Source organism: Chionomys nivalis, chromosome 4 (genome assembly GCF_950005125.1).
Source record: "Chionomys nivalis chromosome 4, mChiNiv1.1, whole genome shotgun sequence".
In the NCBI taxonomy this organism is placed as follows: Eukaryota; Metazoa; Chordata; class Mammalia; order Rodentia; family Cricetidae; genus Chionomys; species Chionomys nivalis.
Window position 1 is genome coordinate 70,937,062 of NC_080089.1, and position 576,716 is coordinate 71,513,777.

The 576,716-nt window shown below is 41.9% G+C and overlaps 3 protein-coding genes across 6 annotated transcripts; 1 reads left to right on the forward strand and 2 right to left on the reverse strand.

Annotated features, from left to right (window-relative positions):
• Positions 1–12,471: 12,471 nt before the first annotated feature.
• On the reverse strand, positions 12,472–162,390 carry Cgnl1 (cingulin like 1). 3 transcript variants are annotated; one of them, XM_057767377.1, is made up of 19 exons: positions 162,295–162,390; positions 117,246–118,835; positions 115,798–115,892; positions 113,930–114,032; positions 106,549–106,650; positions 105,658–105,806; positions 104,598–104,733; positions 96,626–96,838; positions 45,585–45,791; positions 44,762–44,866; positions 40,933–41,085; positions 39,948–40,118; positions 34,341–34,502; positions 30,344–30,433; positions 18,738–18,821; positions 17,781–17,905; positions 16,761–16,869; positions 16,405–16,568; positions 12,472–15,324 (listed from the first exon to the last, which is right to left on the reverse strand). In XM_057767377.1, exons 2-19 carry the CDS (start codon positions 118,818–118,820, stop codon positions 15,192–15,194), a joined length of 3,876 nt encoding a protein of 1,291 aa, XP_057623360.1. In that variant the 5' UTR covers positions 118,821–118,835; positions 162,295–162,390; the 3' UTR covers positions 12,472–15,191. The 3 variants fall into 3 exon arrangements, with proteins under 3 accessions (XP_057623360.1, XP_057623359.1, XP_057623361.1); XM_057767376.1 differs by having other exon boundaries at positions 113,930–114,035; XM_057767378.1 differs by lacking the exon at positions 39,948–40,118 and having other exon boundaries at positions 113,930–114,035.
• A 52,116-nt stretch (positions 162,391–214,506) lies between these two features.
• On the reverse strand, positions 214,507–485,288 carry Tcf12 (transcription factor 12). 2 transcript variants are annotated; one of them, XM_057766680.1, is made up of 21 exons: positions 484,972–485,288; positions 484,178–484,274; positions 483,130–483,202; positions 389,844–389,917; positions 372,813–372,915; positions 311,102–311,166; positions 292,002–292,137; positions 286,360–286,412; positions 258,518–258,623; positions 256,973–257,112; positions 256,369–256,513; positions 255,985–256,049; positions 248,554–248,632; positions 242,169–242,242; positions 241,190–241,261; positions 240,251–240,457; positions 230,292–230,406; positions 229,584–229,746; positions 227,090–227,322; positions 222,419–222,572; positions 214,507–218,025 (listed from the first exon to the last, which is right to left on the reverse strand). In XM_057766680.1, exons 2-20 carry the CDS (start codon positions 484,250–484,252, stop codon positions 222,430–222,432), a joined length of 2,121 nt encoding a protein of 706 aa, XP_057622663.1. In that variant the 5' UTR covers positions 484,253–484,274; positions 484,972–485,288; the 3' UTR covers positions 214,507–218,025; positions 222,419–222,429. The 2 variants fall into 2 exon arrangements, with proteins under 2 accessions (XP_057622663.1, XP_057622664.1); XM_057766681.1 differs by lacking the exon at positions 241,190–241,261 and having other exon boundaries at positions 484,972–485,287.
• On the forward strand, positions 441,473–461,075 carry LOC130872613 (40S ribosomal protein S25-like). The gene is made up of 2 exons (XM_057766783.1): positions 441,473–441,840; positions 460,927–461,075. The coding sequence occupies exons 1-2, from the start codon at positions 441,558–441,560 to the stop codon at positions 461,073–461,075; spliced, it is 432 nt and encodes a 143-aa protein (XP_057622766.1). The 5' UTR covers positions 441,473–441,557.
• Positions 485,289–576,716: the final 91,428 nt, after the last annotated feature.

The window sequence follows — 576,716 nt, forward strand, 5'->3', positions numbered from 1 at the left end:
TAGACCAGGCTGGGGAGATCCGCCTGCCTCTGCCTCCCGAGTGCTGGGATTAAAGGCGTGCGCCACCACCACCTGTTTTTTTGCTTGCTTTGGAAAGTCATTGCTTCTGTTCGTACCTGGATCATACTTGATTTGGCCACCCCAGTTTCTGAAGTGCAGGTCCATGCCGCCTTTTCCAGCTTAGCAGCTGTTGAGTGTATTTAGCTGTTGATACCTCAACAAAATGAACTAAAACCCTTAGTTAGACGTTCTCAGTGATCTGCTGTAACAGTGTTATGGTACCTGTTTCTGTCTGCCTCGTATTTGGAGCCTGTAAAGTCTGTTCCTGAGGTTGAAGCGAAGTCAATGGGACTCTTAATGTGCTAGAAGCAAGCTCTAGATATACACTCAAAAGCACACACACCCACACCAGGGATGACTGAGGGAGGCTTCCAGCCTCCATATCACTGCCTCTTACTAGTGTTGAAAGCCCTGATAGTTATCCTAGATATACACTCAAAAGCACCCACACCCACACCAGGGATGACCGAGATGCACGAGGCTGCCAGCCTCCATATCACTGGCTCTTACAAGTGATGACAGTCCTGATAGTTATCCTGGATGTGCTTGACCTTTTCACATGACATTGAGGAGGTCACTGGACTTTAGTAAGCACCAAAGAATTCAGAAGCAACGAAGCACAGAGACGTAAGATAAGAGGGTGTTCTGTTGTCCAGATGGGAAATGTTTAGACCACAAACACATTTCTATGTCTCAACTAAAACTATATGTTTAAAATATCATAAGGAATAAAAGATAACAGGTTGTTATGGAGTCTAGGAGACTGATTCCTCTATAGCCCAATTTCAGAAAGTGAATGACATTTAACGAGCTATCCTGTGTAAATCAGGAACTAGCATTCAGGGGTCTACACTATTCTTATACCAAAGGAGGAGGGTGCAGACAGGGTGCAGGTGACAGCAGAGCCATTTTTCTAGTTTCTTAGAAACCAAGAGAATCTTCTCTGGGAAGAGAAGTTAGGGACGTGAGGGGCCAAGAGTCCCAGAGCGAGCTTGGCTGGTTTCACAGAGCTCTTCCCTGACTTCAGGGAACTTTGTACCTGTCTCCGAAGATTTGCAGGATGCATGTCCAATAATGGAAAGGGACAGATGAGACATAAGGTAGCCTAAGTCACCAAGCTAAAACCAAGCTGACCAAAGAGCTGGGTTGGCCATTTTATCAGCCAGTCCCCTCAAACAGGAAGGAATTGAATTAGAGGCTTCACATTTATCTTACCGTCCATGTCTAGAAAACAAGTCTGGCCTAGACAGGCCAAACAGAACATAGTAAGGCAGGCTGGGAGCATGCAGGGGGGCAGGGAGGGGATTTGCAGAGAGGAGAGCAGGCTTGCCTGCCTTACACTCAAAGGCCTCAGGCTCCAAATACAGACTTCCATCCAGAGGTCAGGGGCTAGAGGTCTCAGACAGACCACCCAGCCTTTGTGCCTAGGGAAGTCAGCAGTGTCACTTGGGAAGGACAATGAGCACAGCCCCGTACAGGGACGTTCTACGCTGGTAAGAGCAACAGATCTGTAATTTCACCCCCTGTGTACTAGCTGACGGCCTTAGGCAAACTTCCTCTCTGCCCCTGTTCCCAGGCACCTGAAAGGAAATCTAGGCTTGGCCTAACTGAAGCTCCGTCCCTGCTAAGAGAGTTTAGCTGTTCATAAAGAACCATTCCCAGGCTGGAAATGCAGCTCACTTGGTAGAGCATTTGTCTACCATGCATGAGATGCTGGCTTCTATCTAGTGTCTCATAAAAACAGGATGTCAAGGCACGGATCTATAATCCTAGCACCTGGGAAGTAGAGGTTGGAGGATCAGAAGTTCAAGGTTATCCGTGGCTATCTTGTAAATCCAAGACCAGCCTGGGCTGCATGAGACCCTGGCTGGAAAAAAAAGTTAGTCTCACTACCCACAAATACTACTGTGGCAAAGCTGATCAGACTGTAGGGATTCTTTCTACTTTGTGAGTCACGGGAGAGGGCACCTGTCACTTCCCAAAACTGCATACAATGCTCTCTTCCTAGTCCACAGCACACTACACCGAGGCCAGAATCCTATTCCCATAGGTGGAGTCTCACTCCCACTGGGAAAGGCTGAGGGCAGAGGCATCTCCTCCCAAGATGGGCTGCCACAGGCACTCCACAGTCCTCATGCTTCCTCTGGGCCATCCTCTGGACAGGATTCAGCCATCCTCTGGACAGGACAGTCCCCGCCTACTCAGGCAGCTAGAACTCCCAACGTGACTCCCCCATCTTGGCAGAGACTCTGCAGCCTGCAGCCGAAGGCTTGACTGTGACCTCAGTGGGCACAGAATGAGCTGTGCTGGCTTCAGTTTGCAAGTGGAGTTGTGACTGTCAGGTTGTCACATCATTGGCACCGTCCTGTGACAGCCGCTCTAGTGATACACTGTTAAGTTCTGCAAGAGCCACCCACACTCAGGGACGTGCAGATGTCGCCTAAATGCCACCAGTGAGACAAGCCAGAGAGGCCCTGTCACCTGGATCTCAGGCTGAGAGAAGCCAGGTTAAGGCTTCAGCGGGGAATATTCCAATAAAATGATAACTCTGAAGACTGCAGCTGCCAACCGCTCCAGACCTCTAGTTAGAACAGCTAAAAAAAAACGGGTCAAAGGGTCATTGTGATCTCTGGCGGCCCCTGGTGGCTGTGCTGAGTGGAAGCAGGTTGCCGTGGTCTAAGGGTGCAGGGGTGATTAAAGGCAGGTGGATTAGAAGGGCATGGGAGCCCCTACCACAGGAATGATATGAATGGCCCCTGTCTTCTCGAGTCAGTGATGTTGGTAGATGAGCAGAGTGTACTCCAGAGCCTGACCCAGACCTAGTCCTAAGTATCCACATCATGCCCCGTGCCTTTGGCAAGGTTGTGTGCCTGGTTAGACCGTCTCCCTTGCCGCCCCCCCCCACACACACACCAGGACACACTCCAGGGTGGTTGTAGGTGAGCTGGCCCGGAATGGCAGGGAAGTCAGGTACACACCAGTCCCTGCACAGCACACAGACTTGAGGAAAACTGGGTGCTGAGCAGAGGGCTTAGCGAAGCAAAAGGAAAAAGAGGCATTCAGCATGACATAACCATCACGAATGGCCATGCCTAACTTCTATCTCTACCACTTTTTTTTATTATTATTAAGTTTATTTTATTTTTTTTATTAATTAATTAATTTAATTATTAAAGATTTCTGCCTCTTCCCCGCCACCACCTCCCATTCCCTCCCCCTCCCCCAATCAAGTCTTCCTTCCTCCTCAGCCCAAAGAGCAAGCAGGTTTCTCTGCCCTGTGGGAGGTCCAAGGACCACCCACCTCCATCCAGGTCTATTAAGGTGAGCATCCAAACTACCTGGGCTCCCACAAAGCCATTACATGCAATAGGATCAAGAACCCATTGCCATTGTTCTTCAGTTCTCAGTAGTCCTCATTGTCCATTATGTTCAGCGAGACCGGTTTTGTCCCATGCTTTTTCAGTCCCCGGCCAGCTGGCCTTGGTGAGTTCCCGATAGCTCATCCCCATTGCCTCAGTGTGTGGGTGCACCCCTCGCCGTCCTGAGTTCCTTGCTCGTGCTCACTCTCTTTCTGCTCCTCCTTTGGATCGTGAGACTTCAGTCCAGTGCTCCAATGTTGGTCTCTGTCTCTGTCTTCTTTCATCGCCTGATGAAGGTTAATATTCAGGGGGATGCTTATATGTTTTTCTTTGGGTTCACCTTCTTATTTAGCTTCTCTAGAGTCACGAATTATAGTCTCAATGTCCTTTATTTATGGCTAGAAACCAAATATGAGTGAGTACATCCCATGTTCCTCTTTTTGGGTCTGGCTTACCTCACTCAGGATAGTGTTTTCAATTTCCGTCCATTTGTATGCAAAATTCAAGAAGTCATTGTTTTTTACTGCTGAGTAGTACTCTAATATGTATATATTCCATACTTTCTTCATCCATTCTTCCATTGAAGGACATCTAGGTTGTTTCCAGGTTCTGGCAATTACAAACAATGCTGATATGAACATAGTTGAGCATATACTTTTGTTGTATGTTTGGGCATCTCTTGGGTATATTCCCAATAGTGGTATTGCTGGGTCGAGAGGTAGGTTGAACCCGACTTTCCTGAGAAACCGCCACACTGCTTTCCAAAGTGGTTGCACAAGTTTGCATTCCCACCAGCAATGGATGAGAGTGCCCCTTTCTCCACAACCTCTCCAGCAGAGGCTATCATTGGTGTTTTTGATTTTAGCCATTCTGACCGGTGTAAGATGGTATCTTAATGTTGTCTTGATTTGCATTTCCCTGATTGCTAAGGAAGTTGAGCATGATCTTAAGTGACTTTTGGCCATTTGAACTTCTTCTGTTGAAAAGTCTCTGTTCAGCTCAGTGCCCCATTTTATAATTGGATTGATTAACCTTTTACGGTCTAATTTCTTGAGTTCTTTGTATATTTTGGATATCAGACCTTTGTCAGTTGCGGGGTTGGTGAAGATCTTCTCCCAGTCAGTGGGTTGCCTTTCTGTCTTAGTGACAGTGTCCTTTGCTTTACAGAAGCTTCTCAGTCTCAGGAGGTCCCATTTATTCAATGATGTCCTTGTGCTGCTGGGGTTGTAAGTAGGAAGTGTTCTCCTGTGCCCATGTATTGTAGAGTACTTCCCACTTTCTCTTCTATCAGATTCAGTGTGTTTGGACTGATATTGAGGTCTTTAATCCATTTGGACTTGAGTTTTGTGCATGGTGATATATATGGATCTATTTTCATTCTTCTACAGATTGACTTCCAGTTTTGCCAGCACAATTTGTTGAAGATGCTCTCTTTTTTCCATTGTATACTTTTAGCTCCTTTATCGAAAATCAGGTGTTCATAGGTTTGTGGGCTAAAGTCAGGGTCTTCTATTCTATTCCATTGGTCGACTTCTCTGTTTTTATGCCAGTACCAAGCCGTTTTCAGTACTGTAGCTCTGTAATAGAGTTTGAAGTCAGGGATGGTAATGCCTCCAGACAATCCTTTATTGTATAAGATTGTTTTGGCTATCCTGGGTTTTTTGTTTTTCCATATAAAGTTGATTATTGTCTTCTCCAGATCTGTGAAGAATTTTGATGGGATTTTGATGGGGATTGCGTTGAATCTATAGATTGCTTTTGGTAGAATTGCCATTTTTACTATGTTGATCCTCCCAATCCAAGAGCAAGGGAGGTCCTTCCATTTTCTGGTGTCCTCTTCAATTTCTTTCTTCAAAGACTTAAAGTTCTTGCCAAATAGATCTTTCACTTCCTTGGTCAGAGTTACCCCAAGGTATTTTATGCTATTTGTGGCTATCGTGAAAGGTGATGCTTCTCTGATTTCCCTCTCTGCTTCCTTATCCTTAGTGTATAGGAAGGCAACTGATTTTTTGGAGTTGATTTTGTATCCTGCCACATTACCAAAGGTGTTTATCATCTGTAGGAGTTCTTTGGTAGAGTTTTTGGGGTCGGTTATGTATACTATCATATCATCTGCAAATAATGAAAGCTTAACTTCTTCCTTTCCAATACGGATCCCCTTGATCCCCTTATGTTGTCTTATTGCTATTGCTAGAACTTCAAGCACTATATTGAAGAGGTATGGAGAGAGTGGACATCCTTGTCGTGTTCCTGATTTTAGTGGGATGGCTTTGAGTTTTTCTCCATTTAATTTAATGTTAGCTGTCGGCTTGCTGTAAATAGCTTTTATTATATTTAGGTATGCCCCTTGTATCCCTAATCTCTCCAAGACCTTTATCATAAAGGAGTGTTGAATTTTGTCGAATGTTTTTTCAGCATCTAATGAAATGATCATATGGTTTTTTTCTTTCAGTTTATTTATATGGTTGATTACATTGATAGATTTGCGTATGTTGAACCAGCCCTGCATCTCTGGAATGAAGCCTACTTGATCATAATGGATAACTTTTCTAATGTGTTCTTGGATTCGGTTTGCCAGTATTTTATTGAGAATTTTTGCGTCGATGTTCATGAGTGAGATAGGCCTGTAATTCTCTTTCTTGGTTGGGTCTTTGTGTGGTTTTGGTATCAGGGTAACTGTAGCTTCATAAAAGGAATTTGGCAATGACTCTTCTGTTTCTATATTGTGAAATACATTAAGAAGTATAGGTATTAGCTCTTCTTGGAAGTTCTGGTAGAATTCTGCATTGAAACCATCTGGCCCTGGGCTTTTTTTGGAAGGGAGATTTTTGATAACTGTTTCTAATTCTTCGCGACTAACAGGTCTATTTAGATCGTTCACCTGGTCTTGGTTTAGGTTTGGTATATGGTACTTATCTAAAAAAGTGTCCATTTCTTTTGCATTTTCCAGTTTTGTGGCATACAGGCTTTTGTAGTAAGATCTAATGATTCTCTGAATTTCCTCTGTGTCTGTAGTTATGTCCCCCTTTTCATTTCTGATCTTATTTATTTGCGTGTTCTCTCTCTGTCGTTTAATTAGTTTGGGTAGGGGTTTGTCAATCTTGTTGATTTTCTCCAAGAACCAACTTTTTGTTTCATTGATTCTTTGGACTGTTTTCTGTGTTTCTATTTTGTTGATTTCTGCCCTCAGTTTGATTATTTCCAGTCTTCTACTCCTCCTGGGCGCGTCTGCTTCTTTTTTTTTCTAGAGCTTTCAGGTGTGCTGTTAAGTCCCCAATGTATGCTTTCTCCGTTTTCTTTAAGTGGGCACTTAGTGCTATGAACTTTCCTCTTAGCACTGCTTTCATCGTGTCCCATAGGTTTGAGTATGTTGTCTCTTTGTTTTCATTAAATTCAAGGAAGACTTTAATTTCTTTCTTAATTTCTTCCTTGACCCAGGTGTGGTTCAGTAGTTGACTGTTCAGTTTCCATGAGTTTGTCAGCTTTCTGGGGGTAGCTTTGTTGGTGGCTTCTAACTTTAATCCGTGGTGATCTGATAAGACACAGGTGGACACTGATATTTTTTTGTATCTGTGGAGGTTTCCTTTGTTTCCAAGTATGTGGTCAATTTTCGAGAAGGTTCCATGAGCTGCAGAGAAGAAGGTGTATTCTTTCCTATTTGGGTGGAGTGTTCTATAGATGTCTGTTAAGTCCATTTGATTCATTACCTCCAACAATTCTCTTAATTCTCTATTAGTTTTCTGTCTGATTGACCTGTCCATTGGTGAGAGAGGTGTGTTGAAGTCTCCTACTACTTGTGTGTGATTTGATGTCTGCCTTGAGTTTTAGCAATATTTCTTTTACATAAGTGGGTGCTTTTATATTAGGGGCATAGATATTCAGGATTGAGACTTCATCCTGCTGAATCGTTCCTGTTATGAGTATAAAGTGTCCCTGTCGATCTCTTCTGATTGATTTTAGTTTGAAGTCAGTTTTGTTAGAAATTAGTATGGCCACACCTGCTTTTTTCTTAGGACCATTTGCTTGAAAAACCTTTTCCCAACCCTTTACTCTGAGTAGATGCCTGTCTTTGTGGTTGAGATGAGTTTCTTGCAAACAGCAGACTGTTGGATCCTGTTTTCGTATCCAATCTCTTAGCCTGTGCCTTTTTATTGGTGAATTGAGACCATTAATATTAAGTGATATTAATGACCAGTGGTTGTTAACTCCGGTTATTCTTACTGCTTTTGGTAGAAGAGTTTGTGTGTCTCCCTTCTTTGAGTTGTGCTGTTGAAGGGTCGCTAGATGCCTGGGTTATTGTAGGCAGTGTTGGCAATGTTGGATTCCTTGGGTTGTGATTTTCCTTCTATTACTTTCTGTAGGGCTGGATTTGTGGCAACGTATTGTTTAAATTTGTTCTTATCCTGGAATGTCTTGTTTTCTCCATTGATAGTGAACGATAGCTTGGCTGGGTATAGTAGTTTGGATTTGCATCCATGGTCTCTTAGTTTCTGTAGTACCTCTATCCAGGACCTTCTGGCTTTCATGGTTTCCATAGAGAAGTCAGGTGTAAGTCTGATCGGTTTACCCTTATAAGTTACTTGGCCTTTTTCCTTTGCAGCTCTTAATATTCTTTCTTTAATCTGTATATTTTGTGTTTTGATTATTATATGGCGAGGGGACTTTTTTTTGATCCAGTCTGTTTGGTGTTCTGTATGCTTCTTGAATATTCAAAGGAATATCTTTCTTTATGTTGGGGAAGTTTTCTTCCATAATTTTGTTAAAAATGTTTTCTGGACCTTTGAGCTGTGCCTCTTCTCCTTCTTCTATCCCTATTATTCTTAGGTTTGGTCTTTTTATTGTGTCCCATATTTCCTGAATGTTTTGTGATGAGAATTTGTTGGTTTTGGTGTTTTCTTTGATCAGTCCGTTTATTTTCTCTATGTTGTCTTCAGAATCTGAGATTCTTTCTTCTATCTCTTGTATTCTATTGATTATGCTTGTTTCTGTAGTCTCTGCTCGTTGACCTATATTTGCCATATCCAGCTGGTCCTCAGTTTGTGTTTTCTTCCTTGCTTCCATTTCAGTTTTCAATTCTTGGACTCTTTCCATTACCTGTTTGATCGTTTTTTCTTGGCTTCCCAGGGTATCATTTACGTATTTACTCATTTCTTCAAACTTTTTGTTATACTTCTCATCCATTTCTATGAGGGCGTTTTTTACATGTTGTTTAAGGGACTCTATTGCTTTCAAAAAGTCAGTTTTTTCCTCTTCTCCTGTGATAGGGTGTTCAAGTCCTTGTGTTGTAAGATCATTGGGTTCTGGTGTTTTCATGTTGTTTTTCAGATTGTTGGGTGAATTCTTGCCTTGGCGTCTGCCCATCTCCTCTTACCGATGCTATCTATTGGGTTTGATTTAATTGTAACGGGGCAATCTGTTCTCAGTGCAGGCTTCACTGTTTCTTGCCCGCACTATCCTGTAACCAGTGCCTCCGCCGCCCGGGCCTGCCTGCCGGTGCCTCCGCCGCCCGGAACTGTCTGTGCGCCGGTGTTTCCGCCGCCTAGGCCTGCCTGCCGGTGCCTCCGCCACCTGGGCCTGCCTGCGCGCCGGTGCTTCCGCCGCCTAGGCCTGCCTGCCGGGCCTGCCTGCCGGTGCCTCCGCCACCTGGGCCTGCCTGCACGCCAGTGCCTCTGCCGCCCGGACTTGCCTGCGTGCTGGTGCCTCCGCTGCCCAGGCCTGCCTGCGCGCCGTTGCTTCCGCCGCCTAGGCCTGCCTGCCGGTGCCTCCGCCGGCCGGAACTGTCTGTGCGCCGGTGCTTCCGCCGCCTAGGCCTGCCTGCCGGTGCCTCCGCCACCTGGGCCTGCTTGCGCGCCGGTGCTTCCGCCGCCTAGGCCTGCCTGCCGGGCCTGACTGTCGGTGCCTCCTCCACCCGGGCCTGCCTGCACGCCGGTGCCTCTGCCGCCCGGACTTGCCTGCGAGCTGGTGCCTCCGCCGCCCGGGCCTGCCTGCGCGCCGGTGCTTCCGCCGCCTAGGCCTGCCTGTGCCTCCGCCACCCGGGCCTGCCTGCACACCGGTGCCTCTGCCGCCCGGACTTGCCTGCGTGCTGGTGCCTCCGCTGCCCGGGCCTGCCTGCGCGCCGTTGCTTCCGCCGCCTAGGCCTGCCTGCCGGTGCCTCCGCCGGCCGGAATTGTCTGTGCGCCGGTGCTTCTGCCGCCTAGGCCTGCCTGCCGGTGCCTCCGCCACCTGGGCCTGCTTGCGCGCCGGTGCTTCCGCCGCCTAGGCCTGCCTGCTGGTGCCTCCGCCACCCGGAACTGTCTGTGCGCTGGTGCTTCCGCCGCCTAGGCCTGCCTGCCGGGCCTGACTGTCGGTGCCTCCTCCACCAGGGCCTGTCGGTGCGCCGGTGCTTCCGCCGCCTAGGCCTGCCTGTGCCTCCGCCACCCGGGCCTGCCTGCACGCCGGTGCCTCTGCCGCCCGGACTTGCCTGCGAGCTGGTGCCTCCTCCACCCGGGCCTGCCTGCACGCCGGTGCCTCTGCCGCCCGGACTTGCCTGCGTGCTGGTGCCTCCGCCGCCCGGGCCTGTCTGTGCGCCGGTGCTTCCGCTGCCTAGGCCTGCCTGCCGGTGCCTCCCTCTCTACCACTTTTTAATTACACTGTAAGTAAGCTCCCAGGGGCCCCCACTGATTGTTTAGCACTGACTGCCCCCTGCTGGCAGGTTCTATAGGTGCACGGCTGCTGCTTGCAGCAAAATGCACAGCTTGCCCAAGATCAGGATTCCTGACTTCCCAGAGCCTCTACCCTTCTCCTAAGGGCTGTGTTTACTCAGCAAAGCTCTAGGCATCCTGGCAAGTTGTTGACCACCTGTGATCAACAAGTAGACAAGAGTCTGCCTGTGGGAAACCTGTGCCCTCGCTGCATACAGTAGCTGTCGCGTTGATTGGCTTTCAGAATATCTTCCTTCATCTCTATAAATCCAGGACACATATTTGTTCTTTTTCTCTTTCTCTCTTCCCCTCCGTCTGACCCTCCCTCCTTCCCCCGCCCTTGCCCTCCTTTCCCCTCCCTCCCTCATTGTTCTTGCTGAAGACTTAGGCCAGGTCTTGTGTCAACAAACAGGAAAGTTGGCGGACTTTAGCATGGCCTGTTTAGCTGGTCTGAGAACAGGGGCCAGGTGTGTTGCTTCTTCTGGAAGGCCAGGCATTTCTAGATTGAGAATTCTTAAGCCCCGAAAAAGAACTTGCTATTAAGTTGGGGTTTTGTTTTGTTTTAATTAGAGAAAAAAAATCTAATGAGCTTTCCAAGAGAAACAGGACTTAGCGGCAATATCCACAAGGTCAAGGGTGGAATGTCAAGAATGTGGAGGGCCGGTAGGGCAGGACTCCCCTCACTCTGGGCTCCCTGAACCTGGTCCTCCTTGACAGTTCAGGGACAGGAGCCACAGACTCTCACTCCTCCCAGGGGATGCCGAGAGGAGGCAGATAAAGAGGTCTGTCTGTATCCAGCCTGTAAGTTAGATGCTGGCGGGAAGATTTTCTTTACAAATTATAAAACTATGCCTCAATATCTGCCTTTGCAACAAATCAGATATAACTTATGCAGAGGCTTTAGGAGCTTGTATCATGCAAACATCTCACATTTGGAGTTGCTCCTGCTTTGAGGGGAAGCAGTGCCTGCAGACCAGCGAGGAGGACACATTTATATACATAGGGACATGATGTGGGATGTCCTTCTGTATATGTGTTGCTCTTATTGGTTAATGAATAAAGTTGCTTTGGCTTATGGCAGGGCAGAATATAGCCAGGATGGAAGAGAGATATAGAGAGAGTAGGCAGAGTCAATGAGATGCCATGTAGATACCAAAGGAAAAAGATGCTGGGGCATCAGAACCTTACCAGTAAGCCACAGCCTCGTAGTGATACTCAGATTAATAGAAATGGGCTAATTTAAGACATAAGAGTTAGCCAGGACTATGCCTAAGCTATTAGCCAAGCAGTGTTGTAATTAATATAGTTTCTGTGTGATGATTCGAGTCTGGCCGGCCGGGAAACAAGAGAGCAGTCTCCTTCTGCAGGGGCAGGCACCAGGACCAGCTGTGATGTAATAGGGCTCAATGAAGGGCAGCTACAGAGTGCAAGCAGTATTGGGATGACACTGAGGAATCCAGAGAGCCAAGGCTACCTTTAGAAAATAAAGTACATGCCGGGCGGTGGTGGCGCATGCCTGTAATCCCAGCACTCGGGAGGCAGAGGCAGGAGGATCTCTGAGTTTGAGGCCAGCCTGGTCTAGAAGAGCTAGTTCCAGGACAGGAACCAAAAGCTATGGAGAAACCCTGTCTCGAAAATCCAAAAATAAAGAAAATAAAGTACAATGGACAGGTGGGTCACCCAAGATTGCTACAAACACCCAGAGTTCCACCCACAGACCCTCCAAACCTCAGGGAGCTGGAGCCTAGAGAGAAGTTCCCTGAAGTCAGGGTGGGGGGACAGAGTTGACATGGTGACCCATGGAAGTCCCTTCTAGGGAGAAGTGGCTCTAGCTCCATGTGAAATGGAGGCGGGGGGCGGGGGAGGCAAGAGGGAGCATGCGAACTGATTGCAGGGGAACCAGCCACCTGCAGGGGAGGGAGTCTCTGATTCTCAGTGGTCAAGCTGTAGTAATTTCCCTTTGTGATTCTTCTGGAATGAACCCTTTGGAGAGCTCAGAGCATCACGGTTACCCACGGCCAATGTCTCACCAACATGCACTGCCAACCACCCCACAGCCTTCCGGCTCACAAAGCGGCTCTGGGGTTAGGCCACCACTGCAGTTCCCAGTATTTACATGGGTAGTTTCTTGCTGGCTTGTAACTCACTAATGCAGCTCAGCCGGCTGGCCAGCAAAGCCCCCATATCCACCCATCCCCAGCTCCCCAGGGGTTACTCGTGTGTGCCACTATGCTTGCCTTTTTCCATGTGTGTTCTGGGGATCAAACTCGAACTCAGGTCCTCATATTTGCACAGCAAGTGAGTGAGCCACACAACATCCAAACGCCACAGAAATCAAGTGATGGAAAATAATACAAGAGCCAAGGTTCCTGTCAGGTGACAGTTTATTGAAAGGAAATCTTGCTTTATCCAGGAAGTTACTTGCATAGAGGTAGCTGTGATAAAAGTGTCTCTTCCCCATGACAACACGTAGTAACCAAACCTTACTGAAAAACAAAAGCCCCACTGAGTATACCAATTGTCATGGTGGAATGACACACAGAAGCAGGAAAAAAATTATAAAAGCCATACAGTGATTGTCTCCTCAGCATTGCATTGGCAACATGTGTTCACACAAATATTTTTAAGCTAGCTAAAGAAAATACTCTTGAGCAGGATTAGTTCTTAAAGCAATAAACGGAAAAACACGTATATATAAGAAAACAGAGGAATAGTCACAGGGTCAGGCTGAGAAGGACCTAGGACCCGATTTCTTGTCCCAGGATGCATCTGTCAAGACCACAGAGAAGAGAAGAGCTTGGGACTTGTGACGATCTCTCTAAATCTCAGTTTAGTGTTGTGCCACCACCACAGCCCACTTGCTGCCCACTCCAATACAACACAGGAGACCACGCACCTGACCCTGGCTAGCCTCCCTGTTTTGGGGGTGTCTCTGTGTTTTCAGGGGTGGCTTCCATTCTCTTTCCAGGGGCTGTTTTCCTTCATTTCCCATGGCTACCAGAAAGACCTGACTGTAATGAGGGCTGGCTGATTTTGTCAAGCCCCAAAACAAACACCCCTTCCTCAACGTCTTGACTTTTCTTACCTGAATCTCTGGGGTAAGCAGGCTGTAGCATTTCTAGGCTTATTGCAAGTATGTAATGAAGGCATGAGGAAATTTCAGGAGCCAAAGAATTCCTGTGAGTTCTGGGGGACCAGCCAAGCAGCTGCGGGCTGTCAAGTTCCCAAGAGGACAGAGGACACAAAGGCTGGGTATAACGGGTTCAGCCTGTAAGTCAATCTATCACCCACTCCTTCCTGGATTCCAGGAGGCCAGAGGTTGGTTGTTGTTTGAGACGGGGTCTCCTATGGATTCCTATATCCCAGGCTGGCCTGGAACTGAACGAGTAGCCAAGGACGACCCTGAACTCTTGGTTCTCCTGCCTCTACTTCCTGAGTGTTGGGATTTCAGGCACATGGCACCATATCTTGTTTATAGAGTTGGGGATTAAACACGGGGCTTCATGCAAGCTAGGCAAGCAGTGTTCAAGCTGAGCTACAGACCCAGCCCGCCAGGCAGGCGTTTTACTTCCTGACACTGTGTTTCTTGTGCCACAGTCCGTGCCTAACACACTTTGACGGACAGTGCATATTTGTTAAAGGGAGGAATTACTGAAAAGGGAAACCTTCATGCCCAGCTGTGTCGAGCACCTGTGACCCTCATGAGGTGTAATAGAATTTGGTTCTCCAATAGCAAATGTTCATCCTTCAGTTCCTTCCACTTTAAATCTGTTGGGTGAACTCTGTGACCTGCACTGGGCAGGTCATGGCAACTTGGTCACCAGTAGTCCCCACATGGAGAAGCTTGGAGACCGCGCTTCAGTGTCTGTCACCCCTGTCCTACACACAGCCGACTTACAAGGTTCTTTCATTGTCACAGTTTGAGGTGATATAGGGAGGTAGGCCAGGAGATATGCAGAGAGATCCAGCATCCTCCCAAGGTCACCTTGGCATCACGCGCTTGCTCTAGGATCTCATTCACGTTGCCTCATTCCTGGTAACGCCCTTCAGATGGCGAGCACCCCTAATTCTTTCCTTCTTCCCATCATTCCAAGCTCCAGCTCAACACAACTCCCCCCAACCCCCTCATGCACATCCTCCAGCTTTCAAGAACTTCTCTGGGTTCCTTCTTACACCAGCCCCACACCCACGTCTTCCTGTGTTCCTTTCCCTATGAACTTACTGGATGCCTCCCACCTAAGCCCATAAACCTCATCTCATAGCCCCTCCTACTCCTCCAAATCCAGGCCTGTGTGAGCATCGCTTGCAAGCCTGCCATGGAGGAAAAGGGCCAATGAGACATGCCAACAAGACTCCTGTCCTTTGAGAAGCACAGCACTTGTTAAAGATCTCATCTGCATCCCCACTCTACCTGCTTGAAAGAAACTGGGGAGTGGGAAGTGCTCTGAGCCTGGTTTAAATAAAATAAGCAACCAAGGACACAGACTCCGCCCTAGGCAAAAGTCCCCTCCCCACCATCAATGAGCAGATTTCCCATACAAGCCAAGGCTAACTTTCCCAGGGCTAACTTTCCACTGCCCAAGCCCCTCTGATTTCCAGAGTAGCCTTCACTCTTCCCCGCTGTGCCTCTGCTTTGTAATACTTGAGATCTGGTAGCTTTATATTTTAAAAGATCCGTATGGATGTGTGAACTTTGCAAAGATGTCACACTGCAAAGGCTCTGGAACATTCTAAAGTAGAACAGCAGCAGTCCTTGCGAAGGTCTAAAGGTTTAAAATATGTACAGTCTATACACTTCATTCCTACATGTGGCTATCTCATTACAGCTAGCATTTTGGAACCTTTCTCGGGGCAGCAGAAGGGGTGATAGCAGACAGTGTGCACAGCAGGGCTTTGTCTTAGCTGCGTTTTCTAAGATGTCCCCATTAGGTCATTTTAAACTTCAACAGCTCCCTATCTAAGACCCAAGGTCCCTCAGCTACACAGAGGCCCTGGGAAGGAATGTGAGGTGAGTCTGATGTCATCCACAAGTCCCCTTTTGTGCCTTCTGCTCTGGATGGCTGCAGTGGGATCAACAGGTCTGGAAGCGGGCTCAGATCTGGCTGGTGATAGGGCTGTCTTTGGGAAAGGAATAGCTCAGTGGCGCTTCGTAGAGGCTTCCCCCATCACTGCTGAGGTCGTCGTCGTCCGAGTCATCCAGGACTTTACTGGGCAGCGTCTTGAGTCTGCAGAAGCACAAAGGAGATGGTTCTTGACCCTGGCGAGGGCTTGTCTCTGATTTGGAGATGGGGGAAGAGGGTCGTCGGACTCCTAACCTCCACCCCACTGCATGCATATCCATAAATTTGCCTGTACCAGGTGTTTCTCTTAGCAACAGGGGCGAACTGTCTGTTACTTCTGATCAATGTTGGGGTGGGCCACGGACAGTATAGCTGATTTCTCCTTTTGCCTAACTCCAATATGGCTGGTCAGGGTGCTTCTGATTCACTATGAATCTCACACACTTGATTTCTGAGACAGGGTCTTATGCCACCCATGTTGGCCTCAAGCTAAGTATGCAGCCAACAATGGCCTTAAAGCTTGGATCCTCTTGCCTCTGCCTCTTAAGTGCTAAGATCCCAGGCATGTGTTAGCACACCTAGTTTGTGGGCTGCAAGGGTGGCAACCCAGGGCCTTCTGTACGGAAGACAAGCGCTCTATCAGCTGAGCCACATCCTCATACAATAATGTCTTAATGGTTTATCTTTTGCCCATGAAGTCCTTACTACTACCTTGGGGTCAGTTCTCAGTCCATGGTAGGATTCTCAGTGAGCTGGAGCCATCTGTCACCCTGTGAGAGCTACCTGAATCAGCAGCATAGATCCCCAGCCATAGGCAGCCTCCCCTAAAGGCTGGTGTTCTGGGTGAGCATGAACTTGCACTTACCCCTCACCATGACAACCCCCACACTGGTCCTGGGAACACACCCTTCTAACCTCATCCTTCAGTTTCCCCTTAGAGGGTATAAATGAGAACTTTACTCTCCATCAGATAGGAGATGCCCCTCCATGGTGGTGATACCCTGACCTGTTCTGTGCCTTGGGTTTTGCTGTGAGCACTGGCATGAGGACGCCTTATGTGAGGCCATATTGAACATGTAGGGTGATTTCAAGTAGACACAGCCACTTTCACCTCAAGGATAGGATGACCCCAGAGATCAACAACGGTGAACTGGCTTGAGGCCGTAGGAGTAAGCACATTCTGAAGGCACTCAATCTGTGTGAGGGGAGCTAAGGACTTTGGTGGGCTGCCACCTCTCTCCCCACCTTAAGCCCTTCTTCATAGAGTTGAGCTGCCCCTGCAGTTGCTCGTTCACTCCTATCTGGTCCTCCAGCTCCCGCTGTAGCTTCTTCTTCGCGCTCTCCAGTCTGTCGATCTCCTCTTCAGCCTCCTCCACCTGGCGCTTCATGGCTTTCAAGCGTAAGCTCAGCTGTGTGAGTAAGGAAAGACGGAGGTTGACTGTTGGCGCTGGAAAAGCCAGAGCAGGAGATGCCACGGACCCGGCTACTGTTCCAAGCACCCTGCCTCACAGGAAAAGGGGGAGCATCCTGTGGGGTGAGTGGAGCAGGGGACGTGGTACACTCCTGCCACCTGCCCAGCCTGGGACAGAGACTCCTCTCACCTGGTCTTTCTGGTCAGTCAGTGACAGATGCTCGTCATCCACCTGCATCACCAGCTCCTTCACCTTCCTCTCCAGCCTTCGGTTGTTGAGCTGCAGGTTGGCCCGATCCCTGGAAGCAGAGAAAGCAGAATAGAACGCCACCTCTTATTCTTGGCCCCACAGGAAGCTCAGACTGGAAGGAGGAGATGGGACTCCCCAGACACAGGAGCCTAGTCAGCTCAGGGTCTGAGAAAAACAGCTATATGGGAAGAAAGAGCTGCTGGGATCATGGGAGGAGAAAGGGGGCCCCAAGAAGGGTCCCAAGGTTGGAGGCCAGAACTCAGAAGTGTCCTGAGTCCCTCCACAGCTGAGTTTAACTGTTGAAGCAAAGAACCACAGACCATCAGTAGCTGGTGTCTGTGCCAGTCAGACCTAGAAATCTTACTGAGACTATGTACATATATGCTAGGAACCGTCACAGAAGGTGGTGGGCGGGGGACTGACCAAGTTCACAGTGGTGCTGATCCCTGGGATTGTGATTATCTCAGAAATCATTTTGTTGGGAAGGGGTCCCACATTTTCCCTCTCCACTGAGGAAGGACCCTTTCCTGGTATGTAGTTGGCAACTTCTGTTTGAATGCACCTGCCCTCAGGGCCACAGTGCACACACACACACACACACACACACACACACACACACACACACACACACACCCCGTGGCTCAATCTGGCTCCATTCTGACTCGAACTCAACAGCTTACAATGCATCCTGCTTTGTTTAATAGGATGCAGACAGACAGTAGCCGATTGTGACCCACCCTGAAGTTTCGGTCCAGGCACAGTGCACATCCCAGGCCACCTTATCGCTTACGTTGCTGGAGCTCAACGTTTCCATCTGAGAAATGGAAGTGACTGCAAGGCTGGTCTTGGCTCTACCTTTCAGGGGTGCTGAAAGCATGGGAGGAGACCCCCCTGCAACCTACCAGCCCTAATGAACGGCCAGTACCTGCCTGGCCCCTTCCCTGTCCAGGCTGGGCTCACCTCTCCTCACTCTCTAGTCGGTCCTCCAGCTCTGCGATCCTGGCTTCCATCTGCACCACCAGGCCCTCTTTACTGGACCTGTAGGAACCTTCCAGGTGGACAATCCGGCTCTTTAAGTCTTTGTTCTGAAATCAGACAGGGGCCTGTGAGGGACTCGGCTGGGCATGCTCTTAAACAGGGACCTGAGAGGGATTTGGTTGGTCACGCTCTTAGACAGGGGGCCAGTGAGGGATTCGGTTCTTAGACAGGGGGCCAGTGAGGGACTCGGTTCTTAGACAGGGGCCTGTGAGGGACTTGGCTGGGCAGGCTCTTTGGGCAGAGAAGCATATTGAGCCAAGTCAGGAATTTGGTCAGTGCCTAGGCACCAGGGGAATCCCAGAGATTGTACCAGGAAACAGCTTTGAACTCAGGTCTTAGCAGATCAAAGGAGAGACTATAAGACGTTGCCTTATGAGCCTGGATGTAAGGGCTGGCATGTGTCAAGACCCATGGGCATGAAGAGATGGGCATCCCTTTTCAATTTTCTCAGGGACAGACTGACAGGAACAGTGTGTGAAAGACTGATCTTATCGATCCTTCTCAGCCCCCCCCCTTTTTTTTTAATGGGATGATTATTTTCCATCCCCTTATACTGGACTTGGACCCTTCCATGTTAATGACTTTCTCATTATTGATTATAGTCATTTAAAAATATTATCTTTTGATGCTGAATCCTCCCTACTTGTGGCCAGTTTCCCAGTGAGTCACCTTGTCGGTTAGGAGTCTCACTGAACTGGAGCCTTCTGTCTGCTCATGAGAGAGACCTGGGCCTTCAGCGGGGAACCTCAGCCTCCAGGAACAGCTGATGTCCCTCACCTCAGTGTCCCACATGCTGACCCTGGGGTAGGGAAAGCCTCTACCGCATTCCCATAAGTACTAGGAGCGGGAAGCAGGATCTCATGGAATGGCTGTCCTCACCTGTCTCTCTAGGGAAATCTTGTCACATTCCAAGTCTTGCTTGGCAGCTTTCTCCTGAAGTAGCTCGCTTCTCATCTGTTCCATCTACAACAAGTAGAGCAAAAAGACACAGGGTTAAAATTTGGTTCTTTTCTTTGTACTGGCATGGTTTTTATGAAGGAGGCCTGCGCAGGGTACCCACCGTGCTGCTTGCTCTTGGGTATAAGACCTTTTCCTGAGATACTCTTGATCCTTTGATTGTAATAATAGTTAACTAAAAATAACAATAGTCACTGTAGCCACACCTGCTATTATATACTGAATTGTTCTCTTTCCATATTTATCATGTGGGTTCAAGGAATGGAGACCCACAAGATTTATTTGTCAGCTCTGCCTGATCTGAGGAATGCAGGGACAGTTTGACAATTTGCACCAAAGATTGACAGTTGCTCAAGTCCCAGCTCCATGACGGCTCTCTTCTGTGCCACTCTGCAAGCCCACGTGTGCTGCACAGTCTCGTAGCTACCCTCAGGATCCACTGACGCCCACCACAAACAAACCTATTTCATAGAATATAGCTCCAGATTTCCAAATCTGAAGAGATTGAAGATGTTCAAAGTATCCCAACTAGATTCACGCAAAACAGATATAAAACCAAGGTTATTATAGACAACACGTCACAAATATAAGGCAAAGATGGAATCATAACAGTAGCAAGAAGAAAGTGTCAAGTCACCTAGACTGAGGGTCTACTGATCTTAAAGCACATTTCTCAACAGTAAACCTTACAGGCTAGAGACTATATTCAAAATACTGAAAGGAGTAACAGGTAGACACCTAGTACTATGCCCACAAGTTAGTCTTAATAACTGAAAGAAAGGGCAGGAGAGATGGCTCAGCGGTTAAGAGTACTGCCTGCTCTTCCAGAAGTCAATTCAAATCCCAGCAACCACACAGTGGCTCACAACCATCTGTAATGAGGTCTGGTGTCCTCATCTGGCCTACAAGCATACAGATAGAACACTGTATACATAATAAATAAATCTTTAAAAAATTTTAAAAAATAACTGAAAGAAAAAGTATTTCCCAGATAAGCAGAAACAGAATTCAACTAAACCAGATCAGTCCTACAAGAAATATTCAAGAAGGCCGACACTAGAAAAGATAACAATAATCCTGAAAACCATCTATAAAACCCAGGAGAACAGATACACAAAAGAGAAAGGGGATCTAACATACACAGATGAGAAAAACAAATCACAAAAATAATAAAAGACATAGGAAAGAACAAATACATATAAAATAAGCAGAATGTAGTTGAAAGATGGAAATGTATATTTATCAATAACAGCCTCAAATGTGAATGTGATAAATTCATGAATAAAAAGATTAGCCAAATGGAGAGAGAAAATCCAACTGTATGTTGCCTACAAGAAACTGACTTCACTGGTAGAGACGTAAAGAACTGAGATGAGATTTATGATGTAATTAAGCATGAAGCAACCAAGTGGCCAGCCCTAAAAATGTACACATGCATGCAACATTAAATGGATTCATGTATGCATACACTTAATTATAGAGGAAACACAAAAACGGAAGAACAATGTGGGGCTGGAGAATGATAATAGGAGACTGAGGATGATCAAAGCACATACACGTGGGAAATATCACAACCATTAGCTTGTACATTCAATACATGATATAAAAATGAAGCAGATTTTAAATGAAGTGTTAATGAAGGCCCAGTTCAGCAAGATCTAACCACTGTGAATACATATACACCCAACATGTAGACCCAAATACCATTAGATCCAAAGAGATCTCTCAGACAAAAGCAGTAGATCATCCAAATGAAAAAAACATCTGAGTTGAGCCATGCTACCTAGAGAAGGGACCTGGGGTTGTCTGAATGGAACTGACCCCCAAAAGCTCACAGAGAGTGGTACTATTAGGAGGTGTGGCTTTGTTGAAGTAGATATGGTGTTGTTGGAGTGGAGGCAGGCTTTGAGGGCTTATATGTATGCTCAAGCCACTCCCAGTGTCTCTTGGTTCATTTCTTGTTGCCTTTGAATCAAGATGTAGAACTCTCAGCTCCATCTCCAGCGCCATGTCTGCCTGCATGCTGCCTTCTTCCTGCCATGACATTGGCCTAAACATCTATCTGAACTGTGAGATGCCCCAATTAAATGTTTTCCTTTCTGAGAGTTACTGTGGTCACAGTGTCTCAATAGAGACCCTAAGACAGTTCCCCATGTTGTGGTGACCTCCAACCATAAAATTTGCTACTTCATAACTATCATTTGCTACTGTTATGAATCATATGTAAATATCTGACTTGAGAACCACATGGGAGGTCTCAAGAGAAAGTTTTGACATTAGTTATGTGTCTTCTTAGAGGTTGTGGTGGTTTGAATGAAAATGGCCTCATAGGCTCATAGGGAGTGGCACTATTGGGAGTTCTAGCCTTGTTGGAGGAAGTGTGTCTCTGGAGTTGGGCTTTGGTGTTTCAGATGCCCAAGTCAAGACCCAGTGTCACTCTCTTCCTGCTGCCTGCCCATCCAGATGTGGAACTCTCAACTTCTCTCCAGGACCATGTCTGCCTGAATGCCACCATGCTTCCCACCATGCTGACAATGGACTAAGCCTCTAAACTGTAAGTAAGCCCTAATTAAATGTTTTTCTTTATTGATCTCTATTCACAGCAATAAAACCCTAATCTAAGACAAATTATAATGGAATAAAATTACAAACCAAGAAAGAGAATGGAAAGTATACAAAGAAAGTAAATAACAACACCCCTAAATAATTCATGGTAACCAAAAACATTGAAAAGAAATTTCTTAAAATTTTATAAATGAAAATAAAGCCAAACCAAAATCTGTAGACTAATACAATAGTACTGAACATAAGTTTATAGTAATAAATGCATACATTAAAATAGATCGCCTTTAATCCCAGCACTCGGGAGGCAGAGGCAGGTGGATCTTTGTGAGTTCGAGGTCAGCCTGGTCTACAAGAACTAGCTCCAGGACAGCTAGGACTATTACACAGAGAAACCTTGTCTCGAAACCCCCACCCCCCAAAAATAGATCCTAACCTGGGTAGGGTGGCACAGGCTATCCCAGCGCTGGGAGGTGGAGGCAGGAAAACGGGAAGTTGAAGGCCATTGTTAGCCTGGGCTGCGTAAGATCCTGTCTGAAAAACCAGATAAACAGTGGGGCAGGAGAGGGAGGCTGCTCAGTAGTTAGGACTCTGGGCATCTGTGTCAGGCAGCTCGCAACCCCTCGCAGCTTCAGTTCCAGGGGATCTAATACACCCCCCCCCCCACCTCTGTGGGCACTTGCACACAGATCTTTAAATAAATTGGATCTTAACCTAACGATGCACTTCAAAGGCAGAAAGCAACAACAAAGCCTAAATCAGCAGGAGGAAAATGAGATCAGAAACAAGATTGACGAACCTGGGCCTGGGAGATGACTGGGCAGGTGAAGATGACCGCCATCAATCCTGACAAGGTCCATGTCTGGACCCACATGGGGGAAGGAGATAACTGACTTCCACACACATGCCACAGCACCCACAATAAGTTAAAATAATACAAATGGCCAATTTTTTTTTTAAGTTGACAAACCCACAAGGCTAAAGAAATGGCTCAGCATTTAAGAGCACTGGCTGTTCTTGTAGAGGACTTAGGTTTGGTTCCCAGCACCCACACAGCACCTCACAATCATCTGTTAACTCCAGTGCCAGGGGATCTGACGCCCTCTTCTGAGTTCTATGGGCATTACTCATATACACAGGCAAAATACTCATACACATAAAATAAGTCTTAAGAAAAATAGAAAAGAATTGATAAACCTTAACTAGATTAACTGAGAAAAAGATGATTCAAATATCAGGCATGAAAAAAGAAACATAACACATAAATACAAAAATCATAGCACATCATGAATAATTAATAAAAACATTTAAAAACCTAGAGGGAAGAAAAAAACCTGGAAAAACCTAGAATTCTTAAACACATAAAAACTGAATCAAGAAGAAATAGAAAACCTAAACTGGGTGGGGCTGGAGAGATGGCTCAGCAGTTAAGAGCATGGGCTGTTCATCTAGAGGACCCAGGTTCAATTCCCAGCACCCACATGACAGCTCACAACAGTCTGTAACTCCAGTTCCAGGGTACATGATCCCCTCATATAGATATACATACAGGCAAACACCAATGCACAACAATAAAAACTTTTTAAGAAGATTTAAAAACAAAAAAAAATCTAAACTAGTAATGAAGGATAAGATGGAACAAAACACACGGGAAATAGGTCAAAGCTAGTCATGAAACATTTCCCATCTAAAAACATCCGGGCCTTATGGCTTTGTTACTGTAGTCTATAAAACAAGACCTTCATGAAGGCAGCATTACTCTAGTAACAAAGCCAGGCAAAGATATAACCTCTAAAATATCCCTACTATCTCTATAAAACATGAGGCAAAAATTCCCCTTTGAATATCAGCGGACTGAAGTCAATGGCACAAAGCTCACAGACCATAGCAGGTGAGATACACACAAAGCTCACATACAAGTGAGATACACACAAAGCTCACATACAAGTGAGATACACACAAAGCTCACAGACCATAGCAGGTGAGATACACACAAAGCTCACATACAAGTGAGATACACACAAAGCTCACAGACCATAGCAGGTGAGATAGATATACACAAAGGACGCAAGACATGGCAGCAAGTGCAAAGCACTGAACATGACAGACAGGACACACAGAATGATTAGCCAAAATCAAGGGATGTGGGAGAGGAGCTGGGAAGAATTGAGGAAGGGGAATGAATATTATCAAAATATACTGTATGAATTTTCTCAGAATAAATAAAATTAAAAAGGGAAACTATAAAGTTAGGCTCTGTGGGGGTGAAATACGTTACATACATATATAAAATTCTCAGAATAAATAGTATTGCATTAAAAATGATAAGTTGTTGAAGAGATGCTAGCACTTATTGCCCTTACTAGAAAATGACCCACTTGTACACATGTATTCAAAGATTAAGACACAGAAACAAAACACCCAAGTCCAGTTCCCTTAGGCCGTCCTTGTACACAGCAAGGTAAAAATGTCAACGATGCAAGGGCCAAGCAGAGAACATGGGACACTCCAGTGGCCACTTCCGCCCACTTGGCCCAGAGCCCTCAAGAGTCACATGCTACTGGAAGGCCCTGGGCTCACTCCTGTGACTGCTGGGTAATGAATGCAGACTCACAACCTGCTCTGGGACACAGGGTGCCAGGCGTGCCTCCTCGGGGGAAACCATACTGCTCACACCCTGGGGCACAGACCCACACCTGAGGGACACTGTGTGGGAAGGAGCTCCACAGACAAGCAGCCTGGCCCAGCTTCTCCTTCCCGATGGCTCTCACTCACAGAACGGGGGCTGCAGGTTCCTGTACCTGAGCAAAGCAGCCCACAAGGGTCCTTTCCAGTTGTCTGGAAGAGCAGGTGTTGGTGACTGCCCTATCCTTTTAGGACGCTGTTCAGAAAGCCTTCCCAGGAAGCCAGAGAACCCTGCCCTATCCTGAAGAAAAGGGAAATGAGTCCCCCAAATGAAGAGAGGCAGAAGACCCAGATACTAGACGAGAAGTCAAGTCGTCGTGAGGTTTGAGGCCGACAACAGCAGAACCAATAAAAACACAACAAAGCGGAAGAGAGCCTCTTCCTGCAACCGTGCAGGGAACTAGATGGGTAACTGGCATGGCCCTGCTCCAGTCATGTACCATGTCTGAGCCTGTTAGGCCTTCTGGAAACTCCCAGGCAGGTGCCATCACCTGTTTTTCTGATGGGATAGTCAGGACCGTCTGGATCAGATTTGGATGGAAGCAGCTTGGGGCATTTACTCTTGGGCTTCTGACAAAACTCCCTCAGTTCTTGATGTATGGGAAAACCCTACAGGAAGCAGAGTGTTGGTGGGAAGCTCTGCAGAGTTCCAAAGGAAGTGTCCACAGGGGAGTGAGGGGAGAGAGCGTGGAGGACACAGAGGACCGTCACGTCACAGTGCTGGGTCCCGGCTGTGGGTGCAGGCTCTGCATCTTACAGCAGCAGTCACTGGCCTCAGCCAGGGCACCTCCTAGAAAACAGAGCTCCCATACGGCAGAGCTCTAAGGTGGGGGTGGGTGGAGCGGGGGAGGACAGGGATGGGGACTTCGGGGGAGCAGGGACAGACACAGACATCTCTGAAGGTCTCTGCAAGTTCAAGCCCTCCCTGGAGAGCTCTGTGGAAATGAAAAACAAAAACAAAATGGCAACTCTTCATACCCCACTGCATCCCCTCAAGAGAAGGCTATTAAAATAGAAGTGTAAGATAAATCAGAAGAACAGGAACGAATAAAACGCAGCCATAAAAAGCTCAACAGTGACAGTAGCCAGGCAGGCAATGTTTCTTGAGTCTTGGAAAACACACAGATTCCTCTCCATGCTTCCAAAGCACAGCCTGACTCTAGACTCTAAAATAAATCCACCCTGGGGAGCCTCAAGGAGTTCTGCCTGGCATAAGGAGAGGTGGTAAGAGGAATGGTTTCACCACAAACTCTGAGGCTCAACTCAGCACCCAGATCTTTAGAACTGGGCCCAAGGCCCGAGGTCACGTTCTCACCCTTGTTCGGACCCGGGGAAGTCAGGGTGAGGCTGCAGAAATACTTCGTGTTCGCTTGTGTTTTACCTGCTGTTTACCCTTCAGGTCTGTGAAACGGACCGAACCAAATGTTGCAGTCAAAACCTACAGGAACATAGGCAACAGCCTATAGCAGCTGGACTGAACGAAAGCTAACCATAGAGTATTTGGATAGGAAACCGCAGATTCTATTCTAGCAGCCTGCAGCGTCAGGATACACATGACTCGAGCTGGCTCGATTAGAAGCTGTAGCCTTTTGGGCTACTGAAAAGCTAGAGATATTTATAATTGCTAATAATAGTACCCTCCTGACGTGGGTTTCTCAATGAGCTGTGAAGAGGTTGTCAAGCCTATGCTCTTGGACTGGTATTAAATTATATCCTGAGAATTATCATCAGTCAACTTGCACAGTGGAGTTTTGAGTAGCTGGTACGGTAAGATGCAGTTCCGGGTCTGAAGTCGCTTTAAAAGAGGAAACCCCACTTTGATCTCCTACTTTCTCCTGAACGGAGGCTATTTAGAGTCTCATTTACTGGTTCCTATGTCCCCAGGTACTGAGGAGCAAGTTCTGAAAGTGACTGTCTCATGCCTCCAGGTTTGCTCACTGGGATTTGTCTGGCAGTTTCCAAGGCAACCTTGTGAACCGTTGCAAAGATGGTGATGCTACCCCATCTTTGAAGGTGGTTATTTTTTCCCTGCCTGGCAGCTGTGGCATGGCATGAGTCAACTTACCACTGTGTTGGGTCATCCTGGCTGAGGGTATGTCTTTGACTGCCCAGCCTTGCTATGTGCACTGAGATCCCAACAGTGGTATACATAGCAATGCCCACTGAGCCAGGATACTAGCCTACACAGTACATCTAAAACTCAACAGGCTAGACTTCTTTCTACCTGAGCCCTTTATACAAATGAGAATCAAAAGAGGCAGAGGTCAAAATAGCCCTTGGGGATCTTAAATGCTATTATGATAATTATTGTTGTTGTTGTTATCACTTGAGATAAGGTCTCCAGTAGCCCAGGCTGGCCTCAAACTTGTTACATAACCAAGAAAGACCATGAACTCCTTGCCCTCACCTCTCACCCACACAGGGATGACCAGTGTACACAACTATATCCAGTTATGAGGTGCTGGGAAATGAACTCGAGGCTTTGTGGGTGCTGAGCAAGTACCCTGCCAACTAAGCAACATCCCCAACCCATGTAATGTTACTCTTTAAGAGCTTTAGAATTTGATTCAAGGATGGAGCCAAACTGTGGCCCTACCTCTTACAAGTTATGAGACTTTAGGCAGTGACTATACCTTCCAAGTCCCGAAACAGCCAAGAAAGCATGCAAGGAAATCCTGAAAAATCCTCAGTGTGGCTGGCAGGAGTCATGGAAGGAAATGTTTAGTTTGTTTTTATGGCACTGGGCTGGGGATTGAATCTGGGGCCTCCCGCAGGCTCCTCTTATTCGGAGACAGAATTTCACTAGTAATCCGCCCAGGCTCACCTTGCACTCACTCTGAAGCTCAGGCAGGCCTTGAATTATAATCCTCCTGCCTCAGCTACCTGAGTTAGCTGGGTTTTTAGGTCTCTCCTACTGGGCCTGGCAGAGAAACAGAGTTCTGGAGAAAGGTAAAAAGGCTTTTCTGGGATTTCAAGACACAAGCCAAAGCCTGCTAGCACAGTGAGCTCCTCAGCCGCGCTCCTGGAGCTCACATGAAGGCAGGTAGAAGCCTTTCTGTTTTGTGATGAGAAAGTGGACAGACACTTCTCCCCCGTTATAAACATGGTGTTCTGCCAAAGCGAACCTATTCCGTCTCAGCATCAGCCATGTTTGAAAGCCAGTTCAAGCCTCAAAGGTGTGGATTTATCTTGATTAGGATTCTCTGAGTATCTACTATCCTGAGGATGTACAGAAGAAAACCCCCAGAATCAGAAGGTAAATAATGGGTAAAGTATAAAAACATAGGTAAGTATCAACACACACACACATACACACACAGAGCAAAGCCAGAGGCATAGGATATAGAGTTTTCTCACAGCCGCCTTCTCTGGCCCTGGGAGCAGCCCAGTGAATGATGGTCTTCTTGGCCTTGACTTACCCCCAGCTCTGACACTGACCTTTTGAAACACTGTCTGTGCTTCACTGTCTGCTCAACAACGTCCCATACCTCCCACTGCCTTGAGGAAACAACCATTCAAAAGCCTGGGTCTGTCTCTCCAAATGCGCCTCCTCTGCTTTCCTCATGGAACCTGAACTGTGTACAAGCATTCATGGTTCTGTATCTCACGCTTACCTGCCAATCCGCTCTAGCTCAGATGCCACACCCACTCAGCTGAGCTACTCTCGGCCAGATCATTCCTTCAAAGCTGACTCTGGCCTTTGTGGCCAGTCGCTCACTGGACACTGGAGTGCTTCACTTGGTATTTAGTATCTGTGCCATTTTATTGTCGGTTATCCGCTTGTTAAATGTTCATCTCCAGAACCAGGCGTGCTGGACACTGCCGTGCGTGCGGCTGTGTTTGCTGTATTTTGCAGGCTCCGGTAGTTAAAACGCTGTCTTTGGAAAAAGAAACCTCGAGCCTGCCTCGACAGCTAGCTGCCACACAACTCTGGCCAATGTCCTTTATGGCTCTGAGCCTCAAACCATTCATTCATTTCATAGTCAAGGAGATTTGACCTCTGATGTCCTTGTGAGACCTAAGGTCCTGTACGAGTGTTAGTCTTCCTCTATTATTGCTGGAACCCTTTTATCTAGCCTGTGTCCTTAAGACCTAATCACTGGGACTAGGGAAACATCGGGAATATACTGGAAGGAAGGAAGGAGTTAGAAGAACTTAGAAATAGAGTTTTAAGTGGAGAACAGAAAACTTTAACTTTTTAAAGAGAGCAAAAGTTAAAAAAAAAAATCTTTTTCCATGCTTTCTCTTTTCAGTGCCTAAGAGCAGTTTGCTGGAAATCCAGGGTAAACACTGTTCATGATTCAAGGTGACAGGTACCACTTTCTGTCATTTAGTCGCCAGCCCTTGCTCGGGGTATCAGGACATCAGAACTAACAAGGGAGAGGAGAGAGAGTTCAGCTTTTAAGTGTCTCTTGGCTGTGAGAATGGCAGGCAGCCACCAGCCAGGGCCTGTCTGTCTATACCCAAAGCCCTCTACATGGCCTCTTTTTAAAGACACAAAAACCAGCCTTGCTTCAACCTCTACTTTGAGAAAAATGCTTGTTGGTGAGGCAAGGAACATTCCTTTAAATGTCCCTCTCAAATCAGGAGACATCAAAGGCCAGAAGCGGTCAGAGAACTCAATCTATGGGTATCACTCAGCAGCCATGGTGGCACATACCTGTAACCCCAGCACTGAGGCTGAGGCAGGAGGATAGTTTGAGGCTAGTCTGGGTTTCATAGCAAGACCCTACCACCAACAACCATGGAGGGAAGGAAGGAGAAGCACCCATCTGTCTTAGGCCTGCTGTTCTGCATCAGTCTCTACATCAGTGTGAACCTGATTGTCATCAGTCCCTATATCAGTGTGAACCTGATTGTCATTCTTTCCATCGACAGCAAACATGGGCCTTGCGCTCTCCCTTACAGAAACGGTGGAGGAGGACAAGAGGGCTAACAGTGGTAGGCTGGAGTGGGGAGCTTCAGAACCTTCTTCATAAATAGCTTCATCTTGCTTCTGTTTATATGTGAGAAATGGTCTCATATAGCCCAGGCTGGTCTAGAACTCAATTCATAGCCAAGGATGGATGACCTTGAACTTCTAATCTTCCTGCCCTCGCTCTCTTGGATCACTGCCATGCATCACCAAGCCAGTTTATACGGTGCTGGGGGTTGAGCCCAGGGCTTGGTCCATGATGGGCAGGTACTCTACCGGCTGAACATCTCTCGCCTCGGCCTCATTTTCCTAGACTCAATGATCTGGGAATTTCTCAAAGTTCCACAGGAGGCTGCACCAGAACAGGCCTGGCACCACCTACAGAGTGTCCTTCCCAGCAGCCCCCAGGCTAGTGTCCTCATCTTCTTCTTGCCTGGACCTCAAGTTCTTGACTCAGTGGAAAATTTTCCACGCTGACCACTGAGGCGAGCAGTCACATCCCCATGACCATGTTCAGCGAGAGGCAATGACCAAAGGCATTCTCGGACCAGATAGCTCATGGTCCTGGAGCGGCTGAGCAATGGAGGCACTGTGTTCTGGTTCAGCAAGCCTGTGGTTTGTTTTGGGGTGTGAATCGTGGAGCTGGAAACTGGTTTTAACTGCCCGGATATTGACAAGGTGACACACTTCTCACCATTCCTCCCCCTGTGCTTAAGGTCACAAGGAAGGCTGACAGAACAAAGCCAGGCACTCCTGTCATTAGGCACGCTCAGCAGGTTCTGGAATGCCCCAGGGTAATGCAGATCCTTAGCCAAACTGCAGGAACACCTAACAGAAGCCCTGTGAGTCCAGTAAGAACTTCGGGAAGCCAATGTCAAGGTTGAGGTTAGGGTTAGTCCCTCTCTAAACCTCTACTGCTTGGGCTTCTGAATGCTGCCCCACCATCAGTATGGCTTGGGGACCAGAACTAGCCGCCAGTAGCCTGGCTTAGAAGTGTCTGCACCGGACCACCCCATAGCCCTGAGTACCAGGCTTCCCAAGGACGCCGGCCCACATCATAAGGGTGGGCAGCAAAGAAGCCAGAGAGTACCTCAGCTTCAGCTCTGAGCCAGGGCTGCCAACCCAGCGAGGCCAGCATTTCACCCCAAGCCTCCAGTCTAGTCACCCTGACAATGCTAAGCCCTGAGCCCGCTGCAATCACTGTAGAAAATCTCTGTCGTGTTACTAATTCCTTCCCTCCTTGGCTTGTTATGGTAAAGATTCCCGAATCTCCCATCGCGATCTCTGTGGCAAGAGTGTTTCCTCCTGGCTCTAACCAAATCCCCAGGTTCAGCCTCTCTCATTCATCCCGGCAGCTCCCTCATACCTGCTCCCTGCTCCACGTGATCCTCTCAGACAGCAAATCAGCGCTGGTTCTTTCTTCTTCCAGTTCCATCTCCAGCTGGGACACCTTGTCCTGAGAAAGGGGAACAGGTTTCTTCACTTACACAGGGTTAGGAGCAAGAGGGGGGCCATAGGAGGAAACCCCAAGGACAAATGAGAGCTGATTATGTTAGGACTTGGGAACATAAGACATTTATTTCTTTCCCCCTTTCCTTCCCTCCCTTCCTTCCTAAAGGATTCATTGTGATCTGTATGGCAAGAGTATTTCTCATGTATCCCAGGTTAGCCTTGAACTCCTGACCTTCCTGCAGCTACCTCCCAAGTGCTGGCACTACAAAAGTGTGCCTGTATGCTGGGTGCTAGAGATTGAACCCAGAGCTTCATTTCTGGTAGGCAAGTATTCTACCAGCTGAGCTACACTTCCACCTCCAGCCCTTATACATATACCAAAGCAAGTATTTTGAGTTTTTTTGTTTTTCGAGACAGGGTTTCTCTGTAGCTTTGGAGCCTGTCCTGGAACTAACTCTTGTAGACCAGGCTGGCCTCGAACTCAGAGATCTGCCCTGCCTCTGCCTCCTGAGTGCTGGGATTAAAGGTGTGCACCACCACCACCTGACTCAAAGCAAGTATTTTAAAAACGTGCATTTTGTTGCTTTTGTGATACAATTGGGCATGTAGAAAAATCTATAAAAGGAGGAAAGGTATTACCCTAAGCCCCAGTGTTTTAGTTACGTTGGTATGTATTATATTAGTATCTTAAACAGGTCTCTCTTAAAGTCAACATATAGTCTGAGAAGCCACCCCAGGACATTCCTGCAAATGCTTCACGCTCAAGAGGCTTGCTCCTGTGAGCACGGACACACGATTCCCGCCTGCCTCTTCTCTACAGTCCCCGAGAACTTGGCAATGGACAGTCCCAAATCTACAAGGGATTACACAGGACAGTGGCGGTCTATCCTGGTGAATTCACCATCATAGAGGGCTAACAATCTGTTCCTCTGGTTTCTCTTTGATATCACGGGCAGTTAAGTGAAAAGCATTTCAAAGTAGTTTCATGGATGAAAGAAAGAGGCTCCCCACTCAGTGCTCCGACCCTGGTGGCTGGGAGACCGAGCCTATGCTTCCTGTCTCCAGTAGATTTGTCATAGGTCTGGGTAAGCTTGGAGTCATAGGTGCTTTTTCGTGTATATTTCTAAAAGACTTTTTTTTCATTTTGTATTTTATGTAGATCATGAATGTGTACATGCATGAGGACAGAAGAGGGCGTTAGTTTTCCTTGGACTAGAAATTACAGGTGGGGTTGTGAGCTGTCATGTGGGTCCTCTGAAGAGCTGCCACCCACTCTTAACCACTGTGCCATCTCTCTAACCTCAACTGATGTTTTTTTAAAAAACCATCACTTTGGAGTTTTCCAAGGCAGCACTTGTATCTAAGTGTGACCTATGCCATTGCCAGAATTGATTGACAACTGAGAATGGCTCTGTAAACAACAAAAACGAAATGCTCAGAACTTGTGTGCACGATGAACTGTCAGTGAAGAAACAGCCTTGTTGGGGAGTGACCAGACCCTCCAGAGAGGACCAGCAAGATGGCCGAACAGGTAAAAGCATTTATTATAGTTCAGGGAGGACCAGCAAGATGGCCGAACAGGTAAGAACATTTATTACAAAGCCTGAAACTAGAGTTCAAACTCCACAGAGTCCACATGAAAATGAAGAGGACTGACTCACCAAATCTGTCCTGTCCCCCACACTCATACTGTGGTGTGCGCTGGTGTGCACATACACACAATAATAAATAAGATGTCAAAAACTTATAAAGAAACTCAAAAGCTCCCCTGGGAGCAGAAAGTCCCAGAAACTAACTCAGGACATGGCTGGCCCTGCCTGAAGTTACCTATCCATCCAGATCACTCAGAAATCACAAAATATCCACAGAGCTTCAGCCACCTAGGACTGAAATGTAAAAAGTTCATTGTGGGTGAGCTCTTGAGACCTGAGAACTGGTTAAGTTTCAGTGAAGGAATGGGAAAGTCATGTATCATAGCAACATGGTCCTGGCCTCTTAGAACAACTCTGAGCCTCAGGCACCTTCCATGGTGGCAGGACCTCCAGAAGCCATCACTGAAGAACAAGTGGAGAAATACCCTCATTGTTATTTAGCTGCACTGCTGCTTCAGGACCTGAGGTGACCCAGAGGACATGCCTTGTTAGTCAGAACATTCTGGACTCAAAGGAGATGATCCAACCACCAATCTGATTTCAGCTAAAATCATTTATGTTTAAGAGATCTATGTTTTATTTTTAGTTCTGTGGTTGTGCATGTGAGTGCAGGTGCCAGGAGAGGCCAGCAGAGGGCACCCATTGCATTTCATGGAGTTGGAGTGGCAGGAAGCAGTGAACCACTCAACATCAGTGCTGGGAATTGAACCTGGGCCTTCTGCAAGAGTGGTGTGTGCACTGAACTGCTGAGCCATCTCTCCAGAGCCCCAAAATCACTTCTTCGGTTCTTTTTCTTGCCTCCAGTCTATACTGTCCAGACAACATATGAGGAATAAGCCAGAGCTCAGTATACCAAGGCTTCTTGTTCACTACTTGATACCAGAGGACGTGGACCGCGGAGGTCAGTGCCAGGTGTCTTCCTCAATCACTATCTTATTTTTTGGAGACAGAGGTTCTCTTATTGGCCTGGGGCTCACCAAGTAGGGTAGACTTACTGGCCAACCCCTGGGATCCTCCTATCTCTGTCTGCCTGCCCCTGGGATGTACCCTGACATGATCGGCTTTTGACATGTATGCTAGGAATCTGAACAGAGGTTTTCTGCTTATATGGCATACACTTCACCAACAGAGCCATCTCCCTAGCCCAGCCAGCTGCTTTTAACCAGGGTGTCTAGGCCCTAGAGCCATCCATTTCTAGTTAACTAGGTTGACCTTAGCTTATCTGAAAGTGACTCCCTAAAGAGATCAGAAAGAAAATATTAGAAAAATACAGCAGCCCCATAAACAAAACAGTAAAAGCACCATCAGGCTATTCTAGTCTCTGAGCGAGGCCCATCTAATAAAATCTCCACGGGTTCAAACTTCACCTCCTAGATACAAACTATGAAGCGCCCTGGAGCTCTGAAAAAGCTATTTCTGTTTACTTGCAAAGCTGAATGAGGAATTCATTGATTTTGAGCCTAAGCCAGCTCTCGCTGGCCTTGAGCGCCATGCCTGTCTTTTATCAAAACCCTCACAATGTTAATGTCGCCCCCAAAGTCTGAGGCTTGTTTTTCAGTCTCTCTCATATTCTCTAAATTCTGCTGGTAGTGGAGGCACACATGTGTTTCTGGTTTAGGGTCAATTCTCCTCTTACAAATTATTCCTTTTTAGCAATTCAGCTTCTTCTCATTGTCTCAGAGGACCATGGACACTGAGGTTCTGGGATTTTATTTATATGGTTTTGCCTTTTTTTCCTCAAGGATTATGTATTAGGCTTATGAATACTCACCCCCAGCTGGTGTCTGCTCTGAGAAGTCTCAGAAAGAGCAATGAATTGGACTATAGTTTGCTGATAGCTCTGGCATCGATATATACGCACACAGAAAGATGGGCCAGGAATAAGAATGGTCTGTGTGGTTTGGGGTGGGTGGTTTGGAGTCTAAGGCACAGTGTGGATCCTGACTGGCCAGTCAGCAGTCTTGTAGCCTCCTGTAGGGGCATCATTGCTGAAGGGACACGGCGCTATCAGCTAAGTACCATCTTTGGGGAGCAACTTCTATCTTCTTCAAAGCAATGAGACCAGTAGACTAAATTACACCCTTCACTCCTTCCAGCTCCGACACACAACAAGATGATAAACCACCTCCCCACAACAGAAAAGATCTTAAAACGTCAAGCTAGAAAGAGTGAACAACCCAAGACATCCCACATAGGAAACATTCCCCGGTGGCCCAGACGCGTTCTCCACAGCCCGGCTCCTGCCTTGAACCCACGCACCTCCATCTGCTTGAGGAGCCGACTGCGGTCATCCTTGAGGTGACTCTTGGCCTCCAGTTCGTACTCCAGATCCTTCAGCGACTGCTCCAGAAGCTGCCGTTTCGTGAGTGCTTCGTCCTCAGCTCGCTGGTAGTCCCGCAACTCCTCCTCCTTGAGGCGCAGCTGGAAGGAGAGCGTGTTGGGACATTCCGTGGGTGTGAAAGAGGCAGCAATTGAACCACAGTTCGCTGGTAACTCTGCCCATGACAAATAACACACGTCTGCATACCATGTGGATGCCTGGCTAGAGACCAGGAAACAGAATGCACAGGCCCACCCCAAAGCAAAGAGGAGCAAATTCCACCTCTCTCCAGGCTTCAGTTTTCCATTTTATAAAATAAACAGTAATTATTGTAAACAGTAAATTATTAAGTTATAAAGTCAACTGATTAGATGTTGACTATTTCAATTACACAGAACACAAAAAAGTCAGAGTATGAACAAGCATTGGGATGTTTTAGGTATTAAACGTTTGTATGGATGTATGTGCCATTAGGTTTCATGGATGATGCCTTATTGTATGTAGGTCATGGTCAAAACCACTTACTTGAAAGTCACTGAAGTAGCTAAGTGTTCTTGTATTGGAATTGTCTCAAGACAGGTTTAAAATAAAAACTAAATTAATGATCTCTAAGCAACCAGCAGGCATAAAATCCAAGAACATAATCACACTCATTAGGCAACAGTCATTGCTGTGTAGAAAATGATCGGCGATCACTGCAGTGCTCCTTTCATCCACAAGGTGGCACTCATCTAATAGTTTTGAGGAGTGGACAACAGTTGAGTCTTAAGAGCCAGCACCTCGGTGGCAGTGAAGGATGCCTCAAACTCCCCACTCCGGTGGGCTGACTCAATGAGGCTCAACTCTGACTCTTTGATTGCCAATATCAAACCTTCCTGGCGATTGGGGAATCCACAGTGCTAAGCATAGAACATCACCGAGGTTTATTCCTTCAGCGAGTTCACAGAAAATCCACAAAACATCATGCTAATGTAGGAAGACCTGGGGAGGTTGGACACATTGTATTCTGTTGGAGGCTGACAGAACCCAGCCATTTTCCAGCACAGGCCGACTTGGAAGAAGACAACCACTGGACACAGGTCCTAGGCTGGCTTGGGTGGTGATAGTGAGTGAGACTGAGCGACATCACAGGAACCGTCATCCAGAGAGAATGGAATGGGCGCTCTGGGTGCAGAGGTTTGAAACACGGCCGAGGAGCACTAAACCTCTCCAGGGCTCAACGTCCTCATCACAACATAGGAATAATATTATCTGAGACCCGGATGGTAACCCAAAAATAACGATCAGAAAGAATGCCAATCAAACACACAGCCCAGATTTCCCTCTTGGCATCCTCTGCCACGCCTCTTCTGATACTTAGCATGCCCCTCCCCCTCCTTCCACTAGTAGGGTCTGTCTCCTACAGCAGTATGGCCCTCCAGGGAGTGGGACAGGCAAGAGGAGAGAACTGCTAGCCCAGGCTGAACATACCTCGCCACACACACACACACACACACACACACCAACCAGTTCAAAAGCCCAAAGTGCAAGGCCAGAGAGACAGCTCATGGTTAAGAGAACTGGCTACTCTTCCAGGGATTTGGCTCTCAGAACCCACGTGGCAGCCCACAGCCATCTGTAACTCCAGTTCCAAGAGGATTTGATACCTCTTGATACCCCTGGGCACCAGGCACACATGTGTATACCTATATACATGCAGGCTAAATAATTATAGACATAAATCACAAAAAAGCCAAATATCAAATACTCCAAATCCAAAACTAAAAGACTTTTTGATTGTGGATTTTTTTTGAATTGGAAATGAAAAGAAAAAATGACACAAATATTCCAAAATCTCTGAAATCAGATATACTTCTAGTACCAAGTCTGTCAGATAAGGAATACTCACTCCACTGAGCGTTTAAAAGCAACTTGCCCTGAACTGAAAGTAAGCAAGGCAGCCCTAAATGGGACATCTGCACCCCCTCCCAGGTTTAGGGATGTCACAGAAGAGGAGACAGAAAAAATGGAGGAGCCAGAGGAAGGGGTGGAGTGCTGGGGAACATTGTCACAAGCATGATGTGGTCACTGCACTCAGCAGCTGGGATTAACCTGCACAAGACAGACCCACCAACATTCCATCACAGAGCTGGGGGGGGCTCACACAGCCCCACCTCTCCATGGCTGCTGGGGTGGGGTGGGGAGAGACACTGTGAAGTTGCCCATGTGCCTGTAAACTACTCCTCTCCATGTTCCTAAAAGCAACCCTAAACTGACAGGGACACACAGGTGTGAACGTAGAGGGAGGGCCAGGTGGGAAGAGCAGCAGGAAGATGGAGACAAAGGGTGGAGGTGACTCAGATCAGAAGACATCAGACATATATGTGAAATGTCAGAAGGAGACCCATTGCCGTATATAATAGTATCTGCCAATGGGGATGAAGGGAAGCAAGTAACTTTTGAACCTGTCAGTGCTACCTTTAAGTAGTTAGGCAGGACTTAGAAGATGAAGTAAAGATGGTGAACTTTAGGCCTTACTTCCTAAAGACCACCCTCATCAGAACCTCAGTGTCTCATGTCGCCAGCAGAACGGCAGCCAACACACTGCTCTCAGGCAAAGGCAGCCAGTGGCCAGCTCTGTGCAAACCCATAGCCATACTCAACCAAAGAGTCACTTGGGGAGAGGAGCAGTGAGCAGAGATAAACAAGCCATTCAAGGGTCCAGAGGGATCTTGACTTCCTAATTCACTTCTGCTTTACAGATTCTGACGTCAGTATCAGAGGGCTGGCATCTGCCTCCTTTTCCTTCAGAAGAGATGAGAAATTTCTGTCTGCCGTTCAAATACAAAACTATCTTTAAGGGCCACACCAACAGAAAACTCAAGAAAGCCATCTCTGCTTTCAAACAGCACACCCTTCCTAAAAAGGAAAAGGAAGGGGCTGGAGAGATGGCTGGGCAGTTAAGAGCACTGGCTGCTCTTCCAGAGGTCCAGAATTCCCAGTAACCACATGGTGGCTCACAACCATCTATAATGGGTCTGATGCCTTTTTATGGCATGCAGATAGAGCACTCACACACATAAATATTTTTTAAAACAGAAATATACACATATATGTGCTTTTTAAAAATATTATATGTATGTGGGTGTGGGTGTGTGCACAAGCATGCAGGTGTCTAAGCTGACCAGCAGAGGGCACTGGATCTCTGGGACCTAGACTGATATGATAGGTGGTTGTGAGCCTCCTGACATGGGTGCTGGGAACTAAACTTCAGTCCTTTGCAAGAGTAGCTCTTAACTGCTAAACCATCTCCCCAGTCCCAGTGTGCTCTCTTTCTCTCTCTTTTAAATAAACAGGCCTAGTCTCCATCTGGCCTTACCTAATCTCTGTGGTCTTCTGCTTCTTTATCTGTCTCAAGAATCTTCAAGAATCTTCATGTTTCCTTCTCCCCCAAAGTGTCTAGCCTGACAACCTTTACACAAATAGCCGTGTGGATCCCTGTGCAGGGTTACAGTGACACTGTGGTCTCTTGAAGTTAAAACAGACCAGGTTATTTGCTGTGTTCTGGCAAATATTGATGAACCCCCAGCACCCATCTGCTATAAAAATGAAAATGTTTTTTTTTCATAGCAAAGCGTACTGTGATGTCAGTGTGCCAGTTCCAGCTTTCTTAGAGTCCTGTATCTTGTAACCTGAGCCAGAGGGAACCTGCTATCAGGATCCTTTCCGAAGTGTCTGAAATATGTCATAAATATCCATTGTTCTTTGATGGGTTCAGTACTGACTCAGGGCAAACCTTCCTTTGATCATCAAAGAAATTAAAAGCTTTTTTGTTTTGTTCTGTTTTAAAGAAAACTTGTTTTCCTGTGGAATCTGCAGGCTCCTCACACTGTGTGTGTGCAGGGAGAAGCCTTGCGTGTATCGAATGTCCAGGATCTCAGGGCCTTCACTATATCGCTTCATGCATTATCTCCATCATTAAGCCACTAATGTAGAAAGAGATGCTGAGAAAACTGAGACAGCTTGTTCAGGGCCATTCAGTCGGCACAGGCTAGAATCACAGCCAGGTGTGGTGACTCAAACCTGTAATCCTGGCACACGGAAACATGGGGCAGGAGAACTGCTATGAAAGACAGACAGACACACAGAAACAGGCAAGCCTCCAGCTTACTGTGAAAATAAGAACACCCAACCCCTCCCCATTAATTTTTCTCTTCCCAGGTCAAGAATGCAAGATTTGCATTTCTTGGCTCTATCATTATTATTATCATCATTATTATTATCCAGCCATGGCCATCCTAGAACTTGCTTTGAAGACCAGGTTGGCCCCAAACTTAGAGATCCACCTGCCTCTGCCTCCCAAGTGCTGAGATTAAAGGTGTGCGCCACCACCGCCCAGTTCTAGTCTTATTCTTTTTTTTTTCCAAGATAACCCTGGCTGTCCTGGAACTCACTCTGCAGACCAGGCTGGTCTGGAACTTACAGAGATCCACTTGCCTCTATCTCTCTAATGCTGAGATTAAAGGTGTGCACCACCACTGCCCAGTCTATTATTTTTAGGTATAAGACCAAAAATGTTTTTAGGGCTCACAGGTAGGTGCTTGAGGCCTGGCAATCGGAGTTTGATCCCCTCACCCTGTAAAGATAGGAGAGAACCCATTCCACAAAGGTGTCCCCTGCGCTCCACACATTGACTCTGGCACTCAACCTTCGCATACACATCATACACCACAATGATAAATAATAAATGATAGATGATGAACAAAACAGTATGCTTTAATTATCTCAGCATTCACGGATTCCTAAGACGCGAGACTGAACCAAGTCTAGGCAAGAACTCTACCACTGAGCCACATGCCCAGTTCCTAAGAACACCTTTTAGTCTGTTTTGCTGTGGCTAGCAAGTTCTCATCTACCTGACCACCCCAATAAACGTCAAAAGATGATTAGCAAGACTGGAGAGATGGCGATGGCTCAGTAGTTAAGAGCACTTGCTGCTCAATAATGATGGCCAGAGTTTGATCCTAGTGCCCACACCTAATGTCACAATGCCTTGGCAGCTCCAGCTCCAAAAGTTCCAGCGCCCTCTTTTGGCCTCCATGGGTACTCGTACATACATGTATGCAAACACGCAGACACATACACACGGAAAAAACACATTCACACATAAATAATTAAATCTTTTTAGAAAATGATTGTTAAAAGAATCTAGTCATCCCCTGCCATCTTGTTCTAGGAATAAAAGAAGACCTGGAGGTGGATGACATTTTTGGACACAGATAGAGACAACATTCTTGCTCCATAAAAGGTGGCTCATCTTTTCAGGCAGAAAACTTTGGATGGAAGTTTTGGTCAGAACGTGGCCCAATTAAAGGAGTGTCTGTTTCGCTTCTGAGCCGGAGGGAGTTTTGTGTCTTAGATGCCACCTGCTTGTAATCACTAGCGAGTGGAGAATAAAGCAAGCCCCAAAGCTGCCCTAAGAATATCTCCCTCCCTCCCTGCCCAGCAACAGAAGCCTGCAGCCTCAGTAAGAGATAGAGGAGATTACCCGGCAGGCCAGGCGTTACCTCATCTTGCATTTTCACGGCTGCCGATCTGGCCTTTTCCACCTCCAGGCTTTTCTCCTTCAGTTGAGTCTGCATTTCCGCAAGCTCCCTGCGGTTCTTCTCCTTATACTCACCCAGCTGCCTCTGCAGCTCCAAAGAGGATGTGCGTGAGGCCTCGGCAATGTCTGCCATCTGGAGGAAATGGGGTGGTCTGGACAGGTCCTCCCAAGCTGGAGCCCCTTCAACAAGGAGAGCATCTCCTCTGCTCCCTACCTTTGACGCTTCCTCTAAGGCCACCAAGCGCCAGACCCTGAGCTGCCTGGGTCCGGCTAACCCTGCCATGGTGACAGGACACATAGTCCTGAGGTCACGGCTTTGCTTTCCACCAACCAGTATGACTGAGCCGCATCCCTAACCACTAAAGGCCTTGGCACTGTCCTTTTGGGAAACACTGAAATCATATCTACCTTTCAGAATTTAGACAAAACCCAGGCATAGAATTCTAGTCAGAGCTAAACAAGTCACTAGCAAAATGCCTTGCACCGGTAGGTGTCAGAAAATGGCAGCCTTCTAGGTACACTCCTAGACGAAAGGGAGCTGGCAGCCTCGTGCCTTTCCCTGTGTTTTGGGGCAGAGGTGAGCTGAGGGCTTTAGAAACTACCTTTGGCATTCCTGGATATGTCAGAGAGAGATAAATATGCAGACTCTGCCCAGAGGCCTCAAGCACAGTTCAGTGAACACTGGTTAAGTGTGTCCACACCAGGCCATCTGTTTATTGTTACCAGGCGACCAGGTGCCCAGAGCCCTGAGGCTCTCAGCCTTTATTTTTTCAGACAAGTTTCTTGGCATCTGGAATTTTCAATAAGTCCAAAAATGGCTGCAGGGGTTCCGAAATGCCCAGGTGCATCTGTACTTGGGGGAACTGGGTTTCCAGAGCCTTCCCGGGAGAAAGTGCTTGGAATCTCCTGGGCCGGCTTGACCCTTGCTCTACCTCCTGGCCCCTCACCTCCTTCTGCAGCTTCTCGATGGTCTTGTCCAGGTGCCATCGCTCGCTCTCCATCTCGTTCTTCAGCTTCCTCAGCTGCTCCTTCTGCTCGGTCTCTTCCTGGAGTTTCTCTAACAGCTCCTTCTGCTCCTGGGTGGTCTGGGTCAGCTCTCTCTGGAGACAGTAGGGAAAATACAATGCTGTCACCTGCCTACCTGGCGACCTCTCCCACAGGGTGGCAAGGGGAACTTCACAGTCACACCCTAAAAGCAATGAAACCTGTTACCTCTGTGTAAAGGGGAAAGAATCAAGGGGATCAGGGACCAAAGAAACAAAAAGGGGGGGGGGAGAGAGAGGGAGAGGGAGGGGGGGGGAGGGAGAGAGAGAGAGGAACAGAGCTGAACGTTTGCTCTCAAAACAGGGCAATGATACCATAAGACCAACCTAAACCAACTCACAAGCACTCTACCAGCTGAGCTCAGTCTCCAGCCTAGTACAGGAAGACTTCGAGACGGTTTCTCTGCGTAGTCCTGGAACTCCACTTGTAGACCAGGCTGGCCTCAAACTCACAGACATCCGCCTGCCTCTGCCTCCTGAGTGCTGGGATTAAAGGCGTGTGCCACCACCGTCCAGCATGGAAACTCTTAAGGCCTGTTTAGACTTGTGTCCTTGCAAGAGGCGGCACAGAACAATGGTTGACATTTTGACAGCGCCTCACAGTCTATATCCAGCTGCCACACGAAGTAACTCATGCATCTTGAAGCCACTTGTAAATCATCCCAGGTGCTCCTGGGTTTGCAGAGTGTGCTATAGGCATGCTTGTCAAGCAGGTGGGGTAGGAGTGAAAAATCCCTGAGGTAGTGCCCCCCCCACCTTCCTGAATTTGGATGGGGTGGCTCTTTGGGAAGCAGCAAACATTACCAGACTGCTAAAATTCACCCCTACAGGGAACCAGCGTCAACAAAAGCTGGTGGGGAAAAGAGCAAAGAAAGAAACTGGAAGGCACGTGTGGGGAGTCAGCCCCTACGACTGCAGTGGGCACAGGGCAGAAGGCTCAACCCTGGGGTTTCTGTTTGGAGTTTACTTTGTGGTCTGGGGAGCAGAAGGGGGAGGAGGGGGAGAAGAAGGAAGATGGAAGGAGTTGTCACTACTTAGTGAGGCTGATTCTATCCTGTGGAGAAACTCTAAGGAAAGAGATCTCAAAGATGTGAATTATCCTGAGGTGATGCACACCTTTAATCCCAGCACTCAGGAGGCAGAGGCAGGCCAGTCTCTGTGAGTTCTAGGTCAGCCTGTTCTACAGAGTGAGTTTCAGGACAGCCAGGGCTGCATAAACACTCTTTTTCCTTTCTATGAATTCATGGGAACCAGCAAATACAAGGGTCCAGCAATGGGTCCTTGTAAAAGCCTTCAGCAGCCAGCTCAGATCCACCTCTGGAGCCCCCATGATCTCACTCCTTCCCTTGGATCCCAATCCAGAGTCTCTGGGTCAGCTGACATGCCGATTCCAGCGCCACAGCCTCCCATGGCTCACACGCTACACCTCACTCTACACCAAGGCCCTTCTTCCTTGCCAGGGAAGCACCTCAGCGTCACCCACTCTGGGTCTGGACCCCAGCGGCCCACCCAGCATACGCAGACTTCTCAGACCGTCATTGCAGCTGCTTATTCTGGTATCTTTATCTCGTGTGTGCTAGACACACAAATAGTCAAGTCCACACAAGAATAGATTTTCTATCTGGGATACTTACTACAATTAACACCTGAAAATGCCTATCTCATACCTTGGGGGCCTGTAACCCCTGTGGTGAAGGGGTAGCAACCAGGAGGATCTGGGAGGAGGGGAGGCTCACTGGCCAACAGCTTAAGCTGAAAGGGGAGCTATGGGATCAATGAGAGACGCTGTCAAATGAGACAGAGAGCAATAGAGGAAGACACCCCACTATCAACGCCTGGCTTCCACAGATGCCTGTGGGGTCCTGTATGCATGTGTGCATGCACACACTCAGTGGTCCCAAGCATGCTTCTTTAGGGGTGAATCTGAGACATATTTTTGCAGCAGTGACTTTTAGAAAATCTTTTTCTCAATACCAGCTCCCCCCCGTATGTGTGTGTGTGTGTTTGTGTGCATATGTGTGTTTTCTTTTTGCTGGGCATCAAATCCAGGACTCTGTGCATGATAAGCAAGTTTCCACACCACTGAGCTACATCCCCAGATTCTAGAACATATTTCTTAGGTTAGTAAGGAGGCAGAACATTGTTCTAGGCACCATTTCTAACTTGTGGGACATTTTAAGATGATCCGGAATAACCCTCACATTCAAGCTTATGGATTCCAATCTGTTCCTCCCACTGTGACTCCAGTAGAAAGGTTGAGAATCTGCATTCCGTGCAAGAGGTGTCGCACTCTTGTTTCTTGAGCCTGACGTTGAGGTAGTCAAATAAGTATTAATTTTCTTTTTTCTAATATTTGTTTTATCCTTAAATGAAGGCACCCGAGGTTCATCCTCGGTCCCCTGCCCCTCCTGTCCTAGTGGGTGTTTGTATATTGAGACAGCAGAAGGGGAAAACACTGTGGCTTCCATGGCTACTGGGCTTCAAGGCCTCTGAGAAGCCACCTTCTTCCTGGCCTTTATCCAGGAGTCAAAGGCTCTGCAGCCAGTATTGGATAATGGTCCCAGCTCAAGGCTGCCACCAGCTGTTGTGTCTTCGAACGACCCACCTGGTGATCCCCCAGTCGCCTGCATGTGAAAATTTTGTTCACTATCAGTCAGTGGGTTTGTATCATTAGCCTTAGAGGCACCATCTCTGTAGCAACAAAGTACCTCACTCAGCACTGTCCCCAAGAAGGTGAAAGCTGCAAAGGGGACCCAGGGAAGCTGGCTCCAGGGATGAAGTACTCACTGGACAAGCATGAGAACCTGAGATCAGATCCCAGCACCCAGGCAAACGCCGGGCCTGGTGATGTCCGAGTGTGAACCCTGCTCAATACCACCAGAGATAACTTGAAGAGAACTAGCCTCATACGGTAAGAGCTCTGAACCACGCCTCCAAGTGTGACTCACCCTGTGTGCATCTGACCCTGAAGACTAGTGGGTCCCCATTGCAAAACTTCAACAGTCTGGAGCTTGAGCCAGCCCGTCAGCCCTCACCTTCCCCGAAACTCTCCCCAGGGACATTTAGGCGGCATTTCAAGGGGTGATGGTAGAATGAAGACACACCAGGGTCACACTGAGGCTGTTGTGCAAAAGCCAATTTACAACTTTAGCACTGGCTTTGACTACTGTGGACTTCAAATAGTCTTCTTGACATCCAAATGGGAAAATCTCATATTCTAGGAACCTTCTGGGTTTGAAGAGAGATAGCTATCTGGTCTCAAGGAAATGACTTCTTCCTGCTCCTTTTAATAGCCGCCTTGAAGGACCGCACGTGTGCCCAGAGGAGACGGGAAATTGGCTTCTGCGGAGAGGCGACTCCTTGCCGCCTTGGGGACAGGTTCAGCCTGCTTTCACCCAGTGTATTTTATCTCTGCAAAACTGTCGAGAACTTTCCCACCAAGGACAAGGCCTTCTCAGCCTCGGCACGGTGACATTTGGATCAGAGAGCTCATGGCTGTGGAGCTGGCCTGTTTTCTAGGATGCTCACCAGCAATTGTGGCTCCACTCACCAGCATTTCCCCAGTGTGACAATTAGCCCATCTCCAGATATCACCAGCTGCCCCTACTTCCAAGTCACTAGTCTAGATGAATAGCTCAGGGTGGCCACATAGGTGGAAGGCATTCCCTGGAAGGACAGGCCTAGTGGCCACATCTACCTACAAGAATGAGGAAGGCAAGACTTGGGGGCTTACCTGCACACGCTCCAGCTCCTTCTCCAGCACCCTTCGGGCAGAGGTAGCTTCCTTTTCTTCCTGTCTGGCATGCACAAGGGCTCCCTCTAGCTGCTGGACTTCACTCTATAATGAGACAGATGGGTCAAGAACCACAGGGACACACTCTGAAGATGACCGGGATCGTAGTGTGCCTGTTGTGGGACCGAGATAAACAGCTGGGCTTTTGGGTGTGTGCCTCTCTGCAGTCCCATTTCCAGCCATGTGTGGCCTTCAGGGTTACCTTGGTGATTTCTTTATCTTTATTACAAATACCCAAGTTTTACCCACAGGAGATTCAGAAACTCCAGGCAGGGGATAGACTGGGTCAAGGCATTGCTGTAAAGGTGTGCAGGTGACCTGATGGGCGCCCAGTGTGTCCCTCCCCTTCCACTCCTGTTACTTCCCGCCTCTTTCCTTAACAGCTTCCAAAGCTCTGGTAAAGCAGATAACTGGCTTGCTAAAATCTCCAAAAATATCAGCTATGTGCTAAAGAAAGGATGTGTTTAGTGAGACACACTAATGTGGTGTAAAAATGGCCTCCGCAGGTGTTCAGAGGTCCCCATGGAGCCTCAGAAAGATGTCTAATGTCTGACGCAGGAGTCACTGCAACCCAGGCCCGTGATTCCCACCCTGGTTTTATTATCCCTGCCCCCAGACCTCCTGTTCCCACCATTCCAAAAGATGCTTGCAGGTCACCTGGACATCCCAAATCAATCCTGACAGTTCCACCCCCAACCCTGAAATCACTATAGAGAGAGGGGTACAGGCTGCCACACTCTGGCCAAGACCCAAGGAGCCTCACCTCGCACTTGTGGAGCGTCTCCTTTGCGTGGGCCTCATCGCCTTTCACATCCTCCATCTGCTTCTGCAGCTGGGCCAGTCTGCGCTCCAGCTCCGCAATCGTCCCCTGCAGCTTCTCATTCTCCTCCTTCAGCGCTTTCTCACGCAGATCAGCCCCTGCCTGGTTCTGTTCTGTCAAGTGGCTCCTGCTGGCCAGGACCTCCACATTCTAAGAACAAAGAACAAAGGAATGAGTGTTCACAGGTGCTCCCCAACTCCTGAGGGAAGCTGGAGCCTGAAAAGTACCGCAGCTGGAACCTTCTGGCATTTGTCTGCCATCCCAAAGACAGGAGGACGAGGCAGAATGACTGGAAGTTCCAGGCTGGCCCGGGATACTTGATGAGTTTGAAGCTAGCCCTGTCTCAGAATATATTTTTTAAAAGGTGGAGATTCATGGCAGTAGACAAGTTGAGGTGTTTGAGGGACTCATTTCTTTCTATTCCACCTGCAGACAGGGTTTCTCTGCATAACAGTTCTGGCTGTCCTGGAATCACCTTTGTAGACCAGGCTGGCCTTGAACTCACAGAGATCCTCCTGCCTCTACCTCCTGAGTGCTGAGATTAAAGGCTCCACCACCCAGCTACAAGACTCATTTCAACACCCAGTATTGAGGGGAAAAAATGCTAAATAGCAGGAGAAGAAGACAGGGTGAATGGACAACCTAGAGGCCACTGCTGCCTGTCGTCTGCTCTTAAATGAGACGTGGGCCAGGGTAGAGCTATGTAGTTTGATGCCCAGCAATGAAAAAAGGAAAATTAATGCAAAGATGAATGATCATAAGAGCATAACCACACCCACGCATTGGAAGATTATCTGGGGCAGCCTTCATGGAATGCTTGCCAGCCCTTGCCTGTGCTCGGCCCTTTTTGAGCTCTCTTGCTATTCTCATCCAACCTGAAAGACGGGAAAAATGGGTAGGCTGGGGGCACAACAGCTCTGTTACTAGATTGCTGGCCTAACATGCATGAAGCCCTGGGTTTGATATCTAGCATCACGTCTACTGGGTGTGGTAGTCACACTCTTCAGCACTAGGGTGGTACAAGCAAGAGAAAGAGGAGGACAAGCAAGGTCATCCTCTGCTACATAGTGAATTTGAGGCTAGCCTGGGCTACACAAGACCTTGTCACAAACAATAGCAAATAAGCACTCCTTCACAACATGAACTCAAACTGGGTCATGGACTCAGATTCTAGAACTAAAACCATTAAAGCTCCCAGAAGACACAGGAGTACATACCTGTGATTTTAGTTTAGACAAAGGTTCCTCAGCTACAGTACCAGAGGCACAGATGACAAAAGGACAGATTGACTTCTGTCTGTGTGAGTGTATGCCTGCGTATGGTATGTGTGCCACATGTGTGAAGTACCCATGGCATCCAGAGAGGGCATTATATCCCCCAGGACTGGAGATACAGGTAATTGTGAGCCTGTAACTCACCGTGAGAGTAGTCTGTGAGATGTAAGAAACTTTTATAATACTGGGGATACCACCAGGATGATAAGATGGCCCACAGAACAAAAGAAAATACTTACAAATCAGATCATATGAAAATATGTGAAGAATTCTTCACCTTCATAATAAAAAGATAAACCACCGTTATTTGGAATAGGGTCTCTCACATAGTTCTGGCTATTCTGGAACTCACTCTGTAGAGCAGGCTGGCCTCAAACTCACAGAGATCCACCTGCCTTTACCTCCCAAGAGCTGGAATTAAAGGCATGCTCCTCAATGCCCAGCAAACCACCCATTCTTGATGAGGGCAATGGATAGAAATAGATTTGTTTCCAAAGAAGACACAGGATGGGCATGGGAAGAGCTGGTCAGTACTGTCAGTCACTAGGGAAGGACAAATCAGGGTCACAGTCACACACAATGCTAGGAAGAATAAGGAAAAACAAAAACCCTCGCACAATGTTGAGAAAATTCAAAATTGTGTGCCATGTAGGAAAGTTGTCAGCTCCTCCAAACAATGTTAAACCAAATTTCCTCACAGCTAGCTACTTCACTTTTTTCTATATGCCTAAGAGAAATAAAAACTTACAAATATATATGTGTGTGTGTGTGTGTGTGTGTGTGTATACACATGACCAAGGCACCATTATTCATAAAAGTGGAAACAAGTTATATTCCCATCAACAAATGAATGGCTAAATAAAATGTGGTACAGTCATACAATGTACTATTATCAGGTCATAAAAAGAAAAGAAATACCAATGTATGCTACAACAGAAAACATGATACCAAGTGGAGGCCCCCAGCGAGATCAGGAACTCGGGAATGGTGAGGGTGAATTGAAGATGGGTCTGTGTCTATGTGTTTTTTCATCCCCAGACTCTTGCTCAATACCGGTTCCAGGTGGTGCAGGCGCCACAGGAGGCAGAGCTGAGATTGGGAACTAGGGACTCTCTGAGGGACGCCCTCTGGAAGACTGGCCAGCAGGAAAGTAATAAAGAGGAGGCGGGAGGGTGAATTAAAGGCCTCAAAAAGATGGAATGTGCACAGAGAATCTGGAGTGCAAAGAGACATTTGATTCTGGGGAGTGCTAAGAAAGATGTCTTGATTTCAAAATGTGGGTCTAAGGATTTGTTACTTTGGAAAAGGGGTTCTGCTTTTGTTTCCACAGAAGATGAGGACCTATGGAATCCTTCTAGATTAATGTGGTTTAATGGACCAAGACCTCCCGAAAAGTTGCTGTGATTACCCTCAAAAAATTACTCTGCCCAATAAACATCAGGAAGTAGTTTAGAGAGAACAACGTCCAAATTCCCTAAATGATTGTTTATTGGAGATTGTGGGGCTGAGGGGGACGCTGTTGGTGGTAGTGGTCTCCGGATCTGCACACCCAAGAGTTTGCTACACAAGCGGCAGGCTTTTCTTCACAGTAGCCTCTGAAGGTCCCCAAGCCCACTTGCCACCCTGGCTCCCAGCAGTGGCAGGAGGCGGGTGCTTGTTCTTGTGCAGCCACCGCAGCCATAGGATTTGCTGAAGGAAGAAGCAGAAGCAGGAGGAGTTTGGGGCCAGCATTTATGACTGCTACTAATGAGCTAGTACTGAGCCATCCTGCCGAGAGAGACTTTGGGATCACCATGACTGCAGTGGCCGCTACTGTCACTGCTGCAGCCTCCTTCGTGGCAGCTGGAATTGCCATCAGCCAGACATCTGTTGTGGCTATCTTGTACAGTGACTATGTTCACTAGGGCATTTTCCAACTTACTGCTATCATATTTGTGCCATGTCCCAGGCCAGTCCAGAACCTTGGTCTAATTATATAGAAAAGGGGGAGATGTTGGGGACTGTGGACCCCCAGATCCCAAATATCCTGTGACCCCCTGCCTGCTAGAATAAACAATTTGTTTTCCTATGCTTGCAGCTGCTCTGAGCATGAGACCCTAAGGAGTTTCTGATGGCAGTGGAGTGATTTCTGGTTGGCTTACAGCTGAGAGTTACGGCATGGCCATTAGTCAAGGAGACCCTATATAAGCTGCCCTGGAAGACAATAAAGGGGGCATTCTTGGTGGTGGTGGTGGTGTGTGTGTGTTTGTGTGTGTGTGTGTTTCAATCTCTAGTCCCTTGCCTGACTCACAAACCACACCATAGCATGTAGTGTCTAGAGCAGACGCTGTGCTGCAACCAAGTGAAAGACGCTATACTGATGCTGAGGGAAATGTCTAGAATAATAAATCTAAAGATAAAGAAAAATAGCTTAATGGTTGGTCAGGGCTAGAGGAAGAGCTGGGGAAGGGGTGGGAAGGGTCTGCTAATAGACATGCATTTTCATTTGAGATTAATGAAAACATGTTGAATATAGTAATGGTTACACAATCGTGCAAATATGCTATAAACTACAGAGTTGTACATTATGTGAATTATAGATTATAGCTGTCTTTTCTTTTTCTTTTAGACTTTTCTTTTTCTTTTAGAAGACCTGGAGTCAGAGTAGGGATGATGGACAAAGATTGTCTACCCCTGAGCACAGGTCTACCCGTTTTAAAGATTTATTTCTATTTAATGAGTGTTTGCCTGCATGTATGTCTGTGTATCATATGCATGCAGTGCTTGAAGAGGTCAGGAGAGGGCACTTGATCCCCTGGAGTTACAGGTGGCTGTGAACTGCCATGTGGGTGCTGGGAACCAAACTGGGTCCTCTGCAAGAGCAGCAAATGCTCTGAGCCATCTCTCCAGCCCAGGGTACAAGGTTTGCAGAAGCAGGAGAAGAGGGAGCCCTGAGGTCTACCCGAACCATTCGGTGAAGGAAAGAACACTTACACACATGGCCAGCAGGTTCTCATCCCCCCAGAAGTCTCGGGAAAACGAAGGATGGTGGAAATCAGGCCTGTTTTAACCTTGGTTTTGACTAACACACCCAGGCTTGATAGAGAAGGGCACTTGGGCTGTAAGTTCATAGCTGGCAGGGTCACCCCAGCCTGAGCCTCCACAGTGGCAAAGGTTGTGTTTGGCTCTGGGGGAGCATGTGTATATCCTGACACTTAGCTCTGTTTTGATTATTTGCAAAGTGCTAATTTGCCTTTCTCTGTGTTCACAGTGTGGTAAACCACATTGTGTTTACAAATAGCTTAACATTTAACATGAGCCTTGGCCGGCAAATGGCTCCAAAAAGCTCCTCCGGCCCCTGTTCCCCCACCACCCCTACTTTACTATTTTATAAAAAGACCATAAAACAAACTTTCCTTTTCCTGGAACCATACCTAATTCTTCAGCAGTCCTGGCATCTAAAAACAAACAAACCCCATACCCTTTCGTTCAAGGCAAGTGACGCACGAAGGTTCTTTTACATGAAAGCCAAGCAAAGAAAGTTGGTGTAGGAAGGCTCTCCAAGGCCTCCCTCTCCCAAATGCCCCCACTCCCACATCATCTTTTCCAGGTACTTAGTGATGTCTGGGTCCGGTTCATGTGGCAAAGACGTCAGAGCTGGCAAAGGCCTGTTGACCCAGAAGGTCACGGTACAGACACGGAAGCCATATTTATAGTGCTGGGGCCATTTCCGTGACTCACTGATCTTACTTCCTGGATGTCACGGCAAGGTTAAAGAGACCATACCACCAGAAAGAAGATGCTGTGAGATAAACATCCAAAGACGGATGCTTCTGATTCACAGAGCTGGGTTTGTCACAGCTTTTCAATTTATCACTCTACTGGGCAGCCACACAACAAAAGTCCACTCAACTCGCTGCCACTCCAGCAACTTCAAATCCCTACACTGTATCATGGTCACAAAGCAAATGGGATGTTTTCTACTATTGCTTTCCAAGCCTGGACCATGGCTAAACGTTGCATTAAGATAATTTTCCCATCTATCAGACAACCAAGGTAAACGTTTTGGTAACAGCGTTTGGGCAGAGTCAGAAAACATGGCTGGTAGGGTGAAAAACTGGCTCAAGGGCCTAGAAGGCCGTGCGGTAGTAGCTATTAAAGTTACAGGGCATGTTCCCTTTGCACAGCAACTTTCGCCTCGTACCACAGCCTACACACGTGCAAAATGGTAAAAACAAAAAAAAAGTCTAATGGCCAGGTGTGGTACACTCCTTTAATCCTAATACTAGGAAAACAAGGGAATCTCTGTGAGTCTGAGGCCAGTCCGGTCTACGTAGTGAGTGCAAGGCCAGCCTGGTCTACGTAGTGAGTGCCAGGCCAGCCAGGGCTACGTAGTGAGTGCCAGGCCAGCCTGGTCTACGTAGTGAGTGCCAGGCCAGCCAGTGCTACGTAGTGAGTGCCAGGCCAGCCTGGTCTACGTAGTGAGTGCCAGGCCAGCCTGGTCTACGTAGTGAGTGCCAGGCCAGCCAGGGCTACAAAGTGAGACTATGGAAAACAAAACAAGACAAAATGAGGCGCTGCACCATAAAAGCCTGCAGTCGTGCTAAATGTCATTCAGTGTTGCGTCAGTTCAATGTCGCTACGCAGTGGGGGGGATGAGAGAGTAAGAGTGAAAAGCAAAAAAGGTGCAGAATACGCCATCTAGCCGGTCCGTGAACAAGCTAGGTGGCAATGTGTCTACTAGGCTTCACTATGACCTGGTGGTTTTGATCGACTGTGAGGAAGGGGAGTGGGGCTGTGGGAAAAGTGGAGGCAAGTTTATCCATCGCAAACTCTTATAACATTTTCATCCTGAACCACAGGCATTCAACATGGGCGCGCGTTTATAAAATAAACGTGTGTATTCTTTTCAATAAGTTCAACCCTTTTGACCACAGGCACCTGGAGGACAATCAGGCAAGTTCTCACCTCCTCTGGCCTGCGGAAACCTTTCTCCCCGCCTGTTCACAGGCCCTTCTGCACAGGGAGAGATAGCGGAGCCCAGCTGCAGCTGAACAAACAAAGCAAAGGCCGCTCTCTCACGTTGGTTTACACAGTGAAGCAACTGCTTTTCACCACCAAGAGTTAGGAGCGCGAACAGGTAAGCGGCCCCGCACTTTGCAATGGCATGAGTGGTCCTCCAGCATTTACACCAACACGGAGGTAGAGAAGCCCGTGGTGCGGTGCAGAGAGAAAGCCTGGGGGCTGTGGACAGCAGATCTCCAGGCTCAGGTTTCTCCTTTACAAATCTTGCCTTTCCCGCTGTGACATTTAACTCTCTGCGTGGCACTTAGGGGTGGGAGATGGGAGTGCAAGTCACACGTGTGCATCTGGAAGCCAGAGATCAACCTCGTTGTCATTCCTCAGGCACTATTTTTTCCTTTTGAGACAGGGTTTCATATTATCCTGGAACTCACCGCGTAGGATAGACTAGCCGGCCAGCCAGTCCCAGAGATCTGCCTGTCTCCATCTCCCAGGCACTAGAATTAGAAGTGCCGGACGCCACACCCAGAATTTTCACTTTGGCTCTGTGGATCAAATTCACGTCCAAGTGCGTGCTTGCCAGGCAAATCATCTCCCCAGCCCACCACGTACCTGTTTATATTAATGATCATGGATGTTCGGCATCCAAGGAACATTCAACTCGAACCTCATGGTTTTTGCCAAGCACCCTCTCCCTCACCCATTTATCACAGCAACACCCAGCCCAGCTGCAGAATGGGATTCCCACCTTTGCTTGGGAAAATGCCTGACAGGGTAGAGAGGAGAGGGAGGGGGGGGGAGAGGGAGGAAGGGGGGAGAGGGAGAGAGAGAGAGAGAGAGAGAGAGAGAGAGAGAGAGAGAGAGAGAGAGAGAGAGAGACAGCGCTCACATATTACTGCAAACAGCCAGCAGAGCTTAGTCCCGGCTCCTCCAGTGGATGTTGTTATTATTAGCAGCCTAACGATACCTGTATGTGCTTCCCTAAAGAGTTCACCTGGCTCACATACTGTAGTTTATCAACCTTAGCTTCAAGCCGTAGCTAGCCATGTCCACCAGTCACAAATCAAATCTTCTTACATGTATTTATTTTGATTGTGTGTGTTGGTGTTGTGCATGTACCATGTCAGGAGTACGAAGGTCAGAAGGACAACTTGTAGGAGTCAATGCTCTCAGTTCCAGGGATAGAATTCGGGATCTTAGTCTTGGTGGCAAGGGCCCTAACCCACGGAAACATCTTGCCAGTCCCTCAAACCTACACTTTTAAAAAAAATCATTTTATTTGTATGTATGTGTGTGTGTGTGTGTGTGCGCGTACACACACACACGCACACACGCATGCACTCATGTTAGTGCAGACAGAACCCTTAAAGCAATGGTTCTCAACCTCTGGGTTGCAACCCCTTTGGGGTCACTATCAGATATCCTGAATATCAGATATTCTCCATTACATTTCATAACAGCAAAATCACAGTTATGAAGGAGTAACAAAATAATTTTATGGTGGGGGGGTCGCCACAATGTGAGGAACTGTATTAAAGGGTCACAGTATTAGGAAGGTTGAGAACCACCACCTACCAGCTACACTCAGAAGCACTTGTGAATGTCAGTGCTAGGAACAGAACTCTGGACCTCTGGGAGGTTAAGCAAGCACTCCTAACCCCCAAGCCATTTCTCCAGCTCCCAAACCTACACTTCTTGGAAGAAACAACGGAGATGTTCCCCTCGCATTTCCAGAGCAACTATGTGCAGAGCAGGAACGAGCCTGTAGACTTTAACGGGCAGGTCAGGTTTCCTGGCCAGCTCATCCATTAAAACTGTAGACCCGTTTATCCAGCATGCTGGTCTGGGAAACTGACGGCGACTAAGGAGCAAGCAGTGTATTTTAATGCACAGAACTGCTGAATTTACACACTTTTCAAATCCTTCCCTTTCAACCATGTGCTCTAGTTACTAATTTAAAAGGTGGTAGCAGGGGTGAAGGGTGGAGAGTTGGGGGAGGTGTGCAAATATCACGACACAGAAAGACCAAACCCCAGTCTTTGTCGATGTCCCCATGCGTTGCAAATAACTGCTGGTAAAGGCCACGCTTTCCTGAGTTAATCTGTGCTTGAGAATCTCCCTGGCCCCGGAAACAGAAGGATGTGCTCATTTACGGCAAGCCAAAAACTCCCACACAGCACACCAATGGCTATGTCTTGAGTGTCCTGCTTAGCCTTTCCTTCCAGAGCTCAGGCCTGACGCCTTGGCCAGCCTCATTCCTGATGGCCCAGAGGCCACAGGCAGACAGGGCCGGGGCCTGATCCAGTGCAGAGCTTTTCTGGCTTTACTAATTAACAGGGCTTCTGCCACCGCTAGCTTTTCTTTTCTGTCTCCCTTTTCTGCTGAATGAGCAAACAGCTGAGGTGTGGAAGCCAGGAAGCCGGGGGTAGAATGCTGGCTTGTCAGTTCCACACCACTGGCCATCCCGCACTCCAGTGTGGAGGCTGCAAGAGCTGGGCTGAGAGGCACACAGATGCCCCCTCCCAACCCTCCCGGCCCCCAGTTCACCCGCTGGAAGGTTGCCGTCTCTTCTCCACTCATCTGCATGGTTGCTCTTCTTGGCCCAATATCAGCCTGGAGCAATAATAGATCCCTTTATCACTCTAAGATGTAGGAAGTCACACCCCTTATACTATCTTCAGGGTCCCACCAAAGTGACAGTGAGCTATTTAGGTACATAAAAAGCTTGCTTTACTCCTAAGGCTCTCTCCACCCCTCTTCCTAGCTCTCTCTCTGCAGATTTCACAGTCATTGGTCTCTGGTTTGTGATGGTTTGAGTTCTCATGAGCATAGGAGTCACCTATATAAGTTCATTCTGTCTCAAGGTCTAGAGCAGGGCCTGAGATGCTGTCTCTAACAAGTCCTGGGTGAGACTGGTGACACACCATCTCATTGTCCTCTCCTGCCCTCCGGCTGTGTGTGGGTCCCAGTTTAACTTGAGATCTCCCGGTCAAGTCCTTTATGCTTGTAAAATCTCAGAGTTTCAAGGAAGAGTTGATTCCAAAGCCAAGAACCCCGAGCTCCTCTTAAGTTTCCTTTTGTTAGATGTGGCTTCTAGTCCAGACTGTGCTACCCTTTCCATGATGACTCTGGGTGATTCTTGAGCTTACATCTGCCTTCAGTTTCCTCTGCAACATACGAGGCCCATCTAGCTAGTTTCAGTGTCCCTGCCACTTCTGATAGCCTAAAGAGCCTAGAACGAACTGGAGGAAATCGGGCAGTATCAGACAATCGTGCAGCCGAATTTGGACTTCAAAGGCTTTCATTCCTGCCATGTCATGGTCACATGTTATTTCCACCCTCTGCCAGGTCTCAGAGTTCTTGCCACAACACTCAGAGCAGAAGACAGCAGGCAACTTCATGCCACTAAAGCAGAATAAAGTCACCAGTTCATTTTCCCCCTCCTGTTACTAACTCACCATACCTCAGACTAAACAGACAAAGCTTCCAGGAAAAAAAAATGTATTTCCATTCTGTGCATTTGCTGCTGAAGTGGTCACTTTCCTGCATACAAAACCTCCTAAAAGATACTTCCTGCCCCCTCTTTATCCTGCTTAATTATCCTGGTTTTTTTATTCCTATAGTAACACAGTGAATATGTAGCTTAAAACTGTAAGTGGTCTCCTGGGACTGGCAAGATTGTCCAGTGGGTGGAAGCATCAACAACCTGAGCTCAATCCTAGATCCTATGCAAAAGGGGAAGGAAAGAACCAATTCCTCAAGGTTATCCTCTGACCTCCATGACACACACCATGACACATATACAACCCCACATACATCATAAACACACATACACACACAAGGATAAACGAATATATACACACACATACATGCATACATAACTCATTTCCTTCATAATTTCCTTGTAAAATAAATAAGCCATGATTTACTATAAGAGGTTAAGAAGCCACAAGTTCCATCCTCATAGAGGCCCATAATTCTGACACAGATCCAGACAAAAACCCCAGTACTAAAATCCTAATATTTGGGCTGGAGAGATGGCTTAGCAGTTAGCATTGGTTGTTCCTACAAAGAACTCAGGTTTGGCTCTCAGAACCCACAGGGAGGCTTACAGCTGTCTGTGACTCCAGTTCCAATTGATGCTGTCTTCTGCAGGAACTGCAGGCATGTGTTACACACATATTCGTGCAGGCAAACTCCCACATGCTATATATATATGTATCTCAACTCTTGGTCACAGAGGGTGCTTGACACAGGCTGTCATTTAAACCACATAATAAACGTACTCAGATACTGACAATAAGTAAGCATAACTTATAATAAGTAAGTAAGTACAACTCTTATAAAATCTCTCTCAACCAAATAGGGAAAACGCTGATTTTCCCCAAAGGCTGTGTGCTCAGGAGGTCATGCCTAGACCTATGATTCTGCTCATGTTAAATTTCCAGAGGAGAAACCCCAGAGAGAGGTAGGCTGATGACTGACTGAGGCTGGGGAGTGGAGAGATGGACAGTGAGAGATGCTTCGGCATTAAGCTGGGGGTGCAGCATTGGGTGCTCCCACTGTGAAGTGTGGCCTTGAGTGCTCTCATCGTGAACACATAAAAACCCTGAGCTACCCATTTTCAATTCATATGAAGGGCATCTCAACAAAAACAAGGGAAGGGGGCATGCCATGTTTTGGTGTGGTCTCCGAAGGATCTAACTCAGGTCTCCAGGCCTGCAGACAATGCACTTTATTAGCTGAGCTCTCTCCTCTGCTCCCAGATTTAATTTTTTAACATCTCCTCTTTAAAAAGAAACACTTGCCAAATGTGCTCCGGTTTCTCTGTGTTCTCTCAGTTTCCTGAAGATAGAGAGAGCCTCACGTCTTATTTATGAGACAATATCTTCCTAAGCTAACCTTATGACCAGCATCTGGAACATCTGTTTAGAGACTCCAACATCCCCCACTGTTAGCTTCAAGGAGCTGCCTGTGGAAGAGACTCCGCCCAGACAACGCCACACTCCTGAGCTTGCGTCATAGGGAAAAAGCTAAGGGTAGCAGCAGGAAAATAAAACAGGGGTTAGACTCCTTGTTGAGATTAACTTCGTCACTGACAGCCACAGGGCCTTACAAAAGGTCACAGAGCAGCTTGCTGTCGGCGACCAGGCTGGACAAGTTGAACAGGATTTTTGAAGTGGCTAAGCAAGCACACTGTCCCCATACTGATGTGGACACCCCTCCAAAATAAACTGAAGGTTCAGCCTGGGACCACACAGGTCTCCAAAGCCACACTTTCCACGTCTTCCTTCCTGATAGAACTTGTTACTTCTGCCTTCCTATCCTGTTGCTATCGGATGTCCACAGAGGCTGAGGATCAACTCAAAGCGGTAGGAACCTTGGAACTTTTAAAATTTTAAATGCAGGGTTGGGATTGTAGCTCAGTGCCTGTCTAAAACGCACACGCTCTGGGTTCCATGCCCAGCAGTTCATAAACTCGGGATAGTGGTGTGTGCCTTTAATCCCATCAAACTCGGTGTAGTGGTGCATGCCTTTAATCCCATCACTCAGGAGGCTGGAGGAAGAGCATCAGAAATTGAAGGTCAGCTTGGGCTATGAGAGTACCTCCTCCACCACTAAAACAAACAAAAACACTAAAACTAAAATCTCACACCAAGAGCTCCCAAACAAATGGCCTCACATTTCGTATGAGGGGTTTTTAGCATCCTCAAATTGGGTCAAATGACCATTCAGAAAATTACCAAATTGTCTTTTTACCTCCAAACTACAACTGGGGAAAGGAACTGACTGAAGTCATCTTGGGATCAGGAGGCTAGACCAAGGCTGTTAGCAAACTTGAAGGTTGAGTCCTACAACCCTGGGGTTAACCCACATCACAAGAGTGACATTTACTTATTTCCTCCTTTAGTTTAAAGTGACTGTTCCCCTGAAGAAAAGAGAAAGCAGCCGGTACCAAGCCTAAAGAGGTTCTCTGACCCCCTTGCAAGCCAGCCTGCAGTGGGGCCACAGCCAGCTCCGGCTGAGGAGCCTGGAAAGCCTCCTGGCCCAGGTGAGGCCACATGCTCTCTCTGAGGTTTTTGTCTACATATCAATGCCTCGGAGTCACAGTCTGGTTTCCTTAAGAACACAGGTGGCATTCTTTTCCCCACACAGACCAGGAGAAATCAAAGGTAAGAGTGCCAAATGTCAAACCACTAGCCGCTGTGTAAACAGCCCCAGTGTCCAGGAAGGAATTACTGAGCACACCACATGCTCCAGAGCATGAATCACAGACTTCCTTCAGGCAGGGCCTGGAAGTTGGCAGGTGACTCTCTGGCTTCTGGCCCCGTGGATCAACTGTTCTCACCCAGGCCATAGGTATGATTCTCATCCTGCCCCTTTGTTCCTCCGTGGGGAACAAAATGCCACCTTTCCCCCTCAGAAGAGCTTGGAAAGGCAGGTGGGATGGAGTGACAGCCCATTGAGAACACCCAGGCTCGCTCTCGTGTGGCTCTGCCAGGCCTTTCTAGGGCACTTCCCCAGTCACTCTGCAGAAAGAAGCTGCCTTGAATGTTGATCAAAGAAACCCCACGAACATGCTAACCCCACCACTATTTCCAGTTCTTTCCTGCCTTCCAGCTGCCTGTAAATCCTTATTCCCTGTCCTCTTAAACTAAGGGGTGACCATGGATCAGCTTTGGCCCAGAATATAAAAGAGAGCCTGAGGGACTCAGTAACATGCTTGCTGTCCAAATATGAGGACCAGAGTTTGATTCCCCCAAACCCAGTTAAAATAAAGGGAAGGAAACCAGGGCTGGAAAGACTTAAGGAAGACTTGTGGCTCTCCCAGAGGACATGAGTTCTGTTCCCGGCTTCCATCAGGAGGCTCACAACCATGTGTAATTCTAGCTCCAGGGATCTTCTAGCCTGTGAGAGCACCTTCATTTATATACGAGTTTGTGTGTGCACATGCATGCACACATACACACACAAAAATAAAGTAGATGAAGTAAGGTTTTAAAAACTAATAGTTGATGAGGAAGGATGGGCAAAGGGACACATGGAACATTAAAGGGGGACTGGTGGACAGCGGTTACCCCAGGGCCTAGGGTTACCAGTGTGGTGAGGGAAAGGTGAGTCACTAAAACACACTTTGTTTCCAAATACCAGAATGATATCTACTAACTTGTATACTAACTTAATAAAAAAAACAGTCTTAAAAATCAATTTAAAAATGTTAAAGCTGGATATGATGTGAGTGCTTCTAGCCCTAATCCCAGTTCTGGGAAAGTGGAGTCAGGAGAATCTCCGGGACTCACTGTGGCCTCACTGACTGGCAAAACAGCTGCTGAGCCCCAGGCCAGCGAGTCTCAAATGAAAAAAGAGGATAGAACCCAAGGAATTCAAGTTTAGCTTCTGGCCTCCATACACCTGCATACCCACATACACATACATGCACAATCCACACATACATGCATGAACACATATACAATCACATACAGTATCCCCTGCACACATACATGCATACACACACACAGTCTCATTCATACAATGTACTTCCATACACATCCCACACGCACTTCTCACACATACATATGCCCACACTCTTGAACATATCTGTGATCTCTGCTGTAGTGGCATGGAGTGTTGCACTAATGGGTTCTTGGAGGCTGTACCAAAGTATGGTGCATACTGCTTCTCATTTGTGTGGCTATGTGTGTTGGAGGTAGGTAGGGGTGTGTGTGTGTGTGTACATGTGCATGCGTGTACACGTGTGTGCGTATAGTGCATATAAAGTTGCTCTAATGAGCAAGAGAGCTCCTCCTACACCCACCTTGATACACACTGGGAAAGTGGCAAGAGCAAGAAGTGTTTCTCAGTTGAACTACCTAGACGTGGGGCTAGTTACTACCACAGGGTGCTCTAGCTTATTGAGCCATGCCAAGACCTTCTGCTCCCAGGCTCAGTCTGCCTGTCCCAAGCTGACAGAGAATAAAACTCAAGTCCATTCCGCTTCCTCCCCAGGAGCTGGAGGGACGTGACAAGGAGAGCGCATGGGCATCTAGAGTCATGCTTGGGTTCAAAGCCTGGCATTTAACAGAGTCACATGACTCAGAACTAGTCAGTTCTCTGTCACTGAGACACCACTCTGAAGAGGCAATGACATCACCTGCCAGCAGAGTCCTGAGAGGATGAGGTGCCACGGGCTTTAACTATGAAGTAATGCATAGCTGTGCGGCGCACGCCACGTGAACAGCGGCGGTTACGGCTGCCCCCACTGCTGACAGCAATCTGCTTTTGTCATGCGCAGCTGCGGGAAACCAGGCTTTTTCTCACTCTGTGTAACCAGAAGTAATGTCTGTTCTCAGAGTGGATCCATATGGTCCATGGTAGCATCCGTGGCAACACCCAGAACATGACCAGGCAGAGGAGGCTGCTTAGGAAGCACACACCCTACCTGTTCTGCTTCGAGTCCTTCGAGTCTGTCCTAGCCAGTCCTCGAACACTCCAGGGCCAGTGAAGCATGGAGGGACCAGATTGTGATGACCCTCTGCCTTACGTTCATCTGACAGGGGTCCTCTGTGACATTCCACGCCACATCACTCCACCATGTAGAGCTGAACACCACATAACACATAACCTCAGAAACCCTCATAGCAGCCCAGAAGGTAAGCTGTGGCTGGAGAAGACCTCTTAGATATCATATACAGGAACCTAGCCCATCCCCGAGGCCAGTTGGTGGAATATTCCTTATTCAAATAAGCTTGAACTGACTTCCTATTGAGGACTAAGAGCCTGGCAGCCCCCCTCAGTCAAAGCTTTGATAGCCCGGCGGTGGTGGCGCACGCCTTTAATCACAGCACTCGGGAGGCAGAGGCAGGCGGATCTCTGTGAGTTCGAGGCCAGCCTGGTCTACAAGAGCTAGTTCCAGGACAGGCTCCAAAACCACAGAGAAACCCTGTCTCAAAGAACCAAAAAAAAAAAAAAGCTTTGATAATGGCTGTATGACAGTGGGGCTTTGAGGAGAGTGAAACCAAAGAGGATCATCTGCCCTTCACCACAGAATCCCTGGTCACAGAATCTATGGTCAAAGTGTAAAAGCCATTCAAGCTGAGTCCTGAAGTAGCAACTTAATAAGGGCTATCTCTGCCCTATGGCCTCCCAAGCATGCCTCTGGAGGTGGCCTCAAGGAACACTGGAGGCTCAGTGAGACCCCTTATCCCTGATCGGCCCCTGAGACTTTGTACAACCACAGAATGTGAGAGAAGGGACCTGAAGCGAGGATGTCAGTGCCCACCATGGAATATCTATCTCTACATGCTGAAAACCGGTTCAATAACACACAGAACCATTCTCAAGGACCATAAACTCACACAAGAAAATGAAACATGGACCAGCGAGACGGCTCGGTGTGTTCCGGCATTACTGCCAAGCCTGACAACCAGAGTTCCATTGCTGGGACCAAAATAGTAGAAAAAGAAAACTGACTCCTCCAGCTTCCACATGTGTGCTGTGGGGTGTGAGCAAACACAAATGTGCACACAAAAAAAATCATACATTTTTCAAAAAACTTAAACATGGTTCCCACAGTCTAACAGTCTCAAGGTCATAGTTAGACGATAGAGATCGATGGTATCAACATGGCTGTGGTAGTGAATGTAATTTCTCCCCATGATCTCAAAGGGAGTGGCACTATTGGAGGCACAGCTTTGTTTGAGTGGGTATGGCCTTGTTGGAGGAAGTACGTTACTGTTGGGGCAGGATTTGAGGTTTCCTATACACAGGATACCCTACAGTGTCTCATTCAACTTCCTGTTGCCAACAAGATGTAGGACTCTCAGCTACTTCTCCAGTATCATGTCTGCCTACATGTCACCATGACCCTCCTACCCCCACCACCATGATAATGAACTGACTCTGAAACTCTAAACAAGCCTCCACAATTAAATGCTTTTCTTTATAAGAGTGACTGACCATGGTCATGGTGTCTCTTCACAGCAACAGAAGCCCTAACTAAGACAATGGCAGATAAAGGTTATTCCCTCTCTCTGACCTACCAAAGTTTCTATTTCTGCAGGTAAGTCAAGCCAGATCTAGAGAACCGTGCATTCATCCCAAAGTCAGAGAATGTCAGTTATTTGAGCTGCCTAATTTCTCAAATTCAAGCCCTAATTGGAATTTCTAATATGTGCCTACATCCTACCATATCTCTGACAGATGAACAGCTACCTGGCCTCTGCTTCAAGGTGCTGGACATACAGACAACCTTTGAAAACAAACTTTCCCGTTTCTGTCCCTCTGTGCCATAGAAATGTCCTCGTGCTGAGCCAACCTCTGCACCCTTACTGTGCCACTGGGAACCAGGAAGGATGGTTCAAACATTAGAAGTCACCCTGAGTCCCCTCCGGCCTCTCCACCACACCATCTCTATGCTAAGCTTTCAAGGTGCCTTTCCCTTCACCAGCATGCGGTACTAAGTAATTCTCAAAGTGTAGAGCTCAAGCCTGCTAGCTCTATAAAACTTAGGCGCTGAGGCAGGAGACTCACAAGTTCAAGGTCTGCTTGAGATACTCAGTGACTTCAAGACCAGCCAGGAGCCTTAGGGAGACTCAGCCAAAATAAACAAAAAACAACTCAACAACCATCTATCCCCAAATCAAAACAGTTGAAAGAGCCTGGTTTGTCATCCTGACTGCAACTAACTCTCACGAGACAATCTTTCCATCAATAAAACAGTCCAATCCCTTGGAGGGATAAGTGAGGCCAAAATCAAATTTGGAGCTTGAACTGAAGTCCAAACTAAAAGCTACAACTACCTCTAGACAGACAGATTTCTGTGAAAAATCCTGCAGGAGCCATGGGGACAATCAAGACATCACTACAGCAGCTCACCACTATTCCCCATCCCCTTCGACTCCCAGGCTGTTCTTCTCCCCTCCTTCCTTGACCTCCAAGACCCCTTTGGCTGTCACATACTTTTTATAGAGCTCCTGCAAGTCCCAACACAGTTAAGTCCCTTTACAGTTAAGTTGAATTTGACTCCCAAGGACAAATAAGATGCCGTCTTTGCCCCTGAAATCCCACTACACCTTTTCCCTCCTTAGACGACCTTCATCAACCACGCCACCCTGTGTTGGGGAGTCTGAATGAGGGTTCTAGCTCCCTACATGCCCAGGATGAGCTGCTTAGTGCACTACCCCAGGACAAAGCTCTAAGCCAGGCACAATGCTCAGGCCACTGCCTGTAGCTCCAAATATGCCACAAAGAAAGGTATATTATGAGCTATTATGAGCTATTATTAGTCCCTGTTTTCCCCCTCATGTGTGGGTGTATGTATGTAGTATATACATATTTGTGCACATATGATGTAGGAGGGTCATCTGTCTATGTGTTACTTTCATTGGCTAATAAAGACTCTACCTTGGCTTTTTGATACAGCAGAATTTAGATAGGTGGAGTAGACCAAACAGAATGCTTGGAGAAAGAAGCAGAGTCAGGCAGATGCCATGATTCCCCTTCCCGAGACTGACGGTGGCTAGACTCATGCCGGTAAGTCATGACCTCATGGTGGCATACAGATTGTTAGATATGGGTTAGTCAAGATGTGAGAATTAGCCCCAAGAGGCTAGAACTAATGGGCCAGGAAGTGTTTAAATGAATACAGTTTCCGTGTAATTATTTTGGGTGTAAACTAGTTGGGGAGCCGGGATCATGGTGGGAACGCAGCCCGCTGCTCCTTTTGCAACACACATGTGTGTGCAGGGGTCATGCACCCGTGTGTGTATGAGGAAGCCAGGACAGGTGATCAGATTTCTTCTATTATTCTGTGTCTCATTCCCTTGAGACAGGAGTTCTCACTGAACCTGAGACTCTGTGTTCTGTCTGGGCTGGTCAGCCAGAGCTCCTAGGATCCCCTGTCTCTACCCCCAACACTTGAGTTATGGGTATGCATGGTCATGTTCACCTTGTAGGTTAGTGCTGGGGATTTAAACTCAGGTCTTCATGCTTAGACAGTACATCTTTGCTTTTGGAAAAGGAAATGAAGGCCCTGAGAGGTTAAGTCACTTTACTTGATCAGTTGCGAAACTGACCAGCAAAGACAACCCCAGGCAGCCTGACCAAGAGTCAACAAAACGGAAACTAGACCAGGGCAAGGGCAGGATCTGATGACATCCACGCTTGTCCAGGGCCTGGCACACTGATCACTCATGGTCTAGGTTTAGGGAATTAATTATTGTGACAGAAGTCTATAAGAGTCTCTCTAGATGCATCATCTTCATCCAGCAAACACATTCCCTTACCATGCTTTGTGTGTGTGTGTGTCTGTCTGTCTGTCTGTCTGTGTCTATGTGAAGCATTACTTTTGTTATTTGTTTTGTTTTGTTAGTGATGATCATGGGTACACAGAGGACCACCTCAGCTGTCACTGCTCAGAAGCCACCCACCTTATCTTGGAGGGATCGCTCACGAATCTGGAACTTGCTGATTCTAGTAGGCTGGCTGCTCAGAGAACCCCAAAGATTCTCCTGTCTCTATCTTCCTGGCACTGGAATTTTAAGCAAACGCCACCACACCTGACTTTTTACATGAGTACTGGGATCAAACTCGGGTCCTTATGTTTTCAGGCAAGCACTTCATTGACTGAGCTATCGCTAGCCCTGTGTCTATTATTGTTTGAGACAGGGTTTGTCTTAGCTGGGGTTTCTATTGCTGCAATGAAGCACCATGACCAAAAGGACTTGGGGAGAAGAGGATTCATTTGGCTTCCACTTCCACATTGTAATCCATCCTTGAAGGAAGCCAAGACAGGAATTCAAATAGGGCAGGATCCTAGAGACAGGAACTGATGCAGAGGCCATAGAGGGGTGCTGCTTACTGCTCCCCCTGGCTTGCTCAGCCTGCTTTCTATTGAACCCAGGACCACCAGCCCAGGGATGGCACCACCCACAATGGGCTCGGCCCTCCTCCCATCAAACACTAATTAAGAAAATGTGCTACAGGCTTGTCTACCACTTGATCTTATGGAGACATTTTCTTAACTAAGGTTTCCTCTTCTCTGAAGACTTTAGCTTGTGTCAGGTTGACATAAAACTATACAAAACAGGGTCTTATATAGCCTGCCTTGAACTCCCAATTCTCCGGTCTCTGCCTCCCAAGTGCTGAGATGACAGGCATGTAGGCTCCACTGTGCTTGGTTAAGAAACACTCTTCTTGCTGTGTCATGGGCTAAATCTACTTTTGCTAAGCAGGGCTGAGAACCTAGCCTCAATTTGTAATATTGCCTTGATGAGAAAACTCTTTCAGCTTCTAAACACCCTCTATAAAAATAGACCTCACTCCTGAATGGAGGTGTCAATTAGCAGATCCCTTCATTAGGGGGCTGTTTACCTTCGTATCAGTATCCCACACACACTGCAGAGGCTCTTGTGCCTGACTGTACCGTCACCTCAGAAAGGAGGCCTGAATTTCAGAGGAATGTGTGAATTGAACACCCTGCACTTTTTTTCCCCCTCGCGGGCAAATCAGTAGCTCGCTAGGACGCTTAAGGTCTTAGCTGAGACATGACTGCCCCAGTTAATGGCTCCACAGCTCTCAGAGACAGCAGAGTTTACAACTTACAAAGACTCACTCATTTTCCAGATGAGCCAGCCAAGGTCTAGGGAGGAAATGGCTTGTTCAGAGTGACACAGGGGAAATTTAAGCTACAGTGAGATCTTAAATGCCTTACCTCTAACTTCACTCTTGTATCAGGCGGGGTTGGGGGCATGGGGCTGTCCTGCTCCCTCACCCTCTGGTCAAAGTACCTTCTCTACCACCATTGCCATTGCCTGAGAATCCAGACTCAGTTTATCAGACCAGAGAAACACAACAATTTTTTTTGTCTTTTGTTTAGCTTTTGAAACAAGGTCACATGTAGTCCAGGCTAGTCTTGAACTTGCTATAACTCAGGATGACCCTAAACTTCCAACTCTCCTGCCTCTCTCTGCTCAGTGATGGGATGACGGGTATGGGCCACCACACCTAGTTTATGTTGTGCTAGGAACTGAACCCAGGGCTTACTGCATACAAGGGCAAGCACTCTACCAACTGAGCTACAGTCTCGCGGCAGAGGTTGACCAGCAATGGGAATGGGAGTGAAGAAAAACACATAATGCTCCCTTTTCGACATGAAAGAGGCATGTGTCTGTGTACAGACTCACACCACACACACACAACAATGTCTAGCTTTCCCCTGCCCAGTTCTAACATGCACACCAGCGCTGGTCTTTCAGAACAATACTGGAATTAAATATCTACCATGAGAAGCTTAGCTCTAAGCCAGGGGTCACTCTTAGCAAATATCAAGTAGAATTGAAACAGCAACTAGTTTGGCCTCTAAAGCCTTCCTAAATTGACTCCAGCCCTATTCATTCTAACATTGTCTACTACTCACCCGAACATTTCCCAGTCTTCAGTTCAAACCCTGTATCAAATGCAGCCTATCTATTCAGTGTACCAGGCTCATTTTCAACTGCAGATCTTGGCAGTACTCCCTGTGGAAAGTACCCAGGAATTATATAACAGATTTCCCCAGAAGTGTTTCATTGACCACAGGTACTGTGGAAGATTCTTTGGGGAAAAAAACATTTGCCAGGGCTCAGAGCACTTGTTACTCTTTCAGAGGACCCAGGTTCAGTTCTCCAGCACTCACATGGCAACTTGCAGCTCCCTGTAATTATAGTTCCAGGGACTGTGATGCCCTCTTCTGGCCTCCATGGGCACTGCATGCATGTGGTGCACATACACACATATAGGCAAACATTCATACACATAAATAATTCTTTAAAAATGCTTGCGATCCAGGCAATGGTGGCACAAATCCTTAAATCCAGCACTCAGGAGAGCAGAGGCAGGTGGATCTCTGAGTTTAAGGATAGCCTGATCCACTGCCATGCCTCCCCTGCCATTATGGAAGCTTCTTCTCGCATCATAAAGACAAACTCTTCTACAGGTTGTTTTGGTTATGGCATCTTATTGCAGAGATGGGAGGGCAGAGAAAAATCACTAATAACTATTATACACAATGTGTGCGTGTGTTGTTGTATAAGTGTGGGCACATAAACCACAGTGTGCATATAGAAATCAGAGGACAGCTCTGTAGAGTCATTTCCCTCCTCTTTTACATGGGTTCCAGAGACTGAACTCAAATCATCAGGCTTGCATAGAATTCTTACCTGCTGAACTATCTCACCGGCCTAAGAGATGATTTTTAACCAAAAGCCTTAGCTATTTCACCAGCATCCCCATGCTCTCAGGATAAGGACTTCACTTCCCTCTGTCCACAGGCCCTCAATGACCCACTTACCTGTTCAGCCCGCATCACCTCCACTCTTGCTCATCACTCATGCTATCTTCCGCTTACTCTTCTGTCATTGCCTTTTTAAAGTCTCTGGTACATCACACTTGTTGCTACCACAGGGACTCTGCACACCTGCCTGGAGGATTCTGTCACCTTCCCTACCTCATTAGCTCCTGTTCAGCCCATTGTCATCTCAAGGGGACAACCCCTGATCGTTCAGACTGAGTAAAACCCGACCTCTCTCTTCCATGATGTTGTCACGACCTCTGTGAATGTCCCTCATATATGCCCCCCCCCATACTCAGCCTTTGAGGACAGATACGCTTATCAACGTTGACTCATTAGTCTGGACCCACATAAACACTTAAAAACAACAGACAAGCAAACAAATAAGCAACCGTGAAACTGCTGTGCTGGTCTCTGTAGCTGAGAAACTATGGTGGGAAAACTCCACCACCGTGGAGGTGCGTCCCCCAGGGGTTGGGCAGCAGGCAAGGAGCCTTCTCTCTGTTTAGGGGAGTTGAGTCAGGCAGGCACAGGAGGTGGTGTAGGCTGATAAGAACGGCATTTGTTAAATACAGGAGCTTGAGAAAGCCAGCTCCTTCATTTTCATTCTGCTGTGTACTTAGTTCACCGCTGTCTCTCCTCCCCAATGGCAGGGAACACACTGCGGTGGTGGATATTGTCAACCTGACAGGATCCAGGGCCACATAGGAGATAGATCTCCTGGAATGTCTGGGAGAGAGTTTCCAGATTGGGTTAGCTGAGGTAGGAAAGCCATCCTAACTGCAGGTGGTACCGTGCGCCTTGGGTTGGGGTCATCAGCTGAATGAAATGAGAAAATGTGCTTGGCACCAGTGTCCGGTGTCCCCCTCCCCCCCGCCCCGCTTCCTAACTGGATGCAATGCGACCAGCTGCCTCACACCACCACCACCAAGTCTTCCCTGCCACGATGGACCGCACCCTCAACCTGCGAGCTCAAACACGCCTTTCCTTCCTTAAGTCGCTTTTGCCAGCATGTCCTCGTAGCCACAAGAAAGCTAACTAGTTCGATCCCATGCATGTTCTTTCTGGCATTGTGCTGATGGAACCCTAGAAGTACCCTTGACTGTGAGGCACCTCTCTCTTCACTGAGGCTTCTTCTCACCAGGGGAGGTCACCATCTCCGTGCATACCTACCTGTGCACTGACCCACATCTTCATTGCCTGGTATACATGCTTGACTGGCCGTGACCTTAAGATTAAAGCTGTCACCCACGTGAGAAGCTGGAGATGTAGCTCGTTGGTAAGGCGCCTGCCTAGTGTGCACACAAGGCTCTCAGGAGATGGAGGCATGAGACTCACAAGTTAAAAGCCACCTGTGGCTACAGAGGGCATTCTAGGCCCACCTGGGCTACATGATACGAGTGTCTATGATCCCCCTCCCCGTGTGTGGACCACCCTTGTATCCGTCCGTGCCTGTAGGACCTCCCCATTTCTACAACCTGCAGGCCCTTTTTAAACCCACTCTGATTGGCTGCTGTCCCCAATCTGTTTTCTATTTAAGACACTCAACAAGCCTAGGGTTAAGAGGGTCATGTCTCTTGTGACCTCTTTGTGTGGGCCTTTGTTTGCTGGATCAAAGTCTAAGCTTGTGACTGTGGCTTCATTCTTTTTCCCCGTCTGAAAAAGGAAGACAGATGTATGCCAGACTCTTCTCCTAGAGTGTTTGAACCAAGAGGAACCAGTCAGGCTCCCATCATCCCCGCCTCCCGCTGGCCCTCTCCAGCCCAAATAAGCCTGTTCTTTGTTCCACAAAGCAAACAGCCAGTTCCGCCTGCCAGGGCAGACAAGGTGAATACACACACACACACACACACACACACACACATGCGCGCGCGCGCGCGCGCGCGCACAAGGAGGGAAGCCTATTGCCAAAGGCGTGCTTTCCTGCTGGACTGTCGCCAGTGCCCTTTGCTTCAAGTTACCAGATGCACTAGGCACTCACAGGGCATGGCCAGATGACCCTCAGGCCTGCTCTGGCTCGGAAAATCACTTACAAGCCTCTGTTTCCAATGTCACCCCCACACCAGTGGGATGTGGGCTCAAGGGGTGGCAGAGGGTTTAAGGGAAGGCAGAAGTAACAGGACTTCCTGTTCTGGGGATCGGGTATGTTGTTCTATTCTGTTTGCTGCGTCAGGAGAATGTACGTCCCACTCCCCCAACCCTCTCAGACCTGAGAAGCATGGAAGTTACAGGACAGCCGCTGCATGGGGCCTCATTCTCCCCTCCTCTCTGACCCCTGGGGCACCTACACATGGGTGACTAGAATGTTAGGCACATGCTGTCAGACATCTTTGTGTTTGTATGTATAGCTGTGTGGGAGTAAATGTGTATATGTGCACATACATGAACATGTGTGTACCCGTGTGGAGGCCAGGGCTCAGTGTTGTTTCTCAGACACCATCTACCTTAGTCTCTAAAGACAGGCCCTCTTACTGATCTGGAAGTCACCAAACAGCTAGGCTGACTGGCCAGTGAGCCCCAGGGACCCATCTGTCCCCACCTCCCCGACTCTGGGATTACAGCAATGCTTCACACACCATGCTTTGTGTGTGTGTGTGTGTGTGTGTGTGTGTGTTGGGGGTGTTTCTCAGAATTGTTTGATCTCAGGAAGCATTTTACTGATGATCTCCCCAGCCCTTGCCAACCGTCTTAAATGTACCTTCCTGCTTTTTATCCTCAGGGAACCCTGGTGGAGTGGGCTCTGTTAGATTCTCTGTCAGGAAAGAGGCAATCCTAAGTGAGTTGCTACAAACCAGATAGCCAGGATTCAAGCTGGGTCTACTCTGTCACGAAGTGCTGGCTTCTCACACACTGTGAGTCGCCAGATACAATGCAACACTAAATTCCGGGCCGATTACACAAGACGATTGGCCTTCTTGAAGGCTGTTAACAATTCTTCTCTGTAGCCGACTTGGGCTAAGGGAGAGTGCCCTGCTCCCCCTAAATGTTAGCACAGCTCTCAACCTCTGATACACACAACTGTTGGATACTGTAATCGTTTCCTTGCAGAGAGTCACATTTGGCTTGCAAGACTTGACAAAGAAGAAAAGAGAAAGCTGTCTGCGTTGTGTTTTTATTGAACACGCTTGCTGCTTCTTGAGCCCATCCAGATGCTCTCTAGAATGGCTTTCTTCCTGGGCTCTTCCTCTGTTTATCTTATCACAGCTCCCCAGAGTTCAGGAGGCCACGCTCTCCACTGTCCTCCTCCTTATCAGTTCTGCTTTAACAAGCAATGCTTATCTGCCCTGCTAAGACATTCCTGGACTTCTGGGAGAAAAATGCCTTCACGTTTCTCATCAATTAGTCCCCTAATGTGTGTTCAAACAGCTATGCTTTCATATGAAAATGGACGCTTCCCAATTCCCCCACCTCCACATGACCTCCGAGGTTAAGATGGATCTCAGGCAGTGTCTTAGTTAGGGTTTCTATTGCTGCGATAAAACACCATGACCAAAAGCAAGTTGGGGAGGAGGACAGGGTTTATTTAGAGTTCATACTTCCACACCACAGTCCATCATTAAAGGAAGTTAGGACAGGAACTCACACGGGGCAGGAACCTGGAGGCAGGAGTTGATGCAGAGACCACGGAGGGGTGCCACTTACTGGCTGGCTCATAATGACTTGCTCACCCTGCTTTCTCATCGAACCCAGGACCACCAGTTCAGGGATGCCACCACCTACCATAGGCTCGGCCCTCCCTCATCACTGACTAATTAAAAAAATACCCTACAGCCAAACTTATGAAGCCATTTTCTCAGTTGAGGCTCCCTCTCTTCAGATAACTCTAGTGGTGTCAAGCTGACATAAAACTATCCATCACGGACAGTAATATGTCATTGCAGGCACCGTCATCAATCCTGGGGATGTATGCTGGTCATTACCCAAATCCTAGTGACCTCCCAGGATAAGTAAACTGATTCAGTGCTTTCTTGGGCTTGGGTTTTCATTTGGTGTTGTGATGTTTGAGGGTCTGGATCCAGGGGCCTCCCACATATATCAGCAAGGGCTCTACCCCTGAGGGACAGCCCTAGCCCTTTCTTCTTGGAAGTTCCTGGGGTTTTGAGCCACCTTCCTCACCGGTTCTCGCTCACCATGTAAAACCTGAGAAGAGAAGGTGGCTGTGCTTTTGTATTCCCTGATAGACTGAGTCCTGGGGTGACCACGCTCCCCCTCCATGCTCCCTGGGTCAAACAGGCAAAGGCAACCTGTTTCTGAGAGACATCCCAGGTATAAAACCAGAAGTTCAGGTTTTACAAGAGATTGGACTTGAAAGAAGCAAGCCCGAAAAACTCAACCCAGAAGGGACACCTTTAGCGCAGGAAGGTAAGGCACCCTGGAGGGATGAGGCATAGCAGTGGTTTCTGCATCTCACAGCCCTTATGGAAGCCAGTGATGACACCAACCCCGCCCGGAAGGTCTGGCAAATGACCAGACTGGGACGGCAGGGAGGAGATGAGATCATATAAGTGCCGAGAGCTGATGGGAGTCGTGCATGCAAGTTATTTCACAGAGGGAGCAGGTGACCCTTCCTACAGAAACTACTGGAAACACTCCTGGTTCCAGGACCCAGAGGAACTGGCTGGATCGCGTGTTGTTGATTCTCCACCCTTCAGGGCCTCTGGAAGGAAATGAAATCTATGGAAGGAAGACTTGCCTTCCAGCGACACGGAGAAGTAAGGGCAGCTGCCGCCACACAAGGAATGGGGGTTAAGGCTCTAAAGAAGCAAAGGAAAGCTACGGCACGCGGAGAGGGAGAGGAGCTACCTTCTGGCTTTTGCATTTAGCATTTTATAGGAAGCACATGGGGCTATTCTGAGGGGTGGCAAACACGCCAGGGGCTGAGCTCATGCCTAGACAACTCAAGTTTCCAGGGAACACCCTTGGCCAAGATCTGTGGGGAGGGATGCCAGCTGAAGACTGTGCGCCATCGCACGTGGCTGGAGTTCAGGAATGAAGAGGGGTGCGTGGGCCAGTTGTAATGGGATGGAAAAGGCTCGGCAGCCGCTTGCATCTAGGCGAGGGTGAAGAAATAGAACCACTTGACCAAAAGAGAAGGAACAGAAAGTTCACAGGAGTAGATCCTCCCACAACCCCGACCCCGAATAAAACCTGCTCCTCTTCGTGGCTTTGAGTGACCTGTTCCCATTTTAACGGCTTAATGACACAAGAATGGTATATTCTCAGAGACCCACGGGAAGGGAGTGAGACACTCACTGACAAGCAAGCAAGGGCAGCGGCAGAGGTGGGCTCTCTCACACCCAAGAATGTAAGAGAACCATAGCAGGGCCTAGAGACCTGCAGAAGGGAGAAAGAATTCCACATCTCTGTTCGCTATGAATAAGGCTACTCGGGGGCCCCATTCCGCCTTCCCACTGCCTCCATCGCCCTCACACACTATCCAGTTACGAACACTCATTGGATGACTATCATTTCCAAGCAACGCGTCTCTAGATGGGGCTGTAAATGTGCAATTTTGAAATGGAAAGAGCACAGACATGTGGGAATGATGGGCCCTGGAACTGCCACCCTTGCTTCAGAGAGTTGGCTTTTGAAGGCCCATTCAGTGTTTGCACACAGCTCTAAGCAATGGTGTTCACTCCACAGTCCCAATGACTGCAGGCTGCAATGGTGGCATGTGACCGACCCCTACCCAGATGCATGGCAGAGAAATCTAGGTCTCCATTAGCTTCTTAGCTTGAACAGATGAGAGGTATATAGTAAGTACCGGCTATCTGCTGAACGGCCCTGGGAGTTTACCAAGTACCAACCATAAGCACGGCCGCTGGCACAAAGGCTAAAACTGCAGATCGTGGCACCCCATTAAACCCACTAAGTGGTACCTTGGAGGTGCCTAAACCCTGGCAGCACGCTTGTTTATGCACAAATGCTCCTGCCAGAGAATGAGGCTTACGGGTTCCTTCGAAACTATGTGAGACCACGGTTCTCATACTGTATTTAATCCCTGAAAAAAAAAAAAAAAGGCAGAGAAGGCTCGGTGGGTAAAGGCACTGGCCACCGAGTGATTCCTGAGACCCACACGGGAGAGGAAAACACCAACTCCTACAACTCTGATCTTCTCCACGTGTGTGCTGGATGTGACATGTGCACACACATATACACATATACACACTGAATAAAAGGTTTTCTGTAATAAAGACTATAAAGGGAAGCAGCGGGCGTCTCTTATCTTGTTTGGTTTAACATGTAGGGTTTTTTTAAATCCATGATCCACCCTCTGGGATTACTTGGTGTGCCATTTTATATTTGGACTGTCTCCACCTGCCTTGGGTCACCTGCAGCCTTGATGGGTCTGCTTTTTATACCTTTATGTCAGGAAAAACAAGTTAAGAGGACAGGACCCAGCATCCAGTCACACATCACAGGGAAATTCCTTCCACATCTGTCCGTCGCCCCCATCTTCTTCCCTAGCCACTCTGCCAGAGCGAAGAGAACACAGTTTTTGAACAGTTTTCAATAGACTCTGCTGACTTTTATGGGCCATCTGTTCTTTGGATCTTACTTGAATTATTTATATGTTAAAAGAAGGAATAGTACGATATAGAAGGCTATTCCTTCTAATATCATAATACACATATGAAATCATGAGCTTATTGCTAGACACATTAGACTGAGACCTGGGAGGATGGCTTGGTTGGTAAAGTGCTTGCTGCACAAGCATGAGGGCCTGAGTTTAAATCCCCATCACCCACAAAGAAAGCCAGGAGTGTTGGGATACCTCTGTAATCCCAGGACTGGAGCTGGGGAAGCAGAGACAGGAGGATGGATCCTAGGCAGCCAGCTAGTCTACACAGAGACTTCCATGTTAAGTGAAAGACCTTGTCTCACAAAATAAGGTGGAGGGGCTGGAGACATGGCTCAGCAGTTAAGAGCATTCGCCAGAGGAGTACACAGATTAGGTATCTCACAGCCACCTTTAATTCCAGTTCCAGCAGATCCAACTCTTCCTGGCCTTAGTAAGCACCTACACTTGGTGGGAGCAAACTTACACACACTCATGCTATACTTAAACATCATTTTTTAATAAAGTAAGATGGATGCAGATTAAGTAAGACTCTCTGGGACATGAATTTGCTTTCCTCTGGTGCCATGTGTGCCTCAAGCACATGAAGATGACATGGGATCCCAGCATCTTCCTGCACCCCTCTGTTAATAGGAACCCACACCCTGAGATCAGAAAGAGAACCAGATGTACTTCTAAAACGTACACGTCCAGCAAGGCTTTCCTTCCCTGGACTAAATGGTTTGAGTTTGGCTTCTGTTTGTCTATAAACAAGAGAAGCCATGACCATGATTTCTGTTGTACTGTGGTTGCCAGGAGTGGTACTAATTTCTAGTTACCTTCAGGATCTTTGGATTAATGGCTGTTTTATATTTTGTCCTTGCTAGACTACAAATTGAGCCTATTGCAATTTGCTTTCCAAGATCTTTCATAATTATGAAACATATTTTTATTGCAACACACACGTTTTGTGAGTAGCTTCAGATTCAACCTATTAAAAACATCAATGTACTAAACAGTCATAAAATCCATCCCTCCAAATGGAAACTGACATTCCTTGGTCTCTGCACTGTACTGCCTGATGGGGCTGCAGTGTCATTCGGAAGTACATGTGACACATGAGAGAGCAATCAAGTCAGGGCACCTCATCTTTTCAGTCTCGTTTTTCCGAGGCTATGGGGTAGATCGGATTCTCCAACTTGACCCATGCGGAGAGCGCTCTGCTGGACGCCGGTCTCTAGGTCCACCTTCATCAGGCTAAGGAACCCAAGGCTAGTTATGAACCGTACTCTCTAAACTAGTCCCCATTAAATGAGGATTCCAAAGACCGGGAGCCTCTTATGAGGCTAGAGGTTACCAGAAAGCAGATAATGGAAAGCAGAGAAGGGAAAGCTGGGCCAAATCCCACTCCAGACAGACAATTTAATGGCACTTCCGCTGGCATCATTTCACGGTGGACTTCATGCAGACAGAGCAGGTACCTCCCATTTTTACCACATCAAGGCATTCATTTCATGCCAGCTTGGTGTTTCCATAACAAAGTACTTGAGGACAGATACTTTTTTTTTTCCTTTTAAACACTGCTTGGCCCATTAGCTCTAGCCCTTACTGGCTAATTCTTATATCTCGATCAACCCATCTCTAATAAAGGGCAAATACTTTTTAAAGGAAAGGTTGGCTTAGCTCATAGCTGCCTTTCGGCATCCAAGACTGCCATGTAAGCACTGGCTTCTGATGGGGCCTCTCTGGAGACAGGATCACAGAGAAGGAGTATGCGCAAGAGAGACAGAAGGCCACAGAGCCAGAGAGAAAGCAAGAGACTTGGAGAGGCCAGGATCTTCTTTAGGATCAACTCTTGCCCGTGCCCACTGTGGCTGGCCAAACTCTGACACTCCAGCCCAGCCCCTCTCTGATTCTTGGTGCCCATCCTTAGTGCCCTCTCAAGCTCGGCACACTCAATATGGACAAAACGGTAGTCCCCATCACCCCGTTGCTCGCTCCATGGGTAGCCTCTGCAGCCAGTGTGAAGGATAAAGGTCACACCTATGACGATCACAGGAACTTCAGCTAAAACACTACAGTCGTGAGGAATGAGACAGGAGAGTGAACAGATACACTAGAGAGACAAAACCAACCAGACCTCCAATAAGAACCACTCATGTCTTGCCAAACAGTCCAAGTCCTGGCTTTTTTTTTTTTTTTTTTTTTTTAAAACAAGGTTTCTCTAAGTAGCCCTGGCTGTCCTGCAACCCTACCTGTAGACCATGTTGGTCTCAAACTCACAGATATTGCCTGCCCCTGCCTTCTGAATGCTGGGATTAAAGGCGTCCATCACCACACCAGGCTGTCTCACACAAGCTTGCTCTCCACCTTGGTCATCGGTCGGCTTCTTCTTCCTTTCGGTCTGCAGAGCCCTCCCCAACCTCCTGGGCTGCTGTCATCCTCATGGTCATTCAGAGAAACAGTCACTGGACCCCAAAATTATTTTACCTGTTTCTGATAGATAACCTAACATCAAATAACGTCAAATTATTTGGCTGAGTCTATTAGCCTGAGCTCTGGGATAGCTGAAGGAGCGCAGGCATGACTCAGAGGCAGAAGGTAGATGGCTGATTCCAGGTCACCACCCCAGTTCTCTGAGTCACCCAGGACTCTGGTTCTGACTCCATTGCTTCCAGCCCCCTGACTCAGCTGCTCATGAATTCCTGAATTCTTAACCCTCCTGGCTCTGACCTACTTTGCAAACTTCCTTTGGTAGACCTTCAATTTTCTTTCTTTTTTTCTCTAGAAGGCAAAACCTTGACTATAAGGTATGTTCAATGAAACTGGGACAGCAGAGGCTCACGGGGGGCTAAACTCTTAAATGACCTCTGGACATGCTTCCTGACTGAAGGGCCTGGGGACATTTTACATGTTCATCTAAAAGAGCTTCTATATATTGGGAGGGAGGAAAAATACATGACCAAATATGAACTTTTCTTCACCCTAGGTGCTCACACATTGAGCAGGTTGCTTTTCGTAATTCTCTTCTCATTGCTTTGTTTTGTATTTTTTAATAAATAATATAAGACAGGAAAACTGCCCATATTATGAGTAGGAAAACTATTATCAGCAAATATGACATATTTTCAATCAATTTCTCTTATCATGAAATATAGATGGATTGAGAAGCCACAAAAAAAGGTGCAGCACCACTTCCTATATGGGGAACAGAATCTGTCCAGATAGTAAAGACATCTCTGCCAAATGGAGAAAAAGAAAACCCTTATTTCTATCGCTGAAGTAGACCCAGTTAGTGCTTTCTAAATCCACCCCCCCCCTTTTTTTAAGCAAAATCCACATTGTTTTCAAGAGCTCAGGAAATTTTAATCAACATAAACTCAATGTTGAACAGTAAAACAAATCTCAATAAATGTTATTTAAAAATTGAAATCATATGTTCTATGGCTAAAATATAACCAGACTAGAAACAGAAAAACACACCCAAACATTTAGAAATTATTTCTTCAGTTGCTCGGAGCTAGGAACTGCAGAGGGCAGAGAACATGTGGCACTTGTCTTTCTGGGTCTAGGTTACCTCACTCAATCTGATTTTTTTTCCTAGTTCCATCCATTTATCTGCAAAGTTCATGACTTCGTTTTTCTTTACAGCTGAATAGTATCCCATAGTGTAAAGACACCGTGTTTTCATTCATTTATCTGTTGAAGGGCATGTGGGTTTCACCTTCCTCATTGTGAGTATAGCAGCAATGAGCAGGGCTGAGCAAGTATCTTGCAGTAGGAAGTCAAGTCCTTTGGGCAAATGCCAAGGAGCAGTATAGCTGGGTCACACCGTAGATTTCTTTCCAGCTGTTTTAGAATTCTCCACACTGATTTCCAGAGCAGCTGCACCAGTTTGCATTGACAGAGAACAAATGAGTGCTCCCCCTTTCCCGCATCCTCCTCAGCAGCTGTTGTCAATGTTTCCGCGGCCATTCTGACAGAGGATGATGGGATCGCAAAGCCTTTCCACAGTCGCTCAGGAGGCTGAGCGCTTTCTGAGACACCTCTTAGCCATTGTGATTTGTTCTCTTTAACTAACCCAAGGGTCAAGCGGCAGATGCTTCATGGACAAGAATTTAAATACATCTACCTGAATGAAAATTACAATGTACAATACTAAATGTTATTAGCAAAAAGGAAATGTTTCAATTTAATATTCTAATGAACCTGAAAGGGGAAGGAAAATACAAAACCAAAGCAATCAAAAAAGGAAATAATGAAGAGATGTGCAGAAAAACAATCAGGGAAGATCCATGAAACAAAAAGGGAACCCTTTAAAAATATCAGCAGGAGGGGCTAGAGAGAAGGCCACGCTGTTAGGAGAGCTTGTTGCTCTTGCAGGGAACCTGCGTTTGGTTCCCAGCACCCACATTAGGCAGCTCACAACCACCTGTAATTTCAGTTCCAGAATATCTGATGACCTCTGACCCCTGGGGGTACCTGTACATACACACAGTGCACATACATATGCTCAGGCACACATGCACACACATACACACACATAAAAAATAAGGACCGGAAAAATGGCTCAGCAGTTAAGAACACTTGCTGGTCTTGCAAAGCAAACCTTGGTTCAATTCTCAGCACCTATATAGCAGCTAACAACCATCTGTAATTCCAGTTCTAAGAAACTGGATGCCCTATTCTGACCCCCTTGGGTCCCTACATGCATGTGATACACATATTCTCATTCAAGATCACACAATACACATATACAAAATCAATATTTTTGGAATATTAACAACTAAATAAAAAATATAAGCTCAAATGATGAAAGGAGATAGAAGCCAAAGGAACACCTAACATATGGAGAGGTATTCTGTCTAGTGGACTGGAAGAATCAACATGGTAGTCAAGCCAATTCCTTCTGGACTGGCATAGAGATAAGGGACAATTTCTATCAAGAACTTAGTAACTTTGTTTTTAGCTATTTACTACATTTTTCTACCAGTTATGTGAAAAGATAAAGTACCAAATTTTTGAGGAAAAATCAAAATAGAAGGAATCCACCTACTAGAATGAGGACAACAGTAATCAGGACTATGGTATTTGCAAGAGAGTGAAACAGATCAGAGAACCCAGAAACAGGTCCACACAAATACACTGTCCAACTCATTGGGATAAATCTTCTAAAGCATTCACTATCAAAGAATAAATAGCTTTTCAGGAAATAGTGCCAGAGGAACTAGAAGTCCATAGCAAAATCCACGAACCTTCACCTTTTATAAAACTTAGCTCAAAAAGAGCCATGAACTGTACATGCATGTGTGCCATGTCAGGTGCATGCAGGCAGCTGCAGAAGCCGGGTAGCATCAGACCCCCTGGAGCTGGAGCTGCAGGCAGTGGTGAGCTGGTGTGGGTGCTGAAAATGAACGCTGCAAGAACAGCAAGTGTTCCTAATCACTTCCAGCTGCACCATCTCTCCAGCCCCTGAACCGGGGTGTAAAGTTAAGGAGAAAATCTTTGGGATATAAGTAGGCAAAGAGTTCTAAGGACACCAAAATCACAATCTAGAAAGACATATTAATAAATTATACTTTACATGATTTCACTCTTCAAAGACACTTAAGGGGAAGGAAAGATTAAAAGCACACTATTGGCTGGGGAAAATATTTGTAAGCCAAGGGTGGGATCTGGTCTACTTAATTTCTTTGATGTCTTTCTAATGTTTTTTCCCCTTAAATTCCTACCCCGAGGCTAGAAGACACAGCTACTGAGGCATCAGACCAGTGGTTCTCAACCTATGGGTTGTAACCCCTTTGGCAACTCCCTCTCCAAAAATATTTACATTACAATTCACAACAGTAGCAAAATTACAGTTAGGAAGTAGCCATGAAAATTTTATGGTTGGGGTCATCACACACAAGGAACTGTATTAAAGGGTCGCAGCATTAGGGAAGTTGAGAACCACTTCATTGGACCAAAGCCCTTTTCTCTATAGGCCAATAAATGGTGTGTTTAATAGAGAGATTCTTAAAACAAGAGCCACAAAGATTACCCATCTGAGGTGGCAAAGGTTCGTTTGTCCTCTTCTAGGTCCTTATGCCTGGAGCTTTCCTTTGAAAGCCTTTATCCAATAGCAGCACATTCCAATCTCAGAACAAACTGCCCGTCAAAGCTCTGTAGCATTTCTGAAGAAGTCCCACCTGGTAGGCCATGAGCACAGGCCTTGTTCTCCTTCTTTGCTGCCCTCTCATACCTTCCGAGTGTATCTTTCTGTTCCTGGCTCTCTTAAGTATTTGCTTCCAACCCCAAACTCCTATCTTTTACCTCCCGGTGCTACCAGCTTTTGAACTAGCTACCACACTTGCTATCCCTCTGCGTCTCGTCTCCCTCCGGCCTCCATCTTCCTCATCACTCCCGTCAGAGCCAACTGTGTCCAGCTCTCCCACCCACTCTTTTCCTATGTTCACGTATGTGTGTGCCCTGTGTCTGTATGTGTGTGGGTTCACAAGCACTGAGCCTGACATCCAGAATCTTCCTGGCTAGCTCTACCCCTCGCCCAGTAAGCAGGTGTTTCACTTGAACACAGAACCTACAGATTTGGTACCAGCTAATCTCACTGGCCAGCTTGCTGCTCTGGGGAGCCCCTGTTGCCTTTCAAGGCTGGAGTTGCATGCAGACCTCCACTCCCATCCAGTATTTGGATGGGTTCTAAGAATCTGAACACTGGTCCTCAGGTTGAGGCAAGGGCTTTAACCACTGGGCCAGTTCCCCAGCCCTCCCCACTATTTCTTTTTTTTTTTTTTTTTTTTTTTTTTTTTTTTTTTTTTTATTTTTTATTCTTTTTTAATTAAAATTTCCACCTGCTCCCCGTTTCCCATTTCCCTCCCCTCCTCCCAAATATTGCCCCCTCCCCCCACTCCCCTCCCCCTATCCCCACTCCTCTTCTCCTCCCCCCACACCATTCCCCCTCCCTCTCGATACTGAAGAGCAGTCCAAATTCTCTGCCCTGCGGGAAGACGAAGGTCTTCTATCTACGTCCAGGAAGGTCCTGCTGCTGAGGACTGTATGACTGCAGCCATCTCCCCAACAGCCTCCTCTTCCTCTCTCACATCTCCCCTTTGGTAGCTGCTCTCTTCCACTGCCTTGCCCTGAGGCCTCTCCTCTTGGGTTAACTGCCTTCTCCCTAAGCACATGTGTGTATATGGAGCATGTACACATATGTGTGTATATAGAACATGCACACATGTATGTATATGGAGCATGTACACACGTGTGTATATTGAGCATGTACACACTGGCTAGATGAAAGTCTCAGTTGGTAATCTTGAAAAAGCAACAGGATTGGGAAACACTTTCTTGAGGCCCAAGGAAAGGAAAGGGGCTACAAAGTGTTTCTGAGACAAATAAGTGTGACCCCAACAGGATAACTGAGGTGACTTCCTAATCAGGTAAGGTCAGCATCCCCCTTTAGCAGTCCAAGCCCTACATCACACTATGGGTGGAGACCGCACTGGACCTCAGGCATTGCAGAGAAGGAGGTGACCGATGTCTATAATGAAATGGGCACTTCCAGCTAACACACCTTCTGGAAGCAGCAGCTCCGTGGACATTACACCAGGAAGGGTCATCAGCTGAAACTCCAGGTCAATGTTCAGAACTGCTAGAAGAAACCAAGGGTTCAAAGCACCAGGAGCACACAGCTCAGTTGATAGAGTGCTGCCCCAGGATCCCCAGAGCACACCCAAGTGCCCGAATCAGGCAGGCTACCTGAATTCTAGCTTCAGAGAACAGTCACAGGGCATCCCAGGAGCAAGCCGTCCGGGGAGACTAGCTCTAAAATTGATTGAGATACCCTGTTTCAACAAACAAAGTGAAAGAGGGATCGAGAATGATTGCCGACATGAACTTCAGGCTTCCACACATACCCACATCTACACCCATATACCACACATACCAAACACGTGTGTCCTGGGTTCAAGTCTCAGTCCAGCGCAAACCAGGTATGGTGGTGCATGTACGTAATCACAGCTCACAGAAAGTGGAGGCAGGGAGATCAGAGGTTCAAGGTTATACTCAGCTACAAGGTTAGACTCAGTGAGATGAGGCAAGCGAGGGAGGGAGGGAGAGAGGAAGAGAGGGAGAGGAGGAAATGAAAGGGAAAGAAATATGTATTTAAAAATAAAAGGGTCACTGAAACAAAGGAACCTTGTTGCCTACGTGTTCCAGGCCCAAATGCTATTATCTTGCCTATCATATAGATGTCTTTATCACTGAGCCTCTGTGATCCTGCCTCAGGGAGCAGCTCCACGCAAGCTAGGCTCTGAGTTTGTGTGACATCTCTGGACATTAGACACAATGAGGAAACCACCCTGACTGCCAGATGCAAACAGGACTGGATGGGTATATAAAAACATTCAATGTAATCTCAGGACATAAACAAGAAGTTCTTTCTGGACCAGCGTCATGTTAGTTAAACACCAGGCCAGACTCCCAGATTTTACCAGCCTTTGTCAAGGTCATTACCAGTGGTCACAGTGGGCAGGAGTAAATCATTAACTCTGGATCTCCACTGAGACAGGCTCTGGCCACGGAGATCCCCTACCTGCCTGCTCTGGTTTCTGCCTCACACAGGAAGTGCAACATCCACGGTGATAGGGCTTTCTTCCAGTCTGACTAAGACAGAAGCAGGAAGCAGCCCTGAGTGGGGCCCTTGAGGACACCAGATACCAGTGTGGGAAGAAGGAAGCACAGAGGATGGCAGGGTCTCAACAATGAAGGGGTCTCAGGAACCAAGTACCAAAGGAACACGGAACTCGCTCACCCAAGGTCATGGGCTTAGAGAAATGGAAGACTAGACAAGGTAGAAGTCTTTGCAGACTGGAGAGCAGGTGAAGGATGAAAGCATACGATTCCTTAAGTAGGACACATGCTAGACTCAAGCGCAGGGTCCACCTGCCTCAGAAGACTTTCCTGTGTGGGCTTTACTGAATCAGCCCATCACCAGTTTTCCAGCGCTTTGCTTCTCACTACAAAGAATGGACTCAGTGTCTCCCACCTCAGCTCGCCACCTCTTGGCCTTCCCTACACTGTCATCTCCTGAGCCACGCCTGCTCAAGCAGCTGTCTCCAGGTTCTTGGACATTCTGGGGTGGAAAGACCGAGGTTCAATGTTGTTCTGTGTCCCATCAGCCAGATGTGCTCAGATCCTCTTCAATGCCACCTTTGCTGGTCCTGTCATCTATTTGTTTGACTTCTCTGTACTCGGTTTTGTAGAAAGAGTCTTTGAAGCACACCCAGGCTTTTTCCTCCCACTAAGTATAAACGGACTCAGAGTTTCCCTAAACCTAGACATAGCCAGGATTTCTTCCCTCTAGACCACACACTTGAGAAACATGAACAGAAATTTACCAAATAAAATAAAGGAAAGGAAATGTTCAAAGGCAAAAATCTGTGTGCTTGGCCCTGTTCCCTCCACAGCATCTGTACCCCCAAGGAAAAGGCCCATCCACTGCTCTGGAATTTCCTGAGGAAAGGAACACTCCCCTGCCCCTCCCACTCCCACTCACTGACCGACTGCAAGGCCCAACTTAACTTTATTCACTGCTCTGGAAGCTTCTGCAGTCCCCCTGGGAAACTGAGGCAGGACAGAAGAACAGAAAATTTGGGGAACTTGAGAAGGCATGATAGCCCTGGTTGGAACAAGAATTCCAACACAATGAGCAACCATGGAAGGCCTTTCTCCTTTCCAGATATGAACCTTCAGGCTTTGAAGATGCTCACAAGAAACCCCATTTCTGAGGAAAGAGCAGGCACTAAACCCCTCGTGCGACTCCGGTGGCCCTGGTTTCACCTCATCAGATTATAATTTCATGCAAGCCTTCTCCAGAGACACCTCACTCATCCCAGTCATCAAAGGCGAAGGAAAAGCCCCAGGGATGAGCCTACTACCACTGCTTTGCTAAATGGCTGTGGTACAAGACAAAAATATCACCTTCTAACCTCCAGCCCTGTAACCACAGATGAGCGCAGCGCTCAGACCACATCAGAGAAGTTTCTCAACACAGTGGAGAGAGATTAATACAGCAGCTTCCAGGTGGTCAAAGTGCAGAGACGTGTCTGTGGGATGCTCGGCCACAAACCGGACAATGACGCCACACCCTCCCTAGGCTCAGGGACCCTGTGGAAGAGTGGGTGGAAAGATGGTAAGAGAGGGAGGTTGAAGAGAACCAAAACAAAACAGCATCTTGGGGACACAGCAGGACTCATGAAGTCAGAGCAGCTGCGGCCACCCGCACATGATGAAGCTAGTCAGCATTTTGGCATGTCACGGCAAGGAGCGTGTGAGCCCCCACCCTCAGATGAAGAGCTGTTGAGAGCTGATGGTGGCATTTGGGGGGGGAGAGCCTGCTTTCTGAGGGTGTGGCCCCTGGTAGGTCAACTATGCTCCAGTGGATGACCCACAGCAATGAGTTCATGGACAGCACAAACTGGACTCGGTGCGTTACTTTTGTTGTTGTTGTTAAGATTTATTTATTTATTTATTTATTTATTTATTTATTTATTTATTTATTTATTATGTATACAATGTTCTGCCTGCATGTGTCCCTGCAGGACAGAAGTTGGCACCAGATCTTATTACAGATGGTTGTAAGCCACCATGTGGCTGCTGGGAATTGAACTCAGGACCTATGGAAGAACAATCAGTGCTCTTAACCGCTGAGCCATCTCTCCAGTCCTTGGTGGGTTATTTAGAAGAGAATTAAGAAGGAGGCTAAGAAGTGGGGGCTGAAGATTATCAAAACATATCCATGTATGAAATTCCCAAACTAGTAACAAAATATTATTTTTAAAAGAGGGAAAAAGGTTTCTCTAGACTCACCAATAGAGTGTACGTGTGTGTGTGTGCATGTGTATGTATGCATATGTGTGTATACACACACATGCACACACACACATATATGGCTAATGCAAGACAACTGTGACTCTCCCTTCAGGAGCCCACATTAGCATGAGCCTTACTTTCTGAGCACTCCTTCTCTTAGCTTCAGGCCTGTATTAAGAGCATCTCCAATAGTCTCCAGCTCTGCTTTATCATATTGGCTGAACTGTGTTCAGCATCAAAGCCGAAGCAGAGGACCATGAAAGAACCGGGGTGCCTCTGGCTGCTGCAGGTGACAGTGTGGGCTGACTCTGTCCAGTCACCAATGACGCAACAAACAACTCGACCTCTGGTCTGTCTTTTTGAAACTGAGCGACAGTGGCTCAAACAAGTTCCTTGTCTGGAGGTGACCAGGACGGGCAGAAGGACTTTTCCACCGCGTGTGATGGTAACTTGTTCTTACCTCACATCTCCAGAATCCTAAACACATGACTCACTCTGCACTTCGAAACTCACTAAAGCACATCTAATCACTTCCCGGGACAGCTACTTACCGCGGTAATGATTGCTGCTGAAATCCGCCCACCACTGATAATGCACCTAAGTCAATTCCTATCAGCCAGTCCAAGATGGACAAGCACTCAACATTATCTGCCAGAACTGGGGAGGGGCTTAGTGCATGAGAACACTTGCTAAGCAAGCAAGAGGAACTGAGTTCAAATCTCCAGATCCTATATAAGAAGTCAGGCATGGCTGTCTGCATGCCTGGAGCCCTAGTACTGGGATGGGCCGAGTCAGGAGGATTACTGGGACTTGCTGGCTGCCAGACTCTCTCAAGAGAATAAAGCAGATGTAATAGAGCAGAATACCCAGTGTCCTCTGGGCTTGGCACACACAAGCGCCTCTATACATACACTACACACATTCATATGTAAATGCATACTCATACACACATACACATATATACATACACAGACACAATCTTTTGGAAAAATACATAAATATAAACAAAACCCTAACTGTCAAGGATAAGTTAAAATGTCGTAGTAATTATCTACTGTTTCATAACTGATTTTTATCAAAATCCAGCCCAAACAACGACCGTTTGTCGCCGCCCTGAGTTTCTGAGGTAGCAGAAGTGCATTGGGTGGTGCTGGCCCAGAGTTCCCAGTGAGACAGGAGCCAGCATGTCAGCCAAGCGGAGCCTAGTGACACAGGCCTATCGTCCCAGCTACTCAAGAAGCTCAGGTGAAAGGACGGAAAGTTCAAAGCCAGCTCAGGCTCCAGAGTGGGTTCAATGCCTGGCTGTGCAACTTAGTGCGACCCTGTCTCAAAAAGAAAGGAGGGGGTGCGGAGGATGTGGCTGGGTGGTGGAGCACCTGCCTAGCATATGCAAGGCCCTGGGCTAAGTGTTTGGTATTCTCCCGCCCACCACAGAAGGGGGTGGGAGTGCTGACCAGAGCTAGAAGCCCCGCCTCCAAGATGCCACAGTCACATGACTGCTGACTGGTGACCTCAGTCTCTTACAGTTTGGGTCTTTTCACAGGCTGTTTGAATAGTCTTGAAACACAGAAACTGACTTCACAGAGCGAGAGAGCAAAGAGAAACCAAGGGGAAAAGCCAACATGTTCTCCAAGATCCATTAGGAAGCCACTGTTCTTCCTATAACATTCTACTGGTTACCCAGAATAGCCCTTAATGTGAAAGGGGGCTCCAAAGGGTGAGATCACCAAAGTACTGCCATTGGAGACCAGCCTAATAGTGGGATCCCATGAGGTCATCTGTAGCCTGATTTTCTCTGCTGTTATAGACATTCCTAGGTCCAGGCTGCTTCCCACGTAATGGGTTTAGAGTGTATGACAGGTTCCATTTTCCTCCTAAAATGATCAAAGAATGATGCCAATTCTTCCACCAAAAAGAAACCTAATTAATAATCTTGGCAAGGCTTCAGGAAAACATTGACCAGGCAAGGTTTAGAGGGTCAGAGAGAGCGTAAGGCAAATTAAGCAAGCTTTCTGATAGATAAAGTTTCTCCCTCCCAGATGTTAAGGATTCCACGGCGACACTGTTCGGATGACTGTGACTGTTGTCGGTTGTTTAAACAGCCCTCTCTTGCAGCATTGCCTCGTCCCTGTGGTTTGACCATTTCCACACCTGAAAACATATGTTTGCACGAGTGGTCATGGCTTCTTCCTCACTCACACTCCTGGATTCCAGGCAGTATTTGTGATAGCTCATCCCACACTGGGAGCCTTTAGAATATTGGAAGGATTTAAATACAGATCCCCTGGGGATGTAGTTCAGCAGGTAGAGGGTCAGCCTAGCTATACTAGAAGCTCCAGGTTCAGTCCCCAGCAGCACCTCAAATGGACTGGGGAATTACACAGGCCTGCACTCCCAGCTGCTCCGGAGATGGAAGCTGGAAGATCAGGACTTCCACATAGATCCATTACAACAGATTTAACAGATGCTAAGTAAACAAGAACTCGCCTCCACGGGCCTTCATCGCCTCCACGAGCCTTCACCACCTCCACGAGCCTTCACCACCTCCGTACCAAAGCTGCCCCTTCATACGTGAACCCTACCAACGCTCACGCACTCATCTACATGCTACAAAGTCAGCATGACTATTATCACAAGAGTGAAGCCTCCTAAGCAGAATGGAACCCTCCCTGTTTAGAGAGGAACCAGATAATAATCTACAGCTGGTGAGACTCCTGCAGGCCTCTGTGAGGGGTGGCAGCCATGCCTCAACACCATCACCAGGAAAGACAGAGCAGGCTCCACTGTTCCAAATGTACCCAAATCCACCACGAGTCTCGGCCTCTCTCTGTCTCTCTCTCCTCCCTCCCTTTCCTTCTCTCTCTCTCCTCCTACCCCTTCTCTCCTTTCTCTCTCGTATCTCCCCTTCCTCCTCATTCTCATCTCCTTTCCCTCCCTCTCCCTCCTCAATTCTCTCTCTCTCTCTCTCTCTCTCTCTCTCTCTCTCTCTCTCTCTCTCTCTCTCTCTCTCTCTCTCTCTCTCCATCTCCCATATTTAGTGGTCTTTAATGTTTCCCACTAACTATAAGAAAGGAGTTGGGAAGATGCACCCTAGGACCTGGATGACCTGGCCCCTTCTCCATCTTACCCTAGACTTTCCACTACCCACAGCCCAGCCTCATAGACTTCAATAAATGTCCTAACAGCCCACACTCCCTCCTCAGGCCAGCCTTTGCGCATGCCAGTTTCTTTGGTGGGATCATCCTGGAATTTCTGATTTTCATCCATTTAACTCCTGTTCCGCCCTTTAGATCCCTATCATTTTCCCTCTGGACATTTTCCTTCCTCCCCCCCATCAACTGCAAAGCACTTGCTACAGTGGAATTACATATTTATGTGTATGGTTTTATAATCAATGGCTGTCTCATCATTTTAGTTCCCTTTATCCCTACAACCCAGAACAGTGTCTAGAACAAATTAATGATTATAAGTGAAATATTAATTGAACAGATACATTCCCCATGGTTAGAAACCGATGTGAACTTTTTAACATCAAGCCAGCTGTGTTGGTCAGTCCTCATCTCCTCGCCCCTCCCCACCACAGAGGAGAAGCAGGCAAACACTCACCCGCCCACCCAGAAAGCACAAGGGTAAAATGAGGAACAAACCACATGGTTTTGAGACCAGGCTGCTCTGTTCTTCTTCTGAGGCCAGCTCGGATCTTGACCTCTTTCTCCATCTAATGAAGTCTTCACACTTTCTCTTCACGCTGCATATGAATTTGTTCCGGTTTTCTGGGTCAGCTGAAGGCTGTGTGTCCTGAGAGCCTCCAGGACCCCACTGGGACTGCTGTAAAATGCCAACTGACTCAAACCACATTCATGAGGCTTCAGTACAGTCACTAGAAGTGATCAAATGTCCCACCTGCATCTGGACAGGTCCTCTTGATGAAACACTTCCTCAGCTATTCTTCCTGCACCATGACACCAAGCCAGCATCGCCCCACATACACAGTAGCAGTGGTGAACCCCCAGGGTCTCAACAGCAGACCCAGAGGACAGCCCTTTCTCTGTCACCCTACATAGCCTCAGAAATACTTCTTTCTATGAGAGCCCACCTCATACGATCCTACCTGGGACAGGAAACTAGGTGAGTTTTGAATTTTTGTTGTTTCTCTTTGACACAAGTTCTCATTTAGCCCAATCTGGCCTCAACTCATTACAAAGCCAAGGATGACCTTGAATTCACAATCCCCTGCCTCCACCTCCTATGCACTGGGATTTAGGCATGCACGGGGTTTATGCAGTAGTGGAGGTTAACCCCTGGGTTCTATGCATACTAGGCAAACACTCCACCAACTGAGCTACATCCCCAGGTCCTAAATTAATGTTTTTGTCCATAATGAAACCCAACTTAACATATGACCTGGGCAGCTCAGTCAACATACTGGGGCAACACACAGGGACCCTGTTTACTGAGACATGTCAATGAGCAGACTCTGAAATTTCCTTATGATGGGCATCAACTTCAGTAAGACAGTGGTCACCCACGATCAGAGCCACAGAACAAGGCCTTTGAAACCCATGCAGGTGCCTTATCTATGTACCTTTGTAATCAACACAAGAGACAGAAAACCAGCATAATTATTCAAAATTCAGAGAGAAAGAGAGTGAGAACACTAGAGAATATTTGTCTCAATATGTAGTATTGACTGTCCTGAAACTCACTATGTAGACCAGGCTGGCCTAGAACTCACAGTGCCCCTGCCTCCCACGTCCTGGGACTAAGGGCATGCACCACCACGCTCAGTTTGCCAAAGATGCTTTTGAACATGAGTCTTGCCCTCCTCCTTTGGCTAAGGGCTGCTCCTGTGTCTCTCTAGGCCAGCAGTTCTCAGCCTTTCTAACGCTAAGACCCTTTAGTACAGTTCCTCACGCTAGGGTAACCCCAACCGTAACAGTATTTCATTGCAACTTCACAACTGTAATTTTGCTATTGTTATGAACTGTCATATAAATATCTGGTATGCAGGATAACTGACACGTGACTCCTGTGGAAGGGTCACTCGACTTCCTAAGGGGTCACGACCCAGGTTGAGAACCACTGCTCAAGGTGCTTCTGCATCTGCAAAGAGCCGGTTTTCTCTTCCACGCACCTGTTAAGAAACCCCACAGCAAACCCACTACTCAAGAACTGGCATTCAACATAAACTGATTTTTTTTTTTTGAAGTTAAAAGCAAAGGGAATTAGTTCTCATGGTTCCCGCTGGCTAACCTGGCAGTCTTGGAAAAGGAAGCAAAGAGAATTTTATACTAAACTACAGTCATATCTGAAGGGAGGTAAGTACACTGATCCCAAGATTAGCACGGGATTTCCCACGTGACCCTTGGCTGGCCTGCTGCTTTGAGAGAGCCTGCTCAGAGACTGGTAGGAGAGAGGAAAAGGAAGCATTGAGAAGCAATACGGAAATGGGCACAAGAGTACGCTGAGGCCTGGGGATCTACCCACCTCCTCCCCCTCAGCAATGGGGTCAGAAGCACAAGCCACCATGCTTTTCCGTCCCGGAGATCACCTAGGATCCACAAACGTACAAGGCAAGCACTTTACTGACTGATAGCTCTCTCCAGTCTTCCCATCCCACAGCTTCAGCACACAACTCTTTATTACATAAAATTCAAACATTACACAAGAGAGACTACCCTAAGCATCTCTTACAGACCCACTACCCAGCTTCAGTTCTTCCTAACACATGACTGAGTGTTCACCCACATCCCACTCATTCATCCCCCAGATGAACTAAAGTATAGTCAATAAAAGTAGATAGATAGATAGATAGATAGATAGATAGATAGATGATAGATAGATAGATAGATAGATAGATAGATAGATAGATAGATAGATAGATAGATAGATGGAAGATATTTTAAATACTTTTTTTGAAACTACATCCCAGCCGGGTGGTAGTGGTGCAAGCCTTCAATCCCAGCACTTGGGAGGCAGAGACAGGTGGATCTGAGTTTGAGGGCAGCCTCTACAGAACTAGTTCCAGGACAAGGAGGGCTGTTACACAGTCTGTCTCAAAAAAACCAAAAAATAAAAAGTACATCCCAGACAACCTCCTAGCTTGTCCATGCACTCTTTGATGTATTTCTTTAAAATAAGCAGAATGTACTGATGTATTTTCTGTCAACTTGATACAAGCTAGGATCATCTGGGAAGAAGGGACCTCAACTGAGAAAATGCTTCCATTGATTGTCTGTACACAAGTTTCAGTGACTGCTTGGTGTAGGAGAGCCCAGGCCACTGTGGACGATGCCGTCCCTGGGCAGTGGTCCTGGATCATATGGGAAAGGTAGCTGAGCAGAGCCATGAGAGTGAGCAGTGCCCCTCCAGGGCCTCTGCAGCAGCTCTCTCTCTAGGCCCTACCTTGAGTTCCTGCCCTGCCTTTCCTCACTGGTGGACTGTGATCAGGGCATAAGAGCCCTCCCTCAAAGCACCTGAATCACTTAGATGCCGAGATAGTCAAGATGAGCTACTAACATGGTAATGCTAGCAGACAAGATTTGTTCTCATAAGGAATGATCTTTCTCCATAAACGGAACCCCCAAATAGTTCAATGTCACTTTGGGGTAGTCAGGGGCTGACCTTTCCCTTAGTGGGTCCATCCCTCTAGCCCACAGTTTAACCCGGTGGGGATGTCCAGTGGGAAACAAGGTAGCAGGAAAGATAATCCCAAGAATTAAATCTCCAACAATGCCAGCTCTCTGCATACTGTGAAGACCAAGAGGCAACACAGAAAGTGTCTGTGTGTGTGTGTGTTTGCGTGCACGCACTCAAGCGTGTGACAGTGCACATCTATGTGACATGGAAGCCAGATGTCAAGCTCAGGAACTAACTACTTTGTCTTTTGAGAGAGGGTCTCTCACTGGTCTTCACCTCACCATGTAGGTCGCCTTCCTGGCCTGGAAGCCCCAGGGATCTGTCTATTTCTACCCTACCAGCACTGGGAGTCCAAACACACACTACCATGCCCAGCTTTTTCACATGGGTTCTGAAGAGCAGCTAAGTCTTCATTCTTGCACAGTGAGCATTTTACATTCTGAGCTATCTCTCCAGCCCCAGAGAGTCTCTCTGGAGAGAGCTGGATTTGAGTTGACCCTATGCCTCAAGAAAACTTAAGATACTACTTCCCTTCTGCATTTTCATTGGAGAGGGGAAGGGTTAGAGACAAGAAAGAAAAGACAATACCATCACCAGGGGACACTCTCCATTGTAATCCCACGATGGCAGTGACTCATATCCCCCTGACAATGCCCTGGATCCAACCATTGCACCAAATTGAAATAGAGGCATTTCCTTCTTAAAGATGGAAAAAACTATAAAGGAAACTATGAGGAAATCGGGAGGCAAAGTCCTGAGTCGTCCTTAGAAGACTGAAAGGAAGCCCTTGGTAATCACCTACGCAGACCCCTCTGCATCAGAAGGACCAGGAACCTCCCAAGGGAGGTCCGGCTCACTCTGTTGAGCCAGGAAACCCCCCACATGACCAAGGCATTGGTGAATTTCTGTTGAGCCGCATGGCTGTTTGTGTCTATGGAAAAAGAAAAAAGATTACCAAGGATCTGTTTGGAATATCAGTAAAAGGTTCTTAATGTAATTTGCCAGTTTTCACCGAGTGTTCCAGTAACTTAAGACATTCTGTGCCTGGGCTCAAGCCGGATAGGGTGCCTGGTTCTTGGCAGTATAAAACAGCCTTTTAGAGATTTTTGGCTTGAGGCAGTGGCAAAAGTTAGAAAAAAACAATGGGAGGAGGTTGAGCTCGCTCCTAAGACCATCCAAGGAAATGAAAGCTGTCATGCAATTCACTTCCTTATAGAAATGTCAGCTTTTAGCCACCGGCTGGGATGACAAGGCCTTCCTTTAGGGCAGACAAAAGGCTGAATACTAGCGAACAAATTTGAGAGATGCTCTTTACCAGATTAAAAGGTTCTATTTAATCCCTTCATAACCAAACACTTAATAGAATATTCTTACATATCTCCTCTGTAATAGCATGTTATAAATAACGTAACAGAAAGATATTATCTCTTACTAAGTTTACATTGCTAGGGGCAGGCAAGATGGCTCAGCGGGTAAAGGCACTTGCAGCCAAGCCTGAGGACCTAAGTCTCACCCCAGAGACGGGAGAAGGAGAACTATCTCCCAGAGGTTGTCCTCTGGCTGTCACACTCTTGTCATGGCGACATCAGCCCCTCCTCACACACAAATAGATGACGCACATCTCAATAAGAAAAGATTGTCACATTTGTTCAGCGGACACTTTTAGAAGCAAAATCACCAAGAAATGCAAACATACTCATAATCCTCTTTCGGAGACCACAGAGGCATTCACACGGCGATGGAACCCTCACCCAGGTCTCCTTAACTGCCACTGGGGAAACCCGGGGGAGGCCAGCAGCAAGGACATGACCCAAGGTGGAGGGAGTTCACCCTCTGCCATCTCTGACTCTGAAGACACTACAGCTGTCTTCACCGTCGCTTTCAGGCACCATGCTGAGCTCAGGGACTAGAACCGGGTACTGTTGACCTGCAGATGGATTATGCTTGGGTTATATGCCCTTTGGTATTGGAGGTGGGGATTTTTGTTTTAAGCAACACTTAAAAGTCTGAACATCTTACATCAACATGCAGATATCCAACTCATCCTTGTTTTCTTTTTTTTATTTTCTTTTTTTTGTTTTTGTTTTTTGAGACAGGGTTTCTCTATGTAGCTTTGGAGCCTGTCCTGGAACTAGCTCTTGTAGATCAGGCTGGCCTCGAACTCACAAAGATCTGCCTGCCTCTGCTGGGATTAAAGGCGTGAGCCACCACGGCCTGGCCCCAACTCATCTTTAAAAGTTAAAATGGGAGAACCTACTGTTGCCGGTCCCTAAATGAATACAGCCTCCAGCCGTATTACAAATACCTGTCTTTCTACCCGTGGATGAGCGCGGCTCCCACCGCTCATCAAAGGAGTTTCTTTGTGCAGCAGGCGGAAGCTACCCAGGGGTCCATAACTAGTCAGAAGGCAGAGAATAAGTGACTGCGTCCTAGCTCCAGTCGGGACATCTGTAACAACACCGTGATTCCTAAGGTTCGGGAACATTTTGGAGGTGGGGGACAGAGAGATCATGAAAGACACCACTGTGAGATGGTGCCTTCTCGACGGGATGAGGAAGCTACACCCATGAACTCTCAGCAGTAAGGTTACCTGCACCAGACCGCACCAGTCAATATACCACAGCGGAAGGGGAAAGTTTAACAAGGTCGCGTTCCTGGAGGAAAAGCTACAGACAGTTAATAGCTACTAGGTGGGGAGGATCAGCTTTCTCCAGAAACAGCCTCCTAACAGATTTCCCAATCCCGAGCGGTCAGCCCTAAACACAGGGACATAGGGCAACTCTAACTGAACTCAGTATGTTGTGTGTATGCGAACACATGTAACAATAGTTACAGGAAAGGAGGTCATGGAATCAGGAGATGATGATCGGGGGACACAGGACAAGCTGGAGGGGGGAAGAGGAGTAGAAATTATGTCCATAGTGTATGCTCAGGTATAAAAGTCTCAAAAAGTAAAAATAAGCTAAAAAGCTGGGAGATCTAACAGCATGGACCCGGCCTTCTGTCAGGAGCCACACGCTCTCCAGCTTACCACCACCCCCCATCAGCCTCTCCTGTCACCACCAAGGGACTCAGTTCCACTCACCGATGCTTCCTGTTTGACCTCAGAAGCACTTGAGTCTGCTGCTCCTCATCTCAACCGAAAGAAAAGGTCTAGATAAAAACAGCCCTGTGCATAAGGAGACAGGCGAAAGCAGGGCATGATGGGAAGCCAGGGTTCAGTAGAAACCCAAAGGTGTGACTCACCCCTAGGTGTATATTTCGGGGTGGGAGAACGGGAAGGGGACAAGGTCACAGAGGTAGCAAGGACAGTTCACAGGTGAGACGATCTGGGGAGGGCTGGGGAGGGCTGGGAAGTGGCAGGCAGCTGTTCTGAAGTAACAGGACAGTTTTCCTGAGAAGGGACACATCGCCTACCACGTAAACAATCTGAGCTTAAGTCTGGGACAATGGAGTGCCAGACAAATATTTAAGCAGAGACCAATTGGAAATTATTGCTTTCTGGGGAAAGATACTGGTGGTGATATAGAATATGGTCTGGGGCAAGGAGCTCAGGCTAGCCCACAGCAGGTGTGGAGGCATGCTCCTTTGGATCAGCTCCCTGCGTTCTCTGGCAGAGATGACAAGTCTCGACCAACTTACCATGTCTTTACTTCACAGACTGACATGAGCCCCCCTGGTTATCTTTTCTAAACATTTGTTTTATTTTATGTGTATGAATGTTTTGTCTTTATGTAGGTGCACCAAGTACATGCCTAATGCCTGTGGAGGTCAGAAGGGGTCACTGGACTCCCCGGGAATGGAGTAATGGATGACTGTGAGCCACCATGTGGGTGCTGGGAATCAAACTCAGGTCCTCTACAAGAGCAATAATTGTTCTGTAAACTGCTGAGCCATATCTCCATCCCCTATTTATTTATGAATTACTGTAAAAAAAAGAAATTCAGTGAGCAGAAAAGTCACAATGCAATAAACAGCCTAGGTCTCTGCTGGTGATCCCCAGCTCCACACAACAGAGATATGTCCTTCCACCCGCGTGGTTCCCTTCCCCAGGTGCACTCTGTGCCAGCAGGCCTGGAAGTTTCCATTCCACATGCGGTTCGTCTTCTAGTGGAACAGCTGCGAACACAAGCCCAAAAACTGCTCCCTAAGCACCGTCCAGGAGCCTCCCAGCATACGCCACGTTAAACATGTGCTCTGATGCAAGCTCTAAGGGTGATAAAGAAATGGCGTGCCTGTGTGTCCATGTCCGCATGTCCGTGTGTCTGCCCCTGCTGAGCTAACAGCTAGGATACTGGGCTATTGTCCAGATACAAAGACACACAGAAAAACAGATATTTCCCGTCGACTCAGGGATGACTAAGTCAGTTCTACCTGTCCCCCTCAATTTAAGTCAAATCTAAAGGATGAGGATGGAAGGGCAAACCAACAAGAGGCCTTTGAAGCATCTCAAAGTTATAATAACGCCCCCTTCCAACAGTCAGTTTCCCAGACTTTCCTGCTGTAACAACAAACAAACTTATCTCTCTCTTCTTGTCTTTAGCAATTATCATGACACCATTGAAAATCAGTGAACCGCCTCAGGGCGTAGCGGGGTGGGCAGGAACTGCCACTGTCTCCATTGCAGACTAAACGATGAAAAGTCCCTTCTCCAGCACTCTCACTCTTTGTTTGAGACACTGGAAAATGAACACTCCGAAATTCTCCTTCCCTGAAGATGGCATGGTATCCCAAAGCATTTTCCCTTTGTCAGCCAACGGGCACCCTGCACCCAAACACGTCCAACACAATTTATAATCTATATTTATAAGAGCCAAGAATTCAATTAAGAGGAAAACTTATCTTGGAAGAGTTGGGGCCATTTGACCAATTAGCCCTTTTCCAACTCTGCTGAGAAAAGAAGATGAATTATCTAATGGAAGACTGAACGAAGCCCAAAGGGAGCAGCTGGGATGGGATAAAGGGTTCCAGAAATCTAGGTCTTGTTTGCAATTCTGTGCATGAGAAAAGTCACACAGCACCTTAAGTGTTGAGCCTTGAGGATACCCCCAGGAGGGTCCAGCTCTCTACTCCACAAAGCCTGCAGAAACTGAGTCCACTCAAGGCTTTAAAAATCTCACCTCTTGCAAAAAGCACTTAAATCTTTACTGATGTCCAAGCTTACAGGCTAAAAAGAACAGAAGCTAAAACATCAAGCCATTCCTTGTCAAAAGGCCCGTCACCATCGTCAGAGCCAAGGGGAGTTGTCATGGGAGAGTGGGCACAACCTCTCATCTGGTCACATTTTGACACCCTCTATGGATGGCGAGCTCACCTTGGTTGCCTCCTCCACGCTCTCCCTGAGGGCCTGCAGCTCAGCATCGTACTGTTCCTTCAGCCTGTCCATCTCCTGGTCATGGCTGGAAACCTCCTCCTTCAAAGCACCCTTCAAGGCAGTCAGTTCACGCTCCCGCTTTCTCAAGAGATCTTCCTGCTCCTCTTTGGCAATTAGCAGATCCTGAAGGTCCCTTTTGGCCTGCAGGAGCTCCTAGAGGGGAAATATAATCGCAGAGGTGAGGAACAGACATCTTAACCAGTGGCCTAGCATTTGCCCTTCAAGATTGACCACTCCCTAGTCCTGCCCACTCTCTCCTTCCCATTCCACACACCTTTTGAGACAATTTGTGCTTCTCAGAGGCCCTTATTCCCTTGGGGCTTCCTGGCTTAGTTTCTTTAAGATGTATTGTGACTGGGCTCACTGTCATGGCTTTGGAAGAAAGTCATTTCTTATTTTTTCTTTCGCTTGAAAGGTTCTCACGTAGCCTAGGATGGCCCCAAACTTGCTACAAAGCTAAGGATGTCCCTGACCTTCTGCATCCACCTTTATTTAAGTGCTGGATTACAGCCATGCACCAATGCCAACTGGTTGATGTGTTGCTGGGGCTTGAACCCGAGGCCTCAGACATGCTAGGCAAGCAGTCTACCCAATGAGCACCTCCGGCCTGACATATTTTTTGCAACTCATTTCCCATCTGAGCCATGGCCCAACGTTCCTGCTATTAGACCTTATGTACTACTGCGCTCTGCAGCTGAGCTGACTTACTGCCTCATCTGCTACTCAGCCCTCAGGATTCTGCACATGGTTCAACTCTCTCCGTTCTCCTAGTGCTCAGGACAACCTTGTTCCTCTCTCTCTTGCCTGAGGACAGCATGACATTCACATTTTGCCCTCCTGCACTGTCCCGCTCACAAAGAGTCACAAAACTGGGGCCAAAGGTTCCGTTTCAAACCACATTCCCCAAGCCCAAGGGCATCCTGCTGAAAAGGAGCAGGTCCTGCCACAGGCTCAGCCTTCTTTCGTCCTGGATCCCTCGGTAGCTAGGACTTCCCACACCTTGGATCCTCACTGTGCACCAGGCTTTTCCTCCACCCGAAGCCCTCCACTGAAGTACTGCCAGCTGCCCTGTGTATTCAGGCCCACTTCCTTCCCATTTCCTGGAATCTCGGCTACCAGTAGCTTTTCCCACCAAATGTCTTCAAAGCATGACCTCGGTTCACAGGTTCACACCTCTCAATAGCCATCTGCTATGTGGCTTCTCTGGCTCCCCTACCAAGACAAGAGCATGCGGTGGCCTCTTCCAGTTTCATTTCTGTTGCTGTGATTCAAATATCCTACCCAAAGCAACTTAGAAGAGGGGAAGGAGGAGGAAGAAGAAGAAGAAGAAGAGGAGGAAGAGGAGGAGGAGGAGGAGAGGAGGAAGAGGTGAAGAAGAAGAAGAAGAGGAGGAGGAGGAGGAGGAGGAGGAGGAGGAGGGAGAGGTTGATTGACTTACGATTCCCAGTTAGAGCCCATCAATGAGAGAAAGGCAAGAAGGCAGGAAAATAAAATTAACTAGTCATACCACATCTTCAGTCAACAGCAGAGAGAAATGAATGCCCCTCCCCACGCATGCTGTCTGCTTGTTTGCTTGCTTTCTCAGCTAGCTTTCTTCATTATTAAACAATTCAGGGCTCAGCCCATGAACGGATGCTGCCTAATCCATAGTGGGTCTTCCCACCTCAATTAAAACTCAAGGTAATCCCCCCATAGACACGCCCACAGGACAACCTGACCTAGATGATTTCTCTGTTGAGATCTTTCCCAGGTCATGCTAAGTGTGTCACAGTGACAGCTGAAGTTAGCCACCTCACTCCCTCTCTCCCTGCCCCTGGTCCTTCTCTGGTACCATTTCCCGACTCCTCCCAGAGCCTCCCTCTTACTGGAAATCGCCAGACAGCACAGTCCTCCCCTGGACTCACTTTCTCTACAAGGACCACGTCCTCTTCTCTCCCTTCCAAAAGCTAAGACAGCCTTAAGAATTGAAGTTGGCATTCTTTATTTTCCTTTGGCAAACTCCTTGACTTTTTTTTTTTGAACCAATATTTGTTTTATTTGTTTTTAATTGCCGCTCATCTTTTCCTGACACCAGCACCCCGGTGACCTGACAACCATGAGCATCACCTGTTCCACACAGACCTGAAGTTAAATATGGTTACAGCTTTAGGTGGTCCCACCGTGAGTCTTCCTCTCCATGCCCTTTCCTTGGCTCCGGCAGCAGTACCACTGGTTCCCAAAACACCGAGTGCAGGAGCAGGGCAGCAACTGGGACTTCCCTTGCCCCTGACCTTCACAGGCAGAAAATCAGTTCGGTAACAGCTAGGCCCTTCCGCTCCTCTGTCCAGGTTAGCCCCTTGCTGTAAGCACCCACCTGACTGCACAGCCAGGTTCCCAGAAGGAAGCAGGCTCTGAGGTGCCTCCTCCTTCCCTCCCTGCCCACTCTCTCCACCTATGGAAACACAGTGTGGCCTCCTCTGAGAAGTCTTCCCGAGACCCCTTCTAGAAGAGTCATTCCCATTCTCCCTCTCACCTTCTGCCCTTTCAACTCTGCAATCTACATGCTGTGAGTTCTTCGTGCTTTTTTGTTTGTTTCAGGCAAGGGTTTATGTATCCCAGGCTGGCCTCAAACTCCCAATACAGAGTGGCCTTGTACTCTGATCCTCCTGCCTCAGCCTCCTGGGTGCTGGAATTAAAGGCACGTGCTACCACAGCTGTTTTATACAGTGCGGGGGTAGAAGCACATAAGCAAACACTCTATCAACTGAACCACCACCCCCGCCTGTGCTCTTTCTTATATATTTATATAAGATATCTTTATATGTGTATATGTTTCTTATATCCTTAGTGGGAGAGAGAAAAGCTTCTAGAAAAGATATAGATCTGAGTTTTGACATTTTTTTGACTGGATCAAGCGTACTAGTAGCACCGTCTATTCTGGGAGTGAATGAGTCACCCTGTTTCTTAGGGCGGAGCCTCAAGGGTTCTACCAGCTCTCACTTCTCCCAGCCTCCGAGTACAAACACACCCTCGTCCTGTCTCCTTCGCCCCTAAGGATTCAGAGCAGTAGCTACTGCTGGACACCGAGATCTCTGAGAGCACAGGCTACTTGCCATTCAAGAGGTGTGTCACGGCTGAGGAAAGAGAAACCTTTAGCTCGCTTATTTTAAATTAATGGTGTGTGTGTGTGTGTGTGTGTGTGTGTGTGTGTGTGTGTGTGTCGGGGTACTGTGGCAATGACAATCTGTGGAGTCAGTTCTCTCCTTCCATCTTCACACAAACTCAGGCCAGCAGGCTACCCAGCGAGTGCCTTCACTGACTCACTGAGCCACATCATCGACCCTAAATTATTTTTTAGCATACAAAGTAATGAGTTTAAAAACAACCGACAAGGGAAGTCTTTCCTTTCCTCCAAGATGAGCAGATGAGGCAAACAGGTGGGAGATCCCCACACAGGCCAAACTCTGGCCCTGCCAGAACCAGAACGCCCCCAGCAGGCACCGACAAGCTCCCATGAAGCCTGAACACCCATCCCTGAGACCAAAGAATTCCTGTCCTAAACCACCTGGGTGTCCCTGCCCATCTCTTTCTGAAGAGGAGCAGAACTCACCCATCCTTGTTGCCATTGGCGACCTCTCTAGGACTTGATGGCGCCTGCTGCCAGCAACTTCAGAGCAGCCCTTCCTGCTTTTATTCTCACACAGTTTTCAGTTGTCTTTAGATAGGGCAGTTCCTCTCTCCCACCCTTATCTCCTGCAGGATGTGTCTGTGTTTGTGCTTCTGCCAAGGCGTGTCAAGGATCGAGGATTTTTCAGTCCATTCTACGCTGACAGGGTGTTATCAGTGGCTTGGGCTGTTGCTTAAGTGGGCCATGCTGCATGAATCCAATCAGATTACACCTCGCCACATCACACAGCAGTGTCCAGAAGGGAGACAACAGGCACATAGGGTTTCCAAAGCTTCACATCAATAGGAAGGTTTAATCGTATCAAATGAAGAGGGGAGAAAGTAGGAAAACTTCACACTATAAACAAGCCTACAGCAGAGAGACAAGCACCCCTGGAGACTATCATCAGGGAAAACAAGGAGAAACAGAATCACTGATTTCCAAACCTCATGCAGTCAAGATAGGCCACATGCGACAAAGAACCGGCCAATCCACAGCTAGTATGGGGCCCAGGAGACAGGGGACGACTCAGCAGGTAGGAAAGGTGCCAGTTCCCAGGCCTAAGAACAGAATCTGGTCCTCAGGACCCATGTGGTAGAAGCCGAGAACTGACTCCCACAAGTTGTCGTCTGATGTTCATGCAGCATGACAAGGGCACCCCATATCCACGTCCACAAAATAAACAAATAATGCGATAAAAAATTTTAAGACAAAACAAAACAAAAAAACTCTAGTGCATATGGGGAGCAGGCAAGGGAAGATCTAGAAGATTAATTGTGCTTGGTGCTTTCTGCATGAGAATGAGAATGACACTGTTTCTCAAGATCCAAACAAGTGACTACTCAAAGAGACCGGGATCCATTCATAAATGAGGAAGCCGGAGTTCTGAGATGCTCACATACCCCCAAGATCACACATGGGGATGTGCATGGGGAGCTGGCTCAATGCATAAAGCACTTGCCTTGCTACCACCAGGACCCCAGATCAATTCCCAGAACACAGGTGATGATAAAAAAAAAAAAAAAAAAAAAAAAAAAAAAAAAGTCAGGCTCGGTGACAGGTATTCCTGGGGATCCCTGGCCAGACACCTTGCTAGCCTGCTTGGCAAGTTCTAGGTTTATCTCAGATATCAAGGTAGGGCTGACATTTGAGAAACAATTAAGGTTTTCCTCTAGAACCCACATATTATACACATATACACACAATCACACACACTAAAAAAATGTTTTTAAGTTTTTTTTTAATTAAAAAAATATGTAGTTCTCAGATCCTGGGGATGTAGTTCTATCCTTAGCCTCACAAAAAGCAAACAAACTAAAGAAAATGGGCAAGGTACACAGTGCACATGGACAGTCCCAGCATGTAGGAGGTGAAGAAGGCAGGAGGATCAAAACTTCAAGGCCACCCTTGGCTACCTAGTGAGTTAGAGAGTTTGAGTCTGAACTACAAAAGAAAGAGTTAACTTTACCAAAAAGAAAAAAAGTTTACAGACCCAGGAATTCAACAAATAATAAATCTTTCCTATTGTTCATCAATTCTCAGTCTAAGCAAACAAATATTCTCTAATATGCTTTCCTTTAAACTATCTTCTTAAACACAGTTTCAGTATGGAGCTCTAGCCACTCCGGGACTCCCTGTGTAGACCAGGCTACCCTCTCACTCACAAAGATCCACCTGCCTCTATGTCTGGCTCGCCCACCCCCACACATGTTATTTTGCAGATTCATAAAAAGACTTGGTGCTATTTAACAAAAAGTGATGAATCTCTGGGTTGGGATGGAGCCAGGGCCACAGCATATCTGTCCCTGGCAGGCACAAGGCCTCGGCTTCAGTTTCCAGCATCTTGGTAAGAAGAGAGGTTTCATGATAAATCTGAACTGACAGATACACAGGCTCACGGAGCATCCGGGCGTCAACCATTTTCAAGCACTCAAAAGCTTATAGATTCAATGTCCGCTGTGTTTTAAGAGTCAGTTCTCAGGCAAAAGCCATGGAAAACTTGGCCCCAGCTCTAATGTGTTATCGAATTTCTCCCGGCTACTTCTTATTAAGATGCAAAGAATGACTTGAAAGTGACTAGGAGCTGGGATCTTCCTTTTAGGGCTGCGCAAAGTGTAGATGGTATTGTGAAACATTGCTGGAAAGAAAGGAACACAGTGAGGGACTTCCCGGGGCAAAGCACATCATTGACATAATTGCTAACAACCCCGCTCCTCCTCCTTCTGCAGATTACACGGTATGTCAGGAGAGTGACGACCACTAGGACCGCAACTGTAGCATGTTTAAGAAGAGATGTGCTCTGCTCCCATTGCGGCTGTGGCCTGAACACACACCAGAGTCCACGTGCTCATCCCCACCAATGCACACAAACCCGCTAAGCTATCGCGTCAGGTTCAGAATAGTCAATAGGTTGTGCTTAAGGAGTTAAGGATGTGGGTCGGGGTGAGGCTTAGTTGGTAGAGATCATTTATGAAGCCCAGGCCTTAATCCTCTGCACAGCATAACTGGGAATGGAGGGACCCCCCAGCAAGCCCTGCACTTGGGAGGTGGAGACAGGAGGATCAGAAGCACAAGGTCATTCTCAGCTACATAGCAAGGTCTGAGTCAAGTCTCAGCTACATGAGGCCCTACCTCAAAAAATAAAATAAAGTAAAACAAAATAAAATAGCATGTAGTTCATCTTAGAATTACTTCATTTTAGAAAAATATGGTAACTTACTCTGTCGTTCAGAAGTACGCTGCACTTGAAATGGGGGAAGAAGCAAAGATGACAGACTGCACTTGACTGTGTTAAAGGAAGATGTGCAACACCAGAGCAGGGTGGAGTGAACGGAGAGAGCAGAGGATGGGCACAACCCAGGGCACAGCAGTGCAGACTACACAACCCAGGGCACGGCAGCGCGGACCACACAACCCAGGGCACGGCAGCGCGGACCACACAACCCAGGGCACGGCAGCGCGGACCACACAACCCAGGGCACGGCAGCGCGGACCACACAACCCAGGGCACGGCAGCGCGGACCACACAACCCAGGGCACGGCCGCGCGGACCACACAACCCAGGGCACGGCCGCACGAACCACACAACCCAGGGCACGGCAGCACAGACTACACAACCCAGGGCACAGCCGCATGGACTACATAACCCAGGGCACAGCCGCATGGACTACACAACCCAGGGCACAGCAGTACGGACTACAAATCCCAGAGCGTGGCTGCATGGGCTACAGAAACATCTTTGTCCTCTGAAAGCCTAAATTCTCCACCGACATCATTTCTGGGAATTTATCCTTAGGGAAAATTTTGTTTTAGGGAGGAGTTTATGTCACCCAGGCTGGCCTTGAACTCATTAGATTAATTGTAAATAGACTCAGAGATAATAAGAGTTGTGTATTCAGACTCATTGCATGTATATCAAAGAAACCATAAACATGTTAGTTACTGTAATGGTATTGTAACTATTCAGAAAGTTCCCACACAAAAAAAAGTAAAACATAATCTTACCTGTAATTTACTTCAAAATAGTTCAGACACACAAAAAATGAATAGATGAGCAGAAAAATTAATGTAGGAATATGACAAAACACTGAGAACTCCTTGATCAGTGTTAAGAACTGATGAACGCTAATATACTATTCTCCATGTGTGAGTATGTGAGTATAGAAGTGTGAGCATGTGTGTGACTACGAGAGCATCTATGAGTGTGTAAGAGCATGAGTTTATGAGTGTGAGTGTATGAATATGAGCATGTGTGTGTGAGAGGATCTGTGGGTAAGAGTGTGTGTGTGTGTGTGTGTGTGTGTGTGTGTGTGTATATATATATATATATATATATATATATATATATATATATATATGAGTGTATTAAGTGGGGGGGGTGAGTCAGGGGGTACAGGCCAGAAGTCACTTCTGATGTCGTTCCTCAGATCCCATCTACCTTGTTTTTTGACACAGGGTCTCTGGGGTAGGGGCTCACTGATGGCCAGCACACCTGGGACCTGCCCATCTCTCCTCCCACACTAGGGTTATGAGTCCAGCTGTTTATTTTTGTACATGGGTTCTAGGGATTAACCTCAGTTCCCCATATCCCCGGGCCCTATCATACTATTCTTCCTATTGTTCACAATGATCAAGACAATGATGGCCTCACAGAACCTAAATGCAGAAACCGGTGGAACAAACACACACAACAGAAAATGGCTGCCTAGCATCCACCCCTAAAGCCCATCCTCCCAGGCAGGTGACAGCTGACCTCCAGCCCCTTACCTCGATCAAGGCTCCCTTCTCCCTGTCCTCAGACCGCTTGGTACTGTCCAGTTCGTCGTGCATTTCTGACAGTTGGTCCTGCAGGTCTCGGATCTCTGTCTGGTGCTGTTCCCGCTCCATCTTTACCTGGAATAGCCTAACGGGGGACAGGGGGTGGTGGTCCATCAGAGAGGCCCCTGGGATCCTCAGTCCTCACTTTCGGGCTGTCACATGGCCACCTGCAGCCCCAAGAAGCCCCCTCAGGACTTTGTTCTAATTTGGTCAAGATATTAGATGAGAACTCAAACCAACAAAATGGGACAGATTCGTAGGGATGCTCTCTACCAGAAAGAGATAACAAAGTACTAGAATTTGGACATAAAACATAAGGCAATGTCTAAAACAAAAGAAAACCAAAACTATAAAATAGGAGAACCATCAAGTTAATGTCTGCAGTCAATCCTGATTGTTGGTTTGATTAAACTGAGAAGCACCTAGGGGACTAGCAAAATTCATCGTTAAGTTTGCAAAGCTGTTTCCAGAAAGGAAACCAGACCTTGATTTCAGATTCCTTTGCCACTAAGTTTCACAGGCTAAAGCAGCAGGGGAGGCCTTGGGTTACTTTTCTTATCTATGGGCTGAGCAGAAGTCTTAAGTATCCACCACAGAGATCAACCCATTCTGGAGAAAGCAATCAGGCTGGGAGACTGTGGACCCCACAGGCTAACCCACTTTGGAGACCAGACCCAGGCTTCTGAAAACCATAGTCTTAGCTGTCAGGCTCAAGATTCCCACCTTAGTCACCCCTCAGGGCCCCTGCTTCACACTCGCCTGCCAGAAGATCCCCCGTTGGGGCTGACGTTTTTTACAAGGCACACTCAGGGTACACAAAGGATTTTAATAATTATGAACCTCCCTGCTACAGCTACAGCTGCACAATTTTGTAAGAAGTGGGGAGAAAAGAAAGGTAAGTGGCCTTGATAAACACTTGGAGGGCTAGGCGGTATGAAAAGGACAGAAGGTTCTAGCCACCTATGACTCAGGAATTCAGGCAAGGCAGGGGCTCCAGCCAGGCACTCACTCTTCCAAGTTCCTCCGCAGCTCGCCTTCACTGTCCTCCAGCCGGCGCTGCAGGGCGGCCATCTCCTCCACTTGCCTCTGGTGCCGGCCTCGCAGCTCTTCTAAGTCCTCTCTCATCCTCTCTCTCTCCTCCTTGGTGTTCTGGTGGTTCTAACGGGAATCAGTATGATTCTAAGATACCTGTGTTGTCGCTCAGTACGGAAGCTCCTCCCCTACAGTGTTGCCCAGGCTAACAGCAAACTGGCTATGAAGCCAAAGATGGTCTTGAACTCCTGGTCTTCTTGCCTTCACCTCCCGAGCACTCAAAGGACAGGGGTGCACGACCTTGCCTGGGTTATGAGGTGCTGGGGCTGGAACCCCAGGTTCTATGTGTACCGAGCAAGCACTTTTCCAGATGAGCTACAACCCCAGCCCGGAAGACCACTTGTGAACACTAATGAATTCCATGTACCGTTCCTTCATTATTAAATGACTTAATCAAACTATGTAATTAAAGTTCAAAAGTTCCAGAAAGAATATGAAATATTTGTATTTAGTGAATTGAACATTTTTAAAAGAAAAACACAAACACAGCTAGACCTCATGTTGCTGTTTCTATTACTTCAGTCTAAATGCTGCACGCGGTGGCAATATACTTGGTTTCCCACGGGTCTGCCCGTCCCTAACAGTATTTCTCTTGCTCAAAGCAAACCATTTCTATGTGCTCCAGTTGCTTTAAAAAATTCTTTGGCTAGCAGCCACCAAATTCAAAGGAATGTGCTCAGGGATGACAGGAATGTTTCTTTTAGGGAGGAAATTTTTTTGGACTTTTACCTCACCTGGACATCCCAATGTGTTGTAAAAATCCTTTATCATCCAGGACAGAAACAGGAAAAATATAAGAGCCTGATACCTTGGTCTCTAGCTGCAGTTGCCTCTGTAGTTCAGACACTTCTAAGATCAATTTGTTCTTCTGCTCCAATAGGTCTTTGATATCGGAGGAAAAATTCGAAGCCTGTAATTAATTACAAAGATATCCTCAGTTAAATGCTTGAGATGCTTTGCCTGAATTCTCCTCCCCCACAGTAACACGGGGATGTAAGGGATGCAACACAGCCCTGACGGTGTAAGACCCAGTCACGTGGAACCCTCCCCCACCCTGAGTTAACAGTGCTGCTCCCAAACCATTTATGTTACATTTTTCACCGTTATGTTACATTTTTCACCGTAGTTCGGGGACTACTTCACCAGATTCCCACAGTGACTCACTCTTGAGGAAGGTGGTAGATTTACTGGATACCTTTCAAACATATTATGAAATAATAAGGTACTAAAGCTAGAACAAGTGTCTATCTGTTTGGGTGTGCACGCGGAAACCCAAGGACAACCTCAGGTGTTGTTTCTGAGGCACCTTAAAAAAAGATAAAAGCTCACTGGCTAGATAGGGCGGGTGGAGGCTAGTGAGCCTTGGGATCTTCCTTTCTCTGCCCTCCCAGTGATAGAATTTGGGGGGCAGGGGATAGTTAGGTGGAGAGCAACTGAAGAAAGCATCCAATATAGAACCCTGGCTTCCACATGCATCATGCATGAGCACACACATGAATAAGCGCGCACACACACACACACACACACACACACAGATATCCCTCCCGCCCCTCACCCCCACCCTGACAATACAAGGCTTACTACCAAGAGCAAATCCCAAAGTGACCCGTGGGACTGAGATGCTAATTGTGTGTCAGTGTCTACCCTTGCTAACAGATGTACCAGAGAATCATGGTAGGATAAGGGAAATCCCTATCCTTTCTACTCAGTTCTGCCCTGAGCTTAGAATAGCTCTAAATAATCCAGTTTATCAGGCGTGGGCTATAACTCAGTACTACGTAAAATTGCCTAGTACACATGAGGCCCAGTGCTCAATCCCTATCACCACAAAATAAAACCAACCAACAAGAATAATTTATTACTTTAATTCGAGAGGGAAAAGAGCCCAATAAAGGAGAAAAGCAACTCATGTTGAACCAAGAAGCAGCTGGGGAATCAGATATCATAAGCAAAAGACCAGTCTTGGGATAAGAGTATTGGGAGATAAGAACACCACAGGAAAAGCTACTTTAAGAAACGATAAAAAAAAAAAAAAAAAAAAAAACACCCTTTTGGTTTATGAGATGATTCTTACGCTGCATTATAAGCAAAACAAGATTCGAAAAGTTCACCAGAAACTGAGTGTCTAAGAGGCAAGGAAGCCAACCAAGCGCCACAGGTTGTGCTGACCCAGGGGATGCAGGAGTCCTAACTCAGAATAGGTGACATCCTCACATTCATCTGAGATCTGAGAAGGGAGCATAGTCACACCATGGGAATGAAGGTAAAACCCTAATGAAACCCACCCTGGCAAAGCCTAGAACAGCACCTACAGAATGACGGTGACCCACCTTTGATTTAGCTCTCAGGAGAAAACTCCACCCTTCGGTAGAAGGTAAGACAATCTGCTACAAGTGCAAGTTGTCATCCACTACCCAGCATTCAGTTAGAAAATCCTGGGTGCCTAAAGCAGCAGGGAAAAACCTGACTAACATAGAGAGAGAAGACACTGCAGGAGTGGAATGATGGGAAGGGGTCAAAAGAGCTACGAACAATAGTCTTTAAAATATAGGAAACCATGAACAAAATGGACTTAAAAAATGATGGTTTCCCAAAGGCAATTAGGATCTAGAAACACGGTCAAATGGGCATTTTAGAGTGGCAGCACAATGCCTGAAACTGAAGAACTCATTAGGTCCCTCTTAAAAGACTGGTTCCCTAGGGGCTGGGGACTTGGCTCAACAGTTAATGCTTGTCAGGGCGAGCTTAGATCCCCAGAACCCGCACAGGTGCCGGGTCAGTGTGCTGGCTCACCTGTGATTCCCCAGAACCCACACAGGTGCCGGGTCAGTGTGGTGGCTCACCTGTGGTCCCCAGAACCCACATAGGTGCCGGGTCAGTGTGGGGGCTCACCTGTGGTCCCCAGAACCCACATAGGTGCCGGGTCAGTGTGGGGGCTCACCTGTGATCCCCAGAACCCACATAGGTGCCAGGTCAGTGTGGTGGCTCACCCTGTGATCCTAGCCTGGGAAAGTGACAAGATGCCTGGAGCAAGCTAACTGGTAAAATGAGCTATATCAGTGAGTCTGGGTTTGATGAGAGACCCTGCTCCTTAGATTACGGTTGAAGAGGACTGCAGAAAGATTCTGTCCATCGGCTTCAGGCCTCCACACACATGCACTCATGTGCACACGCACACCACAAAATATATACATGAGAAGAAAAGGAATATTCTCAAAGAACAAAGAAGGGGGTGTTTTCGGGACATTTAAAAAAATTAAACCTTTAATCTTAAAAAAAAAAAGATAGAGCTAACAAACAAATGAATTTTAAACATTAAAAGAAAAGCGCACACCTTCAATCCCAGCACTCCTGAGGCAGAAGCAGGCCAGTCTCTTGAGTTCAAGGCCAGCCTGGTCTACAAAATGAGTTCCAGGACAGCCAGAGCTGTTATAGAAAGATGAGAGAGACATACAGACAGACAGAGAGAGAGAGGGGATCCAGAGTATATGATAATGCCAAATGAAACGAGAGAAACAGACACACACACAAACACTCATATAGACACACATGCAGATACACAGAGAATAAGGAAGATCATTAAAAAAAAAAAAAAAGTAAAATACAGCCGGGCAGTGGTGGCACACACCTTTAATCCCAGCACTTGGGAAGCAGAGACAGGTGAATCTCTGTGAGTTCGAGGACAGCCTGGTCTACAAGAGCTAGTTCCAGGATAGGCTCCAAAACAATACAGAGAAACTCTGTCTCAGAAAACAAAACAAAACAAAAAGTACAATACATATAACTGGAATGTAAGGAGAACAGAATGTAAAAGAAATATTCAAAACAAATGGCCAGGGTGTTTCAGATCTGATGAGTGCCAGAAGACTATGAAGTCAATGACTCAGGTTAAACATAAGAAAACCACATTCAGGCACATCACACTCAAACTTCCCAAAACGGAAGACCAAATATTCAAAGCAGCTGCAGAGCAAAGAGGTGTCGCTTCCAGCAGAACAATACTAAGAATCTGCCCGCCTTTCAGGGGAGCCGTGAGGCCCAGAAGACAAATGTACCCCTAACTTGATCAGATTCAACAATGCTCCCCGAACTAAAGAGGCACAAACACAAGAGTGGACAAAGGGCAAATTGAGCAAACACTGAGAAAATCCAACACCAGCAGAAAAGACCACACACAGACTAGAAAAGCTCCCTGGACGGAAGAACACGGCCCTCAACAGGAAGCCCAGAAGGAGCGGATGTGACCGGAGGGTGAACAGACCAAAATGAAAGACATGAGATAGACATGGAAGGCACAAGTAAATGGGGAGAAGATCAGACACATGAGATGTCAACCTGAACAAAATGAGAGCATGACCAGTGTCAGCTCCAGACAAAAGTCCTTGTTTTTCTCTCCCCTCCCCTTGCTTTTTTTTTTTTTTTTTTTTTTTTTGATTTTTCGAGACAGGGTTTCTCCATAGTTTTTGGTTCCTGTCCTGGTCCCCTTGCTTTTCTTAAAAGAGTTATTGTTGTTGTTGTTATTATTATTATTATGTATGTGTATGATGCACATGTGTGCAAGTGTGTGCAGGTGCATACAGAGACCACAGATGTCCTATCCCCTGGAGCCAGAATTACAGTGTGAACCACATGATATGGATGCTAAGCATGAAGCTCAGGTCCTCTACAAGAGCCCACTCTTAACCTATACGATTTAAGGGATAAAGTCGGAAGGCAGACATTACCAGATTTCAGAGCCTAAAGATATAGTATAGATCTGTCTGGAACTGATACAGCAAAAGAGACAGAATTCAGGCGGCAGAACGGAGGGTCCTAGTGTCTGGGTCTTGTGTGCACCACTGGTAGGAGAGTTAATGGTTCCACCACTTCCTGAAGCCAGTCTCAGTACGCACAGTAAAACTTCTACCTGATGTAGGACCTGGAAGTTCACATCTGCTTATATACCAGAGAAATGAGTGTGTATCCATTAAAAAAAAAAAGTATGTGAACAATAATGTTTAATGTCCACTGTAGCTTTCCGTTAAGAGTCCCAAGCTGAAAATGTCACCAGAAATACACTAGTACACACACAGAGATCAATATGTAATAAAAAATAGTTACTGATCAGTGTAACATTAATGAACTTCACTGACACAATGTTGAAGACATAAAGCTAGGCAGACAGCAATCAGGTGACTCTTTATATGAAATTTAAGTAAAACTAACCTAGGTGATGGGTGTCACTATAGGATTACCTCAAGAAAGAAGGGACGTGACTGACAGGGAAAGAACATTCAGGAACATTCTGGGTGAAGGGAGCCCCCTGTCCGTGACCTCAGTAGGATTTGCACAGATGCAAACCTGTGATAAAAATGCAGAGAACTACACAGCTATGGTTCCCAAGATTTACTTTCAGTTCGACCCCAATAAACCAGTATAAAAGTATTTGTTGACGAAACACCTGTTGTGTGGCGTTCTTTAGGAACCTGTGTGTCTGAGCAGCCAGTCCTTCCATAGCCTAACCCCCCTCCCCCAATTGTCCCAATTGTCAAGCAGGCTTTCCTGTCCCACCCTCAGCCTAGGCCTGTCAGCAAGTGCAAATAAATACATTTGGGTCAAACGGGCTTTCTCCTTTCAGTGGTTGTGTTCCCAGCGAGAAGGGGGCAGATTAGACAGTCCGTCAGGAGGTATGGCGTCTGATCTGAGTGCCGCTACCAAGGGCTCTTGTGTCTTTTCTACTTTGGAAGTGATAACAGGATGAAACTCTCAAGAGGAATTGGCTAAAGTCCTACAGCTAAGTGGTGAGGCGAAGCGATAAAAGCAGAAATCTAAGCTATAAGAGGCAGAGTCAAGACTCACAAGTCGCTGGTCCAGGTGTGGGCTGTGTGTCGTAAACCTAGAAGAGGCAGGCACTTCTCACGGACGGCAGGACGGGACAAAAGCGCCACAGCAAAAGCACGGGAGTGCCAGGTTTTTCAGTGGAATGAAGGCAGCCCCTCTCTGAGCCTAAGTCTAACTCAGCGGGACAGACCACATACAAAAGAGGGAAAGAGGAAGGAAGGGAGAGGTAACAGGAGAAAAAAGCAGGAAGGAGAAACAAAAGAAAAACAAAAACAAAACTCTATCTGCTTTGCAGTTCCCAAGATGGTCTCGGTCCATAACGAAAACACTCTAAGATTCTCCCCTAGGGAATCACTCAGCATACTCCCCAAAGATAAAACTCCAAAATTTTGCCAGCAAAGGATCAGATTCAGAACATAAGAAGGAGAGAGGGGGGCACTGTGTGTGTGCCAGAGATCGCATCCTGTCTTCCTCAAACCAGCAGGGCTTCTTAACTGGTCTCTCTCTAATCTTACCTCTCTCTGAAAGCAGCAAAAGGAATGAGCTTTTGCAATACAACAGCATTTGTGTATGTCAGAGAGCACTTGCCAGGCATGCATGATGCCCTGGGTTCCACACAAATGGCTGTGGTAGTGCACACCTGTAATCCTAGCACTCGTGAGCTGGAGGCAAGAGAATCACGAGTTCAAGGCCAGCTTTAGCTACATGAGATCCTGTCTTAGAAGAAAATAAAAACGTCTTTTCTGGTAGCCTAGAAGGGAACGTCCTATCTAGCTCTCCCCACATCCTGGTTTGGGGTAGCAACTATATAAAATCACTTCAAGAAACATAAACACAGCAAAGTCACAATTCTTAATATTGCCTGTGCCATTCTTCCAACCTAGACTTCCCCGCCTCCCTGCCTCCTTCACAAAGAACGCTTTGACTTTAGACATCTTATTTGCAGAAGGGACATGCTGACTTCCTCAGTTCCGGCTGACTGCTCCAAGCCCGAAATCCATAATGACAATCTTAATATCAAGTCCAAAGGCTGTGTCCTCCCCAGAGCATGCAAGTAAATAAAAGGCAAGAGGAGTAATTGTGATTTAAATTTAAAACTTTATCAAAAAATATTAAATGAATGTTAAGAAACATGAGAGATTCAATACCGGTACACTCAAGAGGCACAGGCAGACAGATCTGTGTGCTTGCGGTCAGCCTGGTCTACATGGTGAGATCCTGTCTCCAAACAAGAACTATCAGAGAGGAGGATTGGGTGTGAAAAAAACTAAAATTCATTATGTGTGTGTGTGTGTGTGTGTGTGTGTGTGTGTGAAATTGCCAAGAAATTTTTTTAATGGAAAGAATTAGGTACCGCTCCTGAAAAAGCTATGTATAGCAAATTGTAGTTTTAAGTTCCCAAGTCAGAATCACGGTCCTGTATTTCTCATACACACACACACACACACACACACATGCAAACACGCATACACACACATCCTCCACCACAACCCTCACTCACAGCACAGTCACGGGCATGTTGAGTGCTTGCACACATGTGCACACTTGCACACACACTCTCCACCACAGCCTGCACACTCACAGCACAGTCATGGGCATGTTGAGTGCTTGCACACATGTGCACACTTGCACACACTCTCCACCACGGCCTGCACACTCACAGCTTTGTCACAGGCATGTTGAGTGCTTACACACGTGCACACTTGCACATACTCTTCACCACAGCCTGCACACTCACAGCTTTGTCACAGGCATGTTGAGTGCTTGCACACATGCGCACACTTGCACACACACTCTCCGCCACAGCTTGCACACTCACAGCACAGTCACAGGCATGCTGAATGCTAGAGCTCTTCTAGCTGATCATTCAGCTGACTCCTAGTGTTCTCTGTGTTTCTTAAGCAGATCATGACTCCTCCAAGACAGTTGGCTCTAGAATTATTTCAGATTCGGGGTTATTATTTTGGAATTGGAATATCTGCATGGATATAAGGAGATATTATATGAACACAAGTAGAAATGCAAAATTCATTTAAATGGCATAAATTTCTAGTACACAGAGCCCAGAGGTGATTTGATACAATGATTTTGAACAACTTTCTCATGAAAAGAAGTTTGTGTTCATGTCCCTGCGTGTGGTCAGGTGTTAAATTTTCCACACGAAACATGTCAACACTAAAGTTTGGGGTTTTAGGGTATTTGGGACTAGGATGTTTAACCTGAGTTTACCGCCAGACTGGCCGTCTGAGGCACTGCTTGCTCCTTGAGGGAACATCCCACTTTCTGCTGTCAACAGCAGCTAAAGAAACTGGTCCCTCCCCATGGTTCTTAGTAAACACCCTCTACAGGACACAAAAACTGCAACTTACTTGGTTATTTCCTTGTGCACTCCCTGCTGCCCGAGACTTTAAAGTCTGGATTTTTTCAAAGACCAGGTTGACTTTCCTTTTGGTGGCATCCTCATTGTCTGTGCTTCTGGAAAACAGCAGCAGAGAAAACATTCAGGGACGAAGCCATCAGCCTCAAGATGTCCTGCACGTCCTTACACTCACAGCGAAAGCCGTTGGAGAGAAACTGCAAGCTGTCTGAGGGGCTACAGAAAAACCAGGGTTTGATGGGCAGGATGGAAGGACAGCACCACTTAGTTTCGGACAGAGATGTCCATTCCCAAATATCTGAGCATGGCGGACGCACCACCTACATCAAGCAGGGTGAAAATATGATAAGCTGTTGCTTGACTCAATGCTCATATTTGTCCCAAAGGAAATTAAACACGCCCACTCATGCTTTTAAGTCTCAAGCTAGAAAGATGTTCGAGGATTTTTAACTTATGGCCTCTGTTTAAGAAAAAGAAGCCCCGGTGCCAAGCCCATCCAACAGCAACCCTTTGTGTCTGCTTCCACGGTTAAAGAGATCATCTTACCACACCCCTGGCAATTAAGGGATTTAAAATAAAATTCCTCAAACAGGCACCTACTATTAACTTCGGTCTTACCTGTCTCTCAACAAGTCAAGTGAGAAAGAAAGGAAAGAAAGGGGGAAGGTGGGATCAGAGAGAGAGAGAGAGAGCACTCAGAGAAAGGGGAAGGAGAGGAAAAGGAGACGGGAAGCAGGGAGAGGAAGGAAAGGAAAGAATTTTAAAAACCACAATCTTCTACCTTAATTTTACAGAGTGAAGCCCTTCACAGGCAGTATTAAAAACTCTGGGGTGACTTTTAAGCCCCTGTGTTGTATTTTGAACCCCCTTTGCCAGCTCTGTAGGGCTGAGAAGTCGATCATAAATGACAGCACACCGACACTCAGTGTTGACAGCCGCACGTCTCAGGTGGCTGACTTTCATTCACGTCTAACTTGGACGCCTCTGCTTTCTTCTAACCATTCCATAAGAGGCTGGGACAGAAACTTCAGATTCCTGCTCCAGAATTGCCGCATGGTTGGCACGGCAAAGAACCCAAGTTGTTGGAACTGAGTTTCCAAGATGGGCAGGGCAAATGTGGCTCTCAGGTGCTTGACCATCGTGGAAGCCTGGGCTTGGGCCAGGCCTCTCTCTCAGAGAAAGGAGGAGCTTTTTCCAATAAGGGATGATGGAGACTGCTGTGGCAGGGAAGGCCTCAAGGTGGGGCAGCCCCAGCTGACGGGAAGACCTCCCCATCCCTGACCTTGTTCTGATGCAGTAACGGTCTTCTTTAAAACATTGATTTAAGGCAGGGGAGAGATGCAGTGAGAGAAAGGCTGAGTGTGGATCCCAGAACACACAAAAGCTGGGCACAGTGCCACACATCCATAGCCCCAGGGTATGGAGACAGAGACAGGCAGACCAGGGACTTGCTGACGAGCCAGGCTACCTGAGAAGTGGGAGTTCCAGTTCAGTGAGAGAGATCTTGTCTCAAAAAAAAAGAAAAAAAAAAAGAAGGTGGAGGGTGATAGAGAAGGATACCTGGCCTTGACCTCTGACCCCCACATAAGCATGGATGTCAAGTACACCTGTACACACATGTGCACATACATGTTTTTCTCCTGGACATGCACATACACAAATATAAACTCTGTGTGTTTTTAACTGACTTACAAAGAATGTCCTCCCCTACCCCCTCTACCTAGTTGGCAACTGCATCCAGAGACGAACCCTTGGCTGGCTCAGGTAGAACAGGAAAGATCAGTTAAGTACAAAGCCTGAGATACAAGTCAAGAGCCCCACCAGGAATGGCAAAGACTTTGTTCCTTAAGGACCACGCACCCTTCTTTGAGGTAATTGTAAAGGATCTGCTTGGCCGTCTCCTCGTTGGTTTGCTGCGTGAGCTCCTGCTGGCCCTTTAAGAGATCTGGTGTGGCCTGGAACATAATGAAGTATGTCATTAGACCAAGAGGGTGACACTCCCAGGAAGATGGCAACAACCCTGAAGGAGTGGCTTCTAGTACACTGCTTTCCAAAACCAATTCGTCTGGCCAGCCTCACCATCCTGACATCCATAAGCTCTGGACCCTTGGGCAAGTGACTTCTCATTCCCCTGCGCTTTCTCAGTGGTACATGAAGGTTAACAGCAAGGCTTCACACAGCTGGTACAATGCAATCACAGCATAACGCCGGGATCTTACCAGCCTTATCACTGTTTTTATGACTGTTATGATTGTTTTTAACTGTGACCATCAAAACACTCCATGTGCCCCTTAGACTCTATCACTTTGCAATTAACCTAAATGAAGGTTAACCCAATTTCTCAGACCAGAAACCAACCTAGCCATAACCCAATTTCAGGAATAAAAGTATACGGACGCAAACCTAACCTCCGAATCTGTGTTGGCACTAGTTCAGTGGGTGTGCAGACTTCACACCCGCGAAGAGAAATGGAGACTCTCTGTCGTATACTATTGACAGGGAAGCCTAGTCTGGAAAACTAGATGGTTGGCAGCAGAACATAATCTGATTTTAAAAATTAATAATAAAGGCCGGGCGATGGTGGCGCACGCCTTTAATCCCAGCACTTGGGAGGCAGAGGCAGGCGGATCTCTGTGAGTTCGAGACCAGCCTGGTCTACAAGAGCTAGTTCCAGGACAGGCTCCAAAGCCACAGAGAAACCCTGTCTCGAAAAACCAAAAAAAAAAAAAAAAAAAAAAATTAATAATAAAGCAGCTAGACCATGGTGGTGCACACCTTTAATCCCAGCACTCAGAAGGCAAAGGCAGGAGGATCTCTATGTTTGAGGCCGGCCTGGTCCAGAGAGCGAGTTCCAGGACAGCCAGGGCTACACAGAGAAACCCTGTCTCAAAAATACCAAATAAATAAATAAATAAATAAATAAAATGCACAAGGGCTGGAGAAATGGCTCAGAAATGCTTGCTCTGAAAGCACAAGATCCTGGGTTCAATTCCAGCACCCATGAAAAAGTGAGGCACTGCACACGCCCATCATCCCAGCACTGGGGAGGTGGAGACAAGGAGCACGTCGGTAGTGAGGCTCCATCAGTGAGCTGCGGGTCCAGGGAGAGACCCCATCTCAAAAAGTAAGGTAGAGAGCAACAGAGGAAGCCACTGGATGGCAGCCCATGGCCCCCATACAAATGCACTGGGCACCTGTGTGCACCTATATGCAAACATGCACTTTCACACACCAAATCACCAAACGTGCCGTTACAGATTCAAGACTTAGGCTCAGGCCACTTTGAAAAGGAAAAACACAAGTGTTACCTGTGTATTGGAGTTGGAAGGAAATGTCTTCACGGAAATTTTCTTGGCACCAGAATCAGGTGTGGCAGCCACAGCCCGGTTCTGTAACATCAACGTGGCGGTGGCTATTTTGATTTCTTCCTCTTTTTTATTCTGTGCTGGAAGGGAGCTTTCCTGGCTTCCTTTGTTCAGAACTTTCCCATCTTTGTTCTGCAGGGGAGCCTTGGGGTGGGCACCCTGGGTGGCACCCTGCAGTTTTGTAAGGGAGCAGCTTGGGCTGTGTTTCCCACGGTGCTCCGGGGCCTGCGACCTCTGCAGGAAGACCTGGGATGGCCGGAGGAGGTGTTCGCTAGACTTGCCCAGGTTCCTGCTGAACTCTGTGAGGTATTCTGTATTTCCCTGGAGACCAAACGGAAATGCGCTATCTACGCTTCGAGATCTTTTCCTGTCCTCCGGATTGATCCTGTTTCTCTTCCCAGACCTTCCTCTTCTCTGATGCCCGGGCTTTTGGTCAAATTTTTCAATTAACTGGTCCACACCAGGAATAGAGCAGGTGTCGATATCCCGGCCAGTCCCTGGCAAGAAGGGGATATACCTTCGGTTTTCATGGCGGTTGACATTGTCAGCATGGATGGCACACTCCTGATCATCAAGTAAAAATCTGTACAAGCAAGTGGCTGAGGTGGGAGTCGTGGATGACGAGGAAGACCTCCGGGACCGAGCACCGTCCAGGATGGGTCCTGCGGAATCTTGTCGCCGGAAGGGTAGTACATCTGGCCTACTTTTCTTGGTTTCGGAGTAGACCTGTGGGCTGGGGGCAGTTGGCGATTTCCGTCGAGGGGAAAGGGCCTCCTCTCCCACCCCCTCCTTGGCGCACCTCTGAACATTCACGCACACTGAGGTCTGCTTTTGAGGGTCTTCTATGACCACGGAGCTGCAGAGACGAATTGCTGTCGCGTTGGTTTTGGCTAGATCTTCCAAAGTAGGGCTGTTGGGCTGGGAACCGCAAGGTTTGGGAAAGCAATTCCGAGGCTTCTTGTAGTTGGCCCCTTCCTCCGGTGCGTTTCTCAGCCAGGGGCTCTCCGGAGGATGATGCTTTTTTGAGCTTGCCTCATTCTTTTCAGGGTCATAGGGTTGCAGGAGCTCCGGGTGCTTCTGAAAGTTGAGCACGTGGGGTAGTTTTGTGGGCCCGTCTTTGCGTTCTACAACTCCATTCCTGCCCTCATGGAGGGAAGCCTGCTTCTGGTTTCTTATCGGGCTGGTTGGCAGGTATGGGTTTTCTGGAAGCTGCAGCTCCTCCGAACTGTTCTCCTTCAACACGCTCCCGTTGCTGGGATGTAAGGACAGATTATTTATCACTGAAGATGGGAACGCTGGCCCGTTTTCTGGAAAAGGTGTGCCTGCTAGACAGCGTTCGGTGTTATTCAGGACTATGTAGGGGTGGCCATCAATTCCCTGGACCCTGATGCTGACACCATAGGAGCCTGCCTTTGAGGGCTGGGAATTCCTTGGCTTTGGGGCGTCATCACTTGCAAGTCTCAGGTGGACCCCATATTCCTGCTGAACGTGTTGGTATTCACCAAAATACAGCTCCATGACTCACTGTCCCAGCTGGCAGGAGGAAAGAGGACGTCACGTTAGAATCACATATGTTTAAGCAAAGGTGAGGATAAAAGGAGGGGGAAATGTCAGGGTCCATGCTAAACAGCAAAGGGACTCCAGAACCCACGGCTTAGTACTGTGCTTCCCTGCACTCCTTTCTGGATGTCCTTGAGCCTGTGTGCTGGCTGGCTTGCCAACACTGGCTGCAGTCCTGGCCCGAGGGCAGTCTCTGGTGTAATGACCTGGCCTCTAGCATAGCCCCGCTCTGGTTTCCAGATATTCTGGTCATTTTTTTCTCCCTTAGTAGGTTTCCTCACACTTTGTGCTATTTATTTTTAACCAAGAGAGTGTTCTGGCTGCCAGCAATTAAGAATGAGGTACTTTTCCATGAAAACTGAGACTTACCTTTAGTCTTCCTTTCCTCTGCCAATTTCCCTCCCAAAACACTTATCAGCCTTTTTTTTTTTTTAGTACACATCTGGCTTTAAAATCTTTCACATTTATTTATTTTGTGTGTATGTGTGTGTATATATGTGTGTGTGTATACATGTGTGTGGATGCATGTGTGCCACAGTAAGCACATGACCAGAAGACAACATGCAGGAGTCAGTTCTCAGCTTCTACTATTTATACCCCAAAATTCGAACTTGGGTCATCAGGCTTTACAGCAAGCACCCTCACCCACTGAGCAATCTAGCTGTCCGCCCCTATTACTTTTTTTCTTGAGACAAAGTCTTATGTATCCCCAGCTAAATCAAACTTGCTAAGTAGCCAAGAATGACCTTCAACTCTGATCCCCCTGCCTCCACTTCCTGAGCTCTCAGATTGTGAGGTTTGTCGCCATGCCTGGTTTACACAGTGCTGGCAAGCAAACCCAGGACTTCATTTATGCTAAGCAAGTATTTTAGCAACTGGGCCATATCCCAGTTTCCCTAGCTTTGAGATCTTTAATACTATCCAAATACAATGTTTAAGACATGTCTTACTTCAAGGAACTGTTTGTGAAATTAACAATGAGAATAAATGATGGAGTTTTTAAAAATATCTTTTTAATATCAAAAAGTTCGCCTGGCATATTCATCTGAAAAGTGTTCCTGAGGGTACAGGGTTGGAGTTCAGAGGTTGTGGAGAGGGGGAAAGAAGGGAGAGATAAGACTCAAAAACTCAAAATCTTTATTTTGTAATGGGTCCTAATACCACACAAAGAATCACTGCCTCCAGGAGACCCACTTCCTAAATATAACCCCAGCAGCACAGGCACTGAGAGAAACAATTAATAAATGGGACTCATGAAACTGAAAAGCTTCTATAAAGCAAAGGACATGGTCAACAAGACAAAATGACAGCCTACAGAATGGGAAAAGATCTTCACTAACCCCATATCAGACAGAGGTCTGATCTCCAAAATAAACAAAGAACTCAGAAATTGGTAATCAAAAGAACAAATAACACAATAAGAAAATAGAGTACAGACCTAAACAGAGAACTCTCAACAGAGGAATCTAAAATGGCTGAAAGACACTTAAGGAAATGTTCAATATCCTTAGTCATCAGAGAAATGAAAATCAAAACAACTCTGAGATTCCATCTTATACCTGTAAGAATGGCCAAGATAAAAAACACTGATGACAACTTATGTTGGAGAGGATGTGGGGTAAAGGGAACACTCCTGCATTGCTGGTGGGAATGCAAGCTGGTACAACCCCTTTTGAGATCAGTATGGCAATTTCTCAGAAAATTAGGAAACAACCTTCCTCAAGACCAAGTAATACCACTTTTGGGTATATATCCAAAGGATGCTCAACTGTGCCACAAGGACATGTGTTCAACTATGTTCACAGCAGCTTTGTTTGTCGTAGCCAGAATCTGGAAAGAACCTAAATGCCCATCAACCGAAGAATGGATAAGGAAAATGTGGTACATTTACACAATGGAGTACTATACAACACACACACACACAAAAACAAAAAACCAACAATATCTTGAAATTTGCAGGCAAATGGATAGATCTAGAAAACATCATTTTGAGTGAGGTAACCCAGACCCAGAAAGACAATTATCATATTACTCACTCATAAATGATTTTTAAACATAAAGCAAAGAAAACCAGTCTACAAATCACAATCCCAGAGAACCTAGACAATGAGTGTAATGGTCTGTCCTGTCTCTTTAAGAGACAAGCCCAGCCCACTTCCTCCCTGATATGAGGAAGATCTAAGGAAGATCTGAAGCAGGCAGATCTTCCTGCTTGCGGCCTGAGTCTGAGTCTCTTCTTTTTCCATCTCTCCTCCAAAGAAGCACCTTCTGCCTCACTCCATTCTCCCCACTTCTCCCCTTACTCCTTCTGTTTCTCTCTCTCTCTCTCTCTCTCTCTCTCTCTCTCTCTCTCTCTCTCTCTCTCTCTCTCTTCCCCTCTCTCTCTCTCTCTCTCCTCTCCTCTCTTTCTCCCTCTTCCCTTCCATAACCCACTAAATAAATATTCAACCTTACTCTGCATGGCATGCCTATCCATCTGTCTCTTGCCCACCACATGGTTCCCTGCCCGGGACCAGCCACCCTCAGAGACCTGCAGCAAGGTCTCATGGAGTGCCCATCTGTTTGTCTCTCCTCATGGCTTGCTGCAGCCTCTTGGGGAACTGCACTGTCTCTGCCTGGGACTGGCTGTTCACTGCCTGCTGCCACATGGCCCACTGCCATTGCTCGGGGACCTGCAGCATTTCTGCCACTGCAGCTGCCAGGGATCCTGCAGCATTTTAATTAATCCATTACAATGAGAACTCTAAGAAAGACATACATGAATCTAATCTACATGAGAAAGAAAAAGAAAAAGACAAGATCTCCTGAGTAAATGGGGAGCATGGGGACCTTGGGAGAGGGTTGAAGGGAAGTGGGGGGGGGGCGCAGAGGAAAATATAGAGCTCAATAAAAATCAATAATATATACATATACACATATATGTGTGTATGTATTCAAAATAGAAAGAAAAGAAAACACTTACAGACTGGAAAAACAATAAATAGAAATACATACTGGAATAAAGACCAAAAAATATTTAATAAGTGGTAAATTAAGAAAAAAAAGAATCGCTGCCTCCTCCTGTGCCGGGTGTGGCTACCCATGCTGGATGCCTACAGAACTGACCTAAAACAGGACAAGCACCATGCTATTGCAGAGTGCCCCAAGCACAAACCACCCCGAGAAACTGCAGCAGCCACAGAGACCCCCAGGAGTCCTGCAACTGCCCCTCACAGATAACAACCATCTGATCTCTGCCACTCCCAGCATCTTCTTGAGTCTTCCTTTCTATTCTGCAGTCAACTTTGGTACTGAATTTCCCAAGAAAGCTGTTTGTTACAAACAGTATCAAGTACATGTACAGAAAGTTTTGCAAAGGGACATCATTCCCTTATCCAATTGTGCTTCCTTCTATAGTCAGTTTGTGCCATGGAAATATACACGAATATTCTAGTTGCTTCTTAAAAAAAAATAATTAGTTCTTGGGGGGTCTGGAGAGATATCCAAGTGATGAAGAACCTGTACAACCCTTACAGAGGACCTGAGTTCCAATCCCAGCAAGCCTGTGGGCGGGGCTCATGACCATCTGTAACTCTAGATTGAGGGGGCCCCCACACTCTCTTCTGGACTCTGAGAAAACTGTACTTACGTGTGTGCAGACACATGCACATACCTCTTCCTGAGAAAAGCCAACTCACTGGCCACCCAGCTACAAGGGAAGGATGGAAAATGAAGTCTTTCAAACTGAGCACTGTCAGGCACTGCTGGGCTGCACAGGCATGTCTACTGGCGTCAGACCACTGGAGGGAGCAGCAGCAGTCAGTCCCCTTCAGTGCGTACACCGCTTGTTCCAGGCCCATTTGCTCTCCCTGACGCTGCTGCAGTCTTGCAGAGGTGCAGGGAGAAGCCAGTCCCATCTCCAGGGTGCTGAGAACCTCTGAGGGCTGCCCACTCCAGTTCTCCAAGTCCTTGAGTGAGTCCTTGGATTTTGGTCCTCCCCCACAGCAAGTAACTACCTATAGAGCCATCTTGCCAGCTCTGGCTTGATTTTAGTGATAATTGACCATTTCAAAATTAGTACTATATGCTAATTACACACAGCGGGCCTCTTTATAACGTTCTTATGCACGCATATGTTTTCCCATATTCACCCATATTTCCCTCGCATGTCTCCCTCTCCCTGGAGCCAGGGCTCGTCCTCTTCCCCGTGTGTGTGTGTGTGTGTGTGTGTGTGTGTGTGTGTGTGTGTGTGTCCCAATGGTGGGCTGGGAGTGGGGAGGGCAGGGCAGGAAGACTGTATTCTAAAGACAGGTGATCTTGCCTTGGATGATGGACAGTACCAAACTCATTGGTCACATCTTGACCCCCTACTCAGCAGCATCATGGGATTTTCTTTCTTTTTTTTAAAAGCCCATTACCGATCTTTTGTGGGCAGTGCTGGGGACCAAACCCAGGGCCTACCAGGTGCTAAGTCAACACTGAGGATACTTCAGCCCTGGGTTCTCTGGTTTTTTTTTTTTTTAAGAGCCTCTATATAAACAAAGCCATCCACTGGGGCTCCTTTGTGTGTTCTGTTTACTAAATGGAGTTTCTTTTTATTCACCAGTAATCTCTCCTTATGCTAGTTTTTCAATGGAAATATTTCTTCTGATATTTATTAATGAGAAGTTCAACTAGGGTTTTAAGAGTCCTTTGCCACAGGTACTGCAGTTAACACTAATTACATTTCAGTCTTTGAATATGGCCACCATGGTTTATTCCAATCCCAGCTCCAGGCTGGTGAAGCAATCCACATAATCTGAATTTCATAAATCAGTCACAATTCACATTTCCTTGACAACAAACCTCAACCTGATATTTTCTCAAAATGACATTTCTCAGCTGAGTGCCTTAAGCAAATGTAGATTTCCTATCCAATCAAAGCATAAACACTGAATTAATAAATGAATGTGAGAACAGCCATTCTCCACTTCAGGGCACCAGGCCTGTTGTAAGATCCTAGCACACATCACAGACACATTTGATCCATCAGGCAGTCCCACCAAGGGCTTACATAATTTGGCAGTGAAGGCTGATCAATTGCCAGGATGCAACATTGTAGCACTTTGGCAATAAAAGTGGTGTTTTGGAGTGGAAATCGGGCTTTCTGAAAAGGCTGCTAAGTGATGATAATTGCTTTAGTGAGTGAGCTCAATGGGTATGTGTGTGGGAACAAAGACTCAACTCTCGGCAGAGTACAAAAACCATGCCAGATGGAGACGTGTCCTCTCTCTGGGTTATCACACATGATCAGGGAGCATGATTAGTCACGTAAAGGTGGTGTGTGTCCCTACTTCTCCTCTCTAACTCCCAGTGGCCTTGCCAGGCATACCAGAGGACATCCTGGCTCCCAAGGAAAGGCAGCCATAGCATCATCAATCTTACTGAAGCTTCCTCTCATGGGACAGCGATGCCCAAGCATTCTGCTTGGTGCCTGCCACCGGGGTTCAGAGGACTCATTTGATTTGGGTGGCTAATCACGCTTTGCCATATGAGTTATTTAAAAGAGCAACAAGGAGGGAGGTGGACAGCTGGTGAACCTCAGCACATCTTTGATCAAGTCCAGAAAGTGGAAAGTGAGCGTGAACCAAAAGGGACTTTCCCCTGAGTGTGATGCTGTGGCTGTCTCAGTCAGAAGGAAGCCACTGGCAGGCTAAGAAGGAATAAGTTAAAACTTCAAATGGCAACATGGTTACTCCTAAAGGGCATGCCTGAGGGTCCATAGGAAGGCCAGGATTTTGTGGGGGGGGGGGGGAATAGCCACACTAGAACCTCCCCTTCATGTCAGGGAGACTGAGGAGATGGCCCAATCAGTAAAGTGCCTGTCGCATAGCACGAGAACCTGAATTCCACACTCAGAATTCATTAAAACATTAGCTCAGAACATTTAAAAAGGGGGGGAGGGCGGGAGGCTGGGGAGGCAGAGGCAAGTGCAGACCTGGAGTGTGCTGTCCAGAATTGGTAAAGCCAGTGAGAGACCCCTGAGGTGAAACAAAAGGTAGGTGGCACCTGAAGAACCATACCCAAGGTTATCCCTAACCTCCATATGTATGCGCGCACACACAGAGAACCACCATTAAAACTGAAAAATAAGAGTGAGCCACTAGAGGCCTAAGATGAACAATGTGCAGAGCTACGCCCCATGTCCCCAGATCGAAGAGAATGCCAGTCTTCTCTAAACCAAGCATTGTGTCCCATGGGCACTTCCTGCAAAGACAGGAAGCTGTCAAAAGTTCCATGATTCCCAAGGCAGCTTCCTGGCACCCAGGAAAGTCTTTAAAACCCCCCAGGGAATCATGGAAAATGAAGGTAAGGTCTGAAAAGGAGAGTTCAAGGGGCTTGAATTTTAAATACTTTTAATTATTTTTCACTTTTGAGCATCTGTGTGTGTCTGTGGGTTCGTACACTTGAGGGCAGGTGCCCTTGGAATCTGGAGAGCATCAGATCCCCTGGAGCTGGAGTTACAGGAAGGCAGTTATGATCTGCCTGAGGTGGGTGCCAGGGACAGAACTGAGTCCTCTGCAGGAGCAGCTCTTAGTAGCCTAGCCACCTCTCAAGCCCCAGTTATTTTACTTCGGGGGTAGGGGTAGGAATCACTGTATCTTTAGTTCTGAGTGCTATAGCTCTCTGTCAAACCAACCTCATTCAAAAGAAATGGCACAAAAGAAGGAAAGTGGTCGTGAGACGGATCCTTTTAACAGGGCTGGAGACCATAGCAACTCGACCAGGGCTCTCCAGATCAGGGTCCCTTGGACGAACCCATACAACCTACACCTGGGCTACGGTGAGTTGAGGATCCCCCTCTGCCCTCAGGATGCCCACTTGCACCTTTCTGCGTGGATGGGTCTCTGGCTAACCTCTCTGACTTCTCTATCTTGGTAGCATAGAGACGACCTCTCTGTTTGTGGCATTTTTATGTTCCCATCCGAATTTTTTAAATCTAGTGGCTATGTGCTGGAGAGAGGGCTCAGTGGTTAAGAGTATGCGTTGCTCTCGTAAAAGAACTGAGTTCGGCTCCCAGCACGTATATGGCTGCTCACAGCTGTCTGTAACTCCAGATCCAGAGAATCCAGTGCCCTCTTTTGGTCTTTACAGCACTGTATGCATGCGGTACATAGGCATGCATGCAGGCAACACCAAGATACATAAAATAAAATAAATCTTCCCCAAAAGTCTGAGCTGAGAAGAGAATATCAAAGGTCATGTGCCATGCCCGCACTTCCAGTGCACACCCACACTGAGGCCTCCTGTTTTCAGGCGCTGGAAAAACACAGAATTCATGCGCAAAATAATACTTAAGGTCTGTTCACATCTTGACGCTTGAGATGATTTCTAAAAGCTCCAAAAGTAGAGCCAAGATGCAGAGAAGCCCAGCAGTGGCCTGGAGACGGGACTCGGTTGGTAGAGTGCTCATTTAACACGAACAGAGGCCTGGGTTGTTCCCCAGCACCACACAAACCCAGAGATGGTGATTCCTGCTGTCACCCTAGCACTGGCAGACAGAGGCAAGAGAATCAAAACCTGAAGCCCCTGGTTACATAGCACGTTTGAGGCCAACCTGGGCTGTGTGAGACCCAGTTTCAAAAACAACAACAAATAAAAAAACAGAAAAGGGTGTTGCTAGAGAGATGGCTCAGCAGCTGAGAGCACTGGCTGCTCTTCCAGAGGACCTGGGTTCAAGTCTCAGGACCCACATGGTGGCTCACAACCATGTGTAATGGTTGACACTCTCTTTTGGCCTCTAGGCACTCTCTCTCTCTCTCTTCTCTCTCTCTCTCTCTCTCTCTCTCTCTCTCTCACACACACACACACACACACTAAATCTTTTAAAGGGTAAATAAAAGTATTTTTTAAAACAACAGAAAGACACAGCTGGGAGAGAGAAGGAAGTACAAGAGGGGTGGGACCTATTTCTAACTCAGGGAACAAAGTCACATCCCAGCCGGGTACACACATCACCTCCCCAAGTGTCTTCTTATCTCTAAGGTCAGGCTAGCAAGGAAGACTTTACTATGAAAAATGAGACAGCTGAGTCATGTACAGTGCATGCTAAATGAAAGGGCCCGAATTTGGAAGCAAACAACAACAAACTAACATTGTATTTATGGCCACAAGAACACTGGTTGATGGGGAGGGCTGGGAGATGGCTCAGCGAGAATGAGGAGCTGGGTTTCACAGCACCCAAGTGAAAAGTGGGGCATGGCCACATGTTCCTATAACCCTAGCATTGGGTATGGGGCAACCTCTGGGGGTTTGCCATCCTGCCAGCTGTTGTAATATGAGCGGCAGGGCTGCACCCCAGCACCCGGCCGCCCGCATGGCTTATGCCCCAAAATAATTACACGGAAACTGTATTCTTTTAACTGCCTGGCCCATTAGCACCAGCCTCTTATTGGCTAGCTCTTACATATTGATCTAACCCATTTCTAATATTCTGTGTAGCACCACGAGCTGGCTTACCAGGAAAGATCTTAACCTGCATCTGTCTGGAGTGGGAGAATCATGGTGACTGCCTGACTCGGCTTCTTTCTCCCAGCATTCTGTTCTGTCTACTCCGCCCACCTAAGGGTTGGCCTATCAAATGGGCCTAGGCAGTTTCTTTATTAATTAACCAATGAAAGCAACAGATTAATACAAGACCCACCTCCATCAGCCAGCCTAGCAGAAACAGTGAGCTTCTGGTTTGCTGAGAGAGTCTGTCTCAAGGCAAGAAGAATCGAGGAAGATACTTGGCATTCTCCTCTGCACTACACACAAATGACTACTTTTGCACACTCGTGTTTGCAACATGCAGGTATGCGTGTACACATGCACGCACACACACACACAGAAACATAGATGCACAGAAACAGATGCTTTTTTTTTTTTTTAAAGTTTTCCATAAGGGGCTAGGGAGAAGATAATGGGTAAAGAACTTGCTATGAAATCTTGAGGACCTAACTCCAGATCTCCAGCACCGTTTTCCCCCCCTAAATGACCAGGTAAACACCTGAAACTCCAGTGCTGGAGAGGCAAAGGCACACCGGTCAGCCAACCTAGCCAAGTCGGTGAGTACCCTGTTCAGTGCAATCTGGAGCAGTGATTGAGGAAGAGGGCCAGTGTCAACATTGGGCTTCCTCACGCACATTCCCACACATGCATGCATGCAAACACACGCTGACTGTCACAGCTCCTCATCTCTCAGGAACCCCCAGGCAGATGCTGATCCCTACCTTAAAGCACTAGAAGAAGACCCATAGTCCCACTGTGATGTTGCTTCCCACTAATGACCTCTGGGTCACAAGGTATGCATGTTCTAAGACAGGGAACAGGCCCCAGGATCATCAAACCTGAATCATTGGAGATGCATCGACAGTGTGCAGTTCATGCCAAATGGACAAGTCATCCCCAGGAAGCCTTCTGCAAGTGAATCCTATGCTCGAGCCTTCCCCTGCCTGGCGGTGAGCTTCCGGAAGAGTCCCAGGGAACCCACGAGTCCCCATCAGAGAATGGCTGTGGAGATCTGCATTATGGGCAAATGCAGCCAAACAGTTACAAAACAGAGCGGCTGGGAGGTGCTCCTAGGGTGCAGCCTCCCCACCTCTCTGCCACCCCCCCACCCCCCACCCCCGTCTCCAAATCACAAACCAACAAGTCTCCAGCCTGTCTCAATCTGTTGGGTACAAGTGCCAAGTGAGCTGTGATATAAATGAGGGACACTTTAATATCATAACAGTAAAGATGTTAAATAAATAAATAAAACAGAAGGAGCGGAGCATGGTGGCTCATGCCTGTCATCCCAGAACTTGGGAGGCAGAGTAGGAGGATCATGAATTCCAGGCCAGCCTGCAATACAGGCTACATAGAGAGCTGCCATCTCAAAGCAAGACAGAATGAGTAAAAGAAAAATAGAACATAGCCCTATTTTAAAACAAGATGAAAATAAAGTTACTAAAACAGAAACTTAGCAGATTCACATACATACAAATGCAAGTTGTCTGTTGTTCAAGGTGGCTATTATCTATATAGCTGGTGACAGCGGGTACCTCATGCTGTGGTAAAACTTTCCAACCTAGAATTCTCTTAAGTAACTGATTGAGAAAGGATTATTATCCTAACCATGACTCTGAAGCCACCTGGCCATGCTACCGCTTATTCTCAACAGCTTTTCAGGGACAAACTGGCTGTCCCTGGAAACATCCTGGAGCAGCTTCTCCTTCCTGAAGCCCTTGCACCTAAGCCCAGCCTCACTTCGGCTCCAGACTATCCCATGCCAGCGCTGCAGGTGGCTGGGCCTTCAATAAATTACACCTGCAGGGGACGTGTAAATGCAGACGCGTGTGCGAGTGAAATGTATGCAGGAAGGGGACCACGCGTCTCCTTTCAATTTCCAAGCACCAAAGCCCTCCCTTGGTCTCTCAAGAGCCAAGGGCACAGTTTAGAATTTGGAAGCTGCTCTCTGCCCTCCCTGTCCGTGAGTCAGGATATGTAATAAAGTCTTTATTGTGCACAGACGCCTAAACAAGGAAGTTTCCCTAGGAGCCATGTTTTCAATAAGAAAAACTTAAGTCAATAATCCAAATGAGTTGACATTTTTGCCGCACAGAAGTTCTGTGCACAGAAGTTCCGACACTCTTGATACTTTAACCTCTTGGGTGTGGGTGGACTTAAAAGTGTTACCAGGTATTCGTTCGTTCATTGTTGGTGCTAAGAATTGAGCCCAGGACTTGGTGGGGGCTGAGGCCAAGCACATACTCTAGCATGGAGCTGCACTCCCAGCTACCAAAATTTCAAAACCTACTTCATATATCTTAATTTTATTAAAAATACTGTTGTGGTTTGAATGAAAAATGTCTCCCACAGGCACCTGTAACTGAACACTTGTTCCTTGTTGAGGGCATTGTTATAAAACCTTTAGAAGGTGTGACTTGTTGGAAGAGGGTATGTCACTGGGGGCTTGCATGTGTGTGTGTGTGTCTGTCTGTCTGTCTGCATGCATGTGTGCATGCATGCATGCGTGAGAGTGTGTATGTGTGTGTGAGTGTGCGTGTGTGTCTGAATACATGTGTGCATCCATGCATGTGTGTGTGAGTGTGTGTGTGTGTGTGTGTGTGTGTGTATAGACATCAGAGGACAGCCTGGGTGTTGGCCCTCACCGTTCTCCTTGATTGGGAGGATTTCTTCACTGTTCACCATTGCCGAGGCCAGGCTAGTTGGCCAGTATGCCTGGGGGTTCTCCTGTCTCTGCCTCCCAGCCTCCCTTCTCCCTTTTCATTTCCTTTTTCATTGTTGTTCTTTTTGGGTTTGGTTTTTGAGACGGGTTTTTTTCTGTATATTCCTGGCTGTCCTGGAACTCCCTCTGTAGATCAAACTGCAGCGAACTCACAGAGATCCACCTGCCTCTGCCTCCCGAGTGCTGAGATTAAAGGCGTGCACCACCACTGCCTAGCTCTTTCCTTTTTCTTACTTCTCAGGCCTCCTCTGTAAATGCCTCTCCCCAGCCCTCTACCCTTTCTTGATTCCACTGGACCCTCACGAGGCATAAAGGCCTCATCCAAGTATTCCATCCACTTCGGTTCTCTCTACAGCTCATAGTTAAACTATTATAACCTTATAATATTTTATAAACACACAAACCATACTGAACTATGACACTGCAGCCCGGCAGCAGCCAGAGGTCATCAGCTCTCTCGGGTTTGCCGACGCTGTGATTGTACATCACCACTAGGAAGCCGGTCCTAGGAGCCTGCTACCATACTGGCCAGCCTTCTGTGACAGATACTGGGGTTCTGAGGCCCTTGTCCCACAGAACTTACACGGTGGAAGGGAAGGAGAGAGTAAACGTGGACTCAGACATTGTGGGAAGTGCTTTGAAGGAAACAAAGCTGCTGGAGACAGTGGGGAAGAGAAGGACCACGGTATGAGAGAGGTGGGAAGGCTGCTCTAAGAAGGGAACTTTTGGCCCGAAGGAGACTGTGAGCCTTTCAGGGAGTACCAAACAGGGATTGAAGCTTGCAGGGAAACACACACACACACACACACACACGCCAGTTAAAGACTCTACAAGGCTGATTGGTAGATTAGAACTTGTAATTACTGAGAGTTGGAATGTTGCAGATTCAGATCCAAATTATCTCAGGCGATTTTAGCTTCCTTAATAAGCATCCATGGTCCATCGGCTCATCTGAGGACTGTCATGTGACTTTTGGTGTATGTTAGTACACCATTGCTTCCAAGCGTCATTAAACACAGCTTCTGAGACTGCCACAGAGCCCTCCCTCCCCATTTTGCTGAAACCCGCTGACCTGATGTTCCCAGAGTGCTTTACAAACGTCCTTCTTTTTCTGTAGTTATAAATACTACATGGGGCTGGAGAAATGGCTCAGCAGTTAAGAGCACTGACTGCTCTTCCAGAGTTCATGAGTTCAATTCCCAGCAACCACATGGTGGCTTACAAACCATTTATAACGGGGTCTTATGCCCTCTTCTGGCCTGCAAGTATACATGCAAATAGAGTACTCATACACATAAAATAAAGAAAAGATTTAAAATAAATAAATGCTGCATGAAAGTGTTACCACATTAGACTATGGTATTGGGGGCAACCTGAGTCCATATTCTTAGGTCATGGTCACTCATATCTTGCTCCAGAATAAATGATCTCCTATTCCCTTTGAGATTAGAGCCATGTTTTCATGTCAACAAGAAACTCAGAGACTCGATGAAGTGGTTCGGCCACGTCCTAGGTGGGGCTGGGAGAGCCTCTCAAGACTCCAGGGTTTGCCAAAGTTGGAGAAAACACTACCAGTAAGGCTCCAGGTATTACAGAAACCCAGGCTCTGAGCAAGCACAACTTGGGAGTCGTGTGGGGGGGCAAAGCTGTGGTGTCCTGCTTCATAGTGTGGGGTGTGTTAGAACACTGGGGATGTGGCTCCGTGAGGAGAGTGCTTGCCTAGCATGCAGGAGGCCGTGACACTGATCCCCAGCACTGAGCTAAATAAATGTGGCGGTAGAGGTTTGCGGTATCTGTGCTGGGGATGCTGGGGACAATAGGGACACTCAGGAAGCAGTGCAGGATGATCAGAAGTTCAAGGTCATCCTTAGCCACAGACTGAGTTTGTGACTATCCTGGAGTATGTGTGACTCTATTCCAACAGAGAAAAGAAAGCTGACCTGTGAAAGCAGCAACCTTCCTTCCCATACTCTCCCTCCACCCCAGGATTGCAACCTTTGCCAGACCCATCTTCTGTCCCCAGCCTAGAGTACGAATATCAGACATAGCCTGATGCTCGATGGCAGAGAACAGAGTATTAACTGGATGGAGCGCTGCTTTCCTTCTTCCTTCTGGCAGCTCACTCTTGTGCTGAATGGTTGCCAAAGGTGTAAGGGTATAGCGAGCCCAGCTACCGGGCACGGTGGGGATTTAACAAAGAGCAGCAATGTCCACATAGGGAAATCCCTCCTTGCCTTGGGAGTGCCAGGAAAGACATCAATGAGACAATCCAAACATGCAAAACAAAGTCACTCTTGTGTCTCTCCTCTCCAGAACACACTGCCCATCCTCCACCTCACCCCTTCTCAAGCAGGTAGATGACAGTCTACAAACGAAATGTCCAGAGGCTAACACACCTGAGCTTCCCCCTAGATGAGCTGGTTTCAAGTTCCCAGTTCCATGTTTTGAGAGTCCAAACTTCTGCTCAGGGATGCTCTCTCCATCCCTGTCATGATGTCTCTTCCATCAGTCACGTAACCATAGCAACTTTAGTCTATCCTCCACCCTCTCAGCCTAACACGGGGTCCCTTGTCTGTTCCTTATGGCCGTCAATCTAAATAATGGAATCCTTCAGATTGCAATAACAGTGAAATTGACTCCTAAATTAGCTCGCTGTGACCCTTGGTGCCTTTGCTCTGAACATTAACCCACTCAGGACTGCAACGTCCAAAACAGCCCTCTGGACACTAGCCCAGGTGGAACATTAACACGCACCTCAGACGGGTGGCTGATGTGCACAGAAACCTGAGGGAGAGTTACATGTCTGTGGTCTGTGTTTTTCCCCTAGGGGATCATTTATACTCATTTTTGTATGAAAACCAAAATATCTTTTAGGTCTCTGGCGCATCTCTTCGATGGCAGCTTTCTGGCCTCAACTGTAGAAACCATGCTTGAGTCTCAGACTAAAGTGCCCCGTGCCCTAACTGTACTGCCGGCAACAGGAAGCAGACATTCTTACCAAAACAGGTGTCAAGTTGTAAAATAGAACAGGCAAAGTTAAAAAAAAAAAAATCACTGCAAAGAAAGGAAAAGGGGGAAAAAACCTGAAGAGGAAAAGGACAAAGCACAAAAGGAGACAAAGAAAGGGAATCCCTGCTTAAGCATTGGGACTGGAGAGACGGCTCAATGGGGAGAGCACTGGCTGCTCTTACAGAGGACCCAGGTTCTGTTCCCAGCCCCACATTCATCTGTGATGTATGCAGAGCAGGGAAGGAGAAAGATGGAGGCGAATTACATGGAGAGGATACTCATTAAGCCTGCGTGACCACAGGAAGCCCCGTGACAGGAAGGTGTAATTGGACTCAGTACAAGAGGTGACCGTGTTAAAACATCCCTTAATAAGCACTGGCCTGGCTTCCCTGACCCAAATGTGGGATGTCTCCTTCCCTGTGCAGAGGCCCAAACCAGCTCCTCCCCTCTCATGATGACTTCCTTCTTAGTGACCTCAGAGTCACTGGGGGTGTCCCTGTCTGGGTCAACTTGGACTGCCACTTATAAAAACCAGCTGCCATCACCAATTCCCCAGAGCTCAGGCCACCTCCACCCCTGTTGGAATGTGAACCCAGTGGCATCAGAGACCCAAGCCACCTAACTGACATATGCAAAGTCTGTCAACCAACAACACAGGTCCCCACGCCCACCAGAGCTCCTAGGGCACGCCTTCCAACATTGTTCCTCAGAGTAACTACAATTCTACATTTATAAGTTCTTCAATTTTTACTTAATGTCTACCTCCCTCACCAAACAAACACACTGAGCAGACGCCGTACTAAGTTTTGTGAATGAGAAACACCCATCAATCTAAGACCTCCCCCTCCATATGAGAAAATGAGACAGTTCACTTTTGAGTAACCAGTGCCATTTTACCCATAGATGTCTGATGCGAAACATGTCAGTAATTATCACTAATTATTAATAATTAGTAATACAGTCATAAATCATACTGACCATTCACCATGTGTCAAGGGTGATACCAAACAATATATATATATATATTATTTACAATATTTTTCTGTGCTTTACCAGTAGGTATCATGTAATTTGCCATTACTTCTCAGATGAAGCAACTAAGGTTCAGAGAGAGGGGTTCAATCACTTGCCTAAGGTCACCTAGCAGCTGTGACAGAGCCAAAGGTCACATACACCCATCTGCCTCCGAAGTCCAACCATACAACAGCCAAAGTCATCTTGGTTAAGGGGCCTGGACTTTTCCCAACATTCATGACCCAATCCCAGGAGATCCACTCTAAGCCACACAATCAAACAAATGGCCAAGGGAGCTTTTGGAATTCATCTGGAGTATAGGTTGTTGTTGGGGGGACGGTGCAGAGAATTATAAAAACAAACAGGGGCAGGGGGTGGTCCTGGTGTTGCATCTGCCGGGAAAACAAAGACCTGTATACACCCAGCAGCAAGGACGATCCCGTGTGACCTGGGGGTCTGTCTCAGATTCACAGCAGTTGGGAGGAGGAATCTGTGGGCTCCCACAGCGAGGAGACTCCTGGAAGAGCAGAGTGGAGAAACTGAGAGAAGGCTGGCTTACCCGAGAGGAACAGCAGAATATTAAGAGCCATGTAGAACTTCGAGGAGAAAATGAGAATTTTCCTGATGACTGTGAAGAAGAGGAGCGTTGCAGCCCCCAACCACTCTGGAAACAGAGCATCTCCCATCTTAGGAAGCAACAGGATCTTAGGCAAGTCACCACCCACACCTTCTGTCCCATAAGAAGGAAAGGGTGGGGCTGTGGATATAGCTCAGCTGGAGGAGTATTTGCCTAGCACACACCAAGTCCTGGGTTTGGTGTCCACCATCCCCATAAACTGGGCATCATAGCACACACCTAACACTCACGGGGTGAAGACAGGAGGATGTGTTCACAAATTCAAAGCCAGCCTGGGGAACCCTACCTCATAATAAAGCTTAAAAGTGGGGGGCCTAGCCATTGGACATATACCAAAGATATGTACACACCCAACAGTCAGGACAAGACAAGTTCCCAGGCCACTTTGATCCCATGCCAGCAGATGGGAAGGGAAACTATAGGTTCCTCTCACATTCCAACAGATGAGCTTGGAAGTCCTCCGTGCTGGTCTCCCAAGAAAGGCCAAGCACATAGAGAAGAGGATGGCCACTTCATGGGACCATTATGGGATGGAATGAGGTCATGAATGAGGAAGCACTTTATCAGCTGTCATTCATTAGGGAAACAGGAGGCACCAGCCTGTGTTCCTGCAGTCATTGCAAATCCAGTCTCTGCTATCTCTCTCTCTCTCTCTCTTCTCTCTCTCTCTCTCTCTCTCTCTCTCTCTCTCTCTCTCTCTCTCTCTCTCTCTCTCTCTCTCCTATCCCCTCTCTCCCTCCTCTTTTCTCAGAGAACTGGTAGACTCAGCACAATGGCTCCAGAGCAGGGATTCCGAGCTCCCCATGCAAGGCAGGACACTGAGGGATTGGCCTGGTCTCCCTTTCTCAGAGGACCACCCACGCTGTGGAGCTCGATTTCTCAAACCCAACATCTGGTTTTCTGTGGACAGTTATCAAGAACCCCCTCCCTGGAGGTCTATCCTGGGTAATGGAGGAATTTGGAAATAGGAACAGGAACTGTGCCTTCAAAGTGGCCCAGAGGTGACTGGGAAGGCATCAATGAAAAACAGGGAAAGGAGCAATTTCCAGCTTATGGCTTAAAACTACATAGTCAGCCTTATCTTTCTCAGTTCCTTGTGGCTACTTAAGTGCTTGGTCCCCTCCATCATCTTCAAAGTGAGAAGGGAACCCTCTCCCTGACCTTGTTTCCATCACAAAACCACCCCTTCTGGCTCCGCCTCTCCTGCCTCCCTCCTCCCCTTATAAAGATCCCCATGAACACATTGGGCTGAGCAAGTGGGGTCCTTCTCCAGGCTCAAAGTTGTTCATGTAGTTGCACCCCCTTTGTCTTACAAGGAACCATCACAGGTTCTAGGATCGGGCAGGACATGAGCATCTTTGAGGAGCCATTGTCCTCACAGGGACAAGCAAACCGTGTTTTTCTGTGGCTTCTTAATTTTTCTATTTAAAATGACAGAGGAACCAGACATGGCAGCAGAGGTCTGTGAAATCAGCACTTGAGAAGCTGAGGCAGAAAGCTCAACCTGAGCTAAAAGTCACATCTTGTCTCAAAGAACAAGCAAATAAAAAGGGCACATGATCATAACTACAGTCACTAGCCGTCATCGTCAAGGAGAGCCGTGACCTCTGTAAACACCAGGTCTAGATTTGGCAGGGCAGGAATATGAACCACACAGTAGGTTCTCCGTGAATCAAGGATCTCTCTGATCCATGCCAAAGACACAGGCATCCCTCAAGGATACAGCTTCAGAGTCACATCCTGAGGAGGACGTGGAGGTCCCGTGAGCCAGGCGGCCCCTACTGACCAGGATCACACATCCCCTCACTCCTGATGGAAGGAGAACCACTGCCTGAGTGATTTCAGAAATGCCAAGAGAAAGCGCTGGTGCTGAGGGAGGGAACAAGATAAACTCCCATCAAATGCCAGAGGGGCTGTCACGTGAAAAGGAGATTAAATCTGTTCTGGGTTTCTAGAGCAGGGACAATTCCACACAGACTTGCCTGACCTATGTGCCCCAGGATAGCAATGAATGCAGCTCAACACAAAATTCCAAACTTGCTTAAAACATCATAAGATCTGGAGAGATGCTCAACGGTTAAAAGCTGTTCTTTAGAGGACCCAGGTTTGATTCTCAGCACTCACATGGAGGCTCACAACCATCTGTAACTCCAGTTTCAGGGAATCCAATATCCTTTTCTGACCTCCACAGGCACTGAACATACATAGTACATATACATACATACTGGCAAAAAAAAAAAATAAAAAACCCACATGCAGAAAAAAAAGTCTCAAAAAGTATTTTAAATATTTATTTATTTGCTTATTATGTATACAGTATTCTGTCCACGTGTATGTCTGCAGGCCAGAAGAGGGCACCAGACCTCATTACAGATGGTTATGAGCCACCATGTGGTTGCCGGGAATTGAACTCAGGACCTTTGGAAGAGCAGGCAATGCTCTTAACCACTGAGTCATCTCTCCAGCCCTCAAAAAGGTTTTTTTTTTTTTTTTGGTTTTTCGAGACAGGGTTTCTCTGTGGTTTTGGAGCCTGTCCTGGAACTAGCTCTTGTAGACCAGGCTGGTCTCGAACTCACAGAGATTCGCCTGCCTCTGCCTCCCGAGTGCTGGGATTAAAGGCGTGCACCACCACCGCCTGGCTCAAAAAGTATTTTTAAAACCATTATGAGAATTGGTTTCTGTAACTCAATTGTACAGTTCTGAAATATAAGTTGTGAAACTGTAGGTGACAATGACCTGTTGTAACGTGGAAAGGCTGGACACACCTGTAAGAGAAGAAAGCAAGCCTTCTAACAGAGACACCCAAAGAGAAGACAGGCTATCTTAGGAGACAGCTGTTGTGGAATTTTTGTTTAACTACACCAATATGTGTTGCATTTGTTTATGTTGCAGAATATTTGTTTAACTATGTAAAAATGTATCACAATTGTTTAATTATGTAAAGGTGTGTTGCTGTTTTACCTTGCCTGCCTAAGGCACCTGATTGGTCTAATAAAAAGCTGACCAGCCAATAGTGAGGGAGGAGGTACAAGCAGGCCTTCTAGTCAGGGAGAATAAGTAGGAGGAGGAATTTAGGCTTGAGGAAGAAAGAAAAAGAGATGACAGGAAGACACCTGGGGCCAGACAGACAGACATGGAGGAAGCAGGAAAGTAGGACACACAGAATGAAAGAAAGGTCAAAAGCCCTGAAGCAAAATATAGGAACAGGTTAAATTAAGTTAAAAGAGCTAATGAGACAAGCCTAAGCTAAGGCAGACCATCATAATTATTAATAAGTCTCTGCATCTTTATTTGGGAGCTGATAGGCAGCCATTCCAACTACAGACAGCAAATGTTCCTCATTGGATGTGGCTACCCAGTCACAGGCACACTGGAGATGGGACTCTAGTCTTACTGAGGACAAGAATCGGAGAACAGATTCCAACCCTGATCCCTTTACATGCACAAAAACCTCCAGATAATCGCATGAAGGAGCTCAGGACAGAAGGAAAGCGAGGCAGGACAAGCTTTCTGCAGATCTTTCCCAGCCTTACCTGCACAGCCAGCTGGGAGATTAACCTCTTCACTGGCAGACTTGGCTCCCGCCTGCCGCTGGGCGAAGGTGGTTTGGGTCCACTGCCTATAGACTTCCAGCCTGGACCAGAGAACCAGGGTTACTCTCAAGCATGATTTCAGGCCCATCATTGGCACCTGTCTCATTCCCAGACACGCTCTCAAACCACCAGCAGCTGGTTGCCCTCCTAGAGGAAAGAAGTCAGCCCAAGCCAGTCCCCAAAGGAAACCAGGGAGTGCCGTACAAAAGTCTACACACACACTATTGGGACAGTCAACACTGATCGGGTAACTGAAAACATAGAGACAGGAGCTTGGCTGGAATTTTCCAAGGAGCGTTTGAGGCACTTGGTTTAGAAAACTTTTCAGAACTGCAAGAGCAGCAGGAAACTGCATGGGGTGCTTGCTACAAAGTGTTCAGAAACCCCATACAGAAGAGAGCCAAAGGTCAATGAAATTGCACGATTTTAACCCCAGCATTTGGAGACAGAGGCAATCAGATCTCTGTGAGTTTGAAGCCAGCCTGGTCTACACAGTGAGTTCTAGACCAGTCGGGGAAACACTGTAGGACCCGCCCCACAGAGGGGGATGGAAAGAAATGTGGTGGAAGAAATGTCCCCACGGCTAACCTGCAAGTTCCCTGCTTATAGAGACAACCAAATACTCTAATAGGTGGCAGAGGGGACAGACGGGAACATTGTTATATTCTGTATTATGAAGACTCACTTGTACTTCATATTACAGAAAGGAATGTGCATACACACATTATTATCAGCTTAATACACACACACACACACACACACACTTTTAAATGTTGGCTTGTTCTGCATTAACCCTCTCCCAGAGCACATGCCCCTGCAAGAAGACAAGACGGTGTGAGCAGAAAGTAACTTGACGCAAGAGTTCAAGTGCCTGAGTCCAGTCAGCCACAGAACAAGGGAAGAGAGCAAAAGCAACAATGAGAGAAAGATATCACAGGTCTCGGAAAGACGGCCAAGCACCTGACCAGAGGAGCAGGACTGAGCTCCAGAAAGAATGCCTTTGTCCATCCCCTTCTCCCTATATTATCAACTGGCTAGAGACAGCTGGAACAGGGCCTTCTAGGATATCAAGCCATTGTCCTCTCAGATAGCATAACTCCCCAGTACAGAGAGTGCGTACAGTTTTAAGATTCAACCCCTCCCTCTGCTGACTGGCTTCTGAAGCGGTGGGGAGCATGGAGTGGATTCTGCATCGAGCTTTGCAGGTCTAAGAAAAGTCTGAACAAGAGCAGGGGCAACTAGCAGAGAGCCCTGGATGCTCCATCCCCAGACGGCTCGTGCAGAACTCTAGATCCTAGAGGGAATGAGTCTGTGTTCCAAAAGGGGAGACTTGGTGGTGGCTCTGGCAGCAGAGTCCCTCAGGTGGCACTCAGAACACCCAGACTGACACTGGAGAGTTGCCAGTGCCACTATTCAACGCAGTCAGTCTCTCTCTCTCTCTCTCTCTCTCTCTCTCTCTCTCTCTCTGTGTGTGTGTGTGTGTGTGTATGTGTGTGTGTGTGTGTGTGCCTGCAGAAGCCAGAAGAGGGCATCAGATCTCCTTCATCACACTGACATGTTTAACTGTATACATACATGCACACACATACATACACCACACACAAAGAGAAGAATGCAAATTTATCTTTTTAGTAAAGGCAGAAAGCAGCTAAGGCAGGTATGGTGAGCACTGGTAGACAACAGTTCTGGGCCATTCCGCCATCCTTGCTTATCCACCGTTACTAAAGCAGGTTCCCTCCTAAGCATGGTCCTCAAACTGCAAACGGAAAACCCTCCACTAAGCCATAGCAGGGCTTACTAGAGATACTTAGAGCTCACTCTGAGTCCTGAACCACCCTGTAAAATCAAATGCTTTCTCGTGCTGATGGCTGGGGCCTCTAAGCCTCCCATAGGGAGGGACCCATAGCCTCCAGCCAAGCCCCAAAGGGACAAGTCTAAATGCAAAACACTGCCCCGGAGAAGCGCTTTACAGGGAACTCTCAGTTCTTGACTCCTTCCTAGCTGTTTGGGTTTTCAAACCAAACATGGTTTTTGTTGGACCTATTTCTCTGCATTTTTCTCATTAGAAAAACAACTCCCTGGTTTAGGCTCAATTGAGAACACACAGTCCCACCTACGTGTTATCTGAGTGGCTTCCAATTGTCTAAAACCCTCACAGACCAGGGCCAATTTTAACAATTTCTTCCAGTGTATATGTGTGCATGCAAGAGCTCACAATGTAGATGTGCTGGGTGAGGTGCACACGTGTATGCAAATGAACGTGCATGTGTGCGTGTGCATGTAGAGGCCAAAGGTCAACCTCAGGTATCATTTCTCAAGAGCCACTTTTTAAGACAGCATCATCTTTAGTCCAGCACTCAGGAGGCAGAGGCAGGCAGATCTCTGTGAGTTTGAGGCCAGCCTGGTTTACAGAGAGACTTCCAGGACATCCACAGCTACACAGAAAAACCTTGTCTCAAAAAAAAAACTCTCACTGGCTGGAGCTTACCCATTAGCCTAGTCCCAGGGCTCTACCATGGTCTCCAAGCTCACATCACTGCACCTGGCTTTTTAAGATCAAATGTGGGTCCTCTAAGCACCGTGCCAGCTGGGCCAACTCACCAGCTCAACCTTCTTTTTTCTTGCTTTTTTTCTTTAAGATTTATTTTTATTTTACATGTTTTGACAGTGTGTATGTGTGTGCCCCATGTGCATGTCGTGCCTAAGGAAATGAGAAAGGGCATCAGAGCTGCCGGGAGCCAAACTCAAGTCCTCTGCAATGAATACACAGGACCAGGGCAAGGAGTCAAAGGTCAACTGTGAGCAAGGTACAGTGTCACGCACCTTTACCGCCAGCACTACAGAGGATGAGGCAGGAAGATCTCAAGTTCGAGGCCAACCTGGGCAACACAGTGAGTCTAAGGTCAGCCTGGGCTGCACAATGAGTCTGAGGCCAGCCTGGGCTATAGAGTGAGATCCTGTCTCAAAACAAACAGATCAGTAAAATAAGTAAACAACTTTGAGGGCATCTAACACAGTCTCTTAGCAATTCCTCTGCTGCCTGAGGCAAGGAAGATGGGGAAAGGACATTAGTACCCAGTAGCTTCACTCTGGGAAGATGCCTCACACCGTGTCAAGTACCGAGTAATGGACCCTGTGATCCCAAAGAGAACCACCAGCCTGGGTACGCTGAAGACCAGACAGCCTTGAGGTGCTGTCTATCAAAGAAAATAACTTCAGTTTATGAATGTGGGTGTCTACCAGGCCTCAGGGAAACCTAACTCTGTCTGCCTCCAAAAAGTAAACATAACAGGGTGTGGCTCACCCTGCAACGCTGGTGGGAATGACTTCAGCTTAGGGAGGGCTGCTCTCTTCCTGAAGATTCGCCTCTGTATGATTTTCTCTGGATACGGACACAGAGTAGATCACGGAAACCCTTAGCTTCTGCCCTGCCCTCTCATCTCAATGTCCTATGAAGGCACCAAACAGAATAATGTCTTAAAATACTTTCAGACTAGAAGCAAACTGTCTGAACCAGTATTTTAAACTTACCAAATTTAAATAACAAGAGGGAATATTTTGGTTTGGGCACCAAAAAGACTAGTTATTCTTTTTAAATTTTATTGCATTTATGCATTTGGGAGAGGGGAGAGTATTTGGTATGTGGGCTTCAGTGATCACATGACCTAAAGAGTGAGTGTGGAGGTCAGAGGACAACTCGTAGGAGCTGGTTCTATCCTTCTGTTATACGGGTCCAGAGGATTGACATCAGGTTAGCAGGCGTGGCAAGTGCCTTTACCCCCATCTCAACTCTAATTGTTATTCTAATACGCTTTCTGATTGGAAAGAAAAATCACAGCCACAATAGGACTGATTTTTTCAAAATTCTCGGTAAACATGTTTGGAATAATAACAAAAGCAATTGGGAAAAGCGAAGCAGATGGAGCGGAGAGGTCTCTGCTCAGCATATTTGTTAAACACAAACAAAGAAAAAGCCATCCAAACATTAGGTCGCCGTAAGTGCGATCAAGTCAGACAAGACGCCTAGTGTCTTAATTCCTCATGTACACAGCCAGCCGTTCAGGAAAGCCACCTCCAGAGAGCAGAGGCTGGTGGCTGATGGCCACCTCCAGCCATCAAAAAACCCAGCCATTCTCCATTCCATCTGCCATCAGGAAGCAAGAAGCCTTCTCCACACCCTATGCATGGCCCAGAAATAATACAATAGCCATAGATCATATATTTAACTAGCCCAGAAAACATCAGGGTACTGTGTTTGTGAGCACTCAGTGTTTTGATAAATGAGTAAATGTAAACAAAGTAAATATTTTATACTGTATGCAAAAGCAAACAGGCAACTGAGGTCATGCAGTCAGTCCTCAGGGCTCTGAACTGAAGGAGCACTCCTGAGAGAGTCTGAGGACCCCCCCCCCCCCCCCGCCCCACTCAGGCTACTTCAGCTCCCTTGGGTTCTCAGAACACACTAGCAATTCTCTAGTCCGGTTACAACTGAGAGTCTTTCAAGTCCCGGCCCTTCCTCCAAACAGCCAAGTGGCCAGGCCAGCTGCAGATCTCAGCTCATTGTTGCTTTTCAGAGAAACTCTCCCAACAGCTCAGCAGCTCATAGGAAAAGCCTTTCTGATAAGGTAGGGCCCAGTCCTCCAGACCACCTTATCTGGCCATATTGTTCTTTCGGCCCTTATCACGCAAGATAGGCCTTATCTGCTGGTCTGTTTATTGTGTCTCCACCATTACCATTCAAGATATCAGGATGGAGCCTTTTGTGAGCTGGATCTTCAGGGTTAAAATAGGGCCTGGCACACGGCAGCAGTGAGGAAATGTCTTGCATATACGCGTACATGAATAAATGAATGAATCAATCAATAGCATTTGTATTAAAAGTTGTATCTCCCAAAGAGTTTTTCAGAAGGTTCAGCCCATTCATGCTCCCACTGCCGGAGCTCAATGTGGGAAAGAGCTGCAGGTGACAAAGGTAAAAAATACACAGGGACGAGACAGGCTGGCCAGAGCAGGAAGTCCTTACCCGAGGGCAGACGCGGAAAGGACCACAATTCCCAAACTAAGAGTAGCACCTTGGAGTTAGAGAGATGGCTCAATGGTTAAGAACACCTATTGTTCTTCCAAAGGAGGACCTGGGTTCAATTCCCAGCACCCACATGGAAGCTCACAACTGTCTGTAACTCCAAGATGACACCCTCACACAGCAAAACACCAATGCACATCAAAAAAAAAAAAAAGAGTAGCATCTCATGGTGACCCAGTCAATATGGGAAATCAGATACGGTATGCCAGCCAGAGGTGAAAGGTGGACAGCAGGATGGGTGACCTGGAAGGGACCATGACCTTGACACTAAGACAGCTGCGAGCACCAGTACAAATGAGACAGCGAGGATGACTGGGGAATGTGGTGAGGGCTCATGAATATTCATTAGTATTCACGCAGAACCACTGTGCTGCTACAGGACTGGGATTCTGGGTGCTCCAATCTTTCCTTTCCACCCTGCTGAGGTCTCTCCAGAGAGAATTGGGAGGCTACTAGCTACTGGAAATCAGGTACCTCTGAGTGGCTTGAGGGGGTCACTCCACGGCCTCCCTATTGGGAGGAAATGTGTTCTCTGTCTTTGCTTTCTTAGTGCCCTTGAAAGCTGAAGTGACCAGAGAGAAGTCAGATTGCAGTCTTTCAGGCCAATCGCCCGAGGCTGAGAAACCACAGCCAAGGGCTGGAAAGCACTGAACAAAACTGCCAGGGACAGCATTTTTATATGAAAATGCACCCTTTGCAAAAAGCACCTGATATAAGGGCCCATATTTCTCAATAAGTTCCCTCAGGGTGCCAATTCCTGCAGCTTTTCATAGAAACTTGGTTTCAGAAAATCCATGGCAGTTTCACCAGATTTATTAAAACAGCATTCTTTATGAGAAAATGTCTTACATATTACTAAAAAGAGGGGTGCGGGGGCTCTCCAATCATAAATCCCCAAAGAGGCCACAGTTGTGTGCCAGAGGGCAGCAGGGAAAAGTGCTCAGCTCCAGCGTTTACAAAGACACAAGACTGGGCTTTTCCAGAGTTAGCGGAGAACAGACCGCGAGAGCTAAGTCATTTTCCTGGAAATACCACAAGGCTTCCAGGTCCCTAGACTTCAGAGCCCAGTTAATGAGAACAAGAGCCCAGGAGGCCTTGAGAAAGGGCCAGGGGGCAGAGGCGTTTCTAACAGCCTAAATCAACACCTCAAATTGCAGGGGAAGCCACAGCTGCCCACAGAGCACTGGCCCAGGGCATCCCTAGGCGGCAATCATACTGAGGTGTCTCTGGGAACAAGGAGTGTGGGAAATCTCTTCCTGCATGGGTTAAGGGGCGGTCCCTGGTTTCCCTGGCAGCACAGGCCTCTTCTAAAGCCAGAGGCCACCTTCCACTCCAGAGGTGTCAAGCCGGGTCAGGGAGGGGCTGCCTCTCTAGACTTGGAGAATGGTACCCCAGGCGTTCTCTAGGATGTTTCTGTCCTCCACAGCATCACCTCTGTTTAGACTGAGTGTTTGCCAGCTTGCCTCCAGCCAGTCAGATGCTGTCTTTCAAGGGTTGGGTACCTCTATAATGGCTTCCAGGAACAAATGCTCCAGCCGCTGAGGTTTGGCCATGGAATTCACTTTCCTCCACTAAAACTCTACAGCTCGGGCTCTGCTGGAGATTTGCAGGACTGCACCATGGAGCAGGCCTTCCTGATCCTCAAAGTCAATGAAACCTGTCTTGAGATAAACATCCAAGCATTCGCAAACAGTTCTTTCCCCAGGTTTTGATTTATGGGCTTGGGAATTTTTTTTAACCTCTATCTCATCAAAGGAGGCTTTGCACAGTTGAGAGAAAGTGTTTTAAACATACTGTAATGCTTGCAAAAACAATATCATTTTCTTAGCACCATAGTCCTGGCCTAAACGTTAGCAGGAAACCACCCCGCTAGAAGGAGGGCCGGCCCACTGAGAAAGGACAGCCATGAGTCAGGGACAGACTGGTCCAGCCAAGCCCACCATGATGGCCGCCCCCGAGAGACAGACCCCCTCCATCCTTCTAGCAATCAAAGCTCCTTCATGGGCACTTTCTAAACACTCCCCTGGCTCCCTGGAAGGCACTGTGGAAAGAACAGCTCTGTGATCCGCAGCTTCAGGGTGACATCATTGGAAACACCTCCTCCCCTCTTCAGGAGAGCTGGAAAAGTACCCACCTCCCCGTTTTCCGTCTGAAATAAAGCATGCATGGGTGGATGCATGCAGCCGGAGTCTCGGGTGCCTGTAGCCCACTGCCTTCTCACAGTATTTGAATCTGCATCTCAAAGTCCTATCCAGAGGAGAAAATGTGTTCCTGGGGGGTTAGGACAGGAAAATCAGAGGTCCCTAGCAGTGGCTTCATCTAAGACAAAAAGGGCAGAGGTCACACAGCAGCTGAAGCCTTTAAGCTCCACCAGCACCATTTGGTATTTAACTCCTCAAAGGCTTGCAAGTACTACAAATCAGGAACCGGGAGAGAGTATAAAGGATTCTGGGAAATGAGCATGGTGGAAGGGGGAAGCAGTGAGGTTTCCTCAACCAAGAACTCTGCTCTCTCCACTCTTAAGACAAACCCAAGAGACTAAAAGCAACAAGACACAGGAAAAAAAAAGCCAACATGGTAACTCTTCTTTCTTTAGGAGGCAGGGTATCCCTATGCAGCCCTTGCTGGTCTCGAACTCAGATCCGCCTGCCTCTGACTAAAGGGTGCCTCATCACACCTGGTGTACTATTTCTTTTTCTGCTTTCTCACCCACAGGATTTTTACTGGCCAAAATAAGTAGGTTGTTTTAAAAAAGTGAAGCATGGGTTAAATTTTCAAACCACAAGAGACTTGGATTTCAGTCAATAATGCCACAACGCCACCATTTATTTAACTCTAATTGGAATTTTAGGGTTAAATTCTTTGTTTTTAGTCTTGTATTACATCTGTTTACTCGCAGGTGTGGTGTGTGTGTGTGCGCGCGTGCACGCACACACATACTCAGAAGTACCACGGCACATATGTAGATGTCAATGAACAACCTGAAAGAGTCAGCTCTTTCCTTCTACCTTGTGGGTTTCAGAGGTCCCGCTGTGGTCAACAAGCTTAGTGGCAAATACCTCTGCCTACTCTACCTGCTGTTCCTTACGATCATATTTAATGTCGAACAACAAAAGCTTAGATTCAACACACCTGAAGGGAACGAGGTGACTGTTCCCTCTGTACTGCTCTCCACTCCAGGTGCCCTGTGAGCACCCGGGGTGGGTTAACACAGCGTGGGTTAACACGGCAGGGATGTGGGGTGGGTTAACACAGCGGGGCTGTGTGCTTCCGCAACTGGCCAAGCAACCTGCCAGTCCAGCCTGAGCAAACAGTTCACACCCTATGCCCCCAGCATACTTAGTTTTCAGGGCTGGAAGTTTCCAAACATGCTGTCTGCCTAATGGCTGTTGAGCAGATGCCCCTTCCACATGCTCTGGTCTCTCCTCAGAGTGTGAGCACTCAGCCCTCACACTGGGGCGGAGCGAGCGAGGGCACACAGTCAGTGAGACTTCCTGCCCTCTTTCCCTCTTCCTCCAAAGAGACGGAGAAAATGTAAAAGGAGGGAAATCCTGACGTCACCAGGTCTTTATTCCTAAACTTTCCATTCATTGTTTTCTGATTATATATGGATTGAAAATATCCCCTTTTCACTGAACATCAGAATTGAAGGAAAAGAAACAAAGACAAAGGAAAAACTGTACATGAACATAAATAAATGCTCGGGGAATGGTTCCATAGATTAACTGCCAATAGTAAAATTAAAAATGGTCTTGAATTTTCATCTCATTTTTTTTATTTTCAAAATATTTTTGTGCAATAAGCATCTATTGTTTGTTTCTTTTTTTCTTCTTTTTTGGTTTTTCAAGACAGAGTTGCTTTGTTTAGCTTTGGAGCCTATCCTGGAACTCACTGTGTAGACCAGGCTGGCCTTGAACTCAGAGATCCATTTGCCTCTACCTCCTGAGTGCTGGGATTAAAGGTGTATGCCACCACCACCCAGCACTTTCTGTCTCTGTCTCTATGTCTCTGTCTGTCTCTCTCTGTCTGTCTGTCTGTCTCTCTCTCTCTCTCTGAGACAGGGTTTCTCTGTATAACCCTAGCTGTCCTGGTACTCTATTGACTAGACTGGCCTTGATCCACCTACCTCTGCTGTGTCTGACCTCGAATTAATTCCCAGAGATCTGCCTGCCTCTGCCTTCTGAATGTGGGATTAAAAGCCTGCGCCACCATGCTGGGTGCATCTATTGTTTCTTGTTGGGATGGGAACACAAGTTCAAGTGTTTTCCTAGTGCCCACTGAGTTCAGTCCCCACAGACTGATCCCCAACTGCAGACTGAACAGAAACAAAATAAGGGAGGGGAAGATGGCTCAACAGGTGAAAGCATTGGCCACCAAGCCCAGTGATGACCTGAGTTCAATACCCAGGCCCCACACGACGGAAGGAGAGAACCAACTCTTGCAAGTTGTCCTCTGACCTCCACACTCATGCTATTATACACATAAAATAAATAAGTACATGTAAAAAGCCTTTTAAATAAAGTCAGACACTAAATGGTACATGCTTTATGAATCATTTGTTTTTTTTTATAAAGTTCAAATAGTAAAAACTTACATATGATAAAAATACTGGCTACTATTGAAGGATGATAACTGAGACAAAGCAAGAGAAAACCTGTACAAGATTCTGTATCCTTATGACTGATGTATTTTTACTTTAAAAAATAAAATCTTGGGTTGAGCCACAACTGTCCCTGCTTAAGGACTGTGTGGCCTTGAGTCGATTCTTTTAACATCTAACCTAAAAGAGGATAAACACATCACCTGCTTCATGGAGATGGCGAGAATGAAGTCCAGGGATGTCTATGCAGTCACACGTAACACAGGACCCGGTTCCGGGCAGAGCTCGGTGCTTGGCCTTAGCAGCTGCAGCAAACACCCTACTGCTGTTTTAACTGGCGTCAGGCTCCAAGCTTTGAGCCCTTAATCTCGTTGCAACCCCATCGCTCCAGTTCCTGTTCTTATCTGTTTCTCAGGCCAGAAGCCGAGCGGGTGGCCCAGGGAATCCAGAAGCTTAGGACCCCAACTTCATCTCAAGAAGGGTGCGACACACTGCGGATGCTGCCTCTGAGGTCACAGCGAAAGGAAGCTGGCCAGAGTGGCCCCACCAGGATTAATCACCCACTGAAGAGAAAGAATGACTGGAGGCTCTAAAGGCAGTAGCTGGTTTTTGCAGGAGAAAAGATATTTTATTCTGGTGGAATAATTCATTTGGAATGGAGGAGTCGCATGGGAACTGAACCAGTTCATCTTTCTTCCCTAAGGAAGGCGAGGAGACAGCCAGCCCTCTGTTAGAAGTGTTTCGTGTTGACTGGCTGAATTTACTACCCTTTCATGTATCCGAGATTTATACTCAGTTTGCGAAGCATATGCCTGTGGGTGAAATAACTTTAGATGCTGGTCATGCGGTAAAGGATTCGGATTAGCTCAGATCACTGAAACACCATAAACACGTCCTCCAGTTTGTGAGGTCAGCCTGCAGATTGAACGTGACTCATTCTGACCGGCCTTTGCTTTAACGAATGCAGACATCGGCGAGTTCAAACCCAGCCCCACCGCTTACCTTGACAAAGTACTGAATCTCTCTGTGCCTCAGTTTCCTGAGATGGACTGACAAGACAATGACGTCATTACAAGAAGATAAATTGGAACCCATCAAGCACTTGTAGGTATTAGCTTGTTTCGGTCTTACGACAGTTTCTGATTATGGTACAGAATTCATCTGAAATGACACATTCCAATCACCACAAACTTGGAGGACATAGTACAGACTGTCTGAAAGCCAGGGGGTAATTTTACTAAAATTACATCAAGGGAGCATGAACATCATGTTACATATGCGTGTGCATACACACACACACAGGAAATTTAAATCAAGTCAACTTTAGAACATAATATAGGAATGAGTTCAGAGTCTCTGCATCTCAATCCAATGTCCCTAAAAGATGAGAAACAATATTCTAATTTCAAATATTTCTAAGGATATATATATGTATATATTTATGTATGTAAGTATGACTCACACATGCACACATGTGCGTGCGCACACACACCCATACACACATTTGAGAATGCAGTTGGGCTTCAACTGTGGGTTCCTTTCAGCCTGCAACAGAGAAGGCTCAATAAAATTGTACATTTTCCTTCCTTTGTAAATGTTGAAAGCTTTTCATTTTGTTCCAAAGGAAATGGCTGTAGCAAAGTTCAATGACATCAGACACCATCCTTGTCTGGGCGGTGTGGGTATCTGGTGGCCGTTACAGAGGGGCTTAAGGCTAAAACCCAGGAGCACGTAAGCTACGGGCAACATCAAGGAGCATCCCTTACGGCATGCTTCCTTCTGGTTTACCAGAAGCAACTCAGAAAGTCAGCCCCCAAGCAAGGGAATGATGAACAGCACAACTCGATGGTCTCCTACCACATGACCCACCGCCCCGGAAAGAGCCTCCCATCGCTCACACGCCTCCATGTCCCATGTGGGAGAATCACGCCTGGGCTGCTGCATGTGTAACTCTGTCTTCACACCGACAGGCACGTTCACACTTTTCTACAGACATTGACCAATGACACTGAAGATTCCTATCTCACTGACTGTTATTGGTGGTTCTACTCTTGTTACCAAAGCAGTACAATCAAGACAGCATTTTCTGCGGTACTGGTTCAGGGTATCCAAGAGAGCAGAGGCAGGCAGATTTTTGTGAATTTGAGGCCAACCTGATAGAGCAAATTCTAGGTTAGGCAAGGCTACATAAGTGAGACCATGTCTCAAAAGAGAAAGACACACAGACTTCTGAAAGTCACATACTCCAAACACACCACGCTGTAAGCCACCTCCTTCGCTACACCCTTTCCCGTAAAACCCCTTCCCAGCTTTATTCTGCAGACCTTGGCACCACAGGTCTCAGTGTGGGACAGATGACCAGAAAGCTCCACCCTCAGATTAGTTCCCAGCAATGGACTGGTCTGAGAGCTCAGAGCAAAAGCAGAAATGACAACTGAGTTTTATTGGCGAGATAGATTTCCAGCAGGCCCTATTTTCTTGCTGAGCTGAGCTGGCAGGTTGGGCTGTACACTTCATAAAGTTTGCTTTGGGTCTTGACCTCAACATCCGTTCATTCTTCAAATGTGTCTCACTCTGGGCCAGCCAGGTACTAGGGGAGGTTTTTTTTTTTTTAAAAAAAAAAAAAGACAAACTTATTTCACGGCTGGGCTTTTCCCCTTTTACATTAACCAGACACAGCTAAAGCCACTCCTGTCCTGCACGAGGTCAAGTTTCCAACTGTCCTAGCTAGGATCTTCTCTTGCCTCTCCTTAAGAACCCCTCCCCCACCCTACATCCCAAACTTGGTTACCTAGGTACAGTGGATAAATGCCATGGCAATACTTAAAAGTACAGCTGAATTCCCCCAAGTAACGCCCACGCGTTAAATATAAAGCATTTAAAAAAAAAATCCTAAACTGGGCAGTGGTGGCTCACACCCTTTAATCCCAGCACTCAGGAGGCAGAGGCAGGTGAACCTCTGAGTTCGTTCAAGGCCAGCCTGGTCTACGGAGTGAATTCCAGGACAGCCAGGGCTGCTATACCATAAAACCTTGTCTCAGACAGGGAGAAAAAACTTCATAGTCCAGCTCCAACGTCTGTGTTTAACGAGTGAACGGGAAGGACATTTTCTCTCTGACATTCTCTAAAGGACAATGTGTGAAAACAGGCCTGTTCCCTCCCAGCGTCTGTTTCCACTCAGAGAGCTGGGAGGCTCTCGCACTGAAGAGCCTTGAAGCCCTTTGAACAAGACCTGGGCAAAGTTCACAGTCCTCAGGGTGTTGGAAACTTAACAGACAGATCAAGCATAGTTTTCCCATGTTTCCTCCAGAAGCCAGATGTGACCCCCACCACGTCCTACAGACGTCACAAGCCCACCAGCAAAGAAAAGTTTCTCCCGGCCCCAACTCCAAATGTCTGTAAGTACATTGCACACAGGCCTCAGAATGGTGGAGAGGGTGCACCAGGACTCAGCCCTGGGCAGTGCAGAGCCAGCTCTGCCCAGCTGGACCTCCGTCACTGCCCCCCTCCACCCGCGCAGCCTGTGAAGACTCCCTGGGGTTCTCCATTACTCCCATCCTGGCCCACCACCAGAAGGGTGTCCAGACAACACCAGCAAAAAAACAAAAAGTTAGGCTGCAGCACACAATGCTTGAGAGCCTGGTTCCCCTCCGCCCCCCAGCATCCCCTCCCCGGGATAGTCTCAAGTACTGGTGAACGTGAAGCAGTCAGCAGCCTGCTGTGTCTCGCTCACCTCTTCTGTACCAAAGCAAAAGACAGAGCCTCCCCAGTTCTCACAGCCCCAGGCAGCCTCCAGCCAGGCAGGGGCCCAAAGCCCAGACCCCTAGAGCTGGCCTGCTCTCCTGACTGCCTTTTAAAACTTCATTCAGTTGAAGCCCTCACCCTGGGACTCAAAAGGGGGTGGGTGGCTGAGGGAAAGGGAACAGCCGCCCTTCCTAGGTAAGTTTCGGTTCCATACAGTCTCTCCAGAGAGCTAGTCTTACATTTCTATGTAGCTTCAGGCTTCTCTAAGGCAGAAATCCTCTACCAGAGGCTGTTGCAACCTCTACCCACCACACACACACACACACACACATTCCCAGCCCCCCCCCCCTCAGGACACACACACATTCCCAGCCCCCCAGGACACACCCCCACACACCCCCCCACACACTTCCCCAGCCCCCCATCTCCCGGCCTCAGGTCTGGGTCAAAGACAAAACTACAAATCTGGCAGGCCTCTGCCTGAAGTCGAAAGCAAAGGATATTATTAAAGGCACAGGTTAAGGATCCCTCACTCTGCAGCTCCTCATTTAGAAGCCCTCGGTGGCATGCAGTGTAAACACGTCCCAATGCTTTAAAACGAAGGGAGGTTTCTATTAAATGACTTAATTGAGGGCCACTTCTGGCGGAAAGCTTTTAAAGTGAGGAATAAAGGGGGCCTGGTGGGTGTCTCCCAGACACTTGTTTGGAAAACCTGCCATGCTGTCACGGGAAATTAAGCACAACGGGGTGCAGGGTCCCCATGTGTGTTCCTGCAGTGTGATCTCCAGCAGAAATAAAACACCCAAGGAAACCTATTCCTGGGCACGCCAGGAGCCTAGCAAGAGTATGTCAAGGGTCATTGGAAGCATGGGGTGGGAAAAGTGGGAAATTTAAGGCTGATAGCCAAAGGGGATCCAAAGAGATGATTAAAGATGGGCACTTTAAAACTCGAAACAGGACGTGACTGGAGAAAAATGGGTCTGATAAAACAGATAAGGACACTCTACAAAGACACTAGTAAAGACGGCCAGGATGCCTTTAATCCCAGCACTTGGGGTACAGAGGCAAGCTTCGTCTACATAGTGAGCCAGTCAGGGCTATGTGGTGAAACTTTGTCCACCCCCAATGCTCACCCCCATCCCCAAAAGGAGCTTTGACATCTGTGTCAGTAAAGGCTCCAGACGCAAAAGGCAAGGAACTCCAGGAAATACCTGAGAGATATCCAGAATAAGCATTTCTATAGAGGCAGAGAGAAGACCCATGGGTGCAGGGTGGCAGGGAAAAGGTAATACAGGTTTCTGTTTGGGGACAGGGAAAGTCTTAGAATCAGATAGTAAATATGGCTGCCCAACACTGTGAATGCACTCCATCCCACTGAAATGCAATTTTCACACTGTATTTTACCAAATAAACCAACCAAAAAATTAAAATTAAAAAACAAAACCAAACCAAACAAAACAAAACAAAAAAAAACCCACCTCCCAGGGACTAGAGAGATGGCTCTGTTGGTTCCAAGCACCAGCGGCTCTTGCAGAGCACCCAGGGTCAGTTCCCAGAAGCCACAGGGCCTGTCACAACTATCTGTAATGCCAGTTCCAGGAAATCAGACTCCCTCTTCTGGTTTCCACAGGTACTGCACACACACAGTACACATGCACACTTTCAGGCAAACACTCTTTTAAAACATATATATATGGCGGGAGACTCCCAAACCAGAAGCAATCCCTCCCTTTCCTGAATACCAATACAATACACACACCTCAGACCAGAGTAAAATGGATGGTCTACTACCAACTCAGTTACCGAGCCAGGCTTCCGTCTTCACTCTGTTCTTCCCCAGGGTGACTTAAACCTCATACCAATCTTCAGGTAGGAGTCACCATTTTCATGAATGAGGAAACTGAGGCACAAGAGGTCACACAACAAAGCCAGGGACAGCCACAGGTGACACCGTAGTAGCCAAGCAAATTACTGCCCTCTCCACACTTCCAACCCCTGGACTACACTGCCTGCAGATCCACGGTCGTCTGCGCATGTCAGTGTAAGCACTGCTGGCAGAACAACAGACTTACCACCCAGAATGAGACCCAGGTACTCTTCAGCTGCTGCCTCGCCACCTGGCATTGCCTTCGGATGCACGTGCTCATGCATGAAGTGCAGCTTCCAAAACACCTGCAGACGGGGGGCCCATTGGCTGGGAGTTCGGCTCGCTAGCAGAGTGCTTATATAGCATGTGTAAGGGCTCTCAGTTTAATCGCCAGCACAACAACAACAATAATAATAATAATTCAGCTCACCATGCTAGGTTCTAGTCCGTATGGTGGGGACGTCGAGGCAGGAACCCACAGCATCACATCCACAGTCAAGAGCTGAGAAAAAAATAAAGGTGGGGATCCTCGCTTGCTCTAACACAGTGAGGACCCCCTGCCTAGAGAATGGTGTGGCCCACAATGGTTGGGTCTTCTACGTTCGTTCGTGAAGAAGCAAAACAATCCCCAACAGGCGAATTTGATCTAGATAATTCCTTGTGGATGCTCAGGTGAGTCTAGGTTGTGTCAATTTGACAGTTAAAACTAACCAGCAAAATGAGACAAGCTGGGGATAAACAAACACACACACACACACACACACAGAGACAGGGGGGGTGGGGGGGGGCTTTTAATGCTGGTAGCCAGTTCCAGGCCACTCCACCTGGCGACTTCCTCCAGGGCTGAGTCTAACTACCTGGAGGTTAAGGGGTTTCACTGCTAAAAGCAGGGTTATTTAGATGTAAATAGTGCAAGCAATTACAAATGAAGTTAAAGAGGGCTTAGTGGAGAGTAAATTGGCTATTCCCAGTTGGGAACACCTGCCAGCCAACCAGAAACAATAAAAATTTCTACTTCGGAAAGCAGGGAAGTCTATCAATAACCAGAAGCTCCCTTTGACCAGAGATGGTAAGTTGAGCTAACACCTCAAATGAGCAAGGCTCAGCCCCACCGTTCTCTACAACCAATTGTCCTCAGAACTGAAGGAGGGGGCAGCATCACTGACCTCCAGCAGCTGCGTGTCAATAGGACTCTGCACCAGACTGTGCCTGCTTCTGCCTAGCAATGAGAAGTAGGCTCAGAGCACCACGTTACAGATGGGGAAGCAAACGCCAGATGAAGAGGACTCAGCCAGAACCACACTCCTGATGACTGACAAAGAGGCTTTCAAAGCAACTACTCGAGACCAGCAAGCTTTTAGCCCATAGTAAATGAGGGCCCACATCCTAAGATTTAAGCAACTCTTGATTAAGAGTACGTTTAAAAAAAAAAAAAAAAACTGATCGGGCAGTGGTGGCACACACCTTTAATCCTAGCACTCAAAGGCACAGACAGGTGGATCTCTATGAGTTCAAGGTCAGCCTGGTCTACAGAGCAAGAGCTGTTACACAGAGAAACCCTGTCTTTAAAAAAAAAAAAGGATGAGCCGGGCGGTGGTGGCGCACGCCTTTAATCCCAGCACTCGGGAGGCAAAGGCAGGCGGATCTCTGTGAGTTCGAGACCAGCCTGGTCTACAAGAGCTAGTTCCAGGACAGGCTCCAAAACCACAGAGAAACCCTGTCTCGAAAAACCAAAAAAAAAAAAAAAAAAAAGGATGGAAATAAAGAAAAAGGGAACGGAAGGAAGGAACTTGTGCCGTTCTCCTTCTCTCTCTGAACCTCTCTCTCTCTTTCTCTCATATCCTACCCTGCTGCCTCACACCCAGAAACCATGACTCAGGCCTTCAGGGAGAGGTACCCAAGCCTTAAGGCCAGTCCCACATAATAAGCTAAAAGCAAAGTCTAATAGCCCAGCCCCAACTCTCCCTCACCTCCCCACTTCCCAAAGCTTACCCAGGAAAGCAGGAAAGTTTAGGACTAAACTGGTCTGGACACATCCTAGACAAAAGTATCTACGTCCTAAACCAAAAATTCATAAACAAAGGAGACGGAAGTTTGGTCAGTGTCATCTATGGTCCCCAAGTAAGTATCCCCCACCCAATTCATTTACTTTATTTTACATGTATGAGTACTCTACCTACATGTATGTCTGTGTATCACGTGTGCCTGTTACCCTTGAATGTCAGAGGAAGGCTTTGGATCCCCTGGAACTGGAGCTGTGGATGGTTGTGAGCTACAGTGTGGGCGCTGGGAACTGAACCCGGGCTCTCTGTAAGGGCAGCAAATGCTCTCAACCACTGAGCTACTTCTCCAGTGCAGCTCCTCTAACTCTCAGCCTTCAACAGCCATCTCAGCTCTGAGTCAGTCTCCCCTACCCCCATGCTGCTGAGACTTGACTGGGACAGGGAGGGACACTCTCCACTTTCCAGCAGCAGCTGTGTGCTTCTGAAGGAGCATAAAGATCTCACCAGCAAACACTGCAGAGAATCAAACCTTTACGACAAGCTTTCTCAGCCTCCTAAAAGCTAGCAATAGGGCTAGGGAGTTGGGCTCTGTTGGTTAGGGGGTCTCTAACATGCAGGGGTTCCACCTTCCAACACAGCATAAACCAGGCATGGTGATACATATCCATCTGTAGTCCCAGCACCTGGGAAGTAGAGGCAGGAGGACGAGAAATTCAAAGATACATTCTGCTACACAGTGAATCTGAGGGAGCCTGAGCTACATGAGAACCTGTCACAATAACAACAGTACTGGTCTTACAGATAACAAAAAAACTACAAAATAATGCCCTGGACCATCCACACTTTACCTAAGGTAAGCAAAATCACTGTGGTTGTGTTTGGGTGGAAGTTCCATCTCAAGCCCCCTCCCCTGGAAGTTGCCTCAGTCCAGACTCTACCTCCAAGAAAGCCTGCCAAAGGATGACACCTCCCCAGAGATGCTCAAGACCACTCCTACAGGGTATTTAAACAGCACTCCAGAGAACAAACACGTGGTTTAGTGGTCTTCCTTCCTGGGGGACTGGAAGGCTACCCGGGAATGTTGGTATCCATTAAACCTGGGCTTTTTCTAACTCAGTTTAATTTGGTCTGATTTGGATTATTACATTGGTGGAGAGGTTTATTGGGGCACAAAAACTTTTCAGATTGGACAGCAGGGAACAAACTCCATCCTATAAACAAAGACACAGCCAGGCATGGGCAGCCTACTCCAAGTTCAAAGACTATGCCCTATGTTGTAATCCTGAAGTCTTTCTGAGTGGGAATTCTGTATGTGTGCCTGTGGTACTGCCCATAGTAGTGACGGCCGCTCATTTTCAAATCTGTTCTGGGCTCATCGGTAATGACAGTTCTGTCAGGCCCGAAGCCCCGACTACCTGCAAATTTAAGAGCTCAAGTTAATTACAGTGCGGTCGAATTCTGTTTAGGTTGTATGCATCGCACAATCAAGACTTGGGCTGCAGACCTTTCCTGTACCCAGAAAGCCCAGCACTCAAGTTTGTGCTTTACTCTTGCTCAATAACCAGTGATTTCCAGAGCTCAGAGGTTTGCAAAGCTTGAAGCAACGCAGGGACAGTGCCTCCCTCACCCAGACTGGGCATTCAGAGCCTTCCCAAACAGCCGCATCAGCCAGCTCCTCTAAAACAAGAAAAGGACTCTGTGAAAGCCGCCTGGACGGCAAAAACACCCTGGTCTTTGAGACGTTTACATCTTCCAGGAGGGAAATCAATAAATCCATCCAAACTCAAGGGGACTGTGCCATGGTGGAGGGGGGCGGGGAGAGGGTGATACTAAAAACACAATGTCTTTTTTAAAAGATACACTTATTTTTAAGTGCACGAGTATTTTGTTTGTGCGACGGTATATACACCTCATGTGTGCCCCTCATGGATTCAGTGCCCACAGAAACCAGAAGAGGGCATCCGATTCCCTGAAACTGGAGTTCCAGATGGTTGTAAGCTGGTGTGTGGATGCTAGGACTCCAACCCAGGTCCTCTTCAAGAATAGTAAGTACTCTCAACCATTAAGCTGTCCCTCCAGCCCCTGAAAACACCCTGTCTTAATCAGCTCTATGTAAGGGAGCGCCTTGCAAGGAACTGAGCTCTGTAGTGAGGCCCGAGCGAGCACTTGCGAACCTCCCTCCGCTCAGCCACAGCACAGACACAGTGAGTGACCCCACGGCCTGGAGTCTCCAGGGATGTCAGGGTTCAGAGCAGAGTGCCGAGTGGCAACCTGGCAGCTGGATATGATCAATGAACAAATAGTACTGGGCTGGGGAATGCTTTAGTTGGTAGGGCTCGCCTGGCATACATGAAGCTCTGGGTTCAATTACCTGCACGGCATAAAGGGGCATATAGTAGTGTCTGCCTATAAACCCAGGATTTGGGAGGTTCAGCCAGTAAATTCAAGGTCATCCTAGCAACCTAGTAAGCTTGAAAGTAGTCTGAATGCAAAAACAAAAACATATTTTTGTTGTAGTTTGGAGACAGGGTTTGTTTCCCAACCTGGCCTTGATCTCAGCCCAGCAGCCTCCTGAATGGCTCGGATGACAAGCCTGTGCATTAGTAACCCTTGCTGATAGGCCTGGCCTTAGTGATTATTCCGGTAACTGGGAGCTCGGGAGCCTATGAAGCACTACTCGGAAGACAGGAGTGAGCTACATGCGGCTCACAACCATCTCAGGAGCCCTGTCTTAAAGCAGCCATATGGGAGGAGGGTTGAGCTCAGAGGCAGGCTCCACTCTGAGAAGCTGGGGCTTTGATTCTACCCACACTGTCACTGATTCAAGGCCACTAAACTTCTATTACCAGTCACCAACGGCCAGAGAGGCTGTTCTGTTCACACAAGTTTTCCAGCCCCCTAGAAACCCACCAGCACAATGTATCCACCAGAACCCAGCATCCTCTTTCTTTCCTCCTGAGTGATGGGTACCTGCCCCATGCCCCTCCCCCTCCTCCAGTCCCACAACTCACTCAGTTCAAATCTGGTGCAGAGTCCCAATGAAACAAGCTGGACCTTGAACCTCAGAAAATGTTTCTTATGACTTCCATATCCATGAACTGCAGGGGAATCAAGCCAGGTGAGGCTACTGCCCTACAGAGAACCCAGTTCACCGTAACCCAGTCTGCAGATCCCACTACCTGAACTCAGGCTCCATAATGCAAGGACTGTATCCTGCTGACCAAGAACTTAGCAGGTGGGACAGAGCTCTGCCCGCAGCAGTGGCTTTTTAAAAAGGTTGCTCAATGAGTAACCAAAGGAAGAAATAAAAACAACCGCCTCCCACGTGGCTAGGCAGTAAATCCCAGCACTTGGGAGGCTAAGGCAGGACAGGGTCTATCTCAGTCAGAGGGCAGCCTAGGCTACATAGAAAGAGCCAACTCCTACCACCCCCCACCCTATCTCTCACACACATAAGTTGAGAACATCGGCTTGGGAAGCAGGAAGGCAGGCCGTGAAGGAACAAAGTAGCGGAGCTTATGATGGGCAAGGTCAGAAAACAACATGTAGGGATCTAGGGACCGGGTCTCTCCTTCCACCATGCAGGCTCCATGCATCAGCTCAGGGCATCAGGCTTGGCAGCAAGCCCCTTTGCCAGCTGAGCCATCTTAGCAGTCCCAGTGGGGACATTTGGCTGAAGATCCCAGCAAGCTTCCCACTTCCCGAAGACCACTCAGCCTTGGTGCCACCCCCATCAGCACCTCTCCTCTCCCCACCCCTGCCCCCCTTTCTGGGTTCTCATGTCTTAACTTGTTTCCTTTTAGAAACGATGCCAAATGACAGAAGAAAGTATGTGCTTGGGTGTCACCCAGGCAAAATTACCTAGTTTTCCATCCCCTTGAACTTTGTTTTTCTCCTTGGGAGCCAGCTTCTTATATATATATCTTTGCCCTTTAGCACCAAGGCCAAAGAAAGGGAGGAAGGAGGGAGGATGGGAGGGAGGGAGAGATCACTCAGCTGGGCCTTTTGAAAAGGTTAGCAACATCTTTTAGATAAAGTTTCGGAGGGAAAGCTAAGAAACACTTTAAATTCCATCATTCCTCACTCCATCATCATGAGAAAGTAACTTAAGACACACACACACAAAATGAAGTCATTATTCTAAGTGGCTGGTTATAACAGCCATCACAGCTCTCAGGACAGACCACAGGCCTCTTCTGGAGGCTGCACTCCTCCTGGATGAAAGCACCCCACTCACTCATCCCATTTTTCTTCACTTGCTTCCTTCTGTTCAGGTCAGAACACTACAACTGCTACCCCAGAGTGGCAAGTGTTGTAATAAACCTGCCTCTGGCCACACTGAGCTACACACAGGGTGGGGCCAGCCTGCATGCCGTCTCACAGGCAACTGCCACTATCCAGTCTCACCATGCAGGTAACTGCTATTCAGGCACAGCTTTTCAGATACCAAGAGTATGACAGCATCTTTAGGTAAATCTTGGTCTCCAGCTGGAAAGGAGTTTACAACCAGTCATTTTGATGCGTTGGTACATGCTTATGCATGCACGCACACACAAACGCTCACAGAAGAATACTTTCTATATGGTTCTGTTCCCAAGTACTCCGCGTAGCCTCTACTCCTGAGCCAGGTGACACTCCTCAGTGGTCACACTTCTAGCTGCTGAGCAGAGCAACAGGACAGGGAGGAGGAAAGGAAAGGGGAACAGACCAATGGGGCAAGACACTAGCATTTTTTATTGTTCAATGTCAACGTCCTCTGACTCAAATGGGAAGCCAGAAGCAAACACAAACACCCTCCCCAGGGCATTCTTAAAGGGACTTCATTTTACTACTACAAAAAGACAACACACAGGGCCAGAAGGCAAAACCTGATTTGTGGCCACACTGTAACACCGGGAGTTAAGTCACGGGAATACTTAACTTAGAATACCAGAGAGTGTACTAGGGACAATCATGCTGATAAAACATATGTGACCCAAATCACTAGATTCTAACATAGACTCAGCGTTTTCCTTTGTCCTATCATTTTTCAAACAACCTGACAGGTGACTGAGGAGATACCTCGGTTTTGCCATGTTACTGGAAGCGCTAATTCACTAACTCCAATGTTATTCTAACAAGGAGCATACACATGGTTGCTCCTGAGGGCCGAAGCACACATCAAAATAACTAACTCACAAATGCACACACGTGGACACAAGTGCCCTTCAGGATCTCGCCAACTTCGGGGAAAACTCTCTTGTTTATGCAAACGCCAATATTTCAACGCGCGCTGCGCTCGATTGTGGTGTGGTGTGGTGTGTGTGTGTGTGTGTGTGTGTGCACGCGCGCGTTCCGATAAGGAGGGGTCTACTAGAGCTCACCAAATCCTAAGTATTCTCCTCTGCTTTTCAGCTGAGATCCTTTACAAACCACTTAGTTTTCCCTCGTAGGACAAGCCTGTGTTATAACGTTGAAACTGGCAAGGACTTGAAATTTTAACGCACCACACTTCAACCTCCTAGGTCGAAAGTGCCCCTGGAAATATTTACTGTAAACAGAGTTAGGAACAATGGGAACTTTCCTTTTTTTTTTTTTTTTAAAGGCACCACCTGCGGTCTAAGGTTGGCACGGGGCGTCCACAGGCCCCCCTGGTGGAGAGGTGGCTAAGGAGCCTGAGCGCCGCCGCACGCAGATGGGTTCTCCCCAAGAGAGCGCTCTGCGTTTCCCGGTTTCCAACCCAACAGCAACCAGATAGAGCCACGGGGAGGGGGAGGGGGGCACGTTCCCACCGGCGCACCCCAGTCAGAGGGTACAAAGGTGAGGGTCTTTAGTTTTGTTTTTAAAACTCACCAGGTGTGTAGCCGCCAGGTCACCTTAAGAACTCCCACCGTTGCCGGGCGGTGGTGGCGCACGCCTTTAATCCCAGCACTCGGGAGGCAGAGGCAGGCGGATCTCTGTGAGTTCGAGACCAGCCTGGTCTACAAGAGCTAGTTCCAGGACAGGCTCCAAAACCACAGAGAAACCCTGTCTCGAAAAACCAAAAAAAAAAAAAAAAAAAAAAAAAAAAAGAACTCCCACCGTATTTTGAGCGGGGTACTCGGTGTTGGAGGGCTCTTGGGGTGAAAGGGCACGCACGTAGAAAATACACAAAGTTCTTTTACAAATTCTCTGCCCAACACCACAGCCAGGTACCTGTCTAGAAGCCAAACGCTGATGCAACTTGGAAAAGTCCCTTAAAAGACAGAAAAAAAAAAGTAAGGGCTTTCGGGGTGACCTGCCTGGACCGTGCAGTGGCTCGCGGACCAGGACAGAGGAGCGACCACCAGCCTGTTCGGTTTAAGAAATGGTTTTAAAGAGCACGCTGAGATTAAACCCCGCCGGGAAGGACGAGGAGTGCGATGCTCTTGTGGATCGCCCGCAGCTGTCACTAGAGCTCAGCACAGGTTCGCCACCGACTGTTCGGTGCGTCTAGAGTGCAGAGAGCTGGCTAGGAGACAGGAGCACACCTCCAGCCCCGGCACTGCGGCGGCCACGCCAGGATCCGGGAACCAACGCTTAGGCTGAGCACTGCGCAAACCTGCAGGAGCCCGAGCCCCTCGCCGTCCGGGGCAGCACCTGGGCCCCGGCGGCCCGCGCACACCCTTCCCGCCCCGGCTCCGAGCTCACTTACCGCCTCCGTCTCCCGGGTCCCGCTCCGCTGCAGCCCGCAGACCCCGGCCGGAGAGCCGCGGCCGCCGGAGTCGCCAGGAGGCCGCGCCAGCCCCGCCCCGTCCTGCAGCCGCCCGCCCTCCCGGGAGGAGGAGCAGGCGGGTCTGCGTCCGGACCCTCCCAGGGACTCGGGACCCAGGCGGACCCAGGACTGAGGGCCCTAGTAGGCAAGCTGGGGCGCTCCCTGCCACTCTGCTCCATCTGCACCCTCGCCAGCACCTCTTCCCTTCCCTGCAGCCTCCCTCTCTCCTCTCTCCGCGCTCCTGTATACCCCTCCAGGAAGCCTTCCCTATTTCGCAGTCCCACCCCATCCCAGATACGCTTCCCACACCCCTCCACGCAGCCTTGTTCTCTTCACCTGGGAGCAAATCACACTGATGGAAAAGCACGGGAGTGACTCCAATAAGCTAAAGCTGGGCCCGTCTCTGAGGTCACCCAGCTGCTGGTGGCAGAACTGGCATCAGAAAACAGATCTCAGGTCCTAGTTTAGTCCGGTCCCAGGGAAAGTGACTTTACATTGACAACTGCGACAGTCAGTGTGAAGCTTGTCATTTCCAAGCCTCAGTTTCCTCCGTTGTAAAGTGAACAGGACACTCACTCCACGGAAGAGAGGGCTGCAGAAATGTCACGTGGCCTACACTATTTTAATAAGTAAATGTTTGCTGACATGCTGAATAAAACCAACGCTCAAAACATTCAGTCCCTCAAAATAGCGACGTGAAAAGATTCCAAAAGGTAACAGCAAGTCTTGTAGGAAAAACACATAGCAGAAGGGGAAAATACACAGTGATTAAAAGTGCTCGTATTTACAGGGCTGGAGAGATAGCTCAGCAGTTAAGAGAACTTGCAGCTCTAGCAGAAGTTCCGGTTCAATTCCCAGCACCCACGTGGTGGCTCACAAACCTCTGTAACTCCAGTCCCAATGGATCTAGTGCCCTCTTCTGGCCTCCTCGGGTACTGCAGATGTATAGAGCTCAGACATACATGCAGGCAAAACAACACAAATATTTTCAAGTGATTTTTAAAAAGAACACAAAGGAGGCAGCCATCCTCCCTGGAGCCCTTTGAATTTACTTCTCAGAAACAGTGGGTCTACTAGGCAGGCTCCACCCGTAGTCAACTACAGCCAAGAATGGTTATGAATGCAGCCTTCCTGCCCCTCCCCCAAAAGAAAGTAGTAACCCTACTTAGAAGATTGAGCGTTCTGTGATTTTTGTCAAAAAAATTAATTGCTTAGCTCTCGAGTCTGGACTTCGTACGGGACAAAACTGCATAGACAGCGTTCTTTGGCAAGGCCGCTTGCCTGAGCGAAGGCCTCTGGGTTTGGGGTACATCTGGAACCTGGAATTAGGCAAATTAGCAAGGGAGGCTGTGCCGGATAGTGGGAAAGGTATCAGATAGCACAGGCAGGGACGAGGGTTAACCACGCCTCAGACTCCTCAAAATGCATGCAACGGAACCTGCACCTACATGGGGCTAAACGCCAGGACTGGCAGAACCCTGAAGTACAGTGACCAGCCCAGCCAGGAGGGAGGCTACAGCAGAAACCTGTGTGGGGAAAGACCTTCCCAAAGAGCTTCTCAAACTGGTGGCCAGATATGCGTCCTGAGGTAGTTCCAGAGAAAGAAATAAGGACATGGAGAGAGGTTTTTTAAAAGATGTATTAATGTCTGTATGTATGTGCCTAAATATATGTATGCATATCATGCGTGTGCAGTGTCCAGAAGAAGATGCTGGGTTCCCTGGGGCTGGAGTTACAGGTGGTTGAGCATCTGGTACGGGTGCTTTGGATCTGAACCCTAGCTCTCTGAAAAATCAGCAAGTGATTGATTATTTATGTATTCATTGGTTTTTCAAGACAGGGTTCTCCGTCCTGGTACTCGCTCTATACACCAGGCTGGCCTCAAACTCAGAGATCCACCTGCCTCTGCCTCCCCCGTGCTGGGATTCAAGGTGTGCGCCTCCACACCAGCTTGAAGAAAGTGCTTAGCCGCTGAATTGTCTTCCCAGTTGGAGAAGGTGTTTCTGCGAGAGCTGCTGAATGTTTTGTGCAACTTTCACGGGAAATTCATGACCGACCGGCAGGCTGGTGGCTGGGATGGGGGAGGGACACAACATATGAACTAGGTACTAGGAAAGGAGGGTGAAGTGCCCTCACTCAGGGCCAGGAAATGGAAGGCTCACCCAAGGAAGAAAAGGAGGGATAATGAGAGGTGTCGGGGAACCCCGTGACTCTGAGGAAAACCAGGGCGAGTCGGAGGCTGGACCATTTGCCGCTCATCTATTCCTACCTAGACCACTGAGAGCATCTGCAGAACATTTGCTAAGCACGGAGAAAGCAATTATCCAGTGTGCCCACCTCTTTCCCAACAGGTAGTCTGATGATAACCAAAATAAGGAGAGTGGGTGGGGAGGCAAGGAGGGAGGCAGAATCAGGATGGGCTCACAGAGAAGCAGCATGCCTCTGCTCTCACTACAGACACTCAAGCTCCGCCAGCCTGAAGGGAAGGCAAGCCTGTGCAAGCCAGCAATGCCTCTGATACTCTGAGCCACGCCTTCCCTAGCATCTTTCTTCAGTGGCTATCTATTTATTTATTTTGTGGGACTTGGTGTATGTGTGTGTGTTGGTGGGGGAGGATGTCTGTGGCAGTAATTTGCCTAAAGCAAAACATTCAGGAGGAAGTGTAGATTAAAATCACCTCTTTCCTCTTCCAAGTTTTGTGAGCATGAAATGTGTAGTATCAAAATATTCAGATAACACCAGGTTAGCAAGAGCAACGTGACCCACTGGAAGGGCCAGGGAAAGGGGGCTGCAGGCTAACACATGTCCCTGGCCTACGCTCTGCAGACCTAGTGAATGGGGGTAGCAAGGAGCACGTAAGGCAACATCTACTCCGGGAAGCTGTGAAGAAGCACCTAGGGAGAAAGATGGGTCTGATGGGAGCCCTGGGAAGAGGTCTGTGTCTGGAGCTATGAGCAGGAGGCTGCCTTAGTCTGAGTTGCCCTGGAAATGAACCTTTGAGACAGGGGTTGGAAGCAGGTGTTATATTTAGGAAGCGACGCCAGGAAGTAGAAGTAGGGAGAAAGAAGAGTGAGGCAGAGAACAAGGAAAGGCCAGCTTTAGGGTGTGCTCAGGGGATTGAGGCTGTGTGAAGTGGGGACCTGCCTGCAGTCCCCACTAGATCTCCTGAGAAGCATGTTAAGGGGCCCCCAGAATTGGCTGCCAAATCCTCAGGGGGTTACAAGATCTCCATGTGACCCAAGGCAAGATGTTCCACAATAATTTTCCCTACTCTGGGCTACACCCCTACTGCTAAAATTCCTTCCCAGAGGGAGACACAATCTCTTTTCCTAAGGTTCCAATGACAAGCCAAGTGAGGCTCAGTTTTGCTGATCGACTCTGGGGAGTCAGTTGAGTTTATTGGATTTCCTTACGAAGCACAGGTGAGGGTTATTTACAGGGGTGTAGCCAGGCCTCCCACTCTCACACCCAAGGGACGAGAACAGGAAGTTTACAGCACATGCCTATAATCTCTGTTCCTCAGGAGGTTGAGGCAGGATGATCATTTGAGCACAGGTTTAAAGATAGCCTGAGCAATAGAGCAAGACTGTCTCCAAACAAAACAAAAACCAGTCAAGTTTTGAACTATCATTTCAAAGTATCCTGGCCTAAAAGTAGTGTGAGGGTTGGGCTGGAAAGATGGCTCAGCAGGTAAGAGCACTTGCTGCTCTTCTAGAGGATCCAAGTTCAGTTCCAACCATGTATTACTCGTTTCAGAAGTTCCAATGCCCTCTTCTGGTATCCATGGGTACTGCATGCACGTGGTGCACATACACACTTGCAGATCTTCCTTGGGTATTTAGCCACCTGAACACAGCAGGTATTCAGTATTTGTGACAAATGAATAAAAGACCCCTACTGGGCAGGTCACAATGGGAGAGGCAGGATCTAAAGAACAGAGATAGGTGCTAGGAAACTTTGGGAAAGCAGCTGTGTTTATGTCCTGTGGAAGGAGAGAGGTGAGGCTGCCCAGAGCACATCCTACAGGAGGCATGTTCCCTGTAAATGTAGGGCATCCTTCTGAAAAAGTTCAGATCACTATAAGAGGGATGGCATTTCTCAGTAGAAAGATAATCAAAGGAGGCTGGTTATAAAGTTTGACTCTGTGTGGCCTCTGCAGGACCAGCTCCCCAGGGGACACAGATTTCCTGTACTGATCGTTCAAGCTCTCACAGTACAAGAGAACCAACAAAAGAGACTGGGAACATCAAGGGATTCAACGTGGTTGAACGTTTTGCTGGTTGGTTGGTTGGGTACAGACAGAGCCTGTATCTCTAGAAGCTAGGCTTCCTGCCTTAGAGGCTGGAGAATAAAAGCAGGATGTCAACATTCAGCAAGCTGGAGGAAGTATGAACCTAAAAACAGTAGCTTCAGAGCCACTATCCTGGCCACTCCAGACCACACTTGCTATAAACATTACCCCTCTGCACCTCCCAGTGCCACCCACTAACACACCAGGACCTGAGTCCACTTTCCTGTGCCTTAACCAAAGCCAGGATGGCTCAAGTTCCAAGATTAAAAACAAAAAGTTAAAGCAGTTAACAATGTTTTTGTATTCTCTGGGCCACATTAATGAACCATTCTTTGGGTTGAATTATTTGGTAACAAGCTGGTATATGCAGACTATTCACCTGGGCAGTAAGTGGGTGGAGACTCCCAAACCACAGTAAACATGTTTTAAGGTTTGGCCTGTGGCTTCTTTCAACCAGGACTGTAAAGAACTTCTAGAACACACTTTTCTAAAATATGTCTAAAGCGAAAGGAGCCAGCTGGGCCATTCAGTGGCTAGGCTCAAAATAATGAAGAGTTTAATTTGCCTTCCGTAAGGCAGGCCCAGGGTTTCATGTAGCCCAGGCTGGCCTAAATCTTGCTTTGAGCCAAGAGTGACCTTTAACTTTTGAGCCTCCTGCCTCTACTTTCCAAGTGCTGGGATTATAGTGGCATGACTACACCTGGGATTATAGGCACACATGATTACACCTGGTGTTATGGACCGTCGGGAACCAAGGACTTGGAGCCTGCCAGGCAAGCACTCTCCCTCCCCACCTCAAGTCTACCCACGGCCAGGTCCAAGTTCTCCCTGCAGACCTGACGTGTAAGGGCTCTGACTCCATCTGCTCCAGAGTGATCAGGACAGTGATGGCCGTGGGGATCATGACCACAGCAGGAAACTCGGATTTCTTGGGCAGTTTAAGGAACTTCACATTCAGTATCCAAACTGCTGAATAACTCCAGGAAACAGATGTTCTGTTCTGCTGTGTTCTGTTTTGTTTTGCTTTGCGGTAAGGACAGAAGCCAGGATGCACACACCCAGCAAGCACCACTACTGAGCTATGCCTCATGGAGATGTTCTTATCTACCTCACTGGTGAGAGCGCTGAGGCTCAGAAGAACACAAATTCACCAAGATCACATCGCTGCCAAGAACTGGAGAAGCCAGAGGTTGAAAGTACGGTCTGCAGAGTCAGAGCCTGGCTGAGCAATTCCAGGACCCCACCCTTCCTCATCTCACACCTGCCTTCTCCTCCGTCCTCAGAGCCTCAGGAGTCTCAGGGTGGGTGGGGTCATGTGATCTCCCTCTGTGTGCTTCAAGCTTGCAACCAGTGAGGACAGCGACGGCCTCCTGGGAGACCTGCCCTGCGACATCAGAACTGAACGGAGATCTGGTCCTCTGTGCGCTGGTACGCCAGTCTTTCACAGCCCCAGGTTCCCGTCTAAAAGTCAAGGGCACAGAAAATGACTTTCACCTTCCTTTTCTCTACCATGCAAGGTCAGGTCTTGTGCCAACGTGGTGAGAATAAGCCAGGGCATGAGAGTGTCTTTAGAAGTAACAGTGACAGCAGCCATGTTTAAAACTCAGCCTGTTCTGATTTGGATATGAAGTTCCCCCCAAAGAGCTCAGTCTCCAAATGCAGTGCCTGTATCTCTAATACAGGGCTGTACTGGTGCTTTCTGTGACTGAATCGAAAAGTCTGTGACCTCATCAGTGGCTCGATCCACGGATGAAATCACAACGGTGCTGTTATTAGGAGGGTGTGGCAACCCCAGGGCCAGACCCCGCTGGAGCAAGTAGGTCACGTGAGGGGGGCAGTCTTGGAAGTTTCACTTCATCCCAGCCCCTCCCCCGTTTCTCTCTGCTTCCTGGCCACCACGAGGTGAGCATCTCCACTCTACCAGCCTCTACATGACACTGTCTCAGCACAGAACAGCAGAGCCAGCACGCCACGGGCTGAAACCATCAGCCAAAAGAAATCAACCCTTCTTTTAGAGACGTACATCACAGCTGCAGTGAGCTTCTGCCAGACGGGCCGGGTGGGGGAAGAGCTGGGTGGTCCAGACCAGGATGCTGGAACAGAGACACTGGAGGAGAGCGTCTGGCTCAATAACCCCAGTCACACATTTAAGAGGCAGCAGGCGTTGTTTGAACACTTACTCCCCGGTTGGTGGCGCTGTTTCGGAAAGTTGCAAACCGTTTAGGAGGTGGCGTTTCTCTGGAGGAAGTGAGCCACTGAACAGGGGGTCTTGGGGTCACCTCCCAAGAGCTTTTATTAAGGGTGCACGCCCCTGCACCTGGTTATTTATTTTTAATTATGTGTATGCAGGCGGGGCTGTATGTGGATATGTGTATGTGTGTGCAGGTGTACGTGTGTGCAAACGACCACAGAGGTCAAAGGTCTCTTGGATTCCTTTGGAGCTGGAGTTACAGTTGCTTGTCAGCTGCCTGCACGGAGTGCTCAGAATCAAACTGGAGCCTTCGAGAGCAGCAAGCGCTCTCAACCAATGAGTCTTCTCCCCACCCACAGGACCTTGAGCTTTTTACACTTGGGCCCCACTTCCTGTTCTCTTTCCGCTTCCTGATTCTGCTGGTTAGGTTCTGTGTTTTGTTTCATCAAGTTGGCACAAGCTAGGGTCAAATAAGAAATGGGATCCTCAATGGTGACTGTCCAGGCAGTGAGATGTCTCTGTCATTTTTAGAGTGTTGGAAGTTGCTTATAATGTACTTCCTGTTTGCTTAGGTAATATTATATCCTTCTGGAGTCTTTGATGAAGTTGAAGAATAGATACATAATTATAATTATAGCTTTCCTTAGTTATGATGAAAGATAAAGTAGATACAAATATTGTAACTGTAGTTTTTGCTTGATATCTGTTTTGTTATATGTAATTTTACTATGTTAAAGTTAAAACCTTCCTTTTTATTTTAACAGAAAAGGGGAGGTGATGTGGGATTTCCCTTCTGGATACTGTGATTACCATTGATAAATAAAGGAACTACTTTGGGCCTACAGCAGAGCTATAGGGGAACAGAGCTAGGTGGGGAAAACTAAGCTGAATGCTGGGAAAAAGGAGGCAGAGTTAGAGAGACACCATGTATCCCTGCCAGAGACAGACACCAGAACTTTAGCTGGTAAGCCACAGCCATGTGGCCATCCACAGATTAATAGAAATGGGTTAAATTAATATATAAGAGTTAGCCAATAAGAAGCTAGAGCTAATGGGCCAAGCAGTGATTTAAATAATATGGTTTCTATATGTTTGTTTTGGGGCTAAGAGGCCGGGAACAAAAAAAAGCGGCCCCTCCTACAACAGTGAATTAGAAGAACATAATATATTAAGCCAAATTTGGCCAGCCATCTCCATCTGGGGACCCTGCAGATCACATACCATCAATTTTAATTATATACCTGCTCAAAAGACAGAACATCACAGCAGGAATGGAGTCTCAGTGAGCTCGGAGAGCTAGGAAATAGCTGCCTTGTTGCAAGTTTGGGGTTTTGTATGCCAGCAGGGGACAAAGGACTTCATTTTTGTTCTAAATTTTGTTTCCCTAAAATATTGTCTCCGAGTGGCAAGGAGTGATACAATGCAAAGAGTATTTCCCAAACAGCTTCACTGTGGCCTCCTACAAGGGGCAGAGGGAAGATAATGTTACCACGTCCACATTTTTCTCTGCTTCAGCTGTGACTCTTGACTGAGAGGCACTTAATAAAATGGAGAGTTTGTAGAACATTGTGTTTTGATGAGGAATTTGGGAGATGGCTCACACTACTGCTGCTCAACAATACAGATGTGATTCCTGACCAGTTCCTTGGACCTGAGTATAAATAGAGTTTTGTGTTACACCAACTTTAGCTCAACTTGAAAAAGGGATACTTAGTCTCAGTCACAGGGGAAAAGAAAGAGAAAAAAAGTCCCCAGCAGAGTGTGTGTATGTGCACATACATACATATATATGACCAGAGAAAGTGGGAAGGTAGCTGGGCGGTGGTGGCGCACGCCTTTAATCCCAGCACTCGGGAGGCAGAGGCAGGCAGATCTCTGTGAGTTCGAGACCAGTCTGGTCTACAAGAGCTAGTTCCAGGACAGGCTCCAAAACCACAGAGAAACCCTGTCTCAAAAAACCAAAAAAAAAAAAAGAAAGAAAGAAAAAGTGGGAAGGTAATTTATATTATGTTTAAATGAAAACAACTTTCTGGGAGCTGGAGAGATGGCTCAGTGGTTAAGAACACTAGGTGCTCTTCCAGAAGACCCAGGTTTAGTCTCCAGCACTCATAACCTCCTATAACCCCAGTTAACAGGGGACCTGATGCCCTCTTCTGGCTTCTGCAGGTTCCTGCACTCACATGGTGTACACACACACACACACACACACACACACATTAAAAAAAAAAAAAGAAAACAGACTTACAAGTGAGACAAGATACCTGTTACCTAGTGTTCCTATTCTCAGTGACTCCACTGGGGAGTGGTAGAGAGGGGAACTCCCATACACAGTCAGCTTATTCTCCACACACACAGTCAGCCTGTTCTTCACACACACAGTCAGCCTGTTCTTACTGCTATTGCCCAGGCAACACTGCTGTCACTGCTCTGGAAGGACAAGTTTGTAGCATGTGTCCAGAGTTGCACAGAGAAAAAATGGCCTAGCTAGGATTCAGATCATGGTCTTCCTGGATCCATTTCCAGAGTCCATGTGCCTGATCAGTGTGGCATGCCACATGCTTGGCAGGGGTGGTTTCCTCCCATGCTTATTTTACAAGGATCTGCCTGTCTCTGCCTCTACAGTGTGTGCACCTCATCTGACTTTTGAAACCAAACAAGCTGGAGTAGTAGCACAGGCCTTTAATTAGAGCACACTGGAGGCAGAGGCAGTCAGATCTCTGAGTTCAAGATCTCTGGTCTATAAAGTGAGTTTCAGGACAGCCAGGACTATTCAGAGAAGCCCTGTCTTGAAAAAACCAAATAAATAAATAAATAGCAACAAACCAACAGATTCTGGGGATCACATCAGGTCCCTATGACTTCAAGGCAAGCATATTTGAAGACTTACAGTGTATTTCTTGTTACTATAAAAGCAATCCAGACCTCCCCAGCTAAAGCCATTCCTCTGCCCTCCAGGCTCTTCACAGGGAATGGAAACCTACAGTTACCGCTGCTGCACTGAACCCCGAGAAAGCTAAAGGCAAAAAAAGCTGAGGGTCAGGGCTTCAGCCACCTGGGAGCTGGAGCTACAGTCACTTGATTGACAGGTAGCTGAATGAGAGCCTTTAATGAAGCCTCCTAAAAAACCAGGGAGGGACTCGGCATGCTTACTTTACACACAGAAACACACCTCTTGCCCGAGCAGGACACAGATATGGGAATGTCTGCAGGACTGGAAACTGGTTTGTGTCCAATATCTAGAACTCAGTCTTTGCTCAGGAACATTATAGCATTAACCTAAGATAAAATCTGGAAGCCGGGTGGTGGTGGTGCATGCCTTTGATCCCAGCACTTGGGAGGCAGAGGCAAGCAGATCTCCAACAAAAAAAAATTGGAGCCAGCGTGGACAAGCAGGAAACCATGTGGGAGAACACTTCCCTGAACAGAGATCTAAGAAAATAAGCAAAGGCATGAGTCAGTCTGGTGCTACAAAAGGTCCAATAAATGGGCTGGGTTCTGGTGGAGAACATACTCATTCTTAAAACCCTTGCACAGGAAAGTAGGACTGGTATTCATAAAATAGAACTAGCCACCTGAGAAACAGAAGTAGGCAGATATTGGGCTGGCAATATGGGCCAGGGGTAAAGGCTGCTGACAGCCTGTACCACCCCCAGGACCTGAAAACTCCCAACAAGTGATCTCAGACCTGTCAACATGCATGTCATGACATGTTAATGAACATGCACACACATACACAAATAAATGTAATAAAAAATTTAGGGGAAAACAGGCAGATATTGAAAAGAGTTGTAAATACTCTGAATTTAGAATGACTACTTGGCTTGATCTTGGCACATCTCCCACAGGCCTGGGAGTTGAAAGCTGGGCTCCAGCCAGGGGTGCTCCTTGGAGAGGGGGTGGAAACTTTAGGCAGTAGGTCCCTGGGGCCAGCCTTCCTCCGGGCCGATCTTCTTCCTCAGCGGCATATCCCACGCTGCCACCGCCGCTGTGATGGTCTGCCTTCCACCGGCCAACCGGCAGAGCCAGGGTGATGGACTGAACTCTGAAACTCTAAGCCAAGCAACACCCCCCCCCCCGAGAATTCTGTGTCAAGTACTCTTTTTGTAACTTTTCAAGATTTATTTATTTTATGTGCATGAGTGTTTGCCTGCATGGATGTTGTGGACTATGTGCATGCCTGGTACCTGTGGAGATCAGATTGGGGGAACAAATCCCCTCAAACTGGAATCATAGATGATTGAGGGTCACCATGTGGGTGCTGAGTATTGAACTTGGTACTCTACAAGACAACAGTGCACTGGGCGGTGGTGGCGCACGCCTTTAATCCCAGCACTTGGGAGGCAGAGGCAGGTGGATCTCTGTGAGTTCGAGACCAGCCTGGTCTACAAGAGCTAGTTCCAGGACAGACTCCAAAACCACAAAGAAACCCTGTCTCGAAAAAACCAAAAAAAAAAAAAAAAAAAAAAAAAGACAACAGTGCTCTTAGCCACTGAGCTAACTCCCCAGTCCAAAAAACCACAAGGAACCCTTAACAAAATTCCTTGAACTATAAAGTAACTATAGCAAGGATACAGATTATAAAGTAAATATATCAAATTTTATTGATTTTTCTATAACTCCAAAATAAACAATTGACATTTGCAATTATAAAAACGATACCACTTTATTAGTCCTTCTTCCCCCCCCGAAATGAATTATGTGTAAGTCTAACAAAAGCATGTTTGGAATATACATATATCCTGTCAGTAGAACTTGTTGTTGACTTGTCTTTTAAGATTTCATTATTTGCTATTTTTAAATTTTTAAGAGATTTATGTATATGAGTATTTTGCCCACATGTGTAGCATGGACAGGCCTGGAGCCTGTGGAGGTCAGAAAAGGGCCTTGGATCCCCCGTAACTGGAGTTACAGACAGTTATGAGCCACTCTGTGGGTGCCGGAAACCAAACCCAGTTCCTCTTAACCACTGAGCAATCTCTCATTCATTTGTATGTGTGTGTCTCTGTGTGTCAGTGTGTGTACGTGTGCATGTGGGTACATAGCCACAGAGGCCAGAAGAGGGCGTCGGATGCCTTGGAGCTGAAGTTACAGGCAAATTGTGAACCATCCAACATGGGTGTTGGGAACTGAACTGGGGTCCTCTGTGAGGGCAGTGTAGACTCTTAACCACTGAGTCATCACTCTAGCCCCTGGTCCTGGTCCTACTACTGTTGGTGTTAACCTTAGTCCCTTGGTTAAGAGAAACTCTGTTAGAAATTCAGGAGTCCCAGCCTGCCTTCAGCCATTCAGTAACAGCAGCTACACCAGCAGCAGTTGTCAAATGACCTTTAAAAGATCCCCTCGTTCTCTCGCTCTGTCTGTTTAGCTGTCTGTCTCTCCCTTCCTCCCTCTCTCCCTCCCTCTCCTCTTCTCTCCTCTCCTCTCTCTCTCTCTCTCTCTCTCTCTCTCTCTCTCATTGCCACTCTGAGAAAGTCTTTCATTCCCCACCCACAATAAATCTCTTTGGTGAGATCTGTTGTGTGGTGTGATCTTTGAGGCATACCCACCAAAGTACCCTTCTGCTGCTAAACCCTAACAAACTCAGCTGGGTTTTTAATTTGAAAGGATTTTTTTTTCTTATAATATCTTCTGTTTGTTTTTCAAGACAGGGTCTCTCTTTATAGTCCTGGTTGTCCTGGAACTTGCTATATAGACCCAGCTAGCCTCAAACTCACAGAGATCCGCCTGCCTCTGCCTCCTGAGTGCTGGGTTAAAGGTGTGCCACCATTCCCAGTCTAATAAATATCTTAAGGAAGATGTTTTGAGGCTATGTAAATATTCTATTTCAACTCAAATCTTTGAAAATTTTAACATCATTTGGTAGATTGTGCTAGCAACAATCACCACGATGCTTCCCTAATGAGAACTTTATAGTTCCCTCATTAACAAATTATTATCTATAGCCCCTCATTTATTACTCATGTAAGGAACTGGAATGTTGTGCACAGAGAATGCCCTTCATCTCCTTTCTGGTAATCTGGCTTAAGTATAGACTTGTGGGGATTTATTATATCATGTGGTTATAATACAGGTTAAGCATCCCTAATCTGGGCTTTAGATTTATACAAATATCTCAGATTCTAATATAGAATCCCAAATCCAAAACTCTATAAAATTTAAAACTCTTTGAGCACCAATCTGATGTCATAGCATATCATGAGACCTCATGTCACACACAAAAGTATTAAAACTATTGTGTAAAATTAACCTCAGGATAGATGTATAAGTCATATAGCGAACATAAGCATTTAGTGTTCGGTCTCATAAGAGACTTCATAATATAAATGCAAATATTCAAAAAACTTACAAGGCTGACTTACATCTGTTATTACTGCTTTACATGCTGTTTTACATGCTGTTATTACTTACTTCGTGCAAATTATTATAGCTCCCTCATTGTAAGTTCTTCAGGTTGGAGCCCCACATCCTTTTTTATTTATTTATTTATTTATGCAGCCTCAAACTTGCCACCCTAAGCCTCTGGTGTGTTGGTGTTTCAGGCTGTACCACCACCCCAACCCCTCTCTCTTGAAATGCACCCATCCTCCTGCCGCTTCAAGAAGCTCCAAGCTCTTGTGTTTTCCCTGCTCTGGTTCTGGAATCAATTACTTCTCCAGGGTTGACTCCTTTTTCTCAGATGTGAAAATCAGGGCAGTAGCTATACATCCTGTCACTGAACATACCGTTTCTAAGTTCTCGGAGAACAGATCAGGAAAACCCATCTCTACAGTAACGCTTGTGAGCTCACACATCTGTCTCCGCCTGTATATATGTCTCTCTGTGAAAATTCAAAAACTTAAATGTAAATTAAAATAAATTTAATTCATATGGATATCTCAGTATCCATGTAAGATTTATTGGCAGGGTGTTTTGTTTTTTCTCTGGCAGTGAAAACGTAGGCTCTGAACATCTACGTTTGTATGTCTGTCCTGCCCTAGCACACACAATGTAGTTGTAGAATTGCTGGGCGGTGCTTGTGTGAGAACCCCACTAACAGCACAATGTTCCTATGCATTCTTTCTGTCTGGCAGGATCAGGGCAGGAGCCCACTTCTCAAAGGCTCCCAGCTGCCTTGTTCCCACCATGGTCAGCATCTGCTTCGTGGCAGGTTCATTTGTAAAGGTGGGTGTTCTGTTTGAGTCTCCACATCCTGGTGAATTCTTCTCAAAATATAGCCAGGGGCCAACAAGATGGCTCAGTGGGAAAGGGTGCTTCTACCAAGTCTGATGACCTGAGTTCAAACCCCAAGACTCACTCAGCAGGAGGAAGGAACTGACTCCCACAAACTGTTCTGTGAGCTCCACTCAATTCCCATGTCACCTTGGTTTCCACACTCATACACACGTACACAAGATAAATAAAAATCTCATTTGAAAAAAAAATTAATTTACATTCAGTACAATTCACTCTGGTGACTGTAGGTCTGTGAGTTTTTGTGGGCTTTTGTTGTTTTTATTGTTTGTTTTATTTTTGAGACAGAGTTCCACTATGTAGCCCTGACTAGCCTGGAACTCACTGTGTAGACCAGACTAGACTTGAGCCCACAGAGATCTGCATGCTGCCTCCTCCTGAGTACTGGGACTAAGGGCGCGTGCTACACATTCAGCGTTCAGTTCTATGAGTTCTGACAAACACACGTGATCATCTATGTAACACTGCAGTCACAAAACAGAGCAGTTACCACCCCCCATTCCCTTCATGTGTCTCTTTACAATCAGATCCCCCCACACTGTCTATTTCTGTCCCCCACTAATCTTGTTGTGTCCCCACAGTTCTGCCTTTTCTGGAGCCATATAAGTGGACTCACACTACAGCCGGTCTTGGAAATCTGGGTTCTTCTACTTTTCATCCTCTAGGTCAGTATCTACTGTTCACATTGCTCATCTTGGTGTGCAAATCCCTCATCTTCGGCTGCTGAGAGCGATAATGGCAGTGTTGACAAATTTGATACAGTCTAGCATCACAGGGAGACATGCCTTGATGGGAAGACCTGCCTACTGTAGGTGGAACCATTCCCTGACTGGGACCATGCGCTGTGCAAATGGAGACAGGAAGCTGACAGCAACATGTATCCATCACTTTCTGCTTCCTGAGTGTGGATGCCACACTCAGAGATAGAGTCCAGAGGGCAACCCAGTGAATACCAAATCCTCCCGTGTTTATTTCTCGTAGGCTTTATTTACCCCAAGCCAAAGAGGAGGGAGGAAGGCAAAAGACTTCTCTACCAAGATGCAAGGAGCAAACAAAGTAATCACCTTCTCAATACCCAAAGCATCAAGTAACCGTACCCTAGGTCAAAACCTCCTGTCATAACCTTGAAGGAGCAAGAATAGACTTGAACTCTGACCTTTGATCAAAGTGGAATAAACCAATGTCCATAGCTCCAACACAGCTGCTTCAGGCCCCTGCCACCTTGCTCCCCTACGTGGTGGACTTCATCTTTGCACTGAGAGACTCTTTCTCCCTTAAGTGCTTTTTTCCAGAACGCTTTATCAGCAACAGAGAAAGAACTTAAGAGTCCTTTCAAATTGGCTGTTTTCTTCTGACTTGTCTGTTGTGTAATATTGGTTTAAGCTGTGGTACATTTGTTTATGCTGTGGAATATTTGTTTAACAATGCAAAGATGTCTTGCATTATTTTATGCTGCATTTGTTTAACTCTGTGAAGCTGTGTTACTTTGCCTGCCTAAAACACCTGATTGGTCTAATAAAGAGCTGAACGACCAAAAGTGAAGCAGGAGAGAGAAACAGGTGGTGCTGCCAGGCAGAGAGAATAAACAGAGGAAGAAGAACATGAGGAGGAACAAGAAAAGGAGAAGAGGAAGATGCCAGGAGCCAGCCACCCACCCATACACGGAATAAGAAGGAAAGAAAAGATATACAGAAATGGAGAAAGATAAAAGCCCAGAGACAAAAGGTGGATGAGATAACTTAAGAAAAGCTGGCAGGGGGGCTGGAGAGATGGCTCAGAGGTTAAGAGCACTAACTGCTCTTCCAGAGGACCTGAGTTCAATTCCCAGCAACCACATGGTGGATCACAACCATCTATAATGAGATCTGGTGCCTCTTCTGGTGTATATATGTTAACAGAACATTGTATGCATAATAAATAAATCTTTTAAAAAAAAAAAGAAGAAAGAAAAGCTGGCTGGAAATAAGCCAAGCTAAGGCCTGTTCATAAGTAAGAATAAGACTCTGTATATTTGTTTGGGATCTGGGTGCCAGACCCCCAAAGAGTAAAAGAAAAAACAGCTACACATTTAAACAATCACAAGTTGCCAAATCCCTGTAAAGAGTTGGTGGCCTTGTTACTTCTAATGTCTAATGGAATCTAATGAGTTACTACTGAGTCCTTCTTCTTCTTCTTCTTCTTCTTCTTCTTCTTCTTCTTCTTCTTCTTCTTCTTCTTCTTCTTCTTCTTCTTCTCCTTCTCCTTCTCCTTCTCCTTCTCCTTCTCCTTCTCTTTCTCCTCCTCCTCCTTCTTCTTCTTCTTCCTCCTCCTCCTCCTTCTCCTCCTCCTCTTCCTCCTCTTCTAGAAATATTGGGAGGTGGTGGTGACTGGGGAGGAGGCTCAATAGTTACGAGCACTGGGTGCTCTTGCAGAAGAGCCGGTTCTGTCTCCGACACTCACAGGAAGGCTCACAACCACTTGTTACTCCAGGGGATCCAACAACCTCTCCTGGCCCGAGGGCAGCAGATACATATAAGATGCACAGACATAAACGCAGGCAAAACACCCATGCATAAATCAAATAAAATACTCAGGCCTGGGAGATGGCTCAATGAATAAAGTGCTTGACTTTGGGCATGACCTGAATCTGTATCCCTAGGACCAAGCACAGCTGGATGCACAGTGCACATCTGTAATCCCAGCACTCCCATGAAGAGATGCAAGGTGGAGACAGAAAACTCACCTGGAAGCTGTTGGCCTAGTTCACTTTCTACTGTGATAAAGGCCATGACCAAAAGCAACTTGTGGAGGAAAGGGTTGATTTCAGGGCAGGAACCTGGAGGCAGGACCTGAAGCAGAGGCCCGGAAGAATGCTGCTTACTGGGTACTCCTCATGGCTTGCTCAGCTTGCCTTATACCACCCAGGACCACCGGCTCATACAACAGCCCACAGTGGGACAGACTCTCCTACATCCATCATTAATCAAGAAAATGTCCCACCGACTTGCCTTCAGGCCAATCTGATGGAGGCATTGTCTCAGTTGGGGTTCCTTCTTCCCAAGTTTATTAACTTGACCGAAAACTAGCCAGTGTACTTTGTGGGCCAGCTAACCTGGCGTATGGAGCAGGGAACAGCAAGAGAACCTGTTTCAAACAATTGGAAAGTATGAAAAGAGAAGACAAACACCAGATGCTGCCCCCTGACTGCAATATGGGCGACTATTACCTTGCCTGTGCTTAAGTCTACTGCCTCCCATCCCACCCTCTCCCCCTTCTTTTCTCTTCCCTCCTTCCTCCCTCATTTACCTCAGACCAGCCTCAAACCTTGACCTGGTCTTTCTGATTCTACCTCCCAGTGTTAGAATTAAAGGCATGTGCCACCACAGCCAGACTGTGCAATATAAGGGAGACAAGCCAGGGCTTTGAGCATGTCAGGCTAGAATTCTTCTAAGGGAGCTAATCCCAGACCTTCCAACAACACTGTTGATAACCTGGCTATGGTGAGAAAAGAGCTGGGAGTCCAAAACCCAGTGGTGGTGGGGAGGGGGGCAGAGAGGGGATTGTGGAGGGAACAAACAAGACAAAGCCTCCTAGTGACTAGTCTGGGGCCAAGACCTAGTGCAGGACCAAAGACCTGGGACACAGGGTCTGGTAGTGCTTCTTGCCACCTGACCACTACTTCCCAGAATGCAAAGTCACATGCAGGTCCAGGGAGGCCAAATTTCTCCTAGGGCCAGAGGCACCATATCTGGAATGAACCAGAAGCTTAAAAGCTAACCTGCTAACAAAGCCAACTAAGAAAAGAAAGGACAAAACTCCCCGATCCTGCCACACCTGACCCCACCCCCAATAACTGTGCAAGGGACTCCAAGGGGTCAGATACCCAAGAAAGGTCCTAAATTCAGCTAGCAGATGGAAAATTGTGGGAGCTGCTACTCAAAGATGCTTTTAGAGTGGAAACAGGCTCCCCGAGGCTCCCTAGCTTTAGCCCCCACTTTGACTCCCTAGGGGCTCCCTAGCTTTAGCTCCCCGGGGATCCCTAGTCTTAGCTCCCACCTGACCCCACATCTCCCTCCTGCTCCAGAATTTTCCCAGAAGACAAAGCTGGGCATCATCACCCACCCAGAACCCTCCAGAAACTTCAAGCATCTCCCCATGAAGTCCGCATTCCACAGGACAGCTCACGAGACTCCTCCCTGCCCAGGACAAGGACACAAAGCCATCTTTCCACCCTCAGCACCCCTGGAATACATGCCCCTTCTTTCTGGAAAACTCCATTCAAGACCGCTCTCTTTCTCTGGCTTCACCCTGGAGATCCATGGCTGGCCCTGCACTCTGCTTACAGTCCATGTTCTCCCCTGTGCTGGGCCGCTCGAGACAAGAGAGGGGACATTTTAAGTAGATTCTACCGAGCCTGGGGCCTGGCACGGCAGGGGCCCCAGAAGGGCCTTTTACCTGAAAGAGGCTACAGATGGTTGACAAGCGTGCTCTAGTTTTTCAATTTCTTAGGAATTTGGAAGTACAATCAGAATGAATTTCTCTAAAGTCTGAAATTGGACTAAACCCACAAATTAAAAGAAAAATGTTGGCTAGTGTGGTTTGGAGGTAGACCAGCCAACACAGGCTCACGTGCTGGAGGACTTGGCCCCTGGCTGGAATGCTCTTTTAGGAGTAGTGGAACCTAGAAGGCTCTCTGTGTGGCCCTCTGGGTAAGTCTCTGACTTGATTAAGTAAGACTCTAGGTGAGTCTCATTGTCAAACAATGCAATGGATAACGATATAAACCCTGGATGGCTGAGAAGTTAATGAGGAATGAATATTTGGCTCTTCCCAGTGTGGAAAACAGAGGGTGACTGTGGTCAATCACAGTCCTGTGTCACCTAATAACAGGGGTACCAGATGGGAAGTGCATCACTACGAGACTGTCACTGTTTGAACGTGGCAGCGTTGCCGACACGAGGGCTCCATGATGTCACAGGGCGGTGCCATCACGTAAAACCACCAATGTCTGGCTAACCAAGCTGTTGCTACCTGCAGCACATGACTGTACTAAACTACTGAAGCTCATTCTGAGGAAAGTGGGGTCCTCTCCCCACTGGCTCTGTAGACATGGAGATGGCTTTTCCTTCGTTTCTTCCTGGAGGTCACTTAGGGACTAGCGTAGGACTGAAGTCCAACATGACATTTTCCTGAGTGGAAATAATTAATTCAAGGCTTCCTGAAATGAGGAAGCCATCAGAGACCTCTTTATTGGCTGTTGAATGAGGCTCAGATTTCTAGTCTGACTATTTTTAGGAGGGAATTAGAGGCCTGATGGAAAACATATCTGGAAGAAATTCTTGTTTGAAATATCAAAAATCAAAATCAAGCTGGGCATGGTGGCACACACCTTTAATCCCAGCACTCGGGAGGCAGAAGCAGGCGGATCTCTGTGAGTTCGAGGCCAGCCTGGTCTACAGAGCAAGTTCCAGGATTGCCAGGGCTGTTACAGAGAAATCCTGTCTCGAAAAACCAAAAATAAAAATACACACACACATACATACATACATACATACATAGGTAAAAGAAAATAAAAATGAAGATAAGCAAGGCCTGACTTGACCCTGGAACTTCAGAGAGGTGGAAATGGGAGATCAGTCCAGGCCTCCTGGAGTGAGGAGCCTCACTAGGAGAGTTCTGAAGATCGGGACACCCGTTACCAGTGCAGCACACTGTGAGCTCCGATGTCGGCCTCGGATGGATCTCGGATCCTAACATCGCCTCATAGCTCGTGGGGCCTGATTTGTGGTTAAATGGGGAAATATTTAGAATTTTTCTTGACCAAACGGGAAGTCAGAAAACAGAAGTGCTGGTCTTGGGGCAGAAGTGCATCCACTACCCAGAGCTCAGATCACCTTTAATTTCCCAGCCTCCTAACTTGAAGGGCACCACTAATCACAGAGGCCACACAGCCTGCCTGGCATGGCCTGGGCTCCGTCCTCCCTGCTGGCTAAGCCCTTCCAGCGGTGTCTCACTTTCCTCAAACGTGGACGGACACCACAAAGGGGCTTCAGAGAAGAATCTGGGAGCTCAGCACCAAGGCTGCTTCCCGGGGAGCACAGTCTCTGAAGCCAGCCTGCCAATGACCTTTGCTGGGCGCCCAGGCGTGTCCAGGGTGGGTGCGAGGACACTCGCCCCCTGGGTTTTATTTGGGAAGCACGTTCCGAGTAGTTTCGCATAACTCATCTGTCCTTCTCGTCCGGGGCCAACTCCTCCGTAGACGTTTCCCATTTTCTTCTTGGAGGCAAACGCCGCTTCCACGAACTGTGGGGAGTTCTGGCAGCATTCGCTTTCCTCCTTACACAATGTGTCTACCTTGGGACCGCTTTAAATTGTCGGGCCACATGTGCTCCTCCATTCTTTACGCCTTGATCTATAGACGCCTATTGTAGCCCAGGGGCCCTTGTTCCGTCCTGCCCGGCTCCCGGCTAGCTTATGCCCGAAATAATCATACGGAGATCTGTATTAATTAAATTGCTGCCTAGCCCATTAGTGTAGCCAGCTGCGTGAAGCCACACCTGATGGCAATGTGTAGAGAGCTGCGTGGAGTCGCACCTGATGGTGCTGGCTCCCGCCCTCCGCGATCCCGAAAGCGAGTGCTCTGTGATAATCAACTCCTATGGCTAAAGCCTGACTTATGCTATTATCACGCAATGATTGTCAGCTGTTTGCATATGTGTGGACCTATGGGCAGTGCCCACCTGGCAATCTGGGGTTGGCGGCCCAGGCCTACTTAAGGGCTGGGAGAGTTTTGCTCAGGGAGAGAGGAGAGAGAGAAAGGGAAAGAGAAGGAAGCTGTGAATAAAGTCCTGAATAAACTGCTTAGCAAGAAGAGCTCTGGTGTTGCACATCTTCCTTGCTGGATGAGGGGGCCGTGACACATTAGCTCTAGCCTCTTATTGGCTAACTCTCACATCTTGATTAACCCATTTCTAATAATCTGTATGTCACCACGAGACTGTGACTTACCTGGAGAGATTCAGTATGTCTGACCTGGAGGCTGGCTCCATGGCAGCTCTCCCTGACTCTGCTTTCTCCCTCTCAGAATTCTGTTCTGTCTTCCCCGCCTACCTGAGTTCGCCCTATCAATTAGGCCAAGGCAGTCTCTTTATTTAACCAATGAAAGTAACACATAGACAGAAGACCCTCTTACACCAAACACCAATTTTCTTCATTGGGAATCGTGGTGAAGCCAGGCCAAGTGGTCACGGCCACAGGGAGGCCTGTGTGCTGAGGGTCTGCTGCACCACAGGGTGGAGCTAGCCAGATGCAGTCCAGATGCAGTCCTGAGCAGAGGCAAGCCTGGCCATACCCAGGGGTAGGTCTTATTGTTGCTTCCTTTATTTGTGAGTTCACTCTTGTTTATTTTTAATTAACAAATAAGTTTAGTTCATCCATGTCTATGAAGTGAATTTGAGCCTAGCCTGGGAAACATGTGACCCTTCACACACACACACACACACACACACACACACACGCATGCCGTACACACTCCGGTGGGGAGTCTGGGTTCCAGTGCTGTAGGGAATGATGAAAAATGAATACTTGCAATCTCTTCTCCTGGGTCCCTCCAGGACCAGCCAACAAGCTATGCCTGGCTCTTTCATTGGTAGGAACAAAGCTTCCTCCAGCCACTCTGGTGCAGAGAAAGTTTACCGTGAGACCTACTGAAGGAAAGCACAGTGAGGACCAGAGGGACCCAGGCCATTCTTAGGACCAGGAACTCTCTCTGTACACCCCACCATCTTCCTCAGTTCCCACCTCTGCTTGTCCAGCTCCCCTGGTTTGCCCTCAGTCCCTACAAATACCTTCTTCCCTTCGGTTCTGACAAATGGGCTCCTGAACCCACAGGGCCCCCACCCAGTCTCAGTATCATCCTCCCATGGCTCAGTCTCCATCCCTCAATTCCACATTCTCCAGTGGGCTTCAGAAGACAAGCCAACGCTTTGCTTTTCTCCAGGGTCCCGTGGTCCAGTCAAGCAGAAGCACACAGGTGGCCTGTGGTATGGGTGTAATAACAGCTTCAGCACCCAGGAAACCACAGCGGCACTAGAGGAGGATGGGGTGTGAGCCAGGATATGGCCACAATGAACAAAAAAGGAAGAACCTTTTAGGCCAGGCATGGTAATGAGAAATGACAAGATGTTCAGGGGCCAGCAGGCGATGGCTTTGGAGGGGAGGGTGGTGGCCTGCAGTATGTTGCTTTCGTCTAATGGTTATGTTGGGGAACACAGGGGGGAGGGGTTGGGTGATCTAATGGTTATGTTGGAGAACATGGGGTGGGGTGTGAGTGGGAGGGCAGTCTAGTTCCTAACTTTTGTTTAGCAAAGGAACCTTTTGTTTACACAACAAGTATTAGCAGCCATACCATGCTTGAATCAGAAGGGAAGCAGGGCAGAGATGGGCACATTGTCACTTGCCCGGGACTCTTTCATTCCCTCCACTTCATCTCCCATAACTACAGCCGAGGTCGCTCTACCAACTCCTGGATCTCTGTGAACTCCAGTTCCATCAGGAATTCTGGGAAGGTTTTCTGCAGAGGACTTTAGGGGATTTGAGGGGAGCAGCTGATGAGGGGACCAGCACTCAGAAAGAGAAGGGGTAGTGGGATTTGGTAGAGCTTGGGGATAACAGGAGACGCCTGGGAACCAGGGTCCCATATACTGACATCCAGATGAGCCCCCAAGGGGTCCTTCAGAGAAGCCTAGTGTCTAAGGATGTCTTGACTGGGTGAGGAGGCTTAAGTTAATTAAATCATACCAAATTACAATCAAGACTCATTATTTTAAAGTTGGTTAATTAAAAATCATGACTGTTTCAAAGGGCCTGCCCTGCTCTTAACTGACTAGAACTTTAGCGGCGGTTAATAAAAGTGCTAAGATTAGCTGAGCCTGGTCATGCAGAGGAGGGGGCTGCTGAGGGGCTTTCGCTTTTGCTCTTTAGATTTCAGATTAATAAGGTTTTATAGCACAAAAATGTACCCACAGGCAGCGACGCCAGCAGAGCTCCAGCTGCCAAGGAACATGGCTCTGAGGTAATTAATTTTTCTCCTTGGCCTGAGACTCTAATGCACCCACAGTGATAAATCCTAGAGCTTCCCACCTGCCCCAGAAAATTCCCTCATGTTGGAAAAATCTAGTTCATCCATACAAATGAATTACCGGAAAAGTACTATTATGCATGAACTGTTTGTTTGTTTGTTTGAGATAGGGCCTCACTATGTAACCCTGGGTAACCTGGAACTCACAATGTCCACCAGACCGGCCTCAAACTCACAGAAATCCTCCTATCTCTACCTCCTGAGTTCTGGGATTAACTCTTTGTTTTCAGAACAACGGGGAGATGTAAGGAGATCCACCAGGGGATACAATTCCTGCTGCTTTAGCACGAGGACTGGGGTTTGATCCCCAACGCCCACATAAAAGTCAGGAACGTGGCTCATGCTTATGATGCCAGGTTTGGGGAGGCTGAGACAGAAGAATCCCTGGGGATCTCTGGCCAGTCACTCTAGCCTAATTTGGGGGCACCAGGTCCCAGAGAGAGACCCTGTTTCAAAAAACAAGGTGAGGCTGGGCGGTGGTGGCGCATGCCTTTAATCCCAGCACTTGGGAGGCAGAGACAGGCGAATCTCTGTGATTTCCAGACCAGCCTGGTCTATAAGAGCTAGTTCCAGGACAGGCTCCAAAACCACAAAGAAACCCTGTCTCAAAAAAAAAAAAAAAAAAAAAAAAAAAAAAGACAAGGTGATTGATGGCTGAGGAACAACCCCTGAGAGTGACTTCTTACCTCCACGCAAACACGCACACGGTTACACACTTATACATTTAGTGAGCTACTGTCTTCTCAACAGAGTGCTGGTCAAGGGAACTGAGAGCCCCCCCACCCTCCCGCCCTCCCCACACCTCCACTCCCTGTGTTCAGCCTGACCTCAGTGGGGACCACAGGGGAGAGACGCTCCTACCTGACCTTCACAACTGCCTTCATTCAGCAGTTTTTCCTTCCTACAGGGGTTTCGACTGAGGGCCCTTGTCAAGCTCGCTGAAGCCACAGAGCCCTGGAGGTCACCTCCGGGTTTGCCCAAGCTCTCCGGCCCCAGCTGTGTTCACCTGTAATTGACACTTACACAGAGCTCAGCTGGGGCTCAGAGCGAGGCCTCTCTGTTCATTTCTCTCCCCACCTGGGCTCTGCCTGTTTGGCACAGGCCATTACTGTCTGAGACAGGAGGCTCTCGGAGGGCTGGCTGTCACTTTGAGGCCACATGCAGTAGCACAGGAAGAACGGGCACGGAGGCTGAACATTCGCCACCCTTGCTCTCGGTGCAGATGGCTGCTTTAAGGAGACAGGTACGGATAGTTCTGGGAAAAGGGATTTGTCCTTGAGAGCAGCTGTCTTCATTTGCTCCGTCTCCATCCCTCTTCCTTTCCCGCTCACTCAGTGGGTTGATGTTTGGGGGCTGCAGTTACAAAAGACCTGGGGAGGTGGCAGTCAACAGTGCTGGAGGCCACAAAGTCTGAGACCCAGAATCAGCGCAGGGGGCTTGCTCTGAGGCTCTGGCTTGGGCTTCAAATTGGCTTTGTTTTCCTTATGTCATAGAGTTTCTCTGTATCTCTCTGTGTCTCCGTGTGTGTGTGTGTGTGTGTGCACCCTAACCTCTTTTTATGAGGTCACCAGGCTTGTTAAATTAGAGCCCACGCATTTCATTTTGCAGGTAATGACCTCTTTAAAGGACTGTGTGCAGTCACATTCCGAGACACCAGGGTCAGGACTTGGCCGGTAAAAGGTGGAAGGACGCATACCATAATACCTGGCAGCTGGCGTCATTTTTACAGCCTGGAATTTAGAAATGGAAGTGTGAAGAGCTTCGGGCTGTGAGTGCTAAACATGAAAAATACTTTTAAAAAAGCATTTCTGCATGCACAGCGGCCACTTATGAGGTTTCCCGGAAACATTTGGGCTTTCTAACACAGAAAGCGCCCGCGCTGCTGGAGGCATCTCCTTAAGGTGTTACACAGGTTGTACAAAAGGGGATTTTTCTCCTGAACACAGCACTAATTCCTCAACACAATTCATTTCAACCTCTGTGATTATAATTAAATAAGTTATAGCACTTTTAAATTATTTGTTTTTTCTTTATGTGCATTGGTGTTTTGCATGTCTGCGTGAAGATGTCAGATGCCCCAGAACTGGACTTACAGACAGTTGTGAGCTGCCATGTGGGTACTGGAAATTGAACGTGGGTCCTCTGAAAGAGCAGTCAGTGCTCTCTGAGTCACTTCACCAGCCCTATAACATTAAAAAAAAAAAAAAGAAGAACAACATTTTATTTATTCAATTCTTGAGCTGCAGAGGCGGCTCAGGTGTTAAGAGCACAAACTGCTCTTGCAGAGGACCTGTGTTTGGCTCTCAGCATCCATACTGGGCTGCAACTCCAGCTCCTCCATATCAGACCCCTTTCTGACCTCCAAGGACACTGCACACACACACACACACACACACACACAGAGGGATGCACGTGCAGGCATACAGTAATTTTTTAAAAAACTAAAACGCTCAGTACTCAGTACCTCACTGATGGCTACTTACCATCCTCAGACAGTTGGTTCTATTTTAAAGCCATCTCTTTGGTTCTGTGTCATTTGCTTCTGCGCCGGCTTTGCTCTACAGCCCAGCGTGGCCTGGCCACCAGTCCTCCCGACTCTGCCTCCCAGATGCTAGGATGGCAGGTGTGCGCTTTGGAAAGCGACTCAAACCATAATTCACAAAGCTCAGCACGGCACTTTACAGTTTTCTTCAGCCCAGTGCAAAGCCTTCCCGGCATCCTGGTTCCCCTCCTAACAATGGCTTCTGCCGTACTAACTCCTGGCTGAGGTTTTGGAACAAACAAAAGCTGCCAGGTGTTGGTGGAGAACTGGGTCCTCCCTTGCTGAAACCAGAGCCGGGATGGGGGCAGAGAGCAGGGGAGAGGGGAGAGAGCAAGAAAACACCTCCTTCACAGGAGTGAAGAGGAAGAGCCAACGACAACCCACAGTCAGGGTGCAATTGAGTTGCTGCCTGGCCTGGTTAAGAAGTAGTTCTCCTTGGTGTCCCTGAAAGTCCTCCCTCAGCATGGACTGCCCGAACTGCCACATGGTCTTATCAGTGCCTGCCTGGACCCTGAGAGGCCCTGACCCCTATCCTGACCAATGACATACATCAGACTTCCCCATGTAATAGGAAGCAGGTTTTTAAGACCAGTGCCACCTAGGTGACTCATTGCCTGCCCTCTAAAGGAGTCCCAGGCAGGTCACACTCATGGTAGATAGTCGCAGGGTGGTCGGTCAGCAGGACAGCTGCGGTCTCTCCTCAAAGTCAGCTCTGGGATATTTTGACTTCCTGCTTCTCCTCCCCCAAACCAGGCCTCCTGTATAATGGGCACTTCTGAGGCTGAGCCAGAGGCAGCCTGGTGACATGCCTGGGTCCCAGGCTCCTGTCATAACACCTCTCCCTGGGGGCTTCCAAAATCCTGCAATCAAGTGGTCAGTGAAGGATTTCTGTCACTACCTGGGTGAGAGGGAGGGCCAATCTCTCTTCCCCTCTGGCCATTCATGCCCTTGACATAGATGCAGGCCAAAAGTGCTCATTTTGAAGCTGCCTGACTGGCCTATGTATGACCTCTAACCTTCCACCTCCAGCCCTGATTGACAGCCTTCTTAGGTCATGGTGGGAGTCGGGGGAGAGGGGTGGGGGGGCGGCGCTTCAGGAAAGACCCTTGTCCTGTACCAATGCCTCCAGACAAGATAGCCGAATCCATTCAGAGACGGCCAGGCCAAAAGATCCAACAAGGAAAATAGTTAGCAGGCATAAAGAAATCTTTGTCAACTAGATGGATTAGTAAGTAAGGGTTCTCGTCCCCTTATTAACAAACCAAGACAGCACTGCAGGGTCAAGCCAATATGGAACCAGCCTCAGTGAACTCATCCGACCGGTCTGCGCAGCGTGGAACCCTTGGGAAGTCAGCTGTTGTGTAGTGGCGCCACCTGGTGCTATTGTCTTGAGTAACTCCTCCAGCAACAAAAGTCTTTCTGGGGAACATTGACATCTCAAAGGACTGATTTATCTCTGTAAACACTGAAGGGCCGAGGCGCTTTCCACGGATGTATTATGGAAAGAACACTGGACTTAAGAAGAAGTTGATTCGGGCTCAAATCCCATTTCACAACCTCTTTACAGTACTTAGGAAAGGTATTCAGGCGACTTAGCCATGGTCTGCTTGGAGTGGAATCTCTCATGGGATCCGTGAGTTCTCCCACACAGTGGCAATCACAGTACCTGGTCCGTGACTCAAGCCTGAGTGTCCTGGATCCCCACATCCTGGTGATGCAGTCCCTGACATGGGTTCAGTGGGCCCCTCTTTTCCAGATGGGATGTGTGAGCTTTGGTCCATCCCCAGCAGAGGCTGAGGTCAGGATGGAGACCAAGCTTGGAGCCTTCTGGCCACAGGGTCAGGGCACAGCTACCGACACTTCAAGATGGGCTAGAATGAGCAGTCAGCCCTAGGGTTCATTTATCTGTGTTAACTTCATCGCAGGGATCGAGGCAGCAACAGGACCCTTGAGCCTCACGTTCCTCCTCTGAAGAGCAGCTGGTATAAAAGAATCTCCCGGGTAAAAGCCCAGACTTAGAGATGAATGGAGCAATGACTCAATAGTTAAGAACACTTGTTGCTGTTCTAGAGGCCCTGGGTTTAATTCCCAGCCCTCATATGATTGATCTGCAGCATCTGCTAACTCCAGCCCCAGGGGATCCAGCACCCTCTTCTGGGCCCCATCAGCACCAGGCATGCAAGCAGGTAAAACATATAAAATAAAAATAATATAAAACAAATAAAAATAAAACCTCAACCTCAATGTGTACAGTGGATTTTTTTAAAAGATAGTCTCACATAGACCAGGTTGACCTTAAACTCACTGTGTAGCACTTAGGATAACCTTGAACTTCTGATCCTCGTGCTTCTATCTCCAGAGTGCCGATATTGCAAGCTTGAGCCACCATGCTGGGCTTTTATACAAAACTGGAGATTTGTGCTGGTTCTGGTAGTGCACACCTTTAATCCCAGCGCTTGGGAGGCAGAGACAGGAGGATCTCTGAGTTTGAGGCTAGCCTGGTCCACAGCATGAGTTCCAGAACAGCCAGGACTGTACAGAGAAACCCTGTCTCAGGAAAAAATAAAAATAAAAAATAAATAAATAAAGACTGGGGTTGAGCCCAGGCTTTCACACCCTAGGCAAGCACTCGACCAGCTGAGCTGTATCCCAGCCCTGGATTCTTGCTCTCCACTCCCAGAGAGTAACTTTGTTTCTTCTTTGTCTCCAGAGCCCGTACTCACTCTCTCGCTCCTCACCCCAGCTCCCCAGTATGCACTCAGAGAACTGGAAACATGGTTGGAGAAGAGAGACAGGAAGACTGGTGTGTCTAAGGGGACAATAGTGCCAGATAGCAGAACTCTGGGTGGTGGTCTCAGCAAATAACTCACTACAAGCTGAGATTTTTCTCACCCAGTGGGCAGGACACAAGCCAGGAAGGAGCCAGACTGAAGGTGGACCTCTAGATAGTGCCCCTACTGTCCTGAAGCCCACAGCACCTTTGCCCTGGGTACCCAAGAGCTTCTCAGCTGGGCAGGAGGAGGAAAATGTCCCAAACACTGCTAGGTGTGGGTTCCTGTTGAACCTGGTAGTGGGGCTGGAAATGGTAAGAGACCTGGTGCCTTCTGTACCTGAGTGAGTTCCATTCCCCGGTCTGTGTGTCATCCCCACCCCCACCCCCGCCGTCACTTTGAGAGTCAGGTTGGGACTGTGCTCCGTGTAGGTGTAGCTGGTCTCCCCTTCCGAGCCACTCGCTCATTTTTATGGACCCTGAGTGAAGCCCCAACCCCAACAACAGGAAGGCTCATATTAGAATGTTCAAGAGTCCCTTCCCAGGGTTCCCCTGTCTACAGCAAGTGCTCAGCACACCCAGAAATTCTGACTCCAACACCCACATTTTCCATGGAAATGTGGTTGTGTCCCTCACTCCCAGACCTCCCTGGACCAAATCCAGAAGGAGGAGCCTGGTTGTGACAAAGACTGCTCTCAGGGAAGGCCAGAGGTCCCTCCCTGTCCACTCCACTTTGTCGGGGACTGTAGCTATCTCTTGGTGGCTCTGATGCCTGCATGGAAGGGTCCTGGTGCAGAAAGGATCCTAGTGACGTCATCCTGCTCAGTAACCACTCCACTCACTCTGCCCCCCTCCTCTAGCCTCAGCCTGGGGTGGCCTCTCCCCCTCCTCCTGGCTGGCTGGCCTTGAATGCTCACAATCTGGATCATTCCGTGCTGTGCTGGCTAGTTTTGTATCAACTTGACACAAACTAACACCATCAGAGAGGAGGGAGCCCCAACTGAGAAAATGCCTCTGTAAGATCAGGCTTTAGGGAAGCCTATAGGGCATCTTCTTAATTACTGGTTGATGGGGATTTCAGTAGTGAAAGATACCAATTTGGCAAATGAAGAAACTCAAGACCAGAGAGGTTGCAGGACCTGTTAGTAGCATCAGAACGATTGCCCTGGCCACAGAACAAGTGGGTGCCTGCATTGGGCTCTGGAAGCGGGGATCTGTGCCCTGGGTGGGTCTCCTGCAGAGCATCGAAAACCCCAGCTGAGGCCCTAAGGGTGAAAACAGATTTTCTGAAGGTAGCTTTGGGGGCTGGTAGAAAGCAACTCCATGCAGTTGAGATTGGGAAGTGGAGGTTCTGTTTTCTAGAATGTAAACACAGGAGCTTTAGAGCCTTTCCCTGTCTGGCTCACAGATTTCTGGGTAATGGTGCAAATAGGAGCCCAGACCCCTGTTCTTGAGAGATCAGAAGAAAGACTGTGTGACATGTAACAGAATGTGGAGAGTCTGGGGAGCTCCAGAGACTGGGTTTACAGCAGGCACTTGGGAACTCTTATTCTCAGTCACTGGGGGTGCTCAGTGGGGAATTGAGGGCTCACTGTGCGCTATGCATGCTGGCAGCCTGAGCTTGATCCTCAGAACCTCACCCAAAGGTGGAATGAGAGACCCAACTCTACAAAGTTGTCCTCTGACCTACACACACACACACATGCACACACGCACACATGCACACATGCATGCGCGCGCACACGCACAGACACATTACTAGTAATAATAAATTTTCAAGAGACCATGTTTGCTGTAAGTAGCAACTCCTCCCCACTCCAGCCCACTCTGTAGTTAAAAGCAGGGAAAAGCTGGCATTTCTGCCCCTATTCTGTACCTATCTCCTCGACTACGGGCCATCCACATGCTTATTCTGCTGGGCAATGTGTCAACCACTCGGATAGCGGCTAAGAACCAGCGATTCCTGACTAACCTGCTCATGGTAGATACGATCGAGGCATTTGCCCTCAGCTTCACCATGCCCTGTTCCAGACTGCTGGAGTCTTGAAAGTCCTTGGCCATAGTCCTCAGCCTGACGTCTGTCACCTTGGAGCATAGCCTTACAGACAGCCCATCCCATGATGAGGACGCCCCGTTCCCAGGCAGGTGGAATCCCAGAAAATCCAACTGTCCCTTGAGCAGTGAGGAGTGGAGCTGGCCACGGGGTGACCGGGTCCGCGCCTCTCATCCCATCCAGTTCATTCAGTTTAAGTCTAGCAGGATGGGGCCCCTCATTTGTTTTTCTTCCCGGTGGGGTCGCATTGATTTCATCTCCTCCTCCTGCCTTTGCCATCACTGTCTGATTGTGTGGACCAGACAGAGCCGACTCTGTAGAGGTATCAGATCAGAAAAAATAAATCTTGCTCAGTGTACAGGAGGGGCAGCACCCCCGCCCCCCCCCAAAAAAAGCGGGCAGAGCTGTCAGCTCCTGCAGTCCCAACATTGCAGCGTGGAGAAAGGTCATTCCCAGAGCCCGCTGCCTAGTCAGGCCAGTCTAAACAGCCCCAGACTCTGTGAGAGATCCAATTTCTAAGAAGACAAAGAGCAGCAAGAAATACTCGGTGCCCTCCTCTGGCTGCCACGTGTAACTGCACACGCAGGAATCCATGGTTGTAATTTGAATTTGAAAAATTTATTTAAAAAATTTAAAGTACTAAAAACAATGTTAAGAGCTAAGAGTTAACTCCAGCACTCAAGTGGCAGAGGCAAGTGGACCTTTGTGAGATTTGAAGTTAGCCTGGTCTACATAAAAAGTTCCAGGCCAGCCAGGACCATATAGTGAGATATCTCAAAAACAAAAAGTAAAATAAAGTATGATAGAGGAAGACAGTGTTGTCCTCAGACTTCCGCCAGGCCATCGACCCATCAAAAGTCGGTCCCTCTCCTCTGTCGTGTCCCCTCATTTCCTCCTTCCCTGTTCATAGACTCTTGTGATCCAGAGCACAGAAAACCTTAGCGTCCCTCTCTCCCAGTCCCTCTGTGTCACTAAGGGCCCATTCTGCTCAGGCTCCGCGCGCGCGCACGTGTCCACCGCTGTAACCCAGGCACGTGGTGATTCTCGATGCAAACTCTGAATGAAGGATGAGTGTGTCTAGGAGATGGGGGCCTGCACAGTGGGCTCCATCCAGATACTACACAGGAGCTTATTTTACAGGCAGAGCCAGCAGGTGTGTCACCCAGGCCTGGGAGCTCCACCCCGCAGCAGACCCGGGTTTGCTGTGGAAATAGTGGCGTGGGGTGAGGGATTCTCTGAGCCCTGTGTAGGTTCTTCGGAGAGTGGGCCTCACTTCACATCCCTGGCCACAGGGCAAGCTGGGTTGCAGGTGGAATGGGCCTCACCTCACACACCCTTGCCCTGTTTTTTGCCTGTGCTACCTGCAGGCAAGCTGGGGCGTAGGTGGCCCGCCTGTGGGAGTGAGTCAAAGGCCCCATCTAGACTTGTTTCTAAAACCAGCCTGGAAAATGTTCAGGGAAGGCTTTTTTTTTTTTTTTTTTGGCAAGCGAGCTTCTGCCAGACACAGATAGTATCTTCTGGGAAAATGCTAGGCCTCGCTAATAAGGGCAAAGAACCATGAAGGAAGGTGGGCTGCTGTTCAAGGCCATTGCTAAGGAGGGCTAGGGGCTATGTGAGCGGCCTGTGCAGACCCTTTAGGTTGGGGCGGAGGCAGGACCTGGTGCTTTCTCACTTTGGGTAACAAGGTCACCCAGTTGTCACCCCTGCTGTATCTCAGCTCTGCTCCTGTCACACCAGACAGCTCTTCTGCAGCTGGATGGACACTAGAGCCCAGAGCCCAGAACCCCACACCCATGCACCTGCAGCCCTCCTACAGAACCTATGCAATCCTCCTGCTGAAGCAGACCCGCCTGAGCAGTCTGAGGGCGACCTTGCCCTTTAAGCCTCCTCCTTTTCCTTAAAACAGATTCTGCTAAACACAACAGAGACCTTGGGTAGGGCTTCTTCCCCCAGATCTAGGAGTGAGGCAGCCACAGAGTAGCAGCCTGGAACGTTGGGGATTCCAGGACTCCACCCACACCTGCAGGGGCTACGGCATTGAGCCCACTCTTCTTTTCGCTGGCAAACGCATTGTGGAGGCATGCGGGAAATATTCCTTCCGGGAATTCCCTGATTCTCTCGCCTGGCTTACTCCAGGTGCTCGAGTAAAGACTGGATGCAGCGTGGTCAGTGCAGAGAGGGACAACAGGAATGTCCAGGTGCCCGACCACGTGAGAAATCCACCCCATGCATCTCCAGCCAGCTGTCAGCAGGGGCTAATGCCCCAGCAGGCTCTCCCACCCTTTTGGTCCTTGGAGTCACCCAGTGCCTCGCTGGCATTTTACCCTCCAGCGGCCCTGGTACTAGCTCCCTCCCTCTCAGCCTTCTTTAACATTGGTGCACAGACCCTCTTCCCACCCACCAGACACCCTGGGAAGGCAGAAGCGGGGTTGGGGGGCTGAAGGCTATTTTTGTGACTTTCAAAAGCCCGAAGGAAACCATCCATTTATTTCAGCGATGTTCCCAGACTAAATAAAACAGTAAGTTTATTTGCTTTGGGTTGGATCGTATCGTCAGTGTGGTGACCGTGCTTTATCTGTACTGATCAGAGTCACTAATTGACAGTTAGACGTCCTTGATAAATAAAGCTCAAAGAAACAAATTATTATTCAACAAGTGTAGTTCCTCGGGTAGATGAAAGCCTTCAAAACATCGGCTCCCTAGAGGAGAGGCCTCAAAGGGAGCTTTTGTGGCGCAAGGGGTCGGGACCTCTGAGCTACGTCAAAGTCGTCTTTTCATTAAAGCCAAGCACACATGTTTTTTCCATGGACCTCTGATGCCCAGCTTCCCACTAGTGAATCTGACTTCTCAGCATCCGTACTGATAAAACACTGTTCACTGAGGCCTTCCCCAGAGTGTGTGTCCCCAAGTTCCGCTGACCGGCATTCCTCTGGAGGTCAGAGCAGGGGGCCACCATCAAAACAGCTTGGGAAAAACACAGTCAGTCCAAAGAAGCCCTCTACTGTGGGATTTTCAAGGCTCTTAATGGAGTCACGAATTAAGAACCCATCCAAGAGGGCTCCGTAGTTAGGAGTACGTATGACTTGCAGAAGACCCAAGTTCGGTTCCTAGCACCCATATCAGGTGTCTCACAACCAGTGATAACTTCAGTTCTGGAGGTCACATGACTCTGCTGCTCCTGTCTGCACTCGTATGCACATACCCCAACACAGACACACATTCATACGCTTTATTATTAAAATGAAAATAATCTTCCCAAAAAACCCACAAGGCAAAGTTTAAACACAGTCCTTGTACGTAATCATGGGACGTGTCCACTGGAGGTGATACTTTCTCAAGCAGTAAGTATCCCACAGAACATGCTTTTTTTTAAAAAAAATATTTATTTATTTAATTATTTATTTATTATGTATACAATATTCTTTCTGCGTGTATGCCTGAAGGCCAGAAGAGAGCACCAGACCTCATCACAGATGGTTGTGAGCCACCATGTGGTTGCTGGGAATTGAACTCAGGACCTTTGGAAGAGCAGGCAATGCTCTTAACCACTGAGCCATCTCTCCAGCCCCCAGAACATGCTTTTATGATAACAAAAGGACCCAAAGTCCCACTGACATCACAGGGACAAGATGAAGAAGGAAGGAGCAATATGAAGGTCTGCAGGGTGGAGACCGGCCAGGATGACTTCAGGAATTGTCCCTGTTTTCTGCCTGTGTTACCTGCAGGGTGAGCCAGAACATGTGTGGTTGACAAGTAGTTATTCCAGAGGCCTGGATTCAAAAGAACCGCTCAAGTGACCCAGGAAACCTTGGCCTGATGTCATCGCCAGCCCCTGCCATGTTGTGCGCTGAGGAAATGGGAAGGAGTGGGAGGTTGGAGAGAAAATGACTGTCACCTTCAGCTTGATAAGATGTTCTCACCCACCGGCCCACAGCCTTCCTGACTCACCCCTTCTCCAGCTTGTCCTGGGAATCTTGGAAAGATTTTCCTTCTCTTCACCCCTGGGCCCACCTTGGACCACATTGGCAGGAGACCATACAAGGCCGCCTGTTGGCTTGCCAGAAACACAGAAGACATGGCTCACATGCCGCTGCAGGGGTAGCTCGTGACATGAGGCAGTGACATATCTATGGTGGGACCCTGAAAGGTGAACCGACACAGAGGAAGCCAGAGGCAGGGCCTGGGAGGGTGCAGTTGTGTCTACTGTGAGGCCTGCTGCAGGCAGACACACCCACGCAGCCGGAATTGCCTTCAGGACACGTGCACGAAAGACGCAGTGCGTGCTCCACAGTAGAGACCTGAAGGAAAGTGAGCCAGCAAGGAGGAGCGGGGACACACGAGAAAAGGATTCAGCTCTTACAATGCGTCTGACTCTGTCACCCGAGTTTTCACGTCAGTCATGCTCTCCCTGTCGACCGTGTCCTCACCAGTTCCCAGTAATATGGGGGTGTTTTCCACCCCCCTCCACTTTCCAATCAAGATTCAAACTCAGCAACGTCCATGTAGCCTTGGGAATGCAGGAGACTGGATTTGACTAAAGGAAGGTAGTCTCCTGGACAATGGTTCTGTGAGAAGACCTGATGACGTCATGAGGTGTGTCCCTAGTGTCCACTGCAAGCCCAGCAAGGAAATTGAGGCTGATCCGAAGGAATGGATAAAAAGAGGCCGTGACCTTTGAACTACCACAGGTACAATGACAGGTTGAGTTCAATGAATCCCTGAAATGGCAACTGAAAATGAGGAGACTTCTTTGTCAGAAAATGAAAATTCTAGAAATGTCTTCTCTTGGTGCTGTTTTTGTAGAACTCTGATCTAGTCTTGTGGGGCCATTACATAACCTATATTCTCCTCGGACCCAAGTCAACAGTTATAGGAGAGGATACTGAGTGTGTTGGCTTTGATGGAAGAAGTGTGTCAGTGGGGCTGGGCTTTGAGGTTTTTGAGGTTTCAGAAACCCATTTCTCTCTCTCTTCTCTGCTTGTGGATTAGGATGTAGCTCTCATCTACTGCTCCTGAGCCATGTGTCTCCCATGTCCTTGACATGATGACAACGGACTAAACCTCTGAAACTGTAAGCCAGCCTCAATTGAATGTTTTTTATCTCTTCCTTCCTTCCTTCCTTCCTTCCTTCCTTCCTTCCTTCCTTCCTTCCTTCCTTCCTTTCTTTTTCTTTAAGACAGGGTTTCTCTGTGTAGCTTTGGTGCCTTTTCTGGAACTAGCTCTTGTAGACCAGGCTGGCCATGAACTCACAGAGATCCACCTGCCTCTGCCTCCCGAGTGCTGGGATTAAAGACGTGCACCACCACTGCCCAGCGAATGTTTTCTTTTCTAAGAGTTGCCTTGGTCATGGTGTCTGTACACTGCCACAGAGCAGTGGTTAAGACATGGGGAGTAAGAAAAGGGCTTCTTTACAATCAGTGCCAAGCTGACTGACCCCCTGACTTTTCCATCTTTGGAAAAGTGGAGTGTTTACTCAGACAGAACATGTTTATTTTTCATTTTAAAGATTTATTTATTTTATGTACATGAGTGTTTGCCTGCATGCGTGTAAGTGCACTGCCCATGTACCTGGTACCCAAAAGCCAGAAAAGGGCATCTGATCCCCTGAAGCTAGAGTTACAGACAGATGTGAACTGTGAACCGAACTTGGATCCTCTGCAAGAGCAGGCAGTTCTCTTAACTGCTGACTCGTCTCTCCAGCCCCCATGTTTTGTTCTGAGGCAGAGTCTCATATACCCCAGCCTAACCCTGAAAACATTACACAGTAGAGTCTCGTCCACCTCACAGACGCTGGAACGACTGGCACGTCCCACCACATTTGGTTTATGTGGTGCTGAGGACTGAACCCTCAGCCTCTTGCATGCTGGGCAAGCACTTTCCCCACTGAGCTATATCCCCAGTCCCCAAGAACATCTTTAGAACAAGTTCAGAGGTGTGAAGAGTGGAGCTGGTCAACTCTCCTGGAAGATCTAGACCTGTAGTCTCCTAGCTCTTCACGTTTATCCTCCTGACATCTGTTTCAAGAGCTAACATAAGAAGTCTCCATCCCCAGAGACCAGGAGTATGGGTTGTGATTCCAGCTATTCAGGAGCCTGAGGCAAGCGGATCAAGAGTTCAATGTCAGCCTGAACAACTTAGCAAATCACTGTTTCCATTTAAAAAGGAAGTGTGGGGTTCTGGGAATAGGTTCCATCCCTAATACCTTGCACTGGTTTCCAAGGCTTTGCACACCAAGATGAAGTTTCTATAAATACAATCTATCATGCTGAGAAATGGTCACTAAAAACTGCCATGGCTTGCCAGGCGGTGGTGGCGCACGCCTTTAATCCCAGCACTCGGGAGGCAGAGGCAGGCGGATCTCTGTGAGTTCGAGACCAGCCTGGTCTACAAGAGCTAGTTCCGGGACAGGCTCCAAAACCACAGAGAAACCCTGTCTCGAAAAACCAAAAAAAAAAAAAAAAAACCACCGTGGCTGGAATTCACTGACTTCATGCAGGAGCTATCTTCTGCCCATGTCCTTCCTGAATTTACCCTAAGGTCTACTGGAACCACGTGCAGAGGAGTGTTTAGGAAATTGACCCTGGCGCTAACAGTACGTTAAATGCTGGTGATTTTTCCCAATGACCTCATTTGTTGAGTCAGACTTCAGTCTACGGCAACTCTTTCCAGCTCAAGGATCCAGAGAGCCGTGTGTCTCTGAGGCCTTCTCAGACCAGGTGCTGCATGCTCCGAAGCGATAAGAGAAAATTCTGTCAATCAACATAACGAATTCCACAGATGCCCACTTCCTGTTCCTTTTCAGGGACGGTTTGTCATCAGGTGTTGGTGGCGTCGAGGGAAACTGATAATCTGAAAACTCTGATAGGGGCATGCGGACGATTGAGGGCAGAGTTTAGGGGCTGTGACTTGTCTGCGTGTCCGGGGCCCGCATTCATTCCGTGGGCCTAGAAACCCGCATTCATTCCGTGGGCCTAGAAATGGCCGATTATGGCTTAGTACCATGCTAGGTCAGAGGCAACAGGCGCCTAAGACAACAGCAGCATAAAAACACGTGGTTATCCAGTCACTGGTAAAGAGAAGGAGAAAGGAAAAGGAAAAAAACCCAAGAAGCTAAAATAAACAAGCATTTCAGAGCCCACACCAGGTCAACGAGTCTTTTTAATTAAGGAAAAAAATGTTAAGCATGAAACAGGAGCAAAGGGGCTTAGAGGCAATTCCTGCCCCGTGAGGTATTTTCACTAAAGAATTAGGACAGCCAGGGATTATTATTTTCTTAAGCTTTTGATTGAAACTTCAGACTTTCATCCCTTCAGCAGTTAGAAAGCCCAGAGGACAGTGGCTCAACTTCCCTAAGGCGGCAAAATAACCTGGGGCCCCGCTGAGATACTTGGGGTAGGGATGGGGGTCAGTGTGAGGGTGGGGGTGGGGGCAAAGGTGGGAGCAAGGGTGAGGATGAATATGGGATGGGGGTGGCTGGGGTGGGGACGAGGGTGGGAATAGGGGTGGGGGCAGAGGTGGGGTGGGGCGGGGCAGGGGCGGGGCGGGGTGGGTGGGGCGGGGGTGGCGGTGGGATGGGGCAGGGGTGGAGTGGGGAGGGGTTGGGGTGGAGATGGGTGATTACTGATGAGAGGAAAGGCGGTTTATTCAATCCCACGCTTCCGGCTCTGCTCACGGCTGGTCACGCAGTTGTAGGATAGCCCCTTTCTCTCGCCTCACTTTCCTCACAAGTTTGCTCCATCCAAGTTGCCCCTCCCCATGCGCTGAGCCCAAGCGTTATTCCATCAGTCCCATTTTGGCACACATCTCCTACAGTAATGTGTGTCCCAGTGGCCTGGAAAAGAACAAACCCCTTGGTGCGCAGTCAGTCTGATTCTTCTTTTGACACACACACTCAAGGCTGCTGATCGGGCTTGCGAACCAGATACGGGTTTAGCTCCTGGCAAGGTAAAAAGAGTTTATTAAGCTTCCGAACAGTCTTTAAAATTCTATTTCTCTTTGGCCATTGGAAAATAGTCTCTTGGTTACATGGGAACTCTCTGTGAGATCTACACCATAAGTGTCACTCAACACTTGAAAAGAAGATCTGGGGGCTGGAGCGGAGGCTTAGCAGGCAAGAGCGCTGACTGCTCTTGCAGAAAGACTCAGGTTTAGCTCCCAGCACCCACATGGTGGCTCAAACTGTCCTCAACTCTAGTTCTGGGAAATCCAGTGCCCTCTTCTGCCCTCTAAAGGCACCAGGCATGCCTGTGGTGCACAGACATACATGCAGGCAAGAGACTCAAATACAAAAAATAAAAATGGTAAGTAAATCTTTCAAAAATAAGATGGGGGCCTGGAGATGTTGCTCATTTGGTAGAATGCTTACCTGAAATGGATGAAGCCCTGTGTTCCAGACCCAGCACTCATAAACCCATCATTGCAGTATATGCCTATATTTCCAGCATTCAGGAAGCAGGGGCAGGAAGATCAGAGGGTCAAAGTCAGTGTTGGTTACATAGCAAGTTTGAGGCTAGCCTGGGCTACATGAGACCTCCCCCACCCACCCCCCAAATCTGTATCCATTCACTGGGCGAATTTCCACAATGCCATTATCGTTGCATGAACGAAACAGATGACAGAAAATAACAGGAAAGAGTCAGGTCTAATTTTTTTTTGATTTTTCGAGACAGGGTTTCTCTGTAGCTTTTGGTTCCTGTCCTGGAACTAGCTCTTGTAGTCCAGGCTGGCCTCGAACTCACAGAGATCCGCCTGCCTCTGCCTCCCGAGTGCTGGGATTAAAGGCGTGTGCCACCACCGCCCGGCTCAGGTCTAATTTTTATACTGCATCAATAAAAAGGGTGACACTCTTTGAAGAAAAAAGGAGAAAAGTATTTTTCAGTGGCCGTTACCCTGAGCTGCTGGGACAAACACCCACGATAAATCACCGTAAAAGAGGAAGCTGTACGACACTCACTCACGGTTTCAGAAGTTCAGTCCATGGTGGCCCTGTGGAGAGACAGTGCTCTTTGGGAAGAGTACCCGGAGGAGCAAAGCTGCTTATCTCATCGCAGCCAGGAAGTGAGCAAGAGAGGGAGGCTGGGCCCCTGTATCCCCTGAAAAGGCATTCCCTCTGTGACCTTCCTTGTTTCCATACGTCTCACCTCCTTTCCCTCTGTGACCTTCCTTGTTTCCATACATCTCACCTCCTTTCCCTCTGTGACCTTCCTTGTTTCCATACGTCTCACCTCCTTTCCCTCTGTGACCTTCCTTGTTTCCAGACGTCTCACCTCCTTTCCCTCTGTGACCTTCCTTGTTTCCATATGTCTCACCTCCTTTCCCTCTGTGACCTTCCTTGTTTCCATACGTCTCACCTCCTTTCCCTCTGTGACCTTCCTTGTTTCCACACGCCTCACCTCCTTTCCCTCTGTGACCTTCCTTGTTTCCACACGTCTCACCTCCTACAGCAGTGGCTCTCAACCTTCCCCATGCTGCGACCCTTTAATACAGTTCCTCACGCTGTGGCGACCCCAACCACAAAATTAGTACCATTGTTACTTCGTAACTGCAAGGTTGCTACTGTTAGGAATTGTAACTCTCTGTTTCCCATGGTCTTAGGAGCCCCCTGTAAAAGAGGGGTCATGAAACACAGGACAGTTGCTGTCCTAAAGGTCATCCCACCTCCCAAGAGCACCACCGTGGATATGCTGAGTAGTTTATCAGCTTGACACAAGCTGCGGTTTGGCTGAGAACGGCCTCCGTAGGCTGATATCAGGAAGCAGCATGGCCTAGGAGAGATTGGGGTTGGCCTTGTTGGAGTGGATGTGTCCTTGTTGGACGAAGTGTGTCCTAGGGGTGGGCTTTGGGATCTCAGATGCTCAAGTCAGGCTCAGTCTCTCTCTCTCCCTGCTACCTGTGGATGCATATGTGGGATTCTCAGCTGCCTCTCCAGCAGCATGTCTGCATGCTCTACTGCTATGCCCCCACCATGATGGCAATGGACTAAACCTCTGAAACTAATTGTAAGCAACCCCCAATTAAATGCTTTCTTTCCTTTATAAGAGTTTGCCATAAGCCGGGCGGTGGTGGCGCACGCCTTTAATCCCAGCACTTGGGAGGCAGAGGCAGGTGAATCTCTGTGAGTTCGAGACCAGCCTGGTCTACAAGAGCTAGTTCCAGGACAGGCTCCAAAGCCACAGAGAAACTCTGTCTCAAAAAACCAAAAAAAAAAAAAAAAAAAAAAAAAAAAAAAGGGCTGGAGAGATGGCTCAGAGGTTAAGAGCATTGCCTGCTCTTCCAAAGGTCCTGAGTTCAATTCCCAGCAACCACATGGTGGCTCACAACCATCTGTAATGGGGTCTGGTGCCCTCTTCTGGCCTGCAGGCATACACACAGACAGAATATTGTATACATAATAAATAATATTTAAAAAAAAAAAAGAGTTTGCCCTGGTCATTGGTGGAACATTCCAATGAGCTGTAAGCCACCTTCTGTCCTCTGAGCTTCGCCAGTTGTTAACAAAGTCCCTTTACAATCCCACCTCAAATCCTCTTTTACTGGCTGACAAAACAGGGAACTGACCCCAAAGGCAAGCCACAGCGCCAGGTCAGCCTCAGCAAACACCCTCAGTAGTCCGAGTCTTTCGCATATGACCCCTCATTAGCTGGGCCCTGGGGACAGCCAAGGCTCAGGGTTGGGCTGTTGCTAGCTGCCTCTTTTGCCCTCCTCTAATCAGACCTCTGTCTCCAACCCCTGTATGCTACCCCGGGAAGCTCTGCTTAGCCTATTGTCAGTGCACCTCTGACCAGGAACCTCAACAGGTTTGTGGCCATGTTCTGCCATGCCTTTCCTCCCTGTCTTTGTCCTTAGCTTCCTAGTGTCTGCTGCTGGCTTACTGCCTATTGGCTTTACCTTTACCCTTTCTGCCCACTGTGGCAGATGGTCTTGGCCTTCCTAGTGTTTTGCTCTGCTATCTGGAACCACAGTGCTGCCAGCTGGGGCTTTGCTTCGGCCCTGGGATGCTCATTTTTGAAATCTGGCATCGCTAGATGCAACTTCTGCTGAGTTCCCTCTGGACCCCACGTAGTGGATGGAGAGAAATTACTCTACTAAATTGTCCTCTGACCTCCACACTGGTACAGAAGAAACGCAGACACGCACACACGCGTGCATGTGAAATACATGAAAATTTAAAATCTTAAATCTCTAGTATTATAGAAATACAACAATAAAAAAGACAGGGATATCCAGGCAGAGACAGGAGGCAGGCCCAGGGTGTAGGCCTGCTAGTTCCTGGCACTACGCCCTTCCCAGAAAGCTCCTGTTTCACAAACATGGAAAGACATTCCTCATAGGACGAGCTGATCTACCTGAACTCAGTTCCTTCCTGCCCCAGTTCCTGACTTCTCTCCTGTTCCCTTACCCTAAACAGCAGCGCTCATGGGTCTGTGTCACGTGGTGTCTGTTGACTGTCACTGGTCATATTTTTCGGCCCTGTAGTTCAAAAACCCTTTTTAGGGCACGGAGTTGCCCTGCGCTGTATCTTTCCTTCCAGTTCATTTGGAGCCACTTCAGCCTGGGGCTGTGTGTAGAGACAGAGTCGTCGCCGCCCCCAAACCCATCCCAGGGCAGGAATTCTCGAGTGACTGACCAACCTTCCAAATGCTGACCTGTGGTGGCTGCAGCCAGGAGGGCTAGTGCCCAGCCTCTACCCCACAGGGACACTGTTCTACTAAATGGAATCAAATCCGTAACTTTCAGGAATAGCTCAAGTATGCCTGTTTCCTAAGATGTGAAACACAAGCCATAGTTCTGTTTGTTCTCTGACAATTGTAAACTCCAGACATTTATTTTTTTATTAAAGAAAAATACAGACTCCTGATCATTGTCATGTCCTAGGGAACCACCCCCCCCCCAAACAGTGTAGACCAGCTTCAAGGACCCAGAAGATGGCCTCACTAGGGCCATGTTAGAATTTCCCTGGGATGTAGGTCCTTTTCCCTATTACACTATTTAGAGTTCTCTTTTATGAGTGTTAGCATAAAATTATGCTAATATTATGTATCAAATCACATTCCCACACCCACATTATTTTTCTTCCTTCTGATTTTAAAGAAAAGGAGGCAGTCCAGTGTTGGACTTCACTAGGCCTGAGCACTGAGTCATGAGGCCGCATGGCAAGTTTGCTGAGCGAGGGACCCTGGCTACAGGCCAGCCTAGACTCAGCAAGCTGGGGAAATGGAGTCTCCCATTGAAGGTAGTCAGATTTGGTTTCTAAGGGGGAAGGGAGCCTGGTGTGGTGGTGGCTTGGTCCCTACTGAAAGCAAGGGCTGGGTCTAGGCCTGGCTGGAACCTGCTGCCCAGCTTTCTCCACAAGTCTCTCTAAGTCTTCTCACAAGGCGCTGGACTCCTTTTGATGAAGGTAAGGTGGTCCCAGAGTCTGGTCCTGGGGGAAAGATGTGGTCAAGCGCCCTGGTGGTCAGCAAGGTGCACTTGCCCAGAGTAAGAGGCAGGCATTGTGTCCTGCATTCCTGGGACTGGTATCGGGACCAGAGTGGGGCTCCACGCTCTTCCACACACAGCCTGGGTTCCATGAAGAAGACAGGGTCTCAGATTGTCAAAACTGATCTTGAATTGGTTATATAGCTGAAGATGACTTTGAACTTCTGAAACTTCTGCCTCTACCTCCTGGATGTTGGGATTAGAGGCATCCACCACCACATCTAGTGCGTACGGTGCTGGAAATGGAACTCGGGGCTTCGTGCATGCTAGCCGGGCACCCCATCAATACCTCCTTAGAAGTTCTTTCTGGTTGATGTTGTACCGCCAAGTTTGCCTATGGATGGGACAGCTAAGATCAAGCTCTGAAGTTCCCGACAGCAGGGGGCGCCCCGGAGCTGTGGGCTGACCAAGAGGAAAAAGAGTAGGGATCAGCTCCTCAGGCGCCACGCAAGGAGGTGAAAGGGGATACACTCGCAAGGCAGCAGGCTGGGCATCTAGGATCTGCTGAAGACACCAGGCAGCATTCAATACGGGACTTAGGTCTAGAAGGAGACTGTCTAGGAAGAAGTCGCACGGGGCAAACAGATCCGAAGCAAAGATTCAGTCACTCCTGACCCAGCTGTGGAAAGCACGCCCTAGCCTGGGGTGGACAGGAACTGCTGCTCAAGTCCCGACGCCCCCCCCCCCCGCCCCCCCGCACTCCAAGGCTCCTCCCCTCCCGTGGCTAGGGACCTGCAGAGCCCGCTAGGGTCTTGATCTAAAATCAAAAGTCAGAAGGATCCCACAGATCTTCGCCTCTGCCTCCCAGCCCCATCTAGCCGCCCACTTGGTGGTCTTGTTTTTAATTAAAACAAACGTGGCCCTTTCCGCAGCTGAAGACAGCCCCCAGGTGAGAAGCATCAGGGAGATGAGAAACAAAAGAGAAAACAAAAGAACCGTAGTGTAGGAAGCCCAGGGCAAAGACCGGGGAACAAATACTGGCTACTAAATACACACACGGCAAAGTCTCTAAAAGTGCCGGCCTTTGATAAATGCTGGGCGGCTCAGCTTTGAGAAAAGAGAGGCCAAGTTAGCTGGAAGGGGCACAGCAGAGGGAGACGGCAGGTCAGCGTCTTCCCTCCTTAGGCCCCAAATCTCCCTTTTCTCTGCCTCTACCATTTACATGGGTGGGAACTGAACCCAGGGAAGTTAAGAAGCACGTCCAGGATCCCGTATCAAGTGGGCAAAACACCCAAAACCTGAATCTGGAATTCAAGACTGGACTCCTGGTCAGTCCTGAGTTCTCTGTTGTTCCTTACCGGGTCAGTGCAGTTAGTTCTAACCTTTGGTGGGCTCTGGCCTTGGGTCTGCAGCCCTTCCTCCTCCCTGAGGGGCTGTAAGGAGAAACCTGATAGTGCCAGGCTGGCCCACGTTGAGCCCTTGGGGATCTGGGTTGTCATTGGACACAGAAGCACGAGTATTAAAAGTTAGGTGCTGCTTGGGTCAGGGTTTAATGAATGGCTCATGCCAAGGGTTTGACAAGTTTTCTGGTGACTTCTATCCTCTAGCCATCGCTGGGTGATTTCCACCACTCTGCCATTGCCATTTTACAGATGAGAAACTCCTTACACACTCTCCAAATTCAGGTGTGAGTGCTCCTGCTTGGAACAACTGCTACTTAGTTCCCTCGCCCAGTGTGGACAGTGTAAAGGTATTCTGCAATGGGGCAAGATGGCTAGACCCTACCCACATGGTCAGCCTTCTCTTGGGGAACAGGTTGTACCAGGCACACCTCCCACTCTGTAGCGACAGGTGACCGTGTGTAATGACAGAATGACTCTTTCAAACCCGCAGCTCACGCCTAATCACAAGACACTGACTGGCTCAGGAGCCCAGGCTGACCTTGAAGATGACCTTGAATTTCAGATGAATCTACTTCCCGAGGGGTAGGATAGAGGTGTGTGCCCCACACCTGGTTTTATGTGGTGTTGGGGACAAAAGCTAGAGCTTCTGGTTTCCTGGGCAAGCACTCTACCAATTGAACCACACCATCAGCCCACTGACACTCATTCATTTTAATAGGATTTTTCTGGTTGCTGTACTGAGTATAGGCAGCAAGGGAGTGGTTAAAGTCAACTTAGCCGGGCTATGTGATCAAATGACATTCTAGATGTTCCTGGAGTATATGATGGGATGGTTTGATGGCTTCGGAGGAAAGCACATTGCTTTCATGTAATGTAGGTAGGCCTCATCTGATCAGTGGAAGGCTTGGATAGAACAAAACCTGACCCTCTTCGTGCAAGCGATGTGGAAGTCTAAGTATGTGTGAAGGCTTTAGGATTGAACGTGACATCCGCTTATCCCTGTCCTCCAGAGAGCCAGCAGAGCCCATAAAGACCTGGACTTGCCAACCCTCAAGACTGTAAGCTCCTTGAAGTAAATCTCTGCACATTACAGCCTGTTGCTTTTTACAGCAGGCTGTAAGAGAGGAGACCAGGACTAAGGAAGAGGAAGCTGCTAGCTCTGGATGTCAGCCACAGTGAGCTAGCTGTATTACCATTTTTTTTCGCAGTTAATATTGATGCCCTAATATTTTTATTTAATCTACCATGTGCTCACTTTGTTTTGTTTTAGAAATAAACTTCCCTTAGGAAAGCTAGTAGTCCAGGCTAGCCCTGACTGATCATTCTGCCTCAGCCTCCTCAGAGTAGCCACTGTGCAGCCTGTGCTACCATGTCTGGCTCCCACATACTTTGTCTAGAGAGAGCCCTTTACCAGGAAATGCCAAGATCATCACTGAATTTAAGTGTATCTGTAATGTCAACCTGCGTTTAAACAGGCTAACCTGGACTGCAGACTCGGTACCTCAGAGGGCCATAGAATGTTGCAGATGCCAAGCCAGCCTGGGTTCTGGGACAGGCTCCCTGCATGTCTGTCTTAGTTCTTGGGCCCACCAGAACCCAGCAACATGAACATCTTAATGCCTTTTCTGTGACTACCCCTCCCCCCAAAACACTTGACTTACACTGCTCACCCATGTGACAACAGACTGCCATAGCCATTAAAAATGTCTTATTACAGTGTGTGTGTGTAGCTGCATGTGCATACACGCTTATGTACACACACGCTCGCGTGCACACACACAGGCACCCCCCCATGTGGTGGCATCTGTGGAGAATAGAAGACTACTGGGGGTTGAGCTCAGACCAGCAGGCTTGGTGGCAAGGGCCTTAACCCAAAGATCCATCTTGCTGCTGGTCTCCCACTCTCTATTTCACAAGCAAGGCTGTACTCAGAGCCACTCAGCCCATAAGCAGAACTCCCTGTTTTTCTAACTCGGCTTACTCATGGGGTGAGTCCTCTCGGTCCATCCTCACATAAGTTTTGGTGGCAAATGTTCTTTTTGAAAAGTGGCTTTAGGGAATGATAACCTTCCTCTGTGGGGGAATTTTAGGAAGTGTGTTAAGTGATTGGGAAAAGTTTTATTGGGGGGCTTCAAAGCACTCTGTGGCCTGCCCTGGAGGAGGATCCCATGCCCCACCAGAGGCCTTGGCCTGGCTCGTCCCCATTGTATCAGCCATCCTTTGATGTTGGAAGAGCCAATCTATCTCTTTCATAGCACTACAAAGGAGCCTCCTAATTGCTTTGTTTAGACAGCCTCTTTTCCAAATATTAAACATTTGGCCTTCCCAGGCCCCCAAGCTCCTAAGAGCATCCAGCAAGCACTCTCCCACATGCTGTGGGTTGGCAGCCTCTCTGCCTCCCTGGGCGGATCTGGACATGTCATCCCGTGGTCTTCCCACAAGCCTGTGGCTCTCTGGATGCAACACTGGAGGTGGATGCTGACCTTGTCCTCAATCTCAGCTTGGAGAGTTTAGAGGGAGCTCTGGGACTCAGGGTAACTGCCATTTCTTCATCCTGAGTGACAGTAGGCACAGCTCTGGCTGGGTCATCACACTAGGCTCTCTTCTTCCTTCAGACATATCTAATCCTGGAGCAGGTCCCCATTGAGGGGGAAGAGTTCAGCTCCGGCAACCCATTGATGGCTATGATACCCTGTGCTGAGGCCTCTGTTCTGGCCCCGTGGCCCTTTCCAGCCTTATATCCTTACGTCACTTGTGCTGTGCTCCTGTCTCCTGCCCTGCTGTCTCCATGGTAGAGGCTTGTTCCTCAGAGACTTTGGAGCTTGAGCTGCTCGATGTAGGTATGTTTCCTCACAGGCTTATTCATCTGACTAAGCAGAAAGCAGCGTCTCGCCGGGCAGTGGTGGGACACGCCTTTATCCCAGCACTTGGGAGGCAGAGGCAGGCGGATCTCTGGGAGTTCGAGGCCAGCCTGGTCTACAGAGCTAGTCTACACTCACTATAAAGGAAACCTCACGTATTTTCTGAAGCAGTGTATGATGACTCCCACCCAGCTTCACAGAGGACAACAGCCAGTACAATTTCATTTGTATTCTCCTTCTGGCTCCCCAACATACCATATGAATTTCACATGTCCTACAATGAGGTCGTCACACTTTTCAATACATACTTGTACAAGACAAAAAAGACTTGTAGAGAAACAGCCCCACAGTCACATCTGATGGTTTCTGAATGCACCAACTATCCAGTGGTCAGGGTCCAAATTGCCCCAGGAGTTGGCCTGTAACTGGTTGTTTGGATAAGATTGTCCTACAGATGGGTGATGTTTTAGTGGAGGTGTGAGTAGTGGTTGTCATGAGGCAGGGCACTGTAATGTGACTTCCCATCCATGTCAAGGTCTTCCAGTGGCCTTAACACTAGTTCCACATCCATTAGCCACTGCTTTCTAACTGCTTCCTCAACAGAATGTTACCCAGGACTCAGGCTGGTAGCTTCCTGGCAGCCTACTCTGACCCTGGTCTGGCAGCCCAGTCCTGTCTTCCCAGGTCACACTGCTTATAGTCATTACGGTTTGTCTATGTTCGTCACGTGACTGGATTTCAGAAATACTGGGTCAAAACATACCTAACACACGTTTTCCTGTATGTGTGTTGGTGAATTAATCACCTGTAATTCATTTTCTGACAAGTTGTTCCCTTGGTTTGCTTTCCTTAGTAGGGAGGACTGGAAGCTCCTATACTCCAAGAACCTACTATATGCCGTGCACCTCCTCAATAATTCTAACACCTACCATGAAGCTTGTGTGAAGAGAAAAGCGAAGCTTAGAGGCGGGCGGGCTCATGGATATTCCTTGCATTTGCTAAGTCACAGCTCCTTCCTACACTAATTGTCCTGCCCCATATCAGCAGAGAACTAGTGGGACCATGGACCAAAAGTTCTAGAAAATGTCAGGAATTCAAAGAAACTCCTGCTTCCTGGCTGCAGGAAATCATTTCTTTCAGTGTTTTTAGGCAAGTTTCAGGACACTGTCCTCTTCCTGCCCAATGTTTCCACTTGAAGCAAGTGCAGCTGAATTCTCCACAGACATGCAAAGCCTAGAGTAGGAACTTCAAAGCTTGGGGCTTGATTGGGCCTTCTCTGTGCATCAGCGGGCCAGGAGGGAAGCAAACAAGAGAAACACGCATGTCCACATGACCTGCACAGGTTTGGACCCAGCAGGATGTGTGTATAGTGCCAGTACATGTTTACCTGGGTCTGCCTCCCACTTCCTACTCCTCCCTCTTCACCCTAGGCAGAAGGTCAGCAGTCCTTAGGGGAAGAATAGTTCCTTTGTGTTTTTTCCTTTCTTCCTGTGCCTAATTAAGAATTATGCTTGGGAATCAAGCTAATTAATCTCTGCAGTTCGGGGAGGATCAAGCTACTCCTGCTATCAATGTTGATCAATAACTTGTTGCTCAGAGTCTGAAAGCACACACGCTCCTTTCAGGCCTTAATGAAGACAAGGCACAATGGCCTGGAGGCTTGGATGGAGGCCAAGGGGCAGGGCACCTAGCCTGACAAGAGAGGAGTTGGGGAACTGGGCTGGGAGGTGGGGAACCTGCTTTTCATGGCTACTCTACTGTGAGGTAGGTCCCACAAGGCAGCGCTATCAAATGCCCAAGGTCCTGGAGATCAGGGGTGGGGGGATGGCGGTGCAACTTCATTACTGGGCTGCTAGCGGCACCGTCCATGAGGGTGACCACTAAGAGTACTAGGAAAATGAGGGACAAAACATCATGATAGCAGGCTAGCACCAAGTGCTCCTTCCTATAGGCTGAGAAGAAGCCCTGCCACCAGTCTTCCCTAGGGCTGTCACATTAGCCCAACAACGGCCATGGCTGCAGACGGCCAGGGAACACACAAAACTGTTCCGAGTACAAGAGAAGTGCATGGCTAAAGCTTCCAGAGATTCTTGCTGTCACTTGGGGTATCTTCAGGCTAAATCTCCAGAGACTCAAAGGTGGTTTTTGCCTCTGGAGGGGAAAACACACCGTCTGTTTCCCAACTCCGAGGAAGTCAGAAATCTAAGAACAGCGGTAACTGAAATGCGCACACTGCGGACTGGTTCAAGACCTTTGGGAACCAAATCCGGCATCAGCATAAAAAGGCTTAAACGTTATAACTGACAAGTTAAATTGTAATTACTGCACATACCATAATGCTTTGAAATACTTATATTATAGAATGACTCAATTGAGGTAATTAGCATATTACTTCATATGCTTTTTTTTATAGTGAGAATACCTAGAAATCTGTAAGCTGTACCACAGAGATATTATGCTTATCATTGTCCTATTCACAACAGCTAGAACTACATTAGATGTCCACCAACAGATGAATGAGGTGGTGCACACCTTTAATCCCAGCACTCGGGAGGCAGAGGCAGGAGGATCTCTGTGAGTTTGAGGCCAGCCTGGTCTATACAGTGAGTTCCAGGTTAGCTAAGGCTATGTAGTTTAAGGTCTAAAAATGACAATAAAACAAAGAAATAAGAGTCTTAGGCTAGAGATGTCTCAGTGGTTAAGAGCACTTCCTGGTCCTCAAAGAACCCAAGGTTGGTTTCCAGCTCAAATGCTTTTTTGTTTTCCGAGACAGGGTTTCTCTGTGTAGCTCTGGCTGTCTTGAAACTTGCTCTGTAGACCAGGCTGGCCACGAACTCAAAGAGATCCACCTGCCTCTGCCTCCCGAGTGCTAGGATTAAAGGCGTGTGCCACCACTGCTCAACAAGTGTTGGGGTTTACAACTCCAGTGGATCCATTACCTCTTTTCTCTAAGGACACCTGCACCCAAGTGCACATTCCCACACATACAAACACCCAAATAAAAACTGCCAGTCTTCTTTAGTCTCGCACAACTACCAAGCCTGGCTGGTTATTACTAAGTTTCTCATTTTGTAGAAAAGGGCATCAGATCCCCAAGAATTGGAGTTAGGTGGTTGTGAGTTGCCATGTGAGTGTTGGTAATCAAACTTGGGTCCTCTAGAAGAGCAGTCAATGTTTAATCACTGAACGATCTCTACAGACCCTTTAATTAAAATTTTGAGATAGGATCCAGGTGCTTGTCTTCACACTGTTTTCACTACTATGGTTTTGTGGTATATTTTGAATTATTTTGGCTCTTTCTGTTTAAGATTACTCTGGTTGTTAAGGATCTTTCGGGTTTCATAAACTTATAATACAAAGTACGGAAAATTACAATACAAAGTACGGGAAAAATTGCTTAAAAAACACAGTATTACACTTTAAAATCTCATAGTTGGTGTATGTATGTGGGTGCATGTGCCACAGTGCACATGTACAGAGGACAACTTGGAGGACATGGGTCCTGGGGCCTGAACTCAGGTTGTCAGGCTTGAACCTTAACTACTACACTATCTCACCAGCCCATGATTGGTTTGGTTATTTGGAGTCTTTCATGGGTCCATTCAATTTTTAAGATTCTCTTTTTTAATAATTTCTGGAAAATATATCTTTGTTTTTTTGATGGGAATTGCATTAATCCTATAGCTCGCTTTAAGTAGTATGAATGCGTTAACAATATTAGTTTTTTCAAACACCAAACATGGTATTTTTTTTTTTTTTCTTTCGAGACAGGGTTTCTCTGTGGTTTTGGAGCCTGTCCTAGAACTAGCTCTTGTAGACCAGGCTGGTCTCGAACTCACAGAGATCCGCCTGCCTCTGCCTTCCGAGTGCTGGGATTAAAGGCGTGCGCCACCACCGCCCGGCTCAAACATGGTATTTTCTTGTGTCTCTTCAATGTCTTCCAGTCTTGGGGCATATACTGGCAGTATTTTGTAGCTGCTGTGAGGTCTGTGTCTTTGATAACTGTTAGTAGACAGAAAAGTGGATGCCTTTTATAAGTTCATTTGTGATTTGTAGCTTGATACAGGGTCTCATACAAGCTAGGGTGTCCTCAAACTCAGTGTAAACTGAAAATGACCTTGAACTTTTGATCTTCCTGCTTCTTCCTCCTGAGGCACCACACCCACTTCACGCAACTTGGGACTGCTGCTTGGGACTGAGCCCTTATGAATACATTCTAGAGTCGTCTTTCCTATAACTATGCTCAAGAACCCAGCAAGATCGTAGGGAAAACACCCAAATGAGGAAACAGGCTTTGCACAGGTTGGCCCCAAAGACATGCACTGTCCACTCTCCACTGTGAAGGACTCCAGAACACCAAGCATAGCACCCACAGGGGGTTGTACCTAGATTTACTCACCAGAGTCCTTGGAAGTACAGGTCTCATTCTTCTACGGGTTTAAGTCCACTGGCTGTCGAGAGCCAGAAGGAAAATCATTGCATCAGACTAAGGTCCACTTCCTTCTCAATGACTTCAGAAGGCTTCGATTTTGTCCTGCTAAGTTGTATAGGAGCTGTTGGCAGTCACAGTAGTTTAACTTCAAGGCCTCCGTTTAAGGTTCTCATTTTGGGAAGCTGCTGTTAGTTGTGTGAGTTGCTGTTAACACCTTGCTGCAGAGTTCAGAGGCCTGAGACTTGAACACCCAGGTGTGCAACAGGCACAGCTCTCTGCTGTTAGCCACTGCAGGGTTGTGCGTGTCCTTCCAGGAGTCAAGTGACCCTCCTCCTTGCTCACTCTGTTCAGATGGCATGTCTTCCAATAAGACCATTTATACTCTGAACTTGCCCCTTGGCATCTGCTTCCTGGAACCAAGACTGACAGCACTACCCACCCACAATGGGTACTGGGCAAAGCCTTCAGGCTCATTCTACTGGTATGTGATGATAAAACTTCAGTCAGTGTAGTGGTCACATCTATAATCCTAGCACTTCAGAGGCAGAGGCAAGCAGATCTCTGAGTTTGAGACCAGCCTAGTCTACAAAGTGAGTTCTAGGACTTCCAGGACTACACAGAAAAACCTTATTTTGAAAACCCACAAATCCTCAATACACCAACAATGGAAACCAGAAGCAGTGCCACCTTTCACTGGAGGACTGCAGAAGATGTAGGCTCCTACAGACACAGCCTGCTATCTCCTGGGGTTACAAGTCACTTCCCACAGTGTGGCTGAAGAGAAACCATCCAGGAACTGGTTAAAATACTATTTATTTTAAAAAATTCATAATTTATTGAGTCCTTACTATGTGATAAGAATCATGGTAGAGCTTTCCATACATTGTTTCATTCAATACTTACACAATTCTTGTACAGATTCTCCATTTTCCAGAAAAGGAATTGGAGTTAATTAGACGTTGAGCTTGGAATTGAATCAACTGACTGATGCCAAAACTAATACTCTTTAGCTACACACACACACACACACACACACACACACACACACACACACACACGGCTCAAGTACACCCACCCCTTATGTGATGTCTATTTAAAATAATTGAGTTTCTAAGGAAAAAAAAAGAATTCATTAGCTAGAGAGATATTAGTGGAAATAAATAAAAAAATGAAACCATTGAGTTGAATCCCTTAGAAGTTGTACAAAGAGAAAAAAATTGAAGACAGGGCTCTTGTAGGAGAAGTTTTAAGTCTTGACCAGCTCTAAGCGCTCCTAGACACAGGATTTTTCTGAGCACGCTCTTATAAGCCCGTCCATGACGCAAGGTGACTAGCTCTCCAGATCTGTTTTCCTTCTAACACCAGATATTTTCTTCCTGTATGAAGGTTTTTTTAGTTTGTATTTTGTATAAAACTAAAAGGTTTATATTTATCAAACCACATAAGAAGTAAAATGATCTGCTGTGCCTCACATGAATATCAAATCTCAAAATCCACCTGGTTTCTTCATGCAAAAGACCTCCAGATGGTCCTTATCTCAGGCTTCTCATGAAGTTCAATGCATGCATACATGTATACATGTGTGTATGAATGTGGTGTTAAGAATGGATGAATAAGCTTTTAATTAAATTGCCATCCCTCTACTATGGCAGGTTTGACTGCTTATTTATTTTTGGTTGTAGGTGAGAGAAGAGAGACAGAAAAAATTATGAGGGTGTTTTAAGGGCTGTTAATAAAACCCTCATCTGAAGTCCTTTCCCATCATCTTCATTCTTCTCTACATCTGCAAGAGGAGATTTTCTCTACTACAGACTTCTGTTTGTCCCACCTTCAGGTAAAGGCTTAAGAGGCCAGCATCAGTAGAGAGGGTAAGAGAACTGTGCAGGTTGGGATGTGTCATCTTAGCTCTCCCAGGCCCATCTGTCCTGCGGGGTCACCCGTGAAGCACAGTTAGTGCAGACAGGAAAAGCAGTTTGAGACTTTCTAGGAGGAAGGAGGCAGAGAGAAGAAAACAAAATACATTATTCTGTGGGAAACAAAAGTGTAAAAAACTCACTAGTTTACTATGTTAAAAAAAGGATGGCACATTTATTGCTACATAAATGTTATATACATACTGCGTTTTCTGTTACAGTGACAGAAAAAAAATTTGAACTTCTTGCTGCTGGTTGAAAAGGTTTATCAATAATACCTTGAATTTGACACAGGATACAAATCTGCAATAAATCGACAATGGAAACTGGAGAACAAGACGAAAAGCAGCTCATCTCCCAACAATTCGCTCTCACAATACTCCATAGGAACTACACGGTATGCTAGAACCTACTATGCTCTTAAAATGCTATTGTAAATTTCTGATATTAATGAACAGGTTATGGTAAATAACCCTACATTTTCTTTAACTACCTAATATAATAAAATAAAGTAAGAAACTTTTTACTGAAAATTTTTGATTTCAAAAATCTAGAAAGAGTAATATTTAGAATTCAAGAAATTTTCTTACAAGATTATTGTATAAAAGACTAGCTACAGTGAAAAATAAGCCAAATGTTTTTTTTTCTTTCTATTTTATGAAGGAAAGCTTCTGGGCATACTGCAAAGTCTAATATAGCGAAAAAGACAACAAGCTCTGAAGAAAAAGGCCAGGCAGTGGCTTATGTTCACTCACACATCATAAGCAACAACTTCTGTTTGAGCCGATTAACACTGAAATGAAGAACAAGGCCACAGGTAGTCTGATATAACTGGAGAACATATGCAACCTAAGTCCACTAAATTCACCAAAGACTGACTTGTTACAAATAGTCCTGATGGAGATCTGAAGTGCTGTCTTAATAGCTTTTGTTCTTTCAAATTCTCCATTAAGTTACAGAGTGACTTGGGATTTTTCTTCTGTGTGCAGACTGCCACTGATACTGGCTCTAAGGAGTTACTTAGCCAAGACCATCATGTTCAGCATGTTTTTCTCTCCCAGCGCTGCTGTGGTGGAAGACAGATTTCATGGAAGTTCAAAGTGATTACCGTGTCTTAAATACAAGTATGAAGGATTAGGGACAGAGGGGCTTTAATGAGTAATGCTAAGATGGAACGACAAGTACAGCTCAGCGCTAATCTAGCTCTTCCTAGGGCAAAGGCAGGTGGTCTGTAGGTGATTAAATCACACCCTGCCCCAACCGCACTGATCAGTCAACCAAAGGACAGAGAAGTAAAGGCCAGGGTAAGGAAATGTGACCATTGCTCTTGGATTCCATAGGTAATTAGCCTGGAGTGGTTGTGTGCGTTCAGACTGCCTGTCCCGGGGACTCCCGGGTTCTGTTACGCTCACCATGATCATTGCCTGAAAAGTCATCTTTGTATTGTATTGAATGCATTTTGTGCTTACTTACAGCTAACACTTTACAAGTACCATATTATGTAGTACTTACTGCTTGGAAAACAAAGCAATTTCTAAAAAGTAGACTCTCCCTTGTAAGTTACATTTCTTGCTATTATAGCTTTACTATGAAACCTAGAAGCCTGAAAAGTCTTAGTGATTATTAGAAATAAAGCAATGTTTATTTGGGGGCAAATCCAGGGGACAAAATTTCCCCTTTCAAAATCTTAGCTAGGCTATGGTCACAGATGGTGTCTGCTTATCACTGCAAGGACATGAACAAAGCACACAGGGCTGGAGGAGGGTTCTGGACTGTGACCATAAACTATGCAGACTCAGATCAAATATAACACCCACAAAGAGAAAATAAAAATGAGTGAAAAAAGAAGAGAGAATGCTATACCAAGTAATATTTTCCTATTTCATGGAAAACACTATTCATATGGCGAAGGTCGGAGAGGGCAACAAAGGACTCCCTTCCTTTTTAAGACACTAACAGGTATGCCGGGAATGCTAAGGGCCAATGGTTGCCACTGCTTTGTGAACAGCTTTAACAATGCTGGCATCAGCTGAGTGTACATCAGCTTCCCACATGAACTTTTTCCCTTTATATGTAGACCTCACAGTTCCATAACAATAAATAAAATTTGTAGTTACAATGCATTTGTCAATTCAGTTTAGGCACAAGGCAACTTCCACGTTGAGTGGAGAGATGAGACAGTCTCTGATTGTGCAGAAGCGACACATTGCTTACAGCAGAATGATACACTGCAAACACCTCATGGGCCGGCGTTCTCTGATGAGCTTCCTATCCTCACTTCTGATGGAAGTGTTGACCAGCTGCTTTGATCATAGGATTACATTTGAGTTTCTTGCTTCAAGTGTTTTGTTTTTCTTCTCCTGTCAGGTTTGTGTCTTCAGATAATCTGAGTTGTCCAAGTCTTTATGAGGAGAGGTCACCTTCTATCTAGCCTACTGATGATGCTGGAACTGTGGCAGAAACAGGGCAGTTAGTATACAATTATCAAAACTAATACCACTCCCCCAAATCCCAATTGTTGTTCATTATACCTAAGTTTGCACTAAAGTGGTCCAAGTGACTTATACAAGAGTCTCTTTCTTTTAAGATATCAGAAGTTCTTCCTCATCTGAGGGAGCTATGACCCAATATCCTCATTGGGTGCCTGAAACTCTGTAAAGAACTGAATCTTACTTGCACTACGATTTTTTTCCTATACATAAATGCTTAGGATAAAGTTTACAAGTTAGGCAAAGAAAAATATGGGCAAATAAACAATAAAATAGAAGACTTTTAACAATATATTATAATTTAAGTTTATGCTTTGGGGCCATTAGTAAGTATGATAGAGACATAGGGACTGCTTCAACAAGTACTTATGGTAGTGGGTATGATAACCGAAATGGCTACTTAGTGAGCAGCAGGTAAGCAGTGCATATGGAGTAGATACATTAGACAGAGCAAAAGGACTGAATGCAATTTCATTATATATATAGCCGGGCGGTGGTGGCGCACGCCTTTAATCCCAGCACTCGGGAGGCAGAGGCAGGCGGATCTCTGGGAGTTCGAGGCCAGCCTGGTCTACAAGAGCTAGTTCCAGGACAGGAACCAAAAGCTACGGAGAAACCCTGTCTCAAAAAATCCAAATATATATATATATATGAGAGAGCATATCAAAACCACCCATGTTTTTTGGAGACAGGGTTTTACTGTGTATCCTTGCAGGCTTGGAATTTGCTATGAAAATCAGGCAAGCTTAGTATAGAAATCCACCTGTCTCTGCCTTGAAGTACTGGGGTTAAAAAGATGTGCCACCACACCCAGCCTTCATTACAAACTGTTTATGGAGTACTGTTGTGTAGTGAGAATTCTAATTGATCTTAATAAAAAAAAACTGGAGTCAGGTATCAGGGTAAATGCTGAAAAATCAAAGAAGGAGCCAGCCACCAGAGAGTCTTCTTACCTCTACTAAATTCTCAGACTGAATGGGACTGAGCCCATCTCCTCCAGCCTTATATTCCTCTCTTCACCCAGCCATATCACTTCCTGTCTCCACCTTCCCTAATTCTGGGATTAAAGGCATGGGGTCCCAATTCTGGGATCAAAGATGTGAGCTGTTGCCGGGCGGTGGTGGCGCACGCCTTTAATCCCAGCACTTGGGAGGCAGAGGCAGGCGGATCTCTGTGAGTTCGAGACCAGCCTGGTCTACAGAGCTAGTTCCAGGATAGGCTCCAAAACCACAGAGAAACCCTGTCTCGAAACCCCCCCCCCCCAAAAAAAAAAAAGATGTGAGCTGTTACTCTTTTAGACTGGCTGAATCTCATGTAACCCAGTGTGGCCTTGAACTCCTGATTTTCCTGTTCCACCTCCCAAGTGCTAAGATTAAAAGGTGTGTGCTGAGCCGGGCGGTGGTGGCGCACGCCTTTAATCCCAGCACTCGGGAGGCAGAGGCAGGCGGATCTCTGTGAGTTCGAGACCAGCCTGGTCTACAAGAGCTAGTTCCAGGACAGGCTCCAAAACCACAGAGAAACCTTGTCTCGAAAAACCAAAAAAAAAAAAAAAAAAAAAAAAAAAAAAAAAAAAAAAAAAAAAAAGGTGTGTGCTGCCACTGCCTGGCCTCTATGGTTAACTAGTGGCAATTTCTGCCCTCTGATCTTCAGGCAAGCTTTATTTGTTAGAGCACAAAGAATCACACTGGCTATAAGTAACTGGAATCATGGAAAGTGAAGCTAACTTTTGACTATAAGAGTTTTACCTGATGTGTATGTAAAGGAGAGCTTATGATTAAGAATTTATACAACAGTTTAGCGAGACAATTATGTTAACCTCCATTTTGGGAACAGGTAAGTTGGCAATAACTGACCTCAGATTCTACCCATTGACTGCTCAACACTGTAACCACAACACTCCCTCACTGCTGCCCCCAGTCCACCATATTGGGTTGTTTATATTCATTTATTCTTTTTTTTTTAAATATTTATTTATTGTGTATACAATATTCTTTCTGCGTGTATGCCTGCAGACCAGAAGGGGGCACCAGACCTCATTACAGATGGTTGTGAGCCACCATGTGGTTGCCGGGAATTGAACTCAGGACCTTTGGAAGAGCAGGCAATGCTCTTAACCACTGAGCCATCTCTCCAGCCCCTATATTCATTTATTCTAAACAGAAAGTTCTGAAGCCCCAGTTGCTGGTCCAAGGTAGGTCCTCACTAAATATTTGTCTAAGGAATTTAAGAAATTATCTTATTAGTTCAAATTTTATACATGCATGTTTCCAATACAATGCATGTTATTAGTAACCCTAAAAAATTCTATTAAAATAACTATTAAAAGAACAGTTTAGGAAGAATCAAAGGCAATACTGTTTGTTAACAGTGATACCCCCAGGATCGAAAACTACTAAAAGCTACTTGGTTTTACAATGATGGCAAATTGTTGGAAACTTTTTGTATGTTTCCTGAATTGTTACTATTACTATTAATAAGCACAGAAGCACTTTTGCCACTGTGAGTCTATGGTGGTCTAAGGCCAACTATGTGGATTCTGGGGATTGAACAGGCTTACATGGTCACTGGGCCCCTCAGTGAGAGTATTTCCACATTATAGAGAAAGATAAGGCTAGAGATTCCAAAGCAGCAGAGAGCAAAACAGGGGGAAAAAAAAATCAAGAATAAACTGAAGGGAGAACAACAATAGCAGACAGGAAACAAGACAGGCTCTGAGTCTAGTAAATGTTCTTTTCACAGTCTGAGGGAAACCCATGACTTGAGCTTTGTATGAATTTACTTCTTATTACAGCTCTTCTAGACCTGCCAACTTAAAATGTCGCCTCTGCACTGAGAAACAATGGCATGTTTTTATCTTAAGACACCAATATGTATTTATGAAACAGACCAGTTACTTTCCTACAACATTTTGTTTTCCACGGAATGCAAGGCTTGCCTTTTAGAAAGTGTGTAAATCAGCAAGCTCTTGCCTGAGGACTCTGTGACATGAAAACCTAGTCATGATGGAGATATTTGTGGGGAAGTGTTTATAGAGTTCCCTTCAGGGTGCCGGTGTTACAGTGGTAACTAACAGTATACTGACCTTTCTTCCTTTTTCCCCATATGCATTTTTTTTTTTTTTTTTTTTTTTTTGGTTTTTTCGAGACTGGGTTTCTCTGTGGCTTTGGAGCCTGTCCTGGAACTAGCTCTGTAGACCAGGCTGGTCTCGAACTCACAGAGATCCGCCTGCCTCTGCCTCCCGAGTGCTGGGATTAAAGGCGTGCGCCACCATCGCCCGGCTCCCCATATGCATTTTTAACTGCAATCTAATTTGATTCTGGTAGTTGGCATAGACCAAATCCTACACTGGAAGACAAGTTTACTTACTCACTATTCTATCAAATTCCAGATTTTTATCTTGAGATAGTCACAAAACTAACCAAAAGAAACTACATTTGATATTCCTGTTTCCATCCATTTGTCCCTACTATTTTATATCTGCCAAAAAACTTTAGAAAATTACTATATACAATACTGAAGGCAGGTTAGGAAAATGGAGTTATGGCTGTGAGTGGTAACACATACCCTGAATTTAGAACTTGGGAGATAGAGGCAAGCAGATCTTTGTGAGTTCAAGGGCAAACTGATCTACATAGTGAGTTCTAAGCCAGTGAGGGTTACATAGTAAGGCCCTGTCTCAAAAAAAACCAAAAGCTAAAACCAAAAATCCCCAATGAAGTTATCAGTTCTATTCTTAATCCATGCTGCTAGCTAAAATGCTACTGTTAAAAATAATTATAGTTCACACAACTTCCAAAATATTAACTTTGAAGTCTTCAATAAATAATACTCCACCAGAAAGAGGGCTACTTTGGGTGTATCACCTAACGTATTTACATTCATTCACCAGTGGGTTCAGAGCACAGCAACTGCATTTGACACTGTGTCAGGAATCCAAGTGCAAGTGTGCAGTAATGACCTTGTAGAGAGGAGCCACATGCAGATGGTTAGTGGAAGACTACTCCATGGTATGGCCCATTCTTGTGAACAGAAGAATGTGGAGCAAGGAAAGAAGCAGAGACAGTTTGAGAAAGGAGTCACTATGACATTGTCTTCTTGGAGAATGAGCAAACGTGCTGACTAAGAAGACCTGGCATCTCTTTATGAGCCACAAGCTATCCAAATGATCTGAATAGTAATTTGGTCTAAAATGATACTGGTTTTGATGAGACAACAGAAAAGCAAACAGATCACAGTATTCCGAATTCTAAGTGACCTTTACAATCACCAGTGTCTGCCAGAAAGTAGCTCCGCAGTTCTAACCACTTTAAAATGAAGTGGTGTCTTTGTACTTCCTTCCCAGACCCATACGTACCTGGCTGATGTTTACAGATGACCCATAGGGTTGGTAGTTTCACTAAGCCCAGGATGGGTTCCTGGCAGTGTGGTTGGTGGCTCTGCTGACGCAGCAGAGACCTTTTCTTCTTCTCTTCTCTTAAGGCAGGCTGCTTTGGGGTTGAGGTTCCTCTCTATAGCAGGAGAGAATTATTATCAGTATATAAGAGGGCAGATCAAGGAGCTAGGACAGGGGTTGGGCAAGTGACACTGAGATTGGATCTCCAGGCCTGACTGGTCTGGTCTCTGTTACCCAGGATAGCCTTTAACTTGTGGTTATCTTCCTGCCAAGAATAAAGTTTGCTGAGTTTTTTTTTTTTAAAGATTTATTTTTATTTATTATGTGTACAGCATTCTCAGTATTCTGTCTGCATGTATGCCTGCAGCCCAGAAGAGGCACCAAATTTCATTACAGATGGTTGTGAGCCACCATGTGGTTGCTGGGAATTGAACTCAGGACCTCGTGAAGAGCAGTCAGTGCTCTTAACCTCTGAGCCATCTCTCCAGCCCCTTGCTGAGTTTTAAGTTGAACAAACTGCTATTGTTCTTTCTGTGAGGATGATCAATCTCTGTAATTTCATTTTTTATATATTAAATTTTCTAATTTACAGAGGCAACCATGATATGCTTGAACTAAACCTTCAGTATTAAACGAGACACAAGAATTCTTAGTGATCACTTTGTATTTTCTTTATTTTTGAATATTATTTAGTCTTCTAGGGTTTAGTTTGTTTGAAATCCACATGTTAATATTTAAACAAATCTTGGTAAGTGCTATTATTTGTCAATCAAGTTCTCTTTATGGGTCCTGCTATGATAGGATACAGTGAATTAATATGTAGCCGGGTACACTCTTAATGGAAAGACATCTGTGCTGCACTTCACATTTACCCATTCAGAAAACTATGCCTTTGTAGGAAACACATGAAAACAAGGGAAGCAGACGACCATGGCATTCTTTCCTTCCCTACCCTAATGTACACAAAGAATAAGATGACAGAGTTCTTTCTGTGGTTGTGGTATAGCAAGGAAGATGCTAAAACTTTTTAAGAAGACAACCAAGATGACAAGATACGATGTGTGATGCAGGTGTCTCTGAGAAGTAAAAAGAATAGGGGCTACCATGAGAAATGAAAACGTGGGGTCTCAGAGATAGTTCAGCAGTTAAAAGCACTGTTTGGGGGGCTGGAGAGATGGCTCAGAGGTTAAGAGCATTGCCTGCTCTTCCAAAAGGTTCTGAGTTCAATTCCCAGCAACCACATGGTGGCTCACAACCATCTGTAACGGGGTCTGATGCCCTCCACTGGCATGTAGGCATACACACAGACAGAATATTGTATACATAATAAATAAATAAATATTTAAAAAAAAAAAAAGCACTGTTTGGCCTTCTTGAGGCCCTGAGTTCAAATCTCAGGACCCACATGGTGGTGCAAAACTGTCTATAACTGTAGGCTCATGTGGTCTGATGCCCTCTTTTGGTGTGCAGATGTAAACGAATATACATATACATACAATGCATAAATACATCTTTTAAAAAATGGAAAGCATAGGTATCTTGCTTATGACAGTTTATTTTTGTTTCTGTTATAAGCATATGCTATACAAGGCTAAGTGCCATGCACATCAGTTTATAAACTGATTCAAAATACCTTAATGGATACAAAGAGATCATTTAAAACTAAACTGTAATGAGCATATTATTCACAGAAATGGCACTTTTTTTTTTGGGGGGGGGGAGACAGAGTCTCACTATGTAGCCCAAAACCAAACCAACCAACCAAAACCCTAAATATGTCTGCTTTAGGAGACTACTGTAACATGAATAATAAAAAACCAGAGACAGAAATTGGGGTTCAACCCGAAAACCAGAAAAAGCAGCCAAGCCAGTATAAGAAGTCTTACCTCTACCAAGGTTGGGTGACCACAAACTAAACAGACTAAGCCTCTCTCTCCTCCCATTTTATATTCCCTCTAGTGCTGGGATTAAAGGTGTGCGACTCCCTAGGACTGGGATTCAAGGTGTGAGCCACCACCACCTGGATTTGTTTCTGCAGGGATCCATCAGACTTTGTCTCCCAAATCCTGGGATTAAAGGTGTGTGCCACCATTACCTAACCTCTAATGGCTTTAAGATTTGCCTCTGGTGATGGAGAAAGGTCATTGGTTAAAAAATAAAGAAACTGCTTGGCCCTCATAGGTTAGAACATAGGTGGGTGGAGTAAACAGAACAGAATGCTGGGAGGAAGAGGAAGTGAGCTCAGACTCGATAGCTTTCCTCTCTGGGGCAGATGCGATGAAGCTCCGACCCAGGATGGATGTAGGCTAGAATCTTCCCGGTAAGCGCACCTTGGGGTCTACACACATAAATTAGAAATGGGCTAGTCCAGGTGCGAGAGTTAGCCGAGAAGAGGCTAGATATAATGGGCCAAGCAGTGTTTAAAAGAATACAGTTTGTGTGTTGTTATTTTGGGGCATAAGCTAGCTAGACGACCAGGAGCTGGGGTGGCAGGAACACAGCCCGCAGCTCCTACAACACTCTGGTCTTCAGGAAAATTTTATTTATCAAAATACAAATAATATACCACTACAGACTCAAGGTTGGGATTGGTCAGATGCAGTCTGGAGCACATTGCAAACCAAAAGGAGCCAGACTAGGCCTACTAAACCAAGTAAACAAAGCACGTCATACGTAAACTGCTGGGCTCAGGACTACAAGTATACCAAGTCTTCCTAAATGAACATTATTACAAGTCTCAATTGCTGGAGCTACAGTTCAGGCAATGACAACTACACCAAGCTTAGAAGACACTGCTAAGGACCAGGCACTGGGAGCTGATGAGATACTGGACAGAGGCATCTGAATGCTTTTCAAGGAGTCTTGAAAAGGAGCTGTAAGATAAAGGCTCTGAACTTCAGGCTTACAGTATGAAAATTGAAGAAAAGGCCTTCCTGAGATTAAAGCAATCCCTAGGACAGTTGCAGTTCAGTGTATCTGAAGCTCATTCATCTCTATTCAGTAAAGAATTCCATAGACAGCTCAGAAAATGTGAAAACGTCAGAGCTACACTCAGAACAGTACAGTTATGAGGTAGTTGGACAAGCCTGGATGTTCTCTATGACTTGGTTTTTCTGTTCAGTCGCATGTTACAAATGAACAAGGTCCACCTGTGAAAGGCAGGGTTTCTAACTTTTTTCAAATAATGAAACATTTCTCATTTTAATGGCTTGGATTTGAGAGTAGGTATCTCCACTCGAAAGTTAAAAAAAAAAACTGTCTTTTTTTTTTAAGTTCTAATACATGGTGGGAATGAAAAGGTGTTAAATAAGAATAAATTCTGGCAGTTTTGCTGATCACACAGACAGAGAAGACAGCTTTAAGAGTAAATTGCTGGTGAAATCAAGAGTTAAAGAAAGGGAGAATGCATCTGTGGTTTCCTCAGACACTGTTGATTTCAGAGTGGGGCCAAGTGTTCATTCAGATACAGTTCAAGAAATAAGTGGGTGGTAATAACTGAACATGAGAATGGCTAAGGAAAGAACAATGTTCCTGTTACTATCACGTGAGCAACCGTCAGTCTTGGTGCATTACACAGGAGGCTGTAATTCTTCAAGATCTGGTTTCATGAAAACTTATCCTCTGTATAGGGTTTTGATCAAGATGAGCACATTCCTGGTTTTAGGAAAAGGGTGACTATACACTGTTCCTACACATACAACATACTGGAGGGACACAGAAATTAAGAATCTGCAGCGATGACCGCTTTTTATAAAGGTTTATTCCAGTGATTCTCTGTGATCTTTTGTGATGTTGATGGATCGTGGTTGTAGTTTTCAAGTACTTGCCTACTCTACTCTATTTAAACCCAATACAAACATCTAGATAACCCAACACAAGTAGGAAAGAGAGTTGCTCACAAGCAAAGAGACTTGTATAAGGCTTGGGGTCCAGAGCAACGTTTATTAATTCCTTGCAAAAAGGTTGTAAATAAAACATTAGCAACTGACAGACTACACAGGCGACTGCTGAAACATAAGCTAGACAGTGGAACCTTAAGGGCAGAAGTGTCTACTATTTGATAGCTGCCCAGCACAGAGAGGTGCTATGACAAATACAAACTAAACAAATGAAGATTTCAAACCACACATATGTGACACATAGGTGTGTCTTAGAAGTTTATGTCATTTCTAACAGAGATCAATAAAGCAACTCTGAGATCTAACATGGGTATAAAGGACACCAGTGTGGTAAGGACAGGGAGGAGCCATGCTTAGTCACACTACTAACCAGCAGTATTTGTAGAAGCCCCAGGGTAAGCATGTAAGGAAATCCAGTGCTAAGGAAGGAATACAGCATGGTGCAGAGAAGAGGGCAGGTTGAGACAAATAAATTCAACAGTGAAACATAGACACTGAGTCCACAGGAGGAAATGGGCTCCAAGCTGAACAGCAGGCTGATACTTCTTGTTCTCTGCCCCATTTCATAGGATTGAACTCTACAGGTTTGTGGGAAGCTCCCAGCCTGTAGATATTGAGTCTAAGAAGTACAGGAGAGCTGGATCCTGATGGCACAGATAGCTTTCAGACAACTTGCCTAAGCAAAGCATAGTTAATGAATGTTTGCCTGTTTGTCTCTGCTGGACTGACTTACCTCTGACTTGCTGTTCTAGACTAAGGATGACTGCCACGGCTTGATGAAGAATGAGGAGTTTAGTCTGAGGTTTTTCACTCTTCAAATGAAGCTGACACATTCGGCCAAGCTCCTTGAATGCCTCATTAATATCCCGCACGCGCAGGCGCTCTCTGGCATTGTTAGCCATTCGCCTTTCCTTCTCCCTTTCGATTTTCTGTTCTGGATTCAGATCTTCATCTTCATTGGTACTGCTGGAAAACAGTAGAAACAGTGTCTATGAGCTTCCCGAGAAATGCTGACTGTGCCAAATTATAAAGTATAAAGGTGAAAATGGAAAATTTAACTCCTACTAGACCAGAGCAACAGCTGTACTTAGCTATGACTTTCCTCTCTTCACTGTACCTGAACAGTTAAAGTTGTATCATGATTTTAATACATTCTTCACCATACATTTCAGCATAAAGGCCTTTCCATGAAAGCAAATTATTCATAAACAAGAAACATAACTAAATTCTACCACCTTGTTATACAGATAGGACCCACACAGCAGCAGCCTCAGTGTTACCAGGACCACCTCAACAGACTTTCAAGTCTATACCCAATCTACAGACCCAGAAGCTGCATCTTAGGAGTTCCTATTGATTCAACTGCACTGAGTGCTGAGGGTCCTGTCTCTGAGCATGAGCACAACATGCCTGCTTAGAAGCAATCACCTGGAACACAAGGGACAGAAGACAAGGTACAGACGGTCTCAAAACATAGTTCTGATGCTGATGATGTGATGACAAAAAAATTTGGAATTTTTTTTTGGAAAGACAAACAGATATATATATCTGGCTATTTGTTGCTACAAACAATTGAGTAGATGTGACAAGGACAACATGACCCATAAAGTGTAAGTGGATCTTTAGAGTAGAAAGTTTATTGATTCCTAATGGACATAGAGAGAAGAAAGGATATAAATTATCTCTTAAAATGTGTTCAGAATAATAAAATTATAAATTAAGATGCCTAGAAGTGGTCTCAGAATTCTCCGACTGAATTTACTTTCTCATTTATATTCTTCACATGAGTAAGACATATATTAAAACCACAGCATTGCAAACATTCATTTTTCTCAAGGGAAACATTTAGGCTCTGAAAGCAGTAGAATGTCAAAGGCAAAGGCACTCTTTGTTAGCTGTGTAAATGAAGAAAGGGATGGCCATGGCTTTTTCAGTTCCACCATTGAAGTCTCCCTTGTAATATACTGTAACACACAAAAACATATTAAATATCAATACCCGCATGTGATAGGTATGTTGTTGACAAACGATTCATAAAATAAGATGCACTGAAAATACATTAAGTCATGCTGGGTTTGGCTAATCATGTGTGCAATTCAGCAACTTGGAAGGTTGAAGCAGGAGGATCATGTGTTCAAGACCAACCTAAGCTACAATGTCTGAAAAACAAAACCACATATATGTGTATGCACATAAAAATCACCTATTTTGCAATATGTTCTTTTTTTAATAAAGATTTATTTATTTTACGTGCATTGGTGTTTTGCCTGCATGATGTCTGTGTGAAGGTGTTGGATCCCCTGGAACTAGAGTTAGAGAAAGTTGTGAGCTGCCATGTGGGTGCTGGGAATTAAACCCAGGTCCTCTGGAAGAGCAGTCAGTGCTCTTAACCACTGAGCCATCTCTCCAGCCCCCAGTACCTAAATCACCTAATTTTAATATAAAACTTAAAAAAAAAATTTGAAGGAAGACACACAAATCACTTGAAACTCACGTATTAATGTGTCCAAATTCACGTTTGAAAGCAAGTCAATTTTAACTGACTTAAAACTCTTCCTGAGAGTATCACTCTATCTGGAACTTTTTTTTTACATTTTTCTCAAATTACTGCTGAAATCATGGAATAGCAAACCTTCTCTATGAGGAGCCAAATGATAAATATTTCCTGTTTTGTGAGCCAAATGGTGCCTGTGGCAACTACTCAAATCTGCCAATGTAAAGCAAACCCAGCCACAGATGACACAAAACCAAAGCATATGGTGGTTTCCAATAATGCCACATAATAAGCAACAGGCTGGTGCTTGTAAGAACCACATTTAGATTCTACCATATACTTAGTACTGTAGTAGATCAAATACTTACTGGCTGACAAACAACAAACAGTTTAACCTGTTCTCTCACTGTATGTATGTATGTATGTACGTATGTATGTATATATATAAATAAACTACGAGCAACTGAGACAAGGGAGGCAGCTCCTTTCTATATCTTTATGAAGACATAAAGGGGTGTGAAATCATGCCTTCAGCCAGACATTCACATGCCTTCTCTTTAGAGATGTGAGGATGAAATAGGTAAATACAGAATTAAAAAAAAAAAAAAAATCACAGCCTGGCACCTGGAATGTAGTTGGTTGTTACTAATGCATAGCACCCTTTGCTGTCCCAAAGTTTTTTTTTTTCCTCCAGGGCAAATATGTGAGATTTAAGGGCTGGACACTAACATACCTTGTTCTGCCTCGAGACGAGACCTTAATGTCTTTTTGGGAAGACTCATCATCTGACTTCATGTCATCTGATGAAGGAGGCTCATGAAGGTTCTCATCTTTTTCTTTGTTTTCAGTCTTGATTTCTGTTGGAACAACATTTCCAGACTGATTTTGCAAGCCACCTAACAAAATGGAAAGGAAACAAAATATAAATCTAGACTCCCATGTTCCAATCAAGATGGTTCAAAGCTTTCAGGAGGGTAAATATACTTAGGGTTTGAGCTGTATGAAACATTCTGGAGGTAAAGGAATGTACATAATTTAGAGACAGAAACAACTTGTCAAAAACTAGTGGTCAAGAAGTCAGCAGTCCTAATTTTACCTAGATATTTGTATTTATTTATAAATCTATACTGAAGCTGGGTGGTGGTGGCACATGCCTTCAATCCCAGCACTCAGGAGGCAGAGGCAGGCGGATCTCTGTGAGTTTGAAGTCAGCCTGATCTACAAGAGCTAGTTCCAGGACAGGCACTTGGAGCCAGTGTTACAAGGACCATAGTTTAAAGTTAACTTGGTTCAGTCAAGATGGCTGGATAAACGGTAGACAGTGACACTTTGCATCCACAGGGTAACACTACTACGGGACAGTCTGATCCACAGACGTCGGTTCAAACGGGCAGAATACCAAAGGTTTCTACAGTACTGCTTGAAAAATGACAAAAGTTACCTCTGTAATTTTCTGATGTTTTATGGTTCAGGTCTGTGTTTGAGGCAGCAACAGTACTAGACAGGACCGAATGATTGCCATTGAGACTGACGGAATCTTCCCGATGAGTTCCAACCTAAAGTAAAAAACAAAAACAAAATAACAAAAAGAAGTCACAAAGTGGCCATTTTTTATTTTTTTCTGATAGGTCAGCTAAAAGTCTGACCCCAAACTCCTTAATTCAAGTGACTCTCTTGTCTTAGTCAGGATTACAGGCATGTACCACTCCACTTAGCTTTATATAAGTCTCATAGAGGATTTTATAGAGAATACAGTACTATTCATCTGAATTTAACAACTCTTTTTGGATGCTACTTTTTCTGAATTTTAGTGAACATTTTTAAATACTTGACAGTAGTAAAGTATTTTTAAATACAAATGTTACTTAAAAAATAATAAGTTTCAAAATTTAAAATTCCATGGAGAGTTGTTAGTAAAAGCCAAAAGGGCCGGGTGGTGGTGGCGCATGCCTTTAATCCCAGCACTTGGGAGGCAGAGGCAGGCAGATCTCTGTGAGTTTGAGGCCAGCCTGGTCTACAAGAGCTAGTTCCAGGACAGGCTCCAAAGCTACAGAGAAACCCTGTCTTGAAAAACCAAAAGAGGCCAAAAGGGCTGCCAATAAATGCCACATCCTAGCTAGATAAGGCAATCTAAAAGGGACAGCACGAGAGAGCCCCATAAACCCAAAAACCTATGCTACATACCTGCTCCTGTGTGGGTAAAATAGCCCCACATGGAAGGTACTAATGCTATTCATCTAACTGGTATCTTCCCACATGTACAGCAGCTTATTTTTCATCCCTCTCACCTGTAATGCAAACCTAAAGCAAACTAAAGGCTTTGCATTCCTGGTCAATGAAATCCCCACATTTATTCTTAAGCTTTAAACAAACTTAACCCAAGCTGTAGCTGATCAAAATGAGAAGGTAAAGCACACTAACACCAACCATTAGATACTGCACTACTTTAAGAGAAACACGCTACAAACAAAGCTTTTTATAAGAACAGAAGCAGACTTGTCAACTAGAATATTAAGCCTTTAATTAAATGGTTTACTGCCTGGATAATACAGGAGATTTGTTTTTCAACAGATCCTTCAGCCTTAACAAGTTATCAAGCATTGAATACCTCAAGTAATTAGTGTACCTTTGTATCTTTTATGACTGTGGATTTTATCCTAAGAGGTATAAATATCCTTATGTGGGTTTATCCTTTGGTATTTTATGAGCTAAATAAAAGGACCCAAAGCAGAGTTTAATTAAAATATATCAGCTGTTTAGATTTTTAAAAGAAATACTAGTCTTTTATCCTTATTCTCATCTTTAATGTGCTCTATAGCTACTTTCAAAATTATCTGAGAATTAACCACCAATGAGGATTACTCTATCACTGTTCCCTTTGGATATTCAAGTCTGTACCTTTCCCCCTAAACCATGTAGATTTCATCATGCATTAGAATCATACCTTAAAGCAGAGAGGGACCATAAAAAAGATGGAAGATTTCCAACCTCTTCCGACCATTGAAAATTTTGACTTTAGGTTCTCAAAAAAAAAAAAAAAATACACAAAAAACAAAAACAAACAAACAAAGAAAAAAGCCCCTGAAAAACCTAACCTAACAGTCAGTAAAGAAAGAAGACTAAAGGGGAAACCTTCAGCAGTGTCATGGGACTCTGACATAAGGCATCCTGGTCAAGTCTGTCCTTAACACATACTAGTGCCTTCTTCCAACTGACTACCAAGTGGCCTAAGAGGAAAGGAAGGCCACTTGGAAATCCTATTCTAGGGGCTGAGCCACAAACCTGAGGACAGGTATTCAGATCCCCAGTACCCACACATGAGCAGGGTGGGAGTGACAGCAGCTTGCAATCTCAGTGTAAAGAAGACAGAGGTAGAAGATCCCCAGAGCAAGCTGGCTAGCTAGAGGAGCTTAACTGGCAAGCTCTGGGTTCAAGTGAGAAACCTTGACTCAATATATAAGGTGGGGAGGCAGGGAGGAAGACAATAGATGTTAACTCCCCACCCCCACATGCATGTACTCCATGAATACACACAAAATAAACCCCATTTCATGAAAAGACATGGGATAAACACAACATACAGCTGCTAATTTGAAGTGTGAACCTATTTTAAAAGTGAAATACCATAGAGAAACTTTGGTTCAGGAAATCTCTGTGAGATAAAGCATAAGCTGAACTTTCTATAAGTATGTGCACTAAAACTTCACAAGATTTTGGTAAGAGAGGCTAATTCTGTCTTTATCTAATAGTCTGAATTATCAAAAACAAAAACAAAACACCAAAGGAAATGGCATTATAAACTTCAAAATACATAAATATTCACTCTGCATTACACAAGCGGAATCCAGCATGAGCAGCAACAGCTGAGCTGTGCAGAGACAATGCATCTGTTGAATTCCCATTTCCTTTTACTTCAATAGCACCATTTAAAAGAAAAGAAACTTTCTGCACCTTAACTAATAAAAAGTACTATATTGACCCTCTTCCTGACAAAAGGCTCTGTAGCAAAGGGACATTACTTTTTCTTAAGGAACTGAGAGGTAGGGTGTCTTACTTATTTTGGAATATAAATGCTAGCAAGTATTTTTGACTCAACGGAGGAGTCCAAGATTATTTTCTTACAGGAACTCACATTAATGGCCCTCAAAAACCTTTCAGTTGGCATCTGTGGTAAAAATATAAACCTTTAAAATATGGTCTCAGACTAGCACAAAGCTTGAAGTCTGGACCTTCCCATGTTAATGTCGTCAGCAGAAACTTTTTCTTTGTAACTTGATTCCCCTTGCAAATGGCCCTCATATATTTTCTGAAGAATTTGACTTCCACAGTTTTAATAGTTCTCTTTAACCCTTGCCAACCCTGGCTCCTATATCTTTCCTTTAATCTGTGGCTCCACACTGACATGGCTGTCTACATGAACAACAGGTGTATAAACAGTTCTTTGTCTGTACCCAGAGCCTGTGGGCCAGACAGATAGGACTATTTTAATTGTTCATCTCGTTAGCATACAGCTGACTGGCTGCTACTATTGGGGGACAGAATGAAAATCCCTAGGCCTGCTATGCTCTAAAATGCAATTCTTATAAGAACCTCACTTCAGAATAAAAGGTACAACCGAACCTTCACAATCTGTGTACTTTGTAGAATTACCAACAAGCAACTTCTTTTCATTCAATCTGTACTCACAACAGAAAAAAGTTAAACCTAATTAGTTGATGAATTAAAGAACAGACTTTAAATTTCTTAGAATGAAGTCTTCTGATTCCATTCTAATAACTTGTTCATTTGTACTATTTGCTGAATATTTTTGCTTTTCCTTTGACCATTATTAATATGGACTAATTAAATGATCTTTAAACACTGTCTAAAAATATTGTTAGCCTAACCCATTTGATGTCTCTTTAATCCTTATATTTCCTTAAGTGCATAAGCACTATTATTTTCAAGTATTTTTAAATTTAAAAACATTAAACTGAAAACAAAAAAATTCAGAAGTTTCCATTTAGGGGAAAAATAGATTAAAACAGTAGAAATAAGTATAATTCTTTTATTCAGTTGAAATCTAGACACATAATTTTCTATAGTATGGAAACCCATACTAGAATTAACTCCTGCCCTCAAAGACAGTAAGAGTATTTAAAGTTAGAAGGGCTGGGAAGATTGCTCTGGCCTTGCAAACTTGAGGACCTGAGGTTAGATTCCCAAAGCCCACATAGGAAGTTGGTTGTGGCAGGACATACAATCCTACTGCTAGGAGGCAGAGGCAGGAGGATCCCTGGAGTTTGCTGGCTAGGTAGCCTGGCCTATATAGTGAAGTTCCATGCCAATGAGAGACCTGTTTCAAACAAAAGGTGGCTGTTGATTAAGAAAGTCAGGCATGGTGGCACACACCTTTAATCCCAGCATTTGGGAGGCAAAGATAGATGGATTTCCCTGAGTTTGAGGCCAGCCTGGTCTACAGAGCAAGTTCCAGGTCAGGCTCCAAAGCTGCAGAGAATCCCTGTCTCAAAAACAAAAAAACCCAAAACCAAAACCACAACAAAAACAATAAAAACACCAACACCAAAACAACAACAACAACAAAATAAACAAAAACAACTTACTAACTAAATAAAAGATACCCAAGGTTGTTGTCTAGGTTGTATTTGATTTATATATACATGAATGTGCAAACATGTGTGGCCAATTTGTCCCATACAAAGATTTCAAAGCTGGGCGGTGGTGGCGCACGCCTTTAATCCCAGCACTTGGGAGGCAGAGACAGGCGGATCTCTGTGAGTTCGAGACCAGCATGGTCTACAGAGCTAGTTCCAGGACAGGCTCCAAAGCCACAGAGAAACCCTGTCTCGAAAAACAAACAAACAAACAAAAAAACCAAAAACAAAAAAACAAAACAAAACAAAGATTTCAAGTTTATTTTAGTTAAGTAACAAAAGGCTAAAACTCTGAATAAAATGTTATTCTATTTCTTTAACATCAAAACCCTCAAGCATTACCAAAACATAATTTTAAAAAGTCTGCATTAGATTTCCATAAATCTTCTAACAATGAAAGTAAGATATCCATAGAGAGAATTTCATTTCCTACCATCAAGACCTTTTAAGAAATTTTAAAAATGTTGTTTATTATTACTGTACACCACAGTACACGGGCAGAGGTCAGAGGATAACATTGCGAAATAATTTCTCTCCTTTCATTTCTATGTGGGCTCACAGAATGGAACCGAAGTCTTCAGGCTTGCATTGTCTGATATCAAATGCCACAGAAGCACCTTGCTAATTTCAGTAACTTTTTAAGGATTGGCATCAAACTTCCCTGGTAAACAAAAAATCTCAAACTCCCTTGGCATGGTCTGCAGTTGAAATCACTGTCTGACACTTTGTGAAAGGAATAGGCACTGGCAAGATGTTACCTGTTTGGGCAACAGGTATGTTTGTCGTCATCCCCCCCCACCCCACTGCCTCTGCCCCTTTCCTCACCACCACCAGGGTTTCTTCATGTAGCCTTAGCTGTCCTAGAACTCTGTAGACTAGGCTGGCATTGAACTTACAGAGATCACCTGCCTCTGCCTCCCAAATACTGGGATTAAAGGCATGTGCCATCATCACCTGGTGGACACAGGTATTTATATATACAGCTATAAGCAGTAACCTTACCCTGCTAAAGGACCTGTATAATGCCCAAATGAAATCGATGATTCCATTCATTTTTTTGTTTAATCTTTTTTTAAGTTTTTGTTTAAATTCTTGCTAGCAGTTTATTTCTAGATTAAGTAAATGAAAAAAAAAAACTAAAACCAAATTCTAATATTTCAATAGTTCTAGACACTATTTTAAAATAAAATACCAATCTCTGGCTGGAGAGATGGCTCAGAGATTAAGAGCACTACTCTTCCAAAGGTTCTGAGTTCAATTCCCAGCAATCACACTATGGCTCACAACCATTTATGCTGCCCTCTTGTGGTGTGCAAGCATACATGAAGGCAGTACACTGTATACATAAAAAATAAATATTTAAAAAAAACATGAAATATCAATCTCACATACTAATGTGCTTGGGAGACACGTTTTATATTAATTTATGCAGGTGTGGAAAAATAAAAATATGTAAATAGGGAGTAGTAAATTAAGCAAATGAAAACAATATTTCATCCAAAATTAAAAAACAAGCATTAAGGCGGGGCAGTGGTGGCGTACGCCTTTAATCCCAGCACTTGGGAAGCAGAGGCAGGTGGATCTCTGTGAGTTCAAGCCAGCCTGGTCTACAAGAGCTAGTTCCAGGACAGGCACTAAAGCCACGGAGAAACCCTGTCTCGAAAAACCAAACCAAACCAAACAACAACAACAACAAAAATCACACACACACACAAAAAAAAAAAATCCAAAAAGCAGGCATTAAAAGGATATCTGAGAGCTACCCTAATTACTTAAACAAGAGGGATTCCCCCATTCCTAGTTCTTTTCTAATGCAATTTCTGAAATTTCTTTCTAAACTTTGATGCTGGTGAAGCATACCCAGCTGAAACAATCGCTAACTAAAGTCTCTTGACACTGAGTCCCACTAACATATATTTTGGCAAAATGATGATCTTACAATCTTGGTATTAAATAAGTATTTTTCTGGAACAATTTAAAGTAAAATGGATCTCTTACAAACTATAGGTATTTAATGGCATAATCTTCCTGGTAATTAAAAATAATCCAGAGGGCTTGGAGTGTGACTTGATGGAAGAACACCTAACTAGTGTGTAAGGCAATGGATTCCATTCCGGAACTGAAAAAGAGGAAAGGTTCTTTTTATGGGGGGAAAGGGGATTGAGATAGTGTCTCTCTGCGAAACAGTCCTGGCTGTCCTGGAACTAGACCAGGCTGGCCTTGAACTCACAGAGATCTGCCTGCCTCTGCCTTCCAGGTGCTGGGATCAAAGGTGTGCGCTACCATAACCACCACTGGGTTTATAGAAGAGAAAGGTTCTTAACAATCATCTATTTTCTTGATAAAGAACAATGGCTTGGTTAAACTACCCCTACACACTTTATACTAATGGTAATCTTGTTCACTCATCTATTTGCTTTGAAGGCCTGAGATGAGCTACTGATACCACTTTTTGAGATGCAGATTCACATCAACTTCTTTTGATCCATCTCAGCGCATCTTGGCTCATCTTAAAGCCTTAAAGTACTTCAACAAAACTCCTAAAGTAGTTATTAAAATAGCTTATCATGGTGGCACACGTCTTTAATTCCAGCACTTGTAAGGCAGAAGCAGAATCTCTGAGTTCAAAGCCAGCTCCAGTCCAGTCTACACCAGTGAATTTCAGGGTAGCCAAGGCCACACAGTGAGACCCCACCTAAACAAACAAACAAAACAAAACACTCCAAGAACAAAACAAAATAAAAAAAAAAAAAAATCAAGCCAACCTCCATTTTATATACTGATAAGCCAATTTATGATCAAAGTAAGGAACTAACAAAGTAGGTCTGTGGATAAATCTTGTCTACCTTTTTTTTTTTTTTTTAAATAAAGGAACCTATTTCTGTAAATAAATGATACTGAAATTTAGCTGTGTTCACCCCCCCATATGTCAAAGGCTGCTTTATTTTACATTAGATTAAGTAGGGATGGGGGTGGAGCCTCAGTAGTAGAGTACTTTCCCATCAAGCATGCTCTAGACTTGATCCTTATTCTCACTGGAATCAAGTAGTGTGACAGAGATCATACAGTAGGCAAAGGTGAAGATAGCTGCTGTTCCTTCTATCTTTCCCTTCACAGAAAACACAAGTCAGATCTTTTCCAAATGCTAGGAAAGAGATTAGTATCATATTTAAACCTACAGCTTGGATACTCATCTATAGTAATGTTCTTAGAATAAACTCACTGAAAAACAAAATACTACTTGAATGTTCTTGGTGAGTTTCTGAAGATATTTGTGTCTAATAGAATAACTTTATTCTTTTTTGGAATGATGGTCAGGCGGATCTCTGAGAGTTTCAGGACAGCCTGGTCTACAGAGTAGTTCCAGGACAGTCAGAGCTACACAGAGGGTTTCTCTGTAGCTTTAGAGCCTGTCCTGGAACTAGCTCTTGTAGACCAGGCTGGCCTCAGACAGATCCGCCTGCCTCTGCTTCCCAGTGCTGGGATTAAAGGCGTGCACCACCACTGTCTGGCTATAAACAACTATTTTTATAGGTCAAACACAAACATTATCTAATGTTAAAGAAAAAGTATTTACATTTCTGATAAAAATGGAAAGTAGTTTTAGATTATAAAACTGTAATTTCTTCTCAATATTAGACTTTATGGTCACGAAGGACAATAAGAAGAGACCAAATCTAAGACCAAAAGATGGAGTAAATAGAAACAACATCCCTAATTGCCAAGACATGAGGTGGAAATACTGAGATTAGAAACCTGATGGCCATTGTGTGGAGACCTGGAATCAATACCACTTTATAGAAATCAGGCCCTCAGCATTTGGGCACTCAATTGCTATGGTAATAGGCGAGTTTTAGCCTTGATCACATGGCTTATAGCTTGAAATCTGTTTCACGGGAAAGTATTTTTTTTTTTTTTTTTTTTTTTTTTTTGTGGTTTTTCGAGACAGGGTTTCTCTGTGGTTTTGGAGCCTGTCCTGGAACTAGCTCTTGTAGACCAGGCTGGTCTCGAACTCACAGAGATCCGCCTGCCTCTGCCTCCCGAGTGCTGGGATTAAAGGCGTGCGCCACCACCGCCCGGCCACGGGAAAGTATTTTGAAGCATGAAGTGAACTTTAAAAACCATGCAATAAACATGCAAACACGTGGTATCAGTTACACAGCAGGTTCAAATGAATCTTTAAAAGACAAATTAGATGAAAAATAATTCAAGACATTCAACACAGAATTTTTTGATGCACATAATTTAGAATTCTATTCTTTTTCTTTTCTAAAGAATTAGCATGTTTTTTTTTTTTGTTTGTTTGTTTTTCCTTTCCTGAGATGGGGTATCTCTGTGTAGCAGTTCTGGCTGTCCTAGAACTTGCTTAGTAGACCAGGCTGGCCTTGAATTCACAGACCTCCACCTGCCTCTGCCTCCCAAGTACTGGAATTAAAGATATGAACCACCACCATCCTGCTAAGAATTACCATGTTTTTAAAAGATTAATTATTTTATCCTCTGAGGGGATTAATCTAAAATAGTTTCCTTTGTTTGTTACCTAACAATCAATCTAGCTGCTCTCTTGTCTCAATTTTTTTTTCTTTTGGTTTTTAGAGACAGGGTTTCATTGTTTAGCTCTGGTTGTTCTGGAACTCACTTTGTAGACCAGGCTGGTCTCGAATTCACAGAGATCCGCCTGCCTCTGCCTCCTGAGTACTAGGATTAAAGCATGCACCACCATTGCCTGGCAAGTTTTTTTTTTTTTTTGATTTGGGAAAAAAGCTAAATTTAGACCTGCAAAAATTGTCACTTGTTAAATTTTTGCTATTGAAGGCAAGTTCTGAATCATAACAAACAACTTTTCCAGTCTAGAAAACCTTTCTGAATCAGAAAAATGTCTTCCTGAAATGTGGTACTGAAGACAAAATCTAGATCCTTCCACATGCTACAGAAGTGCTCTACCATTGAGCTACAGCCCCAGCCTTCTTTCCACCTTGAAACAGGGTCTGACGAAGTTCCCTAAGCTGCCCTTGAAGCTGTTCTACTCCTGGCACAGCCTCTGGAACAGCTGGGATGACTGGCCTAAGACATTGGTCCCATTATAACTCAGTCTTACTTTACAAGCTATGCTATCCATCCTTCCCTTTCCTACTCACTATCCAAGGCATACCCTGTCATTCCAATGACTATGGATCTGGAAAAAAGACCAGGTTGAAGTTAATAGATCTCTGTAGAAAGTTTCTTCTTTTTTTTTTGTTTTTGTTTTTTGAGACAGGGTTTCTCTGTAGTTTTGGAGCCTGTCCTGGAGCTAGCTCTTGTAGACTAGGCTAGCCTTGAACTCACAGAGATCCGCCTGCCTCTACCTCCGTGCGGGGATTAAAGGCGAGCACCACTACTGCCCGGTGAAAGTTTCTTCTTTTTATATGTGGCCATAGCAGAATTTGATGGACCAGATGGTAGTCAATAAAGGAAAACTTAAAAGGTTCCTTTTAGCCGGGCGGTGGTGGCGCACGCCTTTAATCCCAGCACTCGGGAGGCAGAGGCAGGCGGATCTCTGTGAGTTCGAGACCAGCCTGGTCTACAGAGCTAGTTCCAGGACAGGCTCCAAAGCCACAGAGAAACCCTGTCTCGAAAAACCAAAAAAAAAAAAAAAAAAAAAAAAAAAAAGGTTCCTTTTAACATTCCATTCACCCTTTCCTCCAAAATTTCATGAAAAATAATTAGGATAAGAGGGGTTATTGCACATAAGACGAGCATGATTTACCATTGAAGCTGATCGACTGTTTGTAACAAGGCTTGATCCTCCATAGTTTGAATTCAGGTTTCCAATTGGTGCATTATGGGATGGTCCCAATAAACTGTGTATATCACTGTGACTAGTAGGCAGACTGGTAGAAGGTCCAACTGCATGGTTCCGCAGCACATGGATAGCATCATCCAGTCTGTCTAAACGGTCCTCCATTCGAGACTGCTGTAAGGATCAAAAACAACATGGGGTAGGGTGGTTACTGTGGATATCGACTCAATTTACTAAGTGTCTACATCTCTTATTCAGGGATATAAAGAAGGCAGCAAATGCAATGTAGTATCAACTAGCTTTAAAGGCGACTACCTGCACTTCAAATCAACAACAAAACAGGCAGTTATCTTCAGACTAAATTTTCAAAAGTGCTGCTTTTTTTTTCAAAAGTCAACTGCTTTATAAGATGAATTTACCCATCTATCATGAGGTTATTTCTTTTAGTTTCTATAATGAATGAAGGCTATTATATCAATACTCAATTACAGTTGATGGAAAGGGATAAACTGTACTTTAACATGATCTCTGAAAGATGTCAATTTGGGGAAAGGCTCTCAAATCCATTTAAGTTTTAGGTGAGCAGAACACACCTATCTTCAATGGTGTACACATTCACATACGCTCTTTAACAAAACTGAAGGAAAGACATCTACTGCCCATGGGTCACACATGCCTTATATACAAACACAATTCTGAAAACCAAAAGCACATGCCAGTAGAGCTCTTAAAAGAAGTCATTCTTAACAGACACATCTACTTCTATCACTGCTACAAGAGCTGTAATGCTCATTTGTTTGATTTTTAAAAGACGCTGAAGTCTGTACAGCTTAATAATTTTAAATGGATAAGGGACGTATAAGTAATTTAAACACACAAAAAGGCACCATCTAAAAGAAATAGTACCTCACAGACATCCTTTAAGAAGGACATTGCATCTTGCAAATGCTCGTGAAGTTGCTGCTCAACTCGATTTTTCTGGCAAAGTCAAGACAGAACAGGAGGCAAAGCACAGGTTAAGATTAACTCCAAAAGAGATGAGGAAATAGCTGATGTGCTTATTGGCATAACCTGTTAGTAAAGTTAATGTGGAGATCTGCAAGATCTACTTGTATTAAGCTCTGAAAGGCTGGGCTTTAACAGGGACTCACAAGGTTAGCATGTAACTAAGCACACACTGCTTGAGTTTGCTTGCAAAATATGTGAGAAGACAACTTTCCTCCAACTTGAAACATTTTGTTAGGCACAGAAAAAGAGGGCCCTGATTGCAACCTAGAATTACATGACTTAGCATATCACCAGGATCACGCTCATTTATTTTAATTATACTTTGTGATTCTGGGTCACAGATAAGCACACAAACGTAACAGTAGAGAACATTCTACCACAAATTCTTCACCTTGGAGTACTAGTCCTATTTGTCTGACAAGCAATGTTTTGCTTGTGTGGTATGTACTTTATTACAAGAAGATATCAGAAATGCTTTTATAATAAAAACTTGACATGTGTAAAAGTCTAATATAAATATAACACATGATTTTGAATCAATGGATTTGATTTCTTGTCCTTTTAAAAATAAATTTCATATTGACAGTATAGAAAAATTAAGTCTTATATTTTTCAAAAAAACAAAAATCCTTCAGTATTCTTTTAATTCCCTATGTCTATATAAAACAGATGACAATAAAGACACCTAAAGTGTCCTATTGTCTACTAAATCAGGTCATCTGTTAGCAAAGAATGTGTAACACTATCCTACTATTTCTTCACTGTTATATAAGATTTTAGGGGGAAAAAAAAAGCAAAATCACTACTAACAAAAAATCCCTCTGAACCATAAAGCAAAGTTCTATTAACACCTGTAAAGACAGCAGAAGGCTCTTACCAGGGAGTGAAGTGAGTTTTCATAGCTTGGGGATGAAGGAGCTTGCCCTCCAGCTCTGGGCCACTGACTGGTACCTGTTAAACCGAAAAAGCATTCACATGTATGGATGAACTCAGTGTCTTAGTAATGTTAAGGAAAAGGTAAAGATATTCAGTAATAATAAACAAATAATGGAAAACTTGTTTATCATTCAGCATAATATTAGCAACTTACAAGCACAAAACATTGAAAAACTTTTCATTATTATTTCCTGTAAAACACAGCTAGCTAGCATTATGTTTGTATATTCTTTAGACTTTGTCTATACACATGTGCATCTTTGAAAATATTTATCTTTTAAAAATGTTTGCTTCCCCACAATGGCTTTACAGTGTTTGATAATGCTATTAATGATAACATTAATACTTATCTGTTTCTCTGTACCATAATTTTCTTAATTACCCATATCTCATCACTAGCAATTTTCAATTTATAGTTTAATGTGTATTTCTCAATTTAAACAGTGTACACACATTCACGTGCATCTTCTGACAGTACTCCAGCCATGGACAGATGAAGCTGTTTCAAAGGCTAAAATGTAACAGTTAAAAAAAAATGTTTAGGTGGGGAGTTGATCACAAGCTAAAGACTCCAAATTATTCAAACAAAAAAAATGAATTCAGCAAGACGGGGTGGTAGTGCACACCTTTAAACCCAGCACTCGGGAGGCAGAGGCAGGTAGATCTCTGTGAGTTCGAGGCCAACCTGGTTTAAAGAGCTAGTTACAGGACAGTTAGAGAAACCTTGAGAAATCCTATCTTGAAAAACCAACCAGTGGGGGGGAAGGGGGGGAAATCATTTCAACCATTTTGGTCCAATCTTCCTCCAAACCCCTGTGTGATCAGGCTGTGACAGGTGTTCTGAAATGTCTGAAGACAGGACAGTCAGGAGGCACACAAATGCTTTGCAAAGTAGGCAGTTTCTGTGGTTCCTCATGAGCTTAGTGTTGAGGGTGCAGAAGGATGCACTGCACCACTCACGTGAGAAATCTGCACACAGAAGACTGTGCATGTATGTTGGGGACTGAACCCAGGGCCTCAAACATGTTAGATAAATGTTCTACAACTCATTAAGCTATACTCCCCAGCCTTATATTTATAGTTTTTTGGATAGGAATATAAAGAAACCATGCAATGGGTCATCTTTACTCAATGGGTAAAGATGCTTGTTGTCAAGCCTCACAACTGGGTTTTATACCTGGAACCCACATAACAGAAGAAGAGAACTGACTCTTGCTAGTTGTACTGATTTCCAGATGAATAAATTATGGAAGGTGTTCCCCTCCCACCACACACATACAAAGAAACCACACAAAGATCTAAAATACCACCCATTTAACCATATATTAAAAAAAAGATGGGGAAAAGGCTAGGAGAGGAGATTGATAAAACTGTGATCGGGCCGGGCGATGGTGGCGCACACCTTTAATCCCAGCACTCGGGAGGCAGAGGCAGGCGGATCTCTGTGAGTTCGAGACCAGCCTGGTCTACAGAGCTAGTTCCAGGACAGGCTCCAAAGCCACAGAGAAACCCTGTCTCGAAAAACCAAAAAAAAAAAAAAAAAAAAAAAAAAAAAAAAAAAAACTGTGATCGGGATGTAAAAAATAATAATAAAAAATAATTTTTAAAAAGACACATAATTGCCGGGCGATGGTGGCGCACGCCTTTAATCCCAGCACTCGGGAGGCAGAGGCAGGCGGATCTCTGTGAGTTCGAGACCAGCCTGGTCTACAGAGCTAGTTCCAGGACAGGCTCCAAAGCCACAGAGAAACCCTGTCTCGAAAAACCAAAAAAAAAAAAAAAAAGACACATAATTAAACTTACTTTGTTGTTTTATTATTGATTGGTCTACCCACTGTTACAACACAAGGTTAAAGTAGAATATTAGAAGGGTTAAATCAGTGATAGATATCTCTATGAACGTCACACAAATTAAATTCTGAGCTACATTTCATGGACAAGGGTCCTATGACTGTAATAGTCACCTAATATTTTATGTTGTTGGTCATAAAGGGGTGGATGACAGTTACACAAAACAGAGCTAGCTCAGAAGTTAGCACCATCACCTGGTAAAGTTCAGAGTACAAGCATTTAGTGGAGGCTGGGAGTGTAGTGGTACAATGTTTGCTTAGAATGTGTTAAGTCCCTAGGTTTCATCCCTAGCATGTGGTACACACAAAAATAAAACAAGCAAAACAAACAAACAAACAAACAAACAAACAAAAAACCCAGTTTTATTTTAATCTGCCTTATAAAAATGATCTTAAGAGAGATGAAAGCATGTCACCAAGCTAAATAAATGTACTTCTGATAATGGAACACTAATACCATTCCCTTCTGTGTATAGATTCTAACGTAATAAACAGTAAATATACTAAAATCTTGGCAGTCTTGGAGTACTGGTGTCTTATTAGCTATGGATGAGACCTGAGTGGGGTGGGAATCAGATTCTAGACACAGACCATAACACTAGCTAACATGCATCTGATACTAGATAGAGCTATAGCTTCATCTCTTCGTAAAATTAGCATGAGAAGAAAATACACAGGTTAAATTTAGAATCATACTGGTGCCTCTTGCATGTAATTACCAACTATTGCATGCAGGAGAATAGAGAAAAGGAATAGTGCAAAGGCTGGAAGTCTTGGTGTGACTTAGAATAGACTGCTCTCCCTTCCCAGCCCATCACTTGTTGTTTGGGGCTGGACATACCCACAGGGAGAACATATACTTTGTGGGAAACAATTTCTTTAACTGTCCTGTGGTCTTTTTTTTTTTTTAAACTAACTATCCACTCTAGAAATGTGGCTCTTAGTTTAGAAAAATTTTAGCAAATTTACTTAGTAAAATTTATTGAACATATTTATAGGAAGCAAGCTAGGTGGTGAATAGGGTTAGAGCTGAATTATTTCGGGGAAGACTTTGGTCATATCTAAATTTATTCAGTGTTTCTAATTTGCTCTTATTCTGATCAGTGCTTAGCAAGTACTTCACCCAGTAGAACTGGTTCATAAGTTAAGAGAATGGATACTCTGCCTCCTGTATAGCTAAGAATATTTATAGGCCTTAGTTCATTTGTTAGTTCTCTTGTTTCTGGGACAGAGTTTTACTATGTACCATTGGGCAGCTTGGGAATTGCTTTACAGACCAAGCTGGAGATCTCTCTGCCTTCTGTCCCCCTCACCCCTGTGTTGGGATTAAAGGTATGTACCACATTGCTTGGTTCCCAGTTATTTCTTATTCCAGACCTCCAGTAGTTTCTCTTTGTAACCTCACCCTAAACTCAAGCCTTCAGGAATCCTGCCCTCCACTGAAGTCCTAATCCTTACAGTTTGCCACAATATACCCCAGTCACCCTTTCCACACGACTAGATGAGGAGGGCAGGCACTTTCTCATGTCTAGATTTGGGCTGCACTTCCTTTATACTCACAAAAGCTGCTCTCCTCCTATTAAAATCCTCTTCATAAAATCTGTGCCCTAACCTGATCACAACTCAGTGTCAATTCTGTGGTTTTATTTTCTCAACTCATCTGGAAATTTGATGAAGTCAGGCAAGCGATTTAATACTGGGCATGCTCCTAGATGACATACATGAATGTTTTGATTAAACTGACATAAACCTAAACTCAATTTTTACTGGGAGGTTCTGAGGGCTGCCACCAGACCCTAAAATTACAGACTTTCCTCATCTATATCCCAAATGAAGGTAAAGAAAGTCAAGGAATGGCCAGGGGGTGGTGGTACATGCCTTTAATCTCAGTACTTGGGAGGCAGAGACAGGCAGATCTTTGTGAGTTCGAGGCTAGCCTGTTCTACAGAGTGAGTTCCAGGACAGGCTCCAAAGCTACATAGAGACCCTGTCTTGAAAGACAAAACAGAACAAACAAACAAACAAACAAAAAAAAAAAGGAAGAAGAAAAAACAAAAAAGAAAGGAAGTCAAGGAATGATTAGCTTGTCTGCTTCCCAGGCTTACATATTGAACATATTCTAACATCTAACACAAATGTGTGTCACTTTCTAAACTATCGTAGGCATAGCCATTTCTCTTTCATCACGAGAGACTATATTCTATACCAACTTTGGCTAGATTGCAATAACTAAAATAAACATGGCAGGTCCACTTCAGATGCAGGTAACCGAGGTAGGCTCAGTGCTGGTCAATGAAATATGAGGATAATTCTGTAAGGGAGGCTTCTAGAAAAGATTTTTTAAAGAGACATGGGGAAAAAAAGATCCTCTTTTTCTTCTACTGGATACTGTTTGTAGTGTCTCAAATAGTTGCAAAGAACTGCTAGGAGGTAGAACAGGGATTCTGACAGGCAGATTTACAGTTAGCTTGCACTGGGCTTCTTGTTACTTAAGAACAAATGCTCACACACCTTTAATCCCAGCACTTGGGAGGGAGAGGCAGATAGATCTCTGAGTTCAAGGCCATCTTGGTCAACACAGCCAAGTTCCAGACCAGCCAAGGCTACACATACAGCAGCACTCTGTCTCCATGCCCCCACCCCCAATACTCTAAGAACAAATAGTTCTTTAATGTTCAAGCTAGGAGGGACCAGAGTTCCTTTTTCCTTTCATCCAAAGCTTCTTAGTAAGTACAATGTCTTAGAAGTGTCTTCACAAGTGCTTGAGATAAAAATGTATGCTACTGGTTTGGAAAGTTCTGGAGGAAGATGAGATCGATTTATCCAAGAGTGACAGTCATGAAGCTGCCTGTGAGGATCTGTTGCCTGTGTGTTTATCCTGTGCTGAGTCAGACCAATGGTCAGGCATGAGGAATATGGCTAACTATGGATGACCCACTTATTCCAGATAACAGAACAAGGTCATATAAGGTACAAAGCAATCTGTACAAACAGTAGTTCTGGTTCGCTGTTTCCTTTATCACACAGTGCTTTTCCTTCTTTCCTCCCCATCTCTGTTCTGTCATAGTGTGGGTATTCATATATGCAAGGGAGGTAGAGACAACAAAGACAGGAGAAATGTGCGTTTCTAAATACCCTTTACTTGATGTTTCAGTAGCATTATGTGGAAATGAGGACTACTGAATTCAAAGCAGGCCCACTAAACATATATAATCAATAGCCTACGTTTTGATAAGCTATCTGAGTTATAGGGAAAAGACTATCACTAGTCAAACCTCACTTAACAATACAGGAGACCTCAGAGTTGACTTGTACCAGTCTAAATTTCACTCATGCCTTCCTAGGCGCTGAGTACCATGCTCCTCTCACATGATTAGTAAGCGTAGTGAAAGCAGACATGGACACATCCAATGACAAAGAGCAAAAACAGGCTGTGGCAAAAATTATGCCAAAGATTTTGGTAAAACAGTGCCAAGATAATGAGCAAGGATAAGTTACATCATTCTCCCTGTAATTTTAACTGTTAAACAACTCTAAGTCAATGGGTCTTTCATCATCTTGCTTATGTGGGGGGCAACAGCTGCTTCACATTTACTAGACAGCTGAAGCCATGATCTCTGAAAAAGTGGCCTAGCTGGCAACTAGCGAAGAGCAGCTGCTGCAGCTCAACATGTCCATCTTGGAATGTGGCTGAGTAGAGACACAGGACTAATAAAGCACAGGTGACAGACAAGAACCCTGACTTTGTGAAACCCTGCACAACACAACAATGCTTAGTGAAAACTACCACACTGTCTAAGTGTGGCTAGACGGGAAAGCAGAGCCACTGCTGAGGCTGACCGCTGTGGGGGATGGGGTGATTTCATTCAGTTGTCGAATAATGGCTCTTCTTCAAAACACATTTGTTTTTTGTCAGTAAGTACCTCCCCTCTAAATGTTCTTAGCAAAAATATGGGTAAGGTTTTAAAACTATTGCTAGAAAAGTATTTTCATAACTTTACTTAATACTAATAAAAATTACCATTTATAGTTATATTATTTCAACAAATTCATTCCAGAGGATAGTTTTAGAACTTGTCAAAATTAATGTTCAAAATCAGGAAATAGAAAACAAACTGAACCATTTAGGCAGCTCCACTACTGCTGCTCATCCACAGCATAGTCTTTTTCTCAACAGAAAAACTATACAACCCCCGGTAAGTTTTCATTTAAAAATGTGTAATTATAACCTAGTAGTCTCAAAGAAGTTACATATATTACAATCAGCATTGGAAACCTAGGAAGAGTATACATAAATAATTCAAGATGAGTAATTATTTCAGTATTTCTTCAAAATGAACTCCAGGCAGTTTCTGATTAGATATTTATTGTCAAAATGATTGTTTCATAATCTAAATAGAACTTTACTGAAATTTTGTTGAATCAGAATTATTTTCAAGTAGACTTGTATGTGCTATGAATAAAAGAGAAACTCACCTGTGAGAGGTGAAGGGGATCCCACCGGTGTTGATGGGTTTGATGGAAAACTACTGCTTGTATGGTCAGGAGAATAAATCTAATCAGAAAAATAAGAGATACACATGAGTCAGATAGCAGTAAAAATATAAATCCATCCATGGAGCTGTTTCTGTGATCTTGGTCACACTACTCACTCACTCCAAGGCTCACAAGGAAAACACTTTCATCCAATTGTACACTATTTTCTCACTAGACACCACAGTAGCTTCAGTTTTCAAACTAGGACAAAAAATATTACACAATTTCAAATGTGAGAGGAATAACAGAAATATATATTTCTTAATTATTGTTGGAAAGTTCTAATTATCAGCAGAAAAATCAAGACATGAGTTTGGGTATGGTGCACCTCTGCAATTATTGACAAGTTCAAGGTCAGCCTGGGCTAAACAGCAGTAACAGGCCATGGAGACTAGTCCACACCTGTGACTAGTACAAGGCGCAGAAGTGAGACTGCAACTTTAAGGTCCCATATTTGAGCTGCATCTTTGTCTCAAAATAAAACAAGCTATTGTAAAGTTAAAACATCTGGAAAGTAAATAATCTTTAAAAATATACCATTTAAGTAATATAAAAGTGATAATTCCACAAAAAAACTTAAAAATAAAAGGAGTCTTTTAGGCTGTTTTGTAATTAGTGGTTTGAGTCAGAGTCTAGGTTACATAATCAGGATCTCGACAGACCTTGTATTTGTGATCCTCCTGACTTGGCCTGCAAGGCCTGGAATTGCAGGTGTGTCACAGAAAGCCCGGTTACTATGCATTTAAAATGGTCTTTAGGTGTGGTGGTGCACACCTTGAATCCCAGCACTCGGAGGCAGAGGCTGGTGGGTCTCTTGAGTTTGAGATCAGCCTGTTTACAGACAAGAGTTTTAGAACAGCCAGGGCTACAAAGAGAAACTTAAAAAAACAAAAAACAGTTTTCCCTTCTAAAAAGCTAACTAAAGATTAACAGTTACCACTTACCCCTTTAAAAAGTTACTTATCTGTTTTAGTTCCAATGACTGTGTATTAAATTAAGCTTTCTCTAAAGGACACTAAACTTCTACAAACATGTTTCAAGATCTTTATCATTGTGACTCATTGTTTCCTATGTTCAGTTATACACCTTTTATGAGCAACCAGTGCTAACTTCATAAAGTATGTAATACAATATTGATGAGGGAGGGAAGAATGATTTCACCGATGCTGAACAGGTAAGTCAGAAAATATTCACACAGCTGTATTCACAGATTAGTTTGCCTTGCTGACCACTACTCCTCAGCTGTGAGAACAAACTGTGAAAGCCCTGGAGAAACCTTACCTTTTGTAGTAGCTGGCAGCTCCCAGTTCTGTGCTGGTGCTTACAATGCTTCCAAGCTATCTATTATCTGTCTCCTACTCTCAATGCTTGCCTAGTCACTGCTGTGCTGACAAGAGATGAGGGATGGTAGAAATGGCAGAGCCTGTGCTTGGAATTCTCACCGGGGTGACTTTTGGGCTTCAGTTTACCTGAAGGTTACACCTCTTCTACTTTCCAGTTCCCTTAAAGGTTTCCGTAGAGTCCAAGTACCCTTTTCTTCTCTAGTCACCTGGTAATGACATTCTTTGTGCCATGTTTACACATCCTGGCGACTGACTCCTGAACTAACTTCTCCACCTGGACAGACTGAGTAGGGACACACCTGAACTTTGAGTCACCACTTTTCTTCCTATCCTCCCCACCTTTTCCCTTCTTTTCCTCTATTTTGGTTTGTTTTCTTCGTTTTCTACAAAGGGCCTGGCTCTTCCCTTTGTAGATACCAATATTCACAATTCTGTTTCTGGGATAGGTACACATCCTTCTCATACCAATTTTTTTTTTTTTTTTTTGGTTTTTCGAGACAGGGTTTCTCTGTGGTTTTGGAGCCTGTCCTGGAACTAGCTCTGTAGACCAGGCTGGTCTCGAACTCACAGAGATTCACCTGCCTCTGCCTCCCAAGTGCTGGGATTAAAGGCGTGCGCCACCACCGCCTGGCTTTCTCATACCACTTTAAACCCATGCCTGCAACCTCAGGTGTTCTTCCTCACGAGTTGCTCACCTTATTTTTTGACACAAGATCTCTCATTGGCCTGGACCTCTGGCTGGCCAAGCCCTGGGGACCTATTTGTCTTCCCAGTGTTGAGACTTGTTTGTTTTTTCCAAGACAGAGTTTCTCTGTGTTGACAGCCAGAGCTGTCCTGGGGCTGGCTTCGTAAACCAGGCTGGCCTCAAACTCACAGAGATCCGCCTGCTTCTGCCCCCCAAGTGCTAGGATTAAAGGCATGTGCCATCACTGCCTGACAAAAGAAGTTAACTTTTCACAAAGAAACCCTGTCTTGAAAAACCAAAAAAAAAAAAAGAACTTTTTTTTTTTTTTTTTGGTTTTTTCGAGACAGAGTTTCTCTGTGGCTTTGGAGCCTGTCCTGGAACTAGCTCTGCAGACCAGGCTGGTCTCGAACTCACAGAGATCCGCCTGCCTCTGCCTCCCGAGTGCTGGGATTAAAGGCGTGCGCCACCATCGCCCGGCTCAGAAGTTAACTTTTTAAAGGCATGCACAACCACCACATGGCTCCAGTGTTGGAATTATAATGAGTGATAAAATCTGCTATAATACATATTAGTAAGAAGATTCTTTAAATGGTGAGATGTATCTTAGTATTTAAGTAATGAGGACCAGTAACAGAAGAAAGTGAAAGTTTGTTATAGAGGCAGCATGGCATAATTTTGAGAACAATTAGTGGTGAGGTTCTGTGTGGTGAGAATTGGTTAATCTTCTAAGCTATATGTATCTCACACTTAGGTAGACATAGGCTTTCTCAGGTGTGAATGAACTGCCAAGTCTTTCAGCTCTGCTTTTTCAGTGAAGCAATCCCTAAGTTTATCAAATGCTGGTGAGAGTCCCTTTAAGTCAAAGAAAACGGGCTATACTTTAAAGTCATATAGTCATATGATCATATGATATATGGAGTCATATGATATTGGAGGGACAGGACATGGCTCTGATCCTATACTCAAAGCAGCAGTGAGTGAGCTTTTGGGAATCATGGTGGAAATAGGAGAAACTATACTAAAATCTATCTTTTCCAAAAGAAGCTTCTCCATTCATATAATAGAAGCCATTTTTTACCATTTACCCATTACACTTGCAGGTTGATGTGATATCAGACAGAATTGCTATTCATTCATTATCTACATTTAAAAACTGAGGGGTGGGGTAGGATGGGGTAGTTAAAGAGATGGCTCAGCACTGGCTGCTCTTCCAGAGGACCTGGGTTCAATTGCCAGCACCCACAGGACAGTTCACACCTGTCTGTAACTCTAGTTCCGAGGATGCAATACCCTCATACAGACATACAGCAGGCAATCACCAATGCACAGAAAATAAAAAGTTATTCAAGGGCATGGCAGATGAGATGGCTCAGTTTGCTCCCCAAGATCCACCTGGAAAGAGACCAGATTCCTAAAAGTTGTCCCCTGACCTCCATGCTTGTTTGTGCCCCCCAAACAAAACAGTGTTTTACTCTCATAGAGAGAACACCCATATAGGGAGGAAGACTAGTGCAGCACTACCAGATGGCAGATCAAATCCCAACTTAATTAAACTATTTCATAAAAATCATTATTCTTTTAGAAATCCTAAACACCAGGCTTTTCTGGCAATGAAAATTCTAAATGAAGATTTCTTTCTTTACCTTTCTGACCTTAAAGAATTCCAATATTGGTATTTAAAGAAGAAAAAAGTCATTTTTAAAATGGAGGTGGCAAGCCGGGCGGTGGTGGCGCATGCCTTTAATCCCAGCACTTGGGAGGCAGAGGCAGGCGGATCTCTGTGAGTTCGAGACCAGCCAGGTCTACAAGGGCTAGTTCCAGGACAGGCTCCAAAGCCACAGAGAAACCCTGTCTCCAAAAACCAAAACCAAAAACAAAACAAAAAAAAAAAAAAAAATTGGAGGTGGCAGTGACTTAAGAATCTAGGGCAGAAACAAAGTCAGAGCTTATTCTACATGCAGCCCACAGGCACCTACGGTTAAATGGCCAATGATGAATAACTCCCAGTACCTTCTGCCAGGCGTAAACGGTAATATTTCTCATTTTACTGCAACAAATGAGGCTCCTCCTCCTATCAGTCATGGTCCATTCCAATCAGTAGGGTGCCAATAAAGCCAGAGGCTAATGAAAAGAGCCTCAGACAAAAAGAAACAATGGGGAGCTCCAGGCCAACCCTGGAACTGAGAGTCTAAGGTTTTAAACACTGAAGCTTTTGCACATTTCAGCTAATCTTTATTATGCTAATGTTATTGAGTCTAAGGAACAAAGAAACTTATTTCATGAATTACTTCTAAACTGTCAACTTCCCTGGATTTTCTTTTCTTTTGTTAGAGACTACTGACCATTTAACTATCTAGATTAAAGCACACACATTTCTCCTTCTCTTCTTCCCTCCCTAGCTCATTGAAATCAAAACATAAATTATCACAAAGAAGCCTGATATAATCAACAAAGTTAAACAGTCCTCTCGTTTGATCTCTTCTAAATTAAAGACTGAATGTTTTGATATGGTATTAAGCACTGAAATAAACCAGATGTGTCTTCCTCCATATAACTCTCCATGGGCACAGTCTTAAAGGGTGATTGTCTGGCAAACGTTCAGGGACACACAGATTTTTCCTTTCCTTCTATCTACTCATGTGTATTATCTAAACTAGTGCACAATCCATAGGGCTTTGGGGACTTTGTGTAAATACCTTCATGTACAATTCTCTTTCTTGCTATCCTGAGATTAAGACCACAATTATCCAGGCTTAAACCTAAAATAAAGGAACCTTTGCAAATGCATTATCTGGCCTTACATGTTTAATCACGCAGTATTCTGTGTGTTCTTTAATACCTAAACTGAAGAACAAAGATTGTACCCTCCGGTGTTTCACACATGAAAGACCTTCTAAGGCAATTGGGGAACTAGAATTAACTTCTAATGACAACAGCAGTGTTTTCTCATGAAAAGTAGAAGCTATATTATATTAAAGATACCATATTCTAGCCATTTGAAATATTTAACATAAAATTCTGATATACATGTCAAGTTCTCAGATGTAATTCTCATTAAGTTTCTTCCTCTTATCTCTCCTAATTCTTCAAATCACCAGACAATTCACTGCTTTTGTTTTTTAGCACATTTTAAACACTAAACATTACTTATGAGAACGAGAGTTTACAAGGAAAACTGGTGTTGTCTGGGGAGATAAAGGGAGTCTGAAGAAAGGGATAGGAAGCGTGCACGTGAGGGTCTGCAGTGATGGAGCAGATGGAATGCATCACTCTTAGCCATGACAGAAATGATTTATGGAATGACCTGGCTGTTCCTGCCTAGTAACAACACAGGACTGAGTTTCATTCAATCCAGAGTTGAGTTTCCATAGCAACTAAAGCCCACCCACTAGCTAGATTAAACATTTTTTTCCCCCTGGCTTCCATTCTGAGTGAATTTGGATTTTTTTTTCCTCCAAATACCATCCTGGTTTGGCTAGTATGCTGTTCATAATATGGAAGGAAAATCAAGGATGTCAGGATAACTAAAGTAAGCTTGAAGGATCACTGAGAACATCACAAAATCTTGTCTGCCCCTACAATGGTTTCTTTATATACATTTTCCTTAGAAAAACAAAACAAAACCTTATGAGAAAAAAAATTGATTCCCAAATGGAGTTTTTATTTTTAAATTTTGCTTAATAGTAAGAGTCAAATGTAAATGTCCTTTTACAAATGAATAAACTATCTGTTACTAGTTATTCTAAAATGAGGAATATGGCATGCTAATTAAATACCCAAGAGCAATTTTCTTCTATACAAGTTTTCTTCAGGGATTAAATTCAGAAAAAAAAGCAGGACAACTCCTTTTAATCATCCTCAACACTTCTAATACAGTCCCTATAGCACAGTTTCATAGATACCCAAAGCAGTGGAAAGGAGCACTCTGAGGCTAGATAGGGGGAATTGTATTGCATATGAGCTCTACTCTTACTAGCTAGTGATCCCCAGGGCAAACTACTTCATCTTTTGAGCCCAATTCCTTAACCTTTAAACCTCAGTTTCCCCAACTATAATAAGGGGGTAATAATGCCAGTCTTGCAGGGTGTTCCTGAGGATTAGGTGAAATAGGGCATGGAACTGGTTAGTGTAGTGCCGAGCAACTAGGCAGCACTCAGACCACAGTTGATCATTTCCGTGGGTTTGTACCCCACCATTATTACGTATGTTCCAAGATTAAATCCAACAAACATTTACTGGACTCCACTGTGTACAGGGTTTCATATGTGGTAGAAGAGTTTGACTTGGCTTCATTTCTTAAAAAACTCAGACTTACAGCTATAGAGAAAGGTTTATTTACTCAAACAATACATAAAGAAGTTTCTTTCTTCAAGAGCTCAACAGCTGCTCACATATCAGAGTTCTACTTTCCCTATCAACAGCAAATGTTTGAGAAAGTTCATTGTATTGCAGACAAAATATAAGACAACTCTGGAATTCTAAAAAGCATACTGCTTAAGACAAAAGGATGAGGAAAAAAAATACAAGTCTAAGGAGAAACTTCACAAGGCAGAAAACATAATTTGAAGCTGAATAAGTATATTTGAGTCTTATAGATTATTAACAAACACCCTTCTCTCCTTTCTGGCTTTAGCATACCAAACTAATTTTAACATTTTAAGAGTCATATATATTAAATGATGATCACTGTTGTCCCTATTTTTTGAAGTGATCAAGACTAGCTGTACCATATTATAAAATCTCTTTTAATACATTTTGTTCATTTTAGCACAAGTCTTTCAATGATTCTGAGCCTCACCCTCTGGTCTTAGTGAACCAGCTGTAGCTGACTGCTTTTTTCCACAAACAAACAAACAGTATTTTCCATCTTGTGAAAACCCTTATAAAGGCATTTCCTTCATATTAGATGAGTTGGATTTTCTTTCTTGGCTCTTCTTGATTTATTTAAATGGGCCACTTGAGTAGTTACATATATTTTCCCAAATTCCTTTGTTTTACCTGTATTTCTTCTACTCAAATAAAGACATATTAAAATGAAACCACAAATACAGCTATTGTAGGTATGGAGTAGGTGGTGTTATCATAAATTAATTTAATGGTATATACCAATATAAACAGAAAACAGTTCCTGGAGCTAGGTCCTGTAGACCAGGCTGGTCTCAAACTCACAGAGATCCGCCTGCTTCTGTCTCTCGAGTGCTGGGATAAAAGCCGTGCGCCACCACTGCCCGGCTCAGAAAATAGTTCTTAAATGCATAATTACGTTAAAAGTATGACTATGCCATTTACTGTCCACAAAATCTTAACCCTAGTTCATCAGTAGAATGTGTACCCAATACTTACAGATGCCAAAGCCTTTCCAAGCGCATCACCCGTCTGTGAGCTTCCAGCAGCATTCCCTCTGGCTCCTGGATGATTTAAACAGGTAAACAAATCAAGAAGACTAGCAGGAATGTTACTTTTTCTTAAGCATGTACCTATTACTTCAAGGGTATCCTGGCTTGTGATCTCACATGTCACAGTGAATCCGGAAACATTCTATGTGCTTTAACAAGCTATAAAAATAAAGATGAGTTCCTTATTGGTTTTTGGATTAGTGAAACTTAAAGGTTAATTATCTTCTTTCATTTTTATTTAAACTAACTACTAAAAATTTTATTGAACAATATAGGTTTCAATAAAACTCTCAAATTAGGATTAGGAAGCTACCCCAACCCAGAAGCTCACCTAGAATGCTATCTGACCCATTGATGGGAGGAGTATGGGAGGTGGCAACATATGGTGAGCTGCTGGTACTGCCACGGTGGAAGCTGGACATTGGCGGAAGACTCGTGTTTATGTCTGTAGGTGACACTGAATGTGGAGGATAACTCTAGAAAAGAAAAAAAGACATGATATAGTACATGTTTTCTGAAGGCCGGGGCTATTGCTTAGTAGTAGAGCACTTGCTTAGCATGCAGGAAGGTTTTATTCCCCCCACCCCTGTGCTCTCATGCACACATGCTCTCCCTCCCTCCCTCCCTCCCTCCCTCCCTCCCTCCCTCCCTCCCTCCCTCCCTCCCTCCCTCCCTCCCCCCCTCTCACACACACACACACACAAATAAAAAAAATTTAAAGCACACGTTTTCTAAACAGGAATATACACTTGACAATCTGTATAATAGGTTAAAATGAGTATGACATATGACAAGTTAGTACTGTGTGACAGGGCACTCCCACTGAAAAAAGTTTTGGTATAGTAAGCCTATAAATACTTCCAGGTTCACAAGTTTTGGTTTAATTATTTTTTATACAAAAAGAGCTAAGAACAAAATGTTGTTTGATAGCCTACCAAGCGGTCATGTGAATGAAGGCTGCCATAACTACTGGACTGAGACATGTGGGAAGTTGAGGTTCCCAGAATTCCACTAAAACCAGGCTGGCTCATCCCGTTTGATGAACTCCAAAGGTCAGAAGAACTGTGGGTCCCATCTAAAATAAAAAGAAAAAGAAAACAAAGTTTTCCCTAGCCAGAATTTTTCTTTTGACTGTGTACAAAAAAATATAAAGGGTATAATGACGATTGAGTTCAACTGTCCAGTTACTACAATCTAGAATCATCCTGGAAAAGTAATTCAGCGAGGGACTGTCTAGATCAGACTGGCTGAGGACATGTCTGTAAGAGGTTTTCTTAACTGGGTTAACGAATGTGAATGGTACTATTTTGTTGTCTGTGCGCCCTGACCTATTTAAGGGTGAAAAAAGGTGAGTGTACATGCATTAGCTTTTCTCTGCTCTCGACTCTGATGTGTTTATCTGTGTAATTCCCACTGCCTTGACTTCCCTGCTATGATGGATCGTCACCCTTCTCTAAGCTGCTTTTTGTCAGGGTGCTTTATCACAGCAACAGAGACAAGCAATGCCTGCAGATACCATTCCCCCTTCCAACCTAGTATTCTTTTAGGTTTTCTTCCCTCTTAGCCCCCATAATTACTATTTTTAAAAAAGTGATTTTTATAGTAAAATAAACAAGAACAAAAACAGTATAAACTGTAATAGGTAGATTATTAAAACAATTCTCAAAAAACATATACTTCACACCAAAAAAGGTAATAAATAATTGAAGTCTGGGGACAAGTTGGATTTAATTCTTGGCTAAATGTTCAACCAAAGGCCTTAACCCATAATAGGCAACACACATCATATTAGACATTCTGAAAATTTGGAATGAAGAAGTTTCTATCACAGCATGATGGGGTAAAAAGTGACATTATATAGTGAGGTTTCAAATGAGATGTCAGCAGTGGCTTCATCTACAGCACAGTCGAGGAACCATTTATGTAGTGATGTACAGCTCCCACATATATATTTACCACAATACCAAACCACAGGAGATCAAATAAAAATGATTTGTCAGACAGGAATTAGAAGAAATGCAACACCTTTTCTAACATGTCTCAGTTCTTTATATTTACTCTTTATGAGATTGTTATGCAAATCATAAACTACTACTCTTTCTAGCTTTCATATTTCAACATTCTCCTAACAAATTAAATCAGAATTAATTTCCTATGCCGCTGAGATTAGCCACATCTTCACCTTCCTTCTGATTCACTATACAGTCTATAAGTAGTCTTGTTTTCTTTTAAGACAGAGAGCTTTGATAATTTTTCTGTTAGAAGTAGATGATCATTTCAAAGGTCTGTTGGATAATTTAATTAAATTACAATTAGCAATAAATGCCCCAGAATATTGTATGGCTAAATTTTAACTGATTTCATAAAAAAATACTTAGAAAAGTATTGTCTGAATTTCTGTACAGCTATCTTTTTTATCACATTTAATGCCAACACACTGACAGTTCTGGCTGGCTCTCACAACTGCTAGTAGTGCTTACCTTGCATAAAGAAAGTGCTAGCGAACATACTGGTTGGTGGCTTGGGAGATGGATAACTAGGAGATTCACGGTTGAAATCGTCAGAATTTGGGGATGGTGCATATACCTTAAAACAAAACAGGTGACTTAATTAAAATGTAAATGATTATTTACATAAAATGAATTCTATGTTTCACAAAGAACCTAAAAGACTCATCTACTAATCTCCATTAGTACATATCACAAACAGAAAGATTGCTACACAGTTGACATCAAATTTGGTTACTAACTACATGTTGTTTTTTAGCTGGTTACTAGAAAATAAATTACTTCAGATATTCATGCATTCCATCTTGTTATGACAATTATAAGAGGTGGCTGAAAAAGGCCTAAGACACTCAGACAGAAAAATATAATTTTCTTAGCAGCTTGTGTTTTGAAATCTGATGGGGCAAACAAATGTCTCTGAATATTAAGCAGCACACAAACTTTCCACTGTTGTAAACTACAGCAGTTCAGACAAAGAGAATAGATGAAATGATCCTGGTAAAAGGCATGCATGAAAGGCACAGCAACTTCCTTAACTTAGGAAATCGAATCAAATTCTGCTGAGAGGTCTCAGTTCTTAAATTTCAGGTATACTTCCAAGTTTGACATATCTTAAAGAAAAAGATTATTTGTTAGGGCAGTAATGCTTTCTTTTTAGTGAACATTTGCTCTAGATAAGGAAATTATGAACATTTTGAAATGTCAAACGGCCAACATTCATAATCCTTGAGAAAACTAAATGGGCAGCCAAATAAACAGTGAATGAACTATGACCACAGTATTTTCAAAATTACTGAACTTTAGAAAACAAAACAAATAACAAATAAAGCTTTACATGAAGCTTGGCATAGTGGCTAACGCCTGCACTCCAAGGAGGACAGATGGCTTCAAGTTCAACACCAACTTTGGCAAGAGTGAGACTGTCTTAACACCAACCCTGCCATCAAAATGTCTTAAAAGAAAACAAGACTACTTATAGACTGTATAGTGAATCAGAAGGAAGGAGAAGATGTGGCTAATCTCAATGGCATAGGAAATTAATTCTGTTTTAATTTGTTAGGAGTACATCCTATAAATTTCACTATAAAGAAATTTAAATTTCACTTAACTAGCAAAAGTTAGCATTATCATTATGAAGACATATACAAACACACACACATTCTATGTATAATCATTGAGATATTCTGGAATTATATAGAAAAAACTTTGTAACAGTTATATCTTACAAGTGGGGGAAAGGGCCAGGCAGTGGTGGCGCACGCCTTTAATCCCAGCACTCGGGAGGCAGAGGCAGGCGGATCTCTGTGAGTTCGAGGCCAGCCTGTAGACCAAGACAGGCTCCAAAGCCACGGAGAAACCCTATCTCGACCCCCCCCCCCCAGCAAAAAAAAAAAAAAAAAAGAAGTGGGGGAAAGGACTGTTAGTATATAATGTGGCTTTTTTTTTTTTTGGTTTGGTTGGTTTTTCCGAGACAGGGTTTCTCTGTGGTTTTGGAGCCTGTCCTGGAACTAGCTCTTGTAGACCAGGCTGGTCTCGAACTCACAGAGATCCGCCTGCCTCTGCCTCCCAAGTGCTAGGATTAAAAGAGTGCGCTACCACCACCCGGCATAATGTGGCATTTTTAATCTAAGCAAATGCTTTTAAACAGTGGTAAGAGAAAGAACATTCAAAGGACACAGCTCACTGGCAGAATGAGCCAAGCAAACAAGATCCTGGGGGGTGGGGGGTGCTGGTTCTTACACCAAGGTTAAATGGGAGCAATTAAATTTTTTTTACAAAAACTATTAATTATAAATTCACAAGCTATCAAAATTTACTCTTCCTAAAAGGTACTAACCATATAGAGTTCTCAATCTTCCTGAAGCTCAAATTTCTTATCTGTAAGGTAGCCTGATCCTGTACCTCACGGGGCAGATGAGATGAGGTATCAAAGCACAGTGCTTCTGATAGTGCAGGAAGTAGCAAGTAAGAATTAGCTAATATACCATCTTTCTACCATGACAACAGAAGAAATTACACTGTTCAGTATTGCCACTAGTCAGTTTTTGATGCTATTTGTCACACGTTTTGTGAGAGATGACTCTATTTACACAAGCATAGCCCATTGTACATAAAGGTTAGAAAGTCCTTTTCATCTCTTCTTACTAGTCCTGCTAATACTACCATACATGTGTATTTTCCTTTGAATTGGTTTTCATGTTTGTTTCCTGTCACCTCTTCAAAGTAAATTGTATACCTGTGGTATCTGAGATGTTTGGAAAAGCTATGTTCTTAGAAATTAACTAAAAGGTCCCGACAGGAAAGTGTGACAATACACGTATTAGCACACTTTTCTATTTTAAACCTATCTCATACAAGATTGCATCAGGGGAATGGAGGAAATGGTTCAACAGTCAAAGACACTGGCTGTTCTTGAGAGGACCCAGGCTCTATCCCCAGCATCACATGGAGGTTCATAACCATCCATAATTCCAGCTCCAGGGGATCCCATACTCTCTTTTGGCCTCCAAGGGCAATAGGCATGCAAGTGGTGTACAAATGTACATACAGCCAAAACACCCATACACATACAAGAAAAAATTAACTTTATTAGTGTAAAAAAAAGAGAAACACCATGGCATATTTAATTGTGTAATTGTGTTTGTGTCTTATAAGTTTTTTAGGAAAGGAATTTGACTATATATTTTTTCTTAAATTCTCCTTTCCAAAGCCTCGCATGGTGGTTCACAAATGTCACCTTAAAACTCAGGAGGCTGAAGCAGGAGGACTCCCATAAATTCAAGGCTAGCCTCAGCAACACAGCAAGTTCCAGAGTAGTTTAGGCTGCAGAGTGAGATCCTGTGTTAAATAAGTAAATAAACAAGCAAGCAAACAAAATCAACAAAGCTTCAGTTTCTAATTTTAGCAAAACTGGGAGTCTTTTGCCTTTTCTACACAGAATTCTCCAAAACAAGGGACACTATAAAAACAGAAAGTAGAGGAAGTTTCTAGTCTTTGCTAGGAAATACAAATCAGAATCAAATGTAGAAGATAGTATCAGAACATGTGCTTTTCATTACAAATCTATTCTTACTACACATACACTTTATCAGAAATAATTCTATAATTTATCCAATATATTCAAGTTATAGCCCAAAATATTTGAAACTCACACATGAGAATTATAAAAAAGTTCCAGTTTTGATGCATCATTTCATGCAACAAAAAGACCTACACAATTTTTCATCTTAAATTTCAAAATAACTTCTTGATTTATAGCTGTCTTTGGTACCTTCAGTTCCTTGTATGCCAAATATGATGGACTTATGATTCAGAACGTTTTAGAAGTCTGCCGTTATGACAAAAGTAAAGAGATATATCTACTTTGATTCACAAAGTGCTTCTAAATAAAGAATGATGGCTATCACACAAAATGAGGAAACTAAGATAAACAGAACAAATTAGAGGAAAACACATGCATACTCACTTGTACTTGAAGACTGAAGCTGAACAGGAAAATGAAGCCTCATGTTAGAGGCAAAGTTAGTTTTTAGAGATAATCTCTGTACAACATAGGTTTTGGGAATAAAAAGGACTTTTACAAGATAAAACAGGACATAGTGATGCATGCCTTTAATCCCAACACTGAATTCCAGGCCTGATTTACAGAACAAGTTCCAATATAGCCAGGGCTATACAGAGAAATCCTGTCTTAAAAAACTAGAGAACAGACAAACAAAAAACCCCAACAAAACAACCCCCTGAACACCATGAAAAAAAGACAGATCGTACAAATAAAGATGGCAAATAAAACCCTAAACAACTTTATTGTTTACACACTAGTACAACTTCAAATTTTCATCATAATAGAAATACTTTGCAGCCTGTGGCTCTCAGAGGACCCCTGGCACTGTTCTAACTTTGCGTCTGGTATCTCAACCATGACCTGCAAAACACAGATGCAGAGCTATGGAATAGCAGTTGTGCCAGTCTCGGGTTCAGATCAAAGCACAACTGATGTGGTCAGGGAGTTTATGAGCTCCAGATGCGGGGAAACAGCCAGCCAGTTCCACAAAAAGAGCAAGTCTTTCCTTGTTACAATCAGTACTGGCCACAAATTAAAACCAGACCGCTTATGTCATCCGATCACCTGTACACAGATGCTAGGTTTTTTTAAATTCTAGTTAACGATATATTTAAATCTCAAGGATGATTCTGTAGCACAACGAACAATCTTAAAATTAAGAAAGAGGAGTAGTTATGATTTAACATGATTACAATCTATCAGGAATCAATTTTAAGATATTAGAGAAAGGGACAACTAAGTATTTTAAGGTGTTCTATCTAATTTCTAGACAGGGAATTCCAGCTTTGTTTTCAGAAAGTTAGGCACAGGCAGCTATTGCAGAGGTGCCTTTTTGCTTTTTAAGGTGTTAAGGCACATTTTTGGTATCTGCTGAACAGATAGATACTTTTAACTCAGAACACAAGTGAGTCAAAACCCACACTTCTTTTCCATCATCATTAAGTCTGGTTGAAGAGAACAAACTCTTACCAATCTCTTGAATGTTCTCACCCCACTCACCCCAGGGTAGGTTTAAGAAAGACAGCACAGCACTGTCTCCAACAGTGACTATGCAGTTATGCTCAGGGTACTTTAGTTCATGCACCCAACTGGAGTCAAGTTGTCAAAGACAGATTCCTCCCCACCTTGGATGATTCAGTTGAGACATAGGAATGACCTCCAAATTTGGGGGAGAACATTCTGGAGCTCTAGAGATTGGCAACGTGCACTACATCTCTTTTCAATGCACCCATTTTGTAATTAATATTGGAAACAGCCCTGTACAACAAAGAAGCATAGAGAGTCTGGTAACTACTGAGAAAAGATGAAAAGTAAATAAATAAAAAGTAAATCAGAAGCTTTAGCTAAAAAGAAAAATAGATCAGAGTCTGATGGTTGTTATTTTTAATAGCTTAAATGACAAGGAGGGGGAGTGCTCTTTAGGATGTGTGACTATAAATTTAAGGGCCCTTTCCCAGAATATGAAAAGACCTACAGATGATAAGCAAATTCTATTCTATGTGCCATGCAATGCAGCAGTCATTATTCAGTGGTCACCTGAGATTGTAAATGGTATAAAGAAAAAACAGAATTTTGCATTTCATTTTCTTAAACTACCACATATGAGTAAATGGTCCTTTATCCAGAAGTTCAGGCTATACAAAATACGTTGAAAGAAGAATTTTGAAATCTCACACACTCCAGGGCCTATGAAAAAGCAATCCAAATTCTTAAAGCATTTTGAAAACTATCATCTAATTAGGAATAAAGAAACATGGATGGCTGGGTGTGTGGCTAAGTGGTAGGGCACTTGCCTAGCATACCTAAGTCCTGGGTTGGAACAACACTTCCAGCGTGGGGAAAAGGAAAAGTAGATATCTTTTTTTGAACATTCCATGTGTAGAATTTTATTGGCTCCTCTGTCAGGATGGTTTTAATAACAGTCCTCTTTAAGTTTGCATCAATATACTCAATATCATTTATGACAACTTTCAAAAATTTATAAATCACTTGGCTAATTTACCTAATCATTACAGTTTCAAAACAAAAACATATTATATTCAGAAATAACCACTTGAATTATCTCATGGCTTATGCAATTATACAAAAATGAGGTAATTCTTAAACAAATTTACTTTTCAATTAAGTTTTTGCTGATTACATATATTAAGCTAACTCACAATAGTAAACAACAGAGTAGTTTCTATTTTTAAATTTCTAAGATCTGAATTTTTAAAAACAAGGTTGTTAAAGAATAAATGAAATTTTGGCATTAAAAATTATGCTCTGACAAGTGCCAGAAAGTCAGTAGGACTCCAGACAGTTCTGAAAATAATTTCCTACATGGTCATCTAACTACTTTGTGTCCAGTATTTGTAAATATATAGATCTACACGTACACTAGGACACATACAAACAAATGAACCTTTAGTTGATTTGAAGACTGAAATTTAGTCTCCTCTCTAATTAAAATTAAACACAACTTCAAAGGAAATTACATAAAAATGTTAAGCTCAATTTACAACTAGCAGTTTAATTGGATTTGACAAATAAATATCCTAATGCTTTCAGTATATTAATATAACACTGCCATAAAATCCAATCTGTTATAGAGTTTTTACGGTAATTTCACATGTAATCAGTAAAGATTTAGAGAGTTCCCACCAAGTTGCAAAGGTGCTGAGCCCACAGGCACACCACCAAGCAGAGTGAACTGAGTGCAGAGACACAAGTTAGCTCTATTTGAGGTCCTCCTCTTCAAACCAGTTGGTAAGGCTCACTGGGCCTCTGTAAGTGGGAAAAATACGCTTAATTCAGTAGGTTTCTCTTCTCTTTTCACCAAATTTCCAGGAACATGTCTATATTATAAAAGCTTTCCTCTCTTGGACAATTGGTATTTACAGTTTTCTGTGCAAAGTATCTTAAAATTAACTGCTGGTTCGTTGAGGAGCAAGCATTTTAATATTACCATTTTTAACTGTGTAGAAATTTCTCCCACGTTAAATGAGGCATATCTTAAAAATTAATTTTAACATCACTTAGTATATTTCATTGATCTTATAAATGCAAGGGTTTTTTTTTCAAATAATCTTTTTTTTTCCCCCAGAAAATGGCATTTCTAAGGAACAGATTGGACCTTCCTTCCTTCTTAAGGTAATGCTGAACAGTGTAACATCACCTTTGCGTTATCTACATGAAAAAAAGACAAGAGTTCACAGATTAGTTTCAGCCCCCCCCCCTACAGATTTATGCAAATGTTCTTATCATTCAATATCTTGTTCAGAGAATTTTTGCATGACTTCATGTTTCCTATCATAATAACATTACACTTAATATGCTGGGTCCACAGATGGTGTCTACACATTTGAATTTATTATACTTTCTTCTCCCAAAGTAACTAACACTAACCCCCCCAAAAGAACAAAACTTTAATTCTATATACTTTCACATTTGTGGGGGTAAGTATATGCTTTCAATGATTATTAAAATATGCACTTGAAAAATAAGTCTTATAACAAAATACAATATAATTTGAGTTCACGGCTATTCTAATTCTTACAAAAAAAAAAAAGAAATTATGTGGGGACAGAAAGGCTAAACCAATTTTTAATGTAATTTAATTATATTAGAAGGAATCAGATAGTTTAATTTCTTATGTTTTTTAAACACATATAACAATTAACAGGTGTCTTATTCAAAAATTGAAAATTCCTACTTGACTTGGCTGAAGATATATGTCAGTAGTAAAGTATTTGTTACCCATGTGTGAGGCCCTGCGTTCTAACACCAGTCATACATAGATGTGCACGCACACAACACACACACACACACACACACACACAGACAAAGATGTGCACACATGCACCCAAAGCCTGACAAGCCACCCCACATTGAGACAATTAGCATTATGATCAGGCATCCACAATTTATCTAAAGGTACTCTAGTGCTTTTCCCAGTTACATTTGCTATGCAATATAGACTATTTTTTAGCACAAGTGGTAACAAGAACTGATTCAGTTTACTGTAGAGACAAATTTACTTGTAAGATTATATAAAGGAAAAGACCTATCTTGGAGATGAAATTAGGCTAAATTTCAGAACTTACCTAGGTGGGGTTTAAACAAATTACTTCATGCCTCTCAATCTTACTGTCTTAATTTATGAAATGAGGCTCATAGCATTTAACATGAAGACAGCTTTCTGACTTAAGGGAATCAGACAAAGCTTTCGACATGGTTCATGGCCTTTATAATAGCATTGGTTTCTGTCTTTCTTACCCAGATACCATCCAAAGAAGTTTGTTGTTCAAAATATGATTCCAGCTTAAGTTTACAACTTTGACTTTTGTCCTGTCTCTCATTGGTGAAAATACCTAGAAAGTTTGAGGTATTTTTGGTTTAAGGCACCTTGAACCAATTAACTAGCTAATAATAAAAAATAAAAGAGGCCACTCAGATTACAGACAGGTGGAAATGCCAGCCTTAAATGTTCCTGCGAGACTTTCTACATTTTTACTGAATAACATCACTTGTGTCAATAAGAGGACTGAATGCCAGCTAAATTCTTAAAGCCTCGGAAATTTACTATTTCTTGATATTTCTTAAAATCCTAAAAAAGACATAATTGTTCAAAAGTAGTTCTATTTCCCCAACCTATCACAAAAATTACTAATGACAGTGCAAAGCATAGTATAGTCACACAGTGACACAGACATCTGTTTTCAAATAGTGGGAAAACAGAAGTAAGTCTGTCACGATCCCAACAATATAACACTAATCACACACTCGTAGTAACACAGGCTCTTCCTCTCTGGTTAATCTCACTTGTTTTAGCATTGATTGGTTTTATAAAGATCTCAAACCCTTAAGGAACATGGAACAAAACTGAAAACTTAAAAAACAAATGCTTAGACCAGAACTACTTACTCTCTCAGAACACCTGCTATGCCGTATTAACAATGAAATCAATGGGAACTTACTAGCATTTAAAATATTAATGCTCTACATAACATCTTAAATCAGTAGAAGGGAGCAAAAGAATAACCTCAAACTTAATCCATTCACCACCAAAATTCCATAACAGTACATTTGAAGGACTTTTCATTTTAGAGTCAAAATATTAATAAAGTTTTACTTTTCACATGAAAGCTTGGTAGACTAGCATTTTCAAATGACAATGATGATTGTTATTTACATATTCTTTAGATAGCATAATTACATACTTCATAATATTCTTACTGAAGAAAACTAAAGTTATAAGAATGTTTCTTATAATTTAAATGAAATTCTCATAATTATTAGAGAACCATGTATAAAACACTAAGATGTGTAGACTCTCACGACACAGGACTGAGACAATGCATGATTGCTTTATGTATTTTTCAAGAACATGTAAGTCACCTTTGACCTATGTTAGGCACAGGGCTATCAATTTTCAAACCACACATCTTTATCAGACCAGCTAGGCCATGCACCATAAACCTGGAAATGCTCAATACTATCAAACTGCCCCACCACCCATCTCAGTGCAGAACAAAGAGGAAGGCTGTGGTGGAGTGATCTGAGAAGTAAACTTTATTGAACATACATGTGTGCATGCTCACATAGTTGCATGCCACTTTTAAACAGACTGTTTTACTTGGAATTGGACAAAAATGAAAAATACTTTTACATTTGAAAGGCAGCTGACAAAGATTATTAGAGAGAAAGTAATTTCACTTACTCTCTTAAATCCACCTCTCACATTCTCCAAAGGTCTTGAATACAGGAAGCGTGAACACATACTTTCAAAGAGCTTAAATATTTTTTTGGCCTGACTGTTATCTACTAAGAACACTTACTCAAAAAAACCCACATATAAAACACTGGACGGATCCAAAGGTACCAAAGCAACCGACAGATTAAAAAGCCCTTCTACCAGTTCTCAGAGGTCTTTCAACAGTATGTTTCAATTGGCAAAAAGGAAAGAGTAAACATACCAAACTTTATGCTATTTTAGGAAAATGGAATTAGTTTTTCAAAACTTAAAATACATTTTAAATGCCTTCCTCTAAAATCATTGATGCTACAACAAATGAGTTTTTCATAAAATGTGAGAGAATTAAAACAATGTTGAGAAGGTGGCTACTAAGCTTCAGGTGAATACTAAGTGGGCATTAAGGTAATGCTTTGTAACAGATATCAATGGTAACTCCAAATCTCTAAGGATACTTTTTACAGTATACAAAAGTCCTATGGCTTTTAAAGACACAATTGCAGAAATATACAAAGTAGTTAATATTAAGTAACTACAGAAAAGTTTTGCTTAGCAGTACAGAAAACTATTTTAAAATACCTAATAATAGACTATAAATTCACCAGGAATATATTATCTAGAAATGTAAAAATGTATTTTTTGAAATAGTGATTTATGTTATGAATCTGCACAGGGTCAAAATTCTAGTATGATTAGAAGCAGATGGTACCCCAGGAAAGGCTTTGGACCTGAAACTCCAAACAGGAAACACGGCCCTGGCTGGCTGACTGCTTCCCTAATCATTCCCAGAGCTTCATACTTGTTCTTTTTATGAATACACAAGATGACTTTCATCTTTCCCATCCATTTACAAAGCATCATACAATATTTAATGTTTATGTTCTTATGTATAAATTATGCTTATAATAATTCAAAATGTAAAAAATAAATGTACTTTCAAACTTATGCTATGAGAGATATTACTATTAAAACTAAAAAGAACTCAAATTCAAGTTTATTTTCTATACTCACAAATAAAAGCAAACAACTACTGAGATGTAGGAGTCACTATTTCAAGTAACTGTTGCAGACACTTTACTGACACAAATAATTATACAAATCTAATTTATGGTAAAAGAATTTTAAAAACCCCACAGGTTTTACTAAAATGCAATTAGACTGCACCGCTCTCCATTAAACAAGTCAGTAAAGCACTATATCAAGAAAGAAAACGGCTTACCGTTTTTCCATTGTAGTAATACATCAAAGAATTGCTGCCCATCCCAGGGACGGGATAAGCACAATACATGTTGATTTTGAAAATGTTATTTGCAGCTGACGCACACAGTGTCTCTCTAAGACATATATCCACACAAGCAGTACAAGTCCTTAGTACTATGCATTCACACATGGAACTACTCAAAAGGAACTTATGCAAAATAGGACTGAACCAACTCACAGAGCATAGAGGGAGGGTTTATGCTGTAATCAACCTCTTTCAATTTCCACCAAGTCCTCGCAATGGTGGAGGATACCAAATACACAAACTTTTGGGGTGCTAAAATAAATATCCAAGTCATACACTCTAAATATAAAGAGATATTGCATCCTAAAGTTAAATGTGCCAAAGAATAACAAATTTACACACACACAAAGAGAGAGAGAGAGAGAGCAATCTTCTACTAATCTGTTCTTAGTTTGAATTAAATTAGAGCACTTGTGAAAGAAAGCCTTGCTTGCTACACCTCCAGCAACATTACCATCTGGCATGGCCTAAAGTTGCTTTCAAGTCTGACAAACACATGATCAAGCAATCAGGAACTGGAAACACTGAATCATGTGGGATAAGGAGGATCCAGACAGTTAAGCCTTATACAAAATCACTTCCTGGAGAAAGTGGACCATCATTTAAGTACCATTTTATAGGTTAGAACATACTGTGCCTTAGAAATTTTTGTTGTTTTGTGAAAAAAAATTTTAATTTAAAAATTATCTTAAAAATAAGTTACCTGTGTTTAAAATATTCCTAAAGAGGAAATGTTTATAATACAGACTTTTGTTTATAAAGTTCCTTGGATTTATCATTTACAACACTAATGAAAAGTTTACAAAAGAATGCAGCCCTCTGGAACATCTACTATGAAGTAAACAATTTGGTGATGGAATAAGAAAAAGGGTTTATTTTAATGTAAAGAATAAAAGACTGGGCGTATAGAAACATGAATTGTAGGTAGTAAACTAAATATGGCTTACTAGAATTTCCTCCTTATTCCTATGGAATGGTTATATACCCGAGTTAAAAAAAAATCACATTTCTTAGAAAAAAATGAATGTCTCTGATTTTTCTAGATTATCATAATACTACAAAGCCAAAAGATTTGAAACTTTGTCTCTAAAACAGACACATTTACTATTTAAAAAGTCTTACAATTTATACTTTTGTGTAGATTCTAAGCCAGAAAAATAGAATAACAACCTTTTTCTTATTCCCCCCCATCAAACTCTCTTTGTACTATTCCTTTCCTCTGTGATTCAAAGATAGCAACCGGACTTTGCAAAGGGACACATTATTTTTTAAAAAGACACTTTTTGTGAGGTAGAAAGCCACTGAAATATTTGAGGAAAAGTCTGTAAGAGACAGAAACCAAACCAATCAAACAAACAAAAACCCCAAACAAATACCATTCTTAGAAAACATACTGATTGAGTCACAGTAATAAAACAGCACCAGGCAATAAGGCTGACTAACACAGGATTCAAAAGCTGACAGCATCGGCCAACAATGCGAGCTCCCCGCTCTCCCCAGACAGAGAAAAGGTCTAGCAGCAGCTGCAGAAGAACATCACTGCACAGCACTATTAAATGCCAGTCTGCAGAGCGCAGGCAACTTCCTCCCTCCTGAGAGACCACAAAGGCCTGCTTCAGCCCGTGGAGAACTGCATGAAAAGCTTTGATTTACAATTAACAATGCCATGTCTTAAAACCTTTTAAGTAAATTTTAGTCATTCATAGACAAGCTGTTCTCTTTTGACAGAATAACTGAAAAAAATCAATTATCTAAGATAAAATTTCTCTTTATTAATTACTAAAGAAAAACCTCACCTTTCAATAGCAAACATGGGGGAACAAGAAGAGGGAAGCATCAATGCATTGGCAACACAGTATTTTTCTTTCTACCTGGAATAAGTTTTACAATGGGGAAGAAAGGAAAAGCCTGTAGGGGTTTAAGTTCAACAGGGAAAGTGCTTGCTAACTGGTAAAACAAGCAGTATAATGTAATCCTCTATGCAACCATGGCTATTACAACACATGAAACATTTAGAATTTCCTCCCCAGTTTTTATTTTAAAAGCAATAATGAGGTAGAAAAACAATCAGTTTAATAAAAATTCAAAGTAAAACCAAACAAACTTGGGTGTGTGTGTACTACAGAATCAACACCTGGTTATGATTACTGTTCAGCTAGAGAGATGCTCAGCAGTTAGGAGCACTGGCTGCTCTTTCAGAGGACTAGTTTCTATTTTCTAGTACCCACATGGTGGCTCACAACCGTCTGTAGCTCCAGTCCCAGAGGATCCAACACCCTCTTTCTACTTCTTGGGGCACCAGACACACATGTGGTGTACAGATAAATACGTAGGCAAAACACCCATACACATAAAATAAACAATTTTGAAAATGGTATAAAGCCTCTCATTCCCTCCAGATCCCTTCTCCCATAGTGCACCGGTCACAGTACATGCACTACTACGTAAACTGAGAGGAGGTTCAGGAACTTCACAAATCACACCTGGACATGTCTGTACAATACTGTTAATAGTTCTTCCTGAAAGCCATAAAATTATTGAGAAAATTAATGAGAATTTATATGTTTTCTTCCAAATTCTACCTGCCAGGTACAGCAAAGGCTTTTAAGTTTGCTATTCTCAAGTATTATCTTCTGAAAGTGTATATTACCCAAGGAAAACTGCAACTGGTTAATATGAATAATCATTTTCTTTACCACAATTATCAATTATCTTCTATGACAAGGTTTTTATTTCTCTTCTAGGAAAAAACAAAACAAAACAAAAACAAAATCGCCAATCTATGAAACAGCTGCAGCTCCTCTCCCTGGGCGGCTCATTTTACAGGGAATGCTTCTAGCTGATCAAGTGCAACCCTAGTCAAAGCAGTTGTTTAATCTTTGCTTTTTTTTTTTTTTCCCAAAGGAACAAGTCAAGGGTTAATCTCCTGACTCAGTCTGACAAAATGAGTCAGCTGGAGACACAGGTTTTCAAATCTGATTTCAGGCGGGCCTGTAGTCTGCACAGGAGCTCTGTGCTACCAGGCCTTCTCCATCCTGATGGTTTCCACCCACAATGCTGCAGAAGAACTTATGTCATGATCAGATTTAATATTCACCTCATTCAGTTGAACAACCTAAAATAACACACGTTATCACAAGATGGAAATCACTGAGCATGCAGGCAATGAGATGAATGAAATCTCAGAGACCTGGAAGAAAATGATTTGGAGCCACACAGCTCTGATTAGCAAATCCAAGATTTCTGACTTGAAAGGTTTACAGCCTTTCACCAATTTTTCAAACTTTTTTATTGTTATTACAATAATCATGAGGCAGAGACCTAATCTAGGTAAGTAAATGCTATATTTCTTTTTGGAAGATTCTTGAAAAAAATTAATTTTCAAGAAAGTCAAGTAGGCTAAGAACTTTTCCGGAAACTTTCAAATCCAGGCTTCTCTACAAGTCTCTTTGCCCTTTTTCATTTTCTGTTGACTGAAAATAGATCTTCCTTGGAGAGACAGGCAAAACTAATTGCAATTATCTGTTTTGCATTTTCTAGTCTTTTATTTGTTCATCCTTATTCCTGATATTTGGATCAAGGCAAAGGTTATATCTTGTTTTAAAACATGCTTGTTAAACTAGCCTTAAGCAATAATGTTTCAAGTGACATAAAATTCTATAGTTTTCTGAGGAAAATTGAATAGAATCATATATATTAAATTAATCAAAGACAGTAAACAGTTAATCTTACTATACATTCTTCTACATAAGCCACATTCCATTATCCAAAAAAAACCAGACATCCTGGCTAGAAAAGTAAATCTAAACACAAATAATTTCTCATGAAAAGTTGACATTATTTATAAGAAAAGTAGTTCCTAGAAGGTAGACTTTAAGAGTAATGAAGCCAAATTTAAAAGTTCACATAAAATTAAGTCCACAATCCTTGAAGGATAAAACTTTAAAAATTATTGAATCCAAGGGCGGTTAGGGTGAAGAGAGATGCTAGAGGGTTAAGAACTGAAACACCTTAACTTGGTGGCATAAATAAATAATCCCAGTACTCAGAAGGCTGAGGCCAAAGGAATGCTGTGAGTTTGAGGCCAGCCTGATCTTGTCTCAAAAACAAGGAAGGAATGGAATATGAAAATGCAAAGGAAAGACACTTTCCCCTAAGGCTTCTCCTTCTCAATTTAGCCTGAAATGATTATGAGACCCAGTCTCCTAAATTTGCAGAATTTGGGGAAATACTGCTAAGTCAGGCCCAAATAAAAACACCCAAATTCCAGATTCTATATCTGATCATTTTTTGTAGTATGTGCTACTTTGGTTTTTTTTTTTTAACTTTTAAATAAAAGTAATTTTTGAGTGTTGAGAAATTTCTGAGTGTCCCCCAATTCCAATACTTTCATATTCTAAAAGTTTACAACAAAGAAAACAAGAATAGAAAACTAGTGAAATCATCTCTTAACCCAACCTCTGATGTCTGCTCCACTTAAAGGTAACAGCTACTGACATGAAATTAGTGATCTTGCAACCACGCTCTAAAAACAAACAAATAAATGACCTAATTTGTGATCATGGAAAAAAAATTTCATCTAAGTCTTAATTGTGAAGACATACATTTTTAACCAAAATGTAAAGACTATGATACACACTAGTACACATCATTTGGATGCTGAAGATGAGGCTCAGTGGTAGTGTGTTTAGTGTTTCATAGTCCTGGTTTGACCTTTGATAGTATCAGCAAAACAAAAAAAGTGACTGACTCCCTCTTAACACCATTACTCAGCACAGAGCAAAGACACATGATAAAATTCATGTATCACGGGATAGCAAGTTTCTTATTCTTTAAAAATATCTCAAAATCTAATTTGAGGTCTAGAAATGCTTCGTGATTAACAAAACAGAAAATATCCATCTGTATAGCTAATGGAAACCAAATACATGACCTGAATTTTTTGGGGTAGGGGCAAGAATACAAGCATAATTCCTTTTTTGAAAAGCCCAAGTCTAGTCGGGTTTGGTGGCCTTTAATCCCAGCACTCATGTAGGCAGAGGCAGGCGGATCTCTGTGAATCCTGGTCAACCTGGTCAACAAAGTGAGTTAAAGTACAGAGAACCCTTGTCCCCCACCCCCGCAAAACAAAATCATCAATCAATCAATCAATCAATCAATCAATCAATCCCAAGACTATACTGAGGATGTGTTAAAAGCAGCCCAATCTCCTGGAGAAGCAAACAGATAAACAAATAGCACTTTTTGACAAGATACCAACAGAACTGTCAGGTCACTCCTATGGCACTCCATCCACAGTTCCTCCAACGAGGCAGACCTGCCACTACTGAAATCTAAATGCCAAAGCAATGGGAATATACTTCTTTTGATCACACACTACCATGACAAAGCAGTTTTCTTTAAAAGGTTAAATGGGGGGGGGGGGAATGTTGCTGGCTCCCTCCAGTACTAACAGTTCCTGAAACTCTTGACTGCTCATTTCTTTCACCCCATGAACTGTGGTTTGTCACTTCTCAATTATCACTTAAAACAACCTGGTAACAGTTATTGACTGTGCTGCAACCTGATGCTTTTCCTGCAGATGGCTCTATAATCATAGGATTGAGTACCAGTGTATGCACACACACATAAAACAAAACGACAAAATGACAAGGATTTAAAGTTCTTAACTTCCACAAATACACCAGCACTTCTGAAAAGTGTTCCAGACTGGCAAAGGCTTTGAACTTGTTAAGCAACCTAACAAAAACTGCAAGCAAAAAAATGTTTTTTATTAAATCATCTATAAGGGTGAATGTAGACAAGGCTTTAAACTGAGTTTTTTTCTTTCACTATGTTACAGTTTTTGATTTCTTTTCTAGGCATACTCTTTTTCTTCTGGGCTGGCAAAAGTTTAACAGAAGTAAAGCATGTCAAGATATTGTCATTTCCGTATCTTTGCTTAGAACCATCCATGAACACGCAATCCAAAGCTCCAAATGTATAGACATTAAGTTATTTCTGGTTGACAATCTATTTTTGTTTCAATAAAATTCTTGTTAGTTGCAGTGATTTAAAAGACTTCTTATGTCTGAACAACTGACACTAAAACTTCAAAACACCTGCCTCATACTCACAACACTCAAGGAATAAAGCAAGACTAGCTTCTGCCATACTTACCGAAAGAAATCATGAAGATTCTAAACTTATGTCTCATCTTAAGAAGTATTTCTTAATTCTAAATTCTGCCGACCACTCTTAACAAAATCCAGATAATACTTCATTTTGAATACATATCTGAGAAAGGTGTAATAAAAAGGGAAGGTGATGAAGAGAATGTCAATGCTGCTTTTTCAATATGAGAGAAAAAAAATCAAGGAGCTGCAGAGATGACTCAGTGGTTAAGAGTACTTGCTGCTCTTCCATAGGTCCCAGGTTTGATACCCAGCACCTACATGACAGCTCAGTCTTCTGTAACTCTAGTTCCTGGGGATCTGCACCCTCTTCTGCCCTCCACAGACATTGTACACACATTGCACAGACATACATGTAGACAAGATACTCATAAGTAAATCTTTTGAAAATGTATTTCAAACATTGTTTACTATTTACAAGCTACTAGGAAAGGTGGTATGTCACCATAACAATGACAACTGTCCCTGTCCCTACAGACACACTGGGAGAAAGACACAAAATCTGATAAGAATCTGTTATGCTGCTTGGTCTAGACTCTCTAGATACATATGCACAAGAGCATTACATTCTCCCTGCCAGGATGCTCATGTCACAGAGAACTAGCATGTGATGCAAAAACTGGATTAGGAGCCAGGACTCAGGTTTTAGCTCTGCCTTTTCAGAAAATGAGATTTCAGATCATTCTATTCAATTATTTCTTCCATATACAGGCACCCATCAAATTATACTGAAGATTTTCAAGCAACTTCATTACTAACAAAGTCTTTCATAAACTCATACTGTAATCCCAGAACTCAAGAGGAAGAGGCAGGAAGATTACCATGATTTCAGGCCAGCTTGGACTACCCTGTCTCAAAAAAAAAAAAAAAAAAAAAAAACAAAAAACAAAACAAAACAACAACAACAAAAAAAACCCAACCAACCTACTATTCGCATGTTTTATTAACAACTGCATTCTCAAACTCTGAGTTCTTACTTTGAAAGATTTTTGGTTTAAGTTCTTTTCTATTTAGTTACCCTGAGTATTTTTCTCTGTTTAAAACAAAACCAAAGGTATATAATTGCTACTCAGATGTCTCATTAGAAGAAGAATGCAGGAAAATGCAGGAATGCACTAAAACAGGACACAGAGAAGATCATCATGGCCCCTATGCAGGCCAATGGACATATTCATGAAGCCTGACATATCTTATACTTGTTGACTTAACTGTTAAAAGGAAAGAAATTAAAAGCAGTGAAGTGCTGCTATGTTGAAGTAAACTGCCCATGTATGGAATGTATGGGAGATAAGGGTCTATTTTCATGGTTGTTAGCATGACTTTTCATTCTAGTGAGCTCCATAACTGTTATTCTGAAATATCTTAGATCTTGTCATACATACACTCTTTCTCAAGCCCAGTTGTTGCATTTTACATCCAGTGTCCACAGCAACCTTAGATCATATTTTCACAATCACACCTAATGAAAAGCCTAAAGTTTTACATGAAAGTTAGATCCAGGAAAAGATCCTTGAAAACCACATTACAACTTCTGAGCATCCAAAAGCTTCTACCTCTAATGTATGCTGGCTAGTGAAGTATATGTGGCTATTGCCTGATGTTATGCTCATTTAAAGCAATCTTAAAAGCTATGGAGTATCTAGAACAATGGCAACAACAACAAAGGCTGGCAGGTTACCAATAGTTAAAAACTTATCCAACTCTGTCATTACTTACTCAATAACAATTTTTGACATCTTAATAATGTGTATTTATACGTAGGTCAGACACTTAAATTAATTTGGCCCCTCTGGAAAATGAAAGATTCGTAGTCAAAGCCTTGAAATAACTACAGAATTCTCTATAGAGAGGGCAGCGAGAAACCGAACTGACAAGAAGAAAGCCTGTCAAAGGAGTGGGCTGTGGCTCCTACACCATCCTTCAACTATAGTGCAGGGACTATGGAATGCTTCTTTGCATGTTCTGGCTGGAAAGTTTAGTAGAACAGTAAAAGGGACTATAAAATGGATTATAAACAAAAATAGCTGCAAGGAGCAGACAGCCCAAGGAACTCACAGAATAAAAACCAGGCAACAACACCATACTACTATACTAACTTTAGAATGTGACTTTGAGGCTTTCTGCTTCCCTAACGTTGAAAGACTCAATCTGTGTTATTACAGCTAAACTTGTATAAAGATCATATGACTTGAAAACACCCATTTTCTAACACTAGGACTCCTTGATAGAAATGAAATGCATGTTTCCTAGTTCTCATATATCTAAACTGAGAGTCTATGCTCACAAGAATGGAAATAACACTGGTAAACTTTATCACCCAAAAGATTTTTATTTTTCTAATGAAAAACTGGAGCTCTTCCCACTCCCATCTTTAAGTATTTATAAAGTTTAAGCATAGTTAATGTTCTATAATGGAAAAGCTAAAATATAGCTACAGTTTTCCTTCTCTGAAGATAATTCAGATAATCTTTTGTAGTTCAGACCATCTTCATGTCAATTAGGCAAGGTACAGGAGGCAAAGACAGCTACAGCTATAGTGCTAATCAGATGAATTTATTAATTTATCATACATTAGCAAATGGGAACATAAAAAAAAACAGCATAAACCATATCCCTGATATATAGTGACCAAGGTAAAGAATAAACCAGATAAGTTACAAAGAAAATTACAGCAGGGAAGAAAGGGGTGGTTGAGTTTTACATTGCCATTTTATACAGGATGGCCATGAGAGATCACCATTGATCAGAGAGAAAACTAGTCATGCAGGTACAAAGGATTGGGGTCTAGCAGAAAGAATAGTAAATACACAGAAGAACCTGAGGCTGGACTGAGGGAGGGGAAGATGGCAGAAGAGGATCTGTGAGGGAGGAGTTAGGTCATGGGGGTCTGGTAAGCCACAGTAAGGATTCTGGCTTAACACTGATAACGAAAGCTACTTCAGGATTTGAAGTGGAGGAATGAATGACATGGAATGATATGATCTGACCTAAACTGTTAAGTAGTCTTCCTTCATGAAAGACACCGCTGAAGGAAAATAAGACTAGCTGGGGAGATGGTGCAGTAGTCTGAAAGAGAAAAGGGCTTGGACAAAGATGACAGTAGAGTGTTTTAGTATGAGAAATACAAATAGGACCAGATTACACTTGTATTCAATAAAACTGTAACTTCTTTAGGGAAAAAATAACCTGTCTCTTATATTCTGGTTTCCACGCTAATGTTGTTTTATGAGAAAGACCTTATATATATTTTTTCCAGACAGTATTTCTCTATGTAGTGCTGGCTGTCCAGAAACTCATTCTGTAGAACAGACTGGCTTCAAATTCACAGAGATTTGCTCGCCTCTGTCTCCTGAGTGCTAGGATTAAAAGTGTGTGCCAGCATCGTTGGTCTAGTCCTTACAAGTCTAATGATGTCAATCCTGAATCAATATAGAGTTGACGATGATGGCTAACTACTTTTTCTGTTGTAAAACTACTCTTTATTTTGCATATAATCTAACAGTGTATTTTAGAAGACAAATGGGAACAAATGTTCTTTATTTATATAAAGAAAGCAAGCCAGGTGGTGGTGGCGCACACCTTTAACCTCAGCATTTGGGAGGCAGAAACAGGCAGATCTCTGTGAGTTTGAGGATAGCCTAGTTTACAAGAGCTATCTAGTACAGGCTCCTTCCCCCAAAACCAAAAAATAACAAAAAAACCCCAGAGAAACCCTGTCTCAAAAAACTAAAAAGCAAGTTGGCATATTTTTCACTGTTGAACAACCAGAGACGGAAACTGAAAAGTACTGTTTTCAACAGGAAATCAACGAGTGTTCCTTTCTAGACGAGGAAGGCAATGGTTATACAGACATCATTTCCACCCCACTTGGCTGAAATAATTTCGTAGGTAGTATACTCTATGACTGGAGGGAAATTACTCAACAGAAAAAATTTTAAAAGTTACTTCTCTTCACAGGCATAAGATAATTTTTAGCTTTTAACTATAATCACCTTGAAGACAGGTCCATGTTTTCCTTGTGTTTAAATCCCTAATGCTTAAGAGAATTCTTTACTTACTGTAAGTATACATAACACTCTCAGTGATTTTAACAGAGGGGTCTCACTGGAACCTAATAGCAAAGAGTTGCCAATTTTCAAATGGCTATTCTTCTTGAGGACTGGGTACCCCAGCCTTGGTTTTTGGAAATCTTACATATTTTTAATGATGCTGGGAAAAAACAGCTGCTTCTGATTTCAAACAATATTAAATAAAAAAGATCTCAAATACAAATCAAAGCTTGAGCTTTTACTTACTAATCAAAGTTTTCAAAGTTAAAAAGGGAACTATGTAAGAACCATAAAAAATTCACCTACATTCACAAAGATTAACACTGAGAAAATGAGTTTTCAAGGCATGAGCAACTATCTTAGTTTTCAGTGAAGCCTTCTCGTTAAATGGCACCTAAATGAGTACTTGTTACCCTGTCATACTTACAGAGAAAACAGAACACAGCAAACTTTGTTTTATTGCAAAGTTGGGCTAGGACAAAGATGATGAGGAGTACACACACATCTACGGTATCAGCAGGTTCATTACCTAATGTAACACTTACACACCAGAAAATAGAACACTAAAGCATTGGTTCACTTGAATGTATTAGTGGGAACATTTTTGAATATGGCAAATGATCTTGGAGAGCATATGATGTTAATACAATAAAAATGGCTCTGTATCCAGGGCCTTGATGACAAAGGGGTACACTTGCATTCTTTGAGTCTACTGTAGGTGACAACTTAAGCCTAGGGAGCTTAAGTCTGATCTACCAATTATCTTATCAAGTTTTACTGGAACACAACTGTGTCTGTTCATTTAGGTATCATCTTAGTTTTTTCCTTCCTTCCTTTTGTTTTTTTTGAGACAGGGTTTTCTGTGTAACTTTCGAGCATGTCCTGGAGCTCACTTTGTAGACCAGTTTGTCCTCAAACTCACAAAGATCCTCCTGCCGCTGCTTACCGAGTGTTGGGATGAAAGGTGTGTGCCCCCACTGTCCAGCTCACCTGTAGTTATTTTCAAGGCTATTAACACAGCAGTGTCTTGTAGCTTCGGTAGAAACCATCTGTCCTCTCATCCCCATATTTACTATACAACCTCTTTATAGAAAAAGTTGAGCGAGTGAGCTAAGTCTTTAATCCCAGCACTTGAAAGAGGCAGACAGAACTCTGTGAGTCTGAGGCCAGCATAGGCTACCCAGTGAGACCCTGTCCACTCCTCCCCACAAAAAAACCTTGATATAATAATACTGAGGAAGAATACAGAAGTGAAACCCCTAGCTCCTGATCCTCCTCCTGCCTCCATCTCTTCAGTGTTGGAATTATAGGCATGTGCTACTATGCCCAGCCAGAACCAAATTATTTTTTTTGAAAACTAATAAAATACGGGCAACACTACAGATATATTGGGTTAGATACTAAAAAAAAAAAAAGTTTAATTTTTTGACCAGTCAGTAGTTTAAAAATTTTTAAATTTGATGACTATACATGTGGAAAAAACTAGAAACAATTTAAGAACTTGCGGTGTTTTGAAAATGGTTGAAAGATTACACAAAAATCTGTATGGCATACATCATAATCCTTGAAACAAGATACACACAGGGGAACAAATAGCTTTCCAAGTACAATCAGTGATAGCTAAACAAAGTAGGGATCTGTGACAAGATAATACTAGTCAGTGACACTGGACAAAAGCCATCCCCAGTCTATAGGACAGCCAGGGCTATACAGAGAAACCCTGTCTCGAAAAACCAAAAATCAAACAAAACCTTATCATTCACACTGATACAATTCTGATACCATTTCAACAGTAGGTACCATCAACCTCAAAAGGGGTTGTTCTTTTCTTACTGACATTTGTAAGTTAGATCTACCCTTCAAAGATCTAACTGTACAGTCAAGAGAATGAACTAGCCACTTTGGAAAGTTTGTATTGGAACAGTTTTTGAATAGAAATATCCTCTATAACAGGCAGAAATAAGAATCTCTTTTGCACATCAGTTGAGATATACCCTCTATGTTTATTTGCCCAAGGAATAAGCAAACACCCTGTTCAATCCACATTCAAGAACTGCAGAGCTCATTTGTGAAGTCACACTGAAACTGGCACCGGCCTGTAAAAATGCTCTATTTCTTGCTATTCTTAGAGGTGTCAAGCGACTGACTGTCTCTGAACTGTTTCCGTGGCTTCCTGGTGACCCCACGGAGAGTCCTTTGGGAGAGTGCCAGTTACTGCTCTTCTTGCTATTTTCAGAGATTAAACTAAAAGTGGCTCTGTATAGTTCTAACCCCTGAAAGTGATCACTAGATCAGAAAGCTAACCATTCTGTATTTAACTTTTAAGTTAATAATTTCTACCTACCTCTACTGCTTGTCATGTCTCCTATTTAGTTTAGATGTGTTCAGAACTTAATAGTCCTTCTCTGTAGTTTTTAGTCTTAATCTCTCCAACTATCTAGAGATGTCCATACATTTTTAGATTTTATATTAACACAAAATTCACACTAATTAAAAAAATATAGTCTGAAATGTCACTAGAGGCAATGTGCTTGCCTACCACACATTAGAATGGAAAAAGAAAACGATAATTTCTAACTAAGATTACTAGTGGCCGGGCGGTGGTGGCGCACGCCTTTAATCCCAGCACTCGGGAGGCAGAGGCAGGCGGATCTCTGTGAGTTCGAGACCAGCCTGGTCTACAAGAGCTAGTTCCAGGACAGGCTCCAAAACCACAGAGAAACCCTGTCTCGAAAAACCAAAAAAAAACCAAAAAAAAAAAAAAGATTACTAGTTTGTTTTTTTTTTTTTTTTTTTGCTGTTGTTTGTTGTATCTTTCTAAATATACCTCTGGCTGGCCTGTTCCTCACTATGTAATCCAGGCTGGTCTCATCACATAGCAATCTTCCTGCCTCAGCTTCCTGAATGCTGGGCTAAAAGGTGTGAGCCACCATGCCCAATTATAATTACCAATATTAAGGCCATAGAACTGTACTGCTTCAAACAAGAAAAGGTAGGTTAAACTGCTCTGGTTCACCTTGAAAAATTGAAGTTCATTGGGGGAAAGAGGAGTTAGAAAACTTTTCTAAACGGGGCGGCAAAATAAATTTTGAGAGCTTACCTAAGAAATGATATTAACAGTTTTTGTGGAAAAATAAATGCACACTTTAAACGATAAGACAAAGGATAATAATATATTTGATTAAGAAAAAAAGTGCCATCAATCTATCATATGCCTTATACTACATAAGAAGGTATTCCAGAATTTATATAAATGGTTAGTTACTCTGAGACAGATTTATAATGAAATCTTGCTTCTTACTTTCAAATTCTGCATCTTCTGTAATATACAAAAAATATAATCTATATTTGTAAGTACAATATCAAGTGAAGAGACAGAAATTCTCCCTACATCTGAGACTGCATTATGGGAGCTATAATGATGTTCAACCAAAGGAAAAAAAATACCCCTGAGGCTTGAGAAAACAATAATGACCAGAGTATATCTAGGCATCAGACTGTGATCCAGGAAACCCACCTTCTCTTTGAAGGTTCTTTTTCCACAAAGCTATGCCTTTTGAACAATAGCAACTATAATTTAGCAAATCGTTACTGTGTGCCAAGCTCTGACTTACACATAGAAGTGCAGTAATACATTTTTTTTTCACTGCGACTTTCTTTCACTTTCAAACTTTTTCTGGTTTTTCAAACAAAAATGGTAAAATGACTTAAAAAATAAATTTAGGCTACAGTGATAGAAATTAGAAAAAATGAAGAAAGAGGAATTCTGGATTATATCTGATATACCAGGTAAATGTCTGGTACTAGATACTTCCCTAATAGCCTGTGACATGAAGCTTAGAGGAAGGAGTCCTTGCTCAGCATGTATGAAGTCCTATATGCTCAATTCCCAAATACCACAAAAATGGATAAAGCAGCCAAGCAACCTTAGGTTAAAGTCCAAGGATGAGTCAGTGGTAGAACAATTGCCTAGCATGCGGGAGGCTCTGAGCACAAACCTTTGCACCACAGAAACAAAAATCCCTAGGATTCAGAGTCACAAGCAACCCCTCTCAGGTCAGAAAAATGAAAAGAGGCTAGAAGTCAGATAAAACTCATTATCTACATATAGGGAAATTCTGTGTATCTCTATCTACTACCACACCATGCTTACTTAGATAGTGCAAATCCTTAAACAACAAAACCAATTACAGAAATCTGCACAAAATGAAACTGTGTATGAACCAGGGTAGATTAGTGGCAAAGACTAAAGAGAATCTCACACTTCCGAAGTCCTGCATGTCTAACAAAATGACACTGAGGCTGAGATGCTACTGAATGTACTTCCTTTAGTAGATTACAAAAAGGTTGCCAGGGGAATCCCTATGCATGCCCAAGACTCTGTCCTTTACTTTTTATCTTAGCAATGATCTGACAGACAGAGAAAAACCAGGTGGACATATCTGGTGTTCAGATAAGAGGGAAGGGAAGCTAAGGAGCCCTCACAGGGAAAAGAAACCACTGTCGTGCTGCAGTAGCACGCACAGTTCCAAAAGACTCCTATCACTGCAAGTCAGGAGTCTGTACTCAAAGCGGACCTACCCGAGGCTCGGTAGTGTTCTCCTACTCCAGTAAAATGACAAAAGTTAAAGCTATCATAGAATCTAGGAATGCTTTACTTCTAAATTTAGGCAAAACATGTTTTCCACATTTCTGTGTTTTTTACCTTCTAGCCCATTTGAAATCTGAACATTTGGCTGAATTTTTTGTATTTTTGAATTCTTTGGAAGTATGATACTCATTATTCAAATAATCATGAAACAAAAGATGCAACACTTCATGTTTATTTTTGTACCCACTTCTTTTACAATTCACAGTGTAAAAAACTGAATATTCAGTATAAGCAATGAAACAGAAAAAACATTTAATTTTCTTTATTTTGTTTCGGTTAGACAGAGTCTTGCTATAGAGCTTAGAATACACAGCAATTCTCCCACTTCAGTCCCACTGCTGCTGAGATTACAGGTATATATACCATGCTCAGTGCTATATAAGAACATATACACATGTGTGTATTTTTGGAACATGGTTTCACTATACAATCCTGGTTGGCCTGAAACTCCCTATGGAGACCAAGCTGGCCTCCAATTCCTAGATCTGACTGTTTCTGATTCCAAGTTTAGATTAAAGGTATGTACCAAAGGAGCTAGAAAAATATATGTAAGTTTGGCTTACAAAATTTCCCAATTGTTCTCAAAAGTTCATCAAAACACAGTAGTGTTTCCTTTCCTGAACATAAAACAATATAGAGAACTATCTCAAAGTAGTGAATGCTGTTATAATTAAAAATGTAAGGACAAAAGGGTCTGCAAAGCCTTTCACCAGGCTCCTTTGTCCATTTTGCTCATTTGTTTAAAAATGAAGTAACTATGAAACATGAACAATTATCTTATTGCTTATATCTAATGTTATGTCAAGAATAAATATGGCAGACTTTTTACTTACTAATCTTTTTAAAAGCAATGTGGGGTTCTACTAATATTAATATGCAATTTAACTTTTATTACTTTCATAGGATAATAATAATAAATTACAAGAAATCACACTGCTCCATGTTTTAGCAGTTCTGCCTACTAAGAATGATTTCTGTTAGATTATACTACCTACCTACTATTAAAATGTAAATCATACAACTATTTTTAGCTACTGTTGAAATTCCTGTCTTTGGGAATAATGATTTGAGGCATTGTTCATTTTGTTTATCAAGCAGCTATTCAGCCTCTAGTGGATCCAAGTGCTTATGCAAGCAAAAGCTTTTAAGATGCTTGTTGCAGCAATTCAGCTTTCCAGGTAGGCTGCAGGTTTAGAGCACAGCTGCCCTATGCTTCTCAAAACTCAGATTCATCTGGAATTTAGTTTCAGAGATTTCAATTCGTCTTTTCAAGGAGGGTGGCACAGGAGAGAAGAAATGCAAACAACCAAAATGATTTCTTTACCCTTCACAAGAAATAAAAAGCTCAGGCTACTTGTCAAGCAGGATATTCCATTCAGTCTAAACTGGGATGAGCCATGACTCATCTGGCAGCACCTGCGCCCATGTGTTAAGTATTGCCCAATGAAAGCCCAACACCCATTTACACAACAAAGAATGTACCCTTCTAGGCACAGGGCCGCAATATAACAGCATCACTGTCCATTTATTCTACATATACAGAAAAAGCCTTCCCCTTCTTCTCACCACAGGTTTTTAAACTGTGGGTGGATTTATAATGTACGTTCATCTACAAATACTTCTATTGCTTCAAAGAATAAGTATATTAACAGCACAAACACTCCTACAGTATTAGGTTACTATAGCCATTAATGATTGTTTTACTAACCACTCCCAACCTCCTGCATCAAAGCTCTTTATTCTCAAAGGATACATTTTTGAGCATGGAAGGATCAACAAACTAGTTGCGTGAAAGCTTTCCTGATGCTAGACTGAAGTTGGGAAAGGCTTAATGAAGGCTTTAAAATCCACAAGGGCTTCACAATGAACATCTGACTTGGTGATTTATGCATATTAATAACCTCAGTCCTACTGAGGCAAGCTGAGCCGAACATGTCCTCCGAATCTTAATGTCTTTAGCTCCATTGGGATTATTACAAATGTAAATTTCTAAGATTCTCAGCTATTAATCTCTGTCTGTCCTCCTGTTCAGCAACATAATGACTAATTAAACATCAAAAGACCTGCACAGGAGATCTTTTTTGACAGCTACAAGCCTAGTCTTCTTCCCAAGAGGGGAATTCAAATGACAGGGACAGGGAGTGACAGCATAAGAGAAAGCTACAAACCATTGCACAGAAAAAGAAAAGCCTAACATTAAGTGTGGATTTATCTCAATCAATGATTTTGTTAAGCAATGAACAGTTACTATGTAAAGTATGCCCACTGGCATCAATTGAATCCATCTTTGTAACAAGTAAATACTGAATACTTGACATCAATTTATTTAACATCAAGTTAAAAAAAAAAAGTACTTACAGAAGAAGGCAGGCCAGGAGGCACCTTTCTTACTTTCTTTGCTTGCAAAGGATCTGCACATGGAAAACAAAATGTTTCATTAGCATTTACATTATGGAGAGGAAAAAAGACTTCAAATGAAGAGGAAACAGGTACCATACAGTCATCCATTGTGTTGCCATGCCTCACTTTCTGCTGCATACCCATTATGATTTCTATTTTTTCTAATATTGCATGTTAAGAAGGGGAATCCAAGAATGGCAGCACTGGTTCTTCTAGTATTTGGAAAACAAGAAAACTCACACGTATGTCAGTCCACTGGAAATGAACTCTATTTAACAGGTCTTCCTAACAGTACACTTCCCTAACAAAGACACAGCATCATATCAAGAATTGGGAAGAGCCAGGCAGTGGTGGCGCACGTCTTTAATCCCAGCACATGGGAGGCAGAGACAGATGGAGCTCTGTGAGTTTGAGACCAACCTGGTGTACAGAGCACGTAACAGGATGGGCTCTAAAGCTACAGAGAAACCCTATCTGGAAAAACCAAAAGAATTGGGGAAGGGGGGGGGGGAAGAGAGGAGGGAGGAAGGGAGGGAGGGAGGGAGAGAGAGAGAGAGAGAGAGAGAGAGAGAGAGAGAGAGAGAGAGAGAGAGAAGAAGGGAGAGAGAGAGAGAGAGAGAGAGAGAGAGAGAGAGAGAGAGAGAGAGAGAGAATGAGGCCGAAAGGCACATTTTAAAAACTTAATATCACATAGCAAATACTATAGTACAACTTACTTTGCGAAAAATTTGAAATAAAATTGAAGGAATGAATGAAAAACTAAGCACATAATAACATCAAGACATGTTCCATACGCTATGAAATACAGGCAATATACACATCTAGTATTATGAGCATTTACTTTGGTAATGTGTGAGTAAGACGGAAACTTCAGCACTACAGTATAATTTGGCCTTTAATTAAAAGTTTGCAAACACTTTTAAGGAAATGAATGCACATTTGTATGCGTGTTTGTGTATGTGTGTGCCATGAAGCAATCCTCCTTAACACTATAAAGTCACTCGAATTGGTTTAATAAAACGTTGATTGGCCAATAGCTAGGCAAGAAGCATAGGTGGGGTAATCAAACTAAGAACGCTAGAAAGGAGAAGGGCAGAGAGAGGAGTCACCAGTCAGGGGCAGAGGGAGGAGATGAACCTGCCATGCTAATAAAGGTACCATTCCATGGCAGAGCATAAATAAAGAATATAGGCTGACTTAAAAATGTAAGACCTAGCTAGTAACGAGTCTGAGCTATCAACCGAACATTTATAAGTAACATTAAGCCTCTGAGTCAACTATTTGGGAAGCGGCCACCAGATATTTAGGAATAGGCGGGCAGGAGAGAAACGTCTGTCTACATGTGTGTGTGTATCTGTGTGTGTATGTGCGCACATATATGCGAGTATAGGTGAATGTTTAAGTATAGGTACCCTTGGAGTCCAAGTCCAGGACTGGACTTTCTGGAGCTGGAATTCCATACAGAGAGTTACAAGCTGCCGTATGGGTGTGGGACTAAACTTGCAGTACATACTCATATACAAAATTTATAACTTTTCCATCATATTTTTTGTAAAATGATATGCAAATAACGATCAAATTCAGGATTTTCAGAGGGATTTGTTATAAGGAAGACTGACGTGAAAAAACTCTACATTTTTTTAAAACTGTAAAAATGAGAATTAAATAAGGAAAGCATTTTCCTAGGCTATAAATGATACTACACAATAAAATATGAGATTTTATAAAGACTGAAACTTATTTAAATTTGGTCTCTAGATTCTCTATAGGTAATATCACAGAAGGCTGTAAAGCTAAGAAAGCAACTTTATAAGCACCATGTGGAAAATATTACACAATAAAAGGGTCAAAAAGCACTCATCAGCATGGATATCCCTTCCCCAAGAGGTAGCCCACATTTCCTCCAAACATAAATACCAAAGATAAACAACATCTGGCATATTCTGTAAGACTTACAGCAAAACCTTTTTTCTTGGTGAAATGTTTCAGCAGTCTACTTCCTTACAACTTATTCCTTTAGCAAAAGCTACACTTTATACAAATCACTCAAGGAACTGGCTCCTATGGCTTGTAGTTATCAGAATAAAGATATTTCTTTTGTATCTCATTATTGGCAATATACTGTACTATCACCAGTTTGGGATTCACAGTCTAGTTTGGGGAAGCTGTAAATTGTGATGGAGAGTAAGCTGGCTATATTCAGTACAGCAGCCATATGAACCTGGGAAGGTGACTTTAACCTCTTTGTGCTTCATCTTCTTTAGATGCATAAAGTGGTGGGCCCCACCTCTCCTGTGAGTTTCATATTCTGTGATAATACGTGAAATATGCTTATTCCATTGCCTAACATTTGTGACACTTCAATGTTTTACTTCTATGTCTGTGGACCACATGTATACTGTGTCCATGGAGGCCAGAGAATGTTAGATCCCCTGGGACTGGAGCTAGACAGTTGTAAGTCATCCCACGGGTGCTGGAAATGGACCTAGGTCATCTAGAAGAACAACCAGAGCTCTAAACTGCTGAGTCATTGCTCCTGTACCACATTTAATAACTTTCAGCCCTTATGTAGATTAAAACAATTATAAACTAGATAGTTACTGCTCTCCAGAATAGTTTCTTAAAGTACCTAAATAGTTTCAGAAAACACTAATATTGTAGTTCTCTACAGTTCTTCTAAGTGCTAACATTTTACCAGATGCAATGCCAAGGAAAGGCTAAGACTGGGTACAGCAATGGGCAGCATAATAACCACCTACTAGTTGGTATCCAAACAGGAAATGGATAGAATTCCTCCAAGTATTAAGAGTAACACTGTATGCTGCATTTCATTTGGTCTCCTCATTTATACTCTAATGCTAACATTACAACCTCACAGAGTTTTGAAAAGATGCACTAGATAAACAACAGCAAGTATAACATAATCGAAAAGAAATGAAATTTGAATCCATGGAAAACCTGAATATTAAGCCTAAATTTTAATGGAACATATCCCTATTCTCTTCTAGTTACTCAGTGGTTTTCTTTTGGTAGCAGCACACTGGCAGGGATTACTGGTTGCTACACTGTGTGCATGGAGTCTTTGAAGAAGACACTCATATAGACTAACCCAATACAGATTCAATTGAGGCCTCTACTGGGTTAACTCATCAGGTAGACAAGCAGAGCATATATGGACAACATTTTCTAAGTTGTCATTTCTTTACTAACAAAAAGAATACTGGTCTAAACCATCAGGGCTGACTCTAATAGCACCCATACATATTACATGACCATGCTCACATGAAATAAAGATATCAGAATTCTCTTCTGAATGTAGCAATCCATCACTGTATCCTTTCTATGTACATCATTCATACTTTAGACCTAGAGATTAGAAATAGCTCATCAAAATACATGGTTAGATAGGAGGTTGATATATTAGCTAGAGGCAGTCAACAAATATTTGTGTAATCAGGAACTATAACACATTTTACTTTGGTTTATATTTCTTTAGCAGCTGGCCTATTTTATTATAAACATGTTTTACAACTTTAAATTTCTTATATTAAATATATTTCCTATATTAAAATTTTCACTTTAAACACTAATTAGATAGAAAGAATATCCAGCAGCAGAAAAAAGCTTTGTCAGGATAAATGGAAGAATGAAGAAATACATTCGCATATACATAACTGACATAAAAATCCAAAGCTGTAAAGGAGGAGTACAAATGTTTACTACATACAGGGATTCTTTCAGCATGCTTCTCTGAACTAAACAACACTGTGAATGCACTATATATGATTCCATTGTATACTTTCATGTAAGTAAGTTAAGTGCTTATTAATTTTATCTCAATTTCAAAGGAAAAGTAGAGAAAAGGAGGAACTATTATGCAAACAAACAATAACAACAAACTCACTGAACTCAGACTCACAAAAACCTTAAAATTTATCTCATTTGAGCAATCTACTATTACGTATGTGACATCTTTTGAACCTTAGTTTTTATGCTATATTCAGGACTAAAATCATGAACTAACAAGATTATTTTACTGTTGAGACAGGAATTTATAAAACCATTTTGTAAACCTTTCAGTACTATTTTCATTTTAGTTAAAAACTAGGTATTAACAATAGAATATAAAATTCTTCTTTTAAGAAGAAAACACTTGCTAGTTAGAAAAAGAAAAATTGGCTAAATCCTCTCATGAAGCAAAATATTAAATTGTTTAAAAATCTGTTAAAATTATGGTTTCATATGACTGCCTAAACAAGACCTGAAAAACACGACAACATCAATAGACATCTAACAAGGAAGGGAAAAACTTGAGGGTGTCTACAAAGAATTGGGCAATGCTGACAGCGAGAGAAATGGTCTCCCCCATGGAAGAACTCCTCAGTTAGTGAAATACTAAAGGGTCAGCTATGAAATTATACATATAAAGGTAATATAATACAGATTGAATAGATTATATTCATATATTTAGGAATAACTATTTTTATAAAAAAACAATTAAAGGAGGCCATAAACTTGACAACAAGTTTGGGTTGCAAGGGATGGGGTGGAGGAAGAAAAGGGTAGGGGAATGTAATTGCAATTTCAAAAAATAAAAAATTTATTATAAATAAAAAAACCATGGCTTGAGGGGGCTCTAAAAGTACAATGTATATATCTATACCATGATGTAGGTGGGTCTTCTATCTATCTGTTGCTTTCATTGGTTAATTAATAAAGAAATTGCTTGGCCTGATAGGTCAGAACATAGCTGGGTGGAGTAGACAGAACAGAATGCTGGGAAGAAGGGAAGTGAGGCAGACGCTATAGCTCTCCTCTCCAAGATGGACGCAGGTTAAGATCCTTCCCGGTAAGCCACCACCTTGTGGTGCTACACACATTAATAGAAATGGGTTAATCAAGATGTGAGAGTTAGCTAGTAAGAGGCTAGAACTAATGGGCCAGGCAGTGTTTAAAAGAATACAGTTTCTGTGTAATTATTTTGGGTAAAGCTAGCTGGTGGCCGGGAGCCGGGCAGCGGGCCTCACTGTGCTCATATTGATGAAAATTATCAACCAAGACTACCTATAGTTAGTTAAACCTTGAATATAAAGTGGAAGAGTTCTTTACAACAGTGGGAACTCTTGACAACTTCATTTATTGTGTATCTAATGCATACAAGATGAGTATCCCTTATCTGAAATGCTGTGGCCAGATATGTTTTAATCTTCAGATCTGGACTATCTGTATAAACATAATGCAGTATCCTGGAGACAGAACCAACATATAAAGATTAAGTTCATTTATGTTTCATATATATGTAGTCCAAGGGTAATTTCATACATACTTCAGTGTGCTTTATATGGCTGTGACCCATATCAACAAGTCAAGTATAAAATTTTCTATGGTCAGTATTCTGACATTTCTAATGTCAATATTCAATAGGTTTCACATTTTAGAGCACTTTGGATTTTAGATTAGGAATACTCAGTCTGTATATTATTTATATGTACATATACCTTGATATACAAATGATGGCCAAGAAAGTAAATTTCTTCTCATTAAAAGCACAGTCACAAGTAAGGAAGTGGGACATGTGAGTGGACAAGTCAAACACTCACCTAGAGCTACAGAGTCATGGAGCGGTCTTCTCCTAGAACTTGTGGCAGAGAATGAGTAGTACGGTGTTGCAGGTTTTCCTGAAGAAGACAGCTGTGCTGGGCTCCCAAGTCCTAGATCTTGTCTCAGGAGACTAGACTATAAAACAAGGCCAAGGAAACAAGTCATCCTGCTATTACAGACCAAGCACATCACTTTTGAATTACTGACAGTAACTTTATCAATGCCTTAAAATTTAGAAGTAACCAATAATTACTTTTTAAATTCAATTAGGTCACTAGTTTTAAACTCCATCCTTTTTCTTTACCCTTCTCTTGCCTGCCTTTTGTTGTTTTTTATTTCGTTTTGCAGCAGTTTCTCTGTGTATCCTTGTTTTTCCTCAAACTCAGAGATCCACTTGCCCGTCTCCCAAGTGCTGAGATTAAGGGTGTATGCCACTATACCCAGATCTTTTGTCTATTTTTTAGTAATTGTGTAGACTCATTAATTTTGGTGACTTTGTGACTGGATCCTTTAATTATAGGAATACTTTTGAAAGTAGTCACCTGGACTTTGCTTTCATGATCACACGGGCTGCTGACTATGTTTTCTTCCCTTATCTTTTTGATATTCTTACCATTTGAAGAGTGCCCATATTTATAAGACTAATCCCTCTGGCTTTCTTCATTTGTTTTGAGGGGGAGAGGTGTCCTTCCTCCTTATCCCTGACATGGTCCTCTAGACTCTCTTTAGTTTCTTATAAATGGCAGAGAGCACAATGCCCCAGATGCTTTAGATGATATACCACCCACCATGTGAACTGTAGGTTGAAAGTAGTCCAGTTTCATGGCTCTTCACTCTGCTCCATGTGCTGGTTTGCCCCCTTATAACAGACTTGTTCAGTTTATGCTTCTTGGACTCAACCTCAAGACCCAAGGTCTGTCACATGTATCAGATTCCCTGATAAAACTGTATCTTGTTCTATTTGAGCCATATTAACTATCCATACCCTCCTGCTCTCTTTAGATTTGAGGTCTGTTAACATAGGCTAGGTTTCCTAATGTCTAGGTATCCAAAATGTGAGTGAAAAATCCATCAAGAGGATAAAAGTTAGGGATAAAACATGGGTCCATCACTAAAAATTTAGAGATTCAACAGTCCTAACCTAAATCACTGATTTAGTGATCTCATCACAAACAAAATGAGGTTATAGTTGGCAGAATTTGGTCTGAGATTTCTGGCAGGTGAAATGAAAAAGTATCATACCAATGTGAGACAAGAAAGAGGAAATGACTTTACTGGGGAAGGGTGGTGAAAAAGGACCTCAGATGATGCTTTCAGGCATGAAAACATGATTCCTCCAACTTACTGCTACTCTCCTGCTATATACTTAATACCCTTACTGTCATCTTCATGTTCTTAGTACTGAGCATTATGACATACAAAAAGAACAAACTCTACTCAGAGTGAGCAGAACCTGGGAAGAGCAGCCACTGTATTCTAGCCACTGCCCCCATTCTAATAGTCAAGAAAAACTAAGTTTCACGACTTGTCTGAAGGAAGTTCCACAGCCCTACAGCAGTCATTCCTCTCGACTGCCCACACATACTAAGCAGTAACTCCTTATTTTACTTTCCTCAGCCTATGGCAAGCACTACTCTGCCTTCTGCTTCTGTGGATTTACCTATTCTGGCTATTCCATGTAAATATAACCTTCTACACATGACTTATTTTACTTAGTATGATAGTTTTGAAGTTCATTCATCTTGTGTGTGTTGCGGGGAGAGGGGTAAGTGTTGGTGCTAGTGGAGTCCAGAATCCCCTGCAGCTGGAGTTAAAGGTAGTCATGAGCTACCTGATTTGGTGCTAGGAACCAAACCTGGGTCTCTGAAAGAGCAGAATGTGCACTTAACCACCCAGCCATCTCTAAAAGTGTAGAGCTCTTAGCTCTAATAGTTTTATGGCGAATCCTGTAAGCATTTCTAGAGAAAAGGCCAAATTATCTGCAAATGAGGGCAGTTTTACTTCTTTAAACTATCCTAGAATTTCCAATACATTGCTGAATATAAGAGTTCGTGAAAATAGCCTTGTTTTAGGGAAATGCTTTCAATATTAATTTTGAATATGTGATTGGTTGTTTTTCATAAAAAAATACCTTTCCCAAGTTGAAGAAGTTCCTTCCTATTGTCAGCTTTTCTTTTCTTTCCTTTCTTTTTTTGACACAGGGTTTCTCTATAACTTTAGAGTCTGGCCTCGAACACACAGAGGGCCTCCTGCCTCTGCCTCCCGAGTGCTTGTGTTTTTCTTAAGATTTATGCGTTTATATTTATATATGTGTGAGCTCATACATGCACATAAACGCACCAGATCCCCTGAAGACAGAGTTATAAGCAGTTGTGAACTACTTGGTATGAGTTCTAGGAACTGGACTAAGGTCCTGAAGAAGAACAGCAAATGTTTTTAACCACTGAGCCTTCTCTCTAGCTCCCTATTCTTACCTTACTAAATGGTCGTATCATGATACTAGTTTTTCGTTTGTTTTTGTGTGGGCATGGAACAGTCTCACAATGTAGTGCCAGCTGGTCTGAAACTTGCTATATAGGTCAAGATGCCTGCCTCAGCTTTCTAAGTGCTGGGATTAAAGGCCTGTGCTCTACATGGCAGAGGTACTAGTTTTTTTTTTTTTTGGATGCACACTGCCACTCCATCAGTTGCTTGACTTGATTTTTGACATTTTGCTCCCCACTTCATGTTATTTATTACTATGGTAAGTTATATTGATCAATTTTCCTATGTTAAGCCATTTTGCATTTTTTGGACATACTTACTTGGTCATAGTGTCTAATCTTTATACTGCTGTCTTCAGTGTGTTAGCATTCTATGGATGAATTTTGTATTGATATTTGAAATGGATAATGGTCTTCAAGTTCATTTTCCTTGTGGTATCTGTGGCTTTGGTATCAGTACAAAGCTGCCCCTAAAGAAGGGAGGGAGTGTTTCAAAAGCAGTAGCCTTGTTTCTTCTTTGAAGGATTCTACACTTTACTGGAAAAGCCGTTTGGCTCTGGACCTTCCTAAACTGCAAAGACTTCTATTACTGATTCTCATTCTTGCTATTTAAGTCTGAGTCCATCTTGACAGTATGTTTCTAGGAATTTGTTCATTTCATCTAAAATATGTACTAGCATGTAACTCCTTGTGGTATTTACTTCTTTTTATTTTTATGAAGTCAGTAGCAATGTGATCCTTTTGCTTCTGACTTAAGTTATTATTTACTAATCCAGATATGTTTTCCAATTTTGTTGATCTTTTCAAGGAGTCAACTTTTAATATTTTTAAAAATAAGGTATTGCATATAACTGATGCTGGTCTAGAACTTACTATATGGACTAGGCAGGACACAAATCTGCAATTCTGCTCAGCCTCCCAAATGCTGATCACCCGATCTTACTAAGTACCAAGTTTTTTACTTTGTTGCCTTAGTCTGTTGTGTTTATATCTGCTCTTATCTTTACATCCCACCCCCATCCCCGCCTTCCAGTTTAGTCTGTTTTTCTTTCTAGCTTCTTTTTAATTAAGTTATGTGTATGGGTATTTGGCCTGCATGTATGTTTGTGTACCACAAGTGTGCCTTGTACCTAGGGAAGCCAGCAGATCACAGCAGATGCCCTGGGACTAAAGCTACAGTGGTTGTGAGACACTGAGTACTGGGACTCAAATAGGGTTCTTCTGCAAGACCAACCGGTACTGTTAACCACTAAACTATATTCCAGGCTCCTTTCTCGTTTCTAGTTTATAAAATTGCAAACTGAGGGTTCTTATTTCAGAGTTTGCTTCTGTACTTTTCGACATTTGATATTTCTATGTGCCAAAGGTAGCCTTGGGCTTGTCACTATTCTGCCTCAGACCATAGGAGGAATGCACAGCTTTGCATACAGCTGTGCAAGGCTACCTACTTCCTTTCTGTGCAACTGCTTCTGCTGTGAATGTCCCTCTGTTATCACCTTTACTTTATCTACTATATTTGCAAAGCTGTCTTCAGGTATGTTAACTTCTTTATAGCTCATGTGATGATGCTACAAGCACACATGAAAGAAAGTACGATATCATCTAAAAGCTGTCTGTACAGCCTTCAGAAATAGTTTTAAAAACACAGTGTCGCCAAGTGGTGGCGGCAGCGCACATCTTTAATCCCAGCACTTGGGAGGCCTTTAAAGGCAGGTTGATCTCTGTGAGTTCAAAGCCAGCCTGGTCTACAGAGCAAGTTCCAGGACAGCCAGGGCTATTACACAGAAAAACCCTGTGTCAAAAACAAAAACAAAAAACCAAATTAAATCAAAAGAATATAGATTCCTCAAAGAGCAAATTCTATTTCAGACAGAACATATATATATATATATATATATATATATATATATATATATATATATATATATATATATAATGTAGTAGCCAAGTGAAAGTAATTTTACTTACTAAATATGATATGTGAATAAAGACTATACACTATCAATGCAACTATTTAACATCAATTATATAAATTCCAACAGACAACATTTAACAAACTAGGAGAGAAAGTGGTGACTGGACACAAAAGTGGTGGTGGTGCACCCTTTCAATCCCAGCACTTAGGAGGCAGAGGCCAGGCGGATCTCTGTGAGTTCGAGGCCAGGCTGATCTACAAGAGCTAGTTCCAGGATAGCCACGGCTGTTACACAGAGAAACTCTGTCTAAAACAAAACAAAACAAAATCAAAAAGTTCCAAAAGTAATGATGAAAAGAGAGAAAACGAGCAATTTAAATGTAAACATCACACATGTATTTATTTCCTATTCACACAACAAACCCTTAGCTATGGATCTTCCAATGACGCTCTGTTTGAGAACAGGGACCTAGAAGTCATTGTCTCCCACAGACGTTATACATAAATTTTAGTCACTACATCTGTTTTGTTTTTTATTTTCCCTTTGACAAGCAAATGCAGCATTCTCTAAATGGCAAATAGTGATATCAAAATACAGGGAACATATGATCTCCACATGCTTGAAAGTACAGGTTATGCACCTTGAGAATTTCTTTTAGTAGGAATGTTCTTTGCTCAATGTCAGACTGACTACCATTGATAATTTTATCAGTATTTTCTCACATGAAGACAGAGGAAGCGGTTAATTGAACATATAAAATGAATACATAAGAGACAGGCATGAATATTTTTCTTATCAGACCTTTTATACTGTTCTTGCTATACAAATTCTTATTGAAACAATCTTTTATTAATTAAAAAATTCATGTGTGTGAGTGCTTTGCCTGCATGTATGTATGTGCACCATAAGCATCCCTAGTGTTTAGAAGCTCAGAAGGGAGTGTCATATCCCCAGGAATTGGAGTTAAAGGTGTTGTGAGCCATCACGTGGGTCCTCTGTAAGAGCAACAAGTGCTCTTAATTGTTGAACCACATACAGAGCCTTAAATTAGAAAAAAACAAACAACTAATGACATATATATATATATAAATTGTGTGTGTGTGAGAGAGTCTGCAAATGCCATGGTGCATGTCTAGATGTCAGAAGACAACTTTGTGGAGTTGGTTTTCTCCTTCCACCTTTATGTGGGTTCCATGGAATGAACTTGAGTAGGGTTACCAGGCTTGCTTAGCATGTACTTTATACTTACTGAACCATCTCACTGTCCTCCTGCTATACAAACTTTTTAATATAACAAGTGACATTCTGTCAGTCAAACTGGACTTCTTTCTGAAATTACTTTCAATGAAACACAGTGCTGCTACTGATTTCCGTAACAGCTATAACCTGAAAGGTTATAGTGGAAGAGTTGAGCATCATAATAGATAATCAGGCTGGCAAGCCTAGAATCCAGCTCTCTAGACCTTTACAGAATATGCTTTTTGACCCCTAATCCGAGACCTCAATGGTGGGTTAAAGGGCTCAGGTCAGAAAGATTTGTTTGCTTAGGTAATAATAGGCATGCACACACACACAAAGGACAAACTTGCATATAAGTAAAATTTGGCCATCTTCTCCCAATGTCAAGGTGATTACAGTAAAGAAGTACAAAATGACCGAAATGATAAAAAGTGCATTTCATGTCTGTATAAGGAGACCCAATATACATACTAATGACCTAGAAAAAGTAAAGGCAAACTAGCCACCTACGTTCAAAACATAATTATGACATTGGGCAAATGGTTTACATGAATAAATCTTCCCTCTTCTCTCCATGTATGCCCTAGGAAGGGCAAGGTTTAACAGTGTAAGTATGGATGATGACTTGGTTATAGAACATTCCTTTCACTTTTCTCTTTCCATGGAAAATCTCTGTGTGTTTGTGTTTATCTTTGTGTATGAAGAAATAAGGTAAGCAGTACTTAATTTTCTATTTCTTAGGCATAAATACTATTTGTTCCATGTAACAGTGTGAGGTTTCAAAAGACCTGGTTTTCCCTAAACTCAAGCTTGTTGGGTGTAATTCCCAACGGCTAACGTAAGGCTAGATGAAGAGAGAAGAGACAGAAGTAGCAAACCAGTGGAGGGAGAGGTAACAATTAAAGAGTTCAAAGCCAGGCCGGGCGGTGGTGGCGCATGCCTTTAATCCCAGCACTCGGGAGGCAGAGGCAGGCGGATCTCTGTGAGTTCGAGACCAGCCAGGTCTACAAGAGCTAGTTCCAGGACAGGCTCCAAAACCACAGAGAAACCCTGTCTCGAAAAAACCAAAAAAAAAAGAGTTCAAAGCCAAAGAACATACTCAAGCTGTATTAGCCCAATCAAGAACAGAAAAACATCACATGTTCGCCCATAATTCTGTGTGTACAGAGTCTGTACACACTGAAGAGTGAAATGTTAACTGATAAATCTTGATGAAGAATATATAATATGAAGTGTACTCTTATCTACCTTTTCTTTGGGTCTTAACTTTTTAAAATAAAAGCCTGGACAGAGGACAAACTGGGAGACTTGGAAATGTGTATTGACTATAGGATGAAAAAGACAAAATAAACTTAAGGGGGAAAATGAATGCTTGTTACTAACTAGTGTTGATAAGCCTTTTCTTCCACTATAGACAAACCTGGAAAGGAAATGCCCAATCTTCTTATTTCACTATTATTATTGATGACAAGAACATGCAGGGGCTGTTACTTCACTTCACTGTCTGAATCAGAGCAATAATTTTTTCCCTGTTTTTAAAATCTCATGACTCAAATGAGTAATGCAAGTAAACACAGTGGAGGTTATTTTCTTAACGCTTCAGATCATTAATTTATCCTGTTATCCAAATAGACCCAATTCAGCACTGAAAGAAATAAAGACCAAATTTAGGACACAATTTCAACTGAAAGGACCTGAAAATAAATAAAACCATGCCCAATGGAAAATGTATCAAAAAAATAGAGCAAAATTATAAAAGCCTTACATTTTGATATACCAATAAAAAAATCATAGAATTTCTCTTATTTGTTTCCTTAAACAAATACCTAACATCAAACACACATAATGAACTATTTTACTTTTATTCTCCTAAAATAAAATTAGATACCAGCTCATATTATTGACTTCTCTGCCTGCGTTAAAATAAAAGAGAAGCAATATTGATTACCACTGATCTTGGCCTAGAGGTATCTTAAGCAGAAAGAATACTAATGTCCCAGAGGATAGAGAACCAGGCAAACCAGTTTTGTTCATACAAGCTGTCTTATTCAGGACAAAACTAATACTCTGAAACAAGATAGCACTCATTTCTTAGTACACCACTAGAAAAAAAAACTTTCTCATAGTCTTCTAGAACTTTATCTGTAAAAAAGATATTAAATAATATTAAATCAACGAATCAGTATCTACATCACATAAAAAGCCTCTATGATGTAACATTTTGAATTATATATGACACACCAGAAACCAAAAAGACTAACTTCTCTATAAAGAACTTTAGTAATCTGTGTGAGATTCATCTTTAAGGTCTTTCTCCCTCTTCATGGACAAGAGTTACCTGGGCTCTTAAATGTGAGCTCAAGAAAGCTCCTTAGTTTACGTATGCCCTGAAAAGTGAAGTAAAGGAATAAAGTGATGAGCTTAGTCAACATCATTTATTAAAGTGAACTGTTAGACTTGAAAAGATTATAAATGTAATTTTATAGGAAGAAAGAAGAACATTTATGCAAAACAATAGCTAAAAGGATTCAGAGTCAGACAGCAGTAATAAGGGTATTTGTTATCTTTACAAGAAAAAATATAAGCAGATGGTAAATGTATTCTTGCTTTTTCAGATTACTTGTTTTTACCATAAAATGGATTGGTATGAATACTAAATAAATATACTATTTCTAGCTTCAGGTTAAATAAGGGCCTAATTAACCCTATGTCAAAAACTATATGCACCAGGTTGGAAGTGGTGACTTATACCTCTAATCCCGACATTTGGAAAGCTGAAGATGGAAGGGCTAAAAGACTGAGGTCAGTCTGGTCTGTGGAATAAGAGTCCATCTTTTTCCTTTTGTCTTTTTTTTTTTTTTTAGTAAGTATTATTTTATGATTAAAAGCTTGATGTACTGAGTCCTTATCATTAATTTGCTTTCGAGGAAATTAAAATTGGGGATACTAGAGTTACGTATCTCAAAATATACCTGCTGCATATTGCCTATGCAGTGGCTAATTTCATGCCTCCTTTACATTCATGAAACAGTACACAGTCTTATAACATAAAGGCAGACAGCTGTTCAAAAGGTTTGTCTATTCAAGGAGGGAACATGCTTAAACTAAACAGAGAACAAAGCACTATCATGGCCACAGCTCCATTCTTGGCTCTCAAGCTCTCCTGCTTGAGAACACAAAACTGTTCTCAGAGCAAAATTAGGAAAATGTTACGGCAATTTTTCTTTTATGTGCACTTCTTTCATTTTCAGAACAAAAATCACAGCAGTTTGACTGTAGTGCAACTTGAAGTTTCAGAGATTATGACAGGCAACTGCAGGGTGACCAAGAAGTCCTTCACTTAAAGTTGCACTCAATGTAAACTCTGAAAGGATGAGAACTCAAGGCAAACAATAAATGGGCTTTAAGATATTAGTCAGTTAATTTTCTACAAATGACTAAAAAACAGAGTGCAATAAATTTTAACTCTGGCAAATACTGACATTCCTAAAATAATTGTATTGTGATGCTAATTCATTTACATTGAAATTTCAGGGGTGTCAGCAATTATCTACAAGCTATTGAAAAATTCTGTCCTGAGAATCTCATCAGATAGCGGCATTCATGCTGGTGGTTATCACTCTGAGAACAAAGGCTCATGAATGAGTAATCAATAGAACTGCAGAAAACAAGTTGTTAATTACAACCCTCACAAGTGTTTTGTCTAAGACAAGATTTCATTAAACGCTTTGTGTGACCTGCATAGCTTCAAATCATTACCAACACTTTGGACACTATATTAATTCAGGGTGGGAGCTGGAAGGGAGCATGTTCAGGGATACTATAACAGAACACAAACTGCTCTGAATGCCTTCCTAGGTCAGTAACTAGCCACAATTAGCCAGGTTTTCTAACACATTACACATCATATCATCTCAACATTAATTCTTGAGTATTTAATTATCATTTCCATGTTTTTAAATATCATGCATGTTTGAAAAGATAATGACTTCAAGCATTCTCTCCTAAGCACTGACTTTTATAAGCTATTTCATCTTAGGTAGATAATAGAACTTGGGGCTTCTAGTTCCTTAGATAGCAACCAGCATCAGCCAATGCTTTTTCATAGAGTATTTCAGTGACCAAACTAAATAATGATCATAAGGTTAAAGAAATAAAGGCCACTATGCATCTCCCACAGCAACCTGTGCAAACACCAGCAAATCTAATCACTCTATCAAATTTAATCACTTGCTATTTTGTGATGTGAGTGACTGTCATTCCAGCCAACCAACCACATCTTGGGAGTTCAGCTGCATTCCCTTACAAACAGGAGTATTCAATCGGGCTCGCTGACAATTTACACTTTCTTATGAAGGAGTGGGAAGGGTCATAAGACCCTCATTCGAGTAACCTGCAGATACTACCTGCTGAATGCAATTATCCCTTAATTGCATGTGGCCTGGGGGAGGCACTGGAGTATACAGAATGGGGAGACAAGAAGTTCTATCTATATGCTACAGGGAAGCTCTCATCCCTGCTGGGTAAAGGTTTTCCAGCTATGGCACGCTGAGGGGAGAAACATCACCTATACACTCTTATAAGAAAACCCTTACCTATGCTCTGCAAGGAAGTCTAATGAACTTATTGGTTTCCCAGGGTGAACTTCAGTGGAATTGTCTTGATTTTTTTTTTATGTCTTGATTTTTGGAGAAAAAAAAATAATGTAATGTTGCTTGCATCTCTCTCTAGGAAGGAGTATTTTTTTGTTTTTGTTTTTAGTAAATTGGGCATTTACTCTGCCGGTTACAAATATAGTAAGAATATTTGTATATATAATTTAGTGTCAATAATTTCTGGTTCCTGCCTTAGATAGATCACCAATACCAATTAGAAAGCCTTTTGTTTGTCACTATGGATCACAGAATTTATTTTTTTAAAAACTGTATTTCTTACTTTAAAATCTTTACATTTTTATTTATTTATTTGTGCATGTGAGAGAGGGGGGAGAAAGAGAAAAAGTAGTCGTGTGTGTGTGTGCATGTGTGTAAAACTTGCTGGAGTCAGTTTTTTCTACCGTGTGGGTTGTGAGGACTGAACATGTACATGATTGTGTGTGGGTATGCAAGTATGCAGGAAGGTGTGTGCGCTATGTGTCCAGTCCAGAGGTTAGTTGTCTTCTACCGCTGTCAGACTCACTTTGAGACAAGGACTTTTCGTGAACCTTGGCACTTATCTAGCTAGGGTACCTGGAAAGTGAACTCCAGGCACCTATTGCTGATCTCCCTTTCCCTAATCTAATAAATGATGCCATACACCATTATTTACTTGGTTCTTGGGGAATCCAGATTCAGGTCTTTAATCATGTGGGGCAGGAACTGTATTGACTAAACCATCTCCCCAACCCCTCCTATTGCTTCTTAAAATTAAACATCCTAAATTCTTTATATTCTCCATATGGTAGAATTTGCAATTTACATTATAATTTGTAATTTCTTCACTGAGTGAGTTTTGATTAACTGATGTCTGTTTGGAAATTTAAGGGCAAGATACATACAGCTGGTTTTGTATTAGTTATTATACAATTGCTATGACAAAAAAAATAACCAAAGTCACTTATAGGAAAGTTTATTTAGCTTACTCTTCCAGAGAGATAAGAGTCTTCTACGGCCGGGCGGTGGTGGCGCATGCCTTTAATCCCAGCACTTGGGAGGCAGAGGCAGGTGAATCTCTGTGAGTTCGAGACCAGCCTGGTCTACAAGAGCTAGCTCCAGGACAGGCTCCAAAGCCACAGAGAAACCCTGTCTCGAAAAACCAAAAAAAAAAAAAAAAAAAAAAAAAAGAAAAAAAAAAGAGTCTTCTACGGCGGGGAAGCATGGCAGTAAGCAACAGGCACGCTGGCTAAGCAGAAATCAAGTACTCACATCTTGATACACAAGTATGAAGCAGAGATAACAAACTGAGAGTGGTTCAAGTATTTAAACTCTTAAAGCCTGACCCCAGTAACAAAATTCCTCCAGGAGGGCACAACTCCTAAACCTTCCAAGTAGCACTACCACCTGGGGACCAAATTTCAAGTGTTTGAGAATATAAAGACACTTCACTCAAACCACTGTAGGTTTGTTGTTATACAAAGAAAAAACTGGAGTGCTCCTTTAAAACCTTTATCTTTAAGCCTTTGGGAAAGGAACAGGCTAGTATAACACAGGTCACAAATGACAGGTGCTGATTATAAAAATTATCAAAAACATAACTGCTTGGGAAAAACAATATTTTGATAGAAAATTAGTATCAAGAGCGGAAGGAGTTCTGTAAAGAACCAGACAGAAAATGGACAAACCTAGCAGGCCTGACCATCTCTGCTACTACTACACAACTCTAACACTGAAGCAGAAAGATTCTGCTAATTTGTAATTAATGGAAATAGCCACTTTCCAATTAGAAAGTAGGTGGAGTTGGCTGGCAGCCTGCTAACTTAGTCTACGGCATTCTCCTAATTCTCCTACAAGTTATCTGTTCATACTCTAATAGCAATTTTAATTCCTCAAGTTATAAATTACTAGTAGTAATGCAAAATAACTGTCATGACTTGAAAACTAGTTCTGTCTAGTAGAGGGATGAACAACCCATACCATCTTCAACACATCCACTCCCCAGAGCATTCAGGTCTGTATTTTGCTCAACGAGAATCACAGTTTGGATTCTCCTTTGAATTAGTTCTGTAACATCATCTTAACACATCTGTTTACTGGTAAGATGAATTTACTTATGGTTGTAAGCCATCAGTGTCAGTGCTGAGCACTGAACCTTGGTCCTCTCCAAGAGTATAGGCACTCTAAGTTGCTAAGCCACCTCTCAGTGATCTTGTTTGATGTAACTCTGACTTGCCAGAATCATTAAGACATCAGGGCTGGCTTCAAATGCTGATCCTCTTACCTCTGAACATCAAGTGTTGGAATTACATTGTGTGTAAATTTAACCTTTTCTTTACAAAGATCCAGCCATCTCACAATATTAAGTAAATATTCCATCCAACCCAAACAAAAATGCTGTTATTGTTAGAACACACATTAAGGTGATTTTTATGCATAATAGATTAGTGACTGATACCTTCTGCTTGTTATGAAATAAATAAAGCAGCAGAAATATGCAACCATCTTCATAATATTTGTTGTTTTGCTGGGTTATGAGAAAGGAACCAGAAAAACCCAGGATGTACTAGGTTATGCTGTCTTTCCCCAGAAGCCACCCCTTTACTATGTCAAATTTAATCTGTCATGTATGGCCTTCGAATTTTACACCTTTTAAAAACTTCTCCTTATATAAAAATTATGCTAATTTTTTCTGAGTGTCAAATTATTGTGACACAATTTGAGATTTATTATAAATTATTCAATAATTCCCCCAGCGTGTGGAGGGCATATCTTTTAGTCTATTGCTTGGATCAATTCTTTATTTATAAAGCAAAATAAAAATACTTAATTCATTTCCTTATAATCTAAACAGTCTTATACATGGACTTGTTTCCTTGACATTTTCCACTCAATAAAAGATCAACAAAAGTAAAGAATCATCATCTCAAAATTCTAAAAGAATTTATTAAAATTTGCAGAAATTTATAAGAGAATAATGACCTTAAGTAAAAACAATTAATTACTTAGGTTACTGAAATAATTTATAGCTATGAATATGTTCCCAAATAAAAATGATCATGTTTCGAAATTATCACAGAAAACAGCCTAGAAAGGGGCTGCAAACTTGTAACCGCCAGGCAGAGGTGGTGCCATGCCTTTGGTTTCAGGACTCAGGAGGCAAAGGCAGGTGGATCTCTCTGAGTTCAAGCCCAGCCTAGTCTACAAAGTGAATTCCAGGACAGCCAGGCTGTTGCACAGAGAAACCCTGTCTTGAAAAACCAGAAGAAGAAGAAAAAATCCAAAAACCAACCCAAAACAAAAAAGAGGCAACAGGCTCTACCCAGCCAGCATCACAGATAATAACAGAACCAGAACTGTTATACAGAGAAACCCTATCTCAAAGCAACAACAAACAAGCAAAAACTCCAACTAAAACATAGAAGCCTCACAGTGCTTTTGTATCACAGTGTTAACTTTTGATTAGTAAAATCCTTTAGTTTTGATTAAGTCTAACTGAATTTATTTCTCTTGGTTTTATCCTTGCTTACCATCACATTGGTGAGACATTCTTGCATTTTCTTTCTTAAAAATCTCACAGTTTTAGGTTCTATATTCAAGCCCAGGAATCATCACTTTTGGTGTTTAGTGTAAAGAAAGAATGATGCTCACATTTGCCCATATAGATATGCACATATTTTCTTTGGATAAATACAAATGAAAATCAAAAGATCAGTCAAATGTTTGTAAGTTCTGAGCTCTATTGTGCTGGACATCTTGGCCTGGCTAATGGTTTCTAATCCTGCTAGTGTCAGACTGCTTAGTTACTATAGCTTGTTTTTTTTACTAAGTCATGTAGTTAAGTTGATAAATTCTTCGACTTTGCTCAACTCAAAAGAACAAAACAAAACAAAAAAACAAAACAAAAAGAAAACAAAACAAAAAACAAAAACCAGTGTTTGTCATATTCCAGGCCATTTGTATTTCTAAAGTTTTTATAGTGAGTTGTTAATTCTCACACAAAGTAATCCCTGACAGGACAATAACTGACGTTGCCTTGAAACCTTTAGATCCATTTGGAAAGAACTTATAATATCAGAATATAATCAAGATGGGATAGTAGTGCAGCTACCCATTTGCTGAGATGACCTACATTTTGAAGCACTGGCTAGTTTTCAGTGGAGGTTTTAAAGATATTTTTGGTTGCTGTTAAAATTTATTCCTTACTTATGGGGCTGGAGAGATGGTTCAATGGTTAAGAGCACCGGCTACTCTCCTAGAGGACCTGGATTCAATTCCCAGCGCCCACATGGCAGCTCACAACTGTCTACAAATCCTATTTCAGGGGATCTGACACACTCATATAGACATGCATGTAGGCAAAACATCAATGTACATAAAATAAAAATAAATAATAATTTTTTTTTTTTTTTTTTTTTTTTTTGGTTTTTCGCGACAGGGTTTCTCTGTGGTTTTGGAGCCTGTCCTGGAACTAGCTCTTGTAGACCAGGCTGGTCTCGAACTCACAGAGATCCGCCTGCCTCTGCCTCCCAAGTGCTGGGATTAAAGGCGTGAGCCACCACCACCCGGCCAAAATACAAATAAATTATTAAAAATTATTTCTTACTACTTTAGTTTTAGAAGCTATAATAAATATCCTCCCTCCTCAAACATATTAGACAGTGTCTCATTCAGGCCTGAACTCACAATTCACAAACTATTTGAAGCAGGACTTGAACTCCTAACCCTTCTGACTCCACCTCCCAAATCTGGGAATTATAGGTAATTTCACCACCCTCAGTTCCACTTTAATTTTTTTTTTTAAATGTATATATTCTTTTTGGTTTTCAAGACAGGGTTTCTCTAGGTAGCCTTGGCTGAACTGGAACTCACTCTGTAAACCAGGCTGGTCTCAAACTCAGAGATTCACTTGCCTCTGCCTCCCAAGTACTGGGATTAAAGACGTGCACCAGCACCACCCAGCTTCGAAGTATATATTCTTATGTACAATAAAATGAGCATTCAGTTTATCCATCAGTTTTGATGAATACATATTAAGACATCAATCATTCCCACGCTCTACACAGTAAAACATTCCTCCCAGAGGTAACCAGAGATTAAGTTATCAATAGACAAGTTTGCCATTTTATAGATGTTTGAATATAAACTCATACATACAGTATTTCAAGATCTGCTCACTCTTACATTCTGTACTGAGATTCATATGTCCTTCCACCTATGTCATCAACTCATTACATTTTTTGAGCAATATTCAATGGATGAACACAGAACAAGATTTTTTATCCATTATGTTACTGAACATCTGGGTTGCTTCCAGTTTTAAGATAATATGTACACAACTACTATGCACCTTTTTTACTTAATCTTTTTATGAATAATTTCATCTTCCTTTGAAAAATATTCAAATAATATTGTAGGATATAGTGTAGTTGAATATTTAAGTTTAAAAAACAATTAGTAATAGTCCTCTGAAGTCACTGTGTCATATAATAGTCCCATCAACATGAAAGACTGAGGTTGCTCCATATTTGATGTTGTTCATTATCTTGAATTTAGTTATTTGGGTGGATATGTAGTGATATGCCAAGACAATTTTAATTCATATGCACCAGATAGCTATAATGTGGTGTCCACATGTGAACCAGCCTACTATATTTCTTCTTTTATAAAATGTTTGTTCAAGTGCTCAAGTCCATTTAAAAAATTGGGTTAACTTTTCATATTACAATATCATGAACTTTCATATACTTTATACACAAGATCTATTAGATATATGTGCTATATATCTTATTTATAAATTTAAATTTAGAAGATAAATTATAATTTTAGAAAATATATATGATATGTTCTAAATTTTGGCTTCTCTTTGTTTAGAGAAAACAAAAACAAAAACACCATCTAGGTAACCACAGATGCTGAGTTTATTAGTACACCTCATATTCGAGTGCTTACAGCATTCCTCTACCATAGTCCCAGAAGAAGTGATATAGATGTCTTGCTTAGGGGCTAAACACTCAGCAGTCATTTTTCTCTCCAAACTTTGACTAGTTAAAAAGTTTCTGCATTATCTGCACCCACCACTATAACAAGTTTCCTAAGGAAGGCTCACAATAGCTGTGGTTACTCACACAAGATTAGGCCTGTCAATATTCGATCAAGAATGGAAGAGAGTCTCACAGGAGTCCCATTCCTCCCCAAGTAGGTAAAGATTAGGAAATCACTTTCTTCAGTGTTGTACCTACTTGTAAGTGGCCCATGACATAGTAACTCACTCCTATCTACCCTCATGCAACCAGACTAATTAAACTCAGCAGACTTCCTTCCTTCCTTCCTTCCTTCCTCCCTCCCTCCCTCCCTCCCTCCCTCCCTCCCTCCCTCCCTCCCTCCCTCCTCCCTCCCTCCCTCCCTCCCTCCCTCCCTCCCTCCCTCCTTTTTTGGTGGTGGTGGGGGAATAGGCATGAAAATAGGAAGAAAATATGTTAGGAAGGGGTTCTGCAAGAGAGGAGATTATATATAGAATATATTCTATAGAATATAGAATAGATTATGTGTGTATGTTCGTTCGTTCACTCCCTCCCTCATCATGGAGATGGGATTTGGCTGTGTTGCACAGGGTTAGCCTCAATCTCCTGAACTCATATGATTTAAGAGTGGTTCTGCTTCAGGCTCCTGAGTATCTGGGATTACAGGCCTATGCCAGTCACTGTGCTACCTTCATTTTTTCTTGGTGGTGTTCTTTTGGGGGAGCTGGTATATGATTCATACCTTTTGACTGTAATAACATGTGTCCTTGAAAGAAACATTCTTCAACTGTGGGATGAAGAGATTTGTAAGTACCAATAAGGCCAAGTTGTTGAGAGTTAAATCAGCTCTATTATTAAGATTTTGTATGGTTATTGAGACAATTACTGAGAAAAAGATCTTCAAATCTTGTTTTCTTTCTCTCTCTCTCTTTTTTAATATGCATCAGGTATTCATCTGCACAAAAATCTGTATAATAGTTGAGTGCCTGGTGACCACGGAGGCCAAAAGAGGGTGTTGGACGTGAGTCCTGTGTAAGTCCTGGGGACCAAGCCAGTCATTTCTGGAGGAGCAGACATTGCCTTTAATGGCTGAGCTATCTCTCCAGCACCTAGTATTTTCAAATTTTCATTTATATAAATTTATTTCCAACTTTATACACTATTTTGCTTTACTTATTTTTAAGTTCTCAACAGGTGTAAACACATTTGTCACTTACATTTTCCTGTGTTTTCTTTTTAAAAAAATTATTTATTTTTTAATAGAGTATTCTGCCTGTATGTCTGCCTGCAGGCACCAGATCTCAATATGGATGGTTGTTAACCACCATATGGTTGTTGAGAAATGAAACTGCAACCTCTGGAAGAGCAGCAGGCTCTTAATCACTGAGCCATCTCTCCAGCCCCTACATTTTCTTAATAATTTCACTCATAATTTTCAATACAAATGCACACACATACACACACACACATGAGTTAACTGAATTTTTAAAGTTCTTGTTCCTAAGGAAGGGCTTAATAATGAACTTAGATAAAACTTTAAACTTCTGGGGAAAAAACTAACGCTGCTAACTTTTCATGTTCTGAATAATTTATTTAAGCTGTGCAAACAAATATCTGTATAAGTATCAAGAGAAAAACTATCATAATGATGAAAGAATTCTCAAATTACTAGGTAGTTTAAAAGTTACTGTGCTTATTATTAATTAAAAATGGTGTAACTATCCTCTGTGCCGGATCAATTAAAAACTCAATTGCCCAATAATCTATCAGTACTTCCAGTAAAACTACTATACCCCTTCCATTTAATGGCCTATCAGTTCTACAATTGAAGGTAATATAAGAAGACTCATTTAGCAATGTATTGTTATATCATCTTAACCTGAAGTAAGGCCCATCAAGCATTATTAAATTACCCTGAATCCTGCAGAATGTCAGCAGCATTTTATATGTATTAGCAGCAGAGTTAATGTTCCTTGAGGGATGCTACTGAAGAAAAAAAGTAAGGGGGGGGGGCTTTAGATATAATTCTGTAGTTGCCATTTATATATTCGCTTGTATTTTTGTCATTTGTGAATATATATGACAATGTTTCAGTTAGTTTAGTATAGTTTTGCTAATCCATTAAAATATATGTCATCTAGAATACAGGTTTTTCTTTGAACAAAAGTTAATATGCTTTGGGTTTTGCTCATCATGACTACCAACACCATTACTATCAGACAGGGTCCTGCATGCAGCCCTTAGAACTTGAGGGCCTTCCTGTTTCAGGCTCTGGAGTGCCACAACTACAGGGGGGCACCACCATGCCTCCAACACCTTTACTTTTTCTAACTCTTGAATTTCCCAAGATATGCTCAGGACCCAGGTCAGTAGAACAAGGTCAAAGCCAGCTGAGGCCTGAAACACTTGGTAGCTGTACAATGGAAATGAAAAGCACTTCTCATAACCACAACAAAGTCACCAGTACAGCACATTAAAGTTAACATATGCTAAATCACAAGCTCTTTGCTTTTCCTAAGGTGAATTCTGGAAAAAACAATCATTTCCAGATGTGAGATGTATTTTAGAAAGCAGTAGAAAATTTGTCTACTTTGTCTCCATTTAAACAGAAGCTAAAAAATATAAATTGGAGAAAGAAAATCATTTTAAGAGGAGGACAATGGAAAAGAAGGTATGTTAAGTTGCTAAAAACAAAAAAAACTCACTACATGAAGTCACAAGATTATATGAATATACAATTGTGAAATTATGTGGATAAATTTCTATCTTCTCTATCATTCTGTACATATAAGTCTTACTAAACTTACCTGACAGCCTGATAAACCGGAGTCTCTGCTGTACAGGGAAAATGAGCCTCTTTCTGATGTTTTTCCTATAAAACCAAGAAAACAACTTTGTGTTAAAAATTTCATTGATGGATAATCAGTTCAGCTTCAAAACTATTCAATTTAGACTCAATAAATATTTGACACCTAAATAGTTAACAACATGACTCAATATTTATACATATTTGTTTCAAACTGGACATTTTTTTCTTTCAAAAATGAAAACAGTACAGACAAAGCTGAATGAGCATGCATGCATGCAGTTCTATTAGAAAGCTGTTGCCTGTGAGTCTCATGTACAGTTTGTGAATCAGTGTACATTCATGCACTCAAACAATACACACAACAGTTTGAATGCATTGAAAAAATGGAATTATATGGTATATACCCTTTTAAAATTTGTATTTTATATAATATTGTATATTTAAGATAAACTGATAACTAGTTTGCTAAGTTCTATTGATGTCTCCTTATGGACATAAAAGCACAGTTTATCTGCTTGTCTGCTGAAAGTTTCCAATTTTATAGGCAGAGAGCCACGAGCAAATACCTTGAATGTATTAATAATGCAGCTTTTTCCAGGTTGTACACATGGCAGGTGACTAGTTACAGGTCACACTTAGTTCCAAAGGCATTGCCTTACTCCTTGCTGCAGTCTCTAGTAATACTGACTCTCCTTTAGAATTCCTCAAAATGTCCCATAGTCACAGTTCAGAAGTTAGCCAGCCAAGTCTAGGACAGTTCTGGCAATTGTTGAGGCAATGGACAGGAGGTACCTCACAGGACCAGCAACTGACAACAGCAATTTTTATGTCTATGTGTTCACATCATTTGAGTGTGAATGTGTGCTTATGCTTATGGTATATACATGAGTGCACCTATGTGTGTGGGTGAATCTATGTGTCTGTACAAGTATGTTGACCAGAGGTCAATGCCAGATATCATCTGCTCTCCACCTTACCTTCTGAGTCTTTCAGTAAACATGGACCTTTCTGTTTTGGATAGGCTGGCTACCCAATAATCCTGAGATGTTCTTGTCTCTTACCCCACCCCTACTGCATTACAAGCATGTCCAGCTTTGATGTGGGTACTGGAGATAGAACACACAGACATCTCACCCACTGATCATCTCTCCAGCCACTGTACTAATTTGTAAACAGAACATTCAGACAGCCGGGTGGTGGTGGCGCAAGCCTTTAATCCCAGCACTCCGGAGGGAGAGGAAGGCGGATCTCTGGGAGTTCGAGGCCAGCCTGGTCTACAAGAGCTAGTTTCAGGACAGGCACCAAAGCTACAGAGAAACCCTGCCTCAAAAAAACCAAAAAAACAAAACAAAACAAACAAACAAAAAAACCAGAACATTCAGACAATCTTTATTTTTCTTACAATATCTTCAATTTCATTTTATTTTATGTATTTTATGAAGATTTTGCCTACATGTATGTCTGTGCACCACACGAGTGCCTGGTGTTCACAAAAATCAGAAGAGGACATTGGATCCCCAAGAACTGGAGTTAAAAGACAATTGTGATACTCCACATGGCTGCAAATCAAACCCTGGTCCTCTGGAAGAGCAGCTATGCACTCAACCTCTGGCTCATCTCTTTAGCACCCAATTATTTGTTTATAATAGTTTAAGTATATTCAGTAAAATAAGCTTGCAAATACAATCTAGTTCATTACAACAACATACTGCTTAAGACTTCAGCAAAGATAACACCACTTGATGATGACATGAAAAATGGAAGAAAAACAATGCCAAGATATTTTCCTCCATTTCAAGGTAAAAAATCATCATGTAATTAAATATGATGAAAATTCATCCAAATTATTTGGAGATTATGTGAACATTATTACAATTACATGTTATACTTTGAGTTATTAGATTGTAGCTGAACAAAATGGACAATCTGTTAATTTTAAAAGTTTACACACAGATCAGATGCACAAGTGGTCCATGTTGGAAAACTTTAAACCTACCATCAACTAACACCATAGATACAGAGGAGTCTAGCTATTACCAAACAGCCAAGGATAGTATCTCTGAGTCTGTTGGCTACTGGGACACAACACATATTTCTGGTGAAGAAGAGGCAACACACAAAAACAAATTTAGAGTAGAAAAAAAAAGACTGATAACAAATATTTGTTTCACATTCTCATCCTGTCTTCTTTTTCCTTTTCTTTTTTGAGATGGGGTTTTGCTAGAGAGCCCTGGCTAGCCTCAGATTCATGGCAATTCCTCTGGCTCAGCCTCCCAATCATGATGACCACAGGCATGCACTACAATTCATAGTTCCATTCTTCTCTGTGTAGTCCTGGCTTTCCTGGAGCTCACTGACTAGCCTCCTCCTGCCTTTGCCTCCTGAGTATTGGAATTAAAGGTGTGTACCACCACATGCAGCTACAGCTCCATTATTACGATATTTATTTTCACATAAAGAATGACCTGTAGAGTTCAGTGGGGGGGAGGGGGATATAAAAGGTTCGCATCTACATTTACAGGCATTTTTAAAAAAAAAAAAAAAAACAAAAAAAAAACAAAAACAAGATAAGTTAGTTTGTGAAATATTAAAAATCTTCCATCGGTGCACTGATGGTGCACGCCTTTAATCCCAGCACTCGGAAGCAGATCTCTGTGAGTTTGAGGATAGCCTGATCTACAGAGCGAGTTCCAGGACAGGCTCTGAAGCTACAGATAAACCCTGTCTCAAACAAACAAGAACAAGAAACTTTCATAGTTACTATCTTTAAGAAATGGCTGTCAATGTAAACAAGCTCAGACCTCATATATTTAGCAGAAAGAATTGGGAGACTATGTTAGCACTGTAAACAGACATTACATCTGTGCAGTCACGTAAAACAGTATAATATCAACTTCATTGCTGAAATACTCACCAAGCCCTTTGTACCCTAGAAATTTCTCATCATCAAATATCAGTTATCAGTAGACAAAACTGATACAATCATTTACAAAACATATTACATTACAAGCCATAAATACAATTACTTGTCAATTAAAAACAAGCTTTGAAAGACTTCAAAGTGAACCAACAACCTAAACTGTATTGTACTCAGACTCAAATATACTAATAAGAAATTAAAAAGTCAAGGTACAAAAGGAAACAATAGAACATGTGGATATTAACTTGAGCATCAACAAAGCCCTTTAGACTGTTAGTGATTTGTAGAGAGGCTGAATTTGAGATAAAACTGATCTTGCGGATGGCTTAGCATGCAAGCCTAATATAATGACCTGAGTGTGATGCCCAGTACCCTTGTAAGAGGGATGGAGACATCCAAGTCCACCAAGTTGTCCTCTGACCTCCATATGTGTAATGGTGGCATGGGTGCATCCATCCCCACAATAATAACAAAAAAATTCAAATATTTTAACTTTTAAAACCCTGTCTAACAGGGCGGTGGTGGCACACGCCTTTAATCCCAGCACTCGGGAGGCAGAGGTAGGCGGATCTCTGTGAGTTCAAGGCCAGCCTGGTCTAGAAGAGCTAGTTCCAGGACAGGAACCAAAAAGCTACAGAGAAACCCTGTCTCGAAAATCAAAACAAAACAAAAAAACCCTGTCTATAAATATTTCTAAACTATCTTCTTTTTACAGATATATTCAGCTCAGAGGGGATGAAAATTAACAAGATTAAATATTACACATTATAAGTCTCATTTAATACAATAAATGGCTTGTTATAAAAACATTTATTCAAATGAAATTTTGAAATATAAGTATGATTTCATCTTATCTTTCACCATGTGGAACTAGTTATTTTTCCAAGGACTTAAAAGTTTGGAGCTGGGGGTTGGAGAGACGGCTTAGGGGTCAAGAGCACTTGTTGCTCTTCCAGAGGACTTGAGATCAATTCCCAGCACCCACATTGCAGCTCACAACTGTCTGTAACTCCAATCCCAGGAGAGCCAACACACACATGATGTACAGACAGACACACATATAGGCAGAACATCTATTCACATAAAAATAGAAGATTAATAAACTTGTCTTTCCGTAAAAAAAAAAAGTTTGGAGCTGCGTGTGGTAGTGTATGCTCTAGTCCCATCCCTCAGGATGTAGATTTAGGTGGATCTCTGGGAGTAGAGTGATATAGCTCTATTGCAAATTCTCTGGATAGAGGAGCCTGAGTCTGTACTGTAGTTACTGTTTTTGTTGCTGTGACAAATTACTGACTTGAGAAACATCAGGGAGGAAAGATCATTCTGGCATCCAATTTCTGTAAATGCAGTGCAGTATGGTGGGGAAGGCCAGGAAGCTGGGGCTGCTCTTTCAGCAGTGGTTGAAGTGTAGGGCATGGATTCGTGTCTTAGCTCCTGACAGATCCATAAACAAATGCCAGACTGGAACCTAGGGTGATTTATCCTTCAAGGCTTTACTACTGGCAGCTTCTTTCTGCTAGGATAGCTCTATATCCCAAAGAGTTCACTGCCTCCCAAAACAATGTCACTATCTGAGCACCAAGATTCTAACACAAGAGTCTATAAAGGACACTATCCCTTGAAATTGTACTAGCTGGATTCCTCTAAACATTTATGAGATAGTGACTCTGAGAAACAGTGGATAATGAGATTCTTAGTGCTAACTTACAGAAAATGATACAATTCACTGAAAAATGAGAAACAGAAAAATGAGATTCTTAGTGCTAACTTACAGAAAATGATACAATTCACGGGGGGGGGAGTGATAAATCATGTAAGTACTGCTGTTTTCATTGGATACAGTTTATAGTTTACATAACATTTTTTTAAACACCACAAGTTAAATAAAGCCAGTCTGCACCCCAAATATAGCAATTATCTTTACTTTCAATTCACAAAAGTGGTTGGAAGCAACTTTGCAGGGAGAGAGGCACTGTAGGTGATTAGGAGCCATGTGGCCAGCCTTCAAATGAACTATGAGTGGTGTGAGAGGAGACAGGGGAACCTAGAGCTGCAGACTCCACTCCCACCAGAATATGAAGATTAAACACCGAAGGCACTTTGGGGTAGGTATTTTGAGAACAATACAGCCCTTTGGGCAAGTACTAACGAATGTAGTCTTGCAAATTTAAGCTGTACTCTGCCCAACACATAGTTGTAGAATCATCAAGCTGGCTTTCATTTAGATACTGATTAATGTTGTCTAACCCTTAAGAACAAGTGTTCTTAAGGATAAAAGAGAAACATTGTCATACAAGCCAATCAAACACCTAAGTAAAATGCAAGACTAGAGCTATACAGGGAGAATCCAGCAGGTCCCGGGGATTCAGACATTCCCATCTCTTATTGTATGGAAAGAGCTGAACTTGTTTGTTTGTTTGTTTGTTGTTTTTTAAAGAAAGTAATCAGGTGACTTCATCAACACTTAAGGAAAACAAGGTGATAAAAGAACACTGACTTCAGAGGCTACCTAGTCAAAATGTCTCAGCAAAAGGAGCCAATGGTGATTTTCTGTTCACTATCTTCCAAATCATAAGAACACTGTTGAAGTCAAAAGACAGCAAACAAAGAATCTGAAATCCAGATCAAAATTTGAGTATCTCTGCCTATAAAGGAGACATGGCTGGAGTGTAGTGTCTGTGCTTTAAAACTTATAGAGCTATCATATAACAAGGAATCAGAAGGAGGGCTAGTTTTCTTGAAGATAACCTGCAATAAAGGATAGTGTGTGTGTGTGTGTGTGTGTGTGTGTGTGTGTGTGTCTGTGTATAGAGGCAGAGAGACGGTGCTTTTGCTTCCCAGTTGCCCAGATCCAAATAATTACACAGAAATTATGTTAATTACTACACTGTTTGGCCAATGGATAAAGTGTATTCCTAGCTAGCACTTACATTTTAAATTAACACATTTTTATTAATCTGTGTATGGCCACAAGGCTGTGGTTTACCAGTAATGTTCTAGCATATTTCTCCTTTGGCAGCTACATGGCATCTGCCTAACTTCACTTTCTGTCTCCCTGCACTTAGTTTAGTTTTCCTGCCTAGCTATATTCTACCCTGCCATAGGCCAAAGCAGTTTATTAACCAATGATGATAAAACATATTCACAGCATACAGAGGGGAATCACATACAAGGAAGAAAGTACTGAAGAAAAAGAATTTCCAATGGTAAAATAAGGCAACCTGTCCACAAAACTGTATAAGGTTTTAGGTGAGCTTATTAACAAGAAGCAAAGGGGAAGCATTTTTATTTTGTTATGTATACAGTTTAAGAAATCTCTACCTAGTCCATAGCTATAAATCTTTACAGAAACCTTTACTGTTTTATTTCTCACATTAAAACCAGAATTTGGCTTTTATGTGTTTGGTTGAGGATGCTGGCACATCTTTTTATGTATAGAGAAAACTACCCGACTTTAGCAGTTTGTGAAAAATTAATTAATAATTAATTTATGATAGTCCATATCTTAAAAATGCTATAACTCAGCAGGGACGTTGTGGATATGGTGGCTGATGCTTTTAATCCCAGCACTCCGGAGGCAGAAGCAGGCAGATCTCTGTGAGTTCAAGGCCAGCCTGGAATACAGAATGAGTTTCAGGACACAAAGAGACTCTGTCTCAAAAAAATAAAATAAAAATACACAGTGATTCCTATGTTAAGAAATAAGTACAGCTAGGTCAATTAAAAGACTACTAAAATAATCTAGATCAGTGGTTCTTACTCTTCCTAATGTGACCCCATAATACAGTTCCTCATATTGTGGTGACCCCACCCATAAAATTATTTCATTGCTACTTCATAATTATAATTTTGCTACTGTTATGAATCATAATGTAAATATCTGATATACGGAATATCTGATATGTGATCTCCCCCAAAGGGGTTGCAACCCACAGATTGAGAATCGATGATCTAGACAGAAACTCAGGGTGGCTTTATTCTGTGACACATGTATCATGTGATAAAGAGAAATTCATTGATAAGTAGAGACAGTTTTCTTAAGGTCATAATTTAGTTGCAAAATTCTCTGTGTGTGTTCACACATGCATTCGGGATTACTCAGGACCTCAAACACACTAAACACCTGTTTTAGTAATTGACAACAAAATCTAAAGAACCCAAGGTTTCTCTGTGTGTCATGGTTTGAACATCATGAGGGCTTGGTCCTCACAAGAAGCAGAATTTGGAGGGAAACATTCTAGAATTATCCTGTCATGAAGGTTCTACCTTTATCAACAGATTAATTCACTGATGAATTTAGAAGACTACTGGGGTTGAAACAATGGAAGGCGGGGCCCACTGTTATATGGTGGTCCATAGAAGTGTGCATCTGGTCTTAGGTTCCTCTCTTTTCTTCTCTGCTTTCCACCCATACCCAACATTGTAAGCTGCTTTGTACTACAATAATCTTCCTGCCATGATGTTCAACCTTGTCTCAGGCATGTAGTACAGGAACCAGCCAACTATGAAATGAAATCTTTGAAACTGAGAGCCTAAGTAAACGCTTCCTCCTTTAAGTTGCTTATCGGGTATTTTGATAGTCAGCTATGCTAGTCTCACTCACACGTAATCACTATTGCTATCATTCTTACAAAAAAATATGATGAGGTTATTCTAGCTTCAATTACCTGTAGAAAAATGTTTACTCCATCTTAGCTTCCTGGACCTGTTCCCTTATCTTTAAAAATGAATTAAATTGAGTAGGAGGAGAAGTTGCATTATGGCAACCTAGGAAGCTATTCCTGTCAATGTAAATATTTGCTTTGTGTGTATAAACTTCAAACAGTTAAAGCTGGTGGGGTGTAACATGTATGTGATTAAAGCACTTGAGTGAGAGACTGAGAAAGTTCAAGGCCCAAAACTTTGTAATTACAAATTTAAATTCACCAGTACATTAATCATTTCATGTCCTAAGAGTAGTAAAAACTTAAAGACACAAACACACACACACAGAGAGAGAGAGACAGAGAGAGAGACAGAGACAGAGAGACAGAGAGATAGAGAGAAAGAGAGAAAGAGAGAGAGAGAGAGAACCCCGATAAAAAATCTTAACCTAGAAAAAAAGAAACAAGAATCCCTCTGGTCTGGAGAGATGACTCAGCCGTTAAAACACTAGACTCACAACAAAAATTATGCTATTATTAACATTACTATGTTCAAACCTAAATATCTTAATGCACGAATCATGTTGAGTTTTTCCTATAGTTGCTTTTCAGAGAAACAACATAAAATCTTTTTTTTTTAAGAGAAATTCAAGGTCTGCCTTTAATCATCATAGAGATGTCTAATGTTACCAAGCCTCATACTCTAAACCAGTCCGTTCATATTTTTTTATTCTTTTTTAATTAAAATTTCCACCTCCTCCCCGTTTCCCATTTCCCTCCCCCTCCTCCCACATATTGCCCCCTCCCTTCACTCCCCTCCCCCTATCCCCACAACATGAAATCTTGACACACGCTAATCCAAACATTTGGAGACACCTCTAATTTTGATAACAGCCTTCTGAGCAAACCACCCTTTGGGTACATATAAAATGTCATTTACCTAACACTTGTGCATGGAGAGGCTGCTCCTCCACTCCTATGGATAAACCCTATTGCCAATTCCATGTAATATGCTCTTATTAACTATCTGACGAAACATAAGATGCTGTCTTAAAGTAAGCAATTGTACAATACTGGCAATAGTGACTTAATAGTCTGTTCATTTTAATATAAGACATTTGTGAGAAAATTACTGGTAATGATTTGATAGGAACAGAGTCAGTCTGTGAGAGGAGGGGGTTATACAAATGTGTTGCTACCAAGATACACTAATGTCAGAAAGGAAACAAAGTGCCAAAAGGAGATACATTTGAGAATTTGTAAAGTAAAATAAAAACAAAGCAAAACATACTGTCAGCAGTACTAGGGATTCTATCAGACGGCTCTAAAATTGCTAGGTAAGTGCTTTATCACTGAGTCACACACCCAGTATGAGACTTGGGAAATTTGATTACTAAATTTATCTCTTAACTCTTGCTTCTCTTTTACTAAGTGAACTAAGATACAAGTCATTTACCATCAATGACATCACTCATTCCACTAGGATAATCAACTCAGTAACACATACTTCACATAGGCATGCTCAGTTTAATTGACATTTATAAAGTATCTGGAATTTCTTGTCTGAAAGAGCCTAAAGCCGATGCTATCTACCATCAAAACGTCAATTGGGTAGTAACTTGCTCAAATTTACGGAGAAAATGGTTTTAATCAAAGTTTTTTAAAAAAAAAACTGAGGAGGGTTTTCAAATAAATGTCTACATATTTTCTTCACAACAATTTGTTTCAAGTACTACTGGTGTGTACTTGTGCCAGGCACACCATTGGCTACACTTAAAATACTTAAATACCTAGTGCCAACAGCACAGCTGCTGGACTCTGTGTCCTCCTGTTTGTTCACTCCATGTCAAATTACAAAGCTAGTAAAGAGGAGGCCTGCAGCAAAGCAAATGGTTAAGTCAAATGAGTTCAGATAAACAACGAGGATCCCTACAAAGGCCAGTGATTAACAAAGACCCAGGTGTAGTTTTAACTGTTTTAACCAGCTCATACCAACTTGCTGTTAAAGGCATCCGAGCTACAAAAAGCTTCTTAGCCAGAGTTCAGCAGAACTGCCAAGGCAGAATAATTTGAAAGTTCCTTAGACATGGCTTCTTGTGACATTTAACCCCAAGATGAAGTTATCCAGGATGCCCTGGTTCTATTATTCATGCTCTCTCTTTCCACATCAGATTTATGAATTCAGTATAATCAAACAGTTAAGGAGGAGCAGATTTATACAGAACAATTTTCTTTAGTCACAGACAGAAAGGTGAGGTGGGTAGACAATAAGAAATTAGCACCGAGAAACTAGTAATTTTTGTTATTAACAAAATTGTGGGCTATCTTATGTTCCAATGTCTCATTATATGTCTCATTATATGTGGAGCAGAACTTAAACTTCATTTCTCTAAAATGTTTTACTGAATAACTGCATTTTCTGCTTACCCTCACTCCTCACTCTACCATGAAGCTATCACCCCAACTCAATAACTGTAATCCTTAAGCTTTCTTTAAAAACACTCCGGTCAGTTATGCACTGCTAATGTTGTACTGTCACTGTGCCTTTAGTAGAACGCCTGTGTGCTTTCTGACTTGATGTCTCTGTACTTTTTCAACCACATGTTTAATTTACTTTAGAAAATACAGTTTCATCTTTATAGCGATCCAACAGATTAGAGGATTAAGACTTTGTTTTTTGGCTACATTTCAGGAGAAAATGTCAGAGATGTGTAATCTGTTAAAATAATATAATAACATTTGTATCTTAAAGTATTTTAAAATTAGTGGCTTCCAAGTGATTAAGTAAATCAAAGTTACCCAGCATCTTACCCATATCCACAAGAAAAGAAATAAATACAGGGCTGGAGAGAGGGCTAGGTTCACAACCCACAAATCAAGAAAGTAACACAAAATAAACTAACACTTCATCAACAAATAACCTAGCTGGAGGCTGAAAACAGCAAATTCTCAAATGCATCTACTTTTGGCACTGCGTTTCCTTTCTGGCATTAGCATATTTTGGAAGCCACACACTTACATAACCCCTTGTCACAGAATGACTTTGTTCCTACCAAGTCATTACCAATAATCTTCTTGGAAATGTCTTGTATTATAAAAATGAGCAGAATATTAAGTCAGTATTGTTTGTTCAATAATATTCTCATTTTCTGTATTCTGGTGCTTTAATTAGGCAAGGTCAGTGTGGAAGTCTGAAGGCAGATGCCACCTGTTCAGGGAACTCTGGTCTTGAGTTCTAGACTTTTGTGTGCCAGTATTCCAAGGCTTTTAACTAAATTATATAGTCACATGGAAACAAAACAGTATAAAGAATTATATTGTAAAATAGTGGCCAATAAATGATTGCTAATTAGCAAATTCTCTTGACAGTGAGAACTCTTTTCTCTTCTTCTTCCCCCACACTCCCTCTTTCCTCTAAGTAATAAATATCAAATTCTATTCTGTACGATGTGTCTGCCCATGTGCCTTCCTTCTACCCGCCGCCTGCTCACACCCGCCCATATGGCGGGACCAGCCTGCCCAGCCATTCGCCTTGCTGAGACCAGCAACTGCTCCGGCAGCCTTCTCTGCCTGGGACTAGTTGCTCTGCGGGCCCACCAGGGATCTTGCAGGTCCGGCAGCCGTCTCTGCCTGGGACTAGCTGCTCTGCGGGCCCACCGGGGATCTTGAAGCATTTTTAAAATATGTATTTTCTCATTTGGGTTTAACACCCTCTATCTATTTAATGTATCCTCCACCAATACAATACACTTTGAATAGAAAAACAGATACAGAACCATCAAAAGCAGACCATCCCATTCTTTTGAAACAGATGGTGAAAGCCCAGAATAAAGCATTAAATCCCTTTATGGTCTGCTAAACATTAATTAGAGGTGCTGTTACAGGACAAGTACTCTGAGGATAATTTATGCCACATGCTATTCTGACCAAGTATTGCAACTTACTGTCATACTAACTGTGCAAACTGAAAATGAGTAAAAAAAACTATTTTCAATTTCTCAATGGATCAAAATTCAATGTTGTGGGAGCTGCAGGCTGCGTTCCTGCCACCCAGATCCCGGCCGCCTGGCTAGCTTATGTCCCAAAATAACAACACACAAACTGTATTCTTTTAAACACTGCTTGGCCCATTAGCTCTAGCCTCTTAATGGCTAATTCTCACATCTTGCCTAGCCCATCTTTAGTAATCTGTGTAGCACCAGTCTTACCGGGAAAGATTCAGCATGTCTGACCTGGCAGCTTGTTCCATTGCGTCTGACCAGAGAGGAGCAGCATGGTATCTGAGCTCACTTCTTCTTCCTCCCAGCATTCTGTTCTGTTTATTCCACCCACCTATGTTCTAACCTATGAGGCCAAGCAGTTTCTTTATTAATTAACCAATGACCTTCCTCCATCAATTCAAAGCTCAAGACATTTGACAAAATAAAAGTTTAAATACTAATCGAAATGGCTAAATAAAAGAGTGTGGTAAAGAGCTGGAAAAAATGATTGAAGGAGCCGGGCGGTGGTGGCACACGCCTTTAATCCCAGCACTTGGGAGGCAGAGGCAGGCGGATCTCTGTGAGTTCGAGACCAGCCTGGTCTACAAGAGCTAGTTCCAGGACAGGCTCCAAAACCACAGAGAAACCCTGTCTCGAAAAAACCAAAAAAAAAAAGACTAAAAAATGATTGAAGGTTTAGCGTCTCCTGGTGTGTACGCATGCTCACACACTCATACACACACACAGAGAGAGCGACAGAGACACAAAGACATATATATATATATATATATATATATATATATATATATATATATATATATGTATGAGAGATAAAAAAGGTGTGGTGGTAGCTGGTGGTACCTTTAATCCCAGCACTCTGGAGGCAGAGCCAAAAGCAGCTATCTCTGAGTTTGAGGCCAGCCTTGTCTACAAAGTCAGTTCCAGGATAGCCAGGGCTAAACACACACACACACGCACGCACGCACACACACAAACTGTCTCAAAACACAAAACAAAACAAAAAGTGGTACCTTATGTAATTCCAGCACTGGACAAGTAGATATAAGAGGATCATGCATTTGAGGCCTTGCTGGGCAAAATATAAAAAAGGTGAAGAAAAAGCCATATAAATGGCTACTCAAGTGAAAATGGTATACCTGAGTGTATTAGTTTTTGAAGGACGGAAGGAAGGCAGAAAGGGAAAGAAAAGAAACTGATGAGACACAATGCTCAGAAGGGACACTGGATATAGACTACCTTCATTTTAAATTGTAACTCTGTAGCAGATTATTTGTAGGATGGAACCTCTCTATTCCTCAGCTGCTGCAACTGTGAACTGGGAATAAAGACAGTTTCCTTACTAGTTTTGCAAGGATAAAATGCACTGAAATATAAAATGCTTAGAACAATGGTTAAAAAAAGGTACTCAAATATCACTACTTTTCTGACATGGTTTTATGTAGACTAGGATGGCCTTAAACTTTGGATCCTCTGGTCCCAAGCTCCTGAATGCTTGATCGTAAGTGGGCATTACCACCCATGTATATGGTGTTGGGAATCAAATCTAGAGCCTGATGCATGCAGGTTAGATGAGTGAATACCATATCAATGGGGCTACTATAGACCAAACCCCTTAATTACTTTTCAACAAAATCCACTGACTAGAAAAAAAAAAGAAGTACCATAAATATTAGTATCTGAGAAAAAGGCAATAACAGAAGAAAAATAAATTGTACGAAAAGAATTAAAGGGAATTTCTGGGTACTTCTTTCCAAAAGTTTTAAGATTTTTTTTGTTTTGTTTTGACATGGTCTCACTATGTAGCTTGGCTGGTCTGGAACTAGCTCTGTATATCGGGCTGGCCTCGAGCACGTAAGAGATCCACCTACCTCTGCCTCTGAAATGCTGGAACTAAAGCAGTGTACCACCACATCTGGCAAATGTGGTAATTCATTATGCCTTTAATTTCACAAAAATTCATTAAAACCTAAAAGCTTCTGAATTCCTTAGAACTGACAAACAGGTACATGCACACCCTGTGGTAGTTTGAACGCAACTGGCCCCCATGATTTCATCAGGAGTGGTACTATTAGGAGGTGTGGCTTTGTTGGAGTGGATATGAACTTGTTGGAAGTATATCACTGTGGGGGCGGGCTCTGAGGTTTCCTATGCTCAGGATACTGCCAGTGTCTCAGTCAACTTCCTATTGTATCCAAGATGTAGGACTCTCAGCTACTTATCCAGCACCATGATGATAATGGACCAAACCACTGACACTAAAAGCTGCCATCTCAATAAATGTTTTCTTTTTTAAGAGTTACTAGGGTCATGGTGTCCCGTCACAGCAATAAAAACCCTAAGACATTCCTATCTGCCACACAGCACCATTTTGTGTATATATAACCACAAGTAGCTTTAGTTCAGAAACTAAAATGAGTAGAAAGATTAAAAGAAAAGTACACAATGTGGCAGAATTATCTGAAAAAAAGAAGAGACATAAAGTATAAAAAGCATTTTTAATAGAGTTTCAGACTTTGCAATGTAAGACAAGAAAGTAGGTAGACTTGAATATAAACTTTCTTATTCTCCTTTTTCTAAATAAGTAGGAAAAATGTTGCAGGAGATCACCTGGGAGTTTTGTTCCAAATAATTTCAGTATAGTCTGACTGATGTCTATAGTTTATAAGAAAAAGATGTGCAGGGGGCTGGAGAGATGGCTCAGAGGTTAAGAGCACTGGCTGTTCTTCCAGAGGTCCTGAGTTCAATTCCCAGCAACCACATGGTGGCTCACAACCATCTGTACTGAGATCTGGCTCCCTCCTCTGGCGTGCAAGCATACATCGAGGCAGAATGTTGTATATATAATAAAAAAATATTAAAAAAAAGAAAGAAAAAGATGTGCAGACCACCCTCATCAGATATAAAAGAGGAGTGATGTTAGTGAGTGGTGTATAGAGAGATGCAATATTAACTTTGTTTTCATCTTAGGGAAGAAGCTATTCTTTTTTTTTTTTTTTTTTTTGTTCGAGACAGGGTTTCTCTGTGGCTTTGGAGCCTGTCCTGGAACTAGCTCGAACTCACAGAGATCCGCCTGCCTCTGCCTCCCAAGTGCTGGGATTAAAGGCGTGCACCACCATCGCCCGGCTGGAAGAAGCTATTCTTAAAATGTGTATATGAAGCATAGAAAAAAAGAATAACAAGCTCCTCCCTTCCAATTCTTGGTTTCAACCTAAGTATTATTTAGGTAACTTACAATTAATGTTGTGTTACTGATCAGGGTAATAGAGGTCTACCATTTTGAGATCTTTTTATTTGTCTCTCTTCCACCTGGGTTTTTGTTTGTTTGGGTTTGAGACAGGGTCTCACTTTATAACCCAAGCTGGCTGTGAACTTACTATTTAGGAGTCCAGACTCATCTCAAACTAATGGCAATTCTGCTGGTTTGACCCCCTGAGCTCTGAGATTGTAGGTACAAGGCTCCAAATACTAATCATTATCCTGTAGCTGTTCCTTTTCTAATCTTATTTTTCTTTGTGTTATAGTGTAGATAATTCTCACCAGCCTATATTCAGGTTTATATCGCTGTAGCAACTGTATTACCTACTAATGATCCTGATGGAATTGTTCACTTTTGATATCATGCTCCTTGTTTCATTATTTTTGTCTGCTAAAAAACTCACTTATAAATGCATGATGTATATGTTTGCCACTAGATCCTTCAGTTACTTTTAAATCTGTCTATTAGTTCTAATGCCACAGTTGCCAAGAGTCTTGTTCTACTATCTTGTCTCCTGACAATGTTTGTTTCTTAATTCATGTATTTGGCTTATAATTTTGATTAAATTCAAGATATTGTGTTTAAAAAAGAAAGCCCAGTCCAAGAAATGGGCATGCCTCTTCTTATACAAGGCATTAAATGTAGGCAGTGAGTTCTCCTTCCATTCTCTTGTACTGCCCAAGTCACACTCTGTTCTTTCTTTATACTTTTTAGGCTTCTGCTGGGGTACATCTTTCCTGTTTTGGTTCAGGTTCAACTACCCATACATCCTTGTCTTAGTTAACTTGTCCTGTTGTTGTGGCTAAATACCTGACAAGACAAAAACTTGAGAGAAAGCCAGCCATGGCAGCATATACCTTTAATCCCATAACTTGGGATGTGGAAGCAGAGGGATCCCTGTGAGTTTGAGGCCAGCCTGATCTATGAGTTCCAGGACACTCAAGGCTACACAGAGAGACTCTGTCTAAAAGAACAACAAAAAACCTTAAGAGAAGAAGGGTTTAATTTTGTTCACAGTTTAAGGATACAGTCCATTGCAGTGGGAAAGCCCTGGTGGCAAGAGTTCAAGGCAGCTAGTTACATCACATTCTCAATCAGGAAGCAAGGAGGTACAAATACTTGTGTTCAACTTTTTTCCCTTTTATATAATCCAGGACCCAAGCTGAGAAAATGGTGATACCTACTTTTAATGTGGATCTTTCTTTCCATTGATAGAACCTAATCAACATAATCCCTTCCTCTCAGGCATGCTTAGAGACTAAGTAATCTCACAAATGTATTCTGGAGGCTTGTCTGCTAGAAAGTCTAGACCCTATCAATAAAAGTTGATAATCAGCACTAAACATCACAGTCCTGTAAAACCCTGCTTCTTTACCTACTTGGGTTTTTGGGAATGGTGTGATGCTTGTTCTTTCTAGGCTGTCACTGTTAAGATAGTTTTTGTATCATGTCCATGTGCCTTTGGGTTCTGGGGCGTGCATGTGTGTGTTTTGAGACATAGTTTTACTTTGTAATCTAAATTGGCCTCAAACTTGTAGCAATTCTGTCTCAGCTTCCTGAATACTGAGATCGTAAATAGGCATTTGCTACCAAATTTATCTTCTCCTTGGTGTTTTAAGTCATATGACTACAATTCAGATCTTAACAACTTATGTTGCTTCAAGTTTCAGGTCGTCAATCTCACACTCACATTTCATCCAGGTAATATACTCACTCACTCGGAACTCCAGGAGCTCTCTCTCCTTTTGTAATTTCATTTTACTCTACATTATGCTTTCCCATCTCTTGTGCACACACCTGAGCTTATAAGCACATTTCTAACAGATACTTCAATATCCTTCTTTGCTGATCCCATATCCCCATAATTTCTGGGTTTACCATTCTACCAATGAATGTTTCTCCAAGTTACTGCTGCTAGGAAATTTTCTTGCTCCATTTCATGTCCTAGTGGTGAATAAGTCAAAGCCAGATATTAGAAAATCTATATTTTGGGGGGTGTTAGGTTTTCTTGTATTCGTTTAAAAATGCCAAGGCATTGCTCTGGCAATAGTCAAGCACTTGGAATTAGTTTAGTCCTTCCAAGGTTTGCCTTTAAGTCTGTAGCAGTGCATCCAGAACACTACTAATTTACTAAGGGCTCTAAAAACACTTGCTAAATAGGAGCTCTTTCTACTTGGAAAAATCATTTTCAGCTTCATCTGAGTTGTAGGAATTACTCAGTCTATTCCTTTTGGGGAATCTTTCTTTGGTCTCAAGTTAAACTGCTTCCCATGCACACATAGAGCAGTACTCAGGAAACAATGTAAATATTGAGTTCCCTCCTCTGTCTTTCCCTTCCTCACCTGCAGTCTTCCAAATCCTAGCTACCTGTTTGTCCTGAATTCTGGTCTTCAACTCTTTACTTCAGGGAAGACTGTCAAGTTATGTTTGACTATCTCCTCTTCAACATAGTGTTGCTTGAAATCTTGGTAGTGTGTTAGGGCAGCTGTAGTACTCCATCTGGTTTTGTTTCTCTCCTCTGAAAAGACTGCCAACTGCTCGTCACTCAAGAATCCAGGACTGTTATGAAATTCCTGTACTGTTTCTTTCTCTTTACAATTGTTCCACACAAAGCCCAAAGCAGGGGATGGCAGAGAAGATAGAAGCAGTTTTCCTCTGAACTTTCTTTAGTGAACCCATTTGTACAGATAAATTATCTAGAATATGGTAAAATTTGAATCTTGTAGATCACCCTCTGATAAAGAAAACACTAGAAAATAACCTAAAACACCATCTTCAAAATTTGTTAACACCATTACATTTTGAAATGACCTAAATAAAAAGCAACCTATTCAGCTATATTTTATCATAATTCATAGTGGATGCCAAAAACACACAAGCAAACAAACCCTCTTGAAAAATCTAAAATTTAGCTGCTTCTACAAGGTGGTAGAGAGTGCCTTGTTTCTAACATGAGACACTTTATAAAGCACCTTAAGTTTCACAGCAACAAACTGCTTTGAGTATTATCTCCTGCGAACCATGTAGTTATTTATCAAAGGTTACAAAGTTGGAGACAGTCCATCTCTCTCCCATCATTCCAGTCACAGAATATAACGACCAGTTCTTAGTTCTCTGCCATCAGCTGTTGGCTAGTTAACTTCAATGTCATGATTGTGTAAGCCTTAAAAATTTTGGGCATAAGTATTCGTATAAACTGTTATTAAGTTATACTATTTAGAAGTCATTATTTCTTAGAACATCTGTCTCCATATTAAATCAGAATTACACTTGATTTTAAAATTTTAAATCAGACTATATATATCAACAAAATGACTAATCTCTGTAAAATATTTTTTAAAATCAACACTAAAACTAATATTTAAGGTGCTGCAGAGCTGGCTTAGTGGATAAGAGTACATACTGCTCTTGTAGAAAACCTGAGTTCAATTCCCAACACTCATATTGAATGACTCACAACTGCCTATAACTCCAGCTCCAGAAGGGTCTGAGGCTGCTGGGCTCTAAAAACACCTGAACTCACATTCAATTACCCCACCCAACTACTTTTCCCCACATAAACATACACATTAAAAAAAAAAAACCCTTATATTTAAAAAATTAATCTTAGAGCCAGTCTGAACCAATATACTTGTGATCTCTTCACTCAAAGACTGAGGCCCCACTGGGAGTCTGACATAGCCCTCTGTGCTAGAATGACTTGCCAGTGAACCCCAGGAACCTTTTGTCTTTGCCTCCTCAGGTTTGGAGTTACAAGCACTTGCCACTCAAGTTCTCATGCCTATAATACAAGTACTTTTTCAACTGAACCACCTCTCCTGCCCTTCAATTTGAACATTTTTCTAGACTGTATTCTGTTATTTTTTTCCCCCTTCAACATTTCAAATCCTACAAAAGCCTACTGGGCTCAATAGCCCTTTGGTACAAACTATTCTTTGGAAGAGCATTGTGGTCCCTGTTCAAATGGCACTTCCTCTTAGAGGTGACCATTGACTCCCCTATGTAAAGCACTCTGATTTTTCTTTCTGTCATTTTATTTAACCATGTAGAAAGCCTCACCAGTAACTTTCAATAAACTATCATAACATATATCCCCTTTCTTAATACAAGTCTGAGAATTCTTTTTAACTCATATTCCCACATTATCTACATCTTATTATCATTTACTAACATTTGTATTTTCTAAATCACATTTATTTTAACTGAAATTAGAACTCCTGTGGACTACATAGAAAACGGCTCCATGATTATTACTTTCCAATCACAACTCTATAAAACTAGGTATAAGGACACACTATACCTTTTTACTTCACTGTTAAATTTGTCCTTTATTTTTATTCCCAAACCAAACAATAATTTCTAGTACTGTTTCTTCATTTTGGGTAAAGATTCTTTAAAAAAAAAAAAAAAACTTTTAAATGACTTAGTATATTTGAGTGGGAGATTTTAACAGATAAGCAGGATGAAGCTATGAAGTTAAAGTGTTGTTTGGGGATTATGAGCACTTGCTTCATAGTACATATGCTCAGAATTACCAACAGATCTTAATATCAGGAAGAAATGCCTAGATATAGGATTGCAATTACATTGGTTTTAAATAAATGCCATGCTTTTCAACTTTCTAATAGAAAGTAATGAGTTTAATGGAATTATCCTGTTAATTCTGATCAGAGATAACTGCTTTCTTCAACTCTTCCTCAAATTTTTGGATCATACTCAGACAATATCTATTTTAGGAACTGCTCTGGAAGGCCCTATGTTTTATGCAAGGAACTGCTATTTTCCCAGATGAATAGAATACCCATCTACAGATCCAAGTTTCCATGACAATAAAAACAAAACAGTCATCAGGACCAACTTGGTACTTGATGGAAAATGCAGCTGCAGTTCAGAACAGTTCAGTCTTTATCCTGCTCCTCTCTGGAAGCACAGGCACTCTATTTCCCCAGAGCAACCCAACTGCTTCTCCAGTGGTCCCTACACAAACCCAAACAGCAACAGCTGAGCGTGCTAACTACCTCCACTCTTTTAAAAAAATCACCTGCCTTTCCCAAATTCATGTATATAGAAAGGCTCAGCATTTTGCTATAGTCTTGGTTGATTTTAAACTAGAAAAGCTATATATATTGTAGCTTTAGACAAACACTCAATATTTTAGCTTACATGATTATCAAGAAGACAAAATTTGGGAAAGAACATTTACAGTGAGCAAAAAGCTAGGTAAAATTCATTCAGATTATTGGAGGACAGTGCCCCCTTGTGTCTTGGTACTTCTTCCTCAATTAAACTCTGTATTACTTAGGCTCTAAACTTTGACTTAAAAATTTTTTAATATCATATAAATTAAGAGAACTTGATAATCAGCTCTAGTAACTCTAAGTTAAAATGCCAGCTTATTAAATACGTTATAAGTACAGTAGCTATAAGTATGTGGTTTTAAAGAGTTCTCTGTAATATTAATATTATGCAATAAATCTACAGATTCAGTAGTGAATTTTATTTAAATTTCATTTAATAGTAAGACACACTAACTAAGCTTTAAGAATGAAAAGGGAAACCTAAAACTAAAACTACAGCTACATTCTCTTTTGGTACTCATTTTTCTGTAACTGCGTCACACTATATACAGGTTTTCTTCACTGTAACATATGGGCAACAAAAAGCTTCACACTTTACTTTTAGGGAGAACAATTCATACCAAGTGTAGGATATAAATGTAAGAATTATCCATAATAACAAATAATTCTTTAAGTTACAAACAGTTTTAGAAATTACAGAAAGGTATTCTCATGTTTCAACCTTATTTAAAGAGTAACGCTCATACTAAAGTCTGTGAAACTACCAGAATCCCAGTGGTATTTCATAAGATTTGAATTAGAACTGCATTTTCTTAGATGTTTTGTGATCATTAAAGTCAGAACTGTTATACAGAGAAACCCTGTCTCAAAAAACCAACATACAAACAAACAAAAACTGGAGCAGTCCTCTAAACTCAGTGACCTCATGGTGCACACCATACATCAGACAGGATGGAGCCAGAGAAGGGGTCTAAGCACATCAGTCACTACTGCTACTGCTATTACCATCACCCCCGCTCCTGGTCTCGCACATGCTAGGTAAGTACCCTATACTGAGCTATATCCACAGATTTCTTTTTACTATTTTAAGAAAGGGCATTATTAACCTGCCCAGGCCAACTCACTCTGCACCACAGACAGTCCTTAAGCCTGTGGTTCTCCTGCCTCAGTTCCTCAAGCAGGTGAACTTAAAGAATACTCATAGCTTTGGGAAGCATCTCTGAACTGATCTCTTGTTACTATGTAAGCCCTACCCTATTCCAAATCTTTTTATCCTATCTCTGAAATAATCACTAAAATTCTGCCATTTCGATAATGAAGAAACTTTTTAAAATACAAAAATTTTGAAGCCTACATAGATATGTACTTAGCACACATTCAATTCATATTTAACATAAACATTATTTCAACTGATACCAGTTTCACTAAACTCATTTTGAAAATAAAATTACTATGCCAGGTGTGGTGGCACACCTCTTTAATCCCACCACTAGGAGGCAGAGGCAGGCAGATCTCTATGTGTTTAAGGCCAGCCTGGTCTACTCACCAAGTTCCAGGATATCCAGGACTCATAAAGAGAGCCTGTCTCAAAGGAAAAGGGGTAAAGAAAAAAAACAAAAACAGAAAAGGAAGTGACTAAGAATCATTTAGGTCATTAAACGACCCAGCTTCCCATGGGTTGCAGAGGCTGAGCAGATGACTAAGACTGGGTATTGATTCCTTGCACTGTACCCCCATGTCCCACTGCTCATTTCTGTAGTGGCACTCTTGGGAAACTGGGGCTAATTCACTGGAAAAACAACTGGAGAAAAAGCTAAGTACAGAGGGAACAAGCTGGGATACACTTAGTGCAGCATGGCCAGAAGGGGCACTTTAAAACTGCTTACAGATAGAGACAGGACAGAAGGGGCTGCAGACACTAGAGCAGGGAGGTTCCAAAGACAAACTCCACTTATTGCTAACTGGGTGAAGCAAAAGACAACAAATCCTTTCTTCTGAGTACTTTTTCTTTTGGCCCTGTATTGTAACACTCCTCCTGCTGGACTTAAATTGATATCTATTATGTGTCACATGTTAACCAGTTCTGACTATTTACTACTTCTAACAGGGAATTTCACAGGGGCAAATGTACAAGCTTCCAACGACCAGCAAACTGCTTTAAGAACACACATGCTCACATGCCAGTTCATACGTCCACATGAAGTGACAAATCTCCTTGTCAATCAGAGAAATATCAGTATGAGGAATGGATGATACATGGTTAAAACACTGAACAAATAGACTTTCAAATGGAAGAAGTGATAGACTCAGAATGAAACAGACACAGGCTGAAATCCAACTCCATTGTGTGGTATCTCTCATCTCTAAACTTTGAATGTTGAAAAGGAACAGTCAGTCTATCTTTGGTGATACTACAGAAATGTTATTTTCTTTTAAATCATTTATATTTTGATGTTTTATACCTAATATAGAAAAGGCAATTTTTAAAACACACACAATATATCCCTTAAAGATATGCCACATCATCATTACAATACAAAACAGACACCATAAGAGCATCTATGGTAAAGAGTTTCAGTTCCCTGTGTAGCTGGTATCATTTGTTTACAGAATATGCATACGGATCAGTGAAGCAAACAATAATGTGCAGAGCACACGCTAAATCCTCACTTTTCAAATAAATATATATGTGAAAAAATAAAGTAGAATTATGTCATTATCTGCAAATAAGCTCAGGAACACCAATAACATTGGCCAGAATCTGAGTTTATCTGAACCAAATACCACCCACTTACTCCTGTAGTTTACACTTAGATGTTTACATACCCAAAAGACAACCCTTAGGGCATGTCTCATATCCCATCCCTTCCTTTTCACCAACAACTGCCACTACCTGTTTGATTTGGTCCCAGCATGTAAGCTATCACCTAGTCAGAGGACAGTAACTATCCATTCAGACAATTCCACGATCCTGAGAGCACCATCGCCACTATAGTCAACTGTTCAGAATCTTAAGGACAACTTCCCAGAGCATTGAAAATGGACTGGAATACAGCATCAAAGCAGGTCATAAGAATTATATCTTACTGGGGAAGAATGTACACGTGTAACCCTAGCACTTGAGAAGTTGAAGCAGGGATTCAGTGTTTGAGGTCAACCTGGGTTATACAGTGATATTCTGTTACAATCATTTTGTGCTGAAAGTATGAGTTCTTAAAATCCTTTTATTTGTTTAAAAGCAAATTCTCTCAAAAAAAAATCTCTATAGAAAAAATCCTAATCTCTTCTCAGAGACAGGATTCAGCACCACACCCAGATAAATTCTGTCACTAAAAAAGTCATCTTCCCTAAGTGTCTTTTCTTCCCTCTAGAAAGTCAGCTCCAGTGATCCCTTTGAATTACTGGTGTCTGGATGCACACATGGTAGTGTGATACACATCAGTAAACTTGTGTTTCTCTTCTTATTCTGTCTTTAGCCAGGCTCTAGCAGAAGAATCTAACATAGGTGAAGAGGATACAAAGTTGGTTTTTTATTAAATTTGTTAATTATTTGATGGTGTCTGTGTGTTATATACATATGTGTGTATATGTGTATGGAGGCCAAAGTTCATGCCAGGTATCTTCCCTTACCACCTTCCATCTTATTTTTTGAGATAAGAACACACACTGAAATATGGAGGTTACAAAGCAGCTACATTGGCAAGACAGTGAGCTGCAGAGATCCTCCTACCTCCAAGGGCTAAGGTGACCTCCACCACATACTACTACACGAAGATTTTCTATTGGTCCTAGGGATCTGCACTTAAGTCATCATGTCTGTGGGCTAGCTCTTAATTTCTCCAGTTCACAACATCTATCTTAAAAACCCAAAGATTTCCACATTCAGGTTCTAAACAATCTTTTTGGATGCTGTTTTAATTTTGGAAAGTCCTAAACTTACAAAAAAAGGTTACAATTAAAGGAAGTTTTTCTTTTGGGACTATTTAAAGTCAGTTATAGACTACATTCTACTATGTTCAAATACCTACTATGTACATAACAGACCAAAATGACCTAGTTAATCTTTACACATTTATTACTTTCATCAACGCTGCCTGGATAAATCTTTAGGAAACAGTATGTTCTACAGCATACATCCTCTTTAGACTCTTAACTTTCTTAACTGTTAGTTAGGTCCTTGCTGTCACAGGCCAAAACAGCTCTTAATTTATCAGAAGCTATGTCTCAGGCTATGCATATTTGAGGTACATCACAGAAGTGATGTGACTTGCTCCACTCATTTTGTCAGGTGGCATATGAATTTGAATTATCAGCAGCCATTGCATCAAGATGGTATTTGCAGTACTTCTCAACTGAAAAACCTACCTTATCCAATTATAACTTCAAAGTATTTTGTGGTAACGTAAGAATCCTGTTTCTCATAAAGCTCCGAATTTACATCAACATGAGTTAGCTATTTTATACAAGGGATTATATAACTTTATAGCTACTACTTATTTTGCCTCAAAAAGTGGTTGAAAATTAGGCCAATGACTTCCGTGGCTTTCTAATAAGCTGCCATCATTCTTTAGTAACACCCTTACCTCACAGCAAAGGGTGCTCCTTACTCACCTTGTACTCTTCTGCAATAGCCCTAGAACTAGGCCTTTCTGTGGAGTGCTGGTTCCTAATGAGTGCTGGTATGTAGAAGTCAAAATCTAGAAACAAGGAATGATACTGGGGTTCTACTGCTCGGAGGCTTCCTGAGCAGAGAGTGTGGGTGGCATATAGCATATATACATACATACAAGCCACATTTATATCTGTATTACTGTTTCTTACCATGCAATTTGAACTATGAATTCAAACCAATATTGTCACCCAACACTGTAAGAGTTCTTCTAGTTTTCTTTCTTCCATATTTATAATTTTCTTCTTCAAAGTAAAATACCGACCATCTAGCTGTAATATGTTTTACTTACTTGATCAACTCCCTTGCATATAATCGTTAGTTGCTACGCTCATTCTGAGGATTTTCAATCTTCACTTTCTAAGGTTGAAAATACAGGAGGGCCACCATGTCCTGCATTTATGTGGCTTCTGGAATCTGAAAACTGATCCTAACATGTAAGCATCTTTAATGACTAAACAACTCCCCAACCCCTTTCTATCTTGAGAAAGCACAGCATTTTTGGGGATCACAGCGCATGCAAGCACACACACACACACACACCAAAAAACCTATGAGCAACCTAAACTTTATCAGCCGTGACTGAGTCATTAAAGATGTTAGAAACATCTAAAAATAATGGGATGTGTCCACCAGCGAAGATTTGGTGGTGGTGGGGATGTTGACAGTTTCAATACCTTAGATATGTATGTATGTGTGTATGAGAGAGAGAGAGACAGAGAGAGAGACAGAGAGATCTAAATTATTTAGGCAGAAATAGGAAAACTCTAGGGGGAAAGACTTTTTTTTTTTTAAAGCCTATCATAAAAAACATTCCAGCAGAGATAACCACAGGCTGAATAGTTCCCACAAAAGAGAAAAGCCACTTCTGAGCACAGCACAAACAGACACATTACTTATAGTTAGAGAGAAGAACAAAGAGGAAAATACTGGACTTGGAGTCAGAAGTCACAAAATACTGACTTAAATTACAATGAAGAACCACACAAAATGGAGAGTTAGGATGTAAACTGTTCAGTTCTGTGTAAATTCATTACTTCAGCCTCAGATGCCTAAACTAAAATGAAAACAAGTCCACATCACTGAACTGTGTAAACTTAGTATATACAAGACAGATATTTGTCCTTAAAATATGACTAATATATGCTGTTATAGTTATGTATCACATTGAGATAAGCAAGTCCAAAATAATGGACACAGCTGGTATTAGACATTCCGTATATGCATACAAGAATTTATCCAATCCACTTTATCCCCTTTCGGGCCCTAGTTCTTAACATACTACACATGATGCATAAATACTTATTGAATAAAAGATTAAAATACCGGTTCATACCTTTAATTCCAACACTCAGGAAACAGAGGCAGTTGAATATCTGTGATTTTGAAGCCAGTCTGGCCTACAGAGCGAGTTCCAGGACAGCCAAGGCTACACAAAGAAACCCTGTCTCAAAAAGCCATGAAAAGGAAAAGGGAAAAAAGGAAGGAAGGAATAAAGTGTAGTACATTTCAATAAATGTGTAATAAAGCCTGGAGGTATAGGGAAAGTAAAATAGCCATACTGGTCAGTCTTACAGACCAGGCACACACGCACGCGCGCGCACACACACGCACGCGCACACACACACACACACACACACACACACACACACACACACACACCTTTAATCCCAGTAGCTCGACTAATTGCCATAGAAACTGGGCAGTGCATGCCTAAAGAAACCAGGCAGTGCACACTTTAATCCCAGCCCTAGAGAGGATTATAAAAGGGGAGAACATCAGCTCTCAGACACAGTCTCATTCTGAGATTCCTGGAGGCAAGATCACGATTTGGGACTTGAGGTAGAGGCACGAGCCAGTGGCTGGCTGTTCAGTATTTCTGATCTTCAGATTGAACCCCCATTTTCTGTCAATGAGCTTTGATTAATTGTGTGGAAGCAAGAAAAGGAGGGAAGAGAGGGAGCGGGGAAGGGGATTAAAATACCACAGGATTGCTAGATGGTGAGTCTTAAAAGAATGTTACTTCCAAATCTTGGTGTGGATTTCCATAATCTCTGGTGATCTCCTTTTTGGTTCATGTAAAATGCTTACCTGTTGATAAGGCTAACAATTTACCTCCAATCTAGTTGGCAAAATGAGAAAACATGACACAATGCATGTAACAACAGAGAAAAAAAGTTCCATGAAATTATGACAATGTGTTCTGTTTAGGGCTGTTTCTGAGTATGTATAACTGTTCAAAATTTTTAAAGTAATTCGAAAAGCAAAAGCTGGTAGACAAAGGCTACATATGGCACTTCATAAGAGGCAGAAAAAGTTAGGAAAGAGACAGGTTTGCAGAAAATGCTGCATGAATAAGATAGACCATTGAAGAAGGTACAAAGAGCAGGGCGATGGTGGCGCATGCCTTTAATCCTAGCACTCTGGAGGCAGAGGCAGGCAAGTCTCTGTTGAGTTCAAGGCCAGCCTGGTTTACAGAGTGAGTTCCAGGGCTGGTTTCATAGCTACTGAGAACCCTGTTCCGAAAAACAATAACAACAACAACAAAGAAGGTACAAAAGATATTGAGTGTCAGGACTCAAAACAGACAGCACTATATCTGTTCAAAATGTATCAGCTTAGAATCCATTGCATATGTTAGGCACTGAGTATTCCCAAACCCATTTCCTAGGAGAAAATAATGAATAATATTATGTGTCAGAATCAATAAATACCACTGTACATATTAGGGAATCTTAAAAACCCACTGGATTCATTGATGCTCTCTGTTCTCTCTGGACAAGACAGCAAGCTATCTTCACAGGAACTCCAAGTTCATAGGCGAGAAGCTGTTTTCTTAATGCCTGTACCCCCTAACTGAAGCACAGAAGATAATTTTATAAGATCCAAAATCTGCTTTGCACTATTGTACTTCTGCACTAACTGTATAATTACAAAACCACAGGAAATAAATTAAAGAAATGTAAATGTGAAAAGAAAGGTAGTTATGTCAATGAAAAGTAAGCTGAGTAGGTCAGGGACTTACACTCACAGCATCATTCAATGGCTGGACAAATTCTGAAGTCAGGTGATAGACTGTGATAAAAGTACACGACTGGTCCACAGGGGTTTAGGTTTTCCTGTGCCTTTACAGACTATGTTTTTTGTTTAATCTGTAATTGTAATTTGCCACTGTGAGTTTTAGATAGTACAAAGAACTAATCAAAAAAGGTAAACTGGAACGCAAACTATCCCTACATTAAAGACATCCTTGATTCAATTACCAAATACTCATGTGCTGAAGAGATGGTTCAGCATCTCATCAGGAAAGGTGTTTTCCTTCAAGTCTGATAACTGGAGTACAATCTATCAAACCCAGGTGGTGAAAGGAAAGAACCAATTCTCAAAAGTTATCTTCTGATTCCCAAACACAGCCAGTAGCACCTATACCAACACATACACAGCATATACACTAAATATTAAAGACATAAATAACTGCTGGTTAAAATATCCTTGCTTCACCAAATTTTCTCAGTATGTGCAGCACAAATATGACAAGGCTCCTAACCATTTTGAAAAATTAAAAGTTTTGACACTGTTAAATAACCAACCTCAGAGCCTGCTTCCTAAAAAATTTACCTATCAAAAAACTCCCCAATTTTCTTCTCTAACTCAGACCTTATCCCCAAACAACCACTATACTTCCTACCTCTCTGGAGATGAGCATCCTTACACATGGAACTTCATAGAATCTATCTTGTAATATCTGGTTTGTTTCAAGTATACGCGTTCAATCAGCACAAGGTCCTTCCATACTGAAGGAGATGTAAGGCACACAAACATTCCTTTGCATGAATATTTCACTTTATGTGTATTTACCATCAGTGAATACTTGTTCAATCATTTGGTTATTTATGAATAGCAATTTTATTACAGCCATGAAAAATACCAAGAATTTCAGACTATGTAAGTTTATTCCTGGTCCTGTTTAACTCAAGTATAAGGTACAACTGGTGAACAATATGACATTTTTGTTCAACTTTTGGAGGGATGAACTGCTTTTAGTTAAATGACAGACTACTTGCTCTATTTCTGTGGGGACTTGGTTTCTACTATGCAGGTGACCCTATGTCCTGGCTCTAACACCACCCAGGGAAACCAAAAGACACAGTGCCTTATAAACCTCAGTACAGTATTTACAAAGACTCGACCCACATCGGCCTATATTTAAATAATAATTTCTAGACTCCTTATATTACCAAATAATATGTAAGGAATATAAAAATAGTTGTTATACTGTTTAACTATAATTTTCAGTAATATAATATATAATTTTTAAATGTACAGCTGATTGAATTCAAAGACATAGGACCTGCTGAAATGTTCTTGTGACTGTTACTGCTGGTTGTGATTTGATGATGGGTGAATAAAGTGTACAGTCTCCATTTGGTTTACTGTAATTTGCAGTTTCTACAGTAAACATTACTAAGGTACTCAATGAAAACAAATTAAAAAAGCACTCTTGGATGCCATCACTTGATCCTTGTCAGTGAGCCTCAGCAAAGTCTTTTAAATATCTATCCTCTGAATACAAGTATATTTTTCTCTATGAATGCAGATAAAACTTCAAACCATTATTTTCTTTTCAAGTTTTTTAAAGCAATTATACACATGAATAAAATATATTATGATTATCATATCTACCCTCTCTTCCTTCTCCCACACTCATTTCTAAATCTACCTAGTCCTCTATCCGAAGTCTGTAAATCAATTCTTTGACAGGAAGTCATTTCTAAAAGAAGATGATGGATGCCCTTATCCTACAACTGGCTGTGAAAATAGTTACGTAAAACAACAAAGCTTCTGAAGCAGATGTAAACAGACCTGGTTAACAGAGAAGCCCAAGTGCAAAGTAGACTCCCAGGCAATCCTGCTTGCACTACTTTTCAAAGGCTTTTTTAAGGTAGAAAAGGTTAGAAAACGGACAGTTCGTTCCAAGTTAAGGAAAGATCCTTGCTGGATCTGATTTAAAGAGCCAGTTCTGACTGCAGAGAAACAATGTCACAACAACCATGAAAAGCTGTGCTCTTCAGATCATATTTGCCTCACTTCTGACATACAGATAGCAAAGCCAAATCTTAAGAAAAAGTTTCACAACACTCTGATGCTAAAAGTAAAAAGAAAACAGAAAAGTTCTAAATTCTCTTTCTCCATTTGTGTTATCTTTGATAAAGGCCTATAAAGGAGAGTGCTGACAAAGGCAAGGTCAGAAAAAGGGAAGAAAAATCAGAACAGATGGTATTATCTTTAAGACAGAACTTCCATATCATGGGAGAAACAGTATCTCAGAACTACAAGCTTTGCCAATAAAAACAAACAAACAAACAAACAACTTTCACAGGATTTTGTACACTGCACTTCCAAACAATACAAGCCTTTTATATCTAAGTTATCAAATGTTTCACCCCAAGACAGGGTTTGTCTGTATCCTGGAACTTTATCTGTAGACCAGAGATCCACCTGCCTCTGCTTCCCAAGTGCAGAGATTAAAGATGTGCACCACTACTTTTGTTTAGTACCAAACTTTTATAACAGTAGAAAAACCATTATCTTATTATTTAGTCATACAGTATGAAAATTACAGTATTTAAAAAATATGGGCCAGCAAGATGGCTCAGTGGATAAGAGCACTTACTGTGAAAAAATGATGACCTGGAAAGTTCTATAAAATTAAGGAACTGAATATAAAAATCATGTTTGGAAATGTTACTGTTTCTTTGAGGGCCATTTCTGTATTGTATTTTTATATATTAGTGAGGTAGTACATAGGAAACCATGATTGATTTATACTTTGAATCCAAAAAATATGAGTAAATGTTTACAGGTATGTCCTAAATATGCCCTAAGGGCATTGCAGTCTATGAAGTCACTATGACTTCATAAGAGACCAAAAAAAAAAAAAAAAGCTACAAAAAATAAGAAAGAGAAGAGGCAAAGTGTGGATTTCCACACAGCTCACAGGCCAGTTTCCTACGAGGTCCCAGTGTCTATGGCATGGCCTCTGACTTCAGAGAATGTCTCAGGAACTTAAAGGAGAACTTTAAAAACAGCAGTGATTTGAAAGCTAAAGTTTAGTAAGATAATGGAAGATTAACTTTGTATCAAAAGATTCTGATACAAAATCAGTAATACATGTAGGCACATAACTGAAATTTCAGCACTTAATAAGCTAAAGCAAAAGAAATATGAGCACAAGATTATGTCTCCAAAAACCAAGGTTGGGGCTCACTGACAGAGTAGGGTACTTGGTTAAAGCACAAAAAGCCTATGTTCACAACCTACAACACTGAAAATGAAAGCACAAACACATACACATAGCATCAAGATGTAACTCACATAGGAAGAGTAGAAATGCACAAAGTTTAATGGATAATGTCAGTTCTACATCTCACCTAAAGTATACAGTTTCTTAGCAGATGAGCATACCATGAAGAATATGTTCTGCATTTCTTTCCCTGACCTAAACTCAGTATTCCTAGTAGCCCAGTAATTAACATGTGGTTACATTTATTGTTTTCTGGAGTTGCTTTTGGTTTTCCTATTCTCATTAGATAAATTAAAGTGACTCTCATAGGGATACAGAAAAGAACCAAGGAGCCAATAGTTAGCAATTCTGTTCTATTACTGTTAACAAAACCAACAAACTTTGTTAGGATTTTTAAAATATCAGTATAAAAAAAGGGAGAATTTCTAAAGACTTACAAACCCACATCATTTTAGGAAAACCATTGCTAAAGAACGTCAGAAAAGACACTGATTCTTGTGTTGAAATTCAACATGAAGGGGAGGAACTTTAGATAATGCCCAAAAGATAGTGTCATAAGCTTATGTAAACCTGATTTTAAAACCCCCCACACTAAATACACAGAAATAATCTTCTTTCAAAGCACTTTACAAAAAGATTACACAAAATCCAGGATCTTCTCTTTTTTTTAAATCTTTCATTCATTTTAATATTTTTGCTTCTTTAAAAATAAACCTCCCTTTTCCAATTACAGAGAGGAAATAAAAAGAAATGCAACTCTTTTATGTAAAGTAAATCCATCTGGATGTTTGCTCCATACCATACTAGAAACTTGTGATCCCCAACCAGAATGAGTTATAGTAAAGCTGCAGGCAAAATTGTCTCCATACACCACAATCCATTATCCCTGTCAAGTTAATGTTCCATGTTGAGCCATATGGCGCGGGTACACATTCAACAAAGGAAATTCCTTAAACTTGTTATAATCAGCACTTGCAGTCATCCAAAAAACTGACATAAACAGCTTTATTGTGTTTAGCACATTTCAGTTAATATCCATGACAAAAACAGGAAACAGCACAGGAAAAGGAGGAGGAATGTGGGGAGCAGTGCTATTTAAAAAAAAAAAAAAAAATCACCACACACACACACCCTCAAACTGTACATTTTATAATTAGGCTTTTGTCATTGTTGCTGTTGGCCTAAGCAAGTGATTTTCAATTACAGCAAGCACACCAACATCTTCAGAGTGATCTACTGGGGCAGACAGGAAAAAAATTTAATGGCAGCAATTTTCCATGGTATGTGCAAACCTAAACCTTGAAATTTTAATGGAATCTGATTCAGATAAATCAGTTCTGGAAAAATAACAAAATCTGAATTCTCATATTTGTTTTCTTCCTACATTTGTTTCATAATTGCTAAAATGCAACTGAGTTTTACTTAAAACAACAAAAAAAATTTAAATAAAGTATCTTTATATGCAGTAAGTGCAGGTCACAGAGAACCAAGGGCTCCCAGAAGCCTTTGGTACCCGGCACAGCCCAGCAAATCAACTCCAGAAAGGTACAAGTAGAGCAGAACTTCATTTCAGCCCCCGCAGTGACAACAATAAAACGCTGAGAAAACACACTATCAAATACTGAACTCAGCATCAATTTCTGTTAATTACAGCCTTGTCAGCAACGTGATTATTCAAACAACTCATGCAAATGTTAATGAGGTCTTATTTGCATATTTATTTTTTCCTTTGTTGAAATGTCATTGATTATTACATTCTACTATGATGAATGTGGCTGATGATGTGCTCTGATATGTAATTAGTCATTAGGTGGAATGAATAGATCAATTATGAAAAAGGACTAAGATTAAGAAATATCAAACAAGACCGCCCAACGTAGCTATAGAATCTTTTTTTTTTTAAAGAACCTAATAAATAATTTCTTGACATTTAAACTGCAACATCAGTAGCTTTCGTAAATAAAGCACTACTTTTGTGGGGTTAAATGAAGGCTTAAAAATACATCAGTACTTTGATAATCCAATTACAATCACAAAAACCATCTCTGGGAAGAAAAAAAAAATGAAAGCCACCTCAAGTAGCATTGTCAGAAAAACAAGCAGCAAAGGAGACTTGACTCTCCTTTAAGCTTGCACAAATAAGAAATATATAAAATATATCTTAATCTTGTGTAAGGAGGAGCGAGAAATCCATTAAGAGAGAGAGAGAGGCATGTAACAGCCTATGGAAAGGGGCAAGAACCTGATGGAGAATTACTACTCATAAAACAATGCTAGCAAAACAAACTCCTTCACATTCTGACTTGTGCTCAGAGGGAAAGGATTATTTAGCTCCTGAAACAGTTTGCTATAACTATCCAGCCAGTACTTGCTATTCGCAGTTCAAAAAAAAAAGAAAGAAAACACATTACTGCAGACCAGATGGGAACATTCCACATGACCAAACCAATCAATCACCTCGGTGGGGCGCAGGTGCAACACAGCCGTGTAGCAACACACCATTTCACAGTCTATCGGGCACAAACACATGGCCACCAATCAATGGCACCCTGAGGACCTCGGAGGGGGCAGGCTCTCTGGAGTCTTACTGGTCCATGCCTGATGACTTCATAATCACACATCATTTCATTCACTAGAGGATACAAACTAGCATTCTAATAACCTTCTACTGAAAATGGTCATGTTGTGCATATTAATACAGTGCTATTTGAAATGAAGCAACTGACTTCACATGGCAGGCTAGGCAAGGTAATGCAGAACTGAAGCAACCCGAAGCTAAAAACTTCTTCCTACTTAAAAATGGCTATTTTGTTTGGGGTAAGATCAATGGCTATATGACTCATTCTGCAACATTAAAGTTGGCATGCAAGGCTGGTATTGTACACAAAGCAACTGTTAAACAATAGTATACTTGGAGAGATAAAAGACAAAAGAGAATGAAAATAAAAGGGTAGTTAGTAATTCTGTATGGGAATAAAAAAGCTCTGCATCCCTCTAAAACCATCTAAACAAAAATAAACTGCAAATAAAAATAGGTGAGCAGGAAGAAAAGGTAAATGTGTATTGATGGGCTTTGTTTGCCGCCTATGGTTCTAGTGCTTGAGGGGTGACTTTGTATAGTTCATAATTACATAAGAAGATAAATAGGTTAATTTTCAGCAAACACTGCTTTAACTCTAGTAGCTTAGAATTCCTTAGTCTGTTAGGTAGCATGAATAGAGCTCCAGTTTGTTCTTTTTACTCAGAGAGTATGCTGGCAGAGATATCTGGGATAACTAAATAATCTGAATAAGCTAATCATGGTATAACATTATAGATGACCTAATTTTTAAAAAAAAAGCAAAAAAAATTTACATGTTTCAACCTTAAAAGGCAAACAAGTCAGTTGAAATCCTTGGTGGAACAAGGCTGGGTATACATCTGCTCTTAACAGATTTCTTTGATAATTCAGGGGGCTTAAAACCCATTAGGAACATCAATTACCATGCCAGGGTCCATGCAGAAATGTAAAAGAATATAAACTGACCTTCTGACAACTCTAAAAGTTGACTTGTGATTTTTATGCTAATACCATGGATATTTTATCTCTCATAAAGGCAGTCCATAACAACCTCGTTATTTATATTTGAGATTTAGACTCTAAACATATGTGAATTTACTTATGTGGACAAAATTTACTTTGTCCACATAAGGCTAATAGTGATAATATATTCTGCAGACCAAAAAGAAAAATGTATGCGTACAATAAAATATACTTAACAGAGAGTCCTTGTGGAAAAGGAGTCTTGGTGACTAGCAAAAGGATGATACAATGATTACTCCACAAAGAGACAACCGGAAAAAGAACTTCACTAGTAGATTATTACTTACCATTTATTGAAAGTAATCTAACTTCTCTCCAAATGAAGATATTAATTAGAAAATGATATAAAATTTCAGACAGATTACTTAAGATTTTATGTTAGGTCTTTAATTGTTACAGGTGCTCCTAATTTACGAGTTTATATTCTGGCAACCCCATTGTAAATAAAATTAGTAGATAAAATGCATTTTAACATCTAGTCTAGTAAACATATTTTAGCTTGCTTTAAATCATTCATATTACATTAGCCTATAACTGGACAAAAATCACCTAGCACAAAGCCTATTTCATAACAAAGGTATATCTCACAGTATTATCAGTCAACAAAAAAATCCTGGTGACACATTACCCTTAGGTTAGCAATTGTTATGGTAATGTGTTCACACCTTGCTACCTCTGCTCAGCTCCACCAGAGTAATGTAAGTATCTACCACTAGCCTAGGAAAACACCAAATTCAAAACTCAAAACAGTTTCTCTGAATGCATACTGAACCTTTACAAAGTCAAAAATGGTAAATCAAGGGCTGGGGAGATGGCTCAGAGGTTAAGAGCACTGGCTGCTCTTCCAGAGGACCTGGGTTTAATTCCCAGCACCCACACGATGTCTCACAACCATCTGTAATGAGGTGTGGTGCCCTCTTCTGGCCTGCAGGCATACATGCAGGTGGAACACTATGTACATAATAATTCTTAAATAAATAAATAAATAAATAAATAAATAAATAAATAAATAAAGGTAAGTCAATCATTCTAAGTCAAGGACAGCTTGTAATCATGTAGATTTTATTAGGCTAGATAAAGCCAGTGACTAGAAAGAACATTAGGGTTTCTCCTAATTCATGGCCCTCTTCTGTGCTCCGGAACAGCTTACAATAATAGCAGTGTACAGCTGTTTTCCAAGTATTCGGGAAGTGACCAGCAACTAGATGTGACAATTCCAAAATCTTGCAAGTAGCATACTGATACGTGTTCAGTATTACCACAGATAGCTAGGCAAAATGAATGGATACTTTCTAGTTCTTTTCATGAGGAGGTAAAGGAAAAACATTGCTTCCTCTTAACATTAGTATGAGTAAGGAGCTGACAGTTGAAGCGCAATGGTAGGGGAAGTGCTTAGGATACACTATATTTAATACCCAACACCAAAAGGATATGTAAAAATAATATTTGAACTAAAGTCACGTTGTTTCACAAATACAATAATAGCATTTGAAGTAATATGTTATCATTCTAAAATAACAAGAAAGTAAATTTCTGAAATGATTTACACAGAGATCTGCTTCCCATGCAGTACTGTGTTACAGTTACTGCAACAACACTAAGGATGCTGTAGGTTAACTGATTGATCAGAGAAGGGAAAATAACAGAAAGAATGGTCACTGGACTCATGCAAGACAGTAGGCATGATTCATCAGTATCCACAGCTATACCCAGAGGGCATTTCCTGTCTGACCACCAAAATATTTTTTTCAAAATTTGCCTGTTAATGATGCTTTGGAAAGTGAGATAAAAAACTGAATTTTCATTTGTTTAGCTGGTATGAATACAAAATGCTATTCAAAGGGAACATAAAAAAAGACACAACAGAAGAGCTCTAGAATCAGGCAGAATTCTAGTTCAGCGACATTAACTTTGTGACTTTTGAATCAATAACCTAAGCTTTCTAAGCTTTGGTTTCTTAATTTGAAAGACACAGCTCATGCATCTGAAGACTGAATGTGTAAAACATATCTAGAAATGTGGCTAATCAGTCGGGTGATGGTGGCGCACGCCTTTAATCCCAGCACTCGGGAGGCAGAGGCAGGCGGATCTCTGTGAGTTCGAGACCAGCCTGGTCTACAGAGCTAGTTCCAGGACAGGCTCTAAAGCCACAATGTGGCTAATCACAAGCACTATATTTTTCAAAATCATTTGCTATTAAATAAAAAACATTCCAGTTGAAAGTACATGAATTAAAACAATTTCTAATGATCTTACCTTGATTTGCAGACATTACTTATCTCAACTGTTGCTTTAAAAGATCAGTAATTCATGAGTGCTTCAGAACTGATGGCTATCTTATAGAAAAAAGAATTAAATACACATATTGATCAATATACCCAACTAATCCAACCAAAGAACATTAGTTTCTCTTCTGTTTAGAATGATTCATTTTGTCCTTTCCTTTTTCAATAGCTAGTTGTACAACACATAAGAAAAAGTCACATGATTTAGAGATGTTGCGTCTCTAGATTCCACAAAAAGCCCAAATGATCAATAAAAATGTGTCAGCTATTCTGTATACTATAAACTAGATCTTAAAGCAGGCTAGCCTAACAGTGACCATCATCTGGAAAACAGAGCTCTTCAACCATTTTAGCTGAGACAGCACTTGTGGTCATCTAAGAAATACATCCAAATTGAGCCTTTCATCTGTTAACGGCATTTTATCTCAGAGGCAAGATTGTATGAAAAAGACAGTCTTGTGTTTACTTGGGTACAGCACATTTCAAGTCAATCCAAAGAAAGACTTTATTAAACTTTGAATTAAATCATCTATGTTTGCTTTTTTAAAAAAAAGCATATATATATAAACAGCTGTATAACTAAGCTGACTACTAACAGTTTCAGAGAAGAGTTTCATCATGGGCAAAAGGCAGAGTTGTGGCAAGCACACTGTAAAATCTACTAGCAACTGGAAAAATGTAGATTTGCAACCAGTGTTCACAACTATCCAATGAACTCTGGTGAATTATGTGGCTTCTTCCTCTAAACTTCAGACTTTTCATTTGTGAGATTTAAGATGGAATGGGAAAGAATTAATGAAAAATTTCTTCTAAGTGCTAGAACCATGTCAAGCATGAGACATACCTTCTCATCACATTGACCTCAAGAAAACAAGCCAGACCTGCCATTTCCATTTAGAGAGTTAAAGCATTGGTCCCAAGCAGACATTTCTCCAAACCTCCAAACTGTCAGCAAGTGCATGACATGTTGTTCAACATCATTAATCATTAAAAAAAATATACATCAAGTTTTCAGTGAGGGCTTCATATTTACTATGATGTCTAAAATTAAAGACAAATTTTGGCAAAAAAAAAAAAAATCAAGAACTGAACCAAGTTTGGAGAAGTCTGCTAGTTCCTCAACTGGTTCAATAGAGTTGTCCTGGGTACAATCATAAGATACACACTGATGAGTCAGACAACAACTGGGACTTAAGTACCAGCTTAATGTCTTAAAGGAATGAGATATTCACATGCTTAATGTGATGCTGAACAGCATACATACTGTGCTGCCATGATATAAAAGTACAACACACACCATTAGGAAAAGTTCATTATACGCAACAATGGTAACAGCTGTGTTACCTGTTCATGTAATATTTACTTAATTTTGCTTTAAGGTTGGGTTCTCATTGTGCAGCTCTTATATTCCTGGGCTCAAAAGTTTCTCAACCTTTGCCTCCTAAGTGCTATGACCACAGGTGTGGTACACGTCACCATATTTGGGTGTATTCCTTATACTTGTATTTTTAAAGTGCACTGTTAAACACCATAGTGTTAAACTGGCAGCAGTTTTATTCATCTTCCATTTACCACATCTTTAAAATACATTAAGAGGCCACATTATTAGATTAACCAACACTTGTGTAAGTACATTGTATGTTTATATATTGATGGAGGAATTACTTTCATTTAATAAAGAAACTGCCTTGGCCCATTTATAGGCCAGCCCTTAGGTGGGTGGAGTAAACAGACAGAATGCTGGGAGAAAGAAGCCGAGTCAGGAGTCGCCATGATTCTCCCACTCCAGACAGACGCAGGTTAAGATCTTTCCTGGTAAGCCAGCTCGTGGTACTACACAGAATATTAAAAATGGGTTAGATCAATATGTAAGAGCTAGCCAATAAGAGGCTGGAACTAATGGGCCAGGCAGTGATTAAAAGAATACGGTTTCCGTGTAATTATTTCGGGGCATAAGCTAGCCATGCGGGCGGCCAGGTGCCGGGGACGCAGCCCCGCCGCCCTTATTACAACAATATATAAGGATATATTTCTAAGAATAAACCTCATAAATGATACTTGATTATATACAAGAAAATTGGAAAATCATTGACAAAAGTGTTCACCACTCTGGCATCAACCCCTCAGAAGGTAAAACAAAACAAACCTTAATTAAATAATGGAAAGATAAATAAAATGTAGTACAACCAAATAAGGGAATATTTTTCAATCAGAAAGGAACTAAGTATTGACATAAGCTACACCATGGATGAACCTTGAAAATACGCTAAGTGAAAAGAGCTAATCACAAAATACTTATTTTATGATTTGTTTATATGTAATGTCCAAAACAGATAAATCCATGGAAACAGACAGACGAGCTGTTGCCAGGGGCTGAATAGAAGGGAGAAGGGAGACTCAGTTCTAATAGGAATGATATTTCTTCATGAATGGGGTATGCAGTGTTGCACAAGTCTGAAGATACTAGTGTATCATCATATCTCTATAAAACTATTCAAACCGGGCGGGGGGTGCACACCTTTAATCCCAGCACTGAGAGGCAGAGGCAGGTGGATCTCCATGAGTTCAAGAATTGCCTGGTCTACATACCAAGTTCCAGGATATCCAGGACTGTTACACAGAAAAACTCACTCTTCAAAAAACCAACAAAAAAACCAACAAAAGTTATTATTCAAAATACTGAAGCAGAGAAATGTAATGGCAATTACCACAGAACAAGAATATACAATAAACTCTGAGTTTCAAAGGTTTAAGAAATAATACTTCTATAGAGCCATCAAATTTAATTAATAAAGGTAAAGCACCATGCAGGTGATTAGGGCACAATGACGATTCTTCATGAAATTCCATCTCCTTTCTCCTTACTCAAATGAAAAACACTTCATGTTAAATATGACTTTGACTCTAATCTAATGGCTATATGAAACTACCCATTTCTTTACACCTAAACAGCAGGCAGCGAATACAACTGCAAGCTTACAGGTGTACAGTACTGTTACAAACATCAGTGTCTACCTACTACTAATATGAATGAAAATGTACTAAGAACCTGCATCTGAAGTTGACTTAAAAGCAATTAAAATATACCGAAGACAACCAAATGAGTTGTACAGAATGCAACAGAACTCCAGAGTTCCCCAGAAATAAACCTATCATTCTAGAACACAATTCAGCTTGGCTATGAACACTATATTCTTCTGAAAACAGAACACTGCTGACATTAATAAGCTCATTTAATTGCTCTAATATCAGTTAGATAATTTGATGTTAAGGTAAAGTACTTAATTTAAAAATCTCCAAATAAGCAAACAAAAATTTCCTCTGACCAGGTATAGTGGTACAGAACTTTAATCAAAATATTTAGGAAGCAGAAGCAAGAGGATGCACCAGATAAGCTTGTGCTAAACAGAGAGATCCTATATAATAAAATAAAATAAAATAAAAGATAAAGAGAAAACCTGTCTCAAAAAAACAAACTTAAGGCCATCCTAACACATGGCTCTCTAAAGAATTGGTAACACTGATTAAAACAGAATCTTCTATGCCAATCAATTGATCACCTCAGGGACAGTGAATAATACAAGGGAGACATCACTCAGGAAGTTCTTTACATCTGTTCTTACTCCTTCTCTCAGTATGATCACTGAATAAGCAGAAAGCTGACCTTACTTCTAAGTACAGTCTTATGTTTACTCATTCATCACACTACAAATATTCCTCAAACTCAACAGGGGAGTTCAATTTGCTTAAACCACTGTATGAAGCACTGGTAAGATAACCTTAAAGAGAGCAAATCTATGGAAATATAAATTTCATACATTAAACTACGATAGTATTTACGCAAGTGCCTCCCTTACAGATTGCATTTGTTGAAACTCTGGATGACCAACAACAAATATTGAAAATGTTCATTAATCACTCTTCTCTCCTCAAAGTTTATCAGAATTTGCATATTCTGCGTATTTTATAAATGTTTAATAAGTACATGAAAAAAATGAGGAGAGAGAAGAGTAGGAAAGAATATATTTATTGATTTGTTTCCATTAGAAAAAGGTCCTACAGCCAGGTATAGTGCCACACGCCTTTAATCCCAGCACTTGAAAGGCAGACATAGGCAGATCTCTATGAGTTTAAGGCCAGCCTGGTCTATAAAGTGAGTTCCAAGACAGCCAGGACTTTTACACACAGAAACCTTTGGGGAGGGGAGAATAAAAAAGTCCTACACATCGCCTCCAAATAGACTACAATATTGGACTAACTTAATTAAAGAAAATTACAGAGATTCTCCATAATCTCCATAATGGTCACCTGGGGGTGGAGGGGCTTATCAAGGAAAACTTCCTTACATGAACCAGAGCAATATGGACCGGAGCTTAATTTGTGGCCCTTTTGGACTCAACAGGGAAATGAGACAGATGATCAGATAACAAATAAAGACCGGGAGATGCTGTCTGGTTTAAGGTACATTAGTTAAGAAAGATGGAATGTGACCAGGGCACTAGCATTATCAGAGATATATCTAACTTCCAGCAACCAAACTTTTCTAGTAAGTGGATAAAGGTTAGGTGCAGTTTGGAGATTTTGGTTTTTAAACTAAATGAGTAATATTCTCCAGCAACATTGAGTTAGAACACGCTACACTAGACACTATATAGAAACTCAAAGGTCTTCCAATACACCTGAAAAGAACGCCGAGATTAACGAAGTATTATAACAGTATTAAGTATGACAACACAAGAAGCATTCTTTGCTTGTTTATTTATTTGTTTACTTGACACAGGGTTTTATGGCCTCAAACTGAAACTGGTTATACAGGTGAGGATGACCTCAAACTTCTGATCTTTCTGCCACAACTTCCATGAAAAGCATCACACTAAAGAAAAACTAAGTACAATTCAGGTCCTGCTTTTAAAAACCAGAGTTAAGAACATTAATAAAATTTTATCCTCAAGCTCAATGGAATTATTAGTTGCTTTAATATATTTTCTCCAGCTCTAGCCTTGTTTAAATAAAACACGTGATCTAAGACCAGCTTATAGTTATAGCGCATTACAGATATACATAGGATTAATCTAAAGTGCTATACAATAAATTTTTAAACTGTATCCCGTAGGAAAGTAGTTAAGTACAGAATATTCTGTTATTTATTACAAACACCACAAATATTAAATTCAGCGCTGGAAAGAGACATCTTACTTCCTAGAAATTATGATTTAAAAAGCAATAGACTAAAACTACCTATCATCAGGGTTGATCAGAAGCTAACTGTTAGCTAGTTTGTTGTCTGGGGGTTTAAAGGCTACTATATAATAATCTTCTATGTTCCTGAGTCCCATACTCACTATACTGCAGGTTGGTCCAGTGTACCAATACAATAGAAACTCATGTGCTGTTTGCTGTAACTTCACTAGTTAGGTCATACTTTTTAAAACCAGAAAAATAAAACTTAAAGAAACACTGTATTCAGCCTCTGTGACTTCTGGACAATCTCACCAAGAAAGAACAGAACCTCACATCACACTTAGCTTCTTAGGTTTCCCTGCATACTTAGATCTAAAAATGTTCACTGATCCAAGGCTCATGAGCTCACTTTCTTGTTCCCAGTGGAATCTGTGTAATCACTTCATTCCTGGTAAGGCAATGCACACCCACTACAAAACATAAACAAAATCACGATGCTATGACCGATCGAAGAAAAAAACCGAATAATTCTGAGAGCCAGGATTTGTCAACACATTGAAGACATAGCAGTTGGAGGCAAACACAAAGGACAACCTTTCTGGACAAAGCTGCTTGTGCCTTCTTCATTTTTGTCAAGGAAACAAGTCTGTCACCTGTCAACACCCAGGAAGCCAAGAAACAACATGGCAATCTGAACCAGTCCATGAAAAACTCACTAGAAATCCAGTTTAGAAATCTGTCAGACAAGCCGGGCGGTGGTGGCGCACGCCTTTAATCCCAGCACTTGGGAGGCAGAGGCAGGCAGATTTCTGTGAGTTCGAGACCAGCCTGGTCTACAAGAGCTAGTTCCAGGACAGGCTCCAAAACCACAGAGAAACCCTGTCTCGAAAAACCAAAAAAAAGAAGAAAAAAAAAAAAGAAAGAAATCTGTCAGACAGCTAAGGATTCCAGAGAAGCAAACATAACCAAAGATACCCTAGGAATGCTAGTTCCCAATCATCACACACACACACCTCCTTGGTCTCAGACCATTTCGAGTACTATTTATAGGTATACTTACTAATTAATATTTTCTTGATTTTTTTTAATCAAATCACTGAAAACTAAAATATCATGCCCACATGGAACAAGGTAGAAACAGAGACAGAAGCGTGTGAAAAGCTTAAAACATGATGAAAAAACTTTCCTGCTGTAAATAAAAGCTTTCTGCTCCACACTCTGGTCTAACACCTGCTTCTCTTCCAGTCAATGGGAGACTCCAAATTAAGTCCATAGTGTGTTTTTCATTACCAGCTAGTGGGAACTGTGTACCTAATCAGAAGGGAGATATTAGAAGTTGACTAAAAATGTTTCTCACCACAGGACTCTGTTTCTAGATCATAATTTTAATAAATAAATGTTAAGCAATGATTTTAGCTTCAAATAAAGCCCATTAACAAAAATACTACCAACTACATACTTGCTACTGCCAAAGCCTCAGGCATTCCTGAACTCCAGAATTCCCTTAGGTGGCTTCAGCTCAGTGGTAAAGCATTTGCTTAGCATGCTTGAGGCCCTGGGTTTCAGTCCTATCAAAAGCCAGCCACCCAGCCGTACATTCACTTCATTTCATTAGCTGTCTTTGTTACTATTCTATAGCATTTAAGAGAAACCATGATGAAGGTAACTATTTATAAGAGAAAACATTTAATCGGAGGCTTGCTTAGTGTTTCAGAGGCCTAGCCCATTATCATTACGGTAAGGGCATAGCGGCATTCATGGTGCCGGAGTAGTAGCTGAGCGTTTCATCCTATTCAGTAGGCAAAGAGAGACTGGGCCTGGCATGGGCTTTTGAAACCTTAAAGTTCATCCCAGTGACTAACACACTTCCTCCAAGAATTCCACACCTACTCCAACAAGGCCAATAACAGTTCTTAAATCCCCCCCAACCCCCTTGGGGAAGGTTTTTTCAGGGTTTTTTTTTTTTTAAGGTATCTCACACGGTCCCCAAAGCTGGTCTCAAACTACCAGCAATTCTCATACTTCAGACTCCTGAGTACAAGCATTACTACCTGTTTCCATTAAATCATTCTCTAGAGCCATTTTAGTTACTGTGCTGCCTGCTTAATTTATACAATAATATTGCTTTTATGAATCTTGAAATTCTCCCAAATAACCATTTTATGTTTTAAAAATAAGTCCCATTAAGCCATTTTTCCATAGTTCATAAACACATCCTCAAATTTATAAACCTTATTTTTTTAACCAGGCTTAGTTTATGACTAGCTTATTTACAAGAGGCCTACTAAATGTACATTTAAAAAATTACATTCCACAATTAATTTATTTCAGATTTTCCAAGGGCACTAATATGAGTGAAAACAGGAAATGGCAATGTGAGAATGAACTAGCTCTTTGGGTACTTCTATCTGAAGAGAGAAAACAAAGAGCAGATAAACTGTATTTAAAGAGTATGGATTCCGAGGACAGAAGAGTTTTAATTCCTTATTCACAACTCAACACCTACTGAGACAAGTCTGCCAGTGGTGGCCCCAAGTTCATTCCTTTACACACGAAACAAGGCTGCAATAAGAACTGAATGAAGCAGTGCTGAGGCACTTCTGATAGAATCTGGCACACGGGCATCAACTATCATACCATCATTATCATGAAAAGCACTTTTTTCTTTATTGTTTTGGCCATAAATACACTAAAAATTCTGTAATAGTGACTGAGTAAATCAAATAAGCAACTCTTCTCTGTTACTCAACATAAGATTAAGGGGACTTAAGCTATGTGGTATAAACAAATTTCACACTGCCTTAAAGACACCACGGAAAAGAGAAAAATTACTCGGAGGGAAAAACAAAACAAGTGATTTTGGGCTGTACTATAAAACATAGGCTGTTTTCTTGTTTTGGTTTGTCTGCTTGTTTCTATTTCTGATAGCAGGAAAGAGAAATGAGAAGCAGAAATACTAAATATTTCAGATTGTAAATGTTGACTAAAATATGCAATGCATGAACAAAAGTTGTTTTATTCCAAATTTACCCATGGATATATAATGAAAACACACTGAAGACAATCTAAGAAACTCTCCACAGATCATGCTAGGAAAAGTAGTTTTATTCATAAACATTATTTCTTTTTGTAAGTAAGCAATAACAAAAGTGGGGGCCTGTCTTGAACTGAGGATACAGTTTCATGGAAGAGTACTAACTTAGCCTGTACAAGGTCCTGGATTCAATCCTAACCCCAACTCTCAAAAACAACAACTAAAACCTTTTTATTCCATCTGTGCAGCTCTAACAAAGTATCACAGACTGGGTAATTTATAAATAATAAGAATCAGTTTCTCATGCAAAGCCTGGGAAGTCCAAGACCAAAGGGGTAGGAACAGTGTGCTAAAGGCTGCTTCTAAGATGGCTGTAACTTCTGGAAAGAATACTGCTTCACATAACAGAAGGTACAGAGGAGAGAAGGGGAGGAGAACTGCACTTAAAAAGTAGAAAAACATAGTGGCAAAAGGTGTTGCCTTCAATGTCAGGTCCCAGGCTAGAGTGTTTACTCCATATAGAGAGCAGTACCTCCCCATAACTCAACCAGCCCTCAGAGTCTATTCTTTATATTACTACAATGAGGATTAAGTTTCAACATGAATCTTTGAGGAAACAAACCATAGCATTCAAACCACAGCAAATACTACTTTGTAAATGAATTTATTAATTTCTAAATCAGAATGTAATTAATTTGTATTTAGTTACCAAAAATAGTATTCTTTGTGATGAAGCCTGGCTCCTCCAATCAGTAAGGTCAAAGTCTCTATCTGAGAATACCTCATTAGGAGATGTCATCACAGCTTCTAAACTGCATATCACCTATAGACTGGGTCTTAAGAACTTTGCCATTGCTTGTAGTTTCCAAAACTGAAATGCACTAAACTCCTATTCAGTATTATTTATAAGGTAGAATAACAGGCATTTGCTGAGGCCAATCACTAATCACACTCTTCCAGACTCTAACAGTTCCTCATATCTATGAGCTCGCCTGGATGGCTCAAGGAAAGGGGCAGTCTCACACTCCCTTCTCTTGGCATTAGGTAGAATAGGGAGGGCACAATAATATACATATGATAAAATGATATTCTTCAAGAAGTCGGCAATTTAATGAAAAGATGTGGGCACAAATATACTCATGCATAGTTTTAAGTTCTCAGATGGTACTAAAGGTAGAGATCACAAAATTTAACTGTAACTTAACAAACAATTACTAAATAGCCAGTGTACACGAGGTAATAAATAGAGTATGGGGTGGGGGTAATGTGAAAATATCATATTCTCAAGAAATCTGCTATCTAAAGCAAGTCTACACAAACAGCAAATCTGAGTAGCTATACCTCAATTGCAGGGTATGTTTCATGAAAATTTGAAACTAGAAAAGCAAGGAGCCCTATTCAGACTAAATATCCAAAATTTCTGAAATAAAAAAGGTTCTGGATTTTAAAACTAACTTTTGAATTTTATAGTGTTTGCCACAGAATATATAATGAATTATCTTAGTGCTGGAACATAAGCATAAACATGAAACATATTTATGGAATCATATATCCCTTACAGATACAAAGTCTGAAGGTAATCTAAAGAAATGTATTGGATATGATGTGTTCTGATTGTGACCCACCAGAGGAAGTCTGGGATAAACTTTACCATTTGTAGTGCCATATTGTTGCTCAAGATATTTTTCACATTTTGAAATATTTCTGGATTTTCTAGATTGTGTCCACTCAACCTATATATTTCTACTATTTTTCCTACACTTACCTACCTATTTGTGATAAGTATGACTTGTAAATTAGGCATAGTCGCTTCTGGTCTTGTGGCCAAAATCAAGGATAGTATCTATTCTTAACAGTTTAATAAATTTAACAATACCTAATTGAATATATAACAATATATTGTTTTCGAATATGGCCTTTCTCACATTCTCAAATGTTTCTGTACTGTACCTCCCTCTTTGTGATATGAGATTATACAATGCCTCTATAGGGAGATGAATTGTGTGAATGATACTGGCACCATAATGCAGCATTAGTCTACATGAGCTCTATAATCATAACAAAACCACAATTATTGATATAATAACCAAGATGGCTACTTAGTGAATAAACAAGCAAGTAACCTGTGGAGGATACACTGAACAAAGAGATTATCCACATCCTGGTGAGAGACTACAATGTGTCACTCAGAAATTTACAACTGGTGCATTGCTTATTTCTGTAACTTTCTATTTATTTTTTAAGCTGTGAGTAACTGAAACCATAGAAAACAAAGCTGTGTATTAGTGGGAACTCCTCTAATATGTACAGAAAGCCATGAACATAGAAAAAGTAACATTGGATACAAGATGGAAATCTGGGCTTGGCTTCTTACAAAAGGTAAAGATTAAGTTGAAACTAAGATGGCATGGTCACTGTGGCTTTCATTAGTGTCTAAGAAGTAGGAAGATAGTATTGACAAATAACTGCCAGACTTATCAAGAAAAAAAGATGCAAAGAACATTGTAATTAAAGGAAATATTCTTGAAAAATGATACAAAGCATGAAAGAATACAAACTTAGGTCATTTTACACAAGTTAGTATTATGATCAAGGCAGACAATAAGAGTAAGAAAAATGAGATATATGAATACACTGTATTTACTCAGGTATTGAGACAAACAAAGTTGGCAACAAGAAAGGGGAAGGAAGGAGGATAAAAAGAGAGAAAAGTTTGAAGTAGTAATTGTAAATACTGGCTGACTTTTTTCTCCCCAAGAAATACAAAGGACCCTAATAAAGCAGACGAGGACTAGATCAATTTTTAATTAGAACTGCCAGGGAAAAAAAGTACCAAGTTTTGTCAATGATGCTGTGTACACAGAGCCCATTCTTTTATACTGTCAAAAATCCAAAGTACATAATACTTTCCTGCAGTGAGGGTTATTGGATAAACTTGAAAAAAAGAAATGTTTTTCTGATTCTATGTCCAAATAATACAAAGACAAGGAACTTAAGTTTTACGAGCTAGTTTACAGTTGTACTTGATTATGGAGTCTTAGAAATAGCATACAATGTCTAGCATACAGTTATTTTTAAATAACTTTAAAATAAAACCTATCCATGAAGCAAATAGCCCCTCATTAAAAACAAATGCAAACAATAAATCCCAGTATACAGCATAACAAATGAGTTATTCTGAAATCGTTGGTAGGTAATAGCGACAGTGCCTTTAAAAAGCAGTAAGTGGAAGCTAGTTTTGAAAATATGCAGAGTTTCTTTTTAAGCATACCTAAAGGAAAAGACAATAATATCTTTAAGTAAGTATTATGTGCATATACAACAAGGTTAAGTTCAAGATGTGGCAAATGCAGGAAGCATTAAAAGCTTGCTTCCCAAGAGCAAGCAACTTTCAACTACGCAGAATGCTTCTGTACTAGTTACACAACAGAAGGAAAACTGGAAATTAAATGGAAAAGACAATAGACACAAAAGCCTGAAAACACATTGTGTAGTGTATGCCTGGCAAAACTGTTGTATGATAAGGAATGTGGCCCAAACGCAGAACACTGAGGAAGTGACACACACATACATCACTGTTGTAGGTTAACCAAAAATCAACTACAACAATTTCTCCACAGATTAGAAGTTCAGTTTTTCCATAATTGTGCTACATAATCTACAGTTAATATACTCAAACTAAGTTTAATACAATTGACCAGATATAATTTAAAAACTTTTTTTTCACTTGTTTGTTTTGGTTTTTCGAGACAGGGTTTCTGTGTGTAGCCCTGGCTGTCCTAGAACTCACTCTGTAGACCAGGCTGGCCTCGAGCCCAGAGATCTGCCTGCCTCTACCACCTGCTGGAATTAAAAAGAGTGTGTCACCACCACCTGGCAATTTTTTAAAACTTTTAAAGAACTAGTTAAAATAATAAGCACAAATCCTATATCCAAAATATCCATTACAGGAAAGAAGCCCCTTTCCACACAGTCTCTAACACAATCATTTCCTGCTCAAGAGACAGCCAATGATTCTCCAGCATGGATCAAGAGGAACTGAAGTTAATTTGTTCAGACCAAAGAACACCCCCCCCCAAAAAAAAACCAAAATGAATCACTGCCCTTCAATTTGTTCTTTTATTTAACATTTACAAAGATTGTTATTGATGTTTGTTATATGTCAGGGCCAAAGGATCGGGCTGTCTGTGCTTACAAACAACAGAATGGAGGGAGACAAGGCAAAGTAGTAATCAACACTGGTGTTTGCCTTTCTTGTGCCAAATATATCCTGGCCAACTAACCTCTTCCCAAACACTGAAAGATCGATTAAATCGATCATTTACTAAATACTTGATAAGCTTTCTACATTATTAAAGACTCACTAGAATAAAGATGGTCAAAAAAGATAAAGAAAAAAAGACTAAAATTCATCAATAAACCTTTAAATATTCCCACTAGTTTTTGCAAATAAATTATTTAAACATAATCCGTTCGCAAATATTTGTAAGTTTTCTTACGCTTGTGATCTATAAATTCAGTTTTGAAATTATACAAGTATTTTTATTTTAACATTTGTTTGCTTATTGGGGAGAAGCATGTGCATGCATACATACATAAAATATAAAATTATAATTAGACAAGTTTATAACAATAATCAGTGTAGAACTGATACAGGAAAATACTACTACGTAAATGATAATCTGAGACTTGAATAGGTCTATAAGGAGTCAGCTTTACCTTCCTAACCCACTCATCTTACATAATTCATCCTTCTGAGCATCTGTGCTGTTATAACAAGATCTCTACTGCAGATTCCCAACATTTATACTACATTCCAAAATGTCTAACATATTCCCTTCCAGGTAAGAACGCATCTGCTAGAATTCATAAAACTTGATTTTATTTTTAATAAAAGATTATTATTATTATTATTATTATTATTATTATTATTATTTCAATCACTGGACTGTAAACCAATGAAACAAAATTTGCATTTAGGTAAAACAGCATCATCTAAGATCCTACCTACAAGGCTTCTCCTTGAAGTAATTGCTACCAGACTCTACTTCTTTTGATAAATCATTTCCAACAGGTTCTGGGTGTTGTCAAATAAACTTCCATAGTTGTAATAGATGAGGCTCAAGATGCCAATATGTTCAGTGTTATGGACAAGGTCAGTAATGTCAAATATGTGCCACCAATATCTTTATAATTACACCTGGGTATCATTTGCTACTATAGTTCTCCATCAGTGATTTAATAAAATGCATTATAACTGCTGAGTATCAATCAATGGTGACCACATCATAACTGTTAACACCATTCTCACCTTTGGCTTTCTTTAATTCATCCAGTTAAGGAGGAGACAAAACATTGTTTTATGAAGTAAACAGAACCCAAAATAATCTCTATTGCTACAGAAACATAAAAAAATTTAAAGTTCAAAGCACAGAACTAGAGAGTTGATCCAGCAGTTAAAAGTATTGGCTGTTTTTCCAGAGGACCCAGGTTCTATTCCCAGCAAGCACATGGCATTTCTAATTCCAGTTTCAGAAGACCTGATAGATAGCCTCTTCTGGCCTCTGTGGGTACATACATGTCATACACAGACATACATATGGCAAAATACCCATACGCACAAAATAAAAATAAATCATTTTTAATGTAAAAATAAAAGTGCAGGGTACCATTAGCCTAAATCAAAGATTAATCAGACATTCTGGGGGCTATTCTATAATTGCTGTCAAATAAGAAACGAACAAAAAGGGATGAATCATGTTAATCCTCAATTTTCTTTCCAAACATTAAAAACAGAAACAACAAATTAATCTTAGCTCACTATTTAAAAAAAAAAAAACTCACTTGCATCCAGAGTATAAGAAAAAGTTCTAGCATACCTATTTATTTGAAGTCTTTATCAGTGTCTACTTTATCAAAGCCATTACATTAAGTATCAAAGATATAAAACAATAGAAAAATCAACCAAACTCTATTATGAAACCAATACTTATATCTGAAAAGAAGTAGGAGATGCAAACATTGGTGTTCTGTCAAGTTTTAGTCAATGTTTAGAGAAGTAATGCTTTCTAAAAGTACTTATAAAGATTAACCCTCGCCACACTATTTATCCTACCATTGCTTCATGTTGTGGAACAATCTTTATTTTATACACTGTGAAGATGTGTTGCTCTCTTTGGTTTAATAAAGAGCCATAAGAAATATGGACTAATTTAAGTTGTAAGAACTAGTTAAGAACAAGCCTAAGCTATCAGCCAAACATTTATAATTAATAATAACTCTGTGTGGTCATTTAGAAGCTGGCTGGCAGGATAGAAAAGTCTGCCTACTGCTCCACATGTTAAATAACATTAAAAAATGGTCACTGGTTATTGAAATAAATATGCTTTCAAAGAAATCATAAAAACAAATACTTATTGGTTAGAATACAGTTTTTAATAAGTTCATAACTGAAGTCTTCTATTTCTATGGAGAGGGTCATTACCAATGTCAAGGATTGTTTCAGGTCTAGAGGCATTTACTTGTTTGTGTTATCTTGCAGGCAGATACTCCCCTAGTGTACTCTTTCATTAAAGATTAGGGACAGCCACTCACACAGGGCCAGATAATTTACAAAATACACAGTATCACAGGCTTATACTAGAAGATATAGACACATTACAAATAAAACAGCACTTACTACCAAGCAATTTATCTGAAGTTGCAGATATCAAAGGCAAACTGATCTTTTTGATTAATGAAAATAAAGCTAATGTCATTTTGCGAAGGCAAAAATTTGTGGTGATAAGTGACACACCTAGGAATCAAGAATCACTGGTATAACTGAGGTGTAAGTTTCCAAGATATTAGGATGAGAAAAAAATGGAAATCTCAGGATACTAATATGCAGAGATCTCTGACTCCCTCTTAGCTAATTTTATATTTATTGTTTTCTTTTCTTACTCAACACAAATGTACCAGAACATAAATTGTGAACTGTATCATTTTTCTTCTTGAGACAGGGTCCCACTATGTAGCACAGGATGATCTAGAACATGCTATGAAAATCAAGCTGGCCTTAAACTCACATAGAGCTATCTGCTTCTATCTACTGAGTACTGGGATTAAAGTGTGCACCACTACACATTAGGAATTTATTTTGTATAAACTGAAATTTCAGTGATGATAACATCTGACACTCCTAACCATAGTGTTTAGTACAAAGAAAGCAATCAATAAAATGTGAAGACAGGTAATACTTCAACTCTTAAAAGAGAAATATTAGTCTATGCAACACCAAATTAATCTTAAGGAAAAAAAGGAATTGTCTACCCACACTATTTTCTCAGAAAATCAAGTCCACCTGAACTTTCTGAAAGGATGGAAGCTCAAATGCTACACTCCAAGAGTATAGCAATGTTAGCGTGCCAAACTGTTCACTGTAGTTCCTTCATTCAAATAGCTATTGAGATCAAGTTCCAAGCTTGACAACAGCTGTGGGCATTCCATAGAAACCTGTTCATTCCCCTAGTTATGAGCCAAAGCAGGGCTATCTACCTGCAAGCAGGGCTAACTCAAGAGTCTGTCCCTAAAAATGCTAGTTGAGGCATAGTTCTTTTACACTGCAGTTACCCAGATGGCTACAAAGTCAGATCACCAGGAAACTGAAGTATTGCCAGAGCACAGGGCTAGTGTGGTATTGAGAACTTTCCAGTCCATGGTTCCCTATCCCTCTCTAGAGAGCTGAGTCCTTAGACGTGTTTCTGGACAGGAAACTTCCAGAACAATTCTCATTCTCAGCTTTGAAGAATGAAAGCACCAGTGCAACTCCTTTCTTTCCAATTCCATTAGGAAAGCACAAGTTACAAACTCCAGGTGTGCTGCTATAATTATGCAGGATTTTATTCTTCTATGGCATGGAAAGTAAAGGAGTGACCACTTGTTCATGTGGCCCTTTGGGGTGATTCTTCTCTTTGGCTCTCTTCTACTTACAAAGTGTTTTATTCTTTTCAAGAAAAATAAGCAAAACCACAAACCTATTCCACTACTCCATACAGACAAAATGCCAAAGTAAGAAATCCTTGAATCCTTGAATCTTCCACCAAAAGCACTTGCCACCACTCTCCCAATTTAATCCAAAACATCTTTCTAAGCCTCACAACAAATCTCTAAGAAGATCCAGAGGCAAGTCTAGCCTGAAACTAACTAGTTTTCAGTTTTTCCATGCTTCTTTGTCATCTTCATACTACCTGACCATGCCTATGTGCACAAAGCAAGAGCACGGTCCTCTTTCCAGCTATCCAGATATTAAATATCTACAAATAGAATTCTGTGGAGTAAAAAAATCTTCATAAACCGCTCAACAAAAACTACCACTGTTTTGAACTGAGACTGGTTACTTATACTGCTTACTTTTTTCCTGCTGTGTGCACTACCAATGCTTGGAAACATTGCTTTCAAGCACAGTATTAGACACTAATTAGAAATATTACCCTTCAGTTTACCATGAAGGCACACTCAGAGAGATGCAGCTTTACAATCTGCTGGACAACTCAGAAGTGATTTTCACTTTTTCCAATGTACAGAGGTGGTCTACTACAGAGTTGAGATATTTTCACTATTATTTTTCTTGAGTGAATTTCTCTATCAATAGTTTGGTGGCTATTCTATCCTGTTACTTCTAGAGTTCAATGTAGACATGTTTATTTTCTCTGAATGGGAAACCACCATGTCTGTGTGTAACCCTAACTTATGATGATGTGAAAATGATCTCACTGAGAATACTGAATCACAAAAAATAAGCACTGGAGGGGCTGGAGAGATGGCTCAGGGGTTAAGAGCACTGACTGCTCTTCCAGAGGACCCGGGTTCAATTCCCAGCACCCACATGGCAGCTCACAACTGTCTGCAACTTCAGTTCCAGGGGATGACACTTCACACCAATGTACATAAAATAAAAAAGTTAAATAAACCATAAAATATATTTTAAAAATTAAGCACTGGAAAATTTTCATAGAAAATTGAAAGCCAAATGAAGTTGGTGAGAATAATTTCTGTTCATATAGGTTACACAGTAATGTTTAAGAATTTATCTCAATATAAATATGAATAATATATGAATAACTGGTTATGATCATTGATTTAAACTAGTCTGTCTAATTACTTAATAGTTCACCATGCCATAGGTTTAAGTTACTAAATATAAGAACAAATTAATTATCAAGAAAAGGGAAACAGCCGGGTGATGGTGGCGCACGCCTTTAATCCCAGCACTCGGGAGGCAGAGGCAGGCGGATCTCTGTGAGTTCGAGACCAGCCTGGTCTACAAGAGCTAGTTCCAGGACAGGCTCCAAAACCACAGAGAAACCCTGTCTCGAAAAACAAACAAACAAACAAAAAAAAACAAAAACAAAACAAAAAAAAACAAAAAGAAAAGGGAAACAAATTCAAATATTCTTACAAAGCAATTGAAGCTAAAAAAATTATAGAATTAAAGATCACAAATTTTAAAAGATCATTCTATTTACAATATCAATAAATCATCGCTGTGCATTCACCAAATTGCCTTATAGAATACTTTAAAATGACTATTCTTTTCATTAAAAGCAAAATATCCCTATCTTTTCTTAAAACAGAATCTTACTGCCTTTATACCAGCTGACATCTTAGCCCTTCTAGGTTTCTCCACTGGCCCTACAGACTTGCCACAGTTACAAATGCCCCAAGAAAGAGTGCCCACTGGGGGAGCATGACCCTCTGCTCAGTTTGCATGCATCAGTGACTGCACAACAGACACATGCACCCTACAGTCACATTAACTGACACACTGAAGCAAAGTAAAAAAGTCAAGATGTGGATACTTCATGTTCAGCCTCTTTTTAAACAAAGACTGATTTGTTCTGCTTTAGATTTCATAATTTTTTTAAAAAAGTATGACCCTAAGGACTCCTCCATATTGCTACCTATGATATAAAAAATACTTTTAACTTCAACTTGTTATGCACACATTAATTATGATGCAACCAAAAAACTAGTCTTTGTTTTTTCCAAAACAAAAATTTGTATTTACTACTAGCTTTTTGTATACATTCAAAGTATAAAGTATAAATACTTCTAACCAAAATCCAAGGTGTTTTGATAAACTCAGCAGAACCCTTAAAAACAATCAAGGGAAGTTATGCATTAGCTTACTGGTGTTTTTCTCAACTTAATTTTCAAGAACACACTCCCTATTTTTCCCTTCGGTTAGCTCAAGAGGCTTGAAGAGGTTGTTTGCCTAAAATACCTAGCCCTGGGGACCCAGAACAGCTTCACCTAGACCTTTACACAATTCCTGTGGAAACAGCTTCCTGCAGCTGGTAAAAACCTGACAATTGCTTTGGAGCTTTCTAACTTAGAATTTTAAGGGAAGGAAGATAATTCTTTACAGTCAACCTAATCTTCAAATCTTGTCTCTTACCAAGTAAAAGGCAGATATAAACAAAATTTATTTTTACAACTGTCTGGTGTGTGTGTGTGGCCAACTATCTTTTTACTTCATAGGGAAAGAGGAGTGTATGTCAGGGATCACATCAAGCTCATGGCTAGAGTAATATGGAATTTATTTAATAAAACAAAAAAATTAAACTGAAGGTTAGAATACAATTTTCAATAAAATACTAAATAACCTTTATTTAAAAATTCAGGAATCATCATTACAACTCTAAGCAGTGAATTTGAGTCATTATAGTGGAGGAGGTATGATCTGGTAATGCTACCCTATAACTTTTTCAAATTAAAATGGTCGCCAAAATGTTCAACTGTGTGCTAAGTTACTTCCCTCCAATTCAATGCATTTAGGTAACTTGCAAAGGTTGTTTAAAAAAAAAATTCAAAAATCCTTTAAGCTTTTGTTCTTCAGTAACCAAATAGCCACAGAACTGCCATTCACTCTATTACAGGTAGAACCCAGAAGAGCCTTGGTTTTTGAGCTCATATTCACTGGGCTGGGATTAGGCAGAGACTCTCACTGCTATTTTTCGTATTTATAGAAAAGGGTGTGACAATGCAGGTTGTAAGATCATATCCTTTCAAAAATCTGGAGTGAATAAACACTGAGAAAGCATAAAAGAGTCATTTGTGAAACACTATGAAGTCAGATGTTAAAGTCATTCTGATTCCTCAAAATTATTTTCATTTTCATTATACCAGCAAAGAAATTTCACATGTATCAAATCATTAGGGTAAGAGTTCTGTTGTAGTATAATATTTTGATGATACTACATTTATTAAGGTTATATAACACTTCTGGGTTTATTATTAATTTCAGTGTGAGCAATATCAACTGTACAAAAAGTTTTTTTTTGAAAGCTGGTTCTCTGAAATACCCAATGCATGGAAAAAGTACTCCCTCCTCCCCAAACCCAACAAAAATCTATTTTAATTACTTATATAAAAGAAAACAATGGCTATTCTTAGCTGAAAGTAGACTTGACAACAGTGCACTGCACTACTGGAGCACTGGGACCAAGTGACAAAGATGCCTAGAATGAGTTATAGAGACACCCAAGGTAATCTGATGGAAACTGTGCCACCTTTTCTTTCTTCTGGTTTTTTTGAGACAGGGTTTCTTCTCTGAGTAGCCCTGGCTGTTCTGGAACTCGCTCTGTAAATGAGACTAGCCTCAAACTCACAGAGATCTGCCTGTCCCTGCCTCCCGGTTAAAGGTAAGCACCACCACTGCGCAGTAAACACTGTGCTACTTTACTTTGCATTGACTTTTCTTTATACAGCTGGAAAGCATTTTCTGGCACGTGTTCTATAGAAAACTATAGTTTTCCAAAACTAAATGGTGTTTTTTATTTATTAAAAGTCTTGAAAATATCATATAAATCTGGATGTAGTTGGCTAACCAAGGAAAAATAGGCTCTTGTTATTCTGAAAGTTTTAACAAACAAAAGAACAAGCTGAGCCTCTTAAAAAAAAGAACTGACAGAAAATGCTGTCTGAGGTTATTTGACTATGGAACCTTTGTTCATGATTACTTGTCAAGTTCAAAATGCAGATAATTATGGCTAGGAACTGCTGGCCTAGTCAAATCCTAGAAGTACTGTAACGAAAAAACAAGCACCTATATAAATGGGCAGCTTAAGTCAACTGGGAGACTGGCTTTCTTACTTTCAGTTTTGCATTTACTGGCTTTGTGGCCTCAAATACACATGTAATTTCCCTCTAACTCTGTTTCAGCATTTGCAAGATAGAAATTATAATTCTAATTTCAGTCTTTTCCAGGACAACATTATGGAATCTTAAAACCCAAGAGCTATTGAATACATCCAAGAACCCAAGCAAATTCTAACTGAAACATAAAGGCTGCTTACAGGTCCTAGTTTTCAACTCTCCAGTGCCCCTATTCTATCAAATGTTAATGTCACTCTTCCACAGAATACTAACAAAGCAATTCTAGAGGAAGAGAAATAAGTGTCTTAGAAAAAAGAAAAATTCAAAATGACCTGAAGCTCTGTCTTCTGTTTATGACACACTTGCACATGTCCTCTTAAATGAGCAAAGTGAGCATGGAGGAAAAGAAAGGGCTGCAGATATTCATTCCACATCACCTGAGGAGCAATCCACTTCTCAGTTCAATTCATTGGTCCTCTCTTCACCCAAAATATTACCAATCAATAAAACAACTGTTTTTTTCTGTTTTTGTTTTTCAAGATTGGGTTTTTAAAGAGTTCTTTATGTGAGTGAATGTTTTGGCTACATATATGTGGACCAGAGGCCAGAGAAGGCTGTTTATTAGCTCCCCTGGAGCTGCTATATGGATGACAGGAACCAAACTCAGGTGCTCTGCAATTTACTGCTGAGTTCTCCTTCTAGCCCCAGAAAACAAACTGTATGAAAATTATTGAGGGAATCAAGAGTGAAATGATAAGCCAAAGCTTTGAACACTACAATAGACAAAACTGTATGATGATATCACTGCAACTCAAGGCCATGGTCAAGACTCTGTTCACAGCTTTAGCAGAACTGTTTGCTACTAATTGCTTATGTGCCAAAAGAATATAGTTATTTATCTTGAAACATAAGAAAAGTATTCCACTACTGCATACTGACGAATCAACAGGATAATTCTGAAATTCATAAAAAGATACAGACATAGCTTTACTTCCTACATAAAATACTTCAAAATACCTAAATGAATATAGAAATCTGTTTTCTGTGGTAAATTATTCATTATCAAATCATTACCAATGCTTGTTAGGCAAAAACCTCAAACTCTCCTACACTATTACACATAAAAGAGACTCCCTTGTAATTCATCTAATATGATCACTCAATATATCTGGGTGTCTTGACGGTTCATTTACTGCATATCACAGCTTGCTGAATTGCCTGTTGCTCTATGAAACTGACTAATTTAAGAAACGTTCATATCCAAAACAAGTACTACTATGTACATCACTTTTTAAAGGTGCCATACTGAGGTACTCATCTAATCATTTTACTGGGGGAAAAATGGTAAAGAGGGGTAAATCGGACAATGCCAATGGCTGGCAAATCCTTTCACTATATTTACCTAATTAATGACTGAAGAATTATTTCTCCCCTTCTCCTTTAAATATAAAAAGAATACTTTAAAATTAGGCACTTAAGATATAGTGAATAACATATGATCTGAACTACTGCACTGGACTCACTATTATACTAGGTAGTTCAATAAATTCTTTTCCCATTTGAACAGTGAAAAAGATCAGTCTGTTTACAAGTCTTACTTACAGACTTACTTTAGATATAGATTTTACCAAACAGGGATAACCTTTAAAGGTATTCCAATAATTCTCCAATTTTTTGGGAAAAAAAAAACAGTAAGTGTATGTTCGTAAAGGCCACAAATGAGGAAATATAAGCTCAAACTGAATTATGAATATTTTTTAGTTAACAGCTGCTCAGAAGTGACTGAAACATAAATCTACTAGAGACTTCATTTGTCCCTCACAATTTTAACAGTTACCTTGGCCCAAAACTATGCTAAAGATGTAATTCCACGAGGTGTGCACCATCTCTATAGGCAAGTCTGAAGGCAAGAATACATTCTAGATGGGCCATGAATTAATATACCCAAGAGATGCCCTATCATACTACAAAAACATTTGTTCAACTATGTTCATAGCAGCATTATTTTTAATTGCCAGAACCTGGAAACAACCTAGATGTCCCTCAATGGAAGAATGGATAAAGAAAATGTGGAATATATACGCATTAGAGTACTACTAGGCGGTAAAAAACAATGACATCTTGGATTTTGCATGCAAATGGATGGAAATAGAGAACACTATCCTGAGTGAGGTAACCCAGACCCAAAAAGATGAGCATGGAATGTACTCACTCATTAGTGGATTCTAGCCATAAATAAAGAACACTGAGCCTATAATTCATGATTCCAGAGAAGCTAAATAGGAAGGCAACTCCCCCCCCAAAAAAAACACATGTAGTTATCCTCCTGGATATGAGAAGTAGACAAGATTTCCAGGCAAAAATTGAGAGCTTGGGGGCAGGGGTGGGACGGGGGTAAGGGGAGATAGGGAGAGAGAAGTGAGAAGGGGAGGATGGGGAGAGCTTGGGGGAATGGGATGGTTGGGATGGAGGAGGAGTGGATATGGGGGCAGGGAAGTATATATCTTAATTAAGGGAGCCATTTGAGGGTTGGCAAGAGACTTGACTCTGGAGGAGTTCCCAGGTGTCCAAGGAGATGTCCCCAGCTTGTTCCTTGAGCAGCTGAGGAGAGGGCGCCTGAATTGGCCCTATACTATAGCCACTCTGATGAATATCTTGCATATCACTATAAAACCTTCATCTGGCGATGGATGGAGATAGAGACAGAGACCCACATTGGAGCACTGGACTGAGCTCCCAAAGTCCAAATGAGGAGCAGAAGGAGAGAGAACATGAGCAAGGAAGTCAGGGCCACAAGGGGTGTGCCCATCCACTATGACAGTGGGGCCGATCTAATGGGAACTCATCAAGGCCAGCTGGACTGGGACTGATGGAGCATGTGATCAAACTGGACTCTCTGAACATGACTGACATGGAGAGCTGACTGAGAAGCCAAGGACAATGGCACTGGGTTTTGATTCTACTCCATGTACTGGCTTTGTGAGAACCTAGCCTGTTCGGATGCTCACCTTCCTAGACCTGGATGGAGGTGGGAGGACATTGGACTTCCCACAGGGCAGGGAACCCTGACTGCTCTTTGGACTGGAGAGGGAGGGGGAGGGAAAATAGGGGAGGGGGAATGGGGGGGAGAAGGAAATGGGAGGAGGGGAAAATTTGTAATAACAATAACAATAATAATAATAATAATAATAAAACAAAATGACAGCCTCAGTTAACATCAATTTTCACTTGCCCTGTTACACACAGTATAAATAAAAGCTGCTTGAGGGAAAAATTAAAATAAAAAAGCAATTTTTAAACTGAGTAACATTTTACCTTGATGGAAGATTCAACAGAAAATTAAAACAAAAATGTAGAAATTTTCTTGATGAAACTATTGTTTTATTTTAAATGTAATTATGGGTTTTACCTGGAGTAACCCACTTACCAGCATAACTTTTATTTGCACTTATGTTGAAAGCCAGTGGTTTTCAGCACACGTTTTACTGCTTATACAGGTCTTGTATCACACTCAATGATTCTGGCTTTAGACTGTCACTTGCCATAGGCAAAATCCACACTAGAATATCAGACTCTCACTCCTCAAAACTAGAGAAGAAGAGAAAACAAAGACTGCACACAGCAAGATCCCTTACAAAGCATCTACAGACCACCAGCACTTTGGATGGAGTAACCTACTTAGATTTACATGATTGTGATGCAAAAGGTCAATTCTAAGATCACAGTGTAACCAACCCTTTAGAGGTAGAATGGTGAAATCAATGTCCATCACACAAACCATGTGTATTTATCTGATGTCAATGACAGTTAATACAAGAGATTACATAAAGCCTTCAGACTGTGTTCAGCTACAACATAAACAAGACCAAAAAAATAAAAAATAAATGCTGTTACAGGGCATAGATTTTTTTTTCAAACAGATTTTGTAAGAAGGTTAAATACTGCCTTTTAAAAAGGAATGATAACCAAACCAAGAGGTTTGACCGGCACAAAACTGAACAAATTCAAATTATCACTTAAGAAAGTGCTCTGCATGTGACAGGAAGAGACAGAAAGGATGATCAACAAGAAAAATGGTGATAAAACATAAAGATCAGGTGTAGGTGAGAAATCACACCCTTTAAATTTCACTTCACTAGCAGACAAACTTTTACATATCTCAATAAGAATCTACATGCTTAAACAGACCCTATATGGTGTATAAATGAAATATTTCTTATCAAATAGTACCCAAAGAAAAAAGATCCAATGTAAGTTAAATTTGTGGAAGTCACTATTCTGTCGTATTTTTAACTAATACATAAATATTTATAATACAACAAACAGTAAACCACAAGTGTCCTTAAAAGAATGCTTTTCTAGCCCAGAAAACCGGCAGAAAAACATCACAGAGACATGTCCTAAACTAAGAGAACACAGCTACTTCCCTTTATCCACTCTTAGTACTGCTCTAAAGGAAAGACCCCAAATTCCAGATGCTAGTTCCTTGAGTTGAAGTAGGAAAGGAGAACTTCAATTCCTCTAGCAACAAGGGAGCTTTCCTTTATATATTTAAGTAGGACATGGTAACAGAAAGGATTTCTGAGCACAGACACTTACATAGAGTCACCAACTTACCTATCAGATTTGAGTTCATAAAAGGTGTTGGAGACAAGCCTTCATGGGCTCCTAATCGACTGTCATTCAAATGATCGCTGTAATGAGGGCTGTCTGTGAAACCCTAAGGGGAGAAAAGACAACAATGTTAAAGGGAGAACAATAGCACTTACCTTATTAATGCACAGGTTTACACAGGGTCTCCAAACTGAGCTCCTTATTTGTCATTCACAGTACTTAATAGCACTTGCCTCCAAGCCTAATGGCCCAAGTTCAATCCCTGGAATCCACATTACAGAAAACAAAAATTGACTACTGCAAGTTATTCTCTGACTTTCATGTGCTAGCCTCAGCAACCCAACACCCTCCACTCACAAAAATGATTCAATAAACAAAATTTACTTAAAAAAATTCCTTATGTTCTTAAAGGAAAACAAGTTTTTGAAAACAAACACAAACATTAGCCCACTGTCTTCAAAGTTCTCAATGCTTCCAGTGAAAAGAAAGGCTATAAATATTCTACAGACCATCACTGAGATCATCTAAGACCTCAAATCATGCAAAGGGAAAGATCTTTGGACATGCTCCCATTGCATCCAGAAGGACAGTTCTAGCTCAATCAGTAGAGCATGAGACTGGAATCTCAGGGTCGGGGGTTTGAGCCCCATGTTGGGCGCCCAAATAAAGCACAATTCATAAAAACCTCAGAGACAGACACTGGGGTTCACCTTAAAGATCAGAAAAGCAAAGCAGCTAGTCACTGGCTTTTACCTCCACCTCAGTCTGAAAATAGTGATCCTGCCACCAGGATACCTCAGAATCAGACTGAGACTAAGAGCTGCCTCTTCCATCTTAAAAGCTTCTCTAGCTGTAATTAAGGGTGTCATAATTTTAAGTTATCAGAGGGCACCACTACCACCTGGTTTCTATGGCAAACAGGTGTGGCTAATAGGATTAAAGGTGTGTGTCATTGCTGCCTGGTCTCTAAGGCTGGCCAATATGGCTGTTTTACTTTTCTGATCCTCAGGTAAGTTTTATTTATTAAAATACAAACACCAAGTTCCAGGAACTATGTAGAAAGATCCTGTCTCCAAAAAAAATAAAATAAAATAAAACAAAATAAAATAAAATAAAAGTGGGTCTTCCCACTACAATTAAAAAGAAAAAATGAAGAAAAAACAAAACAGAAAACATACTACCAAGCTGCAATGCATTAGAAAAATGCTTATATCCATCTATTCCTCCTTAGTTACCATTCTTACAAAGGCAGGTAATTACAGGCTGAACCTAAAATGCTTTAAATTATTCACAATCAGTAAACTGGAAATATATCCATTCTTAAATGTAGAACAAATACAGAAAAAAATTAGTGTGATAACATCGACTCTTATGGAATCTGGACCACATAGAAAAGGAAAATAACAAAATAGCTCATTAAATCTATAAGTCTGGTAAAGGAAATTATAAATACCATAAAATAATAATGCTAAGAATATTTCATGGCAGCTATTATATTTCTCTTACCTTCTAATACATTTTCTTAAAGGCAAGGATAGAACAGAAGAAAGTTTCCAAAAGTTTCAGAGGGTTACAACTATTCTGATTCTCAGGTTCCCACACACAACACAGCACTGCCTCCAAATTTGGAGTGTTTCTAGTTAATTTTTTAAAACTTCAGGTATAATAAGCCCTCTGATAACTTAAAATTATGACAGCAAAGATGATGAAAACTGAAGAGAAACCAACAAAGACAGAATGTGCCTTCCTGACTGAGACCATTCAGCATTTCCTGGGGCTGTATCACTGAACAATTTATCATTCTCCCGAGTGCACCTTAGCATTCAAGAAGACATTAAAGAAGCAGAAACAGACTTCACTATCTCTGTGGAATGAGGTATTAATTCAACCAGAAGGCTATATTCTAAGGGTTAACTAACTGTTGAATCATTACAACTGCTTATAGATGGCACGTATGACTTCCATTGTTCAGTAACTTCAAACTGAATGGGTTTTGTTTTTGCCTATAATAGAATTGGTGATACATGTGTCAGACAATCAAAAGTTAAAATGGTATTTTCAACATGATAATGGCTGTAAGAATGTACTCTGGTGACCACAATCATAGTCCAATCTGCCATACCCTAAGAGGTGTACAAAATAGGATGGTCTTGATGAGTCATTCCTTGGAGTTTACTTTTATTTTAAAAACAAACACTGTACAAGTACTAACCTACATACCATGATCCAATATACCTCAGTATTCTTTCTGTCACCCCCTTCTCAGCCATTCTTAGGCAATGTGAAAACAAGGCATTACAGCCTATATACTCACTGAGATCTGCTGAGGCTATAAAGTGGTATGACTCTAGAAAAAGGCTAATTTTCAGTCATATTATTCCATAACAGATGAATAAAATGAATATATAAAAATTAAGAATTCCAGTTAAAACTCAAAGCAATTAAAATATTTTCAACGTCTGTATTTACCTATATATTTCAAAGTAAACCGCGAGTAGCACAGCTCAATAAATAAAATGTATTCTGTAAGATCATTTCCTACTTTATGCTCACTTTATGTTGCATAAACTTAGAAAGGTTAGTCTTTGCTGTAATAAGAAAATAGACTTAAAATGATGAATCAAAGCTGCTTCAATATTAACAAATTTAAGCCACACATAATCACTTAAAATTTTTATACATAAGCCCTAGCACACAAAATCCAGTTGACATATCAATCAATCAATCAATCAATCAATCAATCAAAGATTAACAAAGTCTTTCTTTTCCTAAGCTCAAGTGGTTTTCCTATCTCAGCATGAATAATTGGGGCTTTTATAGGTATGTGCTTATCACCTTTTAACAAAAAAAAATATTATTTTTTGTTTCATTTTACATATCAACCCCAATTCCCCCTCCCTCCCCTTCTCCTGCCCCCCTCACAGCCTCCCTATTCCACCCTTCTATCCACTCCTCAGGGGAGGTAAGGCCTCTTTTGTGGAGTCAACAAAGTCTGGCATACAAAATTGAGGCAGGATCAAGGCCCTCCCCGCTGTATCAAGATTGAGCAAGGTATGCCATTTTAGAGAATGAGCTCCAAAACACCAGTTCATGCACCCAGGATAAATCGTGGTCCCATTGTTGAAAAAATTTCAAAATCTTAATTTTTAGGGGGCTTGGGAAAAGAGCTCAGTAAATAAGAACACTTGATGTTTAAAAAAGAGAACCTGAGCCAGGTAATGGCCAATATCCATCTGAGGAGACATCTCAGGAGGCAGAGTCAGATGGATTTCAGAGTTCGAGGCCAGCCTGGTCTAGAGTGCAAGTCCAGAACAGCCAGGGCTACACAGATAAAACCTGTCCGGGGAAGGGGAGGGGAGTAAGAGGAGTGAGTTTTCAGCACTCATATAAACAAAGCCATGAATAGTAGTTGTGCACACCTGTAACCTTAGTAGTACTGGAGACACAAGATCCCTAGGGCTGCTGACCATCAGTCTAGCTCCAGATTCAGTGAGAGATCCTGACACAAGGTAATAGGGCAGAGAGTGATGGAGCTAAGCACCCCGTGTCCACCCCTCCACATCTTCATGCATATGCACATTTCTCCCTCCCTCTTCCTTTTAATTTTGAAAAATATTGTGTGGAGCTGGCAAGATAGTTCAGGATTATGAAAACAAAAAAGAAATTGCATCTAGTACAAAAAAAAAAAAACTGCAACCTAATCCACTACCAGAAGAAAATGATCTGTATGAACATGTGCATTCTGCTTAGTTCAATCAAACTGTCAACAAGTTTAATAGCATTGCATTAAAAGAATGAGTGTAAGATTTAAAGTGCAAGTAAAATGGTAATTGTGTTCTTTAAAAATATTTTCTAATTCGGACATTTAGTCCAAATTGGTACTGCCTTATAATTTGTCAATGAAAGATTCAGAAGTTACAAAAATGAATGAATGCACACAGTACAAAGTTTTCAGAACAAAAAGGCTAGCCTTCCTTTGATATTCAACTGCTCACAGTAGTACCTTTTCTTGTTTCATTTTTATGAACTTCCTAAGAGATTGGAAAGTGTACCTCTTTAACATTAGGGCTAATAGCAGCATAAACTGAAACACGTGTGTGTGTATGTATGTATGTATGTATATGATCAACATGGCAATTCTCAATATTAAAGAGAACAAGTAGTTTCTCTCTTTTACTGCCTGTCTGTTCTAATTTTTTTCAATGTGTACTGCCAATCTCTATCTCAGACATAAATGCTTGTCAACACTGTTGATCTCTTTCCTTCTCTTGATGTTTCCTCTCGTTTTCTTCTTACCTATCCCTTACATCCTGTATATTTTATCTGTCTTATCATGTCATTTTAATAGTTACTAATGAAATTAAAGTACATATGGATTATATGTACATAATACATTGTGTGTAATATTGTCTCTATCATATTAAACAGTCCACTATTGTAGGCTACAAAATGAATAAAGGCAATCCTTGTGTTTAAACAGCTCACAGTTTGGAAAAGAAGGACCTCCCCCACCCCACCTCTCTCTCTCTCGAAAACTAAACTATGATACATCACAGTCTCCAAGGTCTTATTAGTATTACTAAATTTTCATTAGTACAAAGGACAGGAAAACAGGACCAGTAAATTTTAAACTGAGAACAATCACCTTATCAAATTTCAAAGTAAACTCCCCGTACAAAAACATAAATAGCATAGAAGACCAAATGTCAGCACAGCTGCAAATGGGAACATCAAGGCACAAAGTAACTTTCAGGCAGGTAGAAGGCATCACAACTTGCTACAGGACACTTAAAGCAAATGAAACATATTGATAATTAGAAAACAATTAGATAAGCCAGGCGTTGGTGGCGCACGCCTTTAATCCCAGCACTCGGGAGGTAGAGGCAGGTGGATCTCTGTGAGTTCGAGGCCAGCCTGGTCTACAAAGGGAGTTCCAGGACAGGCACCAAAGCTACAGAGAAACCCTGTCTCGAAAAAACCAAAAAAAAAAAAAAAAAAAAAAAATTAGATAATGAGAATGAACAAAGCTCTGCCCATGTTCATAACAGTTAATTTTTATTGAGTGTCTTCTGTGACTTAGCTTTTAAGGGATTACATGTATCCAGACAATCTGACAGAATGTTAATTAATGTTAGCCACTTTAAAAAAAACCTTTTGTATCAAGAAATCTGATAAAAGGGTAGTAAGCATGTTAATGCAGGATCATTTCCACTGGTTAAGCTACTCTCATGTTATCAGAATATCTTAGCACTCAGAATCCCTTCATATAAACAAAACAAAAAATCTACATCTTCACAGCAGATCCTTGTCCAACTAGCCCTTCACATAAACACCCAGTCCTGACTAACACCTTACCTACAGCCTAGCAGGAAACACTGAAGCCAAGGACCAGGCCCAACTATACCAGATTTCTAAACTACAGAAACTATTAGAAATAAATGTATCATTTTAAACTACTAAGTTTGTGGTCATTTAACAACATAAGGGACAACTGACACAAATAATAAAAAGATAAGAACTATAATACGCAAATGTAACTCAGATGAAATGGACAAATGGCACATTTGTTAAGTTGTTCAAGTAAATCTTGTTTTTTTTTTTTTGTTTTAAAAAAAAAAAACTTGAATAGCCCTTTATAGACAAATTTAATTAAAAATCATTCCAGGGCTGGCAAAATTGCTTAGTTAGGTCAAAATGCTTGGTCAAGTCTAATGATCTGAGTCTGATCCACAAAACTCACAAGCTGGCCATTGACCTCCATACCACATACAAATTACGTGTTTTAAAAAATCATCTGAAAGAGAATTAAGGTCAATATTATCTTTGGTAGTGATTCTATCAAAAACAAAAATAATATCAATACTACATGAATTCTTGCAGAAATATAAATAAGTAATTTTCCACTTAAGGCTAGCATTATTGTTCTATCTAATTTTGACAAAGGCAATGAAAAAAGCAAAACCAATCAGAAATCATTTTCTCAGGCATGAACACCTGCAACACTGTAACAAACTGAATACATAAATACAAAAATGACACTCCACAACACTCAATGCTGTCTGCTTACAAGTATAAGGTTACTTTAACATTAGAAAACAATAATATTCTTTTTTCCCATAAGAACACACTATAAAGAAAAACCATGAGAACTGGAGCAGAAAAAACTCCAATGTCCACATTTATTAAATAGGCTACAGAAAGAGGCGTAAGGAACTCTTTGATGTTTGCCCCTAATGACATGCACACTTCAGACATTCTTCACCTACCAGGACAGGTGATACTTTATTGTTTGACAACAAAATAAGTTTCTAACACCAAAAATATATTCTCTTCTCTACAAAGCATCACATTGATTATACCATATTGGAGTACAAGTCTGAAGTGTCTTCCAGAGGCTGATCACTTGATGGCCTGCTGCATCAGCCATGTTCAAAGGTGGGACTTTAGAGGAATGACTGGACTGACTAATGGGCTCAATGTTTGTTGAACTACTGAAGTGTAGAAACCTAATAGGTAGGATCCAAGTAAAAGGAATGGATCCTTGGGAAGTGCCCTTTGGGTGTTATATCTTGTTCCAGTTCCCATCAAGGAATTGTGGAGCCAAATACATCTTTGCTCCTTTATTTTCTCAGGTATTACAAAGCTGAATGTCATGTAGAATCATGAAAATAATGGTTTCACTTGACAGTAGAAAGTTTAACGTATTGAAGGGGAACGCTTTAGAATAATCATTAGAACATGGGACAACATAAGTATGTCACAAAATGAATACAAAAGGATAAAGCTAAGTCCTCCGGCAATCAAAATCTCCTTTGGGACTCTTACTATGTAAAGGGTGCACATGTTTCAAAGATTTAAAAAAATGGGGCTTCTTTTTTTAAGAATGTACAAATCTACATTTTGTTATAAGAATGTACATCTAAGAATTGGATTACAGCATTGTCTCCTCAATAATCTCTAAGTACCAAGATATGTAACACAATAAATTTTTCCGATTTTCAATAATTCAAAATTGCTGGGTGAGTGGTGGCAAATGCCTTTAATTCCATCACTTGGGAGGCAGAGGCAGGAGGATCTCTGTGAACTCAAGGCCAGCCTGGTCTACAGAGTGAGATCCAGGACAGGCTTCAAGCGATAGAGAAACTGTCTTGAAAAAAACAAAAACCCAACAAAAAAATATCAAAATTTGTATTTCATGATTTAAAGGATTTCTTGTTGGACATTTAAAAATCACAGTAGCCCACCATCATGTCTGGGACATACTCTAGAAATTCAAAATAGCTGCCTTTCCAAGGAAACATATAGAACTTGAAAGTTCCTGACAGGATTTTGCATCATAATGGATATATAACTTCTCATAGGACTAGACATAAAAACAGGAATAAACACTAACAAATTTTCAAATCAGTCTACCTATAATAAAACTTCCTCTATTTAATTATCAATTAGAAAAAAAAGAATCTCTTTCCAGGTAGGAAATAAAAAAAAAATTGGAAATCAGTTTGTTTAGACTGTCTGGTACTACAGCTCATTTTTTACAACATATTTAAAAAAATTTATAAGAAAATAATATAGTGAGGCTGGTGATATGGGTTAGTAGGTAAAGGTGCTTGCCACTAAGCCTGATGACCTGAGCTCCACACTCAGGACCCACATAGTGGAAGAACGAAACAAACTCCCCCCAGTTGCTCTAGACAGACAGACAGACACACACACACACACACAGAGAGAGAGAGAGAGAGAGAGAGAGAGAGAGAGAGAGAGAGAGAGAGAGAGAGAGAGAGAGAGAGAGAGAGAGAGACACTGTAATAACAATAAGGTGGAGGAGGAGGAGGAAGAGTAAAATCAAACAAGAAAAAAAGGAAATGCTGATGGTAGCATAACCTTAAATTTTCTAGAGTACTGTTCCTTAAAGTCCTGGACGATAAGAATGTGAAGGGTTTTTAAGGCCTCTTACACACTCTGACAAGTCAGCATAGTAATGGGGCCGGTTAGTCATCAAGACTGGTTACCATTACTAGACCTACTCAAAACTTTGATGTCCTTATCTTCAAAATGAAAATAATCTTAAAATGGCTTATTTGTCGAATATTCTGAAGATCAAAGAAAATCTATAAAGTATTAACTGTGATAAATGGGAACTCTTAGTTATTAACAAAAGTAAGCTAGTTATAAAAGTTTGTTCAGCTAGAATCTATTCTACATTGTTTTTTTCATAAGAGATCTCTAAACTCAGGAAATACTAAAGAGACTACTATCAAGATCCAGCTCAACAATTATAAAAAAGAATATCAAAGATTAAAAATTAAATATACTCGAGCACTACCTGGGTAACTTTTGCTAAGTGGGTGTTCTGGAAGACTGAACAGGTGTCTAGTAGCCAGTCTAGTATCTAGTAGATCTCTGCTACTGTATAATGGGCTAGACCTCAGTCATCCACTGATTAGCTGTGAAGTCTAAAGAACCTAAGAGAGAACTGTCAAGGTCAATCTGTCCTAGTACAGACTGTATAGGCATATAGACTTCAAGTCTCAACAGGTTTGCTCTAAGATTTGACAGACTGGAAAAAGAAACTTTGGCTGTCTTAAAACTGAATAGTAGGCAATTTAAAGTTATATGATTTCTTTTACCTTAAATCTGTGCTGGCAGAGATTTAAATGCTTACATACATCTCATAATCCACCTTCTCTTAAGAAATATTCAATTCAAGCTGATGCTGTCTTGAATGGCACTAAGAATCATAACAATTACTCTCTAGTCTCATTTAACCTAACCTTAAAATATACACTTTCTCACCCACAGCTTTCTTCACATCTAAAACATGCTGAAGGAGCAGTTACATAACAAAACAGAGATTAATGGGAACAAAGATGCAATACATAGAAAACACTTACTTTAATTCTCTGTCCCTTCTGTCTTGCTTTGCTATTTAACTGCTTCATCTCCTGTTTTGTACCTGAGATCAAGAGGCATAAAATACTATTTCAAAATTTGTGTGTCCTTTCTAATTAGTGCATTTGAACTTCCTACTAACCATAAAATCTGTGCCTTTCCCCTTAGAAAAATAAAAAAGCAAATAATAAACAATTTAGAGACTATATCTTCTGTTCTATAGGAAAGATGGTTAACACTAAGCTTTACCATCTGAGTCCTGAAAAATGGGCACAAGGAAAAAAAGCTATTTTCAGCTTTTCATTCTCACCTGTCACATCCTAAAAACCACAGATAATTGAATTCCAGGGTTATCATTCTGTAGCAGGGAAGAGCCTGTATGATTCACTTCCCCAGCCACCTCGTCCTGCCAGCTGCCCCACAAATACTACCACCTTTAGTGAAATTTCTTTTCTTTCCATTACTCTGCAGTCTGGCTCCTATTGCCCTAAACCAAGTGTGATTTCATCCTAAGCAGATCTATGTAATTAATCTCTCCAGAGCATCCTATTTCTTGTCAATATTTCATGTTGGACCTACCTTTCACACCACAATAAACCAGTCCTTGTAAAGCGCTAGGCCATTCCCTATCAACGAGTCTATTTGAAATTGAGTCTAGTCCCAAAAGTATAGACTACATTTTCCCTAATGAAAAGTTATCCCTCTTATTTCATACTATTCACCTACTAAGTAAAAACAGATTACAAGAAAGTTGTTTCTCTTTCTATTCTATTCTATTCTATTCTATTCTATTCTATTCTATTCTATTCATACAAATGCTTGTTCAGCCTAGTTAACACTTCTCTCAATTATATCTTTTCTAACCAATAAAATTATTGTGATAAATATTTAGAGTGAGCAATAAAATTATTTTGAAATTATTGGCTACCTAATTATAACTCCCATCTTACTACCTAAAAGAGTTAAAAGTATTTTTCAAAAAATGCAACTGTTTAGGCAAATGTGGCATATTTCTAAGCATACTTTCTGAACTCTTAAATATGCAATTATTTACCTTGAGCATTTCAAAAACTTGATGCATTTACCAACTGCAGAATATTCAAAGTGGGGGCCATGCCAGAAAAAGCCCTTAAAGGCAAGAAAACTAAGTGAAGCCTGGGGTACAGCCCTACAATCCCAGCTACTCAGGAAGGTGAGGCTGGATGATTATAACTTTGGGCAACTTTAAGAAACAGTCTACCTCAAAATAAGATTATATATATATATATATATATATATATATATATATATATACACACACACACACACACACATACACACACACATATACATATAAATAAGTTTATGTGTCTGTCTGAGTATATGTCACATATATATGTGTAGGTGCTCTCAGGCATCAGAAAAGACTGAGATCCCGATGCTCAAATTATAGGCGCTTTGAGCCACCACCCAATGTGGCTGCTGGGAACTGAACTCAGGTCCCTGCAATAGCAGTCAAGTTTTTTAACCATTGAGCTTTCTCTCCAGTTCCAAAATAATGATTTTGAAAATAAGAGGCTGGAATACAGCTCAATGATAGAGCACTTACCTAGTATGTGTGTAGCACTGGGTTCAATTCCCAGTACTGAGGAACAGACTGTATTAATATTCTTATTTGCAATGGTGTTTTTCCTCATAATACTGAGTTCCCAGTGGGAAAAGAAGCAGAGAGTCTCTCTGTTCTATTAGCAACTACTAAGACTTCTGCTATGACATGTAAACCTAACCAGGCCAATCCGAAACTACAGCCAGTATAACCCCTTAGTGTGGTCAAAACACTGCTAATACTCTGAGCCCTCCCTGTGAACCCACTGCTAGAAGGAAGCAAAAGTCAGAACAAGTACTACAGAACTCAAAATGTGTCTACTACTCATCCCTTAGGAGAAAGTCCCTAGGGCTCTTGGGAGAAACTGTTCAGCCATTAGAGGCTAGGCTCACAACCTAAAAAGAAAAGTAACAAGTTCCTGAAATCATTCTGTGCTGAGTCACACACAACTGATAACTGAAGGAGTTTATTTAAAGGCTAACCCATCAACACATAGCTGCTTTTCCCCTCTCCACTTATTGGCAAAAGCTTGAAGGCTGGTGATGTACCCATTATTAGTGTGCATTCCGTTTGTATCAATGAAGAAAAAAGGGATAAAAAGTTTGATGTAAAAAAAAAAATTAACTTATTCAGTATCACAAAGCAAGGTGTGAGGGGTGTCAGAAATAGACACTGACAGTACCATCTATCAACTGGATCAAGTTTGATATTCAACAACTAATTCTATGATTCTGCCTCATTGCACACTACTCTTGCTATGTAAATAACCCTGTCTCCTTTCTCCTCTCCCCTCCTTTCACTCCAAATGGGCTCAAGCTTGCTAAGTAGTCCAAGGTGACCTTGAACATTTGAACCTCCAACCTCTATTTCCCAAGAGCTGTAATCACAAGAGTGTGCCACCACATCCAGTTTGTGTGGTGCTAGGAACCAAAGCCAGAACCTCACGGAAGATAGGAAAGTACTCTACCGACTGAGCACATCTCCAGGTGGCTAAAGTAGCATCATGTTCCAAATTTTCTTTCACCAGCTGCAGGTCCCCTTTCTTGTTCTAACTTTCTACTTTCCCTGAAAAGTATGACAGAAAAATTAGGCCTACTCTTTGAATTAGGAACTGCTATGGCAAGGCAAGGGGACTTAAAACACATTGGCAACGTGTAATATAGTCACAGGCAAGAGGCAAGGACTGATGAGTTAAGTGCAACCCTCCTCATGTGAATAATAGAGTTACCCGACCAACCTCACACTCTCCAAATCTTGCTTCTCCTCTGGAAAACAAAAGAACTGGGGCAAATGATAGCTAACACATTTTTTTCAGTTGTGGAAATTCTATGAGACAGCAAATGATGAGGAAAGAAAAAAGCAAACTTGCAAATGATTGTTTTGTTATGCAAAGCACAATATAAAAAAGAAAAAGAAGGGGGAAAAAAACCTAGGGGAAATTTGGAAGCACTCAAATTCTGTTCAAGACAATTCAAGTTCTTTGTAAAAATAATAACAAGAAAGATAAATAAATACCCACCTTAACAGCCACATGTTATGGAAAATAATCATGACTTTAAAAAAAGAAAAAACCTCATAGTCACTAATGACATGAAGAAATTAATTTCCTATTAGTGGTTTGCTAGCAGTGAGCCTATATAGACTTTTACAAAGAAGCAGTAAAGTATTTGGTCTATGTATCAGCAGGTCAGTTCTGCAGGCTGTGAAGTACAGACCTTAATGGTACATAGTAGAGTTTGGGCGAGGTTAGGTAACAGTGTGCAAAAGAACAGACAAAACCAAACAACATGGTCACTTGTAAGAGAAACAGAACCAGATATCAGTCACATCTCAGAAACAGAATCTGTATTCAGGAAATATATGATGAAAATGCATACTGAATTATTTGATATTGAGATAAATCACTGGGAACAGTAATAGTTTCTATTTGTTGTATCAATAAGTGAAATATTTCATAGCCATAATATCCATTTTTATCTAAGCCCTTTAAGGTCTGTGTAAAACTACATAATTTTGAAGACGAGAAGAATCTAAAACAAAGTTGTCTTCTCTAAGGTCATATGTACAAGTTTTCAAGTCCAACCTCATATAAAATGCCTGAATTGGGTTCTTCTCTATCAGGAATTTGCATCTGTAAAAACACAGGGGCCCTGTTCCCTGTTACTAAGACTACTATCTACTGTAAACCCCAGTCTTCCATCATTGTTCTTTCCTTTTAAAAAAAATTGTTCATTCACTTTTCTAACTTTTTTTGTCTTGAAATTATAATTACATCATTTCCACCCTTCCCTTTCCTTCCTCTAAACTCTCACATATTGTCCTTGTTGCTCTTTCAAATGCATGGACTCTTTTTTTCATTAATTGCTGTTATATGCAAATATGTATCTACATATACATTCCTAAATACGGCCTGCTCAGTTTGCGTAATATTATATGTATGTATTTCTTCAGGTATGACTGTTTAATACTGGGTGGCCTATTGGGGTGCTCTTCCCTGGAAAAAAGTTTTTGTACTACTCTCAGTATTCCTTAGTTGTCTGTAGTTCTTAGTATAGGGTTAAGGAATTGTGGGCTTTTCTCCGTCAACCACTAAATTCCATTAACCTAATATATCTGGTGATTTCCGAAATTTTGGTTTATTTGACAAATAAATACAGCACACCACACCTTCTATGGATAAAACATTGCTTTAGCAAACAACCGTTTTTTGAGACAAGATGTCTCTGTCTAGCTCTGACTGTCCTGGAACTCGCTCTGTAGACCAAGATGGCCTTAAACTCAGAGAGACCCGCCTGCCTCAGCCTCCAAAGTGCTGGGATTAAAGGAAAACATCATCACTGTCTGACACTCTTTTTTTGTTTGGTTGTCTTTGTTGTTTTGTTTTTGTTTTTAGATTCATTTCCTTATTATATAGTGTTCTGCCTAAATGTATCCTTGCAGACCAGGAGATGGCACCAGATCTCATTGCAAGTAGTTGTGAGCCACCATGTGGTTGCTAGGAATTGAAGTCAGTACTGTTAAGCACTGGGCCATCTCTCTGGCCCCATTTTTTGTTTTGTTTTGTTTTAATATTTTTAAATCATCATTTGACAAAAAAAAAAAACAACAACCTGTTTTAAACCAAGAAAGAAATGCATAATTGCAAGGGAAATTGATTTTATTTATATTTCTTACAGATCCAAAAGAAAAAAGTATTTTAATTACTGAGTAAGTAAATAATTATCATTAGATTTATAAAGCAGATCTCTTGTGAATGTAGTCATTCATTTGTAGCTGGTTTGATTAGACACAAACATCTACAAAGCGAATTCTAAAGATACAGAACAGTGCAAATCAGACCCTGACCATTCCATTTAATCTTTGTTACAACTTCATGAAGTAGTTATCATTTTACAAATGACTGAAGTACAGTAAATTTAAATAACCTGTCCAGAATAACACTGTTAGTAAGAAGGGGATAGATAGATAGATAGATAGATAGATAGATAGATAGATAGATAGATAGACAGACAGACAGACAGATAGATATCAATAACATGGCAGTCAACAAGAACAATACAATTTCCTGACCTTTACACCTAGCACAGCCTTAAACAGAGAAAACATTTCTTGCACTAAAGGAGATAAAAAGAGGTATAAAATCATACTGCCTATACTTTTTATAGGACTTCACTACGCAATATTTAAATCTTACTCATCTCTGATGCTTTAACTTTGACAGATTTTTTTAAACTATGTCTTTCATATCATGATACTCCTTTCATTTTTATGTTTGTTCTTCAGTAACGGTCAAACTATCAAGAGTGCACAGACAAGATAGAGGGCACAAGGGCTCCACAAAAGCAGGGCTCCGTCCAAGAATATCTCAAGCCTAAGAATACTACATATGTCTATCTATCATTCCCTCTAACATCACCATTAAGTATCATATCTGCTCCAGTATCTTCCTCACAAAAATCTCTTTGCTAGCTGGGTGTCTGTGAGTAACTCTAACACCCAACCAGAAACTTAACCACCTCTATACTATGAGGCTACTTTTCGGATCTGATAAGACCTGGAGAGGTCACATATAATAAAAACTCAGCTGGAGAAATTTTGCCTACTTCTGAAGAAGATGACCACAAGCAGTGAGATGGGTGTGTAGGAATGTGCCTGGGTTAAATAGGAAGCTGGGTGACACTAACAGAATCAGTTTAACTTTCTCAACCACAACCTACATTAAAAATAAGCTAATAAATACATTACAAGTAAAAGATAGCTCTTCTACCTAACCTATAGATCAAATAACAAAAACAACAGAACTTTCTCTCAGTCCAATCACTGGAGGTAAAAAACTTCAGAATCATCAATTTGGTGTAAGTGCTTGAATACATTGTTATATGTTCTTCTCCTAAAATCCCATCTAATACTCAAGTAGAAAAACCCAGAGAGCTTGAAAGTGAAGTTAATATAAACTACAAAAGAACCACTTAATGCATTCTAAGGCAGTAACTTGAGCTTCTGAAGGAATTTTAGGAATATTTATAATAACTATATTATAAATTGCTGCTATATAAAACTGCTATTTCAAAAATACAGAAAACACACCTCCACACTCAAAATATATTTTTCAGAATTAGAAACTCTCTTAAGAATGCAGACAATATTGAACGTCTACAAGTTTAAAATTCCCAAGACACAATAATGTAGCCATGAGCTGGAGAGATGGCTCAGCAGTTAAGGCCACTGACTGTTCTTCCAGATAATCTGAGCTCAAATCCCGGGCCCACACACAGCTCACAACCATCTGTGACTCCAAGATCTGATACTCTCACACAGACTAACTCCCAGGCAAAACAACAACCCACATAAAATAAAAGTAAATAAGATTTTAAAAAGAAAGAACAACAATGTATCCAGGAATCAATAGTAAAGTCTAAATCCTGAGACAACTGACAAGGTACTTCACCTCATAACATGGCTCTTTCTTGGGCACTGATACCCACTATGTTAATAGAGTCAGTCAGCACCTCTTTCCCTCCAAATAACAATCACAGTTCTTTCCAACAAATTTTAAAATAAACTAGTACATGGCCCAAATACAAAACATCTTGTTTTCAGAAGTGCTTTGACATTGATAAAATTTTTTCAGTGTAAAAGCAAGGAGTCCATGCCAAGACTACAGCTCCAACTTCATGCTCCTTTCTATTACGTAAGAAACTTTGCTTCAAGAGTTAAATGTCCATAAACTTTGTTATGTTTATCTATCTTTTCTTAGTTTACTATGAGAGAAATAAGAATTAAACCATTATTCATTTACATGCAGCATTATGGTTTGAATGTGAAATGTACCTGACGGACTGATTTGAACACTGTGGTCTAATCTAATCACAGTTTCTAGAAATTACAACCTCCAGGTACTAGAGAAATGGCCCGGAGGTTAAGAGCACTGGCAGGTCTTCCAGAGGTCCTGAGTTCAATCCCCAGAAACCACATGGTGGCTCACAATCATCTGTAGTGAGACTGGATGCCCTCATCTGGTGTGCAGGCCTACATGCAGGTAAAGTAATTGTATGCATGAAATATATAAATAAATAACCTTTTAAAATTAAAAGAAAAATTTGGAACCTCTAGGAGATGGGGCCTCATCACAAGGAAGTAGAGAAAGAAAAGCAAGTCTTATGAGTTAAGTAATCCAACCCTATCCTGCCCAAAGTCTGTTTTCTGATGAGCTAAGATGTCAGCAAGCTAGCTGCCCCACACTGACAGGAGCCAACCATATAGCATTAACACCAGGAAGCCTACCCCCACATTAAACTATGAGCCAAAATAAATTTTTCCTCACCTAGGATTGCTTCTGTCAGATATTTTTGTCCTGGCAACAAGAAATAACTGATGTGGGAATCCCCACTGTATGTTGTGAATACCATCGGTAACTAAAGAAACTGCCTTGGTCTGTTAATAGGGCAGAACTTAGATATCACGTGGGAGTCCCCTCTGTGTTCTGTGATTACCATTAATGAATAAAGAAACTGCCTTGGCCTGTTGATAGGGCAGAACTGGGGGTGGGGTGGGGGGGACGACGGACTGGACTGAATACTGGGAGAAGGAAGGCAGAGAGAGACACCATGGATCCACCACTGGAGATAGATATGTTGAAACTTTGCTGGTAGGCCATGACTCCGAGATAATGGAGATGGATTAAATTAAAATGTGAAGAGTTAGCCAATAAGAAGCTAGAGCTAACGGGCCAAGCAGTGATTTAATTAATATAGTTTCTGTTTGATTATTTTCGTTCTGGGAGGCCAAGACAAACAAGTGGCCTCCTTCTACAACATAGATAGTCAGGGAAAAGTAAACTGCTGGGAGAAAGGAGGCAGAGTCAAGGAGAGGCCATGTAGATCTGCCAGAAACAGATGCCAGACAGAACTTTACCCGGTAAGCCACAGCCACATGGCAATACAAGATAACCAGAAATTCAGCTCAATTAATTGACTTAAAGAAACAAACTCTAGATGAATCATAGGACTTAAATAAAGGCTTAAATAAGACTTAAAATAAGACTTTAAAAATCTTACTCTTGATGAATCATAGGAAGGGCTTGGTTGACCACTTGTGCCCCAAGATGTTGTTCCTCCACGTTCATCCATACCTAAGGAAAGAAGACAGTGGACAATATAAAAACACACTCAGGATGTTTGGAATAGTACATAAGAAAGTACAGTCCACATGGTGGTGTGAGCATCATTATGGAACTTGACTGACCTCACTCCCTGCCTCAGTAACATATAGCAAGTTAGTTTCTTCAGATACTCTCATTATTATTCCCCTATATATCACGAAATTTCAGAATTAAAATATTTCCTTGGAAACTTTCAGATGGATTAATATAAGTGTCTCCATTTTTCTACTCCTCTCAAACTTTCTCTCTATAAAAGATGAAGAATTCAGCTCCTCTACAACAAAAATAAATCTAGCCAAGAAACCATTCAGTTTAATAAACTTGTTTCTATCAGACTAGAGATAAATATTCTTGAGGATAGAAAAATCTCAAACTAGCTATACAGAGCTAACTGTTGTGACGTGAGAATGCACTTCAATCTCTTCAAAGCTCTTATCCATGATGTGACTACAAACTGAAGATCTGTGTTACAAAGGTAAAGACTTAGTCACCACCATGCTCTTCTGAGGATTCTATACTTTTACATTCAGTCCTAGAAAAACGGGAAATCTCTCAATCCAGTCATTTGTATTTTTCTGATTCAATCTAGTTATTTCTACATTTTCTAAATTTAAAAGTCCAGTTTTTTTCATCTTTGATTCCTAGGAACAGTATGTGTTCCCTAGCCCACTGTGAGCTGTTTTCTATGATGGAAGAGAATGTTGGTTTTCTTTCATTTGTATATGAGAAAAACATAGATGTTAGAAACTATTAAGTTTAGGAACCCTCTCAGACTGTTCCTTGAAGTCCTCTGTGATGTAGGTGAAAATGCAGTGTTCATCATAAAACGTAACAACCTCTGTGATAATTTGTGGATGTCCAAGTCTTTATAGAAACCAGCTGAAGGTATGGAAAACTGAACAAACAAAAGAAAGGCAATAGGTCCCACAGCAGAATGTCCTCCTCACTAACTCAGTTATTAGGGCTTAACTGTCTTGTTAAAAAAAAAAAATTGCTGAGCATAGTGGTACATGCCTTTAATCCCAGCACTCAGAGGCAGACGTAGGAAGATCTCTGAGTTCCAGCCTAGTCTGGGTTACACAGAGAAACCCTGTTTCAGAAAACCAAAAAGGGGGAAAATAAAAAAATTAACATGAAGATAATACTAAGTAAGAACAGTAGTTTTTAATTAACCCTGCAGGAAAATATTCAAGAAAATATTCTACAAATAAAATTTAATAGCACTTATTATAGCATGTTATTATAATAGTTCTATTTACACATTAGTTATGTTAATCCTTCTGCCTAATTTTAGCAATTCAAGTTTATCTCTAGCATGTATGGTGTAGGAAAATGTTTATGTATAGATACAGATGTATGGGATAAAAGTGGATAAATCTTTAATTTTAGGTATCTGCTGGGAGTCTGGAATTTATTCCCATAGGTAAGGAGGAACTGCTGTATAGAGAATGAGCCAAGCACAATTTACAGGAAACCGGCTTTCAAAATACACACACACACACACACACACACAAGTTTTATTTGCTCTTAGAAAAATCCTATTGAATTCTTAATTTAATAGAGAGACTACACATGTAATGCATCATGGAAAAGCATATAGTTGGTACCTTTCCGGCACCATGTGTTACCTGAAAGCTACTTTCTAATCATTTTCTTTGAAATCATTAATATAAAGTAGCCCACAGGATTTATGATTCAACTCACAGAATATACTAACATGATATAAAACTGCAAGTAATTATATAATTTGTATATAAAAGGTATTCTCATTGATTATAAATGGAAAACCTCTTTTTTTTTTTTTTTTTTTTTTTTTTGGTTTTTCGAGACAGGGTTTCTCTGTGGCTTTGGAGCCTGTCCTGGAACTAGCTCTGTAGACCAGGCTGGTCTCGAACTCACAGAGATCCACCTGCCTCTGCCTCCCAAGTGCTGGGATTAAAGGCGTGCGCCACCATCGCCCGGCTAAATGGAAAACCTCTTATGATGAGGAAAATAAGACCAAAACTTGCCTTAATGTATTTATAGCAAACAATTAATAAATATGAGATTTCTATGTTATTTTAAATATTTATTTAAAAAACACAGAAAAGACAGTGCTAGATATAGAAACCAAATGCTCAACTTTTAGCAAAAGACAAAATTCCTTCCACAAGATGGAAGAAAGGGCAAAGATTATTAATAAAATGGTAATTTATTAAACAATTTAGCCACCAGTTAAACACTAATACCACTGCTACTGGACAAGGAAAGAGGCACACAGGGTATTTCAGAGTAATAAGGATCTGGCTTAGGTTTTCAACTCCAAACTCTGTGGTTTTATTGTCAACATAGCCAGACTGACTAAAGGTCGTGGCTGGCACTGACAAAAATAATCATTTTGTATCAATGACTCCTTTCTGCTCAAGACAATGGCTATACAAACACAAAAATATGACCGCAATGATAAAACTTCCAAAGCTTCAACCACAACAAAAACAAAACGACACCTGAAGATAAACATTAATGAGGATATTAAACAAACTGATAAAAATGTGGAAAATAAGCAAATGCACAAGAATTACAACAAAATGGAGAGGGAAAGCAAATGTTTTTAAGTATCTGAAAAAAATCATTCCCATATATTTTTAACCTTTCCATTTTTAGTAGCTATATAGCAAATCAACAACTTTAGAGCAATTCTGTAAACCACAGATCTAAATGACTGTTATGAGAATGCTAAGTAATGATTAAAAGATTGAAGTATTTTTGACTATTTGATTTTTCAAAAGCATAATTATGTTTCTGTTCAGTAGAATTAAAATGGGTAAGCAATAAGTAAACTCACATTAACACTGAAGCATTCCTTTCATTTTGTTCTTTTAACCTTTCGTATATATACAAAGTATGCCCTAGAGCCTGCTTTTCTGAATGGAATCAATTACATAAAATATACTTTAACTATTTATTTCATGTACCCCACTTTTAATAGCATACAGTTTGTTTTGTTTTTATTTTCTTGCTGTGTAACTCAAACTCACTATGAAAGTCCCAGCTCAGCCTCTTAAGTGCTGGGATTACAGGCATGTGCCACTGTGCCTAGCTTGTTATTTTTTATTTCTATCTAGTAAGTGTACTGTTATTTTCCCATTGCTGTGATAAAAGTGTACTGTACTGTTCTTTTCTATTGTTGTGGTAAAACATTATAACCAATGAAACTTACAGAAAGAAGGGTTTATTTGAATTTATGGATCAAAATGAGTAAGAGTTTATGATGGTGGCACAGCGGGCGTGAAGGCTAGAATTGCAAGCTGAGTGAGCAAACAGGAATCTTTACACTCTCAAAGCCCACCTCCTTGGTGACATAATTCCTCCAACAAGGCCTTTTAAACAAACGTGAATAAATAGCACCACAGACAGGAATCAAGTAAGTGTTCAAATGATCTAGATTATAGGGAACACCTCATTAAGACCACCACATTTAAGAACAAACATTAAACTTAAGGCCTTGTTTCTAAAATGTTTCTAAAAGCAATGGTGCAGACTGAATGAAAGTTGGCCTTTTTTTTCCCTTGTAAAAACATTTAGTAAGAAAAGTCACAGCTGGGTGTGGTGGCACACACCTTCACTTCAGCACTTGGGAGGCAGAGGTGTCTTTTTGAGTTTGAGGCTAGCTTGGCCTACATGGTGAGTTCCAGGTGAGCCAGAGCTACAAAGCAAGATCCTATCTCAAAAAAAAAAAGTAAAAAAGAAAAGAAAAGCCGGGCGGTGGTGGCACACGCCTTTAATCCCAGCACTCGGGAGGCAGAGGCAGGCGGATCTCTGTTGAGTTTGAGGCCAACCTGGTCTACAAGAGCTACTTCCAGGACAGGAACCAAAAAAAGCTACGGAGAAACCCTGTCTCGAAAAATCAAAAAAAAGAAAAGAAAAAAGGCAAGTCACTAAAAATACATCTGAAATTATTGTATGTACAGGCAGCTTCCTGCAAGATTGGGAGCTTCAAGAAGGAATAAACGAAATTTGATGGAAATCAAATATATAAAACTCTTGGAAGACCAGGCAAACTTTTGGCCAAGTCCAATGTCTGTCTGGCATTACTCTCTTTTCCATGAAAAACTCAAATACAGTTTGCCCATTTATCTCATTGCCTCCATCATAAATATTTTACTCTGAATGCTCTCTAAAATCCTATTCCTCAGTTTCCATCCTATTCGTTCCCCTTTCAGCATACTAGCATATGGCTCTATGGGTTTCTTTAGGATTTTATCCACCAACAAAAGCAGAAAACAATTTTTTTTTTTGTCTTGAGACAGGGTTTCTCTGTATAACAGCCCTAGCTGTCCTGAAACTAGCGCTGTAGACCAGGCTGGCCTCGAACTCACAGAGACCCGCTTACCTCTGCCTCCCGAGTGCTTGGATTAAAGGTGTGTGCCACAGCCACCAGGCCTGAAAACATATTCTATTGGAGGGGAGAGACTTTTCCATGCCCTAACAACCTGGTTTTCCCCATGAAGGTGCTGAAGACAAGGATTATTAACACTATGTTTCAATCTTTGGTGAACCTCAGAAAGATCTGCCTAAGATGAAAAGGATGGTATCATGCAAGACCGCTGGCAACAAAGACCAAGCTCCAAAACAATGAAAAAAGGAAGGAAATAAAAAGAACATAAAAAAAGATGGAGACAGCTCACAGCAAAGATGTCAAAATGGCAATTCAATACAGACGTGTGTATACATCAGCATCTGCACAGAGAAAGCAGGTATCTGTCAGGTTAGGAGGACAAGTCTGGAAACTGTACACTTCCCTGCCCACAGAGTCGTTTCTAACACTGAAAGAAGTTCTTTATTCCAGCAAGTCTAAACCTAGTACCACTGTAAATAAACAAAAGATAACATACTTTGTAGGACTGTCATCTGCTATCAGGAGGATTCAATAAGTGATTCGTAAGGAAAAGCTAATTGGAAATAACTGTATTAAATAACCAACACAATGAATGTCTTACTTCAATAGTTTCTTCAATTTTTATTTGTGAAGTAATGATACTGCTTTATATAAGATTCAAAGGATGCAATCAATTCTAAATTAATAAACATCTGAATACCAACAGTTTTTCATACTTTTTTCAGGTTTTATATACACATGAAATAAATCTACCAATACCTTTTCTCAGGAATTCACTGTGATATAGTGATATAGGATCAATTAAAATATAATGAGAGCACAAAGAGAACAAGATGGGAAATTTACCTAAAGAAACAATGAGCAAAAGAGAATGCACAGATGGGTAAAGGTTAAATCTACCAAATAGACCTTAAGAGCTCAGTCTGTTGCTCCAAATTGGGTCTCTGTCTCTATCTCGATCCATCGCCAGATGAAGGTTCTAAGGTAAGATGCAAGATATTCATCAGCATAGGATAGGGTCATTTCAGGTTCCCTCTCCTCAGCTGCCCAAGGTACTAGCTGGGGACATCTCCCTGGACACCTGCAAGCCCCTCTAGAGTCAAGTCTCTTGCCAACCCTAAAATGGCTCCCTTAATTAGGATAGCCTGTTTGGATGCTCACCTTCCTGGACCTAGATAGAAATGGGAGGACCTTGGACTTCCCGCAGGGCAGGGAATTTGGACTACTCTTCAGTATCAAGAGGGAGGGGGAGAGGAGTGGGGAAAGGGGGAGGGAAGTGGGGGGGAGGAAGCAATGTGTGGGAGGAGGGGGAGGGAAATGGGAAACGGGGAGGAGGCAGAAATTTTAATTAAAAAAGAATAAAATAAAATAAATAAATCTACCAAATAAGACTGCGGTAAATGCCAACAGTAAAAATGCAAAGAAAGTCCTATCCACCCACATCAAAATCAAGCTGACAGCCAAAATTTTAAAATTTCAAGAAACAGTCAGCAAGAGACATATTACCTAGAAAGGAAAAATTCAAATCACTACTTGCCTTCAAAAACTGGATCATGGCAGATACAGAAAAAGATTTTTTAACATACCTACTCTTATCCAAAATTCTACAACTAACCAAAATATCCTATAATACTAAAGATGAATGAAATCAAGACATTTTCACATGAAAGAGAATTAAGGATTCAACATTGGTTAAAACAAAACAAATACTAAAAGTAGTTCTTCAGGCTGATGAAAAATGTTACCAGAGGAAAGAAAGGGAAAGTATCGATAAGACAGCACGCTTTTTAATGTTTGCAAAACACACAGCTATTTAGAACAAAACCAACAATCTTTCTAGGAGCTGCAATGCATGCATTTAGAAGTAATGCCAGCACAACTACAGCATTAGAGAAAGCAGCAAATAGACCCCTCCCCAAGGTAAATAGACCTAAAAGTTTGAAAGACAGGCATTTTACCTGATGTTGTACTGTATTAACTCAAAGTAGTCTCTAGTCTCTAAAACGCTCATGTTGTATTTCAACATCCTTGGGAAGGTACAAGGGAAGGGGGGAAATGAGCAGAGGCAGTGCCTAATAATAAAATAAAACTAAATGATAAAATGAAACAAATATAGATGAAACAAACAGAAACAAACAACACAATTCAGTACTTCTGCCTAGGAAGGAAAGCAGAGTAGCAAGCAAGTAGACATTCCTTTCAGCAAGCACACACCACAGTGCTCTGTACACCCATCATTTCATACCACTGCTGTTCTTGAACACAAGTACATTTAGATTCAGTGGTTAGAAAAGATGAAAATAAAACTATGCTTACACTTTAACAAAAACTACAATATTAAACCAATGTGAAAACTGCATGCACAGGTTTTTAGCTAGTTTGTTTTTATGGCTCCCATCAGGATCATAAGTCTGTAGGAACACAGCGATTTCTGCATAACTATCAAGTACATCTTCGTGAATTTTTGCTGATTACCTAACACATTTGCTATTTAAAAACAGCTGTGTGAGCAATTACTATTCTTAACTCAATTCCACAAACAATTCTATTCATTTCCTGTAATGAGGCCCATGCACTCCCTGCATTCAAGTCTTAGACCATTAATTCCTGTAATGGCAACACATTGCCTCTCTACAAGAGTGCCATAAAATCTTTTCCATATTTTCCTTGTATTGAAAATTCTCTTCTTCTATCGCTCAAACTCCCATATATTTCTTTCCATTCACACAAAAGAAAATTTTATATTTACCACTTTCATTGCTAACCATTTACATATTAATAATCTCTTGCTACTTAGCCCATTTCTAGACCACATCACAAAACCAAATGCCAGACACACAAGTCTGTCCACAAATATTTGCTCACAGAAAACAACAACAACAACAAAAGAAAACCACATAAAAACCCCTGAATTCTACATAGTCATCAAAGAGGCAAGTTAACCTCTTATTCTTAATTTCTTAGGTCTCTGTAACAGACTTCAACAAACTTTTGTTTTGAAGCCAAATAGTAAATATTTTAGATGACAGGAGACCAAACTAAGCGTTCTCTACATCAACCACTCAACTCTATTACCACAGCACAAAAGCAGCTAGCAGTCACAGGTAATACGTAAACAAAGAAGTAGCTAAGTTTAAAAAAAAAAAAAAAAAAAAAAAGGTATATTTACAATGCAAAACCATTAGCCATAGGCTGTATTTTGCCCACCCTAGTTTCTATATCATCAGCCCTCAGTCACATCTTCCCCTTCTCTGAGATTTACTGATTTAGGTTTTAATGAAACTTCCCACCCCCATTTCTTATGAAGTCCTCTGGGTTTTTGTTTTGCTCTGATAGTGGGGCAGGTGCTGAAAGGACCTGTCCTTATCCCACTTTGCCAATCTATGTTCCACCCCAGGCTGGAAAAAAAAATTTTTGCTTTACAATTTTTGTTTTCATATTATCAATTTATAAACATCCATCTCCTGCCTTTTTTAAAAACCATTTTTTACTTGCTTATTTACCTTGTTGGCACACTTGTAGAGGTCAGAGGACAAACTGCAGAAGCTGGTTCTCTACTTCCATCACATGGGTCACTGGGGATGTGATTTAAGTCGTCAGGCTTGGTAGCAAGCTCCTTTCCCCACTGGACCATTTCATCAGCCCCACAGTCCCAATCTTAAATCCAGTGTTGACTGTGGAACAACCATCTCCACATTCCTGCTGAAAGTGTTCTTGAGTACCTCACCATCACCTCACTGTATGTCAGCCACATTCTATATGCTTTTCATCTCTTCCCCCTATGCCTCTATATGAGATCCCACACTTAACTGTTATGATTTCTAGTACCACAGGTAGTAGTGTAATAGTCCAAGTCAAAGAGACTTGAAAACTGGCAAAATCTTTGATTCTCCCCTTGCTTCTCTCTATTACCTCCACAGTGAGTTTTCCTTAGTCACCTTCTCTCTTCTAGGCTTTCATAATGTATCTATTTAGACTCATATTCCTGCATCTCATTTGCTCTTCCTAAAGCACTATTTTATAATACATCACCTGCTTTAAGAAGTCCTGCCAGCACAATCTTGCTAAAACACTTCTCATACACATTCCTCCCAGATTTAGAAGCTGCATTTTCAAGTGCTTCACTGTCAGCAGCGTAAAATTCTTTAACTTGAAATGAAATGTTTATTCTAATCTATTCCACAAATGTTTGTAGTGAAAAATGCTAAATTCTGTCCCTTGTGTGTTAAACATCTTTGAAAATCCACTGGTAATTGCTCTTCTTCTTCGAACTATAACACACACACAAATAATTTATTACTATAGCACTAACACAAGAGTCAGGGAATACCACTGTGGTGCATTTGATTGCAGCCAACTGTAACCATAAAGCACCTTCACACAGCATGCCGTGACTACTTCTATGTCCTTTATTATTCTTCAGCTCTTTTACCTTCTCCCACAGATTCAATGTTCTCCTGTACAACTTGCTCTGCAAAACTTTTTTCATTTTAAAGCAGTATTTATAAAGCACAATGGATAATAGTATCTTACTCTTTTGAATATAATACTTTTTTTATTAATTCTTTGAAAATTTCCTACAGTGAATCGCAATATATTCACCCACTGCTCCCAACTCCTCCCAGATGCAGATGCACCCTCCATTACTAGCCTAATTGCTTCTCCTTAATAGAAGTATCGCAACTACAAATCTACATCACAACAGAGAAGCTACACATTTCTTAAGAAAAAGTCGTCTAACATGTCTCCAATTTTAGAACCTCAAAGCTGAATACATAAAGTGACTTAACACAAAGGATTTTGTTTGTTTTTCTTTTCTCTGAATCAGGGTTTCTCTGGTTTACAATCCTGGCTATCCTGGAATTTGCTTTGTAGATCAAGCTGGCCTAGTATTAACTGAGATTTGCCTGCCTCTGCCTCCCAAGTGCTGGGAATAATGGGGTGTGCCACCACCGCCAGGCAACACAAAAAATTTTACATACAAAACAACAATGCTGTTCAGCTTTTTACTTATCCATGCACATCCACTTTCAGCAACTCTGGTGAACATCATGATTCTACAAGGCAGTGTTAATAAAGAAGACAACTGACAAACAGAACAAAGTTAACCACAGTGAGAAGGCTATGTTAAATCAACTTATATTAGCATAATTTATGACAAAACTATAATCTGCAACTCAAATCCTAAGCATTGCCTGTGAGGGCATAAAACAATACATTCTGGAAAACTGGCAATTTCTTAAAAATATTCATATACACTAAACCTAATTTTACCTCCAAGTTTTCACCTACAATAAAATAAAATAGGAAAAATATGCCCTGAAGGAGTATTCTACACAAAGAAATGTGAAAAGCGGTTTTACCATAATAGCTAAACTGGAAACAATCCAGAAGATCATCAATGGGAAATGTATTAAGGAACTATGATACTACTCATTAAACACAATACGAAGACATGGGCTAGTAATAGACATAATAAATGGCCTAACTCCCAAAATCACCAAGCCAGGTGATAACAGGAATACATAGATTAATCTAAAAACATCAAAAGTATGATGATTTAAAAAATAATCACTCTTTGCTGGGCAGTGGTGTCGCACACCTTTAATCCCAGCAGATAGGAGGCAGAGGCAGGCAGATCTTTATGAGTTGGAGGCCAGCCTCATCCAAAAAGAGAGTTCCAGGATAGCCAGGTTGTTACCAGAGAAACCCTGTCTAGGAAAAAAACAAACAAACAAACAAACAAAAAAAACAATTTAAACATAAATATAATTTAAAAATCATTCTATTTGCTTCTCAGTTAGCTATCTAGGAAAAAGTATGAAAATCTTTTACAGGGTAAGTAAAACATTTTATAAAATACATAAAAATCATACAAACATATAAAAATGGTGATACACCTTTAATTTTCAGCACTAGGGAGGCAGACGCAGGCAGATATCTGACTTCAATGTCAGCCTGGTCTATATATTTGCTCCAGAATAGCCAGAACTATGCAGTGAGATCCTGTCTCAAAATTATTAATATTTTTAAATGAAAAAATTAAGTCTATTAATGGGTTCTAGAACCATTTTCCTGTGGATTCTTTAGCTACATATATATGAATTACTTTCCTATCAAAACCCTAAGAATTGTGAAATGGTCCGAGAATTAACATTATCAAAGCTGTTTCAATGTAAACACTACTACAGACCAAACACTGCATACACATGCCACAGCCTTCTCAACAGCAGCACACAACATGTATTCTTCTCAAGTGCGCTTTTGGAGTATCTTCTAGAACAGAACAGATGTGTGATACAAACAAGTCTAAACATTAAGACTGAACTCAGAAATTGGTACCCCAAAAGAAAGGAGAAAACCCAGTGAAGAAGGGAAAATGAGAAACCATCCAGAAAAAAGTACATCAAACCTATGAGATGCAGCAAAAGTTGTGTAAGGAAAGAATTTATGGAAGTGAATACTACTGTTAAAAACAATGACCTCAATAATTAGAAGATTGGCTGCTTGTATGAAAGAAAGCAGACTCCAATCTCACTATGTGCAAAATTGAAGTCAAAATTGATAAAAGACCTACATGGAGATGAAAAACTATAAAACTCCTAAAATAACTGAAAACCAGGTTACAGAGATGGCTCTTCATTAATAGCATATCCTTGCTTTTCTAGAGAACCCAAGATCAATCCAGAGCCCATGTTAAGCAGCTTTCAACCACCTGTAACTTCAGGTCCTCTGGCACAAGCACCTGGACTTAACTCACAAGTACATACTCACGTATAGACATATATACATTTACATGACTAAAATTTAACTATCTATACATAACAAAACTGTGATAAGTGAATTTACTTTCCCAGATTCACTGCAAAGTTATCACAGCAACCAAGATATAAATCAACATAGATTGTAGCTCAGTGTAGAGCATTTGATGAGCACTTGCTGGGTTAAATTCCAGCACTAGTGGATGGGGAAGGTGAAAATATCCACCCATTAATAAATAGGTAAATAAATTTTTTAAAAAGTTTAATACACATAGGGGATTAATTAGATGTAGACCACTGACAAGAAAGAAATTCTGCCACAGGAGGCAACAGGGGTAAACCTAGAAGACATGTTGCTAAGTGAAATAAGCCTACCACCAAAACATAAATAATACACGAAATTACTTATTTGAAGTGTCAGAAAGAGTAAAACTCACAGAAGAACAAGCAGACGCTAAGGGATTGGAGGAATGAGAAAGGGAACCTTTATATAAGATAAATGGGATTCTAGACAGTACACTACTGTTGGAACATAGTCCAGTAATGGAGTAGTGTGAGAATTCTGGGTCCTGTGAGAACACTCAAGAAAACAGGTCTTGAGATCTCAATTTCTTTTAAATACAGAATTTTTCTGAGGATGTTTTTTCATGCTCCTCTAGGTATAGCAGATAGGAGTAAGGTTACTTCAGCTGTTGCTATTCATATGACTCTATGGAAGTTTTTTTTTTTTTTTTTTTTTTTTTGCCATATCCGGCTTGCCTTTGTGACTGACTGTAAGCTTTACTCATGTGACGTTTCTTATCCCTCAAGTATAAATTGTCTGATGCTCTGAATAAAATAGGTTATTGCTGGAGACTTTAGTCCCCTCATGTTTAGGCCCTGCTTTCCCAAGTTCACATCACCAGTCAGAGCTATACTGTGCTGTACATTTCAAAACTTAAAAAGGTAAATCATAATAAATGTTCATACAACTTTTAAAAACATTATTAGCATCTGAAACATAAAATCGGGAATCAGAAAAAGATGACGCTTTCTAAAAGTCCCTTTGCAGTTTCTATAATCTGAAGAACTATAATCAGGCTACTTATGGATTAGGTTATTGAGACTGCATCTAATTTATTGCTTTAAGAAGTCATCAATCTGCAAATCTGTGAAACTGAGAGACCCATTAAAAAGATATATAGATGCATAAACTAAACCAGAGTAGAGAAGAACTGGTATAGTTAAAAGCTGCCATAAAAAAACTGAATAGCAAATGGGAACCTCTAAGTACTATACAAAGAAAGTGTGGCTTCTATTTTTAAGTAATGGCACACTAACATAATTAGAGCAATTTTTTTGAAAACAGCAATTATAAATAATTGGATAAAGAAATAAGATCAATTTAAAAACAAAAAGAGAATCAAAACATACTAGAAACTGGAAAGGATCTTATAATGGGGAAAAGGAAAGGATCTTTTTTTTTTTTTCGAGACAGGGTTTCTCTGTGGCTTTGGAGCCTGTCCTGGAACTAGCTCTGTAGATCAGGCTGGTCTCGAACTCACAGAGATCCGCCTGCCTCTGCCTCCCGAGTGCTGGGATTAAAGCCCTGCGCCACCACCGCCCGGCAGGAAAGGATCTTATAATGGGGAAAAGGCAAAAGAAAACAAGGAACAAAGTGAGTCAGGGAGTGACATCCTAATCTACAGGTCTTGTTCACTGAAGACATTAAATTTTTTTTAATTTTTTTATTTTGTTGGGTTACAAAACAAAAAAAAATTGGAGGCTAGAATATGGCTAAAAATTGAGATAAATAAAAAGCACAAAGTAACAGTAGGTCCAAACGTTTACATTTATCTTCTCCTGAAGCCTTTGGCTAATCTCTGAAGAACTAAGCATAGAAAACACATCAAGGAGCCCAAAAGAAAGCACCAGCTCAAAGACTAAAATAGCCAAGTACAGATATCAGTAACTGGGAATTATGAAGACGCTAATTAAAGGGGAATGGGTCATAATTTGGGCTTCCACAAAGTGTTTTAATAAAGCATGAGTTCAGCCTTAAGATGGCCAAGCAATAAAGGCCACTTACCAAAGCAAAACAGAACAACAGAAACTGACAAAAATAAAAATTTCTACAACCTTTCAACACTTTCAAAAAAAGCATGAAAAAAATAGCTACCTATGTAGAGAAATGAGAATTAACATGGAAGTAGGAAAAAGAAGTGTCCCACACTGTAAACTGAATAAGCAGAAAGGATATTCAAACACTTTTTAAGAAAAAATAGTTACAATAAATGGGCATATTCTTTACAGGAAGAATTCTAAAATGGAATTCAAGAATTTAATAATATGTTATATGAAAAGAAATCTGCATGGGGTAATTTAATGATGACCAGAATATCAAAAGAGTTTTATAAGTAAAACTCAACAAAAATAAAACTAAAGGAGAAAATGCAAAACTTCCTGTTTGGTAATACTAACAGGTCTAAAATTCATCCAAGTAGATCACGGTGGGAGCAGGACACAACTGACAGGATTTTCCTCAAATCAGCGAAAAACATCACCTTACAAGCAAAGAGAGTTCAGCAATCTCTATGCAGAACTATAAACCAACCACACATGACTATGACAATTAAAAAGCAAAATAGAAAACTTTAGTTCAGGCAGAGAAAAAAGAATATATTATGTAAGAAGAAAATGATTCAAGGAAATACGAACTTCTCATGAGAAGTAGTGAGTGTCAGATGACAATCGAGTAACATCCTGTAAGAGCAAGATGAAAAACAACCATCGTCCCGGACTAAAAGAGCACAAGTCCAAAACTACTACTGAAGGTTTTAGGATGAAGGAAAATAAGGCAATAAATTAGACAGATAGATAGATAGATAGATAGATAGATAGATAGATAGATAGATAGATAGATAGATAGATAGATAGATAGATAGATAAGAAGGCCTTTATGACATTTTTATGACAAAGCATAAGGAAGTATATGTGGAATAATACTCTTCTAGATTCTTAGTTTTATATTAACATAGCAAAGTATATTAAGTACAAGACTGCATAATAACCAGGACATTGAGAAGAATGTAGAGCAACTGCACTCATGCCTTGTGGGGAAGAACATAAAACATGATAAAAATCAATTCAGTATCTGTAATTCCAGAAAGCAGGCAGAAAGATATGGGTCTGCAGAGGTCACTGGCTGGCTATGTCCTAGTTCAGTGAAGAGAGACAGAAGAAGATACTGTAGTCAACCTCTGGTATCTACACCTACATACATGGGCACATACATGACACAGACGCCTGCACATACATGAACATGTATGTATGCACACATATACTACACATAAAATATAAAGCAAATGCTGATTGAGGAGAAAGCAAAATCTTTCTATAGGCTAGAGATGGCTCAATGGTTAGGAGTGCTTGCTACTCTTACCAATTCTGACCAGAATTCAAATCCAAACACCCATATTGGGTAGACAGCTCAAAATCATATATAATTTTCAAGCTCCAGGGGATCTAATGCTACTTTATGGCCTTTGCAGACACTCAAACATATTTGTACACCCAGAACACACATATACATAATATTGAGACAGGGTCTCTTTTGTAGTCCTGCCTGTCCAAAACTCTTTATGTAAATTAGGCTGGCCACAAACTCTCAAAGCTCCACATGCCTCTATCTCCCAAGTGCTGAGATTAAAGATACGGGCCACTATGTCTGGCTAAAAATAAATCTTTAAAATTCTCCTGCACTATTGACAGAAGTATAATGGTACTGCCTTTAGGGAAAACATTACAAAGATTCATTAAACAATTAAAATTAGAACTATTAAGAATGGAGCGATAGCCCACTGGCTATGCTATGAATGATTAATGCACAATCATGAGATTTGAGTTCAAATCCCCCAAAAGACAAGTACAAAGTCATGTGTAGTCACACAAACCTGTAACTTCAACTGCTGAGGAGCTTAGATTCAGGGATTGCTGGCAGTGGGAGATTGGATACCAAGAGAATAAGACAGAGAGCAACAGAACAGGACAGCAGATATTTTCCTCTGGCCTATAGGAGTACACACTGATAATATATTCACACCTAACATGACCATACAAGACATGCAGCCACCACACACATACCCTAAAGTCAAACACAGAACTACCCTATGATCCAACAAATCTGTCTGGACAACTGTTCAGAATGAATGAAATCATAATACCAAAGCAATGAAACCACACTTCTATGTCCACTGTAGCATTAGCACAACAACTTAACCACGTGGGTGATGAATATGGAAAACGTGATATAGACAGTACAATGTAGTATTATGTCAGATAGAAAAACATAGGAATCCTGTCATATGCAACACTGATGGACCTGGGGGTCAGTATGTTAAGTAAAACAAGGCAGTTACAGACAATAAATCCTGAAAGAATCCTTATTTTAAAAGAAGCCAAATTAACAGAAACATCAAGTAAAACAGAAGTTGTCAGGGACTAGGTGAGGTGGTTTGTTGGGAGGCTACTGTTCAATGATTCCCACTGTCAGTTATGCAAGATAAGACCTACTGTACAACAACTGTACCAAATATACTATACTTACACTACACATTTAAAATTTGTTAACTGGAGATAGATCTTATATGAATTTTTATCATAATAAAGAAGTACAATTAAGAATTCAAAAATGAAAATATTCAGATGTACACAATATTATCCAATAGAAAATGGGAATTGCTGTTTTGAATACATATCACCCACACACAAATGCCTTTTACCAAGGGTCTTTTGTTTGTTTGTTTTTGTACCATGGTTTTTTTCCTTTGTCTTTCAAAAAGATCTATTCTTGTTTTCTTTACCCACAGCCACCAGATGATCTACAAATATACCAGCCTCATAACTATGTATGAAGTCACTTTGTTTTTTTCTTTCCCCTAAGAGAAAACAAAAGGTATTTTTGTACTTAATTGTGTAAACAGCCATAGAGGAAAGGGCTGGGAGATGGTAACTACACTGATAATATAAAACGAACTGCAAACACACTAAGAAAGGGTTCTACCCTACAGACCGCAATGAAAGGCTCAGAAAAAAAAAGTGTCTGATGAGTTTTGAATGTAATGCTTGTGTCTTCTTCTGTCACCCAAAATAACAACAATGAATATGAAGAAAGAGAGCATACCAGTGATGAAATTAAGTAATAATAAATGAAACAAAAGCTAACAGCAGCATTCTCCATTCAAATGAAACAGCTACTGTAAATGTCCTGCCCATTCTGCCCCACATTCACACTTCAATTACTTTTGCTTTTGTATAAGTGATGCCTTTTGTATTTTTAATTCCAAAAGCTGCCAAAACAAGCCCAAGTATAGTAGCAACTATTTGGGGTTTTGTTGGCTTTGGACCCCGCATTCTGTTTTCTTCTGTGTGCCATTGTTGTTTTCACATTTGGCAGCAGCTCTAGATCTTGGCTTAGCTTGGTTCTTTTGTTGATATGTAGTGTGTGTGTGTGTGTGTGTGTGTGTGTGTGTGTGTGTACATATGCATTATAAAATTAGCATGAGGCAACAGTTTAGCTTCCACCACAATAAATTCTCAATGTGATGAAAGCCTGTGAACTATACTAAGGTGATCAAAAGGTAGGGGGAGGGGAGGAACTGAGTGCTGCACGAATAATAAAAACCCAGAGACAGACATTAGGGTTCAACTTGAAGATCAGAAAAGCAAAGAAGCCAAGTCACTGGAGAGATCTCTACCAAGGCTCAGAAAAACAAAGGGTGATCCTGCAATGCTTTCCACCAACCTCAGACTCCACACTCCACTGAGTTCCTGTCTTTTTCCCTTTATATTCCACCCAGCCATATCGCTCCTGTCTCCACCTCCCTACTGCTGTAGGAATTCCTAGGACCAGTAGCCTATATGTTACCTGCCCACTTGGGCATAGCCTCTTATGCCTATGTAAAGTGTTTACCCGGCCTCTCTTCAGGAGGCACGATTTGGTTCCTGTTTTTTTTTTTTTTTTTTTTTGGTTTTCCGAGACAGGGTTTCTCTGTGGCTTTGGAGCCTGTCCTGGAACTAGCTCTGTAGACCAGGCTGGTCTCGAACTCACAGAGATCCGCCTGCCTCTGCCTCCCAAGTGCTGGGATTAAAGGCGTGCGCCACCATCGCCCGGCAGTAAGAAAATGGTTTGATAACAGAACCAAGAATGAGGCACATTTAGAAATAGTACAGTCTTTACAGACTAATAACGAACAGCTAACTGACAGGACTAATACCATTGAAAATCAAAAGTTACCTGAAAAAATTAATACTATTGAAAGGGGTAACATTAATTTGACAAACAAAATTGAATCCATGTCAACGGATACTGAGAAAATATCTGAAAGAATTTATACTGTGAACTGGACAATCAAAATTTGTTAAAAAGTTTTGATAGGTTAGCAGATAAGAGTATCTCTCCAGGAAGGCAATCTGCACGGTATCCAAATAATATCCAAGGATGAGATGTTATCTTTAAAGGAAAAACTTCAGACCTTGGAATCACATGTACAGAATGAGGACCAGAGGCTAGGTGCCTCAGTGATATCACTAGAAATATATACAGGCCAGGAGATTCAGGCTTTATAAAAGACAGTAGTAAAAAGATTTTAAACAATTGAGGAAATTATTGGAGCTGATGAGCAGGAAAATAAGGCACAAGGAAAGGATTTGACATTGTCAAGTAGCTGTCAGAGATGACTTACCCAGGGATTTAGCTTCTTACCCAGTAATCTACTCTGACAAAGCATCAAATTCTAAACACCCTAAAGGATCCAAAGAAGATAGATGGATACCTATTAGAAGGAATGATCTGAAAGAAATTAAGCAAGCAATAGTAACTTACGGCTTCATTCCACATTTGTTAGGGAGATGGTAAAGACGTGGGCTTCTAGCATTAAAACAACACCACACAACTGGCTTCAGTTAGTTTCAGCAGTCATGGATGATGGACCTCAACTGATGTTTAAATGTTATTTCAGAGAAGACACTAAAATTCTGGAACAACATGGAAAAGCAAAAGGACTTAAGACTTCCCAAAATCAAATTTTTGGTGAAGGCACTTATGCTGACCCACAGGTTCAAGCTATTTACAATGAACACATCTTGTCCCTATGCCACAAAGCAGCCTTAAATGCTTGGGACATGATTCAAGAACAAAAAAAAAAAAAACGAACTGAATCAAATACCAAGGTTAAACAGGGTCAGAGAGAACCCTTTTTTGCAAAGATTGACTAAGGCTGTACAAATAGGAGTAACAGACCCAGATGCTAGAAGAGTACTTATTGAATCTCTGGCTTTTGAAAATGCCAACTTAAAATGCAAAAAGATACTTGAGCCTTTAAAGGTTAGATCAGCACCAAAGGATAAATGGATCCTGCATGCAATGAACATTGAGACGTTTTACTATAATACTGAATCTTGGGTAGGAGAAGCAATTTCCAAAGGAATGAGGAACCATCAAAATGCTAAATGTTTTAATTGTGGTAGAATAGGACATCTGAGAAGGGATTGTAGATAGAGAATTCCTAGGAATAATATCTCCTCTGGGAATGCCAAGAATAAAAGGACTCAACCTTCAGGATATGTAGGTGTGGCAAAGGCTGACATTGGACCAGTGAATGCAGATCAACAAAAGACAGACAAGTCAACCCAATACCATCAGGAAACTCCTTGGGTGGCCTCTCGCAAGTCCCCAAGCCAAAAGTATCCCAGTCATTCCCAGTCACTGTGGAAGACATGTCTCACTTAAAAATCCAGAGCCTTTTGTAAAAGACCATACTGTTCTGGGTGATGGAATAAAGTTGGAGGATAAAAGGAAAATCCAATAAGAAATAGGAAACGTATATTATGGCAGACTTCTATAAATGATCAAAGACCAAAGCTAAGACTGCATATAAATGGCATTGCAATTGTGGGTTAGACAGACATGGGTGCGGACATAAGTATCATTACTCCAGAATCTTGGCATCCAAATTGGCCTCTTCAAGAGGCAGGTGCTCAATTTCTAGGAATAAGAACCCTATATCAACTGAAACAAAGCACGAAATGGGTTGAATGCACCAGCCATTTAGGCTGTACAAGAACACAAAGCAATTAGCAAACCTTTAGAGGTACAAAGGCCCTACTTTTTTATTTTTTTTATTTATTTATTTATTTTTTTTTTTGTATTTTTGAGACAGGGTTTCTCCGTAGCTTTTGGTTCCTGTCCTGGAACTAGCTCTTGTAGACCAGGCTGGCCTCGAACTCACAGAGATCCGCCTGCCTCTGCCTCCCGAGTGCTGGGATTAAAGGCGTGCGCCACCACCACCCGGCCAAAGGCCCTACTTTTAAAATATTAACTGAAAAACCAATATGGGTTAAACAGTGGCCATTAACAGAAGACAAACTGCAGGCTTTAGAACAGCTGGTACAGGAGCAACCAGTTGCTCACCATATTGAAGAATCAAACAGGCCTTGAAATTCTCCTGTATTTTTTAATAAAAAGAAATCTGGTAAATGGAGAATGGTGACAGATTTAAGAGCTATCAGCAAGATTATTTAACCTATGGGCCCTCTACAATCTGGAATTCCTCTGCCTTCTCTTTTACCAAAAGGATAGTGTCTTATAATTATTGACTTAAAAGATTTTTTCTTCACTATACCTTTACAAGAAAAAGACAGAGAAAAATTTGCCTTCACTGTGCCTACTTATAATAATTTTCAGCCTACTAAGAGATACCAATGGAACGTCCTTTTACAGGGAATGTTCAATAGCCCCACCCAATGCCAATACTTTTTAAGTCAGCCATTGGGAATAATACATAAAAAATTTCCTAAATCTATAACTTACCATTACATGGATGACATTTTGCTATCTGATTCAAACATACATACTATAGAAAGAATGTTTGAAGAAGTAAAGAAAGTTTTGCCAAAATAGGGATTACAAATTGCTCCTGAGAAAATATAGAGAGGAGATTCTGACGATTACTCACAATATAAAATAGGATTACAGAAAATTAGAACAAAAAAGACACAAATTAAGAGATTGTGGTCTCTGAATGACTTTCAAAGATTGTTAGGAGACATTTCCAGCCTATGACCAGCTGTTGGGATAAGGCCTGATATAATAGTTCATTTAAACAAAACCTTAGATGGTTTAAAAAAAAAAAAAAGACTTAAATAGTCCCAGAGAATTAACAGCTGAAGCGGAAAAGGAACTGACTGTTGCTGAAGAAAAATTGCAGGAGACAGATGTGGAAAGGGTGAATCCAAATCTTAATTTCATTTTCGTTCTACTGCCTTCCAGAATTTCCTCTACAGGAATTTTAATACACAAAAAGATATAATCTTAGAATCGTTATCCTTATCACATAAACTAAGTAAAAAATAAACTTATGTGGATAAAGTCTCTAATTATAAAAGGTAAATGAGACTTCATCAACTAGCAGGTATAGACCCAGCAGTATTACTGACGAAATTAAAAATTTATGGTAAGACATGGAACTTTGGCAAAGATCTTGTGCTAATTTTTTTGAGAGATTAATAGCAATTATCCCAAAAGTGATAAAAATTAACCGTATAAAGAGAACTCCGTGGATCCTTCCCCACATTGAATGGTACAAACCAGTAACTGGAGCCCGTACATTCTATACTGATGCAAAAAAATAAGAAAAGGCAGATTACAAATCAGAAATTTTAAGTAAGGTAGAACAAAGCCCTTATAATTCTGTCCAAAAGGCAGACTTATATGCTATTCTGATGTTGCTGAGTGATTTTAAAGAACCTCTTAATATAGTTATTGATTCACAATGAGCAGAAAGTTGTCATGCATATTGAAACCAGTGAATTTATACTAGATGATACAGAATTGACTTGATTATTCATACAAACTCAAGATATAACCATGAATAGGCTTTGTCCCATATACATAACACACACCAAATCCTATACGGGTCTTCCAGGTTCTCTAGCACAAAGTAATGCAGATAGATATTAATCGATTACTGATTAGAAGTGTGTTGAAGGCCGCAGAATTCCGTAAGAAACATCAGGTCAATAGCAAAGGTTTAAAGAGAGAGCTTTTTATTACATGGCAACAGGCTAAGGAGATTATCAAGAAATGTCCTACTTGTTCTTTCTATAACCAAACACCACTACCTGCAGGGACTAACCTAATGGGTACTCAAAGGGATGAAATCTGGCAGATGGATGTGTTCCACTTTGTAGAATTTGGAAAATTAAAATATATACACCACACCACTGAAACTTATTCAGGTTTTCAATGAACAACTGCTTTGAGCTCAGAAAAGGCTGATTCAGTAATCACGCATTTATTAGAAGTTATGGCCATCATTGGTATACCTGCACAAATAAAGACAGATAATGATCCAGCATATGTCTCTAAGAAAATGAAACACCTTTTTGCTTATTAAAATATAAAACATATTACAGGTATACCACACAATCCTACAGGTCAGGCAGTTATAGAAAGATAAGACTGAACTATAAAGGATATGTTAAACAAACAGAAGGAGTGAAAAATACCCCCAGAAATAGATTACATAATGCTTTATTAACCTTGAATTTCCTTAATGCTAATGAGAAAGGACAACAGCAGCAGAAAGACATTGCATAATAGAAAAGTCTTCCGAATTAAATTAGCCAGTGTATTTCAAGGATGTGCTGACCTCACAATGGAAGCCAGGAGATGTGCCACATTGGAGTAGTGGTTTTGCTCTTGCTTCAATAAGAGAAGAAAAGTTAGGGCTACCATCAAAATTAATAAATATTTAGTTTGAAAAAGAGAAATCTCTTGAGAAAGAGAAATTACGGCTTATCCACAGAGGTAACAACACAGAGGTGATAAAGAAACCTCTAAGGTTTGGGGCAGGGTTCTGTTCTTATCTTTGCAGGAAAATACTCGCCTACAGAAAGTCAAGGGACCATGGACATCTAGAGGCCTAAAGGGGAAAAGGTAATTATCCAGATAGGATCGCCAAGCAAAGAGAGTTAACACTTGTGAGGACATGGCATCTGAGAGTAAGAATCTCTGAATACTAAATAAAATAATAATCATGACTCACTTAAAACTCAAAGCTGCCTTTGGAGTTGGGACAATGGCTCTGCCCTTGTCTAAATCCAAGCATGTTGTTAAAATAAAAATTTAAGACTTCCTGTCTCATGTGAGTGGCCATGATATAAGACAGAAAGAAAAAAGAATTTTAAAAAAGTATTACATTTCTTCATATTTTTGTCTCTAACATACCTTTCATTGAATATATGTTTGTATAAATAATATTTAAGTTTTCCACAATGAACAATGAATTTTCCTGCAGTAATCTTTGAAGTTTCCAGAGAAGATGGGGCCCCACAAAACAACTCCATCTGGTTGATATGACGTCATAATGCTGATAGGGCTACTACTATAAGACCTGTTTTGGGATATCAGCTGCTCAAGATGGTTCCAACTTGGTTAGCTGAAATGGTGCATTTTTTACAATGTTCAGGGCAGAATGCGAAATAGGAACCTCAGAAAAATGCTACCAAATAATCAGAGACTATTTGCAATTATACCACACAGTAATCTTGGAAGTTAACCATCATTTTACTTTCACAGGATCCCATAGAAAGAACATCGCCCCATGACAGCTGGAAGTAATTTTAGAAGATGTCCCCTCTCCAAACAAAGTTTGTCCTCAGTACATTTTCATTTTTATCTAATACAGAAATACCTGATGTCAGTGAGGATGTTCTGTCTCAAATCTCTTCTCTTATTATGAAAGGTAAGAGCTTGCTATTAATGGCACAGGCTCATTATAGGTTTGCATAGATGATCATGATATGAAAAAGAAATTTATGAGTTGAATCTATGCCTTTTAGTGACAAGTTAAGATGTAGAGGAGCCTATCGCACATAGCAAAGTTTATGACTGCAAAAACTACAGAATCAAGAATAAACTCAACTGTCCTAATTCTCACACTGTAGGTCAATTACCTTAATTTCATTTCTCACCCAGCCAAAGCAGCAGTATCATTAAGAAAATTTCAAAAACTATTCCTATTGGCTGTGAACTATTTTATACTTATATCTGCTCATAAAAGAATATTAATGTTCTGAAAAATGAATTATACACTTAGTACTATATTTTAAAGGGTATTTATCTGCTACCAAATATCAACCTAAAAACAGCTGTTTCTTCTTCAGATCACTTACAGGGAAGAGAAAAGGTACTAGAGCTATTTTTCAGAAAATCAAACTTCTACTTTTCAGTCAATTCTTACGGAACTCCTTTCCATCTGTTCACTGATATTTCTGTCAGGTTACACACTTGCCAAAAGTTTTCTTTGGATTCAAAATCCACTGTTGAAAATAAACGGAATTTTTCAAAAATCAGTTTACTCATTTTTAAACCAAAGAACATTAGTTTAAAGAATGTAACGCTGTCATTCATAATGTCAAAAGACTCCACAATCAAGCACACAGTCTGTTATAAACAAAATCAGTAATCTAGACTGAATCACAAATTAATATAGCAGAATTCTTTGCTAATTTGTTGCATTAAAAATTCATTTTATCAGTGATGGCAGCTGAAGTGAGAAAAGCAGCAGCGGCGGCAGAGCCGGGGTGAAGTCTGGGTCTTAAGACATACTGGTCTCAACTTCTGCTGGGGCCTGGTGTATAGAGATGGCAAGTCAGGGTTTTTGCTTCTGGTGATTTCCTGGGCCTGGGCTCTCCTGGAGAGGTAAGTAGCACTCTAACAGTGCTGTTTTCTTTCTCTTTTGGGGGAAGGAGGGTGATAAACAAAGTCTCACTATGTAGATCCTAAGAACTCAATTTATATAGACCAGGCTGATCTTGAACTTATAGAGATCTTCCTCTGCCTCCCAAGTGCTGAGATTAAAGGCGTGTGCTATCACACCAGGCTGAGGCCTGTTTTATATAGTGGACAGTGATGAAATACCAGTAAAGGATCAAAATTACCTGGCTTCAAAGCCAATGATGACTTCTGCCTGAACATAAATTCTTCATCATATCAATTTAACAGATTCTGGGTCCTTGAATGACATGCTAAAACTGGGTAATAAATCTCTTGAAGGAGCTGATTACCCAAGGAACAGAATGCCCTAATATCAGCCTTCCACTGGTTTTACTCAAATGAGAAAGCTATGACAGAAACCAAGTGGCTATCGTCACAGTAAAGACAATCTACACAACTGCTTAATGTGGAAACCTCAAGAACAGAAAGTAACTAATAGAAATGACCTATAAGAAAAGCAACAAGGTGCCCATCAAAATCCCAGCAAAATTCTTCACAGACTTCGAAAGAACGGTACTCAACTTCATTTGGAAAAGCAAAAAACCCAGGATAGCCAAAAACAATCCTGCGCAATAAAAACTTTTGGAGGCATCACAATCCCTGACTTCAAATTCTACTACAGAGCTACAGTACTGAAAACAGCCTGGTATTGGCATAAGAACAGACAGGAGGACCAATGGAACCGAACAGAAGACCTAGATATCAATCCATACATCTTCGAACACCTGATCTTTGATAAAGAAACAAAAAATATCAAATGGAAAAAAAGAAAGCATATGTAACAAGTGGTGCTGGCATAACTGGATATCAACATATGGAAAAATGAAAATACACCCATATCTATCACCTTGCACAAAACTCAAGTCCAAATGGATCAAAGACATCAACATAAACCCAGCCACATTGAACCTTATAGAAGAGAAAGTGGGAAGTACACTTGATGAACACATTAGCACAGGAGACCACTTTCTAAATATAACCACAGAAGCAGAGACACTGAGAGAAACAATTAATAAGTGGGACCTTCTGAAACTGAAAAGCTTCTGTAAAGCAAAGGACATGGTCAACAAGACAAAATGACAGCCTACAGAATGGGAAAAGATCTTCACTAACCCCACATCAGACAGAGGTCTGATCTCCAAAATATACAAAGAACTCAAGAAATTGGGCACCAAAAGAGCCCATAATCAAAAAAAAAAACAAAAAAAAAACAAAAAAAAAAACAAAAATGGAGTACAGACCTAAACAGAACTCGCAACAGAGGAATCTAAAATGGCTGAAAGACAACATCCTTAGTCATCAGAGAAATACAAATCAAAACAACTCTGAGATTCCACCTTACACCTGTAAGAATGGCCAAGATCAAAAATACTGATGACAGCTTATGCTGGAGAGGTTGTGGGGAAAAGGGAACACTTCTGCATTGCTGGTGGGAATGTAAGCTGGTACAACCCCTTTGGATATCAGTGTGGCAATTTCTCAGAAAATTAGGAAACAACCTTCCTCAAGACCCAGTAATACCACTTTTGGGTATATATCCAAAGGATGCTCAATTGTGCCACAAGGACATGTGCTCAACTATGTTCATAGTAGCTCTGTTTGTCATAGCCAGAACCTGGAAACAACCTAAATGCCCCTCGATCGAAGAATGGATAAGAAAAATGTGGTACATTTACACAATGGAGTACTACACAGAAGAAAAAATAACGACCTGTTAACAGAGAGAAGAAAAATATATTTTTAATTAACAAAAATATATCTTTCTAAAATGTATCCCTACTTGTCTCTTTTTCTTTTTTCCATAAAACTATATTTTACTGTCTTCACAAAGGAAGGACATGCTTTGGCAATAATAAAGAAAGAAATAGCATATTTTTCCATCAGGTAGTTTATCTCTAGAAATCTAAAACAGAAGACCCTGAAAACCAGACCTGTGACAGGGCAGAAAGGATCCAGACACACCTCTATTACTGACACATCCATCCCAACTTCATAAATTTATAGTTAGCAATCTTTCTAAAAGTTAGAACAGAAATTACTTAGATTGTTTTTTCTTTTTCAACTGTTATATCAGTTTATTTAAAAGATGTTTTCACTTTGTAACTGAAACTTTTCCCCAGAAATCCATCAAGCTGTCTTAAGGATAGTTTATTTCACATGAATTATAGTGGTAGCTGTTAATAGGTTACATAATTTAGCTCAATATTCATGTATGTATCTATAGCAGTAAAAATGAAACCTTTCCTCAATGACAAATATTGGCTTTCCGCCCTATATAGTTAAACTGTGTGTGTGTAGTCCCCAAAACCAAAAAAGCTCTAGATTTATTGCAACAAAATAATTTCTCTTTCACACTGTCTTTAAGTATTTTATTATGCCTTAATACAGTTCCTATCTCAAACATAACAGAAACAACATTGACAAACATTTTGGTTAGTACTTCTTTCCACAAACCAGCGTTTATTCAAGTTCCTCAAGGCCACATGAATGCCTCCCCCATAACCTGGCAGAACTAGTCATGAATTTATTTATTTATTTATTTATTTATTTATTTATTTATTTATTTTTTATTTTTTTTGGTTTTTCGAGACAGGGTTTCTCTGTGGCTTTGAAGCCTGTCCTGGAACTACTCTGTAGACCAGGCTGGTCTCGAACTCACAATAGTCACGAATTTAAAAGCAAAGTTAAAAATATACATGAAACTGGCTGGGCAGTGGTGGCACATGCCTTTAATCCCAGCACTTGGAGGCAGAGACAGGTAAATCTCTAAGTTCAAAAATAGCCTGGTCTAGGTCTACAAGAGCTAGTTCCAGGACAGGCTCCAAAACCACAGAGAAACCCTGTCTCGAAAAACCAAAAAAAAAAAAAAAAATAGCCTGGTCTACAAAGCAAGTTACAACTGCTACACAGAGAAACCCTACACAGAGGGAGGGAGGGAGGGAGGGAGGGAGGGAGGGAGGGAGGGAGGGAGGGAGGGAGGGAGGGAGGGAGGGAGGGAGGGAGGGAGGGAGGGAGGGAGGGAGGGAGGGAGGGAGGGAGGGAGGGGCAGCTAATTTCTAAGACTTCATGAAATGGTTTATTAATGTTCCTTGACTATTAAGTAACAACAGTGCTTTACTTAGGTCTAAAAGTAAGTCTATTAGACTTCAAAAATAATCACAGTTTTTAAAAAGCCAAATAAGCAAGTGCCTCTTACTAGCCTAAGCAAGACAGTGGCTACTATCACCTGCATAGTCCCAGGAGAATAAGCAAGTGGCTGGACTGAATGAATAAACAAATGTTAGTGCAAAGGATCTCAAGACAGTAACCAACATTTCCTAAGGTCCCACAACAGCAACCTATGTCCATAAATTTTGTGTCTGTGGCAAATACCATACCACATGCTAATTAGAAATTACTGTTCCGGGGCTAGAGAGATGACAGTAGTTAAGAGCACTGGCTGCTCTTCTAGAGGACCCAGGCAGATTCCTAGCATAGCAGCTTACACCATTTGGAAGCTCCAGTTTTAAGATCCTATGCCCTCTTCCACCGTACACAGGCACTAGGCACAAAAGTGGTACACAGATATATGCAGGCAAAACACCCACACAAATTTTTTAAATAATTATTTAACAAGGGAAAAAAGAGGTACCAACTGTTCTTTCAAGATGATTAACACTGAATACAAATGAAGAAGGAGGAAGAGGAAAATGATGGTGAGGAGGAGGCAATAGCAAGGACGGGTAAAGGAGCACTAAAAGCCTCAGATTTGATTTGGTTTAAACAAAAAACAATGGACAAGGTTTTCCATTTTTCTTCCTGTCTGCATATTCTAAATTTAATTATTTTTTTAAAAAGCATTATTTCTTAAAAAAAAAAAAAAAAAAAAAAAAAGGGAAAGGCCAAGGATGTAGCTCGGTAAGTAGAAAAAATTTAAGAGACATGAAACAAAAACACACAATCAAAAGTGCTGAAATGATTTTCAACTACATCAGTAGATCAAGAGCAGCTAAAGAGCACTGAGCAGCTGGACATCATTTTTTTTAAATTGTGCTGGGAACTGAACTCAGGATGTTACACAGTGGTAGGCAAGTGCTCTACCGCTGACCTAACTATGTTCCCAGTGCTATTACTCAATATTTCATAGCAAACTTTTTTAAGATTTTCAACTTTTTAAATATTTCAAGTTTTGAACTACAGGGAAAATCTAAAACTACAAAATTTCTCAGCACAACAGAACTGATCTTTTTTAAGTAGACAAAAATGTTTTTGGTAGCTGGGCGGTGGTGGCGCACGCCTTGAATCCCAGCACTCGGGAGGCAGAGGCAGGCGGATCTCTGTGAATTTGAGGCCAGCCTGGTCTACAAGAGCTAGTTCCAGGACAGGAACCAAAAAAAGCTACGGAGAAACCCTGTCTCGAAAGTTCAGAAAAAAAAATGTTTTTGGTAAAGACTGAAGATGCTTTCACCACAGAAATGAATACTTAAAATATTTATTTCATCAAAGAACTGTTAGGAAAACAAAAAGGTAAGACTAGGAGAATAACTGACAAAGGATTTGTAGCCAATATTACAGAAAGCCTTAAAGTAAAATGCTAACAAGTCAGTTTAAAAATAGGCATACACAAAAAACAATTGTGTGGATGAATAATGAGTGCAGGAAAAGGTAGTCAACATCATCAATCCCCAGAGAAATGTGATTAAAGCCACAATGAGTTGTGAACACACTGAGCGGGTGTTTGGAGACAGGCAATACCAAGTGTTAAAGACAATGCCAAGCTTCTAAGAGTGCAAACCTGTACTACCACATGGAAAAGTAGTTTTCCATTTTCTGACAATATTAGCCAGATACTTCTACTACAACCCAAAAAAAATTTTTTGTAAAGATTTATTTATTTATTTGTTTGTTTATTTATTATGTATACATCATTCTGCCTCCATGTATGACCGCATGCCAGAAGAGGGCACCAGATATCATTACAGATGGTTGTGAGCCACCATGGGGTCGCTGGGAATTGAACTCAGGACCTCTGGAAGAGCAGCCAGTGCTCTTAACTACTGAGCCATTATCTCCAGCCCTAACCCCAAAATTTTCACCCAAGAAAAACAATAAATTTCAAACAACTAAAAATTCTTATACAGAATCTCTACACCAGTTTACTCATAATAGAAAAAAAATGTAAGAAACACAAATATACATCAAGAAATGAATGAATAAACACTCAGAAATAAAAAACTGGTTCAGGACTAAAAGTCAAATACTTCAGACACATCCAAAAAGCTGGATAACTCTCCAAGGTCATTAAGTCAAAGAAGCCAGAAGCAAGGCCATCCTGTACAACTCCATTACCATGGAATCACTTCTAGGACAAGCTAAACCAATTTCCAGTCATAGAAATCAGATGAGTGGCTTCAAGAGAAGTCTGTTAAGGGAAATTGACTGAAAAGGGTAGAAGGAAACTTCTGGGAAGGATGGGTATGGTCTTGATTAGAGTGTAAAACAAGCAAAAATGTGTATTTTATTGACTATGTGAAAACTATAAATATTTACAGCAACAAAAACAGTGCTTTATTAATTACATACAGAGAAATGCAAACATACAATAAAACTATTATAATGAAATACTGGATGAGTTCCAAAAGAACTGAAATTCAGCAAACTCAAAACAAAATTGAATACATATTTTATTTTCTGTACTGAATCTTTGTTCCCCTATACTGCATTCAAATGGCTCTTCTTATAACTTTATCAATTAAGGAATGCTGTAGTTTAAATGTACATTGCCTCCCAAAGACACAGGTGTGTGAACACTTTGTTCCTGATGAGAGTTGGCCCTGAAGTAGAAGTTGGCTGAAGGAAGTGAGAGGCAGGCCTTGTGGTTTCTCAACACAGACTCATTTCCTGTCCATGTTTTGCTTTCTGACTGTGGATGTAGGATGACCCACAGACTCACTTTGACCACCATGTCTTCCCCACAGGAGTGAACTTTATTTTCTTAAATTGTAAGTCAAAATAAATCTTAACCTCTTTTAAGCTACTACTTGTTAGATATTTGATCACAATAATGAGAAAAGCACTACAGAAGCATGGAAAATATGGTGGGGAAAAGTTGGCAAAGGTCCTTTCCAGTTAGTAGATGACTTCTACTAACAGCAGACGGTGGATTCAGTCATGGGACACTCGGACCTTTCTAGACAATATTTTTCTAATGAAACTCATTTCTTGTTCTTAACTGAGATAACAGCGCTCTTCCAGAGCAGAAGCTAACACACTCACTACCTATCCCCTGTGGGTAAACCCTGCGTACTACTTACGCTAACTGCTAATATTTTGTGCCAATAAAGCTATATACATTTGGTACATTCGTTGTTCACATTATGATGACTGCCAGGGATCAATGGTTGTAATACCCACCACCACAAGTGTTATTCTGGTCCTGTATTCCCATTCCTCAAAAAAGCTTTCCTTAAAAACAGAGAAGCCTATATTCTCTCTTAAATGACATCATAAAAAATCTGGATTCTTTCCAATTGTCCTTTCTTCCATCCCATTTTCTTACTACAAAACCATTTTGAGTAGCACAACTAAATATGTTCCCATAGACACTATAGTTGATAAGTAACCTTAAAAAGTTCAAAAATGAATTTCTCTCCACCTAAGATTATGATAGGAACATTAGCATCTATGACACTGACATCGCATTTCCATTACTGCAGCTTAAGGTTTCATCAAATGTTCTTCATACTGGTGATACCTTTTATAGAGAACTTCACTTTTAAAATTATATATGTGCATTCCAAGAATTTAAAGCTCTGATGTAGCAATTATCTTTCTCATCCCTTATTCTATACTATAATTCTATTTCATTATGTTGCTTGATATAAGACTTCCAGTTTGAGAATTATTTTGCTGATTGAAACAAAACAGGTTCAGTAGCCTTAAGTTGCAAGGGTAATTCAGCTGTATAGTTAAGGTATTTGAAAAGAGGAAATGGGAGGTGGCAAAAGAGACACCGTCTCAATGAATAAGTTAGACAAGAACTAAGGAAGGCACCTGATATGACCTCTAGCCTCCACACAGGCATGCATACATGTGCACATAACATTTTAAAAAAAAAATAGATTTGTAAAGTATGCAGAAAATTGAAACAAATGTCACCAAATATAATTTGGTACAAAGGACAGACTTATATATAAATCGGACAGGATTAAGTTGAATTTGGTTTTGTTCCCTTCTAGGAAATATAATTTTTTACAATATTTTATACGAACATTATGTAAATTATAAATATTGAAAGTCATGTGTCAAGTTATTCCTTGTGTGGTGACTCCAACCATAAAATCATTTTGTTGCTACTTCATAACTGTGATTTGTTACTGTCATGAATTGTAATGTAAAATCTGTGTTTCCTGATGGTCATTGGAGACTGGGACCCACAGATTGAGAACTGTTGCTCTAAGGACATAGTTTATTCTAAATAGCATCCCCCAAACTGCTTCCTCATAACTAGGGAAAGCCAGAGCCCACATCTGGAAGCTAAGCCACTGTTGAAGTCCTACTTCCAGTCACATTCATCTGCCTCCTTCTGAACCTTGGCAGTTGACCTTAAGTCTTCCTGTTTCAACATAAAAATTGAACTCAGTCTAGCCCTCAAACCTAGTACTATCAAGGTCCTTCCTACCTCTTGGTTGCAAGCCCTCTATTGACAAATTCTACCTCAATAGCTAACAAACTGTTCTTACACCTTCCTTATTTGAAACTGTAATTTTTCTTCTTACTTAGATTTTTTAGTACATTGTTTTGCTATATAAATGACAAAGCAAAGAAAATTTTCACATTCAAAATATTTTTTATTTCATTAAAATTAAAAGAGGTATAAACATGAAATTAACATACACTGACAATACAAACTACAGGCAATGTTTCCCCTCCATCTACTTCCTACCCTTGGTTCCAAATATAGGTTTGTTGGTCCCCTTTATTTACAAAGAACTATACCAACCTTAGCTTCTTACCCACTTACTCATCTTCTTCCATGAAGTCTTCCCTCCTAATAAAAGCAAGCTTAGTATTGTTCCACCTACATATAGTCCCCAAGACTTCCACCTGAAATAACATGCTTACTTAATTGCTCACATAGATAAATAAACCACTTGAACAATGTATTTTTTAACTGGACAAATTTCCATGTATTATAACACATGTAACTCCTTGTATTAGCTTTAGCTTTGGAAGGATATAATGGTTCTTCATATTTTTGTATCTTGTAAGCAGCCTGAACATCTAAAGAAATTAAACTATACTAAGAAAATAGGCAACAAGTTAAAAGAGGAAACTCAGAGTTTCAGCATATTTTCCATAGGGATAATAAAGTATCCTTTTAAAAAGATTCTTATCAATAATGCCAATCTCAACTACAAACATGGAAAACACTATATTCTCTGGAAGAGGACCAAGATGAACTCAACACATTTGCCTCATCTTAGCAGCAGGTTCCCGTCTCCTCAAAACTGTGGTTAATGTACTCATTAAATATTGTGCATAGGTCCAGTACTCTAGAGCAATGATTCTCTTATACACCCTTTTGTATGATGTTCTCAAATGGATACTTAAATAAGACTGGACTTTTTCATATGTTGCAAAACTCTGTAATGGAAATAACAACAGAAAACCATCTCGTTTTAAAAACCTTTTACCAAGAGTTAGGCGGTAGTGGAGCATGCCTTTAATCCTACCACTTGGGAGGCAGAAGCAGGTAGATTTCCATTACTTTGAGGCCAGCATGGTCTACAAACCAAGTTCAAACACAGTCAGAGCTACACAGAGAAACCCTGTCTTGGAAAAACAAAAACTGTTCAGTTGGAACCTCCAGCTTGCCCCTGCATAATCTATAAAGTTCCAATCCTGTCTCTCCAAACCCTGCCCACTCAAGAGAATCTCCTAACAAAACCAAGAGACCAAAAAGCCCAGTTCTGCATTCTTGGAGGGTACTGCAGCTTCCTCCCCTGAAGTTGCCAGTCACCCAAGTACCTGCCTAAAGTGATCAGTTTTATTTTACCGTACTTGGGCATAAACACAGCTTATGGCAGACATATCATCACCCCTGGCCTACAAACTATATAAGCTTCCTGCTTTATTTTGGGCTTGTGACTTCTCCTGCTTCAATCTCTGAGACTGGAGAACTCACTGGGGAGTTGCTTTGTTCAAATCAAACTGTTCTTTTACTTTTCCAATTTAGTTTGATTTGGCTTGATCTGGCTTACCGCATCGGCAGAGAAACCTATTATCAAGGTACAGAAAACCCATTTAAAACAAAATCTTTTTACCTGAGCTGGAAAGATGGTTCAACAGATAAAGAGACATGCTGTCAAGTATGACAGCCTGAGTTTGACCTCTGAACTCCATATAGTAGTTGTCCTCAGACCTCCTATTTGTGCCAAAATGTACATACAAAATAAATTTAAGAACTTAAAACCTCATTATCACGCCTTCCTTTTTTTAAACTAAGCACTTACATTTGAAAGGGAGCACACACTACGAATGACAATCTAGAACTTACTTCTTAACCCCAAATCCACTGTTTTAACTGCTGATTATAAGATGATAGGCAAATACAGTTACCGTGTTCCTTTTATTTTTTTTTATTATTATTTTTTTTTTTTTTTGGTTTTTTGAGACAGGGTTTCTCTGTGGCTTTGGAGCCTGTCCTGGAACTAGCTCTGTAGACCAGGCTGGTCTCGAACTCACAAAGATCCGCCTGCCTCTGCCTCCCGAGTGCTGGGATTAAAGGCGTGCACCACCATCGCCCGGCTCCGTGTTCCTTTTAAATGTTCTTATGAAACACAGTACCGTGACCGAAGTCCATCTGAGCACTGCTGGAAAAAAGTGGTATTTGTCCAGTAACAATAAATCTCTAAGTTGAATGTGTAAATCTGGCCCCCCTCAAAGTCTAATACTTTAACTGTGTACAATCATTACAGACAATGAAATAAGAGTATATATGATATTATTTCACTCTCTATTTCTGCCCCCAAAACATTAGGTCAACTAGAAAGTCCTGAGTTTAAGTTGAAAGTAAGAATTATAGCATTTATACAAACCCCCCCCCCAAAAAATAAACTATGATCCAAAACAAACAGAAACATAGCAATGTCAAAACTATGGTTGTTTTTATACAATAGATACATTTCAAAACGTAATTTTTACCCTACCACAAAAAAGGGACTTCATGATAGTTATTTTTGGTTACTTCATTGTTTCTGCATTTTTAATCTTCATTATTCTATACTAACATATAAATTTATTATTTAAGCTCATCTCTTAAAGTTACAAAAATCGATTCAAAAAAGGCAGCAGCAAAGTAAAGAAAAACGCAGCTAATGAGAGCAGCCCAGACACCAAAAGGCCCCACACTCCACACTATACCTCTTTCAAACAAAGGCTGGATGAAGCTCACTAGCCTTTGTAGGAAAGCTCAGTATTTCTACCAGGAAATTTTAAGTACCCTATCTTACTAACCAATGTCAGTCCTCCCTCTGAGGAGCCAGGTGATTCCAGCAATAACGAGGCTAAATCAGTCAGGATAAGTGGGCTTTAAAAACAAGCTAGTTCCTTGTCTTTGAAGTAATAATGTCAAAAAACATTAAGAATTATGGCACATGAGCACACATACCCACACACAAAAATATATTTAAAAAAACAAATAAATTATCTTCCAAAGATGGAACTGACAAAAAAGTCATCAGCCAAATCTAGCCAACTGCCTACTTTGTTTTGATTTTACTTTTGCTTTTGTTTCAGGAAGACCCTCGACCTGAGTGTTTTCACATTTAAATTATAGTTTAGGGGCTGGAGGGATGGCTCAATAGTTAAGAGCACTGGCTGCTCTTGCAGAGAACCTGGGTTCAATCTCTAGCACCACATAGAGGCTCACAACCACCTGTCCAGAGTATCCTTTCTTCTGGCATCCAAGAGTACTGCACACATGTGATGAAAAGACATACCTGTAGACAAAACACCCATATACACAAAATAATAAAACAAAAATAAAATTTTAAATGGCTATAGTTTACACAGGAAAATGTACAATTTTGTCGGTCTGAAAATATGGAATAAAATACTATTATGAATTTTTCAGATAAAATTAATTGAAACCTAACACAAATGCCTTGCTCCATAAAAATTCTGGCTATAATATAAATATCACTATAATGCTTTGAATATTAGCATCTAATCCCTATACAGAAGCAGTATGATATCAACTTAAATAGACACACATAAGAAATTAAGAGAGGACATAGATGAGGAAGTGGGAAATACACTTGAACAGTGACAGAAGAGACCACTTCCTAAATAACCCAGTAGCACAGATAATGAATGGTACCTCCTGAAACTGAAAAGCTTCTGTAAAGCAAAGAACATGATCAACAAGACAAAATGGCAGCCTACAGAATGGAAAAATATCTTCACCAACCCCACATCGGACAGAGGGCTGGTCTCCAAAATATACAAAGAATCCAAGAAATTGATCACCAAAAGAACAAATAATCCAATAAAAAAAATGGGATACAGACCTAAACAGAGAACTCTCAACAGATGAAATCTAAAATGGCTGAAAGACACTTAAGGAAATGCTCAACATCCTTAGCCATCAGAGGATTACAAATCAAAACAGCTCTGAGATTCCATCTTACACCTGTAAGAATGGCCAAGATCAACAACACTGATAACAACTTATGCTGGAGAGGTTGTGGGGAAAAGGGAACACTTCTGCATTGCTGGTGGGAGTGCAAACTGATACAGCCACTTTGGATATCAGTATGGCAATTTCTCAGAAAATTAGGAAGCAATCTACCTCTAAGACCCAACAATACCATCTTTGGGTATATACCCAAAGGCTGCTCAATTGTACCACAAGGTACAACTATGTTCAAAGCAGCATTATTTGTCGTAGCCAGAACCTGGAAACAACCTAAATGCCCCTTGGCTGAAGAATGGATAAGGAAAATATGGTACATTTATACAATGGAATACAACATAGCAGAAAAAAATAATGACATCTTGAGATTTGCTGGCATATGGATGAATCTAGGAAACATCATATTGAGAGAGGTAACCCACACCCAGAAAGACAAATATCATATGTACTCATTCATAAGTGGCTTTTAGAGATAAGGCAAAAAAAGAAATGGCCTACAATTTAAAATCCCAGACAACAAAGAGGACCCTAAAAGAGACATCCATGAATCTAACGTACATGGGAAGTAGAAAAATATCTCCTGAGTAAACTGGGGGCATGGGGATCGTGGAAGAGATTAGAAGGTGAGCGGAGAAAAATATATAGCTCAATAAAAACAAGAAAAGATAAAAAGGAGAGGAAAGACACCAACATGAAAGTGTCAATAAGCTGTTTAACTATTGATAAGCAGTTATTTTCTGTACTTTATAAAAGTTCTAAAATGTGTAATCGTCTTATAATCACTATACAGTTTAAACACACTATAGAATATCTTTACAAAAAAATATAGAGCCAAAAATGTTAACCACTTGAATTTAAATAAACAGTTACTTGCACACAGGTTCAGTCAACATTACTATTCACCATTATAATTCATATTGCTAAGAAATAAAATGGAGCCCGGGTTATTGCTCAATGGCTAAGAGCACTTACTGAGAATACATGAAGATCGAAGTATGAATCTTCAACATCCATGTAAAAAGAAAGTTGTGCAAGGCAAGATGTGGCTGTAAATCAACACTGGGACATAGCAGCACAGAGATTCTGGCATTTGCTGGGCAGCCAACCTAGTCAAAATGTTGGCTTCTGGTTCAATGACAGACCCTCTCTCAAAAGAATACAACAGAGAGCAATAGAAGAACGTCCTTCTCTGAACTATGTACGTGTGCACCTCATATGCATGTAACATAATTAAAACAGTATTTTTACAACACACAAAAAAGAGACTATCCTCTATTTTGAATGCCTTCAGAAAGACTTGTTGATCTGGACTCAGGTTACTATTTTGGAATTAGCAGTTCTGACACACTATAAAGTATCTTTACAATTTAAAATTAAGTTTAAAAAATAATTATTCACTACATTCACATTTCCATCAAAGTTTCTTTCAAGTACACTGACCAAACCCCTAAAAGTCTACATACTTTTTATAGCTACATCAATTAACACTTAAAGTCATATTGAATAGGATAATTCTTGTTTCTTGTTCAAAGAAAAATATACCTTTCCTGACCAAAAAATAAAATACTTTTTATACAAGACAGATATCCTGGTAAAGTTGAGATATAGTTAAAGAACTGTAGTTGTTTGCACAGAGCTACACCCTTTAAATTGAGCACTCAGGAGGTGGATGAATGAGGGTAACTTTAAGGCCAGTCTGAGCTAAATGAGATCCTGTCAAAACAATCATCAATCAAAGTTACTCTTCACTGCAGTCTGGGGAAAACAATTTTGCCTTGCAGTTTGTTTCCTGAGTCTATTCGGAAAGTGAGCTTAAGTCTAGTTGTTAATGATATTAAAATCCAAACAAATTTAGTGCTGCACATCTTTAATCCCAGCATTTAGGAGGCAGAGGCAGGCAGATCTTTGTGAATTCAAAGCCAGCCAGGTCTATGGAAGGAGTTTAAGGACAGCCAGAGACTTATGAGACCTTGTGTTGAAAAGCAAAAACACAAAAATAATCCAAACTAAATTCTCTCAAATCACAAGTTCAATGAATACCACACACAAGACTGTAGTTGACAGCTTTTCTTTTCATGTGTCACTGATATTTCTGTTCCCTCTATAGTATAATTTTAAATTGTAAACAATTTAACCTCATTATTATGCAAAACTAATTTACACAGTTAAAAAAGAAGAAGTCAGGCACTGGAGAGATGGTTCAGTGCTTAAGACTAGTTTTCCAGAGGATGAGGGTTCAATTCCCAGTACCCACATGGCAGCTTACAAGTGTCTGTATCTCCAAGATCTGATACCCTCACACATACATGCAAGTAAAACACAATGCTCATAAAATAAATATTTACAAAATAAATAAATAAAATATTGTATATTTTTTTTAAAAAAACTTTTTTGACCATGACACAAAGCAAAAACTACAAAGTAACAAACTCTATAGCTAACTGATCAGAGGGGCTAGGATACAGTCCAGTCAAGAGTGCTTGTATAGCATGCACAAGTCCCTGTGTCTAATCCCCAGCAGCACATGAGTTGGACGTGGTGGAACACATCACACCAGGGAGATGGAGACAGGAGGATCAGAAAGGAAAGCTGGGCTACAAGAGACCCTGTCTCAAAAAGGGAAGGAGGGAGGGAAACACTGACCAGAGTACAAATTCATATAAAAAATAATAAAAAAAAAAGTAGATCTGAATTTTCCTCCTCTCCCTCTTACCCGATAGAAGGAAATACTGATAGAAATAAACATTTATTCAGAAATTACACTCAATACACCTTGTTAACAACATTTAAAAGTTAAGAATTCAATTAAGTAGTTAATACTTAACTACTACATTTTGCAAGCAGATACCAAAAGTCAGGTATTGGTCATGCCCTAGAAAGAATCTTGACAATCAAATTTCTTGAATAAATCAGAAGAATATGTTGGAAAAAATCAGAAAATACATTTCTTTAGTGTTTCATATGAACAGTTCTGTACTCAACAAGCCCATTATGCAAGTTAGTGTACTTCACACATCTACAAGCATGAAGGAAGACGTAAGTGACTTCTAAACCAGCCCTGACTACACAGCAATACCAAGACTCAAATATAAAACATTTTTTTAAATGTCAGACATGTAAAAAAAACTCATGCAAAAAAAGACATTCTGTGGTAACACAGAAAGTGACTTTCTCAGCTTTTTTTAGAAAAGTTTTACTTACTCTGAGAGATGTACAGGAATTCAATACACTGTAAAACTCTTAGTAGATTTCTATTTCTGGTTTCTCCCATAATAAATAGTAGAGGCTAAAGCTGGAGCTGCTTTTCTGACTTAACAGATTTTTACATACTCAGCAAGTTACAACAGGACATACTGTAATACCAAAATGGAAACTACTTAATCAACATTTCCTCGTGAAAACAGATCATACAGAGCAGTTTGTAGGAGTAAGATTTTACTTTTTAAAGTTAATTTTATTAGCAACACATACTCTCCCCCACCCCACCCCCAATCTTCTATCATATGCACTTAGTGAAACAGTACACATCCAAAACCACAATTATTAGCAGCAATGTAAGTCATCTGTTAATAATGGTAAATAAAACCCTATTCTCCTTTTGAGTCCTGTAGACTGTTCCTCATGCTGTGTATTTTTAAACAATTTCTATAAAAGACTCAAGACACTCAGTGTGATGCACCCAGGGCATAATCTTCCAGACTTGAGGTTTCAGACTACAGTCATTCCCTCATCTCAAAAGAACAAAAAGATCTATTTTTAAATGCTGGGTATGACTATAAAATGCTCTTCTCTTCCTGCTTTCTCCCCCAAAATACATGAAGTATGTTAATAAAAACACAAACTTACCATTGATACAGACCCAGCCTCACACTTGTTCCCACTGGATTTACCAAATAACTCCTAAATTTTAAGTTTTAGTTAACTAACCTCTTTAAGTAGAAAAATAAAAGATTTGCTCTGAACTAAACAGGCTATTACAGCAGAATTCATAAGCATATTTCCCTAAAAGAATGAAAAGTCAATTAAAGTAGATTTTACCACTGCCATAATCCCAGCATTCATGAGGCAGAGAGAGGCAGGTGGATTTCTGTTGTGTTTGAGGCCAGCTGGTCTACATAGTGAGTTCCAGGACAGCCAGGACTACACAGAGAAACCTTGAAAAACTTTAAAAAAAAAAAAAAAGGGGGGGGTTCACAAAGTAAGTTTCATTCATGAGATAAAGATAAAGACCATATTTTTTTCACTAATACCATTCAGTCTATAACCTTAAACAATATGTTTCAAATTCATTAATATCATTTATTAAAGACAGTAATAATAGTTACATGAATATTTACCTTGCATTTAAAAAGGGAGATAATTTGATAATACCAGCATGTTCCCTTCTATATCTGAATAAAAAAATTAAATGCATAGAATAAACCATAATGTCATGTGAAAACTGGCAATCTGAAGGAAGTAAAATCTGACTTTAGGCTGCACTTTGAAAGCATCTTTGCAGGACTCACTAAATTGCCTCATTCCTTATGCTTCCTCATGACAATGTCTACACACACTTCCTAAGTTTTCTTCTTCCAACAGTCAGCACTCAACAAATGAGCTCACAGAGGTACAGACACTTGCTGTTTTCAGCAAGGAACAGAGGCTGAAGAAAAGCATAAAAAATATTCATTCTCACATAATATTCCTCCATATCAACTTTAAAAAACTCAGGAGATGGCTTAGTTAATAAGACATCCACTGCCAAGCCTGATCACCTAAGACCCATCTCCAGCATCCACATGGTAGAAGCAGAGTCTTCCAAATAATTCTCTAACCTATACACTTGCGCTTGCACATACATACACACATATATGCACACACACACATACATACCCACACCCACAGACACACATGCACTGTAGCATGGTTGCACAAAGTAAATGTATTTTTCTATGACATTTACTGGCATACATGGAGATAAACAATAGAGCCCCAGTGCTTTTCACAGTGTACATCATAGCACATCTCACAAAGGCTCTTAACAAACAAAAAGTGCAAGTCTCTTGAGGTCACCTGAGATCTCGTGAGACTGTTCATAATATCAGGGTGTTAATTCCCTGTGGATGGCCTTTTTCCAACATGGATCATCAGTTCCTCCCTCCTCAAATTCCTATTACCTTTTCAATTGACTCAGAGATTCTCCATTTTCTATCTCAAAACACAATCTGTGTGCTAATTATTAAGCAGGTAAAATGAAATGACTTCTTTGGGTGCCTACGTAACAGTCAACACTGTTCGCTGCTAGGATTAATAAAGCAGTAGTTTAAGCTATTATTTTACTGTGCTTATTTAGAATACATTATATGGCACCCAGAATATCCTGTTTATGATTTTAAATAGTCCTAGAGGGTCTAAGTTTTATATATGTCAAGAGAATATGTTAGTGATCAGCTAAAGTGCTAACATAGCTGCCAAACTTCAATTAAGATTTATATCACACTAGGTTAAACCAAACCTGAACTAGGACAAGGATGCTGCCAATAGGCCCACCACTTCTGTCTGTATTCTCAATATGAATTTTATCTTATTTAAATTTTATTTATTTTATTTATGAACATTATTTTCCTAAATGTGTATATATTTACATACATGTGTGTCAACCTGTGTGTATGAGCAAATGTGCTGTACACCTGTAATCCCATACTTTAGAAGTTAAAACAGGATCATGAGTTCAAATCCAAACTAGATTATAGAACAAAAATCTCAAAGAAATCTAAAAGATATAAACATAAATTAAAAAGTTTTACATGACTTATTTGGCAGTAAAATCAGATCTAAACTGAAATGAAAATTATACTCTTCATTTATCCTACTGTGTGTGTGTGTGTGTGTGTGTGAATATTGCAGCTCATAAATATTGATATCCTTGATTTCAGGGTACTGACATTGTGCTATAGGGAATACTATATACTAGGTAGTATATACCACTAACACGGCTTCTAAAATGAAAAAAAAATTAAAACAAATCAAATACAAAATGTAGTGATAATTTGTTTGTGTTTTAACAAATAAAGCTTGCCTGAAGATCATAGTGCAGAGCTAAACCACTAGAGGCCAGGGAGTGGTGGCACACACATTTAATCCCAGTACTCAGGAGACAGAAGCTGACAGATCTCTGTTAAGTTCAAGAACACCTGTGGCTACGTAAGACGGAATCTGTCTAAAAGAGAAACAGAGCTCACACAAAGGTGATCCCAGCACTTGAGATCATGTGCTTTTAATCCCAGCACTAGGGAGGTGAAGACAGGAGTGATATGGCTGGGCACAGAGAGGAATATAAAATGGGAGGAGACAGGAGCTCAGTGCAGTCTGAGGTTTGGTGGAGGCCATTACAGTCTGCTGCAGTCTGAGGAGACAGTCTGAGGATAAGATAGCCCTGTTGGTCTGAGTATTGGTAGAGGTCAAAGAACTGTACAGTGGCTGCCACTCTGCTTCTCTTGAATTTCTATATCTGACTCTGAGTTTTTATTATTAATACCAATTAGAATTCATCCAACAACCATCGTTTGGCTCAAACTACACTTCTTTATTCTTTTCGCCTCTACAGCTTCCTAATGTAATATCATTCAATCATACAACAAAGACTCACAATGATGTTCATGCCTTCAACTTCTCTCTTTAAAGCTTCTTAATCTCTTTTCCAAAGAAAGTTTAATCTGCCCAGTGGTAATAGGACAGAGCTGAAAATATATCAAAGTTGAAAGAATACTCAAGCCAGCAATCTTGAACCTTAAAAATCCTTCTATATTACAAATGCTACTACTACTACTTCTAATGTTAACCGTGTGTATTTTTCCCACTGTTCTTTAAAATAGATCATGTGACCTTTATATACTATGTACTCCTTTAGCTGGGTATTTCAGGTAACTCATGAAGAACTATTACAAATACTGATCCTACTCTAAATCTACCATTTAGATGCCAATAGCTACCTCAAAAGTAATTAAGAATGTTTATCTACTTTTTAATTACATCTGCTTTTTAAATTTGATGAGAAACTCTTTCCTACAAATAGATATAAAATGTGATTTTAAATGAAACCAATTTAAATCACTAGTCAAGATTCCATTTGTTTTCAACAAAGAACTCATTATTCAAAGTATTCTCTGTATAATCCAAGTGCAGATAAAGTAAAGCATTTATATATTTAATATTTACTAAGATTAATTTTGTAAATCTACCTCAAAGCTGAATGATTATCTACTTCCTTCACAACAGTCAGTAAAGCAGATAGCAGATAGTTAGAAACTCACTGACAGTAAGTAACCCAGTTCCACCTCAATGAACTGCTGGTTTTATGAGCTCTTCTATATAAAATCAACAGAAGCCTGAACCTAGCTATTGTTTTTTTATAGAAGATGTATTCTAAACCTTGTTTTTAACAATAAAACTACATTAGACATAAAATTTTATTCTTTAATAAGTTGTTTTATCAACTGAAGAAATAAATTTTCTATTCAACATATTCACTTTACCCTTTTTAATCTTTTAAATAGTTCAATGTGCTAATAATGTCTTGCTCATCCAAATTTATTTCAGTTCTTCAGTTAAACAGTTATTCAACAAATATCTGTTATATAAAGTTAAAAATTCCACCTAAATATAGCATCAATAAACCTGTATATATAAAATGCTATTTTGTACCATCCAAGACTCTTGCTAAAGCTTAATCCTCCAAGCAATAGGTCAAAAAGTAAGGCCAAAATAGAAGCCATTAGGTTGTGAGGGCTCCCCAAGTGCTGGGAATGGATTGTAGTTGCTGTACACAGAGGTCTAAAGGCAGGGTGGGCCCATTCTTTTTCCCTCCTGTGTCAGGTGAGACCACGGTGCTGCTCATCTCCATCTCAAAGAACCAACATCTCAGAATGAGCAATCAAATGCTGCTACCCAGAATGCCTAGAGCCCTCTGCCCTTTTATCAATTATTGGTCTAAAATATTCTGTTGCAGCACATAAAAGGGTTAAGGCACAGTCTTTCTGCAAAGAAGCTCATGATCCAAGTTCATTACTTCAATAAACTCTGTCATAGCAAGTGATTTTTCAGGGTTGTTTTCTCTTGTTTAAGTTAAGCAGGGTCTCTTGCTGGCCTCAAACTCAAAATGTAGGTGAGGATAACCTTGAACATTTGATGTTCCTGCCTCTACTTCCCTATTACTGGAGTTACAGGTATGCACACCACTCCCAGTTTATACAGTCCTGAGGATGACAGGCTACACAGGTACTCTATCAAATGAACTATACTCCTATCCTTAGAAAGAGATTTTATAAATTAATTTTCTAAATAATCATTCAGTTTATATTTATTCCTGAAAATATAGAAAAGTAAATACAGCACCAAATCTAAATAACTCTTTCATAATGAGAACCTAACATTTCACAAATGTCAAAAACAAATTTCTATTCCTAAGTATGAAAATCTAGGTAATTTAATAATTTACCCACCAACTACCTTTTATGTTTCTAACATGAAATGATACATTTACATATATGCATGAATGCATCCATCTTCAAGAAAAGCATAAATTTGAGAGGACAGTGAAATGAGTAAACAGCCAATAGAGTAAATAAAACATGAAACTGGAGACAACTCCACTAGGAATTCCATCAGCTTATCACAGTGATGAAAGCTGGACATGGAAGTTGAGGGAATGCTAATTCCAAGATATCAGGGAAGACAAGGGACAGCAAGCAGAGAATGCAAAGAATGCCCTAGCTAGTTTGGTGCTTCTGTAAGAGGGTATCAGATTGGGTATTTATAAACAGAAACTCATTTGCTCACATTTCTGCAGATTGGGAAGTATAAAAGGCCAATACACCACAGGTTCAAGTCTAGTGAGACCTTACTCTCTTTTCCAAGATGGTACGTTACACTGTGTCCCACAAAAAGAAGTGAAAGAGGCAAAAGGGAGTCAAACACCCTTTTACAATGGGATTAATCCCTTCAACTGCCTAAAATGATCCTTTCACCTTAATTTTTGATGGCAATTAAATTTCAAATGAATTGAAGCCATAGTGTGTATGTCTATGTGTGCAGGTATGTATAAGGTATAGATACACATACATAAATGCATGCAAAAGGTAAAGCTACAAATTGGTTTTGGTTTTTATATTATGTGTGGTGGTTTGAATAAGAATGGTCCCCATAGGTTTATATATTTGAATATTTGGTCACCAGGGACTGGCACTACTTGAGAGGGATTAAGAAGTGTGTCACTCGGGAATGGGTTTAGGGGTTTCAAAAGCTCAAGGCAGTTCCAGTCTTATTCCTTACTGCTGCCTGCTGATCTGGATATAGAACTCTCAGCTACTTCTCCAGCACCATTTTTGCCTGTGTGCCACCATGCTTCCTGCAGTGACAATAATAGACTAAACCTCTGAAACTGTAGGCAAGCTCCAATTAAACACTGTATGAGTTGCTGTGGTCACAGTATCTCCTCTTAAAGAACACTGACTAGAGCACTATGGTTTGAACCCAGGACCTTGTACATTCTAGGCAAATGATGTATTACTGAGCTACATTTCCAGCAGCCATTTTTCAATGAAATATATTAAGCCATATTTGAGATATTTCTTTCTCACAAAACAATAATAGCTTTTAAAAATAATTTTATTCTCCTGGAAATCTTAATTTCTAGAACTAGAATAAAATTTACAAGTACTTCTAAAAAAAAGTGTGTTAATCAGCTGTTACCAAAAATAAGTATAATTTTTAAAAAACAAGAATAATGTATCATTTCCCTCGAAGCTTGAACTCAAAACTACGTAATAACTACACATGTTTACATCCCTTTTCACCACCTCTGTAATCACGGACCAGTCACTCTAAAACTTCAGAATCTTGATTTCCCCCATAACTAAATCTTGTCCCTCTAAAATGAAACACTATTTCCTTAAGGAGCGGGGGGAGGAGTTGTAACTCAATGCTCTCAAAAAAAGAAAAACTCCATAGGTGTGGAAATAAAAATTTTCAACTGCATAAGTACTGACAAAGTGCTTACTCAGTTTGGGGTTATCTTGTTAGAACCGGGATTACTTTGAAATTCATCAGACAGAAGCTTTAGAGGTTTTCATCCTAGTTGATGACATTTAGTTAAGGGTCGGGGGAGACAGAGACAACTGGTCTTTCCAAACTTTCTGATTTGCACCTGGCCATCATACTCCAGCCTTGGGTTTGCTGATACCTTATCTCTGTTGAGAAACTTCTAAGTATCTACCAATTATCTCATCCACTGAAACTACTGCCATTAAGCCAACATTTTAAATAAAGCCATGCCAGTCTAAAGTTTAGACATTTTTTATACTTTACAATGTTGATACCATCATAAAACTAAGGAAAATCTAAGATGTTTTATAAAGGATATTCCAAACATATTTATTTAATGAATAAATAAGGTAAATGTAACTCAAATCTAAAATGAATTAAGGCATTTCATAATGATCACTTTTTAAAAAACTTCTCTGGGAAAAAGCTTTTGGTGAGCACCAGTAATAAAAGGAACTCCTATTACAAATGAATGATGAATATGTAACTGTGAGGTGGTTATGTTCAGAACACTGGGTACCAGACAAAGATTATACTTAAGTGTTTTATTGGAATAGTAAGATAAACTACTATAAATTTTAAAATTATGAAATCAAGAAAATTTCCGGGCAAGAAAATAAACTTACTTATTAAACTGATTTCATCACTCAGTCAGTAAAATGCCTGCCACATAAACCAAAGGACCTGAATCTGATCCACAGAACCTATATCAAAAGCTGGAGTCTGAGGCACATGTCTGGAACTTCAGCAGTAGTGAGGAGACAATGAGTGAATTCCTAGAGCTTGTTGATTAGGCAGTCTAGACAAAGCAGTGAGTTCCAGGCTCAGTGAGAAGTCATGTTTCAAAAAATAAAGTACAGATCAATTTGGTAGACAACCAATGTACATGTACAGACACATACATATACCACATAAACAAAGTTAAGTGTTTTATTGTATGTCATATATTGTCTTATTTTAGATAGTTTTCTTTAAAAAATTGTCTAACTAGTGATTTTAGTAACTTATTAATTTTTTAAAAACTTAAATATTTAACATGAATTTAAGAGACAATATTAAAGAAAATCAACAAAGTTCCACAGTAAAACTATTACGAAAAAAATCCTATAAAAAAGAAAGCTCTATCTGTTAACAATGACCAAATAAAACTATATACAATTATTATAAACAACGTAGTTGAGTCTTTTTGTTCTGGTTTGGCTTGAGGGAAAAGGAGGAGCATTCTTTGAGACAGGGTATCATGTAGCCAAGGCTGGCACTGAAATCCCAATCCCCCATTCTCTACCTCTCAAATGTTAGGGCATTTGTGATGTTTTTAAATATGTATTATATACAGTACAGAATTAAATAGAATTATTAACACAGTCTTTACCTTACCTATTTAACATATTAAAGTTAAAACTTACACAATAGTCAATTTTTAAAAACATAATTCTATCTACTGCTATTAACACAAAAATGTTACATAATAAGAAATTTTTTAACCTTTGACCACTAATATTTTCCCCAACCTCTGCTCTCTTTTACTAATAACTGCCATTCTACTTGAGACTGTGAATTCAACTTTTCTGTGTCTACATATGAAACTATATGGCACTTATTCTTCAATGTCGGGTGTATTTCACCTAAGATAATACCCTCTGGGTTTATCCATGCTGTCACAGAAGCGGGAAGTTTTCTATTGATTATTTAGACTTTTAATTTTGATATGTATTTGAGAGAATTTTATGTCAATCATTATAGTACATGCCTTTAAAACCAGTATTTGGGTGGGATGCTGAGACATAAAATTACAAGTTGAAGCCAGTCTGGCCTATAGAATGTCTTTAAAATAAAAAAAAAAAATCACTCTCATACTATATAAACATTGTAAAACTTGAAGTCAATACAAATCACTAAGGATGTTCAAATGCAAATAAATGATGATGATCAATAACTGGACACAGGTGAAAGGTTATAAAGCAACAGAAAGTATTCTCCCATCAAGCTGTTCTTTGATCCCTCACTTTATAAAACAAGGGAATATTTTATGGATTTGGAGGGACCAATGACATCTGCTTAAAATTTCTTTTCATTTTTTGATTTATTTATTTATTGCCTGTATATATTCTGTATACTGTGTGCATGGAGTGACCCCAGAGGCCAGAAGAGAGTATATCAGATCCCCTGGAGCTGGAGTTATAGGTAGTTGTGAACCACCATGTGGGTGCTGGAAATCATACCATGATCCTTTACAAGACCAACAAATACCCTTAACCAATGAACTATATCTCTTTAGCCCCTTGTTTAGAAATTTCTTTACAATTTTAATTTAATTATTTCATCTGACTCATTTTTTCTTATAAAATCAAATTCTACAACTATAATTCTCCAATAAGATTTTTATAAATATAAACATTGACATTTACACAAATCTTTATATATGATTTTAGATAAATACATTCATATTTCTATGTTTTGGTAGTTTGTGAATTATCTGCATTTAAAAAAACTTGTGTGACAGAGACTATAAGTACATTCCCAATGTGGGATTCACCTCTGTAAACTGTGAATATGTGTTATTACCATTGGTTAATAAAGAAGGTGCTTTTGGGCTATGGCAGGAGAGAATACAGCAAGGTGGGAAATCCAAGCAGTAAAAGAGGAAGAATGAAGGTGGAGTAAAGGAGATGCCATCTAGCTGCCAAAGGAGAAAGATGTTAGAACATTACAGGTAAATTAGAGCCTCGTGGCAATACATAGATTAAAAGAAATGAATTAATTTAAGATGTAAGAGGTAGCTAGGAATACATCTGAGCTGTTAGCCAAACCATGTTGTAACTAAAATAGTTTCTGTGTGATTATTTGGGTCTGGGCAGCTGGGAAATGAAAGCTCAGTCTCTGTTTACACATTTCCAATTACAAAAATAAAAAATACATAAGCAATGAAATGCAAATATGAAATATTAATAGAAAAGTCCAAATTTACTTTTGATTAATTACTAAAATGCTTTACACTACCAACTATAAGTATTCCAAACTGAAACACATGATGACGTAAATTTCAAACCATGATCCATCAAAGTTCATATTTAAACAATACAATTATGTATAATCAGGTATATAAATTCATTATATCTAGATGTACCATTTTATCTCCTCAAAAAATAATTTAGGAAAAGATATGAATTCAATCCACACATATTTAAGAAATGATGGCATGGTGACACAAGCTCACAAATTTTTAATCCCAACCATTCCTGCCTAGACTACTTGGTAAAGATCCAAGCCAATGGGAGATCCTGCCTCAGAAGCGAAATATGGGTGGCACTGGGGAATGACACTCAAGGTTGTCCTCTGATCTCCACACAAAGGTAAACACACAAACACATCTAAACACACATGCTCTTTTTATTTTTCTTGCAGTCTTTAATTAGAAAATGTAGGCTAAAATCACTTAACATTTACAAGTATCACATTAAGTTGAGAGGAACTATAGCAGGGACACTATATATATTTTAACTGCTATTGAACATCTAAGACATGCATAAATGAACTAAATGGCACCCACCAATGGTAAGCAACTGAACAAATCTGCTTCTGCTTCTGCCAACATCTCCAAAACAGACTATACAGCAAAAGAAAAAAAAAAAACCTCAATGCCACGAGCAGGGGCAAGGATATGTCAGATATAAAAGGTCTTAAGAGTAATATTCTTAAACGCCATGAGTTATCCTAAAATAGATTGACTTAAACAGAACTGCAAATGCACATCTCGAAAAAACTGAAGACATAAATGTAAACTTCTCCCTTATATGTTTGAACAGCTGATCTAAGGTGGCACCATTTGGGGAGGTTTGTGGAGCCTGAGGAGGTGGGACTTAGCTGGTAAAGTGGGCCACTGTGGGACAGACCTTGAAGAGCTGGGCCTGTGGGTCTCAGCTTCCTGGTAAGCCAAGGTGTGATAGACCCAGCCTGTAGCCAAGGATTCTGCCAAGATTTCTCCACTTTAAGAGAAAGGACCCTCAAAAATGAGCCAAATAAATCCTCTCTACCTTAATTTGCTTCTCTTAGGAAATTTTGTTACAGCAATGAGAAATATGACTAGTTATAGTGATATTTTATTTGTGTTTTAATAAATAAAGCTTGCCTGAAGATCAGAGTGCAAAGCCAGCCACACTACTCAGCCATACAGGCCAAGCAGTGGTGGCACACACCTTTAATCCCAGCAGCCACACTAGTTAGCCACAGAGGTCAAGCAGTGGTGGTACATGCCTTTAATACCAGCACTAGAGAAGAATATAAGGCAAGATGAGAAAGGAACTCTTTTCAGTCTGAAGATTTCGTAGAGATCTCTAGTAGCTTGGCTGCTTTGTTTCTCTGATCTTTCAGCTTGATGACCAATATCTGCTGTAGCGATATTTCATTGTTATTTTAATAAATAAAGCTTGAAGTTCAAAGAAAAAAATCTGCTACACTGGCCAGCCTTACAAATGAGGCCGCAATAACACACACTTTTAATCTAGTATCTACACTAGTCTGACACAGAAACAGGTGGTGCACATCTTTAATCCCAGAACTAGAGAGGGTTATAAAACAGGAGGAGTCAGCTCTCAGACACAGTCTCATTCTGAGGATTTCTGGAGGCAGAATCGCCATTTCACAATGAGGTCAAGGTAAGAGCCAGTGGCTGGCTATTTTGCTTTTCAGATCTTCGGGTTGAACCCCAATTTCAGTCCCTGAATATTAATCATGCTTCAATCTGTCTCCGGGTTTTTAATTATTCATGCTGCAACTAATACTAATGTATAAGTTTTGGCAGGGGTATTACATAAAAGGAAAATCTGCTGGCATGGAAGAAATTGATAGCCTAAAAAAAAAAAAATCAACAGATAAAATGGGTGAGGTGATGCATACCTTTAATCCTAGCACCTAGAAGGCAGAGACAGGTGGAGCTCTGTGAGTTCCAGGCCAGCCAAAGCATAGTGAGATCCTAATTTTTAAAAAGAAAAACAAAACAAAAAAAAAAAAAAAAAAAACAGGAACTGAAATACTATATACAATAGTATGTTACAATTTTGGTAAAGAAATGTAAGTATGGAGGCTGGAGAGATGGCTCAGAGGTTAAGAGCATTGCCTGCTCTTCCAAAGGTCCTGAGTTCAATTCCCAGCGACCACATGATGGCTCACAACCATCTGTAATAGGATCTGGTGCCCTCTTCTGGCCTGCAGGCATACACACAGACAGAATACTGTATACATAATAAATAGATAAATATTTTTTTAAAAAATAGAAATGTAAGCATGCATGCATATGCATTTAAAAAGATATACATTGGACTGGAGAGATGGAGATGGCTCAGCAGTTAAGAGCGCTGACTGCGGAAGCCAGGCAGTGGTGGTGCACGCCTTTAACCCCAGCACTCGGGAGGCAGAGGCAGGCGGATCTCTGTGAGTTCGAGGCCAGCCTGGTCTACGAGAGCTAGTTCCAGGACAGACTCCAAAACCACAGAGAAACCCTGTCTCGAAAAACCAAAGGGGGGGGGGGGGGAAGAGCTAGTTCCAGGACAGGAACCAAAAGCTACGAAAAATCCAAAAAAAAAAAAGAGCGCTGACTCCTGGGTTCAATTGCCAGCACCCAGATGGTGGTTCACAACTACCATCTGTAACTCCAGTTCTAGAGGATCTGACACTTTCCTCTCTTCTCCGTGGGCACTATATGTACATGGTTCATAGTCATACAGGCAGGCAAAACATTCATAAAAATAAGCAAATTTTTTTAAAAAAATACACACTAGGCCCCGGAAGTACTTTCGCGAGGCTGAGGTTTCTGGGACTGTTGGTGAGCCGGGCTTCCTTTTTTCCCGACATCTTAGGGAGGCTGCAGTGGTCGTCGCCACTCTCCGAACTTCATCATGCCGCCCAAGGATGACAAGAAGAAGAAAGATGCCGGAAAGTCGGCCAAAAAAGACAAAGACCCAGTAAATAAGTCCGGTGGCAAGGCCAAAAAGAAGAAGTGGTCCAAAGGCAAAGTTCGGGACAAGCTCAACAATCTAGTCCTGTTTGACAAGGCTACATACGACAAACTCTGTAAGGAAGTTCCCAACTATAAACTTATTACTCCAGCCGTGGTCTCTGAGAGACTGAAGATTCGTGGTTCCTTGGCCAGGGCAGCTCTTCAGGAGCTCCTTAGTAAAGGTTCAATCAGCTGTACATTTGGAAAAATAAAACTTTATTAAATCAAAAAAAAAAAAATACACACTAAAACATTAGTGATACCATCTTAAAATAAGTAGGAACACAGTAGTTTTATCTTACTTTTGATATTTTCTAATTTAGGGTATATGTGTGCCTGGTCTTGTTCCTGTTTGCATGCTTACATTGTTTTTATAATAGTGAAAATAAAATCTGAATCCAAAATGCTGTCTTCCAAACCACTACATGAAAACCAACCTTTAATTACACTAGAACCACATTAGTATGTACTTGTCAACTGCCTTTCTGAAGAGCTGCCTTGGACGATGGCTATCTTAATGAAAGTGGCAATAAAAAAACTAAGTGGGCACTCACTCATCCCAATGTCCCAATGTGACTGAGTATTTAATAGGACAGAAATGCTGGCTAAAGACACGTGACTGCTTCAACTAGGAAACAAAAGAACCTATATTTTCAGATTTACCAACAAAATTAATTTCATGGAAGCAAAGTAACTATAACCTTCCACACAAAATATATAGTTGAAATGAGTTTAAAATATTTTGTTCATATTCACACACATAACATACTTATTCTCCAGATTGATCATTTAAATATTATTGATATAAAGCTTTTTTAGCACATATTTTTCAACAAAGTAAGACTCTAAAATAAACTCAACTCTAAAAAAATAACTTATGTAAGGAATGTACAGATAAATCCTTGCTTCAAATATCTGCAACAAAGTTCAAATGTAATTAAATTCCAAGAGAAAGTTTAAAGTACAGAAAAACAAAAGAATGAATGAATACAAGGAAAGAACCACATAAAATGTCAAGGATTCTATGACAAGGACTAAAAGAGCAGTAGTTATTATTAAAGGAGAACAATACAGTAGAAAACAAAATTCACATTTACATAAAAAGAAAACAAAGGTCAGGTCTTAAAAGATATTTTAGGTGAAAGACTAGGAAAACAATCTTCATAACATATGGGTTTGCCACACCGTAAAACATAAATAAATCATCAACCACTACAACTGCAGTTTTTTGTTACCTATTCAAATTTTTATTCCAGACTTGATTTGTATACATTACTTAGGATTGTATGATAAAGTTCCATATCATTCTCCTCTTAAAGAATGGTATTTATGTATGTTATGAAAATGACTCAAAGTCACAGAGTCTGTCTTAAGAACAGAAACACAGCTCTGAGCCTTTAATTGGTATGACTATTAAGCCATTAGAACTACTTATCACTGTAATCCATTGCTGCTGGTATATGGCTCCTACTGCTCAGACTACGAACTCCTCGGAGACAACATTATACCTGCTTCTAGTCACCTACAAAGCATTGCTGTGCAATATTGTATATTTATTCTTCTAAGTGCTCAAAAAATGGCTATTAATGAAACTGAAAGTAATGGAACTGTTGATGGCACTGAGAACCCATTTAGTTACTTCTGAAGTCTGTGTCCTTGTACAAAAATCACTCACAGTACTGTTGAATGAGCACACCTAAGCAGCCATGTTTTATACCAGTTACAAATGAATACTTTTCATAACCCACCAACGGGATGAAATGTGCTTAGGTGGTCAACCCAAGACTAGTCATTTATTAAGTCATTAGTCACCAGATGTTCTCTACCTTGAATGTTGCAGTCAGAAAGCTAACCTAGAAATGCTGCTTAAATTGGAGAATCTGTGTACTTGGCAAACTAATACATTTAAGAAAAAAAGTTGCAAAGAGAGAGCAAGAATAAAAGGCAACATTCACTTAAGAAACTGAATCAAGAGACTACAGGAACCTGGAACTTGAGAGATGGCTGAGCTGGTGAAGTGACTGCTACATAAACATGAGGAACCAAGTTCAAAGCCCCAAGACACATGTAAAAACCTGATAGCATGGTGGTACAAGCCTATGACACGGTAAGTAATGTCACCTATGACATGATGATAAAACATGTATGTACCTAGCATGAGATGAAGGAGAGGAAGTGGGGGGGAGGGGTGGAAAAGGAAGGGAAGGGAGAGGAGCAGAGAGATAGAAGAAAGGAAGAAAGACAAAAACTGTAGGTCAGTGTAAAAACTGTTTTTTAAAAAAATTCAAAAATGAAATGAAATTGATATACAAAAGAATTACATGACAATTTCAAAAAAAATTAGTAAAATATTAGCATTCCTGACAATAAACTTTAATCTTGTTATCAGCTGATCCTAAAGACATTTTAGTATATAAAGCACAAGAAAGTAAATTAAAATGCTATGGTTAATAAAAATGTTACTCAAAGTAAACAAGACAACAAAACTGAGTGTCAGCAAAATGTCAGCAAACTAAACACTGCATATTCTTTTAGAAAAGTATTAATATATTAATAACTCAAGAGATAAGTCATTGTAAACTGCCTAGCTGTCAAATGAGGTGGCCTCCAGCCAAGTGTGCCTACTCAAACATAAATTTTAAATAATTAAAATTCAGTTCAGTCACATTAATGACATTGCATGCACTCAACAGCAACATTTATTTGACAGAACAGATTTTAAAACAGCTCTTCATCACTGTTGAAAGTCTACCAGGCAATGTTGGCCTATGTTTCCTGCAGGCCCAAAGAAGCCTAAGGGAACACTATTCTTTATGGGAATAGGCAGGAAGATATTTTGTTTTTAATATTTAATTAGTATTGTAGGGGGCTAAATAGGAAAGATTACTTTAAAAAGCAAGGATTATAATATTCCTGAACCACAGTATTGAACTTTAGATTAATTGCATTTTAAATGAATTTTACCAAAATCAGTTTCTTATATTCAATTATATATTAGTAAAGTTATTTTTATATTACCTATTTTTATAGTTTCAGTACTGCTAAGTTTATTTTGATCTATATAAATAGTATAGTATACAAACAAGCTACTTTTATTCAGATTATTATGAGTTAATGTTGTTTAACAAACAAAAAACAGAGGTTCTCAATGAGCCTCTATAAAACAAATGTCTTCATTAAACACACATCCAAGTGATCATGATCCAAACGGAAAAGTGTCTCTACACACCAAACACAGAGTCCTCAGGATGTAAAGGACTCACTTTGTCTTTCTCCTAATTACTAGGCGGTGATTATCAAAGTGGTGTTCTTTCGGACAGTAATAGGAGATGAGGAAATTTGTCAAGAAATACAATTCTCTGCCTCATCTGAAACTCCATGAATCAAAAACCCTAAGGATAGGATGCAGCAGTCTCAAAGTAACCCTGATGCGACAGAATTTGAGAGCCTCTACACAAGCATCCAACAACTGTCAAGCATAAAAGAGTAAACACACATAACAGAAACTTCATTCACAGTTACCAATAAACTTGCTTACTAGTTCCTATTGTTGAATTTTACAAACAACTTCAATTATTCAAACAACTATAACTGCCAAGTACCACAACCACAAACTGTGTATCCATGAGTGTTCAAGTTTTTAATTAACAATTTTTAATAGCAGTAACTTTTAACCATTGTTTTCCTATTCGCACCTAGTTGTAATGGTTGGCTTGTTGGCTTGTCATGACAAATATCATCTATCCTTTTCAAATTTTTCTAACAGGCATATTTTTGATGATTTATATAAGTTTTTTATTGGGGCAGTGGTGGTGCATACCTTAATTCCCAGCACTTGGGAGGCAGAGGCAGGAAGATCTCTGTGAGCTTGAGGTCAACCTGGTCTACAGAGCAAATTCCAAGAGATCCAGGGCTACAAGAGAAACCCTGTCTTCAAAAAATAAAAAAATAAGTAATTAAATAATAGTAAAATAAGTAAGTTTCTTATGGTTTAAGTATCAAAGCTTGCACTTTGCTGTTATATTGCAAAAGCTTTTCCACTTGTACAGTAATTCACAGCACAGTAGAAATTAGCTTTATACAATTACAAACAATTCAGACAATAGATAAGAACAAAATAAGGTACTTTATGAACTCATTACCCTGACTTAAAAACTGTTAGTATCTCATCATTATTAAATTCAGATTTATAAGAAACAAACTGTTCCTGATAGAACAGAATAATTTATATGGAGAAAACTCTGTTCATATTTTTATTTAGATTTTCCCAGTTTAAACTTTAATATTTGATGGGAAAAAAGTCAGACAGACAGCTTTAACTATTGTCAACTCGTAGTACCACATTTTATCTGTTTCAGGGGCCAGCAAACTTTCTGTAATGATCTAAAAAGTACTATTTTAGGTCTTTTGCAAGGCCCAAGTGTTCATGCCACAGTTACTATCCCAGACTTTTTATTTGGGGAAAAAAAAACACAAGATACATATAAACAAGTAAGCATGGCTATGATTCAGTAAAACTTCACTTACAGAAACAATCTGGATGGGCTATTGTCTAGGACCTCTTCTGAAGAACCTCCAATAAATCACCATACGACAACTGCAAACAGTTCTTACCCACAACTCTTTATATAAAAAACACCACAATGAAAAGAGTTTACACTTTACTACATATCCAGCGTTCACATGCATAGCATCTCAGAATGTTTTCATCTTACAACCTATTAGTTCACAACAGGACCCAAATAAAGACAAGATTCTGTCACTGCCTACTGTGCCTTTTAAATTAGAGCACTGCTACAGAAAGTAAATTGTTTCTCAAAATGACAGGAAAAAAAAAAAAACTATATCCAAGACCTAACCATGGAATATTTGCTCATGAGGCCTTATTTGGAACTAGCGTCTCTGTAGATGTAATTCAATCAAAGGTCTCAACTTAAGATCTTCCTAGATTTGGGCCCAGCTCTACATCATCACTACTGTCCTTACAAGCACGTCTCCTCACATCTGTCCACTGAGCTTGTGAGTGGACAAGGACTTACCTATTTATCCTGCCAAGTTTCCCAATCTGGATCTTTCTGATTAGAACTTTTTGTTATTTAACACTTCCAGGGGCACACACAAAAATGTATCAGCCATTTTTTGAGTCACTACAAACTCATATGTTTAAATGCATGAATCTCAAACCACTGAAGAAGTTCTCTTGTTTAATGCTCAAATTCTCCTATTTTTGGCCCAAAGTTGGACTCTTAGTTCTCTGACTCCAAGTTTATTTTCTGCATTCTTTGTCTATTCTCTTAAATCTCACTGACTAGTCATGAAAACTAATAGAAACTTCAATTCAGAAGCAAAAATGGCTTTCTAAAAAACTCAATTTTAGCCAGGCGGTGGTGGCGCACGCCTTTAATCCCAGCACTCGGGAGGCAGAGGCAGGCGGATCTCTGTGAGTTCGAGACCAGCCTGGTCTACAGAGCTAGTTCCAGGACAGGAACCAAAGCCACAGAGAAACCCTGTCTCGAAAAACCAAAAAAAAAAAAATAAAAAAAAAAACTCAATTTTAAATTTGCTATATAATTTTTTTATTCACATGTTTTTTCATAATGAAGTTTGTAAAAAAATTAAACTTGAAGGCTGGTTATCACTATAACCCTTATTTAGTTATTGACCAGCTGTCATAAATGTTACAAGTACTGCATCTTAAACTTAAGAAACAAAAGACTAAGGCCAGGCAGTGGTGGCATAAGCCTTTAATCCCAGCACTCGGGAGGCAGAGGCAGGCAGATCTCTGAGTTCAAGGTCAGCCTGGTCTACAAGAGCTAGTTCCAGAACAGGCTCCAAAACTACAGAGAAATCCTGTCTCGAAAAACCAGGGAAAGAGAGAGACAGAGAAAGAGAGAGAGAGAGAGAGAGACAGAGACAGAGAGAGAAACAAAAGACTAATTTTTGGTTATGAACATTTCTGTTAACGTTCCTCATATAGATAAAGATAGACAAATTCAACTTTTTATGACAGAATCTGGCCAGGAGAGGTGACACACGCCTTTAATCCCAGCATTCAGGAGGCAAAGGAAAGTGGATCCCTGTGAGTTCTACTCCAACCTGATCTTCATGGACAGCCAATATTACACAGTGAGACCCTGTCTCAAATCGAAAAAGACAACAAATGATTCTAATAACTTGAAATCACTGAAAGAAAATATAACCATTAAATATTAATGATCATTAAAATACCTGTAACTCAGGGGCTGGAGAGATGGCTCAGAGGTTAAGAGCACTGACTGCTCTTCCAGAGGACCTTGAGTTCAATTCCCAGCAACCACATGGTGGCTCACAGCCATTTGTAATGAGATCTGGTGCCCTCTTCTGGCATGCAAACATACATGGAAGGAATGTTATATACATAATAAATAAATAAAATGTTTGTTATCATACTTGTCACAGTAATCAAAATATTCAGTCAACCTATATCTCCAACAATAAATAATGAAATGTTTTTATATATACAAAGGATATTATTCACCTAACAAAGAAAATGTGGCCTCTATATACAATAAAATATTCTTCAGCCATAAAAAAGTCCAAAATCTGCAAGGAAATGAACAAAATCAGAAGATTTATTAATCAAATATGAAGAAAAGCACCACATAATTCTCATTTAAGTGTGGAAACTAAAAGTTGGTTTCAAAATAGTATAGAAAACAGTATGAGAGCCTGCTTAGAGGTGAGGAACAGAGAGAATGTGGAAGGACAATAGTTGTAGCTGGGTCCTACTGGCTCCCTGGGAGGAAGGAGGTGAGAAGACACAGAGTCAACGGCACAGACTCTGGCAGTCAAGCAAGTGGCAAAGCAGACTCGTTATTCAGCAATACATTCCTCCCAGCTGATCTGTTGACATTGCGTGGTCGCCCCTCATTAGCTAAGCAAAATCAGGACCTCAGACAGCACCAGTTGATAGGCCCTTGGGCAGACTCCGGATTGGCTCATCTCTTTGGGCTTGTAAACCTTATCTTCCTAAAAAGAATTTTTAATCTTTTCTTCACCTAAAGTCAATCCAATCACCGATTTAGATCCAAACATCATCAAGTAGCTTTCAAATGGCTATTTTCAGTTCACATCTTCATGAGCATCTCAAAGAGTATCATCCAAGGGCCTACAAGCACTGGCTGCTCCTCTAGAGGTCCTGAGTTCAATTCCCAGCAACCACAAGGTAGTTCATACCATCTATAGTAGAATCCAATGCCCTCTTCTAGCATGCAGATTTATATGCACATAGAGCACTCATAGGCATAAAATATATAAACAAATCTTAAAAAATAAAAGAGTATAATTCCACCAGAAAAATCCCAAATCAGAATGTATTCTCTATATCTTATTTCTCAAAGCTCAAAACAGATCATGCTTCTCCTTCAGTTGTCCTTATTCTCAATTAATGGTAACACCATTATTTTTCTGTGTGGGCCCAATATCCATCAACACTAACTTCAATATCCAAAATCAAATCATATCTTCCTACAGTTTATCAGGTCTCTTTTTCCCCCTATTCTTCAACAATAGAATTGTAGTTATCACAAGACATAAATTAGATGCCATCTAATCCAACACCTTCCCATTGCCAATAGTAAAAAGAAAATTTGCCGGACATGGTAGCTCACACCTGTAATCCCAGCACTCAAGAAGCTGCAGGAAGATCACTTAAGAGTTAAAGGCCAGTTTGGGATTCTTGTAAAGATCTCTATAAATGCCCCCACTCCGAGAAAAGGCCACATAGTCATAATATCAGTGTATGTCCAGAGTTCCCACCTGTATTAAAGTGACTGAAAAGCATTTTTATTCCTCTCAAGATGGTTCTATAAGGATAATGTAAATAGACCCAAATGAAACTAACAGGAGTCAAGTTTTTCCACTGTCTCCAAGTAAAATCAAAACAAGAAACAGATCAAAACTATAACCAATTAGCCAGTTAGTAGTTGAACTGATTGACAATTTATTTAACAATTTTCTACATTACACTGGCATAAAGTAAAACACTCCCACTTTTTCAGCAATTCCATCATGGTTGAAAAATTCAAGTTCCCATAGAAAGCAAACCTCCAAAGAATGAAATTCTGATGCTTGGGCTACGATTGTGCCTCACTTATAGAGCACTACCCTACCATGAACAAATTCCTGGGTTCAATGCCTTAGTACAGAAAATTCCTAGGGCAGAAAAGGGCTAGGCATGTAACTCTGTGGATACAGTGCTTGTCCTATCCCAAAATTTAGTCAACAGTTATGACAGAGAAACAAAAATAATTGACGCTTTATCCCTAAATTTCTTTTAAAACTAAATTTCTTTTAATTTACATCCTATCTTTACTATATGGCACATACTCTCTCTCCTTTGATAAATTTTCATGAACCGACACCAAATTCTAACCAGCTGATTCCCTACTTCTGGGACCAATGGTTGCATGTGTGAGCTAACAAAAAACCCAGGCTGCTTAAATTCTCATGATATTATGACAAATACCTGGTAAAAACTTATTTAGTAGAGTAAGACTTATTTTGGCTCACAGTTTCAGAGAGAATTGACCTATCATGAGGGGAGATAAAATGAAGGTCAAGGCAGTAAAGAAGCATATGGCTCCTCACATCATAGAAAACCAGAAAGCAGACTATGTAAGCCAGAACCAGAAGCAACTACAACTTTCAGTGGCTCTCCCTCAGGGACCTATTTCTGCCAGCCAGGCTCCATATCTTAAATGCGCCACAACCTCCCAAGCAGAACCACCACCTGGTTTCCACGTGTTCATACAAGTGAGCTTCCAGGGAACAGTTCATGTTCAAACTAAAAAGATCACAATTAGGAAAGTGGCACATCTGGTTCTTAGCAGACAAGTTTTCTTACTCAATAAACTAGACAGAACTACAAACACAGTAGAAGTAGCTCATTAAAGAAAAGTTCAAACAAGAACCAAAAATTTAAAGAACTTCATAGAAATCATTAAATTAGGAAGCTGTGCTCTGTCCAACACCAAATATTATTTTATGAATATTTCTTCACTGACCAATCTTACCCTACAATCAAAAATCAAACAGGGAACTTTAAATATTCCTTTTGCATTTTCTAACATAATATTTTCACAGTAGTACAGGCTAGAAGAATATTCACTATGCTGGTATATGAGGCTTAATTCAGTTCATTTGAATATTTTATACCTCATTAATCAATTTTAACTCAAAACTAAATGCATTTTATATAAAAATTACTTCTATTACTTAATTACTTGAAATTCCTTTAGTTCAGTCATTGACATTAATACTCAAAGATTACATAGACCATTTTTATATTTTTTTCAAATAAACACTGCTAGTACATGAATTAAAAGGTTTAAAATTTTTTAATATGAACTCACCTGAAAGAGAATTAAGTTACTATATTCATACCCAGAAACAAAGAAATGACTTAGAAAGGGAGCTCTGACAAACCTAGGAACTGTCCTCCACAGCACAGGTGAGAAATACATCCAAGACTCTTTACATATAGTCTTTGACATTTTTTTAAATACTTTTTGAAAAATGTATGGATTGGCATGGTGGCACACACCTTTAATCCTAACACTCAGGAAGCAGAGGCAAGCTAATTTCTGAGTTTGAGGATAGCCTGATATATACAGTGAGTTCCAGGATAGACAGGCTACACAAAGAAACCCTGTCTGGAAAAATCAAAATAAAGTAATAACAACAATAATAATTTTAGACCAGACAGAAGGTGTCAGATCCTCTAGAAGTAGAGTTACAGTTGTGAGACACCATGAAGGTACTGTAAACCAAACCTGTGTCCTCTGTAAAAGCAGCCAGTGCTCTTAGCCATTGAGACATCGCTTAAGTGCCCATTATCTGATTTTTAATAAATCTGAGATAGTTGATTAGTCTAAGGTCAGTTTTTAGAATGCTAGATTACACCACAAAAATTAAATGTTCAAAAACTAGGGGAGAATTACTAAAAACTGGCAAACTAAGAAAAAAATTCATGAGGACGGGCTCAGCTGGCAGAATACTATTAGCATGTAGAAGGTTCCGGGTTTGATCCCCAACATCACCGATCAGGCATGGTGATGCACACTTATAATACTACATTCAGGAATTGGGAACAGGAGGATCAGGAGTTCAAGATCATCCTTTGCTACCTAGTGAATTCAAGACTAGCTTGAGTTACATGAGATCTTTTCTCTAAAAATCAAAAAATAGCCAAAGAAAATAATACAATATATAAAAATGAAACAAAAAACACAATACTTATAAAAATATGCAGTTACAGCAAGGTGCAGTAGTACGTGCCTTTAATCCCAGAACTCAGTAGGCAGAGGGAGGCAGATCTCAGCAAGTTCAAGGACAACCAGAGTTACATAGTAAGACATTGTCCCAAAAAGACCAAAAAAAAATAAAAAATAAACAAATAAAGATCACAGCAGTTTCCTAGGGACCAGGCATTCACTGTACCTTCCAACTAATATAACCAGAGATCTGATTTTAATTCTTATTTTAAATACTTTTCCAAGCTTAATTACTTTAAAAACTAAAAAGTGAAGCTTAACGTTTCTATAAATAATATACACGCGAATAACTTTTACAAAGTAAGGATTAAACTTCACTGGTGGTTGTCACCTTTCTCTTTATTCAGATTGGAAAAAGAAAAAAACCAAAATCTTAATTCCAAATTTAACTAGTTTCAAATATGGGAACTGTGTTTTGTTGTGCATGCAGCAGTTTTGCTTAAAACTATGTTAATGTCTATCATTTCTACTGAATCAAAACAGCAAAACTTCTACTATGTCAATGAGAGCAAAAGAATGAACAGATTTCATTAATAGATACAGGAGAATTAGAAAAGAATCCATCACCCACTCAGCAAACCTTTAATATAAAAAAAAAGCAATTGAACCAAAGAGCAAAACAACCAACAAAATAAAGAAATCTGCAGACCATTAGCAACAGTATCCTTAGATGTAAATAGCTTCAACTCTCCAATAAATAGAAATGGGCTACTTGGATTTAAAACTCAAGATCAACTATTTTGTTGTCTAAAAGAAACACACCTCACTGACAAAGACACAAACTAAAAGTTAAAGATTAATTCATAATACAAAAATACACAATAATCAAAAAAAGCAATAGTAACTATATTCCTATCTAACAAGGTAGAAATTGGAAAATTAAAGAATAATAAAGGAAATATTCCACCAAGAAAATGAAACAATTACAAACACACACAACAAACATTGATGTAACTAATTTCATAAAACAACACTACTAGACTCCAAGAGGAACAGGTCCAACTATAATAATATATTTTACATAATATACTAAATAAGATATATATTATAATATGTAATATAGTGACCGACGTAATACCCAACTCTTATCCATAGACAGGCCTACATTAAAAAAAAAAAATCAACAAGTAACTTTAGAGATAAACTAAAGTTAATAAACACCTATAGAATATTCCATCCAACAGTTTTGAAATGCAAATTTTTCTCAACAGCCATGAAACTTTCTCTAAAATATATCACATTCAGACCATAATGCATGTCATAATATTAAATACTATAAATTTCTTATATTTTTTTCAAACCATAATAGAATAAATCTGGAAGCGAAGAGCAAGATGAACTAAGGAAGCTACACACACACATAGAGACTAAACAACAAAATCCTGAATACCAAACATTGAAGAAATCAAGGAAGGAATTTTGAAGTTTCTAAGATGAAATAAAAATAAAAACACAATTTATCAGAACCTTTAGGATCAATCTGAAGCAATTCTATGGTAGCTTGAGTACTATAATTAAAAAAGAGAGAAAGATCTCAAGTAAGTTACTTAATGGTATGCCTTTAGACCTTAGACTATCAAGAAATAGTCAACCAAATAAGTAAGTAGAAAAAGACAAGATCAGAGAAGGAATTAAAGAAATGGAGACTAAAAAAACAAAGAATCAATGAAACGAAGTCAGTTCTTTGAAATGACAAACAAAACTGACACACCTTTAGCCAAACGAACTAAAAGAAAAAGACAAATTTAATAAAAAGACAGACATTAGAACAGATAGCTATAAAATCCAAAGAACCACTAGGAATACTTTGAAAACCTCTATTCAAAAAAATAGAACAATCTAGAAAAAAAATTAATTTCTAAATTCCTGGACACATATAACCTACCAATTAAGAAGACATAAACAACATAAATGGATCTATAATGAACAATGAAATTATAGTACTAATAGTTCCCCAACAAACAAAAGCACAGAACCAGCAAATTCACTACCAAATGCTACCAAACTTTTAAAGAAATAACCTCAATACCCCTAAAACTATTTCATAAAATAAGAGAATACTGCAAAGCTCATTCTATAGAATGGTTCTAACACCAGTATTGTACTGATAAAAAAAAAAAAGATGGGGGCTGGAGAGATGGCTCAGTCGTTAAGAGCACAGGCTGCTCTTTCCAGAGGTCCTGAGTTCAATTCCACATAGTGGCTGACAACCATCTGTAATGAGATCTGGCGCCCTCTTCTGGCGTGCAGACATACATGGAGACAGAACACTGCATAAATAATCTTTTTTTTTTTTTTTTTTTTTTGGTTTTTCGAGACAGGGTTTCTCTGTAGCTTTGGAGCCTGTCCTGGAACTCCCTTTTGTAGACCAGGCTGGCCTTGAACTCACAGAGATCCGCCTGCCTCTGCCTCCCGAGTGCTGGGATTAAAGGCGTGCGCCACCACCACACGGCAAGAAATAAATCTTTTAAAAAAGGATTATAGATTATTTTGGACATATATAAAAAAATCTCAATAAAATAAAGCAAACTGAATTAGTAACACTCAAAAGTCACAATTATGATCAAGTTGACTTTTTGTTTTGTTTTGTTTTGTTTTTGTTTTTGTTTTTCGAGACAGGGTTTCTCTGTGCCTTTGGAGCCTGTCCTGGAACTAGCTCTGTAGACCAGGCTGGCCTCGAACTCACAGAGATCCGCCTGCCTCTGCCTCCCGAGTGCTGGGATTAAAGGCCTGCGCCACCATCGCCCGGCTCAAGTTGACTTTATTATAGGGATGAACATTCTCTCATGTATGAGACCTAACTTTAAAAAAGGTATTGGGACTCTCTGAGGAAAGAAAAATATCTTTTCTCTCACAGATTCTAGATTTATACACAGAACATGAACATGGTAAAGAGGAAGATAACCAGTGAAAACTGGGAGAGAAACAAGAAAGAGTAGTGAACAATATATTTAAGTAACGTGCAATAATATATATATTTGTACTATGTCATGAAATTTATACACTAAATTTTACACTGAGTGAAAATTTCTAGAAATCATTTTCCTAGCATTTATTTCTTTAAAAAATAAATTTAAAAGATGACAATAATAATAAAATGAACTTATCAAAAGAGCTTATCAGTCCAGGTACTGAAATATGTGGAACCCAGAACAGTGAGAACTGACAAAATACTTATCCTCAAGAATGGCAGTGTCAAGCCAGGCAGAGGTGACACACGCCTTTAATCCCAGCACTCTGGAGGCAGAGACAGGCGGATCTCTGTGAGTTCGAGGCCAGCCTGGTCTACAAGAGCTAGTTCCAGGACAGGCTCCCAAGCTACAGCGAAACCCTGTCTTGAAAAACAAAAACAAACAAAAAAAGGAATAGTAGTCAAGCATCAAACAATGACTACTACCCTATCGATTCTACTACACATAGTAAATCAGCTTTTCTGCTAAGCATTTAGAATGGTCATGTATGACTCTTCACCACTCAAAAATTATTTGCTAGAATCTTCAGTTTAGACAAGAAACTGAAACTGTACACAAGTTATCAATCCTAGGACTAAGTGTTAAAAGCATACTTAACTGAGTTCACTATGGAGATTGCCTACAGACGTTACTAAAAGTAAAATAATCTACTGTTTGAATACGATGTTTTTATCAGTAACATACTTAAAACTGAACCATCAATCAACTAGTCTTACCACATATTAACTGCACATGAACCTATTAAAAGGTCAGAGTGTGTAAATTTCTAAATAATTTAAGACGAACATATAACACATTTTTAAAAGCATAAAATAATGCAAAGTTCTAAGTGATTCAGTATGAAAATAAGGTAAGGAGAGCTGGAGAGTGGTTAAGAGAACTTGCTGCTCTTGCAGAGGCCCAAGTTCAGTTCCTAGCACAAAAAAAAAAAAAAAAAAAAATGAGGAAGAGATTTCCTGAAGCAAAGCTTAGTAGCAAAAATGAAACCCAAACAGCATTTAAAGACACAGTAAAAATGAAACCATACTCAGAAGGCATATTTGAGTAAGGGCCCAGAAAGAGGTATGAAGAGCCACAGAGCAAAAATGCAAATTAAAGCTAAAATCCAGTGTGGAACATAAGGTTACTGCTATACTAGCACAAGGACGGGAGCAACTACACAAAGATCAGAGCTTAAGAGTTTACTTTTACCACCAGTTTTTAAACAACACTGGATTCTAAAAGGGGGAACTTGTAATTTTTTTATCTTTTAATATCAGAAACCAACAATACTAGGATGTACACTACCACACTAGTTTTATACACATGGTATAAACATAGAAACTTGTTCTTGAAACAGTGTACATGTGGAAAATCTCATACAAATATTTGCTTTTACAGAATACCAGAATTAAGAGGCAAACTTAAAAGGTACTTGTCCTCAAGTTAAAGCTAAAAACCAAATGCTTATTTTCCTTGACTGCTGGCCTACATTTGTGTGCTTATTGCTGTCTGGACCCTTTCCTATCAACACAACCAGCACTTCAAAAGCTCCAACCACTCTGCCAGGATTTCTCCCTTCAAAGAGCCTATGTTGCCATGGCAATCTCATATTCTCCAGGGAACCAAATCAGCAGCACCCTTTGATAGCATCCATGAAGGTTGTCCAAACTCCAATTCCTCTGAGGTACAGGTCAGATCCTGTCATAAGCGTACCAATTTTTACTTGCTATAATACATAATATAAAATTAAATCTGACAATTTCAGATTATTTAAAAAGCTGCATCCAGAAAGAGTAAGGGAAGACTATGGGTAGTAATCTTTCATGTTACAAACCAGATGTTTTTAGGCTACAAAGGCCAATGTTATAAAACACAAAGATCAACAAACTTAAGATATTTTTCCTTTTCCAGATATCAAAATATTCTTTCTACAAAATAAAAATGAAGTCCGTACCTTGATTTTAAATGCTCCCTACCCTTTTATATTCACTTGAAAAAAAGTACCCTAGTCAAAAGCAACAAAGCAAAATTTTACCATAACTAGTTTTCCTAAGAACAAAATATGAAGGGAATACATGAATGAGACAGGCCTGGTGATACATGCCTACAATCCAGCTATACACCACAGGAGGTTAAGCAAAAGAACCCCAAGTTCAAGACTTGCTGGGTTAAGCTGAGATCAAGATCAACTTGAGTAACTTTAAGACCCTGTTTCCAAATACAAAAATGAAGTAGGAGGGGAGGTAGGGCTCATGCCTCAGAGATACAATGACAGGTAGCACTTGCCTAGAACGCAGAAGGCCCTAGATTCTATACACAGCACAAAAGACGCAAAAGATATATGTATGATATGAGTGAGCAACTGGCATATACAGAGGGTACCTTTCCAGATATATATATTACCTCTAATGTAAGTAAACTTCTTTTCATTTCTGTTCAATCTATACCATCCCACATTCTGAAACAAAGCAATGTATGCTTTCTGTGTATTCAAAGTCTCTGAGTTAACAGTAAATATCATTAACAATAAAATCCAAAAACCAAGTACCATTAAAATAAATAAAAGACTCCTTAAGAGTCAGAAAAGTCATTTTATGAATCCCGTGTCCCTAGAAAATAAAAGCTAAAGTAAAAAGTTACCTGAATGCTGCATTATCTTTTGTAATTAATGTTTACTTTCATTTCAGACAACAAATGTACAATGAAAAAACTTGGCCATGATACATCATTATATATTAAATTTGCTTCAAAAATTTTTCCTTCCTTTAAGGAATGTTCTCACAGTGTGCAAACTGTGAGCATTCAGTTCTCTAAAAGCCATTAAGCGGCAAACAGGACATTGCAAGTCATTTAGAAAAAATACCTTGCACAGTTAATTTCCTCTTCATTAGAAATGACCATGGAGCTTAACTCCTGAGTCAAGCTGTTCATAGTACCATTCTGCACAATGACTGGAATGCCACAGAAGAAAGAAAGAGCAAACTATCTGAGATCTACATCTGCACCGGACACAACCATGAAAAACTGGGAAGTATTTCTCCTATTTGAACAGTAGAGGTTTGAACTGAATTGTTATTAACAATGCTCCAAAGTTTTTTTTTTTTTTTTTTTTGGTTTTTCGAGACAGGGTTTCTCTGTGGTTTTGGAGCCTGTCCTGGAACTAGCTCTTGTAGACCAGGCTGGTCTCGAACTCACAGAGATCCACCTGCCTCTGCCTCCCAAGTGCTGGGATTAAAGGCGTGCGCCACCACCGCCCGGCTGCTCCAAAGTTTTTAATCATGTTTATGAAATATCTTCCTTACTATGTTTAGAAAGTTTGATACATTACCTCCATTCCCAATATAGCTACTTTCTTTCTTTAAAAGAGGCTAATGACTTTAAAGAGTAAAGACTACGAACAACAAAAATGAGGTATAATTGGCCTTTTGTCTAATATGGGAAAACTTAGACCAGTGTTTAAACCATAGCGAACAGCTTTATCAATAATATCACAAATCCAATGTACAAATTCAAACATTTTCACAACATACAAAGTCAAAAAAAGAAACTGACACTCTAAAAGCACCTAAAATTAACTACTAAAGTTGAAGTTCTCCAAACTTTCTAGGTTTTGTTTCTGTTTTCTTTTTAGCCAAGATCGACCACTGAATTACTTTATACCACCACCCAGGGTACAGGTAATTTACCTAAAATCTCCTAAAAATAATCCTCCAAAAGACCCTGTTACTGTCACCTTAACATACTAATACCAAGTAAAGAATCTACTATCACAAAACATATGTGGAATGAACACTGACTGCATGAAGCCTATAACTCAACTCTTACAAACTTTTTCATAAAATGGTTTATCTTAGTTTCCTTACCAAGATATGCTATAACAAGAGCCGGAGAGATGGCTCCGCAATTAAAAGCACCAGCTGTTCTTCCAGAGGACCTGAGTTCAATTCCCAGCACTTACATGGCAGCTAGCTCACAACTGTGACTCCAGATCCTGGGTACTGGAAACCCTCATACAGACATACAAGCAGGCAAAACACCAGTATGTGTGTGCGCGCACACACACGCTGTAATAATCAACTATGTACATATAATACAGAAATTATTAAATGATCCTTGTCTAAATGCAGCACTTTTAAGGCTAGAGAGCTGTCCAAGCAGTTAAAAGCACAGGCTGCTTCTGAAGAAGACCCAGGTTAAGCTTCCAGCATCCACATGGGAGCTTACCACTGTGTAACTCCAGAATCTGCCACCCTTTTTTGGCCTCTACAGGCATCAGGCACACATATGGTGCACAAACACACATGCAGGCAAAACACTCAAGACACATAAAATATAAATATTTTAAAGCACTTTTAATTCATTCAAGCATAAGTTTCAAACCCTTTTATTCCATCATGCAGAATGAATTTTACATCTAATATTTACAGTCAAGAAAATAAATAAAATGAAAATGTAAACCTACTAAGGCCTACAGAATAGTCTTTATTTCTGGGATAATTACTGATTAAAAAAAAAGATAAAAGAGTTTACATTTTAGTGATAAATAAAAGACTGGAACTTAATTTTTCTTGGTAAAAATTCTATTTAAATTAATAGATAAAAATTGTATATTAATACATATTCATAATATCAAGAAATATACAAACATATGAAGTACATTTAGTTAGGGTACAAGATAACGCAAAATCCAGTAAGACAAGCAGTTGTGAACACTTGAAAATATGAGGAAACTTTTTTTTAAGATACAGTGCTCTGGCATGTATGTCTGCATGCCAGAAAAAGGCACCAAATCTCATTATAGATGGTTGTGAGCCACCATGTGATTGCTAGGAATTGAAATCAGGATCTCGGGAAGAGCCGTCGATGCTCTTAACATCTGAGCCATCTCTCCAGTCTCATAAGAAAACATTTAAAGCACTTTAATGAAATGAATAGAGATAATGTGGAATTTCAAGCATATTACTCGAAGTTAATTATTGTGTTTTGCCTTTTCAAAGTGCTATGAAAATGATCTCTTGGGCGTAACTCACTTGGTAGAATGCTTCCCTACTATACAAAAAGCTTTGGGTTTGAATTTTAGAACTGCTTAAATCAGGGTTGTAATTCAAACACTTGAGATGTATGAAAAAGAGTTCAAAGTCTTCCTTGGTCACATAGTAAGTTTGAAGCCAACCTGATATACATGAGATTCTGTCTCAAAGAAGAAAAGGAAATCATAAAATTCATTATTCTTCTCTTCTAAAACCTTGGTGGATTCAAGAGAATCAAGCACAGAAAATCAGTTAAAGGTAAGACACTTTTGGCTTAGTCTGTGTCTTACAGGTTGTAGTTTCTCCGTGGGAAGACTACCATTAATAGTTAAAAGTACGAACGCTTTCTTTCTCTAATGATATAGGAAACTGAACACAAGTGAACAATATAGGAAGGCGAATGAACAGCAATGATGAAATAAGTTGATGCTCTATAGCCTAAAAAGTATTGCTATCTCTGCTGCTACCATTTCAGGACTGATTTCATCCTAAGGAGTCTGCACCATAGTAAATAGGTTTTACTTCCCTGAATGTGTGTGTGCGTGCATGCAGGCACACACACGCGCGCGCGCACACACACACACACAAAACACACTATGCAATTGGTAATCACTCCTGTTTATCTGAATAGCTAGAACTCTGGTTTGTTTGGTATTTTGTTTGTTTGGTTTTTGGTTTTCCAAGACAAAAGGTTTCTCTCTGTATCCTCAGCTGTCCTGGAACTCACTCTGTAGATAGCCTAGAACAAACAGAGATCCGCCTGCCTCTGCATCATTGAGTGCTGGGATTAAAGGTGTGTGCCACCATCGCCTGGCTTTTTTTATTATTATTATTATTTTGTAATGACTGTCTTATACAAAGACTGCCATGAAGTTAAGGAATTCCCACACACTAGGCTTTGTATTCTTAAAAGAGTGGAAAGGTTCCTTCTGACATTTATTCTGGTGTTTAGAATTACCGTGCCTTTACAGGTCCTGATGGCAAACGTACACTTTTTACAAACGTTTACAAAAGATTGAGTGTGGACTTCTGCAGTGAACAGTACTTCAGATTGACACCACAAAAGCATCTTCACATGCACCTCAGGTCTTACCAAATCCTAATGAAAGGGAATTACTAACCGCACTAAAATGGTAAGTCATATAAAAACCATGACATCATCTTCAATGACTTACTCGGTCTCACCTTATCTGATCAATCAGGATGAGGCTCTATGCAGTCTCTACATGCTTTCACCATACAACCCAAAAGTGTAATTTATACGGCAGTGTAACCAAATGAATACAACTGTCCTGGTTTCATCAATACTGCTCACATTCAGGTATCATGATTTCTCTCTTCCTATTATATATTTTCTTTCAGCTACATTTACCTTTCTAATAACAAGAAAGGCGGATTTTTGCTTTAAACCAATTTCAGTAACTGGCACTAATTAACCTTCCCCTGCAAAGCAATTAGAAAAGTGGAAAACATCTATCAAGTGTCTGTTTTCCAACATTAAAAAACAAACTATAAACTAAAATCCCTAAAAAAGAAAAACAATGTGAGCCCTACCATCATTTTCATTTCCTGTGTGGAGATAATCTGCAGATCAGTATGCAGAAAGTGGTCTCCCTGACCTGAGGGAGCACAACAGACTGCAGCTCCAGGAGGCAACAGCAGCTGCAATTCCTAAGGCACTGGTTGAGACGAGGGAGCTATTTAGAGAAGTTATCTCTAGAAACCTTCAAGGCTAACCCACAAGTATGTTACTAATGGTAAACCCTACACATATATATGGTGACATTCCACAATAGCAGACTAAAACAAAAAAGGAGCTGTGAGATATTTTAAGTCTGGAGCAGTACATACATGGAGTAAATGTTGAAAATTCAAAGCACTCTGAAGAATCTCAGGAGCGTTATACCAAGTAACTAAGATGGCTGACCTATCCTAAGCAAAAAAGTTACCCTAAACCAGTGGTTCTCAGCCTTCCTAATGCTGTGACCCCAATTTGAATACAGTTTCTCATGATGTGATAACCCCAACCATAAAACTGTTTTGCTTGCTACTTCATAACTGTAACTTTGCTACTGTTATGAATCAAAATATAAATACCTGTGTTTTTTTCATGGTCTCAGGCAACACCTATGAAAGGGTCGTTTGAGACCCATAGGATGGGAACCACTGCCTTACACCTACCCTGCCCTGAGAAATGCTTAAAAACAAATATACAGGGATACAGATGATCTCTTGTCATTTCCTCCCAGAACAAAGCTCTAGAGTCTAAAAAGGGACAAAAATGACCCAGGTCGTGGTGATGCACACCTGTGATCCCAGAACTCAGGAAACAGGCAACAGATTTCTGTGAGTTCAAGGCCATCCTGGTCTACAGAATGAGTTCCAAGACAGCCAGGTCTATACAGAGAAACCCTGTCTCATAAGATGAAATTTAAAAAAAAAAAAAGAAATCTAAATATCCAATAGTATAACATTCACATTGCCTAAAATCCAATCAAAGTTCTCTATTATTCCGCTTCTGGAGATGACACCTTAGAAGCACTCAGAATGGTTTGGTTTTAGACATACCATCATAGACTTTCCTGCAACACAGCCTCCAACAAAAATGAGCTGTCCTTCTGGCTAATATCCTTCTTGGTTAAAAGAAGTTTTCCCTTTAGACCAAGACAGTCAGAAGAAAAGCACCACAATTGCCATTTAACATGGGCCCAGGAAGACCTGGAGAAGATTATGCAGAGAGACCTTATGACATACTCTATAATGAAAACAACAATGAATCAGCAGTGTCTACAGTGGGTCCATGTGTGCTGAAGGCGTCTGTGATAGGATCAAGCAGGCTTTCCTTACCACAAAGCAGAAAAGTAAAGATTGATATTGCACACCAGCAGTCTAAAAACCAAATTTTATAACGAAGCAAAAAAATCCAAAGGCAAAGAAATAAAAATTTATCAGCTATGTAAATTAGCAGGAAAATGTGACCCACAACCAAACAGAAAAACAAAACAAAACAAAAACAAAAAAGAAAAAACTGTCAACAGAAATATTCCAGAATAAAACAGTGATATTACAAAATAAAGACTTGAAAACAACTATTACAAACAACTCATTTAAAAAAAAAAAAAAAGGAAAAATGGGAAAGGATTTAAAAATGACCAAAATAACATGAGCTTCGAGAAATAAAATGTCATAATCTAAAATACAAACCTTCTATATTAGACAAGGTGGAAGAAAATAACCAGCAGCTAACACACTTACAATCCCAACACCCAAGACACAGAAGCAAGAGAAGAGCTGCAAGTATGAAACTGTTCGGCACAGTGAGTTTTAGTCCAGAGGGCATGGAGAGATATATACAAATTAGCTTAGACCTGGTGTGGAGTTTTGGAACACATGCACATAAATAATAATAAATAATTCAAAGCACTCACTCTGAGAAAGAGAGCTTGTCTTCAATAAAAACAAAAGATACAATATTAGAAAATGTTAAAACTGAATTGTAGAACAAAACATTGGGGAAAAAAGGTTTTGTTACCTCAGTAACAACTGTGACAGTATTAATCTCTATGTTCTAGCAACAAGGATAGGAAGATACCGAGACACCCCCACCCCAATCCCTCGGCCAACTGACGCACAGGCCTTTAGTCCCAGCACTCAGGAGGTAGAGGCAGGTGGAACTCTATGAGTTTGAGGTCAGCCTGGTTTGCAAAGTAAATTCCAGGACAGTCAAAACTATATGATGAACCATGTCTCAAAAAAAAAAAAAAAAAGATACCAAGATAAAAATGTTTCGAATTATATAAAATGTTGTATAAGTATAAACATCAAATATACACAAGAAACTCATAATTTACAGAAAACTAGGAAATCTTTTAAAAATTGCAGGAAGAAAAATTGTTCCTTATATAGAAAAGACATATCTTATATAGAATCACTACTGACTTACTGTGATAAGTCAAAATACAGTGTTTTTAGAAATCTTTAAATTGCCAACAAAGAAAAAAATTAGTCTAGAATTGTAAACCCAACAAAACTATCCTTTAAATGTAAAGGCTGGTCAGTGGCTGTGTGGTACATGCCTTTAATCCTAGCATTCAGGAGGATCTCTGTGAGTTCAAGGCCACCCTAGCCTACAGAGTGAGTTCCAGGACAGCCAGGACTTTACATATAGAAAGCCTGTCTCAAAAAAAAAAAAAAAAAAAAAAAAAAAAAAAAAAAAAAAAAAAAAAAAAAAAGGAAAGGCTAAACTTTTATTGGAACACCAGAAATAAAGATAATCATTACTAACATTAAAAAGGAAATTTTGGGGGTAGAAGGAAAATGAGATTAGAGAAGTATGTATACACCAAGGAATGAGCAATGTTAGAAATGGAAAATACACAAACAAATGCAACTTTCTTTAAGGCATGACTATGTAAGCCTATAATCCCACCACTTGGGAGGCATAGGTAGCCAAGCAAAAGTTCAAGCCCATCTTTAGTAACACAGTAAGTATGAACTTAAAGCCACCCTGGGATATATGAGACCCTATTTCAAAACAAACAAAAAATATCACAAACACAATTATCAACACTGGGAGGAAAACATGACTACATATCTTAAACCAAATAAAAACATAAAATAATATTATAAATAATTTCATGACAATAAATGAAAACAAATTGCTTAGAGGTCCATGGATAACAAACCTGAGCTAGAGAGTTGACACAGTAGTTGAGTGCTTGCCTAACAGAAGCAAAGACCTAAGTGCTCTAACCCAGTATCAAATGATCCTAAAACTATAAACTTTGACTAGCTTTATATAAATGAAACTAAATTAAAATTCTGTTATTTCACCAAAAAAAGTGACATAAAAGGCTTCACTGGTGAATCCTATTATTTAGCTAGTCTGAGCTGGCTGCATCCACCAAGGCCCATGCAACAGTTTTTGGGAGTTGAGGTCTATGTAGAAATGTTCAGGTCATGAGGGCTTCACTCGTGTGAAAGGATTAATGTCTAAAAGGATCTGGTCCCCTGCCCACACTGTCCTCGCACCCAGGCACCTGATGATGTAGAAAGGCTTTTGCCACACATTGGAACTTTGACATGTGACTTCTCAACCTCCAGACTATGGGATAATAACTTCTGTTCATAAACTGCTTAGTCTAAGGCAGTCAGCTACAGCAGCAGCAAAGCTGAGAAAAGAATATGGTACCTGAGAGTGAAGAATTTAATACAATAACTAACTTAAAATGAGGGGCAGTTTTAGAACTGGAGATTGAATAAAAGCTAAGAATGAGCTTTGAAGTAAATATTGGACAAGGTGTTAGTGATGGGTGATTCTAGTAAAGGACTGTAAGATGAAGAGAGCAACAGAGGAAAATCTCACTCTTTGTGATGCTAGAAATGTCTGTGACCAGAAAGTTGGTAGAAATGTGGAAATTCTGATAGGGTCTCAGATTGAAATAAGAAGCAAGACTACCACAAGGCTACCTCAAGTCCGCTCCCTGCACTCTGGTACAACAACTCTCCTTGGATCCCCTAGGTAAGGCTCAAGAGAGCCTAAATATGGCTTGGGCTACAGTTTAGGGAGGCACAAGCATCAAATACTAGCACCATCCATAGAAAATAGATTTGCTAAGGGTCTGATTTCCTATCTCCAACTAAATGATAACAAATAACTGCAGACAATGTGAGATTCCAGAGACTTATAGCAAGGGTAAAAACACTGCAGAGTCACTATTAGGGCAATGCCCAGTAAAATGTGCAGCCAGGAACCCTACCACAACATCATGCTGGAAAAACTGCAGGCTTGAGACTCCAACCTGTGAAAGTTGCTACATGCATTTGCTAAATCGAGCATGGCCACAGACAAGGAACTTCCTGAGACTTTCAGAGGGCAGAATATTCTCTTCATCTTTAAGATTTAACACTCTGGGCCAGGGAAAATGGCTCAATGAATAAAAGAGCTTGCTGAGCAAGTCTTGCCACCTGAGTTCTATCCTGGTAACACACACACACACACACACTCCCTCCCTCCCTCCGAGACTACTGGTATGAACTCTATTTATTTTACATGTTAGAACTCTACTTTATTTTATTTCCCATGTGAGGATAAAAATGGGTGGATCAGAAGCAGAATATTGTGATTTTTTTTAAATATTTATTTATTATGTATACAATATTCTGTGTGCATACCTGCAGGCCAGAAGAGGGCACCAGACCCTATTACAGATGGTTGTGAGCCACCATGTGGTTGCTGGGAATTGAACTCGGGACCTTTGGAAGAGCAGGGAATGCTCTTAACCTCTGAGCCATCTCTCCAGCCCCAGAATATTGTCATCTTAATGTGTTCCTTGTAAAAGCCTGTGTAGAAAACGTAATCTTCCACATTGGAAGGCAGAGTTCAAGGAGAGAGGTCAGGAATGGATTAAGCTCATTAATGCAGATACTAGTCTCTTACCACTCACCTTCCCGTGCTTTTGGTGATGACACAGGAAGAAGGCCTTTGCTATATGCTTGATGCTGGACATAACCTTGAAGTAACTAGATAAATTTATGTTTACTATAAACTGGGTAGTTAGAATATCTGGGGATAGAATCCAAGAATATGAACTTGCCAATATAGAACTCCAGACTTTGTGATCAGGCAAGAGTCAGCTCCCTTTCTTGACACATTTCTAAAGAAAGAGGATAATTAAGTTGGTGAAACTGAAATCCTAACACTAGGAAGGACTGCTAATGCTTTCAGGTTTGGCTTTTGGCCATTAAAGACTTCATTAAGTAGTATGTATTGGAAAATAACATCACTTTCTACAATATGCCAAATATTTCAAGTAATTGCCGAAAACAAATAACCTACTAAACTCAGTATAGATTTGACAGTACCCCTCCCTCCTTGGCTGTATCCTGTTAACTGGAAAAGCTAAGCTATATAACTACTGTTTTCCAGTAATCAGAGTTATGCATCATTTGCATATACATGAAAACTATAAAATGTTCAAAAGCATGAATCTATACCAAGGGAAAAGAAGGGGTACAGGAATAAAGACAACTTCTGCTTCTGCCCTTCCAAACCATTAAGATTGTTTTAGCACTAATTTGTGGTCTCCTAAGCTTTCAAAGGTAGTTCATAAAAAAGTGCTCTATAACTCACATGTAAGCACTTAAAATGAATTTAAAACTTGGCATTTTCTTCCTGTCATCTAAAAAGTTGGTAAAAAACCACTACCAACAGATAAAATAATTCTTTTATACTAAACGGGCAACTGTTAAAAAGCCTACAAACATCTTGAAAAGGGGGCTGGAAAAATGGCTCAGCAGTTAAGAGCAGTAAATCCTGCAAATTTTAAGATATCATTTTTTTCTTACCGTTGAGTACTACATTTTCTTTATCCATTCTTTGGTTGAGGGGCATCTAGGTTGTATGAACACAGTTGAGCAAATGTCCTTGTGGTATGATTGTGCATCCTTTGGGTACATGCCCAAAAGTGGTAAGGCTGAGTCTTGAGGTAGATTCATTTCCAATTTTCTGAGAAACTGCCATACTGATTTCCAAAGTGGCTGTACAAGTTTGCAATCAAATGGACGGAACTAGAAAAAGCCATCCTGAGTGAAGTAACCCAGACCCAGAAAGATAAACATGGTGCGTACTTACTCCTAAGTGGATATTAGATGTAAAGCAGAGGATAACCAGGCTATCATTCACAGCCCAGAGAAGCTAGGTAAAAAGGGGGTCCATAAGAGGGACACACATGAAGGACACCAGGAAGGGGAAATAGTTAAGATCTCCTGGGTAAACTGGGAGGGGGAGTAGAAAGGAAGGATGGGGTTGAGAACATGAGGAATAGAGATGTCCTAGTGGGGGAAGAATGGAGAGGGAGAGCAATGAGAGGGAACCATTATGGGGTTGGGAAGAAACCTGGTGCTAGGGAAATTCCCAGAAATTCACCAGATGACTTCTAGCAACAGTAGACAGGGTGCCTGAACTGGCCTTCCTCTATAATCAGATTAGTGACTACCTTAATTCTCATCATAGAACCTACATCCAGTAACAGATAGACACAGACGCAAAGATCCACTGACAAGCACTGGGCTGAGCTCCTGGATTTCAGTTAAGAAGAGGGAAGAGGGATCATATGAGCGCGTGGGGGGGGGGAGGGTCAACTCTGGACTGAACTAGGACCTCTGAATGTAGGTGACAATTATGTGGCTTGACCTGTTGGGGGGGATACTGGCAATGGGACCAGGACTTATCCCATGTATATGAACTGGCTTTTTGGAGCCCATTCCTTATGGTGGGATACCTTGCTCAGACTTCCTTGACTCCCCAAAGTAGGCTTTACCCCCTCTGAGGAGTGGATGGGGGTGGGATGGGGGTTAGGTGGGGGGTGGGCAGAAGAAGAGGAGGGAGCTGGAACTGGGGTTGGTATGCAAAATGAAAAAAAAAATTTAAATAAAAAGAAAGAAAAGAAAGAAGAGAAAAAGAAAGGAAAAGAGCAGAGAACCCTGGTTCAGTTGCATCTGTAACTGTGGTTCCAGGGTATCAGAACCCTCTTCTGGCCTCCTCAGGCACTGCACACACAGCGGATGCTCTTCTGGCCTCCTCAGGCACTGCACACACAGCGGATGCATTTATATACATGCAAGCAAAATATTCATACATATAAAATAAAAGTGAAGTAAAATCTTTGTTTTAAATCTTGGAAAAGAGAATGACAAGAAAAAGGTCACTTTAATTTTCAAAACCTAAAGACTAACTTTAGATTTTGTCTGAACACTTTGATATTGCTTATTTACACTAAATCAACTTGACCATAGTACCCTGTTCATCTTGTATCTGGCACCAAGCAAGGACTTCCTAGAGATATTTTGTGACTATTTTTATTTGGAATACATTATAAACAAAGACAATAATTTTAAAACTTTAAACTTGTAAAAGGAACATTTCATCTCATAAAGTATTTTTGAACTATAGTACCATCTGAAGATTATTTTTAACGCAAAAGTTTCTAAAATCAGGTACTCTAAACATCAATGAGACAGTCAGTAGAAACAGTTAGGTTACTATTAATTGCTAACAAAGCTCCCTTTTCTGAACTTTCTTGCTATTCAGTGAACATCTTCACCAAAAAGTGTCATTTATATTTTTTGAAATGTGTTTATAAATACAGCTTTGTTTTACAACATTCAAAAACACAAAGGCTCCATTCATATCATAAAAATACCAATTATCTCATCTCAGAGCCACTGAATAAACACAAACCTACTCTTTTCACAGGGAGCACATGGGCATTTTTCAGAAACTAAATCCATCAACACTGAGTCTACCAAGGTATTCTCAGAAATCTGAAAGGTTTTACAAGCAATGGAAGTCACTGAGATTCTGAAAAATAGTATCTACTCTATCAGGCTATGTAAGAAAATAAAACTGTTGTAGAGGAAAGCTGTGAGGGCTGAGATGCAGAAGCAAGTATCCCAACAGCTGATAGCTCAGATTAATGGTCTTAAATCAGTTGAGTAGCTCCAGTAGTAGAAAATGGAAGACTATAGAGATGAGATTTTTATTATTTTATCACAGCTCCAGATTGATATAAAATAAGAAGTCTCCTGATATACTACTTCAACTGAGGTTCGATGATTTGAATAAGGGCCACCATAGGCTAATATAGTTGAATAGCTGGTCTCCAGTTGGTAGGACTGTGTGGGAAAGATTAGGAGGGAAGGCCTTGCTGGAGGAGGTATGTCACTGGGGGCACACGTCAAGGTTTTCCAAAAACCATTCCCAGTTAGCTCTCTCTGTGGTGTGGGAAGTCCTTTTGTATATGTGTTGCTTTTATTGGTTAATGAATAAAAAAGCTGCTTTCGGCCAATGACTTAACAGAATGTAGCCATGCTTTATAAAAAGAGTAGGCAGAGTCAGAGAGAGAAGCCATGTAGCTTGCTTGGCTGGAGACAGACGCAGGATAATGGATAGAACTTTACCTGGTAAGCCACGGCTACGTGGCAATACACAGACTAATAGGCCGTGGCAATACACAGACTAATAGAAATGGGTTAAATTAAGATGTAAGAGCTAGCCAATAAGAAGCGTGAGCTAATAGGCCAAGCAATGATTTAATTAATACAGTTTCTGAGTGGTTATTTTGGGAGTCTGGGCAGCCTGAAACAAACAAGCAGCCTCTTACAATATCTCTGCATCAAGAATTGTGTCTCAAGACCTAAGCTTTCAGCTACTGCTTCAGAGCCATACCCTAAAGCCTGCCTGCTGCATGTCCCATGCCATGAAACTGTGAGTCCCAAATAAACTTTCTTTATAAATTACTTTGGCCATGGTGTCTTATCATTCAACAGAAGAGGAAACAATATTTTTCCAAATCACATATACATTGATAACATTTTAACTTCAGAGTAATTACATCATAATGGCCAACCTAACTCTTTATAAAAGTAAATAATGAAGAGGGGAGGAAGAGAAGAGGAGGAGGAAATACTTGCTAAAGATATATCTAGCTGTACAATCTCTCAGCGAACCAGGTGTATACCTCAGTGGTATACATAAGGCGCTGAAATAGAGTCTAGCACTGAACAAAATTATACATGAACACATGCAGACAACATATTTCTAGAATCAACAAAACTAGTCTTGTCCCTAAAAATCTAACCAAAGTTGACTCGGAGTACTAAGTGAAATATTTACTTTGTCACAAGTTAAGCAGGGACCAGACGTCCCTGTTCGACTTGACTTGTCTTTTCACTGCTCTTCAGAACTCTTCTCCACATCTACTGCACTGCAAACTACACAACCTCATTTCCAAATCAAAGCCCAAATCAACTGACAAAAATCAAGGTTGTTTAGGAAGAAGCCTAACTTTCAAAGTCCTGGCCTGAGCATTTAACAGTTCCATATGGAACTGTTCCATATGGTTCCTACAGCTCTTACAAAACTGAGTTCCTATGACCAGCTAAGGCAAGAACCAAACAAGTTATGCCTTCTCTCCACAGTGTGACATTACTAAGAACTCTTTTCAGGGAGGGTGGGGACAGAACACACACATGCACATGCACGCACACACACACATCCCACCACCACCACCACCACCATCATCAAAGTATCACTTCTCATTGCTTAGAACCAGGTTCTGCAGAGCCAGCTGTACTCATGTTAAAACCTCAATGGCTTTACCACTTGGCCACTTCCTGCTTATTGTTGATACTTAAATGTGGAGTCCTGAATGGGCTACAAATTTTGTGGAAGAAATGAGAGGACAGGTAAACCATTCTACTAAACAGTATTCTACTAAACGGTGCATACTTCAAGACTTAGTCAGCTAATCTTCATAAAATCTTAATGATTTCTCTTACCAGGAAGATTATACTAAGGAAAAAAATAAAATAAATACTGGGGTATTTAATCTCTTTCCAAATTATCACTTAAGACCAAACCTAAATCAAGAGTTTATGAACTTTAAAAGGTGGTATTTTGCTGAATCACAAGGGTAAAATACCACATTTTCAAGGACTTTATAGTCCAAATAACAATAACAACCAATCACAGCAAATAAACAGACAAAGGCAGATGACAATACTCTAAAGTAGGTAATGGTGAATTTAAGAGCCCTCATGCAAATTCCGACAGTTTTTAGTTTTGCACGTCACTTGCCTGTGCTTTTCATTGACATTTACAACCAAACCATCAGAAGAGCCAGTGGGAGATGTAATCTCTTCTATCATCACAACTGAAAATAGGTGTGAATATCCAATACATAACAACTATAAAATTTCCTATTCTTCCAAAAACACAAAAACAACTAAACAGTAAGACACAAAAGTCCCATTCCCCCAGAGATGATTCAGACTGTAGCTGTTTACAATTAACATCTTTAATACTTTTTTAAATGCTTACCTGTTTTATGTAAACTCATGACTATACTGTTTTCTTTTTAATAAAAACAAGTCTTGAAGCACTTTACTTTGGAGAATATAAACCTTACCCTACATTAGACTCCTTGTTTTAACAACAAACTCTAACGATTTCTAGAGACAGTAAGTTCCTCCTTTAGACAAACTATGCCTAGTGCAGATTGGTATCTGTGCAGGTGCGAGTACCGCTATCATCAGCTTGCTGCGAGAGGGACAGTCAGAAACCACACCAAACATGCATCCCTCTTGATTTCTGTTTCCTTTGTGAAATGAACAGTTACCAAGCTCTTACAAGAATCATGAAGTAAACAGCATATGAGCAAATATTTATGAAGTAATTTTATAATGATTGAGACTGCCCCTTCCGGCAGTCACTGGACAGAACCAACTGCTATTACAACTTGTTGAGTTGAGTCTCCAGAGTTTAACTATCTTGATGTAAATGGTGTCTGCTCACTGCAGCACTGCTAGTAGGCTAGAAAAGAGAGGCTAAGTAAATATGAAAGCAAGAGAAACCTTGGCTACAGAGCCTGCTTTGTGTTCTTACCATACAGCTACCAGCTAAGCTAGTTATCCAATACTGTATCGTGGTTCTTCAGACAGTTAACACTAGGAGCAGTGAAACACACAGGTTTGCAAAGTAGATGGAAAAGTCGGAGCAGACTCTCCAAAAGCCCAATTCACTATACTATGGAAGTTTCATTACTTCCATAGTTGTATTAATAGTAGTGGCACAGAACCAATCATAGGCTCTAAAGATTTCACTCATTAAAATCATGATTTTAAAAAATAAAAAATACTGCCATGAGTGTATCATAGGAATAACAATTATGCCACGCATCTAAAAACTTTTCCAAAAATAAAAAAAGTTAAAGAACGATTTTTGTCTATAACCTGTAACTAAGTATCATCATGGTTCCACATTTTCTTTGTAAAGTTGGGAGGATTTTCTTCTCTATCCGCTACCAGACAACTGACAAAATTCAGAAAGAGAATGGTAAAGAATGAGGTTTCCTTTTGAAAGGATCATCTACTAATGCTGGTTATATAAGTATCACACCAAGAGTACCTTGAATGCCTTCCTGCATGATTTAACAGAAGTGTGAGTATTCCTTGGCCCAAAGACAAGACAGCTAGTTTATCCTTAAAGTAGAATCTAAGTCCCTAATCAATCTATTAAAGACGCTCAAAGAACAAAACTCAGCCTGAAAATCCTCTAGCCCAAGAACCTGTTACTGAACTAACTTACCACATTTTTTTTCCTGTATTTCAATTTTCCAGTCTACACTTTAATATAAAGAAATTTTTTTGAGAAGGTAAAAAAGTTTAGGTGGGGGGGTTTCCAATTTTAGAAAAAAAATATAGTATATATAAACTATGTTATAATTGCTCCAACGTCTGATAAACATACAAAAACTGGGAACATAAACAGTATCAATGTCCTCCCTTAATACTAAACCACACATTACCAGCAAAAGAGTCATCTACTAAATTTGTAGGTAAAAATTTTAGACTTTTCTGAGTTTCAAAACTACAACAAGTGACTATGCACCTACAGCCCAGAAATGGGAGTTACAGCAAACAAAACATACTTAACCTGGACTAGAAATAGACAGCTGACACTCAGGTAAGAGACATTAAGGACACCTGGAGAGTCTTGAAATAGGCACCTCCAGAAACGAGCCTAACTGGAAAGTTTTAATCCATCCGAGTTGTTCTATGTTCTCACCAAGAGATTTGACATAAGAGGTGGCTTTTTTGTCCTGTTTATGGGGGAGGGACATGTAAATATGTCACAAAGCACATGTAGAGGTCAGAAAATAGCTTGTGAGAGTCAGGTCTTCAGGCTTGGCAGTAAGTGCCGTTACCACTGACCTATCTTGACAGCCCCAAGACAGTTAATATGAGAAGAAAAAAGACAAAAAAGAAAGAAAAAACCCTCCTCTTAGTTTTATTCCATACTGGAACCAACAGTACAAAACAGTTCACAAAAGCCAGGAAGTGGTGGCGCACGCCTTTAATCCCAGCACTCGGGAGGCAGAGGCAGGCGAATCTCTGTGAGTTCAAGGCCAGACTGGTCTACAAGAGCTAGTTCTACAAGGGGGGGGGGGCAGTTTACAAAAACCTGAGATGACAACAGCAACCAGAAAGTACATGAGCCTCTGACCAGATAACAACAGCAGCTTCACTTGGTAGAGCTTCCGAATAAAGCCTCAGAGAAACTTAAAAATCAGGAGAACTCAGAAATGTCAAGCCGGCTCCACAATGGTCAACGCAGAACCTAAATATGGCCTCAGCATGTTTCTACCGTAACTTCAAAGTGAGGTTAGTGTTTTCTCCTGTCCAATAGCACAAGCAAACTTCATCTGTCTCCAAAAACTTCAAAACAAGGTATGTCTCCAGAACTAAAGTGGTAGTTCCGAACACAAATCCTGCCATGCTCACAAATACAACTCTGTTTAGAGTGAAAAGTCAGTCACATTATGTCCAACCTATACTCTGTCAGTCACCAATAAAATGGTGCTACAGCCACTATTTTGAAGTGATCCAGCTCACACTAGGTCACCAGAAGCAAAGACAGTCCAACCAGGACTTCCACCTGGTTCCAAGAAGGATGCTTCATCCATCTAATTATCACAACTCTGAAAACCTCCCCGTCCCAAACTAGACGCTCTCTTAACCCCAAAGCAGTAGACAAAATGACATCTTGGACAAACTTTACCTTTTGATTCTTTTGGTTTGGCATTCTTTAGACGAGGCTGATCTGGATTTCGCTAAAAAACCCAGGCTAACCTCAAATTCACAATCCTCCAGCTTTAGCCTTCTACACTCTATGATTATAGGTATAAACTACCATGCCTATTAACAAACAAAAAGTATTTTGAGATGTGGTAGCAAAGTTTAAAAAAAAAAAAAAAGCAAGTCTATCCTATAAGGTACCTCAGATTGTTTTATAGTATTACTCTAAAGATTCCATCACTGACTCATGATTGGCTAGAATGAAGACTAGTCACCAATCCTTAATCTGTTTTCATTACTGTGTGATCTTTACGTCCCCAAGCAGCCTCAAAGAGCTTAAATGACTCATGGCCACTCTAAGACCACAATTTTAAACTGCAACACATGAGAGCACATTTTAAACATAGAACAGAAATTAAGGTATTTTTATAAAAATAGAATTTTTTCCCATTTAAAATGTATATTTAAAAATTATAGGATGGGGGCTAGAGGAACACCAGCCATTTTTGCAGAGGACTTAACTCTCAGCACTCACACGATGGCTTACAACCATCTGTGATTTTAGTTCCAAGGGATCCAACATCTTTTTCTGGCCTCCATGGCCAGCAGGCAGGCTCATGCAGGCAAATGCCTAGACACATAAAATAAAAATAATAAATCTTGCCGGGCAGTGGTGGTGCACGCCTTTAATTCCAGCACTCGGGAGGCAGAGGCAGGCGGATCTCTGTGAGTTCGAGGCCAGCCTGATCTAAGAGCTAGTTCCAGGCCAGGCACCAAAGCTACAGAGAAACCCTGTCTTGAAAAAAACTTAGAAAAAAAAAATAAATCTTTTTTTTTTTTAATTTAGAATGACCTGACTGGAAACATTTGAAAGCAGGTTCAAATAGCAGTCATACAATGTACTTATCTACCTAAGCTTTAGTTTATGAACAGTTTTCTACCTACAAAGCCATTCTTGCTTTAAACATAGTCTTCTGTAAGAAGAAAAGACAGCTAAAGAATGTGCTCTAGAACTGAGCCTAGCTGAGGGCAGGCCAGTCTCATCCCAGAGATGGTAACCCATCCCTGGCCCTATCTCCAGACACAAAGCAGAGCAAGAGACAAGCAGGGCCATGTGCTAAGCATGGTAACCTTCAGAGCCTCAGTTTTACAACAAGCATGCTTGTGCTAGGCATTAGGAAGTGAAATACAAGAAATTTAGTTAAGACTGCTTCTGGTAATTTGCAGTGCATCCTTTCTCTACCATTGAGAAAAGTGAAGTTCAACCCAGTGGTCCTCAACCTTCCTAATGTTGCGACCTTTTATTTATTTATTTTTTTTATTTTTTTTTTATTTTTATTTTTTTTTTGGTTTTTCGAGACAGGGTTTCTCTGTGGCTGTGGAGCCTGTCCTGGAACTAGCTCTGTAGACCAGGCTGGTCTCGAACTCACAGAGATCCGCCTGCCTCTGCCTCCCAAGTGCTGGGATTAAAGGCGTGCGCCACCACCGCCCGGCATGTTGCGACCTTTTAATACAGTTCCTCGACCCTTTAATAGAATTCCAAACATTGTGGTGACCCCACCATAAAATTATTGCTACTTCATAACTGTAATTTTTCTACTTATTAACTGTAGTGTGAATATCTGTATTTTACAATGGGCTTAGGTGACTCCATGAAAGGGTCATTCAACAAAAGAGGTCACAGCCATATGTTGAGAACCACTGTTCTCTAATCCAACACCTTCTGCAGTTCCTCCAAGCCTGTCTCCCAGTTATTCTCTCAGGTTATGTTATTTTTATTCCTTTAAGAATTTCAAGCAGGTGGAGAAAATATGGAGAAAACATTACCTACATCAAAGGAATGATAATACCTAAGCATGGAAGGTCTGCAAAAAGTATACTCATTCTACTATTCTGTACCCTATAGTACCTGGAGGTCTACAAAATAACATTAAGAAGAAATAAATTAGAAAAAAAGGAGGAGGAGGAGGAAGAGGAGAAGACAGTATACAGCAGTTTAGTTCCTTAGTAACCAGATGATCTTTCAAAGCTATTCTTGAACTTTTTTACATCTTATACATGTAACATATAAAAACACATATAACTATCACATTAAAAGAACAGCTTGATATGTTGCCCTCATGAAGCATTTATTCAACTCTACCACCACAAAGATAATTCTGTAAACTACTTAGGACAATGCCTATCATAAAAATTAATAAACACTGCCTATAATACTGATTATAATTATTACTGTTAATATACCCATAAATTCTAGTTAAGAAGAAACTGCATCGTGAATATAGTAGTTCAGGCCTGTAATCCCATCATTTTGGAGGCTGAGGCAGGAGGATTACCATAAATTCAAGTCTGCTATGGACTCCACAGTGAGTTCTAGGACAGCCAGTGAGATTCTGTTGAAAAGTGAGGGAGGGTAGATGCCACATTAGTAATTAGAACCATTTGAGTTAGCTTTATGGTATGCAAAATACACAATAAACAACTTTATCTGATCCTCACTACGATTCTGAAAATAGGTATAATCTACTTTACACAAATAAGAAAAGTATGCTCAGGGGATTTGAATGATGTGCTTAGGACCACACTGCTAGTAAAGTGAAAGCACTGATTCCAGGCCAACAGCACGGCTCTGAAGGCCAACTCCACCCACTATAGGACTCTGCCTCTTCCCTGAAACGCCAGAATTCAAGGACTTTCTCACTAATTCAATTGGTTCCTCTCCGTCTCAATAAGCACAAGTCAAAGATGGCAGGTAATTCTCCCCAGTAAATGCATAAACCTTTTATATATAATACCGGTGCAGTGAAATGTCACCACCACTCACTCCATTCATGCTTTATAAGCACTGTACTTTTACCTTAAATAATCAACCAAAGTCAGATTATATGCGCCTAAATCCACCATTAACATCAATTCTTAGCCTCATCATTTATCTCACTGAGTTCATTTCCCTAAAGAATTCATTAACTCCTTAATTATAACTTACAGGGTATGGAAAAAAATCTGTATCCTTTATCAAAGAAAAAAAAATATATGGGTAAATACACATAGGTACAAAGAAGTGTTAATTACCACATTATTTATATCAAAAGGAAAATTAACAAAATCCCTATATTCAAACAATCAGAAAACTGAAGTATTGCTATATCTACTCCATGAAAGAGATGCAAATATTTTTAAACCAAGTCGGTAGAGAAAATGCTCATGGAAGAATATGTAGTGAAATTTTTAGGGGGTGATATAAAGTAGAACTACCATTAAGATTTCACATTGGAATACAAATACAGCACTTCTAGGTTGGGAAAAAAAGACTAAAAGAAATAAATCAAAAACCTAACAGTTTTCTCTGGACAGTGAAATAAGGGTGAATTTTTTTCCTATTCTCCAATTTTGACCATTGACAACTATACATTAATTTTATAGGCAGATGTAAGGGTGAGTTATTTGCTTTTGTTTTGTTCTAAAACAACACTTTAACTCATTTCTCAGCATTTTCCCCTCAAAAATCTCCAAATTAGCCACAAGGGTTTCCAGTCCTTTAAATATCCATGTGTCTTCTGTTACTGGGGTGGGGAAATATATAGGGGATGCTCCTTGTTTTTTATTTGGTTTGGTTTTTCACAACACAAGGAATCAAACGCAATGATTTACCACTCTAGGTAACTGTTCCACTGCTAACTACTCCCCCAAGTAGGTTGTGTTCAATTTAAGACTCAATTACTTTCATTATTTTCAGAACCACCACCCTCTAATCGTGCCAGAATTGTAACCCTGAGTTGTCGTCTCTCTTAGCCACAGAATTCTGACTCTTCAGAGTCTGTGAACCCTTTACTCCTACTATTTTCTTTCCTTCTACTTCCCATACACACTGTGACTAAATCCAAACCTTAGTATCTCATCTCTAGATTAGTACAACTTCCTAAATAAATACCTTCCTTATTCCAGTGCCTTCCCATGAACAATTCATTCCGCCACAACTTACTGCATACCAAGTGCTGTTCTTGGGGTTTCCTATTTATTAGCTCCTCTGATCCTAAAACAAACTTACCAGTAGCTATTACTGAACAGATTAAGAACAGTAGCCTATATTAAGCTAGTAAGTGATGATATCTGAATGTGACCCCAACAATGCAGCTCTAGATAAGTTTGCAAACATGAATTCTGGAATGGCAACTGGTTAAAGCCAACTTTTCTTTTCTCAAACTGTAAGACTCTTCAGTTACATCAAATTACTATTTTATACTATCCCAACTTCTGGGAAGTTGAATTCTTCTCCTCCATGAATAATCCTGCATATTGCCTTCACAAGTGAACACTAAATCAAACCTTTTACGTTAAGCTAGTTCCCTCACTCTATAGCACAACCCTCTTATGGACTCAACATAAATTATACTAATACACAGTTCTTGATATTTTGTACATACAGAAGTTTACCATCCAGCTTTATATTTTATCTTTACACATAAACAATGAAATGTCTCCACTTCCAGTCTACGACCTTCTCTATTTCCCATCTTCCCAAATGCTAGGACCACAAGACCAGGTTGCATAAAGTAGTAATTAATAAATGGTTATCTAACTGATAATCATATGCTCAACTATATAACAAAGCAGGATACCAATCAATCTCTAGTCTTCTGTGGTGATATGTTGGTTTTCTCACTTTATTCCATAAATACTTTAGATCTATAATTTCAACATTCCCAACTAAAAGTAAACATTCAGGTGACACCCAAAAGCAATCTTGAACTGTTCGGTATTTTGTTGGTTTTTTTAGTTTTTGGTTCTTTTCTTCTTCTTGGTTTGGTTTTGTTTTAAGGTGGTTTATGCACTGTGCAGAAACAAGATTTTCTTTCCTTCCTCAGTTCCCACCTAACAGCATCCTAATAAGCACCTCTATCTATAAGCACTCTCTTGTAACAAGATGCCCGAGTCTTCAACAATATAAAGCAGGCAGTGAATTTCAAGAATGGTAACCAACTGTTAAAGAACAGAAAAGACTATCTGGCTTTAGTAACTGTGTATGCTCTATAATTCTGATAAATCAAAATGTAGAAACTGTGATTATAATTAAAGCTGAATGTTTTTATTTTCCTATCCAAAATAACCATTGTGAAAATCAGGGAAGACAATATACCAAAAGATAGTTTAAAGACAGAAATATAAATTTATATTTAAGCTGCTGATGAAAAGACAAAAATGATCGATTATAAGCACCTTTCACCAAGTGTAGCAAGTTTCAAGCACTGTGGTCTGATGAAGGGCACCGTGCTCACAGCTACAATCCTGTGTTTTAATTTTCTGTCTTCCATGTTTTTACTTACAAGGTTTTCCAAAAAGACCTCTTTTCTAATTATCTTTTACCTTAATAAATCATTTTAACTTAAAACATTACGTGTCCCCATACAATTGCTTACTCTGTCGTTACTATTCATCAGTAAAGCAGTACCTAAAATGTTGAATCTGATCATATACATATTAATAAAACATAGTTATCCTAAATCTCAACTCTAACTGGTATGCACTGAGGCCCACACTCCACTCATAACCTGAAAATACCTTGAGTGATATAGGCCAACTTAGTCTCCATTTTATTTAAAAATCACCATTTCTGTTTGTACTATAATTCACTTTTAAAATACATTAATAAAATCTTGGTTTTCTGTCTTCATTTCTTGTTCACTAGATGTATTCAAATTTCATTATAGCAATTTGAAAAGTTATATGGTGCATCCACACTTAATAATCTTAGCATACATAATGGAGAGAGTAAATACTTAATAATGCTATGGATTTTTTTAATTAGTAGGAAAGTGTATGCAATTATAAAAGGGCAGCATAAGGCTGTCTTTACCTTACCACTATCATTACCCTATTTGTGACACCATGCTACACTTAAGGAAGACATTACCACTGGAAGAAAATGGAGAAAGCAACACTGGATCTGTGGATAGTTTCCCTTTTGTTGTTTGTGGTGTTGGTTTGTTTCCACAGTCTCATGTAGCCCACACTGGCCTTTAACTATGTATTCAGCTGTAACCTTGAATTCCTGTCCCTCCTGCCTTTGCCTCTGAGCTGAGATTACAAGTATGAGCCAATGTACTAAGATGCATATATTGTTTCCTATAACTATATTTGAAGCTGGTGTACCCCACCCTTTATTTCCAAAGAAACACTTATCACAAGGTCACTACGGAACATCTCACACAGTCTATCACATCAAGTGGACTAATTTACAGTCTAACTATAATGTAAAGGAAACAACATCTTGAGGAAGAAACAACACTCTACAGATTCAAGTAATAAATACACGTTCATCTTCTCTATAATGACTTTCTAGTGCCAGCTACTATGCACGTTATTTGTTTTGCTTCAGAAACAAGATAAAAGCAACATCTCGTTCTATAGAATATACTGGGTACTTCAGGTAAAAAGTATTGTACATATTTAAATGGTATCTCAAAAATAATCAACTACAAAATTAAGTCATTCTTTAAAAGGATGAAGAAGAGGACGTAATACTGCACATTATAAACTGCAGCTCTCACAAAGCAAAAGGTATCCCAAATGTTATTCCAAAGACAAAACCTCTAGTCTTTACAAGCAGCTCTTCAAAAGGACTATTAGATCTTCACTTCCTATGTGCTGCACATCAATAGAAACTATAGTGTGTCACAAATATCCTTTGAAATCAGCATAGGTTAATCAAATGTCAATAAGATACATGTATAGTACATACACAGAATAGTACTGTGCCAATTTCTTTTAAACATTCACTTTGAGATAAGAAAGGCTATAGAGAAACTGTATCCACCAGATATCTTGTAAAATAACTTCACACAATTTTCTCATTTCAAAATTCAGATCTTCTAATTACTCAAGGGCATATCCACAGAATATGTGGATGTCCACAGAATATAGAAATTCCCAAATAACATCTTAATCCAGAGAAATGTGTGTCTTCTCTCACAAATATTTGTGTGACACCTTGAAGAGTGGTAGCAAATGCCAGTGCCATGCTCGCAATCCACCAGACATTTTCAAATCAGAAGCCATTCAATTCTTAAGTATAACCGCACTCTCATAACAAGTTTCTAATGTTCCTATCCTAATCAATGCCCAGTTAAACATTTTCCACAACCTGAACTGAAGCTAACAGTATGAAACAGCAATCAGGACCCACAGGAGGGCATACCAAGCACCTATCCTGTCTTACAAAATGTAAATCTGAAAGTTCTTAACATTGAACTCTTAGCTATAAAAATTAAGATGTCCTCTAAATACTAGCAGAAGGCTGCAACACAGCTACTTCTCTACAAATAATTTTCTACTTCTAGTCCAAAAAGCAGAAAATGCTCCAGTGCTTACTAGCGAGAGAAAAGAGGTGGGAGAAGGGTTGGAAGTTGGCTAACATTTCATATCTTTATAATCAAGATTACTATCCTTTAGCTTATAAGAAATCCAAAAATGCTTTCCTATCCAATGTGCTAAATGACAGGCAGCCTATAGTTTTCCCACATGGTGTAATGTCTGCCAACCTAATGTGTGATTTTAAACAAACGTTTTTTAAATATAAAGTAGAAATAGAATAAAACATTAAACCCGGTTATAAAATTAACCGCATTTCCAGGTGTTCCACTCTCACAGCATTTGGAAACCAGTTATGATTTTACTAAGGTAAACAAAAAGCACTGACTGAGCTTCTGCCCAGAAACCTAACAGCCGGTTTTCTCAGGATGATGCTCTCATTGCTTTTCTCCCCAGCTCTTTGGACACTGAAGAATAAATTTAAGTGAAACAGAAGTTACAACTTCTATGAACTAGAATATACCATGCTCTGGAAAATTCATTTCTAAATTCTAAGCTTAGAATATGACAAAACAGTATACCAAAAGCAAACAAATTTAACATTAATAGTATTGGCTTAGGAATCTAATTTTAAAAAAAATCCTAACATTTTTTTAAAATTAGATTCATATATCATTTAAAATAAATCTAAGTTTTTATTTATTTCTAACATAAAATTAACATTTTAAATTGATGTCCACAAAATTACTGATTTTCTAAAGATTTCCAATGTAAGAGCCATTTTTAAATAAATACAACTAATTATTATTTGTCTCAATTCTACCTTTTATGTACATATCAGTAATACTTTTATCCATTTTAGAAGCTGGGATTTAATAATGCTAATAAGCTGAAAATAAATGTCTGCATATAAAAGGAACACCTATAAACCACAGAGCACCTTCTTCAGGCATTTTTCTAAACACAATCATGACCCAATCAACCATGTTCAAGACAATTTTCAATCTTGACAGTCACAAAAAGAGAGCAACTTGAAATCTATGTTGAAATTCTTTAAAACATATCAAGGAATCTTTAAGACAAGACTCCAAGTTTGAGACTTTTTTCAGTTTATAATTTTAACCAGACACGGTACAGAATGTGTGACGGGCACTAAAATGCTTTATGCTTTCTATTAAAATGTGCCAGAGCACTAAAACATAAATTTCTGATTTTCAGCATTGTCTTACCTGACCCGCTGAACTGACTGCTTCCTAGGGTCGTCGGTCTTGTTTTCCCACTATTAACAGGTGGGGAAAACATCTGCAAAATAAGCCAAATGCATCTGTTAATCCTGAAATTCTTCTAGACTCCTTGCAAAGAAAAGCTCAAGTGTCATCAATTAGTTCCTTAATTTTCATAGAGAGTTTGAAATAAAAATGGAAGATACATTCAGACCAAGCATGGCAATAACAAATGATATTACTAATACTGCTTGGGAAAACTGGTGACATTTGCTATCAAAACCGGGCCACAGGCAAGATTCCAAGATAATTAAGTCTAAACAGTAAATTTTTACCCATGAATTTCACTTTGGCCCTAAGTGATTCCCATTGCATTAACATTACTTATAGCACTTGTAATCAGAATCGTGTCCGATGAAATCACCACACACCGGAAAGATAATAAATATCAGTTCTAATATAGCAGGTATCGGTCCCGCCTTCGAGGCACAGTTAACGTTGAAATTGAAGCCATTAGTAACAAATAAGGGCAATGGGCTCTGTGGCTTCATCTTTTACTTTTAAATCATTTTTCACGTTACGTATGCACACTGCATAGGCATAGTTAAAGTACTCAGCTCAGAAGGCCTGGAATTCTAGCGCTAGGTCGACTTCTCTGAAGCTGACACATTTTCAGGTACCACAAGCCACATGAAGTCTTGGGAAGGGAAGATACTGAGAAGAGTTTCAGGGGGAAAGAAATCTTTCATACAAAGTCTAAAATCCCTAACAATCATCAAGGCTAGGCTCAACTAAAGCTCATGACTGCACTGTTCTTCTCCTAACTGGTTAAACCCAATGACCCCTCTGGCATTAAAGTTTGAAATCTCCAAGTCTAGACATTACATCAAAGTTCAGGTGTCCAACTTGGGGGAGCTGGACTCCAGCCCTCCGGAGAATCGCTGAAAAGCAGATGGAGTTGGCCGCTGCCATGTCGCTTTCCCCCTTTCCTCCCTAGCTCGCTATCTCGGGAAACCGCAGCAGAACCCCAAGATGCGGAGGAAAGCTCTCCTACCGCACTGAAGTCCAGCAGGTCGCTCAGCTCCTTGTCGGTCCCTATCGCGGCCATGCGCTGCTGCTGGGGATTCATCTTCAGCCACTTCTAGCAGGTCCTACGGGCGGAGGAGACAAGCTGAGTCGCGGAGACCCGGGGGCCCGACGTGAGAGGGACAGGGGCAGCGCTCGGGATCCGGGGGCACCGGCCGACACGCCAGACCCCCAGGCATCTCCACCGAGGGAGGGAAGGGCAGAGACGGGTGAGCCCCGCTACCGCTCAGCTGCGGGAACCCACGCGTGGCTCGATGGCTCCCGCAAGTTTCCGAGGTGGCTCGGCTTCGTGGTCCCCAGAGGCGGAGTACCGAACGAGCCCGCGCCCAGCGAGGGAGCAAGAGAGCGGCGGCGACCCGGAGAGCAAGTGACTCACTCGCTCGGCAACAATAGAGCTGACAAGTTGCGGGGAGCGCGCCGCTCACAGGCCCGCGTCTGCGGCCCGGACGTCCCCAGCGGGGGTCCCCAGGGTGGCGGAGAGCGCCCCACGCGCGTCCGCGCACCGCAAACTCCCGCCCGGCCTCCTCCTCCCACTTGGGCCGCCCTGCCCAGGACTCGCGGAACAATGAGACGGGCTCGGCGGCTCCCGGGCCCCGAGCGCCGAGCCCCGAGCGCCGCGCAGGCCGACCGCCGCTGCCCGGGCCTGGACCCCGCGGCTCGCGCCTCCGCCCCGCCGCGCGCCGCAACTTGGACGCGGCCCCGGGCTCCGCGCGGTACAAAGGGACCCGAGTTCCGCGCGTCCCGCCCGCCGCCCGCGGTTACCTGCCGCCCGGGCTCTGCATCCAACCTCCCCGATTAAAGTTCACTTTGGCCGGGAGCGCGGGCTCAGGCTTCCCCCCCCTTTCTCTTCGCGCCGCCGGCGGCTCGGTGGCCTCGGGCCCGCGCGAGCGCTTGGGTCCGCGCGGCTCGGGCGGCTCTCGGGCTTGGCCGCCCGTGGCTCCCCGGGCGGGCTGGCGGTCCCCCCGATAGAACTTGTGGGTCTCCTCAGGCGGACATTTTTTTTTCGCTGAGGCGGCCTCAGCACCGAGCTCCGCTCGCCTCCGGATCCCTCCGCGCCTCAAGCGCGTCGGCTTAACCCCTCGCTGCCCGGCGCGCTCCCGCCTCCCGCGCCGAGGAAGTGGGACCGCGGAGGGGGCGGGGAGGCGCGAGGCGGGGCGGGGCGGGGCGGCGGACGGACAAAGCCCGCGGCCGGCAGCGGGCGTCTCCTCACGCTGGCGGCGCCCTGAAGTGCAGTGGCGGGGACGCAGCTGGGTAGCATCTGGATTCGCCACCCGCAGCCATTCCCGAGCTCAGCCACGCCGGACGCGGGAGGCTGTGGAGCCGCAGCTGTGGTGGGCGGACTCTGGGAAAAGCGCGAAGCCCCTCACGCCGCGCAAATCAGCTCGCTCACCTGAGCGCGCCGTTCCACCTGAGCCCCGCACGGGGGACAACGAGTTCTGCGAGAGGCTTGAGCCCGGCCCTTGGTGGAAACCAGAGACAGCCTCGGGAAGTTAAGTCCTGATGAGCAAGTTCCGAACTTGGCCTGAAGAAGCCCCACAAAAGAAAGATTCGGCCTAGGAAGGAAGGTTTTCCTGAGGGGAAGCCGGGGCGGTGATTGTGTTGGGGTCGGCGGGTGCAGCGAAGACCAGCCAGGCCTCTGCAGAAGAAACACTGAAGACGAACGAGCCTCCACAGGAACAAACTGGAGAGTGGCCAACTCTTGAGGATCATGACTGCAAGAAGAAGCCGTTAGCCTCTGAACTTCATGTAAAGAAGATAGAGTCGTTAAGTGGGCCATTACTGGGCTTGACTGAAGCTGTCCGACCAGAGGAGATTGAAGTTTAGATGTGGGGCCTACAGCTAGACTTTATTCCAAATCCGATCGTAGTCTACCCTCCCCCAAATCCATTCCCCCATGTGCCCATACATGCTCTAGCAACTGGTGTGTGAGTGTGTGCGCGCGCATACGCGCGCTTCCTTCTTAAACAAAGTATCATAATTTCACCGAAAAATATCAACACAATCCCGTTTCCTGCTACAGTTTCTGGCTGGTTAATTGGAATAAAAATACGCAAATTTACTGAAGCCTTTGAGAACTTTTTTGCATATGCTCAAAATAAGTAAATAAATAAAATCTTCCAAACACAGGTCTATCCAGAATAAATGGAACACACAAGGAAGCCTTCCCAAAGAGAGATCTGATATTTGGTGATGTTTCCAGTCTAAACCAAACAGTTCTGAGCCAGGTCCATCATCATCATCATTAAATGAACAGGGTTTGGGTATCTGTTGCTTGGAACTGGGTGTGTTCTAAGGGAGACAAACAGCAATCACAAATTCGCATGCCTCCATAACAAAGACTTAACCATCAAATAGGAAGTTTGATTAGGTAACTTGTAAAGCCATATTTCTGTGTTAAGACTGACCGAGTAAAACTGGGGGGAAAAAATCTTGACAGAAGGAGATGTCATGGAGCCATGTGGGATAAAAGAAGCGACGGCTTCTTATACTTCTCACGAAACTATTTCAGAAGAAGTCACAGGACTCCCTCATTTCCATAAAAAACTGACGGGGTGTGGTGATATGTTGTTTGTAATCTAACAAAGCTCGTCTGGGAATCAGAGTGTGGCGATAAACCACTAGGTAACCATAGAGGTCAAGCAGTGGTGGCACACACCTTTAATCCCAGCCCTCCAAAGACAGAGGCAGACAGATCTCTTTTGAGTCCAAGCCCACTCCCTGCACGAAATGGATCCAGTCTAAAAGACAAACAGCCGGGTGGTGGCGGCTCACATGTTTAATCCCAGTACCTGGGAGTCACACGCCTTTAATCCCAGCACTAGAGAGGTGGAGACAGGAAGGGATATGGCTGGGCAGAGAGAGGAATATAAGGTGGGAGGAGACAGGAGCTCAGATGCAGTGTGAGGATGCAGTCTGAGGCAGTATTCTGAGGACAGGATCAGTCTGTCTCTTTGGTTTGAGTGCTGGTAGAGGTAAGAACTCTAGTGGCAGGCCGCTCTGCTTCTCTGATCTTCAGCATTCACCCCAATAGCTGACTCCGAGTTTTTATTATTAATAACAATTAAAGTTAGTGTTATACTTGGGGAAGGTTTTCATATCTATTATGGAAAATACAAATTTGTGTGTTGATTCTGTCACTAGATTGGGAGTTTTTTAAGTGTTGAGACTGTCATGCCATGCACCTAACATTATACCTAGTACAGAAGGTTGGATGGTAACCTGAATTTATTTCTTCTGTTTAAAAAAGTTATTTAATATGTCAATGTGTTGCTGAACATGTGGCTTTAATTTTTTTAAAGAAAAGCTGGAATATTGAAACTAAAAGATGAAATTATCTTCATGCTTTCATATGGTTTCTGTATGTGTGTTTTTAAATAAAGTAGTAATATTCCCATCAATGAATAGCCAATGCTATTCCTGACAAATACGGAAAACCCAATATTAAACTAGAGCTTTAGGGCTGGAGAGATGGCTCAGTGGGTGAGGTACTTGTTGCATAACCTGAGCTGGTTTTTGGTTTGTTTTGTCTTTTTCAACCACCTGAGTTCTATCCCTAGAAACCACATGGCAGAAGGAGAGAACCAGCTCCCAAAGCTGTCCTCTGACCTCCACATGCACGCACACAATAAGTGTTAAAAACGATTTAATTAGAATTTCACATCATTTATTACACTATTTATTGACTGTGTCAGATAGAACTAGAATTCTGTTGAGAATCTGAGAAAGAACCGGCAGCACAAAGTCCATGTTAATTAATAGTACTGACAGGTTAATATCAACAAATGAATATGAAAAAATACTTAATACACATTTCATACATCCAAGGCATGGTGCTAAATAAACGCTATTGGAGCCAAAAGTCCAAACTCTACCCTGTCCTCAACAAGATTATAATTCAACAGCTTTTTACCTCACTGCCATGAGCAGACACAGGAATTCTATCAGAATGACTTCAGTCCCAGCTGTGCACACAAACACATGTACATTTTATAAACAAGACTGGAGTTATCCTTAGGAACATTAATGATCAAGAGAAAAGGCAGCTAAAGGAATGGGCTTTTGTTTTTGTTTCCCACATGGCTCCATGGCATCTCCTTCTGTCAGGATTTTTCTCCCCCAGTTTTACTCGGTCAGTCTTAACACAGAAGTATGACTTTACAAGTTACCTAATCAAACTTCCTATTTGATGGTTAAGTCTTTGTTATGGAGGCATGCGAATTTGTGATTCGCTGTTTATCTCACTTAGAACACACCCAGTTCCAAAGAACAGATACCCAAACCCTGTTCTTTTATTTTTTTATTTTTTTTAATTTATTTATTATGTATACAATATTCTATCAGTGTATATGTCTGCAGATCAGAAGAGGGCAGCAGACCTCGTTACAGATGGTTGTAAGCCACCATGTGGTTGCCGGGAATTGAACTCATGACCTTTGGAAGAGCAAGCAATGCTCTTAACCACTGAGCCATCTCTCCAGCCCAACCCTGTTCTTTTAATCAATGATGATGGACCTGGCTCAGAACTGTTTGGTTTAGACTGGAAACATCACCAAATATCAGATCTCTCTTTGGGAAGGCTGTCTTGTGTGTTCCATTTATTCTGGATAGACTTGTGTTTGGAAGATTTTATTTATTTATTTATTTATTTATTTGGCCCTTTTTAGAAGAGGATTGCTCTAGAAAGTTCAGTGGGGAAGAGAGAGAAGGGAGTCCTCAAGTCAAGCTATAAGTAGGTATAACAAAATGCTATTGGACAAAGTGACGGGCCTCCTAGTGTTTCTTAGATGCAGGGTTTATGCTCATGAACTCTTGTTGCTGTCTGTTCCAAGGGGGAGCACTGACCCCATGAACAAATGGAAACAATTTTATGTAACAATTTAGTAATACCTTCACTTCATGGCACTCCTACCCCGGCCAACTAAAAACTGAGATTCTTCAAGCTACTGTAATATGGATTATACAAATCATCACCAATGCACTCATTTTTTTCCTATCAGAATCTCCCACTTTCCTGAATGTAATAAAAACGTACCTTCTCCCTGAATGCCAGGAAGTTAAAATAGTTGTCTAGTCCTTACTAGTATCATTTATACTCATTATTTAAACCATTTGGATGCCTTATACAAACGTTTTCAGACTGAAGGAGGAAGTGGGTTGGGCGGTGAGTAGAAACACCATAAATGAGAAGCTGAGGCTGGAGGAGGCCAGCCCGAGCTAAAGACCCCAAAGGGGGGTAGGGGAGAGTTACTTGTTTAGTTTTGTTTTTTTGAGACTGAGTATACAATATATGCTGGCCTCAAAACTCCCATTCCTTCTGCCTCTGCCTCCCAACTAATAGGTTTTCAGACATATGTCCCTCACACCAGGCCAAGCACCAGATTTGAGGAGATAGTCCCTAGGGGTCCATCTTATTCCCAATGCCTTTTATTCCCACGGCGTTCTTTCTTCTATATTTCATAAAACATCCATTCCAATCAAAATCAAAACAAATTCAAATATCAGAAAAGAAAAATAAACCAAATGCTTTATTATACTTAGCCATGCATTTCAGTGTCAATGAACACTTGTTGAAAAATGAGTGGTTAGGGCAGGAAGGATAGCTCCGCAGTTGAGAGTGCTTACTGTTCCTGTGTAAGACCTGGGTTCTGGTCTCCACAGTCCCTTCCCTACTTCCTGCACTCATGCAAATACCTCATTCTATCAAAGCGGAAAGACTGCAAATGTATTTCCTACAAAGGTGACAGGTTCCAGGCAGAGAGTGAGAATAGATCTATTAAGTCAATGTTTACATACTGAATGGATTGCTAAGGCTCCCAGGAACCAGTTTGACTTCCAGAATCCTGTACCACCTTCCCATTTTTCTCAAGATCAGAAGATCCTCTGTGTTGTATGTTGATCAACCCAAAAGAAAAGACCTGAAGACACTGCCTGTGGCCACTGTTTATGGAGTCTCTGCCACTCAGCCCATTGGCTTCTCTGGACTTTCCTTTTCCCTTCTCTTCTCTCTTTTCAGACACTAGCCTGTTGGAGGAGACTTCTAGTTAGTTCCCACTTTACCCTGAAATAATCACACAGAAACTGTATTAATTAAATCACTGCTTGGCCCATTAGCTCTAGCTTCTTATTGGCTAACTCTTATATATTAATTTAACCCATCACCATTAATCTGTGTATCGTAACATGGCTGTGGCTTACCAAGTAAAGCTTCGTCTCAGGAGGGGCTACATGGCTTCTCTCTGACTCCACCTCCTTTCTCCTAGCATTCAGTTTAGTTTTCCTGCCTACCTCTATTCCCCTATAGTTCTGCTATAGGCCCAAAGCAGTTCCTTTATTAACCAATGGTAATCACAGCATACAGAGGGAATCCCACATCACCATGGCAGCTAGAAGCAATTCTAGAAGACGACATCCTCTCTCCCAACAAAGTTTGTCCTTAAGGTTCGGAACACCATATAGGAGTTGTTGATTATTACTTGTATAAGGTAGAGGGTTGGGGTGGAAACTATGTAGGCCCAAAGAAAAGGGAGGAGCGAATGGGATAGTAGATAATTTAGTGTGAACTTAATCACACTAATAATAATAGTGGGTAATGTGAGCTATTATTTATGAATAATTTACATTGGTATAGTTTTTGTATATTGATACAAGTTCAAATTATATTTGTTAATTCTGTTTATAATATTTGTACACCTATGTAAAGTTATTCTGTCAGATTGTATACATACATGTTTCTACCTCTGTTTAGGACATTTTGTATATTGATATAACTTTTGAGATATATATTCGAATTGCATTATATATTATTCTTACCTCTGATCAAGATACTTATACATTGTTTACATTTTGAGGTCAGTGTCCTCATTTGCTGCACATTAGTTTACAGATTATTTAATATTTTGACATGAAGTCTTAGTCTTTAAGTTATATAGGTATTAAATATTATAGGACAATAGTTGTTCATGTTTGTCATACATATAGTCAGATTAATTAGGTTCTTTAGATACATAGAGATTGTATTCTCTGCCTAGACAGGTAATCTTCAACCATTTCAAGGATCCGTAGAACATGGCATTTAAATAACTTAGGGTTCTGTTGACACGAGACACGATTGCTCCTGGCAGCACCAATGTATTCCTGAGAGAATGTTGAGCACTGAAGACACTCCACTCGGAGTTTGTTTTCTTCTTGGCACAATTGGCCTTTGGGCAAGGAACTGACAATATCTTAACCACTGACAAAGTACATGGTGTCCTGACTGGATAAGCAGGACACAAGGAAAAGGACTGACAAACCTTGCCAAGACAGGGTAAGACAGTTCTGAAAAAATTTCCTGCCTCTGAAAATGGTCTGTCAGTTATTCTAGGCCTTAGCCAAAGTTGGTTGCTTCAACGTTGCAAATGAGACTTTAGGTGATTGTTCAGATAGACAATTGTCTCCATCATATACTGCTTGCTTTGGAAGCTGCTTGATTGCACTTCCTGACTACTCAAGCAATATTATCTCCCTTCTCAGGCCTTCGATGGGGTTGAAAATTAGAAAGTCATAATTATCTTCCTCTTATAATTTAGCCAAGCCTATTTCCGATGCAAGACTTTGACTCTTTGGAATAGAATGTCTTTTAAAACATTTATCATGTGTACCTTGCTTAATATTGTTTATATTGGTTGTAATTTTATACTTGATATCTGTTTCTATTGTATATAGTTTTGTGTTGGATTTGGATTGCACTTGTTTGACAAAACGGGGAGGCGATGGAGAATCTTTGCCAATCAATTATCTTTAAGAGGTGGGACCAAGTTAGGGTGTGGCTTTCTGGAACCTGGAGAGAAATGGTGTGCAGCCCAGGTGCCCTGTCTCTGTGTGGTTCCCTCGCAGCACAGCTGAGCTTGGACTTCCCCTTCCTGTTTTGTGAGTTTTCCCCTTATAATAAATAAAAATATAATTGTGTTATCCTTTAGCTAGCCTGGTTATTTTCCTAATAGAGCTAACTTCTACACTAGCACAAAACCTAAGAGTGCTTTCTAGACATTTCAGGTTTTCTCACTTTCTCTGATGCTTTGCTCCCCTACTGCCATGGAGCTGCTTGCTGACCTGACTGGATTTTCATCCTACCTACTTTCTTAAAAGCAAGATTCTTCCCTGTCTCCATCTCCTTCGTCTCTAGCAGCTATGAAGATTTACAGCTTGCCTGCCCCGTTGTTTTTCTCTCAAACACTAATAAAGTTGTCCTTAAGCTCACACCTTTGAGCCCAACACTCGAGAGGCAGGGGCAGGTGGATCTCCAGCCTGATTTACAGAGCAAGTTCCGAGACAACCAGGGCTACAGAGAAAAACCCTGTCTCAAAAAAACAAAAAAAACAAACAAACAAAAAAAAACAAAAAAAAAAAACAGGAAAAAAAAAAGGAAAGAATCAAAGAAAAGAAAAGAAAAGAAAAGAGAAAAGCATATCTCAGAAAGGACATGGAAAATTCCAGAATTATAAGCTCAAAGCCAAACCATTATACTTTTTATTCTCTTACTTTCCTCTTTCTCTTTTTGTTAATACTGGAGATTGAACTCACACATGCAAGCCAAGTACTCTGCCACTGAGCCACCTCTAAGTTCTAAACAGATCATTCTGAGGGAAGTTTGCCCTTACCTATCCCCTATCTTCTCACTCAGTTTCTGATTATCAGAAATACTAGAGCCTTTTTCTTTCTTTCTTTTTTAAAAAATATTTATTTATTTATTTATTTATTATGTGTACAATATTCTGTCTGTGTGTATGTCTGCAGGCCAGAAGAGGGCACCAGACCCCATTACAGATGGTTGTGAGCCACCATGTGGTTGCTGGGAATTGAACTCAGGACCTTAGGAAGAGCAGGCAATGCTCTTAACCTCTGAGCCATCTCTCCAGCCCCTGGAGCCTTTTTCTTAAATATGAGTAGATACCCAAAGACTATCAGACTTCTGAGGGAAGCCTTTCTCATGGAAGACAGAAAACAAAGAAGTGACCAAGGGTGGTAGAAATAGACAGCACAAGGGAAAAAAGGAGTGGGGGAGGGTGTGCTTTATGAGTGTTCAAGAGAATTGCAGTCATGAAACAAAATTAGACTGAACTGGGTTTTTTTGTTTGTTTTTTGTTTTGTTTTGGGTTTTTGTTTGTTTGTTTGTTTTTAAAGGAAAACAAGAAAGCAAGGAGTATTGAGAATATGGATTCTCCAGAAGAGCTGAGTTTGGTTCCCAGGACCCATATTAGAGAGCTCACAAACACCTGTAACTCCAATTCTAGGGGATCTCTTCAGGCCTCCATTGGCACTCAAATATACCTTTAATCCCAGCACTTGGGAGACAGAGGCAGGTGGATCTCTCTGAGTTCAAGGCCAATCTGATCTGCAAGAGCTAGTTCCAGGACAGGCTCCAAAAACTACAGAGAAACCCTGTCTCAAGAAACAAAAAAGAAAGAAAGGAAGGAAGGAAGGAAGGAAGGAAGGAAGGAAGGAAGGAAGGAAGGAAGGAAGGAAGGAAGGAAGGAGGAAAAAAGAAAAAAAGAAAAGTAAACAAGAGTTTACAATAGTAGAGATGAGGACAGAGGTATTGGAAAAGAAGTTAAGGAAATCCCACAGAAAAAAGAGAAGATTACTTCAGGATGTTTAAATCCAAAAATATAAAATAAAATGGAGAGGAAAAGAAAGGAACCACCACCCATGAAATAATCTAAGAAACTGTGAGTTATCAGAGTGAACTTGTTCATCAAATGTCCACTACAGTGTAGAGCTGGAGAAATGACTCCAGAGTGAAGAGCACTGGCTGTTCTGGACCAGGGCTCAATTCCCAGCACGCACACGGTAATTCAGAGCCATATACAACAAGTTCCGGGGGATTTGTTCCCCCATCTTCTGGCCTCCACTGAGAGGCACGGAAGGGGTACACAGACATATACATCCAAGAAAAAGCCCATACACATAAAATTTAAAAATTGTAAAATGTTCATGATATATAAAGACAGCTATACAGAAAAGCATGCCATGGGAGTGAGGATGACCAGGCAATTGGTGGTGTATGCCTTTAATCCCAGCACTTGGGAGGCAGAGGCAGGCGGATCTCCGAGAGATCAAGGCTAGCCTGGTCTACAGAGTGAGTTCCAGGACAGCCAGGACGGTTACACAGAGAAACCCTGTCTCAAAAAACAAAAAACAAAGAAACAGAAGGCATGTACTCAAGGCAAATTAAAGTAAAAATCTGGACATATAGCATCTTTGTCACCTGGCAACTAATTAGAGATGCAGGTTCTTGAGCGCCAACTGCATCTGAGGCTCCCTGTGACTCTGGTGTATGCTAGAGCTGGGGACTCTATGGTAGGAGCCTGGAGGCTACAGGAAGAAAAACGAGGGTGCATAGGATTTGGGATCACCAAGTCATATTTACATTTAGTAAATAGAGGCTACCAGCAAGAGCACTTAACAAGATCCCACAGTGCAGAAGCAAATACACATGCATTCAGATTAGCCAAACGGCTGGTAGACGCCAAAGTCATTGCTGCTGGGAAGAAAAAGGGCAATAGTTCAGCCCTCATGGATGTCTGAGTTCACATAACGCTTTTTTTTTTTCTTTTACAAATCATTGCTATTTTACAATCAGTCTATTCAAGTTAATTTTCCGTTTATTTTAACATTCACTATCAAAATACATAATCAGCACTCTCAATATGTATATATATATATATATATCCCTCAGCTAAGAAGTCTTCAAGGGTAAAGACTGTTTCTTTTATATTAATAACATATCTTGTGGCTTTGGAAAGTGGTTGAGCAGTTATATACTGCTCTCGCAAAGAACCTGAGTCTGGTTCCCAGCACCCATACGAGTTGGCTCACAACCATCCGTAACGTCAACTCCCAGGAGATGCCATACCTCTGGCCTCCTCACGCACCAGTATTCATTTGTGTGTGTATGTTTAAAGGGAGCCTGGTCTGGTCTCCATAGGGAGTTCCAGGATAGCCAGGGTTACATCATGAGACTGTCTCAAAACAAGTAAAAAAAAAAAAAAAAATCCTTTCTAATCAATAGCCGCTTAGAATTATTTACTAATTACATAAAAATTATATTTTCAATGCAAGTATACTCTCTCTTGAAGTTCATTTCACTGCGTCATCTGAACTGGTTTTATTGTTTTAAATTTCTATTAATAATCCAGTTGTCTTCAACCTTCCTAATGCTGCGACCCTTTAATTCCTCAAGTGTGGTGACTCCCAAGCATAAGATTATCTCATTGCTACTTCATAACTCTAATTTTACTACCATTATGAATCGTAATGTAAATATCTGACATGCGGCTCTGAGGAGGTCACGATCCAAAAGTTGAGAACTACTGAAATAATCCATTTTTTTAGGGAAGCAAAGGCACAAGTATCCTCATAGTCCTCAGAAATGTTCCATCTTGGAACTGCTCATTGCATTTCTAATTTCACCACACCAGCATCTTGGTGCATGCTGCGGGAGGTCCTTCCACTCCTCCAGCCAATAGCCGCTGAGATACCAGCCCATTGGGGCGTGGTCTCTCTCCCTTTAAAAAAGCGGCTACTTCCCTCCTCGCTCTCTTTACTTCCTGCTCCGGTTCGGACTAGACTTCTTCCTGATTGCGCAGAGGGCTGTTGTCTGGGAGGGTGATCTGTAAGTTTTTTCCCCTTTAAATAAATACCACCCTATTAATCATAATTCCAAACTGGTGTGGGATTGTTTATGACTTACGCCTTCAGGTGCAATTACAAAGGAAACCTTGGTGACTGGCACATACGTCTCCAAATCCAAATACCTACTATAATTTTTCCTGTTTTATCTGCATTATAAGCCTACAGGATTTTTTATTGTTTCTAATCTTTCAATATATCACCTTAAGCCCTTGAACTATATTCAGTAGTATGATAAAAGAACACTAAAAAAATTTTACCTATCTGTTTAGAATATGGGTCAGATTTTATTTTGCTATTATTATTTTTGGGTATATGTGTACATTCATATGGGTGCGTAGGCATGTTTGTGAATGCATATGTGGAGGCCAGAGGTCAACCTTGGCTGTTGTTTCTTACATACCATGCACCTCCTCTGGGACAGCATCTCTCACCTAAATCTGGGGTTCACTGATTCACGTAGGCTGGTCAGTCAATGCACCCCAGGAATCTGCCTGTCTCCACCTCCCCAGTGCTAGGACAACAGACACGTACCACCACCATACCTGGCTTTTGTTTGTTTGTTTATTTGTTTGTTTTTTTGAGACAGGGTTTCTCTGTGAAACAGTCCTGGCTGTCCTGGAACTCACTATGTAGAACACGTTGGCCTCAAACTCACAGAAATCTGCCTGCCTCTGTCTCCCAAGTGCTGGGATTAAAGGCATGTGCTGCCACCACCCAGCCAACACCTGGTTTATTATGTGGAATCTGGGGTTCAAATTTAAGTTCTCATGCTTGTTTGGCAAAAACTGACTGACCCATCTTCCAAGAAGACACCAGCTTCCACTCAGTTGGGAACGAAAGCCAGGAAATAGAGGATGGAACTGACTCATCTGGTCACTCTCTTCCTCTTACTTCTGTTTGTCTGGTGCAGTCCATACTGATATTTCCCAACATCTCATGAAAAATGCTTTGTGGTATTAAATGTTCTTTGTGTTGTAAACCTGTAAAGCTGCCTCTGTCTTTATGAAAACACGCACTCCAGATGCAGGGAAAGTGAAGCACTGACAAGTGTCTAGGATGGGCTTTCTTTTCCTCCAGTTATGCTTTACTTGATAACGAATTTAGCATTTTACTTCCCTTTTAGCCACGACAGTTTTCCTAGAAATGTAGCTTCATTGCATTCATTTCTTGAATCAACAGTGCTCTGATTTTTTTTTCCCTGTGAGTTCTGAAAGGGCAGAAGCCCTAATCTATAAGAAAAAAAAAAAAATCTGAAACTCGGCTCTCCCAAAGTGCTTTTGTATTGACTTATGTAACTGTCAGTCACACTTCACTGGAGCTCACAATGCTAATGAGAAGTCAAAATCATACACATATCCCCAAAGGATCTGTTAACTTCTCTCAGAGAAACAGGGGTCTCTTCACCACACATCAGTCTTCTATTCCTGGCCACCTCAAAGAGTACTGGTCCCAGAAGGACAGAGCACAAGAATGGTGCTGGCCCATCAATAATACCAACTGTGTTGCTTTTAGCGCCATCTGTAGAATTGAGCTGATTTATAGATAGGTACACACAGAGAAGCAGAGCTGTTTGAAATACAGGACTGATTAGTATGAGCTAATAGGTAAGGCAGAAGACCCTGGGGGTGGCGAAGAGGACTTACGCTCTAGTGGGAGGTAGTTGTCTGCGCTGCAGTGCGATCGCCTTAAAGCTGACTCACTCAGTGTCTCAATGGGTCCACGATTCTTGGTTATTCTCCTAATTAAACAGGTACAAAAATTTACACACAGTGGACAGACTGTTCAAATGACAAAGCATATAATAGAATATTCATGAAAAAGACTTATAATGGCTAATATGCATATTTAGTTATCAAAAAAACAAAGGCAAATGAGCAATGAGAAACATGCTAGTAAGTTTTTGGGGGGTTGTTGTTGGCTTTGGGTTTTGGAGCCAGGGTTTTTCTCTGTAACTTTTGGATCCTCTCCTGGAACTCACTCTGTAGACCAGGCTGACCTCGAACTCATAGAGGTCTGCCAGCCTCTGCCTCCCAAGTGCTGGAATTAAAGGCAGGTGTGTGCCACCATCGCCCTGGAGAGAAACCCTGTCTCAGAAAAACAAACAAAAAACAATAAAACAACAACAATAAGAATGTTTTTAAGGGGCTAGAGAAGACGGCACAGCAATTAAGAGCACTTGCCAGAGTTCGGTTCTCAGCACCTACGTGGAAAGCTGCCCGTAGCTCCAACTCCAAGTGATTGAATGTTTTCTTCAGGCACCCACACGTATATCCACATATTCATATCAGATATAGGCACACACATGCACATAAATAAAATAAACCTTAAAATAGAAGAATATTTTAAAAACATAACGGAGTAGAGCTTATTGAGAGAGCACTGGTTGAATCCCTAGCCCTACAAATAATAATATGAATAAATAAATAAATAATAGGAAACAGAATGATCAATGCCAAGGATATGCAATGAAAGATATACATGAACATTGCTCAGTTGGATGGAGATAAAGAATTAATAAAATTCACAATGAAACTATATACATATTTGTACATTAAAGATTTTTTTAAATTATGTGTATGTGTGTGGATATGTGTGTAAAAGTGAAGGTGCCTGTGGAGGGCAGAGGCATCAGATTCCCCTGGAGGTAGTGTTACAAGTAGTTTTGAAATGCTTGACATGGGTGCTGGGAATTGAACTCCAGTCTCTCCAAGAGCAAATACATCCTTCGCCTATCTAGGATGGCACTTTGCAAATAATACATTAAACAGTGGCAATAAGCCCACTTTAAAACCTCTGGTGGCTAGGGAGAAGAGAAGGTACATATGTTTAGTCCCTAACGCTTACCAGTCCTTAAGGATAATCTATTTCTTGGAACCATAAACCCTGGACATGGCATCATCGGCCAAGAGAATACGATAAGGCTTGGTGAAAGGATGCTGAAGTGTATGGCAAGCGACCCTTACAACTACACAAAACGTGATGAAATGGAAGTCACTCCTGAAACTACCCCAAATGTCCTATTTGGCTGGTTGAATTGGATGGCTAAACATTAAAGCGAATTAAACTACCTTCTAAATTGATGCAATTGGTGTATATTTTATAGTAGTTTTCTATAATTTAATGTGATGTTCCTTTTATGTACTTATTTCTTAATTGTGTATGTGTGTTACATGTGGGAATGTGCATGTGAATGCCAGGGCCTGCAGAGGCCAGAAACATCAGATCCCATGCAGCTGGAGTTGTTGCAGGCATGAGACACTCAAGGTGGGTTCTGGGAACCAAACCTGGGTCCTCTGCAAGAGCAGCAAATGTTTTTAACCACTGAGCCATCACTCCAGTCCCCTTAGGCGTGATATTTCTAATGTGATTGATATATCACACAATCTGTCTCTTTCCCAGAGAATTGAAAGTCACTGTTTTCTTTTTTTTTTTTTGGTTTTTCGAGACAGGGTTTCTCTGTGGTTTTGGAGCCTGTCCTGGAACTAGCTCTTGTAGACCAGGCTGGTCTCGAACTCACAGAGATCCGCCTGCCTCTGCCTCCTGAGTGATGGGATTAAAGGCGTGCGCCACCACCGCCCGGCAAGTCACTGTTTTCTAAAACTCTTGGGCATAGACAACGACATATTTAAGAGATTTATTTTTATTCTGTGTGTATAGGTTCTTTGTACATATGTTCATGTAACAAGTGCATGCAGTGTTCTTGGAAGCCAGAAGGCAGTGTTGGATCCCTGGAGCTGGAGGTACACATGGTGAACTGCCACATGGGCGCTGGGAATCAAACTGCAGTCATCTGCAAGAGCAATCAGGGCCTTAACCACTGAGCCAACTCCTCTTCAGCCCCTAAGCAACTCCGTTCTTTAGGAGAAAATGAAATTCTAATAGTCTCAAGACTTAAGCCAGGAATGACTGCCATCATTTCCTTTACTTACTAGTTCACATTCTAATTCTGTAAAAAATAAACATGTTATTGATCAAAACTATTCATGTTAAATGACTTGCAATTCATGGATATATTTTATTATTTTCCAGAAAAGGAATTCTAAAGCAAACAAACAAAAAGACCCAAGTAACTGCCAAGAGAAAACCAGAAGGGGAACTTCAGACTGAGACAAACAACGGCCATGCTCTCTCCCTGGCAAAACGGGGAGGAGGCGGCACCTACAACAAATATGGAAGACTTCATGAATCTGCATGTGTCTTAGGTGCAGGGGCCACGCTGCCCATCTCTGCATCATTCTGTTTACACCATTGTATGTTTTAAAAACCTGAGCTGGGATTAGCTCAATCAACCAAAGGGTTTGCCTTGCAAGCCTGAGGCCCAGAATCAGATCTCCAGAACACACATGCAGAAGGTTGGTGTGATTGTAACCCCCAACCCTGGGAAGATGGAGACAGGCAGGTCCTTGGCGCTTGCTGGCCAACCGTCTTAGCATACTTGATGAGTTTCAGGCTGGGGAGAGACGCTGGCTCAAAACAACAGCAACAAAATGGTGGACAGTCGCTAAAGAACAACCCAGAAGGCTGTCCTCTGGCCACACACATGCACGCACACACGCGTACACACACATACACACTCACACACAGCATGCCTTCCCTTGCATTCACTCTTCAAATTAAAAGGAGTCACAAGCATAAAATGTTTGAGTAGAATTCAAAGTGGGCTTGAAACTGCCATTTCCATGCTCAGCTTTCATGAAACTTCGGGTCTTCTAGGTCAAAACAGAATACTGGTATCAACACAGTCTTGTAGCCCATTAACACCCTTTTCCTTTTATTCATTTATGTTAACTATGGGGATAAAATAGAGGATGCTGACTTAATTTTCAGTCTAAATTTTAGTATAAGAATGTCCTCCAATACTCCAAGGAACTCCCAGAGATCTACCTGGTCCTGACTCTCAAGTGCTAGGATTAAAGGCATGTACCAGCATGCCTAGCTTCCGTGAAACATTCCTTTTTTTTTTTTTTTTTTAATTTTTCGAGACAGGGTTTTTATGTGTATCCCTGGCTGTACACACCTTTAAACCCAGCACTCGGGAGGCAGAGACAGGCAGATCTCTGTGAGTTTGAGGCCAGCCTGGTCTACAAGAGCTGGTTCCTGGACAGCCTCCAAAGCTACAGAGAAACCTTGTATCGAAAAAAAAAAAAAAAAAAAAAAAAAGGAGAAACCACACACAGAGTTCTGTGGATGAGTAGAATACAAGGGTAACTGATTTTTGAGAGTTAAAAAGAACTGCATGTTCCATAACAGAACAACATTTCTTAAACTTCATAAGACATTATTAGCTGGCAGGTCCCACTTCTGAAGCTCTGGAACAGGCCCCCCAGATTCTGTCCTCCCTCTATTTGTGTGTATGAACACAGCACACACACACACATTCACAAGTGCTGTTACCTCAGGCATCGATCCTAAGATGCCATCCTCTTGAGCTTTTTGTTTTGTTTTGTTTTGTCTTGGGGGTGTGGGTTTTTATTTTATTTTACATTATTATTTGAGACAGGGTCTCTTACTGACCTGAAACTAGCTAAGTAGGCTAGTCTGGCTAGCAAAGAGTCCCCAGGATCTACCAGGCTCTGCCTGGCCATTGCTGTGATTACATACATTTGTCACTATGCCTGACTTCTTTTCTATGTAGGTTCTGTAGATTTAACACAGGTCTTCCTGCTCACACTCTCCACTTCCTGCTCACACTCTCCACTTCCTGCTCACACTCCCCAGCCCAGACTCTTCCACTTCTAACAAGCCTTCAGGTGATTTTGCTGGGACTGGTCTCTGGACCTCTAGTTGTGAATGGTTATAGTACATACCAGTTTAGGGGTGGAGAGATTTTATTTGTTGCCTATTTACTCCTTTCATTCTTCCTTGCAGCCGAGACTTGGGTGGAACAGCCTGCCTTTACCAAGTCAGGAGCAGCTGCATGGCCTTGCCCAGAACTAGTAACACAAAAGAAAAATGAGGAGAGTAGCCAGTCCTCTCTTGCAACAGTGCACATATGCCCAGATTGAGTTCCCCAAGTCGTGCTGGATTAAGAGACAGAATCTACCACGTTCAGCAGTACCTTCATTGGGTTCCTGCTGTTCATGGTTTATGGGCATTGTTTTTAGCTGCCCAGCTTTGAGCTTAATTCCCAGTCTTCATGATGGTGTGGCCTGCCCGACCCCTTAGCTACTAACGAGATAGGGCTGTTTGCTGCTGCTGCAAACTAGAAATTCTGATGAAGCCAAAGGATCTGCCAGAAGCCACCCCGCTTGTGACGTGCCATCTGGCAATTGGGGTACTCCAATTCCAGGAGGTCAACACTTAGGAGTTGGGGTACTTCAATTCCAGGAGGTCAACACTTAGGAGTTGGGGTACTTCAATTCCAGGAGGTCAACACTTAGGAGTTGGGGTACTCCAATTCCAGGAGGTCAACGCTTGGGATGAGTTCTGTCTCTGGGAAGGAGGCAGTTCTGAGAGAAGGGAAACATCTTGGTGAAGGGGGTCAATTTGCTGACATACCTCTCCTTGGCAGCTAAATTTCTGACTAAGACTTCTGACTCAATAAGACAGATTAATATGCTGCCACCAATTACTTACGTGACTTTGGGCAAATCGCTTTTTATCAGCTCCAGTACCTGTCAATGGAAGCCAAGACTACATTTTTCTACTGCATTTGTTCATGTTGTATCAGAATTATCTGAGTTTTATTGAGGTGTTTACATACAACTTTTATTCATCTCAATGAATTTTAGTATGTTTGCCAAGTTATGTAGCCATTACAGTGGTCTCTTTTTTTAAAAAAAAATATCAGTTCAATAGGACCCCCTTTAGCCATTTACAGTTAACCCCTGCACCTCTTGAGCCAAAGTAACCAACTGTCTAATTTTGTCATGATAGTTTAGCCATTTCTGGATATTTCATTTAAATAGATTCATATAACCATAATTATGTACCAAACTAGCTTTTTCTATTGTGTAGTGACTTCTCCAAATTTTCTACAATATATAGAACAGTATTTTGCACACAGTAAGTATATGAAAACAGAATCAGAGAGCAACAATAACAAAAATCCAATATTGATAAGGTTATTGTTGTGACAGTTGAATAAATCCAGCCTTGTTCCCCCAGTGTGGTCTGCAGATCAACATTGTCTTCACTTAGGCCATGGTTAGAAATGTATTCTAGTGATACCCCAGACTTTTTAAATCAGAATATTTATTTTTACAGATATTTAGACAATCAATTCAGGGTCTCATTTAATTCTGAAAGTATTGCTGAACATGATGGTTTTCATTTAACTCTGAAAATAAGCATCGTAAGGGCATGGGCTATGTTGGCACATGGTACCTACAGTATAATGTTTGTTGAATGAATAAATGAATGGTGATACACATGAAAGCAGGAGCCCACATATACAAGATTGCCAAAGAACAAGAATATGCATTTTCGGCTTGACTGTGACATGAATCCACTAAAAAAAAACAACTTGGACTGGCACTTCATAATACTACCTTATATAATGAGGAAAGTATATTTGTTTTTTTAAACCTGAAGAGCACATCCATGAAGAAAACCTACCTTCAGACTAAAAACATAATGGATCATTAACTGAAATACTTCATGGTGGATTTATTAACATGAAAATTAATTATGGAACATGTTACTACTAGAGATTGATAATTTATTGCAGTTCGATCTCTTAAAAGAGATAAAATCTCCATTAGCAACTTCGATGCCAGGAGAGAGGACAGGAGATACTGTAGAGTTCTAGAGCATCAAGCTCCAATAAGTAAAACACAACTAGTTTTCTCTTTACAGTCTTCTGGCTTCAAATATTTTAATTTATTCATTCAATCAGTTTTAAAAATCATCAAACATTTATCAAGTTTGTCACTCCTTGACAAGCGCTGAGCTACTGCTTCTTGATGGATTGCCAGGTATAATATTCTCGAGGAGTTTCATATCAGAACAATGATAGCTTTTTAACTACACTGGCTCACAAAAGACTTTTGCTGGTATATGAATTCGTGAATGTTAAAAATCTTAAAATGCTAATAAAATTAAACCACATGTTTAACAAACTTGTTGAAAAGGATAAAACTGTATTCTCCTGATATATCCATTCTATATCATCAGCATATAGTAGGGGTTCCTTTTACTGGGAGTTGTTCTGTGGGACAAGATAGAAACATATTGATCATTTTCCCTGTGTTCTTCCAGGCCCACTTTTCATCCTATTTACCTTGCTTTATACTAGAAGCTGGGTTCTACAGATTCTCTCCCTTAAGCCCTCTGGTTTCTGATTGGGTTTAGCTCATGGGAGGTTCCAACAGAAATTTAGAGGATAGAAAGGAGACAAATGTGTTTTCCCCAGTCCTTTACTGGACCACATTTGGCAGTTGGCTACATTTCTCTATTTATAGTCACAGCTCTTGTCAGACATCTCATTCCCAGCTACAGCTTCTCCCGGATTCCACTTAAAGCCCTCTTCCCCATTCCTTTAGGTTTTATGCCTCCGGGCTGCCAGTCATTCAGAGCTTTATCATTCCTTGTTGATTCCTTTAGCCCTTCCCACTCCTCTATAAACTGTTCCTTTATTAGGCTACCTTTAGCCTCTTTTAGTGTGCCCTCTCTAGTGATAGAAGGAGAGAACAGCAATCAGCTAGTTTCTAAGGACTGCCTCCTGGGTTGGCACTAGGAAGACCCAGAATAGTGTGAGATCCTGCTCCTGGGACACTGACAGTCCAGAGAAGGAGATAAAACCAACACATTAGGAAACAGACATTGGTGTCTAATGAGACACATCTGTTTTTTTGTTTGTTTCTGTTCTGCCACTCAGTATCTCTTCACCCTTTTCCTGATAATCGTGATCTGATGTTTCTCTCAGTGTCTTTTAGGCAGTGTTGAGTCCTCGCTCAACAACGTGAGTAGCCATGCAAATCAGGTCTGATACACTGTATTGTTCTGTGTCCTAATCAGAGCCAGCAAATGTAAGAAGACTATCGCTGGCACAGGCAGCAGAGTGATATGTACTCTTCCACTGAGATTGCTAACAGTAAGGATTATGTGAACTGGAGCTGCCAGGAGCCACCACATGGAGCCTGAGAAGGAAGCCAACTCAGAGCACAGTGCCAAGAGATGAAAAGGAATAAAATTCTAATGGCATTGCTTATGCCCTTGAAGCAAGCTACGCCTTAAGTTAAATATATCACTAGATTTTTTTTTAGTTATGTGAGCCAATGTTCAATTCCCCCACCCCAATAAGTCAGTTTGTATTGTGTCCTTTTATTTTGTCATCTGTGATTAAGATATTTCTAATGATTCATAAATTAGTATCAAGAGTGGGGAATTACTAGAGAAAAATCCAAACTACTGAACTGATTGGTCCCAAAAAGGCTTCATCTATCCTGAGCTTGGTTAAATCAGTACTTACTGTATACTGGTATTCAGAGCATGTGCCTATCAAGCATTAAATATAAAAGAGATTGTTATCTAAAGGTTAGATTCTAGAAAACATCAAGTATTACTTCCTAGCTTTTAATAAGGCCCTATGAGAGAGTTAAATTTAAGACTGAGGTTGATTTATCTAAGGCAGAAAAGAATCACTTTGTAATGAGTGACTATTTTTTGCTTACAGAGTAAAATAAAAAATGACAAAAATTTTAATAATCTTGGGCCATAAAGGATTAGAGAAGCCCTAAGAGAACACTGCCAAACTGTCCTCAGGCAGAAAGCAAATTAGAAGCCAGGAGACTACCAAGGTCTATCACTAAAAGACAAAAGTACTAATAGCATTAGAGTCAAGATTGCAGTTTAAACAACAGCAAACATTCAGCTTTGGGTTCTTCCCCTTGTGGAACTGGTCAGATGCAAACACTGAAGGCTTACAAAGAATTAAAACTGTACTGTAAAAGATGCACTAAATCTAGATAGCAAAGGCCAGGCTGCTTACACTCAGCATAAGTACCATAACGGGGCATGCAGATGGTTGAGGACTAAAGTGTGGCAGGCACATATTCCTCACTTGACAAAAGTCTAGTATCTGGCTGGAGAAATGGTCAGAGGTTAAGATCACTCACTGCTCTTTTCCCAGCACCCACATGGCAGTTAACCACCTCCATGACTCCTTTTCTGGCCTCTGAAGGCATCAGGCATGCCAAGTGGTCCACAGACATACATGCAGCCAAAAAAACTCATACTTATGAAATAGAATAAAAATAAAAGTTTAATAACAGAACTTTTAATCAGCAGGTTTTCTTCAAAATTACTTCCGCTGCAGCCAGAGGCTAGGAAAAGATTAGAAAAGGCTAACTTAACTATTGTTATACATTTGTGTGTGAGACACTTGATGGGGACAGGGGGAGAACTTGTAGGAATCAGTTCTCTCCTTCTACCAGGTCATCCATCTTGGCAGCACCTTTACTCACTGACTCTGATTCTTAAATGCATTGGGTAAAAGTGAGAAACATCCATCACTTCCAATGGAGACAATCACATGACTTTATTAAGATTAACCTCAGGTTAATAGCAACAATTCTATACAACAGAAGAAGATCACAACTCTTTGGTAAAAGCTAGTTATTTTTGCCAAAGTGGGCAGTGGGTTTTACTTTGTTTTTGTAGACAGGGTCTCTCTGTAACAGCTCTGACTGTCCTGGAACTTGCTCTGTAGACCAGGCTGGCCTTGAACTCACAGAGATCTGCCTGTCTCTGCCTCCTGAGTGCTAGGATTATAGGCATGTGTCACCACGGCCTGGCTGGTTTTTGTTTTCCGACCCCACTGTATAAGGAAAGAGAATGCTGAAGAGTGTGATCCTAGAGGAGTGTCTTCCTGTTACTCACTAACTCTGACTATGGAAGACCAGAAGAGAGCTCCTCCAAGAACAGAGCACAGGGCATTCAGATGATCAAAGAGCTTCCTCCCTTCTCACGTCAGGAAATTGCTGCTTTACTGTCTAGCAGGAGATGATACACGCTGGAACTTGTAGGCCGCTGTGTATTTACCACTATTAATTTTTCAAATGGTGGTTTCCACTGTAGTGTCACCCCTTTTTTGTTATCATATACTAGTACTTTGTAGGTGACTGGATCATGTATCCTCAGGTGATGAGACTGAAGAACTCTGCTGCTGGGTAATGGAGAAGACTGTATATTATAGCGGCTTAGCTTCCCTCCCTATCAGTGTGATAAAATACCTTAACAAAAGCAACTTATGAGAGAAAAGGCTTATTTTGGCTTACCATTTCCAGAGGAATACGGTCCACCATGGCAGGGATGACATGGCAACAGGCAGGAACAGGTTGGTCCAGTTACATCTAGAGTCAGGAAGCAGAAAGTAAACAAGCAGTTTGGGGGCGGTGGCGGGGGCTCCCTATAAAGCTTCCAGTGACCTACACCTCCTATGAGGATCCACCTCCTCCTAAAGACTCCACAACTTTTCCACACAGAGCCACCAGCTAGGGACCAGGTGTTCGGAAATATGAGTCTAGGAGATACATTTCACATTCAAACCATAACACCTAGCCCTAGGCACTTGAGAGTTATCTCTACTAAAGAGAGTGAGTACATTTTTGGTGGTAGAAAATGTTGTCACATTTATTTATGAAGTATAGACAGGGCTTTACATATAATATGCCTGCTGTTTTGTCACCTGAACACACCCACCTTTCTCCAATAGCTATCCTACTGTTATTCCTAGTCATATCAACTGGTGTCATCTGTGTTCTCGATAGACTCACATGTCCGTCATGCTAGACCAGTCTAAGCACGGCGTTCTTTAGGCAGCAGTGACTAAGTTAGGAAGGAACATCCCTGCTCTTAGGGAGGCTGGAGTCAATCTAGAACTGCTGGACTCATCAGTGAGGATTCAGGGTGAAGCAGACGACAGAGCAGAGAACTGATACAAGGGGAAAACTGGACCTCAGTGACATAATGGGAACTCTTTAGTAAGCCATGTCTAGCACACTTGAATGTTTCAGTGATATGAAGCCAATAAATTCCCTGCTCTGGTTTGTACGTTCCCTAACGGTTTGCGTACTGGAAAGCTCAGCCTCAGAGTAGTGGTTTCAGGAAACGCTACGGAACTTTTCAGGAGGTGAGGCCAAGTGAAAGGTTCTTAAGGCAACTGAGGGTGTGCCCTTGCCTGAAAGAGATTAAAGTGTTTTTCATTAGGCCTTGGTTAGGTTTCTGGAAAGGTTTCCTATGAAAGCAGGAGCCTGGCCCCACCCAGCCTCTCTGGCTTCCTATACTGAGGTGTAGCCACTGTTTCTGCACACACTTCCACTGTTGCCATGGCTGTGAACTGACAGCTGAGGGAGAGCCCTTACCAGGGCTGAGCTGGTGCAGGTGCCATGACTTGAACCTTGGCAGCTTCTTAAGCAGTTAGACAGCCTCGGGTGTCACCCTGTAGGAACGAAAGCTAACAGGATCCCCCTTTCTATTTAAGCGCACTTAAGTTATATTTTTGTCACTTATAAGATCCAAATGAGTCAAATACTAAGTTATGTGAGCATAGACATATAAACATACTCAAGAAAATAAATGACTAGGAAGGTGCTTGTTGGACAAAGCTAACCAAAATTGGGGTGGGGTGTGTGTGGGGTAACGGCAGACTAAAGAGTGGGTCAAAAGACAGAAGGAAACTGAGCTTGAAAGTCAATCACTAGAGTTTAAATTTAATGCAAGAGAAAATATAACCATAAAGCTATCTGGGCATGAAGAGATGTGCTAAAAGTGAGCAATTATTCTGGCAAGTTCCATTGGAACAGATAGAAAAGGAAGTCAGAGAGACCATAAAAAGACTGCTGAACTGATCCTGGCTGGCAATGTTCAAGGTCTTAGGCAAAGACCATGAAGCAGAGATAGAGGAAGAAATTTGATATGAGGTACTTCAAATCAGACACTAAAGGTCCTGGTAACAGGCCAGGTAAAATAAATAAGAACTATTGTGTTGACAATGACAAGTGTGGGTGGCAGAGAGGGAAGAGGTATTAAAAGGAGTGTGTTACAGGTTTTGCAAAGACAGCAAGATTAGTTTTTAAGCTGTTGCAATCAGGGAGATGGCAGGAAACCTGGTAGAAGCACACGTTTAACCCCAGCACTCGGGAGGCAGAGGCAAGTGGATCTCTGTGAGTTCGAGGCCAGCCTGGGCTACAGAGTTTCAGACCAGCTAAAGCTATATAGCAAGACCTTATCTCAAAGAAACAAAGTTTATACCAAGGAATAAAGATGAGGCTGAAGCAAGGGGCTGCATATACGAACCACCTGAAGCTACACTGCTCGTAAATGAGTATCAGAGGGTGAGGGGCAAAGCAGAAACTCGCAGTTACTGTTGGAGACCAGTAGAGAAAAGGGGACATCAGAACCAAACAGATCTAGTGTCTGATGGAGGAGGAGGAGCGTCTAGAACGATTTCTAGTTGGCCTTAATAAATAAAACCCGGAGTCAGATGGGGAGGGGGGAGCTGAAGGATCAGAAAAGCGGTGTGGCCAGAAACTAGAGAAACCTTTTACATCTACCAAGGGGCCGAAGGGGCGATCCTGTCCTTAGACTGCCACCTCAGACTACGGGGCCATACTCAGACTGCACTCAGCTCCTGTCTCCTCCTGCCTTATATTCTCCTCTGCCCAGCCAAATCTATTTCTTCCTCCACCTCCCTAGTACTAGGGTTAAAGGCATGGGATCCCAAGCGCTGGGATCACCTTTGTGTGAGCTCTGTTTCTCTGTTAGACAGATTCAATCTCTTGTATCCCAGGGTGGCCTTGAACCAACAGAGATCTCTCTGCCTCTGTCTCCCGAATCCTGCCACCACTTCTTGGCCTCTAATGGCTTTAGTGCTGCACTCTGATCTTCAGGCAAGCTTTATTTGCTAAAACACAAACAAAATATCACTACAGGAGACAGCTTGGCAAATAGGAGCATAAAACTATGCAAAAGTCTCACATTAAAAGTGTTTGGGTGGGGGGAGATGGCTCGGAGATTAAAAACACTTTGTTGCTCTTGCAGAGGACCTGGGTTCAGCTCTCAGTACCCACATGGTGATTCAATTATCAGTAACTCCAGTTTCAAGGGATCCAACACTCCTTTCTGACCTGCTTGCACACGGTTTATATATTACCTGCAGGCAAAACACTCATTCACATAGAAATTTTAAAAATCTAAAAGTGACTTGAAGCTCTTAACACCGTGGATCCACACGGCCCCGGACCTCTCAGCTCACCTCCGCCCTCATTTCCAACTGCCCTTGCCCACTGAGTAGCATCCACATTGGCCTCGCTTATTGCTAAATCACTCAGTAGACTTCTTCCGGTTTCGAAGCCTTTGGATTTGCTCTCCCCTCCATCTGTAGGTTACCTGTCCAGGCCTGCTTTGCTTGGCTTTCTAACTCAGACCCCAGTTTTAAACATAACTGCTCCGGGAAGATCTTTCTAAACTGAGCATCCCTTCTACGAGCATCCTTCTTTGCCCTGCAGTCTTATATTTACTATCACACCTACTGTGTCTCATCTACTATACCGAAGTCCAAGAGCTCAGTTTTGGCTTATTCCCTGGTACATTCCTGATAAACAGGATAGAGCCTGATACAGAAGAAATTCCTCTATAAAAGCATAGCGTGTGAAATGTAATAAAGGAAATGAAAGAAGAAAAAATATATACCACAAAAGGGCTGAGTCGTTTAAAAGTTCTAGAACATTCCTACCAATTCAGCTGGGGAGAAAAAAACAAGGCTTCCACTTGAGATCAATCTCAGAGGACAGGGAACTTAGGGGGAGTCTGTCACCAAAGCAAGAACTTGAGGTACTTTCCTAGTGTTCTCTGTGACTTTCTTAAAGGAGAGACATCTCTACTTGCACACTGGATGAAGGGTTATTTTTCCACCTCAGCTGCACATGGAGCTTTGAGAGAATCCCTGGGGGATGCTGACAGACTCGAGCTCTCCCAAATGTTTCTTGGGGCGGGTGTCGTCAGCCAGGTGAGCTCCACAGACTAGATGGCAACGGGAAAGGAGTGCGAGGAGCAGCGCACTCGGAGCCCCCCGGGGCAAGCGCGCTGGCCCTTCCCCCGCGGCGGCCAGCTTTCAGCTGCGGCCTGCCACGGCCAGGTCGCCGGGGCGCGGGAGAGCCGGCGGCGTCTCCGCCGTCCCTCCCCCGCCTCGCCCTCCTCCGCCCACGCGCTGCAGCCTCAGCTGCGGCTTTCCGCCGTTCTCGGCAGCGCCGAGCCCGGAATGCAATTACTTTTCCCTGAGGAGCTTCGCACACCCGCCAGGCCCCAGAGGGAGAAGCGGGGGTCGAGCGGCCGCCCACTTCCCGCCGCCCGAGGCCGAGGCCGGGCCGCTCGGGCGGGGCGAGCGCGGTCTCGGAGGGGCGCGCGGAGCAGCCGACGGGACTATTTGTCCTTCCGCGCGCGGCCCAGCTGGGCCCCGGCGCGAGGCTCCAGGCGCTGCGGCCCGCACGCCAGCGTCCTCAGGGATGAGTGGCAGGGGATTAGCCCGGGGCTTCCCCGCGCACGCGCGCACGCGCTCTCCGGGGTCCGTGCCCCGAGCTCGCCCTAAGTCTTGTGGCATTTTTCCTGGGCGCCGCTTTTTCGGGCTCCGGGACTCAGCTCTCTAAAGTGAAAGTGAACAGGAACAAGATGGCCAAGGGTCGAGAGGGAGGTTTGCACGTGCGCTCCACCACAGTCCCACGTCCGGAGACAGCACAGGGACGCTACAGGGGTGACTCTTTGAAGAGGAAGGAAAGGAGGACTTCCTTCCTGGTTCTTTAGAGACTGGGTGGAGAACCCATCGATCCCCTTGAGGGTTCTTGCTCACTTGGTTTAAGCTCCAGTCATAGCACTTCATAGACCCTGTTCTTTCTGCAGCCCAGGGCGGAGGTCCTCAACTTCCTCCTGCACACTCTGTCAGATTTATGAGGGCACAACTGACATACACGCTCGAAGGAGAAAAATGCTATAGCTATATATATATATATATATATATATATATATATATATATATATATATATATATATATTATTATGCCTTAATTTCTTCTTTTGGATTCCGTTCTACTGAGACTCTGGCTGACCCTTAGGCCCATGATGTTCTTGAATGTGATTGACATGAGTGATTAAGCAGGCTAGTGAGAGAGAACCAGAGAAATTGCTATCAAAACAATTATATACAGGGACATCAGAACAAAAGCCCGAGAACCCTGGGGACTAAAGGACCATCCAGGCTCCGCCATAGATGCCCTCTGGGATGGCGGCCAAGTCAGATCATCTCTTTGTGTCTTGCTTCTTGGCAACTTAAATAAAACCATCCTGCCACTCCCTGTCTCAAAGTGTGTTATAAAAATAAACTTAACCAACTGAGAATATTGGAGGTTTAGTTTTTAGAGGGGGGAAGTGATACCATTGAAAGACACTGAAAGGAAAATTCTGTGAGAGAAAAACCACTTGGCCATCTGCCTATAGTCTCATCTCATGTGTATACACAGAGAAACTAGGTAGACTCCTATTCGGTGCTATGTGGGGTTTATAAGAACTATAACTCGTCAGTCGAGCTAATTGCATTCTCAGACCTTCCCATGCTAGCCATTTCCACGTCCTCTGACTACACGTCCACATGTTCTTCCCAAGGGCTGCAAAACCACCACAAGGTACAGAATAGTGCTGTGGATGAGCTCCTGCTAGGCTGTGACGTCAGGTTTCAGACTTGGATGCCTATGGGACCTGTGGTGGTTTGAAAGAAGATGGCTCCAAAGGGAGTGGCACAATTAGGGAGTGTGCCTTGTTCGAGGAAGTGTGTCTCTATGGAGGTGGTCTTTGAGGGTCATATATGCTCAAGCCATGCCCAGTATCTCAGACTATTTCCTGCTGCCTGTGAGTCCAGCACCATGTCTGCCTGCATGCCACCCTGTCACACCATGATGATAATGGACTAAAGCTCTGAACTGTAACCCAGCCCAATTAAATGCTTTCCTTTGTAAGAGTTGTCAAGGTCATGGTGTCTCTTCACGGCAATAGAAACCCTAAGACACAGGTTGCAGAAACCTGTGTACTGGTTAAGTGGGGAGTCTCCTGGGACAGAATAGGTCCCAGGGAGGAGGAAGCCTCTATACTGAGCTTGAGCAGGGGTGAAAGACTCTGGGGAAGAGAGACATGCTTTTGTCTGGATCCAGGAGGGTAGGGAAGGAGCTAAAGTGAAGTCTCCCTTTCAGGTGTTTTAAACCCAAGCATTCACATTTGTAACATATGCTCTCACTTGTGGCATTAGAAGAAACGATCAAGCTAGCAACAAAGTCCTGAGAAGAGGTGGCTTTAAAAAATGAGGACTTCCCCAGTTGTGGTGGCACACACCAGTAGGATTTGCTGAAGGAGGCAGAGGTAGGAGGATCACAAGTTCGAGGCCAGCCTGGGCTACACAAGAATAATAAAAAGAAAAAAGAAAAAAAAAAAGAGGACTTTATAATCTCCTGGGCCATTGTACAGAAGCCTAGGGAAGTCATTCACAGACATTATCCAGGTCCTCAGGGTGCTTCTTCCTGTTGAACCCTGTTCAGAGGACAGGGCCTTCACTGCTGTACCACAGCTTCAGAAAGACTTGGCATCATATGTGAAAGGAATGTGTTTCTCCGCCTCTCTGGAACAAAGCTCTCTCTAGAAACCTCTAGCAGAACTGGGTCCTATCGTGCAGCATTACTGACATACTATCTTAGACTGATTACTTGTAAGAGGAGCGCCATGTGTAATCTACTCTTTGTGTACCGGGTGTGGTAGCACATGCCTTTAATCCTTGCACTCTGAGTTTGAGGACAGCCCAATCTACAGAACAAGTTCCAGAAACAGCCAGGGCTATTTAGAGAAATCCCTGTCTTGAAAAGCAAAACAAAACAAAATAATAATCTATCCATCATACTGCTCAAAGAAAGGTGTAATCCAAAGAGCATCAAATTTTGCCAGGAAAAAAAAAAAAACAAACAAAACCCTAAGGCAAAAAGACTTTGGCTTAGATTCCCATAAGCTTTCTTCCTGTACCTCAGAATATTTATTCTTGTCTCCTCCATTGCCTCTAAATTGTTTTGTCCTCTCCCAGATTCCCTTTTCACTATCTCAATGGACAGGTAGCCCAAAGCCATTTCAAGCTGTGGCCCTGTGTCTGTCTCCTTGTCTGTGACCCTGTGTCTGTCTTCTTGTCTGTGGCCCTCTGTCTGTCTGTCTTCTTGTCTGTGTCCCTCTGTCTGTCTGTCTTCTTGTCTGTGTCCCTCTGTCTGTCTGTCTTCTTGTCTGTGGCCCTCTGTCTGTCTGTCTTCTTGACTCTGTTTTCATCCCGTTGCCCACTGCCTTTCTAGCCCACTCTCTTCCACTTCCTCCTCCATTTTCGAGAACCCAAGGATCACCAAAGTCTCTGTTGTTGTTCTCCAAGAGCCAGGCTGAAAGGCAAAAGACTACGGCCAGGGTGAGGAAGCGGGACCAAGGACGTGCTTCATCCTCGTGCACTTCAGTGTACATGGGATCCTCCTTTGGTTCAACAGTGTGGGAGCCATGTGGTGTCTACTTCCATTTTGCTGGCTCCTTTAATACTAATCCAGTTCTCAGGGAATTGGGTCCTATCCTTCCTTCCTTGCTTCCTTGCTTCCTTCCTTCCTTCCTTCCTTCCTTCCTTCCTTCCTTCCTTTTCTTTTTCTATTCACATACATCTAAGGAAAACTCTGATAATAGCTTGGTTATACCCCTAACCCTCAATTTTTCTCCCTCTACTTTTGTTATTAAACAAACAACTATATATTCACCCCCTTCCAAGTAGCTTGCCATTTGCTAGGGAAACATTGGATGAGATACAAAAGTGGAACTCACATTCTGGAGGGGACCTTTGTTTCTCCACAAGGCTTGGCTCAGAATTCAGTTATCTTACAAGGACCAAAAAAGAAATAAGAATTAAAATCAAGACCAAACCCTTAACTCCAAGCAGTATTAACTGTGTAGCGCAACTCTCTGCTCCTGTTTCAATGCTTCTCCAACAACTACAAATTATTTTGATCTCTCCACAGATCATAACACTTCACATCTTCTTGCCGAGGCCATTGTTTCAGGCGATTACAGTTCCCAACAAGATAAACACCATGTAGGGCAATGCACTCAGGGTACAATATGCTGTATTAATAACACGCCTTGTCAGCAGAGCAGGCTAGGCTATGGATGGATGAATACAGCAAAACCGGAGCCTGTATCTGATGCGAGTTTATGTATCATCAGAGTTGTTACCCTATCTCTGCTCACAGTCAGGAGCCTGTCAGATCTTATTCAGAAGAACGGTTTGTAGATGCTCCGAAAGGCGAGAAAAATATTTACTGTTGCCTCCCTTCCTTTGGCTATGCTTGCTTGCAGATGTAGTGAAACCAAATTCTGATCTCTTTAATATTCAAAACTCATTCAGTTTTATTATTCCCACTTTTATTTTTAGTAGAAAATATGTCTTCTCGAACAGTGCTACGCTATACTGAAAGACAAAACTGCTTACATATTTTCTGCTAATAGCAGATCTGCTTCAGACGGTGTCATGGACCCTTGGTGTCTAATTTACCCTGACAGTGGCTGGAGTGGAAGTAAACCAATTCAGACTCCGGGTACTGAAATACGAGTCGGAGAAGGTGGACGTCGCGGCAGTGAGATGAGAGCGTAGAAATGAAATATGAAATCCAGTCAATCTGAATGAGTCCCTCTGGCATCTCCATGCAGGACGGAAGCCAGAGGGGATCTGAAGCCTCACCCAGCTTGTGAAGAAGCACACAGCCCTGAGCAAGTCATTTGAATCAATCTCTGGGTCTTGATGTCCTCACTTTCCCAGCATTGTCCACAAGACCCTGTGCATGGCACTCAAGAGAAAAGAAAGCCACGGTCTCTCAGAAGCTCAGCTGACAACTGTCAACTATCAACAAAAATCTGAAGAGTCCTGACTCTAGTATCAAATGTCCAGGCCCTACCAGGTGCCTTCCTTGCACATACATGCTCAGGCAACCATTATTACATAAATGGAGGAACTCAAGGGACCAACATGTATCCAGCCCTGTGAACCTAGGGTATGGATTAGGAAACGAGGCATACATCGATAAAAAAGAGGGGGGATTCTTAGCAAATAAGGTGCTAAGTGGGTGTTAGCACCCACTAAATGGTGCTCCACCATTTGTTCTTTTCCCAAAATGGCTTGAAATTATGTTTCACCATACAGACCTGGCTGCCCTGGAACTCCCTCTGTGGACCAGGCCAACCTTGAACTCACAGAGATCCACCTGCCTCTTTCTCCCAAGTGCTGGGATTAATGACCTAGGCTACAATGCCTCATTCCAAATCTTGATTTCTTTTCCCTCCTTCTTATATTCATTAAAATGGATGTAAGTGGAGCTGGAGTGCGATTCAAAGATAGAGTATTTGCCTAGCATTTGTGAAGTCCTGGATTCAGGCCTCACATCTTCAAAAGGTATAACTACTGAAAACAGGGCTGGTGGTTTGTTGGTTGGTTGGATAGAAGTGACAAAAGCTGACATTTTTGCCTTATGTTCAGTCTCAAAAGAGGAAACATTTAGTCCCCTATAGTTTATTATTACAGTAGAAATAGGTATTGTGGAGTGTTTCATCAGATAATAGAGGCTCCCTTCTGTGACTTAGGTTATTAAGATTAGTACATGCATTCTTAACATGTTGTATTACAAATAGGAAGTACATATAAAGGACTGATCATATGAAAGTCTTAAGAAAACACGCTTGTTCAGTGAACTGAATTAGTGGCTTTTGTTACCTGAAGGACCCAAAGGCCAGCTGTGATCACTGAGACTTAGGTTTCTGACAGATACTTTCTAAAACAATATGTGTGAGCCTGTCACTCTGAGAGAAACAACTGGCTATATTTGTTAATACTGCTAAAATCTGTACTTGCAAAAGAATTCATATTTTTGGAAAACACATTTACCATCTTGGAGTTTAGCATCTTTCCAGTACTTTAAGTAAGACTTTTCTTTGAGGTTGGTGGTGATATCGACAAATGTTTTTTTTTTTTCTGACATACTTTGAAATGTGACATTTGGAAGATCTGAATTACTGAGTGAGCCTACATTTTATGAAACTCCCACTTGTCAAGTTTTGCAGTACCATTAAGGAAGCACTAAAGTGCTCACAATTACTGGAAGGGTGGTTTAAATGATCTCATACATCAGCAAAAACAACACATTGTGATGGGCTGGAAACAGATACAGAGTCAAGTTATCTTCTAGTACCCCAGACGTTCAAGATGCTTGCAAATGTAAAATAATGCCATTTCCTCTTACTAATAGTTTTGATTGGAAAACATAGCCAATTGTAAAAATACATATGTTAACATGGAGTGACCTATTTTAAAAATTATTTTTATTGTGGAAAATTATGCATACACAAAACCTACCATTTTAACCACCTCTAGATGTCTAATTTAGTGACCTTTTGTGATATATATCTTTTATACCATAATCCATCTGTTAAATCTTTCCATCTTCCCAAACTGAACTTTGTGCCCATGAAGCCATAATCCTCTTTTCCCTTCCCTCCCTAGTGCCTGACAGCCAGCATTCTGCTTTCCTGGTGAGTTCAACCATTCTGGTAGGAACAGGTAGAATCATACATCTGTCTGACTTGTTTCACTGTGTGTATGCTGTTAAGGTTTATCCATATTGTTATTCTTATTTAAAAAAATAAACAGCCAGATGTGGTGGTGCATGCTGTTAGTCCCAGAGGCAGGTGGATCTCTAAGTTCAAGGCCAGCTTGTTCTACAGAGTGAGTTCTAGGACAGCCAGGGCTACAAAGAGAAACCCTGTTTTGAAAAACAACAACAAACAACAGCAACAAATAAGGGGCTGGAGAGATGGCTCAGTGGTTGCTCTTCCAGAGGCCCCAGTTCAATTCCCAACACCCACATGGCTGCTCACAGCCATCTGTAACTCCAGTTCCAAGGGATCTGGCACTCTCACACAGACATACATGCAGACAAAATGCCAATACACATAAAATAAAAATAAAAAATTAAATCTTTTTTAAAAATAAGTAAATAAAAAATTGGAAGTAAGGAAGGGCTGGAGAGATGTCTCAGAGGTTAAGAGCACTGTGTGCTCTTCCAGAGGACCTGGGGTTCAATTCCCAGCACCCACATGGTAGCTCACAACTGTCTATAACTCCAGTTCCAGGGGATCTGGCCCCCATGTACAGGCATACCCTGAGGCAAAACACCAATGTACATAAAAATAAACAAATCTTGTTTTTTTTTTTTTAAAAAAAAGGAAAAATTGAAAGCAATATAACTTGTTTCTTTAAATTTGTTTTTGGTAAATTGGTTCTCTGCAGCTTCATGCATGTGTATAAGGTATATTCTCACACATACCCATCCTCTCCTCTCTCCCTTTCACCCCGTCAATCCCCTTCCTCCCTTCAAGTCTCATACTCATATCTTTTCGTCTTTTCTCTTGCGACCCACTGACTGACTGTGTGACCATGGGTTTTGAACCATTCAACTGGCACTGATACACTCATCCATGGGTACACATTAAAGGCAATGTGGTCGGTACATTAACCGAAACAACACATTCGTAGGCAGAACTCTTGGCCCAGAATTTCTCAGTAGGTAATAGTTCAGCAGGGTAAAGTATGGCCTTGTGAGCGACTCTGTGGCCCACAGCAAACCCAGTCTTCTGCAGGCTGCTGCAGCTGCTGCTGGAGAATGTTTGCAACGGCTAAGTCATGCCCAGAGGGTAACACGTCCACGCCTTCTCCCTACCTTCTGGTTCTCACATTCTTTTTGTCTCCTCCTCTGGAGTGTCCCCTGAGCCTTAGAATGCAGGAAATAAAAGTCCTGCCTGGGACCGAGCACCTAGCCACTGCTTATTCTCCATGGCTCTTCACTCAGTGTAGTCCGTCGCAAAGGGAAGCGTCTCTGACTAAGGCTGTCTAAGCTTTTGTCTACGGGTTTGCACATCAGTATTGAGAAGGCAGTTTGGTGGCATGTCAGTTTAGCTAACCAGCTCCATACAGTAAAATTCCCCTAACTCCTGCGGCCTCCTCGGATATGGGTTTTTGGGTGTTTACAGTACCAGGCCTGAATGTCCTCCTGTGAGGCAGGCCTCAAAGTCAGAGAGTGGTTAGTTACTGCTGTAATAGTGATGCCAATATGGCACCAGTAAACTCGTCAGATGTAACTTTTAATGAACTTAATTTCTTAAAACAGTTTTAGGTTTTTAGTGTAACTAAAAGTTAAGCACCCAGATTTCCATGTGACTGCTGCCCTCATACATTCAGAAACCCTATGCTCTACCTATCTGCTCTCTGTAAACACTGATCTTTTTACTGTTAAAATTTTTACCTTCTCAAGACTGTCATAACATTGCAATAATTTAATATGTTCACTTTTCATCTCAGCTTCTTTCTGTTAGTACACACATTTAACTTTCTTTTTTCTCTTTTCATGACTCAGTTCATTTATTTCTTTTTAGCACTGACTAATGTTTCACAGTATGTATCATAGGTTGCATATTTATCCACCTACCGAAGGAGGTTTCTTCTGACTCAGAAAAAGCTGCTGTAAACATTTGTGTTAGAGAGAGAGAGAGAGAGTGTATGCACGCACATTCAAGTTTTTATCTTCCTCAGGTAGAATCCAGCATAACTGCTGGATTGTATGGTAATATTATGTTTAGGCCAGGTACGGTGCATGCAAGTCATCCCAGCACTCAGGAAGAAGAGGCAGGAGAGATGCAAGTTTGAGTCTGGGTCTTGGCTGTATAGTAAGTCTGGGGCTTGTAGAGAGGCCCTGTCTAAAAAATAAAGAATGAAAGAAGAAAAGAAGGAAGGAAGGGAGAAAGAAAGAAGAAAAGAAAAGAGAAGGAGAGATAACGACAGAAAGAGAAAGAGTAAGAGAGGGGCAGGAAGAAGGAAGACAGTTCTTTTATAAGAAACTACCATTTAAAGAGCTGCTCCATTCTGTGTTCCCAGCAGCAGCAGTGAGAATTTCTGTTGCTCTAAAACCTCCTCAGTGTCTGGTGTCAGGGGTCTGGATTTTGGCCACCTCAGTAGTTGGAAAGCAGTATCGCTTTGTTGCTCAGTTTCCGTTTCTTTTAGCACACCGTGTGAGCATCTGTTGTGTCCTTCTGAGGCATCTTTCTAGCTTTACTGATGTGTCTGCTCAGGTGCTGGTCCACCTTTAATCAGAATGCTTTTTGCTTGTATTGCTGGGTTTTAAAAAGCTTTGTAACATTTCAGCAACATTCCCTATCAGTCATCAGTTTTTGATAAATATTTCCTCTCATAGCTTGTCTTCATTCTCTCCACGTGTCACTCACAGAGCAGAAATGTTTCTTTCGTTCTTTTTTTCTTCTTCTTCCTCCGAGACAGGGTTTCTCTGTAGCTTTGGAGCCTGTCCTGGAACTCCCTTTGTAGACCAGGCTGGCCTCGAACTCACTGAGATCCGCCTGCCTCTGTCTCCCGAGTGCTGGGATTAAAGGCATGCGCCTCCTCGCCTGGCTTTAGAAATGTTTCATTTTGCTGACACCTAGCTTATTAGTTCTTTTTCTTATGGACTGTACCTTTGGTGTTTTATCCAAACAGTCATCAGGAAACCTAAGGTCTTCTATATCTTATCTGCATTACCTGCTAGAAGAGTTACAACTTTGCATTTTAAAGATTTGTTTATTTTATATGCATGATTGTTTGCTAGGATGTATGTTTGTGCACCGTGTGTGCCTGGTATCTGAAGAGGCTGGAAGAGGGCATCGTTTCTTCTGGAACTGGAGTTAACGGATAACTGTGAGCCACAGTGTGGGTGCTAGGAACCAAACCCGGGTCCTCCTCAAGAGCAGGAAGCACTCATAACTACTGAGCTCTCTCACCAGCCCCCAGCTTTGGATTTTACATTCAGATCTGGAGTCCATTTTGATCACCTTTTGTGAAGGTCGTGGGAGATTTGTATACAAATCATATATATATATATATTGCATGTGAGTATTTTGTTTTCCCTCATTGTCTGTTAAGTAGCCACCTTTCCATTGCATCATCTCTATTTCTTTGTAAAGATCACTTGACTGAATTGTGTGGTGTCAATTTCCAGGCCCTCTGTTCCATTACACTGTTCTGTTTGGTTATTCATTCACCAATAAAATACAGATTTTGACAAAAATCTTTAAAAGATAGACTCGCCAGGCAAGTGGCACACATCTTTAATACCCGGGAGGCAGAGCCAGGTGGATCTCTGAGCTCAAGGCTAGCTTGGTCTACAGAGCACTTTCAGGACAGCCAGCAGGACTATGTAGGGAAACCCTGCCTCAAAACAAAACAAAAAACCAAACAACAACAAAAACCCTTCCCTTCAGGATGCCGTCGCTGAAAGGTTGCTAAGGCCCTCATGGAGTCTGAGGCAGACAGTTTGGGAAGGTTCTTTCTTTTTCTGGTAATACTTGTGCTATCCTTCTAATTAGGACCAGAAAAGGAAGGAACGTTGTCTTGATTACTATAGCTTTATACAATTCAATGTCTTGAAGTTGGATAATATCAGTCCTCCAACTTTGTTCTTAAACATGTTGGCTACTCTATATCTTTTGCCTCTCCCTGTAATTCTGGAACCAGGTAGTCAAGGTAGTCAATGTCCACGAAACAACTTGCTAGGATTTTTGATGAGGAGCTCTCTCTCCTCTTTTTTCCTCACCAGATGCTCCTATTTTCTTTTCTTTTGGGGCTGGAGATCAAACCCAAGGCTCACATATACGTGCTATGCTAGGAAAATACTCTGTCTGTGAGATGCACCCCCAGCCTAGAACTGGCATAACTACCCATGAACATCTATCTCCTGTTTGTTTAGTCAGCACAGGGTTTCCTCATATTATCTTTTACATATTTTTAGATTTATATCTAAGTACTATATTTTAGAGGCTACCATTTTAAATAGTATTGGGTACTTAACTTCAAATATCAATTGTTCCTGAGCTGATGGCCCTAACATTGACCTTCGGATATTTCTTTAACATGTTCCTTCTTTGTCTGCTCTCAGGAGGAAGGCAGAGATATTGTTGGAAAGAGATGCATCCCTCCCAGTCTGTTGACTTCACACTGAACTAAGAAATCCTGCGTGATCATCCTGCTTAGTGAGGGCACTTAAAGTACAGTCCATCTTTTTAAAACTTTTATCAAAACCTGTACTGAGTTTATTGCAGTAATCTTATTTATTATATAGTAGGTCATTCTTACTTTTGTGGAAGAGGTTAACTCTTTTTTTGTTTTGTTTTGTTTTAACCCTGGCTATCCTGGAACTCACTCTGTAGACCAGGTTGGCCTCAAACTCAGAGATCCTCCTGCCTCTGCCTCCCCCGTGTTGGTATTAAAGGCATGTGCCAACATTGTCCAGCAACTTGTTTTTCTCTACATGATTTTTTTTCTCCTCACTTTTATTAAGCCTGGTTTTTGATGTTGTTTTTTTACTGAATAAATGTGGGGCATCTCTTCTGTAGATGGTACCTTCAACCTGTGTCTGTGCACACGCTTGTCATTGACAGAGGAAGCAGAGGTGGACAAAACACACAAACACACACACGACCTCACAGAGTTTCCATTCTATGGGAGTTGGGTAGGATAGACTGGAAACAGATAGATAGAAATTACGCAACACACTATCAGGTCATGATGAATATTATTAAGAAAAATAAAGCCAGAAAGTAGACTTGAGAAATGCACCATTTACCGGGGCAAGCAAGATAAGGTAAAGAATGATGGGTAGCTCTCACCCCAAACCCAAAACATCATTGTCCTGAGGACTCTGGCCTATATTCCTCTTCACAGTTCCCAGATGGATTTTTATGTAATCAGTGCTCAGGCAAAACTGGACTTATGAGGGCAAAACCTGGCGATTAGATGGGATGTGCACAGATCCTAAAATATAAGGAAACAAAAGTATCTCAGGTGTCATCGGGTTCCACTTAGCGTTTTTCAATTTGTTAATGAACCAATATTCAAAGTAAAAGGGGGGAATCAGACCCAAGAGGTGTGTAGGAGTGAGGTGTTTGGAGGAACAGAAGACATTTATCTAATCAGTAGAGTCAGAAAATGAGCCCTCAGGACACTGAGCAGCAGGACTGAGCAGCTGGTTTTGTTTAGCCTGGTGCCCTGAAGAGTTTCTTATCAAGATCACCAATGGCGTGCTAACGTGGAAGGCAGGCCTCCCTCTTGTGCTACTTTCTATCTCAGCGCTCTTCCTCCTTTCTCTGCCTTCCCTCCTTTCTTTTTCTCTTTCTTTCCTGTCCTCTTCCTCTGTGGCGATTTAGACAGTTTCATCCAGAACCATGGCTTAATAAACATCTCTGCACTGGTATATATTTTTCATATATATCATATATATGTAAGAATATATATGCATATGTGCATATATTCTTATTTTCTCTTCTAAGTTAGTAAAAGTAGCTTCCTAAGTGCTATGTTCATTTTTTATGTTTAATGGGTATTCAACCATTGTTAAAACTTGACTTCCATTTGCCTCCCCCCTTTTCCTAATATAGGCCTCCCTAATTCTTTTCTATCCCAACATGGTCACTGTCATTTATTCTATTGCTTGGTATAATTATCTTGATTTCTCACTTGAATGCCAATTCCACGTCCCATCTATCTACAGGTTTTAAACAATAGCGTTGATTTAAAAATTGTCATTATCCAGCCCTCAGGAGACTAGAGAAAAAGATCACAAGAATTTTAAGATCATCCTTGGCTTTTAGAGTTCAAGGCCAGGTTAGGCTGCAGGAGACCCTGTCTCAAAATGACAATTATCATTATGGCCTGCCTGGACTGTCGAAGGAAATCACCCTGCCTGTTCTCCCTCAGCAGTGTACATAACCCAAGGCTGGAGAACTTAGAAGGAGTGGAAGTCCAGTTATGAGCACAGGCTGAGGCTACACGGGAAAATGACAGTGACAAGGTCACTGGGCTTGGCCTCAAAACTGTACAGTCACTGAGAGACTATGCACTTTGGGGGTACAGTTGGGTCAGCAGGAAGGGTCATCCCTGTCTCTTGCTGTCTTGATGGATAGTATGACAGGAACTAGAAAAGGCCAACAAGGACACTAGGAACCTAGGAGGAAACCCCTCCTCCCTCGACATCCTTTTAGCGCTCTATGGACAGATAAGACAGGTCTTGACACTGGCCCATGGTTAAGGAGATGCTGCAGAACAAGTAGTGAGGAACAAACATAGAGCCAGGTGACCATCCTGACAACAGACTCGGTATCTTTCAGAACAATGGATATGTTTTCACAAAATGTGAGCGTCAGACATTATGATTTCATTCCTAGCTTATTCACCAAAATTACCATTTAAAAGTAGAATTTATAATGCTCATGTTTTATCCTCATTCTACCTTGAAGTTTCTTCTGTGGATATCATTGGTGTTCTAGCCAGATACTGTGGGTGTAGCTCAATGGCAAAGCATTTGCCTAGCATGTCCCAGGCCCTGAGTTCAATGAAGAGACTCTAGATGAGGAATGACACACTCTAGCTGTTTGTAGTGGCACATGTCTGATTCTGGGGGCTGGGGTGAGGTGATCACTGGAGTCTCAGAATTCAAAGCTAGCTTGGGTCACATACTGAGACCCCATCTCAAGGGACAAAAGCCTAATTGGATGTGGGGACTCCCCAGAAATCCTAATGCTTGGGAAACTAAGTAGCTAGCTGGCTGTCATGAATTGGAGGTGAGTTTGGCTACACGGCATGTGGCATTGCCTCAAAAAAAACTAAAAAATGAAACAAACGAACTAAAACAGTACTTGTCAGAAACTCTCAGATAGGGCTGGAGAGATGGCTCAGAGGTTAAGAGCACTGCCTGTTCTTCCAAAGGTCCTGAGTTCAATTCCTAGCAACCAGATGATGACTCAAAACCATCTGTAAAGAGACTTACCTGGTGTCCTCTTCTGGCCTGCAGGCGCAGGCAGAACACTGTATACATAATAGATAGATAGATAGATAGATAGATAGATAGATAGATAGATAGATAGATAGATAGATAGATGATAGATAAAAGGAAATGCTCAGGCACTCAACTTGTGAGTTACAAAGGTCACATCTTACAAATACACAGAGTAGGGAGCTGCTGAATGTGGACAGCAATGATAGACAAATTCATCAAATGCTATTTTCAAACTCACACTTCCTGTACAACAGATAACACTCTCTTCCTTAGCGATCAGGGAAATGCAAATCAAGACAACTTTAAGATACCATCTTACACCTGTCAGAATGGCTAAAATAAAAAACACCAATGATAGCCTTTGTTGGAGAGGTTGTGGAGAAAGGGGTACACTCATCCATTGCTGGTGGGAATGCGAACTTGTGCAACCACTTTGGAAAGCAGTGTGGCGGTTTCTCAGGAAATTCGGGATCAACCTACCTCTGGACCCAGCAATACCACTCTTGGGAATATACACAAGAGATGCCTTATCATACAACAAAAGTATATGCTCAACTATGTTCATAGCGGCATTGTTTGTAATAGCCAGAACCTGGAAACAAACTAGATGCCCTTCAATGGAAGAATGGATGAAGAAAGTATGGAATATATACATATTAGAGTACTACTCAGCAGTAAAAAACAATGACTTCTTGAATTTTGCGTGCAAATGGACGGAAATAGAAAACACTATCCTGAGTGAGGTAAGCCAGACCCAAAAAGAGGAACATGGAATGTACTCACTCATATTTGGTTTCTAGCCATAAATAAAGGACATTGAGCATATAATTCGTGATCCTAGAGAAGCTAAATAAAAAGGTGAACCCAAAGAAAAACATATAGGCATCCTCCTGAATATTAAACTTCATCAGGCGATGAAAGAAGACAGAGACAGAGACCCACATTGGAGCAAGGACTGAAATCTCAAGGTCCAAATCAGGAGCAGAAGGAGAGAGAGCACGAGCAAGGAACTCAGGACCGCGAGGGGTGCACCCACACACTGAGACAATGGGGATGTTCTATCGGGAAATCACCAAGGCCAGCTAGCCTGGGTCTGAAAAAGCATGGGATAAAACCGGACTCGCTGAACATAGCAGACAATGAGGACTACTGAGAACTCAAGAACAATGGCAATGGGTTTTTGATCCTACTGCACGTACTGGCTTTGTGGGAGCCTAGACAGTTTGGATGCTCACCTTACTAGACCGGGATGGAGGTGGGTGGTCCTTGGACTTCCCACAGGACAGGGAACCCTGATTGCTCTTCCGGCTGACAAGGGAGGGGGCCTTGATTGGGGGAGGGGGAGGGAAATGGGAGGTGGTGGTGGGGAGGAGGCAGAAATCTTTAATAAATAAATAAATAAATTTAAAAAACAAAAACAAAAAACACTCTCTGAACTACCTCTGCAAGGGATAACACTCCTCGAATTCACCTCTGCGAGGGATAACACTCTCTGAACTCACCTGTGAAAAACAGTCTTTTTTTTTTTTAAAAAAAAAAAAACTGATTTATTTCTTTATTTTCAATACTAAGATTCAAACGCAGGGTTTTGCACATCTAGGCAAGCGTTCTACTGCTCACAAACCACCCTGAAAGAATAAAGCAGCCTGCTGGCTCAGGCTAATTAACCACAACAGCCACCTAGCAAAGAGAAGGTCCCGGGGGTTGTGCTAGGGGCAGGAAAGGTTGGAGAGGAGATTTAGGACAGAGGTAAGAGCACACAGCTATTAAATGTGGTGCTGTGTGGAAAAGGCAAACTCGGGGAAGTGCTGGGACAGACAAAACTCTGCGAGGGTTCTCAAAATGCTTGAAGTGGAAGGGGCAAGGAAAAGGAGGAGGGTGGAGGGAGATAAAGCCAAATCCCTCTAGTTATGTCACTCTTTTTTATAGACTTGACCTTTCCAGCAATGGAGGAAAATGGAACCATATGAACAAAATTAATACATATTTTTCTACTTGGGTAGAAATGATTTTTCATCTGAATATTACTTAAAAGAAGCTTTAATGATTTATTTTGTTTTGTTGTACTTTCTTTGAATGAAGAAGACTCACCCACGCTAGGCAAGCTCTGTTTCTGCTTCATTACAGTTCCAGCCTTCATGAATGTCATGGAGGCTTAGCTCAGAGAAATGAAGAAAATGCTTCCTGTTCTTATTGAGAGAGCTGGCTCTAAAACCTACTTCTATGGCCAGGAAGTCTCCCTATATAGAACCAGAACCTTAACCATGTTCTCACGTCTCCTCGGTAAAGAAGAAATCAGGTAGTTATTCATGTTGGAGAGTTTTTAGCAGGCTAGTGGTGGTACACATCTTCAATTCCAGCATTGGGGAGGCAGAGGCAAGCAGATCTCTGTGAGTTCAAGGCCAGCCTGGTCTACAAAACCAGTTCCAGAAAAGCTAGGCTGTTACACAGAGAAACCCTATCTTAAAAAACCAAAAGGAAAAAAAGAGAAGAAAAAAAGAAAGTTCTTGTTACTGGAAGAACTCAGCACAAGCTGCAGAGATGTCCATGAGGCTATGAATTAGATAATTTAGGAATGAACTCTCAGTAGTAATTCTGGAACTGAGCCAGCAGGTGCTCAGTAAAGCTAATGAATGAAAGAATGAAGGAAGTGGAGTACTTAAGCGTTATGAGCTGGGGCTGGAGCTCAGTAGAGTGCTTGGCTAACATGAATTCTGTCCGTAAACAAACTAGATCTGGGGCTTAGTGCATGCCTGTGATCCCAGCATGGAGGTGGAGATAGGAGGATCAGAAATTCAATATCATCCCTGGCAGCATAGCAAGTTCAAGGCCTGCCTAGGCTACATACATGAGACCTGCTCCTCCCCGCAAAAGAATCACTTAAGAAGATATTGGAGGTCTGGAAACATGGCTCAGTGGTTAAGAGCACTGACTACTCTTTCAGAGGATTTTTATTAAATTTAAGAATACAATGCCCAGCCGGGCGGTGGTGGCGCACGCCTTTAATCCCAGCACTCGGGAGGCAGAGGCAGGCGGATCTCTGTGAGTTCGAGGCCAGCCTGGTCTACAAGAGCTAGTTCCAGGACAGGCTCCAAAACCACAGAGAAACCCTGTCTTGAAAAACCAAAAAAAAAAAAAAAAAAAAAAAAAGCAACTACTAGTTTTAAATGTTTTGCATTGGATTGTACTTTTATATATTGTACACAAATTTTGTATATTGATACAAATTTGAGATTAATTTTGTTAAACATACTGTACATACATTTCTAATCTTGTTCAAGGTATTGTACCTATACAGCTCATTTAACAATATAATGCAAATTTTTAGTTCGTTAAAATAATTATTATCAACTGTTTAGAATAATAAAGAAATCCAGGTTAGTAATTAGTCACCTATTGTAATAAAACTTGTCGTCATATTAGGTATGTTTTCAAGGTCAAAGAAAGATATATTTTAGATAGACAGGTCATCTTCAAACACTTCAAAGATCTACAGAATATGGCATTTAAGATGTTTTAAATACCTAGGTTCTTTTTCTTTTTTTATGACAATGAGACATGTCTGCTCCTGGCAGCAACATTTTATTTCAGAGAAGACAATGGACATTGAAGAAATTCCACATGGAGTTTATTTTCTTTTTTCTTAAATTTATTTTTATTTTATGTGCATTGTTGTTCTTTACCTGTATGTATGTCTGAGTGAGAGCTTCAAATCTTGGAGTTACAGACAGTTGTGAGCTGCCATGTGGGTGTCGGGAATTGAACCTGGGTCCTCTGGAATCACAGCCAAGTGCTCTTAACCACTGAGCTATCTCTCCAGCCCTGAGTTTGTTTTCTTTGTGGCAAAAGTAAGTCACTGGGCAAGAAAATGCCCCACCTCAACTGCTGACAGTGTCATAGTCCTAATTAGATAAGCAGGACACAAAAGAAAGTAACTGTCAAACATTGTCAAGACAAGGAGAAACAGCCCTTCAAAAAAAATCCTGCTTCACAGAAAAGTCTGTCAGAAATGCTAGGCCTGTAAACCAAAGACGGATGCCCCAACATTGCAGAGGAACTTTGGGAGACTGTCTAGGCAGCCAACTGTTTCTGTCATTACTCACATTTTATGGAAGTCTCTGGCTTACACTTTCTGCTTACTCAGTCAATATTATTTCCTTTTTGGGTCTCTGAGGAAGTTTAAGACTAGATAGTTATAGTTATAATTTTCCTTATTTACCAGACACAAAAAGCAAGTTATGATAGAAAGTAAATTAGGTACAAGACTTTGGACTCACTAAGATAGGATAGATAGGGAGTATTTTTTTCTGAATTTGTCAAATGCAAATGGACTAGACATTGCTGATGTATTTATTGCCTGTATATGTTACATATAGTTATTGTACTTGTTGTATATAGTTTTTCTTATATTAGTTATAGCCTTCTTTTTATTTTAGACAAAAAGGGGAAATGTAGTGGCATTTAATTTGTATTTTAATGAATAAAGTTTGCCTGACGATCAGAGAATAAAACAGCTCCACTGGTCAGCCTTACAGACCAGGCAGTGGTGACACACAACTTTAATCCCAGTAGCCACACTAGTATGATTTTCAGTGGCTGAAGAGCACCTATAACTCCAGGTCCAGGGGATCTGATGCCCTCTTCTGGTTTCCGTGGGCATCGGGCAAACATATGGTGCACATACATAACCACAGGCAATAACTCATACACATAAAATAAAAATATATTTTTTAAAAAAAGATGATCTGATAAACTTAGGTCAAAAATTTACTGTAAGTAACATAAATTCAGTCACTGTACTTTGGCAAAAGACTTCTTGGCAATAACAAGCCTTAAAATTGAATAACAAAACACCTTTGACCACTTTAGCCAGTTGTAGTGGCACATGTCTTTAATCCTAGCACTTCGGAGGCAGAAGCAGGTGAGTTCAAAGCCAGCCTGGTCTACATAGTGAGTTCCAGGACGACCAGGGATACGTAGAGAGACCCAGTCTTAAAACTCAATAAAACAAAACAAACACAGATGCATATAAAAACTCAATTGTTTATGACCCTGTTGTTTTCCAACTACTTTTATCTTTATAGAATGTTCTTACCTGAGATTTGCCTGGTGTCTCCTCCTGGGTAAATTCAAGATATGCACATCTGGCCGGGATACTAGATGTGACATGACATCATTCTTAGAACGTTGTGCCCAGAGGCACATCCTGTCTACTTCATCACCTGGCCAAAGCTGGGGATCATTTTTTATGTGCGTTCAGATGTTTTAATTTTTTCTCATTATTATTGATTGCCATCACAAATAATACAATCAGCTTCATGTTTACTGCCTCATGCCCCAACTACCAATTAAATTGTAGTTCCACAGAGGCAAGATAGCTATTTGTTTTAAACAGGAACATAACCTACTCCAAGTATGTGCTACAGTGCCTGGATGCTGGAGCAAAGACAGAACAGGTTCTTATGAGTGGAATATTGGATACCACTCATTATTAGAGTGAAGGTATTAAAATGAATAGCAGTTTTATGACAGGACATTATTTAAGCAATGCAACTATCTATGGTTATAGGATGTGAGAACTGTATGGAAAAATGCAATTATGTATAATTTCGATATCCCGATATATTTGACAGAAATCATCAATAGCAACATTGGCTGATAAGGTTACAGTACAAATTCTCCTTGTCTCTGTTTGGAGATGGAAGAATATAAATGAAATGGCTAGAATTGGGGACAATGAGAGTCTCATGAGCATCCCTAGACTTTTCTCACCAGCTCTGAACTGGGGTTGTTCACAGACAGCTCCACCATGAAGGGCTCTAAGAGGCATCATCTCAGCCCTCCTGGAAATCAACTCTCCTTCAACACTATGGCTCAACTTTTTCTTTTTATTTATTTTTTATTTTTTTCTTTTTTTGGATATAAACACAGCATATTTAAAATGCAGTTAGAAGACATGGCATTTTAGAGAAACGAAGTCTATATATAGATTTTCCTCTGTTGAGGATGATTTCCCTGTGTATTTTAGACACTTTTATAGTACCAGACATGACTAACCCTCTCTAGAACAGGTCTCAAAGCCAATTTCTATAGTAGAAGTGAAAACGTATTAGTGAGTGTCCTCTAGAATAATAGGACTTACAGAACAAATCTCTTTATATATATAGAAAGGGGGTTCATTAGAATGATTTGCAGACTGTAATCCAGCTGATCCAACAATGGCTAGCTATGAGCAGGAATTTCAAGAATCCAGTAGTTATTCAGTTCACAAGACTGGATGCTCAGCTGTGCTTCAGCAGATTCTGAAGAAGTAGATTCTAACGCCAGAGAATGGATTTACTAGCAAGATGAGGACAAGCAGATCAAGAGCAAAAGTTTCTTCTAAAATGTTTTTTAAATCAGTGTTCCAAACAGAACAAAAGATAGTGAGAAAACTGATATCTTTCTATTCTAAAAGTCATATATATGTACTGAAGTTTAATTATTTAAAAACCATTCTGTTTCCCAAGAAAATAGAAGTTTGTTTCTATGAGGTTATGTGAATCCCATAGAAAAGAAAAAAGAAATAAGTGAGGTTGTTCTGTCCCCAGACATTCCTATGAGTCATCCTGGAGACTCATTACTGTCTAGATATGTGGCATGTCTTGGTGACACCTTCAAAGTACAGTTCATGAAAGTGGACAGACTTGGCTAACTGGCAAGAAATTGCAACAAATAACCCCAAAATGATATAGCAAAAGCTCCATGTTAAATTCTCAGAAATACTTCATGTGATAACGCAAAGAGTAAAGTATTAGACTCCAGTCAAAACTCGGGAAGCCACTAAACACTTCGCCAACAGGTTATCCCTCCAAATTGAGTGTTTACTGCTCTTCCTGAGGACCCCAGTTTGGTTCCCAGCACCCATGTTGGGCAGCTCACAAACACTTTTAACACTAGCCCCAGGGATTCTAACTCCCTCTTCTGGCCTCTAAGAAAACCTGTCCTCACATGCGGAAAACCACACGCAGACACCCAGATAGATCTAGGATGCCTTCTGCTAGTGTCTTCAAGAATGATAAGGAAGCTTCATGTATGAAATCTCAAGCATGTGCCTAAACACCTGCATCATGGCAACACCAGTTGACATGCCTATATGGAGGGGGAAATTTCACAAGGTCCTACCTTAGATGAAGAGCTGCCCTGCTGAGAGGGGAGAATCAGTTTAGGGACAAGCTGCCTTGATAGGTTATCCGTTCAAGTGATTAGGCCTCAACACATGTGCATATGAGCAGCACTGCATATATTCTTTAAGTTCTTTACATACATATATATGTGTGTGTAACAAAAGTAGGAGGGCATGAATTTGAGAGGGAGTTGGGGGAGTTTGAGAGGTGTTGGAGGGGGGGATGAAGAGATGGAAATGATGTAAAAATAGTACTCCTATGAAAGCCTCAATAAATACAAAAATTAAATTAAAAGTAATAAAAATAAATGTTCAAAAATTGAGATTTATTTGTTTTCAATTTTATGTGTATGGGTATTTTGACGGCATATATGATTTTATACTATATGCTACCTGCTGCCCATGGAGGTCAGAAGAGAGCATCAGGTCCTCTGAACTGTAGCTACAGACAGTTGCAAGTATCCATGTGGCTGCTGAGAATCGAACACGGGTCCTCTGGACTAGCAGTCAGCTCTAACTGCTGAGTCATCTCTCCAGTCCTATATATCTTTTTCTAAAAAAACTTGAAAAGATTGTGGGATAGTCCTAATTCTCCTGGTGATATTTAGATTGCTCGGCACTATCCCAGTTTGCAGTCTCATTTTTATAGTTTTAGACTGCCTGGATGCAAAGGAAAATGTAAATTAAGTGTACCAAATGCAGCATAGGATTTCCTTCCGTCACCATCATCTGAAAAAAAGCCAGAGTTCCTGGCTGGAGGTGGTGCTAGCTTACCACTAAGGTCAGTCCCAAAGCTGGATCTTCATTAGCTTTTGTTTCCAAAGAACTCTGGGCTCAGCTGCTCAGTCAGGAAACAGAAAGAGGAAGTGTTGAGAGCAAGATCTGTCCCTCAAAGTCACAAGGCCCTCTCCCATGACCCTCCTACAACCAGGCCCTTCTCCTAATAGCCCTTTCAGCTACAAACTCCTCAGCAGGTTGATTCACTGATGAAGTCAGTGTCCTCAGGATCCAGTCACCTCTATAGTGCCATTACTTGGATCAAGCCTTCAACACATGAGCCTTCTGGTAGTGGTAGTGATGGTGATGATGGTGGTGATGGTGGTGGTGGTTATGATGGTGGTGGTGATGGTGGTGATGGTGATGATGATGGTGGTGATGGTGGTGATGGTGGTGGTGATGGTGGTGATGACGGTGGTGATGACGGTGGTGATGGTTATGATGGTGGTAATGGTGGTGGTGATGGTGGTGGTGGTGGTTATGATGGTGGTGGTGGTGATGATGGTGGTGGTGATGGTGGTGGTGGTGGTGGTGATGGTGGTGATGGTGGTGAGGTTGGTGGTGGTGATGGTGGTAATGGTGATGAGGTTGGTGGTGGTGCAGAACAGCTTCACATCCAGACTAGAACAATTAGGCAATGAGTGACCTCTCATCAGAACATTAATGAGTCTGTCCTTTGCCTCACTATCCAGGAACTGGGATTTCCTGGGGCTTTTCTATCCTCTCTCTCTGTCCATGTCTTTTTAGACTAGTACAGATTGCATACCATGTTTATAAGTGTGCTTGGAATTCTGATTCTGTAGCTGCCTTTCAGACAATGGAGACGTTACCTCTGTGAGCACTAAACTGAGATCTTCAAAGAACAGACACAGATTCTTATCAAATTGTAAGCGTAGTTCTTGGGTTAGAAACAATCCCCTTCTCCTCCACCATTAAAGGGATTTAAATCATTCTCTATGTGTTTCCTAGTTGTGGTACATTGTCTATTAGTGGCCAATATCTCTTAGATTGCTCTAGAGACCTGAGTGGTCACTCTCCATGCCCACAAGTATAAGAAGGTGCATGCAAACCACACACACACATACACACACACGGGCAGGTGGGCACAGTAATGTGCTCACAAATTTGTTCTTTAGCAAGCCAAAATGTCAAACACCTCAGTGGCAGGTATGAAAAACAGTAAGCCTGTCCCTGCTGAGCCACCCGCTGAATATTCCATATGCCAGGTGCTAAATTTAGGAGAAAGAAAGGAAAGTTTAAAATCGCATTCTCTATTCACTGCTCTGCAAGAGCCGCCTTTTCTTTTCTTCCGGAGCAGCTGCAGCAGAAGCTTACATGAATGCAAAACACAAGCGGTACTAGAAACAAGGCATAATTTAAAAGAATTCACCAGATGACTTAAACAAATAAACCTAGTGGGTTAAGCTTATTGTTCTACAGAGAATACGCAATGCAGCTACCCACCGATTGATGGAATTCACTGGAATAGAGAAGGGCTGACAAATGGGGATAAAATATTTGGCAGTCGTACTTTGTCCTGAGACAAATGACCAACTTAGTTTGAATTCATTTCCTGCAGCTGGTGAGTGGGAGGCCATGTCTGCAGCCCACCCATTGTAGCCGAGCGACATTTCTTGACTTTGATGGGTTGCCACCTTTTGATTCTATATTTTACAGAACAATGTATACTGCAGATCGTTTTCCAAATGTTCAGGTATAAATGAAGAACTTTTGCAAGCCGTGGCCATGCTCAGAGAATGGGATGTTTTGACAAGCTGCAGAACAGACTGTCAGGCAGTAGTCTGCAGGACAGAGCATTAGCAGTCAAAGAGCAATGCTGTTGCATCTTGGCCTTCAGAATACACCTCCATAGCACTGAATATTTCACCTATTCAAACAATTTACCGTATCGCAGTGACACTGGAGTGGGCCATGGAACTAGCTGTTGATGATTTCTTCTTGCCTTTGAAGCCATCGTTTCAGGAATCTGGGGTTTTCAAGCTAGAATTTCTGGTGAAGTTGGTGGGATTTCCACATGAATATGATCCCACACAATAAATCGGATGTGCAGAAATCTGGATAGCTCAAAGTTAAGAAACAAGAAATCAGTTAGGGACCGGAGTGCTGATGACTCAGTTTCAAAATATTTAGGTCAACTCCCATTTGTTTCCTTCAAGGAGGTTCTTGTGACTGCTTCTTCCTCAGCTCGGCTCCTCCTCCTCTTCCTCCACCTTCTCTTCTTCCTCCTCTTCTTCCACCTCCTCTTCCTGCTTCCATGATGTTTTCTCATTACTAAAATTCTTTATCCACTGTAAAAGATAGAAGTATCTACAAAGTACTAGATAATCAGTGAAGAATTATTCCTGACCCCTTTGGTGTTTGTGCTAAATGTAACCTAGGCACTTAATGCTTTTATTTGTGGGTTACTTGTGAATAATTATTGTTTTGGTAATATGATATTTAGAACTTAGTTTTTCTTCATTTTAAAAAATCTGATTTTTTTCTTCTATTTTTTCTTTCTTTTTCCCTCCCTTCTTCTTTCTCCTCCTCCTTCTCCTCCTCCTTCTCTCTCTTTTTCACTCTTCTTTGGTATGTTGAGAGAGTATCTTGTCATGTATTCTGGGCTGAGTAGGGCTCAGGATCCTCCTGCCTCAGCTGGTATTACTACTGTGTGACCAGGCCCAGTTTAAATCCGATTTCATGACAGAAGGCAGTTTTTCCTGAGTACTGCTTCCCCCATAAGGATACTTAGAAAGGAATCAATATATTTTTTTTTAATTAGAGAAGCCTCTGACCAGAACAATAGGTCACAGTTTTGCAAATAATAGAATCTTTTGCCTCTTAGTCTCCTTCTCCTTTCATTTGTTGCTCTATGGCTACTCAGTTACGTAACATCTCTGGGTTTCAGTTCTGTTATCTGTGAAATCTAGACAATGATAGCACCTCCTGGCATACCTAACATATAAAGAAGGTTAAACAGCGTTTTAACTGTTACTGTTTTGTTTTTTTTTTAAATAGCTCAATATATACATTTCACATCCTTTCTTTTTATTTCCTCCTTTCTACATCTCCTAGCGAGTGAACAAGTCACTTCTAAGCACACCGGGAGAGGAAGCAGTGTGAATGAAGCAAGTTCTAAAGTCCAACAGGAAGGCCATGCTGTATCGCTCTAGAGGCTCCATCCAGCTCATGGTCAGAAAGTCTGCTGCTCCAGAAATGGCAGTGCTATCTATGTGGCCACAGCAGCAGGCCCTGTGTTCTGTCACTCCCAGCCTGTCTTCTCCTCTCCATTTTCAACATGTGATTTTTTTTTATACATAGATTGGCAAAAGCAACCAAGATAACACGCACACGTTAAAGCGTCACCCACCCATCTCCCTCTGAGTCTTTTCACCCTTTTTAAAGATGTTGACTGTGTGCTGTGTGCATAAATTTTCATACATGTGGGGGCTGGAGAGATGGCTCAGAGGTTAAGAGAACTGACTGCTATTCCGGAGGTCCTGAGTTCAATTCCCAACAATCACATGATGGCTCACACCCATCTATAATGAGATCTGGTCTCCAGAACACTATATACATAATAAATAAATTTTAAAAATTTTTAAAAAATTTTCATACATGTGAATTATTATAGTGATGAAAAGCATGAGAAATAAAGGCTGAATTACACTTGACAGGATATATATAAGATTTTTTTCATTCTTTGATGAAGTAATTATAGCCATACCAAAGCAGAATCAAAACATTGAGTTAACTGACCATGAGTGCTAGGGGTAGATGGTAGATTTCCCGCTATTAAAGAAAGCATGGTCAAGCTGGGACAGGCATGACTGACCACAGCTCTCGGTGACGTCACATTCATGTTTTGTCCAGTCTGTGGACAATGACACTGATCTAAGGCAATAGGATACTAGAAGACTGCATTTAGTTAGGGGTTTTGTCACAAGGAAAGAGTCTTCTGTGAAGAACTGCTTCAGTAAATACTACTGAATTTTAAATCCCAAGACACTTTCATTTCAACACAGTTTACGACCAGCAGTAGAACTAGCCGCAGGTGGTATTGGGTTCCTCCATATTCCTCCTTGCCATTTATGGAAGGCATAGGTTTTCTTTATTCACAAGTCAGTCCCACTACCATTCATGCACAAGGAAGAAGAGGAAGGTGCCCTCAAGTCTGTGCCCATAGCTAGAGAGAGTGGAAGCAAAAACCAAGGTACCTATGAATTTGATAATTCACTCTTCACTAATCAGAGGGTTGATATATTTGCATTAGAAGTGTGTGAATCAGGACCAACGAAGTCCAGTGTATCCTGGGCTAAAATTGACACAGCCCCGTGTGGAATAAGCCCCACCTTTTTATGGTGGAGGAGAAGGTTTTTATTGTGGATATGAGAGAGCACCGCCGGAGGCACCTGGAGGAGTCCAGAGGAGGAGAGAAAGTAATAGGCTAAATATGGCCAGTAGATTGACCGGGCCATGAGAGGAGAGAGAGGTAGGGAGAGTGAGAAAGCAAAGACGAGAGAGGGCAAAGAGAATCAAGAGCCGAGAGAGCAGAACTGAGCTCAACTTAATGATGTGATTTCTTCAGTCTTTGGCTTAGAATTTCTCTACTTACCAAGGAATCGCAAGAGGAAATGAATGAAGCCTGTGACGCTTCCTCTGGAGAGGACTGGTCTGCATTTCATGATGCCTTCTTTCTCAAAATTATTCAGTCCATGCTAGCAGATGTCTATTATGATGCTATTTTGTAGGGTTCAAAATAATAAAATATTGGCTTTGTTCTAAGTGGTTTTCTCTCAATTCAAGAAATTGAAAGGAAGTCAAAAAGGAGCAAAGCATTGGGAGGTGAGGAGGGCTTTGAGCTGTACTATTCCTCCATATCTAAGGAAGACGTTGATTTTATTCTTTTCTTTCCTTCCTTTTTTTGTTCCCCCCTTTTTAAGGTCGTCCTATGAGGCTCAGATTGGCCTTGAATTCCAGTAACTCCTGCCTTGGCTTCCAGAGATTACAAGTGTGTGCCATCACACCTAACGTGGGTCTTACTCTGCATACTATTTATTTATTTGGTTATTTATAAATATATAAAATTTATACATTTATTATTTAGACTCATAGCCCAGGCTGACCTCGAACTTGCTATGTTGGCCCTGAACCGCAATCCTCCTGCTTCTACATCTCAAGTGCTGGGATTAAAGGCATGTGCTGCCACTTGACTAAACAGCACTGTTAAATAATCATCGGCTGCTGTCTTCCTGACCAGACTGCTGCCTGTAGTTTTTGTCAGTTCTTAGTATTGCACATTTTTCTAATTTTTGTATCTGTTAAATAAATAAGTGTGGTGAGATTCTTTTTTATTAGACTTCTTTTAATTTTTTTTACCCTATACATTTTTCTCTGCTGCTTTCCCTACCTCTCCTCTCTCTTTCTACCCTCTCCCATGACTTCCATGCTCCCAATTTACTCAAGAGATCTTGTCTTTTTCTCCTGTGATGAAATTCTTACACACAAATAATTACTGGGAAGCTGTCAGTGGTTAAAAAGTGACCACTAAACATTGGTTGGGAAGATAGTCACATGAATCATGCATGAAACAGGTCGATATTATGGGTAATATAACAACAGAATTACAAATGGCCAAATGGATCCCTGCAAAGTCAGAGTTGAGTGTGGAGAACTGGTTCAGTGTTATACCAATGGTAAGCTACAGACCTACACTTCTACCTCAAACACCACCATGCTTTGCACTTAAAAGTTACAAAAACAACGTCATGGTTTTTATCACAGTCATAAAATATCTCGCTTTTGCATAGACATATAATGGGTATCTTTTTGCATTCTGCTTTCTTCCAAAAATGTCTGTCAGTCTTTACACTAATATCAGACCTTATTGATTGATCTTTATAATGAGGTGTTGAACTGATTTGTTTTTTTTTTCAAAATTGTTTTTGAATATTAAAGACTTATTCCATTTCTGTTTAATCATTACCAACTCCTACCAAGAGCTGGGTGAGGAGGCAGAACACAAATTGGGAAGTACTGACATCTTAACAATATTGAAGCTTCTAGATCAATAATGAAGCATTTCTCCTCATTCTCTCAGATTCTCTTTAATTAGTCTCAAAAATGATCTCTAGCTCCCAATATGTAAGATTATCATATTTGCTTCTAAATATTTCATACATTTATCAATAAATGCTTTCATTTCAAAATATTTCCTTTATTTTTATTTATGTATATGTGTGTATATGTGCATATATGTAGATGCCTGTTGAGACCAGAAATTGATCCCTCAAAACTGTTTGGTTTGGAGCTGCTCAGTGTGGGTTCTGAAAACTGAACTCTGGTCTTCTGGAAGAACAGCCAAGTGTTCTTAACCATTGAGTCATCTTTCCAGCCTCTATTTTTATGGGTTTTTTTGTTTGTTTGTTTGTTTGTTTTGTTTTTTCGAGACAGTGTTTCTCTGTAGCTTTGGAGCCTATCCTGGAACTAGCTCTTGTAGACCAGCCTGGTTTCAAACTCACAGAAAGATCCGCCTGCCTCTGCTTCCTGAGTGCAGGGATTAAAGGCAAGCGCTACTGCCACCACTGTCGGACAGTTTTTTGCTGTTGTTGTTGTTGGTGGTGGTGGTGGTTTTGATTGCTTTTTGTTTTATTGGTTTGGTTTTGCCTTATAATATTAGTGTTGCTGGCACACATCCACGCATGTTATACACTCCACAATACATTGTTACTATTTTGTTCCAATGCTTGCTTTTTAAAGTTATTAAGTAAGGTTAACTTCTAAATATGTGTCCAGGGAGTTAGATCTCTGTTCCCTTGCCTTCTTTCGTGTAGACTCTGGCTTCCAGCTGCCATCTTTTTCTCTTACCCAGAGGACTTCCTGCAACTCTGCTCACAGTCCCAGCCTGCTTAGGAGGAATGCTGCGTTCGTATTTGTTGTAAACAGCCTCTGGTTTACCTTTTTAAGGGAAGATTTTTATTAGATACGGAGCTGTGGGTTGACAGGGTTTTCCTTCTTGCAGTACCTTAACTCCGCTCCTCCTCCCGTTTTCCTCAGATTTCTGATAAGAAACCTACTATTACCCTTATCTCCTTTCTCCACGATAGTCTGTTCTCCTCTAGCTGTTTTTTTTTAAAATTTTGTCTCATTATCATTGTTTTTGGAGTAATTAAATTACAGTGTTTGTTGGCACAGTGCTTCCAACAAGTTGTTTATTCTTGGGATTGGCTAAACGCCTTGAACACGTGGGCTCATGGTTTTCATTTGGTTTGAAAGTTTTTAGGATTTCAAGATCTTTTTTTCTTTAAATATTTTTTTTAGTTTCCCTGTCTCTATCCTCTCCTCTGAAAACCTGCACAAATGTCAAGCTTTTAAAACTATTCTGTGGGTCACCTTTGTTGTGATGGGTGAAACATCATCTTTTTGTGTTTCGTTTTGCTATTTCCATTACTATGTCTTTGAGCTTATTTTTTTCTTCAGCATCAAATGTGCTGATCTCACATGCGCATGCATGACCAATCATCCTGGTTCATTTTTCCTTTGTCCATCGTAGTTTTTGTCTGTTTTAGACATTTTTCAGGCCATCCATGTCTCCACTTACTATTCTAAGCATCTTGTGCATAGTTCCCTCAGCTTTTTTAATGCCTGGTAATAATTTTTCAGCTCCCCACCTTGAGATTGGTTTCAGTGACTTAATTTTCTCATTAGTGGTCATTCTTGAGTGTTTTTCTCCACTGTCTTGAATATCTGACACCACTCTTCTATTGGGATGTTGTGGGATTATCTTGCTGGGTTCTCGCTATTTCTGCATTCCTACAAACATTCTTGTCTTTGTCTATGAACACAAGTAAGTTACTATGAAATAGTTTGGTTCCTTCTAGTCTTATTTTAAAGATTTGTTGCACAGAATGAGACATGGGTCAATCTACAGGCGTGTGTCCTTCAGAGGCGTGTGTCTCTTGTGTCTGCTTGGTGTCCATGGCTTTCCACCATAGCCTGTGGGATGGTACTATGCTCATTTGAGTCTGTTCCTTCTCTTAACACTATGACTGCAAGATAGTTTTATCTTGTTTGTTTCTCCGTAGTTTGTTCTTTGCTTTTATTGATGCTTATCATTCCAATGCATGAAAAAGCCCTACCTTATTAAATGACCTTATTTTTGATGAACATTTAAACTGTCTTGATTAGCATGAGGACAATTGCTATGAGTGGTTTGATGGATATTAAGGACTATATGTATTTATGAACTAGATGTGCCGTCCCAGAGGGCTGCATACGGGAAAGATGAGGCTTGAGCTGAGTGTTTCGGGGAGGAAGAGATAATCAGGCGAAGAAGCAAATGAAACAGCTCTACTGAGTGAGAAGAGCCATAAAGGAAAAGGAAGAGACTCACCAAGGAAGTATGGGATGGAGGGGAACGGAAGCTCCTGTGATAAGTAGGCAAAGTCATCAACTACAGGGGACAGAGTTCATGTCAGAGAATTACAAGCTCGTAGTCACACGGTCAGGCTTTGGCTTTAGAGATGTGTCTCTGGTCACAGTATAGAAAATGGGCTGACAGAGAGTGAGACCAGAGCCTGGCAGCCCTCGCAGGAGACTGTGGCAGTGATTCACTCATGGGTGAGAAAACCCGCAAAGAGCAATGACCCTGTGAAGGGTGGAAGACAGCAAGGCTTGAGGCGTCCTAAGGACGTGGACAAGAGGAAGGAGTCAGAGGTGAGACTTTGGAACCATCTGAGCAGGAGTGTGGTAGACCAGTACTATGGTGCAAGGGAAAGCTCGGCATTTGTTCTTATAAGCAAAGCAGGTCACGTGTACAAAATATAGACAGACATTTACAGTACACTGTTGAGTGGAAGACAGCTGGGCAACTCTTGTTTATATTTACAAATATTTAAAACAATTCCTTGAAAGTGTGAAGGGAGCTGCCCTCCTCCTGGTGAGCGTGTGCGTTTGCCTTAACATGCTTGATGGTAATTTTGTTATATATATATATATATATGTATGTATGACGATTTCAAACCTTAAAATTAGCTTTTATGCAAAAAAAAATTCTACTAGGAATTTGTCTTGGGGAAAATTTGGAAGTGTGAAAAAGCTAGAAATATGTTGACTTCAGCATGCTTCATAATCTCAGAAAATTAACAATTTATCAGTGTAGGGCTGCTTAATCACAGGACACACACAGCTCCTTGGGCTGCCACCCTAAGAGACACTTTCTCCATTTCTCAGGCGCTGGATGGCGGGAAGGGAACGCAGCTGCAGGGGGGCGGGGGGTGATTTGGAAGTGATAAAGGGATCCCATGTCTGTTTAGTGTAAGGTTCCCAGCCAGTCTATTTCAGGACCATGAAACATGTAGGTCATTCTTGGAGCTTTGGGGAAGATTCCAATGCTAGGAAAAATCAAGAAATATACACAGAAGCACCTCTGTGATCATCACCTGTCTGGATATGTCATGTGAGGATGTTAGAATTGGCTACTTGAAGATTAACCACTACCCTCAGCAAAAGCCACGGACAACTTGGGCTAAAGTCTTGAGAGCTTGACTTATCCAAGTGCTCAGAGCCTTTTTTTGTTTTGTTTGGGTTTTTATTTTGGGTTTTGTTTTTGGTTGTTTTGGGTTTTTTTGTTTGTTGTTTTTTGAGATAGGGTTTCTCTGTAGCTTTGAAGCCTGTCCTGGAACTCACTTTGTAGACCAGGCTGACCTCAAACTCACAGAGATCCGCCTGCCTCTGCCTCCCGAGTGCTGGGATTAAAGGCGTGCGCCACCACCACTGGGCCTGATAAGATTTTATTTGTGATTTCAGTCTTCTGTGGGGCCCTGCCACGTCAAGGGGACATAGATGTTTTACTCCTGCAGGTCTCTCTCTTACTTCTGCGCTTGTGGAGTCCCGTAAGTTCTGTGTTGTGTTTTCACTTTCATCCATCTCTATCTTTATTATTTATTTACTGCTTTTCAAGACAGGGTTTCTCTGTGGAGTCCTGGCTGTCCTAGAACTCGTTTTGTAGACCAGGCTGACCTCGAACTCACAGCCTGCCTCTGCCTCCCTTGTGATGAGATTAAATTGTGTACCACCACCTGGTGCCATCTCTATTTTTATTTATTTATTTGGTTTTTCTTTTCTTTTTTATTTTTTTTGGGTTTTTCGAGACAGGGTTTCTCTGTGGTTTTGGAGCTTGTCCTGGAACTAGCTCTTGTAGATCAGGCTGGTCTCGAACTCACAGAGATCGGCCTGCCTCTGCCTCCCAAGTGCTGGGATTAAAGGTGTGCGCCACCACCGCCCAGCCCATCTCTATTTTTTTCTTAAAGATTTATTTATTTATTATGTATACAACATTCTGCCTCGTTGTATGCCCACACGCCAGAGCAGGGCACCAGATCTCATTACAGATGGTTGTGAGCCACCATGTGGTTGCTGGGAATTGAACTCAGGACCTCTGGAAGAGCAGCCAGTGCTCTTTACCGCTGAGCCATCTCTCCAGCCACCCCTCCACATCTCTATTTTTAAATGTTCCTTCTGATTTCTTCTTTGGTCTCTTCATGGTTTGGGTGTTGTTGTTAGGTTTTGTTTGTTTGTTTGTTTAAATCATTTTTGCGCAGTAGTGAAGTTACCGCAGAGAATGAACTTTCTATGCTCTTAATTTTTAAAAATGTCTGGAGTCTGTTCTGTGGCTCTGGATAGGATCTGTTGTAGATAAAGTTCCCATCATGCTGAAGAAGAGCAGCTAATCTGCTGTTGTCAAGCAGTGCTCGACATGTGTCTGGAGATCTGTCTGATTAGCTTAGAAAGCACTAAGGGATCTCTGCCACTCAAAAGCACTTTATTTTCTTATCGATTTTTACTCTAGATGGTCTAACCATCTTTGATAGTTTCAAACTGATATAAAATCTGTATTTCTCTCTTCAATTATGTCAATGTTTTTGTCCCCTTATTTTGTGTGTGTTTGTATATGTGTAGATATGTGCATGTGCTCATGGGTGCTGTGCATGTTGAAGCCAGAAGTCAACCTTGAAGGTCATTTTTCATCTAGACACCTTAACGGTTATTTATTTATTTATTATCAACCGGGTGGTGGTGCACACCTTTAATCCCAGCACTTGCAGGGCAGAGGCGGGCAGATCTCAGTGAGTTTGAGGCCAGCCTGATCTACAGATCAAGATCTGGGTCAGCCAGGACTATAACAACAAAGTTCTGTCTTAAAGAAAAGATTTATTATTGTTGTTATTATTATGAGAGAGAGAGTGAGAGAGAGAGTGTGTGTGTCTGTGTGTGTATAAATGTCATGTGTGTGCAGGTCCCTGTGGAGATTAGAAAAGGGCCCTGGATCCCCTGAAACTGGAATAACAGGCTACTGTGAACCTCTTGGTGTGTGTTTAGGGAACCTAACCTGGATCCTTTGGAAAGACAGCAAGTGCTGTTAATTGCCATCTCTCGGTGCCCCAGAATCTCTCCTTGGGACTTGAGGCTTGCTGATTGGGCTGGGCTGGCAAACTCTGCGTGCTGGAATCAGTAGCGCCAAGGCCTTCTCCCATTATAAAATAACCTATGGATTAAGGGGAAAAAATGTTGAAGCCAGCTTTTTTGAAACTGGAAAATTGTCACAGGTTTCACCAAGTCTCACAGACTCTCCCGAAGCACACCGAGCAGCAGTGCAAGCAAGAGACCCAGCTAGTGCAAGATGAAAGGCCAGGACCAGCTCCCAAAATGTCTCCTCTAACCTCCATACCGAGACCTGAAAGTTGTTCTCTGACCTCCACACACGTCACGGCACATGTGTGTCCACACACACACACCACCACATAGATGCACAGCTGAGGGGAAAGAAGGAGGAAGACAATATAGAGCTGGCTCACCTGAAGCTTCCTCACCTTTGACCCTTTCCTTGGCTTGCTGGTAAATCTGAAGACACCACTTTCTCAATGTGGGAGTGTGGGTCAGAGGAAAAGAGCAGTGGGGTCTGTCCTCTGAAAGACAATACAAGCACTCGCCTTTGTTCTCAGACCCAGACAAACCAAAAGCCTGGCGATGACAGAGAATTTCTTTGGGCATTCTAAAGGTTGGTGGCAGCACTTGTGTGGACAAGAAGCATTTGGTTCCTTCCCCCAGTGCAACAAAACAAGCCAGCCCAAAGTGCAACATCACATACACACACACACACACACACACTCAGGATCTTAGCCACACACAGCATACAGACTGGGGAAGTTAGCTAGTTAGAAATGAACAAGTTTGAAGATCATTAAAGATGGACCCTTCTTCCTTCAGTCAGCATTGGACCCCATATGCTGAAAAGACATAAATTTTAAGGAAGGGGGAAATATCAAAACTGCTCATCCCCAGATGGTCAGTAGCCCCTTTGTAAATGGCGCCAGTAGTTGATAACACCCACTTAAGAAGACAGCAGTTGCCTCCAAGACCACCTGGATAAGGAGAAAATCCAGTTTTACAACCTCAGGGGGACAGCCTGAAGCCAGAAGCTGCTAATAAACAGAGGACATCTGCCGACAGGAGTAACCACCCCCTTAATGAGCTATGCGCGCTCTTCTCGGGACGCCCATCCCTTGCAGTTGGTGCAGACCCCCACTGCTGAGCCTGCTCACTACCGGGAAACTGCAGCCTTTTCCCTCTTTTCCTCCTTCTGTCTCCCTCTTTTGGACACCGCCTGCTTTCCCTGACCCCTGGCTTAGAAGGGACAACCCTCCTCCCCGCCTCCCGTTCGTATCCAGTCCCCCTTTTCTGCGGAGACCCCCAGCCCGCCTGTCGCACTGCATTGTGTCTTTCTCTCAAACTCCAATAAAATTGTCCTCGTTTCCTTCCGGGTCGGTTTTAGATTATTTTATCTATGACGCTAAAGACCTGCGAAGGGGCTTATGTTCTCCAGTGATAATAGGACACATGGAAGAAAAGATCGGAGAAGACACCACGCTGGGACGGACTCCTGGCTGACTTCTAGGCAGGATGCAAACAGGAAGAGCTAAGGCAGAGGAGTCACAGCCCGATTAAGTACTGAGGAAGTGTGGCAACACCTAGGCAGGCTACACGACTGCTAGAAAAAAGATTTTTTTTCTTTTTTTCCTCCCTTCGCTCTTTCTTTTTCCTCATTGAATCTTTTCTTTTCCTTCACATCAACCAAAATCCTCGAAGTACAAAACTATTCTTTAATAACGAGGTGTATATTACAACATTGGCAGATAAACAAACAAACCTGGGAGTTCATTCCTGAAAACTGTCCTAAACGAAGTATTGTAGGCTGAAACAAAGGATCTTCAAACAGGGAGCGCGAGCCCAAGGGTCCGAAGGCACAGTTCACGGGTGCAGTGCAATCCTCCCTGCACATGGCCCTAGTTCAGTCCCAGGTAAAGAGCTTGAGTCCGGGTGACCACACAGGTAAATACAAACCTCGGAGGCACACACTTTTAAGGCTAGCACTTGTGAGGTCGAGGCAGGAAGATTGTGTGTTTTAAGTCAACGAGAGAAACATAGCATGTTTACGGCTATATACTGAAGCCTGTGCCAAAAAAGAAAAGGGGGGGGGGAGGTTTTCTGAACATGTTTGTGTTGTTTTTTTTCTTCTTCCTCCTCTCTTCTTCTTTCTTTGTTTTTGAGACAATGTCTCAGTGTGTGTGGTCTTGGGCGGTTTTTGAATTTAAATCATCCATTCCCAGCCTCCCACGTGCTGAGGTTACGGGTCTACACCACCACACCCCGCTCTTATTTTATATTCTGTGTGAGGATAATTTTCTACATCAAGCTTTTGTGAATTTTTCCAATTAGATTTTTAAAAATTCTTTTCATAGATTTATTTCATTCAGATGAGTGTTCTGCCTGCACCGCATGCATGCCTGGTGCCTGAGGAAGAGGTGAACCTCCATGTGGACGCTGGGACTAGAACCCTGGTTCTTAGCAACAAGTGCTCTTGACCGTTGAGCCAACTCTGCAGCCCCCTCAACAAGATTTTTAAAACTAATGCTTGGTGTAATGTTTCCTCATGTCTTGTTCTTATTAAGTGTTCATACTCCTTGAAGTATTAGTAATATTTTTGAAAATGGAACTTTTTTATTTTTTCATTATATTAGTATACAAAATAAATAATGGGGTTTCATCCTAACATTGTCATACATATAGCCATACATTTTGCTCACATTTGCTTCCCAACACCCCCACTGCTCCCCTTCCTTCTCCCAAATAGTCCCTGTGCTTTCATGTTGCATATGTGTGTACACACACACACACAAACACACACACAAACACACACACACAAACACACACAAACACACACACAACACACACAAACACACACACATAAACACACACACACACAAACACACACACACACAAACACACACACGTGACTCCGCATAAGAGAAAACATGAAGTATCCCATGAAGCACCCCTTTTGTGCTTTAGAGTTCTTTTTTTAATTTTTTTAATTTTTATTTATTTATTTTTGAGACAGGTTATCTCTGTGTAACTGCCCTAGCTGTCCTGCAATTCACTTTGTAGACCAGGTTGGTCTCAAATTCACAGAGGTCCGCCTGCCTCTGTCTCCTGAGCGCTGGGTTTAAAGGCGTGCGCCACCACCAGGCCGCTGTAGGAATTCCTCACAGAAAGCCCTGGCCTATGCATATATTCTTCCACTCGCATTCTCAGGGTTTGGGATCACTTACCCCCATGGCCCCTTCTTATCCTGCCTGCCTTTTCCCGTAATCTCTACCCAGACTTTGAAAGAGAACATGAAATATGTGTCTTTCTAAGTCTGACTTAGTTTGCTTAATATAACGGTCACCAGTTCCATGTGTTCTCCTGCAGGTCACACAGTTTTTTTCTTCTTATAGCTGAAGAAAGACTTCCATTGTGATTGTTTACCGCATTGTTCTTACCCAAGCATACGTTAGAGGATTTCTAGGCAGCTTCCATTTCCTCACTACTTCAAATAGTGCAGCAATTAAATGTGGGTGAGCAGGGACTGGGGGGATGACACAGCAGCTAAGGGCACCACTACTCTTCCAGCCGATGATTCCCAGCACTCACGTAGTGGCTCACAACCATGTAGGCTCCAGGGGATCAGACTTCCTCTTCTGGCCCCCACAGGCAATGCATACGTGTGTAGTCATACATATAGGCAAAACACCCACATTCATAAAAAACAAATTTGAAACAAAACAAAATACAGAGATGTGCAGACTTAGTTTCCTTCAGCCCTCTACCCAGAATGATGCGAATGGAGCATTGCTAGCTCTAGTTTGGGTTTCTGAAGAACCTCCATACTGATCTCTGTAGTAGGAGCCCCTCATATCCAACATCTCTGAGTGGTCCTGGCTGTATAGACCTCTCTATACAGACCAGGCTGCCTTGGAACTCACAAAGATCCACCTGCCTCTCCTGAGAGCTGGGATTTAAGGCGTGCACCACCTCTCCCAGTCCAGTTTTGTTTTCTTGATAATAGCCTCTCTGGATGGAGGGGGAAGGAATCTCAGGTTGGTTAACTTGTAGTTCCCTGATGGCTAAGATGTTGGACAGTTTTTCACATATTTATGAATCATTTGTATTTCATCTTTTGCAAAAAGTCTATTCAGCTCATAGGTCATTTACTGATAGGATGATTGGTTCTTTATTTTTGAAGTTCTTTATAAAATCCGAGTTTTACTTCCCTCTCAGTTATATAGTTGGCAAAGATTTTCTCCCATTCAGTAAGCTGTCTCTTTGATCTGTTGTTTACTTAGAGGTGCAGAAATATTTTACATTTTCCTTCATCAATTTTTGGAATTACTATGATTATTAATTACATGTATATGGGTGCTTTGCCTACATGTATGTCTGTTCACCACTTCTGTGTCCGGTCCCAGTGGAGGCCAGAAGAGGGCATTGAATCCCCTGAACTGGAGTTGCAGAAGGTTGTGAGCCACCATGTGGATGCTGGGAGCCAAACCTGGGTCCTCTGGAAGAGCTCTCCACAGAGCACCTCACCAGCCCCTCTTGGAAGTGTTAGCTGTGTTTTTAGAATCCTTTATAGTAAATCCTTGCCTCCGCCTATATCTTAAAGTGTTTTGTTTATGTTTTCCTCAAGCAATTTAGGCCTTTGATCCATTTTGAATTGAGTGTGTGTGTGTGTATGTGTGTGTGTATGTGTGTGTAGGTTTGTATCTGGTTACTTTAATTTACAGGTAGACATACAAGTTTCCCAGAACCATTCATTTCTCCAGGGTATGTATTTTTTTAGCACCTTTGTTAAAAATCAGGTGTCTTTAACTACGCAGGTTTATTTACGAGTCCTCCATTCTGTTCCACTGGTCTCTGTTATATCATTTTTTTTCTTACACTGGTTTTATAGTATAGTTTGAGATCAAATCTAAGCGATACCTCCAGCATTGCTCTTTCTCCTTGGAATTGCACTGGCTGTTAGGATCTTTTGTATTTTCATATGAATCTTAGCACTTTAAATTTTCTTCTGTGAAGGATGTTGCTAGAATTTTTATGGAGATTGCATTGAATCTGTAAATTGACTTTGGTTATATAGTCATTTTCCAAAGTCTTTTAAAATAAATCTAGTGTCTGTCTGTGTGTGTGTGTGTGTGCGCGCGCGCGCGCGCAGCCCTGCACATGTAGCACGCATCTGAAGGTCAGAGGACAACTTGCAGGAGTGAGTTCTTCCATTCCATCACGTGGGCTCTGGGGACTGAACTCAGGTCTTCAGACTTGGTGGTGAGTTTCCTTACCCACTAAGCTATCTCCCTCACCCCTGTTTTACAGAATTGGTTTTGCCAGCCTGTGAGCATGTGAATCCTTCCACCTTCTGCTATCTCCTTTAATTTCTTCGTGTTTTAAATGTTTCATTATAGAGATATTTTTTCAAGTTTTTAATTTTTTTTTAAATAGTTTATTTAAATTCATTTTATGTGCATTGGTGTGACGGTGTCAGGTGCCCTGGAACTGGAGTTACAGACAGTTGTTAGCTGCCATGTGGTTGCTGGGAATTGAACTCTGGTCCTCTGGAAAAGCAGCCAGTGCTCTTAACCGCTGAGCCATCTCTCTAGCCCCATTATAGAGATATTTTACACCTCCTGCTTATTAGTAGGAACTATTTTACAGTTATTATTTTGTATGTATGTGTCGTGAATGTGTATGTTTGAGTGTGTTTGTGTGTGTGTCTGTATCTGCCTGCGTGCGCATGTGTCGGGAGGCCAGAAGTAAAAGTCGGTGTCTTCTGCAATCTCTCTCCATCTTATTTTCTGAGATAAGGTCTCTCCCTGAGATAAACTCACCAATTCTGCTAGACTGGCTGACCAGCAAGATCCAGCGATCTGTCTGCTTTCTTCTTCCCACAGACACACCCACTATGCCTAGCTTCTAAAAATGTTTGGGTTTTTTGTTTGTTGGTTAGTTTTTTTGTTTTCCTTTGGTTTTTTGTTTGTTTGTTTTTCAAGGCAGGGTTTTTCTGTAACTTTGGAGCCTGTCCTGGAGCTAGCTCTTGTAGACCAGGTTGGCCTCGAATTCACAGAGATCCGCCTGCCTCTGCCTCCCGAGTGCTGGGGTTAAAGGTGTGCGCCACCACTGCTCAGCCTAAAAATGTTTTTATGTGAGTGCTAAGAGCAAACATGATTGCACAGCAACTATTCTACATCCAGAGCTGTTTCCAGCCCTCGTGTGCTTACTTGAAGCTATAATCAATGAAAGTTTATTTTCCTTTTCTTCTTTCTTGCCAAGTTCATTATTGGTATATAGGAAACTACTGATTTTTATATGTCAGTTCTGTATAGTGATAGTTGGTTGAAAATGTTTATCTGAGAGTTTTCTGGTATAGGGTTTTTTTTGTTTTGTTTTTGTGTTTTGTTGTTGCTTTGGGTTTTTGAGACAGGCTTTCTCTGTGTAACCCTGGCTGTGCTTGGGCTGGTTCTGTAGACCAGGCTGACTGATGTAGTCTTTACAGTCTTTTATAGGCTTTTGTAACCTGCACATATGGATAATCTGACTTTTTCCTTTCCTATTTGTAACCCTTTACCTTGTTCCCTTGATTCTTGTTCCCACTAAGACCTCAAACCACACATTGAAGGATAACGTAGACAGTGGATAACTTTGTTTCGTTCCATGGGTTCTGTTTTCCCCAATTGGTTTGTCCCAGGTAGTCTGTTTTCTGTCAAGGTATGTCCCTTCAGTTCCCAGTTCCACCTGGGCTTTTATCATGAAGGAGGATGAACCACTTTCTCAAAGGCCTTTTCTGCAACCACTGACATGATTGTGGCAGTCAGTTTTAACAGCCAACTTGGCATAATCTGTAATCACCTGGGAGGGGGTCCCGGGGAAAAACTGTTTCGGTCAGATTTAAGGGATTTTCTTACTTGCATTAATTGAGGTGGGAAGCCCCTCCCTGCATGTGGGTCCTGCCGATTCATGGGCTAGTCCCTGGACGGACTGGAAAAGAAACAAGCCAGATGAGCACAAACACGCAAGCATTAATGGCTCTCTGCCATCACTTGGACATCTCTGACAGGATGGACTCTAACCTGGATTGAGCCAGATGCATCCTTCCTCCTCTAAATCCTCTGTCAGGGTATTTTGTCACAGTATCAGGGAACAAAACTAAGATGGTGATCCCAGGGATTCTGTTCTTTGAGTCTATTCATGTGTGTGTTACACTGATGGGTCAGCTTGCAGATACTGAGCCATCCTTGCACACTGGAGGTGAAGCCAACTTGATTATTGGTGAATTATCTTCTTAATGTGCTCCTGAATTCAGTTTACAAGCATTTCATTGAAATGTATGATGTCTGCACTCACCAGGGAAATCGTTTTCTTTTTGTTGTACCCGTATCCACTTCTAGTATCAGGTGAAAGTGAATTTGAGAGGTGTGGTTCCATTTCTTATAAATAAGTGAAGCACACCAACCTAGTATTAATCAGAATATAAGATTCTGCTCGCATTTTCTCAGACCATTAAGAGTTTGCAAACCCGCCAGGCAGTGGTGGTGCGCACCTTTAATCCTAGCACTCAGGAGGCAGAGGCAGGTGGATCTCTGTGAGTTCGAGGCCAGCCTGGTCTACAAGAGCTAGTTCCTAGGGCAGGCTCCAAAGCTACAGAGAAACCCTGTCTCGAAAAACAAAACAAAAAACAAACAAACAAAAAAAAGAGTTTGCCAACCCTATTACCAAAATTACCAAAGCCACTTGAGGGTGGGCTTATAGTTTTGATTTATCAAGAGCAAATCATTTCTTGGTCTTTATTTATTCTCAAGACCAAGGCGGACAATTCCTTACCGTCTTCTTTCATGAGTAGATTGTGTTTTCATTCATCCAGAACATCACTGTTTTGAGTTTTCTTGCTTTATGCAAAGTCCAGCATCACATAGTGAACATGCGAGCTGACGCTGCCCTTGTCTTCCCTGCTCAGGGCCCTTTAGAACCAGAGTTCCAGGCCACTGAAGGCTGCCGGTTACCCCAGGCACAAGCCTGGAGTTCTAACTCTTTATGTTTTCCTTGCTTTTCATTATAGTTCCAGAGGATTTCTTTTCTGCTCTTGATCTGTCTAAATATTTTTCTAAAAGCCCAGCCAGCCTGGTCTACAAAGTGAGTTCCAGGACAGCCAGGGCTGTTACACAGAAGAAACCCTGTCTCCAAAAAAAAAAAAAAAAAAAAAAGTAACCACCACCGGCTTTTGACTAAGGTCAGATCTAAAAATATAACCAGTATTTTAAAAGTACACGCAGTGGACAAATTGCAGAAGTTCGCTTTCTCCTTCAATTATATGAGTTCCAGGGATAAAATTTAGGTCATCAGGTTTAGTGGCAAATGCCTTTACCTGCTGAGCTAGCTCACTGTCCCTACCCCCGACCAAAAAATTTCTTTTGATAGTCAACATTCTAAGAATTATACTTTGTTTTCCTCAAGAATGGTAACCTGTTTTTCTTTCTTTCTTTCTTTCTTTCTTTCTTTCTTTCTTTCTTTCTTTTGTTTTTGTTTTTGTTTTTTTTGGTTTTTCAAGACAAGGTTTCTCTGTATAGTCCTGACTGTCCTGAAATTCACTCTGTAGACCAAGCTGGCCTCAAACTCACAGAGATACACTTGCCTCTGCCTTCCAAGTGCTGGGATTAAAGACTTAATCCACCACCGACCGGCTCCCAGCACCACCCGCCTCGGTAACCTGTTTTTCTATACTTAGTATTTCAGTGGACTGGACATTTTCCTCTTTTGCTGCTGCCATACTTAAACTACTGCTTTGAGGTAACTTCTCATAGGATTTCCTGGCCAAAGAAGCTTGATGATTGAATTGTAAAAAGTTTAAGAAATCGAATCAACAAGGCTTTCGTGTGGGAGGATGAGACTTACGTTTTTGGCTTAGGTATCCGGGTAGGGGATGATGTCAGTGACCAAGATTGGGAATAGAGGCTAAGGTGGGTGTGTGCGTGGGGAACAATAACAAGTTCAGTTTGGACACGTTGTGTGCAAGATGTCATGTAGGTAGAGACATTTTTGATAGACAGTTGGAAATACAGATCAGAGGCTCAGGGCTTGGGGGCTGCAGATTCAAATTTACATGGTTGGGGTTCCAAAGATCCTTCGGCTGTGTGTCTGGTAGTCTGTGCGTTCACTAAATTGATTTCACACTTACGCCTCGATTTCAGCAATAGCCTGGATTATCAGGATGGCCATCTTATGAGTGAGTGTTGCTAGTGTCCTCTAGTCTCTGCGTTTGTGTTTCTGTTTACCATTCTTGCTGGTGCCAAGTATCACAGAGTCAGGCTTAATATGTAAATGACGCAACCTGGTCAAGGGTCATTGTGTGCCTGCTTGCTCCTGTGAATGAAGGCGTCAAGGCAGTTTGGCTGGAGACAAGAGGGTGGGAGAACTGAGTCATCAAATGGCACAAGGCTCTGTTTCAAAGAAGAGCTTCTGTTGGCCACGGCCACTTCCGCGTTCCCAAGGCAAACCGACAGTGTAGTTTAAAAAAAAAAAAATTAAAAAAACCCTAGCTACATAAATTAATGCACTATTTTCTGAGTTATACAGTTTTTAGTTTTATTTGCTTCCATATCACAAAAGTTAGGTGTAGGACATTAGTATAAGAAATTTACACTTGAGCCAGGCGGTGGTGGTACGTCCCTTTAATCTCATCACTTGGGAGGCAGAGGCTGGATCTCTGTGAGTTTGAGGTCAGTATAGTCTACAAAGAGGTAGAGTTCCAGGACAGCCAGGGCTACCCTGTCTCAAAAATGAAAGAAGAAAGAAAGAAAGAAAGAAAGAAAGAAAGAAAGAAAGAAAGAAAGAAAGAAAGAAAGAAAGAAAGGAAGGAAGGAAGGAAGGAAGGAAGAAATGTTACATTAGATAGGAAAAGATATTATAATAAAAGTACCTTCAGTCTTTTTCTTTAAATGGTATCTGTGTGTGGTATTGATTTATGTGTGAGGGTTGGCACATAAACGAAACTGTCACCATAGAGAAAGGAACCTTGGGAAACATCAGTAACAGAGTGTGGGGAAGGGAGAGAGAAACAGACAGCAAGAAAAGAAGGTGAAGGAAGGTGAGAGAGAAGAAATGGGAAGAACTAGAAAGTGTCCTCAAAAAGCATACATGTCCTTGGCTCATATATTCCACTGACAAACAGTTTTAAAAGTCATATTTTTGAAGTTGGAGGAGTAAATAGAAATTATGAGTGTAGCAATTTTATTTCTTATTCTTTTTTGGGGGGGGGGATTTTTCGAGACAGGGTTTCTCCATAGCTTTTGGTTCCTGTCCTGGAACTAGCTCTTGTAGACCAGGCTGGCCTCGAACTCACAGAGATCCGCCTGTTTCTGCCTCCCAAGTGCTGGGATTAAAGGCATGCACCACCACCACTGCCCGGCTTATTTATTATTCTTTATCTATGGGTGTTTTGCTTGTAATGTCCTTGGAGTCCAGAAGAGGGCGTCAAATCCCTCAGAAGGGAGTTAAGCAGATGGTTGTGAGTTGCTTATGGGTCCTGGGAATTGAACCCTGGTCCTCTGGAAGAACAGCCTGTGCCTTTAACTGTTGTGTCGTCTCTCTGGTCCCTATTCATTTATTTTTGAAACAAGTTCTCACTACAGAGCTGACCTGGAAGTCATTATGTATACCAGGGTGGCCTCAAACTCATAGAGATCCTCCTACCTCCACCTCTTGGAACAAAAGATGTGCACCATCAAACAGGACCGAATATGGAAACTCTCATGTTTGGCCCTGATGAAAATAAAAGAATGTCTCTGGTGATACCGGAGGTGTCACTGCATTACAAGGGTCACAAAAGGAGTACACGAGCCATCTTGGGACTTGGGGGATTTAACAGTAATGTTGGGTCCTCATCTTGGCCAGGCATCTAACTAACTCTGTGAATTGGACAAGTAATTTAACCTGTGCCAATATTTTCGGAATGAAACATCTGGACTAAAATTTTCTGAAGAGCTCTCTGGCCTTAGAACTCAGCACTAAAGTCCTCATAAGTCGACTAACCCAACAAATACTTGATTTTCCCCTTAAAAGAGGGGTTTATGGAGCAAAAAAAAAGTATAGGCTGTTTTGGATTCTATTTAAGTTGAAAATCCATGAGAAAAGTTGAAAAGCCAACTAGAATAGAAAGGGAGAAAGGACTTACTTCACTCTCACTTCCTAGACACACCGCTCATCCACCAAAACCAAACAGAAAGACCCAAGGACGGGATGAGGAAGCAATTGCTGGCTTGTGTTAAAATACCATGAAATTCCAAGAAGGAACTGAGGGAAACAGCACAGCCTCCACGGCTTCCTGGTCAAGGATGCTCCGAGACTTCGCGCAGTGCTTCTTCAGTGACGCTCTGGGAGCGCGAAGACAGACACTGGCTCTGCTCAGTCATTAAATTGTTTGTAATTAAACTCTCAGAAACGTAAAGTTGAGGGTTTTTTTTTTCAATCTGAAATCTGAATCAACCAAAATTTATCATATTTGGCTTTATGAAGAGGGTTATTCACCAACCACTGGATGTCTTTACAGTAAGAATGTTCATTACAACATGCATGCGCGCATACACACACATGCGCACGCACTAGTACCTAAAATGCCAGAAAATTGCTGGCTGGAGCACTGAGTACATGTGCACCCCTCAGGCTCCATTATGATCAAGCTCTGGTCTAACTGCCTCAGAGAAAAAGGAAGATTCTTTAGGAAAAAGCAGCCCTTAATCCGTTTATCTGTCCGCATTCCCATCTCTTACCAGAATGTGAGCTCCTGCATGGTAGAGCATTTATCCAATGCATTGCTATATTCCTAGTGTCTAGAACAGTAGCCAGTACAGGCTAGCCTTGAACTCACAGAGATCCACCTACCTCTGCCTTCTGAGCGCTGAGATTAAAGGCGTGTGCCACCATCCACCTGGCCTGTACAACTTCTTATAGAACAAATGAATGAGATAAATCCATGGTTCAGTGTCATAAATAGTTAGGGAAAGAGACTAAAATAATTCCAATTATTTTAAGGTTAATTCTTTTCTGTGATGCTAGCAGAAAGAAATGGTATTTGGCATCTTTGAAAATTAAGAATACACGCACACACTTCTGAATGAGCATATGTTGTTTTGATTATTTCTATATGTCTTTTGCCGGCATCTGTGTTTGGTTATTCTCTGATTAAGAGCCCATGATGGTTTCTGGTTGTATGATGTATTACTTTGGAGTCTTAGGACAAGCAGCCTTTTCAATTAGATCCAAGATTTTATAAGCACTGTGTAATGGAAATTCTATAGAACCACCTTATGTAGGTAAATTATTAATCAGCTCTTACTTGAATGATAAAGTCAGAAATTGTTTAAGCAGAAATGTAAGCAAAAATGGAAAAGAAAAAAAAACTATTTGATTAGTTAGGGTCCCGTAGACTGTAGCTGGCTGTAGTGAGATCCAGAGTTAAGCTGTGATGTCACGCCCTTTTGTTCCTTTCTTTTTGAGACTCACGTATTTCTTCTCAACTTCTGCCTTCAGTTATTATTTCTCCTCTTCAAAGGCAAGATGGCCTCCAGCTGCCCCAGGCTCTCAGTCTTCCAGTTTAGCAATCTCCCGAGGAGAGAACTCATCCTCATTAACTGAAAGGTTCTGAGGACTGTGCCGCGCTTAGCCAACGTCACACCCATTCCTCAGTCAGTCAATTACTGAGGTGAGGAGGACAGAACATTTTAATTGGCCAAATCCCCTCCTCCCTTGTCTCACCACACCTATTGACTGACTCTGGATCCATGCCTCTGCCTGTGGCCTGGGAGAGCAGAGGCTCAGTGCAGGGCGCTGTCCTCTGGAGGAGGAGGCAGCTCTCCAGAGGAAGGCGGGTAGCTGCTGCTGAGAGGGAAGAGGCTGAACAAGGGAACCTAACAGCACTCTGTACCAGGGCTGACACAGAGCTCTTACATGTCGGTTTCATGAACCAACTGGCCCCTCTCCAGGTCGTTCAGGGGTCTACTCACAACAGCTGAGGCACATGCAGTACCATTGTCAACTGTTCAGAATGCCACCCGAACACTACAGTGTCTCTCTAGCTGTGGTTTTAATATAGCAAGCGTTGTGCTGGGGTCTGCAGGGTCTTGCACACATTAGACAAGTACGCTACCACTGAGCCACACTGCCAGCCCACAATAATGGTGGATGTGCTGTAATATGAGCACACAAAGATTCTTGTCTTTATGGAACTAAAACCCTTTGCACTTAGAACATATATGTATATATGTACATATATGCGTATGTAAGTATGCATGCATGTATGTATGTATGTATGGTCAAAGCATTTTTCAGAGCCTGATCAGATTTGGGAGGAATGGGGTAAGAATTGGTAGACTAAAATAAAATAAATAAATGAAACTTTTTTTTTTTTGTTTCTCCTCAAGGAAAATAATCAGTATGTACATATGGTCTTCTATGAGGCTTTGGGTTTTAAAGTGGCTTGGTTTTTAAGATTCCAGGACTGAGTACTTCTGTCAGTAGCAAGCTTGGGGAAACAAGCACCAAAGCCAAGCTAAGTCCCAAGTCCCCGAGATGCCCTTCAGGAGCAGTCAACCATTTAATTTGATCTATTAAACAAATTTAGCAGTTGGGGTGCCCACACAGGGAGAAAGGCTGCTCCGAGATGAGGTGTTGGCTTTAACTGGAATCTTCTGTCCCTTATTAGATGAGCATAAGATTCTAATTATACACACCATCTTTCCTTCAAATGTGGATTTGTAAAAGCTTATGAATTTTCATTCTTAGTCACAGATTTAGGGAATAAAAACAAGTTCCCGTCATGAACAAATAGGAGGATTTTTCTCCTTTCCTTTCTTCCTTTGAGAATTTTGCCATACCCCAAGAGAGTCTTGATGATTGATCAAACGCCCACTGTGCATCCAGAGCTGTGCAAGTGACTTGGAACTGCATAAAGGACATTTGAAAGGTAATTCCTGTCCTTGAAGAATTTAGGAAAGGTGTCTCAGGAGGAAGTCATGTACCTGAAATAATTATGCAACAGGCCACAGCACCGTTCATTCCAGCGGTAAGGTGACTTCCTCTCCGTATCCACCGCTAAGGTGGTGTTGCTTCAAGCTCTGTCTTCAGAACTTTCCTTCACATAGGTTCTAAGCACCAAGTCAGGTTGTCTTCAACCATTCACTAAAGCCTGGGGAGAAGCTCCTCGCCTCTCGTGCATTTCCTCTTCCGGGTCTTGGATCTGCACACCGCACTGAAGACACAGCCAGTCCTGGTACCAACCCCGGTCCTAGCAGGGTTAAAGTACTAAACCTGAGTCACTGGGTGCCCTGAGTTATCAAATCTGGCCTTGTCTTCCATTCTTCCTACAAACCGAGCCCCTGAGTGTTCCCATTCCTCCAACCGACTTCAGATACCACTCTATCCACGAAGCCCCTTCCCCCTCCTTCTACACCAGTGGTTCTCAACCTTCCTAATGCTGTGACCCTTTAGTACAGCTCCTCAGATTGTGGTGACCCCCAACCATAAAAGTTTGGTTGCTACTTCATAACTGTAATTTTGCTACTGTTATGATTGTAATGGAAATGTCTGTGTTTTCTGATGGTCTAGGTGACCCTTGTGGAGGGTTGTTCTAGCCCCAAAGGGGGTGAGAACCACTGTTCTAGACTGTATTTCTTTTACTTATTCCTATGATTGATTTGTTTTTGTGTCTCCCTTCCCTTTCTAGATTCTTTATATCCAGGCTTTACTTATCCTGGAATCTCAAGTGCCTAGTGTAGGATATGCCACACAATAGCTCCTTTGTAAGGTTTATTGAAACAAATCAAATCAGATTACACAGGTTAAATGATGCTGTAGTAGAGACTTGAGGCAGCCTGAGCCCCGAGCTTTACATCTAAGTGATAATAGGGGACACAGCCTTGGAGAAGAAGGTGGTGACAGGGAAGTGTCCCAGCCACAAGCAGAGGCCCAGCAAAAGCTGGGGGCATTGACTAGATGCATCTGGCTGGAGACTAGAGGTTAAGGAGTTTGGGGAATGAAGGTCATATAGGACAGGTGGGACCCCTGGAGGATCCCGAGCGTCAGTCAGAGCCACTGAAATACGATACATCAGGAAATGGAAGTCAAGGAAAGTAGAGAACCGTGCACAATGTGAGCCTTGCCCTTCTCAATGCTTCTCCCTAAGAACGTACGTCCTTACCCTTAGCATGTCACTGGCCTGGCAGGGCTTGTGCCATCTGGGTAGAGCAGTGTGGTGTGGAAGGGGGTGCAAACAGTGGGATCAAGAGTGCTGGGGGTGACTTTCCACTCTGGCTCGGATCTGTTGCTCGAGATGGTGAAATAGCATCGTGCGCTAATCCTCAGTTCTCACCTGTGAAGTGGACTCCTGGCTTCAAGAGGCTCCTTTGGTCTCTGGGACTCAGCATCTATCAAGACAAGGGAGTCTTTGGTGGCCAGTGGCCCTATGCTGGCTCCTCACTTTGGTTTGCTTGTGCGCTTTACTGTCTTCTGGGATCCAAGCTGCTTTACTTGTCTGGTCTCTGATAGTCCCGGTCTGCTCTACTGAGGTCAACCTCTCAAGCCTTGATCATCTTTCCCCTCTAGAGGAAGGTCCATCTTAATCCTCTGCCCCTCTTGCAAACCCACCTCCAGTTGAGGTCACCATGTTGTCTCTCACATCTTTAGTCCCAGGCTTTTGATGGTTATAGACATTTTTCATGGTGCTATACAAGTTCCACATGGGTGTTTCTGTCTCCAATTCGTTTGAAAACTTTTAAAAATAAAAGGTGATAAGGGTAGTGTTTATTTGTCTCTCTGCCTCCACCCTACTCTGGAGGAAAGCTAGGCTTAACACAGACAGGCATTAAATAAAGTTTTTGAATATTGAACTCAGTGATGTAACAGGAAATAATATTTAAGGTAGAGATCCCCAAGAAGCCATGTATTGGGTTTAGAGCTGAAATGCCAGAATGTCAATGGTTTTGTTGGAGGTGTTTCATACCCAAAGATTCTTTGAAGACAGAGTCACCTGGGAAGTTTCTGGTCTGGGGGCTTCTTGGAAAGTAAGGAGTGAGTACTACAAGGGCCTAGTGATATCTCCGCCAACCCAAGGAAGAAACAGAGAACTGTTTACTGAGTGACTTTGCTGCTGGAAGCATCCCAGCCACAGCTTGGGAACATCGGGCAGAGTTACCACCCTGCTGCCACAGCCTCTGCCAACTTGGATAAGACGCAATGGAGTTGACCTGTCTTTTGGCTCTGACACAAGGCAAGCAAGCGCACCAGCAGGCATGGAAAGGAAGAAGTTGTGAAATGAAAGACACGCAGAGAGGCAGCATGATGCTCCTCTCCTCTCCCCGACCCCACCCTGCCACCCACCCGCTTCCCCACCCCCACGCATGCCTCACCCTGAACCTCGTCCCTAGCTTCCTCACCATCGGCATCTGCAAGTTGGTATAAACCAGAACTTTCCCTTTATATCCGGAGAGTATGGGGCCCTCGAAGTGTAGCTGTTCTAGCAGAGGGCAAGGACATTCTGTTGTTTTTAGATTGCCTTGTCCCCAGTGTGGACCTAGGTTCTATGAGAATTAAAGCCACACCTCTAGGAAGGTAAATGGCTCACAGAGACATAAATACTTTTGAAATGTATTATTAAACACAGGAAGGCTTGCTGTGGGAAGTAGCTGAGCTCTCGATCTGTCAGACTCAGGGTTCTCTTCTTGATTCTTGACATTTCTTGATCACTCACTCACAGAAATAACACCCCTCTCCCCCGTCCAGATCCCTCCCGCCTTTCCTCAAGCTGCCTGCCGGGAGGAAAGTTTAGAAAAATGGATTTTGTTGCACGCCCTTCCTTTCTGCTATGCTCCAGAACCGTTCGCGTTTATAGACAAACGCTGCCGTGTGTCGATTCCTTTACTGGTGGGGAAAGTGAGGGATAATTCCATGTGCCACCCAAGCCATTTAGCTAGCACTCGGATTCTTAGCAGGCGAGGCGGTGAGATTTATTGGGGAAAGTACCCGTCATCCCGTATAAATAGATGCACAGTTAAGGCACACACAGCAGGCGGGGTGTAGGCTTCTGACTGGAACTTATTAGTGAATGCCTGTGACAAAAAGCAGTCGCTTGGGAGGGAGGCAGACATAAAGCTACGCTTACAGTTTATAGAAAATATTCTTCAGAATAGTGATTTTGGCTTTACTTAGTAGTAGGAATCACACCTAAAATGTATTACTATTTTTATTATTATTACGCTAAGTCTTTCCTGTGGAGAAACTACATGCAAATGATAAACAGCCTGATGATGTGCAAAGAACATATGTTTTTTCCATTGCTGACTCTGGCTCTCCAGTCTCCCCTTCCTCAGCAGGGATTGCTCCTGCAGCCAGGCCCCTCCACAGCGGTTTACATATGGTAGTCCAATGTTCATTCACCCTCTTCTGCAGCTCAGTCTTTTCCGAAGCAAGTCTGGAAATCATTTCTTAGTCTATAGGTAGGAACCACAGTCGTCGTCTCTAGAAAATTTCACTTGGGTTCATGTCTTGTCATAGCAGCTTTAGGACTTTTTGTTTGAACTAGCGCCCACCTGTCCCTGCCAGCCCCTTGCTCTCCGCCCAAAGGTGATACCTGTTGAAATGGACAGCCGTCCTCCCCGTCTGTTCATATGTATTAGATGCTCTGCCATGTGACTGTGATGACATGCATCCGCGGTTCAATATCCGAGCATTCCAACTGGTTGCTTTTCTTTTTGTGGTTCCCACCTTCGTGAGAGCATATACGGTAAGATAGGTAAGAACTCTTAAAAGATACATTCCCAAAGTAGAGTTGCCTGGTCTGGTCATGCATGGACTGTGTGTCCGACTGCAACTGATATTGCAACGCTAGTCTCCAACATCAGTTTTGATGATAATACCTTCAAATCAGCTGTGTATAAAACGGTCTTTTTTTTTTTTTTTTTTTTTTTTATTTTCGAGACAGGGTTTCTCCGTAGCTATTTTGGTTCCTGTCCTGGAACTAGCTCTTCTAGACCAGGCTGGCCTCGAACTCACAGAGATCCGCCTGCCTCTGCCTCTGCCTCCCAAGTGCTGGGATTAAAGGCATGCTCCACCACCACCCGGCCTATAAAACGTTCTTTTGGGTGGGCTGGAGAGATGGCTCAGCCGTTAAGAGCGATGGTTGCTATTCTAGAAGACCAAGGTCCAACTCCTTGCAGCCACGTGGTGGCTCACAACCATCTGTAAATTCAGTTCCAGAGGACTTGACAACCTCTTCTGAACCAGGCACGCCCATGATGACATATACCGCAAAGGCAAAACATTTGTACAAATAAAAAATAAATCTAAACAAATGTTTTCTTTCTTTCTGCTTCCTCTGTTTCCTTTGTCTCTTCCTCTTTCTCCTTTCCTCCTCTCTTTCCTAACCCCCATCTCTGCCATGTTCTCTCTCTCTCTCTCTCTCTCTCTCTCTCTCTCTCTCTTTCTATGTGTGTGTGTGTGTATTGCACCTCCCCCTAATGCTGCAGAACTGATGTCTGAGAAACAGGACCTCATTATGGTTTTAAGTTGTTGAATTTTTAAATTACTGAAGTTGAATATTTTTCTTATGTATTTTGGCTATTTAGGTTCCCTCTGACAAATATTGACCCTATGACAATTTTATAGCATTATTTGCTTGTTTTTGTTGATTTATAGAGCACTTTCATTTTTCTAGAGACTAATACTCAGTAACATTTTAATTGTTATAATTAGAAGTATAAACTATTATAATTAACCTTTCCCAATCTGAAGCCTGCATTTCATGTTTTAAAAAAAGGTTTTATTTTTAATTGGGGGAGGATGGTGGTGAGTGTGGGTGCCTCTGGGGTCCAGAAGAGGCCATGGATCCCCCAGAGCTAGAGGTGCAGGAGGTTGTGAGCTGCCGCGTGGTTACTGGGAACTGAACTCAGGTCTTCTGGAAGAGCTGTACATGCTCTCAACTGCTGAGCCACTTCTAACCTTTTTAAAGAGTTAGCTTTAGCTGGGTGGTGGTGGTGCACGCCTTTAATCCTAGCACTCTGTGAGGTTGAGGCCAGCCTAGTCTACAAGAGCTAGTTACATACAGAACAGGCTCCAAAGCTACAGAGAAACCCTGTCTCGAAAAATCAAAACAAACAAATGAACAAAAAAAGAGTTAGCTTTTAGATCTGTTGAATCCTTATCTTTTTTTCCCCCTTTCAAACTTTTTTCCTTTGTTATTTATTCTTTCTTTTAGTTTCTCTGGTCAGTTTCAACTTATCTATTGTCTATCTATCTGTCTGTCTGTCTGTCTGTCTATCTATTATTTATCAATCTATCTATCTATTTATTTCTCAGTGCTAGGGATTGAATCCAGAATTATGTATATATCAGGCATGCACTTTACTGATGAATTATTCCTCCACGTCAGATTTTTTTTTTAATGTTTAGGGTTCATGCTTCCTTTTCTTTCAATATATGCCTTTAAAGCTCTGTATACCTTGGTACTGGTGTATTCATTGTCTGAGGCATACTAAAATTTGCTAATTTGCATTAATTTTCTCCATTAGTAGTTATGAGTTCTGAAGCGGTTGGCAATAATGTGATGATTATGTTGATTTTTAAGCTCATTGAACTGTGAGAAAACATGTCTGTGGTCATGTTTTTTTCGGTCATTGGTATTTGCTTGAAATTTGCTCCTGTCCAAGTTGCCTGTGGGCGAGAGAGAATGTGTGTTCCCTGTGACTCAGGAGTATAACATTGTCATTTCCGTCCACAACACAATCATGAATTTGTTGTCTTCTCTTTGCGATTTTTGATGTCAGACACTGCCCTGTCCCAACACATAGGCATGCTGAGGCTCCAAATGACATGCTTTCATGGTAAATTGTTCATTTAATCTTTTACCACCTTGCAATGACATCCCTTATCCATTATATTTTTCCTACAAATATGAAAACTTGATGATAATATTGTTATAATTTAATTAAAATTATTTTGTCCATTTGTTTCTATAATGACCTCTCTGAATGATCATGTCTTAGGTGTATCTCTGAGAAGTAGTATATAGCTAAATTTTTTTTAATTAATTTATTTATTTATTAAAGATTTCTGCCTCCTCCCTGCCACCGCCTCCCATTTCCCTCCTCCTCCCCCATCAAGTCCCCCTCCCTCGTCAGCCCAAAGATCAATTAGGGTTCCCTGCCCTGTGAGAAGACCAAGGACCACCCACCTCCATCCAGGTCTAGTAAGGTGAGCATCCAAACTGCCTAGGCTCCCACAAAGCCAGTACGTGCAGTAGGATCAAAAACCCATTGCCATTGTTCTTGAGTTCTCAGTAGTCCTCATTGTCCGCTATGTTCTGCGAGTCCGGTTTTATCCCATGCTTTTTCAGACCCAAGCCAGCTGGCCTTGGTGAGTTCCCGATAGAACATCCCCATTGTCTCAGTGTGTGGGTGCACCCCTCGCGGTCTATAGCTAAATTTTTTAAAACTCTATGAATCTCAGCTGGACACAATGTCACATGCCTATAGCTTCAGCTACTATGAAAGCTGAGTTAGTAAGATCTCTTGAGCCCAGATGTTTAAGGATTGCCTGGGTGACATAACAAGACCATGTCTGTGTAAAAAAAAAAAAAATATTCTGAGATTCTGTCCTTAGCTGACAAATTCAATATTGGAATATTAATATGCATTTTTATTATTGAAAAATTTCTTATCTTGGGTTTTATATTTACGTTCTTCAACATCATTTTCTTTACTACTTTCTGTTGGATTGATCAGTTTTTTTGTTTTGTTTTTTTTTCCTTCTTTATGCTTCTTTTTCTTCTCTACTGGAATTACAAATCAGGATGGAAATAGAAAGACAGAGAGACTGAAGTCTCGGGCTTGCATGCTGCTTCCTTGAGCTGAGAAAAGTCTGGCCTTCGAGTTCTCTTGTTTTCATGAAAAGCATTGCACTTTAAGGATCCTCTTTAAGGACTTCTACGGGGTCCCTGGAGTCCATATCTCAGAGAGCTCAGAGTTCTGTGTGCAGCTTCTGGGCTTTCACAGAGCAGGCATCCAGCCCTTACCCCTGTGGGCTCTGGGTCGGCTTTTATCTGCCAAAGACAGAGACAAAGACATCAAAACAGTCATCATTCAGCTGGCCATCACATCACCCACAGGTCAACCAGAACCAACAAACCTATTGTTTTTGTGTTATCTCTTCGTCCTTTTTATTTAAGATGTTATTATCAATTCTTTGAGAATTTCCTGAAGGGCATTTTGATCATGTTATTTTATTATTTTTTTTTTGACACCCGCATGGGGGTGGAGTGGGGGGGGGTGTCTCTGTAGCCCTGGCTGTCCTGGAACTCGTTCTGAAGACCAGGCTGGCCTCAAATTCAGAGAACCACCTGCCTCTGCCTCCCAAGTCCAGGGGATAAAGGCATTCACCACCCACATCCAACCAATATTATGCTTTAAAAAAAGTGTTTATTTTAAATTATGTATACACTGTTTGCATACATGTGAGTACAGTGACTGGAGGCCAGGAGGGGGTGACAGATCCCCTGGAGTTGGATGAGCTACCACGTGGATGCTGGGAACCAACACCAGTCCTCTGAAAGAGCTGCAAGTGCTAAGGGTGAGTCATCTCCAGCTTCATCTCTCTCTATTCTAAACCATTTCCCACATCCTTCGCATTCAACTGTTCGTTTTGAACTTCTTTTTATTGTTTTTCACCAGCATTTCTATCTGTAGGTTCCAATATGCTACGCTCAAATAAGCTATGGGAAATAGCTGTCTGGTCAACTGGCTGACCTTAAAAAAGTGTTTGCAACATCTGAGCATGTCCTCCCACCTCAGTCCTTCCGTTTTCGTCCGGCTTCCTGGTTCCCTTCCGGTTGAGAGACAGGCAGATTTTCTGCACTGACGACTTGTTTTGAGGCTCTGATGTCCTGCTCTCTTCGAGAAACCTCTTCTCTCAGATGGAGACAGGTTAGATACCACCGACGGTCACACTCAGGATGTGGTTCCCAGTGCTGAAGGTCCCGAGTGCTCTGTCTTTTCCCTGTTCTCCAGTTTTTGAAACAATGTGACAAGTCTCAGCCTTCCCCGCTGGGCACACCCCTGACTGTGATGGAAACATACTCAGCTCAAGCGCCTGGCACACTCAGACCTTCCAGGAGCTGATCTTCCAATGCATCCTCAGGCCCTGCTTCCTGATACTTCTTTCTGGCCTGACGGCTCACTGTAGCCACAGACATTCCCTGAGCAGCTGTCTGAATTAACATCTGAGCTTGGCCAGCACTGGTGCAGCTGTGGGCTTTGGCATTGCTGCTCGTGAGTAAATTCCTTAGTAAGCCCACAGGACTGCCTTGATTTCTCTTTCGGGTGTGATTACCTTAGAGCAAGGCCAGCTCCACAGGTATGAAACTAGGCAGCCACACTAGGTCCCACACTCAGAGGACCCTCTTCTGGGATTAATGTTCCGAGGCTGCTGTATTGAAATCCTAAACAGCTCATGTATAAAATCTTAGTTTAACCCAAGCCTCAGAACTCATGTAGCCTCCTGTGAGGAGAGACAGAGAAGAAGAGCACTGGCCCTTGAGGAAGTGGGCAAGGCTTACTAAGCCGACCTCTTGGGAGTTCAGAGCAAGAACATCAGGAATAATTGTTTGAGAAAATCTTTTCAGATGTAGTACCGTGTCCTGTAGAAGGGATTCTTCCAGGAAGTTTCCCACACGTCTAGATAGAGGCTGTTAAAGCTTCCAGAGGGAGCAGCTGTCCCTGGAAGAGCTCTCATGGTGAGGTCCTACCTCTTTGCTGCCCTGAGGACTACTGGAAGTGAGTGTTCGTGTCTTTGGTACAGGTGGTATGTGCTTGTGCGTGCAATTGCTCATAGGTGCCAGAAGAAGGTGTCTTACTCTCCTGGAACTGAGCTATGAAAGCTGCCTGATACGGGTACTGGGAACTGAACTCATGAACTCAGTTTTAACTGCTGAGCTCTTAACTCCAGCCCCAAGCTTATTTTTAATGTAAAGACCCACTTGGGGCTTGATGGACATCCTAGCTCGGAACAGTCCAGTTCTGACTTCTGTCTTGATTGCATCTTGCATTGGCTTCACAGCAAGATTCCGACATGGGCCCAGAGGATTTCTTAGGTTCAAGTTTATTAAATGACTAAGATGAGGAGGGGAACAATTTTTGGTGTCTTTTCTTAAGTACAGAAAAGAGTCTTTCTGTCCATGCAAGGTAATGGAGCTCACTGCTGTAGCCTGCTAGGAGGTGAGGAGCAAACGAATTGCTGAGAGGCTGCCCCATCCAATTCTAAGTGGAAGGAAAAAGGATCACAAAGAGGATGCAAGACCAGAGTCCAGATTCTTGGCTATGAGTGCGGGTGAGGAGGTGGCAGTGGGAGGCAAGGTGACAGATGAGCATGAGCCATCGTCACAGCTGAGCTCACATGGCTTGGGGTTGCACAGAAGATCCTGTGAGTCCTGAGCGTTCTGACAGACGCCGTGGTTTTGAGAACACAGACGTACATCAGTGGGCTGTGGACATAGCCCAGAGTTAGCTGAATGGGGGGACATCCCGATGACCAGAACCATGAATGTCAGAGGTGGTTACCTCAAAAGTTGAGACTGAACAAACAACACTTCAGAGAGGAGAAAATCTCATCACTAGATCACTGACCAATGAGAATCCAGGAAAGACACCTCCTCCGCCCTGTGCCTTCTCAACTCATACAGACCCCAGGACATCTAGATGCTAGCTTGGGCAAGAACAAGGAGTGACCAGCTCCACCAGCATCGTGACAGAAGTAGTCACTTCCCTCCACAGATGCCTTCATGTGGATACTTGTAACCTGACAAGAAAGGACATTTTAAGCACATCCTGGAAGGAATGTCTTTTGTCATTGGTCTGGACACGGAAGAGGTTTTGAGATCAACAGGCAAGGAGTTACTTGGCAGGCTAAGGTCTGGTTCTGTTCCATCGTCACTCCCTCATGCTTAGTGAATCATATCCGGAAGCAAGCAGGCAAGACACACTTGGACGAAATCCTAATACAGATATTTATCTAGGTCTAACATCCTATCAGTCTCTTGCTTGTACAGTCCTCTGTGGGCTACACCACCACCTGCAGGCCAGCCCTGAAAAGTACATGTCCAGAAAATGGCGGCATTCCTGGACCAAACTGTCAGCCAAAAGAGCTGCACTGGGCTTCTTTACTCAGAATCCTGGAGTCAGGGCCCACACGGCTCATTACCAGATGGCTCAGGTCCTAGAGTTTAGTAGATAATTCTTCACTCGTTTCTGCTCTTTGACTTGTTCAGTAGGAAAAAGGTTTTTCTTGGTTTTCAGTACAGATGAAGCCTTCTGACAAGTTATTAGAATTACTATGTCATTCCTACAGTCTTCCGTATTCTACCTCACACAGCCCAGTCCACATCTTCAGCCATCGAAATGGGAACATTCTTCTCTAGGAAACCGGCTTTTGGAAAAGTTTAACTGCTCACTCTCTTGAGAACAAGATTGTTTGTCCACCAGACTGGGGTGGTTATTTAGGTACAGGAACTCAGAACCAGTCACCTTCCCCAGGCTCTTTGGATTTACTATTTCAGATGTTTGATTTGAAATGCTTATTAGTTATCTGATGGAAATGTCAAGTAGAAAGATCTGCTAAGTCTACAGCTCGGGGGAAATGTCAGGGCTGGAAAACATAGATGGGAGTTATTAACAGAGAGATAGAAGCTAAAGCCCTGGGATAAGACCTCCCACAAAGCGAGCATGTGTATCTAAAGAATAAGAGTTTAAATGACTCAAAAATGGGGAATAAAGGAAAAGAGGCAGCAGACTTCAAAGAAGCCAACAAGGTTCAGCAAAACTGAAGCAGTGGTTGAGGACCACTAAGAGGTCAAGTAAGAGACTTGCTCAGGTGATGTGGAGACCCGAGGAGCTGCAGTGGGTAGACAGAGAGAGAAGAGCATCTATTCTAGGAGAACATAGTTAAGATGAAATAAAGCACAGATACAAAGCCTGGCAGTGGTGGCTCACGCCTTTAATCCCAGCACTTGGGAGGCAGAGGCAGGCGGATCTCTGTGAGTTCGAGGACAGCCTGATCTACAAGAGCTAGTTCCAGGACAGGCTCCAAAGCTAAAGAGAAACCCTGCCTCGAAAAAAACCAAAAAACCAAATAAACAAACAAAAATCAAAAAAAGCAAAACAAAACAAAACAAAAACAAAAAACAAAAAAAATCCCTACAAAATGTAGGTATATGATAGATGAATATATGAATAGATAGATGAATACATAGATAGTGGGTGGGGAACAGATATATAAATGCTGGGTAAATGATAGGTAGGCAGCTGCCGGTATGAATGACTGGAAAGGGAAATACTGAGATGCTGGAGAGAACTGATGCTGGAAAGACTTTCCATAGGTGAGAGGGGATCCAGACCATAAGTGGCCGGATCTAAGAGGACTTGGCATCCAGAATAGATTTGCCAAGTAAACATTAGTAAACGTGATGCTGGGAAACACCACAGTCGTCTTCCGATTGCTTCTGCTTTGGTAATAAAAGGGATGATGGAGCTTGTTTTTGCCAGATTCTTCTAGTCTTGTGCTGAGAGATTTCTCTAGATTTAATGTCCTCCCCTTTATCCTGAAGCTGGGCTAGAAGAGCCCAGTTGTCTAAGCTTTGGATCCTCAGATTTACCACAACCTGTTCTGGTACTTCTCTTAAGAAAGAAGATGAGGAGATGTGACATGTCCCCACCCGGGCTGAGAACCCATTCAAGCAGCACAAACTACAGGATACAGACAGTGGAAGAATGACCAGGCTAGAGTTTCCATTCATAGGCTTTTGTAAACGGAGATTACTTTCATTTCCCAGCTGCCCAGACCTGAATAATCACACAGAAACTTTATTAATTATGACACTATTTGGCCAACGGCTCAGGCATATTTCTAGCTAGCTCTTGCATCTTAAATTAACCTATTATTTCTATTATTTTATATCTTACCACAAGGCTCGTGGTTTGTTACCTTACATCTTGCTTCTTGGGCAGCTACATGGCATCTGCCTGACTCTGGCTTTTTCCTTACATTCAGTTTAGTTTTCCCACCTAGCTATATTCTGCCCTGTCATAGGCCAAAGCAGCCTCTTTATTAACCAATGGTAATAAAACATATTCATAGCATACAGAGGGGAATTCCACATTATCTCCCCTTTTCTGTCTAAATAAAAAGGAAGGCTTTAACTTTAACATAGTAAAATTATATATAACAGAACAGGTATCAAGCAAGAATTACAGTTACAATATTTAGTCTATTTGTATCTGGCAAATTAAAGGAAATATACTATTATCTATTTTATCTTTGTGAGTCTAAAGTTTCATGTCTAATTTATCTTTTATCATAACCAAGGAAAACTATAACTATCTGTCTTCAACTTTATCAAAGACCTCAGAAGGACATAATATTACCTAAGTAAACAGGAAGTCCATTGTAAGCAACTTCCAAAACTCTAGAATTTACAGAGACATCTCGTTGGGACATCCATCTTCAGCCTGCAGGCCCAGAGCATCTGGCAGGCTTTTCTGTGAAGCAGCAAATTTGAGGATCTGTTTTGCCTTGTACTGGCAAAGACCGACTGGGTGTTCCAGGACCTGAAAACTCCCCAGAGCATCAGTGGCTGTGCAGGGTGGCCTGGGAAAGTCACCAATCAGAAGTATAGTCTCCATTTACAGGCTAGGGCTGCTGGCAGCCATTTTTTAAAAGTCACAAACCAGCTGTTTGGTTTCTGCTTGTCATGGAGTCTGACTTGCAGTTTGCCCTCACATTTGCTTCTTCCCTCCCTCCTTCCTCTGTATCTCTCTTTTCCTTGCCCTTTCCCATTTTTCCTCTCCCACCCTCCTCTTTCTTTCTCATCACCTCTGTGACTGTGCTTTGGCACTTAAGGGAATTAATTCAGCTCACCCAAGGATGCTTCTCCTTGACTCTCCGCCTCTTTAGCACCAGCCTGAGACTTGGTCCAGGCTCCCACTACCACATTCCTTTCTAGAGAGCCAGGTTCTCACACAAATGTGGACACGAATAAATAAAAAGATAAATAATGTATCTGTAAGACGTAACTGATGAGTTAAAACCACTGTGATGGTTTTTCAAACAGGACTCTGACAAGAAACCCTCTTCATCTCTTTCAATCCAGTGGGGAAAATATCTTCTTAAAGCAGTGCATTTTGGGGGAATATGAGTGAAAGTACAGATGGATTTGGGTGTAGACAAGATGAGAATAAAGAAGGTTGCTTCCACCGTAGGAGCCACCCTCCCTTCCCCTAAACAAACCCTCGCTTAAAATGCATAGGAACTACAATTATTGCTTAAACAACAAAGGAGATTGTTTCTTTTCCTAGCATAAATTTCATAGGAAAAAATAAAGACAATCATTAATTTAAAATTAAAACATATAATTGTACGTCAGTATTTTAGCAAATAGACTGCCTATGCATGAACACTATTGTATTTGGATAAAAGTATCTAAGTAAAGATATTTCTAACTGAATATGAGTCTGAGCGACTTTTTATTTATTTGTTATTTTTGAGACAGCATTTCTCTGTGTAACAGCTCTGGCTGTCCTGGAACTCGTTTTGCAGACCAAGTTGTCCTCAAACACACAGAGATCTGCCTGCCTCTGCCTCCCGAGTGTTGGGATTAAAGGTATGTGCCACCACTCCCAGCTTTCCAAGTCAATCTTTGACTAAATAAATGGGGCTATTTCGAAATCTGTATTAGGATGCTGGAGAAACAGCTAAGCAGTTAAATGTTTTTATTTGCATTCCCCTAATAGCTAAGAACAGTGGCCATTTTTTCAGGTATCTTCTGGCCACCTGCCCAGCTCTTGAGACATGTCTGTACAGTGTTTTTAGCCATGCACTGATTAGATTGGTTTTTTTCCCGATTTATGATGACGATGACGCACGCGCACACAGTCACAAGCACACACAGACACACACAAGCTGGGATTCGAACTGGCGACCTCTGCCTCCGCGGGCGGTGCTCCCAACCTCTCGGCCAGCGCTCAGACCGTTGCATGATTAGATTGTTTTGTGGTATTTAAGTTTAGAAGCACTTTTCAGATTTTATATGCTAACCATTTGTCAGATGTGAATTTTGCGAAGGTTTTCTCTTATTGGGTAGTTGTCTCTCTTCCTGTGTCCTTTGCTCCTCAGAAGCCTTTTAGCTTCATGAGGTCCCATTTGTCAACTCTTTGGGCTGTGTTTTATGCTATTGGAATTCTTTTCGGGAAGTCCTCGCCCATCCTGTATTGGGAACTGTTTTCCCTTGGCCTCTACATCAATTACTTTGGCTTCTCTGTGACCAAATTACCTACAGAGATGTTGGAAGAGAGGAAGGCCTTACTTTGGCTCATGGTTTCAGAGCGGTCGAGTGCATCCCAGGGGGGAGGGCGTGGCAGAATTTGTGGTGGTAGGAACATATGACAGTCTCCCTCAGCCTGCAAACCAGGAAGGAAAGATCTTAGGATCGGCTCCAGAAACAGGTATAGCTTCCAAAGATTGCCCTTTTTTGTCAGCCAAGCCCCACCACAAGACTCCTGTGGCCTTTAAATTAGTACCGCAAACTGGGGGACTGAGTATTCAAGCATGATCCCGTGGGGAACATTCTAGATTCAAATCATAACTGGATCTGCTGAATCCCTTTCTCCACTGGGCCTTTCCTCTGGCCAATCTGCCTGTCTTTGGCTTGCTTAGTCTGGTTTTAGTAAGAATCACCCATCAGTTTGTTGAGACGTTTGACTCCTGAATACCCTTGATATCTGAGTAACTTTCTTATCCCTTCCCTTTGATATGTGGGCTGTGCTCACCAGCAAAGCAAGTAAATCAATTTAGAAAGTCTTCTCAGCCCAGTGTGCCCTCTTGGCCATTCTGTTCAGTGGCCAAAGACAATGCTGGCCAAATGTTTGAGCTCCATTTGATCCGTCTCACCTTCTGGGGCACAGTCCACCCCTACTGAGACCATCTTGAATAAAGTCTTCCTAGCTATGCTTCCAAGTGTCAGAATCACATTTGCTATAAAAGACTCATGAGAAGAATGGGGTTTCTGGATCAGAGAGGGAGGTATAAGCCCTCATATCCAGCACTACACAGATATCATTCTGTGTGTCCCCCACCCGTTTCTGGAATCCTTAAAAACTTAACTTGTCCCACGGGCACGTTACCCTTCCTCTTTACTTCTGGCTGTTGAACACATTTCACGGCAATCACTAATTCATCACACAGAACGGAATAAGAACCATTTAATATGATTATCTTCTCCATTAAAGCTGTCATCATAATTAGAGCTGCAGTGATCTGTTTGCCAGGAATGATACTTCTGCCAAGAAAAACTTGGGTGTCATTTTAGAAAAATTCTTAGGTGGGGGAGGAGATCAGAACCATCTGTGTGAGGAGCCAAAGCTAAATAATGATCGGCAGAGCCCCTTTCGCTAATGTCTGCCAAAGTGGCCAGTCAGCCAACTGGACCTTGCCAAAGATGCTGTACCGAACCGGCTTTCAAGGTAGTCCAAGGGACACGCCCTCTCCAAGGAAGAGAGCCTTCAGAAAAGCCGGTGGCGAATCACGGGCAGGCTCACTTTAAAAGTTCCAAATAGATTTGCTTGCCACCCCACTGTTTCCAGGGCAACCACCTGAGCCAGGACAGAAGCAGAAGGCTAGACTGGGACCACCCACTGCAGTTCTCATTTTATCCTGATGGCAAGAACCTCTATTTCCACTCAGTGTTTGTCAGGCCTCCCGCCGTGAATCACAGGAACAACGTTTTGCCCTAGCGGAAGAGTGCCACAGGCCGCTGCTCCCTCAGCCCCCATCCGGAGATGCTTTTCAAAGGAACCAAACATCCCAGGGGAGATTTCTCGGCACAAGAGTTACTTTGTCACACATTTTTAGATTACACTGTAAATTATAGATTTAAAAAATACATTATGCTAATTTCTTCCAGCGTGTCTTTTAGTTATTTTTAGGGACGGCGTCTTTGGAATTGAGTTTCTCTGTCAAATGTTTAAGATGAAGAATAAAAGCAAGACAGAGGATGTGCAAGACTCTGGCTGCAGCTGCATCGCGGTCGGGCGCTCGGGAGCGAGCAGTTTGTGGATCGCTGATGTCATGGAAGTCGGTGTGGTGCAGGATCATTAGCCTTGGGTGTGCATTCTCGTTCCGCAACTGTTTTGGATGTGTGACTTTGGAAGAATTGGTTTCATTTTCCTAAGAGCCTCCTCATCTGTGAAACAAACGTGTTCAGCAAGATCTCTGAGGGGCTTCCACTTCTTGCTCTCTGCTCTAAACTGAGCTGAAAGCTCTCTTGCCACTTGAACAGGTGGTGTTGACTAGCTTTATAAAGAATAAACAAGCTCAGTCTGTGAGCATTAGGGAAAATTCAGCAGCACAAAACCCTTCAGCCTGGCCTCTTCACGACAAGTTACACTGGCAGTTGTTGACTCTGCCCTTGGTTAAATGGTGCCTGACCCTTCCACATGCTTGTGTTAGGTTGGATTCAGAAGCAGGCCACAGGAACCAGCCAAGTCTTCAAGTAGTAAGGCATGGGTGTAGGGAGTCGGTCATCCTTGTGACAAGTACCGGCTGAGGAGGCACCTGGTCCAGGCCTGCAGGAAAACTCCCAGCATTTCGTCACATAGCCCACCTGTCCAGAAGAGACATCCCTGCAACAACCAGGTGCCACGTGCAGACTGCAAGATCACATCCCCTAAGGGCTACAGTGCAGAAAGCTGGAGCCTCCACTGCTGGCCCTTCTGCGCTGTACCTGATTTTTAGTCACAATCAAAGCCTCAGTGTTGCTTCCCTCTCTTCTTGTGGCAGCTCTGAGTGTGTCCCCTGGTAGAGCTGAAATCACATTGGTTGTTGTAAAAGGGTGCTTCCAATGACATACCACAAAGTCATGTACTTTGGAGATTTAAACAAGAGAGAATCCAAATCCCTGCTCTATGATTTATTAGATACATGACCTATCCGTATTGGTTATTGATAACTAGTATCAATCTTATTAAGTAGGATGTACTCAATATCGCTAAATCTGTTTTTCACCTGTTCAGTAGCATTTTGGTTTTGATGAAGGTCCTCCAGGGGCCCATATGTAAATGCATGGGCCCAGGTATAGTATTGGGAAGTAGGGAAATCTTTATGCGTGGGGCCTTTTTGTTGATGTTGTTTTGTTTTTCAAGACAGGGTTTCTCTGTCGCTTCGGAGCCTGTCCTGGAACTACCTCTAGTAGACCAGACTGGCCTTGAACTCACAGAGATCCACCTGCCTCTGCCTCCCAAATGCTGGGATTAAAGGCGTGTGCCACCACTGCCCGGCTGCAGTGGGGGGGGGATGTCTTATGAAAGATGTTTAGATCATTGAAAGAATGCCCTTGAAGATGGCTGTGGAACTCACCTCTTTTTTTTAAGCCTTACTAGATAGATTTGGCTGGCCTGGAACTTGTAATATAGACCAAGATGACCTTAAACTCACAGAGGTCCCCCTGGCTCAGCCTCCTAAGTCATGGGATTGAAGGTATGTGCCACCATGCCTTGCTTGTCCCATCTTCTTGATCTGCAGCCCTGGGCTTGTGCTGTGCAGGGTTTATTTGGCTGTGGTCTGGTCATAATGTGCCAATATCACCCGAGGGAGGCGCAAACCAACAACTTACCTGACTTGGATTTGAACATCCTCAAGTGTTAGATAATCAGCATTTTCCACTTAACACTTGCCTAAGGCATTTAATCGCCCGCATAGCTGACTGATACAAAGGGAACAAATAACACCTGTATCAGAACAGTGTGCAACGACACATCAAATATTTGCTGATTGTTACGTTAGTACCACAGCTGTAGTTTTAAAGTAGTAGAAACCTAACTAGCTGATAAACCAAAGAGGTATTTATTCAAGTGTATTTGGCAGATCCCAGAATGGTCAAGAGGCTGAACTTCCAGCCATCAGAGCTCCTGTGAAGAGTCTGCCTCCAAGCCCTCATGCCCGACACTCAGGGCTACGCAGTGCTTACCAGTGGGAACAGTCCTTTACTGACACGGGTGCTACTATCAACTGTCACTGGAAACCAGCAGCATCAACTCAGAAAGCCAACTAGCAGGTTCCACGTGGCATCTCTGTGTCATGTGTTCTCTTAAAGGAGATTTTCCAAGGGCCTGCTGACTAGGAAAAGTGTCATCTCCAACGTCTCATTTGAAGACAAAAGAGACTTCCTAACCAAACAGGAACAAGTTCACAAAGTGTGCTCCCCAAACAAGTGTCCCATCTACTAACCCCAAAGAGTAACAAAAAGGATATTGTTTCTCATTCTCCTTCCTATGCTGGCTTCTTTTCTGTTTGTCTTTGCACAGGCTTCATCCCCAAGTACCTCCCCGCTGCACGGGTGCCATGCCACGCTCCCCTAAGAACTACAAACTTACACCTGTCATCTAAACAGACTCTGTGCTGAGTGTGTCTCTCTTCCAGGAACTCCGTCAAAACTATGGATCGGTTATGGTTATGCCTGGGGCCACCTAAGTCTC

Excerpts from the sequence above, each read along its gene's own strand:
- Cgnl1 (XM_057767376.1), bottom strand. The coding sequence starts at position 118,820 with ATGGAGCTGTATTTTGGTGAATACCAACACGTTCAGCAGGAATATGGG. Across the intron at positions 104,734-105,657 it reads CTGCGGAGGAACTTGGAAGA|GCTATTCCAGGTAAAGATGG; the intron begins GTGAGTGCCTGG and ends GTCCCCCGTTAG. Across the intron at positions 44,867-45,584 it reads AGACGCTCCACAAGTGCGAG|AGTGAAGTCCAGCAGCTAGA; the intron begins GTGAGGCTCCTT and ends GTCTCATTATAG.
- LOC130872613 (XM_057766783.1), top strand. The coding sequence starts at position 441,558 with ATGCCGCCCAAGGATGACAAGAAGAAGAAAGATGCCGGAAAGTCGGCC. Across the intron at positions 441,841-460,926 it reads TCAGGAGCTCCTTAGTAAAG|GTCCTGATGGCAAACGTACA; the intron begins GTTCAATCAGCT and ends GTGCCTTTACAG.
- Tcf12 (XM_057766680.1), bottom strand. The coding sequence starts at position 484,252 with ATGAATCCCCAGCAGCAGCGCATGGCCGCGATAGGGACCGACAAGGAG. Across the intron at positions 286,413-292,001 it reads CCATGACTCTGTAGCTCTAG|ATCCTTTGCAAGCAAAGAAA; the intron begins GTGAGTGTTTGA and ends TTCCATGTGCAG. Across the intron at positions 241,262-242,168 it reads AAAACTCACTTCACTCCCTG|AAAAATCGAGTTGAGCAGCA; the intron begins GTAAGAGCCTTC and ends TGACTTTGCCAG.